The sequence below is a fragment of the Carcharhinus amblyrhynchos genome, chromosome 7 (genome assembly GCF_965287045.1).
Source record: "Carcharhinus amblyrhynchos chromosome 7, sCarAmb.v2.hapA, whole genome shotgun sequence".
In the NCBI taxonomy this organism is placed as follows: Eukaryota; Metazoa; Chordata; class Chondrichthyes; order Carcharhiniformes; family Carcharhinidae; genus Carcharhinus; species Carcharhinus amblyrhynchos.
The window spans coordinates 102,190,493-102,765,050 of record NC_137330.1 but is presented as its reverse complement, the minus strand read 5'-3'; the positions used below and the strand labels follow the sequence as shown (position 1 = coordinate 102,765,050).

General features: G+C 42.9%; 2 protein-coding genes across 12 annotated transcripts; one reads left to right on the top strand and one right to left on the bottom strand.

Moving 5' to 3' along the window:
* The first annotated feature begins 70,703 nt into the window (after positions 1–70,703).
* Positions 70,704–195,167, top strand: scml4 (Scm polycomb group protein like 4). The gene is made up of 8 exons (XM_080192859.1): positions 70,704–70,891; positions 71,253–71,500; positions 82,796–82,925; positions 134,394–134,594; positions 163,290–163,478; positions 173,666–173,932; positions 181,369–181,532; positions 183,444–195,167. The coding sequence occupies exons 2-8, from the start codon at positions 71,309–71,311 to the stop codon at positions 183,567–183,569; spliced, it is 1,269 nt and encodes a 422-aa protein (XP_080048985.1). The 5' UTR covers positions 70,704–70,891; positions 71,253–71,308; the 3' UTR covers positions 183,570–195,167.
* Positions 195,168–205,571: 10,404 nt separating this feature from the next.
* On the bottom strand, positions 205,572–533,408 carry sobpa (sine oculis binding protein homolog (Drosophila) a). 11 transcript variants are annotated; one of them, XM_080192849.1, is made up of 9 exons: positions 533,143–533,408; positions 435,519–435,657; positions 390,490–390,678; positions 326,118–326,269; positions 310,513–310,578; positions 281,962–282,036; positions 281,583–281,603; positions 238,825–240,547; positions 205,572–207,673 (listed from the first exon to the last, which is right to left on the bottom strand). In XM_080192849.1, the coding sequence occupies exons 1-9, from the start codon at positions 533,236–533,238 to the stop codon at positions 207,417–207,419; spliced, it is 2,718 nt and encodes a 905-aa protein (XP_080048975.1). In that variant the 5' UTR covers positions 533,239–533,408; the 3' UTR covers positions 205,572–207,416. The 11 variants fall into 11 exon arrangements, 10 of the variants coding, with proteins under 10 accessions (XP_080048975.1, XP_080048974.1, XP_080048977.1 ...); XM_080192848.1 differs by having other exon boundaries at positions 207,562–207,673; positions 238,563–240,547; XM_080192851.1 differs by lacking the exon at positions 533,143–533,408 and adding an exon at positions 480,061–480,148 and having other exon boundaries at positions 207,562–207,673; positions 238,563–240,547.
* Positions 533,409–574,558: the final 41,150 nt, after the last annotated feature.

Sequence of the window (574,558 nt, the reverse complement as noted above, 5' to 3'; positions counted from 1 at the left end):
GGAAAGGTTAAATCTAGGCAGTTTTCCACATTGTTGGGTAGATGTTAATGTTGTAACTGTACAGGAACAATTTGATTAATGACCAGTTCTGGGATACAGGCCTTTAATGCTACTGCCGGGATGTTATTGGTGTGGAGATGCCGGCATTGGACTGGGGTAAACACAGTAAGAAGTCTCACAACACCAGGTCAAAGTCCAACAGGTTTATTTGGTAGCAAAAGCCACTAACTTTCGGAGCACTGCTCCTTCATCAGGTGAGTGGGAGTTTCAACCATTATTTTGTAAATTGAGTTTGTGTCTTTATATGCCCTGTTTGTGAATAGAACTCCCACTCACCTGATGAAGGAGCAGCGCTCCGAAAGCTGGTGGCTTGTGCTACCAAATAAACCTGTTGGCCTTTAACTTGGTGTTCTGGATGTTATTGGCCAATAGAGTTGGTGTACCCCGTGCCTAACTGTTTCTTGATATCATTTGGAGTGAATCAAATTGGTGGAAGACTGACATCAATGATCCTAGGGACCTCAGCAGGAGGCAGTGAAGGATTATCCACTCACACCTTGGGCTGATATTGGTTGCACATATATCATCTTTGTCCTTAGCACTAATGTGCACAGCTCCACTATTATTCAGGAATCTGCTACTCTCCTTAAATTTTTAATTGTCCCCATCATTCATAACTGGATGTGGCAGGACTGCGGATATTTCATCTGATCTGCTGGTTTTAGGGTTGCTTAGCTCTGTCTAATGTGTGCTACTTCCACTGTTTAATGTACATGCAACCTTATGGTCAGTTCCTCCTCAATTTTCACCCTCACTTTCTTCAGTGTCAGTGCATCTCATCCAGTTCTGGTACCTTCTCAAACCCTCTTCTTTCACCACAACCTGGGCAGCATCTTCTTTCTTGGATGCAAAGTATTCATCTTGTATCTGAACAACGCCCCTGCCTTCATGTATGAATCTTTTTTGTTCACTAATCAGCTCTGGTTTTCCTCTCATCAGCCTTTCACCAGTCTATCATTCTTGCACTTCTCTATAATTTCCTTCTAACTTTGTTCCTCTGCATTTTTCCCATTATCTTATGGCTCAGACATTGTGACATGCAAGTCATTGTGCCTTTTTCGTTCCTTACCTCGAAGCAAACTGATTCTGTCTTTGACCCCTCTCCAGCAACACAATGTTCTTAATCAATACCATCCCCCCTCCTCTTTTCCTTCTTTTTCTACTTTCCTAAACACCTTGCATCCAGGAATATTTAATACTCAGTCCTTCCTTTCAGCCAGGTCTCTGTTATCACTGCAGCTTTATATTTCATTATGTGATTATCTGCAGCTCACCAATCTTATTCACATACATGCACTGTAATACTGATTTAGACTTTATTACTTTTCCTCTTATCCCAGCTAATGCCTTACTATTTGGTACAGATGTGGACCGTGACTACTAGCTATTTACCTTCCTCCCTTATGGAGCTCTGCTGCCCTTCAGTAACATCCTTTACCCTGGTGTCAAAGCAGCAACCCATGCTCCTGGGTTCTGCAGATCCAGGAATGCCCATCTGTTCCCCCAACTATTGAATCATCTATCGCTATTGTTCTTCCAACCTTCTTCATGCTCCTTCTACAGCTGAACTACCCATGGTGCTGAGGATTTGGCTCTGGTTGCATTCCTTAGATGAACCATCACTTTCATCAGTATTCAGAACTGGGTATGGGCGGCACAGTGGTTAGCACCGCTTCCACACAGTGCCAGGACCTTGGGTTCGATTCCCAGCTTGGGTCATTGTCTCTGTGCTGAGTTTGCATGTTCTTCTTGTGTCTGCATGGGTTTCCTCCCAGTGCTCCCGTTTCCTCCTACAGTTCAAAAGATGCGCTGGTTAGGTACATTGGCTGTATTAAATCCTCCCTCAGTGTACCCAAGCAGGCGCTGGAGTGTAGCGACTAGGGGATATTCACAGTAACTCCATTGCAGTGTTAATGTAAGCCTACTTGTAACACTAATAAATAAACTAGAGTACTGGTTGGAGAGTGAGATGCACTCAGGGAGCTTTTGTGTTACATGCTTGGTCATTCTTGTCTGCTTGGGGGTCACCCATTCACTCTCCATTTGTTAAATTGCAGGATGACTACATCCAGAAATGTGCTCATCACAAAGCTCTCAACTTTTCGGATGTGCCACAGTAACAGCTGCTGCTCAAGCTCTGAAACCTGGAGCTCGAGCTGCTGTAACTGTTGATATTTCCTGCACTTGGAAGCAGATGTGCCCTCCATGGGTCTGAGTTTTACTTACCCTTTATTATCTAGATTGTAATTTACTGAAAATTTAGAAATTTGGTGTTACTGTCCCTTGCTATTTAATTATAACTTTATATTCTGATTGATTGATTAAGCATTGTTAACCAATCATATGCTAAATCTAACATTGGCTACAGATATTAGTCTTTTACTTTCTATTCAATCAATTTAGATTAAATTAAAAACTTACCAGAAGACTCATGAGTCCCACTTGATTACCTCACCTCACTTCATTTCTGGATCAGTCCAATCTACAGTTGAAGCTGCTCATTTCCTGTTTATATTGAATCAACCAATCATTTACTCACTTCCCTGTGAAGGCACATTCAGATTTTCTTTGATTGGAGTAGCTCTGCTCTTTATACTGGTACCACTCCCATTGTGTTCCACTGTCACCACTCTCAATGTGTTCCCACCGTCACAACTCTCAATGTGTTCCCACTGTCCCCACTCTCATTGTGTTCCCACTGTCCCCACTCTCAATGTGTTCCCACTGTCCCCACTCTCAATGTGTTCCCACTGACCCCACTCTCATTGTGTTCCCACTGACCCCACTCTCATTGTGTTCCCACTGACCCCACTCTCATTGTGTTCCCACTGTCCCCACTCTCATTGTGTTCCCACTGCTGTCATAGAATCATAGAATTCCTACAATGCAGGAGAAATCCATTCAGCCCATTGACTGACCACACATATATACTCAATAATGACCATCTCCAGCAAGAAAGAGTCTGATCACCTGCCTGTAACATGAAGCAACATTACTATTAATGAATTCCCATTATCAAAATACTGGGGGTGAAATTCACCTGAAACATAACAGAAATAGCCCATAAGTTAAGTGTCAGAGGCTGGGAATTCTGAAGAGAATAATTCACTTCCAACTCCCCAAAATCTGTCCACCTTGCACAAGTCAGGAACATGATGGAATGTTCTGCACTTGCCTGGAAGTGTGTATCACTGAAGAAACTCAACACAATGTTGAGTAAAGCAGCCCACTTGATTGGCACCCAATCCCATCACCTTAAATATTCATTCCCTCCACCATAGGTTCACAGTAGGGCAATTCACCAAGGCTCCTTCAGTAGCACCTTCCAACCCTATGGCCTGTAACAACTAGAAGGACAAAGGCATCAGACATGGAGGAACACCATCTGCAAGTTCCCCTCCAAGCCACACACCATCCAGACTTGAAACGATATCATCACTATCCCTTCACTGCCACTGGGTCAAATTCCTGGAACTTCCTTCCTAGCAGCACTGTGGGTGTACCTACACTATAGTCTTTACAAGAGAAATTAGGGATGAATGACATGTACTGGCATATCTAATGAAGCTCACATCCCATGAAACAATAAAACAAAAATACGCCAGAACATTTTGCTTTGCACAAAGCACAATTAACAGTTTGAAAGGACTTTTGGATTAACTAGTGGGCGGCATGGTGGCATAGTGGTTAGCACTGCTGCCTCACATTGCCAGAAACCTGTGTTTGATTCCTGGCTTGGGTCACTGTCTGTGTGGAGTTTGCACGTTCTCCCCATGTTTGCACGGGTTTCCTCCAGGTGTTCCAGTTTCCTCTCACAGGCTGAAATACATGCTGGTTAAGTGCATTGATCTGAACAGGCGCTGGAGTGTGGCAACTAGGGCAATTTCATAGTAACTTCATTGCAGTGTTAATGTAAGCCTTACTTGTGACTAATAAATAAACTTTTAGTGTTGCGATTGTGGAAAGATGATATCGGATGGGCTCGAGGGATTTCATATCTTGTTAGTTCAAAGGGATAAGATGCTGTACTGTAAATACCAATTGACTAGAACAACCTGTGACTTCCAATCCTGAATTATAGCCTCTCTAACTATGGGAACAGTAGCACAGTGGTTACGTTATTGGACTGGTAATCCAAGAGCGTAGACTAACACTTTGAAAGCATGAGCTCAAGTACAGCAGCTGGACAGATTTAAGTTCAATTAATTCTGCAAGTCTATAATAAAAAGCTAATTTCAGAGGTCTTGAAACTACAGAATTGTTGCAAAAACCTATCTGGTTCACTAATGCTCTTTAGAGAGGGAGATCTGACATTCTTATCTGGTCTGTTTTACAGACATATGTGATATATAACTCTAGACCCACAGCAATGTGATTGACTCTTAACTGCTCTCTGAAATGTCCAGAAAGACACCCATTGCTTTAAATCACTATGATTCCATTGCCTACTGATATAGGCGTTGTAAACAACCACAGTGCACCTTTCAAAGTTCACTTGTGCCAAAATTAGCATTAAGAAGAATGAGACCAGCAGTGGGAACACAATAGGAGTGAGCCCAGCAGTGGGAATACAGTAGGAGTGACATCAGTGGGAACACAATGAGGGTGACAGCACTGGGAACACAATGAAAGTGACAGCAGTGGGAACACAATGAGGGTGACAGCACTGGGAACACAATGAGAGTGACAGCAGTGGGAACACAATGAGAGTGACAGCAGTGGGAACACAATGAGAGTGACAGCAGTAGGAACACAATAGGAGTGACAGCAGTGGGAACGCAGTGAGAGTGACAGCAATGGGAGCACAATGAGAGTGACAGCAATGGGAACACAATGAGAGTGACAGCAATGGGAACACAATGAGAGTGGAGACAATGGGAACACAATGAGAGTGGTGGCAGTGGGAACACTTTGAGATTGGGGACAGTAAGAGAAGCAGCAGTGAGAACACAAAAGGACTGGGGACAGGGGGAAACAATGGGAGTGATTATAGATGGCATGGTGGCACAGTGGTCAGCAATGTTGCCTCACAGCACCAAGGGCCCAGGTTCAATTCCAGCCTTGGGTGACTGTGTGGAATTTGCATGTTCTCCTCCAGGTACTCTGGTTTCCTCCCACAGTCCAAAGATGTGCAGGTTAGGTGGATTAGCCATGCTCACCTACGCTTGTAGCCACATGGTCCAGTTCCATTTCTGATCAATGGTGACCCCTAGGATGTTGATAGTGGTGGATTCAGCGATGGTAATGCCATTGAATGGTAGGGGGAGATGGATTGATTCTGTCGGGTTGGAGATGGTCACTGCCTGGCACTTGTGTGGTGTGAATGTTGATTGAAGCCTTTAGGTTGGGGTAGGCTGGTGTGAGCTGACCACCCTTCAAGCTAGAGGTCGAGAAGTTGGGCTGGATGGAGGACAACCTTCTTTTCAGGAACTCCTGCATCCATCAGAGGCCCTGCCTCTCAAATTATTTGCCCCCCTCCACCACCACCGACATTTCACCTTTTGATGGGACCCACCAGCGCGGTCCAAGAAAGACCCTGGGCTTGATTCACATCCGGGATGATTCCCTTGGTGACTGGCTGTCATCCCAGCAGTGGCCACCACTCCTGGTGGTGCTGCTGGGATCAGAGAGCTGCCAGTCATTTGATTGGCTGGTAGCACTTGAAGGCGGGACTCTTTCCTCTACCATGTCTCCCATCATGCCAAATAATGGCCCGATGGTGGTTAAATATCTATGGGTTGTGCTGTCCAAGCGGGACCAGCTAAAATCCAGCCCATTAACTCTTGTTCCTTCTTGGATGCTTTTTGAGTGGCTGAGTTATACCCGGAATTTTATGTTTTTATTTCAGACTCTCTCCTGGCAGTTTAAATGTGTTTCTGATGACAGCTGGTATCCTGTCTGCTTTAAGCTATCTGAGAGTCGATCCACAGCATTGTGACAGCGATGAAAGCAAATTTCAGTCAGATTTAGGGTTAAGCAGTGGTTTGGGTGATAAAGTCTCAGGATACTGCTGCAGGGTATATAGTGTCCTGAATGTATACACAGATAACTTCAAGTTTCCATCAGTCAGGAGCACTCAGCATGTACCACATATAAAATACTTAACATTCCCTATGTATCACCTTATTCTCAGTACTGTGGTGTGACATGTCCTTTATGTGTTTTCAATGTCAGCACTGAATAAAAACCCTTTTTCCTAATTTAAAAAAAGTCATGATAAAGTTGATGTATCATTTTAATCTGCAAATCTTGACATATAATTAGACACTGAGTTCTGAGTATCTGCCTCATATTTCAATCCCAGGATTTTTAAGTAAAGGGTTTTTTTCATCCTCTGCCTTTTTCAATTAAAGTTCTGTTGCTGGTGGCGTAATATAATTTTTCTAGTTTAAAGCTTTCCATTGTAATTTGACAAAGGATGAATGGAGCTGTGCATTTTAAATCATTGCAAAATGCTCAATATTTAATAGGATTAATGTCTCACTGTCCTGAAGCAAAAGCAAGCAGTTTACACGTGCCGAGGTAATTACCCGTCAAAATTAAGGGCACAAATAACATTTCTAGGTTAGATTTTCTGATGGGAACTCTGCCTCTACAATCAGCAAGCTGGCTGGATCGATCTCGAATTCCAAGCAAAAGAGGGATATGGGGATACTGCAGCAAGGCGGGGTTTAGGTAGAAAATCAGCCGTGGTCTTAGTGAATGACAGAGCAGACTCACAGGACTGAATGGTTTTGCTCCTGCCCCTAGCTTGTATGTCATTATGCTCCTATATCCGAGGGAATGGGCAATTAGGAGGCATGAATTTTTAGAACCAGTCCGAAAGACAGCCTTGTGTTTTCTACTGTTGCAGTTCCTGGAGTATTGTGCACAGTTTTGGTCCATTGATTGATTCCAGAGATGAGGCATTTGTCATATGAAGAGAGATTGAACAGTTTAGGCCTATACTCCCTGGAATTTAGAAGAATGAGGGGAGATCAAATGGAGGTACATAAGATGATAAACAATATGGATAAAGTAGACATGGAGTGGATGCTTCCTCTTGTGGGGCATTCTAGGACGAGAGGTCATAGTCTTAGGATAAGGGGTAGCAAATTTAAAACAGCACTAAGGAGAAACTACTTCTCCCAAAGGGTTGTGAATCTGTGGAATTTGTTACCCCAAAGTGCTAGGACAGTGATTAAATTTAAGGAGGAGTTAGAGAGATTTTTAATTGGAAATGAGTTGAAGGTTATGGGGGGAAGACAGGAAAATGGGGATGAGGAGCATATCATCCATGATTGAATGGTGGAGCAGACTCGATGGGCCAAATGGCCTAATTCCGCTCCTATACCTTCTGAATTTACAAACTTATGCTCCTACAAACTCAAAATAAGTGAATTGGCAACATGTACCATCCTTGAGAGTTACAAATGGAGAATGCACAGGAGCTGAATACAGTTAATGGAAGTGAGCCAATGCTATGCCAATAATTTGATTTGACTTGATTTATTATTGTCACATGTATTAGCATACAGTGAAAAGTATTGTTTCTTGCGCGCTATACAGACAGAGCATACTATTCATAGAGAAGGAAACTAGAGAGTGCAGAATGTAGTGTTACAGTCATAGCTAGGGTGTAGCGAAAGGTCAATTTAATGCAAAGTAGGTCCATTCAAAAGTCTGATGGCAGCAGGGAAGAAGCTGTTCTTGAGTCAGTTGGTAACCTCAGACTTTTGTTTCTTTTTCCTGAGGGAAGAAGGTGGAAGAGAGAATGTCCTGACTAATGCTGGCTAATGAACCAGGACAGGTGTCGGATCTCTCGGTAGGAGAGCATCTCGGGGATGGTGATCATAATTCTATCTCCTTCACGATAGCATTGGAAAGAAATAGAATCAGGCAGGGTAGGAAGGTGTTTATCTGGAGTAAGGGGAAATATGAAGACATCAGGCAGAAAATTGGACAGGTAAACTGGAAGGAGGTGTTCTTGGGGGAATGTACTGAAGGAAGGTGGCGGATTTTCAAGGAATGTTTGTCTGGAGCTCTGTACGACAACGTTCCGATGAGACAGGGAGGTTTTGGTAGGTCGGGGGAACCGTGGTGCACAAAGGTTGTGATGAACATAGTCAGGAAGAAAAGAAAGGCGTACAAAAGGTTCAGAGAGCTAGGAGATGTTAAGGATCTAGAGGAGTATAAGGCTTGTAGAAAGGAGCTTAAAAAGGAAATTAGGAGAGCCCCAAGGGGACATGAGAAGGCCTTGGCGGGTAAAATTAAGGAGAATCCCAAGGCGTTCCACAAATATGTGAAGAGTAAAAGGATGAGAAGTGAAGGGATAGGACCTATAAAAGGTGAAGGGGGAAAAGTCTGTGCGGAACTGGAATAAATGGCAGAGGTACTTAATGAGTACTTTGCCTCGGTATTCACAGTGGAAAGTGATCTGGGAGGTTGTACTACAGGTGTGTGGTGGACTGAAAAGATTGTGTATGTGGATGTTAAGAAAGAGGATGTGTTGGAACTTTTAAATTCTATCAAGACAGATAAGTCGCCAGGACCGGATGGGATGTAGCCCAGGTTACTGTGGGAGGTGAGGGAAGTGATTGCCGAGCCCCTAGCGATGATCTTTGCGTCGTTGATGAGAGAGGAGAGGTTCCGGAGGATTGCGGATCTGGTTCCTATTTTCAAGAAAGGGAACAGGGATAGCCCGGGAAATTACCGACCGGTGAGTCTGACCTCAGTGGTTGATAAGTTGATGGAGAGGATTCTGAGGGACAGGATTTATGAGCATTTAGAGACGCTTAGAGTGATCAGAAATAGTCAGCACGGCTTTGTCAAGGGCAGGTCATGCCTTACGAGCCTAGCTGAGTTCTTTGAAAATGTGACTGAACACATTGACGAAGGAAGAGCGGTGGATGTGGTTTACATGGACTTCAGCAAGGCGTTTGATAAGGTCCCCCATGCAAGACTTCTTGAGAAGGTGAGAGGGCATGGGATCCAGAAAACTTGGGCCTTGTGGATCCAGAACTGGCTTGCCTGCAGAAGGCAGAGAGTGCTTGTGGATGGGTCTTTTTCTGCATGGAGGCTGGTCATCAGTGGAGTGCCCCAGGGATCTGTTCTAGGACCCTTGCTGTTAGTCATTTTCAAAAATGACCTGGATGAGGAAGTGGAGGGATGGGTTAGTAAGTTCACCAATGGCACAAAGGTTGGTGGTGTTGTGGATAGTCTGGAGGTATGTCAGAAGTTGCAGCATGACATAGATAGGATGCAAGACTGGGCGGAGAAGTAGCAGATGGACTTCAACGCGGATAAATGTGTACTGGTCCATTTTGGCAGGTCCATTGGGATGAAGGAGTACAGTATCAAGGGTAGGAGTCTTAGCAGTGTTGAGGAACAGAAGGACCTGGGGTCCGGGTCCATAGGACTCTTAAATCGGCCTCGCAGGTAGAGGATGTGGTCAAGAAGGCGTGTGGTGTACTGGCCTTCATTAATCGAGGGATTGAGTTTAGGAGTTGGGAGGTAATGCTACAACTTTATAAGACCATTGTCAGACCCCTCTTGGTGTACTGTGCACAGTTCTGGTCACCTCACTACAGGAAGGATGTGGAAGCTATTGAGAGGGTGCAGAGGAGATTTACAAGGATGTTGCCTGGATTGGGAGACATGACTTCTGAAGATAGGTTGAGGGAGTTAGGTCTCTTCTCCCTGGAGAGATGAAGGTTGAGAGGCGACCTGATAAGAGGTTTATAAAATGTTGAGAGGTATAGATAGGGTGGATTCTCGGAGGTTATTTCCCAGGGCTGAAATGGTTGCTACGAGAGGACACAGGTTTAAGGTGCTGGGGAGCAAGTACAGGGGAGATGTTAGGGGTAAGTTTTTCACTCAGAGGGTGGTGCGTGAGTGGAATCAGCTGCCATCGGTGGTGGTAGAGGCGAACTCACTGGGGTCTTTTAAAAGATTTCTGTATGAGTACATGGGATTTAATGGGATTGGGAGTTATAGAAAGTTCTATGGCCTGGTAGGTATGGATATGATCGGCGCAACTTATGGGCCGAAGGGCCTGTTTGTGCTGTAATGTTCCATGTTCTGTGTCCGGGGTGTGTGGTTCCTTAATTACGCTGGCTGCTTTGCCAAAGCAGCAAGAAGTGTAGACAATGTCAGTAGATGGGAAATTGGATGGCATGATGGATTGGGCTACATTCACGACCTTTTTAGTTTCTTGGGCAGAGCAGAAGTCATATCAAGCTGCGATACAACCAGAAAGAATGCTTTCTTTGGACATCTGTAAAAGTTGGTGAGCATCGTAGCTGACATGCCAAATTTCCTTAGTCTCCTGAGAAAGTAGAGATGTTGGTGAGCTTTTTTAACTATATTGTCAGCATGGGGGGAATCAGGACAGTCACCCGAGGCCGGAATTGAACCCGGGCCCCTGGCGCTGTGAGGCAGCATTGCTAATCCCCATGCCATTGTGGTGCCCACATGAAGTTGTTACCAACGACTTAATCAAATTATCAGAATTACTTTGAGGGCATTTGACTATAAATTGGAAGAAGCCTATACTTGGAAAATTGTGAATGTGGCTCTGGGCATTATGCCTTCAACAGTGTCACAAAGTGTTCATAGAAGAGCATCAATAATGATTTGGACTTTTTAAAAATCTTGGGCTGAGTGTAGCTGCCTAGGCCAGCATTTATTGCCCATTTCTAATTGCCCTTAGGAAAGTGGTGCTGAGCTGTCGTGGACCACTGCAGACCATGAGGTGTAGGTACACCCACAGTGCTGTTAGGGAGGGAGTTGCAGGATTTTGGCCCAGTGGTTGTGAAGGAATGACATTACGACCCAAATCATCTGTTCAGGATTGGAATCCTATTTCTGATCTTGTTCAGACTAAAGAATATATGCTTATCATTCTCCGATACTTCCAGGTAATCTGCTGATGGAGGATCCTGCAGAATTGACTCGGTGTAGTGTTGCAGAGAGCAGCAGAGAAACTCAACTAATTGCCATATTCTGTAAGTAAAGAGTTGAAATCTCCCAAAGCATCTTTCTTTGGAAACCTATGGAAAGAAGGTGAGAAGGCAAGATAGATGAGGGGTAAAGTGGCTAAGGGGGCACAGTGATTAGCACTGCTGCCTCAGAGCACCAGGGACCCAGGTTTGATGGGTCACTGTGTATGCGGAGTCTGCACATTCTCCCCGTGTCTGTGTGGGTTTCCTCCAGGTGCCCCGGTTTCCTCCCACAGTCTGAAAGATGTGCTGGTCAGGTGGATTAGCCATGCTAAATTCTCCCTCAACGTACCTGAACAGACGCTGGAGCGTGGCGACTAGGGGATTTTCACAGTAACTTTATTTCAGTGTGATTCTACTTGTGGCTACTTTGCTTTTAAGTTGGATGAGGGGTAAAGTGGGTAAGGGGCAAAGGTAGATGAGTGGCTAGAGTGGGTAAGATAAATAGGTGAGAGGATAGGATAGTGAATTCAGGAGGTAGGGGGATAAGACAAGCAGGTAAAGGGATAGGAGGGTTAGGATGGTGGAGTTGGGGGGGGAGTTAGGTAGTCAGTCCCAATCAGGCTGCGACAGGGTAGTTGAACTGCTGGGAAAGCAGGCATATAATTGGAGGGTTGGAAACTGGTAATCAAATCAGGTTGGGTCTTGGGAGACAAGGAGCAGTAGGGAGTTAGGTGGTTATAGAGGGAGAGAGCCAGAGGATCTCTCTGGGGGTAGTTGGGTGGTGAGGGCTAGTCAGGTCAAGTTGGGTGTCAGCGGGGAAGCTGGACGTTAGGGTGGAATGGGGAGGTAGAAGAGGGATTGGAGTGTCTGGGGAGTCCATTGTGTCATTACCCAGGTATTAGACCGGGCTTTAATCAATCTAACCTTTCTTTGGGTAACTAATAAGTCAGAACTATCTGAAACTTCTGAATCAAACTCAGCATTGGAAGTTTTTTGGAGAGTCTCAGGAGCAGGAGAATTGCTATTCAGAAGTACAAAGCTTCCTGGACAATTCCCACAAAGTTGTTGCACTGAGGATGTTCAACCAGCTATAGCTGGATAGTCTCTAACTATCCAGAGACTGGAACATCCGCGTTAATATTTCCAATTCAGGATGGTGTGTTCTTTGGAAGGGAGCCTGTAGTTTTTTTTGTGTCCCATGTGTCTATCAAAGGGTCCTTGGGGAAATTGCAGTGTTGCTTCCTGTGGCTGGTACACATTGTAGACTCTGTGTATTGGTGGTGGAGGGGGTAAATATTGAACATGACGGATGGGATGCCAGCTGCTTTGTCCTGAATGGATCCCAGTGCCTGGAGTGTTGTCGGAGCTGCACTTATCCAGGCAAGTGGAGAGTTTTCAATCATGTACCTGGCTCATACCTTGAAATTGGTGGACATGCTTTGGCGAGTCAGGAGGTGAATTATCCACTGGACAATTCTCAGTCTTTGACCTGCTTTTGCTGCCACACTATTTACATGGCCGGTCCAGTTGAATGTGCGGCAAAGCTTCTCAACAAAAGCAGTTGACGGTTTGTTAATTAATTCCATCGAAATTTGGATAGTTATCTCACTCACAGTAGGACTGAAGGCTTTGAAGTTAAGTGCTGACAGAGATACCCATACATTTTAAGAGCCCCAGTGATATGGGTAGAAGTAGGGAATAATATTTCTAATCTAGAAAGCAAAGTGTATGTGCAGGAACAGGTGAACATTCTGTCCTTCTGCCTCCTTTTAAAATCAGAGTGTATTTATGTGAGAAGTCTTGTGAAGAATTTTGGCAGAGAATCCAATTGTCTGTGAAAGGAGATGTGTGATGGGGATTACTCTTCTTTGCTTCCTCACGTTTTCAACTTGGTTAACAAAGTGACTACTGGAGCTCAGTGTACTGAACATCACTGGCTTCTGTTCCATGTAAAATGGGGGGAAAAACAATGAACATTTTAACATTTTTATTTAAGAAAGTTATATCAAAATGATATCATCCCAGTTATATTAGATGAAATGAAATGCCCTCTATGGCATATAATCATTTAACAGTGTCTGTTGCTGATAAATTCTCAAGTGAGCCATATTCAAACATGCTAAGATTAAAAAAAATAAATGTTATATTTTCTGGATAAAGAGCAGACACAAAATGTATTAATCACCCTGAAATATCCTGAAGCCCGTGCTTAGCATGTCTTAGAATGACTCTTCCCCCAGGAAAAAACACGTACCTGTCAAATATACTCCCCTTTGTCCTCAATCCCCTGAAGCTGTTATCTTGTTAAGTCTCAGTCTGACATTTCAGAACTGGGCCCACATCTTGCGCTTCTCGCATTAATTCTTTAAATCTAGCAATGACCTTTTGGAATGAAATGGAAAAATTAACAAACTCACCAAAATCCATTTAAAAAGCCAATATTTTAACTTAATTGCTGAACGTTAAAGCATCGGATATTAGTTACATAGCATTTCCTGCTCTATGTTCGAGCTGTGGTTACATCACCATGGTAAGCTTGTACACTGTAGCTATCGCACACTCTGTTTTTCACAACGTTAGCCCTTGACATGAGTGGCACAGTGGTTAGCACTGCTGCCTCACAATGCCAAGGTCCCGGGTTCAGTTCCAGCCTCGAGTCACTGTCTGTGTGGAGTTTGCATGTCCTCCCCATGTCTGCGTGGGTTTCCTCTGGATTTCCTCCCACAATCCAAAGATGTGCAGTTAGGTTGATTGGCCATGCTAAATTGATCCTAGTGTTAGGGATTAACAGGGTAAATATGTGGGGTTTATGGGAATAGGCCCTGGGTGGGATTGTGGTCACTGCAGACTTGATGGGCTGAATGGCCTCCTTCTGCACTGTAGGGATTCTAGTCTGTGATAAATGAAGAATATGCCGGATTAGTGAACAGGGGAAGTTTGTCAAATTAGAGTGAAGGCTAAATAGTTTGAGCGGAGAAGGTCTTTTCATTTCCAGCCAAGTGAACTTCAGAACAGTGAAATAAACACAAACTGCTGTGGATGCTGGAGGTCTGAACTGAAGACAGGAAAATCCTAGCAGGTCCAGCAGTATCTGTGGAGACAGAAGTGGAATCATAGCCGCGACTCTCCCAAAAGTGCTGGATTGGCAGGAAAACCGTTCCAGATCCCGACTGTTTTGTTAGTTCAGCTTCTCACCCGAATCTCCCCAGTCTGTGCACTGCAGAGGTCCCAGTCGTGACTATCATTTAAAACCCGGATGGCGGGGCCTATTCACACTGGAGGTGATAGTTCATAAAAATCATAGAATCACAGAAACTCTACTGTGCAGAAAGAGACCATTCGGCCCATCGAGTCTGCACTGACCACAATCCCACCCAGGCCCTGCCCCCATGTCCCTACATATTTACCCGCTAATCCCTCTAACCTACCCATCTCAGGACTCTAAGGGCAATTTACCATGGCCAATCAACCTAACCTGCATATCTTTGGACTGTGGGAGGAAACCAGAGCACCCAGAGGAAACCCACGCAGACATGAGAAGAATGTGCAAACTCCACACAGACAGTTCTGAAGCTCTGCGCATACGCAATGGTCCCGATCTGTCAGCCTTCTCGTTCCCTGCGCAGCTCGACCGCTGCCCAGCCTGGGACCTCTGCAGTGCTGCCCCTCCAGCCCCCCTCATGGCCCATTTGTGGCCCCCCAGAACAATTCCCAGGCCAGCCTGACCCCCCCAGAGCACCCCAATGCACAGCCTAACCCCCCCAGCAGTGGTGATCCCACCACCCCCCTCAGGAGCCCCCTCCACTGACCCCCCACAGGGTCAGACCTGCCCCTGGAAGCAGGGCCCCCCCCTACCCCAGCAGACTACACCCCCAGCCCTCCCCAATCGCTGACCTCCCTTCATCCCAGACCGATCCTGTCTGCAGAGTGGCAGCGGGTCCTCCCCATCCCCACCGATCACCCCTAGGCCCTGCCCACAACAGGCCCCACCTCCTTGGCACTGCCCTATGCCCGATGGGCAATGCCAAGGTACCCCCTGGGCATGGGCACTTTGTCCCTTGGGCCATGCCAGGGGACACAGGCTGGCAATACCAGGGTGCCCAAGCCCAGACCACCTCCCACGCCCTCCCCTAGGGGCCCCGATTGCCCCCCTTCGTTCTGGTGGGCTCTCCCACTACTTCCCCAAATGTGGAGAGCGAGCCTGAACCCCGCCAGAATGAAGTACTCCTGGCAGGGTGGGAGATTCAATCGGGATCCGAAAGTTCCCGATAATCACATTTAAAACACATTTAAAATACATTGTAAAAAGATTCAAATTATTTACCTGCCTTCCCGTTGGTTTCCAGTGTGGTCTGACCAGTGACTGTTTGTCGGCTCTGGGAAATGTACACGCGTTCCTGGCGCCCGTGTTCCTGTTAAAAGGCCGGCAATGTGCATCTCCCTCCACAATCTGCCAGAAAAGTTGTGGGTCGCGACAGGACAAACATGGCCAACATTTCGAGTTTGCATGATTTTTCTTCTGAACTGAAGAGAAAGCAGGAGTGGGTTTTATGTTATTGAAAAAGCTTTGTGGGGGGGGGAGGGTCAGGTGGAGCAAAGGAGAAGGTCAGGGATGGGTTAGAGGGCAGAGGAGATTAACTGACAAAAGGTATGATGGAACCAAAGACAGTGGTAATGATCAAATGAAAAAGACATGGATTAATTATTAAATCTCCCTCTTGTTCTTGATCCTTTCACGAGTGGGAATAGTTCCCCCTATCTACTCTGCTCATGAGTTTGAATGTTGCTATCAAATCTCCTCTTGGTTTTCTCTTCTCCAAGGAAAACAGTCTCAGCTTCTCCAATCTACTTTCACAACTGAAGTTTCCCCTCACTGGGACCATGAATCTTCTCTGCACTCTCTCCAATGCCTTCACCCATTTCCTAAAATGCAATGTCCAGCACTAGATGCAGTGCTCCAGCTAAGACAGGATTGGTGTCTTATACACATTCAGCAGAACCTCCTTGCTCTTCTCCTCTCTGCCCCTCCCAATAAAGCCTAGGGTTGTGTATACTTTATTATGCATGTCTCTACCCAGACCCATGCTACAAAACTGCAGAACATTGGTGAAAGGTTTGATGAAACTGAGGAGAGTTTTTACTGTGGAAGATGTCACTTCCTTGGTAGAAGCTCATTTATAGTGTATTAGAAAGCACCTGTTCACAATGTCGGAGCATCGAGATGATTTAGAAAACTGAAACCGGGGGGAAAATGTTCAGATTATCAGTTTACCAATAGGAGCTGAGGGTAAGTTCCCAGCTAATTTCTTTGAGAGCTGACTATCACGATTTCTCAACATAGAAACGAAAGGTGGTACATTAAACTGGAAAGGACATGCTGCTTCACTGCTCTGAGGCCCAGGGACAAGCAACAACCTCGACCCGTAGTGTATGCACTTCCATAACTCCAAAGATTGCCGAAATGTGATGGAGGCAGCTGGACAAAGTGGGGCCTCTTGATGAAGTGGGGCCTTACTCTCTGATGGATCGAAGATCTCTTCCCATCAGGATTTTTCAGTGGTGATACATCAGAGACGCAAGGGTTTTCTGTAGTTAGAGGATGACTGAAGGCCCTTGGAGCATATTAAGCTCTACTGTATCCAGCCTTACCAAGGGTGACGTTCAGCAAAAACATTCAACAACCTGCCTAAAACTTTTGTGAACTCTGTGGAAGGCAATGATTCAGGTCCCTCAGCTGAATGACATTATTAACAGGCTGCAGTTGACCATAACGTTTGAAGTTCATCCCTTTCTATTACATTCTTTTATTTTGTACTTGTACTTATCATTCTGACTGAGATGATGTAGTAACTGAGCACCACAGTGCCTATTGTCAGTAAGAAATGATGGGACTCATACATAACTTTGATGAATAATATTCTCTAGTGTGTTTTTTTTTCTATTCGAGAATACGCTTTGCAGGATGTACGATATTCGAGCTGCAAAAGAAATGTCTTTCTTTTTTATGTTGCATGTTCTCCCCGTGTCTGCGTGGGTTTCCTCCCACACTCCAAAGACGTGCAGTTAGGTGGATTGGCCATGCTAAATTGACCCTAGTTTTAGAACATAGAACCCTACAGTGCAGAAACAGGCCCTTCGGCCCATCAAGTCTGCACCGACCACAATCACACCCAGGCCCTATCCCCATATGCCTACACATTTACCCAATAATCCCTCTAACCTACACACCCCAGGACACTAAGGGGCAATTTTTAGCATGGCCAATCAACCTAACCCGCACATCTTTGGACTGTGGGAGGAAACCGGAGCACCCGGAGGAAACCCACGCAGACACGAGGAGAATGTGCAAACTCTGCACGGTTTTAGGGATTAGCAGGGTAAATATGTGGGGTTATGGGGATAGGGCGAGGGTGGGATTGTAATTGGTGCAGATTTGATAGGCCGAATGGCCTCCTTCTGCACTGTAGGGATTCTAGGATTCTATGGATTCTATACATATACTTGTAATAACTTTGCGCATATTATCTGTCTCTTCTCTATTATGTTAAATATGAGTGGCGCCACTGCCAGGAGACAGATGTGTGACTTCAGCCTTTAATAGGTGAGGTCAGATTACAGAGATGACACCTCATTCTTTTGTTCTTTATATTACATTTCAATTGTTCTTTCCTGAAGAGTGAGGCTCCTTCTTATATACATGGAATATGTGTGTGTTTAGTCAAACAAGGCCTTGCAATTAGTGAGGATTAAAATCCCTGAAGATTAGGATTATTTAAGATTGTTTGTTCTGTTGTTTAAAATAGGTTTTGTGTTCTCTCTTTAGTTTGGGTTTGGAGAGAGAATCTCACGTTAGTTGGTAACTAGTGTTTCTGTAAGCGTACAGACAAGTCTAATTTACCAGAAAATGGCTATACAATATGTCGCAGGCGTTTCTTGCACAGCTGGGGATGGTGCAAAGCTGAGAAAGTCAGTGTCGGGTAAAAGGCCAACTTTCTTCTTATCAATATTTGACATGCTATTCTTCGCAAGCAGTGACAGCAGCTACACTGAAACTCTGCCTTTGGAATGTACAGCAGATACATCATCCTATTAAATCAGAAAGATTCTGTCTTTTCTCAAAAGGAGAAAGTTGATATAGCCCTGATACAAGAGACTCATTTAGATGACAAAGAACAGTCCAAAGATGTGTGGGTTAGGTTGATTGGCCATGCTAAGAAATTGCCCCTTCGTGTCCAGGGACGTGCAGGTTAGAGGGATTAGTGGGTGTAATATGTAAGGCTATGGGGGTAGGGCCTGGGTGGGATTGTGTTCAGTGCAGACTTGATGGGCCGAAGGGCCTCTTTCTGCACTGTGGGTTTCTATGATTCTATTCTAACATTTGAAATTGAAGCAGGATTTGTTTGGAGAAGTAGGGGAGGATTTTCCCACCCCACTGTGCTAATTTTCTAGTGCAGCAGGGTGGGAGAATCTCATGGCCAGGCATGCGCAGGATATGGCATGCATCTCCCTGTGCCAGATCACGGTGGGGGGAGAGGGGTTTGGAGCGGGGCAGCATTGTGGGGACCCTGGGTTGGCCAGTAAATGGGAGGCTGACAGTTTAGGACCACTGTGCATGCGCAGAGGCCCACTGGTTTCAGACTCTTAGCTGGGAATAGCCCTACGCTCCCCCTGAAATCTAACGATATTCCCACTGTTGGCCTCTGCATTGCACAGAGTCTGGGAGATTGTAGTGTGAACTCTAGAATTACTCCAGTTTTCCTGCAAATTCAATATTTGGGAGAATTCCGCCCGTGCTTCCTGCCTCATTTTTGAATAGTAGCCGAGGGGTCACAATTTTGATTAATAAAATCCTTCCATTTAGACTTGCGAGCTGGGTGAAGGATAAAGGAAGAAGGAATCAAGGGACTCGATGGGCTGAATAGCCTCCTTCTGCGCTGTCGGATTCTATGATATGTGATTATCAAAGGAATACTATATGAAGGAAGTATTTTGATAATGAGTGTTTATAGTCCTCCAAATTATTCTCCTGATTTGGTTACTAAAATCTTCGTGGATTTTGCTGATTCAGCATCAACAAATTATTTTACATGAACGAACTTCAGCTGCCATCTAAATCCTTTGATCACTAGGAATCCACCTGTGCAGCTAATGTCTGTATGTGATGAACTGGGATATTTGGACATTTGGAGAACATTGTGAGCTAAGGATAACTAGATTTCCTTCTTCTCTGCTCCTCACCAATGAAGTATCAGAACTGTTTATTTCTTTCAAGCTGAAACCAATATTACACTCGACGGTTTCCTGCTCTGTGGATTGTCATGTAATCTCTGATTATGCTTCTGTCTTCTTGCAATTTTTCTCTTTTTTTGAACTCGCAACCATTTCTGAAGATCAAAAGTTGACCTTAAATGCTCCCATTTCTAAAGAGGAAATATCATCTGGGTCAAAAGATCTGGGTAAAGCTCCGGGACCTGATGGTTTTGGACGTGCATTTTGTAAGGAATTCAAAGATATGTTGATACAACCTTTGAAAGATACATATAACCATTCACTTGCAGCAGGGCAGCTACCTCAGTCTCTTAGAGAAGAAAATATTTCTTTAATTTTGGAGACAGGTAAAAGTCCCTTTAATAGACCAGTCTCACTTTTAAATGTAGATCTCTGAAACTACTATTTAAAATACTGGTGTTGCGGCTAGAAAATAATCTTCCTTTAATTATCCAAGGTGATCAGAATGGGCTTATAAAAGTCTCAGACTTGGCAAAATTTGTTTTGTAACCTGAGAAGTAACCAAACTGATCAATAATTTCAATGATAGCAGGAACAGAAATTTCAGTCTTACACAAAAATATTAACACATCATTATCGTATAATGTAATCTTATGCTGCTTTCCACCAATAGCCAAACCTAAATACCAAAGGGTTCTGTCTAATTGCTTCAGCTCGATAAAACTTGAAAACAGCAACTGGGATAGAGGGTAACTCTGCCTGGTCCCCCACTGCAGACAATGTCAGAAGATTATGAAATATCATTCAGTTTTCTCAGAAACCGATGATAGACAGCTTGCTGCTTTCATTGGACACGGAGAAAGCACTTCATCAGGTGGAGTGGAATTATTTATTTTACATATGACGGGTAAATTTGGACGGGGGGAAGTTATTAAATGGACACAAAAGCTTAGATTTCCAAATGATTTTATTTCCAAATTGATATAGTTCTTTTTTTGTAAATTTTATATTCCTTGCAGCACTTTGGGCCAACAAGGAATCTAATGCTGTTCAGGCTGCATTAATTCCATTCATGGCTGGGATGAAATGGTTAGGAGTTTTACCACCTCACTCTGTTTTTGGCCAGTTTTATTTCTAGCTGATGCATCTTATGCTTCCTGTCGGTCATAGATGAAATTATCCATCCTCTTGCAAAAACCCACTTGCCAGCAATTCTCACTAGCAGTTATAGAGCTAATAATTTTAGTCCTCAGTGGCGGACCAGGGGACACCAAGGGACAATTTAGCATGGCCAATCCACCAAACCCGCACATCTTTGAACTGTGGGAGGAAACCACAGCACTTGGAGGAAACACACGCTGACGTGGGGAGAACGTGCAAATTCCACACAGTGACCAAAGCTGGGCATCAAACCCTGTCCCTGGCGCTGTGAGGCAGCAGTGCTAATCACTGTGACACATGCCACCTCCTCTTGTTCTATATTCTTGAATATTATGTTGTCCCTCCTCCCTTCTCTGCTCTAGAAAAACAACAACCAAGCCTCCTTGTGCACGAAACACAGAAAGCTAGCACACAGGCGCAGCAGGAAAGCTAATGGAATGTTGGCCCTTATTTCAAGGGGTTGGAGAGTACGAGTAGGGACATCTTGCTGCAACCAAACAAAGTGCTGGTGAGACCATATCTGAAGTATTGTGAGCAGTTTTGGTCCCATTATTTAAAGAAAAATATTATTTGATTGGAGGCTGTTCACTAGGATGATTCCTGGTATTGCGGGATTGTCTTATGAGGAAAGGTTAAACGGGTTGGGATTCTACTCATCGGCATTTAGAAGAATGAGAAGTGATCTCATTGAAACCTATATGATTCTTAAGGAGTTTGACAGGATAAATGCTGAGAGGGTGTTTCCCCTCATGGGAGAGTCTCGGAACATTGGGCATAGTCTCAGAATAAAGAGGTACCAATTTAACACTGAGATGAGGAGCAATTTCTTCTCTAAGAGGGTTGTGAGTCTTTGAAACCCCTTGTCACAGAGAGCTGTTGGGCAGAGTCCTTGTGTATATTTAAAGCTGAAATAGATTTTTGATCAGTAAGGGAATTAAAAGTTATGGGGAAGGGGCAGGAAAGTGGACCTGAGGAATGTTGGATCAGCCATGATCCTATTGAATGGAGTAGGCTTGAGGGGCCGAATGGCCTACTCCCGTTCCTATTTCTTATGGTCCTATGGTCTAAAACAACTTTGCGTTTAGTACCAGTGCCTCCCCTATTGAAAACAAATTGCTGTTCACAGAACTAAAGTGATTAATTAGTACGTTTTATGACTTGTTATGGGGAGATGGTAGCGTAGTCATTGGGGGTCTGTTTAACTTAGATGGCTGGATAGCTGGTTAGTGACGCAGAGCAATCCCAACAGCATGGGATCAGTTCCCACATTTGCTGAGATTATTCAGGAAGGCCCACTTTCTTAATCTTGCCTTTCGTCTGAAGTGCAATGATCCTTAGGTTAAGTTGCTGCCAGTCAGCTCGCCCCCTCAAAGGGGACAGCAACCTATACTCATCTGGAACAATGGCAACTTTACCTTTGTTACCTTGATCCAATACAGATATGCAAGAGGTACTGCGGATTTGGGAAAGGGATTGCGCGATGAAGAGATCTGGGGGTGTTATTTGGGAAAATGTAAATAAAATTTCTGTCCGTAATAGAACAACAGTGATTCAGTTAAAAATGCTATATTGTTTACCTATTGCACCAAGTTTAAGACATCTGGTGGACTCTGCCATATCTTCGCTGTGTCAAAAAAGTAAATTCGTAACAGGGGACCATTCACACTGGGTGGCATTTTCCAGCCTGGCTCATCCAGCCAGAGAACCCCGAGGTCAACAGACTTTGCGTGGTCCATGTCCCGTCCCCTACGATTCCCATGGTGAGTGGGACAGGAAAATTCCAGCCACTATGCCTAGTTTCATGTAAAAATTTTTAAAAATTGGCCAAGTATACTTAAAGAGCTAGAAAAATATGGTGAAATGTCAATGTTTTTCCTCAGTTTCCATTTTGTATTTTTCCTAAGGCTGCAAGGAATAAATCAGAAGAGAAAATGCTGGAAAGTCTCAGCAGGTCTGGCAGCATCTGAAAGGAAAGAAAAGAGCTGACGTTTCGAGTCCAGATGACCCTTTGTCAAAGGAATATTTGTCTGGCACTTGCCTTTAGCCATTACCAAAATGTTCCTTGGTTATGGAGAAGGAAATTTGATGGGTTTCCATTGTAAGTTCCCCTGCGTGTGGATACTGAGTGAGAGCAGATCATCAGACCAAACTCAATCCTTTGCCTCCCCCTCCTCGATGTTCCATCCTGCCATTGCTCATTGAGGAGCTGAAACAAGTATAAAAGCTCTCGGGCTGTACAAATCAGAAAACATTTAATGTAATGTAAATGCAATCTGCAGCGCAAGTGGAGTGAGGCACCCCAGAGTGCTTGGTGCTATATTTAACCAAATTGATCTGCATTGCATTATGTGAACTGCCACACTTTGAGTTGTGCTGTAATGTACCTTTATAGAATAAAGTATCTTCTTGGAAAAATAAATTGCAGGCTGACAATGTCATAACAACACTAGGTTTGATTCCTAGTCCTGGCTGAATTAACTGCACAGTTTAGGAAAAATGAAGAGCTTTGGGACAGATTTTCCAGTTAATTAATGCATGGGCTCCACTATTATCATGTGATCCTTGCTGCCTGGTATTCCTCCACATCCATTGCATCCACACATAATAACAGGATATTCAACCCTCTGCCTTCTTTTCCTATTTTCACCACACCTCTTTATTCCTGAAGGTGTTGACCTCTTAATGGTTTTGTGGGTGCTGGTCACTCTCTGATACATTGGCCAAGTATCCATTTTCCTTGTATGAGCATTTGTGGCAGGGGGGGGCAGGTAGGGAGGGGATGGCAGGGTAAGGCAATTTACTGAGCTTGGTCTGGCCTCACTCTGCACCCACACACTGGAATGATCTAGAATCATAAAATCCTTACAGAGCAGAAGGAAGCCATTAAGCCTGACAGGCCTGCACCGATAACAATCCCACCCAGGCCCTATACCCATAATACCATTAATTACCCTGTTAATACCCCTGACAATAAAGAGCAATCAACCTAACTTGCACATCTTTGGAATGTGTGAGGAAACCGGAGCACCCGGAGGAAACCCATGCAGACATGGGGAGAACACGCAAACTCCACGCAGATAGTAACCCGAGGTCGGAATTGAACCTGGATCTCTGGTGCTGTGAGGCAGCAGTGTTAACCACTGTACTTCCATGCCACCTCAGACCTGGAGTGGGAAACCCACCCAATGTCCTCCTTCATAAACAAGGAACAATTTGACTAATGTTAACACCCCTACATTCCTGATGGTGATAGCAAAAGGCAAGTGGGTGACGAATATTCCTTGCAGCTTTAGGAAAAATACAAATTCCTGCATGCTGGCCTTTTGCCACTGTTTGCTAAACCCGAAGGGGGAGACGGTTAAAAAGGGGCAGGAAAGGAATCCCATTGTGTAGGCAAATGAACCAACAGTTGGACCATTGCAGGGTGTCTGCTGAGGCAGAGATCTTGTACTATGAGGAAAGTGGCCCTTTCCCATGGTGGCACAGTGGTTAGCACTGCTGCGTCACAGTGCCAAGGACATGGGTTCAATTTCGGCCTCGGGTTACTGTTTGTGTGGAGTTTGCACATCCTCCCCATGTCTACATGGGTTTCCTCCGGGTGCTCTGGTTTCCTCCCATAGTCCAAAGATGTGTGGGTAAGGTTGATTGGCCATGATAAATTGTCCCTTAACATCAAGGGGATTTGCAGGGTAAATATGTGGGGTTACGGGGATAGGGCCTGGGTGGGATTGTCGATGCAGACTCAGTGGGCCAAATGGCCTCCTTCTGCACTGCAGGAATTATATGATTTTGTCGCCCAGTGGCATTATCCCCAGAGCTTGCCCTGACAGAAATGGAAGGAAATTAGAGGTCACAGCTCTCTATTTCTGATGCTGTGCCAACCCAGTATCGCACGTTAATTGTAGGTGATCCTGCAGCAGATGGTACAGCTCTGAATCTGACTCTTGCTTCAATACAACAGTTGTTTCCATGTAGGTGCTTCAGGGCATATGGAAATGATTGGTGGCAACTTGGCACAAGTACTCAGGCTATGCTGATCCATGTCCTATCTTTTTTCCTTGGTACTGCTTCATGTATGATGTGCTACAGTTGGAATAATTCTAAAGAGTGATCCAGAATTACAGTTAATCAAACACTCGCAAATTGTTTTTATCTTTTTGGATCTACTGTCACAGTCTCCCTTGTGAACAGGACCCCTCCACATGCACTGACCCATTGTCAAAGGGAGCTATTTGGGACCTGTGTCTGCAGATGTGAAACCACACCCTCTATTGCTCCTTCTTATCTCCCAGGAAATGAAGATACAGGATGTTTCCTATGGGGAAATCCATTGCAGCCCTGCAGCAGTTACTGGAGTAGTGAAGGTCATTGAGATGATGCCACTTTCACAGAGCCAGTTGGCTAGAGAAAAACAGAATGCTTTTTTCCAAAATAATTATTTGACTGGGTTCTATAAACAGACTTCACGTTCAGCTCAGCACCTATCCCACTGACACCCACTGCTCTTTGATATCAATAAGATTGAGTGCCCTATGTCTACAAATTCTTTGCAAGATGTCTTCCCCAGTACTTCCACCCACTACATTCCAATATCCAAACAAAGCCCTTGCTTCTTTCAAATGGTGCTTATCCCTCTCTAAATTCCCCCCGCCCCACCCCCACCCCCAACCCATTCTCCGCCCCCCCAACCCACCTCAACCCTACCACCCCCACCCCATGCCACCCCAACCCATTCGCACCTCATCCCACCCCCTCTCCCCCAACCCTCAACCCACTCTCATCACCTCAGCCCACCCCAACCCTACCGCAACACCTCAGCCCACTCCCATCTCATCCCACCCCACCTCCCCTCCCCACCACCCCACTGCCCCATCCTCACCACCGCACCCCCATCACGACCCCATCCTCGCTGCCCCCGCCACCCCCCATTCCCATATCTTGCGCTTCCCCACTGCCCCCTCATGCTCACCGACCCCCCCCATCCTGCACCGCTCCCCCCCCCCCCCCCCCCCGCCCCCACTGCCCACCCACCCCACCCTTCAACCTATGCCTGTAACTGGGGTGACCCTGACTGCAAAATCAACCCCACGGTGTTCTCTTTTTCTCAGTGGTCTGATGGTGAGAAATCTAATCTAATCGAATCTGAACAAGCTGAAACTTCCTCGTGTGACACTAATATATTAGTAATGTGTGATGCTGACTGCACCCTTTAATCAGGAGCTTGTAATTTTTTTTATGAGTGAATAATGTGACAGAGTATTTAATGAATCATTTAATTAATCAGTCAGTTACTTGATTAGAACAGTTGGGGGACCACCACCTTTCAATCTTAGGACTTCCAGAGGTGATAGCATGAGCGCTGTAATTTTTTTTCTGCACTATAATATGTGACAGGACATAGTGAGGTGAGTGTTGTGCACTTACACTGTATCAGGTTACTCACTGGAACACTGTTAGAAATACCAAAAGGTGCAATTCAGACCAGTTCGAGCAACTGAGACTCTTTTAAATCAGCCTTTCTAAATTAATATTGTAAGCATCTATCCTTAAGATTCACTCTAGGTTTTGGATGCAAACAGGTTAATCTATCTTTAATTGGTTTATTAACTCACATTCAGTCAGCCTCACTTTTTACTGACCATGGGGAGAATTTAAATAATTGTGCCACCAGCGTTTGTCAGGACATCCACGAGAATCTTTGCTTTGGACACTGATGTACCAGAAAATATAACATACTCAATAACACACAGAGTCCAGGAATCACCCAGCAGTCCCATAGTAGATGTGTAGGTGTGTGTGTGAGAGAGAGAGGTGTGTGTGTGCCATGAGTGTGTGAGAGAGATGACTGTTTGCATATGTGTGTGAGAGAGAGAGAGATGTGTGAGTGTGAGGTAAGTGCTTGTGTGACAGAAACATGCGTGTGAGAGGTGAGTGAGACTGTGTGTGAGAAGTGTGTGCGTCAGAGGGAGGTGAGTGTGCATATATGAGAGAGATGTGTATGTGTATATGTGTGTGTGAGAGAGAGAGAGGTTGTGTGTGTGTGTGGGAGAGGGAGGTGTGTGTGTTTGTGCATGTGTGAGAGAGGTGAGTATTCGAGGTGTTTGTGTGGGAGAGAGAGAGAGGCGAGTGTGTAAGGTGTGTGTGTGGGAGAGAGAGGTGTATGTGTGTATGCGCAGGAGGGGAATGTGTGTGAGAGAGAGAGGCGAGACTGTGTGAGAGAGAGGTGAGAGTGTGTGTGTGTGAAATGAGAATCCTGCCCTTCAGCAACACTGCCAGTATTATGAATTTGTGAGCAAAAGATCAGAATTACTTCACTCATTAAAAATGACAAAAATTAGGTAAGACTTGGAAGTATTTGTGAGAACTTTTTAATTGTAATAAATCAATACATGTAAGCAATAGGAAATAATTTCATAAATGTGTTTTTGCATGTTTGTACCAGTTCTGCATTATTAATCAACTTCTTGTTGTTTAACTCTTCAGGATATTCAGAATATTTCTTAAGGGTTCCATCAGTAGAGGTCTAAAGAGTTCTGTGGCTGTAAAAGTTTGGGGAACCCTGAATATAGGCTAGGTTACTAGATTAGCAATCTGTAGAATGAAATCCATCATGACAATTCAAAAATTTGAATTCAATTTGAGAATAAATAAATCCATCAATAAAAACCTTTTATCAATGAACATGCCCATCATTGATCACATCACTTGCGCATCCCTTTTACATATTAATCTGCTGTAAAGTCAGGAAAATAGTCAAATTATACCCTCAAAAAATTAAAATGCACACCTTTCAAATGTCACACAGAGAGTGGACATTTGCTGTCATTTCTGACGCTGAATTTCACATTTATTTGTCTCTGTGTCATTCATTCTTTGACAACATTTAGACCTCCATTTCTTGCAGGCAGTTTCAACTGGGACAAGTACCAGAAAGAGACAGATTCCAGTATGGTGCCACCCTACTACTTCAGGCAGGTAAAATAGAACAAATATCTTGCATGATTCTGACAAGCTTTGGTCCTTAATTAAGTGTTAAAAATCAAAAATTTAGAGAGAATGAATTTCTTATCAGATGTATTTTGAGAAGCAATTGGTAGTTGTGAGTGTGATTTGAAAGAAGGTCTTGCATTTATGAACTTTCGTGATCTCAGAACCTTCCAAAGTCCATCCTGCCAATGTGTTACATGTGAAGTGTAGTCACATTGTAATAATTGGAAACATGGCTGCCAATGTGTGCATTGCAATAAAATAAATCAGGCAAGTACAGGTAGAGCTTTGGGGTTCCAATTAAATGATTTACATTGAGCAGGCTTGTACAGCCTTCTCGGGTAGGGGCCCACATTTTAATTGTTTTCTCATTCATGAGGCCGTTGATGACATTTTGGTAAGATTAGGTTTCATATAACATTAAACATGAATTTCAAAAGTATCAATGTCAAAGCAATAAATTTCAAAAAGGGGTACTTAATAAAAATGCCAAATAAAATGTGCCAAGCAGATAAGCATATTCAATAATAAAACCTTTACACTCTCACTCTTTGCTAACCTGCTGACTGTTCCCCCGACCTCCCAGCTTACTCAGATTTGTCCTGTTTTTTATGAATAGGACATTCCTGGGCAACTTTTCACATTGTTGGGTAGATGTCAGTGTTGTAGCTGTACTGGAACTACTTTGTTAAGGGGACTGCTCCATCTGGAGTATGCCTTCAGCCAGGATTTTGTTAGGACTCGTAAAAGCCTTTGCATTATCCAATACCTTCAATCATTTTTTGATATCATGGGGGGTGATTCATTTGGCTGAAAGTTACATCTAAGATTTTGGGGCGTTCAGGGTGAGATATCGTAGTGTCCGCAGCTGTGTCTCTAGCTCAAAGACTCTGAGCTGGAGCTCTTCAAACACACAGATGTGTTTGTTCTGGATCTAGGAGCTCCCACATTCTGTAGTCACAACATGCCACCTTCTTTATTATGTGTCAGTTAATTATGTTATGTGCTAGTTAATTATGTTATTCTTTGTGTTAGTTAATTAATTTAGCTTAATTAGTAAATCTCACTACTCCCAACAACCTTTACTGCTGTTGGAACATAGGAGTCAAGTAAAACAAAATAAAGAAATCAAAGAGAGGGCATGAAAAAAATTAGTAAGCAAGATTAAGGAAAACGCTAAGATGTTTTACAAATATATAAAGAGCAAAAGGACAGTTAAGGGATAAATGGACCAATCAGATGAAGAAGGAAACTTGTGTGAAGATGCAGAGGAAATGGGAAGGGTTTTAAATGATTTTGTTTTCTCCATATTCACTAAAGAAAGGGATGATGTGGATATAATAATCCAAGAAGAGCAGTGCAAAATATTGAGTAAGATCCTCAGAATGAGAGAGGAAGTATTCGAGGAGTCAGAATCCTTCAAAGTGGAGAAGTGCCAGGGCCAGATGGTTTGTTCTCTAGGATGTTGAAGCAGGTGAGGGAGGAAATTTCCACTCACAGGTGAGGTGCCGATGGATTGGAGGGAAGGCAATGTGGTGCAGTTGTTTAAAAAAGGTACAAAATAAATTTTAGGCCAATTCGTCTTAGTTCAGTGGTGGGCAAATTGTTAGAATCAATCCTGAGAGATCGGATAAACTCATTTAGAAAGGCATGGACTAGTCAGGGATAGTCAGCATGGCTTTGTTAGCGAAATTAGATTGAATTCTTTGAGGAAATCAGTAAAAGCCCATGGGATACAGGGTAATGTGTCAAATTAAATCCAAAGTTAGTATAGTAACAGAAACAAAGGGTAATGACTGGACTGCTGCCATTCTAAATGGAAAGCTGTTTCAAGTGGTGTTCTGCAGGGCTCGGTGTGGGAAACCTGCTGTTTGCTTTAGATATATCTATGTACGATTTGGACTTGCATATGTAGGGTATGACTGGGGCGACACAAAAATTGGCTGTGTTGTGGACAGTGTAGAGGAAAGCTGTAAGCTCCAAAATGATATACATGAGTTGGTGAAGTGGGCATGAAAATGGCAGATGGAGTTTGACTCTGATATGTGTGAGGTATTGCATTTAGGGAGGTCAAACGGTAAAAGGGAAAACACAATAAACGGGAATGTACTGAGAGGGGTAGATGAACTGAGAGATCTACATACAAGTGCACAGGTCCCTAAAGCTAGCAGTACAGGTAAATAAGGTTGTAAAGAAGGCATATGGAATGATCTTCTTCATTGGAAGATAATGCAAAAGTAGGGATATAATAATGAAACTCTGTAAGAAACTGGTGAGGTCACAACTGGAGTATTGTGTGTAGTTCTGGTCATCACATTACAGAAAGGACATAATTGCTCTGGAGAGAGGTTCACTAAAATGTTGCCAAGCCTGGAGAATTATGGCTACGAGGAGAGATTGGAGCGGTTGGGTTTTTTTCTTCTTGGGACAGGGAAGGCTGAGGGGTGACATGATTCAGGTGTACAAAATTGTGAGGGGTAGGTAGAGAGTAGACCGGAGTTCAAAAACCATTGATTCAAGCCAAGTGGCAGAAATATTCAAGGAGATATTGGGAAAAATATTTTACACAGAGGACAAGATGGGCCAAATGGCCCCCTTTTGTGCTGTATCATTTCACTGGTTCTACAATATAACCAATAAAACATTATTATGGTAGTCCATCTGGTTTTGCTCTTATTTAGTCCTTCTGTAGCAGTTTGAGGTAACTGAGGAGTTGTAGGCTATGTCAGATAGTAGTTCAGAGTTAACCGCAAATCTGTGGACCTGCAGTCATGCATGGCGTGCTTGCCATCCAGAGTGTTGGTGTGCAACGCGCTCTCGCCGATTCTCAGAAGCCTAGTGACATTTCACGCTCATTTGTGCCCTGATTGGCAGTGGGTGGAAGTCCAGCCCTGATAAACTGTTAGCCAATCAGATCAGCCTTAAAGTGGCCACTTAAGGGCCTTTATAAGGGAAAAGCAGGGAGCAGGCAGGATCCAGGGGAAAATCCCATCCATGCAATTTTTACACCCCGCACCCCCCCCATCCTGCCACACCCTGCCTCAGAACCTGCCTGGAGGAAGGTAAGATTCTGTCCACTGTGCCAAGAGTGCATGATTTAGACCAGACACCAAAACAACAGAAGAATAAGAAAGCAACACCATCTCCTCTATTGTAAAAGAAAGGGTTTTGTTTAGTTTCCCTTTAACTATTTTTCTCTTTGATTTATAATTTATATCTGAAATCAACAGGAGAAAAGACAGTAGTGGGTGTTACTTGCTTAGAAAATATTGTTCTTTTAATCTATCATTGTGATTTTTGCTATCAGTTGTGCTGTGCTGAGGTGAATTGTAGTTATGTACGTCTCTGTCAAGGTTTTGAATTTGATTTCAGATTTATAGTGGTAGCAACAGTTCTGGTCAACTGCAAAATTGTAAGTGTCTCTGAGAAGTAATCAGACCTAGTCTGTGGATTGTGATTTTAGCTAATATTTTATCAGTGTTCATTGACAGGAGAAGGTTATTTGGCTCATTGAACATTACAGTTATTGCAGAGTAACTACACTCAGTATATGGACTCATAGGGTATGCATTAGTTGGAGTTGCTTTTATTTTGTATGTCAGTGCAATTGCAGCCAATTTAGACCTAGTTTGTGTGAGAAGAATTGCACTCTGTTAGGTAGCATTCACTCAGGTCAAGAGAGTTTGATAGAATTGGTGAGAATCCTGTGTACTTCCAGATGCAGATCTTTCACTGTACACACCTGCTAACTGTGGCTCAGTGCTAGCATTCCTGCCCCTGTGCTCGGAATCAAGACCCACTCCAGTGATTTGAGGTTAACACTTCAGTGCAGTACTGAGGCAATGTTTCACTCTTGGAGATGCTACCTTTCAGATGTGTTAAACCAAAATCTTGTGTGCCCTGTCAGGTGGATGCAAAAGATCTCGCAGCAGTGTTGAACGGCATGGTGGCACAGTGATTAGTACTGCTGCCTCACAGCGCCAGGGACCTGGGTTCAACTCCTGGCTTGGGTCACAGTCTGTGCGGAGTTTGCACATTCTCCCTGTGTTTACAAGTGTTTCCTTCTGAAAGACATGCTAATTAGGTGCATTGACCTGAACAGGAATTGGAATGTGGTGACTAGGGAATTTCACAGTAACTTCATTGCAGTGTTAGTGTAAGCCTTACTTAAATAATTAAAAATTACACTTTATTTTGAAGATGAACAGGGAGTTATCTGCGAGTCCTCACCAGTATTTATTCCCAAATCAACAGATTATCTGTCCATTAACACATTGTTGTTTGTGGGAGTTTGCCTTGTGTCAATTGGCTACCAATTTCCCTGTGGATATAGCATTGACTATGGTATAGTGGCACAGTGTTTAACACTGCTGCCTCACAGCACCAGGGACCCAGGTTCAATTCCTGGCTTGGGTCACTGTCTGTGTGGACTTCCTCCCCGTGTCTGCGTGGGTTTCCTCTGGGTGCTCCAGTTTCCTCTCACTGTCCAAAGATGGTTAGGTGCATTGGCCATGCTAAATTGCCCCTTAGTGTCCCAAGATGTGTCAGTTAAGTGGATTAGTAGGGTAAATACATGAGGTTACAGGGGATAGTCAGTGCAGATTCAATGGGCCAAATGGCCCTCTTCTGCACTGTAGGGATACTATGATTCTATACTTTTTGGTCTTTATTGGGATAATATGAGGCCAAGAAAGGATCTGTATTAATGCAAATATTTAATTTTTTGTTAACTGTGATTTGGAAATCTAGGTTCAGGAGTCAACCCTTGAACTGCACTTGCTAGGATGTGGCCTTGGAGAATATAATGCGTGGAGGTAAGTATAAAATTTCCTTGGGAGGTTGGGGGGGTGGGGGGGGTGCTGCTGGTTTCCTGCCATAGCTCCAACAGACAACTGGTGTAACCCTCCAGAAAATGGAGATAACCCATCTTCTCCTTTGGATGATGAACATCATCATTCAGGGACCCGACCTTTCAGCGAAGCTGGTGCCTTGAATGAGTGGAGCTGCATTCATTTCCACAAGGACACACGTGGGCTCCATGAGTGAGGTCCAGGCCATACAGCCTGGATGCCCTTACCCAGCTGACCAAAACAACAGAAAACAAATCGCAGATTGATAATACATTGAGATGTAGATTTACACCACCCTCCCCACCCCCCCACCACTATCACCACGTCATTTCTGTGAAGCCCACATGGGAACTGATTTCGAAAATAAATGGACAACATGCAGCTCAGTTACTAGAGCAGTGCTTGAAAGGAAATCCTTACCAAGTAAACCCTGTTGTTTTTCAGTCTCCTCTGGCTATCTTGTCTCTCGAGCTGTAATGATTTATGTAATATAACATTATATTGATTCATGACTTTAATCTGCAAACACAGCAATGTGTAGTGAGCATTTGTTTATATTTATTTTCATTTAGTGTTTTATTGACATGTTGATACCATGCGCTGGGGATGTTTGCATGTTATTTATGGAAAACTTCAATTTAATTGCTTCAAAGTGTATTCCTTACAGGAGCTATGGGAATACAGTGTTATGTACTTAAGGTCTACAGTTACATATGTTGTAGAGGAGGACATTCTTTAGTCTGTGTCCGTTTGCCACATTTTCTGGTCCTAACGTTTGGTGAGAATCTGCTCATGACAAAACCACATTTTTGGAAATTAAACATAGGAATCTGTGATTTATTGCACCTTAATTTTAATTGGTGAAAAATCACAGCCTGCTCCGGCATTGTTTCCCAGTGCATGCTCCCAGCGGATCCAATTGTGTAATGGGCTGGAGTATGTTTTCTCCATGGTATAACATCTGTAACATGAAAGATGCAGTGCAAGTGCTCCTGGTCCATCACCAGTTCTTTATTATCCACCTTGTCCTGCTAGAGTGAGGGCAGAATGTCAGTGATATGCTTGCCATAGCTTAATAGCTGGAGGTACGAGGAGAACTATAAGAGGTGGGTTTGAGACTGGGATCAGTGAAAGGTACGAAAATGTATATTAATGTTAATCATGAGTTCTGAATGCTAGGGACTGTTGAAGGGTGAGTGATGGGGGGTGATGCATTGACAAGTGGAAGGGTTTGGATAGTATGTGAGTAGGAGATGGTGTGTGATGATGCTTTCCCTGACCCATATGAGGTTATTAAACTTCTTGTGGCACTGATTACATAGGAACCATAGAACAGGTCATTTTGTTCCTACTGTCAAATCCTCAGTGCCAGGCTCCCGGAATTGACTTCCATCATGACGTGGTTCCACTCCCTCCAGGGGGAGGGGGTTTGGCCTACAGGCTTTCTGCAGAAATATTGCATTCCTCCCCTCCTCCACCTCTGCGAAGTGTAGAGCTCTCTGTTACAATCCCAGTTGGTGTTACTACTGGACCAGAAGATCCCAGAATGAAACTTTGGCTCAGAGAACTAACATTTAGTTTTTTTTTTAGATGTCACGGAGGAACAGAGTCACAGGGCTGCCAATTAGCTTTTATCAACCAGAAAAAAACATTTATTAAACATGATAAGTTTGACTGTAACACAATCCTCTTTCACTCCCATTGATCTTCACAGATTTACATAGCTTTCAAGGATAACACCCTGTTCTGAAACGCAGTGGTAAATGCCACTCAATCGATCTCCTGTGGATTTCTCCTCAAATTCCAAAACACAAGCATTTCCAAACTCCACTCTCAAAAAGGCATTTTTTAAAAATCTTATTTTAAAGAACGCCTTCCTTAAAAGCAAAATACTGCGGATGCTGGAATCTGAAACAGAAACAGAAAATGCCAGAAAATGTCAGCACATCCGACAGCATCTGTGGAGAGAGAATAGAGCCAACGCTTCAAGTCTGGGTGAGCCTTTGTACCAACAGTGTGTACCATCTACAAGATGCATGGCAGCAACTCACCAAGCTTCCTTAGCCAGCACTTTCCAAAGAAGTGATCTCTGCCAAGTGATATCAGATGCATGGGATCACCATCTCCTGCATGTTTCCCTCCAATCCACATACCATCCTGACTCAGAAATATATTGCTATTCCTTCACTGTTATTGGATTAAAAGTCTGGCGCTCCCTCACTAACAGCACTGTGGGTGTACCTACACCACATGGACCGCAACAGTTCAAGTAGTCAGCTCACCACCATTTTTTCAAGGGCACTTAGGTATGGGCAATAAGTGCTGACTAACAATGTCCACATCCCATGAAAGAATATTTAAAAAGGTGGTAGGGTGATGACCAGGAAAGGTCATATGTGAAAGGAGTGTTGAAAGCTAATCTTAACTCTCTTCAGCAACTTCTTTTTAAGAAACGACTGCTTCGTTAGTTTGGTACTCTTTATTTTCACAATGTGTTCTTATAATTGGTTTCAGTCTTGTACTCAACTCATCAATAACTTTAAGATTGGGCTTAAACTCGAAGCAAAGGACCGTCAAAATTCCATACCAACATGCATTGTCAGTGGTGTGGCTGTCACTGGGGTGAGACTGTGGTTACGGCTGGATGAGAGTGACAGTAGAAATGACTTCTGGAGAATGGTGGATTCACCCGACATCCAAACAATTAGAAGCTGCGAGCAAAGTGGTGAAAGGTTGCAGCCTCCCTTAGGTAGGAAGACTCAATGATGGCTAAGGTCCCTCACTGCTTAGCTATTCATTTTCTTCTGCCAATTACTCTTATTCATTGCTTAGGTGCAAAATAACCATCCACTGGGTACTTTACAGACATGTGGGGCAGGATTTGCCATTGGGGTTGGATCCTGATCTTGGCATTAAATGTGAATCCAATGCTGGACCGTGTTGGGAGCAGTAACCCGCCATTGATTTTTTTGTAGAATTGGATGATCAATGACTCACTGTCCGGTTACGGATGGTGGCTGGGCTCTCGAAACTGGGAGGCCAATAGCAGTTGCAGCCTCCCATTGCAGGTAAGGGAGAGAGAGAAAGGATGTCACCATCTTGAGGTGGCCTCTCAGCATTTTTAACATATTCAAAATTAAATATGGCCTCAGTTGCTGGATCACAGCTGATCCTGGGGCACTACCCCGTCCACTGCTGGGAAGCTGCCCCGCTCCTGAGTCGATCTCTGATCTATTGTCTTAACTGGCCTTTCTATTGCCATAACAACCTCATCGCTGCTCGCAGTCTGGTAGCCGTTTCTTGCTTGATCCAACCTGAGAAAAATGGCTGAGAGTTGGGACCATGGTGGAGAATTGGCATGTTAGCTTACATCAGGAAATTGCACACTTGCCAGCCTCCATCCACTCCTACATCAATGCAAAAAGCTGTATTGTTCTGAGCTGAGTGTGAAGACAATCAATTTGACCTTTTAGCAAGAGTGAATTGGCAGCTTGCTTTAATTCCCCTCACATTTGTACTTCCAATTACTTAAATAAAAATCAACAGAGATATAAAATGTTGTAGTTTGCCATGGAGCATTTTACACTCATACACTCCACTCCTACTCCCCAGCGCCTGAAGGCTGCATTGATCTGTACTTTTCTCTTGCCCCTCTCCCACCTTTTATTTTCTCTGTGCCTTTCCGTACTCACTCACACTGATGAATAATTCTACAGGTGCCAATCATTCTGGCAATGTGCCAGTTGGAAATTCTTCATCTACAAATTTAGCACAGGCACATTCTCCGCAGGGCAATTGTGGCTTGATGGACCCCTGTTCTGGCTTTTAGTTGATTCAAACATCCTCCTCTACACTCTGTTCTTGCTGAGGTTTGCAATTCCTATTTGTGTATAAAGAAAAATGTCAAGATGATTAAACTGCTGGTGACAATTTAGATGCAGTTAATTGGATTTTTGTTAATTAGATGTTTAGCTAATCCATCCTTTTGTACTTATTAAGTCCTTTTGTGCTGTTTTAGCCATTGATTCCAATATAAAACACCATGCATGTTATTTTCTATGTGTGACATTCAGCGCCTGCTGTTTCCCCAAGTATTGAATTTGATGCCTAATATTGCTTCAACATGTACCTGCATGCCAAAGTGAGATGAACAGTGATATTCCCGGCTTGATGTAGTGGAACACTGATCTAGATTTTGAGACCCACCCCTAAGCGCTGGGCGGACTTGAAACTGGGAGTGTTTCAGATCCAACTTTTAGACTCGTTCTCAGGCGCACCCCCACCCCCCCCTGCATACGCACTCTGCCTGAGAAAATATCAGCGACTCCGAATTGTGCTGCACAAACCAAGCCTGTGGGTGGGGCTCAATGCACCCGAAATCCTGTGCATGCACAGAAAAATAAAGATAGAATGCAGCTCCCCTGCCACATCACCCCCAGCCCCCACAGACATTGCCCCACCCTCACAACATTACTTTCTGCCTTATTCCCTCAACCCTTCTGCCACCTAGGACAGATCACGGGCCGCTCCCCCTTCCCCTCACCGATTTTAGGCAGAGTATCAGGAGACCCCTCTGTCCCCCCACTGACCTCAGGCAGAGTGTCAGCGGACCTCCCCTTCCCTTTACTGATTACAGGCAGAGTGGCAGCAGGCCCTCCTTCCACCACCTCACCGCCGCCTCCCCCCCCACCCGCCGACCCACAATCTGAAGCAGAGAGCTATCAGACACTTGGCACTTACCTCCTCACTAACTGGAGTGCCCGAATTGGACTTTCGTGGTGCGTGTCCAAATATGGATTGGCGAACATGGTGGTAAAGGGGGTAGTGCCAGTAAGGTTGGGCATGCAACACATTAAGTTAATTTAGATGCACGCAAATGCATTTAAATGACGGTTGTGCCCATTTTGTGCACTGTTCCGATTGTGGCCATTTTTGGGCCTTGGTAAAGGGGGAACTGGTGTGGAGGCAGGCACGGATCACGCTACTCACCTCACTCCTGACTTTATCAATTTTTCGCACCCGAAAATGGGCGCAAGGCAATGGTAAAATCGGGCCCATTGTGGCAACACTCGTGGAGGTTTGCTGTCTAGTCAGCACACTCTGCAGGGTATCTGTGGCACACGTGAGCAGGAATTGAAACACTGAGGCACTTTATCAATCAGAGTGACAAAATCTCTTATGGGCACACGGATTCTAGACCAGGAAATTATAAACTGCAAATTGTGAGTTAGACTTAAATCAAGGCCGAAAAGAAAGGAAAATATGCTGGGGTTGAAAGAGAAATATGACAGGCGGCCGGAAAAAGTGAGAACATATTAAAAAATTTAACAAAAAAAACCTCAAACACTAATTAATTTCTGAAAGAATGAAACTGCACAGCTGTAAAGTCAAATTTTTAGGGTCAGAGACAGTTGCTGGATTTTACTGCCTCGCTGACCCGAGTCTCGCAGGTTCCCGCCCAAGGCCAACGGAGAATGCCGTTCTGCTAGCCTCACCCACCCTGATTCCAGGGCAGTCGTGCCGGTAAATTTCCAGCAAATAATTGTGACTGTTCATGGCATTAAAAATTCCCTTCCACCCAAATGCGTCAGTCAACTTTCTCTGCCATGTCTAGTAAGTAAGAAGTCTCCCGACACCAGGTTACACCAGTTCACTCAGAGGGTGGTGGGTGAGTGGAATCGGCTGCCATCAGTGGTGGTGGAGGCAAATTCGGTAGGGTCTTTCAAGAGACTTCTGGATGAGTACATGGAACTTAATAGAATTGAGGGTTATAGGTAAGTCTAGTGGGTATAGATATCATCGGCGCAACTTGTGGGCTGAAGGGCCTGTTTGTACTGTAGTTTTTCTGTGTTCTATGTTTCTATGTTCTATGTTAAAGTCCAACAGGTTTATTTGGTATCACAAGCTTTCAGAGTGTCACACCTTCATCAGATGAGTGGAGAGTTGGGTTTACAAACACGGCATATATACAATCACAGGTTAAAGAGGTGTGAATTGTCTCAAGCCAGGATAGTTAGTAGGATTTTTCAAAGCCCAGGCCAGTGGTTACACATAGTGTGACATGAACCCAAGATTCCAGTTGAGGCCGTCCTCATGTGTGCGGAAATTTGCTATCAGTTTTTGTTTGGTGATTCTGTGTTGTCATGTAAGCTTTCGAGGGGACTGCCTCTTCGTCAGGTGAATGGAGAGTTCTGGCCTCAGACAGAGCATATAAAGCACAGACAGTTTAGAGATTACTGATTAGAATGTGAATCCTTACACCTAACCTGCTGTTCAAGACCTGAAATGGCTGATAATGTGAGTGGAAGGAGCACTGATCACAGTTTAAAGAGATGTGTATTGTCTCCAGACAGTACAGTAAGTGAAGTTTTGCAAACCCAGGCAAGTCACGGGGGTTACAGATAGTGCGACATGAACCCAAGATCCCTGTTGAGACCGTCCTCATGTGTGCGGAACTTGGCTATCAGTCTCTGTTCAGCGACTCTGCGCTGTCGTGTGTCGTGAAGGCCGCCTTGGAGAATGCTTACCCGAAGGTCAGAGGCTGAATGCCCGTGACCACTGAAGTGTTCGCCAACAGGAAGGGAACAGTCTTGCCTGGTGACTGTCGAGCGACGTTCATTCATCCGTTGTCGTAGCGTCTGCATGGTCTCCCCAATGTACCATGCTTCGGGACATCCTTTCTTGCAACGTATCAGGTAGACAATGTTGGCCGAGTTGCAAGAGTATTTACCCTGTACCTGGTGGATGGTATTCTCACGTGTGATGATGGTATCCATGTCGATGATCCGGCATGTCTTGCAGAGGTTGCTGTGACAGGGTTGTGTGGTATTGTGGTCACTGTTCTCCTGAAGGCTGGGTAGTTTGCTGCGAACAATGGTCTGTTTGAGGTTGTGTGGTTGTCTGAAAGCAAGAAGTGGGGGTGTGGGGATAGCCCCGGCGAGATGTTCGTCTTCATCAATGATATATCACGATATCAATGATATAACACGACAGCGCAGAGTCACTGAACAGAGACTGATAGCCAAGTTCCGCACACATGAGGACGGTCTCAACAGGGATCTTGGGTTCATGTCGCACTATCTGTAACCCCCGTGACTTGCCTGGGTTTGCAAAACTTCACTTACTGTACTGTCTGGAGACAATACACATCTCTTTAAACTGTGATCAGTGCTCCTTCCACTCACATTATCAGCCACTTCAGGTCTTGAACAGCAGGTTAGGTGTAAGGATTTGCATTCTAATCAGTAATCTCTAAACTGTCTGTGCTTTATATGCTCTGTCTGAGGCCAGAACTCTCCATTCACCTGACGAAGAGGCAGTCCCCTCGAAAGCTTGTGAGTATATTATCAAATAAATAGGTTGGACTAAAACCTGGTGTTGTCAGACTTTTTACTGTGTTTATGCCAGTCCAACACCGGCATACCCACATCTTGTCATGTAAGTCCAGTGAGTACAGCGACATCAACTCCCTTACACTGATTTCATTGTCCAGTCTCTCAGTGAGAGACTGTTATAGTGCAGCTTGTGGCAGAGCATGGTAACTGATGACAGCTCTGTGTTTCACAGCACATTTGTTTAGACTGTGGAAGTTGCTGTCCAATTTACTCCACTCTGCTCATATACTCACCATCATTCGCAATGCAAAATCCAGACCAATGTATAAAAGCAAATAATGAGAAATTAAAGGGATTATTAACAAGTAACTGTTTGCTGATGGGGGGAGAGTGTGGACGCACATCTGGCTGGATGGGTGGGATCCCTGTGGCACACCACTCATTACATTTTGCCAACAGAAAAAGACCCATTCTTAATTCTAGATTTTCTTTTTATTGAATTCAAATTCTACCATCTGCCATGTTAGGATTTGAACCTGGGTCCTAGAACATTAGCTGAGGTTCAAGATTAAAAGTCTAGTGATAATACCATATTATTCAAAAAGAGAAGGAGACATCTGCCGTTACTTTCGCTATAGCAGATGTCTCCCTCCCTATTTGAATAAAGGAGTTACATTCACCATTTTCCAACCTAACAAAACCTTCCCCATATCTAGGGAGTTTTGGAAAATTAAAACCATTGCATTAACTATCTCCCAGCCTTTTCTTTTAAGACCCAAGGATGAAATCTATCAGGACTCTGGGACTTGTCAACCCAAGTTCCAAGAATTTACTCAGTACCACTTCTCTGATTGTGATTTTCTGAAATTTCTTACTCTCTTCCATTTCCAGACATGTAGATTTTTCTGGGAAGTTAGTTGTATCCTCCACAGTGAAGACCAATGAATAATATTTTGTTCAATTCATCTGCCTTCTCCCATTATGAATTCCCCAGATTCACTTTCATAGGACCAGCCCTTATTTTGTTAACTCTTTTTTTTATAAATATGTTTTTATATTTCTAACTAGATTTCTACTATACTCTAATCTTCCCTACCTTATTAATCTTTAAATCACTTAGTCCAAAACGACTGGGACTGATGCGGTCACGTTTATATGGCACAGTCACACTATATAAACCTTTATGTTGGAGAAGCGAGCACTAATGAATTGGGAATGTGCCCCCTATGACCAATAACCTTGTTAACAAATTGCCATCTGAAGCAAGCCGCTTGAGGATGCATAATTTCTGGGAAACAGTGGTTTAAACATTAATAATGCTAAACATGAAAAATGTAACCTACTGACTCTTGAAATGACCCTTCCTTCTCCAAGATGAATTAATAATTAATAACAAGTTGATGATGATTACTATGTGGTGACCTCCATTGACCTCTTATTGACCTCATTGTGTGTTGTATGATAGGATTGCAAAGCTGATGCTTACCAATTTAATACGGGAAAGAGCCTCAGCAATAGCCTATAATTCAAGGTAACACTATTGTAATTTTTGTGAGGCTTGGGAACTTTTCTCAGAAATTTCTGATCCTTCCCTTTATCACACACATTCCCCTCCATCCTCCTCCTGTCAACACAAACAATCTTAAGGTGATGCCTCCAATATTTTCAACAAGGCTAAAAGGGAACATGGTGGCACATGAAAAACTGCAAGGCCAGGTACACGGAGGTCATGATGCGTTTAATAGCAGGAACGCATTAGAATTTTTTTCCTTCTGCTTCCTCCTTGCCAGCTGGCTGGCTGTCAAGTGGTAAAATTACTGATGGAGCAGTTAGGGAATCTGAACATATGATACAGGAACTGAACTAGGCCATTCAGCCCTCTGAGCCTGCTCCATCATTGGATAAGATCATGGCTGATCATTCTTATTTACCCCAATAACCTTTGTTTCTTTTGCCTAACAAGAATCTGTCTACTTCCACCTTAAAAATATTCAACAACCCTGCCTCTATCGCCTCCTGAGGCAGAGAGTTCCACAGTCACTCAACTCTCTAAGAGAAAGACATTGTCCTTCTCTCTGACTTTTAGACTACCCATAATTCTAAAACTTTGGGGATGGTCTGTGGAAATTGGGAGTCTGCAAAGAGTGAAATATCGGAACTCTTGGGAGGAAGAGTGCGGGAAATTGGGACTGGAGTCTGGGGGAGGTTTTCAATTGCACATGGGGAGAGAGATGTTGTGATCGGCAGAAAGATTCCTGAAGGATCAAGGAGCATTGCACCTACTTGGCCCACAAGAGGTTCTGATAAAGGCACTCAAATTCTTGAACCATCATCTCCCACCTCTCTTTTACAGTCAGTTACCTAGGAAACCCATGAGGCAACAGTCAAATTTAAATCAAGCTCCCAGTTTTGCTGAGGGAGTCTTGTTTAAGTGTGCCAATGATGTTTCCTATCTCTCTGTGACGGGAAACTTGTATGATATAAATGTTGCTGCTGTAAAAACCTTAACGGGTTCATAGGTGGCAGGTTGGGTGGCATTCCCGATTTAAAATATTTAACACCCCATCACAAACTTTTGTGCACACCTTGTGTGATATCAAGGCCAAAAATCTAATTTCTGCACTCGTTGTTAAAGATCATGTAAGTAATGGTTACTGGGTGATGTAAGGGATAAATTGACCAGAAGTGGAATTGGTATCCCAGTAACAAAATCAGTGGCCCGGATTTTCCTGCCCCGCTATGACGGAATATGCTGTGGGGGATGCGGCAGCCAGCAAAATGTGCATTGACTTGCAGCAGGATCAGACAATCCTAGCTGTGGGCAGGGCTGGAAAACCCTACCCAGTGCCATTAGGAGAGTGCGGGAGGAAAATGAAGAGTGGCTGGTGGAGTGGGGGTGGGATTTTTCAAAAGCGTGCTGTTCCCAGGGTTGCCTTAAGTCATGGTTAGCGGCTGACAGTGGCCGACTCTATGGCTGATAACGAGGCCTGCACTGAAACTTGATTCTAGTAAAGGCAGTGCCATTGTCAGAAGCCAGGACTTCTGATAGCCTTTGCATTAAGAAACTTTGTTGTAGATTCTTTGTTGTAACAAGGTATTTATATCATGCACGGGCTCCTTATTCCTGAGATGGTTCAGGTACTTCTTCACAACTCTGCCCTGATGCCAGGGTCCCAGCTGGGACCATCGCCAAAGTTCCTCACATGAACCAGGTCGCCAGTTTTGAACATTCTTTCTGTTTTGGCAGAATCGTAATTTTTCTTCTGGTTCTCTTGTTGGGGCTCCACCATCCCTGCCAAAGTTGGGAACAGGAAGTTTAGTCACATCCAAAGCCACTATCCCGTTAACAATTCTGCTGGGGCGATTCCTGTTGTCATGTGAATAGAAACTGTGCCAGTTTGGACGCTATGGATGCTATCAGTTGTTTCTTCATGCTGAGAATACCCATTCAGCCAACCCATTTGATGATGGGTGATAGGGTGCTGCTCTAATGCAAGAAGATCTGAAACTTGACGCTAGTAAAGGCAGTGCCATTGTCAGAAGCCAGAATGTCTGGTATCCTTTGCATTTTGAAACTTTGTCATAGATCCTCAGTTGTAGCATGGGAAATGTTGGAGCTGATGCAATATACCTCCAACCAGCTGGAGTGTGCGCCCGCCATGTTAAAAACATGGAACCCATTAAAGTCTTGGCAAAGACTACATGCACTCACAGACAAAGCCTGCCAGGCCAATCCCTTAGATGTAGGGAAACCTGGGGGGTAGTTTTGTTCTCCTGGCATGATTCACAGTGTCTGATCAGGTCTGTATTGTTTGCATCAAGGCCCGTCCACCATATTTTGCTCCAAGCTAGCATTTTGATTTTCGATACTCATGGTGTAATTCCATGAGTATTGGATGTCGTCCTGGGAGAGGAACAACTATGCGGGAATCCCAGAGAATGATACTCATCCTCAACATTGAGCTCATCTTTCTTCGTCACCTGGGTTTCATTTCATCTGAGGGCTGTCCTCTGAATCTGCCATTCAAAATCATGTATTTTAATTCAGAAAGGATTTGATCCTTTTGTGTCCAGGCATTGATTTGCCTTGCAGGCACTGGCAGAATCCACAAACTTACTAATCAGACCACCTACATTCTCCTCCTATATATATATTACAAACAACAGGGGCCCCAGCACTGATCCCTGGGGAACAACACTGATTGCAGATCATCAGTCAGAGAAACACCCTTCCACCACTACTCCGTCTTCTATAACCTAACCAGTTCTGTATCCATCTTATCAGCTCACCACGTATCCCTTGTGATTTCACCTTCTGTTTCAACCTGCCATGAGGGACCTTGTTAAAGTCCTTGCTAAGGTTCATGAAGACAAGATCCACCACCCTGCCCTCATCAATCATCTTTGTCACTTCCTATGGAGGTTGCCTTTATTTGTTTGCACTGCTGCTACTTTGAATACAATTTCAGTCCAGGGTATAGAGCTGTGTGCAGGGCTAAGGTATCAATCACTTGTCTAAAGACTAGGAGGTTCTTGCTACCAATTGTTCAAAATGGTAACGACTTGTCCATTAAGCTGCATCACAGTTTGAATCCAAATGTTTAATGATAAGGCAGAGTGAGCACAGAGGAGGAAAGAAAAGGAAGCAAATTCTGCATTCCAGACACCACGACCTCCTGTGGGACATCTTGTCTCATGGGGAGGCAATGACGCACTGGTATTGTCACTCAGTGACTAGTAAACATTCTTCCTGGGGAGCACTGCTCTTGACAACAGCCTGCAACGGACATCTGTTTTCCCTGTTTGCCCAGATATCTTTGTAAACAAAGTAACATTCTTTGCAGACACTTTGAAGTAGATAGTAGTGGTTTGTGAAAAATTCTTTGAAGAAGCTTGTGGTTTGACTGCACTGTTTTTTTTCTCTCTCATGTTGGGAGTCATGAAAATACTCACAAATAAAAACAATAACTAGGCACTCTCTCTCAATCTGAGCATGGCGTCATTCCGTTTGTGCCAGTGCCCTGGATGAAAAGTTGACTGGTCATCCTTATTGCATCAGAGTTACTCCCAGACCCATCTCACTGGCTTCATACTACAAGCTGACTTCCTCAGTAACATAGTACTTTAGCACTGGCATTGTCATCACGAGTTCTTTGATTTCCATGTACGCTGCTTCTTGTTCTGGGTGAAGATCTTTTGCCATCAATACGTGACCTATGTACTTCAAGCATCTTCAGTTGCACTTTTTCTTGTTCGGTTTCAGGTTGATCTGGTGAGCTGTCTCCAACAGTTATATTAAATTCTGGTCATGCTGAGCTTTGGCTTTTTCCAATGTGTCTCCACATCCAAGGGCTAGTAGATCACCCACTATGGCTTCTACTCTGGGGATGGGGGATCACTGACTATCTCACGCTGCCTGGGTTGTGATTTTCAGGAGTCTTGGAAAATCCAAATGAGAAGCACAATCATTTGTATTTCCCAAACAGCATCCAGACAGTCATTAGAAAACTACTGCTTTCACCCAGCTTCACTTGCCTGTAATCATCCTTCGCATCAAGTATAGGAAAGATCTTTGCCTTGGCAAGTTATGGCAACATTTCTTCACTGGTTGAAATTGGATAATGGGATCTCTTTTAAAGCTTTATTTATATCCTTTGGGCCCAAGCATACGCTCAGTTTTCCAAATTGTTTCACTGCTATCATACTGCTAATTCAGTCTGTAGAATTTGTCACTTACTTAAGTACTCTCTTCTTTTCCATCTCTTCTATCTTGTTTTTTCAGGCTTGACTTGAGGGCAGCTGGAATTCTTCTCAGCAGATAAAGAATTGCTCTTACACTCTCATCCATTTCTAGATGACATTCTCCTGGCTGATATGCCAGCCCTGTAAACACATCTTTGTTGGCCTCTGAGATCTGTCCTGCTGTCAGTGGTTTTGTGTGCTGTGGCACATTGTGAATTGCTGTTGGCACAGTAGACTTGCTCCAACTGAGATGAATGATCATTGTGTCCCATCAATGGTCTATAACTCCAGATCTTCATTCTTTGGGTTCTCAGTCTAATTTGTCCTCTCGGTACAAGTCTTGTGCTATCATATAGCCTCAGTCAAGCTATTGGGGGCTTCATTTTCGGGTCACCATGGTGAGTCACTTCACACAAATCTATGCAGGTCATTATGTAACATGATGCATCTATACCTATCTCAGACTTCTTATTCACTTGATACTTTCCTTCTGCAGTCATCAGAGTCATAGAGGTTTCCAGCATGGAAACAGGCCCTTCAGCCCAAGTTGTCCATGCTGCCCAGTTTTTATCACCAAGCTAGTCCCAGTTACCTGCATTTGGCCCATATCCCTCTATACCCATCTTAACCCATGTAACTATCTAAATGTTTTTTAAAAGACAACTACTCTGGCAGCTTGTTCTAGACACTCAGCACCCTCTGTGTGAACAATTTGCCACTCTGGACCCTTTTGTATCCCTCCCCTCTCACCTTAAACCTATGCCTTCTAGTTTTAGACTCCCCTACCATTGGGAAAAGATGTTGACTACCTATCTTACCTATGTCCCTCATTATTTTATAGACCTCTATATGGACTATAAAGTCCCAGTCTATCCAGTCTCTCCTTATAGCGCAAACCATCAAGTCTCGGTAGCATCCTAGTAAATCTTTTCTGCATTCTTTGTGGTTTAATAATACGTAGTGTTACAGTTACAAACCATTTGTCACCTATCAACTTGACTGAAACAACCTGTTGTTTGGTATGTACTTCTTCAGCAGACTGTCATGCTGATAAGTCTCCAGTGGCCATCTGTATAGTCTTTTTGCTCATCAAACACTTGTGTGCAAAAATGATTCTGCTTCTTGTAGTTGAAATACTACTTTCTCCATGCTGGGCTATCATTATTTTCCTTTGTATGCTGTCTGCCACAGTGTTTACATTTGGCCTGAAATGTCTTCCCACATAATGTAACATCTGATCTACTGTGCAAAACATATACTCTCGCTGGCGTTTTACAATTTCTGCATTTTGACACACATTTCACTTTCCTGAGCTTCAGTTTCTCATCTTTCAGTAGGCTTGCTCTCACCTTGCAAACCTAAGACAAATCTATCTTCAATCAGGTCATCTTTTAGCTGCCTGAATTGGCAGTTCAATGGTCTCATTTTCATCCTGAGCTCTATTGTTGAACAGATAGCATTCATATGTCACATTCAATTGGGGTTCAAAATGTGCATTCAATGTATTCAAAATCTCTGCCACTGTATTTTTCTTTGCTTCTGCCACTGTATTTTAGGTTCAAGGTCAGCTGTACTTCTTCAGTGTGTCCTCAGTGAGAGGTTTTATTAAGTGGATGAGAAATGGCAGCCTACAGTTAACTTGCCTCATTGGCAGAGTCACATGACTATGACAATCTGGGTAGTGCACTTAGTAAAGATTGCATTTCTAAAACCTAAACAGTGGGGGATGGAATGCCAAACAAGCAAACTGATTTGTCCTGGATGGTACGAAGCTTCTTGAGTACTGTTGGAGATGCACCCATCCAGATGTATGGGGAATATTCCATCACACTCCTGACCAATGCCTTATTGATGGTGGACAGACTCTGGGGAGTCAGGAGGCAAGTTATACATTTCTGCAGTAAACAACTCTGATTTCAGATTTATTTTTTGAAAAGGTTACTGAATTCGATGGAGATTGTATCAAAGATGAAAAGAGATGTTTAAGGAGGGAATTCCAGACCTTATATATCCTTAGCAGCTGAAGGGACAGCCATCAACAGTGGAATGGTTAAAACTGGGGCTGCTGAAAAGCCAAAATTGGAGGTTTAACTGAGAAGATTGAGTGCCTGGAAGAGGTTATAGAGTTAGTGAGGGATGAGGCCATGGAGAGATTTCAAAACAAGGGTGATAACTTTAAAATCAAGGTTTTGCCTGACGGGGAGATAGGGCCTACATCAACAAGCACAAGGATGATGGGTGAATAGAGTTAGTAGAACAGGTAGTAGAATTTTGCCTCATCTTGAGATAACATGGCGTAGAATGGAAGAGGCTGGCCAGGATTACATTAAAATGATCAAGTCAAGAAATAACAAAGGCAGCAGTTGAGCTGAGGTAGAGGTGGGGATGAGCAATGTTGCAGTGATAAAAATAGGGACTCTCAGTGATGACATGGCAATGTGGTCAAAAGCTTCTCTTGGGGGTCATATACAAAATGTTGCAAGTAGTCCGGTTCTCCTCTAAATGTTGCTAGGGAGAGGGTTGGGGTTGGGGGAGGCACGGTAGCACAGTGGTTAGCACTGCTGCTTCACAGCGTCAGGGACCTGCATTTGATTCCCAGGTTACTGTCTGTGTGGAATTTGCACATTCTCCCAGTGTCTGTGTGGGTTTCCTCCAGGTGCTTCAGTTCCCTCCTACAAGATGCGCTGATTAGGTGCATTGACCCGAAATGGCGCCAGCGTGTGGCGACTAGGGGAATGTCACAGTAACTTCATGCAGCGTTAATGTAAGCCTCACTTTTTGACTAATAAATAAACTTCAATGGTGAGAGAATGGAGTATGGAGCAAGTGTCAAATACAATGGCTTTGATCTTTGGAATGTTTGGTTGGAGGAAATTTTTGTCCAATACTGGACAGCTCGCTACTGAAATAATGTCATATTGGTTCAGTACATAAAGGCCAGTACACTTTCTTTGTGTTTTCAAGGGTTTAGACTTTAGCCAGAATTCTCCCAAAAAGGTTTTATGTGTCAAATTTGCATGAAGACTGGAGTAAATCATATTGTTTTTAGTGGGAGTTCTGAGAAGAATTGTGCACTCTGTGTGTGCAGAGAAGAATTGTGCACTCTGTGTGTGCAGAGAAGAATTATGCACTCTGTGTGTGCAGAGAAGAATTATGCACTCTGTGTGTGCAGAGAAGAATTGTGCACTCTGTGCACTGCAGAGGCCATCAGGGTGAATATCATTAGAAATCAGTGGGACCCATTCCCACTGAAGAGGCTGGCAGCAAAGAGCATGCACAGATCTGTCAGTGCCGAGATTGCCACACGCGCAATAGCCCTGCACTGCCGGCCTCCCGATCACTGGCCAGCCCAGCGATTCCTGCATTGCTGGCCCTCTGATCTTTCTCCCCCCCTTCCGCCCTGCCCCGATGTGCTGACCCCTCCCCCACTCCCCATCCCCCACAGCTGACCCCTCCCCCAACCCAGCCTGATCGCTGGCTTCCCTCCTTCCCCCACCAATCTTGTCTACGGAGTGGCAGTGGGACCCTCCACCCCCATCGATTGCCCTGCCCCCTTGGTACTGTCCCACGCTCGATGGGCAGTGCCAAGGTGCCCTCTTGGCACTTTGCCCCTTGAGTAGTGCCAGGGGCATAGGTTGACACTGCCAAGGTACCAATGCCCAGGCGGCAACATCCCCTGCCACCTGACCCTCTGGGGGGACCTTGGTTGTCAGCCCCTTCACTCCAGCAGGGTCAGGCCACGAGTTGCCCGTTAGTGGGAAGCTACTGTAAACCCCACTGGAATGAACAACTCCTGGCGGGGAGGGAGATGCTTGTGGGCCCAGAGACCTCTGTCCCAGGCTCACTAATTACATTTAAACTATATTAAAATGGATATTTAAATTGTTTTGGCATCTCCCCACTGATTTCTGGCATGGAGGCACCAAAACAATTTAAATATCCATTTTAATATAAATTAGTGCAGCAGGAGAAGAGAATCTCCCCAGTGCTTCCTATTGGTCAATGTTTCTTCTGAAAACTCAGTGAAGCAGAAATGGCACCAGCAAGAATTTTTCTAAAGATATGGGGCACAAATCCCACCCTGCATTCTCCCCTCCCCCCCAACCCCCCCACCTCTCGCCTGCTGCGCTGGTCGAGTAAAATAGTGGGTTGGAACATTTGGTGGGAAGCTAAAAAGGAGAATCGCACTCAGCGTCAGGCCAGTTGCAATCCTCCCAGGCCATTTTTACTGATGTAAAGAGATCCCTAAAGTTTAGTGATTTCTTGTTGATCATTATATTTGTGTTTTATTCTCACCTGAGTTTTTATATTCAGCACATTGTGGATTTGCCACACCTGCCAAAGAACACAAGCATGTGAATTTAAAGTTTACCTTGTGCCCAAGTAATGCATGAGGTGGATTTAAATGTTGATGTGATGATTTAAATGCTGTTACTGAGCGTGGGACACAATAATCTGGGCTGACTTAGTTCTTCAGCCTTACCAACGGGTCCTCATTGGCAAGGATCACAGACGGTCCCCACGAATGGGGACCAGATGTGAAGGCCTCACTGGTGGGGCCAGAGGCCGTTGAGACCCCCCCTGGGTGATTGAGGGGTCTGTGCCACTTGGACAGTGCCACCCTGACAGTGCCAGCTTGGCACCTGGCACTGCCCGCCAGGCACTGGGCATTGCCAACGGGCAGGACCTCAGGGGAGTGGATCCAGATTGTGGTGGAGCTAGATGGGGGAGGGTCGGGGGGGGGGGTGGTGGGGGGAGTTCGGTGGGAGGGAAGGGGGAGGAACTCTGTATCGGGATGGGGGCTAACGATATTGGCAGTGTTCGGGAGTCAAGGCCATTGATCGGGAGCCAAGGCCAGCAATTGGGAGTCGGGGCCAGTGATCGGAGACCAGCGATTGGGAGGAAGGGATCCAGGAGGGGGGAGGGGTTTGCTGGGGGAGGATGGTGATTGCTGGTAGGGTCTGTGGGAGGGGATGCTGATTGGGGTGTTTGTGGGGGAAGTGGCAATCGGGGGAGGTGGGGGGAATCTATGGGGAGGATTGGCGATTGGGAGGGTTCCATGGCGGGGGGGGGGGAGTTCTGTTGGCGGGGTTGGTGATGGGGGAGTGGTGATCAGGGGAAGACCATGGGTGACAGAGGGCTCTGGGGGGGTGGGTCCATGCGTTCTATGTTCCTGAGGGTGTTGACAAATGCCTGAGTGTCTGCAGCTGGTTTCCCTGGCAAGCCCAGGCACCACCACCACCATCCTCCCCCCACCCCCCCACCCTTCAACGCTCCACTGGCATGAAACTCCCTCCTGCCAAATAAATTGACAGGGGAAAATTGCATAGGGCAGCTCGCTGAAAAACTGAATGAAACACTCCAGTTTTCAGACTCTGTGAGACGAAGAATTTATTTGGGAAAATTCCACACGTCATTTCTCATGTTCTCGCAAGGCAGATATTACTCAGCTCGAAAACACTTCATTTAACTGAACCTATGACACTGTTACTGCGCACATGGCCTTCATCTTACACATTTGTGAGATCTTTCTGTGCACAAAATGGCTGCCCCTTTTCCCAAATGTAACAACAGTGCTTAAGCTTCAGAATGACTTTATTGGTTGTAAGGTGCATCGATGCACGCTGAGATTGTTGAAGGTGTGGCATGAATTCAAGTTTGTTCTTTCTCAAAAATTCTGGCATGGGGGGGGACTCATGTTTGGGATTCACCACGTGCAAAGTTAGTGGTGTTCAGGAAGCCCATTGAGCTGTAAAGTAGAAAGCATTTTCAGCTCATACTTTCTGTAACTGTACAAAAAGACTCACAGGCAACCCTCCTCAACCCCATGGTGCACTGGCCTGGAAATAGGATTCTCTAGTGTCTGAAGTAGCAAAACAAGTAGAGGGAAGTATATCAATGGGTAAATATACTGCCTGTCTCAGACTCCAGGACTGAGAAATTGGGGAGAACACAATAAGCATGGAAATTTTAAATTGGGGTCGTGTCAGACGATTAGAGGCCAGCTCAGACAAGGCACGTCTGTGAGTGAGATTTAGTGCTTGAAGTGGTACTAGGTGGTCTTTGGGATGATTGTGAAGGAATGACGATATATGGTTCCAAGTCAGGATGGTGAGAGACTTGGAGGGGATCTTGCATTGTCAGGTGTTCCCATACATCTGCTGCCCTTGTAGGTGATAGCGGTTGCAGGCTTGCAATTGGCAATTATTGTGTAATTGACTAGACTCTACCTGAACTGGGTGCATTTAATGTTGTTAGCGAGACACTAAAGAGGTAGAAAGGTTCCAGTCCCCAGCACTAACATCCAATAACCCAAGGAAAGCAGAAGCAAAGCCTAAGTTTTCTTTCTCAGTACCAGCCACATAACATTGCACTTTTCACCCATTTAGGAACATTTGGCTCCTCCTGAGAACCACTTCAAAGCAGGAATGAAGCTGGAGGCAGTGGACACACAAAAACCCATTTCATTTGCTCAGCTATCATTAGGCAAGTGAAAGGAAATTCCTCATTTGCTCCATTTGAAACATTCTGAAGCTAAAGGCAACACATTCAACTATATTAACATCTTAGTGATAGCTTTCAACGTTTGTGTGCTACATTTTCAAAAAGTTTCATGTTAGAGTATCTGCAATTTAATCATTCTCCCATTCAAATAATTGGACAGGAGGTTCAATACATCAATAGCTCAAGATAAGCAGGTAATATTAAAACCTAACAGCAATTAACTGTTCCCATGCCTGAACAAAATCATACATAAAATCAACTCAGTTGGAAAGATGAACATTGAAAGCTATTGCTGAGATGGCTGCTACTGGTAAGCAATGCTGAGAATATGAAATCTTGATCTGTTCCTTTTTGAGATAGCTTGCTCTTTCTCTCGCTTTCTCCATTTCCTCCATCACACTCTCACCTTTAGTAGTTTTCTACAGTTTTGATAAAAGTTATTTAATAAGCACAAAATTAATGTCAGCATCTTACACTCAATTGTGGGCTATTTCAGACCTTCAGAAAAAGAAAGTTAGGAATTAGTAACTTCAATACCCTTTTCATATAAACTCTGAAAATATTCATGTGCAGATTGGGTGATGAGAGTCATGTTTTGCTCAGGGGTAAATTGCTTTCTATTCATAGATTTTAATGGCACACAATCAAAATGGTAGGCTCACGTACTATTGCTAAAGCCAAATCCATGCAACATGATCATGTATAGCAAGTCTCAGAGCAACTGTACTAATCAGTATAAACACTGCTCATGCAGCTAATGAGCTACTTAACCTGATTAAACTGATGAAAAGTTTGCTACTGCAGCTGTGGAGTGCATAATATTTCGAAGAAGTAGCTTAGTGACACCATCATCAAATTTGCTTCATTGAACCAATCTGATGAGATCCTTGTAGACCGTGCCGTAGAAAAACGTATATATCCTCTTTGGTCTGATGGATGGACTGCAAATATCTGCTGGAACATAGCTGCATTTGATCCTGAGATTGGTTGTTGTCACTGTGTCAACCAGGCAAGAGGCTTAGGATAAAGATCACAGAATTATAGAGTCTACAGCACAGAAATAAACCATTTGATCCAACCAATCTTCATCAGGATTTATACTCCATGCGAACCTGCACCCAGCCCTCTTCATCCAATTCTATCAGCATATCCTACTTTTTGGAAAACAGTACCAAGGTAAAATCAAGAATATTGTGGTGAAGCCACAGGACCGACAAAATACAGAGATGAATTTAAGTATGTTTTTATAGGGATATGTAAAGAAAATCTGTACTCTCAAAAGAGATGTTGAGAAAGAAATAGCACAGAAATGACTCCTCGTGTGAGGTACACTACACAAGGCTAAATCATGAAGCATTATAGGAAGGAATTTCCAGGGGTTTATTCACCTGTCCGAATCTGCATTGTTATTAGGTTTAAATGCTTAACTTACCCATATTAGGAGGCAAAGAATTGGAACAAGTACCGACTCCCTCAGGTGAAGACTTTAACTGATTGGGAAGTGAGAATTATGTGATTTTTAAGATGCGACATTGTCAAATACCTGAGCGCCTTGGGTGATTATGCAGACCAAGTGGTGTATATATTCAACAAATTGCACCATATGTTGTATCAATATGTCCAGATACACTGCCCGGTTCTTAATGGCCCCGTGTAATGACAATACAACCGCTAAATGGATAAGCATGTTTATGTGCTCATAATGTCCCATCTGCTGTTTTCATCACAGATCAAGGAGAACACAGTGACATTCAGTACACAGCCACAGAGGAACAATCATCCAAGAATCATCCTTTAAACACACATGATTTAAGTAAAAGGAGAGGAATTTAGTGACAAATAAATAGTATAGCAGATGAGGAAGCACAGGGAGAAGCACCTCTTGGTGAGGAAGATGTGGCTCTAGACATGTAGCCTCAGTGAACTTCCTTCCTAATGGAATGTATTACATTGATTGTGTTGAGCAGTTGCTCGCTTCCACGTCAGTGTCTGGGGGTCTGTTTGTATTCGACAAACTGCAGTCTGTATTGAGCAGAGAGCAGCAGTAGTGATACTTTCAGTTATATGGACCACAGAGACAACATTAGGAACATCACTTTGTAAATGCTTCCATTGCTGCTGTGAGTATTTGGAGTCCAAACTACAAGAAACCAAACAGCTCAACTTCAATTTACTTGAAAATTGAGAACCGTATGGAGAGATTGCGAGCTGCGTAGATAGCAAGTCTTTTGTGTTCGTGCAGGTCAATAACCTTTGAGAAGATATTTTCTTGGTGGTTGCACTCACATTAGCAATCGTTCCATGCCAAGACTATTCCCTACATCAGTGACCATAGGTGCCACATCCAAAAGCAATGAGTTCCCGTAAGCACTGAAACAGGTACAGCAATGTGAGTCAGAGCTACAACTTGCTGAATTTCTGTTTGCCAATTCAATCAGCAAGGGGAGCATTTAGGAGTAGGACACATCAAGAAGGTTTATGCAGAGAAGTTCAAGGATCGCAGTCAACAAATGCACATTGGATAGACAAGACCTGAAATAGTGAAAGCAATTATTTAATCATTAATATTTCTGGCAGTCTGACATTGTGCACAAAAGAATGCAGAACTTGTACACAAATTGAAATACTTGTAACTCTGAGGAACAATGAAAGAGACAAAGAAACCACTATGATCCCAATACACAGTGATAGGAGACTTTCGCAGGAAAACTGGATAGTGAGACCCTCACACTCCAGAGTCATCAGATGCAGTGACCACATTGCTGCCGATGTCTTTGTGCAGCATCATCCTGGTCTTTCCTGGTTTGCTGTTGTTCCTCATTCAAGTCCATGGTGAAATGCCTATTCATTTTGATTTGATTTGATTTGTTATTGCCACATGTATTAGTATACAGTGAAAAGTATTGTTCCTTGCACACTAAACATAGAGAATGAAAGGATAGAGTGCAGAATGTAGTGTTACAGTCATAGCTAGGGTGTAGCGAAAGATCAACTTGATGCAATGTAGGTCCATTCAAAAGTCTGATGGCAGCAGGGAAGACACTGTTCTTGTGTTGATTGACACATGACTTCAGATGTTTGTATATTTTTCCCAACTTAAGAAGGTGGAAGAGAGAACGTCCAGGGTGCGTGGGGTCCTTAATTATGCTGGCTGCTTTGCCGAGGCAGCAGTAAGTGCAGCCAGCCTCAACAGATGGGACGCTGGTTTGTGTGATGGATTGGGCTATGCTCACGACCCTTTGTAGTTTCTAGTGGTCTAGGGCAGAGCAGGAGCCATACCAAGCTGTGATACAACCAGAAAGAATGATTTCTATGGTGCATTTGTACACATATTATTCATAAGAATTACATCTGTCCTATTGTGATACAGTTGATCTCATTTACTCATATGTAAAACCTACCACTGTCAAATATTTTCTACAGCTGAAACAATATGTTGTGTGTTCATTGATGGTCACTGAAAATTCTGGACTCTATCCCTTGTCATTATAATTCCTTCCTGATTCTGTGCTGTTATTTATCATGTTGACATGGGTGACCTTGTAATTGAGCACTACAGTGAACCACAGATTGGATATCTGGGGGGATAGAGGTGTTTATAGGCTGGGTGACATGTTTAGTGGTGCTTCCGTGTTATCTTTTCAGCAACTACGTCAACAATTTGATATGCCAAAGTATTTAGGAGACTTTATCCTTAAGACATCTTTAACTTGATGCTATTATCTCAATGGTGAAAAAAATTCACAAAAACTAAGCAATTAATCAGTTTTATGACACTTTATGTTCTAAATCCTGCGTAAATAAACTAGAGACTTTGCAGTCTTGGGAGAAAGATTTTACCGTGAGTATTGTTGAGGGGATTTGGGGCAATATATGGGAAAATGCCAACAGAATCTCAGTCTGTAATTGAATGGAGGAGGCCTCATCTTAAAATATCTCCCAATCTGCATATAGCACCAAGCTTAATACACAGGATTGACCCTACCATACCCTTGCTGTGCCAAAAGTTCAAAGTAGCCAAGGGAGACTGCACACAGTGTTTGGACCTGTGTCAAGATTAAATCCTACTGATCTGGCATACTGAAAGAGCTTGAGAAGATATTTGACACGGTCTTAGAATTTGATCCTTTGTTTTAAATTCTGTGGCTCTCAGATAAAAAGATAATTGATGCAAATGAAAAAAGGCTGTATAATATTCTAACATTTGCAGCATGGAACAATATCCGTTTCTTCTTGATTAGCGATAAATCTCTTTCAGTTCAGAATGGGCATAAAACTATCATGGAATGTATTCCTAACCTGTTTACTCCAATCCAAATTCGATGCATTCTGAAGAGTATGGGGCCACTATTTAAAGTATATGGATTCCATGATGTCTGACTCTTCATAGAATCCCTACATTACAGAACAAGGCCATTGACTCATTGAGTCTGCACTGACCACTCATTCTTACAGGGATTTCTATAAGCTGTGTAGCCTTCAACATGCTGCACGTGAGGGTGTGCACCATTTTGCTATGTTTTCATGGCCTTATTCACTTTTCCCCCATCCTTTCCCTTGTTCTTTTAATTTTGCTTTCATAAATGGCGGCGTCGGATATAATGAACAAGCTGGACCAATTATCTTAGTGTCCTCCTGTCTTTTTCTGTATTGATATATGGAGAAATGATCATGCTGAACTGCACTGGTTGCGAGGGTATGTTGTGAAAAAACTCTAATCAAAATATATTTTAAAAATGGAAGAGAAGCCAAAGTGAACACAGGCCCCTTAGAGAATAAGACTGGAGAAATAATAACGGGGAACCAGGAAATGGCAAATGAGTTTAATCGTAGAATCCCTACAGTACAGAAGGAGGTCATTTGGCCCATCTAGCCCACACCGATCACGATCTCACCGAGGCCCTATCCCCATAACCCCACATATTTACCCTGCTAATCACCCTGACACTAATGAACAATTTAGTATGGCTAATCCATCTAACACACACATCTTTGGGGTGTGGGAGGAAACTAGAGCACTCGGAGGAAACCCACGCAGACACAGTGAGATTGTGCAAACTCCACACAGACAGTGACCCAAGCTGGGAATTGAAACCAGCTCCCTGGCGCTTGAGGCAGCCATGTTAAGCACTGTGCCACCAAGCCACGTTAGTCTTCACAGTAAAAGACACAATTAGCATTCCAAAATACTAAATAATCAAGGAACAAAAGCAGGAGGAGACGAAATTTTAAAAAAACTATCACTTGAGGAAAAAATATTAGGGAAACTAATGGAGCTAAAGGCTGCTAAGTCCCCTGGACTAATAGGTTGCATCCTAGGATATTAATGGAAGTAGCTTTAGAGATAGTGGATGTACTGGTAGTAATCTTCCAAGAATTCTTAAATTCTGGTAAATTCACAGGATTGGAAAACTGCCAATGTATCACTTTTATTCAAAAAGAGAAGGAGACAAAAAGTAGGTAACATTAGGCCAATTAACTTGACATCTCTCATTGGGAAAGCATTCAAGTCCGTTATGAAGAATATAATAGCACAGCATTTTGAAATGCACAATATAAGCAGTCGGAATCAGCATGACTTCGTGAAAGGAAAATCATGCCTGACAAATTTATTAGACTTCCTTGCGGTGACAGCGAGCAGGATTGATAAAAAGAAACTATCACTTTATAATATGTAATATACATGGATTTCCAAAAAAATTGTTTGTTAAGGTACCACACCAAAGACTACTTAATAGGATAAGAGCCCATGGTATTGGTGTAGTATATTAGCTTGAATAGAGGATTGGCTAACTAGAAGACAGAGTTGGGATGAGGGCATTTTCAGAATGGCAACTTGCAACTAGTAGAGTGCCATAGGGATACCATTGGGGTCACCACAATTATTTATAATATATTGTAATATGCTTGGACGAGAGAAGTGAATGTACTATAGATGGGAAGGCAAGTGATGAGGATGATACAAAGAGGCATTGTCCCCGCCATGGAATTGTAGCAGGTGAGGGGTGGACCATGAAAAGGTTCATTAACCTCAGGTGGGATTTTCTGGCTTTGGAGCGAGCAGGGCTGGAAAGTCTCACCCAAACAGTCGACAGAGAAATATAGTCTGTTTAAGTGAGTGGGCAAAAGCTTGGCAGATGGAACATAATGTGGGAAAATGTGATGTTATGCACTTTGGTAGGAAGAATAAAGGAGCTGAATATTATCCCAATGGAGAAAGACTGCAGAAAGCTGCAGCACAGAGGGATTTGGGGTCCTGTTGCATAAATCACGGAAAGTTAGCATGCAAATTCAGCAGGTAATAGGGAAGGCAAAGTTAATTTTGGCCTTTATTTCAAAGGGAATTGGTATAAAAAAGGGAAGTTGCTAATCAATATAAGACATTAGTTAGACCTGGAATACTGTGGACGGTTTTGGTTCCCTGATCCAAGGAAAGATATACTGGCATGAAGGCAGTCCAGAGAAGGTTCAGTAGGTGGATCCCCAGTATAGAGGAATTTTCTATTGAATAGAGTTGGGCCTGTATACATTGGAGTTTAGAAAAATGAGAGGTGACCTTATTGAGGCATATGAGATCCTCAGGGGGCTTAACAGGGAAGACGATGAGAATTTGTTTCCCGTTGTGGGAGAGTCCAGGACCAAAGGGCATAATCTCAGAGTTAGGGGTCACCTATTTAAGGCAGATATGAGCAGGAATTTCTACTCTGAGGATAGTGAATCCGTGGAATTCTTTATTGCAGAGGTCTGCAGAGGTCAGGCTGCTAAGTATGATCAAGACTGAAATAGATTTTTAATCAGAACAGAATCAGAGGTTATGGGGATCAGGTGGGAAAGTGGAGTTGAGGATTATCACATCACACCAGTCATGATCTCATTCAATGGCAGAGCAGACTCATTGGGCCGAATAGCCTACTTCTGCTTCCATGTCTTATGGTCTCCCCAAGGCCTTAATTCACCCATGTGCTTTATTTACCACTCCTGCTATGGCATGGAGTTGGCAGACTGACCATAGCCATGGATTAAACAGGTAACCAATGACAAGTCAGTTTTTCAAAGAGTTGTGCCTCATTTGAAAGCATAATGGATACTTTTGGAGATTACTGCATCCACATATCTATGTTCATTCACCATACACCAACTGCACTGACTGTTGTTTTGCTAATATTCCCCCTCCTCATGGGTAGATATATCCCCCCTAAGTCACAGGTAGATAGATTTCTGATAGACAAGGGAATTAAGGGTTATGGGGAGCAGGCGGGAAAGTGGAACTGATCCACTTCAGATTAGCCATGATCTTATTGAATGGCGGGGCAGGCTCAAAGGGCTCCTATTTTTTTATGGTGTTGTGTTCTCCTTCAGTAACTAAGGCATGAGTTTGTTTCAGATTGACGATTAACAAAGACTTGGCAGTTTTCACATGCCAAGGCTTTGTTCTTGTCATGTTTCTGGCACACCTGCACTTTTTGTCGAACTTAACACGCATGAAAATATGGCCTGGTGCGTATGTAACTCTTGCCTACTCTTAGTCTACAGCATCAAAGGCTGTCTCCTCTACTTGTTACATTAACACAAACCCATGTTCCTGCTTAACAGTTATATAATTAAAGAACAAAGCTGCTTAGAAAGCTTTTAGCAAGTTTTTATGCTTCAGTTCTGGCACTATGCAGGAGGCTGTAGCAGCTGAATGCTGGTTACAAAACAGTTGCTTAGTTATGTTGATCTGCTTGTTAGACACAAGGAAAAGAAATATATTTTTAAAGATGTTCTGGAAAATTGTTGGAGTAGAACATCAAATAAGAACATAAAATTACATTGTATACTGTGATGCTGCATATTAATTTTTATGAAGACATGCACTTCAGGCAGTTAAAAATAATGTGTGAACCTTGCAATAGTTCCATAACGCTAGGCAGTTTAAAAATAAAGTTCTGAAAGATCACATTGAACATATTTGCAGAGAGAATAATTATGAAAGCTATCGGCTTGTATCTGCATCACCATTTTGTTCCCTCCACCCCCAAAGCAATTCCTTACAAGTTGCCTCAGAATAGTTTACTGATCAATTTTTCTACAGGTGGGTAGATGTAGTAGTTAAAGTTGCTCATGCATTAAAGTTTCACTTCCCACTAATGAATTTGAAAACATTGAACACGCTGTAAATACTAATGGGTTTTTAGCTGCCTATCAGATCCTCGGATTGGTTGATTGGTCGCTTTTCAAGGTCTTCTGAAGCTTGGTGTTATTCTGTGCAGTTTCAAACCATGCTTTGCATGTTGGTTTTCATAATGAGCTAAAGATAAGACCCAGTTGAGGGAGAAACTAGTGGTGGCAGAGTAGTTAGCACTGCTGCCTCACAGTGCCAGTGACCCAGCTTTGATTCCTGACTTGGGTCACTGTCTGCGGAGTGTGCATGTTCTCCCTGTGTCTGTGCGGGTTTCCTCTGGGTGCTCCTGTTTCCTCTACAATCACAAAGATGTGCTGGTTAAGGTGCATTGGCCATGCTAACTTCTTTCAGTGTACACAAACAGGTGTTGGAGTATGGTGACTAGGGGATTTTCATAGTAACTTCATTGCAGTGTTAATGTAGGCCTTCTTGTGACACTAATAAATGAACTTTAGAACTCTTATTTTAGACCTTAATCCAGTATAAATAACACCCAATCCTCTTTCCAATCCAGTCCACATTACTTTTATCTTGTCTGCACTGGAAGCAATCAAAAGTTGAGGTCAATTTTATGTAGCCTGTATGATCCTTACAGCTCAGATACACTTTAAAACACAGGAATCTAATGACATATATTGTTCTCTCTCTTTTGATTGCCAGCTGACAGATATCCTGACAGTTTTAAAAGAGGTTTTAAGACAACTTCCCTGCAGGGCCTGTTGTTTTATTTTCTTTCTTCCTGAGTTAGGATAGTTAACTAAGTCTGTAGTTGTGAGCCCTTTCAGGGATGAGTATCCTGGAAGCACCAGCCCCCAGGAACATCTCAGAGCTCAAGGCCCTCCTTGGGCTGGTCAACTACTATAGGCGGTTCCTCCCACATCTATCAACATTGCTGGTATGTACTATTGAAGAAATGACAGAGGTGGTGCAGGAAAACATAACAAAACAAACACTTGAATCATTGTGCCTGTTGGTACATTTTGACCCCACACTTCCCACTTGTGATGCTTCCCTTTATGGGGCGGGAGCTGTGTATCCTGTAGGATGGATGATGGGTCAGAGACCCATTGGATATATATTAAGTACCCTTCAGAAGCAGAAAAGGAGTATTCTCAAATCGAATAGCCCTAGCCAAAGCTATTCTCCACTTGCATCTGCTAGAATACAACAATGGACATGGGCGGCTTATGAGGATACAGGCCAAGGCACACATAGCCCATGCAGACACCCAAGTCATTTCCCATTACCAGAAAGCGCACCATGTCCTCTAGTACCTCAAGAGACTGTAATGGCTTTAAAATTTTTGGATATGTTGCCTGTGACAGCACAACAGATAAAGTTCTGGACCAATTGAGACACACAATTATCAAGAATCAAAAACATGATACTGCAAGGTTGGCAGAAAGTAAGAACAATGGAACTGGTGAAACTTTATCAAACAGCAAAAGATTAAGCTTTGACAAAGGGTCATCTAGACTTGAAACATCAGCTCATTTCTCTCCTTACAGATGCTGCCAGACTGACTGAGATTTTCCAGTGTTTTCTCTTTTGGAAAAGATTAACTTACTTGTGAGGACGATGCATCTCTCTAGAAGCACGGTTGAGTTTTCACTCCAGATTTTTGGGCATTCAGAAAGTCAGAGGGCCTGCTTTGCACCATTGTTCTGGCAGGGTGAGCCTGACATAAACATGGACATGGGGACCCCCACACAAGCATCAAAGTACTCCACCACCGATCCACCACCAAGTGTCGGAACACTCCTTCCCCCCTCCACCACTGAGCAAGTAGTGGGGCATGCCCATCCCCTCATAAGGGGAACTCAGTGGGGTCCCCCAGAGGGTCCGCTCTGATAGCACCAACCTGGCAGTGCCAGGGCACTAGACTTAGCTGTGCACATCCGGTGTGGTCGTGAGAAACAGTAGTAATTCACATTGGCGTGACATCGTGCTGGCTGGGTGGGACGATGCAGAAAGAGCAGAAGTGGTGGCTTTAGGCCCTATAATTAGATGTAAATTTTTTGCAAAATATGCTAATCTGGTTTGAGCCCGTCCTGGGTGTGATCCTGATGGCGTAATTAGGCGGTCAATCTGAAACTGAAATCTTGTGGCCGCAAATTCTGCTTTTGGACTCAGAGTGATAGAGGTTTACAGCTTGGAAACAGGCTCTTCAGCCCAACTTGTCCATGCCACTCTTTTTTTTTAACCACTAAGCTAGTCCCAATTGCCTGTGTTTGGCCCATATCCCTCTGTACCCATCGTACCCATATAACTGTCTATTAACCGTCAAAATTGTATCCACCTCTGGTAGTAGTAGAGGCTTGTCCCAGACACGCATCGCCCTGTGTGTGAAAAATTGCCCCTCTGGACCCTTTTGCATCTCTTGCCTGTCACCTTAAACCTATGCCCTCTAGTTTTAGACTGCCCAACTTTGGGAAACGATGTTGCCTATCTACCTTACCTATGCCCCTTATAGCCCTCTCTAAGTTCACCCCTAAATCTCCTATGCTGCAGTGAAAAAAGTCCCAGTCTATCCAGCCTCTCATAACTCAAACCATCAAGTCCCGGTAGTAACCTAGTAAATCTTTTCTGCACTCTTTCCAGTTTAATAATATCCTTTCTATGATAGGGTAACCAGAACTGTTATGGGATTTGTGAGATCTGACTCTTGTAAGTTTAATGGCTGTTAGAAGATTTGCGTCCACTGTCACTGTTCCCAATGACACTTCTGGGACTGGGAATCTGCTGTTCATTATAATTCCAGCTATTAATTCAAATTATGAGTAACTGTGCTCCCAGCACTGAACCCATGGGTTCTGTCTTCCAAAATGATGAAACCCACACTTTATTCTGATTCTTTGCTTTCTAATTTTAAATTTTTAAAATTTAGTAGGGGTGGCATGGTGGCACAGTGGTTAGCACTGCAGCCTTCCAGCACCAGGGATCCAGGTTCAATCCCCGGCTTGGGTCATTGTCTCTGCGGAGTCTGCACATTTTCCCCGTGCCTGCGTGGGTTTTCTCTGGGTGCTCCGGATTCCTGCCACATTCTGAAAGATGTGCTAGCTAGGTGCATTGACCCCCAACAGGCGGGACTGTGGCGACGAGGGGAATTTCACAGTCACTTCATTGCAGTGTTAATGTAAGCCTTACTTGTGACTAATAAAAAAACATTAACTTTGGCCAATTTGTTATCCATTCAGCTATTTGTCTCCTGTCTCCATGGGCCATAACTTGTATCTGGGGCTTCCATGCAAAAAAAAAATTGATAAGGATGGTACCGGAATCAGGTTTGAATGGGCTCCGAGTTGGTGAAACTGCTGCAGTTGCCCACATTCAGGGGAGAGATGAAAATCGGCATGGCTCCTTGCTAAGAATACTGGCCAGGATTCTCCCAAAAAAATCCTAAGTTCCAAATTTGAGTAAAAATTGGAGTAGCTCCCACTGGTTTTTTTGGTGGGAATTTCAAAATGAATCACCCACACATCCTTGTCAGACCCCACTTGGTGTACTGTGCTCAGTTCTGGTTGCCTCACTACAAGAAGGATGTGGAAGCTATTGAGAGGGTGCAGAGGAGATTTACAAGGATGTTGCCTGGATTGGGAGGCATGCCTTATGAAGATAGGTTGAGGGAGCTCAGTCTTTTCTCCCTGGAGAGACAAAGGATGAAAGGCGACCTGATAGAGGTTTATAAAATGTTGAGAGGTATAGATAGCCTCCGAGAATCCACCCTATTTCCCAGGGCTGAAATGGTCGCTACGAGAGGACACAGGTTTAAGGTGCTGGGAAGCAAGTACAGAGGAGATGTCAGGGGAAAGTTTTTCACTCAGATGGTGGTGTGCGTGGAATCGGCTGCCGTCGGTGGTGGTGGAGGTGGACTCGTTGGGGTCTTTTAAGAGACTTCTGGATGAGTACGTGGGATTTAATGGGATTGAGGATTATAGATAGGCCTGGTAGGTAGGGATATGATCAGCGCAACTTGTGGGCCGAAGGGCCTGTTTGTGCTGTGGTGTTCTATGTTCTATGAGCACTGCAGAGTGCCCTAGTGAGATTCATGATGAAAATCCATAGGCAGGGCCTATTCCCGCTGGAGAGGCCGGCAGCGTAGCACTGAGCGGGTCACTGTGTGTGCATCTGTCTGCCGGCCTCCGATTCCTGGCCAGATCGATCGCTGGCCAGCTTCATGACCCCGCAATGTTGGCCGTGCGAGCCCCCCACCATCTGATCGCTGGCTCCCCAGATATGTCTGGTCCAACTCCAGCAGCGGACCCCCCCTCACACCTCCAACCAGTCTGCCTCAATCACCCCGACCTCCCCCACCAACCCCATCCCACCTCATTTTCACCCCCTCACCTCCCCTCACCCAGCCTGCCTCGATCTCCACCGCTGACAATCCTGCCCCCTCCCCCCTCACTTATCCCCTACCTCCTGGGAGACCTTTGGTGGCCTCCCTTCATTCCAGCAGTGACCGACAGCCAGTTCCCTGTTAGTAGGGAGCAGTTGTAAACCTGTGGGAGTGAATGTGAGTGGGGTTGGAGACTTCAGTCCCTGGCCCGCTAATCACATTCAAACGGCAATTAGAATATTTAAATCAATTTGGTGCCGATTTCCGGCACGGAGTTGACGGCGCTGGAAATCTGGCCCCCAGAGACAGATGAAGGTCGTGGCTTTCAGCGGGAAGCCCCCAAAACAGCCTCCGCTGATGTCCTCTGACCCGCAGCAGAGCAGGCTGGGAGAATCGCTCCCCCCACCTCCCCCCCACCACCCCCACAGTATATTTGGCATTCAGACTGAATAAGAGAAAGCTATTACTTTTCTTTCACTTAAAAATTACTAGTCTTGGCTAATGCACTTGATCCTTTTGCAAAGCAGCCCTCCATGACATAGTAGAAGATTTGTATTTAATTCTGGGTTGACAGGTCAGTTTGTAATGCTGATATTTAGACATTCTACTTGTTGTTCTCGCACAATTGCCTTTCCAGTGGAGGACAACATCTGACAGGCAAAGGAAAGGAAACGGAGGTTGCTCCCCTGGATCAGATTTGGTACATCTAACTTTTGGCATCGCCTTAACCAGAAGACCTGTTTTATGTCAGTCAAAAGATGCAGTCAGGAGGAGGGCCAACAGGGCCAAAAAAATCCTTTAATTTCTAAAAAGAATCTTCAAAGACTTGAGTTGGTTGCTATATTCGTTTAATTTCCGGTGAATAAGTTCACAAACCTAAAGTACTTCTGAATTATTGACTAATGAGCACTAATTGGGAATCCATGGTTAGTGGTGGCACATTAAAAAAAACACTTTTTTGAAGTGAACATTGAATTTGAATTTATCAAAAGCAAATGATAAAATGAGCAACGTTCACTGTCATTTTATTTGTAATGTAGCAATTGATTTTTATCGCTCGCAATTTTCAGACAGGATGTGTTGTAGCCAAAAACCTGATTATTTTTTATTGATAAAGCTCATACTTGCTGTGATAAATACAAAAATGCATAGTACTCCTTTGCACTTGTCCTGCACAAATTTGAGATGATTTAACATTGATAGAATCTTACAGCACAGAAGGAGGCCATTGTGGCAGGCCACCTTAACACTTTTTTTCAATTTTTTGTCCCACCTGTATTTCAAAAGCTTTTGCAGATTCTGCCTCTATCACTGTTTCTATAATGAATTCATTCCATGTCTTAATAACTCACTGCAGTGTATATTTTTTATAAATCTCAACATCTACCTTCATGTGGGCGGCATGGTGGCACAGTGGTTAGCACTGCTGCCTCACAGTGCCAGGGACCCGGGTTCGATTCCTGGCTTGGGTCATTATCCACGTGGAGTTTGCACATTCTCCTGCATCTGCGTGGGTTTCCTCTGGGTGTTCCGGTTTCCTCCCACAGTCCAAAAGATGTGCTGGTTAGGTGCTTTGATTGAATAGGTGCCGGAGTGTGGTGACTAGGGGAATTTCACAGCAACTTCATTGCAGTCCTAATGTAAGCCTTACTTGTGATTAATAAATAAACTGTGACTTTCCATTCTTTTGGTAAAGATCAGTGGAAATAATTTGTCTTATTAGAATTAAACACTTTGTTTTCAAATTTGACTGAAGAGATAAACTAATGAATGTCAAATCAATCTCTAATTCCACCTCCCTCTTTACCTCTGGGTGATTAACTATTGTCTGGTGGTTACCTTTCAGGGTAACTCAACCCTGGTCTTGAATCAATCTCCAGGTCACTCTGTAATGTCCCATTTGTTCCTTCTTTATGCAGTTTAATAAATTCTCACCCTATCCGTGTTTTCCTCTGTCAGGAGATGTGGACAAAACTCAGACCCATCAATCTTCCCCAGGACCCTGCTCACCTCTCTCAGTCTGTGTGGGTTAAACCTGACACTTCATCCTTCCACACAACCCACACGAAAGGAAGAAAAACACAAAACTGACTCATTTATCTAATCTACAGTGTGATTTTTATGGGTCGTGGTTTCAAAGTCATCTGCTTTCCTAGATCCATGTTATCCTTTGTCTGGAGACATGGACTGAATTAAATATCCTTCTTCCTAAGACAGTGCACCAGGGTGAGATCTAGATTCACTGTGTCAGGAATTCCGAGAGTTGAATTTATGCACTCACTGGTTGCATTGTGCTTACACCATTGCACTGCAGTAGCTGTCTGGCTGAGTCAATCAGAGCAAAATAAAACTCTTCTCATTTTAAAAAAAAAGCTGAGGGGCAATTTTAGACTCCATTATGGCTCATAAATTGGCACACACTGGGCAGAATATAGTTGAAAATGGACAGAGATCAGTGATGCTGGATTTCCACACATTTGGCATCTGGAAATTTCTAGTTGGGATTATTCCTGGTGACTGAAGCTCCCTCCAGGGATAAGTGGCAGCTTCAATATTATCATGTGGGCAAAGAATGTTGTTTGGCAGTCTTGATGCCAGAACTTATATAGCTGCTTAATTTCACCCATATAAGCTGAGGATCCAGTGTTGCTGCACTGTGTTTTGCTATACTAAGCAACATAAAGAGACAACCAACAAGGTATAATTGCAGTTTTATAATGATAATTTCGCCCCTATCATTTGCTGATTTTTCTGTTATTTTCAATTTATTTATTTAGTTAATTTATTTATTAAGCACAAGAAGACTTACATTAACACTGCAATGAAGTTATTGTGAAAATCCCCCAATGTGTGTGAAAGAAGATTTTCTCTTATTTGGGTAAAGAAGAAAACAAATGCAGGTATATCATATGTGGACTGTGCATTCCCTTCCAACTGATACATAGGTGAACATTCCTGTACTTTAGTTAGCAAGGAGCAATGCACGCAATGATTCACATGTGGCAAACAGACCTGCAGCCAAGCCACAGGGCAGGAGCAGCATTGGCAGTCAACACAATACTGGACTCATTTTTATTTCTGGTTCATTCCAGGCTGCGATAGGGGATACAAGTAATATCAGTTAAGCTTCAATCTGCACATGTGTAAAGCAAGTGATTCAGAGCATAGCATCATAATTCCAAAGGACATCTAGCAGTAGCAAGAGAGGATCCCGGTAATTTCCAAAGAGCAAGATTTTTTCAAAGTCAAAGGGTGCAATCTTACAATCTTGTCCTGCCTGATTTTCAGCAAGTGAGGTGGGAAGATCAGGCAGGAGGCAAAAAAATCAGAAACTTGCCTGGTTTTTTTGCCTCCCCCGATTGTACCTGCCCTGTTTCGCCAGCGAAACCAACCTGGGTGTGAAGCTGATGTAAATGGTTTACATGTCATTAACAAGTCCTGGACACTATCATCCAGACTCACCATTCTTGACTACCTTGCCAGTCAAGATTATCCCTGGCGAGAATCATAACAGGTCTCCACCAGTGGAGACCAGATATGATGGCCTCACTGAGGGAATTTGAGACCATTGAAGACCTGGGCAGTGTTCATGGGGCAGTGCCAGCCTGGCATTGCCCACCTGGAACACTGGCACTGCCCACCTGGCACTGCCTTCTGGGCACCTTGGCATTGCCTGCAGGGCACCATAACTGTGCCAGGGTAGAGCCAAAGTGAGGGAAGAGCCTGTGGGGTAGAGCAGTGACAGGGAGTGGTGGGAATGGGAAGTCCATAAGGCTGGGAGGGAGGGAACTCTGCTTGGACGGGAGGGAAGGGGAGAATTCCGCTGGAGAGTGATCAGTGGCATGGGGACTGTTCCGAGGTGCAGTAGGGGGAATGGGATGGCAGGAAATCTCCCAGTACAGTAGGGGATCGGGATGCAAGGCACCCCCTAGAGCTCAGCAGCCAGCTTCCCGGGCAAGCTCAGGCTCCGCCTTCCCTCCACCTTCACTGGCCAGAATTCCATCCTGGCTCTCTCTTCGCACTAATTGGCATTAGATTGCATCTTCAAACTGCCCAAAAACCATGTCTGAAACTCTCCCATTTTCTCACTTGTTCGGTGCTTAGAATTTTTTTGGTAAGGTCGCACCGTAAATAACATTAATTGCCACAGGCACATGCAACAGAATCCAAGAATAGAAGTACACACTTGGTCCATTGCACCTTGTAAGAACTTCCATATTCTTTACCATTCCCCATCGTCTTTGAGATTTCTCTTTGTCAAATATTTATCCATCACTGCTTTGAAAGCTGTTACGGATACTGCTTGCATCACTGTTCTTTGTGGGGTTTTCCATGTTCTAATAACTATCTATGCATTAAACTATTTGATAATTTGGTGATGATTTTAAATTGATGCCCTCATTTGGGACTCACCAATCAGTGGAGATAGTTTTTCCTGATAGTAGAGGCTTCATAAACTGCAAAGGGAAGGTTTCCAATGACACATATCTAGTTTGTCTGTGATCAGGATCTTACAAGTGAATGCCCATTTTTCTGACACTAACCACAAAAGCTTGCAACATGCTTAGTTTACCAGAATTGATAATTATACAGCATCTACGTCAACCTAACAAAGGTTTTCTCAATTGGGTGCAATGAAAGCCATCACCAAGTGTGGACACAGTAAGAAGTCTCACAACACCAGGATAAAGTCCAACAGGTTTATTTGGTATCATGAGCTTTTGGAGTGCTGCTCCTTCATCAGGTGAGTGTGGTGAAGCATTGATTCGGAAGCTGTTTTATTGAGGGTGACAACATGGTCACAGCTGCATCCTTAGAAAGCCCACAACCCCAATGTACTTTCACCTGCATTTTTTTTCTTGCTGTTAAATAAGCCACTTACGTTTGCACCCAATACAACCAGTTGCCAACGTGTATTTTCCTGTATTTAATCATTCTGTTGTATTCCCGGCTGCTGTCCATTGCTGACATTGTGTGGCTAATGTGATCTTGTGGTATTGGAGGTGGTTGTCTGCATTGCAGGTGGCCTCATTGTCTCTGCTCTCAGGAAGAGAGAAACATTAGCCAGTGTTCTTGCTCCTGATTGTTTTGTTGCAGGATAGCAACATCACGTGTGCAGCGACACTGATCACTAGATTGAAGTCTTCCATAACTTACCCCACTACCAGTAGAAGCCCTCCTGTCAACCCTCCCACAACCACCAGCATAAGTTGTCCAAGTGACAAGACATTTAGGGAGGAGCTGGGTATAACTTTATATTTCTACAGCACTGTCACAGAGTGCTCAGGCCCAGTGTCAAAAGTTAACAGTAATACATTGGGTCCAATATCACATAGCTCAACCCATCTTCCTTGATTATAATTATAACCTTCTTTATTTACAAAGATAGTAGTAACACGTGAATTAAGTGCCATCATTTGGGGTGGTGGAAGGTCGCAGTCAAATATTTTACAAAGCTTGCGTTTATAGGTTACATTGCAACAGCATCTCTTACTTTCCTGATAGCACAGTGAGAATGGCTAAATATTTAGTGCCATATGTAGCTCTAAAATGTCCCTGTTAAGGCTCACAAGGTCAATTTTAAGTCGGCACTAAAGGCTTTTCTTCCCATGCTGAACAGCTGCCTCTCAAGAGTTGATTCTCACCATTTTGGTTGCTCTGATGCGGCAATCTGACAGGCAGTGGGCTCAGCCCGCTTCGCTTGCAACTTTCTGTGAACCTTCGAGGGAATCTTGTCGCTCGTTTAACCCCGCAGCGCTGCCCACTGTTGTGTGAGCCTGTGAAGATGTGTTGCCACACATTAAGCTTCCCATATGTGAATGGGAGGGCAAGTTATGTTAGTGACAGACGGTGGAGTGCTGACTTGACATTTTCAGTGTGGTTTCCATGGAAACAGTGGGGGAGGTCCAAATAGGGTAGCCTGAAAGAGTAACACTAGAAAAATGCCTGATTGAGAACCATTGTGTTTCAAGTAGCATGAAACGGCGTGCTTCAGCATACATTAAAACACCAGGAGAGAGCTGCGGAGAAAAAAAACAATAATTTGAAATTCCACGTTATCCCATCTCAAGCCATAAGGAAATAAAGGATGCAGCATGCATTACGTTTTATCTTGTATTAATTCACAGCCACAAACCTGATTTTTATATTTTGTGGCTTGTGTTCTCCATCTGTTTTCCTTATTTGACATTTTTCAAAAATGTGTGTTTTTCTCTCTCTGTCTTGACAGTGTGTGTTTCCTTGTTGAGCTGATTGAGAGGAAGGAAGATATACCGCATTCAGACTTCATTTTCTGCATGTAATATGTTTTTTTTCTTTTCTGAAAGCACAGGGTTGGTTGGTTTCCGGACATGATGTGGTTTAAGCTGTCATCGTAATGGAAATTCACTGTTGTAGCCATGGCAAATCGAGTTTCTGCTCTGCCCTGAATGCATTAGTTTAATGAGATGTTTGCAGCTGGAACACTAGGGCTGCTGGAGTCTTAGTTTACAACGAGAAGCATTGCAAAGATGGGTTTTGCCAGTTTATTGTGCCTGTGCAATAAGTATGTTGCTGCCTCGGCCACTTTAGAGGTTTAATGGTGTAGTCTAGCAAACCAGGTAATAAGGACTAGTGAATGGTTTGTCTGCATCGTTGTAATTCTTGGCTTAAAAAGTAGTGGTTTAGTATGATAAGGCATACAAGCAGATTTTGTTCTACTGTATGTCATTCAAGTACATATGTTACTGAAATGTATGGGTAATTGCGTTATAAAGCTGGGCTTGTCTGATAGATTTACATCTATATTTTGTATGTAATACTGCAAACTTACAAAAGGAATGTCTCAATATAAGAATGAGAAGATAGAAATCTATCACATATCACAAAAAAATTGCAAAAATTCACAGCGAATATTTTTAGATATCTTTTTCCCTGTCGTTTGATTTCCCCTCTCTCTCTTTTTGTCACCTGTTCTTCTAGTTGCTATCCTGAAGAACGTTGCTACTCCCTCGCCACCACAATCTGAAGAGAGTGAAATGCAGTCTGCAATGAAAGTGGCTTCAGAACACACGCCAGGACGAAGAGGGAGGAAACCAGGAAGAAAACGGAGACAGGAGCTCCTTCAGTCAGCTTTCAAGCTGGCTGTGCAGAATGTCGTGGCAGCTCCATCCAAAATTGTCTTACCTCTGAAAATACCCAAAAAGAGAGGACCAAAACCTGGAAGCAAGGTAAATATGATTGAGATTCTACAAAACAGCAGCTTTACGCTGCCTCGGAAGTGTGGAGGATGCACTGTACATGTGCAAACTGCCTGAGTATGTGAAGTCACGCAAGCATGTATCAAGAAGAACTGTCACCTAAACTGACAAGTTCCAATCTCCTTTTTACGCAAACCAGAAATGACTCAGATTGCTGTTGTGCTCAGGCCCACACAATTTAAATTTGAATAAGTTTCCAAGATATGTTAAGACCCATCCATTACTTTTGCAAACCAGCAGAATCAAGGTGTAATCTGTGATTTGCATGGATTATACCAAGGGATTACACATGCATTTCATGGGATGACCCAGTTGATTCAAAAACTGTGATGAGGTTGCTAAATTGTAATCGAATGGCTGTTTTATTCCTTGTGTTAGGATGAGGAATTCATGGCAAATATAATGTTCTCAATCATGATTGAATGCTATAATTATAATAATAATTTTCTTAACATGGTTTGTCCAATACTTAAGTAAGAATCTTACTTGTAATGCACTGAGTTGCACGTCGGGTTCCACCCCCCCCCCCCCCCACCTCTGCCCCCAAGAAAGGGTGTCAAAAACTGAATTTCCAATGCAACATGAATGAATAACTGAAATGATAGTTTCCCAATAACTTCAGTTCACCAAGAATCTAAGAAAAAGGGAACATGAGAGCAGAGGGCAGAGACTTTAAGGTTTGCCAGGATTAGCCACGACTATGCTAAACCTGTTAATATTTTTTTCTCCATTCTGTGTTTGCATATTAATGATCTCTCTCATACTTGTTACTAAGGAAACAGGGTATTTTAATTTTCAGAGACTTTCAACCTTAACCATTCCACTCTGTTTCTGCAACAAGCAAAAAAAATCAAAGCTTTCAGTGTCACACAGAAAACAGTATTTAGGTTTTGTTTGATTACTGTGACTTGTTAAAGAAACGTCGCACCATACCACCTTGCATTATAAACTTCATTGATAGAAAAGCCAAGGAAAACAGACAGCTTGTCTGTGGATGAAACGGCACATTGGCGTCACAGAGGAAGATTTTCCCTATGTGCTATTTATGAAGGACGTGCTTGTAAATTTGCTACAAATAGCAAATGCAACAAATTTCCCCTACATGTTTAATGTGTCCAAGCCTTGCGCCCAGGTAAAAGGAACATATCCTTTTTGAGAACGGTGTTGAGAATGAACAGGTTTTTTAAAAAATAAATTAAACCTCTCAGTATTTTACCACTGGCGCCCATCAGCTTTCCTCAGTTTTGATATTAAATGAAAAGTAGAAAATGACATGAGTACATTGTGAACCCAAATCAAAATATCTGGATATAGCCTTGTCCGCATTTTTTTTCTATTGCAAGATGTAAAATGAGGTGCTTTTTTTAAACATTTATTTTCCAACAATTTTCAAATAACAAAATTCCAGGCGACAACCAACACTGAAATGGAGAGAGGCGAAATAAATGTAACGCTGCAGCTGTGTTCCAGTGAAGCATCCTGCTTCTCTAATCGAATAAAAAAGACCGTTGCAAAAAAAAATTGCAGTAGTTAGCCATTTTTTTAAAAAAAATGTATCCATTGACTTTAAGCAAAGGGTGTGAAAAAGAAGTTGGAGCTAAAAGTGGACCTTTTTGTTGTCCAGGAAACGGTGTAACCCCGACATTGAAGACAGTGCGTATTTTACAACAGCTATTTCTAAAAACAGCTCTCCACATAATATTTAGAGCACAGCTCACGTGCAATTTGTGGAAGATTCTCAGTGCTTAGTGAAAATAGGTTGTACAGCTTTAGTAAACAAACAACGCATCGTTTTATTTTGTTCATTATATCAGTGCCCACACCCCATGAAAGAATAATTTCAAAGGCTTTTTTTTCCCTCACTGTTTCCTTCTTTCAGTTTTATTTCGCTGTTTATGTTGGTTTCTTTCCCACCAGATCTGTCAACCCCATATCTGCCAACATGGGGCAAATCCTCAACATGAGTTTCCAGTTGTGAATCAACTACATACCTGAGATGCTACCTCACACTTAAAAGCAGCAGCTCTCACACCAGTCACAGGGGACAGTCAGCCAATGATACAGCCTGGCTTTACTGTCCTATTACTGCTCTTATGGCTGCTTCCAGTAGCTGATTTTCTTCGGTTGTTGGAACAGTGACTGATCATAGATTATTGGAAGAAAAGCTTCCAGAAAACATATCAGAAATCATGTCCTAGAAGTGAACTCATACAGGCTTGCTAACAGGGCTGCGTTTTTAAACTCGAGCCAGATTGGCACTTATATTTTAATAATTTAACTGGCTGTCAACTATTTTTGCCCATTAAAAGTGATATCAGAGTTGGGAGGTGGCTTGGCAGCACTCATTAATGTACCATGTGTGGAATTCTTTTATTCTTTCATGGGATGTGGGAATTGCTGGCTGGGCCATCACTTGTTGCCCATCCTTAAATTGCTCTTGAGAAGGCGATAGTGAGCTGCCTTCTTGATTCTCCGCAGTCTATGTGGTGTAGATACACTCACAGAGCTCTTAGGACAGCGATCCAAGGATTTTGGACCAGTGACAATGAAAGAACTGTGATGTAGTTGCAAATTGGGATGGTGTGCGATTTACAGGTGATGGTGTTCCCATAGATCTGCTGCCCTTCCAGATGGCAGAGGTTACAGATTTGGAAGGCGCAGCTGAAAGAGCGAGTTTCTGTAGTGCCTCTTGTAAATGTTCCACACTGCTGCCACTGAGGTGGAGGGAGTGAATATTGAAGTTGGTGGAGGAAGTCTTGCATGGTGTTAAAATTCTTGCATGTGATTGCAGCTGCATTAATCCAAACAAGTTGAGAATATTCCATTTTGTTCCTGATTTGTGCCTTGTGGACTGACTTTGGGGAGTTAGGAGATGAGTTACTTGCCACAGAATTCCCAGCCTCTGATCTGCTCTTGTAGCCATAGTATTTATATAGCTATTCCAGTTATGTTACTGATCAATGGTAACCTCCATTCAGTAATGATAATGTCATTGAATATCCAGGAGAGATGGTTAGATTCTCTCTTGTTGGAGATGGACATTGCTTGACACTTTTGTGGCACAAATGTTTTTTTTGTCACTTATCACCCCAAGCCTGAATATTTTCCAAGTCGTGGTGCATATGGACACAGACTGCTTCAGTACCCAAAGAGTCGTGAATGGTGCAAATAAAACACACAGGAATCCAAAATCCTACTCACTTCCACCATAAGGCTTCCAATGTTTATTATTACTCAGTGATCTACTTAAATAATCTACCTAAGAGCTTGCAGCTGAACTTCATCTCTGAGATTAACGTGGAAGTGCTTCCGGGTTGAAGGTTGCCAGTTCCTTCTGGGATTTTCGGCGGCCCTCTTGCAAGAGGCTTGGTTTTTTTCTCAGCAGCCATGTTGAGTAGGGGGTTAAGTGAATGACAAGACGTGATTTAGAAAGTGGAGGAGTGAGTATCAGAAATACTATACCTCCAGCACCTGGACCATTGTTAATCACAGAGTCATAGAGATTTACAACATGGAAATAGGCCCTTCAGTCCAACCACTAAGCTAGCCCCAATTGCCCGTGTTTGGCCCATTTCCCTCTATACCCATCTTACCCATGTAACTGTGTAAGCAGCTTTTAAAAGACAAAATTGTACCTGCCTTGACAACTACTTTTGGCAGCTTGTTCCATACCACCCCCTATGTGAAAAAAATGCCCCTCTGGATCCTTTTGCATCTCTCCCCTCTCACCTTAATCCTATGCCTTCTAGTTTTAAACTCCCCTACCTTTGGGAAAAGATATTGACTACCTAGCTGATCTATGCCCCTCATTATTTTATAGACTTCTATAAGATCACCCCCTCAGCCTCCTACACTCCAGAAAGTCCCTGTCTATGCAACCTCTTATAACTCAAACCATCAAGTTTGCATCCTAGTAAATCTTTTCTGCACTCTTTTTCTAGTTTAATAATATCCTTTCTATAATAGAGTGACCAAAACCGCACACAGTATTCCAAGCGTGGTCTTACCAATGTCTTGTACAACTTCAACAAGACATCCCAATTCCTGTTTTCAAAGTTCTGACCAAATGAAACCAAGAATGCTAGATGCCTTCTTGCCCACTTTGTCCACGTGTGAGTCCACTTTCAAGGAACTATGAACCTGTACCCCTAGATCTCATTGTTCTATAACTCTCCTCAACATCCTACCATTAACTGCCCTGTCCTCGTTCAACCTAGCAAAATGTATCACCTTGCATTTATCTAAATTAAACTCCATTTGCCATTCATCAGTTCACTGGCCCAATTGGTCAAGATCGTGTTGTAATCCTAGATAACCTTCTTTACTGTCCACTATGTCACCAATCTTCGTATCATCTGCAAACTTCCTAATCATGCCTCCTAAATTCTCATTCAAATCATTAATATAAATGACAGTAGACCCAGCACCGATCCATGAGGCACACGGCTAGTCATAGGCCTCCAGTTCAAAAAACAACCCTCCACAATCACCCTCTGTCCTCTGTCAGCCAGTAAGAAGTCTCACAACAGCAGGTTAAAGTCCAACAGGTTTATTTGGTAGCAAAAGCCACTAGCTTTCGGAATGCATTCTGTCAGCCAGCCAATTCTGTATTCATTTGGCTATGTCACCCTGGATCCCATCAGATTTAACCTTATGCAACAACCTGCCATGTGGTAGCTTGTCAAAGACCTTGCTAAAGTCCAAGTAGGCAACATCAACTGCACTGCCCTCATCGACCTCGGTTACCCCTTCAAAAAACTCAGTCAAATTTGTGAGACGTGATTTTCCACTCACAGAGCCAGGCTGACTGTCTCTAATTAGTCCTTGCCTCTCAAATGCCTGTAGATCCTGTCTCTTTGAATACCTACTAACAGCTTACTGACTACAGGTGTGAGGCTCACCAGTCTATAGTTCCCAGGCTTTTCCCTGCAGCCCTTTTTAAACAAAGGCACAACACTTGCCACCCTCCAATCTTCAGGCACCTCACCTGTGGCTGTCAAATCATAATAGAAACAGGACTAGGCCATTTAACTTGTCAAGCCTGCACCACCATTAGTCAATAGAAATCTATCAGTTTTTGTTTTGAACTTCCACAGCCGCCTTCAGGTAGAGAATTCCAAAGATTCGCCACATTCTGAGTGAAGAAACTGTTCTTCACCTCAGTCCTAAATGGTCTACTCCTTATCCTGAGGCTACTTCCCTTGGTTTTAGTCTCAGCAACCAAGGGTAACATCTTATCTACATCCGCCCTGTCATGCCCTTTTGTAAGTTTCAACGATGTTACCCCTCATTCTTTGAAGCTGTAGGGAACACAGACCCAATCTTCCTGATCTCTCCTCAAAAGACAATCCTGCCATCCCAGGAGTTAATCTGGTGAACTTCCATTGCAGTCCCTCTATGGTAAGTATATCCTTCGTCAGAGAAGAATACCAAAATTGTACACAATATTCCAAGTAAGACCCCACTAGGCTATATACAACACAGCAAGACATCTTTACTCCTGTACTCAAATCCCCTTGCGACGAAGGCCAATATACCATTTGCCTTCCTAATTGTTTGCTGCGTCTGCATTCTAACCTTAACTGACTCATGAACAAGGACCTTCAGGTGCCCGTATACTAGCTGTACTGGAACAGCTTGGCTCGGCATGGCTAGTCCTGGCACACAATTCTTTAGTACTATTGCCGGAATGTTGTCTGAACCCATAGCCTTTATTGTACCCAGTACCTTCAGCTGTTTCTTCATATCGTGTGAAATGAATTGAATTACTTGAAGAAGGTTGAGACCTCAGAAAGAGGCTGAGATGAATCATCCATTCAGCACTTCTGGCTGAATATTGTTGCAAATGTTTCAACTCTCTGCTCCTTCTCAGTAATGTGAGTAGGTGGCGAAAACATGATCCTCCCGATCATTGCAAAAATAAAGCTTTTCCCACATCATCAGATGCGATATTATAGTGCTACAGGTCATTATCCTCTCACTGCTTTTCTCTGTCTTTCAGTCTTTTTACTAAGCAACTTGATTGAACAATATTTTCTGACCTGAGGATTGGAAGTTTAGAATTCAGCAAAGGAAGACTAAAAGACCGATTAAGAAGGGGAAAATAGAGTACGAGTGGGGAACATAAAGACTACCTGTAAAAGATTCTATAGGAATGTGAAGAGAAAAAGATTGGTGAAGGCAAATGTAGGTCCCTCACAATCACAAACAGGGGACTTCATGATGGGGAAAAAGAAATAGCTGACCAACTAAATACATACTTTGGCTCTCTCTCTTCGCAAAGGACAACACAAATAACATACCAGAAATGTTGGGGAAAACGGGGTTTAATGAGAGGGAGGAATTGAAGGCAGGCAGTGAATAGTGGGATACTGCAACGATCGGTGCTAGGACCCCAGCTATTCACAACGGGCGGGCTTTTACAGCCTTACCTATCCAGAGACCATAAAATCCCACCCAAGGTCAATGCACATTTGCCTCTCGCCTGCTCCAATTCCCATAGTGGGCGAGCTGGTAAAATTCCAGCAAATATATAATAATTCATATGAGAAACTAAAATGTAATATCTCCATATTTGCAGATGACACAAAGCTGGGTGGGTGGTTGAGCTATGAGGAGGATGCAGAGACACCTCAGTGTGATTTGGACGAGCTGAGTGAGTGGACAAATGCACGGCAAGTGCAGTATAATGTGGATAAATGTGAGGTTATCCACTTCAGTAGCAAAAATAGGAAGGCTGATTATTATCTGGTTATAAATTAAGAGACGGGAATGGGCGACAAGATCTGGGTGTCCATGTACAACCATTACTGAAGGTAATCATGCAATTGCAGCTTGTGGTAAAGAAAGCAAATTATATACTGGCCTTCACAGTGAAAGGATTTGAGAACAAGAGCAGGGATAGTCTTGCTGCAATTACACAGGGCCTTGGTAAGGCCACACCTGGAATACTGTGAGCAACTTTGCTGTCCTTATCTGAGGAATGATGCTCTTCTATAGAGGGAGTGCAACAAAGGTTTATCAGACTGATTCTTGGGAGGACTGATGTATGAGGAGAGATTGAATTGGTTAGGATTATTTTTACTGGAATGAATGAGGAACCTCATAGAAGCCTATAACATTCTAGCAGGGCTAGACAGGGTAGATAGAAGAAGATTGTTCCCAATGGTTGGGGTGTTTGGAATCAGGAGTCACAAGCTAAGATAAGAGATAAATCTCTTAGGACTGAGATGAAGAGAAATTTCTTCACCCAGAGAGTGGTAAGCCTGTGAAATTAGTTGCACAGAAAGCAGTTGCAACCAAAACATCGTGGGTGGCATCTTACTGGCTCACCACACCGATTGATCAACCGATAAGATAGGGTGAGAGGCAAAAAGTCGGGCTTGTGCCCAATTTCTCGCCTCTTGTGATCTTGCCAGTCCCATTCTGCCAGCAAAATCAGGCACAAGGCTGATTTATATGTAATGACATGTCATTAACGAGCCCAGGACGCAATAGCCTTGGCTCACTTACTTTAGTCCCCTCACTAGTCAAGGTACTCACTGGTGAGGACCACAGATACTCCCCACCAAAGGGGGCCAGGTGTGATTGCCTCGCAGGTGGGACCAGAGGCCATCGAAGCCCCACAGTGGTTGGGAGCAGGGCTGGGCAATGTCCAGGTGGCAGTGCCAGCCTGGCATCTTGGCAGTGCCCATCAGGCACCCTGGCACTGCTCACTGGACAGTGCCAAGGAGCCAGCTTCCATGGGGGTGAGGCCTAATGGAGTGGAGCCTAATGGGATGGGGAAGGGCCTTGAGACAGGTGGGGGAGCTAAGTCGGGGGATATGAAGGGGGTGGGGGTTAGTTGACTGGCTGCATGGCAGGATGTTTGGGGTAGTGATCGGAGGGGTGGATGCAATTGTGTGTGTGTGGGGCGGGGGGGGGTGGTGGGGGGCTAAGTGGGTGCAATCGGCCTGGGGGGAGCAGTGTCTGGGGGTGCTGTGACAGATCTACCAGTATACTGTGTACAGTTTCCCTGATGGTCCCTGACAGGAATTTAACACTGTGGAATTGTGAAATGGACACACCACACTCTGTTTCATATTGCTTTACCCTGTTGTTTCATATAAACACTGTAGCGAATAGATTCAGGGAATGTAAAAAGATTTTAAATTGTAAGAACAGGGTAGAATCTCTGCTAAATGATCCATTTGTTCAAATCTGTTTTGTACCCCTTTCCAGAACTGTGGGAAACATCTGTTGTAAAATTCCACCAGTTAGGAAGTAATCTTTTATTCTTTGTCTCCTAGCTCCAAACATTACCAAATTGTAGAAATGCTTTCAAACCACACCACAGAGCAGCAGATTGTGAGAATTTTGTTTCAAATGATTAACTTTCTAATATCATGCCACACAACAGTTTGCTGGTTAATTCTGAGATCAGGCTAAAGTAGAATACACAGCATCACTGAATCATTTATCCTAATCTGATAAGCAGAGTTACGTCATGAAGTCCTGTATATGAGTTCAATCCTAAACAAATGGTGATCTTAACAATTTTATGCTTTGTGAATTACCAAGGCACATTCTCACATGTTGAATATAATGTTTATAATTGTAGACAGCACAGTGACATAGTGAACTGAGCCACGACAGATCAGCCATGATCTTATTGAATGGCGGGGCAGGCTCGAAGGGCTGGATGGCCTACTCCTGCTCCTATTTCTTATGTTCTTATGTTATGTTACCACTGCTGCCTCACAGCTCCAGGCACCCAGGTGACTGTGTGGAATTTGCATGTTCTTCCCATGTTGGTGTGGGTTTCCTCTGGGTGCTCTGGTTTCCTCCCACATTCCAAAGATGTGTGAGTTAGATGGATTGGCCATGCTAAATTGATCCTTAGTGTGTGGGATTAGCTGAATAAATATGTGGGGTTACGATTTGGGATTGGATTTGGGTGGATGTTGTTGCTACAAACTTGATGGGCCGAATGGTCTCCTTCTGCATCATAGGGATTCTATTTGATGTAAGTTGGATCTCATTGGTCATAAAGGTTTACAGCATGGAAACAGGCTCTTCGGCCCAACTTGTCCATGCCACTTTTTTTTAAAAACCTAAACTAATCCCAATTGCCTGCATTTGGCTCATATCCATCTATATCCATCATATGCATGTAACTATCTAAATGCTTCTTAAAAATTGTACACGCCTCTACTACTACCTCTGGCAGCTTGTTCTAGACACTCACCACTCTCTGTGAAAAAATTGCCCCTCTGGACACTTTTGTATCTCTCCCCTCTCACCTTAATCCTATGCCGTCTAGTTTTAGACTCCCCTACCTTTGGGAAAAGATATTGACTATCTAGCTGATCTGTGCCCCTCATTATTTTATAGACCTCCATAAGTTCATCCCAAAGCCCTCTATGCTCCAGAGGAAAATAGTCCCAGTCTATCCAGCATCACCTTATAACTCAAACCATCAAGTCCCAGTAGCATCTTAGTAAATCTTTTCTGCACTCTTTCTAAACTAATAATATCCTTTCTATAGTAGGGTGACCAGAACTGCACTCAGTATCCTAAATGTGGCCTGACCAATGTCTGTACAATTTCAACAAGACATCCAAATCCTGCATTGTTATTGATGAATCCAAGCATGCCAAATACCACCTTCACCACTCTGTCCATTTGTGACTCCACTTCCAAGGAGCTATGAACATGTATCCCTAGATCTCTTTGTTCTGTAACTCTCCCCAGTGCTTTACCATTAACTGAGTAAGTCCTGCCCTAGTTCAATCTACCAAAATGCATCACCTTGCATTTGTCTAAATTAAACTCCATTTGCCATTCATCAGCCCACTAGCCCAATTGATCAAGATCCCTTTGCAATCGGAGATAACTTTGTTCACTGTTCTTGATATCATCTGCAAACTTACTAACCATGCCTCCTATATTCTCATCCAAATCATTAATATAAATGACCCAGCACTGATCCCTGAGTCACACCGCTGGTCACAGGCCCCCAGTTTGAAAAAACCCTCTACAATCACCCTCTGAAGCCAATTTTGTATCCATTTAGATACCTCACCCTGGATCCTATGAGTTTTAACCTTATGCAACAACCTACCATGTGGTACCTTGTCAAAGGCCTTGCTAAAGTCCATGTAGACAACATCAACTGCACTGCCCTCATCTATCTTCTTGGTTATGCCTTCAAAAACTCAATCAAATTTGTGAGACACGATTTTCCACTCACAAAGCCATGCTGACTATCCCTAATTAGTCTTTAAATGCCTGTAGATCATGTCTCTCAAACTACCTTCCAATAACTTACCCACCACAGATATGAGACTCACTTGCCTGTAGTTCCCAGGCTTTTCCCTGCAGCCCTTTTTAAACAAAGGCACAACATTTGCCACTCTCCAAATTCAGGCACCTCATCTGTGACTACTGATGATTCAAATATCTCGGCTAAGGGACCCGCAATTTCCTCCCTAGCCTCCCACAATGTCTTGGAATACACGTCATTAGGTCCCAGGGATTTATCTACCTTGATGCACTTTAAGACTTCCAGCACCTCCTCCTCTGTAATATGTACACTCCTCAAGACATCACCATTTATTTCCTCAAGTTCATGCTTTTCTCAATAGCAAATACTGATGAGAAATATTCATTTAGGATCTCATCCATCTCTTGTGGATCTGCACATAGATTACCTTGTTGATCCTTAAGAGGCCCTACTCTGTCCCTAGTTACTCTTTTGCCCTTTATGCATTTGTAGAAGCTCTTTAGGTTCTCCTTTGCCTGCTCTGCCAAAACTGGTCTTAGCTTTTCTCGCATAGTTAGTAGACCTGGGTTAATTGGCCTTTAGATCTATGGGTATTTTAAATTATAATTGCTGCTGCTGACAAATTGCAGCCTCAGCCCTGAAGTGGTCTTGACCCCCAGCTTTTGGGAGGCTGCAGCGAGATCCCAGTTACTGCCATAAAATCCAGGCCTGTAAATATGTAACTGCAGCGGAACAAGCTGGTCTAACTGTCAGCAAAAAACAATTTATTGTTTCATTAGCATTATTTCTAATGTGGATTTTGAAAGGAGCTCATCAGCTATAAAACACTTTCCAATGTCCTGAAGTTGTGGAAGGAACCACATGATTGCAAGTTCATTCTTTTCAGTTACCTGCTCCTTCACAAGTCAATGATGAAATCTTCACAAGTTGCAGGCAAAGGTAAGCAGAATATCATTTTGGAAGTTTCACCAGTCATTTCAAATTCTCTCTTGTTATGGCAGAGGAAGCCCCGAATTCCACAAAATCCTCCACCCATCTCGCCCACCTTAAGTACTCCGGAGCCAGACACCAGCACCGTCCCCCAGGATGCAGCGACTGTACCCAGCTCAGCGATTTCCCAAGCATTGACAGGTAGGAGGAGAAACAAACTGCTAACTATGGGGTGTCAAGGACAATGTAAGGAATGGGATTGATTTCAGACGATCTTACAATTAATTCACTGCTGCTGTGACAATCATAATTCAGGAATAAATCTATTGTATCATAAACTGGATCTTGTTCGACCAACTGGTACAATCAATTTGTTAAACGGGTAGCGAATGATTTTGCTGGAAGAATCTGGATGGGTTTTAATTGAGAACAAATCTGATTGGTTTCCTCATCCATTCCATTCTGTTACTTTACTGGGGGCGGCATGGGTGGCACAGTGGTTAGCACTGCTGCCTCACAGGGACCTGGGTTCAATTCCTGGCTTGGGTCACTGTCTATGCAAAGTCTGCATGTTCTCCCTGTGTCTGCGTGGGTTTCCTCCGGGTTGTCCGATTTCCTCCCACAGACTGATAAATGTGCTGATTAGGAGCATTGGCCATGCTAAATTGTGATTTGATTTGATTTATTATTGTCACATGTATTAGTAAACAGTGAAAAGTATTGTTTCTTGCGCACTATTCAGACAAAGCATACCATTCATAGAGAAAGAAATGAGAGAGTGCAGAATGTCGTGTTACAGCCAGAGCTAGGGTGTAGAGAAAGATCAACTTAATGCAAGGTAGGTCCATTCAAAAGTCTGATGGCAGCAGGGAAGAAGCTGTTCTTGAGTCGGTTGGTTTGTGACCTTGACGGAAGAAGGTGGAAGAGAGAATATCCAGTATGTGTGGGCTCCTTAATTATGCTGGCTGCTTTGCTGAGGCAGCGGAAAGTGTAGACAGAGTGAATGGATGGGAAGCTGGATTGCATGATGGATTGGGCTACATTCATGACCTTTTGTTGTTCCTTGTGATCTTGGGCAGAGCAGAAACCATACCAAGCTGTGATGCAGCCAGAAAGAATACTTTCTATAGTACATCAGCAAATGTTGATGAGAGTCGCAGCTGATACGCCAAATTTCCTTAGCCTTCTGAGAAAGTAAAGTGTTGGTGGGCTTTCTTAACTATTGTGTCGGCATGGGGGTGTGGCAACTAGGGATTTTCACAGATTGCAGCGTTAATGTAGAAAAATAGAAAAACTACAGCACAAACAGGCCCTTCAGCCCACAAGTTGCACTGAACATATCTCTACCTACTAGGTTTACCTAAACCCTCTATCTTACTAAGTCCCATCAACTCATCCAAAAGTCTCTTAAAAGACCCTATCGAATCTGCCTCCACTACCACCACCGGCAGCTGATTCCATGCACCCATCACCCTCTGAGTGAAAAACTTACCCCTGACCTCTCCTCTGTACCTACTCCCCAGTACCCTAAACCTGTGTCCTCTTGTGGCAGCCATTTCAGCCCTGGGAAAAAGCCCCTGAGAATCCACTTGATTACTTCTGCCACAAATAAATAAACTTAAACTTCGGACTGATGCATGAGACACCAAGGTCTCGTTGAGTATCCGCCCATCCAAATAATAATCTGCCTTCCTATTTTTTTGCTGCCGAAGTGGATAACCTCACGTTTATCAATATTATATTGCACCTGCCATGCAGATGCCCACTCACTCAGCCTACCCAAATCACGCTGAAGCATCGCTGCATCCTCCTCACAGCTCACCCTCCCACTCAACTTTGTATCATCTGCAAATTTGGACATAATTCATTTGTTTCCCTCGCCCAAATCATTAATATATAATGTGAATAGTTGAAACACAAAGAGGATCTTGTCTATTCACAAAGTATTTGCCTATATTTATTCTTCAAAGAACAACTCAAAAAGCAGTTATTTTTTTCATCGTGAATGTTAGGTTTTGTACGAAATGAGACAATATAAACAAAATGGTGCAATCTTAAAGAGGATACAGTAACAGAGAGACCTGCAGATGTACATCTTTGAAGATTTTGAAAAAGTTTTAAAGCTTATTTATTGGTGTCACAAGCAGGCTTACATTAACACTGCAATGTAGTTACCGTGAAAATCCCCTGGCCACCATGCTCCGGCGTCTGTTTGGGTATACTGAAGGAGCGTGGCCACTTCACCTAACCTGAAAGACGTGGATACTGGACTGTGGCAACTAGGGGAATTTCAGTGACTTCATTGCAGTGTTAATATAAACTTTACTTGTGACTAATAATAAACTTTAACTTAACCAGCACATCTTTTGGACTGTGAGAAGAAATTGGAGCACCCAGAAGAAACGCGTGCAGACACGGGGAGGATGTGCAAACTCCACACAGACAGTGACCCAAGCTGGGAATCAAACCCAGGTCCCTGGCACTGAGGCAGCAGTGCTAACCACTATGCCACCCAGATGGTAGGACTGTGAGTGGGTAGCATACTGAATTACAACATCACTACAGGATATTGCATCAGAGACTACTTGGGAAGGCCGATGTCTTCCGCTGTTTATTTCAAGTTTATATAATACTAATGTCAAGCCGTATTGAGACAAATAGAATCATTTACAAACCATTTAATTCATGCTGCATACGGGAAGTCATTGGCAAATACACTGGGTGAATAGAGCCTAGGGACTGAGAAATGATTGAAAAAGAGCACACAGATTGTAACTCAGTCCTCATCTTAAAGTTACACATTCTGATTTTTTTTAAACTATGGTTTGGAAGCAAAATGAGTGGCAACTGAGGAAGTAGAATTGATTGGACTACAGGGGTTTCCTTACCATAGGTTGAGGAGGAGAGAGACCACAAACAGGTAATACAGAATGACAAATTTATGTAGGCAGTAGTAGACATAGAAATTGGTAATAAAAAAAAGTTGACACAAAATATGATGACAGGAATAATGGTTTTAGGAAATTGGATATATGAAGGCTCGTAAGGCCCTTGAGTCATTCCTCCACACTATCCTCACAGCCTCTGATGTCTTTACTGTCTAGAAATATATTCAATGGCTGATCGTCCACAGCTTTCTGGGGTAATGAATTCCAAAGATTTAACTACACCCTGAGTGAAGCAATACTCATCTCAGTCCTAAATGACCCTCTTTTTCTGAGACTGTGTCCCCTGGTTCTGCAGCCCCAGGCAGGGGAAACATCCTTCCTGCATCTACCTTGTCAAGCCCTGTAAGAATTTTGTAGGTTTCAATGTGATTGCCTCTCATTCATAGAATCATAGAAACCCTACAGCACAGAAAGAGGCCATTCGGCCCATTGAGTCTGCACCGACTACAATCCCACCCATGCCCTAACCCCATATCCCTACACATTTTACCCACTAATCCCTCTAACCTACACATCACAGACACTAAGGGGCAATTTTAACAACTGTACCAAATACAGGACCAGTCTACTCAATCTCTCCTCATAGAGCAATCTTGTTATCCCAGGAATCAGTTTGGTGAACTTTTGTTGCACCCCCTCTATGGCAAGGAAATTCTTCCTATATATACTCCAGGCGGAGGAGTCTAAACGAGGCTCAGTACAAGAGTTGCAACTTAGACATCTTTATTCCTGTACTCAAAACCTCTTGCAAATAAAGGCCAATATACCATTTGCCTTTCTGATTGCTAACTGCACCTTCATGCTAGATTTTAGTGACTCACGAACAAGGTGATCCAGATCCCTTTGGACATTCCAATCTCTCCCTCTTTAAAAAATAGGTTTTTCCTACCAAAGTGGATAACCTCTCATTTCTCCATATTATATTCCATCTGTGATGTTTTTGCCCACTCAACCTGTCTAAATCCGCTTGAAGCATCTTTGCAATCCCCTCATAGTTTATATTACTACCTAGTTTTGTGTAATAAGCAAAGTTGGAAATATTAAATTTGGTCCCCACATCCAAATCATTGATATAGATTGTGTAAAATTGGGTCCCAAGCATTGATTGATCCTTACAACCCGCTTGTCACAGCCTGCCAACATGTTAATGACCCATTTATTCTGTTTGCTGTCTGGTAACCAATTCCCAATCCATGCCAGCGTATTACCCCAATTGCATGTGTTTTGTTTACTAACCTCTTGAGTTTGACCTTATTGAAAGCCTTGTGGAAATCCAAATATACCACATTCACTGGTTCCCCTCATCTATTCTGCTAGTTGCATCCTCAGAAACACTGCTGCAAGTTTGTCAATCGTGATTTCCCTTTCATAAATCCATGTTGACCTTGCCCAATCCTACCATTTATTTTCTAAGTATTCACTTAGCACATCCTTTATAAAAGATTCTAACATTTTCCACACTCTTGATCTCAGGTTAACAGGTTCTCTGTTTTCTTTCTACCTCCTTTCTTAAATAATGGAGTTACATTTGCCACCTTCTAATCTACAGGAGCAATTCCAGAATATATTGAATTTTGGAAGGCGCATGCACCAGTGCATCCATTTAAGCCATCTCTTTCAGTGGTTTGGGGCCTAGGTCCAGGGGATTTTGAACAAAGAACATTATAGCACAGGAACAGGCCCTTTAGCCCTCCAAGCTGCACCAACCAAAACCCTACTGCACCTAGTATTCCCAGGCAGTCTCCCATCCATGTACTAACCAGGCCTGAGACTACTTAGCTTCCAAGATCAGGTGTTTTCAGACTAGTATGGCCATAGGCAACTACCTTAACTACTTTCAACTCATTAATTTCTCCAATTAATTCACTAGTTTTTTATTCATGCTAGTCTTTTCAGTTCCTTGGTCCTACTAAGCCTTTGATTCCCTAGCTATTTTAGCAGCATTTTTTTTGTATCTTCCTCCAAGAAGACAGACATAAATGCCAAAATTTTACTGGCACACCCGGCCCTGAGGCTCATAAGATTGCCGTTCTGCAAGAATCAGGGCGGGCATGCCGATAAAATCAGGGCCAAAGGCTGGAATTTTCTGGGTGTTCCTGCCTGCAGGATGTTCTGGTCCCGCTGACGGTGCAACCCTGCCACAGGTTTCTCAGTTGTGGGAAGTCCCATTGACAGCGGTGGGACCAGAAGATCCGGCTGCTGGTGGTAGTCTCCCGCCATGAGAAACACGCCGCAGGGAGGCCAGAAAATAGCCTCCAAAGTATTTGTTTAGTTTCTCTGTCATTTCCTTATTTCCCATTATAAATTCTCCTTTCCTAGCCTGTAGTGAGCTCACATTTGATTTTGTTAATCTTCTTTTTCACATACCTATAGAAACTTTTACAGTCCACTTTTATATTTCTCTCAAATTTACTCTCGTACTGTATTTTTCTCTCTCAGTGTTTTGGTCCTCCTTTGCTGAATTCTAAAAAGCTCCCTCAGGAACACTACTTTTTTGGCAACCTTATAAGCTTCTTCCTTTGATCTAATACAATCTTTGACTTCTCTAGTTAGCCACAGTTGTACCACTTTTCTTGTTGACTGTTTGTGCCTCAAAGGAATACATAATAAACTATGTATTAACCCTGAGATTATTGATTTTGAAGTCTTGCTTTTTGATCTCTTTATTAACTCTCTAAAATTTACTTTCAGGACCTTATCTTTCTTTCTAGCTATGTAGTTGGTATTAATGTGGACCACAATCTCTAGTTGTTTGCCACCCCTGCGTAAAAAAAAACTGGAATTAAAAAATTAACAATGAAACCATTGCGGATTGATATAAAACCGCATCTAGTTCACTAATGTCCTTTAGGGAAGGAAATCTGTCACCTTACCTGGTCTAGCCTACATGTGATCCATTGCAGTATGGTTGTCTCTTAAAATGTCCTCTGAACAAAGGCAATTAGGGATGGCTGATAAATGTAGGGTTAGCCAGCAATACCCACTTCCCATGAACGAATAATATAACAAATAAGAATGTCCTGCAGCCACTTGGTAACATCTTTGACCCTGGGAGGCAACATACCATCCTGGAGTCACATCTACAGCTGCAGAAATGCTTGCCAGTTCCCCTAAAGTATTAAATACCCTATTACTTTTCTATTCTCCTTCCTCCCCTCCTGTGCAGCCGTGCCACCTGTGATGCCACTGGTCTGGCTGTGGCTGCATAGTGTTCAAAGCAGAAAACCAGATAGTGAGTGAGATGGACTCAGGACAATCCTGCACGACCTGCCTGGTCCAACTAGACTGACTGATGGTCACCTATTCCCTTTCTGCCTGTACTCTCTTAACCTGTGGTGTGACCACCTCCCTAAATGTGCCATCCATGTAGTTCTCAGCCTTGTGGATGTGTCACTCCAGCCAATACTTCCTGCACATGGGACCATCCAGAGAATGGAGGGGTCCACAACCTTCCACGCATTATAGGAAGGGCTATCCACCCAGCTGAGCTGTCCGGCCATGCCTTAACTTACAGACTTTTTATTATAAACTGGAAACTGGATATATAGGAACTACAGCACCTAACAAGCTTTACCACTGCTAATAAACCTTACTACTGATAATAAAATCTTACAATTATTGCTGAATTACACAAGCTTTGAAAGATAAGTGAGTATATAAATCTCCCCAACCAAGCACTTACTGTGACAACTGTTTTCTCACTCACCTGATGAAGGAGCAGCACTCTGAAATCTTGTGCTACCAAATAAACCTGTTGGACTTTACCTGGTGTTGTGAGACTTTGTACAGATTTCTCATCATGCAGTTGCTCAACAGTCTGAGTTGCTGGCTCTTTTCAACTGCTCTCCACATTTCTTCAGACTCAAAGTTAAGCTGCTTACATGAGCATTACATCTTCCCTCACTGCATTCAATTTCCTCACTCTCCAAATTCCCCAGTTCACGCTCTGTGATCACATCACTCAGTTACCAGCTGCTAGCCTTGTGCTCGCTTACTTCATGTGCTTAGCAAGACCACCCCTACTTATACTGGCTGAAATTCCTCAGACATGAGTTGATGCTTTTGGCTAGGCTAGAGAATGCAGTGGCAATGGTGTAGTGGTATTGTCATTGGGCTAGTAATCCAGATTCCCAGGGCAATGACCTGGGAATCTAGGTTTGAATTCCATCACAGCAGGTGGTGAAATTTAAAATCTGGAATTAGCAGTCTAATGATGACGAAAAACCCATGGTTGATTGTCATAAAACCCCATCTGGTTCACTAATATCCTTTTGGGAAGGAAATCTGCTATCCTTACCTGGTCTGGCCTACATTTGGTTCCAGACCCACAGAAATGACTCTTAACTGCCCTGAGGGGATGGGCAATAAATGCTGGCCCAGCCAGCAATGCCCACATCCCATAAACTAATTAATAAAAAACTAGCTCCTAATTAATTAGCTGCCTCTCCTGAGCAGAGTTTGTTTATCCTTGGCTAAAACTTAAAGAACCTTAACTTCAACAGCAAATTGTAGTTAAATTTGAAATGCAAACTAGACCACCATTGAGAAAGAGATTTAACCCTTAAAAGATAGGCCTTAAAATTTTCTCACTCACCAAATTCCCAGCCTCACACTCTGTGCCTAGATGCGCTCAATGATGAGTTGTGATCTTTTTGTTTGCTTTAATGAAAGGAATTGTGCAGGCATAAAATTTATTAGATGAGAGTAGATATAGAAGCAATAAGAAACAGAATAAACACTGATACAAATAACCGGTAAATGAGTAACATTTGAATTAATCCAGAAAAGTTTAAAGTTACTCTTTAGAATATGCATTGTCCACATGTTAAGAATACATGAGTCTCTGGATGAGAAATATTTCCATTGACTTCCTGCTGTTATAACATGCATGGACAATGAAATTCTGGTTCATTGTACAGCCCAGTTGCAAATAAACTGAACTAAAGATCACAGGAAAAACCCACAGCTTTCATATAATCATGGGGACTTCCAAAGACAAGCTTCACTGCCCAAGATAAAAGACACTGTACAAAGAGCTGTCACTTAACATAATCAGCAAATTGACACATATTACCTGAGCCTCACATCCATGGAGGACTTGCATTATTTTGAATTTTTAGAACAAAGCACCCACTTAGCTGGTAAATGACGAGATCAATCAATTTGAACTATTACCCTACAATCTCCAAGTTTAGTGAAGAAATACAATTTCCATATCAAACCTTGCTATTTCAAAACAGTAAATAATCTATAAGATGAAAATTTTTCCTTGTTGAAGCAGAGAACGCCACTGGAGAAAAATTGATGATACTTGATTGTTGTGCAAAGTTAACCAAAGGAGGTGCAAGCCGCAGAATTGTTCATACAATCTGACAGCAGCTCCTCTTCCAGATAAATACTGTACAGTGTTTGCCTCCTAATTCAAAGTTGCCTTATTCAAACATACAAGCATACTAATTAGGAGCAGGAATAGGCTCTGCCATTTCCTGATAATTAATTTTTCAGTGCTATCGATTACCATGATGTGGAGATGCTGGTGTTGGACTGTGGAGGGCACAGTAAGAAATCTCGCAACACTAGGTTAAAGTCCAACAAGTTTGTTTAGAATCACAAGCTCTCGGAGCGCTGCTCCTTCGCTGCTCTCACCTGATGAAGGACCAGCGCTCAGAAAGCTTGTGACTCCAAATAAACCTTAAAGTCCAACCTAGTTGGACTGTAAAATGGGCAAGAAAGCGTCCTGTTTTCTCGCCAATTCCAAGTCCAACTAGGTTGGACTTTAACCTGGTGTTGTGAGACTTCTTACTATGTCAATTGCCATGACTTACCTCGCTAGAAAAATTGGCAAGAAAACAGGAGGCTTTCTCGCCCATTTTACACTGTAATCTCATGGCCCGGCATATCCACCACTCTATCATTACCATCAAACCAGGGGAATCGACCCTGGTTGAGTGAACAGTGCAGGACGGCATGCCAGGAGCAACACCAGGCATACCTAAAAATGAGGTATCAGCCTGGTGAAGCTACAACCCAAGACTACTTGTGTTCCATACAGCATAGGCAACATGCAGAGCTAAGAGATTCCACAACCAACAAATGAAATCAAAGCTCTGCAGTCCTGCCGACCCAGCTGTGATTGGTAGTGGACAATTAAACAACAGCTGAAGGCAGGGCGCGTCACAAATTTCCCCATTCTCAGTGAAGGAGGTGCCCAGCACATCAGTGCAAACGATAAGGCTGAAGCATCTGCAACAATCTCCAGCCAGAAGTGTCAAGTTGATGATCCATCTTTGGCCTCCTGCTGAAATCCCCATCATCATTTGATGCTTGTCTTCAGCCAATTCGATTCACTCCACATGATATCAAGCAATGGCCCTGACAACATCTGGCAATAGTAATGAAGACACGTGTTCCAGAACTAGCTGTGCCCGAGCCAAGCTGTAACATTTTCATTAATCACTGTCATCTCAATATGCAAGATGCACTGCAGCAATTCACCAAGTCTCTTTAAACAGCACCTCCCAAGCCCATGACCTCTACCATCAAGAAGAACTAAGGCAGCAGACACAGGGGTTCACCATGATCTGGAAATTCTCCTCCATTGTGACTTGGAATATATCACCATTACCTCACTGTTGCTGGGTCAAAATCCTGGAACTTGTCCCCTAACAGCATTATGGGTATACCTACGCCACATGGGCTGCTCTCCATCATCTCTTAGAGAAGAGCAATAAAAATGCGGGCTTAGCAGAGATGCGCACACTCCGTGAAGTAATAAGAAGAAGATCAGTGCTGAAGCCTCAACTATTTACCATCTGTATTCGTGACTTGGATGAAAGGACCAAATATATGGTTGCTAAACCTGCTGAAGACATAAAGATATGTAGGATGGGAAGTTGTGAGGAAGGGGGCTTCGAAGTGAGGTAGATAGGTTATGTGAAATTAGGTTGCTGGAGTATAATATGTGAAAATATGAACTTGTCCACTTTGGCAGGAAGAATAGAAATGTTACTTATAGACAGAGATTCCAAAACACTGTGGTATAGCCTAAACATGCTGGTGAAACCGACTTCAGAGCATCCCCCTTTCTCCAATGGCAGCATATACTCCCCCATACTGACACTCTTCATCCGCATCAGGGCATCAGGGCCCTACTAATGGAACCCAACGTACCCCCGCCCCCCACCATCATGACTCCCTTCATGATCCACCCCTGCAAAACCCCTTGTTGTAGCCCTCCCGTGCATAGGCACCCATTATAGCTCCCTATCACAGCATGCATGCAGGCCCGACCCCTACTCAGGCCCCAACCCCTTGACACTACGCCAGCACACTTAGTGTCCAACTGGCACTACCAACGTTCCAGGTAGGCACTGCCTGTGTGTCAGGTGGGCACTGCCTGGCCATGCCCCTGACCACTTGGGGTGCTTCAATGGCCTCTAATTCCTGTGGCAAGGCCATGGAGCCTGGTCTCGGCCAGTGGAGATCAGTAGTGATTCGCGTGGCGTGACGCCATGCCAGAGAACTGGGAAGCATCTGGGATGGGGAAGCAGCCATGCTTAATCATATGGAAATCCAGCCAATCTGATGTTAATAAGCTTTGTGCCCTTTCTGGACATGAGGTGGTTCTCGCCAATAAAAAGGGGCCAGGAAGAAAGCAGTCCATTTTGCATGGGGTGCGAATGGGATGCTTAGCCTCTAGCGCTATTTTCCCAGTTCCCCGCATCCGTTGAATGATGTGGTGAGGTGGTAAGATCACACGCAATGTATTGAAACCTATAAGATCCTGAGGAGACTGACAGGGTGTATGCTGAAAGGATCTTTTCCCATGTGGGTGAGACTCGAACTAAGGAGCACGCTTTAAAACTAAAGGGTGTCCCATTTAACATGGAAATTAGGAGAAAATGTTATCTCTCAGGGGGTTGAGTATTTGGAAGTCATGTCCCCAGAGAGCAGTGGTGCAGGGTCACTGAATATTTTAAAGGCTGAATTAAAAAGAATCTTGCCTAACAAGGGATTTGAAGATTTGGGTGGCATGGTGGCACAGTGGTTAGCACTGCTGCCTCACAGCGCAAGGGATGTGGGTTCAATTCTAGCCTTGGGTTACTGTCTGTGTGGAGATTGCAGTTCTCCCCATGACTGTGTGGGTTTCCTCCGGGTGCTCCAATTTCCTCCTACAGTACAAAGATGTGTGGGTTAGGTGGATTGGCAATGAAAAACTGACCCTAATGCCAGGGGGCTTAGCGGAGTAAATATGCGGGGTTGTAGGGAATAGGGCCTGGGTGAGATTGTGGTCAGTGCAGACTTGATGGGCTGAATGGCCTCCTTCTGCACTATGATTCTAAAATTATACTGGGTAGGCAGGAAAGTAAAATTGAGACCACAACAAGAGCAGCAATGATCTTATCAAACGGCTGAGGGCCTTAAGGAAAAGAGTGGCCTACAACCATTCCAAATTTAGATGTTTCCTTTCATTTATTTGTGGGACGTGGGAGTCGCTGGCTGGCCAGCATTTATTGCCCATCCCTAGTTGCCCTTCAGAAGGTAGTGATGAGGAACAAGATGCCAGTTTTGCAACTCCAATGGTTGCAGAACAGTTAGTAACTCGTGGCAATTGCCAATTCAAAGAGTAGCTCTTTGTTACCAGAAGTAGTTGGCTGATTTGCGCATTAGTAACACTTTGCATCTCATTCAGATGTTCTGGAAGCATTTGTTGCTTAGCATATGAAATGCTCCACAACACAGAATTCATACAAAGAATTCATTTGGTGATAAAAATAACTCTTGTGAAAATAGTGGGTTTTTTTCTAACAATGCTGCTAATGAATGAAGCGTATGGCCTTATTAATTTTTGATCATATTAATGCTATAGGGAGATCAGTTGGGTCAAACCCTAAAGAAAATAATTATGAATGAATACGAATTTGCAGAGTTTTAAATATAATTCTATATATGCACTGTACTTATAATAGGAATCAGTTTCTTACTTCATGCTCCCTGCAGTGCTCCTTGCACACCAAGAAAATTTATCAGAAAGCTGAAGTGCATGATTTTTAAGTCTTTAAATTAGCTAGATGAAATATTTTGCACAGTGGGGAGCATTTAAATTTCTGAATTCCTGGTAGCTAAATGTCCCTGCTGCTACTGTGAAGTTAGATAAATTACATATAATGCTATTGAATTGTGAGTTCTCAGCTGAAATACATATTTTAATGCAAATCAAAACATCAGAACTGGTCTGCATACTTGTTAATGTCTATGTTTTATTTCACATATCATCTGGAATTGGATATAAAACTCATAAAGAAGTTATTAGGATTATTATGTATAACTTGCCAGAACATTACAGCAACAAAAGTTGGAACAACTAACTCTTTCAATCTTAACTTTGACGCTACAGAATAGAAATGACAACACAGGAGGCCATTTTTTCAAAGTCAAAGATAATTTATTAGTCACAAGTAAGGCTTACATCAACACTGCAATGAAGTTACTGTGAAATTCCCCTAGTCACCACACTTCAACACCCGTTCGGGTCAATGCACCTAACCAGCACGTCTTTCAGACTGTGGGAGGAAACCCGAGTGCCTGGAGAAAACCCACACAGACACGGGGAGAATGTGCAGTCTCCACACTGATACTGACCTGAGCTGGGAATCGAACTCAGGTATCTGGAGCTGTGAGGCAGCAGTGCTAACCACTATGCCACCATGTTGCTCCACTGGGCATTTGGCTCATTGCATTTATACTGGTGTCAGCTGTTCAACTGGAGCTATATACTTTAACTCCATTTCCTGTATCATTTTATGTTTATCATTTTAAAATCTTTATCCAATTCCCTTTTAGTTTATACTGTGATCTCTGTTTCAATATCCACCTGTTGTTATGCATTCCATCTCTCATTCCTGGCCTCATTCTACTGCATCTTTGCAATATGCTTTTAATTGCTCTAATATTGTTCTACAATGGTGGTTAATGGTTGTGTTGTTGGATCAATAACCTAGAACTTGAACAAGTAGTTCTGAAAATTTTTGCTTCAATCCCATCATGAGAGGCTTTGAATTTCAATTCAATTTAAAAACAAACCTGAATATTTTGATTTGATTTAACTTATTATTGTCACATGTCTTAACATACAGTGAAAAGTATTGTTTCTTGTGCTGTACAGACAAAGCATACCATTTATAGAGAAAGAAACGATGGAATAATTCAAGGAGCAATTCAAAGATCCTACACTTGAACCATAGAAAGATTTATCACACGGAAGGAAACATAGGGTGGGATTTTACAGTCTCACCCTCCCCGTGACTGGAAATCCCCGCCCAAGGTGTACAGACCTTTTAATGGTCCATCAAATTGTCCATCCTGCCCATGACAGGAATGGATGATTTACCCTATAGTGTCCATTCCAGCTGAAAAAGCTCAAAAGCCTCAGATGAACCTGTATCCAAGGTCACCATCGCAGATGTCAGAGCATCCTTCTCGAAAATCAACCCACAGAAAGCGACTGGCCCAGATGGGGTACCCAGATGAGCACTCAGACCCTGCGTGGACCAGCTGGCGGGGGTATTCACGGACAACTTTAACCTCTCTTTACTCCAAACTGAGATGACCATCACCCTGGTACCAAAGAAAAGCCTGTAGACTACTCTCAAGTCATTGGGCATAGTCAACATGGATTTATGAATGCAAAATCATGTTTGATGAAGCTGTTGGGAGTTTCTTGAGAATGTTGTTGCAGAAGAAGCTGTTTGGATTCTGCTTCCAGTCAGAGATGGAGATCCATCAAAGATGACAAAAGTACCAGACCAAGCTCGAGTCCCAGCCTAGCCATACTGACCCCCGCCGACTATGGCAAGGTCTGCAAGACATAACAGGCTACAAGATGAAGGCATCTAAAATTGGTGGTACCAATGCACCCCTCCCTGATGAGCTCAATGCATTTTATGCCCGATTTGAGCAAGAGGTCAGCAAGAAATGCCCTCTACCCCGAAAACTCAGACGAACCTCTATCCAAGGTCACCATCACAGATGTCAGAGCAGCCTTCTCAAAAGTCATCCCATGGAAAGCTCAATGGATAACTAGACGAGCACGCAGATCCTGTGGGGGTATTCATGAACAGCTTTAACCTCTGTTTATACCAAACTGAGATGACCATCATCCTGGTACCAAAGAAAAGCCGAGCAACATGCCTTTAATGACGATCTGTCAGTGGCTCTGACATCCATCATTAAGATTAGTCATGGCAGGAATCAGTTCCAGCCTCCCTGACTATCTGGATTCAGGACAGTTTGCCTACCGTCACAACAGGTTCGCAATGGACACCATCTCCCTGGCCATACACTCAACCCTGGAACACCTAGATAATGAAGACACCTATGCCAAACTTCTATTTATTGACTACTGTTCGCCCTTCAACACCATTATTCCCATGAAACTCATCTCCAAACTGCATGGCCTGTGGCTTGGCTCCTCCCTTTGCAACTGGATTCTCAACTTCCTAAGCTACTGTAATCAGTAAGGATAGGCAACAACACCTCCTCCACAATTATCCTGAACACTAGTGCCCCACAAGGCTGTATCCTCAGCCTTTGACTATACTCCTTATACACTGACTGTGTGGCCACATTCCCGTCCAACTCGATTTTCAAGTTTGCCGATGATGCCACCATAGTGAGTTGGATCTCAAATAATGACGAGACACATTACAGCAAAGAGATGGAGAATCTGGTGAACTTGTACAACAATAATCTCTCCCTTAATGTTAACAAAATGAAGGAAATACTCATCAACTTCAGAAAGCATAGTGGAAGACTTGCCTTGTCTACATCAATGAGGACGAAGTGAAAATGGTCGAAAGCTTCAAATTTAAACGTAAGAACATAAGAACTAGGTGCAGGAGTCGGCCATTTGGCCCCTTGAGCCTGCTCCACCATTCAATAAGATCATGGCTGATCTTTTTGTGGACTCAGTTCCACTTACCGACCTGCTAACCATAACTCTTAATTCCTTTACTGTTTAAAAAATTTATCTATGCTTGCCTTAAAATCATTCAATGAGGTAACCTCAATTGCTTCACTGGGCAGGGAATTCCACAGATTCACAACGCTTTGTGTGAAGAAGTTCCTCCTCAACTCAGTCCTAAATCTGACTTCCCCTTATTTTGAGGCTATGCCCCCTAGTTCTAGTTTCACCCGCCCAGGGAAACAACACCCCTGCTTCTATCTTATCCAGGTGTTTCTAGGTGACTAGATCACCAGCAACCTGTCCTGGTCCCCCCATGCTGACGCTACAGTCAAGAAAGCCCACCAACGCCTCTACTTTCTCAGGAGGCGAAGGAAATTTGGCATGTCAGCTATGACTCTTACCAACTTTTACAGATGCACCATAGAAAGCATTCTTTCCAGTTGTATCACAGCTTGGTATGGCTCCTGCTCGGTCCAAGACTGCAAAAAACTACGGAGAGTCATGAACAATGCCCAGCCCATCACACAAACCAGTCTCCCATCTATCGACACTGTCTACAGTTCTCAATGTCTTGGAAAAGCAGCTAGCATTGCCAAGGACCCCACACACCCCGGACATACTCTCTTTCACCTTCTTCTGTCGGAAAAAAGATACAAAAGTCTGAGGACGCGTACCGACTGACTGAAGGTCAGCATCTTCCCTGCTACAATCAGACTCTTGAATAGACCTACCTTGTATTAAATTGATCTTTCTCTACCCCCTTGCTATGACTGTAACACTACATTCTGCACTCTTTCCTTTTCTTCTCTACGTACTGTATGCTTTGTCTGTATAGCGCGCAAGAAACAATACTTTTCACTTTATGTTAATACATGTAACAATAATAAATCAAATCAAACCAAATTGAAGAGCTGATAAAGAGGATGTAGCATACCTGGATTTTCAGCAGGCTTTCAATAATATTCCCCACAGGAGGTTGGTTACTAAAATCAAAGCAAATTGGAGAGGAGGTAATATACTGGCATGGGTTAGTGATTGGTTAACGTGCAGAAAACAAAGAGTAGGAATGAAAAGGTCATCCTTATGTTGGCAGGCTGTGAGTAGTGCGGTGGCACAGACATCAGTACTCACGCCCCGGCTGTTCACAATAAATATCGATGGTTTTGATATGGGGAGCAAATGTAATGGGCGGGATTTTTCCATTCCACTGCGCTGCTCAAGTAGAGGGGCGGAGAATATGAGTGAGAGGCAAAAAATCATGTTTGTGCCTTCACACAGAATAGAATCGAATGGCAGAAGAAGCCATTCGGCCCATTGAGTCTGTACTGACACTCTGACAGAGTATCTTACCTAGGCCCTTTCCCTCATCTTACCCCTGTAGCCCATTTCCCATGGCTAATCCATCAAACCTACAAATCTTGGTGCAGTAAGGGGCACCTTGGCATGGCCAATCCATCTAACCTGCACATCTTTGGACTGTGGGAGGAAACCAGAGCACCTGGAGAAAACTCAGGGGGAATGTACAAACTCCACCCAGTCACTGAAGGCTGGAAGTGAACCCAGTTCCCTGGCATGGTGAGGCAATAGTGCTAACCACTGTGCCAATGTGCCACCCACTTCATCTTTCTTAGTACCACGGAATTGTCTCAGCTGCCTACAAAGTTCATCCTCAATTTCGTTCCCTATTAGATGATCTAGAGTTTATGGCCAATACAAAGAAGAGATCCATTCTTATATTGCAACCTAGGCAGCATTGCTCTGAGTATATCAAACCTCAACTTCCAAAGGATTTTCGTTCCTGGTCCTGCTTTATGCTGTCTCTAGTTTTACTGAAGATGTAATGGTGGAAATTGTTACTTTGCAATCTTGGCCTGGGTTGTTTCAAGTTCCTGCCTCACAGTTTAACTGTAGTTTTGTCTTTAAGGTTTACTTCTGAGGCCTTGCACAATCTCATACTGTAACCCCGAGTCATTTGTACCTTTCCTCCCCTTTTCATATCCTGATTTTACTGCTTACAACTTATTTGCCCCTGCATTGCACTTAACATTTCCCTGTTTGTACGAAGATTTTGTCCTCTTCTCCTCATTGCTCTATTTTCCTTCTTAGAGAGGACATTTATAAATATAGAGCTTCTTCCATGTCACAGGATTTGCCAATGCCATAGAAATCTGAGGACTGCTTTTTTTCACCATATCTGTCACTCCCATGTGTTGATCTCCCAGGATTTCTGCCTTTCACAGATGTGACTTTGATATTACCTTGGAGAGGACCTGCTTTGTTGTCTAAGATCTAACTCCAGCAGGATATGGGTAGGCTGGAAAATTGGGCAGAGGAATGGCAGATGGAATTTAATCCTGACAGATAAAGTTAAAAAGTTTATTTATTAGTGTCATAAGAAAGGCTTACGTTAACACTGCAATGAAGTTACTGTGAAAATCCCCCAGTCGCCTCACTCCAGCGCCTGTTCGGGTTACTGCACCGAACCAGCACATCTTTCAGACTGTGGGAGGAAACCGGAGCATCCAGACATGGGGAGAACATGCAAACTCCACATAGACAGTGACCTGAGTGAGGACTTGAACCCAGATCCTGGCACTGTGTAGCAGCAGTGCTAACCACTGTGCCACCATGCGTGAGGTGATGCATTTTTGTAGATCCAATTCAGGTGAGAGCTACAAAATAAATGGCAGAATCATCAGGAGCATAGACACACAGAGAGATCTCTGTGAGTACAGCTCCACAGAGCCATATAAGTGGCAGCACAGGTGGAAAAGGTGGTGAAGAAAGCATAAGGTACACGGACAGAGCATTGAGCGTAAAAGTTGGCAAATTATGTTACAATTATATAAAATGTTGATTAGGCCACATTTGGAATACTATGTCCAATTCTGGTCACCACACCACTAGAAGGACACAGAGGCTTTGGAGAGAGCGCAGAAAAGATTTACCAGGAAGTTGCCTAGTATGGAGGGTATTAGTTATGAGGAGTGATTGAATAAACTGGGATTCTTCTCCCTGGAAAGGCAAAAGCTGAGGGGTGATCTGACAGAAGTTTATAAAATTATGAGAGGTATAGATAGGATGAACAGTTGGAAACTTTTTCCAAGGGCAGAAATGATAATTACAAAGGGGCACAAGTTCAAGGTAAGAGGAGAAAGATTCAGTGGAGATGTGTCGGGGGGGGGGACGTTTTTTACACAAAGGGCGATGGGGGCCTGGAATGCACTGCCAGGTGAAGTGGCTGAGGCAGACATTAGCGACAATTAAGACTTATCTGGGTAGATACATAAACAAATGGAGAATGGAGGGATACAGGCGGTTGGTTTGGATAGGACAGTGTGATTGGCGCAAGCTTGGAGGGTCAAAGGGCCTGTTCCTGTGCTGTCCCTGTGGAAGATCCTATTCTTTCTTATGCTATTAGCTCAACTACAAACCACAACTTCCAGTTACTCACGCTCCTCTTCTCGAATCTCCAGCCATTCTGTTATGTTCCTTACCCTCGCAGCTAGGAGAGGACATACTGTATGGGATTCCTCGCAAAAACCGTTGTCTATCCATCTTTAAAAAAATTCCCTACAACTACTATTTACCTTCAATCCTACCTCATCACTGTTGTTTTACTTTGTTAGCTTTTCATCATTTGACTGTCTTTCCCCTATGTAGTTTACTTGATTTCTCTTCCCTCGGCTTACTAATTTCAACATAGATATCACTTTCAAAACAACTAATCAATCAATCAAAATTGCAACCAGTCCCTCAGATCTAATTAAATGCTAATATCTTGGTCAGGTCAGCAAAGTTGGACCTTGCAAAAAACCCTACAATACAACCACCATAGCAGTAAAAATATCAGTGGATATAATTTAGTACACATTCTAATTCAAACTAGGCTCTAATCACTTGATGCTCTTTCATGATGCTGCGTATGATGTATCAATTGATACTTCACCACTTAATATAAAAAGCATTATGCTGCTGCTGGACTGCAGTAGTTTTAACTTATTGTGTCCCTCTACGGCCTCACAAACATTGTACCTTCCTGAGGTCAGTTAGAAACTGCCTGTTCTTGGCAGATCCTCGAACAATTTAGAGCGAAGATTGGCAATATTTATAGAATGATGTATTTGTCTGCTGGCAAAGGTTGTGGTTGTGTTGATGGATGTGTAACAACAGTGAGGTGTCACGAGGCAGGAGGTTGGCCCATAGCAGCAGATTGTTAGATGTAATTCTCCCAATGCTGAACTCTGCACTGATCAGACAACTGGAGATGAACCTGCCTTGCAGCTTGTGCAGTGGGTAGAAAATCGAGTAAACTATAAATCAGGACTGTAAACTAGCACCTAATATTGAGATGATTGCACACATTACACACTGATCTGATCTGTCATCCCAATGTTAGCTGTTAGATGCCCAAGACAAGCTCGCAAAACTAAGTGCGTGAATATAAAATTGTGTAAATGTCCTTTTATTTGTGTACAAAATAATGCACATAAAAATATTGAAAATACAAACCAGATGAAATATGTACATCTGCAAGTTCATCTTCTTCAGCATTGCAACATGGATTTAAAAATATCCCATTTAAAAACTACTTATTTCAAAGCTATAACACAAAACCAGATGTCCAATTACATTCCAGCGGTGTCCTTCGCTGCATAATGATATAATTATAAGCTCTTAATCACTGCAATGTTTGTGTGATCCACAGTTTATCGCTGCTTTCTGATGACTCCATTCAGCATTTGTGTGATGAACATGTAATTTCCTCTTTGCATCCCCACGTGCTGCCTCCCCCTGCCACCTAAAGACCGGTATAATAGAAATTACACACTTGTGACACATTTCCAAAGGTGCTAAATTAGCAATAAGTCACCAAGTAAATGTGCCTCACGGTGTCATATTTATTCACGCAGATTAGGAAGTTCTTAACTGTCTAACTCTGTGCTGAGCTCTGAGCAGTGGAGATGGGGACAATAACTGGGGAGGGTGAGGCAACAGACAACTTCATTGTCTGAAATCCAAACAAAAAATCAGTCAGAACTCATGCTGCTGACCACTGTCAAATGGCGCCTTCCAGACAATTTGGATATTTGAGTTAAAACAGAATTACATGACAGATATGAACGTGAAGGGTCATCCATCTCATTCTCCCAGAAAGAATTCTCATCATAGCCTCTACTCCTTTGATAATCTCATGATTTCATTGCCTTCTGGAATTTCATTGCGTGTGATCTGTCTTTGTGAAGTAAGTCTTTTTGACTTTAATTCTAAAGTTGCCTCCTGCTAATTAGAGCCTGTTCTGCATCGCCTTAATGTCATAGTTTGACTTGAAGTCGCATTCCAGGATTCCATAGCATTTTCCATATTATGCATTATCTTACAACCCTTTTAAATATCCTCTTTTTGAGATGGAGAGGTCCAGTTAAAGTTAATTTATTAGTCACAAGTAAGGCTTACGTTAACACTGCAATGAAGTTACTGTGAAATTCTGTAACTGTTGTGAAGAGTTTGCCGTTCTACTCTGTAATATTTATCAGGCTTGAAAGTCTCCATTGAGTCTTGGTGACCCTATGGTGGTATATAGCTTGAAAACTTGCTCAGTGGTGGTCACATAGGCAAATTGCCACAATATGGTTGGCTGTAGCGGACTGGATCTGAGTATAATCATTACCTTTAGGAGAGAAGAAAACTGGGAAAAGGACAGGAAACACTTTTAAATTTCTAAAATAAGTAAAGGAATATATCACAAGAGTTCATGCTGTCCAGCATTGCAATATAAAGTATACAGTGTGTAAACATACAAATGCTGCAATATGCTCTGAGAACAACAGATTGACTTATTGGAATCAATGCTGCCAGATTCCTCACAAGATCAGCAATGAAAATGGGATGAGAGTAACGTGTTGCAATTGTCTGACAACAATAGAAAATTTGGATTTACTGTGAACATGAGTACATGAGGGATTGGTTTGAGTGTATAAGGTGAAGCGGAATACCAGATAGTGAACGTGGCATGAATGGAGGTGATTGAGGTCATGGTTGTCTTTCCATTAGGATAGTTTGTGGACCATTTCTTATTATTATGGGGTTTTTTTTCTGAACAGTCTTTGATAAAAACAAATTACTGCGGATGCTGGAATTTGAAACCAAAAGAGAAAATGCTGGAAAATCTCGGCAGGTCTGGCAGCATCTGTAAGGAAAGAAAACAGCTGATGCTTCAAGTCCAGATAATCCTTTGTCAAAGTCTTGACAAACAGTCATCTCGACTCAAAACATCAGCTCTTTTCTCTCCTCACAGGTGCTTCCAGACCTGCTGAGATTTTCCAGCATTTTCTCTTTTGGTTTGGTTACCTGAAACTTTGCTGCTGGAGCTTTGAGATTGCAGAGAAGACTTGTAACTTTGGAGTGCTGCTTTCTGATTCTCACAGCCTTTATGTCCTACTCCTTAGTAGAGAGTCACAGAGATATATAGCACAGAAAAGTGCCCTTTGGCCCATCATGTCTGTGCCAGTAGAGCAAGGCACCTGTTTTTTTTCTAGTAGTTGTGTTCGTTGTGGCTTTTATAAAAGCAAAATACAGTAGATGCTGGTAATCTGTGGAAGAGAGGTGGGGTTGTATTGGGGCAAACCAAGAAAACCAAAATAACAAAAGTTGGGGGAGGTGAGGGTGGAGTGGGGGGGAGGGCACGGGGGAATGGGGTGTAGATCAAGATGGAAGACAAAGTTCACAGTCCAAAGTTGTTGAACTCATTGTTAAGTCCAGAAGGCTGTACATGCCTAATTGGAAGATGAGATGCCCAGTTTGTGTTGGGCTTCACTGGAGCTTTGCAGCGAGCCAAGAACAGAGATGTGGGCACAAGAGCAAGACGCTGAGTTGAATGACAAGCGACAGGAAGGTTGCAGCCACGCTTGCGGTTGGGCAAAAATGTTCCCCAAAGCGGTCACCCAGTTTGCGTTTAGTCTCCCCGGTGTAAAGGGGGTTATATTGGGAGCTGTGAATACAGTAAACCAAATTGAAAGAGATGTAAGTGAATCACTGTTTCATCTGAAAGGAGTGTTTGGGATCTTGGGCAGTGAGAAGGGAGGAGGTAAAGGGACAGGTTTTGTACCTTTTACAGCTGCATGGGAAGGTGCCTTGGGAAAGGCAGGAGAGGTTGTAGTGATGGAGGAGTGCGCCAGGGAGTGATCCCTGTGGAATGCTGACTGAGGGGGGGTGGTGTGGAGAAGATGTGTTTAGTGGTGGCATACTGGAGAAATGACAGAGGATGATAATTTGAATGTGGAGGTTGGTGGAGTGAAAAGTGTGGATAAGAGGTGCCTTGTCATTGTTCTGCGAGGCTGGGAAAGGGGTGTGGGTAGAAGCACATGAGATGGGTTGGACACAGTTGAGTGCCCTGTCAAATATGGTGGGGAGAGGGGAGTGGAATGGGGGAATGGGAAGAGGTTGTGGGTGGAACCTCGGTTAAGAGAAAAGGTAGACGTGGCTGAAACATTGTTTTCGAAGGTGGCTTCGACAGAGCAGATTCAGAAAACTGGAAGAATGAAATGGAGTTGATAGTCAAGCTGAGTTAACTCCTCCCACTACCACCACATTTGAATGTTCTTTCCTCACTCCACCTGAATTCATATGAAATTCCCTTACCTACCCATCCTAAAGCAAAATTCCCGGCTTCCATCTCTTCTCTTATCCTTTCCTGTCCCTCTGCTCCTAATTGTAGTTCATTGCTCTTTCTGTTGACTGCCCTCTCTCCTCATTGCCATTTATTTGTCTCTCTCCTTCATTAGCTGCTTCCCTCTTTTCTTCATTCTGTCCACTTGCACCCTTCCAAATGATGTCCATCTCCTTTCGCATTGCCATTGATCTCCTCCGATCCAAAGGTAGGGGAGTCTAAAACTAAAGGGCATAGGTTTAAGGTGAGAGGGGAGAGATACAAAAGGGTGTAGAGGGGCAATTTTTTCACAAAAGGATGGTGAGGATCTGGAACAAGCTGCCAGAGGTAGTAGTAGAAGCGGCTTTGATTTTGTCTTTTAAAAAGCGGTTAGACAGTTACATGGGTAAGATGGGTATAGAGGGATATGGGCCAAATGTGGGCAATTTGGATTAGCTTAGGGGTTAAAAAAAGGGGTGGCATGGACAAGTTGCGCTGAAGGGCCTGTTTCCATCTGTAAACCTCTATGACTCTATGACTTCTTGTGTGCAGCTGCTAATGTACTGATCAGAGTTGCTTTCTACTCAGTGCCACTAAAACGATTAGTCCTAGTCTTGTGTATTGAAGGCAGGATCCTGCTCCAACCATGATAGGGATCACTGATATAGGTGTGCTGAAAAGAAATGGACCCTGGTTTAGTCCATGAGCAAGACTCACTGATCTACCAGGGGAATCTGTATTTGTATCACACGGGGAAGTTAGTGTAGCACAAGCAGGTACTTGGTTAAAAGCGGGCAAACAGTTTAGGAAAAATCGGGCAGCAGAAGTGAGGTGACAGGGAGGCCAGCAATGATGAGGGTCAGCAAATATTTACACAATGACTAGACAGCCAAGTTATTGAATGTCATTGTGACATGCTTATAGCAGGAGCAATTACAATTGCTAGTGATTACAATTACAATTAGAACTGAGAGCCAAGTTCCGCACACATGAGGGCAGCCTCATTCGGGATCTTGGGTTCATGTCACACTATCTGTAACCCCCACGACTTGCCTGGGCTTGCAAAATCTCACAAATTGTCCTGGCTGGAGACAATACACACCTCTTCGACCTGTGCTTAACCCTCTCTCCACTCGCACTGTCTGCACCTGTAATGACTTGCTTACCTGTTAAGACTCGCATTCCAACCATTATCTTGGAATTGAGTCTGTGTCTATATATATCCTGTTTGTGAACCCAACTCTTTACTCACCTGATGAAGGAGCACTGCTCTGAAAGCTGCTCGTGCTACCAAATAAACCTGTTGGACTTTAACCTGGTGTTGTGAGACTTCTTACTGTGCGAGTCACTCCTGCAAGTGGTTCAAATGTCTTCATGTTCTTCGAACTGGATATCTAAGTCTTTTGCACATGACCCCACATACACCACTCCAAAGGTGACCAACAGTAATAAGACAAGACCAACTATAAATGGTTACGCTGTTTAATTCTGCAGTAGGTGAATGCACACAGTCTGATAGAGTTCATTCAGTCAGTACAATTTGTCTTTGCTTGATGATAGAAAATAAATAAAATGCTACATTTCACCATAACAATTCTGTTCTCTTGTTGGACTCAAACAAAATAACATCTCTCTACTTTCGTGCGTGCCAACCTTTTGGGTCAGCCTGAATTTATTCTCACTGCTTTCTGTTTATAGATCAACGGTGAATGTTCCTGTCTCGGTTTATATCTCATAAAAGAAAGGCCTATATCAGACAAATTCTGCTCAGCACTCGGCACCAGAGATCACCCAATATCCTGCTGTTTATCGAATTCCTAAGGCAGGCTAATGAATCACTTCTGATTTATAGTCTTACGGGAAACAACTTCAATACCCAAATGCATTTTCGTTATGACCACCTTTCATTTCTCTGTCCTTTTCAAAGTCTGTGTGAATGCACTTTAATTTTAAGAAAACACAGCTAAATCAACCCCCCTGTAAATTTTGTTGTCAAAAATGGAAAGAAAATCCCAAAACATGACTGATGTCCCTTAATATCTGGAGAGGGTTGTAAATCCAGTAATAGCTGAACAAAAGATTCGTGTTAGTAACCAAATTCAGGAGGCATTAAATAGAGAGGACCAATGTAGCTGGAAGACTGGCTCCTCTGGTATATTAGAGATAGACACATATCAGGAGATTGACAATTGGGGAAGTTCTTTACATGCACCCTAAGGTGGTAAATCCAAAGCAGAATTGTTGCATTAGTCAAGCCAGATGATGGTAACCTCTCTATCTGACCTTGATGAGAACAAGAGGAAAAACTCACAAACTTCCAGCACCTTTCCATAGCTCCAAGTCCCAAGTACAAGAACCAGCCACACATACACGGAAGTATTTAGCTACATTTGCTAATTTTCCATTTTGTTTACATCGGTCATAGAGAAGGTTGTTAACATTTAAAATGTTAAATATTAGTACAAACCGGAATATTGTAAACATTTACATCTCGTTCCCTTTCTGGGCAAAGAGGCTTGAACCTATGGGGATATAACACTGCCACTGTCAGTATAGCCGGGATGAAATGATGGTGAAGGCAGGACGGGACAGGAGCAACAGGAATTCAGTGAGCACAAGGGTCTGGGTGAATGGGACTTGGCTTCATTTAAAGGAATACAAAAACTAAGAAAGAGAGAATCAGCACAACCTCAAATTGCCCCTAACTTGTCTATGGCCAATGATATCCTTTGAAGTCTCAGCACTTATTTTTGTAATAGTAAATGTGAAGCAAATCTGTACCCAGCAAGCTGCAAAAAACAGCAATGTGATAATGATCAGGTCATCTGCTTTTCAGTGAAGTTGACTGAATGAAAAATGTTGGCCAGAATACCTGAGAAAACTCCTTTGCTCCTCTTTGAATAATGCCATGAAATTTTTAATGCATAGGTTTAATATCTCAATGGTAGAGGGCACTTCCAACATTATGGTTTGGATGCCCTTCCAACCTATGTAAAATCTAGCAGGATCAGCACTGGAAGTGACCAGTGGGTACATTCCAGTATGGACAGAAGGATATGCTCCCTCCCCAGGTCCCTTCGATTCGTAATATCAGTCTCTGTGTAGGTGTCTATCCACTCTGCTGCTATTTTACTCTAGTGGTCTGCATTTCACCGTAACTAACCAGTTTCAGTCTGCCCTTTTAAATGGTTCAGTCCTTTGAAATTAAGCTGCATTTAAAAGATCAGTGATCCTATTGCTATGGACACAGAAGGATGCATGCTATTTGTCAACCGTGACTTAGAGAAGCGGTCTGTGGGATTGATTTGCAATGGTTTTAAAGTACAGGAATGAAATAGCCAGAATTATAGAAATGTTAAACTCCTGAAGCTGAAAGGAATTGACATTTACCTTTTTACAGATTGTTCATAAGAACAAAAGAAGAAATTCCTCTCTCACCCACTTCCGCCTTTTCTCCACTCCCTCTCCACTCTCTCTGCCTCTCTATCCTATCCTTTCACCCCTTCTTTCCTTTATCCTCCCTCCCTTCTCCCTCTCTTTCTCAATCCTTCTTTCTCCTTTTTCTCTCCTCTCTTCTCTGCCTCCACTCTCCAGGTGGGATTTTCCAGCTGCGCTTGCCCCAAGTCCGGAAAATCCTGCCTGAAGTCAATGGGCCTTTGTATGGTCATGTCCTGTCCGCTACAATTTCTGTGGCGGGTTGGGGGAATGAGAAAATTGCACTCCCCATCTTCATTCTATCTTCTGTCCCCATTACTGCTCTCTGTTAGGTACTGAATCAAGCTGGGTGATACTTTCACACATCCCAGACACCCTTTGGTATTGTGCCCAGGTGGCGCGGTCATGTATAAGCCCAGAATTTTAAAATCAGAAGTTATTGTATAGTGACAGTAATCCTGGCTGACTTTATAACTTCTAGCCCTCATTCACACAGCCAGGGATGCTGAGGTCATTGTTAATCAACATGGTTTTGTGATAGGGAAATTGTATTTGACTAATTTATTAGTGCCTTTTGAGTAAGTAACTAATGTTTATAAAGTGAAACCTGTGTGTGTGGTGTACTTAGACTTCCAGAAGGCGTTTGACGAAATGTTACATTACACACTCCCACGCACTTCAGACATTCTCTCTTCCACCACCTTCTGTCAGGAAAGAGATACAAAAGTCAGGGGTTACGTACCAACCGATTCAAGATAAACTTCTTCCCAGCTGCTCTCAGACTTTTGAACGGACCTACCTTGCATTAAGTTGATCTTCCTTTACACCCTGGCTATGACTGTAACACTACATTGCGCACTCTCTCGTTTCCTTCTCAATAAGCAGTGTGCTCTAACTGTATAGCGCGCAAGAAACAGTACTTTTCACTAGATGCTAATACATATGACAATAATAAATCAAATCAAAAAATCAAATCAAAGTGTTACTGCACAAAGTAAGAGTTCATAGTGTAATGGTAACATATTAGCAGGGATGGAGGATTGGTTGGATAATAGAAAACAGAGAGTAGGCATAAATGAGTCATTTTAGGGTAAGAAAGATGTAATGAGTGGAGTGCCACAGGGATCAATGCTGCAACCTCAACTGTTTACAATTTATATCAATGTTTTGGATGAACGGACCAAACGTATAGCTGCTAAATTTGCTGATGCCGCAAATATATGCAGAAAAGTAAATTGTGAAGAGGACATTAGGATCTGCAAAAGAATATAGGCAGGTTAAGTGAATGGGCAAAAAATTGACATTTGGTTTATAATGTAGAAAAGTGTGAACTAGTCCACTTTGGCAGGAAGAGTAGAAAAGTAATACGTTATTTAAATGAACAGAGATTGCCGAATTCTGCAATACTGAAGAATCTGGGTGTTCCAGTACTTGAATCAGGAGAAGTCACTGTGTAGATGCAGCAAGTGATTAGAAAAAATAATTAAATGTTGTTGGCTATTGCAAGGGAAATGAAGTATAAAAGTGGGGATACTTTGCTACAATTGTATGGGGCTTTGGTGGGATCACATCTGGAGTATTGTTGTTTTGACCTCATTATTTAAGAAAGGATATAATTGCATTATATCCTGTGCAGAGAATGCTCAGACTACTGATTTTGCGATGAGGGGGTTATCTTATGAGGAAAGGTGAGGCAGGTTGAGCATGTTCCAGAGGAGTTTAGAATAAGGGGTGAGCATGCATCCATCAAAGTTTAGAAAAACAGCTGATTTTATTGAAACATGTAAGACCCTGAAGGGCATGACAGGGTGGATGCTGAAAGGATGTTTTACCTTGTGGGAGAGACTAAAACGAGGAGACACAGTTTCAAAATAAGCACCCTCTCATTTAAGACAGAGATTAAGGGATTTTTTCTTCTCTCAGAGCATTGCGTTTCTGTGGAAACATCTTCCCCAGAGAATAGAGCCAATGTCATTGAATATTTTTTAGATTCTTGACCAAAAACGGAATCCAAGAGTATTTTGGGGGTAGGCAAGATAGTGGCATCCAGGTCATGATCCTATTGAATGGCAGAGTAGCGGAAAGGGTCTATTTCTGCTCCCAATTTATATGTTCATTTGTAGGTTCTCACCACTGAGAAATGCTGATTAGTTTTAAACCAGGTATATCAGTTGGCTCCTCATCTTTTTCTCTGCTCCGGGCATTGACTTTTCATTAAATTAATCAATTCTTTAAAATTACTCCCTGCCACCATCTTGTGAGGTCCCCCGCCCTCTCATTCCACCTCTAATTTTGCCTTCCCATTATACTGCCCAATTATTCCCTTTCCCGGCTAGTTTTCAGTCCCTGATGGCGAGTGTTGTTGATATCAGGTTTTGAAATGATAGTCTAGATTGGCCAACCTCCGATTTTCCGGACATTTTGCTGTGGCAGCAGGGATGAATTTAGGAACTGAGCGTCCAGCCAGGGAGCACCAGACTCAAGTGCCAATCCATCACTGCACCATCTGGTTTAAAACGCTGCTTAGCCGGAGCTGCTACAACACATTTCTGTCACAGGAAGAAACTGAGATGCTAGTAGAGTTAGAATCAAGGGGGACATAACCGTAAGATGAAAACTTGGATGTTCAGAGGTGATGTCATTATAAAAAAAGGCAGTGAAATCTGGAACTCTCTTTCTCCATGAAGTTGAATCTAGATTAATTGAAAATTTCAAAACTGAGCTTGATTGGCAAGAGTATTAAAGGTTACAAAATCTAGGTGCCTTAGTGGATTTATGATACAGATAAGCCTAATCATATTCACTGACTGGCTTGGTTTTCTCTTCCTCGGGTTTTGATTTAATTTGATTTGATTTATTATTGTTCCATGTATTAGCAAACAGTAAAAGGTATTGTTTCTTGCGAGCCACAAAGACAAAGCATACTGCCCATAGAGAAGGAGATAAGAGAGTGCAGAATGTAGTGTTACAGTCATAGCTAGGGTATAGAGAAAGATCAACTTAATGCAAGGTAGGTCCATTCAAAAGTCTGACAGCAGCAGGGAAGAAGCTGTTCTTGAGTCGGTTGGTACGTGACCTCAGAATTTTGTATCTTTTTCCTGACGGAAGAAGGTGCAAGAGAGAATGTCCAGGGTACGTGGGGTCCTTGATTATGCTGGCTGCTTTGCCAAGGCAGCAGGAAGCGTAGACAAAGTCAATGGACAGGAGGCTGATTTGTGTGATGGATTGGGCTACATTCATGACCTTTTGTAGTTCCTTGTGGTCTTGGGCAGAGTAGGAATCATACCAAGCTGTGATACAACCAGAAAGATTGCTTTTTATGGTGCATCTGTAAAATTTGGTCAGAGTCATAGCTGACATGCAAAATTTCCTTAGTCTTCTGAGAAAGTTTCTATGCACCATCAGGCAACTGAATCCATCAGTTGCCATGTTGCTTAAAAGTAATGCCAGGTGACAAAGGACTAAATTATACTGACTCTTATCAAATACACCAACTGCAAATACACCAACTTTAAAATTAACTTCACCACATCCTGGTAGTCCTTCATATCACACTGCCTCTGCCCTTTAATCTGTTTACAATTTTATCAAACCTTACAATCAAACTGTTTAACAAACAACCAATGTGCTAACAACCCAATGTGTTTTTACGCATAGGAGGGAGAGAGTGAGTGCAAGAGCAAATTGATGTAAAGTAAATCAGATTAGAGAGTTAAATGTGCAGCTTGGAGATTAGTGTGGGAGAAGCAGGTTTTGAATCATGGGACATTGGTGCCAATGCTGGGCAGGTCTTGACCTGAACCATGCTGGACTGAGCATAGAACATAGAACATAGAACATTACAGCGCAGAACAGGCCCTTCGGCCCACGATGTTGCGCCGACCAGTTAAAAAACAATGACCCTATAACCTAAACCAATCCCTTTTCATCCATAAAGCTATCCACGGATCTCTTAAACGCCCCCAAACTAGGCGCATTTACAACTGCAGCAGGCAGGGCATTCCAATCCCTCACCACCCTCTGGGTAAAGAACTTACCCCTGACATCTGTCCTATAACTACCACCCCTTAATTTAAAGCCATGCCCCCTCGTGCTAGCTTTCTCCATTCGAGGAAAAAGGCTATCACTATCCACCCTATCTAAACCTCTAATCATCTTATATGTTTCAATAAGATCCCCTCTTAGCCGCCTTCTTTCTAGCGAAAACAACCCCAAATCCCTCAGTCTCTCCTCATAGGACCTCCCCTCCATACCAGGCAACATCCTGGTAAACCTTCTATGCACCCTCTCCAAAGCCTCCACATCCTTCCTATAATGTGGGGACCAAACTGCACACAATACTCCAAGTGCGGCCGCACCAGAGTTGTGTACAGTTGCAACATGACGCTGCGACTCCTAAATTCAATCCCCCTACCAATAAATGCCAAGACACCGTATGCCTTCTTAACAACCTTATCTACTTGATTCCCTACTTTCAGGGATCTATGTACACATACACCTAGATCCCTCTGTTCATCCACACTATTCAGAGTCCTCCCGTTAGCCCTATACTCGACACATCTGTTATTCCTACCAAAGTGAATTACCTCACAATTCTCCGCATTAAACTCCATCCGCCACCTCTCGGCCCAGCTCTGCAACCTGTCTAAGTTACCCTGCAAACTACGACACCCTTCCTCACAATCTACCACACCTCCGACTTTGGTGTCATCAGCAAATTTACTAATCCACCCAACTATACCCTCATCCAGATCATTAATAAAAATTACAAACAGCAGTGGCCCCAAAACAGATCCCTGAGGCACACCACTCGTAACTGAACTCCATGACGAATATTTACCATCAACCACCACCCTCTGTCTCCTATCTGCTAGCCAATTCCTGATCCAATTTCCTAGATTACCCACAATCCCATACATCTGCATTTTCTGCAGAAGCCTACCATGGTGAACCTTATCAAACGCCTTACTAAAATCCATATATACCACGTCAACTGCCTTTCCCCCATCCACCTCTTTGGTCACTTTCTCAAAAAACTCAATAAGGTTAGTAAGGCACGACCTACCCGCTACAAAACCATGCTGACTATCTCCAATCAATTCATTACTCTCCAAATAACTATAAATCCTATCCCTAATAATTTTTTCTAAAACCTTCTGAGCATTCTGACAAGTGGTATAACTCGGACGGTAGATAGGGCTTTAGATTGAATAGTAGGGGAAAGGGATCAAGTCTGAGAAGACATGATAAATTAAATGGACAAGGCAAAAGAGGAAATGAGGAATATGGGAAATGGTGATCAGAGCATGGTAGGAAGTGACTAGAGTGCACAAACATAAGGGTCCATAGCAGGTAAGGCTAGCGGCTACAAACAAAATAAAAGGACAGAATTTTCACAATAACTTCATTCCAGTGTTAATGTAAGCCTTCTTATGACTTGTACTTGCAATAAATAAACTTTAAAACTTTAAATGCTCTGTATCTGAATGCATGTAACATTCATAACAAAATGGATGAATTGACAGCACAAATAGAAATAGATATAAATTATCTGACAGCCATTTCAGGGACTTGGCTGCAAAATGACAAAGACCTGAATATTCTAACTTACATGACATTTTGGAAGGACGAGAAGCGAGGAAAAGGTGGAGGGGTAGCTCTGTTAACTGAGGATGACATTGGTACAATAGAGAGAGATGATCTTATGGAATCAGTTTGGGCATAGATGAGAAATGGTAAAGGTAAAAAGTCACTTGTGGGGAACAGTTTATAGGTCTCTAACAGTAACTGCATTGTAGGACCATGTGTACATGAAGAAATAATGGAGGCTTATGACAAGGATACAGTTAAAATAATCATGGGTGATTTTAATCTACTTATCAATTGGACAAATCAGACTGGCCAGGTAGCCTGGATGGTGATAAGTTCATTGAATGTTTTTGGGATAGTTTCTGAGAGCAGCATGGTTTAGACCAGGCAGCGAGCAAGCTATACTCAATCTGATACGTGCAATGAATCAGGATTAATTAAATACCAAAAGAGAAAATGCTGGACAATCTCAGCAGGTCTGGCAGCATCTATAAGGAGAGAAAAGAGCTGACATTTCAATTTCAGATGACCCTTTGTCAAAGCTTTGCTTGCAGATGCTGCTAGACCTGCTAAGATTTTCCAGCATGTTCTCTTTTGGTTTCAGATTCCAGCGTCTACAATAATTTGCTTCCATCCAGAATTAATTAAATACCACGTGGTGAAGGTGCTCCAAGATAACAGTGATCATAATATTATTGAATTTAATATTCAATTGAGGGAGAGAGTAGTGGATCTCAGACTAGTATTTTGAACTTAAATAAAGGCAATTATGAGGGCAGAAGACTGAACTAACTAAAGTGAACTGGTAGTTAGGTTAAGTAGTGATGAGGAAGGAGATATTTCGGAATACTCAAAAAAGATACATTCCAGTAAGAAAGAAAGATTCTTAAGGGAGGATACATCATCCATGGCTAACTAAAGTTAAAGATAGTATCAAGTTGAAAGAAAAAGCATTTAATTCTGCAGAGATGAGTGGTCGGTCAGAAGATTGGACAGAATATAAAGGACCGCAAATAATAACTAAAAGATTAATAAGAAATTAGAGTATGACAGAAAGATAGCTAGAAATATAAATCATAAAATCCCTACAGTGCAGACGGAGGCCATTTGGCCCATCGAGTCTGCATCAACTTACCATCTTATCCAAGCCTTATCCCTGTAACTCCATGTATTTATCTCACTAATTCTCCTTGACCTATACACCTTGGGACACCAAGGGGCAATTTTAGCATGGTCAATCCACTGAACCTGCACATCTTTGGACAGTAGGAGGAAACCAGTGCACTGGGAGGAAACCCTCACAGACATGGGGAGAACGTGCAAACTGCACTCAGACAGCCACCCAAGGCTGGAATCGAAACAGGGTTCCTGGTGCTGTGAGGCAGCAGTGCCACCCCCTTTGTCACTGTGCTGTCAGACAGTAAGGTTTTTTATAGGTATTTGGAAAGGAAAATAGAAAATAAAATGACCATTCAATCTCTAGAAATTGAGAATGGGGAATGAATATTGGGAAATGAGAAAATGGCGGATGAATTGAACTAAGGTTTTGCATCTATTTTCACTATAGAGGATACAAATAACATCCCAGAAAAATGTGAATCAGGAGGTTAAATGGAGGGAGGAAAACTTAAAACAATTACAACTACCAGGGAAAGGGTATTAAGAAAATTATTCGAACGAAAAGCTAAAAAGTCACCAGGTTCTGATGGATTTCAGCCCAGGGTCTGAAAAGAAGTAACTGCTGAGATTGTAAATGCATCGGTTTTCATTTTCCAAAATTCCATAGATTCTGGAAAGGTCCCATCAGATTGGAAAATAACAAGAAAATAGCAAATTTCTCTCAGGAAAGGAACAAGACAGATGGCAGGAAACTACAGTCCAGTTAGCTTAGCATCTGTTGTAGAGAAATTGCTGTGACGTGGGGAAATTGCTGGCATCTGTTACTAATGAGGATAGAGCAGGGCACTTAGAAAATCTCAATGTGTTCAAGGAGAATCAATGTGGTTTTGTAAAAGGGAAATCACGTTTGACTGATTTTTTGAGTAATTTGAGTACGAGCAGCATAGTGGGACAGTGATTAGTGCTGCTGCCTCACAATGCCAGAGGTCTTAAATCTCTGGCATTTGAACCTGGGTTCAATTCCTGGCTTGGGTCACTGTCTGTGCAGAGTCTGCACGTTCTCCCCGTGTCTGCATGGGTTTCCTCCGGGTGCTCTGGCTTCCTCCGACAATCCAAAAGACATGCTGGTTAGGTGCATTGGCCATGCTAAATTCCTCCTCAATGTACCTGAACATGTGCCAGAGTGTGGCGATGAAGGGATTTTCACAATAACTTAATTGCAGTGTTAATGTGAGCCTACTTAGGACACTAATAAATAAACTTAAACTGTAAGCAAGTAACAAGCAATGTGGATAAAGGGGAGCTTGTAGATAAGCTGTACTTAGATTTCCAGAAAGTAGTTTGAAAAGGTGCTACAAGATTACTGTGAAAAATAATGGTACATGGTGTCCGGGGCAACTTATTAGTATGCATAGAGGATTGGTTGACAAACGGAAAGTGGAGAGTGGGAACAAGTGGTAATTTTCGATTGGCAAGAGGTAACGAGTGGTTCGATTGCTAAATTTGCTGATGACACAAAGACAGTGAGAAGTCTGACAACACCAGGTTTAAGTCCAACCAATTTATTTGATAGTAAACTCACAAGCTTTTGAGGTTAACCTCTTCGTCAGGTGAATGAAGAGTTCTGGCCTCTGACAGAGCATATAAAGCACAGACAGTTTACAGATTACTGATTAGAATGCGAATCTTTACACCTAACCTGCTATTCAAGTCCTAAAGTGGCCAACAATGTGAGTGGAAGGAGCACTGATCACAGGTTAAAGAGATGTGTATTGTCTCCAGACAGTACAGTAAGTGAGGTTTTGCAAACCCAGGCAAGTCACGGGGGATACAGATAGTGCGGCCACTTTAGGACTTGAATAGCAGGTTACGTGTAAAGATTCGCATTCTAATCAGTAATCTGTAAACTGTCTGTGCTTTATATGCTCTGTCTGAGGCCAGAACTCTCCATTCACGTGACGAAGAGGTTAACCTCGAAAGCTTGTGAGTTTACTATCAAATAAATCGGTTGGACTTAAACCTGGTGTTGTCAGACTTCTTACTGTACTTACCCCAGTCCAACGGCGGCATCTCCACATCATGACACAAAGATAGGCAGGAAAGTAAGCTTTAAAAGAATCTGCAAAGGGACATAGATAGGTTGTGAGTGAGGGAAAATTTGGCAGATAGCATATAATGTGGGGAAAACGTGAACTTGTCCACTTTAGCAGGAAGAATAGAAAAGCAGCATGTTGTTTAAATGGAGAGAGCACGCAGAACTCTGAGGTACAGAGGGGATGCGTGTGTCTTGGTACAGGAATCACAAAATGTTAATCTACAGGTACAGCAACTGATTAGGAAGGCGAATGAAATGTTGTCTTTCAATGCAAGGGGAATGGAATGTGAAAGTAGGGGTCTTTTGCTACTGTTGTACATAATCTTGGTGTGACCATATCTGGAGTACGGAGTACAGCCTTGGTCTCCTTTTGTACAAAAGGATATATAATCTGAACAGAGGAAGTTCACTTGACTGATACCCAAGGTTTGGGGCTGAAGTGTACCTTCCAAAGAAAGGTTGGGCAGGCTGTGCCTGTATCCATTGGAGTTTAGAAGATTAAGAGGTGATCTTATTGAAACATATAAGATCCTGAGGTGATTTGACAGGGTGAATGCTGAAAGGATGTTTCCCCTGATGGGAGAGACTAGAACTGGGGAACATGGTTTAAAAATAAGAATTCTCCCATTTAAGGTGGAGATAAGAAGAAATTTCTTTCCCTCAGAGGGTTGTGAATCTTTGCAACTCTCTTTCCCAGAGAGGAGTGGAAGCAAGGTCAATTAATATTTTTAAGGCAGAGGTAGATAGATTCCTGACTAACAAGGGGGTCAAAAAGTTATGGGGATAGGCAGAATGTGGAATAAAGCCACAAGCAGATCAGACATGATCTTATTGAATGGAGGAACAGGCCTGAGGGCTGAATGGCCTGCTGCTGTTCCCAATTCATATGTCCCTATGAATGAGAGAGACAGAGAGAGCTACCTCAGAAGGGACACTCCAAAACAGGTATTACAACAGTAATAGTCGCTTAGTGAGGCCATCAGGATGGAACTGTTCACTGCCCTCTTGATGTGGCTTAGCATTTTAATTGTGATACATTCTGCCTTGCAGTCTAAAAACAAGCAATGTAGTTTCCTGTGCTGGAAATTAGTGGATCAAAAAAAAGTGGGAAGCTGTCCAAATGAGATGCTTGCCCAGTTAGATCACAAAAAAAGCAGTATTGAGACTAAACCAATCTAATATTTATCCTGTCAATAGTAACTATCTTAAGATGCATAGGACAGAAGGACATGCAAAAATATGCTCAGGATCCATGGAGATGATATAGGTTTAATGCTAGTTGCCCAGTATAAGTAGCTGGCCGTGATAGTCATGGAGTATGTGAACAGTGGATAGTGTACTGCCTTTAAAGATAAATATCCTCCAGTCCATAACAGGAAGAAAAAGTTGATGGAAATCTAAAGGAACAGATATTTGGAAGAATGAGCAAGAAGTTGGTGAAAGAGATGTATTTAATCAGGCTTTTAGAAGAGGAGAGGCTGGTCAAAAGGTTTTGAGAGAGAAATCCAGGGTGAGGCTTAAATGGCTGAAGGCATGGCTGCCAATTGTGGGGCAAAGGGAGCAAAAGGAATGAGTAAGTTGTCAGAGACTATAAAGTATTTGGATCAGGCAAGGTTGTTTGTAGAAAGAGAGAAGGTTATTGAGATAGGGAGGGACAATGCCAATGGCAGACTTAAACATAAGCATTGGAGTTTTAAATTTAAGGTTTTGGAGTACTGGGAGCCAATGCTGATCAGCAAAGACAGGGTCGATAAACAGCAGAGTTCTGGTTGAGCTGAACTTTACAGAAGACAGAATATAGCATTGAGTTAGTTGAATCTGCAGATCACAAAGGCATGGATGAGGGTCTGAGTGGCAGATGGGATCAGGCAGAGGCCACAGAGAGTGGTGTTCCAGAAATGGAAGCAAGCAGAAGTTGTGTTGGATAAGTTACAGGGTTAGAAGCTCAGCCCAGACTGAGAAGTCAGGTTCAGCTTGGCAGCGGGATATTATGGGTGTATCGAGTGTGCAATTGGGATTAGAATGGTTTAGTCATAATGTTTGGCTTGCAGGATATAGTAGTTGATACAAGACTGGATGCAAACCAATCCGACATCACAAAAGCAGTGAGGAGCAGTGATAGAAGAGTAGAGCTGGGTGCCATCAGCATTACACGTAGAAGCTAACATCATGGTTTCGGGTGATGAGCTGAAATGCTATTGATTCTGAGAAGCCATTGGTAAAGATACTCTGGTTATGATCAGATAGATAGAAGTGAGATGTAGTGAGGGCAATTCCACTGATCAAATGAAAGCTGATAGCTGAAAATAGCTGAACAACTATGTCAAAGGTTCCAGAGAGATAGAGAAGATTGTGGAGGGATAATGTACCGTGGACAGAGAGAATGCCATTTGTGACTTGGTTCTGTGAGAGGTGCAGAAACCAGATTGGAGAGATACAAACAGGGAGTGGTAGGCGAGATGAGTATGGATTTGAAAGGTGGAAACTTTTCAAAGGAATTTGGAGAACAAAATGAATTTAAAGGCAGGATAATATGTTTCAAGGGCAGAAGGGTTGAGGGTGCTTTATTAAGAAGGGGAGTGCTGGCAGTGGTCTAAAATGGGATGGGTTAGTATATCAGGCAGGGGACCCATTTACAATGTTCGTTAGCATGGAGAAAGGAATTTGTTTTGTCCACAGTTTAGTGGAAATGGGCCAAGAAAATGAGACTTGTTTTTCATGGACAAGATAAGGTCAGAGAGGGTGTGGAAAATTGGAGAATTGTGGGTTCAGAGCGAGGGTAGGGTGGGAACGGTGGATTGTGTCTGGGGAAAGGTGACTTGTGGGACAAAGGGAAAGCACAGAAGTTATTGTAACTGTTACGATTGGGATGGGAGAAATGCACAGTTTATCTAACCCCACTACTCCACAGGTCACACCTTTAGTTTAAAAGTTTAATTCAATCACCAAAATGGAAGGCAGTATTAGATCCAGAATAATAGAGAATTTAACAGGTTTACTTTAATAAACTCAGAATAATTGATGTATAATAAAACAAAACTTATTTTTCTCAACATAAGTTGGAAGAACTGGTTAACACATGGCTGTGATCTGGAAGTGTAACTATCTAATTATGTACCATATTTAAAATTCCCCAGCACACATACACATGCACATGAATAAACAAAGGATAAACAAATAAGGTCTCCACAGTGATGCATGGTTGGAGAAAAAGTTCTATGAAAACAATGGATAAAGTTTGCAGGGTGTTGATGCTATTGTTCTGGAGCTCCTTGTGTTAAGACAGATCACTTGTCCCAGTCAATGTCTGGAATCTCTAACCAACGGAGCTTCGGCGAGGATTAGATGGATCAGTCCTTCTTGTCGTAACCTCTCGGGTTTCTAAATACAAATGTGTTCCACTGAGATGAGGATTCCTAGCTGGATACTGATAATCACACTGTGTTTTAGCCAAGACAAGGAGAGCAGGAGAGGGCAGCTTCCCTGCCTCTCAATTCATTCCCAACTGAGTTCAAAACAACAAGTTCAAAACCTAAAGCTCATCTCTGTCTGGCAATTTCCAGTAATGACTTGCCTTTAAAAGTTTCATTTTTTTTCTAGCCATTTGCATAACTATTGTTCAAAGAAGCAAATAGCTCTCCTCCTCAAGTGCCATGCTGGTCAGGGGATTTCTTGGAAAAGGCACGCTCACTCATAGTCCATGTGAACACAAGAACTTAAAAAAAAGTGTCCAAATAATGTAATGTCTTTCCATGTTTTAAAAGAAAACACAGTTCTTGGTTTCCCAGCATAACATCCAATTGGATGGTCTGCATTGGTGCCAAAAAGAATTTAGCCACATGATACAGCTTCCCCCATCAATTTTCTGTCATTAAAATGAGATGCTTTATTCTGTCGTTGAAGGAATCTTTTTTTTTAAATCTAGTTATCTGCATGTTTGATTGTTCTTCACCCTGTATTTACCGTGGAGAGCTGTAGAGGCTGCATTGTTAAGTATGTTCAAGGCTGAAATAACAGATTTTTCGCCAGTAAGGGACTCAAGGGTTATGGGGATAAGGTGGGAAAGTCAAGTTGAGGATTATATCAGATCACTCGTGATCTCGTTGAATGGTGGGATGGACGTGATTGGCCGGCGGCACTGTGACAAGCACTGCTGCCTCACAGCGTCAGGATCCTGGGTTCAATTCCAGCCTCGGGCCACTGTCTGTGTGGAGTTTGCACGTTCTGCCTGTGGTATTCCTCCGGGTGCTCCTCCCACACTCCAAAGATGTGTGGGTTAGGTTAATTGGCCATGCTAAATTCACCCTAGTGTTAGGGGATTAGCCGGGTAAATATGTGGGGTTACGAGGATAGAGTCTGGGTGGGTGCATACTCGATGGTCTGCATGGCCTCCTTCTGCACTGTAGGGATTCTATGAATGGTCTAATTCTGCTCCTACATTTTATGGTCTTTAGTTGTCCATCAATCTATACAATCTATCGGTCCATCAGTTTTATTCAGAAAGTGTCACAGTTCTGAATAACACATAAAAAAAGGAACATAAATCAAAGATTTCATTCTATAAGAGAACTCCCCTCCCCAACAACAGAAGATACCTTCAGTTGAAGCAGGAATTGGTAGTTGCATTTGATGAGAGCTTGGCTGTTCTTTCTTGTAGTCTTGAAGGGACAGTCAAATTTAAACATTGCTGTACTTGAGCAGAGGAATAATACATTGGATGTAATCTTGGAAACCCACTGTGAGCATTTCCACAGGACATCGAATAGTATTCAAATGGATAAGTTTTTAGCAACTCTGATGAGGAATATGTCTTTTTAGAAAGAAATGCAGGAGATTGTTTGTTTCCCGCATGTTGCCGTTCCTGTAAACCTATGGATAGAAATGTGAGGTTTTGTTACATTTTTAAATAAGTCCTGTCTTATCAATGTAAGTACAGAGGAGACAAGGTGCCCATCGTTGTGACTGTTCCATTTATAAGAAACATAAGAAACATAAGAAATAGGAGCAGGAGTAGGCCATCTAGCCCTTTGAGCCTGCCCCACCATTCAATAAGATCATGGCTGATCTGTCGCTGCTCAGTTCCACTTTCCCTCCCTCTCCCCATAACCCTTAATCCCCTCTCCTATCAAAAACCCATCAACCCACTTCTTAAAAATATTTAGCGAGGCAGCCTCCACCACTTCAACGGGCAGAGAATTCCAGAGATTCACCACCCTTTGAGTGAAGAAGTTCCTCCTCAACTCCGTTCTAAACCGCCCCCCCTTTATCTTGAGACTGTGCCCCCTAGTCCTACTGTCTTTTTTGAGCAGGAAGAGTCTCTCCACCTCTATCCTATCCATCCCCTTCATCATCTTATACGTCTCAATGAGATCTCCCCTCATTCTTCTAAACTCTAACGAGTACAAGCCCAGTTTATTCAGCCTCTCCTCATAGCTCAACCCCCTCAACTCCGGTATCAGCCTAGTAAACCTCCTCTGCACTCCCTCCAAGGCCAAAATATCTTTGCGCAGGTGCGGCGCCCAAAACTGCACACAGTACTCCAGCTGCGGCCTCACCAATGCCCTATACAGCTGCAGCAAGACCTCCCTACTTTTATATTCAATCCCCCTCGCTATGAAGGCCAGCATCCCATTCGCCTTCCTGACCACATGCTGCACCTGCAAGCTGGGTTTTTGCGACTCATGCACAAGGACCCCGAGGTCCCTCTGCACCGTCGCCTGCTGCAGTTTTTTGCCACGTAAGTAATAGTCCTTCCTACCATTATTCCTACCAAAGTGGACCACCTCGCACTTGCCAACATTAAATTCCATTTGCCATTTCCTGGCCCATTCGCCCAGCCTATCTAGATCCTTCTGCAGTCTCTCCACACCCTCCGCACAATTTGCCGTTCCCCCAATCTTGGTGTCATCAGCAAATTTCGACACCCTACACTCGGTTCCCTCCTCCAGATCATCTATATAAATGGTAAAAAGCTGAGGCCCCAGCACCGACCCCTGGGGCACTCCACTAGTCACCATCCGCCAATCCGAATAGCACCTGTTGACCCCCACTCTCTGCCTCCTATTTGACAACCAATCCTCTATCCACGCCAACACCCTACCCCCAACTCCATGTCCCTCGACCTTCTGCAATAACCTCTTGTGAGGTACTTTGTCAAACGCCTTCTGAAAATCCAGAAAGACCACATCCACCGGCTCTCCTCTATCCACCGCCCTAGACACATCCTCATAGAACTCCAGTAAATTTGTCAGACACGACTTCCCTTTAATGAAACCGTGCTGCGTCTGCTCTATCAAGCAATTCCCTTCAAGATGCCTCGCAATTTCCTCCTTAATGACGGATTCTAACATTTTACCTACCACAGACGTTAAACTAACCGGCCTATAATTCCCCGCCTTTTGCCTGGCACCCTTCTTAAACAACGGCGTAACATTAGCCGTTTTCCAATCCTCCGGCACTTCCCCAGAATCCAGCGACGTCTGGAAAATAACCACCAAGGCATCCACTATCACCTCCGCCATTTCTTTCAGAACCCTCGGATGCATTCCATCCGGTCCTGGGGACTTGTCCACAATCAGCCCCTCCAGTCTGTCGAGCACCGCCTCTCTAGTAACAGTAATGTCATTGAGACCCTCCAGTCCTACCATCTTTCCATCACTAACACCCGGCAAATTATTCACGTCCTCCTCCATGAAGACAGAAACAAAAAAGTTATTCAATACCTTAGCCATATCCCCATCCCCTACCACTAGGTCCCCTTTCTCATCCCCTAAAGGACCAACGTTCACCCTAGCCAGCCTCTTCCTTTTTATATATTTATAAAAACTCTTGCTATCCTTTTTTATATTAAGCGCTAGCCCAGCTTCATAGTTTCTCCTACCCTTCTTTATCAACTTCTTTGTCAATCTTTGTTGACATTTAAACCTCTCCCAATCCTCTTCTCGCCCACTACTCTTAGCTACTCTAAATTCCTCCGCTTTTAATTTAACACTTTCCTTCACCTCCTTCGTTATCCACGGCTTATTACCTCTCCTCCTACTGTCCTTTTTGACCATCGGAATAAATTTCCGCTGAGCACCAAGAAAGATCTCCTTAAAGATCCTCCACTGCTCCTCAGCAGACCTACCTTCCAACGCACTCCCCCAGTCAACATTCGCCAATTCTTCTCTCATCCTACCGTACTCCCCTCTATTCAAACAAAGTACGCGTGTCCAGGAACCCACTTTCTCCTCCTCCATCTGCACCAGAAACTCCACCATACAATGATCACTCTCCCCAAGAGGATCCTTCACCGCAAGGTCCCTAATTCTACCCGCCTCATTACATAGCACGAGATCCAAGATAGCTCTCTCCCTCGTCGGCTCCAACACGCACTGTTCCAGGAAACTATCCCGGCAGCATTCCAAGAACTCCTCCTCGAGCCCACCGCGTCCAACTTGGGTCGACCAATCAATATGCAGATTGAAATCCCCCATAACTACGGCCGTCCCATTCCTGCACGCCGCACTTATTTGCGCGTTAACAGCCTGCCCCACCTCCAGATCATTATTCAGGGGCCAATAGACGACACCCACCAGCGTCTTCCTCCCTTTGCTGTTCCTAATCTCCACCCACAACGATTCCACGTTCTGCTCCTTGGCTCCAATATCATCCCTTGCTACCACCTTGATGTTATCCTTAATCAGCAGAGCTACGCCCCCCCCTTTTCCCTCCTGCCTATCCTTCCTAAACACTTGATACCCCTGTACATTCAGCTCCCAGTCCCTGTCACCTTGCAGCCACGTCTCTGTAATGGCCACCAGATCGTATCCATTTGTGTCGATCTGCGCCATCAGCTCATCCACTTTATTCCGAATGCTTCGTGCATTCAGATAAAGCGCTTTCATCCCAGCCTTCACCTGGACCCTATTTGCCGTAACGCCACCAACCTTACTCACGCCCCCTACTCCCTCTATTATTGGGACATCCTTGGCCTCTTCCCTTACCTGTACCCTATCCTTAACTTTAGACCTCGTAACGTCACCTACCCTCGCACCTTTCCCCCCCCCAATTAGTTTAAAGCCCTGTCTACAGTCCTCTTTACTCAATTCGCCAGCACTCTGGTCCCAGCACGGTTCAGACCAACCCCATCCCGCCCGAACAGGTCCCACCTACCCCAATACTGGTGCCAATGCCCCATAAATTCAAACCCATTCCTCCCACACCAATCCCTGAGCCACCCATTCACTTCCTTAATCCTGTCAACCTTATGCCCGTCTGCACTCGGTTCAGGCAGTAGCCCAGAGATGACCACTTTGTCGGTTCTACTTTTTAATTCCATTCCCAGCTTTTCATACTCCCTCCCCAGATCCTCAGTCCACATTTTGCTTACGTCGCCGGCACCCACATGTACCACAACGACCGGATTCTCACCCTCCCACTCCAGGTTCCTCTGCAGCCCAGCTGCAACATCCCGTACCCGAGCACCAGGCAGACAACACACCCTTCTGTGCACTTTGTCATTGTGACAAAGGACAGTGTCAATACCCTTCACCCCACTATCCCCAATCACTACTACGTTCCTTTTCCCCTTCTCTTTGCCTATGTCCTGCTGCAGCACTGTACCGTGTGCAGTTTGCTCACCAACCTCACCTGCCTTGTCCTCTTCCAGACTGGAAGCAAGAACCTCAAACCTGTTATGCAGATTAAGAGGCTGAGGCCTCCGCTCCCCACCCTCCTTCCTCCTCTCCCCACTCTCCTTCCTCCGCTCCTCACCCCCCTTCCTCCTCCCAGAAGCCCCCTCTTGTCCCTGACCCTTAGAGTTAGCCAGTCTAGGGGGGGTGACTGTCACTTGCACCCCATTGACAATGGCACCCTCTCTCCCCCTGATGAGCCTCAGTGTCTGTAGGTCAGAGGCCAGCTCATCTACCTTGAGCTGGAGCTCCTCCAGAAACCTGCACTTCCTGCAGACATGGTCACTGGGATGGACCCTGGAGTCCACCAGTTCCCACATCATACAGAAACCACACATCACATGCCCCTCCATTATTCACTGTAGTAGTTTTGAAAAAAAAAATTTTTTTTTTCCTTGTTTTTCAAACGAACTCACCTGGCCTTTTTTCCCTCAAGCCCTTTTTGATATTAAGCCCTAATAGCTCACTCTGCTTCCCTCTCACTCCGCTGCCCGCTGTCTACACCAGGCCTCCTTTTAAACCTGGCACTGATTTAAAGCTGTTGGCCCACAACTGCCTTCTAACCACCCCCTCTTAATTAGCATTTTTTTTAATGTCAACTATGGTTCAGTTGGTAGCACCCCCATCTCTGAGTCAGAAGGTCATGGGTTCAAGTTCCCACTCCAGGGCTAGAGCACAAAAGTACAGATTGACAGTGCAGTTCTGAGGGGATGCAGCTCTGCTGGAGGTGGTAGTTTTAGTTGAAAACTAAGAGCCCATTCCGCTCTCTTGGATAGGCTTAAAAAACCTTGTGACGGTATTTTGAAGAAGAGCAGAAAGAGCTATGGTTAATTTCCTGACCAACATTTATACACTTATCCTTCAATCAGTACGACAAAAACAGATTATCTGGTCATTCACACATTGTGGAATCTTGCTGTGCACAAATTGGCTGTTGTGTTTCGTACATTATGACCGTGATTACAGTTCAGTAGTAATCTCTTAGTTGGATGGAAGATGCTATTGAAATACAAGTCTTTTTTTTATTTACCCAAAGGCATGTAATTTTCAGACTAAAGTCACTGTAAGGAGTTTTCCTTACTTAGGCTAACGGGTGCTTTATTGCATCTCAAGCTCATCTCATCTCAAGATTCCCCCTCAAGTACAGGATGTGGTGGTGAGGTTAACGCATATGTCAACAACGTCATATTGTCATCAACAGGGGTGAGGTGACTGCTACAGTTTACGTGGTCCACCCACATTGATGGTATCAGGGTAGCAGGTGTATCTTAAATAGAAAATATTCTAAAACCATTTCAAAGCTTTTGAAAACGGCAATTCGAGTTATCATCCTGTTTATTCTTTTTCCTTCTCGAGATACTTAACACCAAATTCAGATCAGTACCTGCAGTGTTTAAGGTCAAAAATGGTCTAAATGACTGCGTTCGCTCACTCTTACTGGAGACTTTCTTGGTGAAGGTGTTAGGGCACAGTTTATGGTTACCATTGACCAAAAACTGGATCAGCCATACAAATGCTATGGCAAGGAGAGCAGAGCTGAGAATTCTGCAGCTAGTAGCTCACTCCTGACTCCCCAGAGCCTGTCCACGAGGTACAAACCAGGATACCCTTCACTTGCGAACAACACTCAAAGCTTAACACCATCCAGTACAAAGCAGTGTGCTTGACTGTTATGCTATCCTACACCTTAAACATTCGTTCTTTCCATCACCATGGTGGCAGCAGCATGTAGCGTCTACGAGATGCACTGTGGCAACTTAACAAATCTCCTTTGACAGCATCTTCCAAACCACAACCTCTGCCACCCAGAAGGACAAAGGCAGCAGTCACTATGGCCATGATTTAATGGCTGCGCTCGCTGCAGTCACAAGTCCCATAAAGGATGCTAATTCTCGCGCATGGCCAAAAACAGGATGTGCTCGAAGGAGATTTTTGAAATGTGATCTTCCCAGCCCCCATATGATCATGCGATCAAGTTCATGCCCAGGAAGGATGTGGGCCTAATGGGCATATTTTGTAATATATTTTAATATCATCTTCAGGCTTAAAGCAGCTACTTGCCTCGGCTAAGGAAACCCCATTTGGGGGGTTCCCCTTATAAGTGGTGAGGGCGTTCCCCTGATACCTGTGAGGAGGGGATGGGGTGGTGTTGGTCCAACGCCCATGAGGGAGGAAGGGGGTGGGAGGGGAGTGGGTCAGATGCGTGGGAGTGGGGTTGGATCCGATGCCTGTGAGAAGTCCGTGTGGTGGTGGGGGCTCACCCCAATGCTTGTGGGAGAGCACTCTCTGACCCGGCCTTGACAGCTCTATCAGCTCCTGCCCTGTGATGACACAAATCATACCCCCCAGATTCTCTGAGTGCCAGAAACTCTGAGTGAAAACTTGGCTGCGCATGTGGAAAGATACACGCCAGTTTTCAGTCCGAAGCTGACACTCTGACAAACTTGGGAAAATTCTGCCTATTTGAACACCACTACCTGCAAATTGCCCTCCAATCTACACACCATCCATTACTTAGAAATATATCACTATTCCTTCACAGTCGCTGTGTCGAAATACTTTAATGCCCACCCTCACAGCACTTTGGGTGTACCTACACCACATGGACTCCAGAACTTCAAAAAGGCAGCTCACCATCACCTTTTCAAGGATAATTCCAGATGGGCAAAAAGTACTGGCCTAGCTATCAAAGCCCACGTTGTATGAAAGAATAAATCATTAAAAAATAAATTTCAAAATGGTAGAATGAGCTCTTGTACACCTAGCAGTGAACATTCAGAAATACTGCACTTTATAAATTGAAACAATCTTCTTTACTGATCCTCTCCCACTCTTTCTCTGCTGTATCAAATGACTCCTTACTGGATTACAATCCATGGCCTTTGGGTGCTTTTATTCATGTGTATCTTCCCTTTTAATTTAAAATTGTGTGCCTCAGTTTTAGACCCCCCAACCAGGAGAAACATCTTACCTGCATCCATCGTGTCTATCCCTTTAAGTATTTTGTAGGTTTCAACGAGATCTCCTCTCATTAAAAACTCTAGATAATACAGGCCTAATTTCCCAATCTCCCTTCAGAGGACAAACCTGCCTTCTCAGAACCTCCAATGCACTCCCTCCATGTCAATAATCCCCTTCCTAAGGTAAGGGGACTAAAACTGCACACAGTTCTCCAGATGTGACCTTATGAAGGTTTTATACAATTGAAGCAAGACTTTGCTACTAGTATATTCAAATCCTGTTGTAATAAAGGCTAACAATTAGCTTTCCTAATTGCTTGCTGCACCTGCATGTTATTTTTCAGTGACTCAGTTGCGATGACACCCAGGTTCCTTTGTACACCTACACTTTCTAATCTCTCACCATTTAGGGAATACTCAAACGTCTTCTAAATCTACTGGATCTCCTTTATCTACCCAACCAATTACATCCTGACAAAACTCCAGCAAAATTCTCAAACGTGATTCCCCTTTTGTAAAACCATGTTGACTTTGTTTCATCATACTGTGATTTTCATTGTTGAAACTTCCTTAATAATAGATTCCAGCATTTTTCCAATAATTGATTTTTTAAAAATCATTCACTGGCTGAGCCAGCATCCATTACCCATCCCTAATTGTCTTGAACATGGGGCATTTTAGAGCCAACCATATTTCTGTGGTTATGGAGTCACATGTAGGCCAGACCAGGTAAGGACAGCAGATTCCTTCCCTAAAGGACAATGTAGTGAACCAAATGGGTTTTCCAACAATTGTTTCATGGTCATCATTAACTTTTAATTCCAGATTTTTGTAGAATTCAAATTTCATCATCTGCCATAATGGGATTCAAACCTAGGTCCCAAGAGTATTACCCTGAATCCTTGGATTGCTAGTTCAGCCTCCTCCACGCCCACACTCAACCTGCACTCCTCTGTGTTTTGCAAAATGCATTGTGAATCTGACCCTGGCATGAAACGACAAAATTCCCAAGAAAAGTCAAACGTTAGTCAGGTATGTATTTCAGAAGAAACAAAGTGTTGCGCAGGTCAGATTTTCCCAAGCCCACAGAAAAACATGGCTCATGGGATCACAGTAGAAGACACAAATTATATACCAGAAACAGAGCAACCAAGGTAATTAATATCAGAGAAGAAAAGTATCAGAGAAACAATACCAATATATCCCATATCAGACTAATTGCTTGTAATTTTGTCTCTCTCCTTTCTTGAATAACATTATTACACTTTTTAAATTCCAATCAGATGGGACCACTCCATGTCTCGAGAACTTTGGAAAATCGTAGCCAGAACATCCATGATCTCTGCAGCTATTTTTTTAGAACACTAGGGCAGCACGGTGGCACAGTGGTTAGCACTGCTCCCTCACTACGCAAGGGACCCAGGTTCGATTCCCAACTTGGGTCACTGTCTGTGCGGAGTTTACATGTTTCCCCAATGTCTGCGTGGGTTGCTCTGGATACTCTGGTTCCCTCCCACAGCCCGAAAGACGTGCTGGTTAAGTGCATTGGCCATGCTAAATTCTCTCTCAGGGTACCTGACAGGCACCGGAGTATGGCAATGATGGGGTTTTCACAGTAACTTCATTGCAGTGTTAATGTAAGCCTACTTGTGATACTAATAAATAAATGTTAGGATGTCAGCTATCAGGCCCTGGAAATTTGTTATATTTGTAACATAACATAATCGCTGCAGATTAGAAGGAGGCCATTTGGCCCATCAGGTTTTCACCAACCTTCTGAAAGAGCACTATACCTAGGCCCACTTCTTACCCTATCCCTATAACCCTGCACATTGATTATGGCCAATCCACTTAACCTGCATATCTTTGGAGTTTGAGAGGGAACTGGAACACCAGGAGGAAACTCAAGCAGACACGGAAAGCATGTGCAAACTCATACACTCCAACCAAAGGCTAGAATCGAACCAGGGTCCCTGGCACTGTGAGGCAGCAATGCTAGTCACTGTGCCGCCCATATTTATTACATAAATTCCAGTTCCTCAAGTTTCTCTGATATTTTTTCTTTTCTGATATTAATTACCTCTGTTGCTCTGGTTCTGGAATGTAATTTGTGTCTTCTACTGTGGTCCCATGAGACATGTTTTCCTGTGGGCTTGGGAAAATTTGACCTGCACAGCATTTTGCTTCTTTTGAAATAGATACCTGATTAAAGTTTGACTTTTCTGGGGAATTGTGTCTTTTCATGCAAAGGTCAGGTTCACAATGTATTTTCAAGCCACAGAGGAGTGCGGGTCGAGTGTGGGTGTGGAGGGGACCAGTTAACTGAGCTGTCCTTGTTCTCCAACATAGTAAACCAGCTCCCAACAGCATTTAATGGCCGCCAAAACCTCACCTCTCAATCCCTTATGCCTCACAAATCCCATGTGCCCTCAGATCACCCATATCACCTCCATGACCCCACTCCCATGTATCCTCAGTATTCACATATCAGTATCCACAATATATTGTCCATGTATAGTCAACAGAAACCATGCAAAAGCAATAGCAATAAATCATTGGAAAAAAATTAAACCTCCAACAATCAAATGAAACCCTGAAATCTAACACCCTGTCACTGATATTGGAAAGAATGAACTACTCCAGCATAAGAAAATGAGATCCTTTAAATGCCTTTTGTTTTGTAAACAAACAAGAAACCACATCAAAGTTACATTCTATTGTTACTGTTTCACAAAATTACCAATCGTTCTTTGATCATTGGACTAGTTGTTGAGCTGAAGTCAGCTTCTGAAATCCAGCCAAACACCCATAACGGTTCTAACTTTCATCATAAATGTTTCTGCTCATTGCCTGAATCAGAATGTTGTTCTATTTCCACTTAAAAGCATAGGACCTGCCTATCAGGCATGGTGGCACAGTGGTTAGCACTGCTGCCTCACAGCACTAGGGAACAAGGTTCAACTGGGTCACACTCTATGTGGAGTTTGCACATTGTCCTCATGTCTGCTTGAGTTTGCTCCCGTTTCCTCCCACAGTTTGAAAGACATGCCGGTTAGGTGCTAAATTCTCCCTCAGTGTATTCGAACAGGTGCCAGTGTACGGCGACTAGGGGATCACTGAAGTAACTGAAGTTACTGCAGTGTTAACATAAGCCTACTTGTGACACTAGTAAATAAACTGAAGATCAACGGAGGGGAGTGGCTGTGGAGAATTCTTTTTAAACTTTCAACAGCAGAGTTTTTTAAAACACCAAAGCTGTCAGTCCATTTAATTCGCATTACAAAATGCAACAGCAAAGGTTACTTTTTTCTACAATTTTAATGCATTATTGCACTTTTGATAATTGGAAGTGCATGGTAACAATTACATAATGCTGCTCAGTATAAGGGTCAACTTACCTTTGCAGGACAGATCCCAATGATGGATCATTGCATTAAATACATATCTACAAGTGACATTTGTGCGTGTCAAAATATTTTACAGTTACCTTTCAGAGTATTCCTGATACTTCAGCAAGCTCCCCCAGCAGTCACTAACACAGAGATGCTTTGTTATGGCTTCCAAAATCCACACAAGCACACACAATTTTATTTTTATCAGTTAAAGTGTTAAATGGAAGATGAATGGAGACATCAGGTTGAGAAACTGATTGTAATTGATAGAGGCCATAAAATCCTACATGTGATTACAAGGAGTAACCTGTGCTTCTGTAATAAGGGGTCAAATTTTCCCACTTGAGCGCCAAATTCACCATTCTCACTGGCAGTAGCAGCAGAGCACAAACAGCCAAGATTACTGTTAGCTCTGAGAAAATTTAAACAATGGATTAGCCATCTTTGAGCTTTTGGTAGGACCAGGGCATCTATAGGACAATCAGACACTGATTGCCACTCTGAGGAATTTCAGATCCCATGTCTCTATAATGGTGATTATGTCTAAACTATTTATCTCTATTTGTGCTATTAGTTCATCTCTTATAATGCAGATGCTTTATGTAGTCATATAAAGAACCTTTAATTTTATTTTGTCCCTAGTATTCCCTGCATGGTCCGTACCTGTTGATGCACTATTATAGGTAGACTCTCTCTCTCCCCTCTGATCCCATTCTGCTTCTCCTTACCCATAAAGAACAAAGAAAATTACAGCATAGGAACAGGGCCTTCGGCCCTCCAAGCCTGCACCGACCATGCCGCCCGACTTAACTAAAACCCCCTACCCTTCCAGGGACCATATCCCTCTATTCCCATCCTATTCATGTATTTGTCAAGACACCCCTTAAAAGTCACTACCGTATCCACTCCCACTACTCCCCCAACAGCGAGTTCCAGGCACCCTCTGTATAAAAAGTCTGCCTCATACTTCATACCTCATCTCCTTTAAACCTTGCCCCTTGCACCTTAAACCTGTACCAAGTTTCTCCAACTTCTCCTCATAGCTAATGCCCTCCATACCAGGCAATATCCTGATAAATCTTCTCTGTACCCTCTCTAAAGCCTCATCCTTCTGGTAGTGTGGTGACCAGAATTGATTCCGAGTGCAACCTAAGTTCTATAAAGTTGCAACATAATTTGCCAATTTTTAAACTCAGTGCCCCAGCCAATGAAAGCAAGCACGCCATATGCTTTCTTGACTACCTTCTCCGCCTGCGTTGTGACTTTCAGTGACCTGTATACCTGTACACCCAGATCCCTTTGCCTATCAATACTGTTAAGGGCTCTGCCATTTACTGTATATTTCCTATCTGTAATTGACCTTCCAAAATACATTACCTCATATTTGTCCGGATTAAACTCCATCTGTCATCTCTCTGCCCAAGTCTCCAACCGATCTATATCCTGCTGTATCCTCTAATGGTCCTCAACGTTATCCGCAGATCCACCAATCTTTGTGCTGTCCGCAAACTTACCACATTGTTACATTGTTGATTTGGAACAATGTTATCAAATGAATGTGAGAAGATTTCCCCTGTTAGAATATCTTCTTCATTCCTTTGCAAATGCTGAACTGAGGACATCTTTGGGGACATCTTTGAGATATGGGGATATCCAGGAGAATTTAGAATGTTAATTCCCCTCTGATGCCAGAGGTTAAAGATTCTGCTATACATGCTCATTGCTGAGAGAGTTGGAAGCATTTGATTCAAGAGAAATTCCAAAGTTGCAGTTTTATTTAAGCTAACTGTTGTATTATTATAAGTTGCCGCACATCCTTGATATGTCTGAACTTTCTTTATTGCAGTTTGCATATACGTCAACAAGCATGCCTGTGCCGGACCACATCTTGATAAAAAGAAGTTGCAGCATCTACCAGATCACTTTGGACCTGCCAGAGCTTCCATGGTCCTGCAGCAGGCTGTGCAAGCATGCATTGATTGCGCCTATCAGCAAAAAGCAGTCTTTTCATGTCTGAAGCAAGGGCACGGTGGAGAGCTGATATCAGGTATGGGATTAAACATTCTCAAAATAATTTATGCAAATTTGCAACAAATATAAAGTTATTCCATTAAAAATAAACTGCTCTGACCATTTAAAAGCAGTGACAGAATTTAATGTGGTTTTATTGGGATTGAATAAAGAATAAGAACAGAGATACAGGCACTGGAATAGGCCCTTCAGCCCTCCAAGCCCGTGCTGATCATGATGCCCCAACTAAACTAAGAAACAAACCTTCTGCCCTTACTCGGTCCATATCCCTCTATTCCCTCCCTGTTCATGTACCCACCCAGATGCCTCTGAAATGTTGCTAATATGCCTGCTTCCACCACCTCTGGCAGTGCCTTCCATGGAACCCACCACTCTCTGCGTGAAAAACTAACCCTGCACATCTCCCTTAAACTTTCTCCCTCTCACCTTTTAATTGACACTCCCACCCTGGGAAAAAGCCACTGACTATCCACCTTGTCTATGCCCCTCATAAATTTGTAGGCCTTTTCAGGCCTTCCCTCAGTCTAAGCTGGTTTAAGTTAATTTATTGCCAAAATAGGCTTACACTAACACTGCAATTAAGTTACTGTGAAAATCGCCTAGTTGACACACCCCAGTGCCTGTTCGGGTACACTAAGGGAGAATTTAGCATGGCAAAAGCACCTAACAAGCATATCTTTTGGATTACGGGAGGAAGCTGGAGTACCCGGAGGGAACCCACGCAGACACAGGGAGAACCTGCAAACTCTACACATGCTTCCATCTTTCCAGTGGAAACAATCCTAGTTTATTAAACCTTTCCTTGTGATCAACACCATCGAGACCAGGCAACATCCTGGTGAACCTCCTCTGCACTCTCTCTAAAGCTCCCATGTCCTTCTGATAGTGTGGGGACCAGAACTGCACGCAATACTCCAAATGCGGCCTAACTAAGGTGCTGTCAAGATCAGTATCAGTATCAATCTGTCTGCAGTTCCATCAGCAAACAAGTAATCTGTTTTGGACACTTTAAATCTGTCTCTATCTTTAAATAAATCATTCTCTCAGTGAAGGTAGAATGCTTCTATCTGTGTCGGCATACACTATTTGGCCCCAGTAGCTGCACATTATCTTTGGAACAGGGAGATAATATCTTCGAGCACGTTAGCAAAATATTACAGAAATCCGACAGGCTTACATATTGCACCATCATAATGGGTGCAATAAAAAAACTTCAAAAAATTCTGTTCACAAATTAAAACAATGCAATTTTTTTGGAAGGAGGCTTTAAAATAAAAGCACTTTCTAACAAAAGAAGGCCTCGCTCGAGCGAGACCACAAATTCCCACCAGAGATCAATGGACATTTCTGTTGTCCGCCGTTGCCTGCTCCGCTTACTTGGTGAGCGGGATGGTAGAATTCCAGCACACACGTCTGTTTGAATTACAGTCACTTCAGGGTTGCTCATCAGTTTCTCAGCCTGATGTCTCTATTCGTCTTCCATTAAACTATTTAAATGATAAAAATGTGTGCTTGTGGGGATGGGGGCTGGGTGGGATTGTGGTTCGGTGCAGAACCAATGGGCCAAATGGCCTCCTTCTGCACTTGGGGATTCTATGAAATTAATGCATATAGTATTTTCAAAGGGATGGCACAATGACAAAATACGTACTGTTGGTATTCCAAGGAACTGAGCAGGATGTGGGAGAAGGGGGGAAGGAGAGAGGTAGTGATATTAGGGATACCAAGGCTGGGCATTGTTATTCAGGAGTTAAGGGGCCAACAGGGGACATCTCAACAAGGGTCACCTGCAGGTTATCTCAAAAGCAGCACCTTGGTAAAAACCTTGGTAAAAACTTACCAGTCAGCTGTCTCAGCAATGATATGCAGCATAATGAGACCTAACAGGGATCTAATTATATTTTTGATGCTCTATGGATTGTTTATATGAGCTGCCTTAGTGTTTCATGTTACACTGCTTTAAAACAATTTTAATAATCAGCTTGAGAGGTGGTAGGTACGCTCATGATTTGCATCTGTTAAAATACCGTGTGCTCGACTAGAGATAATTTGAGTGTTTACAGCAAGCTATATTTTCTTTATTATTGAAAGTCACTATTCGTTTGCTGTAATCCTGCTTCTAGATATAAAAATCACTTAATGCACCTATCAATGTACAGTAAGTAATTACAAAGCAATCAGCCGACAAATATGTGATTTTGTGATCTCAATCAACCTTGATTAACAAACGGCCCAGAATTTGCTGTGGCAATGATGGTGAATGCTCCATGAAACTGACAGCACCTTCTGGGCACCTACACAGACACTGTGAAATGTGGAAAGCATCGCTGGCTGGACTGGCTTTGTCTATCCCTGAGGGCAGTTAAAAGTCAACCACGTTGTTGTGGATTTGGAGTCACACGTAGGCCAGACATGTGACCTAAGGATGTCACATATCCTTAGGTAATGAACATGTGACATCCTTAGGTAAGGATGACAGATTTCCTTTCCTAAATGACATTAGTGAACCAGATGGGTTTTCAAGTTGATGGTTTCATGGTCATCATTAGACTTCTACTTCCAGATTTTTGTTGAATTCAGATGTCACCATCTGCCACACTGGGATTCAAATCCAGGTCCCCAGGCATTCCCTGCATCTCTGGATTACTAATCCAGTGACAATATCACAACACCACTACATCCATCTTCACAGATAGAATCAATAGAAATCACTGATTTCACTTGAAATTCCACTTTTTATGCACTATTCTCACTGTAGAAGGTATTGAAGTATTAAGTCTTGGTGAATGAGGTGTAACTGAGTTTTTGTCTCATACCACATGATGGTTATGGTTGTATAACCTCTCTGGCCCTGAAAAATGAACTTCAGAAGTCTGGAGTATCATTCCCTTCATTCCATGATAAAAACTCCACAGATTATTAAAGTAATAAGGCACAATCTTTATTTTACAGCTGCTTATTTTTCAGCTCCTTACCTTAATCCCATCTGTATGTCCCAATCCTCATTTCACTCTCTGTAAATTTATTGAAACACAAATGATAATCAGTGCTTTTTAATTACCTTGTTTGCTGCCTGTGAGAATTCGACAATCTGATTGTTGTTTGATGTCTTCACTAATTTCTTGGTCACCAGTGAACTCCTATAGCTGGCACCAAATTAAGTTGATGTTATATATAAGAAACTGACACCACGGAACCTGCCAAATCCTTTTGAGCAGAGGGCTAGCACCATTCACTGTTCGATGTAAAATCCAAGTTATTAAGTTGATGTTTGACTGATACATAGTTCCATTGAAAACATGCACAGAGAGCTCTATCTAGTGGCGAATTGTGGAATTAATCTCAAAACAGTTATATTTGTACAAGTGTACGTCTGAAACTTAGGTTGATGATTACAATTCAATCAATTAAGATATGAACAAACAAATTGATTTTAACACTGTTCATTTACTGTGTTATTAATTTACCCAAGCGCATTTAGGGCAGCACGGTGGCACAGTGGTTAGCACTACTGCCTCACAGCGCCAGGGATCTGGATTCAATTCCCAGTAAAAAGTCTGACAACACCAGGTTTTAGTCCAACCTATTTATTTGATAATATACTCACCCACTAAATAAATAGGTTGGACTAAAACCTGGTGTTGTCAGACTTTTTACTGTGTTTACGCCAGTCCAATCCCTGCATACCCACTTCAATTCCCAGGTCACTGTCTGTGTGGAGTTTGCACATTTTCCCCGTGCCTGCATGGATTTTCTCTGGGTGCTCTGGTTTCCTCCCACAGCCTGCAAAGATGTGCTGGTTAGGTGCATTGACCTGAATAGGTGCTGAAGCATGGCGAGTAGGGGAATTTCACAGTAACCTCACTGCAGTGTTAATGTAAGCCTTATGACTAATAAATAAAAATCTTTATTTGTTATGTATGTGTAATAGATTATATATTATATACATGATTTGTATAGTGGTTTATGGTGAAGGAGAAGGTTGTAGGTAACAGGAAGATAATATAGAATCATAGAATCCCTATAGTGCAGAAGAAGCCATTTAACCCATCAAGTCTGACAGAGCACCCACCCAGGCCCTCCCTCCCCACTGTTCCATCCTTGCAACCCCACACATTTACCATGGCTAATCCATTGAACCAAGACATCTTGGGACACTTAAGGAGGCAATTTAGCATGGCCAATCCACTTAGCCTGCACATTTTTGGACAGTGGGCGGAAAGCCACACAGACATAGGGAGAATGTGCACACTCCACACAGACAGGCACCCAAGACCAGAATTGAACCCAGATCTTGGAGCTGTGAGGCAGCAATGCTAACCATTGTACTGCTGTGTCACCTATATAAATGGGTTGGTCAGATAATCAGAGCAGTAGCAGATGGTATTTAACCCTGATAAGTGTGAGGTAAAGCATTTAGGAAGAAGTAAAAAGACAAGGCAGTATTTAATGAATGGCAGGAAGCTCAGAAGAACAGATGGATCTTTGGGTACTTATTCAGAGATTCCTGAAGGCAGCAAAGTAGGTGAATAGAGTAGTTAAGAAGGCATATGTGACACTTGGCTTTAATCAGTTGTGGTATAGAATATAAGATCAAGGAGGTGGTGTTGGAGCTATACAGAACTTTGGTTAGACCACAGCTGGAGTACAGTGTGCTGCTCTGGTCACCTTCCTATAGGGAGAATGTGATTGCACTAGAGGGGGTACAGAGAAGATTCGCCAGGATGTTGCCTGGGATGGAGCATTTGAGTTATTAGGAGAGAGTGGATAGGCTTGGATTGTTTTCTTTGTAGCTGAGAAGGCTGAAGGTGGACATGGTTGAGGTGTATAAGATTATCAGGGATATGGTCTGGGTGAATAGGTAGCAGCTGTTCCTCTTGGTTGAGGGGTCAATTATGAGTTTTAGGGTGAGAGGGAGGAGATGCAGAGGGGATTTGAGAAAAATCACTCAGAGGGTGGTGGGAATCTGGAATGCACTGCCTGCGAACGTAGTGGAAGCTAGAAACCTTACAACCTTTAGAAAGTATTTGGATGAGCACTTGAAATATCATAACATTCAAGGATATGGAAGAAGCGCTGGAAAATGCGATTAGTGTAACATTAGTGATAGTTATTGTCGGTGCAGACTTGATGGGCCAAAGGGCTTTTTTGCTGTATGACTCCGTAACTGTATATAAATAGAATAATTTATAATAATTATCATAGAACTACAAGTGTTCAATGTAAAATAAATTCTTAATACAATTGTAACAGCATTCTCTCAAACATTAAACCTTCAATGAAAGTGACAGCGCACATTAACAACCTGAAGTGCACATTGACTTAATCAAACTATAGTGTTTTTATCCATGTACAATTCAAGTTGATGGAGTTATAGTTTTCCATATCTAATTAAAATCATTCTGGCTTTTAGCTACCTGCTCCTGCTGGGTATGCGAGGAAGTGATTGGAGAGATGATTGAAATAAATGACTCTGGCAAGTGCAAGGATTTGATAAAAGGGTATATATAGTTCAAGAGGAAAGAGTTAGAGATAGTAATGGAAACAAGCTGATGGTGGGGAGATTTAGTGGGAAGGCAAATGGTTGGGAGACTCAGCTGAACTAAGGAGTGCAGATGGGAAGTACAGGTGATTATGGGAAGAAGTCCAAAGAGAAGTGCTGAACGCTGTGCCAACTCTTCCCAGGCACGACCATCGATGGTTCCCTTCTCTGACACATTGTACCATGATAGCAACAATCCCTTGCCCAAAATAAAAGAAAAAGACACCAAAAAAAAACAAAGAAAAGAAGTCTCAATTTTAACCTCCCCACTAGAATGGAAAAGGGCTTTGGGGACTTCCCATCTGCACTCCTTAATTCAATTGAGACTCCTGACCATTTGCCTTTCCACTAAATCTCCCCACCATCAGCTTATTCCCATCACTATCTTTAACTCTTTCCTCTTGAACCCTTTTATCAAACCCTCGTACCTGCCAGAGTCATTTATTTCAATCATCTCTCCAATCACTTCCTCGCATACCCAGCGAAGGAGGTGTAAGCAAGCATTAAAATATCAGCATTGAACAAAGCTGCCCACCCTAACCTCAATATTACTCATCACAATATTCGTGGGGGTGCTTCAGGCATGACCAAGGCTTCCACTGAAAGCTACAGGGGTCTACTTAAGTTTCAATGGACATCAACGTCACAATTATTTTTACTGCCACCACAAGGGGGCCCTAGTCTGCCTTTTACCGAGCAGGACAGGAGGGGTTGGCTGGGCAGAAAAGGCTGAGGTACATTTTACCACTTTGAAAAATTTTCAGCCTTTGTGGGCGGAGGGTTCTCCACGGCCTTGTATTTCCCAGACCCGCACACACCCAAAGCCTCACAAGGAAATCCCCTATTTCCCCAACCATAAATGCAGTCCAGATCTCCCAGGCACACTCCCACCTCCATTTCAGGCGTGAGCTCTTTCTTTCCCAAGACTGACTACCAGGGACTGTTCCCATGCACCTCCAGCTGCAGTCTTCTGATACTAACTTCTGCTCCCACCCATTGAGCGGGCTGTAATTCTGTCTGGCTGTTAGGAACAAATCTGAAAAGAAAATTGCTGGAAATACTCAGCAGGTCAGGTAGTACCTATGGCGAGAAACAGGGTTAACATTTCAGGCTGATGATCTTCCACCAAAACTGACAACTCATGAGGGTAAGATATTGAGAACTGGCTAACAAACAGAAAAAAAATTCCGATTGGCAAACTGTGAGTAGCGAAGTGCCACAGGGATCAATGTTGTGCCCTCAATAATTTATAGACTATGTAAATGGCTTGGATGAATCTCTTGTAGCCAAGGGTACTGCTGATACGAATATAGACAGGAAAGTAAGTTATAACGATACAAAGAGGCTGCAAATGGACATGGATAGGTTAAGGGAATGGGCAGAAATTTGGTAGATGATGTACAATGTGGACAGTTGTGAAGTTGCCCACTTCAGTGGGACGAATAGAAAAGCAAAATAATGGGTGAGATTCTCTGGCCTCTCCTCAGCACTTTCCTCAGACGTGCGATGTTCGCTGGTAGCGGAATCCTCTGGCCCCGCCACTGTCAATGAAAATTCCCATTGAAGCCACCCCATGTCGCCAGGAAACCCACAACAGGGGTGCACCACTGGCAGAATCAGAGAAGACTGTTGGTGTGAACAGCCGAAGAACTGTGGTCGTTATTTCAATGGAGAGAGATTGCAAAATGCTGTAAAAGAGAGGGATCTGGGTGGCCTCAGTTCCAAAAAGTTAACATGCAGGTACACTGCATAAGTGAAGGTAAATAGAATATTGGTCTTTATTGCAAGGGAGATGAAGCTTAGAAATAAGGAAGTATTGCTATAACTGTAAAGGGCATTATTGATGAGATCACACTCACAGTACTGCATACAGTTTAGATCACCTTACCAAAGAGGGGTACATACTTGCACTGAAAACAATCAGAGAAGGTTCATAAAGTTGATTTTTGGGATAAAGCAATTGTTGTACAGATGACACAAAGCTGGGTGGGAGAGTGAGCTGTGAGGTGGATGCAGAGATGCTTCAGCGTGATTTGAACAAGTTAAGTGAGTTGGCAAATGAATGGCAGATGCAGTATAATTTGGTAGCAAAAAGAGGAAGGTAGGTTACTATCTGAATAGCTACAAATTAGGTGAGAGGAAAGTGCAGTGGCACCTGGGTGTCCTTGTATACCAGTCACTGCAGGTAAGCATGCAGGTGCAGCAGGCAGTTTAAAAAAAAGGCAAATGTATATTGGCTTTCATAGCGAAAGGATTCAAGTGCAAGAGCAGGGATGTCTTGCTGCAATTATACTGGGCCTTGGTGAGAAATATTGTGTGCAGTTTTGGTCTCCTTATCTAAGGAAGGATGTTCTTGCTCTAGAGGGAGTGCAGAAAAGGTTTGCGAGGCTGATTCCTGGAATGGTGGGACTGATGTATGAGGTTGAGTTTGTTAGCATTGTATTTGCAGCAGTTCAGAAAAATGAAGGGAGATCTCATAGAAACCTATAAAATTCTAACAGGACCAGAGAGGGTAGATACAGGAAAGATGTCCCCGTTGGTGGGAGTGTCCAGAACCAGGGGTTATAGTCTGAGGATACAGGGTCGACCATTTAGGGCAGAGATGCGGAGAAATTTCTTCACTCAGGCAGTGGGCAGCCTATGGAATTCACTACCACAGAAAATAGTTGAGGCCAAAACATTGTGGGATTTTACAGCCTAGCTCATCCCAAAACTGTAAAATCCTGCTCGAGGTCAACAGATCCTTTCCATTTTCCGCCCCTCGCCCACTCCAATTACCATGGCAGGCAGGGCAGTAAAATTCCAGCCTGTATGTTTTCAAGAAGCAATCAGATATAGCACTTGGAGCAAAGGAGATAAAGGGATATGGGGGAAGATGGGATCAGGCTCTTGAGTTGGATTATCAGTCATGATTATAATGAATGGTGGAGCAGGCTCAAAGGGCCTTCTCCTGCTCCTATTTTCTATGTTTCTTTATTTCCCCCAAGGAAAGGTTGAGGATGTTGGGCCTGTACTCAATGGAGTTTAGAAAAACAAGAGGTAGTCTTGCTTGTGATTAGAGATAATTTTGATCTGCAAGACAGAGAAGGCTGTGGGGGCAGGCTGCATGAAAATGCTGACCTTGTTCTTCAAGGTAGTTGTGCTTGTGGATTTGGAAGGCATTATCTAAGGAGTCTTGGTGAGTTCTTGCGGTATATCTTATACACTGCTACCGCTGTGCTTCAGTGGTGGAGATAGTGAACATTTGTGGATGGGGTGCCAATCAATGGGGGTTGTTTTATCTGAGATGCTGTCAAGTTCTTGAGTATTATTGGAGTTGCACTCATCCAGGCAAGGTGAGAATATTTCATCACACTCCTAACACATGCCTTGTAAATGGTGGGAAATCAGGAGGTAACTCACTGCAAAATACCCACCTCTGACCTGCTCTTATAGCCAAAGTATTTATGTGGTTGATTCAGTTACATTTCTGATCAATGTTAATCAAGATGTAGATGATGGGGGAGGCATTGGCCTAGTAGTATTATCGCTAGACTATTAATCCAGAAACTCAGCTAATGTTCTGGGGACCATGGCAGATGGTGGAATTTGAATTCAATTATTAAAAATCTAGAATTAAGAATCTACTGATGACCATGAAACCATTGCCGATTGTCAGAAAAACCCATCTGGTTTAATAATGTCCTTTAGGGAAGGAAATTTGTTGCCCTTACCTGGTCTGGCCAAGATGTGACTCCAGAGCCACAGCAATGTGGTTGACTCACAAGTGCCCTCCAAGGGTAACTAAAGATGGGTAATAAATGCTGGCCAGCCAGCAACATACATGTCCCATGAATGAATAAAATGAAGCAATCGTAATGCTGTTGAATGTTAAGCAGAGGCAGCCAGAATCTGAGGAGTTAATACTACAGCATTGCACAATATCAGCAAACATCCCCATTTTGACCTTATGATAGAGGGGAGATCATTTTTAATTCTTATAGAATCATAACGTCATACTATCATAGCACAGGAGGCCATTCAGCCTTTTGTATTTGTGCCAGCACTCCTATAAAAGTAACTTATCAAGTTTCATTGTCCCACCTTTTCCCTGTAGCTCTGCGTTTCTTTTGTCTTCAGATAATGTTCCAATTCACTTTTAAAGCCACGATTGAATCTGGCTCCACCACACTGCAAAAATCAGCTTCCATTGGTAACTTTCTGCTTGATCTCACGTGACAGCATCATCACAGAGCAAACAATGGACTTTTCTATATTGGGACATGCACCAGGAATAGAAAATAAATAATATGGCCTGCATTTCAACTGCTCCAGATCTCTGAACTATCATAATGCCAGACTGCATAAGCCAAGCTAAAAGCTACTAATTCATATTTATTAAATACAATTACAGAACAGATGTGTTCTTGATTGGCAGTAGATATTAGGCTGCATGGTTCAAAAGTTCATATCCAGCAAGAAGTCTGTGCATATGTTTAAGATTAATTTCAAAATATGAAGCTGTAACGAAGCAGTTAGCAAGACATTTATTGCAACAGAATGATTTCATTATTGGCATTATAAAAATATTAACACATATACATTGTCATGAATGCCCACAATACATCAGTGACTTGCAAAATGCATGGCATGAGTTAAAGTAGCAAATATGTTCAGATTTATATAAAGTATTAAGGATCTATTTTCCCCCTGTAGTGCTGCTAGCTTGGATATTACAGAGTTTCCAAGGTGGGCATGCTTTGGTCTTGAACAACACTGCCTGGTTAATAAAAGCACAAGATGCCACCTTGGTAAAGGAGTTTAAGCATGTGGAAGTTTAAGCAGGGTGGAAGGGTCAATTACTAGGGGGCATAGGTTTAAGGTGGAAGGGCCAAGGTTTAAAGGAGATGTACAAGGCAAGTTTTTTACACAGGCAGTGGTGGGTGCCTGGAACTCACTGCCGGGGGAGGTAGTGGAAGCAGACATGATAGTGACTTTTAAGAGGCATCTTGACAAATTCATGAATAGGATGGGAATAGAGGTGTATGGTTCCTGGAAGGGTAGGGAGTTTTAGTTCAGTTGAACAGCATAGTTGGTGCAGGTTTGGAGGGCTGAATGGCCTGTTCCTGTGTTGTAATTTTCTTTGTTCTTTGTATGTGCTACAAAAGGCTCCCCGAGGATGATTAAGCCTCCAATTAGCAATTAAATTGGCTCCTAATGCTCATTGAAAAGACTGCATGACATTTTGCTCACAACCACTGCAACTAAAAGTTTATTTATTAGTCACAAGTAGCCTTACATTAACACTGCATTGAAGTTACTGTGAAAATCCCCTAGCCACCACACTCCGGTGCCTATTTGAGTACACTGAGGGAGAATTTATCATGGACAATGCACCTAACCAGCACGTCTTTCAAACTGTGGGAGGAAACTGGAGCAGTCAGAGGAAACCCACACAGACATAGGGGAGAGTGTGCAGGTTCCACACAGACAGTGACCCAAGCTGGGAATTGATACCAGGTCCCTCATGCTGTGAGGCAGCGGCGCTAATCACTGTGCCATCCCTCTTAACAGCAACCCCTCCTATCAGCAACCACTGAATAGAAGTAAAGAAATCACTGGTGAAAATTGCGATTGCCTCTTACAGCCAGATTGACTGTCACTGTTGGCTTGGTGCTGGAGGTTGACTGAAAACATTGCGTTTGAAGAGATTTTAAGGAGTTTAGAAGGATGAAAATGAGTAGAGAGGTGGAGAATTGTTGGAAGTTCATCCTAAGCAGCCTCATGTTTGGTGAATGGCTGCTGAGAATCTGGAGGTGGCAATTCCGATATTCTCCTGTGATGCCCTTGCAAAACTTTGGGCAGTGATCGCCCTGCCTCAGACTGCACCATCTCAGCCTGGGCTTAATCAGTCTGGGTCAACAGATGGACAGCCAACTGCAAGCCAGTGGCGGAGTGCAGGGGAGGAAGCAGGAATGTTGACATCCAGAAAGAAGCCAGTAGGTTTTTGAATCGTGATTCCAAACACACTACCGTGTTTAACCAGCAACTATCGTGTTTAACCAGCAACTACCTTGTTTAACCAGCACCATGATTTGATGGAGAACAAATATCAGCTTAAACAATTTACAAGTTTCTCTCACTAGCAGCTGCCTGGCAATGTGAACCCAGAGACCTGCGTTTGACTCCCGGCTTTGTTAACTGTCTGTGCAGAGTCTGCATGATCTCCCTGAGTCTGCGTGGGTTTCCTCTGGGTGCTTTGGTTTCCTCCACAGTCCAAAGATGTGCAAGTTAGGTGCATTGTCCATGCTAACTTCTCCCTCAGTCTACCCAAACAGGTGCCTGAGTGTGGGGACTAGGGGATTTTCACGGTAACATCATTGCAATGTGAATGTAAGCCTACTTGTGACCAATAAATAAACTTTACTTTAGCTATCTTTTCTCAGAACAGAAAGCCCAGTGGTTTAGGTTGGAGGATAAGATGATGAAGCAGCATTTGAAGAGGCATTGCTCTACAAGATGCAACACTGCCTAAGGAATTTGCAGAAATCACATTTCCTGTGAAAAGCTAAGTGAGGACTTCTGTGTCAGAGTGATGTGCTGCTTCACCAAATGCTCTATAGGGGAGCTGTGTCCGATATTAATGGCAGATCTGCAGCCGAAACTAACCACCTGGTCAGTTCAGCTTGTAAACCCCAGTGGGTCGTGGAAGCTCAGTCATTGATTGTATACAAATCTAAGACAAGCTGAGCTTTATGACTCTAGAAAAGCAAGGGATAGGGGGGGATTGGGTGGGAAAATGGAATTGATGTCAAGAGTGAGTAATAATCATACTGATGACAGATAAGGCTCAACAGCCCGAATGATCTACTCAGGTCCCTATTCCTTATGTTCTTATGAAGCCAATAGTAAATGCAATGGATGTAATTTTAGCTAACTTATAATCATATCAAACCCTAGGCTACATTTTCCTGGAGATTCCCTCCCTGCTACCACCCCCCACCTCCCTACCCCATCCCTGAAAGGCACATGTTCTCTAAAGCACCTCATTTTGTGTAATTTCTGGTAATCTGGGAGCTTTGACCTCACGCTCTTTTTAATCACACTCAATCTCCTTGAATAACTTTTATTAATGATGCTGCCTTTCTCCTTGTATGAGTTTGCCAGTAAAAATAAGAGTGCAGGTGACAGTTATTAGCCAGAGTACTTGATTAGGAATGAAACTGGAACCCATTATTTAATAAAGGGAGCCAGATTTGATAAATGCGGCAAGAGACATCTTCCACCTGGTTTTTCCAGAGAAGTCCAGCCTATCAGCTGTTGAAAAGAAGTGAAGTTACAGGCATTCACACAATGAAACCATATCATGCTGTTTGCAGAATAGGCTAGACCATGAATGCTAAATATTGACTTCTATATTGCAATATCTAATAATCATGATCTTGAACAAAATATTGAAAGACTTTTTGCTTGTCAGAATAAACAAAATATAATAGCAAGTTGCAACAATAATAACTTATTTTATAAAGAGCATTTATTGAAATGAAGTGCCCCAAGGCACTACACAGGAGCATTAGAAAACAAAATATGACACCAAGTCACATAAGGAGAAATTAGGTCAGATGTCTGAAAGTTTCATCAAAGAGGTTGATTTTAAGGACTGTGTTCAAGTGGGAAAGCAAAGTAGAGAGATATATGGAGGGAATTCCAGAGCTTGGGGCCTAACCAAATGAAGGCACGGCCACCAATGGTGGAGCTAATAAAATTGGGAATACACAAGAGGTCAGAATTAGAGGAGTACAGATACCTTGTAGGGTTGTAGAGCTTCTGTTTCACTCTCACAGGTCTCTCCTCCTCACCCCCTCCTCTCTTGATCTCACAGTGTAGATCAGGGCTTCCAAACTTGGGGGTCCTGACAACTGCACCACTCCTCCTCCACAAATTGTCACAAGTCTCTTCCCCAGCAGGATCCAGCTAGTGTGGTGGGGAGGGGGTGTAGGGATGGACAAGGTCAGTGGGGGAGGGGGTTGCAAGGCCTGGGACAGGTAGGCTCCAATGGACACACGAGGCCTGTAAAGGCAGTATCAACCACTCCCCTGCCCCCAACCACTAGCTCTACCAATGAAGGTTGCTGGGCTGCACAGTTGGTCTAGGTCACTCTTGCCATGGGTAAAATTCCAGTGGCAGTGGCAGGAGAAAAGTTAAGAAAACTAGCAAACAAGTGGCAAGGTGGCACAGTGGTTAGCACTGCTATCTCACAGTACCAGGGACCTGGGCTCAATTCCAGCCTCGGATCTCTGTGTGGAGACTGCACATTCTCCCCATGTCTGTGTGGGTTTCCTCCAATGGCCTCCTTCTGCACTGTAGGGCTTTTATGATTCTAAGCTGTGTCTCTGCTATACGTTACAGCTCAAAAGGTAGCAGTAAACTCAGTGAGATTATCCAGCAAAGTCTTTATTTTGCTCATGTTCTTAGGGCCCAATTTTACTATTAATTTGCCCCCTCCCACTTTCGGGCGTGAAGTGAGTGGCACGATCCGTGGCCAACTCCCCACTGGTTCTCCCTTTACCAAGGACCTAAAATGGCCACAATCTGTACCATGCCCAGCAATTTAAATGCATCTGTATGCATTTAAATTGATTTAATGGGCTGACGCCCAAACTTACCGGCAGTTCCCCCTTTACCACTGCATTCGCACATACCAATTCAGTACAAAAGTCTGCAAAGGTCTGATCTGGATGCTCCAGCTTCTGAGGAGCTAAGTTCAGAGCTTCCAGTGGCATTTTTCTATTTATTTTAACTGCACAAGGCGCTGATCGGAGCGGCAGTGTTTCGGGCGTGTTAAGCTCCACCCACAGGCTTCTGCAGCGCAATTCGGAATCGCTATTTTTTCTGGCAGAGTGCATATGGGGGTGCCTGAGGACAGGTCTAAAAGTTGGATCGAAACACTCCCAGATTCAGCACTTAGAATCAAAATGGTAAATTTGGGCCCTTATCTGGGTTTCTTATTGCTGGAAATTATACAGTTAATGAAGATTGGGTTCTGCAAGCTTCATATTGTTCCAGTGTTCTCCCTTTCACTCCTGAAGGCGGAGACTTTTGCTGGAATGCAACTTGGATATTGACAAATTGGATGTCTTGCCAAAATGGCCATTCTAATGCATAAGCCAACATAATTCATCCAGGTTGGACAAAAATTACTGAAACTGATCCATCCCTGCCTTTATCCAATGTCCGTACATGATGCAATCACAATTGGTAACCAAATTATTTCCCTCCCTAGCCTGAGAGATACAAAAGTCATCGTGGTCATTCAGCATTTCAGGACAAACAGTACATCCATGGGGACCCATACATCTCTCTAACTTTGATTGGAATCAATTGATCAAAGTAAGGAGTGTACTGGAGGGAAAGGGAAACTCACCTTGTGCGAGTAAACATGGAAGTTTGTACAGGAAGCAGCACCATGAGTGATATGTCTGAAGCAACTGGTTAAGGCATGAAACTTGGAGAGAATTGGCACATAGTGGTTTCCTGAGAAATGGAATGGATATTGGAAAGCTTGCAAAAATGAAGGACTAGATTTGAAAATAGTAAAGTTCATTTAAATGTGCAGTTGTGTGGTATTTCTCACGGTGATGTGTTGCACTACACTCAGTGAGTCCCAGTTGCTGTGGCAACATGAACTTTTGTACGTACGTATGCATGTTGTAGTTGGAGTTTTGGATAGTGATGGTAGGGACTCCAACATTCTTTCCTTTACATAGCTGGGTAGGAATCTGTCCTGCTCCTACAGCCTGCTGTTAGTGTGTGGGATGGATTATCAGGTTGATATTTAACCTGTTTGGTCACATTATGAACATGACTTCTGTGACCATCAAATCCTGGGGTGGGGCTGAAATGTGGAGATCCAGCACTGGACTGGGATAAACAGTAAGAAGTCTCACAACACAAGTCTCACAACCTGTTGGACTTTAACCTGGTGTTTTGAGATTTCTTACTGTGGGACTGAAACCCAGAGTTTCTGGCTCAGAGTCAGGGATACTATCCACTGTGTGATAAGACCCAACCCTAACCCTTACCAACATGACTAATAAATTCTCGACTGGAAAAGAAGTCATTGAGTGTCTTTAAGACAGCGATAGTTAGGTTCTTGATTAATGAGGGGATCACGGGCTATGAGGAAAAGGCAGGAGAATGGAGGTGAGAAAAATATTAGCCACGATTGAATGGCAAAGCAGACTTGATGGGCCAAGTAGCCTAATTCTGCTCCTATGTCTTATGGTCTAATAATGGTGGATGTAGAGGGAAAGGATCCAGGCACCAGGAGCTGATGTGCATGCACACTTGGCTCACACAGCATCCACTGGCATGTGGTTTCTGTGTAGCCAGCAGCCAGTGCCAGAACTGGTGTTTGCCGACATGTGGTGACAGCACTCGTGGCCTGCAGTCCTGTCCATTGCCGGCCCACTTTCTGCTGCATCCCCTCTCCTGAGCCCTTGGCACTCTACCACCCTTTACATTTACCGTACCACTCAGTTGCAGAGGAAACTTCCCACTACATTGTCCTGTTGCATGCTCCCAAGGAAAGAAACACCATGGGTAAGATACAGAATAAATCTGCATACTGCACATTAAAATTGTCAAAATATCTTTATACTCCCCCATTAGATCAGGAAAATGCTACATTCTAGAGTATTAGAGTCACATCTTGAAATGGTTTATTCTGAATGTTAGTTTAGGATTCATCTAAATGCATACAATAATTATCTGATACTCAATCTGCTTAGATACTATTTGTATTTAAAAAGACCAATCTTGAGTTCTTGTGAAAAGAGTATAGCTTTTTTTGCAGTCTCCACTTCAGGGTTTAAATTTTTCCCCATACACTGTGATGGAATCAACAAATTGCTAAACAGAACATTTAATGTAAAGATAACTGAAATCTCGAGTATGAAGAAATGACTATAGTCACTGTAAACCTCCCTCAGGATCCAACACCTTGCTCTCTAACCCAGCAGAACCACTGCTTTCATCTTTCTGTCTCTGTTAAATCTGCGCCATCTGTAATATAGGCAGGGACCCGGGTTCAATTCCCATCTTGAGCCACTGTCTGTGCGGAGTCTGCACATTCTCCCTGTGTCCGTGTGGGTTTCCTTTGGGTGCTCCGGTTTCCTCCCACAGATTGAAAGACGTGCTGATTAGGTGCATTGGCCATGCTAAATTCTCCCTCAGTGTACATGAACAGGTACCAGAGTGTGGTGACTAGGGGATTTTCACAGTAACTTCATTGCAAAGTTAACGTAAGCCTACTTGTGACACTAATAAATAAACTTTAAACTTATATATTACTCCAGTTTCAGAGCACAGTGGATGTACTTATACCTCAGGAACTGCAAAGGTTCAAGAAGGTAGCTCACCACTACCTTCTCAAGGGCAATTAGCATTGGGTAATAAATGCTGGCCTAGCCAGCGATATTGGTCTGAACTGATCTTTTCTTCTAGGTAGAGCTTATTTTTGGGATGGGTTGGGGCAAGTTGTGATTGTTGACACAATATATTTTTACATTTATTTTCCATATTTTACATTATTTTATGACATGGATATGGAACATATGAAACAATTTGACTGAGACCTGCTGGAGTGGGCATGGGGCTGGGAAAATTCCCAGCATTGGGAAAACTGGCCCCAGGTATCGCAGCTTGGAATGACTCATGCCCTGACCAACACCACAAACAACAAAGGGGTGTGAATGTAGGCCAGTTCATTGCGCAAACTAGCCTCCCATCCATTGACCCTATCTACACTTCCCACTCGGAAAAGCAGCCAGCATAATGAAGGATCCCATGTAGCCTGGACATATTGTCTTCCATCTTCTTCCATCAGGAAAAAGATACAAAAATCTGAGATCACGTACCAACAACTCAAGAACAGCTTCTTTCCTGCTGTCATCAGACTTTTGAATGGAGCTGCCTCGCATTAAGTTGATCTTTCTCTACACTCTAGCTATGACTGTAACACTACATTGTGCACTCTCTACTTTCCTTCCCTATGTACTGTATGCTTTGTCTGTATAGCGAGCAAAAAACAATACTTTTCACTGTCTGCTAATGAATGTGACAATAATAAATCAAATCAAGTCAAAGAGGCCACATCTTGATACTGAGTCCCAGGATGTCACTAGACCTGAGGACGCAGTGATCTGTCACACAACAGCATGTGTGTAAACCTCCGAGTTATGTGAGCATTGTCCTCATAGGGCCGCACCCTGGCAATTTTGCATTGTGCATTTCCTTGGCATCTGGGAGAGATGTGACCCCCCTCGGTTTTGACAGAGAAGTCAATGATAATTTAGTCTCTTCATTGATACTGATGAATGCTCAGAAGATGTACTGGAGCATCACTTCCATACTTGACGTTGTCCATCTCACAAAGGTCAATCCTTGCTATGAAACCTAAGACACTGATTGCACAGTCATGTAATATAACAGTCATGTAATATCGACTGGTGCACTGTGATAGATTCCATCAAGCAACACTAAGCAACCATTCAAGAGCAAAGTAAGATCCTCATAGATAATTGGATGGATTCATTGGGATTATGCACTGACATCACATAATCATGCCTGCCTCGCGGACATTTCAACTATCACCGAGTGGAGCCAACCTCAATCACTCATGCATGGGAAGATTGGGAACTAATAAAGGAGTAATGTTCAGCCCTAAGAGTGGATACAAAACAGTGCTGCGGGGAGGCACAAAGAGCTACGGTGCTCAATAATGAATAATACTTTTATCAAAATCTCACAGTCATAAATAAAACCATTACCAAGTGCATTTGGGTGAAAAGACTCCAGTGTAGGTTGCGATAAATAATTGTAACATCCATAGAATGTTATCAGGATAATCACTGACCTTCCATGAACAATTCTCATGAGGTCACACAATGTGAGCTCAGATGCAAAGTTTACATCTGTATTGTTCAAAGTGCCTTTGTTCATGTCACTGATGGGGGACTAAAGACTGTGTTAACATTGTCTTACTTTATGAAACTGAGGGAGTAGATGGGAGCTAATTGCAAGGGTGGGAGATCATTTGGTACCTTTGAATGAATGTGGGAAATGTGTCACATCGATGAGTCATTCAATACCTGAGATTTGATGAGGGATAAAAGCAAAATATGCTCAGAATAATTCTCATTATTAACAGCAAATGAACACACCTGTCAAAACGTTTTAATTTTCCTTACCATATCACTAAATTATTGCAGCCCAACATCTGCAGCAGAGGTGGAGGCAACCTACTAATTGCTGCACCCTGACCTGCTGGAGTTGATAGATCAATGGGAAAGAGGGGATTTGGAGCGGCAGGACAACCTTGGAGACTCCAGGGTGGGAAATCCCCACAATGTCTGGCTGACGCTCCTCTCCGTTTAGATGCTTAGGAGCCCTTCTCTGTTTACCCTGCAGTGTTCACTTTAATTACTCGGCTGGCTACACTTTAATTACTCGGCAGGATACAATTTAATTACTCTGCAGTGTACGCTCCCAAATGGTTCAGAAATTGTGAAATTGGTTACTTAAAATTTTATGGAGATAAACAAAATGGAAGAGTTAGAGTAAGGTTATATTGTAGGCTAACCATCATAGTTGGGAGAATTCTTTTGTATTCACTCACACAATATGGCCATTGGCTAAAAGGCCAGTATTTGTTGCCATTCCTACACAATTGTCCTTGCTGGACCATTTCAAAGGCGGTTAAAAATCAATCACATTGCTATTTGTCTGGAGTCACCATGTAAGCCAGATCAGGTAATGAAGGAATATTTTCTCCTTAAAGGACATTAGTTATGACAATCCTGCAGTTTTATTGTCGATGTTCCTGATACCAATGTGTTCATTTCTGATCTGTTAAATTCCCAGAATTTAAGATTCCATCCTGGCTAGGTGGGATTTTGACATTTTGACTCATTTTACTGGATCAGGGATGTGTACAGTAGCAGGGATGTGTTGTTGCAATTATAGGGCCTTGGTGAGGCCATATCTAGAGTATTGTGTGCAGTTTTGAGTAAGGATTTCCTAGGTAAGGATGTTCTTTCTCTCGAGGGAGTGCACTGAAGGTTTACCAGGCTGGTTTCGGGGATGGCAAGACTGATATATGAGGAGAGGTTGACTAGGTTAGGATTGTTTATGCTGGAGTTCCGATGAATGAGGGGGGATCTCAGAGACTTATAAAATTTTAACAGGACTAGACAGGATAGATGCAGGATGGATATTTCTGATGGTGAGGGAGTCCAGAACCAGAGGTCGCAGTCTGAGGATACGGGATAGGCTATTTAGGATGGAGGTGAGGAGACATTTCTTCAAAGAGTGGTGAGCCTGTGGAATTCATTACCACAGGAGGTAGTCGATGCCAAAACATTGAATGTATTCAAGAGATGGCTCGATATAGCACTATGGGTGAATGCGATCAAAAGTTATAGGGAGAAAGCAGGATTAGGCTATTGAGTTGAACCATGATCGCAATGAATGGTGGAGCAGGCTTGAAGGGCCAAATGGCCTCCTCCTTCTCCTATCTTCTGTTTCTATTATTGGTCTAGGTCTGCTGGATTACTAATCCAGTACCATAACCACTATGTTAACATACTCCATTATGGAAACAACAATGAAGAAGTACATTTAAAATGCCATGTTGTGATCTCATTATACATTTGAATAGAAAGAAACAGTGTTATTAACTGTACCAACAGTAAGAACTTCAACTGATTTGTGACTCTACATTAACATAATTCACAATGCATCATCTTATTTGATGTTAGCAACTGAGTGAATGAAACATTAGATAAACTAAGCAAGTGGAAGACACTTTTTGAGAGCCCCTCACCATCACACCCTTTATGAAATTCATACTGCATTTTCAATTTGGTTCAAGGGCTAGAGCTTTATTACTAACCCAACAATCCATATTTTATAACCAGCAGACATCATTAGGAAAGACTCCCAAATCTCACATTTTGATTATGTCCTTATATCTTGTAAATTAAATCTTCCTAATCCTGTGAGATGGGTTTGGCTTGGCTACTGTGTGAAATGTATAGTTACTTAAAAAAAAAGTCAACTTGATCAGAAACCAAAAGACTATAAGACACAAGAGCAGAAGTAGGCCATTCAGCCCATCAAGTATGCTCAGACATTCAGTGAGATCATGACTGATCTGATGTGATAGTACTTTCCCACATTATCCCTTGATTCCCTTAAAAATCTGTGTATCTCAGCCTTGAACATACTTATCGACCCAGTCTCTACAACCCTCTGTAGTAAAGAATTCCACAGATTCACTGTCCTTTGAGAGAAGAAATTCCTCCTCATCTCTGTTTTAAATGGGTGATCCCTTACTCTGCAATTATACCCTTTGGTCCTAGATGCTCCCACAGAGGGAAACGACCTCTCAGCATTTATTCTGTCAAACCCCCTGAGAATCCTATATGTCTCAATAAAGTCACCTTTCATTCTTCCAAACTTCAATGTGTACAGGCCCAACCTACTCAGCCACTCCTCACAAGTAATTCCCTCCAAAGCTGGGATCAACCTTGTGAACCTTCTCTGTACTGCTTCCACTGCCAGAATATCTTTCCTTCGCTAAGGAGACCAAAACTGTTCACAATATAACTGGTATGGTCTAACCAGTGCCTTGTATAGTTTTAGCAAGGCTTCCAAATTTTTACACTTCATTCCTTTTGAAATAAAGGCCAACGTTCCATTTGCTTTCCCTATTACCTATTGAACTTGCAGGACCCCCAGATCCCTCTGTGCTGCAGTTTTCTGCAATTTTTCTCTACGTAAGTATTTATTATTCCAACCAAAGTGCATAACTTCACATTTTCATCCATTATGTTTGTTCCATCTGCAAAGTTTTTGCCCACTCATATAACTTGCCTATATCCCTCTGTTGGCTCTTTGTGTCATCCTCATCACTTGCCTTCCCGTCTAGGTTTGTGTCATCCATAAACTTGGTAATAGTACATTCATTCCACTTTCAAAGAGCAATGGATCTGTACCCCTAGATCTCTTTGTTCTGCAACTCAACACAAAGGGTGGTGAGTGTCTGGAACGAGTTGCCAGAGACAGTAATAGAGATTGGTATAATTTTGTCTTTTAAAAAGCATTTGGACAGTTAACATGGAAAAGAGAGATATGGGCCAAACGTGGGCAATTGGGATTAGCATAATGGTAAAAATTGGGCGGCATGGACAAGTTGGGCTGAAGGGCCTGTTTCCATGCTGTAAACTTCTATGACTTCCCTTGTCTAACTCATTAATATATAGGGTTGCATGCTGGCACAGTGCTTAGCACTGCTACCTCACAGATTCAATTCCAGCGTCAGGTCACTGTGTGGGGTCTGCACGTTCTCCTCGTGGTCAGGAAGGCGAATGGGATGCTGGCCTTCATAGCGAGGGGGATTGAATATAAAAGTAGGGAGGCCTTGCTGCAGCTGTATAGGGCATTGGTGAGGCTGCAGCTGGAGTACTGTGTGCAGTTTTGGGCGCCGCACCTGCACAAAGATATTTTGGCCTTGGAGGGAGTGCAGAGGAGGTTTACTAGGCTGATACCGGAGTTGAGGGGGTTGAGCTATGAGGAGAGGCTGAATAAACTAGGCTTGTACTCGTTAGAGTTTAGAAGAATGAGGGGAGATATCATTGAGACGTATAAGATGATGAATGGGATGGATAGGATAGAGGTGGAAAGACTCTTCCTGCTCAAAAAAGACAGTAGGACTAGGGGGCACAGCCTCAAGATAAAAGGGGGGCGGTTTAGAACGGAGTTGAGGAGGAACTTCTTCACTCAAAGGGTGGTGAATCTCTGGAATTCTCTGCCCGTTGAAGTGGTGGAGGCTGCCTCGCTAAATATTTTTAAGACGCGGGTTGATGGGTTCTTGATAAGAGAGGGGATTAAGGGTTATGGGGAGAGGGCGGGAAAGTGGAACTGAGCAGCGACAGATCAGCCATGATCTTATTGAATGGCGGGGCAGGCTCGAAGGGCTAGATGGCCTACTCCTGCTCCTATTTCTTATGTTCTTATGTTCTTATGTATCTGCCTGGGTTTCCTCAAGATGTTCTGGTTTCTTCCCACAGTCCAAAGGTGTACAGATTAGGTGATTGGCCATAGTAAATTGCCCTTTAGTGTCAGGGGAATTAGGAGGGTAAACACGTGCGGTTATGGGGATAGGGCCTGGGTGGGATTGTTGTTGGCGCAGGCTAGATGGGCCAAATCACTCCTTCTGCACTGCAGGGATTCTATATTGTAAATAGCTGTGGCTCCAGCACAATCACTGAGGCATTCCACTAGTTACAGGTTACCATCCTGAAAATGCCCCTCTTATCCCAACTCATTGGGCGGAACTTTATGGATTATCACAGCTGATTTGTGGTGGGCAAATGGCGTAAAATTGGGCATGATGCGACTGGCAGGAATGGCACCTGTTTCCAAGCCCATTCCCATTTTACCAATAAAAAATTTGGAATGATTGGGAGCCGCCCAAAATGGGCGAAATGTCAATTTGTATTGTTTTGCATTCATCACAATGTCATTAGCGAGCTTCACTCCCAATCGTCCCAGCTCACCTCCCTTAACCACCTCATTCGCTGCAGCTGGATTGGTCAGGAAAACACCTCATGTATAAAAGTCACATTCAGGTGCTTGAACAGACAGGGTGAGTGAGGAGGTAAGTCTCTGCTTTCAAACTGTTCCATGCTGCTCAGAGGAGGTTGTTTCATGGTGGCCAAGTTGTGGTTTGGGTTTGGGAGGTGGCATGTGAGTGGGTTGGGGGGGGGCACGGAATGGGGGGCTGCTGTTGTTCATGGGTCTGACTTCAAACTCTCAGAAGGGACCCAGCCCAGAGCTCTGACCTCCTGTCTTAGTGCTGACTTTGGGTCCTAGTGCTGGCAGCAGCAAACACTGTTGCAGGTGGGGATGGGCTGGAAACTCTCTGAAGTGGCGGTGCTGAAACCTCAGGACCTGTTAAGCAGTGCTGTCTGTGACCACTGCTGCATGGGTTCTGGGTGTGTGTTGGTGAGTGTGGGGGACAATGGGTGGGGTTGTGTTGCCATTCTGGGATTTGTGGGGGGAGATATGAGGACTGTGTGTTCTTAGGATCAGTGGTGGGTATGGGAAGAGTGTGTTGCTGGGGGTCTGTTGGGGGAATATGGGGAATGAATGTTACCGGGAGTCTGTTTGGGGGGTTATGGGGAGTGTGTGTCTCTTGGGGTCTGTGGGGGGGATGGAGGTGTGTGTTAGTGGAGGTCTGTGGGAGGGTATGGAGAGTGTGTGTTGCTGGGGGCCTGTGGGGATGTATGGGGAGTGTGTGTCGCTTGGGGTCTGTGGGGGGGAATGGAGGTGTGTGTTAGTGGAGCTCTGTGGGGGGTTATCAGAAGTATATGTTGCTGGGGGTCTGTGGAGGGGGTATTGGGAGTGTGTGTTGCTGGGGGTCTGTGGAGGGGGTATTGGGAGTGTGTGTTGCTGGGGGTCTGTTTGGGGGGGTATGGAAGATTCATGAACAGAAAGAGCTTCCACTCAATAAATGTACAATTGGTGTGTGACCATCAGCTAAACAAAGCATCTGCACCAAACATGTCTGCACCGGCAACATGCATAACAGCTTTAGATTGAAGAGTTCTGATGTCCTGGAGATCTTTGAGGAGGAGGGCAGGATGCAGGGATGGCTCATGGGGGACATGGGGTACCCGCTTCGGACTTTGCTGCTGATGCCTGTGTGGAGGCCTGAGACTGATGCGGAGACTCGATATAATAAAGCCCACATTGCCACCCGTTCAATAGTGGAGTGGTGCATAGGGCTCTTCAAGAGGTGGCTCAGGTGCCTGGACGCACTGGCAGGGCCCTACAATATAGCCCTGATAACGCGGTGTGCTGTGCCCTACACAACCTGGCGGAGCAGCGAGGAGACCTTTCTGAGGAGGATGACACGGAGGCTGATCAGCCAGGGGGTCACCCAGCAGGAGGAGGAGGAGGACAAGCAAAAACACCCAGGCGCTGGGGGGCTGGCAGCAGCAAGGATCAGGCACGCGGGGGCAGTGAGTGAGGCCCTGATCACCATGCGCTTTGATCACTCGGGGCCTGTGATTCCACACGTGGGTGCCATTTCCTCCCCCACTCCTTGAAGTCCTACAGTCTCCTGCAGCATTGTAACAGCAGGGTGGTGGGCCTGAGTACACTGTGTTAGTGAGTCGCTGTGGCAGGCAGGAAGGAGATGAAGACTCACTATGCGCCATTGTGATGATGCTCTGTTGCAAACTAGTCTGACTCCTGCCTGAACTCCGCATGCACACTGGCACCCGGGCCCACACCCTAGGTGGCGGGTAAGGGAGCACTAAGCCCCCGTGCAGGGCTCGGGGGGAGGGGGGGTAGAATCTCTCATGGGTCTTGGGGATGCCATGGCGGATGCTGGAAGTTGCTGTCAATGCATAACACCCAATGTAGCCAGTGAATTATTTGAATGCCTTGATTTTCTGAGCAGCAGTGCATTGAGGGGCCTCCCCCACTGGCATCTGGTGACTGTTGGGGTATGTACATTCCTGTTGGAGGGTAATCAGAGACAAGTTAGTCACAGGTGTGGGGTGCCGATAATAGTTCTTTCAAAACAAGTGATAATATAAAAAGATGTGAATGTGATTCTTTAAAGTGGCTAAATATACTATCCACCAAGTGTTGCCCTTAACCTGTGTATCTTGGTGCTGCTACAACTTCTTAACCTTACGCAGCTTACCATTAGGTCTTGGTGTCTTGTCAGATGTACATTGGATTTGGAGGTGGCCAGCTGCTTATCGCACCCCATGGCCTATGATGCCTTTGGCAATCATCCTCTGGAGACCCTGGCTGGACTCCAGGTGTCAGAGACATATCCACCCTCTTCATTCCATTGACCCTGAGATGCCCCGGTGTCAGGAACAGGGGAGTCAGAAGGTGTAGCCACAGCTGCAGTCTCCAGGCTGAAGGCCCCGGCATGGGTTTGAGCCCTTCCTCTTCCCTTGGGGTTTCTGTGGGCCCCTAGATCACTCCATGGCATGGCAGTGCTTCTGCATTGACCTCCATCATTACCTGACCCTGTCAGTCCTGGAGGACCACCTGTGTTCTCGACATGGTGGTCGAGCCTTCTGCGAATGGGCCAGGAAATGGCAAATGGAATTTAATGTTGGCAAGTGTGAGGTGGTCCACTTTGGTAGGAAGAATGGTAGGAAGGACTATTACTTACGTGGCGAAAAACTGCAGCAGGCGACGGTGCAGAGGGACCTCGGGGTCCTTGTGCATGAGTCGCAAAAACCCAGCTTGCAGGTGCAGCAGGTGGTCAGGAAGGCGAATGGGATGCTGGCCTTCATAGCGAGGGGGATTGAATATAAAAGTAGGGAGGTCTTGCTGCAGCTGTATAGGGCATTGGTGAGGCCGCAGCTGGAGTACTGTGTGCAGTTTTGGGCGCCGCACCTGCGCAAGGATATTTTGGCCCTGGAGGGAGTGCAGAGGAGGTTTACTAGGCTGATACCGGAGTTGAGGGGATTGAGCTATGAGGAGAGGTTGAATAAACTAGGCTTGTACTCGTTAGAGTTTAGAAGAATGAGGGGAGATCTCATTGAGACGTATAAGATGATGAATGGGATGGATAGGATAGAGGTGGAGAGACTCTTCCCACTCAAAAAAGACAGTAGGACTAGGGGGCACAGCCTCAAGATAAAGGGGAGGCGGTTTAGAACGGAGTTGAGGAGGAACTTCTTCACTCAAAGGGTGGTGAATCTCTGGAATTCTCTGCCCGTTGAGGTGGTGGAGGCTGCCTCGCTAAATATTTTTAAGAAGCGGGTTGATGGGTTTTTGATAAGAGAGGGGATTAAGGGTTATGGGGAGAGGGCGGGAAAGTGGAACTGAGCCACAACAGATCAGCCATGATCTTATTGAATGGCGGGGCAGGCTTGAAGGGCTAGATGGCCTACTCCTGCTCCTATTTCTTATGTTCTTATGTTCTTATGAAGGCCCTCTGAGTCGGAGGCCACCTGTCAATGGCAGCAGCAAGTGCCCTCCGAGACTGGGTCCTGCTCAACAGCCCCTCAGCCGTGACCCTCTGTGACTGGGCCACATTCTCATAGGCTGTTGCCATAGCCAACTGTGTCTCAGCGCTGTCCCGCTAGGTCTCCTGCAAGCTCTCAAGCCTCTCAGCCATGGGCCACATAAGCTCTCAAAGCCCTCAGTTGAGGCCCTCCGCTGTGGCCTGCTGTGACTCAGCCATCGCTTGAAGCTCGCCACTCATGGTGAGGATCCCCTGCCCCCAGGCTTTCCACCGTGGATGCCACCTTTGCAGTGTTGGCCTGGGGACTACGCTGGTCCGCCAGAGAGCTTTGGGTCTCCTCCCAACAGCCTCGCAGTTGGTCCAGTGTGGCCATCAGCCCCGCCTGCATTCCCTGCCTCTGTTGCTACATCTCCAGCAGTTGAGGATGAAGTAGTGGCAGAGGTCCAGCATGTAGCCTGGGGCCAGCTGAGTCCTTGCCTCCAGCAGGCCTCCGCATGTCAGAGGCCTCGAACGTTCCCTTACCCACCTAATGTACATTAACAGCTGTGTTGTGCGTACCAGAGAGTGACCCTCGCCACCAGATGGACACACAGATGTGAGAGCCTCTGGGATGGTCAGTTGCGTGGTGGAAGCTGATACAAAACTGGTGCTCCTGCGAGCGGTCTTCTGAGCTGTTGGGGCAGGATGGGTGGGAGCAGCAGTGGGGGCCGTGATGCCAAATGGCCCAGGCACATCGGGATCCCTTCCTGCAACATCGGACACAAGGTTAAATGCAAGGGAGTGAGAGGAATCTGGGCTGCGTGCAACTTACTTGAGATTTCCCCAAGTGAAGGATTGGCAGGTGCTCACTGCTATGCTTCAGCCCAGCCATGCTGTCACTAGTGGTCCACATCCCCTCCTCTCCCACAAGCTCCAGCGCCCGCTGCTCAAAGGGGTGAGGACCTGGATCTCAGGCATACCACCCTCTCCCGGAAATTATGGGTATTCTTCTCTTGTGGGGACAGAGGGAGGCATATAAATTCTGATGGCGCGAGTCCAGCAGGGTTTCAGGAGGTGGCCCTCAGAGGGCAACGGTTGTGATACTCTTGGTGGGAGTGTGTGGGGAGGTGCTTGGGGGTCAGGGGCTGAAAGTATGCAGGTGCTGGGAGTGGGGGTACCTGGGGGTTAAGATGCTCGATAAGGTTAAACATTCACCCTTGCTGACGGATTAGGTCAATCAGGTTTTTGCGGCACTGCTTCCTGGTTCTCCAGGCTTTCCATCCCTTCCCCTGGGACAGTGTGCTGCTGGGGGGAGAGGGTGTCCCACCGTCCCTTCCCATCAGATCAGCATCTGAAAATCCTGGAGGCCATTTCTTCCTGCACTGCCTACCTGTCTGTCCATCCCTGGGGTTTTTACGGAGCTGTCTTTTATTAGTGCAGATCAGATGCAGATAGTTTGGGCGAGTCACGCACTCATGGATGGGAAACCAAGTCAGCACTTGCAGGCGCGCTGATGGCGGTGGTGGGGGGTTGGTGGGGGGGGGGGAGAGTGGGATTTGTGCCTCTGTAATGATTGGGGGCAGGGGGAGAGAGAGGGTGATACCAGTCAGCCAGCGGGGTCACAGAGAGGGATGAAGGGGCCTCTGCAAGAGGGTCCAGGAGGGTGGTAAGTAATCTGGGGAGGTCTCCAATGCAGGTGGGGGAAAGGAGGAGACTGTATCTGGTCTGGGGAGCTGTTTTATTTTGCTTTTTCTGCGCATGCACAGTTTGTGGCTTAACCTGAGCCGCTGGCTGTCTGGTAAATTAGGTCCTGCCCACTGCCTCTGGCAGCTGGAAATGGTCTGGCCCGTATTTTCAAACACTGAGTACCTTTGACTGGGGGTGAAAACTCACCCAAAAAAACAGATCAGGGACTCTTCCGTTTTCATGCTCACTGGATACTTAGAAAAAGTCTCGTAAAGTTCTGCACTTTGTCTTCCATTAGTTCGTCAATCCTCTATCCATGCCAATATATGACCCCCAACACATGGGGATATGAAAGTAGATAAATCCTGTTCTTTTTGGGAAGTGGCTGGTCTTTCACCTTTGTGATCTGGTTTGGAACCCAGTCTCAACTGATGGTTTTGAAAATCTCTTGGTTCCAGCTACGTTTGATGGAGAACAGCACACGCTGAGTCTGCCGGCCGTCAACAGTATCGTCTTCATCCTGCGCTTCCTGGAGAACCTCTGCCACAGTTTGCACTGTGATAATCTGTTCAGCAGCCAGCCATTCACTGTGTACAATGCGACTTCTCAGACCCCTGTGGAATATGAAAATGGGAGAATACAGGCAGGTAAATGGAACTGACCCATCTATCCACTATTATTCATAATTGCTTTTTAAGGCATTTCTCTGTGTTGTTTAAAAAGTTTTAAAAAATGATCCCTGCCAGATTAACATTTGGATGAAGCATTAATAGAGGAATGTCTTGGAATGTACTGTTCTCTGACTTGTAATCAATCCTGTCCAATGTTCTTGCCACTTTCACAGTGCTTAGTTTCTGTGGCTTGAGCATTTTTGTTGTTTTTTTAAATGCAGATAATGAGAGTGATGCTCAGTAATTTAATTTATTAAATGAGAAAGTTTAAAATTAAACAGTGCTGTGGAACTGAGTGATGAACACCAGAAGAATACTAGTTGGATACATATTCTGTGGCCCAGCAAAGAGTGACTTTATCACTGCCCAGAGATTGGTGTGTATATTTTTTTTAATATGTTCGGTGCCAGCAGGACTGCTGGACTGCCTCAAACACTCATGTGAACATGTTGGGCTGATTCTCCCATCACGACCCGCAACTTTTCTGGTGGGTCCGATCCGGAGAATCGTGTACTGGCCATTTCGCAGGATACACACATGCGTTGGGAATGCATGTGCGTCTCCCAGAGCTGGAGAACGGTCACAGTTGGGACCGCGCTGGAAACCGGCGGGAAGAGAGTAAGTCATTTGAATCTTTTTAAAATGTATTTTAAATATATTTTGCATGTGATTTTCGAGCCTGGCACAGAACTTGCCGGGCCCGATAGCATCTCCCAGCCCACCAGGAGTATTTCATTCTGGCGGGGTTTAGAGTAACTCTCTATGTTCGGGGAACTAGAGGGATACCCTGCCAGAATAAAGGAGGGGGCAGCTGGGACCTCTCAGGGGATCAGGCGGTGGGCAGGGGCATGGGCACCCTGGCAGTGCCATCCTGTGCCCCCGGCACTGCCCAAGGGGCACCTTGGCACTGCCCACTGGGCATGGGACAGTGCTAACAGGGTGGGGCCTACTGTGGGCGGAAACTAGGGGCAATCAATGGGGGTGGGTGGGGGGTCCCGCTGTCACTCTGCATGGGGATCAGTCCAGAGGGAAGGTGGCGATCGGGGCAGGCAGGGGGGATCTGCCTCCCGGGGAGGGTGTCTGACCCGGAGGGGGGGGTGCGGGGGGTTGTCAGCGGGGTTGGGGGATCTGTCAGGGTGAGGGGGGGTTGTGGGGGATCGCCACTGCTGGGAATGGTGGGCTGGACATTGGGGTGCTCCAGGGGCAGGGGGGTAGTCAGAGCTGGCCTGGGAAGTGTGGTTGGAGCCGTGATCGGGCCGTGGAGGGAGATGGAGTGGCAGTACTGTGAGGGTCCTGGACTGACCAGCGATCAAGCTGTCCAGCTTGTGAATAGGCTCTGGCCCCCTGGGTTTTTAGTGAGATTCACGATTGTGACCTCTGCATTGCACGGAGTGTGGGAGATTCAGGCCTGAAGCTGCGCAAAAAACAGTCATGATCTAGAGCAGTTTCCTCACCAATTCAGCACTTTTGGGAACATTGCCCGTTATCTCTAGTTTTGTCAATCATGAAAAATAACTGCTTGAATGTTGGATGAGAGGGCTCTATATATGGCACGACAGAATACCTGGGCAACAGGCCCTCCGAACAGCAGGATCTCCAATCACCGATTGGAACTATGGCCAGTATTTTACGACTTCACTCGGGCGAGGCTGGTAAAATCCTGCTTGAGGTCACGGAGAATTCCATTGTGTGAGCATCGCCTGCCCTGATTCTGGGACGGGCAAGGCGGTAAAATTCTGGCCTACATTACCCATGCAGCTTGTGGCACTGTGCGCCTCTGCAGTGGGTAGTGACAATATGCAATCAGGAGAGACCCAGCCGCATTCCCTGAAGGGGGTTGTAGTTGTGACACGTGCAGCAGTGATTAGCATCAAGCATTCAGAAGTTTGAACCTGTGAAAGCGCAGGCCCAAGCACGGGAGGGCTGGAATTGGTGTAAATCCCAATCCCAGGTGGCTGGAACAAGGATCACATCCATGTAACCCCCCTCTACCCCATTCTATCTCCTTCGTCCCACTATGATTACTCTGCAGTGTTACACTACCCTCTCAAAGGGTCAAGAAATTGTGTAACCAATTACTTATACTTTGATGGGGAATAAACAGAATGGAAGAGTTAGAATAAGGTTATGTTGCACGGTAATCATCACATTTGGGAGATATTTACACAAAATTAGCTATGGATGTTATGAAACGCTGAAGATAGTTCAGAAGTTAGGGAGTGCTACTTTATTCAGTAAGTATGGCAGAGATAGTTGAGGATGCAGGCAAGAACTCCTTCACTCAAAATGTCAGGAAGTGATGGTTTTATTCAGTGGCAGCACTCCTGAGATAGTATCTGATTTCCTATGGGAGCTGTAGAACTTCACAGCACAGATGGAAGCTTCTTAGTCCATCATTGTTACTGCACAGCCCTCATAAAGGAGTGGGGAGAAAGAGAGAGTGTGTGAGGGGTGGGGGAAAAAGAGAGTGTGTGTGAGGAGTGGGGGAAGAGAGAGGATGTGTGTGAGGGGCGGGGGAAAAGAAAGAGTGTGTGTAGGGATGGGGTTGAAAAGAGAGTGTGAGGGGTGGGGAAAGAGGGAATGTGTGTGAGGAGTGGGGGAAGAGAGAGTGTGTGTGAGGGGCAATGGGAGAGACAATGCGTGAGGGGTAGGGGAGAGAGAATGTGTTTGAGGGTAGGGGAGAGAGTGTGTAAGAGGTAGGGGAAGAGAGCGTGTGTGTGTGAGGGGAGGGGGAAGACAAAACATGTGTGAGGAGTGGGGAAAGAAGTGTGTGGGAGGGGTAGACTTCTGTCTTCAGATCCCGGTGTTGGGGGCAGAGAGTAAATACGAAGCTGAGAACAAGATCTCACAACCTGTAAATCCTCTTCTGCAGGGGTGTGGGAAATTTGGGGGAGTGAAAACAAGAGATTAACATTAAAGCCATTAATGAAATGTGTAAAATGCGTTTGTGCTGCAATAAAAGTTTTTTCTTTTGATGCAGCTGTATGTGTTCTGGGTTCTATGAATGTACACATGATGTCTCGAGCCAGCAATACTCTCAGGGATCATCCAGGGAATGTAGGGCTAGATACTGTGAGCTGTAATACTAATGTCTTGAAGATAAAACAGTTTGGTCTAGATTTGAAGCAAGCTTGATGGATGGAGATTACTTTTGTCTTCTGACTATCAGAGACACTCGGTCAGAGAAAAAATTTATGGAGCTTTATCTGTTTGAAGAGGATCTCTGTGCTTATTCGCCTGTCAAGAGATTTATAGAATGATGCATTATCCATGATATTTTTTACACAACAATGATCTGCAAAAGGAACAGGCTTGATAGTTCAAATTGTTCCTTTTTTTTACTATTTTATTATGCTTTGGGAACTGTCATTGCTTCACATACCCAGTTAAGAAGTAACATAACTCATAACTCTAACTGATGAGTACAAGTGTCTGATAGTCCTGTACTCAAACAACATTAGGATTGAGGTTCAAGAAATAATTTTAACCATCACTACACCACACACACACACACACACACACTTTTTCACCCCTCACACACTCTCTTCCACCCCGACACACACTCCCTTTTCCCCCACCCTTCACACAGACTCGGTCTTTCCCCACCCCTCACACAAACTCTCACTTTCCCCACCCCTCAAACATGCTCTTTTCCCCCACACCTCACACATACACTCTCTCTTCCCCACCCCTCACACTCTCTCTTCCCCCACTCCTCACACACACACACACTCTCTTCCCCACCCCTTACACTCACTCCCTCTTCCCCCACCCCTCACACACACTCCCTCTTCCCCCATCCCTCACACACACTCTCTCTTCCCCCACCCCCTCTTCCCCCACCTCTCACACACATTCTCTGTTCCCCTACCCATCACACACACTCTGTCTTCTCCACCCCCCCCTCACACACAGCCACTCTTCCCCACCCCTCACATACACACTCTCTCAATGCAATGTCAGGTTCCACATGTACACTGATGACACCCCACCACTGCCTCTCTCAACCTCTCTGCTGGCTTTTATTGACATGCTGCTTCTTCAAAATCCAGTGTTGAATGAGTAAGACCTTCTTCAGTATTGGGAAGATCAAAATTGTGGTCTACCTGTCATAAACTTTGTTCCCTAGCCACCAACTCAATATCTGAGCTGATGTCTGAGCCTGAACTAGACAGTTCATAAGCTTGGATTAGCATTTAACCCTGAGATCAGCTTCTGAACCCATACTTTTTCCATCACTAATGCTGTCTACCTCCATCACCAAAACATTGTCCATCTCTACTCCTGCCTCAGCTCATCCATTGCTGAAACTCTCATCCATCTATGCCTTTGTTACCTATAGACCTGACTATTCTAGCTGGTCCTACATACTCTACCTTCTGTAAACTTCAACTCTGCTGCCCATGTCCTAAGTCTCACCACATCTTTTTCACCTCTCTGCTGTCCTCACCACATTAGCTTCTGGTCAGGCAATGCCTCTTTATAAAATGCTCATCCTTGTTTTCAAATTTGCCCATGTCCTCGCCCGTCTCTGGTATGATATCCACCCAAGGCCTAGGATCAATGCCGGATCCCAGGCCAGAGGAGAGTGATGATGAGAGGGGAGAGGGCTGTTGAGGATGAGGTCAGCAGCAAGACCATTCCTTCCCAAAAGCACCACAAACATCCTAACCTCCCGCAGATTTGCTTGTCGTTCTCTCCACATGGCAAGCCACCTGCCCGCCTCTGAGTTTTTAAAAACTTCTTTCATGGTATGTGGGCATTGCTGGTTAGGTCAGGATTTATGGCCTATTCCAAATTATCTTTAATTCCAGAAGGCATTTAAGAGCCAATCAAATTGTTGTGGCTCTGGAGACACATGTAGGAACAGACCAGATAATGGTGGAAGATTTCCTCCCCTAAAGGATGTTAAAAAAACCAAATGGGTTTTTAGAACAACCAACAATGGTTTTTAGATCATCATTCAACTTTAAATTCCAGATTTATATTGAATTCCAATTTCACCATCTGCCAGAGGCATTCAAACAAAGTCCCCAAGAGCATTGCCCTGGGTCTCTCAATTACTAATGACAATGACAGTGCCACTATACCGCTGCCTACCCTAATGCTTAAATGAACACTAATTGTCCACTTAAAATCCTCAGTTGACAGTGGGGCAGAAAAGCCAATCATAGGCCTCCCACCATCACTCAGTAGGGGTGAAGGCAAATAGGTTTTGGGATCCCCATCTGCCATCCTCCAGCTGATTAAATGAACCCCTGACACCAAGCTCACCAAGGATAAGGCACTAAATTCCACCCTTTGGCTCCAAATTTTCATTGGTCTCTCACACACTCCTACAGTATTGGATTGGTGTGTGTGTGGAAGGCCCACCAATAATCTAGAATCTGGGCTGTTTTGTAGTAAAAAGTCTGACAATACCAGGTTTTAGTCCAACCGATTTATTTGATAGTAAACTCACAAATAAATCGGTTGGACTGAAACCTGGTGTTGTCAGAGTTTTTACTGTGTTTACCCCAGTCCAATGCTGGCACATCCACATCATGACTGTTTTGTAGTGACACTCCAAACATCATTAATACAATTCATGTTTCATTAGGATCAAAATATATTTATTGATAAAGGGAAATTATCTACAGGGGTTTGCAACCCTTAGCTGCTCCAGTCCTTACTTGCTAACTACATGGCTTCCAGATGTATTCTGCCCAAGAGAGGACTTCACAACTGAATTTGGCCAACTATCTCCATCCAATATAGTTCTCCATCTTAGCAAGGATACCTCCATGGAAGGGCCTCCTAACCTGAGCAGTACATGACCTGGGATCTGCTGGGTGAAAGGAGATCATGGAACCTTACAGCACAGAAAGAAGCTATTCAGCTTATTCTGCTTGGACTGGCTCTTCAGAAATGCCAAACAATTCCCTGCCCTCTCTCCACAGCCCCTTCAACTATTTATCCAATATCATTTTGAAAGTTACTGTTTAATCTGTTTCAACTATTCATAAAAGCACTGCATTCTGGATCAAAAAAAATTCTTGCATAAAATAAATTTTTCCCATTGTCTCTGGTTCTGCTGCCAATTACTTTAAATGTCCTCCAGTTACCAGCCTTCCTGTCAGTGGAGACACCATCTGCCTATCTGCTCCATCAAAACCCCTCATAATTTTGAACATTTTCCTTAATCTCCTCTGTTCTAAGGTGAACAACTCCAATTTACCCAGTCTCTCCATGCAACGGAAGTCCCTCATCCCTCGTACTACTTTTCTGGCCAGAAGAAACTGCCCCATCTGGCTGTTCTTATTTATATATGATTAGTTGAGGGAAATGACAAATTGTAAGACTGAAGGAGGGCATTGGCCGGCAGGAGGAACTTATAAGGTGCAGATGTAGTTCAATGTAGGAAAGTATAAAGTAACATATTGTGGAAAATAGAATAGAGCCAGAAAAAGCACCTTAAATGGTAAGATTTCAAACAGAGTAGAGAAGCAGAAACACAGGCCTCTAAAAGTGACAGAACAAATAAAACAGGAAATAACAATTTGGAGGATTTGGAGGTGGAGAGGTGGAAAAATTACAATAACTGTCATTGGACTGGTATCCCAATGCACTATTGCAGCTTTCTAGCTTTTCCAGGGCTGGTGGGTGTTATATATTTAAGTAGTTGCATGATTGCTTTAAGAACTGGTCACATGATTTGATGCTGCTGTCATTGGGATAATGTGCAGGCTGCTGTTTTAGTTTCACTTTCTGTTCTGTGCAGACAGCAGTTTTTCAATAAACCAGTTGTTGAATCGACATGTGCAAACCACATCTTTTTCTTTCTGGTTAAAACCCACATCCCCTAACATAGTTAGGATATTACAGTAGGGAGTGATGTTAGGAACACCATGGTTGAGGAGAGAAGGCAATTAAATGGACGATGAAGAGGGTTTTGCACATAGATTCAATCTTTGCCAACAGTCTCCAAAACCGACAAGCTGTGATAACTGTAATCAGTTGTATTGGAACACTGCAGACACAGCCAGATATGAGATTGCTTTGCAAAGCATTTCTCTTGTCAGAGAGCACTACCATTGCATGACAGATTAACTGTCTGTCAACTAACTGGAAGGCTCTTCATCTGATCTGCAATTTACCTACCATCAGCTGCACTTCTCTGCCTCCAGCTTCTCACAGGAATGGAAGAAATTTATGCACCTATAGTATCCCCCTCTGCTGAGGATCTAGGGCAGGGGGCTTTCCACTGCGACATGATCCAGTAGAAGCAACTTCAACAGTAGCACAAGCTGCCTCCTCGTCAGTCACATATCCATCCACAGGGATGAGAGGAGGCGTAGAGAGATCCAGCTGGAAGATGGTGACATCCGTAACACTGGGTCTATAGAGGATCAGCTGTCGCGGCATGTGTGAACACCACTGCCTAAGGAAGCTTAGGCTCTTGTGGCAAGTGCTGTTGACATCTGCATTCTCAAGGTTCCAATGAACATTGCATTACCAGTGGCTGACATGGCTATCATTGAAGGAATTAATTCTCCTGCCTCCCTCAACCAAGCATCTCTGTCTCTCGCCAAGTATATGCACTCTTCTCCCACAAGGTGAGAAATCAGGGAGATGTGAATGGTCAGAATGGCTTGTGTGCAGAGGAGTGAAGGTGACCATTTGAGAGGGTTACTGTGTGACGCGATTTTGACAGGGCAAAAGTCTGAGGGGAAGTGTGACTATTGGCTGTTCAGGTAGGAATGTGAGGTGCCTGTAGGGAGAGGAGTGAGTGCAGTGTTGGCCTGAGGCATGCTGTGCAGGAGAATGTTGGGTATGTCAGAGTATGGGGCTTAGTACCTGACACTGCTATGATATTCATCGATCATATCCTCTTGTTGCTGGCTCTTCAGTTGGAGTAGTTTCTCACTCCCTCAGCCATTTCCAGCTATGTCTGCTTGGTTCGACAAGCAGTCCTCTTCCTCCCATCCTTGGGGACATTCACTTCACTGTAGGCCCTCAGCTTTCTTTGCAAAACATCCAGGTCAGGATGAGACCGGAGTAGCCCTCCCAGGTCTTCTCTCCATTCCTGCAGCTGCTGCAACCTAAAATACCCAACTGCTGCAGAGCTTCTCTGAAACGTGATATAGTCCTTTAAGCAGAAATCATTTTGCTGACTAAATGGCCACACATCACTCTCCCTCACTGATATGAGAACCCAGAAGCAGCCTCTTGATGGGTCACCTTTGGGAAAGAGCAACAGGAAATTCCTGATCAAAAATATTTAAGATGCTCCAGCAAGGTAGGTAAGATTCTGACTGCCGTTACCCATTTTAAGAGTTATCTCCGTTGTACATTCACCACTGTCTGAGCCAGCAGGAGTCTGCAGAGGGCACTGTGCTGCGTAGATTCATGCCAACTGTTATTTTCAGGTCTCTGCTGCTCTTAACCAACATCTGATTCTCTTTTAACACAAGGCCAGTATGTCAGTGTGTCTGAGGTGCCAGTGACTCAGCAATCACTGTCAACTTCGCTGACAGTTGTTAAGCACTGGCGGGTTATAAGAACACTGCGTAATTGTTGTCCTTCTGTGGCTATGTGCCAACAGGTATTGTAAGCACTGTGAATAGGTCTTTTACTTTTCCTGTATTTTGTGCAGTTAAAGACACATGTTTGTTTTATATTTAATTGTTTTAACAACGCCACTCTTTTAGAATGTCAATTTTAAATCTGTAGAGCAAGGGAACAAAACATCAATCTTTGTTAAAGAGAAAATAACAGATGCAGGCAAATTTAAGATTTTTAACCTCTTGTCATCTTTATTTCCCTTTGCATGGCCTAGTGGTAATTATAGCTCTTGACTGATGGTATTTGGAAATACTTAATGCCTTTGACTTAAAATATTTCTAATTTGCCTCTGTTTCCATATTTATAACCTTTCATTTTTTGAGGATGAGATTGCCCATTTGGCTTGTGTAAACACTGCTCATCAAACTGAGGGAAAAAATTAGCATACTCCCTCCACACACATCCATGCCCAACCCCACATCTACCCCAACACATACACACACTCACAATTCCAGACACAAACTCATATAACCACATTCTGCCACACCACATCCCCATACATATTCGTATCCACATCTGTCCACTCTCATTTCTAACACCTACTCATCCACACTTCTATACATGGCCTTATCCAGCCCTATCCCTCACATAACACATCCCCACATGTAGCCATGCCCACACATTTCCATATCCCTGTATCTAGCTACACCCCACCCCTACAGCCCCCCACACCGCTGTGACATTCCCCACACACATCCATACCTTTACTGTATCCTGCAGAGTACCCAGATCCTGCTCCTGTAGCTACAGTATTTATCTGGCTAGTTCAATTGGATATCTAGTCAGTGGTGAATCCAGAATATTGATGGTTGGATATTAAGTAGAAGGGAAAGATGGTTAGACTCTCGTGCTGGTGGCTATCATTGTCTGGCACATATATGGGATATTTGTTACTTGTCACTTATCAGCCCAACTTCTTTCAGCACAGAATAATTTGTTATCTGCAGAGTTATGAACAGATGCACACTTTTCACTCAGTGCTAACAACCCATGTGTCCTACCCTGAGAAATTCCTGTAGCGATGTCAAGGTAGAAACTGAGAGGCTGGCTGAGGAACATAGAGTATGGGGGCATTATTTAGGTTTGAAATGAGGAGTAATTTCTTCATTCAAAGGGCTGTGAATCTTCGGAATTTTCTATCCCAGAGGGTTGTAGATGTGCTTCCATTGAATATACTTAAGACTCATATAGAAAGATTTTGTTCTCTCAGAGAATTGAGGGATACATGGAGCAGATGGGAAAGTGGAGCTGAAACCAAAGAGCAGCCATGATCACACTGGCACAGTGGGCTTGAGGGAATATATGGTCTATTCCTGCTTCCATTTCTTATATTCATCTTCAAAAAACACAAAGATAAAATAAATGACATTTTTTTATATGGTAGATCATTAGAATGTACAGTATTCTATTGAAAACAACATGGAAACAACCAAAAATAAAGGGAAAATAGATAAGTATCTGAAATTTGTGCAATGCCACAGGATATTGACTAATTAAAAAGTGCATGTAAGTGCATAAGCCTGTGATATAATATCTTTTCTGTAATAATTTCACTGCAGAAACTGTGATACCAGAGGACGATCTCATTGGAGCTGTAGAGAACAGATACGGTGTGGATTTGATGGATTCTCCCGTCCACTCGCTGAATCCTCCTAGTCCTTCAAGGCGTAGTTCTGGAGAGTACCGGAGCGCAGGGGCCATCTCGTATAACTATCGCTCGAGTTATCAGTCTTCCAATGGGCCCCCTTCATCAGGCTTGCGGAGGCTCTCATCCAGTCCGGGTGGAGGAGGAGGCTTTTATGAAGCAAAAGGAAGCAGTAATGCAGGTACAGCTCATGTTAGACATTGCCTTTTTTTAGATACTATATTTAAATTTTATTGCTAACAATGCAAAGTTGTATTTTAAAGTAGAGACTGTGGACATCACTAAATACAATCAGTACGAGTATAATGGGCTGAATGAGCTTTTTCCATATTTTACATTATGATTCTACGAAAGAGCAAATCTAGTGGGAGTGTTTTCCTTTTCATTCTTTTCCCTACTCACATAATCTTTATCCTCTTTTTATTTTTGTTTTCTCTCTGCCCTGACACAATAGGCCAACATTTAGTGGGCCCCCATTGACAGATTTGCAGGTGGGAAGAGGTGGGGGGCTTAAAGTTCAGTAGGTATCCTTTCTGTCACCTACCCACCCCCACTTGTTGCAATTTTACAGGGGTAGGGTGCATTTCACCTGACTGCAATTTTCAGGCCAGCAGGAGAAGCTCAGGGGTGGCATGGGGGAAACGCCCAGCACGATAGCCTATTTGTGCCTCAGGCAGTAACGGGAGGGGGGAGGGATGGGGGGGAATCACTTCCTCACATCCCCTCTTTTCCGATCAAGACCCCAGATATACAACCTGCTCCAAAGCTCTGGATGCACCCTGTAACTAGACTCTAGAAAATGTCTTGAGCTGCCCATTTGCACATCTTCCCTCTAATTCTTCCTGTAATTGCCGGATCAGGTTTTTTTTTGTTGGGGCGATTGGTATTTAATGTCCAAATCCACTTTCTCAATATCCGTTTGCTCTTTAGAGAATTTAACCAGTCAGGCAACAGGAGGCAGTTTTGTGATGTAATTCAGGAAACATTTATTAAGCAACAAGATTTAACAAAGCCAGGCAGCGACTTTTCTGGCTTAATGCAGTTGTTGCTTCCAGATTCAGCCTAGGATGTGAGATGACATGGGCTCTTCTCTCTTCCTCTGTGGAGTTCTCTGGTCTTCTGCTTTCAGCTGACAAGCAGTCTTCAGTTTCTAATTTGGAGTATGCCTGGTAGCTCAAATGGGTGCTTTTTAAATCTTTCCAAACCACAATCACTCCATGATTAGTGACATTATTGATTCCTGACTGGCTCATGCAGTGCATGCTCAGGTTAGGCTTATAGCCATTCGAGTTTAGAAGATTAAGAGGTGACCTGATTGAAACCTTTAAGACCCTGAGGGGTCTTGACAGGATGGACATGGAGAGGATGTTTCCCCTGTGGGAGAATCTAGGACTAAAGAAAGGAAATTTCAAATGTGTGAGACAAGAGTTGGCTTTGATAGATTGGGGGACTTCATTAAAAAAACATGATGGTGGAGTAGACAATGGCTAATATTTAAGGAATGAATGTATGCTTTGCAACAGTAAGACATTCCCTTTTGGTGCAAGAACACAAGAGAAACAGCCCAACTGTGGCTAACAAAATAAATTGGAAGATAGTAAGTTGGTAAATTGGAAGATTCTGGGCGGCACGGTGGCACAGTGGGTAGCACTGCTGCCTCATAGAGCCAGGGACCCGGATTCAATTCCTGGTTTGGGTCACTGTCTGTGTGGAGTTTGCACATTCTCCCCGTGTCTGCGTGTGTTCCCTCTGGGTGCTCCAGTTTCCTCCCATACTCCAAAGAAGTGCTAGATGGGTTGGTAAATTACCCCTTAGTGTCAGGGGGACTAGGCAGGGTAAATGCGTGGGGTTATGGGGATGGGGCATGGGTGGGACTCGATGGTCCAAATGTCCTCCTTCTGCAATGTAGGAGTCTATGAACTCTATGAAGTATTAGATCCAAAGAGGAGAGATATAAAGTTGCTTAAAAAAGTAGCAAGCCTGAGGATTGGAAGCAGTTCAGAATTTAGCGAAGAAGGACCAAGAAATGAATTAAAAGGAGGAAAATAGAATATGAGAGCAAACTTGCAAGTTACATAGACGCCTTGCTTCTATATATGTACATATAAAAAACAATTAGTGAAGACAATCACAGTACAAGTCAGGAGATTTTATAATAGAGAACAAGGAAATGACGCAGCAACTCGATAACTAATTTAGTTCTGTCTTCATGGAGGAAGACAAAAATAATATCTCAGGATGCTAAAGGTGGTGGCCATAGAAAAAGTGGAGGCATTGGTTATCATCTTCCAAAGGTCTATAGATTCTAGAACATTTCTGGCAAACTGCAGGGTGACAAATGTAACACTGTTATTTAAAAAAGGAGAGAGAAAACAGGGAATTACAGACTGGTTAGCTTAAAATGACTAGTAGGTAAAATGCTAAATTCTATTTTAAAGGATATGAAAATAAGACACTTCGAAAATCTCAACAGGATTAGACAAAGTCAGTATGAATTTATGAAAGGGAAATCATGTTTGACAAACCTACTGGAGTTTTTTGAGGACGTTAACTAGTAGAATGACAAGCTCCCACATAAGAGGCTACTGTGAAAAATGAAAGCACATGTGATTGGGGTGATATGTAGACAGGGATTGAGAATCAATAAACAGACAGGAAAAACAGAGTAGGAATAAATGGGTCTTTTTTGAAGTGGCAGACAGTGACAAATGGTATCCTGCAGGGATCTGTGCTTGGGCCTCAGCTAATTACAATATTCATCAATAATTTAGATAAAGCAACCAAATGTAAGATTTTCAAGTTTGCTGACTTGTTGGGGATGTGACTGCTGAGGAGGATGTTAAGAGGCTTCAAAGTGATTTAGATAAGTTGAGTGAATGTGCAAATACGTAGCAGCTGCAGTATAATGTGGATAAATGTGAAGATATCCACTTTGGGAAGAGAAACAGAATGGCAGAGTATGATTTAAGTGATGATAGATTGGGAAATGTTGATGTACAAAGGGACCTCTAGGTATCCTAGTGTACCAGTCACGGAAAGCAGCTAGGAAGGCAAATGGTATGTTGGTCTTGATTGCAAGAGGACCTGAGTACAGGAGCAAAAATGTCTTACTGCAGCAGTAAGGGCCTTAGTGAGACCATATCTGGAATATTGTGTGCAGATTTGGTTACTTTATCTAAGGATATATTGCCATAGACTGAGTGCAGCAAAGATTCACCAGATTGATTCCTGGGATGGCAGGATTGGCATATGGGGAAAGGTTGGGTTGACTGGGCATATAGTCATTGGAATTTAGAAGAATGAGAGAGGATCCAATTGAAACGCACAAAATTCAGAGTAGATGCAGAGATGTTGTTTCCTCTCACTGAGAGGCTTAGAACAAGGGTTCACAGTCTCAGGATTTGGGGTAGGCCATTTAGGGCTGAGAGGAGGAGAAACTTTTTCATTCAAAGGATGGTGAATCTGTGGAATTCTCTATCACAGAAGGTTGTGGAGGCCAAGTCACTGAATACATTTAAGAAGGCAGTGAGATAGGTTTCTATACTCTAAATGTGTAAGGTGACATGTGGAGAGCATGGGACTATGGTATTGAGATAGAGGATCAGCCATGATCACAATGAATGGTAGAGCAGGCTCAATGGGTCAAATAATCAACTCCTGCCCCTACGTTTCCAGAACTAGAGGTCACTGTTTAAAAATAGGGCTTCGCTCATTTAAGACAAGGATAAGAAGAATTCTTTTTCTCTCAGAGGGTCATGAGTCTTTGAAATTCTCTTCCTCAAAAAGCATTGGGAAGCAGAGTTTTTGAATATTTTTAAGGCAGAGTTGGATGGCCATGATCTTATTGAATGATGGAGTAGGCTTGAAGTGGCCTACTCCTGCTCCTAATTCATGTGGTCCTATGCATGTTCGAAGCTTCACCCACAATGCTGTGAGGAAGGGAGTTCCAGGGTTTGGACCCAGTGACAGTGAATGAATGACATAGTTGCAAGTCAGGGTAGTATGTGGCTTGCAGGCTTTGGTGTTCTCATGCTGTCCTTGACTTCCAGCTGGTAGAGGTTACAGGTTTGAAAGTTGCTGTTGAATGAGCCTTGGTAAATTCCTACTGCGCATCTTGTAGGTGGTGCACTGCTGCTACTGTGTGCTGGTGATGGAGGGAGTGCATGTTTTAGGTGGTGATGGGGTGTCAATCAAACTGGTTGCTTTGTTCAAGGTGGTATTGAGCTTCTTGAGTGTTGCTGTAGAGGCAGTCATTCAGGCAGCTGGAGTGCATTATATTACACTCTTGTGTGCTTTGTAGACAGCGGACAAGTTTTGTAAGTCAAGAGGTGAGTTACTTGCCGCAGAACGCCCAGGCTCTGACCTGTTCTTGTAGCCACAGTATTTCTATGGTCAATCCAATTCATTTACTGCTCAATGGTAACCTCCAGGATATTGACAGTTGAGGATTCAGTGATGGTAATGCTATTGAATATCAAAGGGAGATGGTTGGATTCACTCCTATTGGATATGGTCATTGCCTGGCACTTGTGTGGTTCAAGTGTTACTTGCCACTTATCATCCATGGGTTGGGATCATACATGGCACAAAGGAAGATGGCTGTGGTTGTTGTAATTCAATCATTTCAGATCAAGGACATCACTTCAGGGTAGTGTGATAGCCCTAACCATCATCAGCTGCTTCATAAATGACCTTCCTTCCATCATAAAGTCAGAGATGGAGTTTTTTGCTGATGATTGCACAATGTTAAGCAACATTCACAACTCCTCAGATACTGAAGCAGTTCATGCCCATATGCAGCAAGATCTGGACAACATTCCTGAACAAGATGGCTACAAGAGCAGGTCAGAGGTCAAGAATTCTGTGAAGAAAAACTCATCTTCTTACTCCCCAAAATCTGTCCACTATCTACAAGGCACAGGTCAGGAGTATGATGGAATCCTGTCCAGCTGCCTGGATGAGTGCAGCTCTAACAACACTTAAGAAGCTCAATACCATCCAGGACAAAGCAGCTTGCTTGGCTGGCACCCCATTCACCATCTTCAATATCTACTCCCTCATATCCACTCCCTCCACAATCAACACACAATGGCAGCAGCTTCTATCACCTTCAAGATGTACTTAAGCAACTTACCGAGGCTTCTTCAAAAGGATTTTCCAAAACTCTGTCACATAGAGAACAAGGGCAGCAGAAGTAAGGGAACCCTACAGTTCCCTTCCAAATTACGCTCTACCCTGACTCGGAACAATAATTGCTGTTTGGTCACTGTTCTTGGGTCAAAATCTTGGAATATCCCCCATCCCCCCAACATCACTGTGGGTGTACCTACATCACACGATGGCTCACCACCTTCTCATGGACAAATAGGGATGGGCAATAAAAATGTTTGACCTAGCCAGACATCCCACTAAGGCCCAAGACACAATCTTGTGCAGGTACATATGTACGTGGACTGCTTTGGGTGTCAGGGGTAGCAAATTGTGTTGAACATCGTCCAATCATCAGCAAACATCCCTGCTTGTGGCTTTCTGATGGAGGGAAGGCCATTGATGAAGCAGTTAAAGATGTCCAGGGCATGACCCTCTTGAACTTCTGCAGCAATGTCATGGGACTGAGATGATTGAATTCCAACAACCATAACTATCTTCTTTTGTGCTCGGCAGGACTCCAACCATGGGAGAGATTTCCACTGATTCCCACTGCCTTCAGTTTTACATGGGCTCCTTGATGCCACAGATAGCCAAGTACTGCTTTGATGTCAAGGACCATCACTCTCACCTCACTTCTTGAATTCAACACTTTTTTCCATGTCTGGAACAAGACTGTAATAATGTCAGGAGCTGACTGACCCAGAAGGAAAACAAACTAAGCATCAATTATTACTGAGTAAGTGCTGCTTGGCAGCACTGTCAGTGACCCCTTCCATCAAGAGGGCAGTAATTGTCTGGGTTGAATTTATCCTGCTTTTTTTGGACAGGATATACCTGGGCAATTTTCCACATTGCCGCATAGATGGCAGTGTTGCAAGATAGAACCCAACTAAGTTCCCAACTACTATCGACATCAGTAAAATGGTCCTCAACCAGAAGCTGATAGACTCATTTTTGCGCAGAGTTCCAGTGATTTCCCTCCCATCTCTTGGGCTTCCTTCCACACCAACTCACGGGCTTTTCAATAAGTACTGCTGCTCACAAAGCCCTTTAGAATTCACGATAAGAGTTTGAAGAAAAGTAGCTTGGGCTAGTTAAGTTTTTAAAAAGATTTTTTTTTCAAATTTGTGATCGTGTCCACACTGTAGCCTTGTTTTGCTTCCAGTTGAAGCAAACAGCAGAAATGGGTTTTGCTTGAGGTTTTCATTGGTGCTGTTGAGAACAAGGCCTCAGTGTTCCAGTTTGGTTTTGGTTGCCAGAGGGGTGGGAGGAGGGAGATGGTTGTGGGGAACGTAGGTGGGGGTGGCAGGATAGGTTAGCTAGTTGTTATGATGTAAGATTACAGAGAAAACCAGAATCTGCATTACAGACAGTACACTGGATTTGCTGCTTACATCTTCATATCTTAGAATGTCTGCTTGTGAAGAAGGAGGACAGCATTTGTGGTTACCAATTAAATTGAAGGTGGGACTTAAGGGAGGAGGAGAAGAGGCAGACAGAAGAGACTGTGTTGGGGGGCAGTCTGCAATAATTTAAAGAACTGAACATCTCCTAAACACAGATCTAGAAGAATGCAATAAGATATATATGCCAATTTGAACAATATTCATTATATATATGACTAGTTTATTGGGCATTAAATCTTTTATCTTGACACTCTAATCTTCTGCTGTGGACAAACAATGCCTACTTCTGTAACAAATTAGCCAGACTGGCGAGCCTTCATACTGAAGAGCATGGTTTGAATAGCAAATAGCACAAATATTCAAAATGCCAGCAACAAAATATAGAATGGGCTCAGAATTTCTGTTAAGTTTGATTTGATTTCAATTTATTATTGTCATATGTATTAGCACACAGTGAAAAGTATTGTTTCTTGCGCGCTATACAAAGCATACTACTCATAGAAGACGAGAGAGTCCAGAATGTAGTGTTACAGTCATAGCTAGAGAATAGAGAAAGATCAACTTAATGCAAGTTTGGTCCATTCAAAGCTCTGACACCAGAGGGAAGAAGCTGTTCTTGAATCAGTTGATACGTGACCTCAGACTTTTGTATCTTTTTCCCGATGGAAGAAGGTGGAAGAGAGAATGTCTGGGGTGCATGGGGTCCTTAATTATGCTGGCTGCTTTGCCAAGGCAGCAAAAACTGGAGACAGAATCAACGAATGGGAGGCTGGTTTATGTGATGGATTGGGCTAGACATCTATGCGTGTACACGTTTGGAGACACTGGGTGGGATTTTCCAGCCGCGCTTGCCCCAAGGCTAGAAAATCTTGCCTGACCTCAACGGACCTTTGCACATTCCTGTCCCAACCATTACGCTTCCTGTGGCTGGTGGGATATGAAAATTCCACCCATTGTGCTTTTAATTATTTTATTTTTGATACAGTATAATTCTTTGTTTAATGGATAATATTGAAAGCATTTTGCTACCTCTTTAAATTTTTTTCCTGCATCATTTTAGCATCTAGCCCAGCCTCAGGCCCTGAACGTCATGTGCATTCTCAGGACTACCTTCGGTCATCAAGCAGGCATCCATCTACCTGGACTGTGGAAGATGTGATGCGGTTTGTCAGAGAATCTGACCCTCAGGCTTTGGGTCCACATGCTGAGCTTTTCAGAAAGCACGTAAGTGTTAGACTTTGAGAGAAATACAAATAAGGATGTGGGGAGCAGAGTGGTTGTTGTTACTGAACTAGCAACCCTCCCACTCTGCTTCTCTCTTTACAAATGCTGTCTGACCTGCTGAGTATTTTCAGCATCTTTTGTTTTTATTTCAGCTTTCCAGCATCTGCACTATTTTGCTTTTGCAATAATCCTGAGGCCCGGACTTATGATCCAGAGACCTGGAGTGGGATTCTCCAACTGTTCGCCCCAGCGGGATTCTGCCGTCCTGCTGCAGTGAACAGAGATCTGGCTGAGCGCCAAATGCTTTGTCCTCTCTGGCAGCGGCAGCGGGCCATGAACAGCTGGAGAATTCCGGCTCTGGATGTGAATCCCACGACATTGGAGGAATTTAAATCCAATTATTTAAATAAATCTAGTCTCAGTAAAGGTGACCACAAAATTACTGAATTGTCATAACAAACCCATCTGGTTTATTTATGCCCTCCAGGAAAGGAAACCTACCACCCTTACCTAGTCTGGCTTGAACATGACTCCAGTCCCACAACAATGTGGCTGTTTTCTGGCTGCCCTCTGATGTGGCATACCAAGCCATTCAATTATATAGAATCCCTACAGTACAGAAGGAGGCCATTCGACCCATCGAGTCTGTACTAACCACAATTCAAGCCAGGGCCTATTCCCATAACCCCACACATTTACCCTGCTAATCCCCCTGACACTAGGGTCAATTTAGCTTAGCCAATCAACCTAACTCGCACTCCTTTGGACTGTACTCAAAGTGGCTCACTGTCATCTTCTGAAGGGCAATTAGGGATAGGTAAATAAATGCTGGCCTTGCCAGTGATGCATATGTACCACAAATCAATAAGAAGTGTTCGGCTTCGTTTCTATAACCATAAACAAGCCTAGATTGTTTTTCTGAACAGGCATAAATCAAGGCCAGTTAATTTAATTATCCTGATATCTTTTATAGTAGTGGCTTTGAATATTCGAGTGTGTGAATCTTACACCACTGTTTAATTTTTCACAAGCTAGGCATAGATCAGGAAGACCACTGGGCTTGCATCACATTTAGTGTGATGGCAATGACCTGTTAAAGACAGATGATAATGTAGGGTGCACTGAATGTGAATGATTAGCATCAGACATGTGCTGTTACAGGTTAGTCATATTCGATACAAGTTAGCCTGATTTCATAGAATTAGCCATATTTATGCTGCTGTTATATTTAACTTGAAGGGAGAAGTCAGCACCTTGCATTGATTCCCTTTTAAATACTTAAACCATTAAAACTTGACATGCTACTTTCCTTGTTCTGAACCCCAGTATGCGTGTCCATATGCATACGTGCAGGATGTAAGCTGGCATGAGGTTCACCTGGAATGTACCATAAGACTTGGTCCGAGGAATTGCACTGTAGGTAAGTGGTGGCAATGGCCCGCAGTGAACAACCAGGTACTGTACCAGCATATCTGATATTACAAAACTATTCCATTACTAGGCTACCATCTTTTGCCTCCTGCCAGTAGAATGAATGGCAGTACTGTGCTAGACCATGTTTGGTGCTTGCTTTCTAGTCATAATAATTGGGGTGGGGCACAGATCAACTACTAAGGAAAGAAAAAAATGTGTAAATGCTGGAAATCTGAATGAAACGCAAGCATACAGCAGATTAGTTAAATTCCTAAAAGTGAAATGAGAGGTCAATGTTTCAGGCTTTGGACCCATTAATAGGAATTCACTATTCACTGAAGTCAAAATCTGCAATGTTAGCCTGTGATTTATCCTCATACCTGCCTTGTGCTCCTAATAATCTCCTATTTATACTTCAGCTGTTTTAGTCACATCTGGTAAAAGTAAGCCACCTTTTCATTAGTTCACATGCTTCTCTTCCACTCCCCGTTTTTTCAGGAGATTGATGGCAATGCTTTGATCTTGCTGAAGAGTGACATGATAATGAAGTACATGGGACTGAAACTTGGCCCAGCCCTGAAGCTCTGCTACCACATTGATAAACTGAAACAGAGCAAATACTGAGCCGAGGGGTAAACGGGAGCAGGGCGAACGGATGACAAGTCACTTTTTGTTTTGTTTTGTTTTTATTTTCTTTCTGTGAAGGTGCGCCAGCACTCTCCCTACTACAATTGTTCAGTAATCTTCTGACACGTATGACGAAGAGGAGCTGGAAGTAACTTGATGCCTTGTAGCAGTACCACACACACGGGCTGGTTTGTGGGTGATTTCATTTGTTGTTTCCATCTCTGCACAAAAAAAAATCCCAGCACGTCAACTGTGCTTGTATTGTCACTTTCACACCCAGGATTCAAGTGAAATACCTGAGGTATGATCTATGTAGTCTATTTGTCTGACCCTGTTTCCTCGTTGTGGACTGAATTATATGGAGGTAACATTTCTGTAAGTGGGTGTGTAGCATTATTGTAAAAATGCCAGACTGAGTGAAACAAATATCTTTATGTAACATGTACAGTATATGCATAATCTAATTTAAGTTTTAAGATGAATGACTTTGCCTTTATGAAGTTATATTGAACTGTGTAAATAAGTGTATAATTCTCCTCGGCTACTGAAAGGTTAACATTTTACTTAACAGATGCCATAAATCTCTGTATGTGATTAAGTGTGAGAAAGCGTATCTATGACACTTTGATGTCTGTTGTGCATATAATACATGATTTGTGTACGTAGATATACGCTTGTTGAACTGAAGGACTCGAGTTGTTTTGGGTTGAATCCTGGACTGCTGGAAACCTAATGGAGCGAAGAGCTTCTTAAACCCCCACACTTTCATCTGTATACAATGACAGGCTTGGATTGAAAATGACGTAGACATTTTTTATGTGAATTTTTTTCTTATTGGGCAATCCTCATGAGTTTTCCTAACATTCAGTAGAACAGGCCAGGGGAACTCTTGATACCAGTCAGGCTGAATTAAAAAATAAAATATGTGACAGGCAAAAGAGAAGTCAAAACCGAACCAGAATACTAGAAAGCATTTGTCAATGGTGACTGAGCATTGGTATGCAGGTTTACAAAAGCTCATGTACACTGAGGACTGGGTTTAACCAGGCATGGTATACTAGGATAAAAACAGAAACTGCTGGAAAAACTTCACAAATTTGGCAGCATCTGTGGCAAAAAACAGAGTTAATATTTTCAAGTCCAATATGACTTTTCTTCTGAACTGATATTGGATATTGGAATCAAAACATTAACTCGGGTTCCCTTCCCACATAAATGCGATTTGGAAAGTCTACTGCAGAAGGAAAGTCCACAGTAAATAGTAGAGCTCTTAGAAATATTAGCATACAGAGGGATCAAGGTATGCAGATCCACAGTACCCTGAAGGTGGCAACTCAGGTGGACAAGGTGATCAAGAAGGCGTCTGGCATGCTGGCCTTCATTGGTCAGGGCATTGAGTATAGCAATTGGAAAATCATGTTGTAGCTGTATAAGAATTTGCTGCATTTGGAGTATTGTGTACAATTCTGGCTGCCATACTACCGGAAGAATGTTGATGCATTGGAAAGGGTGCAGAAGAGATTTACCAGGATGTTGCCTGCTTTGGAAGACATGGATTATGAAGAAAGGTTGGAAAAGCTTGGATTGTTTTCATTGGAGCATCGGAGGAATGAGGAGGGACCTGTTAGAGGTTTACAAAATTATGACAGGCTTGGATAGAGTGGAAAGTCACAGTCTTTTTCCCAAGGTCGAAGGGTCAATTACTTGGGAGTATAGATTGAAAATTTGAGAGGGGAAAAGTTTAAAAGAAATGTAAGGGACAAGTTTTTCACACAGAGGGTGGTGAGTGCCTGGAATGCGCTGCTAGAGGAGATGGCGGAAGCAGATTCTACAACAACGTTTAAGGGCATTGGGATAGTTACATGAATAGGCAGGGAATATAGGGACCATGTAGAGGTAAGAAAATATTGGATTAGAGAGGCATCTGTGTCGACACAGACTTGGGCTGCAGCGCCTGTTCCTGTGCTGTACTGTTCTTTGTTCTATATGCTTCCAGGCCTGCTGAGTTTTTCTAGCACTTTGTTTTTATTTCAAATTTCCAGCATCTGCAGTATTTTGCTTATATTTGACTGTACTCAGCGATGAAGGTTCAATTGATCAGTTTATGTGGGTAAATGTTAGCAATCAGATATACATTGAACCAAAACCAGAAAATGCTGAAAAATCTCAGCAGCCTGACAACATCTGTGGAGAGAGAATAGAGCCAATGTTTTGACTCTATTATCTTTTGTCAGAGCAACTATTGTAGATATATACTGGAACTGGGTACAATTAGTCAGGTTATATATTGTGATCTGGTGTCAACTGCCAGTGGCCATTCTAGAACAGCAAAATGTGATCACAATTGTGATGAGGAGCTGATCTCATGACTTTGTAACTTCATAATGTGGGTGTAATATGGCCTTTGTAACTTTATAATGTGGGCGTAATGTGGCCTTCATTTCAGTGGGTGTAAGTCGGCACCCATTACAAACCCACCTGATTTTCTTCCCATTGCAGACAATAAAGACCAGTATAAATCGGACAGTGCCAGTTACTGTCCTTTTTATATCCTCATCTGAAGTTGAAAGCTGTGCTCATACCTTCAGTAGCTGTTTGCAAGTTTCCCTGTGGCTGCTAGTTTCTGAATGACCACGTTCAGATCCTGGTTGTTAAAAAAATACTTGCCAACAAAAAAAAATCACTCCTAGGATCTCTAAATGCAAACATTCATCATAAACTAACATTTTATAGAGAGTGGATCAGTGACACAGAGTCGTTTGCAGATAGCTTTAGAGAGGTCACACAAAAAGCACTTTAAATTCATTCAATAGTCACAGGGCTCAAGAAATTTTGTTGAATCTCTGCAGTGTAGAAGAAAGCCATTCAGTCCATTAAGCCTGCACTGATGGCAATTCCATCCCCATCCCTGTAACCCTATATTGCTAATTTTTCCTGACACTTAAGGACAATTTAGCATGGTCAATCAACCTACCCTGCACATCTTTGGACTGTGGGGAGAAACTGGAGGAAACCCATGTAGACACAGGGAGAACATGCAGTCTCCACACTAACAGTGACTCAAGGCCGGAATTGAACCCAGATCCCTAGCACTGTGAAGCAGCAGCGCTAACCACCGTGCCACCGTGCAGCCCATAGACTCACACCATAGATGTCCAAAGAGCGCATTATTTTAAACTGCTGCTTGTTGCAAGAACTCAATCAGTGAATTTTCTAAACTTACAGGTGTGGAGTTGGGGATGCCTTGAGCAATCCGCCATTAGGCTGAGCTAATGGTCAGGTTGTCCGCAGCTCCCTCTGATTGCCTTTCGTCCCGTCCCAGTCTGGCGCTCCAATCTGCAACTTCCCGCCAACAACTGATGAAATCGTGTCACATGTTGGAAATAATTGTCCATTCAAGCAGCTGAGTGTTGGTTCACAGGCCTGGCTTCATTGGGCAAACTGAGCCGAAAGGGGAAGAGTTTAACCCCGGCGGGCCTCGCTGCCATGACAACGGCACAGGCCCATCTTTGAGCCTCCCCACTCCATTATGGTACACTCCGAGCCGGCAGAGAGATAGGTCCAGGGGCAGTACCAATCGCCGGCAGGTTGGGGGTGTGGGTTGCAGTCGCTATAGGCCATTGTGGTTGTTCTGAGGTACGTTGGTACTCTTAGTCTCATAAACCCACCACTAACCTCTGCTTCGACACTCAATAAAATGTGACGCAAGACTGAAGTTTTGCTCCAATTTGGAATCCCCTCTTCTATATTCAGACTTTGAAACCAACGCGCTTTCAGCCATAAGGATGTATTGTACAAAAACAGTCCAAAAACCAGTCCACTCTCAATTTTAATGTTTTATTTGAGCCTCTCCCTTCTTTTCTCCTCACAATCTATCATTGAAACCTTCCACTTCCTTCTCCCTCATGTGTTTGTCTAGTTTCCTCTTAAATGCACTCCTTGTTTTAGGTTTAAGTTTATTTATTATTGTCACAAGTAGGTTTACATTGACACTGCAACGAAGTTACTGTAAAACTCCCCTAGTCACCACACTCTGGTGCCTGTTCGGGTACACTGAAGGAAATTTAGCATGGCCAATGCACCTAACCAGCACGTCTTTCACATTGTGGGAGGAAACCAGAGCACCCGGAGAAAACTCACACATTCTAATCACTCCTTGGGTGAGGTGATGCCTGGGCCACCTTTGATGAAAATGGCAGAGGGAAGGGGAGGGATAGTTAGCCCCATTGTCCCTTTTTCTGCCAGATGGGCAGAATTAAATTTGGCCCTTGCTAGCCAGTGTTTTACTGTGACACTGACTGAGGATGCAGTGATATGAAGGGAACTTCTCTGTATCGTACTCAAGTAGATGTACCATTTCACAGGCTTCTCATCATATTAGGGCACAAGTTCTGTGAAATGTAGCACTGGTTTTGTTTATGTATTGCCAGTAAGAAACAGGGGGACGTATTTGAGTTGCTTCAGGTTTACATCAATTACATAAAGTATACAGCACAGAAAGAGGCTATTTGGCCCAAAAAGCCCATACCTGCAACTATGCTCCCCATGAGCTTCCAGTCTGCTTATATATCAATACAATGTTCTATCCCCTTCTCCATATGCTTATCTAGCCTCTACTTAAATGCAACAATTCCCCATTTGATCATTTGGTGATTATCCTATATATAATTATATATGATGTAAGTTGTGGTCAGGGTTGTAATACCAGTTATCAAACTTTTTTTGTACTTTTGGTGCTTTATTCCTAATCAAAAAAGCCAGTTAAGTTGAATCAGTGTCCCCACATGAGGGACAAACCAGATCCAAGTTGACAAGATAAGGATATACATCCCATCTTGGGCTGATCACCAAGATCCAAGCTGACAGGATGAGGCATTATACCCCAGGCTCAAACTGAGCTTCATCTATACAATATATAATGCATGACTTTATAAAACTAAAACACAGAAAATCAGACCACTTGGTGAATTATGTGCTCATTATGATGAGGGATGCTAGAACTAGCCAGTGGAATGTTTTCCACTGTTTAACTGAGCTTTCTCTGGTATGAATGATTTGGGCAAAAGATTAAAATTGTGGACAGGTGGAAGCTGCAGCACTCTCACTCCCCTCCCCCAGCTATTTACCTCAACAGGAAGGTGAGGGTTTAATTTAATCCTGAAAGTCATATCCAGTTATTTAATTGTCTCCAGCGAAGCAATTTTGCCTTAAAATCACAGGAGGCCTTTATGGTAGCAAATTCTACAAAACCATGTATAAAACACTAGTTTGGTCTCAGTGGAGTATTGTGTCAAATCCCGGGTGCCACACTTTAGGAAGAATGTGAAGGTATTAGAGAGAGTGCAGAAAAGCTTTAGGCATGAGGGACTTCAGTTGCATGGATAAATTGGAGGAGTTGGGTCTCTTTATCCTAACGATGTGAAACTTGAGAGGAGATTTGATGGAGATTTTCAAAATCATGAGGGTTGTGAACAGAGTAGATAGAGTGAAACTGTTCCCATTGGTGGATGGGTTGAGAGCCAGAGGACACTGATTCAAGGCTAATGGCAAAAGAACCACAGGCATTATGAGGTTAAAAAAAAGAAATTACACACCAAGTGGCTAAGATCTACCTGAAAATGTGGTAGAGGCAGATTCAATCACGGTTTTCAAAACAGAATTCAATAACTATCTGAAGAGAAACCATTTGCAAGGCTTTGGGGAAAAGACTAGTGAGTGAGACTAGGTGGAACACGCTGGGAAAGATCTGGCATAGACCTAATGGGCTGACTGACCTCTCGTGTTGTAACTATTCTGTGATTCTACAAGAATGAGTGGGAAGCAATAAAAGCCACAGTGAGTGGACTTTACGCATTTTTATAAAGATGAAGTGGGCTAGGAAGAGTCAGGAGAGTCTCACTAGATTTCCCAAATAATCCTGGGGTTACCTCCACACCCCTTCCTGTCTCTCCAACCACAGTGTTTGATCTCACCATTGTCCCTCCCTACCACAATTTTTCAGTTTCCCCCAACCCAGTTTTCCACTCTGCCTGCAGTTCCAACCATTCCTGCCAGAAACAGTGCAGATTTTCTAAATGTGGAAAATATTTTCTTGTTTTAACAGAATATTCCATTGAGTTTTGGTGTTAATAGGATTTCTATTGTCAGTGCAATGTAGCTGTGGTATTACTGACTTAGGTCAGGTAAGTAATTGAGGTTACAAATTGAATAACAACAACATTAATGAAAGATCAGTGGTCTGTATTAACTTGCACTGTGCATGCCTGCATTGTCATTCGGGCAAAGCAGAAATGCCTGTCAGACTCTGAATGAAATATTGTGAAGTAGTATCCCACGTTTTTATTTTTCTGTGGCTGCAATTCACTACGAGTGGCTTATGCTCATGCGTAGTCAATGTTGTGATAATGGCCAGGAATGGTTTTCTGAGTTAATCAATTGCTCTCTTATTCTAGTTAACTGCAGTTCTTGCATATCTGTTTATACAAAACTGGCATATGGATTCTCCAGTACGTGCGAGATCTATGGTAGCAGCCACAAGTAGCGCTGATAGTGGAAGTTAATGTCCCAAGTACAGTAAATCTTCTGAATTAATAACACTCACCACACAAATGGGATATAATGAACAAGCAGAAAGTCAATTTAAGAGCAGTAGTTATATAATCAGCATGTCGCTCCTAATCATCTATATTGTAAACACATACCACAGTTGTGTGCATTCAATAAGTGAGGCTGCCAAAGATTTAACTGCCATATATACATTTATATGAGGTATTATATGTTTTAATTTTCATCTAGTTTTTCTTAAAATTTGAAGAGAAAGTCTTGGGGGAATACTTTCCAGCCAGATTGTACCCCCATTGACTATGAATAATATATATATATAATTTTTTTTAAATTTATATTTCTAACACTTGTCAGAGATTTGACTTTATTTGGTCTCCTGTCTTTGTGTAGTTTCTGGAAATGTAATCGTAGGAAGTGGTCAGCATTAAGAAAGCTGCATTTATTGCCAATCTCTGACTGTGCTGAGAAAGTGATGGTGGGCCAGGGATATACTGCAGTTAACAGGGACAAATGTCTTCATCCTGGAGTGGTCCATTCACATTAAAGTGAGTACCATCCACGGAACAGGTTAGGAGACCATCACTTGATTAGCAATAGAAAAAACATCCCAAGACTTCCACTCAGCTTTAACACTGAATACTCACCCTGCATCTTATATAAAATCCATTTTAGATCAAATTTACAAATCACTGCTGAGAATTTCATTTGATTTTTGTTTTCCTGATCCGTTGTGGGTAATGTTGGTGGAAGCTTCCTTAATGCGGGGGTGGGTTTGTTTTCAGAGTTTCTGCCAGAACTGCAGTGGCCGATTGCAAATTCCATCATTTGTCTCATTGCAAGCATTCAAATTAATAGTGGTGCTATAATGAAATGCAAGCTGTGATACTGAGAGAGGGCAATCCGATAAACAAAACGTGTTTAATATATAAAAGCGGGACTAAAACTTAATTCATATGTTTTAACTTTATGCTGATAGTGTACAAAGACAGCATTAGATTGGCCATCCATTCACCTTGTTCAAGTGTTGTTATTGGGATAGTTGTATTAACAGCTGGCTGCTCCAATATTACCTCATGTGCATTACCACCTAAAATTAAAATTACACCCCCATGTTGTGCAGATATGAAAGAGAAATTCCACAACTCTAGTTCTATTTGGTTTAATTGTTGCATATAGTTTCTTTAAGTCCATAGATATGTCAGCACCAATATCAAGGGTGCTCTTTCCACACTTTGTATGTTCCTGATTGGAGCACATCCTTGTAGTTGCACCAATTCTTTAGCTGTCATGTGTGCAGACAAGCAGCTGCTGGAGCAGGGTGTTTCTTTAAGGACAATGATGCAGGGCTACAGTACTTAACCAACCAAAATAATGTCTTTGCTTTTCCTGGTCATTTACAGGCTGGACTAAATGAGGGATTATGTGTTATAACCCTGTGATATATTTGGCCTTGCCTTCTGTTTAATGAACGATCCTGTGATATATGTATACATTTACTCTGTGAAGTCTGTATAGTACCCTGTGATATATACCTATGTTATCCTGTAATGTATATTGCCTGATGATGTGTACATTACCTGTGACTTTTGTGTACATTGTTTTGTGGCATACTCATGTATCATTTGATGATGTGTGCATTATCTTGTGACATTTGTACTCATTATTCTATCCTGTCGTACATCCCTTATTCCATCTAGCGTTGTTTCCTTTGAAATTATTATTTTTTATTTCAGTTTATTTGCCTGCCTCTGCCCTAACAGTTTATGGTGTGAAATTTCATTTACAAATAATTGTTATTCTAGGCATTTGCTAAATGCAGTCACCCGCACCTTCCGTTGCACTAAAGAAACAAACCATTAAAAAAATGGAGAATATCTGGCAGTAAGCACAGGATAGCAATCCTATTGAAAGGTTCACATGAACCAAGCCCAAATGTCAAAAGTATTGCATTATTTTAGAACAGACAACACTTTATCTCTAGTTGCTGACTTTATTTTGAGATGTCTCTAACTTCGTCTAGTCTTCTACCACTAATCATCACCAATTTGACTCTAATGAATAAGCCAACATCTTGTGTTATGAAAGTACCAGACAAACTGTGCACATCACACATCCAAAATTACATTTATCATTCCAACTCCACAATCCTACAGCCTTTGAGATTACTCCACAAGGTGTATTCACATGACACACATATACATCCATATATTTCACACACATGTGAGACACCATGTGTCCACATACAAGCGCATGCATACATAAGCATACAGTTATGTATACATGCAGACCTACACAGCCTTGATGGAGGTTGCTTTATTCCATTTTTGGGCCTTTTCTTCCAAATAGCAAGTGCTATTGAATTTCTCAAGCCAAGTACATGATGTTATCCACATTGAAGCATTAACAATTGTGATTAGTTTCTACATGCTTGTTGACCCAATAATCCCAGCTGCTAACAGTTGCTCACTCAGTGACTATGATGCTGAACCATTGTATAATATCATTCTATTGGACCATGCTCCAAATAGTTGCAGAAGGTCACATATTTCCCTTTGTTGGTTAGCAGGAACATCACTGATTTATCTTGCAAGTCACCCATTTGATAGAAGGGAAGAGTATCGGAAGTACAAGGATTTGCCCAATTGACTTGTTTGTTTCCCCTCCTGTTTTCTGAAGCTGCATTGATGATATCAATATCCATAACAATTGATCACTACTACTGTCAGGTTGTGAGACTATTTAGAAGTGAGTTACTGAAGCATAACATTTAAATCTGATGGTGATTTTCCAAAGAAACTGGATAATAGTTAACAGATATTGCAAATCTGGAGCTGAACTTATAGTTCATCACTTTGGATTTATGTGCAAACATCTGTATCAATTTGGATCATGTTAGTTTCAAATATTGCTGTTCTTTTGCTAATAAAACTGAGCAGCTTTGTAAAATTGAATGAAATATTGCCACAAAACAAAATTTTGTCAGAAGTTTCATCCATTATTCCAGCTGAGAATCATCATTAAAGCTGACGGTGGGTGAATATGGAAAAAGTAGGGGGTCATTCCAATTTTGTGGTTCCTGTGGGAAGCGCCCCTGGCAGAAACCAGGAGCATTTCCATTTGCTATCAGTTCGTGAAATCTGCCAGCATCACAGAGTAAGAATATGACCCTTTAAAGTTGTCTTATTTCTGAGTGGCGTACTATACTGTTGTAGCAAGAACCAAGCTTCAGAAAGGTTAGAGTCGGAATAAATTCAAACACTTCACTCACCGAATGAGTCATCCATCCTGCTCATGCTGCATACATCATACAACATCATTCTTATTGAGCGTTCAACTGGATTTTACTTGTTTTGACTGCAGCTGTTTCAAGAGGTGTAACTAGAGTTTGTGATGGAGGCACTGTATAGTTCTGCTGCCATTAACTGTGCGGAATCATTTGACAATGAACTACTGTGTGTTTGTGCGTTCACTTGTGTTAGTATGCATAGTTTCATTTTAAAAGATAACTTGTGGTTTGCGCCTATCAAGTCAACAGCACCCAAGAAGCTGAGATGAACAAGACCAAAGGAGGTTGGGTAAACATCTCTGTCTATTCTCTGCTTTGTAAGTCCTGCTGTGCTCCACAAGTATGTTCACTCATACTTTAAAGATTTATGGATTTCAGCCTTAACTAGTTGTTGATGCTAGTGTTGGCTGACTTTATTCATAATAGATGCTTTGCTGTACATACAACCCTTCCTCCAATTCTTGTGTATTAAGTCCAGCACACGCATATTTCCCATTGTCCCTCACTGAAAGCAGTACCTGCTTTTGCAGTTTTAAGGCAGGCTTCCTTGAATGGATATTGGCTTCTCTGCTTTAATCAAGTTAATGTATGAAAAACAGAAACTGTCCAAATATTTCTGGAAGTTGTATGAAATGGGAATGTTTTAAAATAAATAACTGGTTACATTTTACATGGGAATGAATTGCTGGGAATAACAAACAGAAATGGTGTCTAAAGAAGAAAACTCTTAGTTTTATTACGTCTAAAACAATACCTCGCCTCTAACCTCGACTCTGACAAAAGTAACCATATTGTGCAGTATTTTTCTGATTATATTCCTTTGCTTAACATGATTTCTTTATTGATGCATCTTTGATCATCTTACTCTAGTTAGATACAGGAAGCACAGGAGAAATATCTGTACTTGAAACTGTCACCTTATCATTCGGTATACTCCGCTTTTGTTAACTTCATCGTCATACAATCAAATTATATAAAGTATTATCTTGCATAGTATAAATTTGCTCATATTTACCATTCACCTCTCTGAAGGAGAAACCTCCAACATTTTTAGATCAACCTTCAACACCACAGCATTAAACCATTACACCTCTGTTTTCCTCTTCTTTTATTCCACATTAATCAACCCACCACTACCTCCTGTCATTGTATGTGACTTCCGTCTAAATAGTGTGAATGGGAATGATGGAATGGCAACAATGTCTAATACGAATGCATGCAATGTTAACACTGCCTCAAAAGTACTGAATGACAATATCACTACATTTAAAGTAGTGACAGTGGTATGACTGCCTCTATAGTAATGCCAATGATATCACTATCTCTATTGCAATCTGTGTCAATGACATTATTACCCTTGTAACAATGAATGTCAGTGGAATATTGTCACTAGTTGCAGTTAATGGGAATCATATCATTGCCTGTTTACTTATGAAAGGCACTTCTACCTGCCTCTTCCACAATTTTAATCAATGGTATCACTGCCAGTACAGCAATTAATGGTCGTGGCATCGGTGTACATAGCAACTAGTGTCAGTGGTATTTGTCTATTCCTCTTCATTCCTTTGGAATAAAATATGGTGCAAAAATTTGTTCGTGTAGCTTTTTACTATGTTTCTGAGAGAACTGACAATCATTTAATGTATTTGTTACCAAGTTTAAATAAAAAAAGTAAATGCACATGGATGGTTAGTTGTGTACTTAATATTAATTGTTGCTGCCTGTTAATCAATGGAATAACTCACTGAGGCAGTCAATGTTAGAGAGGTCAAGAGTGGAATGCTTTTTGCTTGGTCACAATTGCCTCCAGTTAAACATCAATTTAACCCAGAGTGATTGTCTTCAGCACCTCCAATTAACTTCATCAACTTAGATTCTGCTGACCATTGTCCCAGACTATTTGCAACCACAGCAGCTTTTTCAATTCTGAGCTCTGTTACCATCACAAAAACTGCCTTCTTTCACCTCTGTAACCTCATCTCCTTCACCCTGCCTGCTGCTGGAACTCTCCTTCATGTCTTTGTCACCTCCAATGTCAGTAATTCCAATATTCCCCTCGCCAGCCTCCATCAGTTATTTACTTCAATGCGCCCACATCTCTGTTGCTTATATCCCATACACCAAGTCTGCTTCCCCCATCATACATATCCTTATTGGTTCCTGGGACCCCAATGCCTAAATTTTAAAATTGTCAGTCCAGTGGCTTCACACTTATTTCTGTGATGTTTGTGCGTACCTGGAACCTTGCTCAGCGCTGAACACCCATTTTTTTATATAGTGAAAGGTTACTGAGTTAAAACATTTTCCGGAATTCTACCACCTCGCTCACCCAGAATCGGAGCGGGCAAGGGTCCGCCAGTGGAAATCTCTGTTGACCTCGGGCGGGAATTTCTGGTCTGGCCCGAGCGAAGCCATAAAATCCCGATTATCTCCATTACTCTCTCCACAGGTGCCGCCGCCTGATTTGTTGGTTTCTTTCTCGTGTTTGTTTTTATTTCAGAGTTTCAACACCCACCGTATTTTGTGACTCTGACCTCTTGTACATCACTGAGGACCATGCTTTCGGCTACCCCACACCATGGAATGCATCCTCCCAAAATACTTGCGTCTCATCGCCATGCTTTTACTCATCCCTTGTAAATAACGTGGTTTCCAGCTCAACTTCAATTTCCCTGCTGTCTCTGTGCTATGCCTTGGGGATGCTTTATTCCAAGTAAAAGAATGCTGCATTGAATGCAAGTTCTGTTGGATTCATTCAAACCAACAACTGGCATTGACTGACCAAGTCCGTCATTTAAGATCCTTACACGGAGTGCTGCAGCGGGCAGGTCTAATGTGTACACAGACATGAAAGTTTCAACAACCAACCAACAGCTGTACAATCCCGTGCCTATAAATAACATGGGCAACTCTGCATGATGCCTACTGAGAGACATAGTGAATTGTGGAACAACACTACATCCACCCACTGTTGTAGGAATGTACACTGAAATTTCAAGCATTTATTTTTTGGCTTCATATGCAATACACGGAGGGAAAAAAAATCACAAATACATTTTCTTACATTACAAGGAAAGAAACACCCCATGACTTTCTGCTTTAAGGAACTGAATGGCACGGTTAATCTGAAAATTAATTTGCTGCCGCGTTATGCTTGTCTACAACTATAATTTTGTTCGAGGGCATTATGACCGCACGGCCCCGCCAGTACAGAGCGCTGTAACACACCCAGCATCTCGGTTCTGTCTACACGGACTTGAAGGATTCGGTTGCTTTTATGCAAGTAATTTGCTTTATTTTTTTTCAACTTTTTAAATAAATAATACTAGAAAATGTTGAGGAAGCGTACTGAGATATATAAAAACACTACAAGGTCTTGTTTACACTTACATAACCGCATTGGAATATACAAGTAAAGTTCTGTTAAAACAGGTCACATAAGAAACCATTTAACATTAGCAAGTATAAGAAAATTGTCTTTTTTTTGTCAATTTTAGGTTGCTAAGTGACACTGAAGCGGGCAGTCACCAAACAATTTAAGTACACACCGCAGTAAATTAAGGCAGCTGTTATTTTTATTCTGTTTTGAAAAACGAAACAGAGGGAAGGACTGTTGTTCCATTTGAATTGAAGAGTTGGTATCAGTCTGAGGATAATCTCGACACACAAAGGGGGGGAGATCCGCAGTGCATACAGAATTTGTCTTTTACCCTTGCATGCCTTTCATTGGAGTCCTGTGCTTCTAATATTAAATTTAATTTTTTTAAAAAAGACAAGAGTGCAAGTTATTTTGTGGCGGCTTATGGCAGTTACAGACGTGGAAATTAAGAATTGATAATGTACGGGAATTTACTCATTTTATTATCCCCAGTCCCAGGTCAATAAAATTATCTTATGAAAAAATGCTGTTGATTTTAGCATTTTCTATGCAGTATATTGTATGTAGTGTACGTGTCTATGAAATTGTTCACCTGAATGTACAGTATATATGGAATATGACTTGATATTTGATCCTTCAACTATTCATATTGAAGTGCCGTTTCTGTCATAAATCGCTACCTTTTCCAGTTTACTGAGATTCCTGATTTATTTTAAACGGGAGAGTGCTGCCTGAATTTTTCCCGTGCAGAAAAAAAACAAGCAAGCCTGTGCCGCACATGCAACAACTGGCACAATTTCCGTCTGTGCCTAAGTGGCTACCGGGTTGTAGCGAGTGCAGTAAGATTTTTTTCTTCAACTTTACACACTGCAGAAAATGCACTTGCGGAGTCAGTTTAACTTTGGCCGATAGTGCAAAGTGGGCTCATTATTACCACTTTCGCTTCAACTAATATCGGGAAAACGTGTGGAATCGGCGGCCGCTCTGATTATGGTCCGTTTTACACTAACTCCAAAAAACGTAGCTATTCAAATAGTGTCTGCAATGTCTGGTGTATAAATCAATATCTTCTATGAAAATCACAGAGGTTGTATAGAAGTGAATACCTATAATTACAGATGTTTTTGAGGAAATGAACAGATGGCCACGTGTTTATATATGTATATATATATATCAGTCTCTAAATGCATGCAACATGTTTATGGATATCCTGTTTTTCCAGGCAGGTTTAATGCATCTTTGCCATCTATTAATTCACATTGTTGGGAGAGAAAGAATTGTTGAGACTTTCCCATCATGTGTCTGGTTACCTTTTTTAAAATAATTACATTGGAAATTTAAACACAGCGTGATTCGAGACAGATTTGACACGGAAAGGAACCATAAACTAAATAACCAAGAGTCCATTCAGTAAGTAAGCTTGGGTAGTAATACCTTCCACATCTGCTGTTTATTTCAAATAGACCGCGAATTGGTACTTTACTCCCTTAAAAGTGATTGTGTAACTTGTTAATGTATTACCCACCCAGCTTCTCTCATCGGTAAGGCCCCAACTTCATTAACAGTGACGACTCAAGTATTATGCATTAAAAATATCTAGGAAAACAGTTACTGGTCATGCTTTTCAAACTGTGTCTGATTTTATCTGAATTGATTCCTTCAACTAAAGCCTTGTTTATAATCTAGACTGCAAACATGTTTCGTGTAACTTTGTGTTAGGAGACACACAGTTTTTCATTCTGGGAATTCCATTCGAGTGATGTTCCCATTCGGTCTCTCTACATACATAAGTTATGAGTAACACAGTTATGTACAGAAAGATGGTTCAGTTCTCTCTGCTTTTTCAAAGTTTTGGGGTAATTCTAGTTCTGGGACAAGGAAGATTTTCCAAATTTGGGCTCCAGAGAACCACAATATTTCAGGTATGACCTGACCTATTGTGTGCAGTTTTAGTGTCTTTATCTGAGTAAGGATATCCTTGCTATGGAAGGAGTACAGCAAAGGTTTGCCAGGCTGATTCCTGGGATGGCAGCTCTGTCACATGAAGAAAGGCTAAGTTAGTTGGGATTGTATTCACTGGTGTTTAGAAGTGTTAGAGGGGATCTCATGGAAACTTATAAAATTCTAACAAGGTTAGATAGGATAGATTCAGAATGAATGTTCACAATGGAGGGGGAGTCCAGAACTAGGAGTCATAGTTTGAGGATAAGGGGTAAACCTTTTAGAACTGAGGAGAGAAGAAATTTCTTCACCCAGAGAGCGGTGAATGCGTGCAATTCACTACCACAGAATGTAGTTGAGGCCAAAACCTTGTGTGATTTCAAGAATAAATTAGAGGGGTCAAAGGATATAGGAGATTAGAGGGATCAGGATATTGAATTTAATGATCAGCCATGATGAAAATGAATGGTGGCAGGGCAGGCTTGACGGGCTGAATGGTCTATTCTTGCTTTGGGTTTCTATGTAATTCTGACCCACACTGGCTGTCATTTTCTGATTACAAGAGCAGTCTGTTTTCTGGCATATTTTCAGGAAGAATTCAAGAAATCCTTGCTCCCGCCTGAGATTTTTCCAATCATTCATGATCAAATTAATGGATGAGGAATTTCTCAACCATGTACTCCAGGTATGCAGCAATCCAAAACCATAACAAATGAACAAGAGTAGGAGTTACATGGAGAACAAACTGAAAGTTTAGAATGTGCAGTTGTCGATTTAAGTGCCTCATCTGTGTCCTGCTTTTATCAGATTAAGTGATATGTTCACTTGGATATATGTGCTTGCAGTTTCAATGCAGTTGTTGAACTCGACATTAAATGGTCTAACAACTGTTGTAACAGTATTGCGAGCAATTCATAGAAACACACTGTTTAAGGTTCAAGAAAGCAGCTCTTCACCAGCATATTCTCAAGAGCAATAAGGGACAATAAATGCTGTCTTGGCCAATGATACCCACATTCCATGAATGAATTAAAAACACAGTTAACTTAGTTTCTGAGCTATTACATCTCCTGCCTGCGTGCTAATCCAATTACGTCAAAACATATTTTCCAAAAGGTATATGCTTACTTTTTCACTTGAAACTTTGAAGAGTGTCACCATCTTACACATATCTCCAGTTAACTGTAGATTGGCTAACTAAAATAAAATGGAGTCCTGATGAATGGGTCATTGGCAAACTCTAGTGGAGTGCCATAGGTATCAGTCCAGGGCTTCAGCTATTTATGATTTATATGATGTGGGGCCAATTGCATTGTAGCTAATTTGCTGATGATACAAAGCAAGTTGTGAGGAGGATATAAAAAGTTTCAAAGGTATAGAGTTAGGTTAAGTGAATGGGCAGAGTTTGGCTTACTCAGTATCATGTGGGGAAATATGAAGTTGTTCACTTTGGCATGAACAACAGAAACACAGAATACTATTTCATGCTGCAGGGCAGAGGGATCTGGGCATCTTTGTCTAAATTGCAAAGGGGTTAGCAGTACAAGTAAAGCAATTAGCAAGCCAAATTGAATGTTGCCCCTAATTGTAGTAGGGATAGAGCATCAAAGTAGGGGCGTCTTGCTATAAATGTACAGTGCATTGGTGAGACTACACTTGGAGATTACTGTGTACAGTTCAGGTCTCTTTACTTGAGAAGGGACCATACTTGCACTTCAAGAAGTTCAGAGGAGATTCGCAAGGCTGATTCCTGGGATGAAGGGTTGTCTTATGAGAGAGGTGTGAGCGGGTTGGGTTCATATTCATTAGAAATTAGAAATATATAATCTTATTGAGCCATATGAGATTCTGAGGGGGCTTGACAGGGAAGATACTGAGAGGATGTTTCCACTTATTGGGATATTTAGAACTAGGGCAAATAGTTACAAAATAAGGGGTCTGGAATTCTCCCATTCTGTTCACCACTGGAATTTTAGCAGGTGGGTTGCGGAGAATGTGAAACACCATTAATGGTTGGGTGTCGATTTCTGATTTCTAGCCTTTAGATGAACGCGGCCGGAGAATTCCATTCGGGGTCTCTCATTTCAGATAGAGATGAGGAGGATTTCTTCTCATAGAACATAGAACATAGAACATTACAGCGCAGAACAGGCCCTTCGGCCCACGATGTTGCGCCGACCAGTTACAAAACAATGACCCACTAACCTAAACCAATCCCTTCTCGTCCATAAACCTATCCACGGATCTCTTAAACGCCCCCAAACTAGGCGCATTTACAACTGCAGCAGGCAGGGCATTCCAATCCCTCACCACCCTCTGGGTAAAGAACCTGCCCCTGACATCCGTCCTATAACTACCACCCCTTAATTTAAAGCTATGCCCCCTCGTGCTAGATTTCTCCATCAGAGGAAAAAGGCTATCACTATCCACCCTATCTAAACCTCTAATCATCTTATATGTTTCAATAAGATCCCCTCTTAGCCGCCTTCTTTCCAGCGAAAACAACCCCAAATCCCTCAGCCTCTCCTCAAAGGACCTCCCCTCCATACCAGGCAACATCCTGGTAAACCTCCTCTGCACCCTCTCCAAAGCCTCCACATCCTTCCTATAATGTGGGGACCAGAACTGCACACAGTACTCCAAGTGCGGCCACACCAGAGTTGTGTACAGTTGCAACATGACGCTGCGACTCCTAAATTCAATCCCCCTACCAATAAACGCCAAGACACCGTATGCCTTCTTAACAACCTTATCTACTTGACTCCCAACTTTCAGGGATCTATGTACACATACACCTAGATCCCTCTGCTCATCCACACTATTCAAAGTCCTCCCGTTAGCCCTATACTCAACACATCTGTTATTCCTAGCAAAGTGAATTACCTCACACTTCTCCGCATTAAACTCCATCCGCCACCTCTCGGCCCAGCTCTGCAACCTGTCTAAGTCTTCCTGCAAACTATGACACCCTTCATCACTATCTACCACACCTCCGACTTTGGTGTCATCAGCAAACTTACTAATCCACCCAACTATACCCTCATCCAGATCATTAATAAAAATTACTAACAGCAGTGGCCCCAAAACAGATCCCTGAGGCACACCACTCGAAACCGAACTCCATGATGAATATTTACCATCAACCACCACCCTCTGTCTCCTATCCGCTAGCCAATTCCTGATCCAATTCCCTAGATCACCCCCAATCCCATACATCTGCATTTTCTGCAGAAGCCTACCATGGTGAACCTTATCAAACGCCTTACTAAAATCCATATACACCACGTCCACTGCCTTACCCCCATCCACCTCTTTGGTCACTTTCTCAAAAAACTCAATAAGGTTAGTAAGGCACGACCTACCCGCCACAAAACCATGCTGACTATCTCCAATCAATTCTTTACTCTCCAAATAACTATAAATCCTATCCCGAATAATTTTTTCTAAAACCTTGCCCACAACAGAAGTGAGACTCACCGTTCTATAATTCCCGGGGAAGTCTCTGTTCCCCTTCTTAAACAATGGGACAACATTCGCTAACCTCCAATCTTCCGGTACTATACCAGAGGCCAACGACAACCTGAAGATCAGAGCCAGAGGCTCTGCAATCACTTCTCTTGCCTCCCAGAGAATCCTGGGGTAAATTCCATCCGGACCAGGGGACTTATCTATTTTCAGACCCTCCAGAATATCTAGCACATCCTCCTTATCAACTGCAACACTGTCAATTCTACTCCCCTGCAATCCAGTGTCCTCCTCAGCTATATCCATGTCCCCTTGCGTGATAATGTCATGGGGACATTATCCTTACAAATTATTTTCAACAGAAAGCAGTGGAGGTTGCGTTACGTTCAGGATTGAGTTAGACAACCTTTGAATGCCTTGCAGTTCAGAAATTTATGGGAGACATGCAGAAAAGTGAAAGTCAGATCAATCATGATCTTATTGAATTGCAAAGGAGGTTCAATACACCAAATGGCCTATTCTTGTTTACATTTCTTGTGATATTATGAGAAAGTTTTGCACTGTTTAAAACACTTTTGCAGATATCCATTAGGAAGTGTAATGTTTTTGAAGGGGAAGGATTCTTGTGTTGAAAAATTGCAAAAGCATCAAGTCCATGCTGTATTGAAATATATTTCCCTGTACAAGTACTGTCTATCATAGTCACCATTTAATGGTGAGCTTTAGTGGAACAGTGTGGGCGGCATGGTAGCACAGTGGATAGCACTGCTGCTTCACAGCTCCAGGGTCCTGGGTTCAATTCCTGGCTCAGGTCACTGTCTGTGTGGAGTTTGCACATTCTTCTCGTGTCTGTGTGGGTTTCCTCCAGGTGCTCCGGTTTCCTCCCACAGTCCAAAGATGTGCGGGTTAGGTTGATTGGCCATGCTAAGAAATTGCCCCTTAGTGTCCAGGGATGCATAGGTGAGAAGGATTAGTGGGTATGATATGGGGGTAGGTCCTGGGTGGGATTGTGTTTGGTGCAGACTTGATGGGCCAAAGGGCCTCTTTCTGCACTCTAGGGTTCTTTGTTCTAGTGTGTTACTCATTCATGGAATATGGGCTTCACCGGCAAGGCCAGCATTATTGGCCCTGAGAGCAATTAAGATTTAGCTACAATGCTATTTGTCTGGAGTCACACGAAGGCCAGACCAAGTAAGGATGGCAGATTTCCTTCCCTAAAGGACATTCATGAACCAGATTTTGTTTTACAACAAACAATGATCATTTCATGATTACCATTACTGAGACCAGTTTTTAATTCCAGATCCTCTTTTCCCTAGGTGGCAGACGCATATGACTATACAGAATGTCTTAAAACCGGATGTGCACACCTTTGACAGCTCAGTGACTCACCTCATTTTGGGGATGTGCTAGAGGGAAGAATGTAAATCATAGCATTGTATTGTCCACTGTACAGAATACACTTGTGGTACAAGGCCTATTGACATACTACACTGATAACGGTGAAAAGAGTTCTACATCCAGCTGCAAACACATTTGGAGTGAAGACATTGCATCATTTTAATTTCCATCTTATATGCCTCAGTTATTACTGGTGTGCAGTGCATGATCACAGAAATGTACCCAGGGGTCTGGATAATACATATTCCTTCACATTTTAGGGCAACTATAGTCCCATCTTTTCAATCTATAGGGTGAAATTGGGTTTGTGCATCAACACAAGATGGGCGACAAGCAGTCAGCAACCTGTTCTATACCTGCCTATTGAGCACTGAGAACAAACATGGAGCTGGGTGTCAACATAGTAACACAGAAAAAGGAGTAGGCCATTCAGCTCTTTGAGCCTGCTCTGCTATTCATTGTGATCTTGGCTGATCATCAAATTCAATATCTTGATCCTGCCTTCTCCCTGTACTCCTTTAATCCCAAGAACTAATTTTGCCTTGAAGGGGACCTTTGATTAGCTATCATCCATTTTTACATTACTGTGTAATTAGAAGATCAAAAATATATGACCAGTCCCATTCTCAAACAGGGTTAATATCAAGCAACCCCTCAGCAGAGTAAAACTCCATCTTGAAATGAGGTGCCTCTGGCACAAATTTGGTTTTCACAACCACAGGACAACTCAAATTAAACTGAGAGGTGGGCAGTTCTGTGTGGTTTCTCCATGTTCGGGGGCAGCAATTTTAGCTTGGGGGGGGTGGCTCATTCTTCCTGGGACATTGTCAGTCCAGGATCAACCAGAACTCAGCGCCAGGACTTTCCATTGTGATTGGCTGCCCTAACTTTGATGGAGATGACATTACCAGCCATTTGAGCAATCAGCGAGGTCGTGGCCAGTCTGATAAGCTAATTGGTCAGACGAGTCTGTGAGGGAAGGAGGTGTGAGAATTAGGCAGTTTCTTCTAGTGTCTTCACATCTTTTTCAAATCAGTCATAGCCTAAAATGCCATGGTGGCATCCTTTCCAAATCTGTCCTTTCAGTCTGAAATCTGCAGAACGGGTGTTTGTGCGAGTGCCTAGAATTGGCTCCCTTTACCAACCAACTTCCACTGAGCTCACAGGGTGAGTGACACAGAGTGGTGTGCAAGTGCTGCATGGTCTCTGTGTAGGTTGTGGCCATCCAAGGGCCTGAACGAGAAAGAAGTCTCACAACACCAGGTTAAAGTCCAACAGCTTTATTTGCCTCACCTGATGAAGGAGCAGTGCTGTAAGAGCTTGTGATTCCAAATAAACCTGTTGGACTTTAACCTGATGTTGTGAGACTTCCTACGGCACCCCGCCCCGGGTCCAACGCCGGCATCTCCACATCTGAGCAATAACGATAAAAGACAAAGGGCCAGAGGTGATACTAATACAATAGTTGTAGTGAACCTCACTTCATAATGCTGAGACACCAGCTGATGGTGGGATCTCTTCTGAAAAAAAGAAATACAACATGGGTAGCAATTGATTTGAAACCAGCCATGATCTGATTGAATGGTAGAACAGGCTCGAAGGGCTGAATTTGCCTATTTCTACTCCTAATTCCTGTGTTGCTATGGAAGAGGAAAATGGAGACGAGTAATTTGTTGGGCTGATATTTCATCTCTCTCTCTGAATGGGCTTACACATTAGGACCGCCGGTCTTAAATAGTCCGCCATCAACTTCGTATTTCAGAATCAAATCTGACTCAATAATTTCCAACCTGGAAACAGGCTTCACGTTCCTGCTGAGAGAGAGCGAGAGCGCGCAAAGAGGCTGCTTTGTCTGTCGCAGCCAACAGACAGCCTTTCCTGTCTGAAGCACAAGCCTGGGGAGAAAAAGCAATGAGAAGGGTTTGGGGCTGAACGGCGGGGCGGGGGTGGGGGGGGAGGGCGGAGGGCTGCTAGCAAGTCATGTTTGAATTTTCCCTTCATTCATTCTGTCACTGGATCCCATGACATCAGCGGGCCAGCCCTTACATTTCTGAAAAGTTACACCAGGAAAAATAAAAGCCGCTTTGATGGATTTAGTGCTTGGGAAACAAAACAGAACGAGGAGAGATTTTTTAACAAAAAAATGTAACAATTAAATTCACGAAGAGGCAAAAAAATAAACTAAATTATACATCCATGAAACACAACTCATTGAAAAGATCAATATTTACTCACACAGAGATCAGGTTACAATGCCCAGCATCACCTCTCCCCTCTCCCTCCCTCCTCAATCACAACATGTTGGAGCTGCCCTCAAATGGTACCGGAGATGGCATATACCAGGGGGCAGAAAGAATTCGGTCATGCCCGCGCTGTGAGCTGCGGCTCCATGAGCTCCAGTCACGGGAGTGTCTGTGCTTTGCCATGATAGCTGGTGTGAACATTGTTGGCTTGAATTACACCGCAGGGAGACAGGGAGGGAGGGGGGATGCCACACCGCTGTACATGACTACAATTAAACAAAAAAAAACCCAATTTTGATATGGTATCATATTTATCGGACTTTTAAAAATAATTACACAAAACATCGAAACAAACTGTTGATTGCACAACGTAAGTCACCATGCAAAATGAGACACCCATTTATCCTTCAAGGGCAGTGCCAGCGGGCTGTGTGGGCTACACTGTGCACTATTGGCTGGGCCTAACTGTAGTGCAGACAAGTATACATCCTACCCTGTTTCCTCCACCCAGCATCCGCGGATTAAATTGCACATTTCTCTTTTCAACTCAAGAGAGGAGAAAGCAAAGGCAGAAATATTTAAAAAAAATACAAGAGGCTGATCCTCACTTTTTTTTGCAATGTTTGCATTTGTTACTTTGTCCGTACCATGTTGATCATCCTAACAGACGCGCGACTGTGTGCCCGGGGTGGTTGCAAAGGTCTGTCTCACCCACTTCCTACAGCACTGGCTCTGAAATGTCGCCGCAGACACAGAGAGATCTCTCCCATCAGGAGATCTTCAGCCAACACTCCTTCTTGTTGCTCCCTGAAGGTGTTCTCCTCCAGGAGAAGATTTGGGGGGGGGGAGGGAGGGGGGAATCCAAACACAACGAATTGAACAACTGTTGAGCTTCTCCTGGCCTTGTTGTAGCAGTGTAAACAGCTACGGTAAATTAAAAGAAAACAGAAACAATCGTTCGCGTAGCTTCCCATATCTATCCAAATAGGATCCAAGGGTCATTGAAGCAGGTAACACTGAAAAAATAATGTTGTTTTCTAAACAAACAAAAAAGCTGGAGACAGCAGCAGCTGCCAGGAAGCAAGACTGTCAACATTGGCCGTTGTGATCTGCACCCAACTTCCAGCAGATAGTCAGGCAATCCACAACTGCTTTGCTTCAACTCCGAACGACATGGTCCTGCTCTCTGCTCTCCTTCCTGAACACCGCTGAGCAGGCGAGCGAGCAGCTGGGTTGCAATTCCAGCTGTTACGTGCTAGCAGCAAAAAGATGGGCAGATTCAACCACATAACCTTCCTGCATTTTCTAATCCCAGATTCGGTGCGGGAACAGTCACGGGAGAAAAGGGTTTAAATAATAAATTTATTTTCTTCAAAAAAAGAAATACCTAAAATTGGTCCGTGCATCCATTTCTTTTTGTAAAAAAAGGACAGAAGAAACAATAGCAGCCCTGGAGCAAGTCACTTTGGGGAACAGTGTCAAGTCACAGGGAAATAAAGAGGGGGGGGGGGGAGAGCAGAAATAGGAATGCCACAAACTTTGTTCTGATGGTTAGTGTACATCATCTAGTGGGGAGAGGAGGAGGAGGAGGAGGAGAGGTTGGACTCAGTTTTCTCCTGGACGGAATTGCTCCAGATTCTCTCTTTCAACTCGGAACATTGGAAGTAGTGCCGCTTGCGGTGGGATGTCACCTGGCCCGACCCCTGGCGCTCCGGGCGGCTGCTGTCTGGGGAGCTGCCGGCTGCCGGCGTCTTGGTGGCGGGGAAGTTGACTGCGCTGCTCCATTTCTCCAGGCTGCTCAGCGGATTGTCAACCGAGATTCCTGAAAAGATAACGCAACTGTGGGTAAATCAGCCCGGCCACTACTTCCCCAGTTAAACCTTCACCACCAAGCACTCTGCCATTCCTGCTTCGCCCACCATCCATCCCGCACACCCATCAGATAAAGCCACTCTTCCAGAAATACCAACCACAACATCACAGGGCACGGGCGGGGGGTGGGGACATCCAGCCCACCCACCCCGATTAGCTCACCCCTGCCCACCTCGATAATTCAAAGTCATTTTCCGTTGTACAAACAAAAACAAAGTTTTTAAAGTTTACTTATTAGTATCACAAGTAGGTTTTCCCTTTGTGCAAATCCCTTTATCAACACACTCCTGCGACTGTTCGGGAACAGGGAGAATTTTAGCATTCCCTGTGGGAGGAAACCCACACAGACATGAGGAGAACGTGCGAACTCCACATAAACAGTGACCCAAGCCAGGAATCGAACCCGGATCCCTAGTGCTGTGAAGCCGCACTGCTGACCACTGTACCACCGTGCCAATATTTCAATTAAACGTGATAATACCACAACCAAATGAAAACTGAAATGTTTTAATTCAGTGTGGGTGGATCGTGGAAATTGGATACTAGGAAGGAAAATTTAAAAGAATACAGTGATTAAAGTTGAGAAAAGTAGAGTGGGGACGACACAATGGAGGCCAATTGGTCTTCCTGAGAAGCAAATATACTGGCACATTCCTGCTAGCCTATTTCTGCACTATAATACAATGGAAAGCTAAAAAAAACAGAATTACCAGAACACTTGAATAAAGTGACTTTGAATTAATAGAGAGGCAAAGGCCTAGTGGTAATGTCTTTAGACTATTAATCCAGAAACTCAGCTAATGTTCTGGCAACCTCGGTTCAAATCCTGCCACAGCACATGGTGGAATTTGAATTTAATAAAGAACTATGGAATTAAGAGTCTAATAATGAAAACATTGTTGATTGTTGGAAACACCCAGCTGGTTCACTAGTGTCCTTTAGTGAGGTCTTTATTTGATCTTGCCTTTATGTGACTGTAGAGCCACAGTGGTGAACTCTCAAAAGCCCTCTGAAATGGCCTAGCAAGGCATTCAGTTCAACTAGGGATGGTTAATAAATTCTGGCCACCAGCACTGTCCATGGCCCATGAATAAATGAGTAGAGTCACAGTGATGAGTGGGACAGGCAGTAAAGACAATGGGACAATTGTCTTCATTCTATTATCTCAACAACAGTCAGGCTGAACATGATCTCCTGTGTGGGTCACGTTCACAAGCTTCAGTTCTCGTGACTATCGATGGCAGCTTGCACTGCAGATGCAAACTGTATCAGGGTCACACAACCCCACCTTCACCATTCTTCCTAAATACTGCCAAACCCTGGAGGAGAAGCTTGTCATTTTGTTCAAACCTTCATCCAATAAATAGGATTCATTCGCGACACGGGCAGATGTAAGAAGTTTAACATTTTCAATCGGAATATTGAGAAAAAAATACATGCATTGCCTCATAATCCAACTTCACAATACTCACCATGAGAAATCTAAAGAAAAAAAGATTTGGATAATATCAGATGCACATATTTCAACAGTATTGACAGAGAAAGGGTTGAAAAGATTTAAATGTAAAGATAATCAGCAACAATGTTCCAAAGCCAGGTTTTTAAAACGTTTTATTTTCCATATCACAATATATTTACGACTTACCTTTTTATTTACTGTGGGACTTGGATAAGACTGGCATTGCAGTATTCATTGCCAATCCCGGTCGCCATGAGACAGTAAATGGCTTGTAATGTCCTCGGAGTGGCAATCAGCGGCAGTTTGCCACTCCGTAATGACTGAACCACATTTGAATTCCAAAGCACTCAAACTGCCTGATCTCCCAGGCTGGGTGAGACTGAGGAAGTAAATAAGAACATAAGAACATAAGAAATAGGAGCAGGAGTAGGCCATCTAGCCCCTCGAGCCTGCCCCGCCATTCAATAAGATCATGGCTGATCTGTTGTGGCTCAGTTCCACTTTCCCGCCCCCTCCCCATAACCCTTAATCCCCTCTCTTATCAAGAACCCATCAACCCGCTTCTTAAAAATATTTAGCGAGGCAGCCTCCACCACTTCAACGGGCAGAGAATTCCAGAGATTCACCACCCTTTGAGTGAAGAAGTTCCTCCTCAACTCCGTTCTAAACCGCCTCCCCTTTATCTTGAGGCTGTGCCCCCTAGTCCTACTGTCTTTTTTGAGCGGGAAGAGTCTCTCCACCTCTATCCTATCCAGTAAAAAGTCTCACAACACCGGTTACCAGTGGCTCAAGCAGCCAATGCAGGAGTGGAGAACATGCTGTAAAGTCAATGAGTTGAAAGGGACAATTGAAATGAAGGTAAGTGTCTCCGGTAAGTGGATGGGATGGGAGTCTGGACATATTGTGTGTGTGTGTGTGTGTGTGTGTGTGTGTGTGTGTGTGTGTGTGTGTGTGTGTGTGTGTGTGTGTCAGTGGTGGGTGAGGGTGGTATTCTGGTCATGACGGATTGGGGTAACAGCTTGTGACGGGGAATGTGCCAGGTTGGGGGTGGGTGTCGAGTTGAGGGGCGAAAGAGAGGTGTGCCAGGTCAGGGGTGTGTCAGCTCTGGGGGTTGACTGGGTCTGGAGGATGGGTGGGCTGGCTGTCTCGTTGTGTCAAGTTAGGGGGAGTGTCTGATGGGGAGGTGTAGGGTCAGGGGTTTTCAGGTCAGGAAGAGTGTCAGATTGGATCGGGGTGTGTCGGTTCATATCAGGAAGAGGGTATCGGGTTGTGTGTCATTGACTTTGGGGGTGTTGAGTTGGGGGTGTTGGGTTTGAGGTGGTTGGGTTGGGGGGGGTCGGGTTGGGGGGGTCAGGTTGGGGGATGGGTTGGGGGGTCAGGTTGGGGGTGGAATGGGAGCATGTTGGGCTGTGTGTTGTTGAGTTTGGGGTTGGTCAGGTTGGGGGTGTTGGGTTGGTGGGGGGTCTCGGGCTGTGTGTTGTTGAGTTTGGAGGTGGTCGGGTTGGGGGGGGGTCGGGTTGTGTGTTGTTGAGTTTGAAGGTGACTGGGTCAGGGATGGATCTTCACATGAGGTGGGAGGTGTCGGGTTGGGTGTGAGATGGGGGATTTACTTAATTGGGAGTGGTGGGGGCGTGCCTGGCGTGTTGGGATTTTCCATGTGGGGCTCGATCTGGCTTTTTAGTTACTCTGAAGTTAGAAGTGCTTTTTGTCCTTCTGACATTTTCTGAGAGTGTTAAACTGGCAGAACCATCGGAAGTTAGCAATTTAAATTACTTTGTTGGATGGTTCCCAACACAACGCAATGATCCAGGGGAAGTTAGTGCTTCTCAACAAGTGCCAGGTAAATCTTTACACAGGGGCTTCGGAGAGGGATTCCCAAGCCCATCTTTGGGCTACCCTCCAAATCCTACACTGGGGAATCAGGAATTTATGGTATCAGGAATATTCAGGCCCAGGCCCAGTAGAAGTGGAAAATTGCCTTCCCATTTCACACATGAATGAACTGTTGAATGTATAACAATCCAGCAGCTTTCATGTTTTTATTTACAAATGACCAGATATCAATTTCATAACTTGTCATTCAAAATAACAACTTCCAGGTTGCCATCCCAGTACCAAGACCTGTCTGCTCTAGTTGACTCCCAGTTCGCTGAAGACCAGTAAAAGTGGATCGTGTCATGTTAATCTCCATTTACTGTGGTCTGATGCTGACTGTACAAAGCCTTTTTTGACAGCATGTTACTTAACTTCAGACTTATAAAGTATTTTCCAAAGTCGACCTAATGTGATGCAACAGAATAGTAAAGTTTAGAAAGAATAAAATACAGAATGAGAAATGGCATTTTGGCCCCATCCTACCTGCATCCTTCATAGACTATATGCAATTAACCTCATCTTAGAATCTACCTCATCCATGTAATACTCAGGGCAAATATTCCCCATAAATACAGTCTGATTCCCAAAGGTAACAAAGTAAAACTTCTGAATATTCATCCATCCAGATGAAGCCAAAGGGTGGTTGTAGAGGGTTGTTTTTCAAACTGGGGGGCCTCTGACCAGCGGTGTGCCTCAGGGATCAGTGCTGGGTCCCCTGTTATATGTCATTTATATTAATGATTTGAATGAGAATATAGGAGGTATGGTTAGTAAGTTTGCAGATGACACCAAGATTGGTGGCATAGTGGAGAAAGTGAAGAAAGTTATCTCTGAATGCAATGGGATCTTGATCAATTGGGCCAGTGGGCTGACGAATGGCAGATGGAGTTTAGTTTACACAAATGCAAGGTGATGCATTTTGGTAGATTGAACCAGGACAGGACTTACTTAGTTGATGGTAGGATGTTAGGGAAAGTTACAGAACAAAGAGATCTAGGGGTGCATATTGATAGCTCCTTGAAAGTCCTCCTTGCAGCAGGACATAGATAGGATGCAGGACTGGGCGGAGAAGTGGCAGATGGACTTCAACGCGGATAAATGTGTAGTCGTCCATTTTGGCAGAACCAACGGGATGAACGAGTACACTATCAAGGGCAGAAGTCTGAGTAGTGTTGAGGAGCAGAAGGATCTTGGGGTCCGGGTCCACAGGACTCTTAAATCGGCCTCGCAGGTGGAGGAGGTGGTCAAGAAGGCGTATGGTGTACTGGCCTTCATTAATCGAGGGATTGAGTTTAGGAGTCGGGAGGTAATGCTGGAACTTTATAAGACCCTCGTCAGGCCTCATTTGGAGTATTGTGCGCAGTTCTGGTCGCCTCACTATAGGAAAGATGTAGAAGCTATTGAAAGGGTGCAGAGGAGATTTACAAGGATGTTGCCTGGACTGGGAGGCATGCCTTATGAAGTTAGGTTGAGGGAGCTGGGACTCTTTTCCCTGGAGAGACGAAGGTTGAGAGGCGACCTGATAGAAGTTTACAAAATGTTGAGAGGAATAGATAGGGTGGACTCTCAGAGGCTATTTCCCCGGGTTGAAATGGTCGCTACGAGAGGACACAGATTTAAGGTGCGGGGAGGGAGGTTCAGAAGTGATGTTAGGGGTAAGTTTTTCACTCAGAGGGTGGTGAGTGAATGGAATCGGCTGCCGTCAGTGGTGGTGGAGGCGAACTCGCTGGGGTCTTTTAAAAGACTTCTGGATGAGTATATGGGGTTTAATGAGATTGAGGGTTATAGATAGGTCTGTAGGTTGGTAGGTGATGTGATCGGCGCAACTTGTGGGCCGAAGGGCCTGTTTGTGCTGTAGTGTTCTATGTTCTATGTTCTATTAAAGTGGAGTCACAAGTGGACAGAGTGGTGAAGAAGGCATTTGGCATGCTTGGTTTCAACAGTCAGAACGTTGAATACAGGAGTTGGGACATCTTGTTGAAATTGTACAAGACATTGGTAAGGTCACACTTGGAATACTGTGTGCAGTTCTGGTCACCCTATTATAGAAAGGATATTATTAAGCTAGAAAGAGTGCAGAAAAGATTTACTAGCATGCTACTGGGATTTGATGGTTTGCAGTTATAAGAAGAGGCTGGATAGACTGGGACTTTTTTCTCTGGAGCATAGGAAGCTGAGGGGTGACCTTATAGAGGTGTATAAAATAATGAGGGGCGTAGATAAGTCAATATCTTTTCCCAAAGGTAGGGGAGTCTAAATCCAGAGGGTATAGGTATAAGGTGAGAGGGGAGAGATATAAAAGTGCCCAGAGGGGCAATTTTTTCACACAGAAGGTGGGGAGTGTCTGGAACAAGCTGCCAGAGGTAGTAGTAGAGGTGGGTACAATTCTGTCTTTTAAAAAGCATTTTGATAGTTACATGGATAAGATGGGAATAGACACATATGGGCCAAATGCAGGCAATTGGGATTAGCTTAGGGGTTTAAGAAAAAGGGCGACATGGACAAATTGGGCCAAAGGGCCTGTTTCCAAGCTGTAAACCTCTATGACTCAATGACATGTCTACTATTCAATACTTTCACCTAGAGCCCAACAGAATACTTTGCTCCTTGGAGTATTTGATCATCTCAGTATCCTATACCCTCTGTCAGTTTTAATGAATTTGTAAAGATGCTGTTTGTAGATGTATTTAAGAATTCATTCAAGCCAATGCAGTGAGGAAAATATCACACCAGATATTTAGTCAGCTTCTTTTCAAAGGAATTAATTGACACAACATCAACTGAAAACAACAATGGCAAACCCAGCCTTATCAACCCTGCAAAGTCCTCCTTACTAACATCTGGGGGCTTGTGCCAAAATTGGGAGAGTTGTCTCACAGACTAGTCAAGCAATAGCCATAGTCATACTCATGGAATCACACCTTACAGAAAATGTTCCAGACACCACCATCACCATTTCTAGGTATGTCCTGTCTCACCATCAGGATGGACCCAGCAGAGATGGCAGAACAGTGATATATTGTGGGAAAGAGTTGCCCTGGGAGTCCTCAACATTGATTCATCAACCCCATGAAGTCTTATGGTACTAGATAAATTATATGCAAGAAAACCTCCTGTCGATTGCCACATACCATCCCCCCCTTGCCTGATGAATCAATACTCTTCCATGTTGAACACCACTTGGAAGAAGCACCCAGGGTGGCAATGGTGGAGAATGTAGTCTGAGTGGGTGACTTCAATGTCCAGTACCAAGAGTGGTTTGGTAGTTCCACCACACACTGAGATGATCGGGTCCTAAAGGACATAGCGCTAATCTAGGATTGTGGCAGATGGTGGGGGAACTAACAAAAGGGAAAAATCTATTTGACCTCATCCTCACCAACCTGCCTACCACACATGCATCTGTCCATGACAATATTAGTAGGAGTAACCACCACCTAGTTCTTGTGGAGACAAAGTTCTGTCTTCACATTGAGGATAACCTCCATCATGTGTGGCATTTCTACCCTGCTAAATGGGACTGATTTTGAACAGATCTATCAACACATGACTGGGCATCCATGAGATGCTGTGGACCATCTGCAGCAGCAAAATTATCTGTTACCTCATGCCCAGCATATCCCCCACTCGACCATTACTCCCAAGCCAGGGCATCAACCCTGGTTCAATGAAGAGTGCAGGAGGACATGCCAGGAGAAATACTAAGCATACCTAAAAATGAGGTGTCAACATGGTGAAGCTACAACACAGGACCAAAGAACAAAGAAAATTACAGCACAGGAACAGTCCCTTTGGCCCTCCAAGCTTGCACCAACCATGCTGCCCGACTTAACTAAAACACCCTACCCTACCCATATTCCTCCATTCCCATCCTATTCATGTATTTGTCCAGATGCCCTTTAAAACTCACTATTGTTTCTGCTTCCACTACCTCCCCCACAGCAAGTTCCAGGCACCCACCATCCTTTGTGTAAAAAACTTGCCTCGTATGTCTCCTCTAAACTTTCTCCCATGCACCTTAAACCCACATCCCTTAGTAATTGACTCTTCCACCCTGGGGAAAAAGTTTCTGATTATCCACTCTGTCCATAATCTTGTAGACTTCTATTAGGTTGCCCCCCAACCTCCTTTGTTCCAGTGAGAACAAACCAAGAATGCTGTATGCCTTCTTGGCTGCCTTATCCACCTGTGTTGCCAATTTTAGTGATCGATGGGCATGTACACCCAGATTTCTCTGCCTGTCAATACTCTTAAGGGCTCTACCATACACTGTTTAATTCCTACATACATTGGACCTTCCAAAATGCATTATCTCACACTTGTCTGGATTAAACTCCATCTGCCATTTCTCCGTCCATGTCTCCAACCGGTCTACATTTTACTGTATCCTCTGACAATCCTCTTCACAATCCACAACTCCACCAATTTTTGTGTTGTCTGCAAACTTACTAATCAGAGCGGCTACATTTTCCTTCAAATCATTTATGTATACTATGAACAAAAAGGACCCAGAAAGAGCTGAAGGCTAATGTTATAAATACTAACAATATTCTAACAACAGGACTAAAGACATGTGGTCCAGAACATGCCGCAATGCTAGCCAAGTACAGCAATGACACTGGCACCTACCTTACAAGGTGGAAAATTGTTGAAGTATGTTTGTACAGAAAAAGCAGGTCAAATTCAACCTAACAAATTACTACCCCATTAGTCTACTCTCGGGCTTCAGTAAAGTGATGAAATGAGTCATTAACAGTGCTATCAAGCGGCTTTTACTCAGTAATAACCTGCTTAGTGATGTCCTCTTTGGGTTCTATCAGGGCCACTTAGCTTCTGGCCTTATTACAGCCTTGATTCAAACATGGACAAAAGAGCTGAATACCAGAGGTGAGGTGAGAGTGACTGCCCTTGACATGAAGACAGCATTTGACCAAGTGTGGCAATATCCAGGCTTGGGCTGACACATGGCAAGTAACATTTGTGCCACACAAGTGCCAGACAATGATCATTTCCAACAAAAGAGGATTTAACCATCACCTATTGACATTCAATGACATTATCATTGTTGAATTCCCCATTATTAACATCCTGGGGTTACCACTGATCAGAAACTGAACTGGACTAGCCATATAAATACCAGAGCAGGTCAAAGGCTTGGAATCCTGCAATGAGTAACTCGCTTCCTGACCCCCCAAAGCCAATCCACCAACTATAAAGGCACAAGTCAGGAGTGTAATGGAATATTCTCCACTTGTCTGGGAGAGTGCAGCTCAAATGAATAACAAAAAAAGTCTTATATACAGACATTCTCCAATGCTGCTTTGGAGGCTCAAGTCGGGCAGTGGATAGGAAGGGTGAAATCCTGTTCCTCGTCACTCTCCTGGTACCGTCTTCATTACCAGTGGGAAATCATGAAACAGGTCAAGGACATATCTCTTATCACCACGAGGTGGATGAAAGACTATTGCTGGTGGACAGTACTGCATAATGAGAGGCCCATAGTTAAAATCAGGAACTTCATTCAGTGGCACAGTGGTTAGCACTGCTGCCTCACAGTGCCAAGGACCTGGGTTCAATTCCCAGCTTGGGAATAAGGATCTGGCATATAAAGGGGTTAATGTGGGACCACCCACACAGAGATGTAAGCGAATGCATAACCCACATCAAGTGGTCAATATAATGTTGGACAGAGCCCTGTGTACAGCTTAGACCTTTACTGTGCCTGTACATATAGTTTCTGTAGTCAATAAATACTTACTGTTAAACTGCTTAAGATAATGAATACCTTATTAAGACCTACTCAAGTATGTCCAACAGCTTTTAACATGTTCTTCTTGAGACGAGCGAAATGCACGAATTACAAACTATCCTTTCACTTATGACTCAGAAAAGTGCACTATTCTCTATAACTATATATTTTCTCATGTATGAGTGCCAAGTGAGTGATTATAGCATTAGATTTTTGGAGTGAATGTATGAATAAATATGTCTCTTTATTTAAACCCATAAAAAGCGTGCTGTTGGTTACTCAGATTGGCCATACATTCAGGGGTTAAGAAAACCACACATTTTCCTTTTCATAAAAACACATTGATTATGGACATTAAGGGAAGGGAACAGGAGTTTCTGTCTCTTTCATCCCTGTCCATAACAGAGGGTCAGGGCTAACTCCATGCCGAGCCAGTGCAACAAAGGCAACAAATAGTCAACACAATTAATCTGTGTGAGCTACCTAACACATCTGGGAAGAATATGTGGCCCATGGCCATACTAGTCTGAAAACATTCAATCTCGTCTGATTTCAGAAGCTAAGCAGACTCAGGCTTGGTTAGTATTTGAATTCATAATGGGCAACAGAGAGATGGCAGACCAGCTGAACAAATACTTTGGATCCGTCTTCACTGAGGAAGACACAAATAACCTTCCAGAAATATTAGGGGACAGAGGGTCTAGCATCATGGAGGAACTGAAGGAAATCCTTATTAGTTAGATCATAGATCAAGATCATAGATCCCTACAGTGCAGAAAGCAGCCCTTCGGCCCATCAAGTCTGCACTGAACACAATCCCACCCAGGCCCTACCCCCATATCCCTATACATTATACCCAGTAATCCCTCTAATCTACGCGTCCCTGGACACTAAGGGGCAATTTCTTAGCATGGCCAATCAACCTAACCCACACATCTTTGGAATATGGGAGGAAACCGTAGTACCCAGAGGAAACCCACACAGGGAGAATGTGCAAACTCCACACAGACTGTGGCCCGAGCTGGGAATCGAACCCAGGATCCTGGAGCTGTGAAGCAGCAGTGCTAACCACTGTGCTACTGTGCCACCTAGGGAGTTGTAGTGGGGAAATTGCTGGGATTAAAACCCGAGAAGCCCCTAGGGTCTGTTGCTCTGCATCCCTGTGTAATTAAGGAAGTAGCCCTAGATGTAGTGGATGCATTGGTGATCATTTTCACAGCACTCTACAGACTTTGGAAGAGTTCCAGTGAATTGGAAGGTAGTTAATGTAACCACACTTCTTAAAAAGGAGGGAGAGAAAATGGGGGAATATAGACCGGTTAGCCTGACATCAGTGGTGGGGAAAATGCTGGAATCAATTATTAAGGATGTAATAACTGAGCCTTGGAAAGTGGTGACACGATTGATCCAAGTCAGCATGGATTCATGAAAGGGAAATCGTGCTTGACAAATCTTCTGGAATTTTTTGAAGATGTGACCAATAGAGTCACATCACTGATTCAGTGTGAACCAGTGGATATTGTGTACCTGGACTTCCAAAAGACTTTCAACAAGGTTCCACACAAGTTATTAAAGCTCATGGTATTGGGGATAATGTATTAATGTGGTTGGCAGACAGGAAGCAGAGAATGGGAATAGATGGGTCCTTTACAGAGTGGCAGGCAGTGACTAGTGGGGTACCACAGGGTTCGGTGTTGGGACCCCATCTATTCACAACATACATTAATGATTTGATCAAAGGAATGGAATGCAATATCCCCAGATTTGTACAGTTGGCAGTGTGCGCTGTGTGCGGGATGCTAAGGGGCTACAGGCTGACTTGGTCAGGCTGACTGAGTGGGCAAATAATTTGCAAATGTAATATAATGTGGATAAATGTGAGATTATCTACTTTGGTGGTGAAAACAGGAAGGAAGATTATTATTTGAATGGTGGCAGTTTAGGAAAAGGGGAAGTGCAACAGTCGCTGAAGGTTGACATGTAGGTACGACAGACGGTGAGGAAAGCTAATGGCACGCTGGCCTTCATAGCAAGATGATTTGACTGTAGGAGTAGGGATATTTTGCTGCAATTATACAGGGCCTTGATGAGTCAACACCTTTGTTCTCCTAGTCTGAGGAAGGATATTGTTGCTACTGAGAGAGTCCAGTGAAGGTTCACCAGACTGATTCCCGGAATGGCAGGACTGACATATGAAGAGAGGTTGAATCGACTTGGCTTGTACTCACTGGAATTTAGAATAATGAGAGGGGATCTCATAGAATCATATAAAATCCTGATGAGACTGGACTGGCTAGATGCGGGAAGAATGTTTCTGATGTTGGAGAAATCCAGAACTCAGAGTCACCGTCTAAAAGTAAGGGTAAGCCATTCAGGACTGAGATGAGGAAGAACTTCTTCACTCAGAGTTGCAAACCTGTGGAATTCTCTACCACAGAGAGCTGTCGAGGCTAGTTTATGAAATATTTGCAAGAGGGAGCTGGGCATGTCCCTTGTGGCTAAAGGGATCAAAGGGTATGGAGAGAAAGTGGGAGTGGGATACTGGAAGTGTATGATCAATCATGATCATATTGATTGGTGGTGCAGGCCCAAAGGGCCGAATGGCCTACTCCTGCACTTCTTTTCCATGGATGAAAAATGCAGAAATAGGCAATATCAGCAGGAGTCCCAGACATATCAATGAAACAACAGTTTGCACCGATATCTTCAAATTAGTTAAGCATCTCAAGGCACTTAAGTGTTATGAAACAATGGCACCAAACCACACAGGAGATATCAAAGCAGATGAACAAAAGCTTGGTAAAAGAGCTAGGTTTTAAAGAACATCCTCAAGGAGGACAAAGAGGTACAGAATAAGAAAGGATCGTGCAGACTCGAAACATAGCTTCTATTCTCTCTCCACACATGCTGTCAGACCTGCTGAGATTTTCCAGCATTTTTCTACTTTTGTTTCAGATTCCAGCATTCGCAGTATTTTGCTTTTATCTGGAGAAGGCAGAATTTAAGAAGTGCAGATAACTTGGGGTGGGACTAGGGGAATTTAAAGAGAAATGGAAGATTAGTTGCAAGATTGGTGTGAATGGCATCATCACGAGGCAGTGCCCTGAAAAAGGAGTGAATCTTCCAAGTCAGGTAGCAGTATCCCACTGACATTCTTGATGTTACTGAACATACAGATTACTGGATTGAAACCCGCTGCTGTAAATGTCCACTTATTTTTCAGGATAAACTGATATTTAGTGAGCAGTATCAGGAAGCTGCTTTCTTGGAATAAGAAAATGCTTCTGATAATTCATTACAGGAACATGTCCTTAAAACTCATTCATTACTTCACAAGATCATGTACTGAAGAGAATATAAGCTGTTCCAAAGACTGAGTGGTATAGAGGTCAAATGCTGTACCTTTGCCTCTAGGATTTGGATTGGAATCCAGCACATAAAGGGATGAAATTGTCTTCTGGTTATTGGCTGCATTGATCCATTGGAAAACTCAATTTAGTTTCCAGTGAATAGGGATAGATGGCTAACATTTTATTCTTTTATAGGATGTGGCTGTCACTAATTGCCCCTGAGAGTAATGGTGAGCTGGCTGCTTCATCTATTGCAGTCGTAAAGTCACAGAGCATGGAGACAGGCCCTTCGGCCCAACTGGTCCATGCCGACATTGGTGCCCTCCCAGCTGGTCTCAGTTGCCTGCATGTGGCCCATATCCCTCTAATTCTTTCCCATCACACTCCTGACTTGTGCCTTGTAGATGGTGACAGACTTTGGGGAGTCAGAAGGTGAGTTACTCTCTGCAGGATTCCTAGCCTCTGACCTGCTCTTGTAGGCACATTATTTATATGGCTGCTCAGTTCAGTTTCTGGTGAATGGTGACACCCCAGGATGTTGATAGTGGGGGCCTCAGTGATGGTAACGCCATTGAATGTCAAGGGATGATGGTTAGATTCTTTCTTGTTGGAGATGGTCATTGCTTAGCACTTGTGTAGCTTGTATGTTGCTGCCACTTACCAGCCCAAACCTGAATGTTGTCCAGGTCTTGCTGCACGTGGACAAGGACTGCTTTAGTACTTGAGGAGTTGCAAAACGTACTTAATATTGTGCAACAGTGAACATCCCTACTTCTGACTCATGTGGTGAGAAGATCATTGATGAAGCAGCTGAAGATGATTGGGCCAAGGAAACTACCCAGGTGAACTACTACAGCAATGCTCTGATATTGAGATGGTTGATCAGTAACAACACACCCATCTTCCTTTGTACTAGGTATGACTCCAATCATTGGACAGTTTTCCCCATGATCCCATTGACTCCAGTTTTGCAAGAGCTCCTTGATATTGTACTCAGTCAAATGCTGCCTTAATGTCAAGAGTAGTCACTCTCACCTCACCTCTGGAGTTCAGTTCTGTTGCCTATGTTAGAATCAAGGCTGTATTGAGGATCTCAAATGGCTCTGTTGGAATCTGAACTGAATGTCAGTAAACACGTTATTGTTGTGTAAATTGCTCCTAGTTTACAATTAACTGTACTGGATTGCGTACACCTACAAGGTAAGATTTTCGCATGCAGTTAATTGAGTACATTTAGTCCAGAACAAGAGATCTCCTTCTTAATCATACCCCATCCCCACATTTGTGGAAAATTGTCTATTGCCCCACCGTTCTTCAATCTTCTGATTCCTGCCTTATGATCCTTTCCTCCCATCCTCCTTCCTCTATGGGTCCCTTGTAATGAGGCTCAAGGTCCAAATAGCTGGGACATCTCATGACCACCATTTAGTGCATAGCATGTAACCTGCAACATCCAGTATGCGCAAAACTGACACACATGAATTTCAGAGCCAATGTGCCCAGTTATTTGAGATGCAGGTGACTGCAACCATTTGATTCTACCCATCATCCACATGTCTCTGTTCACTCATGGAACAATTCATACCATCAGACTATTTGGTAGGTAGCACTTCTATGATCAACAGAGTGTTAGATGAATGCAGTTGTTAGCATTGGGTCATTGATAGCACTCTAATCTTTTAGTCACAAGGTTGTGGGTTCAAGTGCTCATCAGAAGAGCATAATATAATTTAGACTCAAAATCCTGGGTACTGCTGAAAGAGTGCTACATTGTCAGAGCTTTCTTTAAGATGACAGCCTGTCTACCCTCTTAAGGGAACATAAAAGATCTCATGATGCTATTTAAAGAACAGGAAACTTGAGAGTTGTCATGGTCAACATTTAGCTCATTGTTGTTTATGAGACCTTGCTGTGTACAACCTGATGACTGTATTTGTCTAAATTATAGCAGTCATTTCAAAAGTACTTGGGATGTTCTGAGAATGTGAGGGTGCCATATGAATGCAAGATCTTTCTTTCCTAATTAGTTTCTATTTCTCTAAATTGACTTAAGGGGTGTAGAATGAAAAGCATCATAGGGGATTGTGAGAATTATGACTCATGTGATTTCAATCAAGAGGAAGTAAGCAGCTGAATTCGAAACCCAAAGGATTCCGCTTTTTCATCCTCTTACATATTCTCTTCAATGAACCAGCAACTGCTTAATCATCTTTGTGGGACCTTACCGTTTATAAAGTAGCTGCTGTATTTGCCTAATTTAGAATAATCAGGGCATTAGAAAGTAATTGGAACATTTCTTAATGGACACATTAAGATACAACAAATGCAATTTCTTTTCTCTGAATGGGTTGCTGGCACCTTTTCAGCTATGCCAGTTGGAAATGCCAAGCTCCAGTCTGTACACACCTTCACTATCCTGGACAATTTAAAAAAGTGAAGAGTGAGTTTGAACCTTGTTGCTGCTGTCAGAACTATTGCGAACGTTAAAGAATGCACATTGTTTTCAGTAATGCGGAGGACACTGGATGTCTCTCAGTTCATTGCAAAACAGTAATCCAATCGAGGGGTTCAGATGACATCATAAACCACCAGAGCAAAGCTTGAGTGCTTTATATTTGTCATCTGAACCCCCTCGATCGGATTACTGCCTTAATTCACTGTGAGGCATCTGGTATTATTTATAATGTATGGTGGATAGGGAATATTTTTCATATAAAATACAGCTTTTATTTCAGTGTAGGCTGTAAATGGGAATATTTTTAGTGTTTATAATACTCTTAGAAAATGATTATGTACAGCCTTATGACTTAGCACTTCACATTTTATGACTTTTGTCCATTATTGACAGATTATTTTAGACAGTAAATTATTTTTTAAAAAGTCACTACATATTAAAGGAAAGGAAATATCATGGAGCAGAAAATTAAATGGTGTTTTGATAATATATAAATACATAAAATATTTTTTCAGGCAGAGCTAGGGGAGAAGCAATTTATATCATGTTCAGTACCCTAGACTTTTCTCATCTGCTATGTACATTAAATAAGGCACTTAAACCAACACCCTATTAATGCTCTCAGTTAAATGCAATCAATCCTGCAGCACTATTAACAATGCATTTATCCCTCTTCACCCAGAACATTTATCCCATTGCTGTTTGTGGGATCTTGCCTTGTGAAACTGGTTGCCATGTTTGATAGATTGTTGCAGACAATATTTGTATCATTAGCCATGTAGAACAACTCCATGCCACATCAAAGAACCAGGTTCCTGGGTACAAGAATGTAATAGAATTGAAACTTTTCTGAGAAAACAGAAATCCGGATTATTTTTGTCGTCTCCTGGCTGGTGGATCTCATTACTAAAATAGGCTCCTTTTGATGGATAACATCAGCCAATCCCTAGGATTGTTAACACAGTTCTTAAAATGAAAGATAAAATTCAATAATGATATATGCTGGACACTGAGGTATTTGGATCTTTCTATCCTTTCTGGCCTCAACCATCAGATGTATGATGGTTATAGCATTATGGATGCGTTGTTTCGCCAGCATGATGGTTTCCCCCTGACATCTGTACTTTCCCATTCTTCACTTTAGATTTAGGGACCATGATCATTCTTTGTCTCTCCAGTAAAACTCTAATTCGTGCAGGCATTAAATCATCCCTGACTAACGAGTGTTGTGAGGTGCTGATTCGCCACTTCTATGAAACACTGGTTGCCTTTATCTATGCTGGTGCCTGGCAAAATGATGGTGGATGTATGTGCGGCTTGAGATGTGATACAGTAGTCTGGATTATACAAATTCTTTTAACACAGAGCATGGTGACTCAGCGGTTAGCACTTCTGCCTCACAGCGCCAGGGACCTGGGTTTGATTCCCAGCTTGGGTCACTGTCTGTGTGGAATCTGCATGTTCTCCCCACGTCTGCATGGGTTTCCTCCAGTATCTTTTCACTCTCCAAAGATGTGCGGGTTAAATGAATTGGCCTTGTTAAATTCTTCCTTAGTATACCCAAATGAGTGCCAGAGTGTGGCAACTTGGGGATTTTCACAGAAACTCCATTGCAGTATTAATGTAAGCCTACTTATGACACTAATAAATAAACACTAAACTTTTTTCTGCATCACAGTCCTCAATGCCCAAGCAATAATACTAAAATATGGATAATTGGCTGGATTTTGTGGTAAAATGGCAAGTCTATTAGTGTTTACTTTTATTAAGGAGTATATCTGACAGCAACTGCACATGTGCACTTGAAACATGGAAGTTGCTCCTGCGTGACCCTACATGCTTTCCTATAACTCATCTAGAGACTCAGCATTCAAATACATGCAACAGCATAGAGTTGCTGCACTTGTATGATAGATAATCACCAAACATGTCAGAAAAAGCTATTCTGGTGCATTCAAATCATCTAATCAGTGGAACTTTCAATGCAAATGCCCGTTGAAGGTTTGTTGCCAAGTATAATGAATGATGAATGCTACTGGCAATGATGATTGGATGGAGGTCTTGTGGCACCATCCCTACCTCTGAGCCAGAAGCTCCATATTCGAGTCCAATCCCAGGACTTGATGGCCAAAGAAGATGCAATCATAATGTGGTCAAACAGGTTGAGTCTGTTAACCTGCAAAACCTTCCAAACACACCAATGGCTGGCAGCAGGAGCGGGAGAGACTCCTAGTCAGCCACAGCTCATGTGGAGCAGCATCCCTCAAGCTATAAGGCCCTGGCAACATATTAGTGACCTGTTCCTGGAATTACTAGCAATGGGAATGGATGGAAGTCTGCCTTAGTGCACCACTTGGTGCAGAAACAGAATGGAATGGAATGGAATGATACCGAAGTTAAATCGCAAATAAAAATGGTCTCAATGTATCTTCTGTTTCTTAAGCTTCTTATCAGTTGATCTGTGGTAGACAACATGGTGTAGAAGGAAGTAATTTACCAGATTCATGGGAGAATGTGCTCATTTTGTTCTTGACTTTCAAGACCGCAAAGCCTCCTTTACACACTTCTCTACAATGTTGCTGTTTACATTGAAATTATCCATAATTGGTAGTCTTACTTAACTCAGTGGCTGATGGTAAGGTTTTGTCCTTTTAGAAGTCAACCCCATAGAATGGTTTCTTCACCAACCTGCTAGCTTATTCAGCTGATGGCCAGTGGTGTTCAGCTGGCCCAGTATTTCTGCTCAGCTATGTTTCTGAGCATTTATGGGTTTGGTGGTGGTATGGAGGAGGGCGGAAGAAGCCACTTGGACAGTAACTCCATAATTGGGTTCCTGGTACTTCTTCCCTGCTGCTGTCAGACTTTTGAATGGACCTACCTTGCATTAAGTTGATCTTTTTCCATACCCTTGCTATGATTGTAACACTGCATTCTGCATTGTCTCCTTTCCTTCTCTATATACGGTATGCTTTGTCTGTATAGCGTGCAAAAAACAATACTTTTCACTGTATAATAAATACATGTGACAATAATAAATCAAATCAATGATACAGCAATAAGTTTTTAAATGGCTAAATCTGAACTGTATGTTACAAGAAGCTCAGTTGCTTCATAGGAAAGTACTAAACTATAAATATCACTGCTGAGTTCCATTTGGATAGCTTCCCGTTATCCAGATACCTTGCTGCTGGTTATCAGAAGCTGTTCTACTTGCATGTGCTTTGAATTTTGTGTGGGATATGGGAAAATTTTTCCTGCTAAGATCCCAAATGAGCAATACTTGGAATTCAAATCCAAATTATCTGAACAGCTGCATTTTAAAATGGAATCGAGAGAAATATAAATTTGCAACTTGAACTCAAAAGCAATGTTGGTGAATAAAGTGTAAAATCTCAGTGAGATCAGAGGGACGAGAAAGAGAGACTTGAGTCACAAGAACATGGGATAATTATAATTGTGAATCTTTTGTACAATTTCTGAGACATTGTAATTTGTCTGCTGGAAAGAAAAGATGTGATGTAAATATACAGACATGCTTATTTAATTTAAACTGCTGTGTCTTAAACTGCAGAGTATAACAAGGTGCATTTTTGAGACTGTATCTAACAGAGTGTCCTATTACCTGGCTGTGTCCACTGGTAACTCGTTTTCTTAGTGTCCCAATATTTATTTTAGATCTAGCTGCTTCCAAAACACCGTTTGAGGTCAGAAGAGGTTCAGGGTCAGGGACTGCACTAAAAAATGAGGCTGAGTGGAACCCCACAGCCACATGTAGTTGCTTTAGAATAAGCATCAAAACCCTGAATAGAGAGCACTCTATATCTGGCAAGTATAGAAGCAGCAGGTTTCCACTTTGGTACAGAGGTGGTACTCTTGCCACTGAGTTAGAGGGTTGTGGATTTGAGTCTCAGTCCAGGGACCTGGTCGTATAAATTAAGACCTCAGTGCAGTAGAGGGAGTCTGCACTGTCAGAAGTGCAATGTGTCAGCTGAGATGCTAAACCCAGGTCTGCCTTTCAGGTCCACATACAAGTTAGTACTCATCAAAAAAGAGCAAGGGGGTTATCCCAATGACCTGGCGAATTATTGTCCCTCATCAAAAATAGATTATCAATATTGCTTTCAGCTTTTGCCCACAAAATAATTTATGGGAGGCATGGTGGCACAGCGGTTAGCACCGCTGCCTCACAGCGCTAAGGATCCGGGTTCAATTCCAGCTTGGATCACAGTCTGTGCGGAATCTACACGTTCTCCCAGTGCCTGAGTGGGTCATAGTCATAGAGGTTTACAGCATGGAAACAGGTCCTTCAGCCCAACTTGTCCATGCCGCCTTTTATTTTATAACCACTAAGGTAGTGCCAATTGCCCATGTTTGGCCCCATATCCCTTTATATCCATCTTACCCATGTAACTGTCTAAATGCTTTTTAGAAGACAAAATAACCTGTCTCTACTACTACATCTGGCAGCTAGTTTCAGACACTCACCACCTTCTGTGTGAACAAATTGCCCCTCTGGACACTTTTGTATCTCTCTCCCTCTCAGCTTAAACCTATGCCTTCTAGCTTTAGTCTCCCCTACCTTTGGGAAAAGATGTGACTATCTAGCTGATCTATGCCCCTCATTATTTTATAGACCTCTATAAGATCACCCCTAAGTCTCCTAGACTTAGAGAAAAAAAACCCAGTCTATCCAGCCTCTCCTTATAATTCAAACCATCAAGTCCTGATAACATCCCAGTAAATCTTTTCTGCACTCTTTCTAGTTTCCTCTGGGTGCTCCAGTTTCCTCCCACAGTCTGAATGATGTGCTGGTTAGGTGCATTGGCCAGGCTAAATTCTCCTCTGTGTATCCGAATAGGCACCAGACTGTGACGACTAGGGGATTTTCACAGTAACTTGATTGCAGTGTTAATGTAAGCCTACTTGTGGCGCTAATAAATAAACTTAAAAAAAATCAGCAAATTGCTACAGAGCAGGAGGCTATTTGGCATGGTGTCTGCATAAGCTCTCCGAATGAGCAATTTATCTAATACCATTCCCCTGACTTCTCTCCTTTCTCTTCTTCCATTTCAGATAACGGTCTAATTCCCTTCTAAATGATTTAATTGAACCTCCCTTCACCATGATCTCAGCAGTGCATTCCAAACCCTACCCATTCGCTGCATAAAGATTTCACATGCCACTTTTGATTAGTTTGCTAATTAGTTTAAAGCTGTGCTCTCTCGATTCCAATCCTTTCACAAGTGGGAACAATTTCTCCTTATCTGTACTGATTTTGAATACCTCTATAAAATCTCCTCTCAACCTCTTTACTCTAAGGAAAACCGTCCTAACTTCTCCAATCTATCTTCATAACTGAAGTTCCTCTACCTGGAATCATTCTCACAAATCGTTTCTACATCCTCACTAATGTTTGTGGGATCTTGTTGTACACAAATTGGCAACTGCATTGCCCTACATTACAGGAATTCAAAACATATCGAACTAGCTGTGAGGTGCCAAGGATAATCCTGAGATCGTGAAATGCACTAACATTCTTTCTGTACGAACACATTAAAATGGTAATCACATTCACCTATTGTGGTTGGCAAACCCAGGTTGCAGCTTTTGCTCAATTACTTCTCAAATTTGAATTTTCAAAAACGCATATCATAAATATTAACATGTATCACAAGAAAAACATGTCAAGAGATCAGCGTAATTACAATTATAACTATCTTGCCACTATCCGGGAGAGTAATTATATGCTAATGAATTCAATGGGTACAAACTCGCATCTAACTCTACTTCAAACAATAAACATGTCAGATCTGTGAAGTACAATACTTGTTAACTAAGTACGCAATTACCATACATCCAGCAGGAGCCTGTAAACATTAAATTGTTATCCATATATGGATAGTTTTGCCAAGAAACTACAAAATCATGGGCATTTCAACACTGATGATGATGTAGGCAACAGGAGCACAATCAAAATTCAGTGATAGCACAGAATTGGTTATCAGCAAAGATGACTTGTAAAAGAATTACTGAAGGCTGGTTAAGCATCTGGCCATGCAATTCAATATGGCTAAAAGTGCAGGGTAATGGATTCTGGGAAGAGAAACAAACAATGGAAGAATGTTGAGAGGTAAGGATAAACAGGGATATTTAGACAAGTGTGAAAGAGAGGTAGGTATCTGTATGACTATGTTATATTGCTTCTGTTGAGTTTCGATAGGCTGCTGGTGATGCATTTTCTTCAAGATCCTTTGCTTTATTATTCCACGCAACAGGAAAAGTCATGACTGCCAGAACTGATTGGCTACAGATTGTGACTTTGAAATAACAAGCAATACTGCACATGCATAGTTCTTGTTCAGTAGTGACCAACACCGCATAACCTGTTCTGCCATGTAAAGGTGTTGGATTCCACAGCACTCGGATATTAATGTGCAGAATTCAGGCCTCCATATTACAAAAAAGACAGAGGCTCTGGAGAAGTGCAAGCTGATTTGCAGAGGTGAAAGCACAATTGTGAGATTATACCTACTTGTAAAGACTGAAGGCAGCATAAATACGTTAAAGGGATGGCTTGACAACTACATAAGGATGTAAGGAATAGAAGGAAATAGTGATAGATGCAAAGGTACAGGGTGGCCTGTGAGGAGCACAAACATACGCATATATTACTTTGGTCAAATGGCAAGTGTCTGCACTGCAAATCCAATCCAACAGCCTCCAGTACATCACTGTGTAATAGTAGATCATTCAATCTCACTTCACTCAGCAATAAAGCCACTCACTAAAACAGTGAAATACTGGTTACCAGTAGTCACAAAAATCACATTTAGTAAGTGGAAAGTGCAAGATAGCAATTCCAGATAATGTTACACATACAGTGAAACCACAGGAGACACAAAACCTGCCTGCTTAATGCGACTTACTGTAATAGTAAGCAGTGGAAATAGATGATGGATCATGAAGTGAGGGCTTCATTTTTGTATAGATTCTGCAAAAGGAAATTCTTCATGCAATCGCTTAATTCTAATAGTTCTGCACTGTGTGCACTTTGGTCTGAGAACTGATGATGGAAGAAGTGTAGGTAACACAACTTCAGTTCAATTCTTGCCTCAGTCCATTCAGACCACAGCATGATACAGCACAGAAGGAAGGCATTCTACCCATCATCCTTATGTTGGCTCTTAGTTATCTAATTAATCCCACCCCGCTGCACTTTTACCACAGTCCTGTAATTTTCTTTCCCTTCAAGTGTTTTGTGTGCTGTGCAAAATCTCCTTCAGCATTCTTAGTTCTAAATGTAAATACACAACAGAAAAAAAAACCATGACAGTGGCTGGCATTCCCAACAATCAGTAAGAGTGTGACCTATATCCCATAGCTGTGATCAGTTACGCATAATTCTTCCCATTGCTTCAGATACTTACCCCTTGCTTAGGCTTGGGTCGGTGTCTGTGGGAGTTTGCACATTCTCCCCGTGCTTGCGTGGGTTTTCTCCGGGTGCTCTGGTTTCCTCCCACACCCCAAAAACGTGCTTTTAGACTGATTGGTGTTAATAAATTGTCCCCAAATTGGATCTCCCTTAATCTGGCGCACATATGATTCTCTAAATTTGCACCCCTTTATTGTGGTGTCCATGAGATGTAGACAAAAGTCGTAGGTCGAAGAAGAATTGGAATGAGGCACTCGCTGAGTGTTGAAATGGGCGGCACAGGCTTGTAGGGCCCAAGGGCCTGTTTCTTGTGCTGTGTTGTTCTTTGTTCTTGTTCTTTGTTGATTGTATGATACTGCAAGGTGTCCAGCATCAGGGATATGAAGAGAATGAAACAGAATAGTTTGTCATGGTGTAGGAGGAAGAGCAGGATGGAAAGGTGAGTGAGGTCATGTCTTTACTCCTCATTCAAACTGCAGATGATTGACATCAGAGTCAGTTCCAGACCCTTAGATTAAATACCACTTTGTCCAATGTTAATCTGTAACAGGTGCAAACAATGGAATCTCTGTTGCTCTATTGTTAAAATTTCCTACAAAAAGGCAGTTGCCACTTTTGTGCCAATTCATTTCCCTACAACTCAGCTTTTTATAACGTTCAAGGTATGTCGTGACTTCGGAACTGCTTCCAAATACCAGTAGCGGGAGCAGACTATTCAGCCACTCAAGCTTGCTCAGCCAACTAGATCAGAGCTGATTATTTACCTCTATGTCATTTTCCTATGCTATCCCCATATCCCTTGGGGTCATTAATATCTGGAAATCTATCAATCTCTGTCTTGAACATCCTGAGCTTCCACAACCCTCTGGGGTAGGGAATTTCAAAGATTCACTACCCTCAGTGAAGAAATTCCTCCTCATCTCTCCTTATTCTGAGACTATTCCCTGGTTTCAGAACCTTCCTGCTGGGGAAACATCCTTTCTGCATCTATCACCTCTAACTCTTCTAAAATCTAGAGAATACAGGCTCAGTCTACATAATCTCACCTCAAAGGACAGTCCCAGAAATTAGTCTAGTTAACCTCTGCTGCACTCTCTCTATGGCAAGTCTATCCTTTCTTAGATAAGAGGATCAAACTGTTACACAAAACTTCCTGTGCAGTCAGACCTAGCTTCTACAGAATTGAAACAAGGCATCTTTACCCCTGCACTGAAGTCCTTTTGCGATAAAAGCCATTTGCCTTGCTCAACCCACATGTTAGCTTTCAGCCACTTATCAACCCAGACACAAATACTTCCCAATCTCTCACTGTTTTCAAAATACTCTCTGGCCGAAACTCTACAACCTCACTCGCCATGAATCAGAGTGGGCGAGGATCCGACAACAGAAATCTCCGTTGACCGTGGGTGTGTTTTCCAGTCTCGCCCAAGAAAGGCTGTGAAATACCGCCCTGTGCCTCTGTTCCTCCTATCAAAGTGAATAGCTTCACACTTACACCTCACACATTATATTACATCTGCTATGTTCTTACTCTCTCACTAAGCCTGTGCAAAACCCTGGTTCATTCCCCATGGCAAAGATTTGACCAATCAGAATCGACCTGCCTGGTTTGAATTTAAACAAAAGCTTGGCTGTTAACTGTTCCCTGGTGCATTCTCCATGGTAACATCTCAACAGAGTCCACTTGCCAACCAATTAACGCCCTCTTCTCATGCATCATAAATTGGTGTGCTCTTTGAGATTACAAATCGGTCCTGCTGTGTGCAAGATAAAAAACCTTGAATATTTTTTCAGCAATACTAAACTGCAATATCAGGTTTTTTAAAAAAAATTACAACTATTACATAGTAATTTGCTTTTGAAGATGGATACAGGAGTAAATGATTAGGACTTCATGCATGTCTGAAAGGTACATGTTTTCTGGGAGAAGTGGGGAATGGGAAGGTGAGGGGGACAAGTATTACAGCAGCATCTATCACTTACTCTGTCCCAAGGTGTATATTTTAAACAAAAACACAAAATATTAGTTAATCTCTCACAGCATTACTTGCTCCCCATTCAGGAAAGGGAAATGGACAGCAAGTGACAGTAGACAGTGCTGTCAAATCCGATGATAAGGAAAAGCAGGAACTGACAGAGGGCTGAACGTGGAGACAACAGAAGGACAAGGTCACAGGAACAGGCACCATTTGAAACGGGATCAGCAATGTAGAAGCAAAATTCCTCATGTATTTAATTTAAGTTGAAAGTTTAGCCTTTATCAGTGTCACAAGTAGGCTTACAATAACACTGCAATGAAGTTACTGTAAAATCCCCTAGTTGCCGCACTCTGGCGCCTGTTCGGGTACACTCAGCAAGAATTTAGCATAGCCAATGCACCTAATCAGCACATCTTTTGGACTATGGGAGGAAACCCATGCAGGCACGGGGAGAGAACACAAACTCCACACAGTGAGCCAAGCCGGGAATCGAACCTTGACCCCGGCGCTGTGAGGCAGCTGAATTAATCACTGTACCACTCCATTTGTTGATATTTACATTCACAGAGCTTCCCAGTGGCGAGATGTTCACAGGACCAGATATACTGAAATTTCATCGAATACATCAAATGCACAGCACAAACACAAGCCATTTGTCCCAAAAACACAGGTCATTTGTCCCAAAAGGATCATGCCAGTGTCCGTACCCCTCTCCATCTACCCATTCAGCATACCCTGGTGTGCAGCTGCAAAGGTGGATAATTTTATGTTCTGAGACACCTGACCTGTTTGAAAATCTTTCATTGTTTCTTCCAAAATTTCACAGGACAAGAGGCCTGTAAACGTGAACTTCTCCAAAATAATTTGTTTTATCTTGACAAAAACACAATGGGCTAGATTTTATGTGTTCCAGTTTGGTCTGTGGTTGATCAAAGAATCCCTACAGTGCAGAAGGAGGCCATTTGGCCCATTGACTCTGCACCAACTCTCTGACAGTGTCTTACCCAGACTCTCTCCACTATCTGATTCCCGTAACTCACACATTCATCTCATTAATCCATCTAATTAACGCATCTTGGGACACTAATTGGCAAGTTAGCATGGGCAATCAACCTAACCTGCACATCTTTGGAGAATGGGAGGAAACCTGAGCACCCGGAGGAAACCCATGCAGACACGGGGAGAATGTGCAAACTTCATACAGTCACCCAAGGCCGGAATTGAATCCGGGCAGTGTTAACCACTTTGCCAGCGTGCTGACTGGGGTGGGTTGTCTGGTAAAATAAGGCAGCTACATAAACCACCATCTTAACATCCACCCTTGAACTCACTCCCATTATACGGGTGAGTGGGTGCTGAAGTCGCCAGCCTTCCCACCTTATTCGAACAAGCAATCATGGATCAATCAAGTTTCTTAACAAGCCAACTGAGCCTGATCGCACCATGACATTCAGGGAGGAGTGAACAGACTGTCCTTTTAAAAAAACATTTCAAAAGTTTGGACAAGACAGAGTGTGGGGCACTATCTTTGGGGCAATTCACTTCGGGCATTGGGATGCAGTCACCTAAGACACCCTGCCCCACTGCTCAATAACCCCAGCCCCCCTCCTCCGCCCCACCATCTTTCTTACCCACCAAGGTAAAGGAAAGACTTACATTGCTCCAGGATCCATGGGCCTGTTTCTTGAGCCCCTGTTTGCAGTCCTGTCAGTGCCCACTAATGCAGTCTTGGCACAGAAGGAGCTGTTGGCTCCAGTGGAAGTGATTTCCTCCCCAGTGAGGGACAGAAGTTCCACAGGCAACCTCTTTATCCCTAGCCCAAGTCCACTGATAGCAATGTCATTTCCATGGGACAAGCAGGTATACTATTTTAATTCTAATCCTGCAGTTCAAGTTTTGTAGTGTTTTCAAATGGTCAGAGGTTTCTGTTGACTTCAGGTCTCAAATGCACGTAAACTGCCTACTGAGTGAGTATACAGAAGCCCGTGCTGAGATTGGCCTTAGGCCCTTAGTACCAGCTTAGTACCACCCTTCATGTCACAGAGCTCAAAAATCTACAATAGAAAGAAACAGGCCCATGGATCCTGGAGCAAGGTAAGTCTTTGGCGTGAGGGTGGTTGGGGAGAGAGATGGTGGGGCAGCAGAGGACGCTAGGGTTATTGAGCTGGGGGGGGGGGGGGGGGGGGGGGGGGGTGGCAGGCATCTTAGGCACTGCATCCCAATGTGCAAAGTGAATTGCCCCAAAGATAGTACCCCATACCCTATCCTGTCCAACCCTTTGGAATGTTTGCACCAAGTTCAGTAAATCCTTTATGCAATCTACACAATTTCAGAACTGGTCATCGACACTACAGCTAAAACAATCAAAGCAACTCAGAAGTTCAACTAAATTCAACTCCCTAAGATACAGAATGAAAAGGTACCAATGTCACCCTATTCCTGCATGGTTCCAATCCTCAATTAAGTACTTAACTCATTTTTTTTTCATTCATTCATGGGACATGGGCATTGCTGGCTGGCCAGAATTTATTGCCCATCCCTAGTTGCCCTTGAGAAGGTGGTGGTGAGCTGCCTTCTTGAATGTGCTGTGAGTTGACCCACAATGCCGCTAGGGAGGGAATTCCAAGATTTTAACCCAACAACTGCAAAGGAACGATGATATATTTCTAAGTCAGGATAGCGAGTGGCTTGGAGGCGAACTTGCAGGTGGTGGTGTTTCCGTGCATCTGCTGCCCTAGCCCTTCTAGATGAAAGTGGTCGTGGGCTTGGAAGGTGCTAAGGATCTTTGGTGAATTGCTGCAGTGCATCTTGTAGATAGTATACACTGCTACTACTGAGCATTGGTGATGGACGGAGTGGATCTTTGTGGATATGGTGCTAAGTGGGTTGCTTTGTCCTGGATGATGTCAAGCTTCTTGAGTGTTGTTGGAGCTATACCCATCCAGGCAAGTGGGGAGTATTCCATCACACTCCTGGCTTGTGCTTTGTAGATGGGAGTCAGGAGGTGAGTTATTCACTGCAGTATTCCTAGCCTCTGACCTGCTCTTGCAGCCACTGTGTTTATGTGGCAAATCCAGTTGAGTTTTCGGTCAAAAGTAACCCTAAGGATGTTGACATTGGGGGATTCAGTGATGGTTATACCATTGAATGTCAAGGGGCCATAGTTAGAGTGTCTCTTATTGGTGATGGCCATTGCCTGGCATTTGTGTGGTGCGAATGTTACTTGCCACATTTCAGCCCAAGCTTGGATATTGTTCAGATCTTGTTTCATATGCACATGGACTGCTTCAGTATCTGAGGAGTTGCGAATGGTGCTGAACATTGTGCAGTCATCGGTAAACATCCATACTTCTGACCTTATGATGGAGGGAAGACCATTGATGAAGCAGCTGAAGATAGTGGGACCTAGGACACTGCCCCGAGGGACTCTTGCATAAATATCCTGGAACTGAGATGATTGACCCTTCACAATCACAACCATCTTCTTATGTACCAGGTATGACTCCAACCAGCGGAGAGTGTGCCCCCGATACCCATTGATTCCAGTTTTGCTAGGGCTCCTTGATGTCACACACAGTCGAATGTGCCTTGATGTCAAGGGCTGTCACTCTCACCTCACCTCTGGAATTCAGCTCTTTTGCCCATGTTTGAAATAAGGCTGTATTAAGGTCATGAGGTTTATGTATACTTCAGTGCCTGTAATGTAGGAATGCTGTACTGGCTAATAATTTTAATATAATTTTAATGCAACATTACCCTTCCTTTAATATCCTGCTACCAATTCCCTGTTATCTGCTTACATGTTTTTAAACTTGATTACTTAGTCTACATATGAATTTTTCAATGCAAGTTACTTTAGCTTTCTGGCTGCAAATACTGTTCTTGAACAAAATACCATTATTATTAAAGTTGTAATGAATTAAAACATTCCTATAGTTTGCAGTCTACTCTTCTTAATACAAAGTTGTTTAGTCCAAATTATCTAAATTTTTAGCAATAAATTTCTACCATATCTTGTTATTCATGCCATATAATTAAAGACATTGGATGATTCAAATTATTTAAGTATAAAAACTTTAAGTTCAAATGTAGATGTTACTAATGTTTGAGCCTGAATTACAGCCCATTGTGTAAAAGTTTCACTGAATTTAGCATTGGACACAACATTGCAATGCTTTTGTCGATCTTTTGGATAATGGTTTTGTAATTTATTCTAATACTACACCACAATTAGGTTCTCTGCTGAAAACATTGGTAATGAATTCAATATGAAGAAATTCAAAAGGTTTGCAATCAGAGCCCATCTAGTTTGTACCAGAAGAACAGGTCAGCTAATGATACATTTATTTTATTCCATATTCCCCCACTGTACATTTTATTCAGTTATGGGGCTAGAACAACCTCCCTACCCTCAGCCTGTGCAGTTCCTATCATAATGCTTAAGTTTTTACTGTAATTTTTCATAGTTTCTTTTCTGGCCCTACTAATATTCTCTTGCCAAAGTCCCTTCACAAGCCACAAAATTCTGCAAACTGAACAGCAGATAGGATCGCATTTTCATTCTACTTTCCATTCCACTTTCCTTCTCTTCACCTTGAGCCAAGTCCCTTTGTCCCTCCATTCCACAAAGCATGGTCCAGTCCCTCAATGCTCCAGGATCTTGGTAGCTATGTTGATACAGAAGGTTGTTTATGCAAAATCATTATTGTAAAATTGTCGAATGTCAAAGCAATCGTCTTTGGAATTATATGCAGGAATACCAATAAAAACTGCAGTTACTTTAAAGTTGTCATTTCTATTATGCATCTGCCTTTTACATGGCACATTTCCTATCCATGAAGAGCAGTGAACACAATTTATTTACACTCAAATTATTCAGTGCACTCTTTAATCAATCTATACCAGCCAGTCAGTTTGCTCAGTTAATTATCCCTTCAGCCATACAATTCATTAGCCCAGATTTTGTGGTTGTAACGATGAGAAAACTACCAACATTCATTTCAATTGTAAAATTGACAGAAATTTTGGTGTCCACACAGTATTTCCAAGCTCCTCCCTTTCCTCACCATCCTGACTTGGCTCACTGTTCCTCACGGTCACTCCCTCCTGAAAAGCACTGTGTGTACACCTACACCAGCCAGACTGCAGTGATTCAAGAAAGCAGCTCACTACCATTTTTTCAAGGGCAACAAGGGATGGGCAATAAATATTTGCCTTGCCAGCAAAGCTTGCATTCCAGAAATTAATTTTTAAAAGGTGCACCGTTTAAGTGTTTGCTGCTGAACAACAGATTGATTTGACTGCAACTTCCAATTTTTACATTAATGGTCTCACCGCAAAAAGATTTGAAAAAAAAATGCCTTGCCAAATGTGATGTAACTGGGTTTTAGCAGCATTTTAAGTCATGATTATTGATGATAAACTTTCTTAAAGGTTTATTTATCAGTGTCACAAGTAGCCTTAAATCTCCACTGCAATGACGTTACTGTGAAAATATCCTTGTTGTTACACTTCAGCACCCATTCGGGTACACTGAGGAAGGATTTAACATGGTCAACCCACCTAACCAACATGTCTTTCAGACTGTGGGAGGAAACCAGAGCACCCAGAGCTAACCCATGCAGACACAGGGAGAATGTGCAAACTCTGCACATTAACCCAACTGGGAAATCAAACTCAGATCCCTGGCACCATGAGGCAGCAGTGCTTACCACTGTGCTACCATGCCACCCTCTCTGGCTCTGTAAAACTAATTTTACATATGTGGAATGTCAAATTCCTCCAAGATGGTGCAAAATTCTATAGATTCCAGAAACTTTTTAAAAAAATTCATAATATTTCAGCTTCTAGCTTAATCTCTATTTACATGTCCCAATATTTATTACATTCACTATAAAATCATTAAAGGGTGAAGGACAAACAGTGCTTTTTAACATCCTGACTTGCTGTCTGTGAGAATTCTTGGACGTGATTGGCTGCAAACAAGAAATCCCCTAAAACTGGTGCTGGAATAAAATTAAAAACTGGGGAATCCATCACTAGATCTTTGTGGGCAGCCTTTTTTGAAATCATTATATCATGGAAGTCATCTAAACATATACTTGATTATTCCTTGTTACTTTTCACTATAAACTGAATTGTTACCACATTTTGCCAGATGAATAAGAGAGGTTTGTTTTCAATTCTGAGCTTAAAAGTGAAAAGTGAAAATTGACACGAAACTTATGACTAATTAGTGTACCCATCAGAGTGCAGTATCTGCTTTGTCATTGCTTAAGTCATACAGTTTTGGATCCCTTGACATTAGCGCCAGCAATCTATCCGATTAACTCCAGAAACCAGTGCCAATTTGAATGGATAAAGCCTCATTGGAGAAAAAGTGCCGTGTTAATTGGTCCAAGACATTTTTTTTAAAAATATTACAATTAACGATTTTTTGAAATGCTCATTGTCATAATAGTGAAATATGACTCTGGGTGTCTTCTTTTGTATTCTAAATGTGTTGCCTTCAGGTTTTTGTAAACGCATTTCAAAACAAACCTTTACTTGTTCTGGTTTCGAATCCGGAGACATCGGCGTTTCAGTGGCGGCTCACTGTCCTCGGGCCCTGTGTTGAGTACTGGCGTTGAGGTTATGCAGGGTGCTATGGCAGTCTTTTCAGTCGCTTTTGGCACAGGCTGAATCAAGCAGCCCGACTTGGGTACTACTCTCAAGGCATATGCATGGTCCTCATCTGCAGGATTATGATTTACATCCTGCTTGTCCACCCCACCCAGGGGTGACTCAATTGAGGCCTTCTTACCTGCCTCTAACTCCAGTTGACAGTTTGGTGTGCAGTTGTTTTCTTTGACTGACTCCAGCTCGCTGACTGCGATCTCGTCCTGTTGCTGCTCCTGCTGCTGTAGTTGTGGCTGCTGCTGCTGCTCTGGCTGTTGCTGCTGCTGCTCTGGTCTTTCGTCTGAGTGTGAACCATCCATATTTTTTGTGCCATTCATAACCAGATTACAAGGTGTTAAATCAGAGTCACCTCCTGAGCTTCCTGAATTTAGCTGGATAGTGCTGCAGTGGGAGGAATCACTACAAGATAACACCTTTGTTTCAATAAGGTTCAAATGAGGAAAATCCCTACAGTCAATACAGTTCCGTTTATCTGGACTAGAAACAGTCAAATCTACAACACTTCTACCTTCATTTTCAAGCTTCACAGAAGGATGTAAAGGCCTATGACCGATGTGATTAAGTCTGCTTCTATGGCTCATAGTCAAGTCTATGACTTCATCTTGTGGAAAGTCTACTGTATCAGAGTAAGAAAAATCACTTTTAATTGGACCATTAGGCTTGACAGTTAGATCGACAACCTCACTCCTGCTGGTGTCAAGAAGTATGGCTGGCTGGTTCAAAGAATGGCTTGAGCAGTTAGGTGAGGCTTTAATAGACTTGGAAGGCCTCTGCTGCCCATTGTCTGATGTCAATGAACTACTTGGCTTTTTAGTGTCATCTTCATCGTTAGATGTGCTTGGAATGAGACTCTCAGCGCTGCTGGAAATACCATTGGTAGACTTGGAGTCGAACACATGTGGAATTGGAATGGGGATCGGAATCGGCACAGGCAGTGGAACGATGACAGGATAGGGCACCAGAAGCGTTGGAGGGGGGACCAACGGAGCAAGTGATGGCACTCCAAAGTTTAAAAGGTGTGGGATGTGCATGTGGCCATTTGGCATCATATTAATAGGTGGGAAGGAAACATTAGGGAGGGGTGCTCCCGAGGGAAGTAACCCTTGATGATTCCCTGGCACTGTGGGCGCTGATGGGTGATGAAGATGTGGTGAGAGCATTGGCCTATGCATGGGGCTAGAATTAGGACCTAGAGTTCTGGAGCCACCTGATGGAGGACCAAGCCCTGAAATCATATGATTTGACAGAGGGCTATTAGGGCTTGGAGTGTGAGGCCCTCGGATAAATGGTGGACGAATCTGATGCATCATCTGCTGCTCCATGAATATTGGCAGAGGCACAGGACCTCGATTTGTCATTACCATAGACGGATTACCTGGAGGGACACCCACTGGAGGCACAATATTGGCTGGCTGTTGAAGCTGAATTGGTGCAATATTTGGACTTTCATTTGCAGCCACTGCCTTGGAGATTGGAGTGTGAATTTTGGCAGCAGAGCTACTGGCAGGATCAGATGGGGAGAGAGTAGCAGATACGGAAGGGATGGGGACTTGAGTCTGTGAGGAAGGTGCCACGGGAGATGGGGCCTTTCTCCTAGCATCTGTCAGTGGCATGTTCCAAGACTCTGGAGTCAGTAGTTGCACGCCTGTGTTATCAGATTTATTTTCCACTGGAGGGTGCCCAGTATTACACAAGCCAGCAGGAAGGTTGGCTTGCGTCTCTTTGTAAAAAATGTCCATTTTGTACTGATTGAGGCATTTTGCACTGCAGAATTGAAGCCGCCGTTCTCCATCTCCAAAGTCTAGGTACTCTTTTGTGTGCCGGATGTGCTTGCACCAGTCACATACCTGTGATTAGAACAATTGAGAGCACATTAGAAAGCATTGCCACTCCAAAACAAACATGAAGTTTGTTGAAAACAACTCAAGAAGATATATAATGTTATTTTGTCACCTGTGTAGTTTAAGTTAATCTTTTGAAGAGACTTTATCTATTTTTCACTGAAAAGAGTGAATTTTATATCCATCTAAATCAGATATCGCATGATGTTAACGTAAAATGGTTGACCCACAGACACATTTTTACTGGTGGGAACAAAGGCTTCTTTTCAACAGCAACAGTAACTAGCCTCACAACAGCAGGTTAAAGCCCAACAGGGGCTCATTTGGTAGCACAAGCTTTCGGAGTGCTGCTCCTTCATCAGGTGAGTAGGAGTTGGGTTCACAAACAGGGCATATATAGATACAAACTCAATTACAAGATAATGATTGGAATGCGAGTCTCAACAGGTAATCAAGTCTTTTGTTTATCTTGTAATTGAGTTTGTGTCTATATATGCCATGTTTGTGAACCCAATTCCCACTCACCTGATGAAGGAGCAGTGCTATGAAAGCTCATGCTACCAAATAAACCTGTTGGACTTTAACCTGGTGTTGTGAGACTTCTTATCGTGCTTACCGCAGTCCAACACCAAAATCTCAACTTAAACAACAATAGCTTGCATTGCTATTGCGTCCTTAAAGCACAGCACTTATAACTTTCCAACTGCATTGATGATGTTCTCTTGTTAGTTTTATAACTGGTAAACTGAGGCCACTGTTCCTAGCGAGGATAGGCCCACAGATCAGAAAGGATGGAAGCATTGATGTGGCTTGATTTTGAGAGGAGAGATGAGAAAGTGAACTGAACAGCAGTTGTACCAGGATGACCTCTTCCTTTCCCTGAACCCCATGGTCAGGATTTTATGGCCCCTCCACCCGCACCCCCCCGCCCCCCCAGCTCGGTGGGACATTACAGTCCTGCGGAAGTAAACAGCAAATTAAATGGCCCGCCGCAGTCCGCTGGAGGGATTGGAGATGACACACCATGGCGGGGCTGTAAAATCCTGGCCCATGTCTTACTATTGGAAATCAGGGATGAGGTGAGGCGTGGGTGAGGGGGAAGATGGAAATCTTATTACACCAATACCAACACTTACCTCGAACAGAAGCAAAATTACTCTCTACTATATTAGCAAGTCCTCTTTGTTGGTTTTAATTCCTCAGGCAATAACCTTGTATGTTGCCCTATTGCTTCAATGTCATTAGTCATCCTTTGCTACCACACCCCAGTGGACATTCTTTGGAAGGCAATCATGACTATAACATACCAGGCAGCAAGTTGAAGCAGGATCCTTGCTTGAGCTTCCTCTTCCTATCCCAAGTACACCATGAAATCAGAGTATCCTTATGCAGGTGTCACCTTCAGGGTGCACTTGCAATGCAAGCTTGCTTCCTATTTTGTTGGCTTTAACTTGGTTTTGACCCAATACTATGGGGCTGCTAGATAAACTAAATGTTAACAGCTGCCCTGAAATGGAAGAGATTCCCGGTCAGCTCTGTGATGGCCAGAGATTAGAACCTCTGCCATCACTACTGCAAGCTACTGAGTGGCTCTGAAGTAACAACATGGGGGGGGGGGGGGGGGGGGGGGGCCTACCAGTTGATTGGATTGGTGTTTACCACATGGGGTTAATCCACGTTTTGGCTGTGATGGATTCAGGATCTGTGTCCTTGCCCAACCCATAGTAAGGATCCCAGCACTGTGCATTGGACCTGCTTTGGACAGAGAATGCAAGAAACATCGAAACTAGGTGCAGGAGTAGGCCATGTGGCCCTTCGAGCCTGCTATGTCATTCAATATAATCACAGTGATCCTTTATCTCAACACCATACTCCCACACTCTCCCTGTATCTTTTGACACCTTTAGATTCTAGAAATCTAATTCCTTCCTAAAAATACTCAGTGATTTTGCCTCTACAGTGTTTTGTGGTAGAGAATTCCACAGGTTCACTCCTCTTTGAGTGAAGAAATTTCTCAAATAACCTACCCTGTATCCTGAGACTGTGACTCCTTGTTCTAGACTCTCCAGCCAGCAGAAACAACATCCCTGCACCCAGTCTGTGCAGCCCTGTCAGAATTGTGTATGTTTCAATTGCAACCCCTCTCATTCTTCTAAACTGCAGCTGACCTGACTCTAGAGCAAAGTGGAATGAGGTTTGCTCTTTCAGGGAGCCTCAGCAGGCTTGGCCTTCGTGTCATGTCAGATCCTGCTGAGAGAATCAGGTCATATTTACACCATCAATCTATTGTCACTGCAAGGTGAAACCAAGTTTCACTGATTCCAAAGTTATGGCATAATTGCACTTTCGAAGACACTTTTGAAGTTGTTCCCTCCAATGTGAAGAATGCATTGGGACAGGAATATATTTGACTTATGCATTATTGATCTGTAAATCCTAGTAAGGTCCTGCTTAATCCCCATTTCCTCATTTACCTCCTCAGTCAGGTGCAAGCTACTGAGTGGCTCTGAAGTAACAACATGGAATCGGTAGATTTTAATGAATGGAATCAGAGGTTACACAATTCTTCTGTGTCGCACATCCCACTTCACAAATACCTGCTGAGTTTGCACTACAGAAATACTTCATCGCAGGCTCTGGTAATATCATTACAGCTCACTTCTCAATATAGCTTTCAGTACAAACCAATCAATGTGTATGTTCAAATGGAGATGATTAGGGGCTTGGGTTTCATGATTCATGTTTTTTATTTATGTATTATTTCTCAGTGTAAATTGTTCTCATATTTCATGAGTCAGCTTGGAACGTACTCCTCTGCTGCTGTTAATCCAGATATGAATGATGGGAGGTGACGGGGTGTGGTAATGGGGCAGACAACTTCAGCTGCCTTGTAGACAATGTCAGGAACATGCTGGATGTGCCTTGTCATATAGGTTGTTCCTTTCTTTCTTCTTGCAATTAGATGTCACAACTTTAACTTGTTGTCTTGCCTTATGACCAAACTAAGACTGGTACTGAATAGCATAAATAATTGCACTTCGTTGTTCCCAAGGATTACCACAGTTTTCTAAGCTTGCAACCTTGGAACTATGAAAATTCAATAAAGAATGCACTCAGACTGTGTAAAATAAAGGTCCTGCCTCATTATTGGTTATACAGTGCATCAACCATGATTTATGAAGGAAGGAGCGACATCACCTTTGAGTCACACTTAAAACTCCTATCATTGTTTAATGCTTTGCAGGACATTGGTCTCCATAAATAGTTTGGCAAATAAATAAAACACCAGTCCACATAGCCCTTATTACCCAGTGATGTAGTAATGGACTAATCTTTCGTGAAACCATTGATATCCAAAACATTAGCCATCAGAAACTCGAGCCCATATTTGCTGTTGAATCATAGGACCCCTACAGTGCTGAAGGAGCCATTCGACCCGTCAAGTCTGCACCAACCGCAATCCCACCCAAGTCCTGTCCCCATAACCCCACATATCAAATCTGCTAATCTCCCTAATCTACACATCTTGGGACACTAAGGGATAATTTAGCATGGCTAATCAACCAAACCTGCCCATCTTTGGAATGTGGGAGGAAACCCACGCAGCCACAGGGAGAATATGCAACTCCACACAAACAAGCTGGGGATCGAACCCAGGTCCTCAGCACTGTGAGGCAACAATGCTAACCACTGTACCCACCATGCCACCCTAAAGCCTACTGCACCTGGTATTCCCAGGCAGTCTCCCATCCAAGTACTAACCAGGCCTGAATCTGCTTAGTTTCCGAGACTGGGCGTCTTCAGGCTAGTATGACCATAAGTTTTCAGGCTAGTATGGCCATAGTCAGTTGATAGCCGCTGTAAGTGAAAGCATGTTTAGCTGCACAAAATGAAGTATTCAATTAGGCAGTGCAATCTTAAAAAAGATTTGCGGGTGTCAAATTAATTTATGCTCACTTTCAACATGTATACACCCACTCTTATTGGCAGTATGTGGGGAGGGGGAAGGAGATTGACCTTAGGTTTACATAAGACGTAAAGACAGAACATTGCAGAAGGCCATTCAACCAATCTGAGCCCAGACACAGCGACAAAAACCTGCGGCTTCTTAATAACAACATCGAAGTTTCTTCAATGTTTTTCGGGTTTTAGCCTCCAGGATCGAAGATGGTTCTTGGCCACAAATGGGAATGGATACCATTTCATCCTGGCCTTGCACTGCTCTAAGGTAAGATTTATTAGTTCAGGTAGGCAATTTGAAAATCTCTCCTGGAGTCTTTTTATAAATTAACTAAGAAATCTAGAATCTTTGTCATGCCACTACCAAGCCAAATGGTGCCACTGACCACAACAGCTTAAAAAAAGACCTAAGATGCAATCTTACCGACTGTTCAGACCCCACTACTGATGCAGCAGGAATGGAGAATTTGATGCTCACCCAAATCCTCGTTCACCGCAGTGGGATCAGAAAATCCCACTGGCATAAGCAGCTGTAAGATTCCATTAGAATGGTTTTTGCCTGACCGTGTAGTAAATAAAACTTTTTGCGCCTATATTTCACTAGACAAAAAGTAAAGGGACTTATATTTGCTGTATAGAGTGGAATTCTATGGCCCTGTTGCAGTGGAGTCAGGACCGGAAAATATGGCGAGCCATTCAAAAGTCCACTGACTTTGGCAGGAATGGAAGATCACACCAGCGGGAGGAACTGTACAATTCCATCCCATAGAATCTCAAAATGAATGAAGTCAGTGCTACAGAAGGAAACACTTTTCTGGAGACATCAGAGTTCCCATTCAAGCAGTCCAAGATTAGGAAATAATGATGCTTCAGCAACTTTACACACCTACTGTGTTTTATATGCATAGTCCACCACACATCCACTTGATCTGGGCTTATGAATGGATAGCATCTCAGTAAGTTTCCCAACCACTTCTACCAATCTGCCCTAAGAGTCTGCATGGATCTACTTTAATGTGCACATATGCAGAAGAGGCACGTGCGCCTGAACTGCGTTGCTTTCTGAGCTTGCACTTGTTTGCTCCATTTGGCATCTGCTGGCATCTTGAGCACAGCTTTGGGCAGCTGACAATAATACGGTTACAAATCCCTATGTACTTGTCAACCCCTTGGTTACACCACCCCCTTGGACTAGGTCACACATGGCAATGTAGTGGGCCACATTGTCCATGGCTCGTACTGTTTCAGCACAGCCAGGGACTAGATTATAACTGCAATTAGGTACTTTTAGTAGGAAAGAAAGAACTGGGTATTCAACACTAATTCTAATGAAAGCATTCCACATTTTAACAATTTTTAAGTGCCTGAATAACACCTTAGTTCTTGCAGCGATCAATGTCAGCCTGTATATGCCCAAGTTACAAAGCGACCTTTCACTATTTATTCTCTCAAATACTTCCATGATTTTGATGAGGGGCTGACTGCTCCCAAAAAATGACTTTTCTCTAGTGGGAAAAGTGGTGAGAATTCCACTGGGTGGGTCAGCATGATCCAGATTGCAATTCACCACAACTGGTCATTTTTTGGGGAGATTCCCACTGCAGGATCAAATGACACCGATAACACCGGCTCCTCAGAGAATCCCATCTCAAAGATAATTTGAAGGTCTCCCTACCCCTCCCATGGATATTGCAGCCCTGTAGGCGTGATGAAATGAGGAACACCACCAACCCTTGACCCTGGAGGACTCTCGCCCCCCCACACATGCAGGCAGGAGGGTGGTTCAGTGAATACCAGGAGTTGGGTGATTCAGGCTAAAATCCAGAAATGCATATTTAAATACTGATCTCAATATGCTAATCTGGTGAACATCCAGCATTGTCATGGGGGGGTGGGATGTAGCATCTCAAAAGAGGTTTTCCTTGGCATGAATCGCATTTGGCCCATCTCATTATTTCATTAAAGGGTTTCATTAAAGGGAAGTCGTGTCTGACAAACTTACTGGAGTTCTATGAGGATGTGTCTAGGGCGGTGGATAGAGGAGAGCCGGTGGATGTGGTCTTTCTGGATTTTCAGAAGGCGTTTGATAAGGTACCTCACAAGAGGTTACTGCAGAAGGTCAGAGGACATGGAGTTGGGGGTAGGGTGTTAGCGTGGATAGAGGATTGGTTGTCAAATAGGAGGCAGAGAGTGGGGGTCAATGGGTGCTATTCGGATTGGCAGTTGGTGACTAGTGGGGTGCCCCAGGGGTCGGTGCTGGGGCCTCAGCTATTTACCATTTATATAGATGATCTGGAGGAGGGAACCGAGTGTAGGGTGTCGAAATTTGCTGATGACACCAAGATTGGGGGAAAGGCAAATTGTGCGGAGGGTGTGGAGAGTCTGCAGAAGGATCTAGATAGGCTGGGCGAATGGGCCAGGAAATGGCAAATGGAATTTAATGTTGGCAAGTGTGAGGTGGTCCACTTTGGTAGGAATAATGGTAGGAAGGACTATTACTTACGTGGCGAAAAACTGCAGCAGGCGATGGTGCAGAGGGACCTCGGGGTCCTTGTGCATGAGTCGCAAAAACCCAGCCTGCAGGTGCAGCAGGTGGTCAGGAAGGCGAATGGGATGCTGGCCTTCATTGCGAGGGGGATTGAATATAAAAGTAGGGAGGTCTTGCTGCAGCTGTATAGGGCATTGGTGAGGCCGCAGCTGGAGTACTGTGTGCAGTTTTGGGCGCCGCACCTGCGCAAGGATATTTTGGCCTTGGAGGGAGTGCAGAGGAGGTTTACTAGGCTGATACCGGAGTTGAGGGGGTTGAGCTATGAGGAGAGGCTGAATAAACTAGGCTTGTACTCGTTAGAGTTTAGAAGAATGAGGGGAGATCTCATTGAGACGTATAAGATGATGAATGGGATGGATAGGATAGAAGTGGAGAGACTCTTCCCGCTCAAAAAAGACAGTAGGACTAGGGGGCACAGCCTCAAGATAAAGGGGGGGCGGTTTAGAACGGAGTTGAGGAGGAACTTCTTCACTCAAAGGGTGGTGAATATCTGGAATTCTCTGCCCGTTGACGTGGTGGAGGCTGCCTCGCTAAATATTTTTAAGAAGCGGGTTGATGGGTTTTTGATAAGAGAGGGGATTCAGGGTTATGGGGAGAGGGCGGGAAAGTGGAACTGAGCCACGACAGATCAGCCATGATCTTATTGAATGGCGGGGCAGGCTCGAAGGGCCAGATGGCCTACTCCTGCTCCTATTTCTTATGTTTCTTATGTTTCATACAATTCTCCGGCCATACCGCATAATGCGATCTGTGCCAGAGCATGCGGGACCAGTGAATCACTTCCTCCATTTCTCTTAACTTTCTCCAGTAGAAGCCTTTCTGCATAATATACTTTCCAACTTGTTATATCATTAAGCTTTGTAAAACACCTCAACTAGAGTACTGTATCCAATTCATGGCACTGCATTTTTAAAAAAGTGTTGAAAAGATTCAGGAGAACGGTTCCTGGGATGATGGACTTCAGTTACTCTGGACAGATCGGAGAGTCTGGGGTGATTCTCCTTAGAGAAGAGAAGACTGAGAAGAGATTTGATAGTTGTATTCAAAATGAGGAGGAATCTAAGCAGCGCAAATAGAAGAATACATTCCACTTGGCGAAAAGGTAAAGAACCAGAGGACACTGATTTAAGCAAAAGAACCAAGGGCAGCACAAGCAAGACTTTTTATGCAGCATGTGCTGAGAACTTGAAATACACAGCTCAAGGGTGTGGAGGAGGCAGATCAAAAGGGAGCTGAATACATAGCTGAAGGAAATTAAATTACTGGCTGTAGGAAAGGATGGGGTGAATGGGACAAGCTGAGCTGCTCTTGCAGAGAGCTGACATGGAAATGATGGGGCGAATTGTCTCCTGTGCTGTAACCAGTCTATAGTTCCACTCATGCTTCCAGTTCTTAACATTTCCATAATTGTAGTATTCTTCCTATGATGGGGGTATCCAGAGTGTACACACTATTCCAACTGTTACTTAAAGATTATTTCATAGAATAGAATCCAGCAGTGCAGAAGGAGGCCATTCGGCACTAACCACAATCCCATCCAGGCCCTGTCCCCATAATCCCATGCATTTACCTTGCTAACACCTTGACACTAAGCAGCAATTTAGCATGGCCAATCCACCTAAGCTGCACATCTTTGGACTGTGGAAGGAAACCGGAGCACCAGAAGAAACCCACGCTGATACGGGGAGAATGTGCAAACGCCAGACAGACAGTGACCCAAGCCGGGAATCGAACTTGGGTCCCTGGCGCTGTGAGGCAGCAGTGCTGACCATTGTGCCACCATGCTGCCTTGAATGTCTTGTACATATTCAACATCATTTTGATTTTACATTTCAATGTTCAATGTTTAAGACATGGGATCTTAATTGCCTTTGATTTATCATGTACCTACACTCTGACATCTCTGATCCTTCACTATTATGAACATTTTCATGTACAGTTATTGTCACTGTCTCTCTCCCTCAGTTTACCCTCCTTCCACACTGTAATTGTCATTATTTCATTTCTCTATTTTAGTGCTCGGCAAAGATGTTGGTGCTGGGGAATGAAGCTTCTTCCTATCCTTTACATTGACCCTGCATCAGAATGGGTTATCAACCTGAAACTTTAACTCTACAGGGTACTGCCAGACCTGCTGAGTATTTCTAGCATTTTCTGCTTTTATTTCAGATTTCTAGCCTTCACGGTGTTTTTGCTTTTGCATTAGCTCTTTTCACTTCCTGGTTGCTGCAAGTGAGAATTCTGGAATCCTCAGTCTGCTGGAGGACTTCACTTCTCCTGGATACCAGAAATCTCCTGTAGCTGACACCAGAATAAAATTATGTCGTAATTGGGAAATCGATGCCACAGAGTCTGCTAAATTTTCTGAGCAGCTTTCTTATAGGTCAGAGGTGACTGCAAAATCCAGACTGATATGATTTCCTCAAAAATTCCAATTCATGTGATCAAACACAGCCTGTGCTTCACAGAACCGTGCTATCTATCTCTAACTAATCCACACAACATCTCTCAAGTGTGCAATAATTTAATCCTGGATGATGAATTCAAGATGATCATTCACAGCTACAGTAAAACCTATTGACCTGTGATTTCCTGACCTTTTCATTACCCTTTTCTTAAAGCAGGTTGAAATGTTTACTCCCTCCAATCTTTTGTCACAATTCCCATTCCACGTATAATTAGTGGTTCTTTCCTTCAGCCTCCTCATGGATCAGGTGCATTTTCTGTTCTTAGTCTCGTTAACTTTTAAAAATACAATCCTTTTGAATATTTATCCACAGTACTGGTATTTCCACATTCTCCTTGGATAATCTGAGGCAAAGTCATGTTAAAAATCTCTGATACTCATTCATTGCCTACCTTTTGAATGGACACACCCCTTCTTTGATCATTTCTTATTCCTTCTACTCTTGCAATATTGATTTATATTGATAAAGAGCCTTTTTCCTTTGTTCCTTCCAATAATCTGTTTTCTTTTGATGGCTATTACAACTCGTATCTTTTCCTGCATTATCATCTCAATATTTATCATGTATCTTTTGTTAAAATGGTATTTCAGTTCCAACAACTCCATACTTTTACTTTAATCAGATTAAACTGTGCCCTATTTGTGTCATTTCTAAGTACCTTCCACTTCTGGTCCACAGTACAATTGACAGTTTTGCTCAACCAATTAAACCTGAACAAATGAATTTTCAACAGTATGAAATTAACAAATGTCCAATCCAAAATCTCTATCTTAGAGACCTTATCTTTTTTCAATTTCAACCTAATTAGATCATGGTCAAAATTTCCCAACTGATTCTCTTTCCTGGTCTTACTTTGTTATGCAGAAACAGATCTTACCGTCTCGCATTTTGGACATGCAACTTATAAAGGAAACAATACCCAATGTATTCCGAGAATCCTCCTCATTTGGATCATTAAGTTAAGTTCTTATAACAGTCTATTTTAGGGTGGATGAACTACACATACCTACAAGTCTATTGCCAGTCTAACCCTCATCCTCCATTCTTTTCTTATTTGGTGGCCAACACGTACTCCGAATAAATGATCCTTTCTATCTCTCTCTCTCTTCAGGTGTTGGCAACCATGGACTGCCATATGTTGATGCCAATGTTATGCAATACCAAGCTCCTGCAGTGGTTTGCCATTGTCTTCTGCAACTGATCCCTTACTCTTTCTAAACTCAAGACAGGGAGACTCTATCAGAGGATCACTATCTTTAATTAACAAAGCCATCCTTCCTCCCTTTTTTCCGATTCTATCAAGAATGATTTTTGAAATGGAGGAATATTTCTCTGACTTTGTTTCTAATACTTTGCATGCTTGCATATAAACATTGCAGTCCCAACACACTGCTACTCCTCGATATTTTTTCGCTTCTATTATTTTCCTTCCTCGTACACCTATCACCGAAGTCCAGATGTGGAAACATTTCTTACATCTGTGATTTTACTTAAAACTCATGGTTTTCTGAAACCAGCTTCTCATCATATAAATTTCTCACTATACTAATTTTTAGTGTGTTACTGTAATAAGTAGGCTGAAAAGGATTTGAAAGTTCAAATGACCTGAAGCAACCTCAAGCCAACAATCCTTCAATGGTTAAAATGTAGCTAAGGTCCCATCCCGACAACTTTCTCATTCTATTAGCATCTTACACAACCTACTTAAATCCAATTAAATTGACACAGGTCGGCATAAACAAACAGTCAATACAAACACAAATATCACCTTTAAATCAACCAAACAAAAATCAGCTTCCAGCCACCAGTACTTTTGCACCAATGAATTTGTCAATCAGCACCAAGATACCGCCTAAAAAAAAACCCAGTTAGCCAGTCAAGAGATCTATTTGAGTACTTACCCACTCATTGACTGCAGTTCAGGTGAAACTACTCACTTGGCTGTTATTTCACACACTATTTTTGGTGTATCCAAATCATCACACAGCCGAAGTCATTGGGTGTACTCTTACCACCTGTTCATGTCATGTTCCTGCTGTGGCGGAGACGCAGATTTTGGCAACAAGCCAAATCTCCGTTCACTGCAGCCGGATATGAAACTTCCACTGGCGTGAACGGTGAGAGAATTCCGGCTATTGTCTTTACATAAAGAATTTTGAGGGTGGTTAATGGTACGGTCACTTTTGCAATTCAGGTTGTTTTCATTGCAGAAGTCAACAGTCAAGCATGCACTTTCTCTGAATTGAGACTTGATCTTATCAACGGCAATATGTGCTACAGGTCAAACAATGAACAGTTTGGATTTATGCTTTGGAAATAAAATGGGCCATGCATCATATCCTCCTGATCTTTCTACTGCTGCTTGTAGCTGCTCCTACCAGGAGATCTGCTGTTATGATATGTCACACTCGTCTGTCTTGTGCCATCCTCATACATTCACAGAGCTCCCCTGCAACCACCCTGATGTCAGTCCTCTAACCATGTCCAAGCTGACCCTTCTTTCTGCTGCCCTCCATTAGACCCTCTAGGAAAGATCTCTGCAGCATTTCAGAACTGTTCAGATGGCCGAAATACTGACAGTTTGTTTTCTAGGTGTCACTTTTTAAGAGTTCTTTTGTTCCTGCAATCTCAAAGACCTTTTCATTGCTCTTCTGGCATATGTATGGAATTTTAAATATAGGCTTAAAATCCACATTTCAAAGGCCTCTGCTTTCTCCCAGGCAACTCTGACAGATGGAAAATACACCACATTGACAAACAATGCAACTTAAGACTAAAACTATGAGTTCATGTTTAGATGTATGCAGTACTGACAGCAGCAAGCCAAATCAGCTCCCACTTCTCACTAACTAAAGCTAACTTTTAATGAATCAGGAGTTCTCTTCAATAATTTTTGAACAATGGATCATAATGAAAAACCTTTGTGCAAAAAAATCATCAGAGTCCCAAATCATACAGCAGTACAGAAAACTAGAGTGCACTCCTTCCACATGTCTCCTTCCTTTGCTGTCCAAGCAAGCACAATGATAAATAGGTAAACTTCCTTCCCAATCAGACAAAACTGTCTCTCTTTGGTTTACCATTTACAGTGACTTTTCAGTAGTAAAGTGAATTTGAAGATGTGGACAGCTTGAACACACACGATCCTGCCTTAGGATGCAATTCCTCTGCATGACTACCACCGAACATTAACATTACTCAGTCTGTTACATTGAATGACAAAGGTTTTAGGTCAATTTTTTTTGCTTGGGCTCTGGAAAGCCCACCCTGCACTCAGGAAAATCCACTTTGTGCTCTGTCACAACTTGTAAAATGCACATCTGAAACATGTGTGACTTTGCTCATTTCACACATGGTTAAGTTCACAGTGCATTTTGTAAGCCACGATGGAATGTGCGAGATGTGTGGATGTCGGGATGGGCAGTCAGAAAGTCCATCTTAATTCTCCAAGATAGCAGCCCAGTTCTCAACATTGTTTAAAGGCCCCCATAAACCTCACCCCTCTCAACGCTCCCCATCCACCGCCTATGCTACCTCTGTTCCCTCCATGCCCCCTCATATTCCCCATGTCACCCCATGCTTCCTCACATTCCCTCATGCAACCCATCTCCCTCACATTCCCCATGCCACCCCAAACCGCTGGTATGCCTACATACTGCCTCACATGCTATCCCATGACACCTCATATGCCCCCATGCCATGTGTCGCTTCACAGCACCAGGGACCCAGGTTCGACTCCTAGCTTGGGTCGCTGTTTGTGCAGAGTCTGTGGCTGTGTGGATTTACTCCACGTGCTCTGGTTTCTTCCCACTGTTGGGTGCTGGTTGGGTGCATTGGCCATGCTAAATTCTCCCTCAGTGTACCCGAACCAGTGCTGGAGTGTGGCGACCAGGGGATTTTCACAGTAACTTTATTGCAGTGTTAAGGTAAGCTGGCTTGTGACACTAATAAACAAACTTGAAATATATCCTCCATAGCCATTTACCCAGTACACACTACATACAATTCCCAGGAACCATGCAATGGCACTTAGAAACATTTTGAAATAATTGGAAAAAACGCTAAAAATCTAAGAAAATCTTGAATTCAAAATTACTATCAGTGGTACTGGATCAAAAAACCCAAGGCAGAGAAAGAAGTTATAACACTAGAAGTGTCTATTAGGTTTGTAAACAAATGCAAAACCACAAAGACATAACCTGCTATTTTAGGCTCCCAAAAGTTTCAATGGCTCTTGGATCAAAAGACAATCTATTAAACTGAAGCTTTTGAAACCCAGCCAAACATTCATAATGGCACAACTGTCACAACAAAAGCTTTCAGCTCTGTCTATTTCAATTTCAAGCAAAATGTCTCTCAATCAATGGAAAGGAAGCAGATGCAGAGCATTTTTTTCTTCTCAGCTGCAGAAGCAGGGTCCTTTTTTTTTAAAACAGATCTGCCACTTCAGTTAATTCAGAACACAAACCCTCACAGCAGAGAAAGCACTGGTATGTCTTCCATTGAAACTGTAATGCATGTAAACATTACACAATGCGGATCAATATAAGAGTCAGCTTATCTTTGCAGGTCAGATCCTTAAAATAAATAAACTGAATTACAAACACATCTACTTTACAGTACAGCACCTACTGATGACACTTGAAGATGTAAAATCATTTTACACTTACCTTTCAAAATGTTCCCAACTTCTCAGCAGGCCTGCCATTTTCTTCACAAACTCTCAAACCCGGCCTGCTTTTAATGGGTTTCTAAAACTCTGCAGCACTAGACAAAAATAACGTGTCTGAGGTATTCTGGTTTTCGTCACCCTTTCCAATGGGAGAACTGGACTTCAGCAGGGGTGAGTGTGTGTTTGGCATACTAGGCAATCCCAACCCATAACAAGGCTGGAGGAAAATGACAAAAGTTTAGGAATATGGCAGAATGGTAGAGGGAAGGTCATTGATGTAGCAGCTGAAGATGGTTGTGGCTTCGGACACCACCCTGAGTTACTCTTGCAGTGATGTCTTGGAGCTGAGATGATTGACTTCCAACAACCACAACCATCTTCCTTTGTGCTAGATATAGCTCCAAACAGTGGAGAGCTTTACCCCAAGTTCCCATTGACTCCAGTTTTGCTGGGGCTTCTTGATGCCACATTTGGTCAAATGCTACTTTGACGTCAAGGGCAATCAGTCTCTCATGTCACCTCTGGAGTTCAGCTCTTTTGTTCATGTTTGAACCAAGGCTGTAATAAAGTCAGGAACTGAGTTATGCTCATGGAACCCAATCTGAATGTCAATCAGCAGATTATTATTGAGCAAGTGCCGCATGACACATAGCATTTTACTAATAATTGAGAGTAAACTGGTTGGGCAGTAATTGGCTGGGTTGGATTTGTCTTTTGTTTTATACAAGACCTAGCTGGGCAATCTTTCACATTATAGGGTAGATGCAAGTATTGTAGCTGTACTGGGATAACATGGTGTATGTGGTATCAGCTTGTGAAGAAAGCAGCTCTGAGTTGAGTTTCCAGCTGTACAGATTTGTGAAAGAAAGCCTATCAACAGCAAACATTACTGTTAAAGGCAGGTCGTGTTTGCCAAATTACACAGAGGATTCAGAAGATTGATTGGATAAATGATGTGCACTATGTAATATGTGAACTACAAATGGATTTTCAGAAAACATTCAAACAAGTTGTTTCACAAGAGGTTTGTTCAAACAGTTGAACATTATGGTTTTAAAAAATGAATTTATATTGATTGACAGACTGGAAACAAAAAATTGGGGTGAATTGATGCTGTTTACATTAGAATAAGATTAGAAATGTTGTACCACGGTGGTCACAACTGAACCTATTCTTACCCTTGGTATATATTGATGTTTTGAACTTGAATACGCAAAGGACAATTTCAAAATTTGCTTATACAAATGTAGAAAGTTTGTTCATCAGGTTAACCAAAAAAAACTTCAAGAAGAAATATATTGAAAATAGTAGACCATGGCAGACAAGTAAATTTAGAAAAGTGTGGGGTCATTTTTGTTTTAATTCATTCATAGGATGTGGTTGTTGCTGGGCCAACATTTATTGCTTATCCTTAATTGCCCTTGAGAAGCTAGTGGTGAGTTGCCTTCTTGAACTGCTGCAGTTATGTGGTGATACAGACATAGCGTTTTTGGGGAGAGAGTTCCAGGATTTTGACCCAATGACTGTGAAGGAATGGTGATGTATATCCAAGTCAAAATGGGGAGTGGCTTGGAGGGGGGGATTCCAGGTGATGGTGTTCCCAAGTATCTACTTTTAAATGGTAGTTGTCATGTATTTGGAAGGTGATGTCTGTTGGGGCAGGTGAATTTTTGTAGTGTATCTTGTAGATGGTACACATGGCTGCCATTGTGCATCAGTGGTGGGGGGAGTGAATGTTTGTGGATAGGATGCCAACCAAGTGAACTGCTTTGTCTTGGATTGGGTCAAGCTTCTTGGTGTTATTGGAGTTGCACTCATCCAGGCAAGGGGAGAGCATTCCATCTCACTCCTGACTTGCGCTTTGTAGATGGTGGAGAAGCTTTGGGGAGTCAGGAGGTGAGTTACTCACTGCAAGATTAGCCTCTAACGTACTCTGGAAGGCATAGTACTTAGATGACTGGTCCAGTCCATTTTCTTATCAATGGTAACCCCCACGATATTGAAATTGGAGGATTCAGCAATGGTAATGCCATTGAACATCAAGGGGTGATGGTTAAATTCTGTCTTGTTGGAAATAGCCATTGCTTGGCACTTGCTTGCCATTTGTCTGCTCAAGCCTGGACATTTTGGAGAGAAACAGGGAAAGGGCTACATGCAACAGGAAAATGATGAAGAACAGAGATCTAAATGTTCAAATATACATTTTATGAAAATGAGAATGCAAGCAAATGGAGCTATTAAAAAAAAGTCAATTTTATTTTGGGTTTTATGCAATCTAATTTCAGGATTTATAAGGTGGAGGCATGGAGGACAAGCATCAATATATAATGATGAATTTATACAAAACATTGGTTTTTGGGTGGAAGATTATTGTGTTCAATTTTGGGAACCTAGTAATGTTAAAACCACAGAGCAAGCAGTGGTGATTTATCGGCACGATTCTCAGCAAATCCTAAAGCTATAAGGCAAGATTCATATGGACCACTTCCACTGAGTAGATAAAGCTGAGAGGAGAGTTAATACAGACCAGCAGCTTTGTAAACTGGAAGGTTCTTGTTAAATCCAGCAGGCGCCAGCCCACCTGATTTCTGTTCACCCCTTCCTCCACAGCAATGATACCTGTGGCAGGTGTGCTCATCTGCCCATCAGTGGGTCAATTAAGGCCTTTCCGTGGGTAATTATTGCCCACTTATGAGCCTCATCCCATTGTCACTGTATTTATTTTTTACTTAGCCATGAGAACCAATTCTCTTTTACAATAATGATCTGGCCAAGAGGCTAATGCTGCAGCAACAGAAATTTCACAATACATTTCATAGAATCATAGAATCCCTACAGTGCAGAAAGAGGCCATTTGGCTCATCAAGCCTGCACCAACAACAATCCCACCCAAGCCTTATTCCTATAATCCCACATATTTACTGAACTAAGGGTGGGATTTTACAGCCTCGCCCATCTGAAAACCATAAAATCCTGCCTGAAGTCAATGGACCTTTCCATGGTCTGCCTCTCGCCTGCTCTGATCCTTGAGTTGGACGGTAAAATTCCGGTCTAAGGCACAACTTAACATGGCTAATCAATCTAATCCACACATCTTTGGACTGTGGGAGGAAACGGAGCACCAGGAGGAAACCCATGCAGACACAAAGAGAATGTGCAAACTCCACACAAACAGTGAACTGAGGCCAAAATTGAACCCAGGTCCCTGGCGCTGAGAAGCAGCAGTGCTAACCACTGTGACACCATGACAACAATGAAATACAAATTAGCAATGAAAAAGAATTGACAACTTAGCAAGTACAAGCATCAGTCAACACAGCCTTAACCTCTCTGCAAAAAGTCTCGGAAATTACAAATTGTGCAAAACAGAATGAATGGATGGACCAACAGGATACAAGATTGTGACATCTGTATACAGATGGATAAGAGAGATCCCTGATGTTTGAACCAAGTTGTTTACATAAATAGAAAAAAGAACAGGGCCTAAAATAGGACCCAGAGGGATATCGTTTTGAACTATAAGTAGGCCAGAAACAAGCACAGGGTGGCATGGTGGCACAGTGATTAGCACTGCTGTCTCACAGCGCCAGGGACCCAGCCTTGGGTCATTGTCAGTGTGGAGTTTGCACATTCTCCCCGTGTTTGCGTGCGTTTCCTCTGGGTGCTCCGGTTTCCTCCCACAGGCCAAAGGTGTGCAGGTTAGATTGATTGGGCCATTCTAGTGTCAGGGGATTCGCAGGATAAATATGTGGGATTACAATGATAGGAGTTGGGTGGGATTGTGGTCAGTGCAGACTTGATGCGCCAAATGGCCTCCTTCTGCACTGTAGGGATCCTTTCTATTTTGTTTAAGCCTGTCTGATTTAGTATGATTAGAAAGGTAGCTTATGAACCATGCAAGACAATCCTTGTTAAAACCAATGCCACTCAATCTTTTCGTAAGAATTAGATGGATGAATAAAAATAGCAGCACAAGTTTGTTTCTTATCCAAGACAGTTATAATATTGTTTAAAACTTTTAATGCAGCTGTAATGTAACCATGTCCCAAGCAAAAACCTGACTGCATACCTGACAACATGTTGTTTGTGTCTGAAAAAGAAGTTAGCTGCTTACAAACAATCCTTTCAATATTTACCCTGCAAATCCCCTGACACTAGGGTCAGTTTAGAATGGTCCAATCAACCTAATCCGCACATAAGAACATAAGAAATAGGAGCAGGAGTAGGTCATCTAGCCCTTCGAGCCTGCCCCGCCATTCAATAAGATCATGGCTGATCTGTCGTGGCTCAGTTCCACATTCCCGCCCTCTCCCCATAACCCTGAATCCCCTCTCTTATCAAAAACCCATCAACCCGCTTCTTAAAAATATTTAGCGAGGCAGCCTCCACCACTTCAACGGGCAGAGAATTCCAGAGATTCACCACCCTTTGAGTGAAGAAGTTCCTCCTCAACTCCGTTCTAAACCGCCCCCCCTTTATCTTGAGGCTGTGCCCCCTAGTCCTACTGTCCTTTCTGAGCAGGAAGAGTCTCTCCACCTCTATCCTATCCATCCCATTCATCATCTTATATGTCTCAATGAGATCTCCCCTCATTCTTCTAAACTCTAACGAGTACAAGCCTAATTTATTCAGCCTCTCCTCATAGCTCAACCCCCTCAACTCCGGCATCAGCCTAGTAAACCTCCTCTGCACTCCCTCCAAGGCCAAAATATCCTTGCGTAAGTGCGGTGACCAAAACTGCACACAGTACTCCAGCTGCGGCCTCACCAATGCCCTATACAGCCGCAGCAAGACCTCTCTACTTTTATATTCAATCCCCCTCGCTATGAAGGCCAGCATCCCATTCGCCTCCCTGACCACCTGTTGCACCTGCAGGCTGGGTTTTTGCGACTCATGCACAAGGACCCCAAGGTCCCTCTGCACCGTTGCCTGCTGCAGTTTTTCGCCACGTAAGTAATAGTCCTTCCTACCATTATTCCTACCAAAGTGGACCACCTCGCACTTGCCAACATTAAATTCCATTTGCCAGTTCCTGGCCCATTCACCCAGCCTATCTAGATCCTTCTGCAGACTCTCCACACCCTCCGCGCAATTTGCTGTTCCACCAATCTTGGTGTCATCAGCAAATTTCAACACCATACACTCGGTTCCCTCCTCCAGATCATCTATATAAATGGTAAATAGCTGAGGCCCCAGCACCGACCCCTGGGGCACTCCACTAGTCACCAACCGCCAATCCGAATAGCACCCATTAACCCCCACTCTCTGCCTCCTATTTGACAACAAATCCTCTATCCACGCTAACACCCTACCCCCAACTCCATGCCCCTTTACCTTCTGCAATAACCTCTTGTGAGGTACCTTGTCAAACGCCTTCTGAAAATCAAGAAAGACCACATCCACCGGTTCTCCTCTATCCACCGCCCTAGTCACATCCTCATAGAACTCCAATAAATTTGTCAGACACGACTTCCCCTTAACGAAACCGTGCTGCGTCTGCTCTATCAAGCAATTCCCCTCAAGATGCCTCGCTATTTCCTCCTTGATGACGGATTCTAACATTTTATCTACAACAGACGTTAAACTAACCAGCTTATAATTCCCTGCCTTTTGCCTGCCACCCTCCTTAAACAACAGCGTAACATTAGCCATTTTCCAATCTTCCGGCACTTCCCTGGAATCCAGCGACGTTTGGAAAATAATCAGCAAGGCATCCACTATCACCTCCGCCATTTCTTTCAGAACCCTCGGATGCATTCCATCCGGTCCTGGGGACTTGTCCACAATCAGTCCCTCCAGTCTGTCGAGCACCACCTCTCTAGTAACAATATTTGGACTGTGGACATCTTTAGACTTTGGGAGGAAACCAGAGGAAACTCACGCAGACACAGGGAGAATGTGCAAACTCCACACAGACAATGACCAGAGGCCAGAATCAAACCCGGGTCCCTGGCATTGTGAGGCAGCAGTGCTAACCACCGTGCCACCTCGTGCATGTTTCTGGCCTACTTACAGTTCAAAAGGGTGTCCCACCAGGTTCTATTTAAGGCCCTGTACTTTTTTCTATTTATATAAACAATTTGGTTCAATAACTTCAAAAAAGCAGGTTAAAACAGAAATTGGTCTGTAGCAGTTTGGATCTTAACTATTAACCCTTTAAAGGGGTAGGGCAGTGGTGGAAATTCCACGCAGAAGTAATTTCTGCCATTTGAATAGCGGCATTAAATGGATAACATGGAGGGGCAGAAATTACATAAACTGTAGTTCTGACAAAAAACGGGTACAGGTCATCAGTACCGAATGCCTTATTAGGGTCCAAATTGAGTAGTTTTTCCAACATATCTGGTAATGTGACAGACTATAAAGAAAAACTGTAAGGACAAGGGCAGAGTTGGTATTGATGAACACTGTAGGCACACAACTAACTATTATTAGCTATAGCCATGTCAAATGTCTGTTTTACTTTAGTAAAATCAGAATTGAACATGCATGTAATCATGCATTATTGTAGAAAATTATAGAGCACGGTAACTGAAAGCAGGAGGATTTATTTTCTAAACATTTCACACTTTGCCAAAATGTTTTCAGATTACATCATGAAGTAGTAAATTGGTATTTGCAATAATCAACCATTGCTTTTCCTGTGGTCTTAGTACATCTATTTCTAATTTGCCAAAAGAAAAGTCAGTCTACTTTGGTCTGAGTTGTCCTTGCCTTTTGCCAGACTACATTCTTTGCTGATGTAAGATACAAAGCACAGAATTAAATCAAGGGCTATTGTGGTTTCTGATTCTGAACTTCTTCATTGCTGCATCTTTATTAATAATGTAGCTAAAAGTATCTTTAAAAAAAAGGCCTATGCCTTTGCTGCAAAAGGAATTCACTTAATTCTGTACCAATTTACCTGAGCTAAATCATGTAAAAAAAAAGTTTTGTTCATTCCAAAACGCTGTTTGATTAAAATCAATGGGGGATGTTTTACTACACATGTACATCAAACACGAGCAACAAAGCTACAATCGCTCAAATCCTGGCAATAGACTGCTTGTCCGTGTTTCAGGGGGCATTAGTATGAATGATATCAAGAAGGGTTGATTTATCAGGAGACTTAACACGAGACTTAGCAGCAGATCTAATAGGTTCTCTTATAAGTAAAAAAAAAGTATAAAAAGATTCCAAAATTTCCAAATGGCAATTTTTCAAATTTCCAAATGGGCAGCACGGTAGTACAGTGGTTAGCACTGCTGCTTCACAGCTCCAGGAACCTGGGTTCAATTCCTGGTTTGGGTCACTGTCTGTGTGGAGTTTGCACATTCTCCTCGTGTCTTCATGGGTTTCCTCCAGGTGCTCCGTTTTCCTCCAAAGATGTGCGGGTTAGGTTGATTGGCCATGCTAAAATCGCCCCTTCGTTTTCCTGAGATGCGTAGGTTGGAGGGATTAGTTGGTAAATATGTAGGGATATGGGGATAGGGCATGGGTGGGATTGTGGTCTGTGCAGGCTCGATGTGCCCAATGGCCTCTTTCTGCACTGTAGGGTTTCTATGATTCTATGAACTGAATGTCATTAAGTTTTATTCAAACTCTGTTTAAATCTCCTAATAACATAAACTCAGGAGCAGTAATTACAGCAAGGAGCTGACTAAAGGTAGCTTGATTGCTTGCTGGGACAGGTCTGTAGCCACCAACTGTTGTCAGAGAAAAATTACCTGCTAGCTTAATTTTTAATACCATTAAGTCAAGTTGTCTAGGAATAGATTTTGACAATACAGTTGAACTATTTAGGCGCTCTTTAGTGAAAATAACAACCCCTCCTCCTTTGGATGATCTGTCCCGATGAAAGATGTTTACTGTGAGCACAAACAGTGATGTAGGCACAAAATTTCATGAGAGTCGGAAAACAAGAACCTCGCTGATGCAATCACATTTTCCGATTCCCCCCCAGTGACACAATGAGGTTCCCACCCAGAAAGGATGGGATTGTCAGTTTAATAAATGATAATCTATTTAAATAGCTGCCACACCGTATATTCCCCCACATTGGAAACCTTCCCCCCTCCCCCGCTTCTCCAACATGGCATCTCGTCAACGAGGTTTATGACAAGTTTTAGAAGTGGGAACAAGGAAGAGGGAACCCACCAGAGAGGGCATTGCTAAGGGAGGGGACTTGCTGGGGAGCTCTGTTTGGGCGAGGAAATCAGCGGTTGTGCAGTCAGCTAGTTGCACGCTGGTTTTCTCACCTCAGCCAGCACTCAGCATAGAGAATGGAAAATTCTGCTCAAACTAAATATAGTTCATGATCCAGCAGAGAGTTATTAAACCAAGTCTCAGAAATAACTAACACATCAGGGCTGCTACTGCGTGCCCATATCCTCAAGCTATTTGGTTTAGGTAATACATTACAAATGTTTATATGTCGAAATCCTAGACTTCTACAGTTGCAAAACTGGTTAAAAGAGTTGGGCTCCGTGGGCTCATCAGTTTCCTGACCCCACTACCAGCCCACAAGGTCCCCCTGCTCACATGGGTTTTTGTCCCTCATTGGTCTCTCAAGCCAGAGTCCCACAGTCCCTTGGCCTTCCCTCCACAGGGCCTGCCAGTTTGGCACATGGCAGGGTACCCAGGCATGTCCAAATGATCCAACACCAGACAAACAGGACTCTATTTCACCATTTTGATCCAAGTGCTGAGTGGACTTGAAACTGGGAGTGTTTCAGATCTGACCTTTAGACCCATCCTCAGGCACTCGCACATGCACTCTGACTGAAAAAATATCAGAAATTCCAAATTGTGCTGCAGCAGCCTGTGGGCAGGGCTTAACGCACCCAAAATCCTGCAGCTCCAATTGGCACCTCCAACTGCGCAAGTGCAGAAAAAAAATAGATTGCGACTCCCCTGCCACATCGCTCCTGGGCTGGATAATGACTCCCCGGCCCCCACAGACATTGCCCCACTCCCTTTGAACATTACTGACTCTCATATCCCCCCACCATCCCCGCCACCCAGACTGATTGCGGGCCCCTCCCCTTTCCCCCCACCGATCTCAGGCAGAGTGGCAGTGGACACCCCCCTTCCTCCCCCTCTGATCTCAAGCAGAGTGGCAGCAGGACCCCCTTCCCTCTCACTGATCTTAGGCAGAGTGGCAGTGACTCCCCCCACCCCCCCACTTCCCCTTCACTGATCTCAAGGAGAGCGCCATCAGACCCACCTCTCTCACCGATCTAAGCAGAGAGCCGTTGGATGCTCAGCACTTACCTCTTCACTAACTGGAGTGCCCAGATTGGACTTTTGTAGAGCATATCTGTTTCCTGCTGATTCTGGATGGGCAAACATGGTAGTAAGGGGAAAGCACCAGTAAGATTGGGTGTGCAGCCCATTAAGTCAATTTAAAAATGTGCAAATACATTTAAATGGCTGTTGTGTACATTTTCGAGCTTTGGTAAAGGGAGGGCTGGTGTGGAGGCAGGCCTGGATCGTGCTACTCGCCTCATTCCCAACTTTACCAAGTTTTCACTCCCGAAAATGGGCGCAACTTGATGTTAAAACCAGGCCCACAAAGTGTGAGGGAGCTGCCAGCCTCAGATTGACTGTCAGCTCTCTGAGGTGGGACTTTGTGTCGCTGAGAAGGGGAAATCCCATCTCAAGTGTCTGAAGAGCTGTGAGTCTTCCCCGCAGCGGGCATTCCCTCCCCCTTGATGTTTTAGATGGTGGGAGTGGAGGGGGCTGGGGTGGGGAGAGGGGCATGGTAGGTGAGTGCGGAATCTGCATCTCATATGATCCAGCCCAATGTTCCCTTTCTATAGCAGTCCCTTGGAATAGTGACTTTCTGTGTTCAATTCGAACCTTACTGTTGTTAACTGAGGATTATTCCAGAGGGAAACACTTTATTTCAGAAAAATGGTAACCTGGTCTTTTTCATCATGATTTGTGAAATGAATACTGAACTGGCCTGGTATCTGTCATACAAAGGAAACAGCGTTATTGCTCTAGTTAAGCGTAGCTTACAATTAGTTTATGTAAAGCATACAGCAAACCTTAGGAATGAGAACAGCCTAATGAACCTGCAACACCATTCAGTTTGATCACAGCTGATTTGTACCTTACCTGGAATCTTTAACCCTAGGGTGAAATCTGATGTGCTCTTGCCTGGCGTGTTTGGTAATGGGGGGGGGGGTCGTTCAACCAGGCAAGAGGATAATGGTTGGGGCCCTGGCAACTTTTGCCTCCACCCTGATTAATTCCCTTGAACATATGGTGGCAGCCTTTAAGTAGATTATAATAGATCATAAATGGCTTACTGTCAGTTGAGGCCTCTAATTGGCCAATTATTGCCTAAATATGGACCTCATCCTGCCGCTGCTGGTATTCTTTCAGAGACGGGTGGAAGTTTCATTATATGGGGAGCATGACAAGCAAACTTGTGTGGGTTGTTAACAGGTTCCTGGCGGGGGTACGGAGGATAGTGGGGGTCATTTGTTTCAAGGCACTCAGTGTCTGACTGAGGGACCCCACATTAAGAAGGAGAGGGCCACAGAGAGCCATCCCCCCACCGCCTTGGGTGCCAACTCCTTTCCCCCTTGACCATCACCCATGACCCCCCACTTCCCACTATTACTTGTCCATGGCCAACTGGGACCCAGTGACAATCCTGGGCCTTGGGTAGGTGTTGTACCAGCAGCAGCCACCATCTCCCTAGTTTCAACTGATCTGTGGGCCTCTCAGTGGCAGTCAGCTCTTGGCGGTTGGGACTTCCACTGTGTCCAGAGTCCTTGATCCCAGAGAAGGATCCCCCACCGTCCAGTTAAGTGCCTTATTCGCAGTTAACATGTTGGGCTTTCCCCAAAGGAGATGACATGGGGTGAGAATCCCTCAACGGCTCCGTTAAATCCAACCCCTTGTCTAACAAAAAGACATCAATCTGGATATTGAATCTTGACCATCTTGGATCTTGACCAAACAAGGGGGGACTGTTTCAGGTTTTCACATCGTCATCCCTGAACAGCCCTGTTGTAATTTAAAGTTTTTTTCTGGTCTGTCCCACCAGAAGAATTAGTTTAATCATGATTCACCCAATCAAATCCTTCATTGAGATTAAACACTTCAGTTTAGATTGCCTCCTTTATGTTCTGAAATTGGGGTAATATCTGTTAATATCAAAGTGCTGAGAGTTGCTGAGGTTTTTTGGAAGTCGGAAGACGCTGGTGTTTCTCTTACCCTTTCTCTGTACACTATTCACTCTCTTGCACCTCCCACACCAGCCTTTTCCAACTGTTCCCATTTGCTCAGTCATACAAGCGGCAAATCACTTTAAATGAGGTAAGTGGAGAGAGTTGCAGATGTTACATTGGGAATAATCACTTTGCCTTAATCGCGGACATTCCTGGTTACAGCATATCCCAGGAATGCAGATTTTATGAGAATGGGGAATCAAATGGAAGTTGAGATACAAGGTGCACAGAACACTGTATTAGCCTCTGCTGGAGTCCAGCACTATGGACATTTAAGAACCTAGAGGGGTTTTTTTTTGGACTTTAATGTACATAATTACTCTTGGACCAAAATGAGTAAATCTCGCTGCTGCGTTTCTGGTATGTTTCCAGTGGTCGTGAATGATTTTCAGGTGCGGTTATATTTGATGTGAACAAGTTTGCCCTTTCACCTCTATTACTGCACCACAGCTGTTGCTCCAACCTGTCAGATTGTGCAAGGCCATTACGTTTCCTGCAGCACAGTTTTTATTTCATTTCTACAAGTTGCCATTATTTTAAAAGGCAGTATTAAATTACAGTGTTACAGCAGCCACTAAATAATGGAAAATGCAGTCAAAATTCTTAGTTTCTGGTGAGATTTCTGGCATGGGTGGCACGGTGACACAGTGGTTAGCACTGCTGTCTCACAGCACCAGGGACCAATTTTCAGCTTGGGTCTCTGTCTGTGTGGAGTTTGCACATTCTCCCCATGTCTGTGTGGGTTTTACTCCAGGTGCTCTGCTTCTCTCCCACAGTCCAGAAGACGCGCTGGTTAGGTGCATTGGGCCATGCTAAATTCTCCCTCAGTGTGCCTGAGCAAGGGCAGGAGTGTGGCGACCAGGGGATTTTCCCAGCAACTTCATTGCAGTGTTAATGTAAGCCAGGTTGTGACACTAATGAATAAACTTTAAGTTTGGGGAGAGTTGTGGTGGGAAACAGTGGACAAACCACTGCCAGATCCTCCTCCTTTCCCCCCTCCATCATTCAAACATCGTTATGGTGAGGAAGTTAGTGCCCTCTCCTGAGGCAGGTTTGGCGGGTTGGGGAGGGGGCATTTAACCAGATGGAAAGGTGGGAATTCTCCCACCTTCCCACTACTGCCCCAATTTAAACTTGTGGCAGAAAGGTCTGTGGAAAGCCTTCTCACCCCACTGCCAATTGAGGCTCTAAAGTGGACAATTAATAGCCAGTTAATAACCTCATCCCATCAGGTGAGTGTTGGGCAAGCTCCGTTGGCTGACCATCCCAAGCAGTCACCGGCAGGAAATGTTTCCTTCCCGAGTCGTCACCACCTCCAATGTCCTTCACTCTTGGGGAAACTAGACAGCCTGCATCCTGAGTCCTGATGCTCGCTTTTCATGCGGAAAGCGGCCAACTCTCTAAAGGTGGTAAACTCACTGCAGATGACTGGGAATGCTTCAGTCGCATAAAAAATTAATGCATCAGGAACTGACCTAGCACCTCTGGGACCCGGTTTGGAATCTAACTCAGACAGACTGCATTAAAGTTCTCCACTCTGTCTGCTGGCTGGATGCGAAAGCTCAGTCCAGTTCCAAGTGTGCATGGGTTGGCACCAGAAAAATCATCCCTCATTCAGTATTAATTAGTAACCTCATTCGGTAAGGCAACAAGCTGGTGTGGAAACAACACACCATGCTGGTTTAGCACAGGATATACTTCTGAGGTTAGGGCTGAGACAGAGTAAAGTTTGTTCTATATCTGACCTGACAAGGCTTAATGTTGATACTTGAGAGTCTGCAATGTGAAGAGTTCCATTCTTCAACTAAATGAGCAAGATTGTAACTCACCCCTGCAGAATGAGGCACTAATCGTACAAGATTGAATAAGATTTGCAGGTCTGTCCACAGTGGATGGAAAGACTGCACAATGAAACAAACGGTCCATTAACAGTGAAGGATCTCAGAGGAAGTGTTGGTGGCCTCCAGTGTTTGTTCTTCCTCTGAAAACATGCGTTGCATATTTAAATCATGTATCACAAGAGGATTCCAAAAGGAGTTGACAACCTTACCTTGTCGGATGATATGTAAATGGCAGCAGCAACTAAGAAGAATGAGTGGATGGATGTATTGGCAGAAACCTATGCTGAAAATGCAGAGAAACAATGCCCAGCTTAACAAAAGCAAAGTCTGTGCAATGGAGCAAAGAAAACGTCTATAAATGGTGAAATAAATAAAATTCACACAACAATAAAGTTCCTTGATTTGAGAAGCTCACATTTTACAGCAGTGCAACAGCTGCTAAACTATTAAACATCAGTAAAAAAAAAACTGAAATCCGACAAGGGATTCCTTTACATATTTACATAAATTTCAAGGCTCAGAGTGCAGCCTACCTTCTTCACCCACTTCCAGACTCAAAACTTCCTGGCACTAATCTTGGAACAGCTTTGCCCTGAGTATGCAAGTCTCACTGAACCAATGTATTCTGACAGGAGGTAGGGCTCTGTGCTGGAAGTGCAACTCCAAAACTGGATGTTTAAAACATTTAGTAGGACAGGCTGGTGTGGTTAGATGAGGTAGGGTATAAGGAGACTTCATGAGTAAAATAAACATTAGCATAGACCTGAATGGCCATTTCTGGACCGTACAGCCTATGATTTAAAAAAAATTCCTTCCCTGAAGAGAATGAGCATACACTGGAAGATTATTGAATTACAGTCATGTCCATCACACAGTCCTTCATGGTCAACTGTAAACAGATCTTTGGTAAATTTGCAGCAACCTTGTGATGGTTGTCACACAAGGTGGCTTGGAGTGACTCTCAATCTCTGCAGTGTCTGCAGCACCGAGATGGACCCAAAACAGAATATCGCTTCTGCAAATAATTATACCAGAATATAATACACATTAACAGTTTGGAGATCTGGTGCAGATACGATGGGCCAATTGGCCTCTTGCTGCACTGTAACAATTCTGTATGAATTCTTGGGGTCACTGTGGCAATTCTACACTGCTGACCTTTGCTCTTGAAACTTATTTCAAGAAAAACCCAATAATGAATCATAGCCAAGGATTCTGTATTCAGAAAATAAATTCATAAAAGAAAGGCTGGAGTTAATAGAATGTCAAGTATTAACGTTCTTACCTAAATCAGAAGATTATCATCAGCCTGAAGTGTTAACTGATTTTTGCTCCACTGCTGCTGCCTGGCCTGCTGAGTATTTTCCACCATTTTCTGTTTTAATTTCAGACTTGCAGTGTCCAAAGTACAAGAAATAATGTCTTAAACCTGACAACATGAAAACCACCCTTGCCTGAAAACTGGGCACTTTATTCTTGTGCCTGGAGTGGCTGACCTTGACCCGACACAACTAAGAGAAGAGAGATCACATTGTGACCCCTATTCATTAAATTAATGCGCTCTGATTTTTTTAAATCCAAAACTGGCATGGACTCAGTCCTGAGGTTGGTGGATTTGAGGTATTTCACCTATATTTTTCTTTTGCTGATTGTTTTATCTGTTCCAGTAAACATTTTCATGTAATTTATGTGTATAATTTTGACATAGTTTATGATAACATTGCTTACTCCATATCTCATAGTTGTTATAGTCTAGAAAGTCAGATGGTGAAGGGCAAAATTGGAGCCAAACATTATAAAAGTGTATAAGTATTTATATACAGCAATACACAAGAAACATGCACCTCCTAACCCAACAACTACAATTTCAGTCTGTTCCTATTTAAAGGAATACAAATGAATCCCCAGTTAAGGCCCATCTCCTGCACACATTTCAATACAGTTCGTTTATAATCAGGAACAATGAAGAAATCCAGAACAGCTCCAAATGTGCTACCAATCTAACTTGAGGCTGCATTTGTGCCCATGGGTAAATTCAACTATCAGATCAATACATTTGGGTGGCATGGTGGCAAAGTGGCTAAGACTGCTACCTCATAACACCAGGGACCCAGGTTTGATTCCAGCCTTGGATGACTGTTTGTGTGGAATTTCCATGTTCTCCCAGTGTCTACGTGGGTGCTCTGTTTTCCTCCCACAGTCCAAACGATGTGCAGGTTAGATGGATTGGCTATGCTAAATTGGGCCTTGATGTCCCAGGATGTGCAGATTAGGGGGATTAATGGGGTAAATACATGGGGTTACAGGGGTGGGACCTGGATAAGATGCTCTCGGAGAGTCGGTGCAGATTCGATAGGCCGAATGGTCTCCTTCTGCACTGCAGGGATTCTGACAACGCACACTGAACACAAGAATTAGGAGTAGGAGGTGGCCATTCGGCCCCTTGAGCCTGCTCCACCATTTGAGAAGATCATGACTGATCTGATTGTGGTCTCAGCTCTACATTCCTCTCAATCCGTTATAACCTTCAACTCCCTCGTCGATCAAAGATCTATCTAACTCAACGTTGAATATATTCACTGATCAGCCTCTGCCATTCTCTGCGGAAGAGAATTCCACAGACTAACAACTGTCTGAAAATTATCGTTTATTGTGTCGGTATTATGTTCAACAACATCACTCTGCTGCTGGAGAGTTACCTTAGACAACAACAACTTACATTAATATAGCACCTTTAGAGTAATGACACATCTCAAGGCACTTCACAGGAGCATTGTCAATCAAAGTTTGACACTGGACGTAAGTAGATATTAGATCAGATGAACAAAAGCCTGTTCAAAGAGGTAGGTTGCATTGAATTTCTTAAAGGAGGAAAGTGAGGAGGAGAGGCAGGGGGGTGGGTGGGTAGATTCCCTAGCTTGGGGTAAAAGCAAAATACTGCAGGTGCTGGAATCTGAGACAAAAAAAGAAAATGCTGGAAAATCTCAGCAGGTCTGGCAGCATCTGTGGAGAGAGAATAGAATCAACGTTTCATGTCTGGATGACCTTCATCATTCAGGCCGTGACGAAAGGTCATCCAGGCTTGAAACGTTGATTCTATTCTCTCTCCACAGGTGGTGTCAGGCCTGCTGAGATTTTCCAGCATTTTTCATTTTTGTTCCAGAGCTTGGGGTCCAGGCAACTGAAGGTGAGGCCAGCAATAGAGATATAACTATAATTGGGAATGCACAAGAGGCCAGAATTAGAGGAAATTACATTTCTCGGAGGGTTGTGGGGCTGGGACAGACTGCATAAATTGGGAAGGGTGAGGTCATGAAGTCACTTGAAAACAAAGATGAGAATTTAAAATCAAGATGGTGCTCTGTGCTGCCAGTTTGGTGACAATTGCTTCCCAAGTGATAGCAACATAGCTGTTGCATGAGACTATGTGTATTGATGTGATATGAAAGCTCTGGTAGAACTAGGTCAAAACCAGTCACCACTATTCTGGAGAAGCCAAGGATTGCTCTTAAACCACTCTGGAAAAGATTCCCAAAGTGTGGGTTCATAGCTAGTTTTCTAATTTCACAATATCTTTGTAATCTAAGCGTCCATTTCACCCTTGAGTATCCATCGAGTTCTCCCAAAACTAGGCTGCATCAGGTGCTGACTGGAGGGTGGGGAGCATTGATAACAAAATAGCTTTCTCAATCACCAGGGCACACCATTGGCAGATTAAAATTGCACATCCATAACATGGCCTGTGCAATTCTCACCCTTTCAAAGTAATGGGGGTTGGGGGGTGGGGGGGGGTGTAAAATCTGGTTTGATTCTGTGAACTGGTATGTATTTCTCAATCTAGTGAATTCATAGACAGTTCTTTACAGATTGTCAAAAAATAAATGGTTTCCATTACTAATATTTATATTTGGCTACCATATGAGTCTACCTTTTCTAGAGTGTAAAATATACTCAACGTTTTTATTCATCAGATTAATTTAAAAAAACTCACCTAAAGACCTTTCCACACTCATAATGTTGATCTTTTACTTGCCAGTTTGGTAGTTAGCGGATGTAACAACCCAGTAAACTTGTTGTTTAAGGGACAGTTACATCTGTCAATCATAACACGCCTTACTGGACTTAGATACAAGTCATACTACAGCGTAGTTGTTATTTCTGAGGGCAGAAAGGGAAGGAGAAATTCCAACTGCCCTTTTCGGTGGCCACTTACTTTCAATCCCATCTTCATTTGCTCCCGATTGGGATCATGAAAATCGAATCTAGGGCTTTGTAGTCATTACAAACTATCATCAAACCATTAGAACAGTTTAAATTACAATAATGTTTCCCAAATGATAAAACAAATGGAAGAAATACCTAGTCACTATCTAATTGGCACTTGTTATAGAAGAAATAGCAATTAATGTGACATAATTTGAATTCATAAATTAGCATCAATTATGATGATATCTCTGAACAACAAACATAATCCTGAATTTAATTGGAGTCATGGTTTTTAAGGAATGGATGATTACTTTGTTTACACATTACTACTCTTTTGTATTCTTTGCAAGAGAGCACCAAATCTACAAACAGAAAGACTAGGTTAACATTTCAGTGAACAGTCTTTTGTTTTAAGACCTACTGAAATACTAACTTACATTTTTCACTTTAAAGATAGTGAGGCATGTTTTCAGTACCTTTGGTTCTTGTTTCAGTTTTTCAGGGTTTGTGATTCTCCTTTTCTCCTGTGTCATCACAGGACAGGTGAGTGACTGAAATGCCAAGGCAGCTGCCATCAATGCTATCGTACAAAATTGGGAAACACAGCTTGATTTGATGCTTCTCCTGCAGATTGGTATCTCAACTAGAGGTGAATTGCAAGTATGAACACCTTCCCGTCCTAACACTAACAACACATTGCATTTAATCTGCAGCATACTGGTCTACCTGACAACCACCTAAAGTATTAATGAATATATAACACTATTTAAACAATTAACATCTGTTTCCTTCCAATAATTAAAGATTTTGCTTGATGTACAACCTAGCTCCAGAGTCTCTCTAACCCTGATTTTCAAAGAATCATACGCATCAGCAGACAAATCTTATCATGTTTCCCCTAGTAGCACACAGTAAGTTGAATGCTCTGCCTCTTAGTTGACAAAGCCTCGTGGGCCACTCGTGGACCAATATTCAATAACCAGTTACTCTCACTTGCAAATAGGCTATTTAGAAGTAGTGCAGGTCAACTTTAGAATCATAGAATCCCTACAGTGCAAAAGGAGGCCATTCGGCCCATCACATCTGCACCGACCACAATCCCACCCAAGTTCTATTCCTGTAACCCCACATATTTACCCTGCTAATTCCTCCCAACACTAGGGTTAATTTAACATGGCCAATCAACCTAACCTGCACATCTTTGGGCTGTCAACATCTTTAAGGAAAGTTGGAAAGTTGAGGAAGGGCCCATTGATCAGCTAAAAATATACGTATAAGAAAAACTTAGAGCATGAACTAAAATTCAGATAAGTTAACCAGAAGTCACTAGCACCTAATGATGATAAGAACTGTTTGAAGAACCAATTAAAATTCTTGAATGACCAATGCCAGAAATGTCCTATCAAAGATAAAGATTACAGGTTTACATGCAGAAAATACACGGGTTCTCCCTTGAACCAGCCATAGAGTTCAGTGCATCATCTCCTCCTCTCAAACCATCACTGACACAGGAAATGGAAAGCAAGCATGCATAATTTCTTAGCTCAGCAATTTAAAATTGAATGGTTTCAAAATAGATCATTACTTTTTTCATATTGTTTTGCTTGGTATAAATTGGCAAAAAGACATCTTTGACTGCTGTATTGATCCGTTTTGGCTTCTAAGAGTCTCCAATGTCAGAAACAACTAAATAAATAAATACTTTCTAATCCAAACACATTCCTAAAAGCTCTCTGAAATTCTCCACCGATTTCTTTCACTGTCAATAATTCATTATCTTACAAGTGCTTAAGTCAGTGTGGGTGTGAATGGTATGCCACTTCAAATACTATCAAACTGATTAGTGCTGTCTGGCCCATTTCATTGCAGCAACACAGGAATAGATTCAGTTACTAAATTATTCAATCACGAACAAAAATATTACCTCGGAAACGTGTAACTCAATTTATTTCACAGGCATGATTGGTAACCTTATTCCCACCAGAGCACTTCACTCCTCCTCTGCACACATTTCAAAGGCACATTCTGCGTGACTGTAGCAACACTTTGAAGGATAAGCAGCATCAGGCACCACTTGCATTTAACTGTGTGATGTGTTAACCTTCCACAGAGAGCAAAATATTTTGGACAAAAGTTTCTTATGCATTGACCAGAAGATAGCACCTAAGCGCAGTGGTGCAATGGTTACCACTGCTGCCTCACAGTGCCAGGGACCTGGGTTTGATTCCCGGTTTGGGTCACTGTCTGTGTGAGTTTGCATGTTCTCTCTCTGTCTGCGTGGGTTTCCTCTGGATGCTCTGATTTCCTCCCACAGTCCAAAAGACGTGCTAGTTAGGTGCATTGTCCATGTTAACCTCTCCCTCAGTGTACCCAAACAGGCGCTGGGCTGTGTTGACTAGGGGATTTTCACAGCAACTTCATTGCAGTATTAACGTAAGCCTACTTGTGAGACAAATAAGTGTACTTAAAGCTTAATCCCCATCCTCTTTGACATTCAGTAGCATTGTTGAATCGCACAGCATCAACATCTTGAAGGTTATCCTTGCGAAGAAACTTAACTGGACTTAATTGGATCAGCCATTTAAATGTTGTGGCTACAAAAGCAGGCTGGATATACTGCAGCTTGTGATTCATCTTAAGGGTCCTCAAAGCCTTTATACCATCGACAATGTGCAAGTCATGGAATACTTTCTGATTAGCTGATTATTAATGCAGTTTTACTTAATCAAGAAGCTCAACACCATCCATGACACGCTTTATTTAATCAGTCCCCTTGCACCATTTGAAACATACATTCTCTCCACCATGGTGTACTATGACTGCAATGTACACCATCTACAGGATACACTGCAGTAAGTCACCAAGGTTTCTTCAATAACATCTTCCTATTTGCAATCGCCACTATCTTTGATTTGATTTATTATTGTTACATGTGTTAGTATACAGTGAAAGGTATTATTTCTTGTGTGCAATACAGACAAAGCATATGTACACAGAGAAAGAAAGGAGAGAGTGCAGAATGCAGTGTGTAGAGTGTCGTGCTGCAAGATCAATGGTAGCAGATGCATGGGAATACCATCACCATGACATTCACCTCCAAGTTGTACACCATCCTGTCTTGGACATACATCACCATCCTTCATCATCTTAGGACTCAAATCCTGGAACTCACTACCTAACAATAATGCAACAACATGGAACTACCTTCACCACACAGACAGCAGTGACCTGAGAAGGCTCATCATTATTTTCTCATATACAAGTAAATGAGCAATTAATATTCTGCCCACACTACAAGAAAAATAGATGCACGGTAGGTAGACAAAAAGATTGAGTTGTGAGGATATAATTATTGATGAGGGCTGAGCAGGTTGGAGCTCTTTCATTGGAGTGGCAAATAACATGGAGGCCTGGTTGAAGCAGATAACATTGACACAGTTAAGGGGAGTGCTTGCACCGACATGAGGGAAAAAGAGCAAGAAGACTTGAAGCAGGATGGAAAGATGGAGTTGAATTGTGAGTTGGGAGAGAAGCTTCCATAAGCACTAATGCATATAAAGGATTGAATGGTTGCCTCCTGTGCTGTGGTTTCTATGTAATTCTAAGTAAAGGATATGAATTAATGCTTATCCACTTTTAGTATCAAAGCTGTACTATCTGTCAACCATTATATACTTGCCAATTTCAGTTTGACTTTAGATATTTAGAATAAGTATAGAGACCAGAAGCTTTCTGAACGGCAGTTATGGGGAAATAACACATTCACTCAGTAGATTTCTGCTGAAATGTTTGGTTTTTATAATTCAATGTGTGGCCAAAGAGGGTTGTTAAAAAAAAAAGTACTGCTGTTACGTGACAGAAAATAGACATGTTGAAAAGTGGGAAAGGGCAGATTGGGCATTCAAAGGGTTAATCGTCACATGGATTCAGAATCAATGGAAATCGGTGGGACTTGATAGGCCGAATGACCTCCTTCTGTACTGTAGGGGTTCTATGATTCTATGAAAGTAATTTGCTTTTTCTCCAGTGCCTAGTATTTAGAATTCTCATTTCCCAGTCACGGGATCAATAGGCTGTCATCAGTCACTTGTGCCACTCATAGTGCTCATTATAGTTACTTTCTGTTGTCACTCACTGTGCAGCTGCAACCATCACTGGAACTGTGTAGCTTCCACAAATCCAAATGACAAAAAGCAGAATTTCTACATCCATGTTGCCAAAGAATTAATAAAAGGAGGGAACAGGAAAAAGATATGTAACTCTTCAAGTATCTTCTGGCTATTTCCACATTGATACTTGAAACTACCCGTGTAAACCGGTCATGTTGAAATTATAGCATCCCACCAATGGAGGAAAAAGAAAAAACAGGAGTCAAAGGGTGATGATGGTGAGGGGAAAGATAGCAATGGAAGGTGAGACATTGGGAAGAAGCCCGTGAGAAAGACATGTGGCCAAGTGCAGAGTAAAGGGAACAGTGAAGCATTGTAAGAATAAACTCAGTGAGTGATGGAAGAGGAGGCTATGCTGGGGTGGGATGGGATCTGAGACTCAATGATTTGTGGCCTGCAAAAACCAGATAATTTAAAATGATCAAAGGGAAAACATATTAAGATGACTTACCTACTTCTTACCTCAAAAAAAAAGAAAAATATGGTGACAAAGTTTAGAGAAAGACTTCAGGAATTTTCTCCACAAACCCAACCAAAAACCAAAACCAGTAATTGCATTTTGACATAGCAAACATGAACAGGAAATACTGACATCTCAACTGATGATGGGAAAAGTTGACACGAATCTGTCAACATGATAGAAAGTTGCATCCTATTTAGGATTTCAAATAACACGAGCCAAATTCCCTTGGTACATGGTAGGTCAAAGAATATGGTCACTCTCTTAACAGCTTCTGAAGTCTTCATGTTCCTCTCCCCTTTCTGCCTATCCTTCCCTCTTTCTTGCTTTCTCTTAACTCTTCTTTTTGCTTCTTCTGTTCTCTTTGTCTTTTTCTCTTTTCCTTTCAGGGAGTAGGTGGTGGGATGATGCAGTGTGACAGGAGATAAGCCATCAATGATTGCAGGCTACAATGGGGTGAGTGTTGTGGGAAAAATCTGGTCATCAGCAGTTTCCATCCCATCCCCAATCACTTACTCTTCTCCTCCACCTCTAGCTCCTTGCATCTCCCACCTCTTTGCCTTCCCACAAATTACTTCCCTTCCAATGGACTCCCGACTCTCATCACTATTCCTTTCTATTACAACAGCGACTCAACTTCAGGAATACGGAACTGATTGTAACGAACTTTGAGCTATCCTGAGATCATGAAATGTAAGTTCTTCCTTCATTTACCCTTTCTCCCATGAACTATCTGCGCAACATTCTCTTTTTTCCCTTTTGACACTAGCTTCACCCTTAACTTTCCAATCTTACACCCTCCTCTCACTTATTTATTTCCAGAGTGAAAGATAAGCGGTCAGAGATCCTCCTCAAAGTGTTTGCTTCCTCTCCTACCCCATCCAAACATTATTTTAAAACTTTCTTTAAAGGAAGCGTGGATGAACCTTTGAAATTTCTTTCCAAAAAAAATCAAATTAGAATAATTAAAGAAACTGCCTGCCTTCTCGATTTCTTTTTTTCCCCTGGTCTTACAGGTATTACAAATGGAATCTCTGTTTCATAGATAGAAGCAATTATTGTTGACGGTTTAGTTTTAGAACTGTCAGCAATCAGATGAGACAATCAATTGGCTTCTAAATCCAACTAACTTACTTTTGGAAGATTGAACTTTTAGTCTTCCTTTCACCTTCAAAGTAAAAGAAAATATTGCATCAGTGCAACTGAGTGAATGTTGCTGATGCAGCTCAAAATGTTACAGCTCCAGGCAAAATAAACTTAGTTTGTTGAAAAGTTAAACCTTTAATGAAGGCAGAGAAAGCATAAAAAGCAATTCAATGGATAACCTTAATCATGTTGGTCAAGGTATGTGTGTTGTTTTCAGTTTGTGGCCAACTTTAGTTTGGAAAGTTCACTTGCTTAAAGCGGTGAGCAGATAAAAGAAAATCACAGTGTGGTTTTCAGTGATTTTGGGAACTGGTTAGCACATTGCATGGTCAGTGGCATAGAACCCCACAGTGCATAAGAAGCCATCCGGCCCATCAAGTCTGCACTGACTCTCTGACAGAGCATATTCCAGAGGCCCACCCCCGTGAGCTATCCCTGTAACCCCGTCACATTTCCCATAACTAATCTCCCTAACTTACACATCTTGGGACACTAAGGGGCAGTTTAACATGGCCAATCCACCTAACCTGCATATCACTGGATTGTGGGAGAAATGATGTGGGTATGCCGGCGTTGGACTGGCGTAAACACAGTAAAAAGTCTGACAACACCAGGTTTTAGTCCAACCTATTTATTTGATAATATACTCACAAGCTTTCGAGGGGACTGCCTGACGAAGAGGCAGTCCCCTCGAAAGCTTGTGAGTATGTTATCAAATAAATAGGTTGGACTAAAACCTGGTGTTGTCAGACTTTTTATTGTGGGAGAAAACCAGAGCACCGGGAAGAAACTTACACAGACCCAGAATTGAGCCTGGGTCCCTGGCGATATAAGGCAACAGTGCTAAACACTGTGCCACCAGATTCATTTAAGAAAAAAACATCATAAATGTAGACGTAAGATTTTGAAATGAGAAAAAATGAACACAAAATGCATGACAAAAGCATGCCAGGATGTGCAAAAATGTGTAAGTTTTCAATATGGGAGTGGAAGAGATAGCTAGAGAGAGGAAAATAAAGAGAGAGGTAGTTAGAGAGAGGAAAATAAAGAGAGAGTAGCTAGAGAGAGGGAGAGAGAAATGGAGATAAATATATAGATGGATAGATAGATAAACAGATAGATCGGCAAATGCTGTGCTTTTCGTATAGTTATTGTTTTCTTAAAGTAATAGAAGATTTTAGATTCAACTAAAAGACTTTTTGAAGTACGTTGTAAAAGGTACCATAGTACCATTTATTTCTGGGAAAGATGCCAAGCTACAGTTACCTCAGGTACCTGTTAGAGATAGAAATACCAGCTTTGTTAAAAAAGCTATAAATTAAATATTTTGCGAGATATAAATACTATTAAGCAAGACTCAATCATCTAGAATGATTTCAGAAAAAAAGGGGAAAAATCTTTCTTCACAGAGGAAATTACCTTATTTATTGGCTTAATTCCAGAATACTATTTACTGTCCTATACTGTCTGGGTGGATACCACTCACAGAGCCATCTACCTGGGAAGTGATGTATCAATGACTATCAGAAATAAATTACTAAGGATATGGTTACACTGGATTCAGGTTAGAGAGGTTAATGGAAAGGAGCAGGGTGAGAACAAGCAAAAGGGAATTCCAACCATAAATAGCTTAGTTTTCAGTTTATTTATTATTGTCACAAGACAGCTTACATTAATATTGCAATGAGGTTACTGTGAAAATTCTCTAGTCTCCACACTCCGGCACCTGTTCAAGTACACTGAGGGAGAATTTAGCATGGTCAATGCACCTAACCAGCACGCCTTTCCGAACGTGGAAGGAAACTGGAGCAACCAGAGGAAACCCACACAGACACGAGAAGAACATGTAAACTCTGCACAGATAGTGACCCAAGCTGGGAAATGAACCTGAGTCTTTGGTGCTGTGAGAAAGCAGTGCTAACCATTGTGACACAGCTGCCCAAATAGCCATTGCAACTCTTAAATTCACTATGATGGGGATTTTACCCTCCCATTTTTGGTGGGTGGGATTGGCGACGGGAGCAGAAAATCCCATGGGAGGCCCAAAACACAATTTACACTGGCGCTGATTAACCCCATCTTCTGTCAATGAAGTAATGGGAATCCTGACATTCCTGGCATTCAAAGTCGGGATCCCCATTACAATACATTAACATCTGATTATCTGGTCTCTACATCTGATAATCCTCACCCATTATATAATCTATTCACATCAGCGTGAATCACAACAAGTCTCCCATGGAATGCAAATGATGAGCAAAACCCGCCAAAGGAGTTCAGGTGAACCCATCACTTAGGGGAGAGAGGGTCATGCTTAGCCACGGGGCAGTGCCAAGCAGTGTTGTGTGTGTTTTTTGGGTTGTGGGGGTGCAGGCTGGTGTTCCACGAGCGGAGTGGGGAGGGGGGGGTGCTGGTTGTCTTTTATTTTTTAAAGCATGCCCTGATGTTTAAAACCTTAGCTGCCCACAGGATGGGCTTTTTTCAGCTATGAACTGAACAAAATCCTGGGGAAAGCAATTGGCAGGCCCAGTTATTTTAACACTATTTTTCCTGCCCGCTGTGCCACTCTGCCAAAAAATAGGACAATGCTGCTTATGTATCTTTCTGAACATTACAATGTTTGATTCAGAGATGTAGCACTGACATCAAAACTTTCTCTGTAGAGTTTCCAGCATTGACTGGACATAGCCTGTTAGGTTTTAGTAAGACTGTTTTTGACCTGTGTTGGTTAACAAAGGCATCAATCAGTTGTCAGGTAATTGACTAAAATATATTTATCCCTGCTAGTCATAATCTTTCTGTGGGCAATAAGATGACACCGACTCTGTTCCAGTAGTTTGCCGGAGAGCTATTCAAGAGCAATGGAAAATGTCTCCTCAACTTATATGTTAGGCAGAACGAGAGGGGGTCTTGTTTGCAAAAACTTGTTATTATGGAGTTCAGTTGTTCATTGGGTTTCAATAAAGTAACATTCTGGCCACACAATGCCATGTCTCCAAATAACTCGCTGAGCCAAAATGTTTCTTTTATGACTCTCTTCCAGATTTGGTGCTCACTCTACAGTCAATGTGACATTTGGAAAAAATGGAATTTTGTACTTCTATTAAATTTCCATCAACATATTGGTCATTCATCGATTATCATTAAAATAATGCCATCCAAGCAGTTGGGTATGTCACGCATAATGGCTTCATGTTTCCCATGTGAATTATCAACAGCCACAATCAGTGGTGTCTCTTGCAAGCATCACTTTCACATTGCCAATACCACTTCAACATTGCCATATGCTGTATACTATAAACTGTTATGGAATCTCAAGCCAAGCCAGAGGATCATTTCCAATTCCAAAGGACAATCTCAAGAAGCACCAAGGCACCTGAGGCTCAAAAGCTCAGCCAGAATGTATTAGGTTCATCATACATTGAGGGATAATTTATACGATTAATGGTGTCAGAAGACATGCCTTGCATTGCCCAAAAAATATTTGAAAAACTGCCATCAGCTTGGAGGCAAGTCACTTCAAGTGCTGTGATAATGTGACTTCAGTCACTAACTCCAGATCTAGCAAGTTAAAATCCTGTTCTCTCTTACAACAGTCCATAACCACCAACAACACCCAAATACAAACAAAAACCAGCTTCCATAGTTTTGCCATGTAATAATCACAATCAACAAGATTTTCAAAAAAAATCACTTTTCCCAATAAATGTGTTTATTTAAGGAAAACTGTTAAGCAAGGCATAGATTTTTTTTAAAAAACCCTAGAAAATGTCAGACAGGTCAAATATTAGGAATTACTAGCTCCAGACAACATAGTAAAAAATCTCGCAACACCAGGTTAAAGTCCAACAGGCTTATTTGTAATCACGAGCTTGTGAAGGTCACTCACCTGAGGAAGGAGCAGCACTCCCTAAGCTCATGATTCCAAACAAACCTCCTGGACTTTAACCTGAGCCTTCTTAATGTGCCCATCCCAGTCCAAAGCCGGCATCTCCACATCCAGATAACATAAACAGTAAAGGAAAAACTCGAGCAGTTTGCAGATGCCATCTGAGCTCAAGATTAAATTACACTTTCATTATTCATGCTCCCTCATCTACAGTAATATTTTGTTACACATATGTTTATATATTGCATGAAATTATATATGGAAAGCATGTTAATGACAATTGAAGTGGAGCTGAAAATACACTGACTGAAAAGGGAAGAGGCTATTGTGATATCAGTGCTGCAGATGATTGACAGGTTGGTACAATCAGGGAATTAATGTGCAGTTTTAAAGCAGAATTAAAAGGAAATTAAAAGGTTAATTATTTGCTATTATAATAATAAAAAAGTATTCTTACTGTTGTGTCTTTTATTCTATCCTAAAAAAAGAAAAGAAAAAAGGTTTTAATGACAAATGCAATGAACCCTTTACAGTTTCAAAATAGCATTAAAACTACAAATTGTTGGATTGTATTTAAATAAATAAAAACTTATTGTTGAGTTAGTTTGTGCAGAATCTATGTGCTATGTTGTAACGCACTATATAAAGTCCTGTCTGCGTGCAACTGTGTCTTTAATCAGTATGTGTTAGCGCTTACGTCAGGGTGAGCTCATTCTACTCTGCTCTTTAGAATGGTTTTAAATGCTTGTTTCAAGTTATATTTTGTAAAACAGAGCATATTTTGTTTTATAAAAAAGGTAAATGCAGTGTCTAGTGTGGTGCTGAGCCATACAAACCAGAACGCTCCCAAGTTCAACCTCTGTTCCATGCTGAGTCAGTCGAGCGATGCTGGGGGATCCTCGATTCTTGGGCTAAGGACGGGAAATAACAATCAGGGTTTCTGTTCCTGATCATCATCCATAGAAAGAAAATGCAGGTTAGGGGCATCAGGTGAGGAACGGCTGGGCTGTGCTACTGCCTCGCCTCTCTCTAACCTCTTTCCTTTGGATCAAAACAGGTAATTGACACATGGCATCAAGGTTCTCAAATGACGAAGCCACTTGCTCAACTGTTGCCACCCGCAGGAAATAATAATTGGAAAGCGACAAGGTATCAGAAAGGGTAAAACTATTTTTATAAAATCTCAGCAGCAGTGTAGAGCTACTGAGTGGCTGATGATGCTATATCTATGTGCAGTTTTCACTTTGATGGATTTTGTTATTGAGAGGCTCTTTCCAACTTTGGCCTTAAAACAATGAAATGTTTGTTTGTAAATCCGTCATTACTGAAAAACTGTTAGTAACTATAGAAAAGAAATAAAAGAACGCAGAGATTTCAACTCGGGTTATCAGCCAACAGTATGATATTTATAATCTGGTACATTACAAAACATTACCTTTAGATCTTAACCTGGAGTGGAAACAGCAAACAGTAACTTCATTGCAGTGTTAATGTAAGCCTTACTTGTGACTAATAAATGAACTTTAAATTTACTTTAAACTCGTTAGAGTCTGAGTTCCCCACTGAAAAAAAGTATCTGCAGAAGTAATTTGTTTATTTGACAATATCTGTTCACACTCAGTTTATATCCTTACTGAAGCTATGGGGAGATTCAGTACTGTCAAACATTAATGATTTTCCTCTAATTTGATAGCGTTCCTCAGTAACTAGATATGCAAGTAAAGCTAGTTGAGGATTTGGAAAGTGTATAGCTTGTAATTTCAGTGAAGCTTTTGTTTGTTAGTATATCCAACATGGTTCTACATGGAGGGTGTTTTCTGCTAATCACATTGGGCAGTGGAACTAATTTTGGGATGTCCACAGAACACAACGGTTATGGTGACGGACTGAAATTCATCGTCTTGAGATGGTTGAGTGGAATTGAAAAATTGCTAATGAATTATTTTGAGTGAGAACGATTGTCTTAGAGAGATAATAAATTTAGTGTTTGTGTTTGTACAATTCTATTGAGAAAAGTGTAATAGCAGTAAATGAACAGTGAAACCTGAATAAACATGGCAGTTGTTAATATTGCCCCACATGGAACTTATTTAGTATTCCATACATCAAACAGTTGAGGGGGAAAACGTATCTTGTAACATGGACCAGTCTGCAAGGGAAAAAGTGTGGGTAATGTTGAATGACCTGCACAGAGATGCAAAAGACCCTAAAAAGGAAAAGCAAAGCAAATGTGGCGAAGTAAAAATTAATAGCCTTCAAATTTCCCTGGGGAGCTGGTGGCTTAATGGTAATGTCACTGGACTGATAATCCAGAGACAATGCTCTGGGGACACAGGTTCAAATCCCATTGCAACTGGTGGAATTCAACTTCAATTAATTAATACCACCTAGTATTTCTTGTAGTTTTAGCAATAGCAATTTCCAGTCTAAAATAAATGGTAGTAGCAGAGAGATGGGCACATTTTAGAACAACAGATCCTGGGAGAAATGCTGACATGGGAAATTTTGTGGCAACGTCTGATCCATTGGGTTTTTGCCCTGTTTAAGCTGTGTAACAAATTCTATTTAGGTGGGGATTAGTGGACAAATCCTCCACCCATTTGTGTTTTACCATTCTCTCCTCTTCCTCTTCCCAGGTAAGTTTTGGCAACAAGTGTTGAATACTTTCTTGTGAATCCCATCAAAAATACCTCCACTAGGCCCAAGGAAACATTCCCTCATTGAAAGCTGATACAAGTTCAATGCAGGACCAGCAGGAAGCAAGACAAAACTAGCCAGTGTTGAAGAAAGCAACCACTTCTAAACCCACTATCATGAGCTCCCTGAGGATTAGGAGGAAATATTTGATTTGTCATTCTTTGGTGGCTCCCAAATCTCTGGGTTCCACTAATAGTGCAAGTCTGACTTGCTGGTGGCAGAAGGAGGTGGGGACTCTATAGCACTGATAGAGCCATATCCCACCCATCCCAGTTATAGTTCTGTCACTTACAACAGAATCAGCATCAAAATCTATAGATGTTTGAGACTATTACAATGTACCATTGAAGTACGGGTTCAGAGACTTTGAAGCCCAATGTATATAGTGTTGACATGCTGGAATCCCACAGCGTAATTTGCTTATAATAACCATGTTTCAATTAATTTTGTCTTTGTTTAATTATTTGTCAATCTCCTGTGGCTTTGTGTGTGATAAGTTGGAGACCCTCTCTTACCTGTCTCTAGTGCTCCTCTCCTTCTCACTGCCTTGCCTCTGTTGCTTCCTCTCCTTTTAAAATTTTCTTTGCTTTTAACTCTGTCTTCTTCTAAATGTGTCCTTTTCCTTTCCTTTCTGCTGGGAGATGCTGGATGGTGGGCTGTGTTGTGGCAGGGAAGGGAGGTATTGTCTCAGTGGAAGGAATATTTTGAGTGGGGGGGGTCATGGGCAAATGTGGTCATCAAAGCTCTCCTCTCATCTGATCATTCCCCCAATATAGAGGGCTGATGCCTCAAGGAATATGAGTAGAGTTTACATCTACTGTACAATCTGAATTCAGCTGAGTTACAGTTCTGAGCATAAGTTCGAAGAGACATCGAGGCCTTCAATTAAAAGTTTAACAAAGGCATTAAAAGACACAAAAGGCACGTACGTGGATTATTTTTACCATCCACTGTGTAATATTTAATGTTTATCTTTTTCACTTTGTGGGCAGCACAGTGGTTAGCACTGCTGTCTCACAGCGCCAGGGACCCTGGTTCAATTCTGGCCTCGTGTCACTGTCTGTATGGAGTTTGCATGTTCTCTCCGTATCTGCGTGGGTTTCCTTTGGGAGATCTGGTTTCCTCCCACAGTCCAAAGATGTGCTGGTTAGATGGACTGTCCATGCTAAATTACCTCTTTGTGTCTTAGGTCAGGGGGAAATGGCGGGATAAATACGTGGGTTTCTGAGTGGGATGCTCTGATGGAGAATTGGTGGAGACTTGATGGGCCTAATGGCCTCCTTTGCACTGTAGGAATTCTATGAATCTATGTTCATTTTGGACAACAGAAATTTCAATTAGCGAGAAAAAAGCAAATTAATATTTCTTAAAGAATTATTTGTGTGAATATCATGGACAAATTACACAATTTTTGGGTAACACATTTTTACTGCAGAACATCAAATACTGTGTTGTATGAATACGTTAAAATGCTTTTTCAATAAAAGCTGTCTGATAAACCAAAATTAAAATAAACAGATTTCCATTTAGAGGCAAATTGTGGATTATTACTTACAAAGCAGCAACACAGGATACTAAGTATCTTGTTCATAAAACATGAATAATTTTAATATGAAAAGAGTTCAAGTTTTCCTGGGTTTGAGAAGCAAAAGAAAAAGAAGATTTTTAAGTCAACCATTGCTATTGCTACAGATAGGATAGGTGATTGCAAAAATTCCAGTGGCTCAATAAACTATTACACTGCCAGTCATTTCAATTCAGATCTGACGAGAAGGTTCGTGAGGACTGGAATTCACATCAGTTATAATTTACAATCCAGATTCTCAGGGCTACAGTAAGTTTGAGTTGTGGGATTTGATTTCTGCCAAGGATTTACAGCAGAGCTGTGATCAGCATGTCAGCGCAAAAATAATTCCTTTCTGTTGGGTCAAATGTCAGTTTTACACTATAAAAGATGGAATATTAATCTGAACCAAATGTCGATATTTCACTTTAACTCAATTATCTATAATGGCTTGTTTGAATACAGACTAATTGGTTATCACTTAGTGAACTACCAATGCAAACAAGGATGTATAATGTAATGTGAATGATATTACACATAAAGTGAAATTTTTAACAAACTGATTTGTTTAATAAGAATCTTGTTTTTTGAATGAAGTGTACAAAGGTCTCTCTTTGAATTTGAATGACTCAATGAAACAAAGAAAAACAGAAGTATATTTATTAATGTCACAAGTAGGCTTACATTAACACTGCAATTTAGTTACTGTGAAAATCCCCTAGTTGCCACACTCCAGCACCTGTTTGGATACATTAAGGGAGAATTTAGCATGGCCAATGCACCTGACCAGCACATCTTTTGGACTATGGGAGGAAAGCGGAGTACCCAGAGGAAACCCACACAGGCATGGGGAGAGCATGCAGACTCTGCACAGACAGTGACCCAAGCTGGGAATCGAACCTGGCACTGTGAGGCAACAGTGCTAACCACTGTGCCACCATGCAGCCTTAAACAGGAATAAGTCAAATTTACTAATCAAGCCTGTTCAGCCAATTAGTTCATGGTAAATGTATAATTTAATACTATTTAGCAACCTTTTCCCTCTATTCCTTGTTAACTTTGTTAAAGAAAAATCAATTTCAGATTTAAAATGAACAATTAACCAAGCATCAAATGTCTTTCAAGGATGAGAGGTCCAAACTTTTATCATTCTGTCAAATATGTATGTGTTCCACTCTTAAAAGGTCTGGCTCAAATTTCTAGACTATGTCCCTTAGTCCTCAACTCCCCAACCAGCAGAAATAGTTTTTCCCCATGTATCCTATCTGTACCCTTTGACATATTGAAAATTTCAATCAATTCACCCCTTAGCCTTCCAAGCTCCAGAAATGCTACCCTGGTTTATGTAATAATGCATTTACAATTTAGATAAACAAAAATGCTACAAGGCAAGAACTGTGAAATAAATTCAATGTTTTTATATCCTTGCTTTCCCCCTGCCCCTAATTTTATTCTCTGTTCTCAAAGTGTGAAACTTTAGAAGGTGTGAGGTACAGATCCCCATGGCAGGTGGCACTCACTCCCAAAGCTGGTGTCTTGCTCAGAGAGTTAAGGGTGAATTAAGACTGAGCCACACAATTTTGTCCAAAGTAACAATTGGAGTCACTGGGGGCGATCATACCAGCTTGTTATGCCAGTGAGATTGGGTGAGAGATGGAAAATTTTTGTCTGGTTTCTTGAGATGTTACCATTCATTCTGCTGGTGAATTCAGCCAACCTGTGCCAGGGTGCAGTGCCTGTGCCAGACCCTAGTGGGACATCATGAAGGGGGAGGGAGAAGAGGTGCGAGTTGTTCATTTGTGTGTGTTGGGGGTGGGGGGAAGAAGAGCCATCACTGAGTGAGTGGGGGTCAGGACTGTTAAGTTGACATGCTGGCGATGATTGCCACGGGTAGAGGACAGCCCCTGACACCTCCATGATGATCGGGGAGCGGGGGGAGTTTATTATTTCTGATTGGGTGCCCTTTAAAGATGGCGCCCTGATCTCTGTGGAGCCTGATGCCGGCCTCAAGAGTACCTGCCCGCCTGAGTAACACCGTAAACCCACACCCACACCCACTCATTCTTTTCTTTAAAGAGACTTAAAATCTGGAGAGGAAACTGGTCTGTGGATCCGGAGAGTTTATAAGCTAGTTTTCTGCCTGAGCCTGATACTTTGACAAATTCTGGCCTGATTGCCCCCCCATAATTTATGAATATTGCAACAATAGGGACAGCAGTACATTTCCACAACTCAGGGATATTGACTGACATTTATCGAGCAGGTTTAGTTGGAATTTAGCTGGAAGGGAGGTGCCACTGCTTGTCTGCTGATCACCAAGTGGTATAGATAGAAAACTGAGCTGTCTCCCTAACTGCAAGAAAACAGTCTTAAAGTTTAAAGTTTATTTATTAGTGTCACAAGTAGGCTCACATTAACGCTGTAAAGAAGTTACTGTGAAAATCCCCAGTCGCCACACTCTGGTACCCATATGGGTACACTGAGGGAGAATTTAGCATGGCCAATGCACCTAACCAGCACAGCTTTTGGGCTGTGGGAGGAAATTACAGCACCCGGAGGAAACTCACACATTTATGGGGAGAAGGTGCAGACTCCATACAGTGAGCGACCTAAGCCAGGAATCGAACGCAGGTCCCTGGCACTGTGAGGCAGCAGTGCTAACCATTGTGCCATCGTGTTACTGTGTAATTGCTTACTTCACCTTCTCCGGAGGGTGGTTTTGGGTAAAAGGGTAATCAGGCAGGGTTGTCACTATACACTGACCACTGCTAGCAATCTCTGTTAACTTCCCATTGTTGACTGCTGAGGAGTGCTTTGGAGTGCAAATGACAAATCTTGTGAATGATAAATTCAAATTGGTATAATAATCCTCTGCTGCACCACAATTTTTAGGGAAGGGTGCCATGTTGATTCTTGAAGGTTGAGCACACTCTTTGCCAACCTTACCATTCAAAATGTCCTTAGCTGTCCTAGTCCTGGATATCATTTCTGAATGAGCCTTCTTCAATAATTCACAGTACTATTAGATGCAAAACCACGGCTGGCAGTTGACACCGAGAGAGTAACTTTAAATTTCTCAAATGACTCTTAAGTACTTTATATATTGTATCTCATCCAATTCACAGTGCGGAACTGTTTAAAAATAAATTGGTTTGCTATGGGTTGTTTTTCTTTGCTGTTAAAAGTCCTGTGGCATTTAGTTTCCACTTTCTCCAATCTTTCCCTCTTCCCAGCCCGTAACCAGCAAAATTGCAGGCAGTTTGGCAAGATTATTCTATTCTGAGCAAAATTATGTTCTATTCATTATTCACTTATTACCAGACAAGACAGACTTTTTTCACAGAATCACCAGAATTGTTACAGTGCGGAAGGAGGCCATTTGTCCCAGTGTGTCTGCACTGGCTCTCCAAATGACTTAGTGCATTCGGTTGCCTTTTCCCCATACCCCTACACATTGTTTTTACACAAATAATCATCTAATGCCCTCTTGAATGCCTCAATTCAATGTGCCTTACTTCCAGACCATTTCTTCTGGCAGTTTCAATGCAAGCTTCTTTAAAAAAAAATTAACTGTATGTATTGGTTGTAATATCACCTTCTTTGTGACTATCAAGTGAGTCTCAAAATGTTTAGTTGCTGTAAATGACTTGTTTAGACTTAAATCTGAAGTCATAAACTCCACCATATAGTATCAAAGCAAATGTTGAGGAGGAAACATTGGATGGGGCAGAGATATTACTCCCAGTTCTTCTTCAAACAGAAACTTTAAAGTGCATCTGAATAGTTGGGCAGAGTCTCAGATCGATGTCACCACCAGCAACGTGGCATTCCTTCAGTATGGAAGTGTGATATTCAAATGTAAAGTGGAACTAGAATTTGTAACTTTGTCACTGAGAAGTGAAACTGTTACCAAGTTGACATTTTTCATTTTGTTTCAGCAGAAACATTGCAATGCCTTTATTACAAGGTATAGTTATCAGTTAAATAGTGTAATGATACTTTTTCCCCAAAAAATAAAAACAAAATTATATTTAATGTTGGATTCTTAAAGACAAGAATTGTCTAGAATTTTCACAAGCATTCTCTCGTGGCAAATAGATAGAACGCCTAACAAAATGGCTGGAAAAAAATACTGTTAAGTCTTAGTTTCCAGGGAAAATTAACAGCCAGTGTATTCAGACCCAGTTGTTTTTTTGAGAAAGAAAACAAACAAGCTCTTTTTGATGTTGGTCTGCTCCTGATAAATTCAGAAATAAGCAAGTATGCTTTTCCTGTTCCGACAACCAAAAAACATACAGTGCATCAGAAAGTTGCTGATCCTATTTTCTGAATGTGGACTGCATGAGATTAAAAGATAGAAATCGGAGCACAGGGGCTTTTAGAAATAGGGAGCTGCAAACATGTTTTCGGAGAAGAAACAATGAGAAACTTTCACAGAGGCTATAAGGTCAGAAGTGCTAGAGGAACAGTTAAAAGTCATCTTTTTAAAGTTAAGTAAGACGATACACCGACATGCTTTTTTTATTGTACAAAGATAAGTTATTGCAGTTTGACTTCTGTTGTGTAGACTCGTCTTACTGTGAAATAAAGCAGCTTATCGATTCGCGTCTAGCTGCGTCCAGCAAAGTGTTAGCTCAGTCCAACTTCAGTGAAACTGAGGAAGCACATGTGCGAATAACATAAATATCCAGTTCAGGTCACAAGGGGGTACTACTGTTACATACCAGGGTTGCATTATCACACAAATAGATAGCAGAGTAAACTTCCCCAAAACCTCACAAAATTTTAAATTTGTGAAACAGCACATTCTAACTTTGTTGGCTAAAAGGAAAAATTTACACTCATTGCCAAATAAAATCATACATCTTCCTCTGACTTGTTTGTTTTAAGCTCTGTTTCAATAGTGAAACAACGTCTTTGCTAGGCAAAGGCTGACTAGCAAGCCAGAGCAAACAGTTACATTATCTCTTAATACCCACAACAATTTACCTCCTACTTAACCATTACATTTTTTTCCACATTTGACACAGTTCTTTCCCAGCCCAAAAATACTCACACCTCAGAGCTAGACCAGGAGTCAAAGTAAATGAGGCTTAACGAACAAATAAGGAACATAAGTAATGCAATACACTCAAAATATATTCGTAAGAATTTAAGCAATGGCATAAGTTAGGAAACAGGTGCTAATCTATGCAGAATTCAGAACTGATAGCATGAAAGTCTTGATTTGTAGAAGGACAAAACGGAGATCGAACTCTTCATCCAATCCCGTTATTTGGAGGTGCAACTGTTGACATGGAGAGAAGTCATGATGTGGAGATGCCGACGTTGGACTGGGGTAAACACAGTAAGAAGTCCGACAACACCAGGTTTAAGTCCAACCGATTTATTTGATAGTAAATTCACAAGCTTTCAGGGTTTGCCCCTTCGTCAGGTGAATGAAGAGTTCTGGCCTCAGACAGAGCATATAACAGCATAGACAGTTTACAGCTTACTGAGTAATCATTCTAATCAGTAAACTGTCTGTGCTGTTATATGCTCTGTCTGAGGCCAGATCTCTCCATTCACCTGACAAAGGGGCAAACCCCGAAAGGTTGTGAGTTTACTATCAAATAAATCGGTTGGACTTAAACCTGGTGTTGTCAGACTTCTTACTGACATGGAGAGAAGACAGGGGATGGATGTAACTGCTCTTCTTCTTTAGTTCAAAGGATGTGGGCATCGCTGGTGAGGCCAGCATTTATTGCCAATCCCTAACTGCTCTTCTGAAGGTGAGCTGCCTTCTTGAACTGCTGCAATCCCTGAGGTATAGTTATATCTACAATACTGACAGGGAGGGAATTCCAAGATTTTGTCCCAGTAACCATGAAGGAACGGCGATATGTTTCCAAACCAGATGGTGAGTGGCCTGATAGAATCATCATCATAGAATCCCTACAGTACAGAAGGATTCAGTCCAGTGAGTCTGCACCAACAAGCAATCCCAAGGCTTGGATGGAACTCCCATGTGGTATTCCCACGTGTCTGCTACCCTTGTCATAGAGTCATAGAGGTTTACAGCATGGAAACAGGCCCTTCAGCCCAACTTGTCCATGTTGCCCTTTTTTTAAACTCCGAAGCTAGTCCCAGTTGCCCGCATTTGGCCCATATCCCTCAATATCCATCTGACCCATGTAATTGTCTAAATGCTTTTTAAAAGGTAAAACTGTACCCAACTCTACTACTACCTCTGGCAATTTGTTCCAGACATTCAGCACCCTCTATGTGAAAACAATTGCCCCTCTGGACACTTTTGTATCTCTCCCCTCTCACCTTAAACCTATGTCCTCTAGTTTTAGGCCCCCTACCTTTGGGAAAAGATACTGACTAACTAGCTGATTTATGCCCCTCATTATTTTATAGACCTCTATAAGATCATCCCTCAGCCTTCTACGCCCCAGTGAGAAAAGTCCAGTCTATCCAGCCTCTCCTTATAACTTAAACCATCAAATCCGGGCAGCATCCTAGTAAATCTTTTCTGCACTCTTTCTAGTTTAATACTATCCTTTCTATAATAGGGTGACCAGAACTGTACATAGTATTCCAAGTGTGGCCTTACCAATGTCTTGCACAACTTTAACAAGATGTCCCAACTGTTCCATTGATATTCCATTGGTTGCCAAGCACTTCGGGAGTTTCTGAAGTTGTGAATGATGCTATATAAATGTAAGATATTGTATTCTGTTTACATCTTGGCTTTGCTATAGCACTGATCAATGGAAAGTGAGAGAAGAACTATTAGGTTGCCCAGTTTTGAGCACCTTCAAACACAAAGCTGTCCTTTCTTGTATTGCTTATGGGTCAAAATCCTGGAAAGCAGTTTCTCAAAGGATTGGTTCACTGTTCCTTCGATTCATTTGTTTCAGATTCACAACTTTGTAGGTTTTCACTTTTTGTTTGCAAGCTGTGTGGAAATTATTAAGCTCACTGGATTTTTGTTTTCTTCAGGTCCTTCAAATCCTGATGGGAACGCAGAGAACATAAGAAATAAGAGCAGGAGTGGACCATCTGGCCCCTCAATCCTGCTCCACCATTCAAAAAGATCATGGCTGATATTTTCATGGACTCAGCTCCACTTACCCATCTGCTCACCATAACCCTTAATTCCTTTCCTGTTCAAAAATCTATCTTTGCCTTAAAAACATTCAATGAGGTAGCCTCAACTGCTTCACTGGGCAGGGAATTCCACAGATTCACAACCCTTTGGGTGAAGAAGTTCCTCCTCAACTCAGTCCTAAATCTGCTTCCACTTATTTTGAGACTATGGCCCCTGGTTCTAGTTTCATCTGCCAGTGGAAACACCCTCCCTGCTTCTTTCTTATCTATTCCCTTCATTATTTTATATGTTTCTTCTAAATTCCAAAGGGAATGTGGCCTAGGTGGGATTGTGGTCAGTACAGACTCGATGGGCTGGATGGCCTCCTTGTGTACTGTAGGGATTCTGTGATTCTAAGAGTAGAGTCCCAGTCTATTCAATCTCTTCTCATAAGCCAACCCTCTCAATTCCGGAATCGACCTAGTGAATCTCCTACTCAGCCCCTCCAGTGCCAGTATATCCTTTCTCAAGTAAGAGAAGAGGAACAAGCCTGATTTTTCAGTCTCCAAGGATTCAGTTTGTAGCAAAGATAGGAAAAGCTTGGGTTTTTAGCCTTGAATGGAGGCAACAGAAAAGGTGTGGAAGGTGGCAAGCAGGAGGTAAATGGATGATCCAGAATATTGCTGCAAGTTAAACCATGACAGCCGGACACATCGGCTCAAAGTATCAATGGAAAGTTCAGAATTATGGTCAGAGTCAGAGTAGCCTGAAATGGCAATCTGGCCTATGGTCTATAGTGGGACAAATGAACTGATCAGGAAATGGTGATGAACAGAATTCCCAGAAGGTCCCCAGTCTCCTTTGCATCTGGATGCAAAGTGGTTAGCACAGCTGCTTCACAGTGCCAGGGACCTAGGTTCGATTTCCGGCTTGGGTGACAGTCTGTGCAGACTCTGCACATTCTCGCCGTTGCTGCGTGGGTTTCCTCTGGGTGCTCTGGTTACCTCCCACAGTCTGAAAGACATGCTGGTTAGGTGCATTGGCCGTGCTAAAAATTCTCCCTCAGTGTAGCCAAACAGGTGCCTGAGTGTGGTGACAAGGGGATTTTCACAGTAACTTCATCACATTGTTAATGTAAGCCTATGTGTGACACTAATGAATAAACTTTAAGACTTCAGAGGAGAACCACTTATTGTGCTGTGAACTCAGCCACTGCTGAGAACAGCTCTGTAAATTATTGATGCTGTTATGGTTTACAAACGTTAGGAACTGGGCTGAGAATCCTCAAACTCATTTCACTCAATACAACAATCCCATCAGTCATGACTGAATTCAAATACCGACACTGAGGTGAATAGATCGTATCTACCCACTATACCACTCCCACCCACATTCATCACTTTTATCATCAGCAATCAGGTTTTCCTCGAGTTAATTCTTCTTGTTGAATGATCGGTGCTCTAAAATCAATGCTTTTTCTTCTCCTCCCCTAAAAACATTTCAACAAACTGCTCTGACGTTGAATGGGATCCAATTATGTGCTTCTTTTGTGCTAACGCCTGACTAAAATCATACATCCTGGTCCTCTTCTCGGCTTTTCCAGCAGTTTCTTCCGAGCCACAGAAGAACAGCTGATAACTGATTGTTCCAGCTTTTTGCAATTTATAGTTTCAATAAAGTGGCTGTCTGAAAACGACACCTCAGCCCAAGAGGCAACATCAGCAGAGAGTTAAATTACCCCCCAATACAGAGGGAAAGCTGAATAAGTGCATCATGTAGAGTCAGGAGGAAGCAAGTGCTACCACCTTGGAGCTTGGCCAACATTGTGATATTCCAGCTCTAATTAAAACTAAAGTGGCATTCCAAGAAACTCTGCCATTACTGGCAGGAGATTAGATTAGAATGGTTTGCGGCCATTGTTTTTCAAAGTGAGCAGATAACCAACTGGATAGGTCAAATGGCACTTCCTGGAACCCTCATTCATTTTGTCTGTCGCCAGGGAAAACTTTACAAATATTCCCGCGAATATAGCTACAGCTTGTTGGAAAAGGAATATCCTATACAGACTGGGGAGGGTGGGTTGGCTGGGTGGTGGTGCACATTGAGCAGTGTAACAGTAGCAAGCAGTCAACCAACATCCATGATTGGAAAACACAATGTTAAAAAATGCGCAAAGGAGAGGAGGGCCTGTTAAATGCCCAGTTTGGAGAAACGATACAGAAGGGGACAAGTCAACTATACTGTGTCAGTTGTAATTCTTTGAAACTAGGAGACAACGTGGAATCTAAAGTGCAGACAAGCTGATTAGTATGCTTGGCACACATAGTCAACCTCCCCAGGGCAATTTAGCAGACAGAGCCCGTTAGTGGCTGGTCCCCCGAATCCATCCTGGCAGCTTCCTTCCAGCACAAATATCCTCACGGTCAGAACGGTTGCCTGTCAATCACAGTGACACATGGGTGTAAAATGCCAGTTGACCCCTTAAGCTAAGAAAGCACTTCACCAACTGGAGTCAGGATCAAGGAGACAGGTTTTCTATTACGTAAGAAAAAATAAAGTTTTCTCAAAGCTATAACTTGCTGTCATTGATAAATTTCAGAACAGACTTTTGATCTGCTGTCGTCTGCAGTTACTTGTTGCCATTGATAAATTTCAATCAGCAGTTATGGCTGGAGAATGAGACAGCTAACCATCGTTTTATTATCAGAACTGATTTTTGATCAAAATGAAAGTCAAAGGTTGGGAGGCAGGAACGTGGAGTTAAAGCCCAATCCAGTCAGGCATCATCTTACTGAATGGTGGAGCAGGCTTGGTGGACGACATAAGGTTGGTAAGTAGAGTGAGGAGCTATACATTTGCAATATTTGACTAAACTGAGTAAAAGATTGACTTCTGGTCTCCTGCAAATTATTGTTAGAGGTTTAACAATCAATGCCAAATAGGCCTATGGACAGTCTGGAGGAATCTAAATAAACCACCCTAAAAAACAAATCGCACAGTTCTCGGTTTTCAAGGCTAATAAGAACATAAGAACTAGGAGCAGGAGTAGGCCATCTGGCCCTTTGAGCCTGCTGCACCATTCAATAAGATCATGGCTGATCTTTTTGTGAACTCAATTCCTTCACTGTTCAAAAATTATTTATCCTTGCCTTAAAAGCATTTAATGGGCTGATGCATCTTTTAACCCACTACTGTCTTGATTTTTATACGTTCCCAAACAACTATGTATCCAATTGACCTGCAGCACTCTATTTATACTGACCTTTCTTACATCTTGATGATCTATTTGTACAATAAGATGAACTGGCTAAAGCAATGTGTCACATCTTCATTAGTGATCTCCCAATGAAAGTCAACACTACATAGGTTTTCTTATAACTGGAATATTACAGATCTGCATACAGAATCATAGAATCCCTACAGTATGGAAGGAGGCCATTAGGCCCATTAAACCTACACCAACAACAATCTCACCCAGTACTTATCCCCATAGCCCCACGTATTTACTCTGCTGATACCCAGACATTAATGAGCAATTTAGCATGACCAATCTATCTAACCTGCACATTTTTGGAGTGTGGGAGGAAACCAAAGCACCCAAAGGAAACCCACACAGACACGGGGAGAACATGCAAATTTCACACAGACAGTCACCTGGACCAGAATAGAACCTGGGTCCTTGGTTCTGTGAGGCATCAGTGCTAACCACTATGCAGCCTTAAATAGAATAAGTCAATTTCACTAATCAAGCCTGATAAGGTATACAATGAGATCATGACCAATTCCCAATCTACCTCCAGTTGCCCATCTTTTTCCTCTATCCCTCGATACCTTTGATGAACAAAAATCCAGCAATTTCAGATTTTAAATGAACAATTAACCTAGCAACAATTGTCTTTTGTGGAAGAGAGATCCAAACTTTTATCACTCTGTCTGTATGTATGTGTTTCCTAATTTCACTCTTGAATGGTCTGGCTGAAATAAATAAACATTGTGAAATTGACAGCATAGATCAGACAGGCAGAGCTGTCAATCAGCAATGAGCTCCTAGGGGCTCAGGTGTTTCAGCAGGCCAATGAAATTTTGGGATATCTGCTAATTGTGACTAATACTTGTGATTAGTACTTGTGACTAATAAATAAACTTTAAATGTACATAATAAGACTTGGCAAAGAGAATATTCTGGCATTGTAGACATGAGGTGGATCTCATCGATGCTGTGAACCACAACTCTTTGAAAGTTTGCCCCACTCTATGAAAATTCTGAACGGCTATGGTATGCCTATGCCGGCAATGGAGCTGGCCAGGTTAGGAGAATTTGCAAGATTTTTTAATTTCAGATTTTCAGCTTCTTCAGTATTTTATTTTCCTATTAAGAACGCAACACAGTCTGTATTTAATATAGTCACCCACTCACAGCTGTACTCACTGAGACTGGGCCACGCACATCATTTGCTAGTTCAATGAGGACTGCAATGTTAGTGTTGACTTTTGATGGACAACAGCCAACATATAGATGAGACTGTGCCTTAGCTAGCTGACTGAGTCAGGCGTGACTTAATTTGTAGCACCCTTGCCTCCAAGACAGAGTGTTCTGGGCTCTCACTTCAGAGACTCAAGGCCAGCACTCCAGTACTGAAGGAGTGCTGCACTTTCAGAGGTACTGTCTTTCAGCTCAGACTTAGACCAAAGACTGTTCTCAGATCCATATAAAATAAAAGGTTCTATACCCTATTTTGAAGGAGAACATAGGAGTTAGAATTGTAGAATCCCTACAGTGCAGAAGGAGGTCATTCAGCCCATTGAGTTTGTATCAACCACAATCCCACCCAGGCCCTATAACCCCACATATTTACCCTGCTAGTCCCCCTAATGCTAAGGGGCAATTTAACATGGCCAAACCACCTAACCCGCACATCTTTGGAGTGTGGGAGGAAATCGGAGCACCTGGAGGAGACCCATACAGACACGGAGAGAACGTGTAAACTCCACACAGATAGTGACCCGAAGTCAGAATTGAACCTGGGTCCCTGGCACTGGGAGGCAGCAGTGTTAACCACTGTGCCTGACCAATAGCTATCCCTCAATTAACATCTGTGATGATCTGATCATTATCACATTGCTGTTTATGGGAGCCTTCCATTGTTTGCTGGAGCAGACGAGTGAAGGAGCAGAGAGAGAGCTAAGACTTTACCTGTTAAAAACCTGTTTAAAATAAGTTTAAAGCACTTTGTTCTTTGTAGAACTGTTTAAAGCATTTATTTATTGTATTTACTGCTTTAAGAATTCTGAGGGAGTGGTTAGCAGGCAGTTGTGGGCCATCAGCTTTAAATCAGCGCCAGGTTTAAAAGGAGGCCTGGTGTAGACAGCGGGCAGCGTCTGAGCGGGCAGCGGAGTGAGTGGGAAGCAGAGTGAGCTACTAGGGCTTAATATCAAAAAGGGCTGGAAGGAAAAAAAGGCCAGGTGAGTTCGTTTGAAAAACAAAAAAAACAAAAAAATTTTTTCAAAACTACTACAGTGAATAATGGAGGGGCATGTGATGTGTGGTTTCTGTATGATGTGGGAACTGGTGGACCCTAGGGTTCATCCCAGTGACCATGTCTGCAGTAAGTGCAGGTTGCTAGAGGAGCTCCAGCTCAGGGTAAATGAGCTGGCCTCTGAGCTACAGACACTGAGGCTCATCAGGGGGAGAGAGGGTGCCATTGTCAATGGGGTGCAAGTGACATCCACCCCCCCTAGACTGGCTAACACTAAGGGTCAGGGACAAGAGGGGGCTGCTGGGAGGAGGAAGGGGGGTGAGGAGCGGAGGCCTCAGCCTCTTAATCTGCATAACAGGTTTGAGGTTCTTGCTTCCAGGCTGGACGAGAATGAGGCAGGTGAGGTTGGTGAGCAAGCTGCACACGGTACAGTGCTGCAGCAGGACATAGGCAAAGAGAAAGGGAAAAGGAACGTAGTAGTGATTGGGGATAGTGGGGTGAAGGGTATTGACACTGAGGATGTCCCAATAATAGAGGGAGTAGGGGGCGTGAGTATAGTTGGTGGCGTTGCGGCAAATAGGGTCCAGGTGAAGGCTGGGATGAAAGCACTTTATCTGAATGCACGAAGCATTTGGAATAAAGTGGATGAGCTGATGGCGCAGATCGACACAAATGGATACGATCTGGTGGCCATTACAGAGACGTGGCTGCAGGGTGACAGGGACTGGGAACTGAATGTACAGGGCTATCAAGTGTTTAGGAAGGATAGGCAGGAGGGAAAAGTGGCGGGCGTAGCTCTGCTGATTAAGGATAGCATCACGGTGGTAGCAAGGGATGATATTGGAGCCAAGGAGCAGAGGGTGGAATCGTTGTGGGTGGAGATTAGGAACAGCAAAGGGAGGAAGACGCTGGTGGGTGTCGTCTATAGGCCCCCGAATAATGATCTGGAGATGGGGCGGGCTGTTAACACGCAAATAAGTGCAGCGTGCAGGAATGGGACGGCCGTAGTTATGGGGGATTTCAATCTGCATATTGATTGGTCGACCCATGTTGGACGTGGGGGGCTCGAGGAAGAGTTCTTGGAATGCTGCCGGGATAGTTTCCTCGAACAGTGTGTGTTGGAGCCGACGAGGGAGCGAGCTATCTTGGATCTGGTGCTATGTAATGAAGCGGGTAGAATTAGGGACCTTGTGGTGAAGGATCCTCTTGGGGAGAGTGATCATTGTATGGTGGAGTTTCTGGTGCAGATGGAGGAGGAGAAAGTGGGTTCCCGGACACGCGTCCTTTGTTTGAATAGAGGGGAATACGGTAGGATGAGAGAAGAATTGGCGAATGTGGACTGGGAAAGCGCATTGGAGGGAGGGTCTGTTGAGGAGCAGTGGAGGATCTTTAAGGAGATCTTTCTTGGTGCTCAACGGAAATTTATTCCAATGGTCAAAAAGGATAGTAGGAGGAGAGGTAATAAGCCATGGATAACGAAGGAGGTGAAGGAAAGTGTTAAACTAAAAGCGGAGGAATTTAGAGTAGCTAAGAGTAGTGGGCGAGAAGAGGATTGGGAGAGGTTTAAATGTCAACAAAGATTGACAAAGAAGTTGATAAGGAAGGGTAGGAGAAACTATGAAGCTGGGCTAGCGCTTAATATAAAAAAGGATAGCAAGAGTTTTTATAAATATATAAAAAGGAAGAGGCTGGCTAGGGTGAATGTTGGTCCTTTAGAGGATGAGAAAGGGGACCTAGTGGTAGGGGATGGGGATATGGCGAAGGTCTTGAATAACTTTTTTGTTTCTGTCTTCACGGAGGAGGACGTGAATAATTTGCCGGGTGTTAGCGATGGAAAGGTGGTAGGACTGGAGGGTCTTAATGACATTACTGTTACTAGAAAGGCGGTGCTCGACAGACTGGAGGAGCTGATTGTGGACAAGTCCCCAGGACCGGATGGAATGCATCCGAGGGTTCTGAAAGAAATGGCGGAGGTGATAGTGGATGCCTTGGTGGTTATTTTCCAAACGTCGCTGGATTCCGGGGAAGTGCCGGATGATTGGAAAACGGCTAATGTTACGCCGTTGTTTAAGAAGGGTGCCAGGCAAAAGGCGGGGAATTATAGGCCGGTTAGTTTAACGTCTGTGGTAGGTAAAATGTTAGAATCTGTCATTAAGGAGGAAATTGCGAGGCATCTTGAAGGGAATTGCTTGATAGAGCAGACACAGCACGGTTTCATTAAAGGGAAGTCGTGTCTGACAAATTTACTGGAGTTCTATGAGGATGTGTCTAGGGCGGTGGATAGAGGAGAGCCGGTGGATGTGGTCTTTCTAGATTTTCAGAAGGCGTTTGACAAAGTGCCTCACAAGAGGTTATTGCAGAAGGTCGAGGGACATGGAGTTGGGGGTAGGGTGTTAGCGTGGATAGAGGATTGGTTGTCAAATAGGAGGCAGAGAGTGGGGGTCAACGGGTGCTATTCGGATTGGCAGATGGTGACTAGTGGAGTGCCCCAGGGGTCGGTGCTGGGGCCTCAGCTTTTTACCATTTATATAGATGATCTGGAGGAGGGAACCGAATGTAGAGTGTCAAAATTTGCTGATGACACCAAGATTGGGGGAACGGCAAATCGTGAGGAGGGTGTGGAGAGTCTGCAGAAGGATATAGATAGGCTGGGTGAATGGGCCAGGAAATGGCAAATGGAATTTAATGTTGGCAAGTGTGAGGTGGTCCACTTTGGTAGGAAGAATGGTAGGAAGGACTATTACTTATGTGGCGAAAAACTGCAGCAGGCGACGGTGCAGAGGGACCTCGGGGTCCTTGTGCATGAGTCGCAAAAACCCAGCTTGCAGGTGCAGCAGGTGGTCAGGAAGGCGAATGGGATGCTGGCCTTCATAGCGAAGGGGATTGAATATAAAAGTAGGGAGGTCTTGCTGCAGCTGTATAGGGCATTGGTGAGGCCGCAACTGGAGTACTGTGTGCATTTTTGGGCGCCGCACCTGTGCAAAGATATTTTGGCCTTGGAGGGAGTGCAGAGGAGGTTTACTAGGCTGATACCGGAGTTGAGGGGGTTGAGCTATGAGGAGAGGCTGAATAAACTGGGCTTGTACTCGTTAGAGTTTAGAAGAATGAGAGGAGATCTCATTGAGACGTATAAGATGATGAATGGGATGGATAGGATAGAGGTGGAAAGACTCTTCCCGCTCAAAAAAGACAATAGGACTAGGGGGCACAGCCTCAAGATAAAAGGGGAGGCGGTTTAGAACGGAGTTGAGGAGGAACTTCTTCACTCAAAGGGTGGTGAATCTCTGGAATTCTCTGCCCGTTGAAGTGGTGGAGGCTGCCTCGCTAAATATTTTTAAGACGCGGGTTGATGGGTTTTTGATAGGAGAGGGGATTAAGGGTTATGGGGAGAGGGCGGGAAAGTGGAACTGAGCAGCGACAGATCAGCCATGATCTTATTGAATGGCGGGGCAGGCTCGAAGGCCTGGATGGCCTACTCCTGCTCCTATTTCTTATGTTCTTATGTTCTTCTTATGAGCTTACTTTGTGTAGAATTTGCTGCTGCATTTCCAACATTATAACAGTGACTGCTCTTCAAAATATTTTGTTACTTGTGAAGATGTTTAGTTGTCATGAAAAGCAAGTCTTTTTTTATAAATGCAAATTTTTCTTTATGGGACCAATGTGAATTCATGAATCCTTTGTTCTCATCCCTGACAAATACTGCGCAAGAACAGCAATGTTATTGCCTAATTCCATAAAATATGAAAAATAGTTTCTATGAAACAGAAAGCTTCATCTGTTGAAGTACTAGATTACAATTTGAATTGCATTTAATTGAAACTTGTGCAGTAAACGCCATTACCGGAATTAACCCCATTTCAAAGCATCTTCTCATATCACCACACAATATCCTGACAGAGTATACAATGATTGCACAGATTGTTAATACGCATCTCATCCATCATAGATGCACTAGCCCATGCATCCCTTCTGAAATTTCTACACTGACCATAGAACATACTATTCAAAGATCTGCTCCAAAGAGAAGTGGATATTTTATGCAGGTTATTTTTAGCAAAACTATTGTATTGATTGAAGTCACTTTTCTTTGCTAGCTTTAAGAACCCTACATAAGATGAGTTTGGCTAGTCTTGATCCAATTTAATATGTTATCGGTGTATTGACATAAGTTAGTACTTGGCAATTGCAGTTAACAGGACTACAAAATGACAGTATCTGGGAAGATCCTGTAGATGGAGCGTTCTTTGGGAGTTTGCAATAAACACACTGGGATAAAATTACTGTTAACCACACCCAGTGACATGTGCCTCAGAAAAGAGGGCCTCACGTCTAATCCAGGTTGCCCCTGGTCTGTACGATTTGATATGACCATTTGATCTAAAGTAATCTTCCATTTCTCAGCATCTGCTTTCCTCATACTGACCGGCATCAAGTTTCAGTAAATATACTTTTCCAAATTTAGTGATTACTGTCTGCACCATTTTGATATTGTTACCTCCCCAGAAGTTTTTCAAAGCGTCAAGCTCAGACTGAAACCCAGTGTGTAACTCCCCAAATGCACGGCATCCAGATCTTGAGCCTCCCAGGGTAAAAAGAAATCAGTGGGCGCGGTTTGCTCCGTCACTCTGGCAGGGCGGGGATTGGGGGCACTCTCCCCAGGTAAACGTTAGGAAACCCTCAGAAGCATCGGAGACTCTCCTCTCAGCCACCCACCCCCCCGCCCCACCACAATGCCAACATCGGGACATAGCTTCCTCATCGCAGGCATCAGGGAGATGCCCTCTCATCACCACTGACTTACAGGTATCAACCTTCCCCAATAAACATAAGGAGAATTCTTCTCAGAGGGCCCAACCCAGATTGGTACTGCTAGGTTGGCAGCACCTTGCTCTCATGCCCACATATCCATCCTTGGCCTGCTGCAATGCAGTAAGAAGTCTCACAACACTAGGTTAAAGTCCACAGGTTTATTAGTAGCAAACGCCACTAGCCCTCGGAATTGGCTGTTCCCCCGTCAGGCCTGACAAATAAACTTATTGAACTTTAACTGGTACTGAGAGGTTTCTTACTGTGTTTACCCCAGTCCAACACCAGCATCTCCACATTACCGCTGCAATGCTCCAGTGAAGCCTGGTAGAAGTTGGAGGAGCAGAGCCTCATCTTCCGGTTGGGCACTTTGCGAACCCGGGACTCAGTGTTGAGTTTAGCAACCTTAGATTTTGACTTTTCTCCTCCATCTTAACCCTTCTTTCATTTTTAAAAATATTCCAAACATACGTTGCCTCAATATAAAACACCCTCCCTCCATTTCACATTCGGCCCTCTATCTTTTGGTCTCAACGTTCCTACCTTTGGCATCATGGTTAGCACTGCTGCCTCAAAGTGCCTTGGGTGACTGTCTGTGTGGAGTTTGCACAGCTCCCCCCCTGCTTCTCTGCATGACTTTCCTCCAGATGCTCCGGTTTCCTCCCACAGACCAAAGATGTGTCAGTTGGATGGATTAGCCAGGGTAAGTGTGTGGGATTACAGGGATAGGATGGGGGGAAGGGCGTGGGTAAGCTACTCTATCAGAGATAGCCGGTGCAGACTCGATGGGCTGAATGGCCTCTTTCTGCACTGTAGGGATTCTATGATTTTGTTGTAGTTTCTATAGGTTGAACACATTCTCCCTCCTTTCAGTTCTGATAAAGCATCTATGGACTCGAAACATTGAATCTATTTCTCTCCTGATAGCAGGTCTGACAGCATCTGAGTTTTTCCAGCATCCTCTGTTCTTGTTTCAGATTCCAGCATCCAAAGTATTTTGCTTCTTTCATTATTGTAGCTGATTTGTTGAGCAAACCGATACGCACAAAACTGTCACAACGTTTATCAGCCATACAAAAACATGCAGCAGCTAGACAGGATTATACAGACAAATAAATAAATGGGTAGGTGCAAAACCAAAAATAAACTCAGAGGAAATGAGAGAAAACAGGCCTGCTCTTTGAAAGGATGTAAAATGGAGCACAAAATCTGCAAATGTTATATCGTTAAGGAATAGGGGCAATGGTTGGAGTTCTCTTTGGACTGCGTTAAGTGGTGTTTGTATATTACAAGTCAGGTTTTTTTTTAGGTAAAGATAACTTTTAATGTTTGCTTAAAAGAGGAGTGGGTACACAGGAACATGTCAGAACATTTTTTTGGAAGGTTTAACCTTTTGGAATTCCAAGATATGTGGATGATAGTGTGAAATATTAAGACCAGTCAGCTTTTCCCTGCACATTTCTGCAACAGCTAAAGGTGAAACACAGCAAGAGCTGAGTGTCTGAAATACATGGAATAACAGAAACTGCCAGAAAAAGGCCAATAAATGCTGGCCAACCAATGATGCCCATGTCCTATGAATGAATTTTTAAAAACTCTGCAAAAAAGCTTGCTGCATCATATTTTGAGAGATGGGGAGAAGCCACAGTTAAATCTCCTAAGAAACGGCTCTTAGAAACATAGGAACTAGAAGCAGGAGTAGGCCATTCGACCCTTCAAACTATCTCCACCATTCATTTTGATCATGGATGATCATCAAATTTAATATCCTGATCCCAGCTTCCCCCAAACAATGAGGTAGAATTGTTATTTGGACAACATCTGATGACAAATGGTAGATTTTTAAAACTAATTTATTTGCTGGAGGGACATTTATCTGAAGATTGCATCTCATGAATGAGTTCTTAATGCAACGCCGTGGTTGTAATCACAGTGTCATCCCAAGCAGCAGTCTGGCCACCCTTGGAGAGAGAATGGAATTGGCCATAATGTGGCAAATATGAGCCAGGCAACAATTTGGTTTATATAAATATCTTTTAAATACCTTTAATGTAGTAAAAACATCCCAAAGTGTTTCACAGCAATGTTATCAAACAAAGTCTGACACCTACCAGCATTTTAACCTAAACTGCAACTGGTGAGATATTTAATCTCGGAGGTTTCTCACATTCGTCTGTATGCAATGACTATTACTGCTCCCTCTTCAGACAAAGTCAGGTACAGATATCAGAAAACCAGAGGTTTGTGAACAGCATGTTTCCCGGTGACAGACAACTGGTTCCAATTCTTCCTCTGCCCTTTTTGAGAAAAGATTGGGAACAGCGATGAGGAAAATTGAGGCCTTGTATCTGACTATCATTGCTACTAAACATAGATTGATGAGCTTCTAATCAAATTTGGTCAAGATAAAAAGCATAGCAGGTTAGAAAATTGAGAATGTAATTCAGTGAGCTTTTTAAACGTAATAATTTATGGAATATGGGTGTCAAGGCTGGTGTTTATTACCAATTCCTAGTTGCCTAAAGTTTGGTGCAAATGATCAGCCACTTTGAAAGACAGCTTAGAGTGTTTACATTGGTTGTTTGTTGAATGTTGAATCTTCTTTCATTGTTTGGGAACACCCCATGTCCAAAAGAGTGGATTTACTGAGAACATCTAACCCAAGTGGGAGCAATGCATTGACTCTCAGAACATTGAGTCAGTAACAGTGTCTCTAGGCATTCATCTATGTTAAAGGTTACGTTTAATAAGAATCACGGTTCAGTTTGGTTTATTTTGCCACTAAGCAACCAACGTATAGTTGCCGATTTCAAAGAGTTAATTGTTCTCTATCTTCTTCATGAAGCTTTTAAGTTTCTAATGGGCAGGGTTTCTGTTGACCATTACATTATGTTTAGTAGAGCTGTTTTTAAACCATAACAATGGGCTGCCTTTTTGTTAAAATTCTCTAGCACCATTTCCGTTTCATTTGCAGTTGCGATATTTTGCGAGTCACTGGAATCAAGTTTGAAAAATTTCTTCCCATTTCAAAAGTGGAAAAGCAGTACAACAGCCCTTTCTCAGCAGCTCTCAAATTATGCTAATTTACCCACATCAGAGTGGTTAAGTGATATATAGTAAACCGTAGCATCCACACTCAAGACATGAAACATTGGCTATATACTAATTATTCACCAGTGGGCACTACACAATGGGAGCAAAGACAAAATGTAATTTGTCAGTGAAGGCCAGGGGATAATTTCACCAGGGCAAGTAGATTTAATTCAGTCTTTTTTTCATATTTGTTATTATAAGTTATATCCATATTTGTAATGGAAACTGCCAAAAAAGTAATTATACTTTTTTGCCAAATATGGCACTACAGTAACTCCACTGGGGGAAGAAGGTAATTACACTGTAAGAGATTTACATGAGCAGTTTCCATTATAAATGTGCAGACACAAATCCCTGATAGAAATAGTTGAGAGGAAGTGAGCATTGGGCTTGACATTTTTATTAGATTAATAGTTGATTTTCTAATGCATTAAGCTTGGAGAATCAGGGTCAGGTGTGGTCTTCAGGTGAGGCAGGGTTAGAGGCTGGGGATAAGTGAACTAAATGGCATAGGTATGTAACTCAATCAGCATTTTAAAGTTTCAAATTCTGTCCTATTTTTATGCCTCCACTTTATTTTGTGTTCACCTTTATAACACAAAATTATCTATGCATGATAATTATACCCTCTTCCCCTTCTTACTCTCATTCCTCTCTCCCTCCCATTCTCTCCCAATAAAACTCTTACATGAATGAAATGGATTGATTTAATTATTGTAAAAATAATTTTATATTTAGTATTTTAGGATATCAGATATATTACTTAAGAAAAGAAAACAATTAAATATATTTCAGAATGCATTCTTAGGGAATTCAAAGAAGCCAAATGCCAGATTGTACAATTAGCAAAGTGAAATTGCTTGGCAAAGGCCACAGTAAATGTGGACATAGGAATCCAAAATAAAAAATTGATGAGATGTCGTTAAAAAGAAATGACACCCCAAGGTCCAGCGATACAGATGGAAATTTTGATTTGATCTGATTTGTTATTGTCACATATATTAGCATACAGCGAAAAATATTGTTTCTTGCATGCTAATCAGACAAAGCACACCGTTCATACAGAAATGTATGCAGACTTAAGGTTTAGAGAATACATTAATAGGGCCTGAAAATAAATTTGAAAAAGAAAGTCATGACCACAGCTAATTCAAAATTATTGAAAATTTTGGCTTGCTTCAAGATTTGCATGAATGGCTCAAACTGTTTGTAAAGAATATTAAGGAGTTTTCCTTATATACTGGCATCACGCTTTGTTTAAATGATAAGTGAATATGAGATGGATAATACTGATTCAGCCCAACTAACTTGATGGGAGAAGCAATGAATTTCAATACAAGTGAATGTAATGCGAGGAACTGGAACAGAAATTATGTGCATTGCAATGAAGGATGTTGATCAGCATAAGTGAAACAAGGGAAGAGTTTGGATGTTTTTGTTGTCCACTTATAAAGTCACTCTGAAGCTACTGTCAACAAAGCTAGTGGACTATGAATATGCAGCTGAAGAACGTTTCATTACAAGTTGAAACAAGTTATTCCATTGCTGGGTGACACTTGGAATATTGTACACAGTTTTGGTGTCCTGCCATCTAAAGGACATTGATATTCTGTAATGGTCTGAGGGAGGAGCAATAAGGAGACCAGGAGCTTGAGAGCTTCAGTTACATGGAGAGACTAATACAACAGAATTTATTTCACCAAAAGAAAAATACAAGACACTGATTCCCAGGTTCGTAAATTCTATAAGCCAAAGTTTCACACAGTGCAACAGTTCCTGTGCTGCTGGATTAGTGAGATTGTGGGGTGCAGGCGAAGAGAGTAGAATGTCATCCCTGAACAGCATTGCACTTTGAAAAAAATGGATATTGCAGAGTTTTGCTCAATTACCCTTGGAGATCAGGTAACTTTGATGTGCAGTTTTATCTCAGGGGATTAAAAGGGCTTGGTAGCGTCCATGATAAAGGTGCATTGTACGCCAGCTTGCAGCTGGGGAACAAGTGGCTAATTACTCTCCAAGCATTCTAACAATCTTATGTTCAATATACAACATTTATAATCCCATTCTTTTATTGTGTAATTACAGAAAATATCTTATTGAGAGACTTGGAAACAAAGCAATAAAGCAAATGAAGCTGATGGGCTGATATTGCTTTGACTTCTCATACACTCCAATTATTGTGGAGACATGCCAGGTAATAAGGAGTCATTTTTCAATGTGAGGAATAGAGGGAAGAAGGGTGGGCTGGGATGACTGGCAGGTGAGGATAATAGAAGGGGGATTCACCCCAGAATATTCATATATTCTCCCAGCAGCTGCTCCTGGTGACGTTTAGAATTGTAGAATCATAGGATCTCTACAGTGCGAAAGTGGCCATTTAGCCCATTGAGTGTGCACTGACCACAGTCCCACCCAGGCCCTTCCCCATCACCCCATGTATTTACCCTGCTAGTCTGCCTGGCATTAAGAGACAATTTAGCATGGCCAATCCACCTAACCTGCGCATCTTTGGACTGTGGGAGGAAACTGGAGCACCCGGAGGAAACCCACGCATTTGCCAAAATCTTTGAAGCTGGTCACCTCCCCAAACCTCTGGAACAGCTGGAGAAACCACACAGACAGATTAACCTCAACTCACCCAAAGGAGGGCCCTTGTGATCCAGCAAGGTCTTTCTGAGCCTGAACAGTTAATCCGAGTTTTTCCCCAGAACAGCTGCTGGGTGGGTTTGTAAGTTTCAAAGGATAAATCGGTTTCAAAAAAAGACATGTATATTTAAATCTGTTGTGGGTGGTAGCTTTATGCCGCTGTTACAGCTGTGGACAAGAATATCTTAAAATATAATTACAGTAGAAGGGTTTGAGGAATCACAGAGCAGAACAGTGGATGAAAAACTTGTTTTAAAAAAGAAACCTCAGTTTTGTACCCCTGACTTGCATGTTAATTTGGAGTGAAGATCAGAAGATGGGAGTCACATGAGGGGAGACTCAGCAGTGACAAGCTCATTAGCATGTTCACTTAGCTGACATTTGCACTTGTTCCTATAATCATTTCACCTAATCCCTGTTGAGTCCCTCTCATCATCCGGAAGATCACTGGTTAGCTGCCTCATTCACATATGGTACGCACATAATTATACTCATTCCATTCCATAAATATGATGACTTCCTGGCTCTCTGCCACCAATTTCATTGCACTAAATAAGCCAGAATGTGGTGGAAAAAGACAGAGAGGGTGGCCAGAATTTAGACTTAAAACTGTGTCAGGAGGCTGGGAACAAAAAATGCACAAGTATCCAGTGATATACATTTCCAAACATTTTCTTCTGCGTCAGACTGAATAAATAATAAAGTATTAACCAAAAGGAATTAGATTTTATATCACTACTTTTTCTTGTCCCTCACTATTTTGACCACTTGTCAACCATTAGTGTTACTCAATCAGCTGGCAGATGGGGCAAGGGCGGTTGAAGGAAGGTAGTTTTCATGTAAAAATGAGATAACTAATGCCAGTCCTCTCTCCCATTTCCCCTCCCATTGAGGAAATATCCCACCACAAGACTTGCCATCAAGCCTTGGCAGCAACTCTCAAAACTCAGTGGTGTGTGAATCCAGTTGTTCTTGTTTCTGTCAGTTAATAAAGACACATGTAATAATGCCAGACAAATCCCTTTTCAAAGGGTTTCACAGTCAGAACTGCTTACAGCTTACAACTGATTACACTACATCAAAAGTAAATGACATTCTCTGATACATTCATAAGCGCCTTGTCAAATAACTAACCTAACAAATACAATAGATTCCCTGAACATGTTCAGAAGTCAATAGGAATGCAAATAAAGATTTATCATTAATTACTTGGTATCAATCGTGTAACTGAAAAAGAATAGGTATCCTATATCTCCTGAGGTTACTGGCACAAGATTGGATGTGGTGAATACCTGCCTAACGTCAGTTCTAGTATCTAATGTTGAGGAAGGAAGGGCAAAATGAAGAAGGGTAACGACACTAAAATTAAATGATGTGGAATTTCCATTAAAAAAGTCAACCCAGTCTAAACTTTTCCCCAATTCAGTTAACAGACTGTACTCGAACTATTAAATCAATTGGATGCTGAAGTAAGATGTGACCATATATTTCTATTTCTGATTTACTGTTCCTTCCCTTCTCCTGAAAGTGACACTTATTATCCACTGGTTTCCACAGGTACAAGCTACATTCTGGCATTTTATCCAAGTATCTCTGCATTGCGTGTCAGATGAGACAATCCATGTTGGTGGGCATCACAGCCAAGGCAGGTCTTATTGTCATCTGATCACCATCATTCATCAGTGCCCACTGGACAATGAGATCCTGGCTGATTCTGTCTCACTGCAGCACAAGGACCCAGGCACATATACTTCCAACTCAGCTGGATACAGCTAACTCAACTCAGGCCAGGGATCATACCTGGAATGTTCTGGTCATGTTAAGTTCGTCCACAAGCCATGTGATGCATTTGTTAACCATTTTCATTGAGAATCACAGATATTTCAATTTAGGCAGAGGCTTGTTTTAAGAACATCCTGCACGAGATTTTTCTTTCACATTAATGACTAGATAAATAAATGTTCAGTCACATTTTTAAAATACTTAACACTATTTCTATATTATGAAAGTGATCATTAAATATCACCTGTTGAACACGATGGGACCCGGGGCTATTTTCAAACGGCCAACCTTCCGAAGTAAATGGCATACTCTGGCCGCATCACATGAAATGATATAAATACAAGGTAAAAATACAGAAACTTCATCAAATGTTCACAAATACAACATTCACTTGTAACTGTCACATATGAAGAAAAAAAAAGCCCCATGTGGCCTGACATTACCAATTCACAACTGACTTGGAGCATGTGTTCAGCCGAGTAATATATTCAATGGTGAAAGCTCGGGATTCTATCTATTCACATACACAGAGGAGTAATACTCACACCAATTCATCTCTTCATTGTGAAAACCTGTAAATTATTGACAAATTCAATACTGAATCTTTTTTTTGCTGCTGCAATTGCATGTTGCATAGCACAGACAACTTGTGATGAAAGTTGTACCACTTGATCTACTTGTGTATAGAAAGTTGCTTTTATTCACTATAACTAAGGTCACAGTAGCTATTATAAAGGTGCTTACATGTCATGAGAATTTATTTAAATAATTTAAGGTAGGTTTTTATGGTCTTACCTCAACGGTGAATCTAGTTTCATGGCCAAGGGCTTTTTTTCCCCCAAAATAGGATCTCAATTGGATGCTAGGAAAGTTAACTCTAACACTCTGTTAAATATGGGAGTAAATGCAAGGACTGTGGTTTCTCTGTTCCCAATACCCTCACATTTAACCTTTTGTTAGCTACTCAAAAACTTTTGCTTCAATTTAAAATCCTGTTCCAATGTTGCCATTTGCTGCCCACCTGACAAAGTTGCTACCTTGAAAGCAGTGACTAGGAATGAGAGTCAAGAGGTAAGAACACTTCTGGCCTCTTCCATTCATTATAACTGACACTGCTAATTTTTAGGGATAAAAAAGCAGTAAAAATATATACATCCAACCAGTAAGAAAAAAACTCAACAAAGAAGCACACATACATCAGTATGTAAGGTACATCATTTTTTAAAAAGCCGATTTTTTATTAGGATTTTATCTCGCCAAGTTTGCACCTTACAATGCTCCTTTCTGGTGCTGAGAGTGAGGCAGACTTAAGCTGTCGCACTGACAGGAATTCTGCCAGCTGGATATCTGAGTGTACGATCAGCCTTTCCAGGTAATATTCCTGCTTTATTCCATGGCCACAAGCATGTCCATTCAATGGCCGAATGGAAAACCAGAACATCATAGGCCATGGGTACCCAAGCCGGAATTCTGCAAATCGGATGAATTTTGGTGAAAAGCATTTCCACATTACAGTCATATTGCTTAGGTCTGTTGACAAAACAGTTGTAAAATTAAGAACTAACTATATGCTCTGTGCACGGTTACAACCTTCAGCTCTATTCCCAAGCACACAGTCACCTTAATTTTGATAGTGACAGAGTACAAAGTACTGGCTCCTTACTTTCACCCGGCCTCCGAAACATGGTGGAGGTCACCAGTCAGCGCAGTAACCAATAGCTTTCATAGTCATCTGCTCAGTACACTGTCTCAGATAAAAACTGAATGAACTGTTATTTAATTTCAAGGCCCGCTGATAACCTTTTACACACCAGGGAAAGGAGAGCACTGCGACTTTAAAACTCATCGTCTCAGTAAAGTTACCAGTGCCAAAGGGGGGAGAGGCAAAGTTATCGGGACAGGCTTTGGCATAGCCGAGGGCCCAGGACAGAAACATGCAAAGTACATTTACAATATTTTAGTTCCAGGCCCTAAAATATATACTTTAAGAAAATATCCCTGTTTTTGCACTAACAGTTAATGGGATTCCAATTCTGAACAAGAGTGGCTGACTTCTCGATGGTTACAGATCGGGATTGTTTGGTATAAATATATACCTGGAGGCAAATTATAAGGCTGCAATCTCATTGACAGGTCTGTACACTAACTCCCATCACTAGAACCTCAAAATGAGGCTTACTGACTTCTCAAATCAAAACGAGATTACAGGTGTTTTAAAAAAAAGACTCAGCCCTCAAGACAGTTGATACATATGGGTGGAATCTTCCTGTCCCACCCGCAATGGGTATTGGACCATGGAAATGTCCGTTGAATTTGGGTGGGTGGGATTTTCCAGTTTCGGGGTGAGCGCGGCTGAAAAGTCCTGCCCCTGGTTAATGGGGTGGGGTGATGTGATTCAATTTGAAATGTTTTTATGCTCCTGACTGATGGAGGTTATCAGTGTGGATGTCACATCCCATTCTGTCAGTGTGGATGTGTGGTGACATTGTGTTAACAGTCTGTATCAAATGATAATCAGCAAACTGGCTGAAAATAACATGGTCAGGATGAATTAAGATGTTTAAGTCACAAGGAATAAAATGACTGGCTCTGAATAGATTTCTGTAAGCACTCTCCATCCAAGATGACATTTATTTTTGGGGCTATGTGGTGTAGGTTTTTGAGCACTGGGGATATAAAGAATGCAAATAAATGCAGGTAAATACAGCAGCCACACAGAGTTGGACATAGGCAGCAGGAAGTACAGTGAGCCAACCTCAGTCTCAATTGATTCTCTCAATCTAACTTTATGTCGACATACTCCAGTTTCAGGACACCCTGGTTGCATGGGAATGCAAGTGTGGGAAAATGAAAAAAAAGACAGACATGCTAAGAGGGGAAAAAGACTGATAGATAGACAGGAAAAAATATGAAGAGGAAGTGGGGAGGGGGCAGAAACTGAGAGTTAAATGAGAGACAGACAGGTATACAAAGAAATTCACACACACACACACACACACTTACAGGATAACATACAAATAGAGTCAAAAAGCATGATTTAGAGAGGAAAAATAAAGGATGGCTAAGGAGAGACAAACAGATACGCACAAAGATAAATCCATAAAGTAAAAGATAAACATATGGAAAATAGGAGAGAAAAGGGTGGGGGGGAGAGGGAGAGAGATGGACAGCAAGGAGAGACAGGTACAGAAAGAGGAAGATACACATACACACAAAAAAACGATGGACAGAGGGGAACAAGGAGAGAGAAGGGGCAATAACAGGGGTAGAGCAGCAGAGAGGCGGGAGAGGTCAGGCAGAGGGACTAAAGTAGAATTACTGTTGCAATCATCCCCTTCCAAACAAAATAATAGAATGGACGTGAGTGGGAGGAACTTGGAACAAATAACAAGCCAAAAGACACCCACGGTTCTCTAATGTGTCTGGTGCATTGAAGCCTTTAGTATCGGTGTGAATAGTTGGATTTTCTGTTGGAGTTGGAGTTCTGTATAATTTCATCCAATAGGTTGGTATATGAAATCTATAAAACCAAGAGGTCACCAACACTGTCTCAACTATTTTTATTTTGGCTCCTATTTTTAAAATGAGCACTGCAATATTTATACAGAACAGAATTTATACTGAATGGGGTACTTTACTTCTTCAGTAAAAGGTAGAAATTTATCAGGAGGCTTGGCTGCTTTTGAACAAAGGAGTTTTAACTTATTAAGCTTTGACAGTTGTGAACCACAGTCCTGCAGACATTAACTTAACTCTAACAATGTGAAATGGGGTGAGATTATGCTATTTTATCAACCTGATGGAGGCAACTTGAATGAAATGGGCAACCTAGAAATTCTGTAACCAACACTGAAAAGCTCCAATTGCAAGTTATGATCCAACTACGTAGTTCAAATTCAAGTGTAAGATCTCTGTTGCTAGATTTCTATGCCAATAGCAACATGCCAGTGGGAAACAGAGACCTTCTCTTTAACTCTTTGAGGACTGCAGTAACATTTCTGCACCAATGGAAACAATTAAGAAGAGAAAAAACCTTAAGGTTGTAATATCTTGGTTTACCTTGGATTAAGAAAACATCCCACAGTTGCCAACATTCTTCCAATTCAGTGCATTAGGAATTTACAGAATTTTTTTTTGGTGGGGGGGTGGGGAATGGTAAGATGCTGTAAAACACAAATGCGAATTGGATTTTGTAAGCTGCAAAGGATACTCAGTACTCAAAGGGTTAAAATTTGCAGAGAAGATGCAGTCATCTGGAGAAGTACAATATTTCAACCAAGAAAATTTGTTAACAGTTAAAACAACAGTATGGCAAATTATCAGGCTCTAATTTCTGATTCCCTTTACAGGCAATGCCAGATGTTCCTAACTAAAACTGCTGAGCCCTAACCAATACAAGACAGACTAACATCCTGTTTTCCATTAGGATCAACTCTTCAAATCTTGCGAGTTCACTTGTTCAGTCAGGATCAGGTTCTCTGGTTCCTGGTGAGTTCACTCATTGCTCTGTTGAGACATAGTTATGTCAATCTTCAAGCATCTAGCTTTTGATTGGTTAAATTTGCCTGCCAGCTGATTAAAACCAAACTCTGTCTTCCTCACAAGATGGCCTGCCTCCAAATCAATAAGATTTAATAGTTTAGTTTTCGAAAAATAAAAAGAATAGTCTAAAAAGTAGATGAGGTAAACATAAACAAGAAGACAGAAAGTTAAGGAAATTCATAATCGAACTGCACAATGCTGTGATCAGGCCACACGTTGAGAAGAATGCCTAATATTCTGGTCAATGATACAAAAGTGACTACATCCAAACATTAGAGGCAGCACAGAAAAGAATTACGAGGTTGATCTCCAGTATTATAGAATGGAGGTATGAGGATGAAATATTTGTGGAAAGGTTGGGTACATTAAACAAAGGCCAAAACCTTACCAAAATTGGCACAGTTGTTTCTGGTGAAAAAAAAACAGTGAATTTCTCTGGAGAGAAACCACTCGGTTTGCTCTCCAGATTCTACCACACTCTGCCAAAAAAAAAATTAAGGGAGAGTGTTTCATGCAGTCATACAGAAGGATGGGACATGCCAGCAAAGCGCAGCTGCTCAGAGATCGGGGTACCATCTTTAAAGGATGCCCTGATCAGAGCTGCAATAAACATCCCCCCCCACCCTACTACTGAGGCCTAAGGGTTTCCCCTCCCTACCCCCAGTCAAAACAGCACGACCTTCCCTCCCCCCAATCCCCAGTGATCGTCAGCCCATTCCCCATCCTCCTTTGCAACCATTGTCTGTTCCCCCAATTGTTGAAGCTGGCATCAACTCTCCCTGCCATAACGGCCACTGCCAGCATTCCTCCCCCCCCCCACCCCTGCAATGGCCATTGCCAGCAGCCAGTATCCCCCTGCTAGTAGGACCACTCGTGGTCCACAACCACAGCTGCATTAACCCCCCCCCCCCCCACAATGTGGCTCCCATTGGGGCCTGCACATTGGCAGAGGTTGGCACTGCTAGAATGTCAACCTGTGCTAAAGGGCAGAGCCAGGGGCATTGCCAGGGCACTACCTGGCTATGTCCTTTGGACCCTGGAGGCTATACTTACCTTTACATCCCAGGGGAGACCCCAATGACAGGATCATGTCTGTGTGAATCTGTTATAAACCACGTCGACATGACATCGCATCAGCAAGGTTTCAGAATATGATCAGTGATACAGATACAGCAGAGCGGGTGGGTTAATAATATTGAAATACTTGTCAACGCATGCAAAGAATTTTGTGTGAACTGCGACTTCTGGATCTTGAGCCCCTGTCGGCAACCTCACAGATGGCGAATGTGGGCTCAAGATTTCTCTCACTATTGTGAAAAAAAGAGCAGGGTGAGTTCAGTCATCGGCCAGAGCTCAACCACCTCACCCGCCACGGAATTGACGCAGAAATCTCTGTTGACCTTGGGCGGGAATTTTTGGTGTCACCCGAGCGACACCGTAAAATTCTGCCCATAGATTCAGAGAGCAATACTGCACAGAAATAGGCCCTTCGGCCCCCCAGTCCATGCCAACCATGGTGCCCTCCCAGCTAGTCCCAATTGCCTGTATTTGGCCCATATCCCGTTCATCCTTTCCCACCCATGTACTTATCCAAATGCTTTTTAAGCGTTGCTATTGTACTTGCCTCGACCACTTTCTCTGGCAGCTTATTCCATATAAGCTGCCTTATATGGAATATCCTCTGCATGAAGAAGTTGGCCCTCAGGTCCCTTTTAAACTCAGACAAGGCCAATTTAGGTCTGATGTTGGGACGCTTGATTTTATGCAACAAAAAATCATGAGATTGAATGGACTTCTAAGTGAAGCATTGAAGGCAAAACTTGAGAGTCATTTATAAGACACTACAATGTGAAGCACCATTGAATGTTTCTGGATGGAAGGACTAAGATCACTACTAGCACATTGAAACTGTCTACCTGCATAGTTTTGTAATAATCTTACTGAGATGCAAGTAGCCTTATTACTTGGAATAGTATGGCGAATTTCAGCATCCCAGGTTTACAGCTTGGAAACTTAGCAAGGAACAGCATTGTTTTCCTGTACCAATTAGCTGCCTAAGAGCGATGAATTATTAAATGCCAGCAGCACGGTGGCACAGTGGCTAGCACTGCTGCCTCACAGCACAAGGGACCTGGGTATGATTCCTGGCTTAGGTCAGTGTCTGTGTGGAGTCTGTACATTCCCCCATGTCTGCGTGGGTTTTCTCTGGGTGCTCCGGTTTCCCCCCACAGTTTGAAAGATGTGCTGGTTAGGTGCATTGGCCATGCTAAATTCTCCCTCAGCGTACCCTGACAGGTGTTGGACTGTAGCGACTAGGGGATTTTCATAGTAGCTTCCTTGCAGTGTTAATGCAAGCCTACTTGTGCCAATAAACAAATAATAAAATCACTTCCAATCTCCCCATTTTATTTTAGTTTTGTAAGGTTGTCTAGTCATGGATTTAAGTGTTCAACAGAAAAGACCCATTTCTGAGATAATTATCGGTTATTTGGAGAATTGGCTGACGCCAGTCTAGCTGCACAAATATTTGAGCAGGTGGCTGAGTAGGTTCACTGGTTTTATGGTCTCCCCATATCAACATTAGCATAGAAGAAAACCTCTTCTGACATCTCATGTTATTTGCATCCGAACACTAAGCAGTCAATATCCAATTAAAAAACACCACAAGTAATCCATATGGAAGATTAAACTAGGAACATGATATCTTAACTCATTTTTTTACTAAAAGTAAAACCTTGCACATTCTGACATAGCAAAACATCAGGGATAAAAATGGTTATTTCATGCAGTGTTAACCTTTAGGGACCAAGTGAATAGACAGCTCTCTGACTCAAACTCAGAAAAATGTAGGAACTGCATTAAATTAGATGATATCGAGTGAATCGGAATACTGAAGCTGCACTGATTGCTTTTTTGAAAAACTGCCATTTAAATTGTGAAACCATCTTGTCTCATTCCTTCTTCAATTCTTTAAAATATCCTTTGAAAGGTATTTTGTTTAAATTTCTTTAGTGGCAGTCTGCTTCCCATTATAAAGCAACCAGCTTTTTAAAAATTGCAATCATAAACAACTTGAAAATCACAGGAATCCCAAGAAACTGAATAGACAAAGTTAAGCAACGATGATTTTAGAAATGTACCCTTCCCTTCCACCCTCTTCAAAATCCAAGCTGTGTTGGCCAATGAAGAATATGGATTAGGATCAGGTGCTTGAGGATGGGTTGGTGGAGGGTTCTTCCTTCAAGTTCCCTCTGTGCATTTTGCTGCTATAAGCGTACAGAGGAAAGCTTAGCCCAAGGTTTTTATTGGAAAAGTTAACAAAAGTGGCAGAATAGCGCAGTGGTTAGCACTGCTATCTCACGGCGGCAGGGACCCGGGTTCAATTCCAGCCTCGGTCACGGTCTGTGTGGAGTTTGCACATTCTTCCCATATCTGCGTGGGTTTCTTCCGGGTGCTCCGGTTTCCTCCCAAGATCCAAAGATGTGTGGGTTAGGTTGATTGGCTGTGCTAAATCGACCCTAGTGTCAGGGGGATTAGCAGGATAAATACGTGGGGTTACAGGAATAGGGCCTGAGTTGGTTAGTGGTTGGTACAGTCTTGATGGGTTGAATGGCCTCGTGTAGGGATTCTATGACATGAGACTGAAAACTTGATATGATGTGGGGTCAGACAGGGTTCAACTGCCAATCAAGTCGCCTAATACTGTTTCATTACCACTGATAGTGGAAATGTCTGTGTGATAACCACACTCAGGGCACATGTGTAAAGCTTGTGTTACACAGTGCACCATACTTTTAAGTTTGTAAAACACTTGTCCATTGAATTCCAAGAAGTTTGTGATATCAGCTGACAAAAAACCCTGATGTGGACACTTAACAACTGACCAATTTAATCAGGCGCAGATGAGAGCATGGGTTGATTTGATTTATTTTTCTATAATTTCTAACTAACTTATTAACATTATATTTTAGCTGACAAAGCAGTCAAATCTGGTTATAATATCACTGCCTTTCCACAGTAAGTTTGGTAAGAATAAGCCAGCCTATCCTTCCAGTAATGAGATCTTCCCCCTCCCAAGGCTCTGCTTGGCTAGGAGGTGAAGAGATACAGATTTTAGATGGAAGGCTGGAGATAGAGAATGCCCGATAGGCCTTAAATGAGAAAAACTTGAAACCTGTCCTGCTGGAAAGGTACTATTCTTGATAACAAATAAACAAACTGGCTACAGGTGTGCCAAGACCACGAGGGAGAAAGAGAAGCCTAACATGATCTGGAGGAGGGAACCGAGTGTAGGGTGTCGAAATTTGCTGATGACACCAAGATTGGAGGAAAGGCAAATTGTGCGGAGGGTGTGGAGAGTCTACAGAAGGATCTAGATAGGCTGGGTGAATGGGCCAGGAAATGGCAAATGGAATTTAATGTTGGCAAGTGCGAGGTGGTCCACTTTGGTAGGAATAATGGTAGGAAGGATTATCACTTACGTGGCGAAAAACTGCAGCAGGCGACGGTGCAGAGGGACCTTGGGGTCCTTGTGCATGAGTCGCAAAAACCCAGCTTGCAGGTGCAGCAGGTGATCAGGAAGGCGAATGGGATGCTGGCCTTCATAGCGAGGGGGATTGAATATAAAAGTAGGGAGGTCTTGCTGCGGCTGTATAGGGCATTGGTGAGGCCGCAGCTGGAGTACTGTGTGCAGTTTTTGGGCGCCGTACTTACGCAAGGATATTTTGGCCTTGGAGGGAGTGCAGAGGTTTACTAGGCTGATGCCAGAGTTGAGGGGGTTGAGCTATGAGGAGAGGCTGAATAAACTAGGCTTGTACATAAGAACATAAGAACATAAGAAATAGGAGCAGGAGTAGGCCATCTAGCCCTTCGAGCCTGCCCCGCCATTCAATAAGATCATGGCTGATCTGTTGTGGCTCAGTTCCACTTTCCCGCCCTCTCCCCATAACCCTTAATCCCCTCTCTTATCAAGAACCCATCAACCCGCTTCTTAAAAATATTTAGCGAGGCAGCCTCCACCACTTCAACGGGCAGAGAATTCCAGAGATTCACCACCCTTTGAGTGAAGAAGTTCCTCCTCAACTCCGTTCTAAACCGCCTCCCCTTTATCTTGAGGCTGTGCCCCCTAGTCCTACTGTCTTTTTTGAGCGGGAAGAGTCTCTCCACCTCTATCCTATCCATCCCATTCATCATCTTATACGTCTCAATGAGATCTCCCCTCATTCTTCTAAACTCTAACGAGTACAAGCCTAGTTTATTCAGCCTCTCCTCATAGCTCAATCCCCTCAACTCCGGTATCAGCCTAGTAAACCTCCTCTGCACTCCCTCCAGGGCCAAAATATCCTTGCGCAGGTGCGGCGCCCAAAACTGCACACAGTACTCCAGCTGCGGCCTCACCAATGCCCTATACAGCTGCAGCAAGACCTCCCTACTTTTATATTCAATCCCCCTCGCTATGAAGGCCAGCATCCCATTCGCCTTCCTGACCACCTGCTGCACCTGCAATCTGGGTTTTTGCGACTCATGCACAAGGACCCCGAGGTCCCTCTGCACCGTCGCCTGCTGCAGTTTTTCGCCCCGTAAGTAATAGTCCTTCCTACCATTCTTCCTACCTCGTTAGAGTTTAGAAGAATGAGGGGAGATCTCATTGGGACGTATAAGATGACGAATGGGATGGATAGGATAGAGGTGGAGAGACTCTTCCCGCTCAGAAAGGACAGTAGGACTAGGGGGCACAGCCTCAAGATAAAGGGGGGCGGTTTAGAACGGAGTTGAGGAGGAACTTCTTCACTCAAAGGGTGGTGAATCTCTGGAATTCTCTGCCCGTTGAAGTGGTGGAGGCTACCTCACTAAATATTTTTAAGACGCGGGTTGATGGGTTTTTGATAAGCGAGGGGATTAAGGGTTATGGGGAGGGGGCGGGAATGTGGAACTGAGCCACGACAGATCAGCCATGATCTTACTGAATGGCGGGGCAGGCTTGAAGGGCTAGATGGCCTACTCCTGCTCCTATTTCTTATGTTCTTATGTTCTTATGCTGCGTGACTGGGAAATGACAGCCCGGTCCAGGCTCTGCAGCTAACAGTCCCTTTAGCTCATTTAAAATCAGAACATAACACAGCATTTCCGTAAGAATTAGATGGTGGTGCGGAGTTTGTTAAAAAACTTGTCAAAAATAAAACAAGATAGCAGGTGCTGAAGTTGTTTTAATTAACTAAAATCATGTGTCTAACTGGTCTCTGCTGGCAACTGCTTCCTTAATACTAATGGCCGACTGTGTTAAATGCAACTTAGAGACAACACATCCTAGCATTACAGCAGCTGTGCTTAATGCAACCACAGGAGCACCCAGGTCTGCACCTGTCTACATTACTGTACTTACGAGTACCCACCAAAAGACATTTTAAGATACTGACTGCCAAGGCATCTTCAAAATCCTATTTTCTTTCAATGCAAACTTCCACGAACCATCATTTGAGGACTGAGACCGTTTTATTTCCTTTTTACTGCTAATGTCAGCATTAAACAGACTGACCACAAAAATCACATCCAGTCAACACAAATTCAACAGCTTCAATATTTTCAGTAACCTGATTCCAGGATTTATTTTTAAGTGGCACAGCTATGGTTAATGTTGCTGCTTCCATGGGTTTGAATGCAGAATGTTTTGATTCTTTGGCACTCAAACAACTTACTGAGAGTTACAAATCAGAAAGAAAACAAACCGTTTGCTGATGCTTCCCTTTGTTTTTCCTTATCCACTTACATTGTTACTTTCCACTGACTTCAGTAAGACGTGGTCCACTTTGTTCCACTGTTTCTCATACTGCCAGTGGGGATATTCAAAGACATGAAAGAGACATTAAAGAGGCTTTATAGTATTGTTTCAGAACTGTTGAAAAAAAGCTGCATTATAATGTGGCTCTTGTATTGTAGTAGTATGAAAGGGTGGAGAGACAAAGAGGGGCAAGCAAACACTGCACAAGGGGTTATGACACAGCAAAGAATTAGAGAAGACTATGGGCGGTGCTTTCCCCAAAAAATGGCAAATGCCAGGTTCTGAAGGAAAACCAGAGTCTTTCTCCCCAGATCTCATGACATTTTGCCATTTTAAGTGTTTAAGTGTTTTGCACTGTCATTGTAAGAGGTGGGATCTAAAGATGCCACAAGACTGGCTCCACACAGCACCCTTTAAAAACAACACACTGATCTCAAATTGATGTTAAAGATCCCCCATCCCTATTCATCGATATCAGCCACCACCCACCCTCACCCCACTGCCGACATCAGGCATTGGCGTGCCAACCCCACCCCCAACATGAGCAAACCCATGCTGTGGCATTGCCTAGAAGCCCTGCCTGCTGGCATTGACAGGGTGCCAGGACACTGTACTGCTGCCAGGCCACTGCTTTGCCATGTTCCTGACCACCCAGGGGGTACACTGACCTCCCTACCCCTGGTGTAGTCATCACAAATGGTTTACATTTTTGGAAGCCAAGAGGGATTCTCTCCCCAAGGTGGTGATGGAGGTGGGTGGGGCAGGGGGTGGTTGTCACTGACGTACAGCGTTAAGCCACTTTTGAATATTTAAATGCGTATTAATCCATCGTAATGAGGTGTAAACCTGATGATGTTGCAGGCAGGGGGAGGTGAAAATAACATTCTGAGATCTCTCCCTCACAACTCCCACTCTGGCCCTCTCACAGGAGTTTCTGACCATAACGGGATTTGAATTCACTGTGAACGTGGCCAGGAAATCTAGCCCATGCATCTTGTATAATCTCACTTTTCTGCCACTTTTCCGCAGCCTTCAGCAGTTCCATCCCTTCAAGAAAATTCCTATCCCCTTTCGCACTAACTGATGTGCTTGACGGTGTTATTGCTGCAATAATGTCCAATGTACTGAAAGTAACCATGACTTTTATACTGATCCACTGGTTAAATTTATATAACCTGAGGTTTATATGCTACATTTTACTGTATTTCAGGACGTTTGTAGAAGATAGACTGATGCTCCAACATTTTGATTCTAGTTGTTTGCTGATATCAATCTAAAGAAAACATTTTACAGAATGGAGTAAGTAGATCTCCAACGGGAACTTTAATGCCTCAGCACATAGTACAATAGAACAAAATGGCACTGGAAGCTTTCACCGTAGCCCTGCCACTCAATCAACCCTCTGAAAGCTCACAACATCTCGAATTAACAGTATTGTTTACAGCACAATATAGGAAAAGCAGAAATGCTGCCATGCATGGTATTTGAAGTGCTTTGTAAATGAGCAGTAGTTCTTGCTGCACTGCCCACACAGCCCGACTTGCTTTCAGACATTGGCTCCTCTATTAATATGTGAACATGTCACTCAGTTTGAACACATAGGAACCAGACAAGAGCTTTGCAGTGCTGGAGAGCGAGGGTATGCCAGGTCTTCCCCAGCGCCTACAGGTGGTAAATATCTTTCTAAAATACATAATCAGTATATTTAAAAAATTAAAGATGACTACAAATTAGAATCTTAAATATTCAGCTCAAAAAGAACTGCGTGGCTCAATTGATGTGGAGATGCCAACTTTAGACTTGGGTAGGCACAATAAGAAGTCTCACAACACCAGATTAAAGTCCAACTCATTTATTTGGTAGCACAAGCTTTCGGAGTCTCGCTCCTTCTTCAGGTGAGTGAAGAGTTGTGTTCATAAACAGGGCATATAAAGGCACAAACTCAATTTACAAGATAATGGTTGGAATGCAAGTCTTTACAGGTAATCAAGTCTTCACAGGTACAAACAATGCAAGTGGAGAGAGGGTTAAACGCAGGTTAAAGAAGTGTGAATTGTCTCTGGCCAGGACAGTTAGTGAGATTTTGCAAACCCAAGCAAGTCATGGGTATCACAGGTAGTGTGACATGAACCCAAAATCCCAGTTGAGGCCCTTCTCATTGAACCATGTCAAGCTGAGACAAAAACAGAAAATGCTGGAGAAACTCAGCAAGTCTGACAGCACCTGTGGAGAGAAAATGGAGCCAACGTTTTGAGTCTGGACGACCCTTGGTCAGAGCTGAAAGCAAAGAAACTAGTCAAGGTTTACAGTCAGAGGGAAGGGATGGGGGCTGTATTGGGACAAAGGAAATGTAAATGGTGACGATAAAGGCTGAAAAAGGTGCTAAAGGTGTCAAGCCAAATGCTGTCCAATCTGATTTCCACAAGCCACTGGCATCATTTCGTTATTCAGATGCATTTCTAATTTATCTCTGCTACAGGTGGAATATCATTTGCCAAATAGTTTTGTAATGACCTAGTCCAATAAATGACCGAGTCCAATAATTTTGCAAATCAGAGAAATAAACATATTTTCAGTAATGTGGTCTTTTAAAAGTGATTATTTTCAGTCCGTTTGAGCTAAATGCTGTGATACACAAATAAGGGAGAAAAGCAGATGCGTGCCAACCTGTCACTGCTTGCAACACTCTTAAGAAGCACTGCACTCTTTCACTGATAACGTTCTCATTCAGCAACAGTATCAGGTCACAAGAAGAATTCCCTGAAGCCAAAAGGTATTACAGGCCACCTCCCTCTGTTTACAAAGACAGCTGCCACATTCTTTGAAACAATATATAAACAATGAAAATAGCAAGATACAGGGTGCATGCATTGAAGAAAGAAAACATCTACATGACAAAGCCGTGTCATCATGTTAAAAGGAAATGACAGATTATATTTTCCAATTCAGCAATGAACCGTCAAAAAGCCCCAGAACAAAGGATTCACACTTCCATCGCAGCCACTGACATATATACCTGAGAGCAAAGAACCACTGTTATAACACTACCGCAAGTCAAGACAAATACCTTTTAGCAAGATGCCAGCTGAACCAGGAGACTATTCACTAAGTGAATTCGTCCTCCTTTCCTGGTGATAAACCCAGTATCTGGACACTTTTCCATAATCCACAACCACAATAATCCTTGAAGCTGCAATTCCTACCTAGATCAACATTTGCCATGTAAAGTTTAACAGAATGCAGTTGACTGTCATAGCATTTTTATGTTTAAAGACAAAATCCTGTTTCTGTTCAAGTTTATTTCTGCAGTACTGGAATCTTGGGTCTGCCAATTTGGTTACTGTACCAAACAGAGGCTCATTGATGATCACGGGCAAGATAATTTAACCTATTTGAACCCAAAAGGAAGTGGTGAAATCAGGATTGACTTGACAGAATTTCAAATGCGTTCATACCTATCACTATTTGCTATTTTTTGTGAGATTGCACAAATGTCACATTTACTGCAAGGTCACTGCACAATTATTGCTTTTTGGAAATCCTCATGAGTGGAATTAAAACTGGAATCAATAACTTACTTATTGCATTGCCTCCACTTGTATTAATCTTGTATAAATAAACTGTGTGTTTTCCTCCTCTTTTTTATACATTGGATCTCATACAAAGATGGAGCCACCAACTGCTTTAGTGGGATTTCCTCGCAGACTTTGAGAGCTATGAAAGATAGTTCCACTATTTGAAACCAGTAGCTCATTGAGCAGGGTACTTTAAACAGATGCTATTTCAGACAAATAATAATGAACACAAGATTGATGCTCTGTTGTTTATCAGACTCTGAAGTGTGAATTCACGAATTGACATTTAACTCCTTTGAGCAATGAGTATCCTTTACAACCTCGCAAATTTCTTTGTTACAAATGTGTACAAGCGTAATTGTCAAATTCCAATTCTAAATGAAGTAAAATTTCAACAATGTACAGAACCGTAAAACGTTCCTTAATACACAGCCCTCATTCACCCAAAGTGAAACACTGGACATTTTGCCAGCTCACCTACTCCAATGCTTGCCTGCTGACTGGAAGATAATGACATTGAATACCCAGGGCTTGCTGTCCCCATTGCGAAGCAGTACTTCTCCCCTTCACAAGCCAAGCTCTACCAGAGAGCCGGAGCAAGGAGTTTGAGAATGGAGAGGATGGGTAAAGACTTACATTGTCCACCTTCGTCCTTCCAAACCAGCTCACATCATTCAAATTCTCCAAGCTTGGTGGTAAGCAAACCCCCATCAATGAAACGGGAGGACAGAAAGAAATAGCAGAAAACATGGAAATAAAAATACCCCAAACTTTTTAAATCTAGTGCAGAATTACAGTTGCAGTCCTCAAAGCGTTGATTATGATCATGATACATTTTGCATTCCTCTTATCAAAAAATGATCTGCATTGATGAGCTATGGGTTGTCTGAGAATTGTGTGATGTGAATGTCAATTGTTGTTACCATCTCACTGCTCAAATGTATGGCCTCTTACCTTATTACGCTTGAAATAAGCCCGTCTGCAAGCTGCAAAGCACTTCTCACTGCAGAAACTTTTCACCTCACTTCCCATGCTGAGGGAGTAACGCTTAATTCCCAGCTTCTGGCACCATGCACAAACTATCTGCACATTTATCATTTCATCATCTGAAACACAGAAAAAACATGCAAAACATCATGAGGAAAAGCACCATCCGTACGGACTGACTAGCCCAATCCAATTGACTCTATTCTTGCAGAAACTCTCTGCAACCATTCTGAATCATAACACATGCACTGTAACCTCTACAATTTGGAAAGCTTTTTTTTTTAGAAATACAGCTTTCTGATATTTTTTGAGCAGATCCAAAAAACTCTCAGCATCATTTTAGTACAGTATTTAGGGAGCAGAAACATAAGATACATAATTTGGATATGTGAAACATTTTCATTACTGCTTTATAATGTTTTATCATTGTTGCATGCTTTGGGTAATTTTTTAAAAATTATTTTATGGGATGAGGGTGTCACTGTTTGGCCAGCACTTTTTTGCCCTTCCCTAATTGTCCTTGAACTGAGTGACTTGCTAGGCCATTTCAAAGGACATTTAAGAGTCAACCACATTGCTATGGATCTGGAGTGACATATGGGCCAGACCAAGTAAAGGTGGTAAATTTCCCTAAAGGAGGTTAGTGAAACAAATGTGTTTTTAGATTTTTATGAAATGCAAATTTTATCAACCGCTGTGGTGGGATTTGAATCTGGGTCTCTAGATTAGTTGTCCAATGACAATACCACTAATGTCACTGCCTCCCTAGTTATTTATAACTAAAGTGTTTTCTGGTTCAAGCATTTGTTTGTGATTATGTGGTTCTACTGTTATTCTATATTCCAGAAAATTTCAAAATCTGGATGCTTCATGATCCCAAGAATTCTGGACTGGCGGGGTCGCAGTATACATGTTTTTTTAAAACAATTTTGATGTAGGCAACGAGCTCTCATTCAACTTTTAGGGCCGGGTTATTCTGGAAATGAGAAGAACTGAGCTGTTTGGTGCTAACATAATGTCAAAACAACATTCCAGTGAGGACAAGAAGCAGAATCTTGTAATATATCCCATTCAATAATAATTTACAGAATCACTTTAGATCACTAAAGCAATATTTCATTGGCTGTACATAAGCTTCTGAAATGTACAGTATAGGGAAAATTAATGACTACAAAATTCCTATATAAAATATCTACATAGGGTGAAATATAACACTGCCTTTTGAGTCACAAATTATCCAAGTTAAAAATTCAACTGACTGAAATCATGTTGAGAACATTAGCATATGACTATTTCAATATATTCGTAAGTCCATAGACTACCAAAGTCATTGGTCCATTTATTTCAAATGAGTTTGAATAAATAGTAGAAGGAAGAATTTCTTACAATACACTTTTAGGCACTTGAGCTTTTACACATCTAGGCTTTATTGAGGCGTTTATTACAGAAGTTTATTATCGAGACTACTGTGTTATTAGAGGTGCTGCATTAAACCAAGGTCCCAAGATAGCTCTCGCAGGTGTGCCTAAAGAAATCCACAGCGCTGTATGAAGATGTGCATGTGAATTTCCCCTGGTATCCTGGCTAACATTTATCTCTCAACCAACATTACTCAAATAGATTATCAGGTCAATAACTCATTCCCGATCACTTTGTGAAAATTAACTGCCACGTTTCCTACTTTATAACAGTGACTACACTTTGTTTGCCCTTCATTGCCGGTAAAGCACTTTGAGACATCCTGATAATAAGAAGGATGCTATAGAAATGAAAGCTGTCTCCCTTTATGTGTGACAATACTGCATTATATCATTACACCCCATATGTGAAAGGGACTCAAACAGAAACTGTTGGAAAATCTTAGCGGGTCTGACAGCATCTGCGGAGAGAGAATAGAGCCAATGTTTCGAGTCTGGATGACCCTTCATCAGAGCTGAGGACAAAGAAAATCTGACATGATTTATACTATGAGGGTTGTGCGGAGGGGGGGAGCTATAAAAGGATAAAGGGAATGTAAATGAGGATAAAGTCAGCTTGGAAAGGTGCTAGAAGTGTCTATTATGAGATCAGAATGTGTGAATGGCAGAACAGAGGTACAGGTGGTTAAGACAGTTGGGCTGAGGGGTGGGTAGGTGGGGTGGACAAGGAGGAGAGCAGGGACGGAGAAGTGGAAAAATGGAAGAGAGAAAAAAGGATGATAAAAATGGATAAACGGGATGAAAAGAAGAAACAGAATGAGAAAAAAATAAATGGAAATGGGGTAAGTGGAGGGAAGGGTTCATGCTCTGAAGTTCAGTCCAGAAGGCTGTAAAGTGCCCAATCAGGAGATGAGGTCTGTTCCTCCAGTTTGCACCAGGGTTCGCTAGAACATTGCAAAAAGCCAAGGACGGACATGTGGACAAGAGAGCAAGGTGTTGTGTTGAGGTGGCAGGCAACAGGGAGGTCTGGGTCCTGCCTGCTGATGGACCAAATGTGCTCAGAAAAGTGGTCACCTGGTCTATGCTTGGTCTCTCCAATGTAGGATAGACCACATTGGGAGCAGCGAATGCAATAGATCAGACTGAAGGAGGTGCATGTGAAAGTGACCTATTTGTGAAGCAATATATGAACATACAAAATTAATATGCAGGAGAAGACCAATTAGCTCATTGAATTTGACCATTAACCATGATGAACAAAGCATCTTGGTTTAATCACTTCTTCCATCCACCCTCTTTTTCTCACCCTTTTATTTCTTCAAAACCCAAGGTGTCAGTTCTTGTCTTAGTAACACCTATGGTACAAAATTCACATTCTATGTGTGCGGCAGTTGTAGAATGAGGTGAGATTGACAAAATTCTAAATACCAATGACCTAAAGGAATATGGGGACACTGGAGAAAAGGGTGTTGAAGTGGATGATCAGCCGTGATTGTATTGAATGGTGGAGCAGACCATGAGAGAGAATTATAGAAGACAATTGGTATGATCAAAATGTGAAAATAGACATTTGATGCTGGAAATTACTGGTAAAGGATGTATGTTTTTTTTCCATCATTCCCACCAAGATATGTGTCAATGTATCAGCATCATAGTTCCAAAATTGCATCCTTTGGCAATTACATTGTTCAGCCAGGTGCATGGTTAAAGTCAGGTGATGACCATTGGCTCAACCCCCAAGACAGCATAAATGACACAGCTGGGAGTGGGGAAGCAGAGGAGGCTGTTACTGTGCTGAGCTGTTCTGAGAATAAACTTGCTTCAGATAAAAGGCAAACTTCAGATTTATTCCTTCACCATTTACTATTAATGGAATTAACAATCTGCACATGAAAATGATTTGTGAATGATTAAGCAAAACAAGGATGATAGAAATCATTGCTTATAGAAATGCTACAGTGCAGAAGGAGGCTATTTGGCTCATCATGTCTGCACTGACAACAATCCCACCCCCAGACCTTATCCTCGTAATCCCACATATTTGCCCCATTAATCCCTCTAACCTAGGCATCCCAGAACACTAAGGGGCAATTTAGCATGGCCAATGCACCTAACCTACAAATGTTTGGATTGTGGGAGAAAACTGGAGCACCAGAGGAAAGCCATGCAGACATGGGGAGAACATGCAAACGCCACACAGACAGTGATCAAAGCCAGGAATCAAAACCAGGTCCTTGGAGCTCTGAGGCAGCAGTGCTGACCACTGTACCACCGTGCTGCCCCTATTTAAACAATGATAAAGCTTGGGATATCGAGAAGAGTTAAGTATTTAATGCTGGCATTTTAATGCATTATGGTAGATAGTGCCGCATCAAATCATGCATCCACTGCTGTAGTCAGCAGCTGTAGTCAATTCACTGTGTGCAGATTTCCAACAAGCTGCATTCAGAATCCATGTTGAACAGCAGTCAATAAATGATTTGACCACATACTTACAATTAAATGTTTTTTATAGTGTCATACCAATTTCAAGTCCATTCTATCCCCTCTCTTACTGTACCACCCTCCCCACCCCGCCACTGAACAATGTGTGGGTTGTTAAAGGTGAACGTATATTGGCCTGTGTTGAATTTGTTGACACATCATTCTCACTATTCTCTTTTCATCCTACTTTGTCTATGTGGGCTCTCAACACACAAGCCTTGATGGAAAAAATTACCAATTCAGTCAATGGGATTCCAATCCATGAGGATTCTGCAATCAGGCACACCCAGTGGGAGGCAGAGCTTGCAGGTAGTGACATTTAGGAGATTTGCCAGGATGCAGTTTTGAATTTTCCATTCACTGATTTTAACAATCAGAAAATCATGAGCTGCATGCTGACCATTTGCTGAAGTGAACTCGCTCAGGTAACTGGATAACAAAAGCAGCTTTGGTATGTGTTCAGATGATGCATCAAGATGCTCAGAACTTCAGTTATTTGATCTTCCTAACGTGACAGAGCTACTATAACTTGTTCAAAGCTACGGAAAAAGGCAACGTTGATGCGAGTGACCTGACCAATGACACCTGACGCGCCATAATGTTCAAGGCTCTGGGCCAAGTGCTGGTAAATGGGATTAGATGGGAGGTCAGATTTTTCTCACCTATCAGTGCAGACTCGATCAGCTGAAGAGCCTCTTCTGCACCGTGTGATTGAGCAGCAGACTCAAAATCAAAGAGAAAATGCCAAAATTCTGGTTCTGCAATGGAAGTGATAATTCTCAATGGGTCAACTTGACCCCTTCCTGCTTGAACTGCTGAATGAAGCACTTTTCTTTTAGAGAAAAGCAGACGTGAGGAGTTGGGAGATGAGGACCCTCCTCTGCAGAAGGGATTTGAGATAAATTGTACTGTGCAATTTTTTGCTGAGCAGTACCATTCATCATCATGCTTAAAGTATAGCGCAACTGCACAGCTGAAGCACATTAACGATTCTATTCCATGGAGAACAGAATTATCACTGTCACCATAACTATACTCAATTCCATTTTCCAACAGATTTGATAAGGTGCCACCTAAAAGGTCACCACAGAAGACAAAGCTCATGGGGTTCGGAGTAATATATTGGCATGGATTGACAAAACAGAGAGTAGAATTTGAAAGGGTTCTGCATGGTAGGTTTGGTGATGAGGCGTATATAATCCAGTGGAAGGATGGCAGTCACAATGATCACGCTTTCCCATCTCTACCCAATTAAGTCCTCGTGGGAAAGTCCTGTGGGCAGCATTGCATTCAATTGAGGTTGGCAATTAAGGCAGCAAGACTTGGACAACATTCAGGCTTAGGCTGATAAGCAGTAGCAACCTTCTTGCCACAGGAGTGCCTAGCAATAGCCATCTCCCCATGACGTTGAGTGCTTTTATCACATTTGAATCCAACACTATCAACATCCATTGCCATGAAATTGAACTGGACTAGCAACATAAATATTGGGGCTACAAGAGCAGTTCAGACTCCTTAAAATCTGCAGTGAATAACTCACCTCCTGACACCTCACAGCTTGTCCAACACCTACAAAGCACAAGAGAGGTAACATCCTGACTTGGAACTATATTGCCATTCCTTGACTGCTCACTGGACCAAAATCCTGGAACTCCCTCCCTAATAGCACTGAGAGTGTATCAACACCATGTGGACAGCAGTGGTTAAAGAAAGCAGCTCACCACCACCTTCTCAGGTGCAATTACGGATGGGCAACAAAGGCTGGCCTAGCCTAACATCCCGTTAATGGAAAATTTTAAAAAAGCCGTGCTCGGAGGACCACCAGAGAAAATGCGCAGCAGTGTCAAGCTGATGGAATTTACAAATGTAATGACAATCTATTAATCATTGGCTCTGTTATTAAGACCTGGGCCAGTGTTTCAATAGAAGCTTTTTCAACAGCCTGCTTAGTTAGGCTGAGTTGGTCAGATTGCAGCCTTGGCCATATGACACCGAGGTATAAATATTGCACCAGCTGCAGCCAAGCACCTACACTCAACATGTTAACCTGCCTTCCCTCTTTTCAGACGCTGACAGGCCTGCTCTGTATTTCCAACATTTTCCAGTCGTATTTCTGATTTCTAATGGAATTTTCTGCACAGCCCGCCACGGCGAGATCCTCTGGTCCCGCAGTCGCCAACAAAATCTCCTGTTGAATGTGCCCCTTGCTGCTGGGGAAACTATCGGCGGGATCCAAAGATCTTGCCGGCGTCAACAACCAGAAAGTTTGGGCTACAGTCTATTACTCTGCATCCTGAGATGAGTTTTGCTGCTCATTAGGAGTGGAGCAATGTGAAAGGTCTTGTCTTGGCTGACAAGGTATTTTGACTTAAATACAACCAGAGGTGCTAGATAAAAAAAACCTAGCAATAGGATTATAGAACTGCAAGACTTGTGAGAATTTATAAAGACCAGTTTTTAGCTGAAAGCTGTCTCCATTTAAGAGTCAAATAGCAATTTCCATATTTAATAGCAAGCCTGTAGTCTGAGGAATATTTTGCACATTTAAAGTTTTTAGTTTATTTAATAGTGTCACAAATAGGCTTACATTGCCACACATAAGAACATAAGAAATAGGAGCAGGAGTAGGCCATCTAGCCCTTCGAGCCTGCCCCGCCATTCAATAAGATCATGGCTGATCTGTCGTGGCTCAGTTCCACTTTCCCGCCCTCTCCCCATAACCCTTAATCCCCTCTCTTATCAAAAACCCATCAACCCGCGTCTTAAAAATATTTAGCAAGGCAGCCTCCACCACTTCAACGGGCAGAGAATTCCAGAGATTCACCACCCTTTGAGTGAAGAAGTTCCTCCTCAACTCCGTTCTAAACTGCCCCCCCTTTATCTTGAGGCTGTGCCCCCTAGTCCTACTGTCTTTTTTGAGCGGGAAGAGTCTCTCCACCTCTATCCTATCCATCCCATTCATCATCTTATACGTCTCAATGAGATCTCCCCTCATTCTTCTAAACTCTAACGAGTACAAGCCTAGTTTATTCAGCCTCTCCTCATAGCTCAACCCCCTCAACTCCGGTATCAGCCTAGTAAACCTCCTCTGCACTCCCTCCAAGGCCAAAATATCTTTGCGCAGGTGCGGCGCCCAAAACTGCACACAGTACTCCAGCTGCGGCCTCACCAATGCCCTATACAGCTGCAGCAAGACCTCCCTACTTTTATATTCAATCCCCCTCGCTATGAAGGCCAGCATCCCATTCGCCTTCCTGACCACCTGCTGCACCTGCAAGCTGGGTTTTTGCGACTCATGCACAAGGACCCCAAGGTCCCTCTGCACCGTCGCCTGCTGCAGTTTTTCGCCACATAAGTAATAGTCCTTCCTACCATTATTCCTGCCAAAGTGGACCACCTCACACTTGCCAACATTAAATTCCATTTGCCATTTCCTGGCCCATTCGCCCAGCCTATCTAGATCCTTCTGCAGACTCTCCACACCCTCCGCACAATTTGCCGTTCCCCCAATCTTGGTGTCATCAGCAAATTTCGACACCCTGCACTCGGTTCCCTCCTCCAGATCATCTATATAAATGGTAAAAAGCTGAGGCCCCAGCACCGACCCCTGGGGCACTCCACTAGTCACCATCCGCCAATCCGAATAGCACAGTAATAAAATTACTGTGAAAATCCCCAAGTCGCTGCACTCTGTTTGGGTACATCAAGGGAGAATGTTAGCATGGCCAATGCACCTAACCAGCACGGCTTTCGGACTGTGGGAGGAAACTAGATCACCCGGAGGAAACCCACACAGACACGGGGAGAATGTGCAGACTCTACACAGATAGTGACCCAAGCTGGGAATCGAACCCGGGGTCCCTGGTGCTGAGAGGGAGCAGTACTAACCACTGTACCACCATGCCATGTAAAAGCATCCAGAGAAAACACACACAGGCACAATACATTAACGCACATATAAACACATGTAATATATTAGTATATATCGAGCAGACATAATCTGTTAACACATATATAAAATCTGTTAAGATACACACACACACATCAACTGTCACTTGTGCAAATTAATATTTTCTAATAAGTACATGCTGGAAAGAGCTGGAGGCAAAAATAACATTTCATCCCAAAGCCATTGTTATAATCCCCATTCAAATACTTGAGCTAACGAATGTAATTGCTCCCCTTTCTCATAATTCCCACCTTATGTAAGATCAGATGGCTAATCAGCAAAGCACAGAAATGGAGAGCAATCATGTAGGTAATGGGTATTCCTGATGTATGTAAAATAGTTCCGTTCCCAAAACAATCCCTTCTTTTAGTCAAACAGCTGCTTAACAGCAATTCATTTGCCTTACCCAGGTGGTTACAATTAAACAGCATGGACTCTGTCACAGTGGAGGTACTGTAGAAGAAATATATTCCATCATGAGTTCACAGACTGCAGGCCTGCTATCAAAAATAGAAATTGCAATTTTGGCGCAAAGTGGGTACAGTTTTCAGCTAAAACATGGTCTTTATAAATCCGAGGATTCCTTGCAGCCCTTACAATCCTATTGCTCGATTTCTTTCTATCTATCACCTCCAGCTGTTTTAAACAGACAAAACATCTCATTAACTAAGACCTTTCACACTTCCCTGATACTAGTCAGTGGCAAAGCTCATCTGATGGTGCAGCAAAAAAAAGGAAAGGCTGTAAATACTGGAAATTAGAAATAAAAATAGAAAATGTTGAAAATGCAGAGCAGGCCTGTTAGCATCTGAGAAGCCTCAGAATAAAGGAATGACCCTTTAGAACTAAGATATGGAGAATTTCTTCAGCCAGAGGGCTGTGGAGGCCAGTCTATTGAATATATTTTAGACAGCGATAGATAGGTGATTGATTGATGAGGGAATCAAAAGTTAAGGGGAAAAGGTGGGAGAATGGGCTTGGGAATCTTATCAGTCATGACTGAATGGTGGAGAAGACTCAATGGGTCGAATGGCCTAATTCTGCTCCTGTACATTATGGTCTTATGTTGGATGTAGATCCTTTACTGCTGCAGTCGCAATAGGTATTGACTTTATCTCTTGATTCACAGGGCTGTGAGTTCACATCACACTTCAGGGACATAAATCTTTTCCTTCTGATTGATTCTTCTTAGTTCCCCAGTATCTAAGAATCTAACAGCATAAAAGGAGGCAATTCTGTTCAACATGCCTTTGTCAACTCTGTGAAAGAAGCTGAGATTTTCTTGTCCCGTAGTGGCAGGACCCCCATGGAAGAATGGGCCCGGTCAAAACCTATTGGCTTTCAGTGGGAGCAGACGATCCCAGTGTTGGGCAGGGCTGGAATATCCACGGGTGGCATGGTGACACAGTGGCTGGCACTGCTGCCAAAACAGCGCCAGAGATCCAGGTTCAATTCCAGCTTTGGGTCACTGTCCATGTGGAGTTTGCACATTCTCCCCAAGTCAGCGTGGGTTTCCTCCAGGTGCTCTGGTTTCCTCCCACAGTCCAAAGATGTGCAGGTGAGGTGAATTAGCCATGCATGGAGTTATGGCGATGGGGAAAGGGGGTGGGCCTGGGTAAGATGCACTTTGGGACAGTCAGTGTGGATTTGATGGGCCGAATGGCTTCCTTCTGCACTTCAGGGATTCTACAGATTCAAAGTGTCAGCTTCAGTATAGCAGTTTTATTCTAACCTCAGAGTCTAAATGTTATGGGTTCAAGGCACCAAGCCTGAGTTCAGAAGACAAAGTCTAGGCAGATACAACACTGCTATACTGTGGGTGTGTTACTTAGTCAGAATTACCGGCTTTCAGATAAGATGGTGAAGTAAGACCTTGTCTGCTCTCTTGGACTGATGTAAAGAATCCCATGGCAGTGTTCCCCTGGTAATCTGGCCAATATTCATCCATCAACCTACAAATTATTCTATCCTCGTCATTTGATTCACCAGCTTGTATAGTCTTGTCCCTTTATGTGATTCAATGTGAATAGGTTAGTTTAACGTCTGTAGTTAAAAAAAACTTGAATCCGTCATCAAAGAAGAAATAGCGAGGCACCTAGAAAAGAATGGTTTGATACAGCAGACGCAGCACGGATTCATTAAGGGGAAGTTATGTTTGACAAATTTATTGGATTTCTAGGAGGATGTGACTAGTGCGGTAGACAGAGGGGAACCGGTAGATGTGGTGTTTTTAGATTTTCAAAAGGTGTTTGATAAGGTGCCTCATAAAGGTTGTTACAGAAGGTTAGGGTGCATGGAGTTGGGGGTAAGGTGTTAGCATGGATAGAAGATTGGTTTGTCTAATTGGAAGCAGAGAGTTGGTATCAATGGGTGCTATTCTGATTGGCGGTTGGTGACTAGCAGAGTGCCACAGGGATCGGTGCTGGGGCCTCAGCTATTTACCATTTATATAGATGATCTAGAGGAGGGGGCTGAGTGTAGGGTGACGAAGTTTGCTGATGACACGAAGATGAGTGGTAAAGCAAATTGCGTGGAGGGTGTGGAAAATCTGCAGAGGGATCTGGATAGGCTAAGTGAGTGGGCGAGGACCTGGCAGATGGAGTACAATGTTAGCAAGTGTGAGCTTATCCACTTTGGCAGAAATAATAGTAGGAGGGATTACTATTTAAAGAGCGAAAAGCTGCAGCATGCTACGATGCAGAGGGACCTGGGGGTCCTTGTGCATGAGTCTCAAAAACCCAGTCTGCAGGTGCAGCAGGTGATCAAGAAGGTGAATGGAATGCTAGCCTTTATAGCGAGGGGGATAGAATATAAAAGTAGGGAGGTCTTGCTGCAACTGTACAAGGTACTGGTGAGGCCGCAGCTGGAGTACTGTGTGCAGTTTTGGTCGCTGCACTTGCGCAAGGATAATTTGGCCTTGGAGGGAGTGCAGAGGAGGTTCACTAGCTGATACCGGAGATGAGGGGGTTGGACTATGAAGAGAGGCTAAATAGACTGGGTCTGTACTCGTTGGAGTTTAGAAGGATGAGGGGGGATCTTATAGAGACGTATAAGATAATGAACTAGGCCTGTACTCGTTAGCGTTTAGAAGAATGAGGGGAGATCTCATTGAGACGTATAAGATGTTGAATGGGATGGACAGGATAGAGGTGGAGAGGCTCTTCCCGCTCAGAAAGGACAGTAGGACTAGATGGCACAGCCTCAAGATAAAGGGGGGACGGTTTAGAATGGAGTTGAGGAGGAACTTCTTCACTCAAAGGGTGGTGAATCTCTGGAATTCTCTGCCCGTTGAAGTGGTGGAGGCTGCCTCGCTCAATATTTTTAAGACGCGGGTTGATAGGTTTTTGATAGGCAAGGGGATTAAGGGTTATGGGGAGAGGGCGGGAATGTGGAACTGAGCCACGACAGATCAGCCATGATCTTATTGAATGGTGGGGCAGGCTCGAGGGGCTAGATGGCCTACTCCTCCTATTTCTTATGTTCTTATGAAAGGGATGGATAGGGTAGAGGTAGAGAGATTCTTCCTGCTCAGAAAGGACAGCAGGACTAGAGGGCACAGCCTCAAGATGGGGGTGGGGGGAGGCACTTTAGATCGGAGTTGAGGAGGAACTTTTTCACTCAAAGGGTGGTGAATCTCTGGAATTCTCTGCCCGTGGAAGTGGTGGAGACTACCTTGCTAAATATATTTAAGTCACGGGTAGATAGGTTTTTGACAGACAAGGGAATTAAGGGTTATGGGGAGAAAGCGGGAAAGTGGAACTGATCCACTTCAGATCAGCCATGGTCTTATTGAATGGCGGAGCAGGCTCGAAGGCCTAGATGGCCTACTCCTGCTACTATTTCTTATGTTCTTATGAGTCAACCAAATCCAACAGCGAGATTTCAACCTTGAACACGTTCTTAAACAGGCAATTTCCTGTCTAGTATATATTAGTGCAATTTATATTTTTTGTTCTAGCACCAGAACATAAGAAATAGGAGCAGGAGTAGGCCATCTAGCCCCTCGAGCCTGCCCCGCCATTCAATAAGATCATGGCTGATCTGTCGTGGCTCAGTTCCACATTCCCGCCCTCTCCCCATAACCCTTAATCCCCTTGCCTATCAAAAACCTATCAACCCGCGTCTTAAAAATATTGAGCGAGGCAGCCTCCACCACTTCAATGGGCAGAGAATTCCAGAGATTCACCACCCTTTGAGTGAAGAAGTTCCTCCTCAACTCCGTTCTAAACTGCCCCCACTTTATCTTGAGGCTGTGCCCCCTAGTCCTACTGTCCTTTCTGAGCGGGAAGAGCCTCTCCACCTCTATCCTATCCATCCCATTCAACATCTTATATGTCTCAATGAGATCTCCCCTCATTCTTCTAAACTCTAACGAGTACAAGCCTAGTTTATTCAGCCTCTCCTCATAGCTCAACCTCCTCAACTCCGGCATCAGCCTAGTAAACCTCCTCTGCACTCCCTCCAAGGCCAAAATATCCTTGCGTAAGTGCGGCGACCAAAATTGCACACAGTACTCCAGCTGCGGCCTCACCAGTGCCCTATACAGCTGCAGCAAGACCTCCCTACTTTTATATTCAATCCCCCTCGCTATGAAGGCCAGCATCCCATTCGCCTTCCTGACCACCTGCTGCACCTGCAGGCTGGGTTTTTGTGACTCATGCACAAGGACCCCGATGTCCCTCCGCACCGTCGCACGCTGCAGTTTTTCGCCACCTAAGTAATAGTCCTTCCTACCATTATTCCTACCAAAGTGGACAACCTCACATTTGCCAACAGTAAATTCCATTTGCCAGTTCCTGGCCCATTCGCCCAGCCTATCTAGATCCTTCTGCAGACTCTCCACACCCTCCGCACAATTTGCCGTTCCACCAATCTTGGTGTCATCAGCAAATTTCGACACCATACACTCGGTTCCCTCCTCCAGATCATCTATATAAATGGTAAATAGCTGAGGCCCCAGCACCGACCCCTGGGGCACTCCACTAGTCCACTAGTCACTAGTGACTAGTCACTAGTCACCATACTTGCATACTTCTACGCAACCGCACATTTGACGGAATGAGTGAACATTTTGGGGCATTCTATCCTAGGTCAAGAGAATAGCCTGGCTGTTCCACTGACAATTAATGTATTGCGTTTTACTGTCCCTGTACATATTACATTCAAATAGTCATTCCACTTAACATTTCCTAAACATCCTATCTTCTATAACATTAACTAAACTGTTTATCAATTTATAGATAATGATCCCCCTTTTTTGAACCACCTATAAATATAAGAGAGAGAGGCAGGTGCAATGCAGAACACAAGAGCCAGCCAGAAATGTACACATAATCTGTTACCTAAGCGTTGACAGTTCGTGGTGTGTGGGAAGATATAAAGGCCTGATGTTATTTGCTTCCAGTTTAAAATCTTTTAAAAGCACTTCACCGAAGTATTATTCTTCAAAGGCAGCCATCAGCAGCCGTCCGGGTTTAAACTATAATTATTATCCATTAGAGTCAAGCAGAAGCACATCTTTTCCCCCTCCCCTTCCCAACATCACAAACCGGATAATAGCTGACCCACTAGAATGAGGGCGGCATGTTGACGCAGTGGTTACCAGGGACCCAGGTTCAATTCCTGCCTTAGGTCACTGTCTGTGTGGAGTTTGCACATTCTCCCAATGTCTGCGTGGGTCTCCTTCAGGTGCTCCTGTTTCTTCCTATCCTCCAAAGATGGGCAGGTTAGGTGGATTGGCCATGCTAAATTGCCCTTTAATATCCAAAGATGTATAGGTTAGGTGGATTTGCCGTGGATAACCCTGCACACGATTAGCCATGTGCAAGGTTATGGTATAGGGTGAAGGGGAGGGCTTCGGTGGGATACTCTTTCAGAGGGTCAGTGCAGATTTGATGAGCCAAAAGGGCCTCTTTCTGCACTGTCGGGATTCTATGGAGTTGCCCCAATAATGCTAAACTTGTACTTTGTATTAAAACCATACCAAATCAATTGGGTTCGAGATTGTATTACTATTTTGTTTTTCAATTGTCACAAAAATAGCACAATTACAAATAAGAAAAAAGGAAATGCTACCATGTGGTGCATCATTGCCTGAGCCGTTTCCAGAGATGGTTCTGGAGAAGAAGCTTTAGTGTGATCAGCCTTCTGAACTCCTGTTTTGATGATACAGACTAAATTTCATGTGGAGAGACGATCACAATATAACGAGGGATTTTTATGGAAGGAACTAAACAAAAACACACATTTCTCTTGAAACTGGTGATTATAGCAAACAGCTTCTACGAATATTTTAGGACTGAATCAAAATAAACATAGGGGGAAGCAAATAAACCCTTGAAAGGATTAATACAGTGGAACACAAAATACATCAGGTCGCATCCTGCATGGAACCTTAATAGATTAGCCCATTGGACTAAATACCCATTCTATAGATTCAGACATGAACAGGATTAAGACAACTGCATTAGTACATATGGCAACATTCCACTGGATTAACCTTTTTTAAAATCCTGCACTGACCAACACGCTCTGAAATTCTTGTCACTTTTAACGCTCAAGTTAGTTGAGATTTTTTTATGTCATAGGAAACATAGAAAAACTACAGCACAATACAGGCCCTTCGGCCCACAAAGTTGTGCTGAACATGCTAGGAATTTTATTTTCATACAGCAGTGTTAAAGAGGTATAAGAAGCACAGGTTGTGAGTCAGAAATAAAAATGGAAAATGTTAGAAGTGGACAACCAGTCAGACAGCAGTTTAGGAAGAGTCAATCTGAAAAGCTAAGCTAACTTTATCTGTCAGTTGCTATCTCCTCTGCTGTCTTCTCCACAGAGACTTACAAATCTTATTGCTTTTACTCTCACAAGATTCTTTGCACATAATAAATATTAAAAACAATGCAAAATCCTGATGCACATCACCTCTGATCTGGATTATCAGCAACAACTGAACTGCAAATAATATTTCCACTTACTTCCATGCAGATCACGCCAGTAACTGGGTTCGATTCGCACATCAGGTCACTGCCTGTGTGGAGTTTGTACGTTCTCCCCCTGTCTGCATGAGTTTCTTCTGGGTGCTCCGGTTTCCTCCTATACTCCAAAGATGTGTGGGTTAAATGGATTGGCCAAGTTAAATTGCCCCTTTGTGTCAGGGGGATCAGCTATAGTAAATGCATGGCATTACGGGGATAGGGTTCTGGGTGGGACTGTGGTAGGTGCAGACTTGATGGGCGATTGGTCTCCTTCTGCACTGCAGGGATTCTATGATCACTCACTAGGGGACATGTACCTCTGTTCCTTCATTGTTGCTGGATCAAGATTTTAAAAGATCTCACTTAGCACATCACCATAAGGACTGCAGTTGTTCAAGGTGATGACCCACCATCACTATCACTGACCCCAAAACAAATGAAAACAGACAGGACTCACAGTATTTCAGCAAATCCTAAGGCAAGAGTGAGACCATTTAAACCAGTTTATGTGACCGCCATCCACACAAGTTGTTCATCCCCTAATTTTTGGAAATGTTAATATCCTTTCATGATGTTCCCTGGGTGAAACAAAAGTGCTATCAAACGGCACAGTAGTTAGCACTGCTATCTCACAATGCCAGGGATCCAGGTTCAGTTCTGACCTTTGGTAACTGTCTGTGTGGAATATGCACATTCTCCCCATGTCTGCATGGGTTTCCTCCAGTTTCCTCCTGCAGTCCAAAGGTTAGGTTAACTGGCCATGCTAAATTGTCATAGAGTCATAGAAGTTTACAGCATGGAAACAGGCACTTCAGTTCAACTTGTCCATGCTGCCCCTTTGCTTTTAAGCACTAAGCTAGTCCCAATTGCCCATGTTTGGCCCATATTCCTCTATACCCATTTTATCCATGTAACTGTCTAAATGCTTTTTAAAAAACAAAATTGTATCCGACTCTACTACTATCTCTGGCAGCTTGTTCCAGACACTCACCATCCTATGTGTGAAAAAATTGCCCCCTGGACCCTTTTGTATCTCTCCCCTCTCACCTTAAACTTATGCCCTCTAGTTTTGACTTTCCAACCTTTGGGAAAAGATATTAACTATCTATCTTGTCTATGCCCCTCATTATTATAGACCTCTATAAGACCACGCCTAAGCCTCTTACTCTCCAGGGAAAAAAGTACCAGTCTATCCAGCTTCTTCTTATAACTCAAACCATCAAGTCCCAGTAACATCCGAGTAAATCTTTTTTGCACTCTTTCTAGTTTAATGACATCCTTTCTATAATAGGATGACTCAAACTATACCTTGGCCTTACCAATGTCTTATACAACTTAAACAAGACATCCCAACTCCTGTATTCAATGTTCTGACCAATGAAAACAAGCATGCTGAATGCCATCTTCACTACTCTGTCCACCTGTGACTCCATTTTCAAGGAACTATGAACCTGTACGCCTAGATTTCTTTGTTCTATGACACTCTCCAATGCGCTACCATTAACTGAGTAAGTCCTGCCCTGATTGGAACTACCAAAATGCATCACCTCGCAATTATCTAAATTAAACTCCAATTATTAAAGGACTTATTAAACTTATTAAAGTTATTAAAGGATAACTTCAATTGAGATTAATTTGATAGTTCATCAGCCAGTGACCCAATTGATCAAGATCCCACTCCAATCCTTGATGGTAAGATGTTCTGTCAGAGAGTTGGTGCAGACTCTATGGGCTGAATGGCCTCTTTCTGCACTGTAAGGATTCTATGGTTCTATGACATATCTCAACATTGCTCCTCAACAGTTCCAGCTGTCTTTAAGCGAACTGGCCCCAAATCAACTCTACTTACAGTATTCCAATTCGGGAATCACACTACACCCTCTGGTTAACGTAGTTAATCAGAAATACCCATTAACACAGAACTTCATTTGTCAAAAGAATATAGCTCAACACTTGTCGCATGAACTAACATGCAAGTACTCAAGAAGTAAAGAGCAGTTTTTTTTACTCCTAATCTTCAAAGGTTCATTAAAATATAAATTAAAATATAAAATAATATAGTGCACAGGTAGGATTTCCAGATAACTTTGGAACTGTTTCTGGTTGGTAAAGTGACAATTCATGTGAGGCGAATATTGGAAATTCAGGTTAGTAGAAGGTTCCAGTTGCGAAAGTGCTGGCTAACACAAAGTTTACTGCATTATAAATAACACCACTTCAGAAAGTGTAATTGAACGGAAAGACCTTGGTATCAAATCCTTAAAGGTGGCAGTGCAAGCTGATAAAGTGCTTTGAATTTATCAATAAAGGCATGGAATATGAAATCACAAGAGATTTCTGAAGTCTTGTAGGTTACTAGTTAAGCCTCAGCTGGATACTGTGGAAAATTCTAGGCACCACACTTCAGGCAAAGGGTGAAGGTCTTAGACAAGGTACATGGTATTTACCCAGGATGTTACCAGGGTTGACGGATTTCAGTGTTGAGGAGAGGTTGGAAACATTAGGCTTGCTTTCCTTGGAACATAGAGGTTAAGAGGTCACCTAATAGAAATTTTTAAGCTGATGAGAGGTCTTGATAGATAAACTGTTCCCCTTGGATCAATAACAAGGGGACATAGATCAATAATAATTTGCTAAAGGCCTGAAGGGGAGATGAAGATAACTGTTAGAATCTAAAATGCTCCATCAGAAGTGGAGGAAGCTGATAATTTAAAAAGGGACTTGGCAGGTACTCGACAATGAGGAACTGACAAAAATACGAAGCACAACTGTTCTTTCCATGAGACAACACAGATATAATGTGCCAAATAGTCTCCTTCAATGCTGAGAGTTTCTAAGAATTTGTAAATTCTATATTTACAGCTTACAAAGTCAGCCTGATTGACTATTTCTGTGCAGACAACAATGCCTTGTTCCTTGTGATACATTGTATAGGACACAAACAAAAAAATACTTCTAATGTACAATAACATGCTTTACAGTCCCACTGAAGGTTACCCCCGGCAGTGAGATAAGCGAGCCACGTAAAACGCTGTAATCATTGGCAAAACTGGAAGATCCTGCTGGCGGGAAATGACAAGCCACCTCCACTGCTGGAAAACATGGCACGGAGGTGAAATCCCGCCCTACATCTAAATACATGACAAATCTAAATACATGTGTACACTTGGAGAAGTAGAAGACACGACTGTGTCTCATGCTGCAGTCTAGGGAATAAGAAATTGTTCCAGCTGGGATGAGAGTCAACAGATCTACTGTTGTTATGCATTGTATAAAATTGTCACAACAATATCAATTACCTTAGTGCTGCGTAATAATCTCTCACCAGTCATGTGATTATCCAAAGCTGATAGAGAAAAAAAATTTGCATTTGCAGAGAACCATTCAAATCCACAGGATGTCTCAAAGGTAACAGAGCCAATATGAACACGCAGATTTATGAATGTATGAATTAGGAGCAGGAGTAGGTGATCCAGATCCTTGACACTGCTCCACCATTCAGTAAGATCATGGCTAATCTGATTATGGCCTCAGCTCCACATTCTGACAGCTAAATTTCAACTCCCTCGTTAGTCAACAATCTAATTAGGGCTTTCTTCAATTGCCCTGCTTCCACCCTCTTGGGGACAAAAGGTTTCAAAGATTCTTGACCCTCAGAGAGAAAAAAATTCTCACCTCCATTTTAAATGTGAGACTCTTTATTTTTAAACTGGGTCCCCTAGTTCTTGTTTCTCCTAAAAGGGGAAACATCCTTTCCGCATCCATCCTGCCAAGTCCCCTCTCAATCTTCTAAACCTCCAGTTGATACAGGAGGTGTCCAACTTTCGTCATAAGATAAAATGCGCCCACTATCCCAGATAGGAGTCAATGTCAGTCGTAAACCTTCTCTGAACTGCTTCTAATTCACATCCTTTTATTAAATAAGACCAAAACTGTCCATAGTTCTCCACATGTGGTCTCGCCAACACTGTACAACTGTAGTGAAACATCCCTACTTTTACAAAAGCAAAATACTGCAGATGCTGGAAATCTGAAATAAAAACAGAAAATGCTGGAAAAATCTCAGCAAGCCTGGCAGCATCTGTGGAAAAAGAAACAGAGTTAATGTTTCAAGTCTCGATGATTCTTCTTTAGAGCTGAATAGAAGTAGAAATATTTATATTTGTTTTATATTGTTGCGAGGGGGTGGAGTGAAATAGACGTCAAGGAGGAGCTAAGAAGAGATTTGACAAGGATGTCATGGATGCAGGACAAGGAGTGCTAATGGTTATATTAAAGAGTAATCAAGTCCATACTGTTATTGACCATTCTCCTTGCAATAAATGACCACATTCTATTTATATTCCTAATCACTTGCTGTACCTGCATACTATCTTCATCTGATCATGTACCAGGACACCTGGATCCCTTTGTACCTCAGTGTTTTGCAATCTCTCTCCATGTTTTTCTATTCCTCCTGCTAAAGTGACCAAGTTCACATTTTCCCTCGCTATCCTCTAGTTGCCCACTCATTTAACTTTTCTGTACCTCTTTGCCGACACTGTATGTTGTCTTCATGACTTAATTTCAGTTTAATTTATTATTGTCACATTAGGCTTACATTAACACTGCAATGACGTTACTATGAAAATCCCCTAGTTGCCACAATCCAGCACCTATTTGAGTACACTGAGATAGAATTTAACATGGCCAATGCAACTAACCAGCACATCTTTCGGACGGTGGGAGGAAACCAGAGCACCCAGAGGAAACCGACACAGACACAGGGGAATGTGCAACTTCGCACAATGACCAAAGCCAGGAATCGAATCTGGGTCCTGGGTGCTTTGAGACAGCAGTGCTAACCACTGTGCCATGCGTAATTTCCTACCTATCTTTATATCAACTTTAGCAATGATACAATTCATCCCTTCGTCCAAGTCATTGCTGTAGATATTGAATAGTTGAAGTCCCACCAATGCTGATGCCTGGGACACTCCTCCTGTCACATCTTGCCAACCTGAAAAAGATCCACTTATTCCTTCTTTTTGCTTCCTGTTAGCTAATCAATCCCTATCCAAGTATGATACACCTTTTAAAGTAAGTGCAGTCACTGATGAATGTAGGAAATTTTCCTGTTAAGTGACCAATCACATCTATTTGGGCACAGCAAAGTACCTACAGATTAGCGAAAGGAGAATTACACTGAATTAGTTAAACTAGTCTCATTTTAAAAATCTGATGAAAAATAAGTGTCCCTTATGTACATTCCAAAACAACAAAAGATAAAAATGTGTCTGAAGCAGTTATGCAAATGTCAAGGCTGGTGGTATAATGTTTTTGGTAATCGCTTCATTTCTGGAAAAAGGCTCAGGCCTGTGTTGCAAGAAAGATCAGATAAATTGGGAAATAATGATTAGGCTACATTGAACCTGGATTTTAAAAGCCCTAAGACTGTAGGCAGGAGTTAGAGTTATATAGAACATAAAACTTAATAGATTCCTCTCAGTGAAGTTCAAGACAGGAAATCAATGGAAAGCTCGCAAACATTATAAGCTTCAAATGAATCTCAAGTGATTTCTTCTTGCCATCTGAATCCAGATGTTGGATTGTTGCTTTATTTACAGCCCCCAGCAATCATTAGCAACGTGCAAGAGTAAATTTAAACTGTGCAGATTTGTTTCCATATTTTGTCTTGATTCACTCTCACTCATGAATACGTGAAGATAGTTAATCCACGTGTGCAAGGAAGGTACAATATCCAGGAAAACTAAGTGTCATGACGCCAATTTTCCTGTTCCACCTGCCACGAGAATCGTTATTGGCGAGAGACAGACCATGGAAAGGTCCATTACCTCGGGCAGGATTTTCACGTTTCGGGGCGAGCTTGGTCGGAAAATCTTGCCCCATATGTAGAACTAGGGGTCACTGCTTTAAATAAGGGGTCACCTATTTAGGGATGAGGGAACTTTTTTCCCCTTAAAGGATCATGAGTCTTTGGAACTAACTCTCTTTCTCAAAAGGCAGTGGAAGCAGAGTCTTTGACTATTTTTAATACAGTCAGATTCTTGATAAGAAAGGTGGTGAAAGTTTATAGGGATATGTGGGAATGATTTGATTTCATTTGATTTAGAGTCACAGGATCATAGATGTTTACAGCATGGAAACAGGCCCTTCGGCCCAACTTGTCCATGCCGCCCTTTTTTATATACCCCATGCTAATCCCAATTGCCCACATTTGGCCCATATCCCTCCATACCCATTTTATCCAACTGTCTAAATGCTTTTTAAAAGCCAAAATTGCACCTGAGTCTATTACTACCTCAGGCAGCTTGTTCCAGACACTCACCACCCACTGTATGAAAAAATTGCCCCTCTGGACACTTTTGTATCTCTCCCCTCTCAACTTAAACCTATGTCCTCTAGTTTTAGACTCTCCTACCTTTGGGAAAAGATATTGACTATGTAGCTGATCTGTGCCCCTCATTATTTTATAGACCATTATAAGATCACCCCTCAGCCTTCTGCGCTCCAGAGAAAAAAGCCCCAGTCTATTCAGCCTCTCCTTATAACTCAAACCATCAAGTCTAGTAGCATCCTAGTACATCTTTTCTGTACTCTTTCTAATTTAGAGTGACCAGAACTGTACATAGTATTCCAAGTGTGGCCTTACCAATGTCTTACCAATGTACAACTTCAATAAGACATCCCAACTCCTGTATTCAGTGTTCTGACTGATGAAACCAAGCATGCTGAATGCCTTCTTCACCACTCTGTCCACCTGTGACTCCATTTTCAAGGAACTATGAACATGTATCCCTGGATCTCTTTGTTCTGTAACTCTCCCCAACGCCCTACTATTAACTGAGTAAGTCCTACCCTGGTTCAATCTACCAAAATGCATCACCTTGCATTTATGTAAAATTAATTCCATCTGCCATTTGTCAGCCCACTGGCCCAATTGATCAAGATTCCATTGCAATCAGAGGTAACTTTCTTAACTGTCCACAATGCCACCAATAAATATGATTTATTATTGTCACCATTATTAACATACAGTGAAAAGTATTGTTTTTGCGTGCTACACAGACAAAACATACCGTTCACAGAGAAGGAAATGAGAGAGTGCAGAAAGTAATGTTATTATCATAGCTAGGGTGTAGAGAAAGATCAATTTAATGCATGGTAAGTCAATTCAGAAGTCTGCCAGCAGCAGGGAAGAAGCTGTTCTTCAGTCGATTGGTACATGATCTCAGACTTTTGTATCTTTTTAGAACATAAGAACATAAGAAATAGGAGCAGGAGTAGGCCATCTAGCCCTTCGAGCCTGCCCCGCCATTCAATAAGATCATGGCTGATCTGTCGTGGCTCAGTTCCACATTCCCGCCCTCTCCCCATAACCCTTAATCCCCTCTCTTATCAAAAACCCATCAACCCGCGTCTTAAAAATATTTAGCGAAGCAGCCTCCACCACTTCAACGGGCAGAGAATTCCAGAGATTCACCACCCTTTGAGTGAAGAAGTTCCTCCTCAACTCTGTTCTAAACTGTCCCCCTTTTATCTTGAGGCTGTGTCCCCTAGTCCTACTATCCTTTCTGAGCGGGAAGAGCCTCTCCACCTCTATCCTATCCATCCCATTCAAGAAATGGAAGAGAGAATCTCGGGGGTGTATGGGGTCCTTAATTATGCTGGCTAGTTTGCCGAGGCAGTGGGAAGTGCATTCAATGGATGGGAGGCCAGTTTGCAAGATGGATTGGGCTACATTCACGATCTTTTGTAGTTCCTTGCCGTCTTGGACAGAGCAGAAGCCATACCAAGCTGTGATACAACCAGAAAGAATGCTTTCCATGGTGCAGCTGTAAAAGTTGGTGAGAGTCGCAGCTGACATGCCAAATTTCCTTAGTCTTCTGAGAAAGTAGAGGCGTTGGTGGTCTTTCTTAACTATAGTGTCAGCATGGGGGGACCAAGACAGGTTGTTGGTGATCTGGACACCTAAAAACTTAAAGCTTTCAACCCTTTCTACTTCGTCCCCTTTGTTGTAGATAGGGGCATGTTCTGGCTCGAGTTAGATCAGCCATGATCTCATAAATGGTAGAACATGTTCCAGAGGCCGAGTGGCCTACTTCTGCTCCTAATTCATATGTTTCTTTGTATGTATATATGGATTCGTTATGATTGTGACACTACATCGGAAAATGAACAGGGAAGCAAAGATCAGGAGCACAAAGGAGAAAGATTTTAAAAATTGAAGTGAAAAACAATTCAAAGGTGAAATATGACAGAGCCATTAAAATGATACAACGGACATCCAATATCTTGAGATACCGTGGGTAATAGACCCATCTTCCTTGGCTCAGACCCATTCTACTGTAATCTCTATGCAGTATCATGCTGCCAAATGGTGCAACATAATCTACAATGTATGTCAAATTAACTGCATTAGCCCACTATCAATTTTGTAGTACCCCCTTCCCCTACCACTCTCCTTAATTGTCATTGTCAGGACAGGAGTCAGAATAACCAGAACTAAGCTTTATTCACTTAATTTAATCTGTCAGGTTTAGTAGCAAAGACAACATCAGGAATTGGATTTTATTAGAATTGGACTCCGCTGGCACCTTTCTGCCACTGGTTTACTTTGGTGTAGGCTGTGGGCGGGAGAGGCGGGGGGGGGGGGGTGGAATCATGGGATGGAGGAGGGGCAGGGTGGGGTGAAGACTAATCATGCAGCAACTAGCTAAGTAAGGCAATTAAAGTGCTTTTATGAGCACCATTCATGCATCATCTGGAACTTTCCAGATGGAACAGATGCCCCTCAGAGGCCAACCCAGTAGATGGTTGGTTGAATATAGCCTCCCATCAGCATGCCAGTGAAGGTGAGAAGGAAAAGAGAGGCTTTTAGCAGGAACAAGAGGAGCAAATCAGCAGAGGTAGTAGTGAGCTGCCTCGCTAAATATTTTTAAGACGCAGGTTGATGGGTTTTTGATAAGCAAGGGGATTAAGGGTTATGGGGAGAGGGCGGGAATGTGGAACTGAGCCACGACAGATCAGCCATGATCTTATTGAATGGCGGGGCAGGCTCGAAGGGCTAGATGGCCTACTCCTGCTCCTATTTCTTATGTTCTTATGTTCTAAGGATATTGCCGGGACTTGGGAAACTGAGTTACACAGAAAGGTTGAATAGGTTAGGATTTTATTCCCTGGAGCATAGAAGAATGAGGGGAGATTTGATAAAGGTGTATAAAATTATGATGGGTATAGATAGAGTGAATGCAAGCAGGCTTTTTCCATTGAGGCTAGGGGAGAAAAAAACTAAAGGACATGGGTTAAGGGTGAAGGGGAAAAGTTTAAAGGGAATATTGGGGGGGGCTTCTTCACACAGAGAGTGGTGGGAGTGTGCAATGAGCTGCCGGATAAAGTGGTGAATGCGGGCTCATTTTTAACATTTAAGAAAAACTTGGACAGGTACATGGATGAGAGGGGTGTGCAGGGATATGGTCGAGGTGCAGGTCAATGGGACTAGGCAGAAAAATGGTTCAGCATAGCCAAGAAGGGCCAAAAGGCCTGTTTCTGTGCTGTAATGTTAATGTTCTATGAAGTACAGAAAGTACAGGGTGGAACTTAAGAAAGGAACTAGGAGAGTAAAAGAGGAGATATGAGAAAGCTGCAGCTGATAAAAGTAGGGAAAATTTCAAGATATTCTGTAAGTATATCAAAGGGAAGAGGATAAGCGGGAAAAGATTAGGTCCCATTATGGATCAAGGGGGCAATCTGTGGGCAGAGTCAGACGATATTGACAGAGTGTTGAACGGATACTTCACATCCATCTTCATCCAAGAGAATGAGGATGAAAGCATAGAATTCAGAGAGGGACCTGCGACATTCTTGAGAAAAGTGACAAAGGGAAGGACAAAGTATTGGAGGTGTTGGCAGGCTTAAAAGTGTACAAAAAAGTGTACCAGGTCTGGATGAATTTGTCCCAGGCTTTTGTTGGAAGCAAGGAAGGAAACTGCAGGGGATTTCACCTAAATTTTTAATTCTTTTCTGGCCACAGGGGAGGTGCCAGATGACTGGAGAACAGCTAATGTGGTTCTGCTATTTAAGAAGGATTGCAGAGATAAACCAGGGAACTACAGACCAGTGTGTCTCTCATCAGTGGTAGGGAAACTATTGGGGAAACTTCTGAAGGAGAGCATTTATCGTCACTTGAACAGGCAAAGCTTGATCAGGGATAGTCAGCATGGCTTCGTCAGATGGAGGTCATGCCTAACAAATTTGATTGAGTTATTTTGAGAAGCTGATCAGGTGTGCAGATGAGGGTAGTGCAATTGATGTAATTTATATGGATTTCAGCAAAGCTTTTGATAAGGTCCCATATGGGAGACTTATAATCAAGACAAACCTACATGGAATATAGGGTAATTTGATCAAGTGGATTCAAAATTGGCTCAGTTGTAGGCGACAGAGGTTGATGACAGAAGGTTGCTTTAATGGCTGGAAGCCAGTGTCCAGCGGTGTGCCACAGGGTTCTGTACTGGGTCCCCTATTGTTCATCATTGATAGAAACGACAGTGGGGATTAGGATTAGTAACTTTGTGGATGATGCAAAGATTGGCCAAGTGGTTAACAGTAAGGTTGAGTATTTCTGTTTGCAAGATATAAATGGGATGATCAAATGGGCACATCAGTGGCAGTTGCAATTTAACCCCGAAAAGTGGGAGGTGTTTTATAGCAAAACACTTGGAAAACAGTGGCAGATTGGACAGAGTCAGCATGAATTTATGAAACGGAAATCATGCTTGACAAGTCTACTGGAGTTCTTCAAGTATGTAGCTAGTTGAGTTGGTGAGGGGAAGTCAGTGGATGTGGTTCATTTGAAAGTTCTGAGGAACAAAGGGACTTTGGAGTCTTCATCCACAGATCTCTGAAGGCAGAAGGGCATGTAAGTAGGGTGGTGAAAAAGACATATGGGATACTTTCCGTTATTAATCAAGACACAGATTACAAAAGCAGGGAAGTCATGTTGGAGTTGTATAGAATTTTGGTGAGGCCACAGCTAGTATACAGTGTACAATTCTGGTCGTCACATTATAGGAAGTGTGTGATTGCACTGGAGGGGGTGCAGAGGAGATTCACCAGGGTGTTGCCTGGGATGGACCATTTAAGTTATGAAGAGAGGTTGTAAGGCTTGGGTTGTTTTCTTTGGAGCAGAGAAGACTGAGGGGCAACCTGATCGAGGTGTGTACAAAATTGTGAGAGACATGGATAAATGGATAAGGAGCAACTGCTCCCCTTAGTTGAAGGGTCAGTCACAAGGGGACATAGATTCAAGGTGAGGGGCAGGAGGTTTAAGGGGGATGTGAGGAAATTTTTTTTACCCACAGGGCGGTGATGGTCTGGAATGCGCTGCCAGGAAGGGTGATAGAGGCGGGCTGCCTCCTTTAAAAAGTACCTGGATGAGCACTTGGCATGTCATAACATTCAGGGGTATGGGCCAAGTGCTGGCACGATGCAGTTGTGGGGGGTCAGGTGTTTCTCACTTGTCAGTGCAGACTCGATTGCTGAAGGGCCTCTTCTGCACTGTATGATTTGACAGTTCTATGAAATGTGTTCAGAGAGCATTTCCATTTTGAGACACCTTCTCTGTCTGCAGCAGCCATGCACAATGCTCCCAGTGGGAGCAGAACCCCAGGCACTCCCTGCTACTGAGCCTGTCCTCCATCTTTAATTGCTGGAGCTCCCAAAAGGCAGCTTGTCAATTGCTTGTCTCCTCAGAAATCTCTTCCAGGGTCCTGCCACAGCCACTCTGGTGTCCTAAAGACAAAATTAGACCAGCATCCAGACCTGTGCTCTGGAACAAAAATTCAAAATCATGTCTTAGTGCTGTTCCTCGACTAGTGGGTAGCAGGAAACTGATTGGAGAGCAAGACCAGGGCAGAAGCAGGTGACCACACATCTAGCAGTCACAAAATCCTTTCCAACATCAAAGTAAAATTTAATATAAATTTTATTCCAGGGACAGATAGCAAGCTAACAAAATTATGCAGAAATTTGTGTTGTATTTAGCAACTGCAACTGCTTAAAAAATGTAAAATAAATATATAAACTCACCCACGGACTCTAATAATACAAGATGCTAGTGTAGAGTGTTAAGTGGTAGAGACAGCAGGGTAAAAAAGCTATTAAAAGGGATGCTCATAGGAACCACTTTTGCTATCCACATGGGATTAATGATATGATGGGAAGAAATTAAGCCAAGGTTTAAAAGCCACATGTCATTCAGGTGAGTGTTTCAGGCCTCCTAATGATTGTGGAGAAGCACCGTTAATCAGAACACAACAGTGCATTTCAACATTGATTACACAGATGAGGAAGGATGGTGAGAATTTATTCACAATCATAGACATTCACTGGAATACCACATCCCTAACAACATAGGTGAGAAACTCTTCCATATGTACTAATGTACTTTTGCTGATCAGGCTGAGGACAAAACATGGAGGGCAGGATTTTACGGCTTCACTCGGACGAGACTGGAAATTCCCACCCAAGGTCAGTGGAGATTTCCGTTGTTAGACCCCTTGCCTGCTCTGATTCTGGGCAGTAGCATGAAGGAACCCGAGCAAAATTGATATCAATGGGAAACACTTCGCTGGTTGGACTCATAGCTAGCACAAAGGAAGATGGTTGTGGTTGTTGGAGGTTAATCACTTCAGATCTAGGGCATCACTACAAGAGTTCTTCAGGGTAGTATCCTGCATCCAACCATCTCCAGCAGTTTCATCAACAATCTTCCCTCAATCATAACGTCATAAGTGGGGATATTCGTTGATGATGACAGTACCATTCACAATTCTCCAGATGCAAAAGCAATCTATGTCCAAATGCAACAAACTTTGGACAATATTCAGACTTGGGATGATAGGTGACAAATAACAATCATGCCACACAAGTAACTTGCAATGACCATCTACAACATGAGAGAATCCAACCATCTCCCCATAACATCCCATGGCATTACCACTGCTGAATCCCCTATTATCAACATCCTGTGGGTTACCAATGACCCGAAACTAAACTGGACCAGCCACATAAATACTGTCATTAAAATCCCTGGTCAGAGGGTGGGCATTCTGTGGAGAATAACTCACGTCCTGACTTCCCCAAAGCCTCCCCACCGTCTCTACAAGACACAAGTCAGGAGTGTGATGGAGTACTCTCCACTTGCCTGGATGAGTGCAGCTCCAACATTGCACAAGAAGCTCAAAACCATCCAGGACAAAGCAGGGTTGATTGGCATTATACCCATTAACTTTCACTCACTCCACCACTCATACTGAGCAGCTGCAGTGTGCTCCATCTACACGACCCACTGCAGGATCTCACCAAGGCTCCTTTCAAATCCACAACCTCTCCCAACAAGGACAAGAGCAGCAGATGCATGGGAACACCACCATCTGGAGGTTCCCGTCCAATCTGAACACAACGCTGACTTGGAACTATATTGCTGTTTCTTCACTGTCTTGGATTCAAAAATTCTGAAACTCGCTTCCTAACAGCACCATGGGTGTACCTACACTTCAGCAACTGCAGCAGTTCAAGAAAATGGCACACTACCACCCTCTTCAGAAAATTAGAGATGGGCCAATGATGCCCACATGAAGAAAAGTCAGTAGATAGCCTCATTTTAGACAACACAAGAATTAATGTTGGCCATTTCTCAGTGCTGCATTGTCAGAGGTGGTGTATTTAAGATGGGCTATTATTAGAGTACGTCTTATCTGCCTGCTCATGTGGACGTAAAAAAACAAAATTACACGAGAACACAAATTAGGAGCAGAAGTATGTCACTTGGCCCTTTGAGCCTGCCCGACCATTCCATAAGATCATGGCTGATCTCATTTTAATCTCAGTTCCACATTCCTGCCAAGTCAGTTTGAACCTTCTCCAATAGCACCAGCTAAATGCAAGGAAATCACGCTCAGCTCTACTTAAATACAAAATGTTCAGCTGATACTGGTCTCATCTCCCCCAGAACTAGTCTTGATGTCTCAGGAATCAAAAGCCCTGTCTCCTGCAACATCATTCCTGTCACACTTCCATCAGTTTTCTCCTATTTCTGCACTCACTTGCATGTGGCACTATTATCCAGAGATTGCTATTTTTGAGCTTCTGCTTGCTAATTTTCCACCTAGCTCCTTGTAGCCAAACAGGCCATCTAAAATGGCGTTTTGTAAAGCACTCTGGGATAACCGGGCAAGAAACTAAACCGACAGGCTGCAGTTTAAAGACAGAGACAAACAGGCTGCAACCCTGATGAGTGAATACACAGGATATGGGCCATCTCCAGGATGAAAGAGACTTTCTGATCACACTGGGTTGTGTGCCAGACGTAAAGGCACCGTGAATCCTTATTTAGGAGGAAGGTATGTGGCCTATGTGCCTACAACACCTACAGGCATGGCCGCCAGGGACACACCCAGAGATCAGTGTGGTAGCACCTGATTGGACTCTTATCGATCAGGGTGATCAAGTCCTGATCGATTGATTGGCAATGGCCAAAAAAAGGGCGTGAAACCGAACGGGGTATAAAGGATGCTGCACAACCAGGAATCTCTCTCTCTCTCTGACCCCACGAACGAGCTACAACAATGGTGAACATCGCCAGCAAGAGGAGAGCCACCACACCCAAGAAGGAAGAAAGAGAGACTACAGCCAGAATGCCAGACCAGAGCAAAGGACCAAACTACGCAGACAACTACCAAGACCAGCATACAGATAAAGGCCAGTATCTGTTTGGGTATTTGTCAGTCACACACAGTTAAGTCAAGGTCTTGTATTGTACTTGAATTCTAGTATTTTCTGTAAGATAACTTATTGTTGGTCGGGTGGGTGATTATTGATTGTGTGGGTTTAAATAAATATTGTTTGTACTAATAAGACGTCTACTCAAAGTTATTTGTCCACCGTACAAGGGTTAAAACAGGCTGATTTTTACAACATTTGGCGTCCCTGGGTGGGCATCGATAAGAAGTAACTTTGTTGCTCCGATATCGAACCCCACAGACTTTAAATTGAATGGTTATTTAAAACTCAGAGCCAACAGGTGTGAACTCCTTATTGGACAAATAATTGCTTTCGGGAAATTGTTTATTGTGCATGTATTGTTACTAACAAGGAGGATAGGGTAAACTCTGTAGGTTTGTATTAGAACCCAGAGGGATTAGGACCGGAACATAGCGTAAAGCCGTACCCGCAGTCCGATCGCCTCCCTACCCCTTGTCATTAAATATAGAATGGCAGAGAAGTGTCCCATATGGGAAAAAAAAATCAGGGAATATATTAAGAAGAAAGGGTGGCCCCTATGGGCAGAATCTTGTGCCAATACTGAGACGGGACCGGGATCCCTGGGGCAGAAGTATTGGGATGATCTAAGGAAAGTTCAGGGAAAACAGGCAAACAAATATGAGAAACAGATTGCTATTGTGAGCTGCTTCGGACAGCTGCTAGGTACAGAAAAGGAGTTAAACACAGTTCGTAAGGAACTGGAGGAATCAAAACAGGCACAGGTGAAAAAGGAGGAGGAGATTAAGAAACTAAAGGAACAGCAGCAGGAGAGGATAGAACAGATAAAAGCCGAAAAGGACGGAGAGATACGTAAGGCACTGGAGGAATCAAAACAGGCACAGGTGGAAAAGGAGGAGGAGATCAAGAGACTAAAGGAACAGCAGCAGGAGAGGATAGAACAGATAAAAGCTGAAAAGGACAGACAGATAGATGAATTAAGGCGAACTACCCAGGCAAATTTATTACATCTGGGCAATTTCCAAACCCAGTATGAGAGAGCCTACCAAGATGCCCAGCGTGCTGTCTTGGCCAGAGACGAAGCTGAGCAGGCAGTAGCACGATTGGAAGCTAAGTGCACTGATCTGCAGGCTGCTATAAAAGCTCTACATCAAGCCAGTAAAGAACAGAGACAGGCAACTGCTGACCACTCAAAATGCCAACGAGAAATCTCAAGGCTGGAATCCCTATTATCAGTTCAAAATGGATTTATGTGTGCCTTCGGGACAGAAGAGGAAAAGGGGATAGCGAGTGCAGACTGGGGAGAGTTAAAGGAGAATGCTAGACTTTATGTTATGCAAACCGAGGGTTGGGGTCCACCACCATCTTTCCCAGGGGAGGTCATACCCACGGCACCCCCAGATTTACCTCCAGTACCGATGTACCCTGTGACGACTGAACGTCGGACAGGAGGGGGTCAGGACTCAGCTGTTACATACACGACTCCATTTACAGTGGCACAATTGGCTGAGATTGCAAATAAAATCACAACTTTTGAGCCATCGGCGGACCCCTACAGTTTCTTTGAGGATGTTAGGCAGCAAAAGATAATGCATGGGCTAGATGAGAGAGAGGAGGTGAAGCTGATAGTCATGTGCTTAAGCAAGTCTGTACGGTCTGCCTTGCCAGCCCCTCAAAATGTTGGGGAAGGAACATTAAACGAAATTAAGGAAGCGATATTGACTGCGATAGGATTTAATAAAGGGGATCCTGTAGATGGGTTAAATAAATGCAGACAGAGGAAAGGGGAACATCCGACTGCCTTTGCCAGTCGTTTGTGGATCCACTTCACAGGAGTATATGGGGAATTAGATCGGACTAGATTAAATGAAGCTGATTCATCCAAATGGGCTAGGACATTAGTGTCGCATGCTACAGAGGAAGGCAAGAAAGCCTGTGCTAATTTTGACCCTGCAGAAACCACACACAATGAAGCGTGGGTTCTCCGACGCTTAGCTCGAATCTGGGAACAGGAAGTTCAGGGAGCCCCAACGTCACGGCCAGAAAAGGAGGCAAAAATGCTTCCGATGAGGGCTCGTCAGGGTCCAGTATGGAGAAACAAAGGTAGAGGGAATCACCAATACCAGAGAGGTATACGTCTACCTTACACAGCAGCCCCAGGGAGAGATAGAGGGACATGTTTTAATTGTGGGCAGTCGGGACACTTTGCCCGAGATTGTAGGGCACCAAATTTCAGAAGACCAGCAAACCCTGCACACCCATACAACCCTGCTGCTCGCCGACACAGGGGACCACGAGGCCACACAGAACATAGGCCCAACCCCCGACACCGAGAACGATATAGAGCTGAGCCCAGAGGCCCACGCCCACAAGTACAGTGTTACACCTGTGGGCAACCCAACCATTTTGCCCGGGACTGTAGGGCACCACCCAACTACCCCACACGACCATCTCAGAGGTTCCGACGATGGACCCCAACCCATGTCCCTCGCAGGACCGGCCCGACAAGCAGCTACAACCCCCACCCAGTATCCCCAGGACCAACAGATACACCCACGGTCCCCGTTCCAATTTACAGAGCTTCAGGAATAAAACCATGGCCCGGGCACCCCGACGAAAAGGATGGGGAACCCGCAAACCTTACCCCCATGGCACCCCTGGTACCAGGACTCCCAGAACCGTTTGACCCGGCGCTCACTACCAGGGATGGTACCTGGCAGCCAAAGCCTGCCCAAGTAAGGTCCCTTCACTCAGGAAGAACCAGGACATCACAGTCCAGATTGTAAATAGCTTTATCCGTCCACTCCATGCATCACCCAATTGAAATTTTATTTTCACGTTCTGCAAATTCCTCACCCCACTCAACCCCATTAAACACTGATTGCCAACCAACCCTTCGTATGACACTATTGGGCCTTTATTACTTATTTCTTTGTTTTTCTTTTGGAAAAAGTTGGGGGGGAGTCATACGACATTCTTGTAATGAAATTGGAAAGAGAATCAGATATTAAGAAGAATTAACAGGTGCTACCTTGATCTCCCCTAGAATGAACAACATACTTCTCTGCTATCTGGGACTCCTCGTCTCAGACCGAACCACAGACACCACCTCAACCAAAGACCAGGAGAGCAGCCTACGATACCCTGGATATATGTGGTTCATCCCACCAGAAGCAGGAAAATACATACCAGCCAGAGTGGGCCTCATTCAACTAATAGACATTCATAAGAGGGAGAGGATAGATGTGCATGCCACTGACGAGCTCCGACAGACTCTAGGGGAGTACCATGAGAAATATGATACAAGCTTAAACCTCCTGCCGGAGGAATTGAACCTGATTCGGGCAAAATTGGCTACAGCCCACAGAACCTTCACCAAAGTAGTACAGCAGACCCAAGAGGTAAAAAAGAGGATTAAGGAAATCAAAGTCACCACTTGGTGGGATGACCTTTGGAACTGGGGATCAAACATCCAAATCCATCCATTTGTTCGCTTAATGTCACACCTGGCTGTAGTATTAATTTTGTTTACCCTAGTATATCTGATCATCCTCACAATCCAATTCAGCCGATGGAAAAAGAGGATGACCCGGAGGCAGAATGTAGGGCTCGCCCTTGAATCATGGCCTCCTCTAATTCAGTAGAACAATGTTTATAGGAAGGCTGCCATTTTACCATTTATATTAATGAGCCATTAGAAATTCTACTACCAAAATGTGTCTCAGATATGTGAATACTTTATTCTAATGTTTGTTTAAGTGTTGGTTTATAATTAATTTATTTGTTTGGTGTTTGGAATATCTGATTGTCTGTATTTGTGGGTAACTAGTTTATTGTAATAATGGGGTTTAGAATATGTGGTTGTTTATATTTGTATTGTAGACTGTTGTTGTCTGTAGCCTCCGGAATATGTTGTAGGGATGCATTATTACTGTACATGTCAATACCTGGGCCTTGCTTGACTGTTGAGTGACTGGGGAATTCCTGACAGATACTGGTCCTGAATTTGTGATCCATCACGCTTTGCGTTCAGGATCAAAGGGGGGAATGTAGCCAAACAGGCCATCTAAAATGGCGTTTTGTAAAGCACTCTGGGATAACCGGGCAAGAAACTAAACCGACAGGCTGCAGTTTAAAGACAGAGACAAACAGGCTGCAACCCTGATGAGTGAATACACAGGATATGGGCCATCTCCAGGATGAAAGAGACTTTCTGATCACACTGGGTTGTGTGCCAGACGTAAAGGCACCGTGAATCCTTATTTAGGAGGAAGGTATGTGGCCTATGTGCCTACAACACCTACAGGCATGGCCGCCAGGGACACACCCAGAGATCAGTGTGGTAGCACCTGATTGGACTCTTATCGATCAGGGTGATCAAGTCCTGATCGATTGATTGGCAATGGCCAAAAAAAGGGCGTGAAACCGAATGGGGTATAAAGGATGCTGCACAACCAGGAATCTCTCTCTCTCTCTGACCCCACGAACGAGCTACAACAATGGTGAACATCGCCAGCAAGAGGAGAGCCACCACACCCAAGAAGGAAGAAAGAGAGACTACAGCCAGAATGCCAGACCAGAGCAAAGGACCAAACTACGCAGACAACTACCAAGACCAGCATACAGATAAAGGCCAGTATCTGTTTGGGTATTTGTCAGTCACACACAGTTAAGTCAAGGTCTTGTATTGTACTTGAATTCTAGTATTTTCTGTAAGATAACTTATTGTTGGTCGGGTGGGTGATTATTGATTGTGTGGGTTTAAATAAATATTGTTTGTACTAATAAGACGTCTACTCAAAGTTATTTGTCCACCGTACAAGGGTTAAAACAGGCTGATTTTTACAACATCCTTAAATTGAGACTGCAGGACTACATCCCTCTTTCTGTTGGTGTCAGTTGTGGTGTTGTGGACTATGACTGCTGGCCCGACCCTATCCCTCAAGACTGCACTGCAGCCACGCAGTGATATTTTGACCCTCACACCAAGGAAGCAACACGCTGGGCAGAATTTTCTTGTCCAGCCTACCACAGGAATCGTAGAAGATGAGACACGGACCATGCAGAAGTCCATTGATCTTGGGCAGGATTTTCCGGTTTTGGAGCAAGCAAGGCCAGAAAATCCCACTCACCATCACATCTGTGGCCACACAAAAGCATATGTATTCCCCTACTCTTGGATCACCTTATCATAATTTCTCTTCCAGTCTCCCTTTTATCTGCCTGCACTTTTGAGCCATCTCTGGTGCCATGGCTCTGGCTGCATTCCCCAGATGAACAATCTCTCTCATCGATATTGACAAGTGAAGCGCAGTATATCTGGGCATTCTTCCTCCTTCAGGTACTATACTCCAAGAGGGTATTGGTCACCATGGACATCCATTGGATTGGTCCGTAATTTGTTTGGCAAAGTATTGAGTGGTCAACCATTGCCTTTTGCAGAATAGCTGACCAAGAAACTCTCTTGCTTTTACCACCTGTCATCAGGTGTATTGGAAGAATTTGCAGGCCGATAATTAACCTGCATGGCCACTTTATGAGCACATCTTCTGTGGCTATCAAGTGCTGAAGGTGGAGCTTCTGTTCCAGATATTGGGATGCTACCACCGTACCACAAGACCCTCTACCTTGCCATTAACACACTGCTATTTTTGAGACCTTGGCAAGTGCAAATTGCTTGCCCGTTCCCCACTTTACAAGTGACTAGACTTCAAAAGTACTTCATTGGTGGCAAAGCACTTTAAGACATACTGCTGGTTGAAATGGTGCCAGTTAAATAAAAGTCTTTCAAAACCATGAAAACACTCATCAGGGCCAGTAGCCTATGTGGAGAAGGCAAAAGAGAGAGAGAGAGAGAGAAAGAAAAATAGGGACAGCTTCAATTCTGACAAATGGTCCATTGTTTCTTACTGACACTGCCCCTACATTTTCAATTGTTATTCCAGATTCCTGACCTCTTGCTCTCTGGTTCAGCGAGAAATGGTTGTCTTCGAGTTTGTGATTCAACATGAGTGACAGATGTGCAGGCAACAACACAAGTTTATTGTTTCTTTTCTCTCTCCAGGATAAGTTGCTGCTGAGGGATATGTGCAACCTAGGTGGATTGATCCAGAAGTGAGTTGAACGAGGCTGCAGGAGCTGCTGTTACAAACAGAGGGTTAGCTGAAGCACAGGCAACCCCTGCGATGCCGCGCAGTCATTGGGAATGAAAACCATTCTGATGCAAAACCACAACAGTTGAATGCCAGAATTAAATTACAAGTTTAGATGCATTGCCAGATATTTGTTTGACTTCATAATATTACTTATACTTCTTTCAAATTTAAAAACTTTAATATTATATGCCACAAAATATACTGAGCATTATAGGGATGGAGTCAAGTTACACGCCAGGGCAATAAAGATGCCAGTGATTTATATTGCCAATATTTTTACAAAGCAGCTTGTTTCCTTATTATTGTACAGGAAATGTATTTCACATTATTTAAATACGACATAAGGCAAACAGTTTTCTATGCTGATATGTTAATGATATAATGATTGAACAGTGGAATTCTTTATATAGATGGCCATGTATTTCTTGTGTCCAAACACAGGACAAGAAATCTCTTCCCAGACCATAACAAGCTCTTCTTGGATTGCTCCTGGTAGACCCATAATAGCCTAATGCCATCTAGACTCCCATTCGGTTTTCACTTGGCAAATTCTGGGCTTCCCTCAGCAGCGTGGCTGAGATGTGAAACTCAGTGCAATTGGGACAAGAGTGAAATGGAATCCTTCCAAGGCATTGATGCTGACACCCCGTATTGAAGTCACCTCCAATAACATACTCAGCAACCCACTAAAGCCATTACTTTCCACATGTAAACTAACTCGTTGAAGATGAGAAGTACAAAGTTACAAATTAATTTATTGATTTAGAGCCTTCCTGGAAAATTTGGCCAAGTTTATTGCATGATATTAATTTGTTGTGAATATTCCAGATAAACATTTCCAGTTTTGGGCTTATTTACTTGCAAGATCTCATTAATTAGCACCTTACCTAAGTCTGCCTCCAAAAGCTAGCTATTAAGGTGAGGATTTTGGATGCCATCATATTAACACTATATAACTAACCAATGTACCAAGCTCCCTAGAGCACTAGGGGGGCCATCTCTCCTACCTGGTTTCTCTCATTGTCAATAGCTGTGAATCAAAATCATCTGTTAAACACCTGGAGTGCTAATGAATGGAAGTTTTGGTGGGAAAACAACATTTTGGTTGCTGAATTGACGCAAATAATTTGAAGCTAGTTGAAATTCTGAATGTGTTCATTCAGTCACTGGACAGCTGGTATGAACATCTCTCACTTCATCTGCTCAAGTGGCAAGAAATATTAATATGCTGATTACATGACAACAAAGAAAGGCTGTTTGTTATTCAAACTAGATTGCTTGTATTTCATAACAGATAAAGAAGTAATGAGCATCATGCCCATGCTTTCCCCAATATGCACAATATTATCCTATATCCTAGAATGGTCTTGGAAATTTTAATTCCTTGTTTCATTTTGAAGTGATAGCCTCTCGGTCATGTTACAAGCCACCAGGTAGTCTGTTGTATGATCTGGAGGAGGGAACCGAGTGTATGGTGTCGAAATTTGCTGATGACACCAAGATTGGTGGAACGGCAAATTGCACGGAGGGTGTGGAGAGTCTGCAGAAGGATCTAGATAGGCTGGGCGAATGGGCCAGGAACTAGCGAATGGAATTTAATGTTGGCAAGTGCGAGGTGGTCCACTTTGGTCGGAATAATGGTAGGAAGGATTATTACTTATGTGGCGAAAAACCGCAGCAGGCGACGGTGCAGAGGGACCTCGGGGTCCTTGTGCATGAGTCGCAAAAACCCAGCCTGCAGGTGCAGCAGGTGGTCAGGAAGGCTAACGGGATGCTGGCCTTCATAGCGAGGGGGATTGAATATAAAAGTAGGGAGGTCTTGCTGCAGCTGTATAGGGCACTGGTGAGGCCGCAGCTGGAGTATTGTGTGCAGTTTTGGTCGCCGCACTTACGCAAGGATATTTTGGCCTTGGAGGGAGTGCAGAGGAGGTTTACTAGGCTGATGCCGGAGTTGAGGGGGTTGAGCTATGAGGAGAGGCTGAATAAACTAGGCTTGTACTCGTTAGAGTTTAGAAGAATGAGGGGAGATCTCATTGAGACATATAAGATGATGAATGGGATGGATAGGATAGAGGTGGAGAGACTCTTCCCGCTCAGAAAGGACAGTAGGACTAGGGGACACAGCCTCAAGATAAAGGGGGGGCGGTTTAGAACGGAGTTGAGGAGGAACTTCTCCACTCAAAGAGTGGTGAATCTCTGGAATTCTCTGCCGGTTGAAGTGGTGGAGGCTGCCTCGCTAAATATTTTTAAGACGCGGGTTGATGGGTTTTTGATAAGAGAGGGGATTAAGGGTTATGGGGAGAGGGCGGGAAAGTGGAACTGGGCCACGACAGATCAGCCATGATCTTATTGAATGGCGGGGCAGGCTCGAAGGGCTAGATGGCCTACTCCTGCTCCTATTTCTTATGTTCTTATGTTTTTACAACAGTCGGCAATTGTGCCAGTCAAACATATTTACTGTCAGTTACCTGCTATTCTCTTCTGCTTTTATACAATCATTTTTCATAATTTTTTTCTATTTGGGATGTGAGCAACATTGTCTAGGCCAGCATTTATTGCCTGTCTGTAGCTGTCCTTCAGAATATGGTGGTGAACTGCCTTCTTAAATCACTGCACCTGTTGTGTAGGTACACCCACAGTGCTGTTAGGGAGGGAATTCCAGGATTTTGACTCTGAAGGAATGGTGATTTAATTCTAAGTCAGGATGGTGACTTGGAGGGAAACTTCCAGATGGTGGTGTTCCCCAATGTCTGCAGCCCTTGTCCTTCTGGATGGTGGTGGTTGTGGGTTTGCCTAAGAAGCCTTGGTGAGTTCCTGCAGTCTATCTTGTAGACGGTAGACATTGCTGCAACTGTGCATTGATGGTGGAAGGAGTGAATATTGTGGATGGGGTACCAGTCAAGTAGGCTGCTTTGTCTGAATGGTGTCGATCTTCTCTAGTGCTATTAGAGCTGTACACTTCCAGGCAACTGCAGAGTATTCCAACACACTCCTCCTGACTTGTGCTTTATAGATTGCGGACAAGCTTTTGGGGAGGAGGGCCGGGGGGGGGGGGGGGGGGTGGTTCAGGAAGTGAGTTACTCACCACAGGATTCCCAGCCTCTGAGCAAAACATAAATTCACCCACAAGTTGTAGCATGAACACAATGTTCTAAGAGAGTGGTGTTTATTCCATCTGTTGAAGCAGACAAGAGCATGTTGTGGGAAATTATAAATATTCAGTTAAGGGGAAGTGATGGCATAGTGGTATATTGTCACTACACTTGTAATCCAGTGACCCAAGGTAATGCTGGGTAATATGGTGGATTTCAATCCCACCACAGCAAATAGTGAAATTTGAATTCAATAAATAAAATCCAGAATTAAGAGGCTAATGATGACCATGAAATCAATACCAATTGCCATTAAAAACCCATTCAGTTCATTAATATCCTTTAGAGAACAAAATCTGCTGGCCTTATCTGGCTTGGCCTATATGTGACTCCAGGCACATAGCAACATGGTTGGCTCTTAAATGCCCTCTGAAAATGGCCTAGCAAAAACGGATTGCCAGTGACACCCACATCCATGAAGGAATAAAGAAAGTAAAAATATACGAAAGGGCCATGGTTAATCCTGTGACACAATGACACATCATGTATACAAGAAGGATTCAGAGTTTCAACAGTGAGGCATATCTCCTCTACAAGTACTGACTTTGTGCTAAGGTAACAAGGGACTACGGTGGTGGGAAGAGCCCCAAGTGTTACATGGCCTCCTTTCCTAAAGAACCACTTGACTCTATCATTCTATATGTGCATTAATTGCATCTGAAGTCTGCGGGTCTTTCCAAAGCTGTGCTCTACCCTTATTGCACATGCATCACTTCCCACAAAGCACTGAAAATCTGGGGAAGGTGCTACCATTATGTTTAAAATCCTCACATTTGTCACCTCAATTTTATGATTTATAGGAAGGAAGATACTGGTAGTTTAAATATCGGATTGAATCATTTCAAGATGCAAGAAAAGATTTGTAAAATAATCCCCTCCCATCAGGTGCTTCACATTGTGCTGGAAGATGTTTGATCCTGACTTGGACAACTTATATTGTTTAAATAACTACTGTGCAGCATAATAAGTGCAGAGCCCAATGTCAGCAACATCAGCTCAAACTTCAGGGGGAATAGTTTGTTGCAATGGACTGCCCTCCACTCCTGGCCATGCACTAAGTTTATAGACAACCAAAGTCACCTTTCCTTGCGGTGTGTCAATGACCCCGGACGATTTTTAAACTGTATCTTTTTCAAACAAAATTTAATACCACAACATTGAGCCTATTCTGGAGTGTTGAGAGACAGCTAGACGGGGATATTTCTTACATCCCAGACAACTGATCTCAGTGAAGCCACCGTTTCAGTGAAATTTAGATCCATTTGGTGCAATGTCGGTTGCCATGTGGTGATATCATGATCAATCTGAATGTCATTCACATTGGAACTCTACCTGATGCTCACCCTGCTCCAGGGCAGAAGGACAGGTCAAAAATAACGAGGCACGATACAACACGACTTACAATACTGGTTCAACCATTGCAGTACTCGGAAAAGAGTTCTGTGTTAATCTCCAACTGTCAGAATTTGTTAAAAAACACCAGGGCTGAGCAAATAAAATTCAGAATTACGCATATTCCTGCCAATTGCTCTGTGACTCCCTCCACCTAATGCATTTCACTGGGGCGGCACAGTGGTTAGGACTGCTGCCTCAGAGAGCCAGGGACCCAGGTTCAATTCCAGCCTTGGGTCATTGTCTGCGTGAATTTTGCACATTCTCTCCATGTCTGCGTGGGTTTCCTCCGGTGCTCTGGTTTCCTCCCACAGTTCAAAGATGTGCAGGTCAAGTGGATCGGATATGTTAAATTGCCCTTTAGTGTCAGGGGGATTAACAAGGTAAATGTGTGGTTACAGGGATAGGATCCGGGTGGAGGATCATTGTTGGTGCAGGCTCGATGGGCCGAATGGCACCCTTCTTCTTTGTAGGATTTAACATAGAACACTACAGCACAAACAGGCCCTTTGGCCCACAAGTTGCGCCAATCACATCTACGCCTACCAAGCCATAGAACTATCTGTGACTCCCAATGCCATTAGATCCCACATACTCATCCAGAAGTCTTTTAAAAGACCCCAGCGAGTTCGCCTCTACCACCACCGACGGTAGCCGATTCCACTCACTCACCACCCTCTGAGTGAAAAACTTACCCCTAACATCTCCTCTGTACTTGCTTTCCAGCACCTTAAACCTGTGTCCTCTTGTAAGAACCATTTCAGCCCTGGGAAATAGCCTCCGAGAATCCACCCTATCTATTCCTCTCAACATTTTATAAACCTCTATCAGGTCGCCTCTCAACCTTCGTCTCTCCAGGGAGAAGAGTCCCAGCTCCCTCAAATTATCTTCATAAGGCATGCCTCCCAATCCAGACAACATCCTTGTAAATCTCCTTTGCGCCCTTTCAATAGCTTCCACATCCTTCCTGTAGTGAGGCAACCAGAACTGTGCACAGTACTCCAAGTGGGGTCTGACAAGGGTCTTATAAAGTTGCAGCATTACCTCCCAACTCCTAAACTCAATCCCTCGATTAATGAAGGCCAGTACACCATATGCCTTCTTGACCACATCCTTCACCTGCGAGGCCGTTTTAAGAGTCCTATGGACCCGGACCCCAAGATCCTTCTGCTCTTCAACCCAGCTAAGACTCCTACCCTTGATATTGTACTCCTGCATCCCGTTGGTCCTGCCAAAATGGACCACTACACATTTATCCGCGTTGAAGTCCATCTGCCACTTCTCCGCCCAGTCTTGCATCCTATCTATGTCGCGCTGCAACTTCTGACATCCCTCCAGACTATCCACAACACCACCAACCTTCGTATCGTCGGTGAACTTACTAACCCTTCCGTCCACTTCCTCATCCAGGTCATTTATGAAAATGACAAACAGCAAGGGTCCTAGAACAGATCCCTGGGGCACTCCACTGGTGATCGACCTCCATGCAGAAAAAGACCCATCCACAACCACTCTCTGCCTTCTGCAGGCAAGCCAGTTCTGGATCCACAAGGCCAAAGCCCCTTGGAAATCATGCCCTCTCACCTTCTCAAGAAGTCTTGCATGGGGGACCTTATCAAATGCCTTGCTGAAGTCCATGTAAACCATGTCCGCCGCTCTTCCTTCGTCAATGTGTTCAGTCACATTTTCAAAGAACTCAACTAGGCTCGTAAAGCACGACCTGCCCTTGACAAAGCCATGCTGACTATTCCTGATCATTCTAAACTTCTCTAAATGCTCATAAATCTTGTCCCTCAGAATCCTCTCCATCAACTTACCAACCACTGAGGTCAGGCTCACCGGTCGGTAATTTCCCGGGCTATCTCTGTTCCCTTTCTTGAAAATAGGAACCACATCCGCAATCCTCCAAAACCTCTCCCGTCTCCATCGATGATGCAAAGATTATCGCCAGGGTCTCTGCAATCACTTCCCTCACCTCCCACAGTAACCTGGGGTACATCCCATCCAGTCCCGGCAGCTTATCTATCTTGATAGAATTTAAAAGTTCCAACACATCCTCTTTCTTAATATCCACATACTCAATCTTTTCAGTCTGCTGCAAACCTGTAGTATAACCTCCCAGATCACTTTCCACCGTGAATACCGAGGCAAAGTACTCATTAAGCACCTCTGCCATTTCTTCTGGTTCCACACAGACTTTTCCCCCTTCACCTTTTATAGGTCCTATCCCTTCTTTTCTCATCCTTTTACTCTTCACATATTTGTAGAACGCCTTGGTATTCTCTTTAATTTTACCCGCCAAGGCCTTCTCATGTCCCCTTCTGGCTCTCTTAATTTCCTTTTTAAGCTCCTTTCTATAAGCCTTATACTCCTCTAGATCCTTAACATCTCTTAGCTCTCTGAACCTTTTATACGCCTTTCTATGATTCCAAAAACTTTCCAAGACCAACTCTGCATATTTATCTTTGCACTGTATCCAGTACACTTTGTGTGTCGCACTTAATACTTGTGTTACATTATTCTCTCATGATGAACATCACTGTGAGATATGTTAAAGTTCTGAACATCTTGATTTCCCTGTTTCTTTGAAGCTTTAAGAGGGAGGGCAGTCATCCTATTTCAGACCCAGGGGATTATATGGAGACACCGTCTGATGACAGGGGGTCTGGAAAGCTTAAAGAGCTGGGGAAGGTGGGGAAGAACTTTGGTGACTTCTGGTGCCCGGCTAGCACTATGAAGGCATTTAACTTCTCCCCAGAGCTGTCCTGGCCACTCTGTTTCACAGGGGCTGGGAATGCAGTTAAATCAGAGGCTGCAAACCTCAGGAAAACATTTAACTTGCCTCTTACCCAGCACCTGTAGTCCCACCTCTACTGAACCCAAAAAGTTGGAAATATGTTAAGTTTGTGCATTAGATTTTAGCATCTGACCTGAACTCCCTGTCCCGAACCCACAGGTTTGGGGTGTTCACATTCACTCCAATTAATATGGTAATTGTGAATTGACACCAGAACAAATGACCAGTTTGTAATAAGCTGGTTCATTAACATCCTACCAGCAAGGGAATCTGTCTTGGTGCTGAGTCTGCATGTTTTCCCCGTATCTGCCTGTGTCTCCCCCGAGTGCTCCAGTTTCCTCCCACAATCCGAGAGACACGCTGGTTAGGTGCTTTGGTCATGCTAAACTCTCCCTCAGTGTACCTGAGCAGGCACTGGAGTGTGGCGAATAGGGGGTTTTCACAGTAACTTCATTGCGGTGTTAATGTAAGCCTACTTGTGACACTAATAAATAAACTGAACTAAACGAAATGTTATTGGTGAAGAGACTGAATAAATTGAAGGGAGGAGAATGAGAATGGATATGAAGAGAGAAAAAGTTTGATAAGCAACTTGAGGTTTTGATGGATGTGAGCATGTAGTGATTAAAAACAAAACAAACATTGGGAAACTCAGGGAGAGGGAGAGAAAAGATGTTGGGATCACCCACATACTCATATAATTGTAAAAATATTGTGATTATATTCCCAGAGACAGGGCCATTGCCAAATGAATCAGATACCCAGCAAATATTGGATTTAAAAACATTTTTATCTTCTGCATTAAAAGTTGAACAATCATCCCTCATTTTCACATCAAGGAAGTTTAATAAAACTGGTCACTTCCCCTTCTTGTCCTCTGGCCTCCTACATCCAAGATAAGAAATGTGATTGACCACAAAGAGATTCCTCCAGTAAATGCAATAATTTTCCATGGCAGGAGGTTAAGAACACATTTCAAATTACTCGCACACAAAATCTTATTCTGATGTAGCACTCAGTTTCCCAGAGAAAATATTTATTTCATTCCTCATAATGTAACTAATACACTCAATACTGGATCACTGTATGAAGAGTTAGAAATGTTCTAAATGGAAAGTCTAAATTTTTAGAAAGTGGCAAGTTTCAATAGCTTTCTCACAAACCAAATCTTCATTTGTATGTTCTGAGCAACACGCAGTCAAGAAATGCAGCAGAAATGTAGTAAGCGATGTAACTTTTTAAAAATTCATTCATGGGACACGGGCATTAATGGTTGGCCAACATTTATTGGGGAGCGGTTGAGAGTCAACGACACTTCTCCAGAGTCACATGTAGGCCAGACCAGATTTCCTTCCCTAAAAGGCATTTGTGGACCAGATGGGTTTTACCAACAATCGACAATGTTATTGGTATCTGGTAAAAAATGATATTTTTTATTGAATTCAAATTCTACCATCTGCCATGGTAGGATTCGAACCTGAGTCCCCACCCCAGAATGTTAGCTAAGCTCTTGGATTAATAGTCTAGCAATAATGCCGCTAGGCCGTCGCCTCCCTCTAAAGATTGACTGCCAAAGTGACCACAAATCCACATCGAACTTTTATATTATTTAGAATACAGGGTAACACAATATTCAAGTTTATCATATAAGTTTCATCATACGTCCTGATTTGCTAGTACAGAGCTTGAATATTACTGAAAAGAGAGACATGTTACCAAAGCTTTTCATCCTGCACTCATCAAGACAAATGCAAGTATACCAAATTCCAAATAAGCACAACAATTTTTATAACAGTAGAACAGGGTATTGATTGGTTGGCAAGTTGACTCTGCTTGGCCAAGATATTGCCACGGAGAAGGCAACAGAAACTGTAGGCTCCCTAGGCTTTGGGCTAATTCAAATAATGTACAAGGCTTGAACGTATTCCTTTAGTTTGCAGAAACTGGATCTTTTCACATGAACGTATTATGCTTACTAGAAGCAACAATGCTATGAGCTTGATTTTGTTGTTAGTGCACTTAGTATTATTGTGTTCATGATTATTCAGCAATGCCGCTCAATTGTAGAATTGCATCCAATGGTGTACAATTTGTGCTGGCCTTGACAAGCAGTGGGTTGGGTTGGATTGGATGGATTGAGAACAGTCTGTACTCTGCCTCTTATGAACCACTGAAGGAACATGCTGTTTGATTTGATCAGGCATTTGTTGGGATAGAGTTCTACATACCTGGCATTACACTAGCACTAAATCCACACACAAGGTTGCTTAGTTGTGTAGTAGGCAGAATACCTTTTTAAATTGACGGAAGCATCCTTTCAGTGGAAAATACCACTCGTGTAGCCGCTGTATACTGGCACTGTGAAACAGCTCAAATTACCCTGGAAAGGCAAAGCATTTCAACAAATTTGATGTGGAGATGTTTGCATTGGACTGGGGTGGGCACACCTGATGAAGGAGCAGCACTCCAAATGCTCGTGATTCCAAATAAACCTATTGACTTTGATCTGGTGTGTGAGACTTCTTATTGTGCCCAAAAACTTTGAACAACAGGTTAAGCAACCAATGAGGGCCAATATTCTATTTGCCTTCCTAATTACTTGCTATACTCACATGCTAACTTTGTGTGGTTCAGATACAAGGACACTCAGATTCCTCTGTACCTTACGTTCTGTAGTCTCTTTCCATTTAAATAATATGCAGCTTTTTCATATTTCCTATATTGAACAACTTATCAATGTCCTTTTGCAGATCCTGTATCCTCCACACAACTTGCTTTCCTGCCTAATTTTGTATTATCAACAAATTTAACTGCAATACATTTTATCCCTTCATTCAAGTCATTAATACAGTTTGTAAATAGTTGAGACCACAGCACTAATTCCTATGGCACTTGATTAGGTACAGTTCACCAATCTGAAAATGACCCATTTACCTCAATTCTCTGGTTCCTGTTAGCTAATCCTTCAACCATGCTTATATTTCAGTCAACATGATAAGAGCGCCTGGTGTTAGGGTTAATGTTTTTGCTGCGGTTTATCAAATGCTTTTTAAATCCAAATACACATCTTTTGATTCTCCTTCATCCACCATGCTTATTTTATCTTCAAAGGACATTAATAATTTTTTCAACCAAGATTTCTCTTTCATAAAACCACACTGACTCTGCCTGATTGGATTGTGATTTTTGAAACACCTTGCTATTACTTCCTTAATAATGAATTCAAGTATTTTCTCAATAAAAATGTTAGCCTAACTAGCCTATAATTTCCTGCTCTCTGTTTCCCTCCTTAGTGCTACCTGTGCAGTTGTGCAATCCACTGGGACATTTCCAAATTCAGGGAACTTGTGAGCAATTTCAATCAATGCATTCAGCATCTCTGCATCCACTTTGTTTAATATCTGAGGATGCAGGCCATCAGGACCTGGGGACTTGTCAGCCTTTAGTCTCATTTTCCAGGATGGAAAGCTTTAGATTGGTAGGTAGTCAACTGTGCTTTGGGACTGTTGAAAACTAGTCGTTCCCTTGGCCGGTGGAAAGCTGGTTGCCCTGCGAGTGCTCCATTCCCCTCTGACCTCTCCATAAAGACCCCATCCCTCTCTCCCTCACAGAGGTTCATCTTTAATTAAAATATGCATTAGCAACTATTCCAATGCATTAAAATAATTGATCAATGAATCCCACAATGAGTGCATATCCTCAGCCCTACATCCAGCTTGTATTAAACATTCTTGCAGTGAAAGACAGAAACAAGTTCAGGAACTGATTCATCTGCATCTCCAGTACTGTCGCCTTTTCCCTAAATGCAATCAGCAGTAATACAGAAACTGACAATTCTCATTGCTCTTGGCACACTCAACTTTCGTCAGAACATAGAACATAGAACATTACAGCGCAGAACAGGCCCTTCGGCCCACGATGTTGCGCCGACCAGCTACAAAAACAATGACCCACTAGCCTATACCAATCCCTTTTCGTCCATAAACCTATCCAGAGATCTCTTAAACGCCCCCAAACTAGACGCATTTACAACCGCAGCAGGCAGGGCATTCCAATCCCTCACCACCCGCTGGGTAAAGAACCTACCCCTGACATCCGTCCTGTAGCTACCCCCCCTTAATTTAAAGCCATGCCCCCTCGTGCTAGCTTTCTCCATCCGAGGAAAAAGGCTATCACTATCCACCCTATCTAAACCTCTAATCATCTTATATGTTTCAATAAGATCCCCTCTTAGCCGCCTTCTTTCCAACGAAAACAACCCTAAATCCCTCAGTCTCTCCTCGTAGGACCTCCCCACCATACCAGGCAACATCCTAGTAAACCTCCTCTGCACCCTCTCCAACGCCTCCACATCCTTCTTGTAATGCGGGGACCAGAACTGCACACAGTACTCCAAGTGCGGCCGCACTAGAGTAGTGTACAGTTGCAACATTACACTGCGACTCCTAAATTCAATCCCCCTACCAATAAACGCCAAGACACCGTACGCCTTCTTAACAACCTTATCTACTTGATTCCCAACTTTCAGGGATCTATGTACACACACACCTAGATCCCTCTGTTCATCCACACTATTCAAAGTCCTCCCGTTAGCCCTATACTCGACACATCTCGACACATCTAGAGAATTCTTCAACAGCAACAATCGAGAGTGACAATCATCCATGAAGAGGATATAAAGTAAAGGTGAAAATACTTAGCCCTGAGGAGATCCAGTATTCATTGACATAATCTCTAGGATTTGATCAGAGTCTAACACCCATTGGGTCGTGTTGGGAAGGAAATCACTAATCCAAAATAAGATAATAGAATTGACATCAAGATTTTAAAATTTTTCAATAAGCTTGGATCATTGCAGGATATTGAAAGCTGAAGAGAAATCAACAAACATAGTACAAACATGGTTGCCTAATCAATCCATGTACTGTTGGATCAAAAGAGCAAAGATCAGAACAGCATTGTCCACTGACTTATCAGACTGATCAATATGTGGAACAATTGGATCTAAAAGATGCATTGACACAATGTGCTTGAAACATTCATGACTATTGATGTAAGAGCAGCTGGTTGCTTATTCAGCTCAGCAGGCTGTGACTTTAGCAGCCGGAAGGATGATGGTTGGATTCAAACGGCAAGAAACAGTATGCGTAATCAAAAGATAACTAGAAGTATAGAGAGGAAGAAACTGTCAGTTGATGAGCACATTCCTTAACAATTTTCCACTGATCAGGTCTGGGTTTTTTCTGTGGAGTCATCTGCTTGAACTGCTTCTCTACCTCCCACTTTTCGATAGTTAATACGAGACTCTTCTAATTCACAAAGTCAAGCCAGCTGCAAAATCACAACTTCCTCAAATTCATCATTTTCAAACCAGCTACAAAATCTGATCAATTCATTTGCAACATCACGAGGATTATCTGTGGACAAAAAGTGATTTTTTTTAATCAATGTGAAGGCGTATACTTCCATGCATCTTTGGAATTATTCGTCTTAACATAGAAACATAGGAAATAGAAGCAGGAGTAGGCCATTGAAGCCTGCTCTGCCATTCATTTTGATCATGGTTGATCATCAAATTCAGTGGGGCAGCACGGTGGCACAGTGATTAGCACTCTGCCTCATAGTGCGAGGGACCTGGGTTCTGTTCCCGGCTTGGGTCATTGCCCATGTGGAGGCTGCATGTTCTTCCTGTGTCTGCATGGGTTTCCTCCAGGTGCTCCGATTTCCTCCCACAGTTCAAAAAATAACGTGATAAGGTGCACTGGCCATGCTAAATTCTCCCTCAGCGTACCCAAACAGGCGCCGGATTATGACGACTATGGTATTTTACAGTAACTTAAACCTGTGTCCTCGCTACGAGAGGACACAGGGTTTAAGGTGCTGGGGAGCAGAAACAGAGGAGATGTCAGGGATAAGTTTTTCACTCAGAGGATAGTGAATGAGTGGAATTGGCTGCCGTCAGTTATAGTAGAGGCGAACTCTACCATCACCGAAGTAAATTCTCTCTGTGTACCCTCAGGCACCAGACTAGATGATTTTCACAGTAACTTCACTGCAGTGTTAATGTAAGCCTACTTGTGACATTAATAAATAAACTTTAATGGCTTTAGTTTGGATATGAAGCTGTTCACAGAAGATGATACAATTATTGATGGTATCTGTGCTTCTATTTATGTCTTCATCCTGCACAAAGATATCCCAATTTGTGTTAGCAAAACAAATTTTCAGGCCTTGAATGACCACATTATCCCATACTTCAACCACTTCCTGGCCAGGTTTTACTGTCTTCAGTTTTTGTTGTTACTTACGGAGGAGATGATTTGAATCTCCAATCCCCCATCAAATCAAAGACTGCTAAGAGTCAAGACTGGAATAAACACATTGATCCAGTGTCTTCTCTCTACAATTTGTTAACACAGCTAGTATAGCTCCAGAGGATCTCTCAATGTCAAGTTGCAGTGGCTTTTATCACCAAGATGATCATCAGTGATTTTGGAGAAGAGGCCCCCTATTGATAGCCTTCACCCTCTCACCTGGCAAGCAACACAGCCTTCAGAACTCATGGCTGTAGAGAGCACTATCTACCCCCTAACTATACAACCCCTACTAGAACTATATTCCTTTTTACTGCCCCCACTTGAATGGCTCACTGTACCATATTACTGTGGCCAGTTTATTTCCCTCCAGTCCCTGCTCTTGTTCACATAACCTAATAGGGCATCAAAATTGTTGGACCAGTGCAAGGAAAAAGACCCCTGGATTGCTACCTTTTGGATCCCCATATCTATCTCGTTCATAGCCATACCCTCCTGTCCCTGACTACTGATTAAATCTGAAGTAACTAGCCTAAGGACTAATTGTGTTAATGTTATATAGTAATGACACAATTTGCCCCTTGTAGCATTCCTCACCCTACTCGAAGCCTATTAGTGACTCTACATGGGGTTTTTTTTTGGAGAAGCAAATAAAAAATTGTTTTGAGATTACTGTGGACAGGATTACACTTCAGTTTGCAGACCATACCATAACACATCTTAACATTTGATCCAAAATTATATCATAAACATGATCTAATACTTTATAAATCATTCATCATCAATTATGGAAATACCAGTAGTTTGTGTAAATCACATAATGAATTTTATCATTCTGGAAGGCATGGGCTTTCAGTAAGTCATTGAGGGTTTGAAAACAACAAAATTTGACAGAAACTGAAAGGTTTTAAATGTTTTGTTGATAGACATACAGTCGTCAGCATATTAGCGACAACCGGCATTAGTCTAGTCTAATGAGCAGCATTTTATAACACAATTTACAGAATGCCCCACAAGCAATCAAATACAACTGCCACCTAAACCTCTTGCAGGGTATTTATTACTGAATTCTACTGCATTAACAGAGCAACTCAATATGCTTGCATTTCCTTCTGAATAAAATGTGTCCTGACACGCAATTCACAAATACAGCAATGCATCTGAAGGTTCAGCATAAAATGCAATTATCTGCTTTTCAAAACTCCCTGGTGTTTTTCCCACACCGGGCAGCATTGTTCATTATTCAGCTATTCCCCACTAAGTAATAAGCAGTTTATGTTTGGTATATGAAATATGTAGTCTTCATATGTATTATTTAAAACCTCGTTTATCTGGATTTGTTTTGTGTTACAAAAGGAGGTTCCCACTGTCCCACTAGGAAATAGGGATTTACAAGTGGAGAGTTCCCATGCAATGTACATTTAGAAACATAGAAAATAGGAGCCGGAAGAGGCCATTCATAAGGACATAAGAAAAAGGAGCAGGAGTAGGCCATCTAGCCCTTCAAGCCTGCCCCACCATTCAACAAGATCATGGCTGATCTGAAGTGGATCAGTTCCACTTTCCCGCCTTCTCCCCATAACCCTTAGTTCCCTTGTCTATCAGAAATCGATCTGCCCGTGACTTAAACATATTCTGCAAGGTAGCCTCCACTACTTCAATAGGCAGAGAATTCCACAGATTCACCACCCTTTGAGTGCAGAAGTTCCTTCTCAACTCTGTTCTAAACTGCGGCTCCCCTCCCCACCTTACTTTGAGGCTGTGCCCTCTAGTTCTGGTTTCCTTTCTGAGCAGAAAGAATCTCTCAACTTCTACCCTATTTAGCCCCTTCATTATCTATAAGATCCCCCCACAGCCTTCTAAATTTCAACAAGTACAGGCCCTATTTAATCTCTTCTCATAAGCTAACCCCCTCATCTCCGGTATCAGCCTGGTGAACCTTCTCTGTACTCACTCCAAGGTCAATATATCCTTACGCAAATAAAGGGACCAAAACTGCACACAGTATTCCAGTTGCAGCTTCACCAGTGCCTTGCACAGTTGCAGCAAGACCTCCCTGCTTTTATATTCTATCCCCCTCAAGATAAAGGCCAACATTCCATTCGCCTTCTTGATCACCTGCTGCACCTGCAGACTGAGTTTTTGCAATTCGTGCACAAGGACCCCCACCCAGGTCCCTCTGCACCGTAGCATGCTGCAACTTTTCACCCTTTAAATAATATTCCTTCCTACTATTATTTCTACCAAAGTGGATAAACTCACATTTGCTAACGATATACTCCATTTGCCAGGTCCTCGCCCACTCACTCAGCCTATCCAGATCTCTCTGCAGACTTTCCACGTCCTCCACGCAATTTGCTTTTCCACTCATCTTCGTGTCATCAGCAAATTTTGTTACCCTACACTCAGCCCCCTCCTCCAGATCGTCTGTGTATATGGTAAACAGTTGAGGCCCCAGCACCGATCCCTGCGGCACTCCACTAGTCACCAACTGCCAACCAGAAAAGCACCCACTGATTCCAACTCTCTGCTTCCTGTTAGATAACCAATCCTCAATCCACGCTAACACCTACCCTAACCTTCTGCAGCAACGTTTTGTGAGGCACCTTATCAAACGCCTTCTGGAAATCTAAAAACACCACATCCACCGGTTCCCCTCTGTCTACCGCACTAGTCACATCTTCATAAAAATCCAGTAAATTCGTTAAACACGACTTCCCCTTCATGAATCCCTTTCAGCCCTTCAAACATTTCCTTCATTCATTATGATCATGGTTGTTCATCCAACTCTGATCCCGCCTCCCCCTCTCCTTTCTCTTTGATCCCCTTCACCCCAAGAACTATATCTAACTCTTCCTTGAAACATACAATGTTTTGGCCTGAACTGCTTTCTGTGGTATTGAATTCCACAGACTCACCACGCTCTGGATGAAGAAATCTTTCCTCATCTCAGTCCTAAAAGGTTTAGCCCTTATCCTTAGATTATTACTCCTGGTTCTGGGGACCCCCACCATCGGGAACATTCTTCCTGCATCTACCCTGTCTAGTTCTGAATGAATTTCATAGGTTTCTATGAGACCCCTTTCATTCTCCTGAATTCAGCAAATATAATCCTAACTGACTCAATCCCTCCTCATATGTCAGTCCCACCATCACAGGAATCACTCTAGTAATTTTTTGCTGCAATTTCTCTGTAACAAGAACACCTTTCCTCAGATAAAGAGACCAAAACTGCGCACAACTTTCTTGGTGTGGCCTCAACATGAGCTTGTATAATTGCAGCATGATATGGAGATGCCGGTGTTGGACTGGGGTTGCAGCATGACTTCCTTGCTCCTGTATTTGAATCTTCTCACTATGAAGGCCAACATAACATTTGCCTTCTTTACTGCCTGTTGCACCTGCATGCTTATCTTCAGGAACTGGTGTACAAAAACACCCAGGTCTCATTGCCCATGCTCCTTTTGGGGGGAAAATTTGCCAATGCTATTCAGGGGGGTTTAAACTGATTCAGAGGGGGGATGGGAACCTGAATTGTAGCTCTAATGTACAGGAGGATGAGAATAGGGAGGTCATGGATAAGGTTTCTAGGTCACAGCAGTGTATTGGCAGGCGGGAGGGTGGTTTGAAGTGCGTATACTTTAATGCGAGGAGCATACACAATAAGGTGGACGAACTTGCAGCCTGGATTGGTGCCTGGGACTTTGATGTTGTGGCCATTTCAGAGACACGGATAGAGCAGGGACAGGAATGGTTGTTGCAGGTTTCGGGGTTCAGGTGTTTCAATCAGAGCAGAGAAGGTGGTAGGAGAGGGGGAGGCGTGGCATTGTTAGTCAAGGACAGTATTACGGTGGCAGAAAGGACGCTTGATGTGGACCTGTCTATTGAGGTAGTATGGACTGAGATTAGAAACAGGAAAGGAGAGATCACACTGTTGGGAGTTTTTTTATAGGCCTCCAAAAAGTTCCAGAGATGTAGAGGAAAGGATTGCAAAGATGATCCTGGATAGGTGTGAAAGTAACAGGGTAGTTGTTATGGGGGACTTTAACTTTACAAATATCGATTGGAAAAGCTATAGTTCAAGCACGTTAGAGGGGTCAGTTTTTGTCCAATGTGTGCAGGAAGGTTTCATGACACAGTATGTAGATAGGCCAACAAGAGGTGAGGCTACATTGGATTTGGTACTGGGTAACGAACCAGACCAGGTGTTAGACTTGAAGGTAGGTGAGCACTTTGGTGATAGTGACTACAATTCGGTTACATTTACCTTACTGATGGAAAGGGATAGGCATATAGCGAAGGGCAGAAGTTATAGCTGAGGGAAAGGTAATTATGAGGTGATTAGGCGAGATTTAGGATACATAGGGTGGAGTAGGAAATTGCAGGGGCTGGGGACATCTGAAATGTGGAGTTTATTCAAGGAGCAGCTACTGCGAGTCCTTGATAAATATGTACCTGTCAGGCAGGGAGGAAGTGGTCGAGCGAGGGAATCGTGGTGTACTAAGGAAGTTGAATCTCTGGTGAAGAGGAAGGAGGCTTATGTAAAGATGAGACGGGAAGGCTCAGTTAGGGCACTGGAGAGTTATAAATTAGCCAGGAAGGAGCTAAAGAGAGAGTTAAGAAGACTCTGGCGGATAGGATCAAGGAAAATCCTAAAGCTTTCTACAGGTATGTCAAGAATAAAAGATTGGTTAGGGCAAGGTTAGGGCCAGTCAGAGACAGCAGTGGGAAGTTGTGCGTGGAGCCTGAACATAAGAAATAGGAGCAGGAGTAGGCCATCTGTTTTTGACAGACAAGGGAATTAAGGGTTATGGGGAGAAAGCGGGAAAGTGGAACTGATCCACTTCAGATCAGCCATGGTCTTATTGAATAGCGGAGCAGGCTCGAAGGCCTAGATGGCCTACTCCTGCTACTATTTCTTATGTTCTTATGAGTCAACCAAATCCAACAGCGAGATTTCAACCTTGAACACGTTCTTAAACAGGCAATTTCCTGTCAAGTATATATTAGTGCAATTTATATTTTTTGTTCTAGCACCAGAACATAAGAAATAGGAGCAGGAGTAGGTGATCTAGCCCCTCGAGCCTGCCCCGCCATTCAATAAGATCATGGCTGATCTGTCGTGGCTCAGTTCCACATTCCCGCCCTCTCCCCATAACCCTTAATCCCCTTGCCTATCAAAAACCTATCAACCCGCGTCTTAAATATATTTAGCGAGGCAGCCTCCACCACTTCAACGGGCAGAGAATTCCAGACATTCACCACCCTTTGAGTGAAGAAGTTCTTCCTCAACTCCGTTCTAAACCGCACCCCCCCCCCTTATCTTGAGGCTGTGCCCTCTAGTCCTACTGTCCTTTCTGAGCAGGAAGAGCCTCTCCACCTCTATCCTATCCATCCCATTTATCATCTTATATGTCTTAATGAGATCTCCCCTCATTCTTCTAAACTCTAACGAGTACAAGCCTAGTTTATTCAGCCTCTCCTCATAGTTCAACCCCCTCAATTCCAGTATCAGCCTAGTAAACCTCCTCTGCACTCCCTTCAAGGCCAAAATATCCTTGAAGAGATAGGAGAGGCACTGAATGAGTATTTTTTGTCAGTATTCACGCAGGAAAAAGTCAGTGTAGTCGAAGAGAATACTGCGATACCAGATAGTAGACTAGACGGGATTGAGGCGGTGTTGGCAATTCTTGAGAGTGTGAAAATAGATAAGTCCCCTGGACCGGATGGGATTTACCCTAGGATTCTCTGGGGGGCTAGGGAGGAGATTGCAGAGCCTTTGGCTTTGATCTTCATGTCGTCATTGGCTTCAGGTATAGTGCCAGAAGACTGGAGGATTGCAAATGTTGTCCCCTTGTTCAAGAAGGGGAGTAGAGACCATCCTGGGAATTATAGACCAGTGAGCCTTACTTCTGTTGTGGGCAAAGTTTTGGAAAGAATTATAAGGGATAGGATTTATACTCATCTAGAGGGAAATAAATTGATTAGGGATAGTCAACACGGTTTTGTGAAGGGTAGGTCGTGCCTCACAAACCTTATCGAGTTTTTAAAAAGAGGTGGATACGGGTAAGGCAGTTGACATGGTGTATATGGATTTTAGCAAAGCGTTTGATAAGGTTCCCCATGGTAGGCTATTGCAGAAAATGCCGATGCATGGGATTGAGGGTGATTTAGCAGTTTGGATCAGGAATTGGCTAGCTGATAGAAGACAGAGGGTGGTGGTTGATGGGAGATATTCAACCTGGAGTTCAGTTACAAGTGGTGTACCTCAAGGATCTGTTTTGGGGCCGCTGCTGTTTGTCATTTTTATAAATGACCTAGATGAGGGTGTAGAAGGATGAATTAGTAAATTTGCTGACGACACCAAAGTTGGAGGAGTTGTAGACAGTGAGGATGGATGTTACAGTTTGCAGAGGGACATAGATAAGCTGCAGAGCTGGGCCGAGAGGTGGCAGCTGGAGTTTAATACGGAAAAGTATGAGGTGATTCACTTTAGTAAGAGTAACAGGAGTACAGAATATAGGGCTAATGGAAAGACTCTTAGTAGTGTTGACGAGCAGAGCGATCTCGGGGTACATGTGCATAGCTCCCTGAAAGTTGGCACCCAGGTTGATAAGGTTGTTAAGAAGGCGTATGATGTGTTAGCTTTTATTGGTAGAGGGATTGAATTTCGGAGCCGTGAGGTCATGTTACAACTGTATAAAACTCTGGTGCGGCCGCACTTGGAGTATTGCGTACAGTTCCGGTCGCCGCATTATAAGAAAGATGTGGAGACATTGGAAAGGGTGCAGAGGAGGTTTACCAGGATGTTGCCTGGTATGGTGAGAAGGTCTTATGAGGAAAGGCTGAGGGACTTGAAGTTATTTTCATTGGAGAGAAGAAGGTTACGAGGTGACCTGATTGAGGCATACAAGATGATCAAAGGATTGGATAGGGTGGACAGTGAGAGCCTTTCACCTCGGATGGTGATGACTAACACAAGGGGACATAGATTTAAGTTAAGGGGTGGTAATTATAGGTCGGATGTCAGAGGTAGGTTCTTTACTCAGAGGGTAGTAAGGTCGTGGAATGCCCTGCCTGCAGCAGTTGTGGACTCGCCAACTTTAAGGGCGTTCAAATGGTCAGTGGATAGGCATATGGATAACATTGGAATAGTTTAGGTTAGAGGGTCATTAGATTGGTTCCACTGGTCAGCGCAACATCAAGGGCCGAAGGGCCTGTACTGCGGTGTAATGTTCTATGTTCTCTCTTGATTTATAACCAGATAATAATCTGCCTTCCAGTTTTTGCTATCAAAGTGAATAACCTCACATTTATCAACATTATACTGCATCTGCCTACATCTGCCCACTCAGTCAGCTTATCCAAACCAGACTGAAGGATCTTTGCATCCTCCTCAGTTCCCCCTTCTTAATCTGCATATTTGGAGGTATTACATTTAGTTCTCTCATCTAAATCATTGATATATATTGTTAATAACTGGCGTCCTAGCACCAATCCTTATGGTACCCCACTAGTCATGGCCTACTATTTGGAAAATACTCATTTATTCCTACTCTTTGTTTCCTGTCTACCAACCAGTTTTTTATCCATCTCAATACGCTACTTCCAAACCCATACCCTTTAATTTTACACGCTAATCCCTTACATGGGACTTAGTCAAAAGCCTTCTGAAAGTGTAAATAAATCACATCCACTGATTCCCCTTCATCAACCTTTCTAATTACATCCTCAAAGAATTCTAATACATTTGTCAAGCATGATTTTTCTTTTGTAAATCCATGCTGATTGTCTGACTTTACTACTGTTTACCAAGTGCTCTGGCATAAAACCTTTGAAAATGGACTCTAGAAAATTTCCACTAACAATGTCAGGTTGACTGGTCTATAATTTTCTGTTTTCTCTCTACCTCCTTTTTTAAATAGTGGGGTTACATTGGCTCCCCTCCAATCTGTAGGAACTTACAACAACAATGTGCATTCATTTGGCACCTTTAACATGGTAAAATTACAATCCATCTCTTCACAACTGATGCAAACTCTTAAGTCTTTCTGAATTTTTTTAAAAGCAATTCCAGGTTGCACAAACTTCTGAAAAAAATTACAAATGTCCCTTACAGTACTGCATCCAGGTCTTTGTACTGCATCCTAACTCACACCAAGTCCCATTCACCAACCCCCCATGTGCTTGCTGATTGACATCAGCTCCCCATTGAGTAATGCTTTGGTTTTAAAAATTCCCTTCACCATGGCCCTCCTTAGCTCTATGGTTTCTTCTAGCGCTTTAAACCTCAGAAATATCTGCAGTCCTCCAATTCTAGCTTCCTATGCATCCCTGATTTTAAATGTTCCACCACTGACAGCCGTGCTTTCAGCTGCTTAGGCCCTGAACTCTGCAATAGCCACCCCTGCCTCTCCTCTTCTCCTTTAAGACGGTTACTCAAAACTATTTCTTTGAACAAGCTATGATCTGGAGGGAACCAAGTGTAGGGTGTCGAAATTTGCTGATGACACCAAGATTGGAGGAAAGGCAAATTGTGCGGAGGGTGTGGAGAGTCTACAGAAGGATCCAGATAGGCTGGGCGAATGGGCCAGGAATTAGCGAATGGAATTTAATGTTGGCAAGTGCGAGGTGGTCCACTTTGGTAGGAATAATGGTAGGAAGGATTATTACTTACGTGGCGAAAAACTGCTGCAGGCGACGGTGCAGAGGGACCTTGGGGTCCTTGTGCATGAGTCGCAAAAACCCAGCTTGCAGGTGCAGCAGGTGGTCAGGAAGGCTAATGGGATGCTGGCCTTCATAGCGAGGGGGATTGAATATAAAAGTAGGGAGGTCTTGCTGCGGCTGTATAGGGCATTGGTGAGGCCGCAGCTGGAGTACTGTGTGCAGTTTTGGGCGCCGTACTTACGCAAGGATATTTTGGCCTTGGAGGGAGTGCAGAGGAGGTTTACTAGGCTGATGCCGGAGTTGAGGGGGTTGAACTATGAGGAGAGGCTGAATAAACTAGGCTTGTACTCATTAGAGTTTAGAAGAATGAGGGGAGATCTCATTGAGACGTATAAGATGATGAATGGGATGGATAGGATAGAGGTGGAGAGACTCTTCCCGCTCAGAAAGGACAGTAGGACTAGGGGGCACAGCCTCAAGATAAAGGGGGGGCAGTTTAGAACGGAGTTGAGGAGGAACTTCTTCACTCAAAGGGTGGTGAATCTCTAGAATTCTCTGCCCGTTGAAGTGCTGGAGGCTACCTCGCTAAATATTTTTAAGACGCGGGTTGATGGGTTCTTGATAAGAGAGGGGATTAAGGGTTATGGGGAGAGGGCGGGAATGTGGAACCGAGCCACGACAGATCAGCCATGATCTTATTGAATGGCGGGGCAGGCTCGAAGGGCTAGATGGCCTACTCCTGCTCCTATTTCTTATGTTCTTATGTTCTTTTAGTCATCTGTCCTAATATTTCCATTTGAGAGATCTTGTTTGATGATGCTGCTGTCAAGCTCTTTTGACATTTTCTTGAATAATAAGAAACACCGGTTTATGTGAACTGGCAGCACCTGACCTTGAAGAACTTCCAATAGGAAGGACGGTAATAAAGAGAACGCAGGTGCCCAGGAATAAGGTTGCTGCAATGGGGGAAGAACAAAAATGGCACATTTACGATGAGCTGTGCATGTAACAGTGAAAAGGAACAGATAGCTGAAGACAGAATTAGAGTGGGCACTATGAATTAGACAATCCACTGCTATGCTTCAGTTTTGCCAGAGCAAACCAAATTATTTAACTGGGTTTATTAAAGGAGTCAGCTAAAGGAGTCTCTGGTGAACCTGTGCCATCAAAAGTATCATGAACTTAACTAAGGAAGTTCTGCAGGACAGTCTTCAGGAAATTTCAAAGGAGCGGCACCCCTATTGCAGGAACCACTATGTTTCACCTATCACTGCAACAGGTCTACAGCAGCTGCCATCTCTCTGGCCGTACACTTAACCCTGGAACATCTGCATAATGGAGACACTTATGTCAGATTCCTAATAATTGACTACAGTTCAGCTTTCAACATCATTATTCCTACAAAACCCATCTCTAAACTCCTAGGCCTAGGGCTCCACTCTTCCCTCTGCGACTTAATCCTGAACTTCCTAACCCACTGACCACAATCAGTAAGAATAGGCAAAAACACCTCCTCCGCAAACATCCTCAACATCGATGCCCTGCAAATCTGTGTCTTTAGCCCCTTACTATAGTCCTTATACATCTACGACTGTGTGGCCAAATTGCCCTCCAAATCCATTTTCGAGTTTGCTGATGACACCACCATAGTGGATCGGGTCTCAAACAATTTTGAGATGAGTACAGAAGAGACAGAGAATCTGGTGAATTGGTGCAACGACGATAATTTCTCCCCTAATGTCAGTAAAATGAAGGAGATAAATCATCAACTTCAGGAACCATAGTGGAGAACATGGTCCTGTCTACATCAACAGTGAGAGTTTCAAGTTTCTAGTTGTCCAGATCACCAATGACCTCCCTCCACACCAATGCAACAGTTAAGAAAGCCCATCAATGCTTCTACTTTCTCAGGAGACTAAGGAAATTTGGCATGTCCGCTACGATTCTACTGACGTTTATAGATGCACCACAGAAAGCATTCTTTCTGGTTGTGTAGCAGCTTGGTATGGTTCCTGCTTTTACCAAGACCTCAAGAAACTACAAAGGGTTGTGAACGAAGCCTAGTCCAAATCAGCCTCCCATCCAGTCACTCTGTCTACACTTCCCGCTGCCTCGGAAAAGCAGCCAGCATAATTAAGGACCCCCATGTGTAATGACTTCACTCAGGCCATTTGGGTTGACCTATTGGAGTATGAACTCCCTGAGTAAGGATCCAATTGATGGCCAATCAGGAAGTCTTTGCCTTGTACTTAACCGGGAGTGACACCCCTGGAGATAGACTCTGTGTACTGCTGTTAGAGTTTGTAAATAAAGGGATTTTGGTGAAGGGACTTCTGCCTCTGAAGACTTATTACACCATGCACCCTGGACATACGCTCTTCCACTATCTTCTATCAGGAAAAAGATACAAAAGTCTGAGGTGATTCGAGGTCCCAATCTATTGGGTGAGAAAAGTGAGAGGTCTTGACATACTTGATTGAGTCAGAAAGACTGCGAAATTGCACATGGTGCTACATTTGTGTGGGAAGTGATGCGAATGCTTGTAATCTCATGAAATAGTCTTTGCTGTTCCATAAATAATTTACAGTTTGTATTGACTGTAATTTGCCACTTAATTCATGTTTCATTGACATGAATTCTGATTTACGTTGAAGCACAAAGAGTGAAATCTTGTTGGTAATTTCTTAATTTAGTCAATTTGGTTATTTTAATTCAGGGATCATAGCAATGGGAAGTTGAGTTTTGGATGAACTCAGGTTTATTTTAACTGGAAGATGGGAGGCCGGTACAGTGAGCATTACGGGGAGGTGATGGCCTAGTGGCATTATTGCTAGACTATGAATCCAGAAACTCAGCTAATGTTCTGGGGATCTGCGTTCGAATCCCACCACAGCAGATGGTAGAATTTGAATTCAATAAATCTGGAATTAAAGATCTACTGATGATCATGAAACCATTGTCGATTGTCGGAAAAACCCATCTGGTTCACTAATGTCCTTTAGGAAAGGAAATCTGCCATCATTACATAGTCTGGCCTACATGTGAATCCAGAGCCGCAGCAATGTGGTTGACTCTCAACTGCCCTCCAAGGGCATTTAGCAATGGACAATAAATGCTCGCCAGCCAGCAATGCCCATGTCCCACAAATGAATAAAAAAATTGAATAATCAAGTCTCAGGGCAACAAAGATATGATGGAAGTGTAAGCACATGAGGCGAGGCAGAGACAAGTTGGGTGGTATGAAAAAGTGGAAATATGTAGTCTTGGTGAAGAAGTGATATGTGGCTGGAGGCTCATTTCAGGCTAATATCCATCATCTGGGTCAGCCTCAGACAATTACCAGAGAGAGGTATGGCGGTGGTGGCTCAGAAACTGAATCTGCAGCAGGACATGAAGACAACATTTTGTTGGAGAGAAGTTCTGCTCATCCAGTGCTGGATGTTAACCTTGATCTACTGATAAAGTGCTGGTAGTAAGCCAAAGCAGACACAGCTGGTAGCACAGTATACACAGTAAAAAGTCTGACAACACCAGGTTTTAGTCCAACCGATTTATTTGATAATACTCACAAGCTTTCGAGGTTTCCCTCTTCGTCAGGTGAATGGAGAGTTCTGGCCTCAGACAGAGCATATAAAAAGTGGAAATATGTGGTCTTGGTGAAGAAGTGATATGTGGCTGGAGGCTCATTTCAGGCTAATATCCATCATCTGGGTCAGCCTCAGACAATTACCAGAGAGAGGTATGGCTGTGCTTTATATGCTCTGTCTGAGGCCAGAACTCTCCACTCACCTGACGAAGAGGGAAACCTCGAAAGCTTGTGAGTATTATCAAATAAATTGGTTGGACTAAAACCTGGTGTTGTCAGACTTTTTACTGTGTTTACGCCAGTCCAACGCCGGCATACCCACATCAGCACAGTATACATCAGGGTAGAGCATAAAGTGCATCTTCCCACTACTGCCATTTCAATCCATTCTCTCTTACTTCTTTACCATGCTGATAGCTGTCCCATTTGATCCTATACTTAAAATGAAGGAAAGGTTTCTCATCATGCCCAGCCCATCACTCTCAGGTGCTGAAACAAGCTGACCATCTCAGTCCAGAAGAGATCTTTTATCTTTGCTGCCAAAACATTTCCCATCCTTGTTGACTACAACTCTAGACTGGAAATCCTGCAGATGGCACAGATTCCCATCATTTTCTGGAGTGCTCCCTTATGTCACATTTCATATTGATACTGAATTTATATTTTTTTCCACGATATCTCAATTGCTTTATTTCTAGCTAGTGTTACCTGGAGATTGCCTTAGTTTCTTGCAATTTCCAAGTAATCATCAGATCTACTTAAGAGAGCGCATCCTGTTCTAAAACCTTGGTTAAATGCTTGTGCAACAGTGGTTAGAAACTGTAATCACATCCATTAGTGATCACCCTGTCAGGTGGGACAATTTTGTGCACCAGCCTTCTGAATTGAAAAATAAACACAAAGCTATTTAAAAATAGTTCTGCCCTCATCTCCTCTACAAACCCTTCAAGATGCAGGAGATGTACGACATATCAGCTAACATTATCAGCTTCCTTGTGGATAAACCTGGATAAGCTAATCGCTTGACACCATGTGCACACGTGTCTATGTGTCTGTGTATATATGTGTGTCTGTGTGTGTATGTGCATGTGTGTGTGAGCTTGTGAGTGCACGCATGCACGTGAATGTGTGTCTGTCTGTGTCCTCTCCAAGACCCTCCACCTGCAGCATTCGTGGGTGGGCTATCAGGATTGAGAAACAGTTTATTATAAATCAATCCAATTCCCGATACTTGTACAGTCTTCACACAACAAAGAGACAGTGAGATCCATTTGAGCTCATTCACATAACAAGAAAATCCTGTCCTCCCCCACACCTCCCACATACTTACCTGCTTTTCAAAGTTCACAGCTGCCAACAACTGAGGGGTGGTTGTGGGATTTGGGGTGGGGAAGGGAATGGTTGGGTCAATGTGCATTGGGAGAGTGGGGAGGGAGAAGCAATGAATGCCACATCCACTGCTGCTCTCGATCCATTGGCTGACATTTTCTTAGTGCTGCTGTCTGTGTTCATTAATTTCCAAAATTAGCCTTCAAAGTTAAAAGCTGTGCACAAACATGCACCTATCCCTTGGGGTAGTGTTACCAACTGAAGTCGGACACATTCCTGGAGGTGCCACCGCATGAACACCTGCCTCTTGCCACCCTGCCCCAGATAGCTGCCACTGAACTCCCAATGTGTCCACACCTGTGGTTCTCACCTTCTCAAGCCATTCAGAAGACAATTAGACTCTTCATGATCCAACCAGGTAAATTTTGACTCAAACAGCTCTATTGCAGATATTTGTATTCAAAATGACCATATTCATAGAATCATAGAACTCTACTGTGCAGAAGGAGGTCCTTCGGCCCATCAAGTCTGCACCAAACACAATCCCACTCAGGCCCTACCCCCATATCCCTACATATTATACCCACTAATCCCTCTAACCTATGCATCCCTGGACACTAAGGAGCAATTTCTTAGCATGGCCAATCAACCAAACCCGCACATCTTTGGAGTGTGGGAGTTATGTTTCAAAGATTTATTGTTTCAAAGACTTTTTTTTGAAAATACACAATTTTAAAGAAATGGCCCAACTGATGTTTCCTCTCAGATTGCTTGTAGCAGCATGTTGTGGATTTGTCTCTATTTTTGGAGCCCTAAAGGCAATCTGGAGGGCAGTGGTGGGGTAAGGGGGCGATTGACAACCAGACCCCAAAGTCCTGCATGTAGCAATATTGTTGACCATTTCTCTTAATAAGAGTTCCAAATTTAAAAGAAAAATCATCTTTGCTACCAAATCATCCGCATCAAATACATATATGGATACACCTGACCATGTTGTAATATTTCACTATAAAGCTGCGTATGTTGCACAGCAATCAGTGTCTCTCTTACAACAAACCCTAACAGCACATCTAGAACCTGGTTCAGTGTCGCACGACGCCAAGTTATAGTCCACCAGGTTTATTTGAAATCACAAGCTTTCAGAGCACAGCTCTTTCAAAAGGTGAAGTCACTTCACTTGACGAAGGAGCAGTGCTCTGAATGCTTGTGATTTCAAATATACCTGATGTCGTGTGATCTCTCATCTCGTCCACCCCTGTCCAACACTGGCATCTCCACATCTTGGTTCAGTGTTTTCTCATCTCCCCTCTGTACAGGTATAATTAAGACCCTTACCTGTTGGTGGTTTCAGCATGGGTGGTGGGATCAATGGTACAATGATGGGGACATTCCCATGATCCTTTGATCCAGCTGGTGTTTCCGAGAGCCCGTTTCCTGCAGTCATTCCTGGAAAGCTTGAATTGGAGTTCGATGGCGAAGTAATAACACTGTCTTCAGATAATTTTAGTTTTGGCAAGGAGTTTTCTACAAATAACATGGAAGGAAAATAAAAAACCATTATTAAACATTTATAACATGTTCAAGGACCAATTATCAACTGTGAATTTCAACTGAAGTTGCCTCTATGGAACTAGTCAGCTGCTCCACCAGCAGCTTAGATTTTATTTGACAGAATAATTTTACTGAGTGTTTTATTATAGGACATTTGAATTGATAAATGACCTCTTAGTCTTCACTCAGTTTTATATTATTTTAATTCAATAGCTGAAATTACTGGGAACTGTAAGAGAAGGATGGCATCAGTAAATACTACTGCTTCCAAGTATTCCCTTCTCTCAGTGCAGCACTGTCTGGAACCAAGTATAAGTGAGTGTTTCAGGCACTCGTTATAGCAGGGCACAAATACTCTTTTTATTCATTCATGGGATGTGGGCGTCACTGATTGGGCCAGCATTTGTTGCCCATCTCTAATTACCCTTGAACTGAGTGGCTTACTAGACCATTTCAGAGGGCATATAAAAGTCAACTACATTGCTGTGGCTCTGGAGTCACATGCAGGCCAGACCAGGTAAAGAAGGCAGACTTCCTTTCCTAGAGGATATCAGTGAACCAGATGGGTTTTTCAACAATCAGCAATAGTTTCATGGTCATCATAAGATTCTTAATTCCAGGTATATATTTTTTTAATTGAATTTAAATTCCACCAGCTGCCGTGGCAGGATTTGAATCCAGGTCCCCAGAACATTATCTGAGTTTCTGGATTCATAGTCTAGTGAGAATTCCACTCGGCCATCACGACCTACTAAACTAAATGCTAAACTATGCCACAAGTTAACAAACACAAGTTTATCAGATAAAAGCAAAATACTACGGATGCTGGAATCTGAAACAAAAGCAGAAGAATGTTGGAAAATCTCAGCAGGCCTGATAGCATCCGTTGAGAGAGAGCCGAAGTTTTTACTTGAGATAACCCTTTGTCAGAGTTTCAGTTTTCCTTTAAAGTAACATTACCGAGCATTGTGCCAGAGCCCAACCATTATGCGGAGCTCGACTCAATCATCTTTTTTAGATTCTCATTTTATCTATTAATATGCAGATTGAGTAATATAATAAATCAGTTACGCTTTCTATCTTGATGAAGAAACGTTCAAGAGCTTTCTGTAACTGAACTCACCCAGTCTGCAAACAAAATTGTGGAGTGCTGGGAATATGCAATGGAAAAGTTACTTTTGACACTCTTGCTTTAATAATTCCTTCTTACAGACTAATGTGGCAAAAACGAATGAACCTTTAAAATTCAAATTAAATTCTGAGGGTCAAAATATGAATCCCATAAGTGTTGGAGTGTTGAATAACAAATGTATAGAGCAGTGAGTCAGTCTCTCTTCATTGTTCCCTAGATTAGAAAAATGGCTCTAATTTTAAAGTACTTTTCTTCTTTTTATTCGTCATGGGACATGGACATTACTGGCTGGGTCAGCATTTATTGCCCATTCATGATTGCCCTTAAGAATCAACCACATTGCTGTGGCTCTGGAGTCACATTTGGCCAGACCAGCTAAGGCTAGTAGATTTCCTTCTCTAAAGGACATTAATGAACCAGGGGGTTTTTTAAAACAATCAACAATGGTTTCATGGTCATCATTAAACTTTTAATTCCAGAATTCAAGTTTCACAATCTGCCATGGTGAGATTTGAACCTGGGTCCCCAGAGCATTAACCTGGGTCCCTTGATTACAAGTCAAGTAGCAATACCACTGTACCAATGCCTCCCCTTAATGCTGCAATGTGCATAGGGCATCCCGAGGTTGTGATATAACAGCCAATATTTGCAATTTCTTTCTCTTTTTCCCTGTAGTATTACAGATTCAACAATTCTTGTTATCAGAATGAGTTCCAGAATCTCAGAAAATATTAAGCGAGCAAACAGCAAGCCAGCATCTTTATTTTTCATCTAAAAAAAAATCAAGACTGTTGAAATAACCAACTGTGTTGTGGTGCCTCTTAATGATGCAGTGTTATAACAATAGAGGTAAAGGTAAAGTCACCATAGTCCCAGATGACCAAAGTCAGTGACTTGTGAAGATTTAACCTGAGGATCACCACACCCCAGACAAGGAGCAAGGTTGAGAAGGCAGGGTCTTCACAAATAACCTCAGAAGGTACGGGAATTGAATCCATGCTGTTGGCAGCATTCTGCATCACAAAGCAGCCATCCATCAAACAGAGCCAACTGACCCCAGTAACCCTGCACGGAAAACCTAACAGCATTCAGGGTCAGCTAACAGTCACACACCAATAATATCGATATATCCACTGCAGTGCAGAAATTTTGGATGGAGAGATCTGCTGATATTAAATTGATGGCACACAACATGGGAAAGCCAGTCACCTCACCTCTTGGTACATAGCAGTATATTTATTCACTATTCGAATGAGTCTTGATAACACCACAATTTATTGCCCAACCCTAATTGCCCCCTTCCACCTTCTTGAACTGTTGCAGTCCACATATTGTGATACAACTACTGTTAGGAAGTTCCAGAATTTTGACCCAAAAACACTAAAGGAATGGTAATCTTGTTCAGGGTGATGCGGGACTTAACCCTTATCCTCAAACGGTGGGTGTTCCCTTGTTCCAGATTCCTCAGCCAGGGAAAACAACTTCTTCGTACCTAACGTGCGGAGCCCTTCCTTACCTTGGAAGTTTCATCGAGATCACCTCCGATTTGTTTCAACTCAGCACAGCCTCTCATTGTAGGGTAATACTCTTATATCAGGAACCAATCTACTGAACGTTCACTGTATTGACTCCATATTTAAGGAAGGCTATATTTGCATCGGAGGCCAAAATTTCATAGTACCCTCCGTGCTTGCTCACCAAAGCCTTGCACACTGGAGCAAGACCTCTTTACTCTTGTACTGCAATCCTCTTTCAACAAAGGCCAACATGCCATTTAGCTTCTTAATAGTTTGTTGTACCTTCATGTTAATGTGTTTCATTTCTTGTATGAGTGCACCCAAGTCTCCCTCAGCATCAACATTTACAAATTTCGCACCTTTTAAAAAGTATTCTGCTTTTCTATTCTTTTGACTGAAGTGAATAACTATACAGTTCCCCATCATCTGCAACCTTGTTGTCCACTTATTGAAGCTGTCTACAGATGATATTTCCACACACCCACTCCCCGCGGCTTATGCTTCTCGTCCTGCTGCTATCAATGGAGTTTCCTGTTGTTCATATCCTCCGTTGCCAGGGGACCCATGGCACCAGGGAGACAGCCAGAAAATGCTGTGCAATATTCTTTGCAGTCTCACTGTCTTCCTCACTTCTTATATTCCCACAAGCTGTGTTTCATCAACAAATTTAGATACATTTCACCCTGCCTCTTCATCTAATTCATGAACATAAGAAATAGGAGCAGGAGTAGGCCATCTAGCCCTTTGAGCCTGCCCCACCACTCAATAAGGTCATGGCTGATCTAAAAGTGGTTCAGTTCAACTAACCCACCTGCTCCCCATAACCCTTAATTCCCTTATCGATCAGAAATCTACCTACCTGTGACTTAAACATATTTAAAAAAGTAGCTTCCACTGCTTCAATGGGCAGAGAATTTCAGAGATTCATTACCCTCTGAGAGAAGAAGTTCCTCCTCAACTCTGTTCTAAACTGACCCCCCTTATTTTGAGGCTGTGTCCTCTAGTTCTTGTTTCCTTTCTAAGTGGAAAGAATCTCTCTGCCTCTACCCTATCTAGCCCCTTCATTATCTTATATGTCTATAAGATCACCCCTCAGCCTTCTAAACTCCAATGAATACAGGCCCAATCTACTCTGATAGACAGGGGAATTAAGGGTTATGGGGAGAAAGCGGGAAAGTGGAGTTGATCCACTTTAGATCAGCCATGATCTTATTGATTGGCGGGGCAGGCTCAAAGGGCTAGATGGCCTACTCCAGCTCCTATTTCTTATGGTCTTATGTTCTAATCTACTCAATCTCTCATAAACTAATCCCCTCATCTCCGGTATCAACCTGGTGAGCCTTCTCTGTACTCCCTCCAAGGCCAATATGTCCTTTCGCAAATAAGGGGACCAAAACTGCACACAGTACACCAGTTGCGGCCTCACCAGTGCCTTGTTGCAGCAAGACCTCCCTGCTTTTATATTCTATCCCCCTCGCGATTAAGGCCAACATTCCATTCACCTTCTTGGTCACCTGCTGCACCTACAGATTGAGTTTGTGCAATTCATGCACAAGGACCCTCAGGTTCCTCTGCACAGTAGCATGTTATAACATGAATATAGATTGAAATAGCCCAACACTGATGCCAGCGGCATTTCACTAGTCACAGCCTGCCAACTTGAAAAAGCCTCATTTAAACCTAATCTTTGCTTCCTTTAACCAATGGATGAGAATACAAAAGCCACAGGCATGTACTGCTGAGGCTTTATAAGGCTCTGGGGAGACCAGATTTAGAATATTGCAAGCAATTTTGGGCCCCGTATGTAAGGAAGGCCTTGGTCCAGAGGAGGTTCATGAGAATGATCCCAAAAGAGCAAAATTTAAGGTATGAGAAGCATCTGAAGACTCTGGATCTGGGGGAGATGTTTCCATTAGTAGGGGAGACTAAGACCTAATGGCACAGTCTCAGAGTGAAGGGACGACTCTTTAGAACTGAGTTGAGGAGGAACTTCTTCAACCAGAGGGTGGTGAATCTATTGAATTCATTGCCACAGAAGGCTGTGGAAGCCTGTTCATTGAGTCCAATTTAGACAGAGATAGATAGGTTCTTGATTGGTAAAGGTATCAAGGGTTACGAGGTGAAAGCAGGAGAATGGGTTTGAGAAACTTATCAGCCATGACTGAATGGCAGAGTAGACAATGAATGGCCTAATTCTGCTCCAATATCATATGGTCAATCCTCTTGAATATAGAATCATAGAATCCTTATAGTCCAGAAGAAGGCCATTCAGCCCATCAAGTCAATACTGACCACAATCCCCCCAGGCCCTATTCCTGTAACCCAGTACATTTACCCTGCTAATCCCTCATGGTCAATATACCATAGCCAATCAACCTAACCGCACATCTCTGGACTGTGGGAGGAAACCAGAAGAAACCCATGCAGACACAGGGAGAATGTGCAAACTCCACACATACAGTGACCTGAGGCTAGAATTGAACCTGGGTCCATGCGCTATGAGGCAGTAGTGCTAACCACTGTGTCACATACTGCCCAACATATCATCCCCCAATTCCAAGAGCTCTTAGCTTTTACATGGCACCTTATTGAATGCCATTTGGAAATCAAAGTATAGTACTGTGGTGATCTGGAGTCCACACACTCAGTCTGTGAAGTCAGTGTAGAGACTCAAGGTCTGGTGAAACCCAAAAACCATGAATCTCACCAGTGAGATCGCAATTTCCTCTTTTCACCGCCCACGCCAGCCATGCTCATAATGGGTGAAAACCTAAATTACATCCATGTAAATAAATTTTATTATTAAACACACTCCTCTGCAGATCTTATGTCTCCTTCACAACTTACTTTCTGATCTAACTTTGTGTTGAAAGGGTTAATAATCACATTACTTTAAAAAAAATCACAAAAGCTGTAAGCTGCTAAACTCAGTCCCACAGGGAAAACCATGAGGAAACCATAGGTCCTGATTAAAGCAGACCCAGATAAGTGTCAATAACCATAAAAGTCCCAGTTACACGGGAGGCTTCAGTCACACAACCAACACACAAAACCATTGAATAATGCACAACTGCAGCTCGTCAGTGTCTGTTCTGACAAAAGACAATGAATATGAGGAGTTAACATATCACTGGTTAGACATATGGCTAACATAATCATGTCGGGAAGATAATAGATAAATCGAGAGAAATAAGTGCTTGGTGATATTACAAGTAGGTAGATGTTCACAAGTTGTAACTGGCCAACATGTGTTACACCTTACATGTTACACCTTAAGTAACACTGTTAGTTGTGAGTTGATATAGATAACTTCTGAACAAACATAAATTTCTGATTGGTATATACTAGTTACTTGTAACCAAACCTGAAAGTATAACCGTCTGTGTAATGCTTTATTCAGGGATTTTGGCTGAGCCACCAGCTGGCGTATCAGATCCCTTGTTGCGGTTGAAGTAATAAAGGACGATTTAAAAACTGAAATTTTTCATCTGGTCACTTAAAGGTAACAAAGTTCGAAAGCAGCTGAATATCTCACAACAGTTTCATTGGCAAATCTGGTGACCGTCCCTTCCCAAAAAACCCCACATTAATTAGTCAACATGTTCAGGAGAAGGGCAGAAAGTTGGTGAAGTAATGGTCTGGCTTTTGCTGGAGTGGGACTTTTCATGGTGTACACTGTTAATTTGATTCTCCTCCTCTCACCCGTAAACTCAAATATGCGGTGCCACATGTTAGTGAAGGTGTCAGTTGATAATGGTGCAGCGAGGGCAACAATCCCTTCATGCAAGTCATTTTTACAAGACATTCACTTTCTTTTAGCCATTCCTCTGAATCTTTCCCTTCAATCTCATTGTTTCACCAGTGCTCAGCAGGAGTGTGTACTATCTACAAAATAGCAATTCACCAAAGATCCTCAGACAGCACCTTCCAAACCCACGACCACTTCCATCAGAAGGATAAGGGCAGCAAATACATGGGAACACCACCAACTGCAAGTTCCCTCCAAGCTACTCGCTATCCAGAAATATATCACCATTCCTTCACAGGCACTGGGTCAAAATCCTGGAATTCCCTCCCCTAACGGTATTGTGGGTCAATTCACAGCACGTGGACTGCAGCAATTCAAGAAGGCAGCTCACCATCACCTTCTCAAGGGCAACTAGGGTTGGACAATAAATGCTGGCCAACCAGCAGTGCCTCCCGAATGAATAAAAAACAGATGAGAGACTGTGGATCTCATTGTTCACCAAGGCCCCAGCTACCTTGTTACCCTCGCTGTACCATTATCAGCTGAAACCTTGACTAACGTGAGAGTTTAGGGGTGAGAGGAGGAGAATCGAATTAACAGCGTACACCATGAAAAGTCCCATTCCAGCAAAAGCCAGACCATTACTTCGCCAACTTTCTGCCCTTCTCCTGAACATGTTGACTAATTAATGTGGGGTCTTTTGCCACAGGCAATCAGACAGAATCACTCCGGTCTATTCGACTGAATCTATTTGACTACAGGAGCATCACAGGTGAGTAGAATCTGTCTTCAACCACCCTGCATACACATGCAATTCCAGCAGGGGACTGGAAACCCCTCGCAATCTGAAGTGGGAGCTTTCTCTGGGAGCTACCATGGTCAACTGCAGCACCTAACTGAGTGCAGACCAGTGATTGGGCCTGGAACCTTCCTGAGCCCTGGGGAATAGAAAGGGGACAAGTAAATAGCAGTGACAGATGTTGGCAATCAATGTGCTCTGAACGACTGATGAGCACATTATGCTTTTATGATATTATGATATTCTCACTGAAGAAGTAATGAGTGCTAATCTACAGCTGACAGTATAGATCGGAAGCTAATAACTCCACTTACTTACCCATGAGTTTTTGTGGCTTGCTTTAAACCAATCACATCTGGTGTTTCATTTCAAACAGATTCAGGTACATTCTGTGAAGTTTACAGGAATGAGGGGTGATTATGAAACAATCAAAAGTCTTCAGGGCCTTAATGGGGAGAATGCTTTCCTCAGCTGGAGCGTTTAGAGCTAGTTATCATGAGCCATGGATAAGGCGTTATCCACTTAATACTGAGGGGAGATTGAATTTCTTCATCCAGCACATTTTCAATCTTTGGAATCAGCTATTCCAGGGGTTCAGTATTTGAGTATATTTAGGCTGAGATTGATAGATTTTTGGGCACTAAAGGATAATCGCCGTAATTCTACAACCCTGCCAGCCACGGATTCGGAATGGGCCAGGGGCAGAAAATGGAAACATCCGTTAACCTTGGGCAGGATTTTCCGATCTCTGGTCGGGCAAGGCTGTAAACTCCCGCCCAATGTGTCCAATGTGTCCAATTCTGGGCAACATATTTTAGGAAGATGTGAAGCCATTAGAGAGGCTGCAGAAAAGCACTGCACCACAACATTTACTACCAGCAGGGCTTCAGCTGAAGATTAAAACTGAGTGGTTGAACTGAGTCTCCTTGACAAATGGTTAAAAACAATGAGCAGCACAATTGCAGATTTTGTCCTTCCAAGCTGGAAGAGGAAGGAAGCAGTTGATGCAGGATAAACAGTTTCAGGAAGTCATTCACATGTTGGAGTTTTGTACAAGAGCAATAGAATCGGCTTTGTAGATATTCAGTCTGCGCTTCTAATTTTTGCCACAGAATGGCTTCAATTTAATGCCAGTTTTCACAGATAATTTAAATACTTTGGACTTGTGCTTTGCCATAATTTTCCCATTTAAACGATGAGATATTAGAGTTGCAAGATGACAGTTGGCACGGTGGCGCAGTGGTTAGCATTGCTGCTTCACAGTGCCAGGGACCAAAGTTCAATTCCCACCTTGGGTCACCGTCTGTGCAGAGGCTGCACATTCTCCCCATATCTGCATGGGTTTCCTCTGGGTGCTCCAGTTTCCTCCCACAGTCCAAAGATATGTGGGTTAGGTGAATTGGCTATGCTAAGTTCTCCCTCTGTGCCAGGGGGACTAGCTAGGGTACATACATGGGGTCCAGGGGATAGTCTTGATGGTCCAAATGGCCTCCTTCGGCACTGGAGGATTCTATGATTCTACCCGAACAGGTGCTGGAGCGTGGCAACTAGTGGATTGTCACAGTAACTTCATTGCAGTATTAAAGTAAGTCTATCTGTGGCACTTTTGCTGTTTGTAGTATATAAATGATTTGGAAGAAAATGTAGCTGATCTGAATAGCAAGTTTGCAGGTGATACTCAGATTGGCAGAGTTGCGGATAGTGATGAAGATTATCAGAGGGTATAGATATAGGATATAGAGGATATAGATTATCAGCAGGATATAGATAGGCTGGAAAATTGGGCGGAGAAATGATAGTTGGAACTTAATCCAGACAAATGTGAGGTGATGCACTTTGATACAACCAATTCAGGTGGGAGTTATCAAATAAATGGCAGAACTATCAGGAGCGTAGATACACAAAGAGATCTGAGAGTACAGGTTCACAGATCCATAAAAGTGGCAGCGCAGGTGGAAAAGAAAGCATATGGCATGCTTGCCTTCATCGGACAGGACACTGAGTATAAACGCTCGCAACTTATGTTGCAGTTGTATAAAATGCTGGTTAGGCCATATTTGAAATACTGTGTCCAATCCTGGTCACCTCACTACATGTGGGGGCTTTGGAGAGAGTACAGAAAAGGTTTACCAGGGTGTTGCCTGGTATGGAGGGTATTAGCTATGAAGAGAGATTGAATAAACTGGGATTATTCTACTGGAAAGACAGAGATGAGGGGCGACCTGACAGAAGTTTATAAAGTTATGAGAGGTACAGATAGGGTGAACAGTTGGAAGCTTTTTCCCAGAGCAGAAATGACAATTAAAGGGGCACAAGTTCAAGATAAGGGGGGAAATGTTCAATGGAGATGTGCAGGGCAAGTTTTTTTTTTACACAGAGGGTGGTGGGGGCTTGGAATGCACTGCCATGTGAGGTGGTTGAGGCAGGCACGTTAGCCACGTTTAAAACTTAACTTGATAGACATGTGAACAAATGGAGAATAGAGGGATGTAAGTGGTTGGTCTGAATAGATAAACATGATCAGCGCATGCTTGGAGGGCCGAAGGGCCTGTTCCTGTGCTGTACTGTTCTTTGTTCTTTGTAATAAATAAATACAGCACAGAAGGAGGCCATTCCTCCCATCAGGCCTATGCCAGCTGTGAATGAGTAATTAGTCCCACTGACAGTGTTACAGTGTTAAGTGAATAAGAAAAGTTAATCAGAACTTAGAGAAGCATTCATAGCAAAAAAAAATGGTGACTGGTATCAAGTCATCTCAAAAAATAAAATCACCAGAAGTCAGTTTTTTATCAGAACATGTCATAATTCCTGATTGTCCTTGTTGGAGGACTTATGGGCTCTGATGTTGAAAACCCACGAAAAGTCAGGTCTGCAATTGTAATAAGGTCAGGGTTTTATTCCTCCTTTATGTTACATTATGCCAAATGTAGGTACTGCCAACAGTATCCTATAAATGTAACAGACTATTACTGGGGAGTTCTCTGGCAGGCCACATGTTCCACAAATGGAATGATTGATGACACAATGGATGTAAATTACATCTGCACAAAGCTAAGAGGAAAACAGCACCAAATCTTTTGCAGGGTCAGTGATTTTCACAGGTCTTTTCTTATTGGGGAAAATTGCAGAAAAGACACAGACACAACACCACATACCTTTTAAACCACCCTGCAAATGCCAGCAAGTGCATTTCGAAGATAATTAAATCATATTGTTGGAAGTGACGTTAACAAATTCAGGACATTATTATAGATTCTGGAAACAGTAGTCATTTGGGAATCAAGCAACAAGCTTAACTGAAGGCCAGCAGTCCCAATGGTTTGCAGTTTCACTCACTATTCCTTACCCTGTATATAATTCAGACGCATTTCTCTGCAGTGTACAGGAGTCTCTGTGGAATCGGCAATTCTACAGAACACACAGCTGGTGACTCAGGTACAGTTCTCCAGATTTGTTACCCAGCTAATGGTGCTGAAACAGATATCCACCCTTTCCCCATCTAATAACACATCTTGCCCATCAGTACAAAGGATGCATACAAGAAAGCAAGAAGGCATGTGCCACTAAAATATTCAAACTTTTGATGTGGTTTAATAGTTGTGATGAATTTGTTTGCTCATCAAGTTTAAGAATGCCAGGTGGTACAGGGAAGTAGACAGGCCCTTGCCATCCAGTGTCAGCACTGAAGATTAAGTAAAGCCCCCTCCATTCATTACCAGCAAGCATGCATTTGTTTTAAGCTTAAGTTTATTTGTGTCACAAGTTGACTTACATTAACTCTGCAATTAATTTTCTGTGAAAATCCCCTAATTGCCACACTTCATTGCCTGTTTGGGTACATTGAGAGAGAATTTAGCATGGCCAATGCACTTAATCAGCACACCTTTCAGACTGTGGGAAGAAACCGGAGCACCCACAGGAAACCAATGCACGCACAGGGAGAACATGCAAACTCCATAAAAACAATGACCCAAGGCTGGAATTGAACATGGGTCCCTGGCACTGTGAGGCAGCAGTGCTAACCACTACGTCACCCTGCTGCCCACAATAGCACTCTCTAGCTGCTTCAAGCTTATTTTGCCCCCATTTCCTATCTCCTGCTATTTAGTTGCAAATTGAAGATGATTGTGTGCTCTAGGTCTGCACAAAAATGCCAGAAGGAGCTATCTGCACACACTTCCTAGAATACAGAAACAGGCCATTGAGCCCAAGCAGTCCATCTTGGCATTTATGCTGATCATATAACTCCATCAGCATAACCCTCTGTCCCCTACACCCACACATGCTTAGTTTATTCACTTCAACTGTTGTCAGAGGTAGTGAGTTCCATATTCTCGCCATTTTTCTTCTGATTCAATTGAATTGATTTAGCATTGTCACATGTATTGGGATACAATGAAAAGCATTGTTTCTTGTGCGCGATACAGACAAAACATACTGTTCATAGAGTACACGGGGGAGAAGGAAAGGAGAGGGTGCAGAATATGGTGTTGCAGTTACCAGTAGGGTGAGGAGAAAGATCAGCTTAATGTATGATAGGTCCATTCATAAGTCTGATGGTACCAGGGAAGAAGCTGTTCTCGAGTTGGTTGGTACATGTTTTCAAACTTTTGTATATTTTACTCGATGGAAAAAGATGGAAGAGAGAATGTCCAGAGTGCGTGGGATCCTGGATTATGCTGGCTGCTTTCCCGAGGCAATGGGAAGTGTCAATGCAGTCATTGGATTCCCATTTCCCATTTGATTTCTTAGTGACTATTTTATGTTGATGGAGTTTAGTTTTGCTCTGCATCAACTCTATCAACACCTTCCATAACTTTAAAGACATATACAAATATTCAGCCACCCCTTTCCAAGAGAAAAAACAAATCCAACTTCTTCATCCTTTCTTGATATCCACAACCTTGTGTATCTATTATCATCCTTGTCAATGTACCTTGTACCCTGTCCAGGATATTGGAATAATATGACAACCAGAACTTCGTGTGTGGACTAACCAAGATTCAATTCATATTAAGCATAACTTATTATTTTTCAATTATCCCTCTCCAGAAGTAAACTCTATTGTTGGTTTGCGCAATTTACTGACCATCTTAACCGGGATCAGCAGTGATGAAAGGCCATCAACTTTCAATGTCAATTCTGTTTCTCTCCACATATGCTGCCTGACCTGCTGAGTATTTCCAACATTTTCTTTTCTCATTTGAGATTTTCAGCGTCTGCAGTATTTTGCTTCAGATTAAGAGGATTCTGGACAAAGTAGGCAGAGTCATGAACAAAAGGATATCAAATTATACAAAATGATTGGCAAAAGAACCAATGACAACATGAGGGAAGACATGTTTACATAATCAGTAGTTAAGATCTGGAATGCACAGCCTGAGTGTGCAGTGGAGGCAGACCCAGTTATGGTTTTCAAAAAGCCATGACTGAATCTAGGATCTAGATAACTAATGGAATCTAGATATTTATCTAAAAAGAAAACAAATTAAGTTTATTTATTAGTCACAAGTAGGCTTACATTAACATTCCAACGAAGTAACTGTGAAAATCCCCTAGTGCATACACTCCAGCGCGTGTTCGGGCGTACTGAGGAAAAATTTAGCATGGCCAATGCACCTAACCAGCATATCTTTCAGACTGTGGGAGGAAACTGGAGCACCCGGAGGAAACCCACGCAGACATGGGGAGAACTTCTATACTCCGCACAGTGACCCAAATTGGGAATCGAATCTTGATTCCTGGTGCAGCAGTGTTAACCACTGTGCCTCCCAGGGTAATGGGAAAAGGTGGGTGAGTGGGTGTGAGTTGCTCATTCAAGAGCTGGCACAGACATACCTGGCTGAATGGCCCTCTTTGCTGTAACTACTCCATGATTTTGTGATTGGATACTTATTGTTTTGGTCATTCCATGAACCATCAGGGATAGAATGTTAAAGATGGTCAGTGATCAGTACTTGCCATCCTGAGAGTCAGTGTGGATGAACAGAGGGATCTAGGTGTGTGTGTACATAGATCCCTGAAAGTTGGGAATCAAGTAGATAAGGTTGTTAAGAAGGCGTACGGTGTCTTGGCGTTTATTGGTAGGGGGATTGAATTTAGGAGTCGCAGTGTAATGTTGCAACTGTACACTACTCTAGTGCGGCCGCACTTGGAGTACTGTGTGCAGTTCTGGTCCCCGCATTACAAGAAGGATGTGGAGGCGTTGGAGAGGGTGCAGAGGAGGTTTACTAGGATGTTGCCTGGTATGGTGGGGAGGTCCTATGAGGAGAGACTGAGGGATTTAGGGTTGTTTTCGTTGGAAAGAAGGCAGCTAAGAGGGGATCTTATTGAAACATATAAGATGATTAGAGGTTTAGATAGGGTGGATAGTGATAGCCTTTTTCCTCGGATGGAGAAAGCTAGCACGAGGGGGCATGGCTTTAAATTAAGGGGGGTTAGCTACAGGACGGATGTCAGGGGTAGGTTCTTTACCCAGCGGGTGGTGAGGGATTGGAATGCCCTGCCTGCTGCAGTTGTAAATGCGTCTAGTTTGGGGGCGTTTAAGAGATCTCTGGATAGGTTATGGACGAAAAGGGATTGGTATAGGCTAGTGGGCCATTGTTTCTGTAACTGGTCGGCGCAACATCGTGGGCCGAAGGGCCTGTTCTGCGCTGTAATGTTCTATGTTCTATGTTCAGCACCTAACACGCAGCTGCTGACTTTCATTCCCACTGCCATTTAACACTCACTTGAGATTTGACTGGCAGTAGGGAGAACTTCAGTCCCTCCATGAGAGCTGTTGGCTCTTCAACCCAGCCAGACACTGCACTGCAGTGGCCAGAATTGCTACTGCTGTGCTCTGCCTGGAACGAAGACCTGGGACTTTTGAAAAGGAAAGTCCCAGGGTCAGGAGCATCGGGGACATCTGACGGGGGAGGGGAGGGGAGAGGGCAACTGTGTGGGCGGGATTAGGCGAGTGGGACTCTCAGAGCTTCAACTGTCTAGAGTGGAAAGGTATGCCAACTCTGCGGGGGATTTCAGAGTGAGGTATCCCCTTCCCACTCAAGATGGGGAAAAGTGCAAATGCCACTTTCCCACCCAACCTGCACCTGCCAGCCTAAACACTGGGTGAAACAATGTCCTTAGGGTCTTAGCACATGAATGGGCAGTTTTCCCGCCTGAGGCCCTACCCAGAGTGTGAAATTGCATCTGGGTTTGGACAGGCAGATTCCTGATGGAAATCCCATCCATTCAATTTTATGCTCTATCCTCCCCACCACTTCCCACCCCCCTCGACTTCAGAACCCACCTTGAAGGGGCAGAGTAAAACCTGCCCCAAGTGTAATGCATGCAATGTCATTTCCTATGACTGTCTCACACCTGGTGAGACAGATTATAGTGAGGAGAGGAACTGGACCTTCACTGTGGTGAGGTTGCATAGGCTGGTGCCACAAGTATTAACCAGCTGCTTGTCCAATCTAAAAACATCAACTTTTGAGGTCTAAGGGTAAGTTGCAGACCAGATAATAATGTAGTTATATTTTGCCAGCTAGTGAAGTGTATGTTTGGAAAAGAAGATGCCAAAATTAAACTTTACAGGAAAATGGGCTTCAGACCTTCCATCACCAAAGGATAAATGTGGTGTCATGTTGAAAGGGTTGGGAGGGGGGTGCACACACTCAAGGGTACTGAGTAGAGGCCTGAAGATGTAATTATTTAAAAAGCGAAGATTTTCAACAAAATTCAAATGGCATGATTTCAAGAGGAGAAGGTCATTTTTCCAATATCCGGGTCAACATTTATCCCTTAAACTATATCATTAGGGATCATCTGGTAGCTTATCTCAATGCTATTCGTGGAACCATGTTGTGCACAAATTGACTGTTGTTACTGCCTACTTTATAAAAGTGACTGCACTCAGGGAGTGCATTGGGCTATGCCAAGGGACTGAAAGTTGTAAAATAAATTGAACTTGTTTCTTTTTTTCCAATTTGTATCTGCTTTTATGCTTTCATGTATTTTTTTTCTATTTGATGGAAGGAATGTGTGACACTTACAGCTTAAGGTTTCCTTTATTCATGTCACCTTTCGTGTGTTCTATCAGAGCTATTTTAAGAGGGAGGTGGTGGCCTAGTGGTATTATCACTAGATTATTAATCCAGAAACTTAGCTCATGTTCTGGGGACATGGGTTCAAATTCTGCCCACGGCAGTTGGTGGAATTTGAATTCAATAAAAAATATCTGGGATTAAGAATCAACTGATGACCATGAAACAATTGGTTGGGGAAAATCCATCTCGTTCACTAATGTCCTTTAGGGAAGAAAATCTGCTGTCCTTACTTGGTCTGGCCTACATGTGACTCCAGGGCCACAGCAATGTGGTTAATTCTTGTTAAACGTCCAAGGGCAACAAGGGATGGGCAATAAATGCTGGCCCAGCCAGTGATGCCCATATCCCAAGAACAAATGAAAAAAAACTTGCTATTTTCTTGACAGAATGCATCACCATTTTTAAAAATAGTCAGGTTTTGCTGGTTATAGATTTAACATCCCTGTACAAAGATGAGGTATTAAAGAAGAAAATTTAAAGTGTGCTTTAAACATGGGTGATTTAGATTGAAAGCATTCTGATCAGGTAATCATGTCACCTAATTTGGACATCTTTCACCACTATTACCTATGTGTGATCCTGGGCCTCACGTGGAGAGAGCTTCACCAGTGAAGAAGTGGTACAGAGGACTGGGCAGAAAGGCCTGCAGGACACCGTGACGGAGAGGCTACTGAGGTTGGCAGGACACGTAATTTGCCTCCTGAACATACGCTTCACCAGAGTAGCAGTAGTATGGACACCACCGGATGGAAGATGATGATGAGCTGTCCAAAGAAGACATGGCAAGAAGTACATCTGAAGAGCAGCTCCAAAAGCAGGATGGCCAATGGCAAAGTCTTACTACCTATTGTCCTGCATGGGGCCAGAGGAACTAAGTCTAAGTCTAATCTGTAGGGGTGTAAGTTTGTTCATTCTCATGAACAATCTCTTATTAATTGGACGTGGATTCAAAACCATTGCGATAAAATCAATAAAGCTTCCAGAAGCATTAGACAGAGGTAGTGAAAAGCACAGGGTGGAAAATCTGAAACATATGTTGGGTGTAACAAGAGCAGCTTGCTTTGAAATGGTCAGAATCAGCTGGGGCACAACGTGGATAAGGAGCCAGCAATGTGCAGAAACTGTTCCACCTGAAAGAAATTTCATAGCAACAATGAGGCAGGTGGATTAAGAATCTGATTGCTTTGAGATATGCTGGCAGTAAGTAAAACAGGCTTTAAAAGACAATGAGGTTTGAGAGATCTGCTCAGTTTATTAGCAGGTGCTAAACTGTCCACATTTTGAGAGTGCAAAGGAGGGAAAACAAAGGGGATTAAAATGGGACAATGATGTCAGTCTTCCAAACATTTAGCTGGAGCACGTTGAGACTCACCCAAGACTAGATGTTAGTTCCGAATCTTTGGAATCCTCTCTCCAGAGGGTTGTGGGTGATGCGCTGTTGAATTTATTCAGGGTTGAAGGACTTTTGGTCTCCTAGGGAACCAAGAAAGGATGCGGGAAAGTCAAGTTAAAGCCCAAGATCTGAATGGCAGAGCTGGCTTTTGGGGCCATATTGACAGGATAGTATGGGGAGGACTGCTGGAGATATAGGGAAAACTATAGAATGACTGTGATTCAGATTTAGAGTTAGGAGAAGTCTGAGAGAGGGTTTAAGTGGGCAAAAGGAAAGAAGCAAAAAATTTGTGGTCTCCAATTTGGCAATAAATTAAACCTTAAGAACTCAACACTTGTTTGAGACAAAGGGCTGGATCTTATACTAATGTAAAAAGTCTGACAACCCCAGGTTATACTAATGGCAGGCTCTCTGCACTCCACATAAATGTTGGGGGTAACCGTACCTTCTGCTTAACGGGCTTGCCCCACTTTATTTTTTTAGGCAATGGCTCTTGAATTAGTGAGAGATAGGAGTTCTGTCTATCTCCAGCAGGAAGGCCCACCCCATTAGAGCTGCCGGCTCTGCACAGTGCCAGAAGGAGCAGTGGCCACTGCTGGTACTGCCCAAGAGGGTGGCATTCGTACTTTGCACACAAGGAGGCATAGCATAAGCTGTGTTTGCTGGTGCTTGTGTGCCATATCATCAACATCTCCAACCTCCCCACCTCCCCACACGCACACATTCACACACCTCCTTCCCACAATGTGTGTTCTCTGTGTGGCAGGGTCAAGGATGTTCAGTTGACTCCCTACCTGCAGACTATTTAGATTGCAGTATGGTTATGAGGCATGGATGCACTGTTGAGAAGCCATTTATGAATAGCAGCACTGCCTGTGTCATAGCAATATACCCATTCATTCAACTACATCGCAGCGGGATCTCACTGTGATTGGGGTGACAGACCCCAGCAAGGGGATAGCAGAGGGCATTTGGATGGGGCAAGAGAGAGATCATGGATGTGGGAGGCAAAACTTTGGGGAGGTGCCTCTGATTGACACCGGGGCCAGAAGTTTCCCTTGGCAGAGAATTCTAGAACCGGGGGCACAGATTCAGGATAAGTGGCAGGACATGAGGAAGAATCTTTTTATGCAGAGGATGGTGTGTTCTGGAATTTGTTGCCCGAGTTGGTGGTGAAAGCAGAGACCCTAAACTATTTTAAAAAGTACTTGGATCTGCAACATAAATGCAATCAGCCACAGCGCTATGGGAGAAAGAAGGGATCAAAAAGGGCACCTGGGTGTTCTCAGGCTGGCACGGACGAGGTGGGCCAAAGGGCCTCCTTCTTTTGCTGCAACATTTTAATGCCAAAAGACACTCCCACCCACTTTCATTGACCAGCAACTTGGCATCTTCCCCACTGCCCATAAAATTGCAATGTAGGGGGATTGGGTGGCCTTGCTCCCCCACTCACTAGTGGCCCATACAATTCAGCTCAAGGATGGTAGGAGAAGTGGTTTAAGGAAGCATTTGGTAGTATACTAAAGGAACCTGGGTTTCTTTGTTCTCCAGGATGCAAAGGGGCAACTTTAGAAGAAACTGCGCAGAGCATGAGGCCATTGAGCTAGGCGTGAGCTAATTGTGCAACTGAGTTTCTTTGAGTTTGTGTCAATTAGATTTGAGAGATTAAAACTAGGGAAATACATAAGAAATAAGAAATAGGAGGAATAGACGGCCCATCTTGCAGCTCCACCAATCAACATGATCATGACTAATTTTCTCACTCAAACCGACATTCCTGCAACCCAGAGGCCTTTAGCCAGTGGCAATATTCTTGGTCCTGCCATTGCCAATGGGGTTTCCTGTTGAATGCTCCCCTTGCTGCTGGAAACCCATGGCAGGGGTGCACCATCCCTGGGACCAGAAGATCTTGCTGGCGTGAATAACTGAATAATTCCAACCAATGGTAGCAGCACCCAGGGCACACACCAGGCAGGAGGGCAATGCACGTGGGCATTCATCAGAACACCCCCGCCCACCCCCAACTGGTTTTCTGACAACTGTCTTGTGGAGGCAGTGATTGCCAGGCGAGACATATTTATATGACGGGATAGCAAGAGGAGACAACCGCATCAAACCAAGAAAGCCAGGGCAGAGGTTTTCCATTGAAGTCAACAGGCATGATGTAGTGCACTGCATATGGATACAACACTGCAAAGGTTCAGTGATCTTCTGTCCTTGGCAAGGGTAAGGATTGTGCAGAAGTTTGGATGTCCTCAGCATTGCTCAGGGGTGCAGTAATGAAGTAACAGACGGCATATATACTGTGCCTGTTAAGGCTGGGAGATTAGATTGGAACCCCTGGGTCCATCTAAAGGTCAGATGTGCAAAGATGATAGGAACAACAACATGGTTGGCAGGAGTGTGGGTCTGGAAGCTAAAATGTTCAGATTGAAGTTTCATAGTTTGGAAGTTAAATTGTGCAGAAGTTAAAGTGTTCAAATTAAATTTTCATGCTTTCTCTGTACAGTAGTGGAAAATGTTTATCAGCTACTGACCTTCAAAATGAGTCAGTCTCCGCTATTCTGCTTAGGTCTCACAACATTTTGCTTTTTGGCCTTCACCAGAGGGTGAGCAAGACCAGATTTGTTTCCCAAACAATTACCAAAGACAAGAGATGGGGGTATGCTATGCAAATGAAGGAACAAAGAGCAAAGAAAATTACAGCACAGGAACAGACCCTTTGGCCCTCCAAGCCTGCGCTGACCATGCTGCCCGACTTAACTAAAACCCCATTACCCTTCAGGGGACCATATCCCTCTTTTCCCATCCTATTCACGTACTCGTCAAGGTGCCCTTTAAAAACCAATACCATATCCGCTTCCACTACCTTCTCCAGCAACAGGTTCCAGGCACCCACTACTCTCTGTGTAAAACATCTGCCTCGTACATCTCCTTTAAACCTTGTTCTCACACCTTAAACCTATGCCCCCTAGTAATTGACTCTTCCACCCTGGGAAAAAGTTTCTGACTATCCATTCTGTCCATGCCTCTCATAATCTTGTAGACTTCTATCAGGTCTCCCCTCAACCTCCGTCGCTTCAGTGAGAACAAACCAAGTTTCTCCAACCTCTTCTCATAGCTCCATACCAGGCAACATCCTGGTAAATCTTTTTTTCCAAGTTTCCACATCCTTCTGGTAGCGTGGTGACCAGACTTGAACACTATGTTCAAAGTGTGGCCTAACTAAGGTTCTATAAAGCTGCAACATGACTTGCCAATTTTTAAACTCAATACCCCAGCCGATGAAGGCAAGCATGCCGTATGCCTTCTTGATTATCTTCTCCACCTGCATTGCCACTTTTAGTGACCTGTGTGCCTGTACAGCCAGATCCTTTTGCCAATCAATATTCTTAAGGGTTCTGCTATTTACTGTATATTTCCTATCTGTATAAGACCTTCCAAAATGTATTACCTCACATTTGCCCAGATTAAACTCCATCTGCCGACTCTCTGCCCAAGTCTCCAACCGATCTATATCCTGCTGTATCCTCTGATGGTCCTCATTGCTATTCACAAATCCACCAACCTTTGTGTCATCCGCAAACTTACTAATCAATCCAGTTATATTTTCCTCCAAATCATTTATATATATTACAAACAGCAAAGGTCCCAGCACTGATCCCTGAGGAATGCCACTTGTCACAGCCTCCATTCAGAAATGCACCCTTTCACTGCTACCCTCTGTCTTCTTTGACCAAGCCAATTTTGCCAGCTCACTTCTGATCCCATGAAACTTCACCTTCTGCACCAGTCTGTCATGAGGGACTTTGTCAAAGGCCTTACTGAAGTCCATGTAGACAGCATTCAGTGCCCTATCCTCATCAAACATCTTCGTCACTTCTTCAAAAAACTCGATCAAGCTCGGGAGACACGATCTCGCCTTCACAAAACCATGTTGCCTCTTACTAATACATCCACCTATTTCCAAGCAGGAATAAATCCTGTCTTGAAGAATCTTCTCCAATAATTTCCCTCCCACTGATGTAAGGTTCACCAGCCTGTAATTACCTGGATTATTCTTGCTAACCTTCTTAAACAAAGGAACAACATTGACTATTCTCCAATCCTCTGGGACCTCCCCTGTAGCCAGTGAGTATAGAAAGATTTCTCTCAAGCCCCAGCAATTTCCTCCCTTGCCTCTCTCAGTATTTTGGGGTAGATCCCAGATTAGCAGAAGTCAATTTTTCATCGAATGAGGAAGGGCAAAAAGTCAGGATTTAATTGGCAAACACGTGTGTCAATGAAAGATGTGAAAAATATCTTGTTCCTAATTTTCTGTAATTAGCTATAACTGCTGAGCTGTTTCTCTGTAACTTCAGAACTGCTCCGGCCATTCTGTGGACGGAGGAGGTTCTCCTTGTGCACAAGTAATTTAAGACCTTGCATTGGATGCATGGTGTCCAGCACTGTTCATGTCAGAATTGACTGAGTGCCTTTAGATTGTTGTTATCCAAAGAACTCTAACAAGGGGGGAAGAGCATGGTATGGTGTTGGAGCTGGAAAGTTAAATAACGAATGGACCTACAGGAGAAGCGAGACCACAATAATGTTGAGCGATCAGCAACTGGTGTTGCAATGGCCAGCCTGGTAATTCTCATCAGCAATGAAGTAGGTGCCCCGAAGCTTGAGGGCGAGCAAGGTAAAAGGCCCTCACGTCGTGAAGAGGCTGGCATTTCAGAGGAAGATAAAAGTCCAGTGACACACAGTGTGAAAAGAATGTAGAGCCACCTCACCCCTCATAACGGCTTCTGAGAAAGAGTCCTCAGTGATTCAGCAATCACAAAGCCACTATATTGCCATTGGGATCTGACAATTCCCATCTCCTAGCATGGGCATTGACTGTGTGATGAATTATAATACTGACTGATTGTTTTCCTCCCTCAGATAAGCCAGCCAGGACCTGAAGACCTTCTATTCACACCATAGGAGGCGCCTCTGGCAGATATATCTCCATCGCACCTTCTCTCCACACCAAGTACCAAAACAAGAGCCCTCAGAACAATGCTAACAAAGCAAATATTTCAGGAAAACAACAAAAGGTCTGAAAGCACAAATCTAAAGCATCATCAAACTCTCACTTGAACTCCTGTCAACATTCACAGCCCATGCTTCAGCCCACTTTCATCTCACCTTCGGATGAGAAAAATGCAAAAATGGGATGGCCGCCTACCCATGCTAAAAATTTCATGGTCCATGTGAAATTCTGGCTGCTTTACACTTAATTGCCTCAACAAACATTAATTGTCAGCGGGTAAACTTCCAAGCCTCCTGCACGCCACCAACCAAAATATCACAAGGGTGCGCAATGATATCAGGACACAAGGCCACCACTTTCTCGTGCTACTTTACATTCTACTGGGGCTAATGCATGTCCAATAGAATCACATGAAACTCAGGCCATAGGAACAGGAGTAGGCATTTATCTCCTCCTGTCTGTTCCAACATTCAACGAGATCATGCCTGATCTGTAAGCTAACTCCACTTTTAATCATCACCTTTAGTAACTGTGGTTAACAAAAATTTATCACTGATTTAAATTAAATAATTACACAGATTACAAAATACATATGGCACAGAAACAGGCCATTTGGCCCAATTGGTCCATGCCATCATTTCTAGCTTTCTCCCAACTTTTCTTACTTAAATCTACCATTGTAACCACCTATTCCCTTCTCCCTCAAATCCTTGTCTAGTTTCCCTTAAATACTTCTATGCTATTCTGCTATTGTATATACAGTTAACGTGTGTCTCTTTCCAAACCCTCAATTGTTCCCTTACATCATTCACAGATTCCAACTTGAGGAACTGAATGGCCTACTTTCGTTTCTATGCTATGATGTCCTATTGAAAAATTCTTTATTTACTCTTCAGTGCAAGATTCTTGTGATGTTGCTGAAATTAAATTAACCCATCACCTGGAAGTTTTTTTTTGTTTTTCATAACACATGACTGAAGTGCACAAGGAGGGAAGCATTTTGTATTGTAGGTACTTCTCCAATCCCAATGGACCAATTATCAATTTTAGTGTATGTGCTGCAGAGACAAACACTCCTCAAGGGAAAAATAAAACTCTGAATGTCCTATAAATGTGTCAACAGCTTGTCAGTAAAAAAAAGTTGTGATAACCTCCGGATTGGAGAAACTGTCAGACATCAGGTTCATGATCATTTGTCCACATTAGTACTGGGTTCAGCCTGGGCCTCTGTTGTGCTCGAGTTTCACAAATGTGCTGTTAGGTTGCGAGGATGGGGGTCTTGCATTTCTGTAGTGCCTTGCATCACCACAGGATATGACAAAGTGTTTTACAAAAGGAACTTTTGCAAATGATGTCACTGTCCTAATGTAGGAAATGCAACAGTCAAGTCACACACAGCAAGCTCCCGGAAACAGCAAAGTTTGTGATGTTGACTCAGACAGAAATTCTCTTTTTATTTGTTCATAAGATGTGAGGGTTACCAGAAAAGCCAGCCTTTGTAGTCCACTCCTAATTACCCTCGAGAAGATGATGGTAAGCCACCTTCCTGAACTGCTGCAGTTCATGTGGTGTAGATACACTGTTAGAGATAGTTCCACTGAGATTAGCAGACCATAACTACCTTGTTTGAAAGACCAGCCTCATCACTTCAACTGGCAGCCTTGCTGCTGGAAGCGAACCACCAACTGGGCTGACAGTTTGACCTAATTACGATGGAAATCTATTCTACTCTTCTGATTTTGCACTAATTCTCTAAGCAAAATTCCAACAGCCACTGCGTGTGCCAGTCTAGTTCAGTACATTATGACAGCAAACAAAGGTCCTACAGGTAAACACACAGTCAATGACTCAGTAAGGACACCTAGCACTTCCACTAAGGATACCTTATATCAGTGAGGGTGGGGACTTAATCTTTCTCGTCACTCCACACTTATCCTTTCAGCTTGTTTTCTCGTTTAAAGAGAAAACAGCCAACACAGGACATGAACAAATGGAAGAGAAGAAAACACTTCAGAAAAAGAAGTGCCGTTTGCAATTATTTTGGAGGTGCTTTCCATAGAATCATAGAATGCTTACATCGCAGAAAAGACAACGTATTGTCAAAACCCCAGCAGCTAGTTCCAATCGCTCTTTCCCCATTGCATTGCAAATGCTTTCTCTGCAGATAATCATCCAATTTCCTTTTGAAAACCATGATTTGAATCTGCCTCCACCACTCTATCAGAAGCACATTTCAGTTCCTGACCATTTGCTACGTAAAGAAAACATTTTCCTCACATCACTGTTGATATTTTTGCCTATCATTTTAAATCTGTATCCTTTAGCTCAAGACACTTATGCCAATGGGAATGGTTTTCCTTACATACTCTGTCAGGTCACTCACAATTTTGAAAATCTCCATTAAATTTCCTCTCAAACTTCTCTAAGGTGCCGGAGGGCGGCGACGAGGGGATTTTCACAGTAACTTCATTGCAGTGTTAACGTAAGCCTACTTGTGACATTAATAAATAAACTTAAACTTAATATAGGACAGATCCCTCAACATCTGTGAGTCCGAAATGACAGGTTGGGTCTAAAATGTTCAGTTCAATTCTTACCCGGCTTCAATTCTGGCCTCGGGTCACTGTCTGCGTGGAGTTTGCACATTCTCCCCATGTCTGCATGGATTTCCTCCAGGTGCTCTGGTTTCCTCCCACACACCAAAGATGTGTGAGCTGGGTTGTAAATTGCGCCATATGTCAGGGGGATTAGCAGGCTAAATGTATGCAGTTACATGGATAGGGCTTGGGTAGGATTGTTGTCAGTGCAGGTTTGGTGGGCCGAATGGCCTCTTTCTGCACTGTAGGGATTCTATGAGAGTAAGTCCAGCCTCTCTAAAACACAAGCAAAATCCTGAACATCTGAAATATAAACAAAAAAAAATGCTAGAAATATTCAGCAGGTCTGGAAGCATTTGTGGAGAGAGGTTGGACAGGCCACTCTTGTATCCGCTGGAGTTTATAAGAGTGAGAGCTCACTTTTACCATTTTCATTCTCAGCGCTGAATCTGGGCACAATTCAGATCCAACTTGGAAATCTGCTTTCAGGCGACCCGACACATACTTAGCCTGAAAAAAAAAATCGCAAGTCTGAATCACGCTGTGGGTGGGGCTTAATGCATCCTGAACAATCAGAGCTCTGAACAGCACATGCGCAGTTAGAAAAAAATTTGAAAAACACACTGCTGTCACATTACTCCTGGGCTGCAAAAAGCGGATAGAGTGGCCCATGAGTGAAAATCGGGAGTGATGGCCCCCTCAGACATCACCCCCACCCCTACAACATAACTTTCCCCTTATCCACACACCTCCCCCAGATACCAGACCGATCACAACCCTCTGCCCCCTTTCCCTCCATCGATCGCCCGCAGAGTGGCAGCAGACCCCCCTGCATCCCCGCCTGCACCCCCACCCCGACTAGTGATCCATCTGCCCCAACCCCCACCAGAGATCCATCTGGCCCTCTCTCTCCCCACACCGCCCACCAAACGACAATCTGGCCTCCTCCTCCCCACCCCCCATCAGAGATACATCTGTCTGCCTCCTCCTCCCCCCCCCCCAACAAGGGAATGATCGCCCTCCCCCACTAGACAACAATCTGGCCTCCCTTTGCCCTCCCCCCACCCCAGCCCACCCCCTCCCTCTGCCAGAGATACATCTGACCCGCCTCCTCTTTGCCCACCCCACACCAGAAAATGATCGGGCCTCCCTTTTCCCACCCTCCCCCTACCAGAGAATGATCTGGCCCACTTCCCTCTCCCCATCACCACCGATCTGAGTCAGAGAGCTATTGAAAGCTCTGATCTTACCTCTTCAGCAGTGAGGGCACCTGAAACAGACCTTTGCCGAGCATGTTTGTTTCGCGCCGAATCTGGATGTGTGAACGCGATGGTAAAGAGGGAAATGCTGATAAAGTCCATGAATTGAATTTAAATGCATACAAATGCATTTAAATGCATTTAAATAACTGTTGCGCCCATTTCGAACACAAATCAGATCGCAGCCATTTTTGGACCTTGGTAAAGTGGGCATCTGCGCAGACACGGGCGCGGATCGCATTAATGGCCTCAGGCCCGACTTTACCACATTTAATGGTAAAATTGGGCCCATAAGATCCTGCGATGTCTTGACAAGATGGATGTGAAAATAATGTTTTCTCTTGTGTGAGAATCTAGAACTAGGAGTCACTGTTTAAAAATAAGGGATCACCCATTTAAGACAGAGATGAGGAAAAGTTCTTTCTTTTCAGGGTTCATGAGTCTTTGGACCTCTCTTCCTCAAAAGGCAATGGAAACAGAGTCTTTGAATAGTTTGAACGCAGAGGTAGATAGATTACTCTTGATCAAGGGGGTGAAAGATTATTGAGGGGAGGTGGAAATACAGAGTTGAGGTTCCAATCAGATCAACTATAATCTTTTAAGTGGCAGAGGTGGCTCAATGGACCTGGCGGCTATTCTTGCTCCGAATTCTTACGTTCATCAAGAGATATTTAGCTTTTCATGTCAAGGACCTTTCTTCAAAACTGAAGGGATTTTAAGCAACTGAAAGCGAGGAAGGAAGAACAAAAGAGAAAGTCTGTGATAGGGTGGATGGTGGGAGACATTAACTGACTAAAGATTTCATGGTACAAAATACCTGTCCAGAGCAACAGTATAATGAACAGCTATAATCAAAAGCAAAAGTACAGAAAAATTGGTCTGACCAAATTCACCAATTTCAGACCTTAAACTCTAGCTTGAGTCTAGAAGACCATGAAGTGCAGAATTGAAGAATGAGATGGGCCTTAGGTCAACTTTCAAGTAGGCAATTCTGGAGTTGATATTAATTTCAACAAGTTGAGACCATAAATCCTCCCCCTCCACTCCATCCCGCTCTTGCCCTCTGCCAGCTTGTTTTTCATTTTTTTTACTTTTGGACACAATTATGTGTTATATTTCATATAGCTCTTGGTGCTGAAGGGATCAAGGGATATGGGGGGAAGGATATTGAATTTGATGATCAAGGTAAATGGTGGAGCAGGCTTGAAGGGTCTACTTCTGCTTTCTGTTTCTCAGTTTTTTTACTGGTTTGGTTCAGTTTTACGAGCAGATAACAGTTTGTCATGCCTAGTACCAGCATGTCATATAATGACCTTTCAATTAAAACTTCTCAGAGTTGGACACAAACCAGCTGTTAAAATGGCTGCTATAAATCATGTAACTGTCTGTAGCCCAAATGCCAAAAGTTACAAGTCTCAATCAAGTATCTAATTAAATATGGACATCCATGGCCACCTGTGGCATTCACACATCTCTTTGTTTAATGATGGGCCAACACAAAAGACTTCAGAGTTAACTGACCACCTTTCTACATATGTCATACTGGACAAAAGGGAGATTGAAACTTAATTTGTGGCAAATGGAAGTGAATGACCCCTATCAACCTCTCCTTGTATCACTTTTGTTTCCTCTCATCTAAGCTAGACTGGGTGGGTCTCAGAAGTGTTAATTCACAACGCAGTATGTGGAACGAACATGAGTACCAAGCCTTCTTTGCATAATATCTTGAACTTATGAAAAGCCACATGAAGACAGCCATGTTTTCTTTGTCTATTTAAAAAGATCAACTAGGAACCATGTGCAGGCTGTTCCCCAAAGACATCAAAAGCTTTAATGCAACCAGTCTATGAACCAGGCTCAGAAACAAACTGCAAGACATCAGGAAGCCAGAGCCTGTAACCTTCTCCAGTTTAGAATTTGCCTGAGAACGAATCTCCTAGTTATCAGACTACAAACCTGATAACCTACTATAAAGCCTTTGTGTTACAAAACTCCCATTTCCTACTTTGTCATCAAATCCATTCAAAAGTCCGCAGGCCTGCCATGTGGGAAACCAGAGATCATAAATCTTAGACTGAAAATAATGCTAACTTGTAAAAGTGCATGATCTTTATCTATTTTCAATCTTTGTGTGTTTGGGTGCATGACTGCATTTAATTCAGGGTAACTGAGAAAATAAATAACTTGTGTAAACTCTCAAAAGCTTGCTGCTGTGTTATTTAATTGGATTACACACTCCAAAGGATAAGAAAACACACACTTATTTTAGTACAAAGCATACTGGTCACAGGTAGTATAATGACACATTAGTTCTTGTCACAGACAGAATTTAAGTGCTTTCAAGAGGTTTTGAATGCCTGTTGATTTTGAAATTTATGAGCGCTTAGAAGGAGAGAGTTTTGTTCAACTGGAAGTTTGACATTTATGAGACCTTAACTGGTGCACTTTTCTCAGTCGAGTTTGAATGAATTTTTCTTTTATTTCCTGAGCATTTCTAAGACTTTGCAGTATTATGAAAGGATTCATGAGTTCACAGTGGATACTGGATGAGTGTGTCTAGAGGAGACATGGGTGATATGAAGTGGATGTCCTTGTGGAGGGGGCACTGTGGATGGGGTGTTGAGGATTGGGGGTCCTAACAGTAATGATTAGCACCAGACTGATGTCACACAGAGTGGATGTGGGCCTTCTAACCTGTTGGCCACCGTCCTCCATTCGCAACTTGGGCCTTGCTCTGGGAGGAAGAGGCCCTGACTTCAACTTGAGCTTTGCTTCTCCAGGAGAAAATAAGGTGTGTGAGTTCATTGAACTCAAGAACCCGTATCAAGAATTGGTACTAGACTCATTATTCTGGACTCTTACAAAACTCTGGCTCCATGCCACCATTTATGAAGTCCAAAGATGTGTAGGTTAGATGGATTAGCTACGATGAATTCATGGGTTGTGAATAGTAAGATGGTCTTTCAGAGAGTCAGTGCAGTCTCCTTCTGCACTGTAGAGATTCTATGGATTCAATGGTTTTGTAGATCCCATTTACCTTTTTAACTACTAGCCTGCCATATTGAATGATTTGTGAACATATTCCTTGTTCTTCAAACAAAATGTATCATTGCACAATTTTCTGCATTAAATTTTATCTCAATTGTGTCTCCCCATTACATCAAACTGTGTTTCCTCGTAGTCTCCAAATAAATGAGGTAATGCATTTTGGAAGGTCTAATACAGATAAGAAATATACAGTAAATGACAGAACCCTTAACAGTATAGATAAGCAAAGGGATCTGGGTGTACAGGTACACAGGTCACTGAAAGTGGCAATGCGGGTGGAGAATGTAGTCCAGAAGGCATACGGCATGCTTGCCTTCATTGGCTGGGGCCTTGAGTTTAAAAATTGGCAAGTCATGTTGCAGCTTTATAGAACCTTAGTGAAGCCACACTTTGAATATAGTGTTCAATTCTGGTCGCCACACTACCAGAAGGATGTGGAGGCTTTGGCAAGGATGTAGGAAAGATTTACCAAAATGTTGCCTGGTATGGAGGACATTAACTATGAGGAGAGGTTGGAGAAACTTGGTTTGTTCTCACTAGAGCGACGGAGGTTGAGGGGCGGCCAGATAGAAGTCTACAAGATTATGAGGCATGAACAGAGTGGATAGTCATAAGTTTTTTCCCAGGGTGGAACAGTCAATTACTATGGGGCACAGGTTTAAGGTGTGAGGTGCAAGGTTTAAAGAAGATGTACAAGGCAGATTTTTTTTACACAAAGGGTGATGGGTGCCTGGAACTTGCTGCTGGAAGAGGTAGTGGAAGGGGATACGGTAGTGACTTTTAAGGAGTATCTTGACAAGTACATGAATAGGATGGGAATAGAGGGATATGGAATTTAATGTTGGCAAGTGTGAGGTGGTCCACTTTGGTAGGAAGAATGGTAGGAAGGACTATTACTTACGTGGCGAAAAACTGCAGCAGGCGACGGTGCAGAGGGACCTCGGGGTCCTTGTGCATGAGTCGCAAAAACCCAGCCTGCAAGTGCAGCAGGTGGTCAGGAAGGCGAATGGGATGCTGGCCTTCATAGCGAGGGGGATTGAATATAAAAGTAGGGAGGTCTTGCTGCAGCTGTATAGGGCATTGGTGAGGCCGCAGCTGGAGTACTGTGTGCAGTTTTGGGTGCCGCACCTGCGCAAGGATATTTTGGCCCTGGAGGGAGTGCAGAGGAGGTTTACTAGGCTGATACCGGAGTTGAGGGGGTTGAGCTATGAGGAGAGGCTGAATAAACTAGGCTTGTACTCGTTAGAGTTTAGAAGAATGAGGGGAGATCTCATTGAGACGTATAAGATGATGAATGGGATGGATAGGATAGAGGTGGAAAGACTCTTCCCGCTCAAAAAAGACAGTAGGACTAGGGGGCACAGCCTCAAGATAAAGGGGGGGCGGTTCAGAACGGAGTTGAGGAGGAACTTCTTCACTCAAAGGGTGGTGAATCTCTGGAATTCTCTGCCCGTTGAAGTGGTGGAGGCTGCCTCGCTAAATATTTTTAAGAAGCGGGTTGATGGGTTTTTGATAAGAGAGGGGATTAAGGGTTATGGGGAGAGGGCGGGAAAGTGGAACTGAGCCACGACAGATCAGCCATGATCTTATTGAATGGCGGGGCAGGCTTGAAGGGCCAGATGGCCTACTCCTGCTCCTATTTCTTATGTTCTTATGTTCTTATATGGTCCCCAGAAGGGTAGGGGGTAGCACGATCGGTGCAGGCTTGGAGGGCCAAAGGGCCTGTTCCTGTGCTGTAATTTTCTTTGTTCTTATCGCTATCTTTCTGACAGTTTACTGTATTTCTAAGTTTTGTAAATCTGCATGCTTTGAAATTGTGCCCTGTACATCTAAGAAAAGTAGTGGTGAAAATACCAATCTCTGTGTAACTTTTCACTGTATAACTCCCTCCAAGGGAGTCCAAGGAATAGCCATCACCACTATTCTGTGTTTCCTGTCAGTTGGCCAATTTTGTATCTATGCTGCCAATGTCCCTTTCATTCCATGAGCACCAACTTGGCTGGCTTAAGCCTATTATGTGGCTCTTCTTTAAATGCCTTTCAGAAATCCACATATACCACATCAACTGCAGTACCCTCATCGATATTCTCTGTAACCTCAGCGCAAAACTCAAGCAAGTTGGTTAAACATGATCAAATCTGTACTGGCTTTGCTTAGTTAATCCATATTCATCAAAGTGACTGTTAATTTTCTCCCAAGTAATCGATTTTGAAAAACTTTCAATCCCTGAGCTTAAACTGACTGCACTGTCTCCATTGGGTTTTTCTTATATCTTTACATGTTCCATTCAAAATGTTTAGCACAGCTAGGCAGTAGATGTTTCATACTTAACTTCTAGCAACTCAATTTATAACAGACAAAATCTTTTATTTACCACTGTCATGACTGTCACCCAAGTTTCACTTAATTAAAAAAAAAAGATGGAGTCAATGAATTCTAAAAGATCAGATGGTCAGATCCACTGGATTTAACTAACCATTGCAATCCATGAGATGAAAGAGGTTACTTTTTGTAGTGCCTACTGAATGTATTTGGGGGCTTCACTGTCTTGCTTCAAACAATCATTCATTGTAACTGCCATTACAAATTGTAACATTGTTGACTATTGCCTCTGCAGTCCGGAAATGTGCTACAAGAATCCAATGTCACTTTTATACTAGTGCTTCTTTTAAATTTAGATTACAAGAAATGAAAAGTTATATCTATAGGCTCAAATGCGCCTCAAATGACTGGAGCACCTTTGAGTTAAAAGATGCCCAATTTACCCTGCCTAATTTAACACTCGATTGAATTTGGTACTTGCCAACTGTGCTTTGTTGTGATTTGGTCACCAGGATAAAGAAACTGTGTTTGGTTGTGTAGCATTTTGGCATTTGAAGAAGGAGGTATCAGCACAGAAGCAGCTTAAAAATTTGCAACTCTGGTCAAATATTACTCTCCCCTTCCCTCCCTTGGCCAATTTTGGACCCAATATTGCTGCTGAGATTGACAAACTGGATTAAGCCTTGCTCTTTCAGGTCTGCATGGCTCAGAATCATATATATGGCACATTTATCAATGATCTACAAACTATAATTGATGCTCATGTACTATTTATATTACTTCATCATCACTTATTCCTTACTAAAGCTTCCAATGCCTTTCAGTGGTATGCAGTAAGAAAGGATTGTAGAGACCAATTAAAGTGGCCATTCTTCACACTTGAGCCTCAATGGCCACTGCCAGGAAGCTGAAAGGCTGGGCCAATTCTGTTGTCACCCAAAATCTACTCAATAGCACAAAAGGCAGCAAGAACCTGCATAATTTTCCTCTGATTAGCCCAATGGAATCAATTCCATTTGTGGTTTCTCTGCATCTGCCCTGGTGGAAACCTCAGGACAGACCAAAGCAGATTTGTTATAAACAGACAGTTCACTGAGTGGCTTGTGTGAACTTGTCATGTCAGGAGGGTGGCATGGATTTTTTTTATTCTTTCACTGGACGTGGGTGTTACTGGCTGAGCCAGCATTTATTACCCATCCCTAATTGCCAGTAAGCCACCTTCTTGGGCCACTGCCATCCCTGTGGTTTAGGTACACCCACAGTACTGTTGGAGAGAGTTGCAGAATTTTGACCCAAAGACAAAGAAGGAACAGTGATATATTTCCATGTCAGGCATGTGGCTTCCAGAGTTACCTGCAGGTGGTGGTGTTCCCATACATTTTCTGCCCTTATCCTTCTAGAAGTTGTCGGTTTGGAAGATGCTGTTGAGGGAGCCTTGGTGAGTTGTGGCAAGGCATCTTGTAGATGGTATATACTGCTGTCACTGTGCATCAGTACTGCAGTGAGTCAGTGTTTATGGTTGTAGATGGGGTCCCAATCAAGAAGGCCACTTAGACCTAGTGTTGGAGATGCACTCATCCAGGCAAGTGGCGAGTATTCCATTACTTCTGCCTTGTAAGTAGTGGACAGGCTTTGTGGAATCAGAAGGTAAGTTACTGTCTGCAGAATTCCCAGGACTGATTTGCTCTTGCAGCCACAGTATTTATATTATTAGTCCAGTTCAGTTTCTGGTCAATGGTAACTCACCAGGATGTTGATAGTGGGGATTCAGTGATGGGAATGCCCATGTCAAGGGGAGATAAGAACATAAGAAATAGGAGCAGGAGTAGGCCATCTAGCCCCTCAAGCCTGCCCCGCCATTCAATAAGGTCATGGCTGATCTGTCGTGGCTCAGTTCCACATTCCCGCCCTCTCCCCATAACCCTTAATCCCCTTGCCTATCAAAAACCTATCAACCCGTGTCTTAAATATATTTGGCGAGGCAGCCTCCACCACTTCAACGGGCAGAGAATTCCAGAGATTCACCACCCTTTGAGTGAAGAAGTTCCTCCTCAACTCCATTCTAAACCGCCCCCCCTTTATCTTGAGGCTGTGCCCTCTAGTCCTACTGTCCTTTCTGAGCGGGAAGAGCCTCTCCACCTCTATCCTATCCATCCCATTCAACATCTTATATGTCTCAATGAGATCTCCCCTCATTCTTCTAAACTCTAACGAGTACAAGCCTAGTTTGTTCAGCCTCTCCTCATAGTTCAACCCCCTCAACTCCGGAATCAGCCTAGTAAACCTCCTCTGCACTCCCTCCAAGGCCAAAATATCCTTGCGTAAGTGCGGCGATGGTGAGATTCTCTCTTGTTGGAGATAGTCATAGCCTGACATGGATGTTACTTCCCTTTAAGCAGCCCAGTGGACTCTGATACAACTCCAATGGCAGCAATGGATATTGTCCCAACCGCAATCCTTTGCTCCTCCTGTCTTCATGTTCGGTCCTTTCCAATTACAATCTGGCGGGGCAGGCTCAAAGGGCTAGATGGCCTACTCCTGCACCTATTTCTTATTTTCTTATGTAATACCAGGATTTGCTCGAAGACTGCCAAGTAGAAAACTGTTCCATTCATTTTAGTTTGGTTTCTCTTTACAGAGATTCCCACTTTCTAAACTGCCAAACAGAAAGTCAGGCTACCCTACCTCACTGCAATTAGCTTTCTATTTATATTTTGTTTCTTAGCTGTCTATCCCATGGCAACTCCAGGTAACGTGGACATTTCTTGAAACCCAATGATATTTAAATACCTTCTTTCAAATGTCACATTCAGAAAAAGAAAATACATGTTTTCCAAAGCACATAGGTCTCAGATGTCCATCTCCAAAAGGGAAAAGTCCAACATAAGTAGGATTTTTTTAAAGATCTTTTCAAAATACAACACATTTTATTATTATAAACACTAACAATTACCTTATTACATTCTCTACAGATAACTTTTTACCTGTGATATTTTACCATTTTTCACTGTCAAAACTATAAGGTTTAACATGACAATTAGGTTTTCAAGTTCAACTTGCATGAGGTCTCGAGTCCCAAAGCTTTTGCAAACAACAGTTTGTTTTATGGTGATTGCTTCCCTTTAAATTTTTTCAAGAAATGTCCTTTCCCATTGGGATGGAAATGAGGAGAATTTTTTTTCTGAGAGTTGTGCATCTTTGGAACTTCCTGCATCAGAAAGTGATGGATGCAAAGTTACTGAATATCTATAAGGCAGAGATAGATTCTTGTTGGGTGAGAGAATCAGATATTATTAACAGTGGATAGAAATGTGGAGTTCAACATACAAACTGATCAGCCATGATCCTATTAAATGATGGAGCAGGGAGAGAGTCCATAAGGTCTACTTCTGTTCCCACATTGTATGTTTGTAAATTCCTCATCGTACTGCTTCTTAATTTCTGAATTTGACAGTTCTCCTGCTTTTCTTCAGAAGAGGGCACCAGGCTACCAACGTGGCTTTCGCTAGTGCTAGTTTCAGAATTTTCACTTTTTGAAACACACTCTGAATGATTTTGCTCAGATTTCAACACCTGATCTTCATTTTCTTCCAGGTGTGCAGGTTTTTTAACATGCAAATCTCTGAAAAAAAAGTTAACCAACCAAACATCTGAAATCTTATGAAGGACAATGCCCTGTTCAAAGGCAGGATAATATTCTGTCGAATAAACTCTCTCTGACTGCTTTAAGAACATGGCTGAGAGTATTTTGGTGCACAACTAAGAGAATTTGATAGTCATTTTTGTTCAGTTCACAAGTTTTTCTGATCTTTTCCAATGTTTCTACTGAACAAAAGTTTTACCCAATTCAGTTTTGGTAAAAGTTCTCATTTTCTTTTTCAGAAGTTCTAATTTACATTCAAGAGCGTGTATTCATTCTTGGATTTCCATAGCATTAACACTCAGTTTTTCTATGAAAGCATGCCTTTCCTTTGTCTCATCATTAAGTGTGAGTACTGTCGTTATCAGCTTTGCCATATCTCACATATGCCTTCACTGCATTTTTAATTCAAGCTGTTTTGAAGCTTCTCCAACGCCATTAATTGTTCTTTCTTAGCCTGATATTCCCAAGTTTTTAAAGGGACATAGGTTTAAGAGACGTGGGGAAAGGCTCAGAGGAGGTATGTGAGGCAAGTTTATTTTACACAGAGGGTGGGTGGTGAATGTCTGGAACGCACTGCCCAGGAAGGTGATGGGAGCCAATACGATAGCGGCATTTAAGGGGCAATTAGACGAATACATGAGTAGGATAGGAATGGAAGGGTATGGCCTCTGTAAGTACATAAAATTTTATTTTAGGTAGGTATCATTATTGGCGCAGGCTTGAAAGGCCGAAGGGCCTGTTCCTGTGCTGTACTTTTATTTGTTCTTTGTCTTTGTTAAGCTCTTAGGCTAAGTTTTTGACTCTTTCAACACATTTCTTGCTGGAACATTAATTTTATCAGGCTTAAAGGAAGTAATTGCTTTTTCAAGTTACTCAAGTTTCTCTGTCAAATTTCAGTTTCAGAAGTCTCAGCAGACTTTCCGTAAACCATTGGAGACAGTAAGACCTCATCCCAGCCAAACTGTTTCCCAGTAAGAAATCTATTTCATTCCACAGGCAAATCAGGAATGACCAGGCAAAAGCAAGACTATTAATGTAATCACATTTTAAATTAATTGGTGCAATAGAAAGGGTAAACATCCTGCTTCAATACCCCTTTATTCAGCAAACTCACTTGAGCGAGCTTCATGTCACCTGTATCTCTACCAACTTGCCTGCCTCACCAAACAAAACTGGTTACACTTTACCCTCGGAAAATCTTTGGATCATCTCTTTCTCAAAAGCAGCTGAAGCAGAGTCTCTGAATATTTTTCAAGCAGATAGATTCTTGGTAAGTAAGAAAAGTTATTGGTGTAGGCAGGAATGTGGATTTGAGGCTACAAATCAGATCAGCCATGATCTTATACTCCTGCCTGTAACTTGTATGTTCATATGTAATTTCCTGCACCTCATGTTACTTTATTATTAAATATAGAACTTAGCAGCTTGTCATAAACCTTGCTCACTAGAAAAGTATGCTCCAGGACACCATGCAACTGTACTAATGCCATGGATTTGCATGCAGCCTTTACACATCCCTTTGAATGGAACGTGGCCTCCAAAATTTTTCTTTACCAACCTGAGGACTGATCTTTTCATCTTGGTCTTCTTCCTCACCAGAAACAGATCAATTTTTATTATCAAACCCTTTCTCTCTCCAGTTTCTCTGAGAGTTTCCAAACTGGGGCCAGTTACGAGTATGTTTTGAATCAGTTCACAATTGCCTGCCATTTCTGCAGCATTCTTTATTTTACAAACTTGACATTCATTGCAGTGGGAATACTATTTTTAAAATATTTCACCACTAAAACTTCCCTCACATTTTCAAAGTATTAATGAACCTTCATCAATCTCTAAAGATGTGAGGGTTAAGTGGATCGATCATGCTATATTGACAGCTAGCGTCAGAAGGAATAGCCCAGTAAATACATGGGGTTATCGGGATAGGATTGTTGTCAGTGCAGGCTCGATGGGCTGATTGGCCGCCTTCTGCACTGTAGGGATTCTATGAATAACACAATCTATCAAATGTCATTTTCATACCTCCAACAAATTCCACAAAGGTTTGACTTGGTTTTCTTTTCAAGATTCTTAATTTCTGTCAGCTTCTGGTACTAATTCATAGGCATTGAGAACAGCATTCTTTACTCTATCATAGTAACCTGATTGCTCTTCTGAAAGAGATTAATACATCTCCAAAACTATCCTACAAAAACACTCTGCAAGGATATAGTACCATTTTCTTTAGGCCACTTCAGTTTTGTAGCAACTTTCACTTATGGTGGGCGGGCGAGTAAGCGGAGCTGAGTCCACAAAAAGATTAGCCATGATCTTATTGAATGGCGAAGCTGGCTCCAGGGGCCAGACGGCCTACTCCTGCTCCTAGTTCTTATGTTCACAAATGGCATTAAATATAGGTATAAAGTAAATATTCTTTGCAAAATAAAAAATACATGTTCTTGTCTCTGTGCTTTCCTCACTTTTCCCCCCCAATGCACATGCTTTGAGCCTTTTCCAAACCTAATTCAAGCTTTCGCATTTTCCTTCACTTCTTTGTCTTTTGAATTCAAGATTCTTTTCAATTCTCTTTCCTGCTTTTGATAATTAATTTCGTTTTCCGATTTCATTCACTTTTTCTAACTCAATTTTTACTAATTCGACCCGATATTAGTAAAACTTCCCTTTTCTTCCTCAGCTTCAGGTGCTGAGCCACCACTGCAATATCCCTGCTTTCTCAGCTCTTAATTTCAAGGCTACCTGTAGCCTGATGGGTATCATAAAGACACTAGCAAAGCCTGATGATTTAAAAAATGGCTAAATCAGTATCAGCAAAGAACAGGATGGGTAGTGAAAAACAGGCGGTGGAGCTGATCACACAGGTGTTGGTTGGACAGTGGCTGTGCTATGCCTTGGACATACAGTGATTGAACGCTGTGTGTCACGCTCCTGAGAAAACTAGCACGCCCCGAGCATTTGTGAAGACATTGATTTTTATTGTCCATCCTGTGGCGTGGAGATGCCAGCATTGGACTGGGGTGGACACAGTAAGAAGTCTCACAACACCAGGTTAAAGTCCAACAGGTTTACATGGAATCACGAGCTTTCGGAGTGCTGTTCCTTCATCAGGTGAATGGATACTGATCTGATGAAGGAGCAGCACTCCGAAAGTTCATGACTACAAATAAGCTGTTGGACTTTAACCTGGTGTTCTGAGACTTCTCACTGTGAATACATGACATCAGTCCCAGCAGGCTTGCTGTAATAAGAAGCAGCAAAGGGATTTCAGGAAGAGTAACCTGGGACCAACCACCGCAGAAGAAACAGCAATACTCTGGGCTTGGGATTCAGAGACATCAGAACAAAATCCATCAGGAGGAAGGTTGATCACCTTGCCTCATCATGGGTAGTATCAAAGTCCAAGTCATATTTTTATGAAGTTTTAATACCTTTTTGATACTTTGTACACAACAAAGTAGGTCAGAGGTTAGATACTTTTGGCAGAATTCTCCCATCCCGCCCGCCACGGAAATCATATCATGCGGGACATGGACCGTGCAAAGGTCTACTGACCTCGGGCAGGATTTTCTGGCCTTTGGATGAGCGGGGCTGGAAAATCCCACCCTTAGTGTGTAACAAAGTTTTGATATCTTTTGGAGTCGAGCTTTGATATTTTTCGTAACTTGGTAAAGTGCAATAAAGGAGATTGTTGCATGATAATTTGAGAGTTTGTCTGTCTTTGTCCATAATGTCAGTTGGTCCTGTATCCAAGGGGCCACGTACCTTTAATTCCTCTGCCACAGCTTTCAAATTAACTTTTGTTAACTGTCCCAAGGCACCAAGAGATAATTTTGTTCTCTCTAGATAGGTCTGAACATTAAAGGTAGCCATGTTAATCTGGGAAATTCAAGATTACCCATTTTCCCATCTCACCTTTGAGACTGCAAATGAGTTCCCAATTTGTCACAGTCCCAGGAGAGACCAATAACATTTGAAAGAGAAAGGAATACTTCCCAATGGAAAGAAAACTATTGGACAGGATTTCACTTTTTAAAACTTTCAATTGGAACAAACCAACTAAAATCCAGATAATTCAAACATTAGGATGTGTCAATAAAAAGATTTTTTTCACTTTGAATAGTTGAAGCAACAATGACACAATCATCAGACTGGGAAACTCTCTCTTTGATGTTTAAAGTGTTCAATGCATTTCTACTTTATTTGTTAGCTATCTACAAAACAACAATTAACCACTTCAGGAACTTACATGCAATACCCAGCACAGCCAAGAACACAGCAATATTGCCATTTACAGGGTTATTAAATAGGTGACTGACAGATGCTCTGTGACATGGCTCATGGTGAATGCTGTTCTTTGTGAAAGAGGTGTTGGGTGTAGAAACTGAAGAGGCTTTCAAAGCTCCAGTAAAATAACATAGGAAGTGTGATGTGATGGGACAGAAAAAATTATGTGCAGTTGAATTGTTTTATAATATAACCGACAAATCTTCTAACCGATTTACGGAGAGGCAGAGACTGCACTTAGCTAAATCAACAGGAACGTTATAACATTTTATTCTTCAGCTCAACAGCAGCTATATGCCCTTTGAAGAAGTTTAATTGCTGATAAGCAAACATTAGATGAAATTATGCCGAGAGCAATTAAAAGCCTTAAGATGTTCTGGCTCTGGTATTCTTAGTTCTCGGAGAAAATTCTCAATATATTTAAATAGATATCAGCTGACTTGGACCATGTAGCGGAAGTCCTGCCAACTCATTCATTCAGGCACGCCTGACAAAACAAGCTGGATAGCAGCAACCTTGGCAACAGTCTTTTGTCAGCTGTTCTCTTTCCAGCATAGTTCAACGTCTGTCAACCACAGTAGGAGGTCCTGTCCACTGACTCCCCAGCCTCACTTCCTCCAGTATCACTCCCTGAGAATAGTCACTAATTTAGTTTGCCTCTTGACATCCTCATTTTGCTTATATCCTGACCACCTCAGGGCTTTTCATACGCTGAACGCAGTCAGTGTGGTAGAGGGCCTTTTCAGCTCTCAGTAAATCTTTCTGCTCCCAAGCAGCTGAACACAATCTCGGCCATCAAGTTGAGGCAGAACAACCAGTTCCCATCAAGCCCACTATTTACTTTCCTAGTCCAACAGCGGCAGTTGGATGATAGAGAAGGTAACCAATAGTCAAGGATTTGAAAGTCATGCACATGACACTATCTGAGTTCATCATTGTTGGATGGGAAAATGTCACTTTTATTCCTGTTCTGCAAAAGCAATTGAGGGGCAGAAATTAAACAAAGGAGGATGAAACATGCTTTTACTCCAACGAGATCATGGGTGCAATCTTATTATTGTAACATTCTGTCATTTTTGGTGGTCCCACTGAGATTCTTCTCCACAAAACCACAACTTCACTCAAACCTCAAACAGTAGCAAAGGATCGGTTGCTGATTCACAACTCAATTGTTAGACAGATCACCAGCTGCAGAGGCACAATGTAGCATATCCTTCTGTTTCTAAGCCACTCAATGTCACAGCATAGATCCAAGCGTGTGCCTGCTGTGAGTGATCACACAGCTGTTGCTATGCACAATTTCAAAAACATCTTTTCTCATTGCTAAAATCAGATGATACTACAGCACATCAATTCTATCACCCAGATTGAGACATAAGCTGCATCAAACAAAATCAGACGCAAATGTTCAACAGTTCGTTCAAAAGCTCTGTTTTATATGAGTTGCACGTAATTCACAATTAAAGCTTTCATTCCTAACTTACTTGTTTTATCTTTCCTTTCTAATTTACTTGTTTTATCTAGGGGATTTTCACAGTAACTTCACTGCAGTTTTAATGTAAGCCTACATGTGACTAATAAATAAACATCACACCTCCCACTGAGGTTACAGGTTTTTTTTAAATAGTAATTTTACTTTGTTTTTAGGCTTCTTGAAGAATCGTGTCTGGAAGAGTAAATGTTACATATTTACAGCTATTTTGAAAATGAATCAGCTTTATACACTGTGAATCTCTGCTGCTTGAATGGTCTTGGAGGTGATGCGTAACCTGGTCCATGCATTTAGTTGATTTTTAACTCGAGCTGTCAACTGACCAGGTAGAAAGTTAAAAACAAGAAGGTCACATAAATGCTTAGATGGTGACAATTTGTGATGTAGCAGCACAGGCGAATAAGGCATCTGCCTAAAGCAGGAGCCTCACTGTGTTATGTTAAAGTAATTCTAACTGGGTCTGAGAGAACAAAGTCATCAGCTGATGGTTTCCAGAAGGAATAATCTAAATCTTTCTTTGCAGGGCCTTGCAGGGCAGTATTGTTCATCTGGGTCCCATAAGGAAAGGCCCAGTCTCCCCAACTCCAGAACTGCCCAACTGCCACCCCAGTTCACTCTAAACCTTGTGAGACCCTTCCAAAATCCCATCCCCGCCACTTACCTGGAAACTGGGAAATGAAGTCCCACCTGATTTTCACCCATTGTGAGCTGATCTGTGCCCTCGTGCCCACCCCAGCTAGGAAGCAGTCCAGTGCCAGATAAAATATTCATAGAATCTCTACAGTGCAGAAGAAGCCTATCGGGCCATCAAATCTGCACCAACTCTCTGACAGAGTCTCTTATCAAGACCCCCCCATCCACAACCCCATGCATTTCCCATGGCTAATCCATCCAACCTATACACTCTGGGACACTAAGGGGCAATTTAGCATGGCCAATCAACCTAACCTGCACATCTTTGGACTGTGGGGGGAAACCAGAGTACCTGGAGGAAACCCACACACACAGGGAGAACATGCAAACTCTACACAGTCAGCCAGGGCTGGAATTGAACCCAAGTCCCTGGAGCTTTGAGGCAGCAGTGCTGACCACTGTGCCAGTGTCACTTCCTCCTGCCTCTGTCAGTCAAAACTCAAACTGCCTTCCCACTGGTAACCTGATCTGAGTGGAAGATTCACCTAAGCATGCACATATTGTTAACCATAGCAATTTATGACTGCTGAGGCCACTGGAAAAACAGTCACAATTACTTATCAATTTTCAAGCTGCATATTAATCTCTTTGAATCTTTAACAGAGTTTGACATCTATATAGTGGCAGAAGCAAGGTAGACTCAACATTTTGTGTATCGTTCTGTCCATAATCTTACGGCTACCACAAGATGAAGAACAGATAATTAGCAACAAGGGAGAATTGGAACTCTGCTTATAAACTTAAGAGCTGCACAGCAGGATTCTTGACAACTGCATTTCTTTCGAAGCCTATTAGTAGATCATTAGTGACTGCGGAGTACCTGAAGTGATTCATTAGATCAAACAGAACTGAAAGATGCATCATCCGGCATGGCACCTTATTGGATTTGTAATGGCAAAACGGTTAATTGGTACAATTAATATGCATAAAGCTTTCACCAAAGTTTCATTAACAAGCTGAAAATCATATTGCAACAGCATTCAAGGCCTTAGATATGCCAGCTGCTGCGGCTTCCACTTACTCAGACATGTAGATGGGTTTTACAAAAAGACAAACTCTAAAGGTGCTAGTTCTGATGAGGAGTCGAAGAACTCAATGTTGACTGTGCTTCTCTCCTGATAGATACTGGGGGAAGCTGGATGTCTCGGTGGCACAGCGGTTAGCATTGCTGCCTCACAGTGCCAGATACCCGGGTTCAATTCTGGCCTTGGGTCTCTGTCTGTGCGGAGTTTGTGCATTCTCCTCGTGTCTGCATGGGTTTCTACCAGATGCTCTGGTTTCTTCCCCCAGTCCAAAGGTGTGCAGGATAAGTGGACAGGCCATGGCGTGGGGATACAGCAGTAGGGCAGGCTTGGGTGGGATGCTCTTTCAGAAAGTCGTTGCAGACCCATTGGGCCAAATGGCCTCGTTCTGCACAGTAGGCATTCTACGAATTTTTCTGGCATCCTCTGCTCTTGTCTAAAGATGCTACATGCTTTCCTCTTCATATGTCCTTCTTAAAACCCCCCGACACAATGACAACATTTTCTAAAAGAAACCTAAACTCATGACAAAGACCAATACGTTAATCCACAGAATAATCCTGGGAGATGTAGTAAAACAACAAATTAAACATCCGTGTTAAAATATAATGGCTGCAAATGAGCTGCACATTGTCTGTGGTAATTAAGACAAGCAACATTTGGAATAGTAAAAACCATGCCCTGAGTAGATGGAACCACACTGAATGCTGGTTCTTTACGAACAGTCACAGTCCAACAGGTATTGAGACAGTGGCCCAGATCTTCCAGTCTCTGACTGTCAGTGTCCCTTTAAGGGTCGATCTGCAGAATAAGGGTCAGCTGATCTGGGGAGACCAATCAGGGAGCTGGAGTGGGGATCACCCTGGTAAGTGCAGGCTTCTGGACTCGGAGTCATCTCAGGAACTGATTTCAACCACAAGGCTGTAATCCTCTACACAATTTAACATGTAACTAAATGAGTTGTGTTTTCCCTAAACTGGTGAATGAACATCTTCAGTCAAAGATCAGACTGCAGCGCAAGATGCACTTCGGGACCCTGCGGGAATCCCATGGAAATTGCCTGGCAGGTTTGAACTTCAAAAAGGCAATTTCTCTGCTCTCTGAAACTGTGACCCCCAACCACCTCTACCCTCCCCACCCCCCCCACCACCTCTACCCTCCCCACCCCCCCCACCCTCCCCACCTCCCACCCCACCCCCCCCCCCCCCCCCCCGCCCCCCACCACCACCACCACCACCACCACCACCACCACCACCACCACCACCACCACCACACACACACACACACACACACAAAAATGTCTGGATTAGAGTCAGGGATATTGGGCAATTCTGTGGCATTTACCTGAATAGTTAATCAAAAAATCTTAGATTGAATAATCCCACACAATTCTGGTTAACTACAAACTGTTCCCACTGCCCTCCCAACCCCTGACCCCTCCAGCTCCCCTCCAACTATCCCTAATCCAACCTGACTACCCGCCCTGACCAGACCTGACTACTCCCCATCCCCTTCCCCTCCCAACCTAACCTGACCTGACCTGATTAGCCCTAGATCCGACTACCACCACGCCTATCTGCTATCTAACCACTTACCTCATACACCCTACTGACCTACCTCATCCACCTACCACCCTATCTATTCATCCACTCAACCATTCACTAAAATTCACACTGGGCATTTAAACTTACCATAAGGTAACTCATGCTATAAAATGGATGGGATGTCTCAAATACCCTTTAACACTACAACGTTGTGAATGGAGCTCCTCAAAGGTCACTGCATTTTTGGAGGAGCCAGTTTTGGAAGACCCAACAAGAAATGTGGAGCAGTGTCGAGGTGGGGAAAAGTTCGAGTGGAGAGACAGTCTGAAGATTGTTGCAACTCCATGGAAGATCCAAGCCGAATAGGTATAAAACAGATTTTCTTTTTTTTTTAAGAACAGGGAATGGCCATTAAGGCATGACCCACTGGCACAAATCAAGCGATCAATTCATACATTCAAATTATCCCTCAATCCCTACTTGGGAAGAAGAAATCAAACTTACCCTTCATGGTGGGGAAGATTATAGAAACAACAGTTCAGGACAAAATGTGCAAATGCGGGTTAATTAATGATTTGTTAGGGCAACTCTTGTTTGACCAAATTGCTTGATTTTTTTGTGGTGAGGAAACTCAGACAGTTGATGAGGGCAATGATGTTACATTTGTTGCTGGGTGTACATGGACTTCCAAAAGATATTTGATATCGTACTGCACAACAACAGCAGTACTGAGCAGGTCTGACAGCATTTGTGGAGAGAGAATAGTGCCAACGTATCATCCAGACTTGAAACATTTGCTCTATTCTCTCCCCACAGATACTTTCAGACTGGCTGAGTTTTTTCAGCATTTTCTGCTTTTGTTTCAGATTCCAGCATCCGCAGTATTTTGCTTTTATCTGTGTAAATAATATAAGCAGAATTGGGAGACAAACGACACAACTAATAATGAGGATTAAGATCATCTGAGGTTTATAGACGAAATAACACTTAAAAAATTCCAGGTCTCCTGTTGAACTAAAGCTACAATTGAAGTAAAAATAAACTTCCAGATAAAGATCCGAAGCAAGCACTTATCCTTCGAGAGACAATAAAATATGTGAATTTTGCATAAAGACGGCAAGCGACAGCTCGAGAGTTTCTGTCAACAGTCAACCAATACATGCAATATAAGATGAACAAAGCGTACATAATGCAAGACAGAGGCTTTCTTTACCTTTCAACACAGAAACATGTTGGCGGCCCTCAACATCCACAGGGTAGTTCTTAATCTCAATGTCTTCCCCCTCTTTTAATTCCACCTTATCATAGCCATACCAGCCAAGGAGTTCATTCATGGTGTTTTCTGCAAAATTCTGACAGAAAATAATTAAATATTGGTGTAAGCAATGAATAATCATTCTGGCAGATAAGAGCATTAATAGAACCTCACTCTCTGTCAAATCCGTTCACAAGATACTTTGACCCATCTTCTGCCCACCGTGCTGATGGTAAGTCAAATACAAAACTTGATGTGTTCAAAGCTCAAACTGACTGTCTCAGCCATTTAAAAAAATTCGGTTTAAAGTTTATTTATTAGTTCAGAAGTAGGCTTACACTGATGCTGCAATGAAGTTACTGTGAAAATCCCCTAGTCACCACACTCCGGCGTTTGTTCAGGTACAGTGAGGGAGAATTTAGCATGGTCAATGCACCTAACTATCACATCTTTCAGACTGTGGGAGGAAACTGGAGGAAACCCATGCAGATACAGAGAGAATGTGCAGATTCTGCACAGTGACCCAAGGCCGGAATCAAGTCTGGGTTCTTGGCACTGTGAAGCAGTAATGCTAAACACTGTGCCACCATGCCATATATCAGCTTGAAATGCAAGCTTTATTTTCATACTTTTTTTTAGAAAAAGGTCATTATAGATAATTCAAATCTCAGTGATGCTCAACAGCAATTACCAGCAGTAATAAGAGAATAACAATTCATACTGCAAGAGAAGAGAATGCAGATTGGTTGGCAAGTGAACTCTGATTGGTGGAGTCATTGCCATGGATAATGAAGCATGGAACAGTTAACTGCCCAGCTTTTGAAATGAAACAAAGCTGAACAGTTAACTGTTTCATGCTGTTTCAGTAGTTAACATGTTTCAGCATGTTTCATGCTGTTTCATGCAATGGCAACTCCTGCACCAGAGTTCATTTGCCAACCAATCAGCACTCTCTTCTCATGCAAGATAAATTATTGTTCCCCCGTTACTATTAGTAATTTCTTGCGCATTACCCTGATGAGTGCAAGACGGAAAGACTGACGGGAATTTTATTCTAATAAATCTCTTGTTGGTGTTGTGATACAATTGTCATGTTGGCTGGAAAGCTAACATATGACTTTAATAAACATAAAATAAAATTAGCATTAATGTGGATAACATTTTATTTCACTTCCATTATGTGCACTCATATCACTATTCAAATCCAATGTCCATTTATTTTAAAATGAAAACACTTAAAAATACAGCATACATATTTTCACACTTCACAAATCGGTTTTTAACACATTACAAAGCAGAACTGAGAAAGGCCATCTGATTTTCAGAAAACAGAACAGGGAGGAAGACGGGAAAAGATGTGCATTTACGTAGCATTTTATTACATGTTCAGAAATCGCAAAACCTCTTCACAATTAACCAAATTACTTTACAAGTGTAGTTATTGGTGTTATGTAACAATTTGCATACATCTACGTTCCAAAAACAAGTCTGGCAAATGCCTAGTTAACTTGTTTTTGAAGGTATTGGCCAAGGAAGGAATCTTGGCCAGGCCACTGGGAGAACAATATATTCCACTCATCTGTGTAACAAGAGAAACAGGCTAAAAATAAAACATCCAGTTTTAATTTTAAAAAAACAAATCATTTATGGATGTGTAACTACCTGTTTAGAGATTTGGGTCTTAATGTTTATATTTGTCTTAACATGTCAAATGTTAAATCTCAGGGTGCTCAAAGATCTTAGAAACTAATCATTTCTATTCCTTACCAGAATCCACCCCAGATTTCCTTCACCAAATCCTTGCTTCACCCCTCCACCCTACTCTTTCCATGTTCCTTTACAACACACATCCTAACTGCTAATCCCCCAAGATTCACCCAGACAAAAGATTCGCCAGCAATTTTACTGTAAGCACAGACGAACACCAAACAATGGTAAAAATACCCCTTGTGTGTATGCGTGTCACAGCTACTGTGTAAAGTGCTTTGAGTTAATTAAAAATGGTAAAACACTACATAAAAGCAAATATCAATATTTTTGCGTGGCTCAGATTTTCATCCACATTACAAAAACAGAATCTTTTTTCCGGCTTGTGTGCATGGGTAGGAAATGCTGCCGCCAAACACAGCAGCTTGTTCCCACTGTCTCCATGGAGTTCTGGCAGAGAACACGAAAACAGGCAAGAGATCCAACTAAATTAACTTTTTTAGAGATTAATTTGCCTGCATGAAAACAGTACGTTAAAGCGCTAAGCCACAGCATTCTGGTACTTAAACCAATACATCCCCAGGTATCAGCTAATAGAAAAAGGTGTGAGCTTTTGTCCTGATATTTCATTTCATCCCATATATTTGGACAATCATATCAGATTAATCATATCACCTAGCCCAAGTGTTTACGACAGCATCACAAATGTAATGGACCGCAAGTGTGTTTCCAGCAATAAACCAACTCACTCAGTTCAGCAACAGCCGGTATTTGCTGTGACAGATCATTTATCCAGTGCAATACAAAGGAGGGGTGAAAACTCAATTAACCCCAGTGCCACTGGGTTTATTTGAAGGTCCCTTAATTGCTCTTATGATAATCTACTCCACTATGGCAGCTGTCAAATATTTCTACTTCAAAATACATAGCCTGATGCTTTTTAAATTTGAGGGCACAATTACCCACCAAATGGTTGGATTCCTCTCCGTCTCAACCCGGAAACATATTTCAACTGGCCTCAATCATGAAGGGAACCTCACTCAAATCATGAGACACTTTGAAATCTTATGATTAGGGTGGCACTGGCATTCTTCAGAAAATATTGATCCAGTTGACAGGGCCTGTCATCATAGGATAATCCTCTCATGTCAGGGACCAAACTGGTGAACCTTTGCTGTACTACCTCTAATGCTAATATATCTTTCTTTAGATATGGATACCAGTATTCCAGGTGCGGGCTCACCAAATCCACATGCAATTATACCAAGGCTTAATTATTTTTTACTATAACCTCTTTGCAATAAAGGCTAATTTGCCATTTGCTTTTTGAATTGCTTGCCGTACTTGCATGTTAATCTTTTGTGTTCTTTGTACAAATATATGTCTCAGGTCAGGGAGGAACCTTAGTTAGAGCCATGGAGAAGAGAGACTAGACATGTATCATAGTTGTGTAGATATTCTTGTTTATATATGTACATCATTAGTACATATTTAATAGATGATAAACCCTTCATAACTTGAAGTAACAACCAATCACCTTTGAAGTTATTACATTCAACATGGACCTGAATAAGGATATTTTGCAGCCACCTGTGAGATTTAAACATCTTATGGTTTAAGGATGAACCAGCCTTTGAGGAATATGAAATCTTCAGACTGTCGGTCTCAGCGTGCTAATATTGAACAAAGGAGAATATATGAACTCATGTTGAAGCAGAAACAATCATTGTCAGCTGCTATTGCATCATGGTGAACTGGAACATGGAAGTTGTAACCCTGTAGTCATGTGGCTGAAACTAACTTTCAGGGACTACAGTATAAAATATCCTGAAGAAATCAGATCCAGCAAAGGAACCTCTGAAACACCAGAAACATGTGAAACAGGTGAACCATCATAGCTGAAAGTCTTCTCAGGCAGCTAATGTTCCAGCTTCCAATTCTACCAGGGAACTAATATCCTGGATACTCGTCGATAAGAAGCACTGCACCTTCATGAGAATCCTTTGTTCCCCAAAGACCTGCATGCCAACTAAAGGATCAACTCAATTACAAAGACATCAGCAACAGGGAGATAGGTGAGGACAAAAGTAAATTGTCCATTGTGTTGGATCACTGACCTCCTGCTGCAAGCTCTTCACTCACATTGTCTGTGCCTCTAAGACTTGATTACCTGTAAAGACTCGCATTCCAACTATTATCTTGTAAATTGACTCTCTGTCTACGTATGCCCTGTTTGTGAACACAACTCTTCACTCACCTGAAGAAGAACATAAGAAATAGGAGCAAGAGTAGGCCATCTGGCCCTTTGAGCCTGCCCCGCCATTCAGTAAGATCATGGCTGATCTGTCGTGGCTCAGTTCCACATTCCCGCCCTCTCCCCATAACCCCTAATCCCCTCTCTTATCAAAAACCCATCAACCCGCGTCTTAAAAATATTTAGTGAGGTAGCCTCCACCACTTCAACGGGCAGAGAATTCCAGAGATTCACCACCCTTTGAGTGAAGAAGTTCTTCCTCAACTCCGTTCTAAACCACCCCCCCCCTTTATTTTGAGGCTGTGCCCCCTAGTCCTACTGTCCTTTCTGAGCGGGAAGAGTCTCTCCACCTCTATCCTATCCATCCCATTCATCATCTTATACATCTCAATGAGATCTCCCCTCATTCTTCTAAACTCTAACGAGTACAAGCCTAGTTTATTCAGCCTCTCCTCATAGCTCAACCCCTTCAACTCCGGCATCAGCCTAGTAAACCTCCTCTGCACTCCGTCCAAGGCCAAAATATCCTTGCGTAAGTACGGCGCCCAAAACTGCACACAGTGCTCCAGCTGCGGCCTCACCAATGCCCTATATAGCCTCAGCAAGACCTCCCTACTTTTATATTCAATCCCCCTCACTATGAAGGCCAGCATCCCATTCGCCTTCCTGATCACCTGCTGCACCTGCAAGCTGGGTTTTTGCGACTCATGCACAAGGACCCCGAGGTCCCTCTGCACCGTCGCCTGCTGCAGTTTTTCTCCACGTAAGTAATAATCCTTCCTACCATTATTCTTACCAAAGTGGACCACCTCGCACTTGCCAACATTAAATTCCATTTGCCAGTTCCTGGCCCATTCGCCCAGCCTATCTAGATCCTTCTGCAGACTCTCCACACCCTCCGCGCAATTTGCCTTTCCACCAATCTTGGTGTCATCAGCAAATTTCGACACCATACACTCGGTTCCCTCCTCCAGATCATCTATATAAATGGTAAGTAGCTGAGGCCCCAGCACCGACCCCTGGGGCACTCCACTAGTCACCATCCGCCAATCCGAATAGCACCCATTGACCCCCACTCTCTGCCTCCTATTTGACAACCGTAGTGACACTCCGAAAGCTTGTGCTGCCAAATAAACCTGTTGGACTTTAAACTGGTGTTGTGAGACTTCGTACTGTGCTTACCCCAGTCCAACGCGGCATCTCCACTTCACAAGCTGAGTATCACAGAGATATCCTTCAGGACTCGGTCAGCTCAGTCACGAGGCTGGGTGATAAACATTGAAGTTCTTCATCTGGTGTATATTCTATGCACATGTTATCCTTGATGCTTCCCTGCCACCACAGCCCCCCTCCCCTCAAGTGGTTTTCAAATGGAAGTGTAATTTATTACAAGATCTGAACATCTTGTTAGATTGCCCTCTCTTGTTGTCTGCCTGCTGGGGGAAGTGTAAATCAAGTTAGTTCAACAATGGCTGCCTGCAACTGAGCATGTGTTAATCTTACTCAGTGTGATACACAACAGGAGAAGCACTGATTCATCAGCTGACAGAGGACTGTAGGTGGTAACCAGCAGGAGGTTGTGCAAGTGTGAGCCTGATGTGACAAATTTCCCAACTTTCCTTCTGGCACAGGGAATATTTCATGTATTCGCCATACCAATGAGCCGCATGAGGCTACAGAATGGCTTCAGCTGCTTTTGGCAAGACAATTCAAGTTTATTTCACAGGGATAAAGCATCAGGGAATCAGATAATAACACAGCTAATGACAGCATCAAATTGTCCTACACCATTTTTGAAGATAATTTGAAATGCTCATTATTTTCTTAAAGTATTTCCTTCCAAAACTGTTTTGATTATTTTCAGGTGCTAAATATTTTGGTTTCATTGTTGTCTCAGTTTTAAAACAAGTTTCTTTTGATCTGGCTTCTGGAAATGGAAGATAAAACTTGATAATTAAATGGTTTAAATGTACAAATTACACAAAATGCGATGCATAGAATTGCCTTTTACTGCCAGAGGGCAATATAAAAGTACAACGTGGAACCAACTGGTGTTGGACTGGGGTAGACAAGATGAGAGGTCAAAATGACAGCAGGTTGAAATCATGAGCTTTCGGAGCGCTGCTCCTTCATCAGGTAAAGTGTAATGTAAAAGTAAATCAAGGGTGGGATTCTCTTGGTTATTGGAAAAAAGTTATAAAGAATTCAAATCGTCTCAGCACTAAATGCCTTCATGTTATGAGACACTGAAGCTAAACTGTATTTTTGAACAGCAGACTGTGTGGGGCTGGGGAGCAGCGGTGGGAAATGTTAATCCCCAAGAATGGGCTGTTTGGGTCAGGTTGAAGTGTTAGAAATCTGACTCGCAATCCGAACAGGTCCAGGTCAAGTTTCAGTGGATGTTGGATGAGTGCAGGCAGACAATCTGCTCCCAGGAAATGGTTTGGCAATTCTAATCTTGTGATGAGGCTCACAATTAACCATTTAAATTTAGCCATTGTTAGCTGAATGTTCCTTGGGAAACGGGGTTACTAAACAACAGCGAGGACTGTTGGACAATGAAGCAATTATTGTACATTATCTGATGGCTATACTTCACTTGCTTTAATGTCCAACCAGCCCACTGACTCTTCCCATCTCCTTGCCCAGATCTTCCTGATCTTCTCTCATGGATAGTTATGATTTTCCTCACAAGGCCTCCCATCGCCCCACAGCATCCTGCCCAGCTCATCAGATATCTTCTAGACCTTCAACCTCTTAACCACCCCCACCCCTCACCTCTGCACACAATTCCATATGACCTGAGGGAAACCCATTCCTCCGAGTTTCCCAGACTTAAAGCAATCCAACTGCTTCCAACTCATCCTCAACTTAATATCCAGCTCTTGGTATCCACTTGCACCTTAAAAATTTCCAGATAGCCCATTCAAAAATTGATCCTTCTACTCCAATACTTGATATAGAGTAACTAAAGAAAGGAGTTCTTGCATTTATATATCATCAATCATGACATCAGAATGTCCCAAAGCCATTTATAGCTAATGAAGAACAGTAGACATTTGATCAATGTACTTAGCCACACAACCCTCTATGATATCTATGCTCAACTAATTTTGAACTCTTGTGCCTCCCCTTCAAGAGGGTGATCCTTGAGAGCCACATGATCAGGCCAGACCCTATGGAGAGGCAGTGCAGGAAGCCAAATCAATGGGATGCAAGGGTGTGCGTCCTGGAATGGAAAGGACCCTCAGGAAGGAGAATAGGTGTGAATAGCAGTTCTGTCAGACCTTTGATTGTACATATTATTGATTATAAACCCTTTATAACGTGAAGCCATGTTATTACAATCCCTAAGAATAATTGCTTCACAATTGGTAGCAGTGCCTTCAGTTGCTTAGCACTCACTGCAGAATTGCTAGTTTCTGACCTGCTCTTACATTCAAGAGTATTTATATCATTAGTCCTGTTCAGTTTAATGGTAACCTGCAGGAAGATGATAGTTTTCCAGGCATCAGCAGTGGTAATGCCATTGAATATCATTGGGCAATGGTTGGATTCTCTCTTGTTGAAGATGGTCTTTGTCTGGCACTTACATGGCACAAATGTTTCTTGTCACTTATCAGCCCAAGCCTGAACGTTGTCCAGGTCTTGCTGAATTTGGACATGGACTGCTTCATATTGGGGGAGTTGTGAATGGTACTGAACATTATGCAATCATCTGTGAGCATCCTCACTCCTGACCTTAGCATAGAACCCCATTTGGCTCATCAAGTTTGCACCAACTTTCCAACAGGACATCTTAGGCAGGCAGACCCCAAGCCTGTAACCCTGCGTATTTACCCAGCTAATCCCCCAAACCTACACATCTTCGGGCACCAAGTGCTATTTCAAATGGCCAATCCGCCTAAGCTGCACATCTTTGGACATCTTTCCATCTTATGGTGGCAGGAAGATCATTGATGTAGCAGCTGAAGATGATTGGTCTTGGAACACCACCCTGAGGAATGCTGCAGCAATGTTCTGTAGTGGTGGTGATTGACTTCCAGTAACTACAAGCATCTTTTCTTATGTTATAGATATAACTCCAATGAGTGGAATGTTTTTCTCCTGCTTGCTGTTAGCTCAAGTTTTGCTGGGGTTTCTTATGTCTTGCTTGGTCAAATGTTGCTTTGGTATCAAGGGCAGTCACTCTTACCTCACCTCTGGCATTCAGCTCTTTTATCCATATTTGAACTAAAAATGAATGATGTCAGGTGCTGAGTGACCCTAGTGGAACCCAAACTCAGCTACAGTGAACAGGTTGCTGTGCAGATAGGTTAACGTTACTGACCAGGAACGATAGAAATGATAATTTGGGGCAAAATTAGGAGTCATTTTCATGAATATAGGGACATCCAGCATGCATTTACTAAGGAAAAATTGTCTTGAAATAACTTCCTGGGGATTTGTGATGAGATAGCAGAGAGGGTTGATGAGAATGAATCTGCCAATGTTGTCTATGGGGACTTCCAAAAATCATTTGATAAAAGGCCACATAACAGACTCTAAAGCAAAGTTAGAACTTACAGAATAAAAGGGAAAATAATGACACGGAAATGAAATTGTTTGAGTGAAGAAAAACAGAGTCAGGGTTAATTCATGTTTAGATCCCCATGCAAAAAACTTAGAAGCATTGTCAACAGCAAGGAGAATAGTGTCAAATTTCAAAAGGATATAGACTGGTGGAATGGGCAGATGAAATTTCTAATGATTTCAGCTCTGATGAAGGGTCATCCAGACTCAAAACATTGGCTCTATTCTCTCTCTGCAGATGCTGTCAGACCTGCTGAGATTTTCCAGCATTTTCTGTTTCTGTTGTTGATGAAATTTAATGCAGGGAAGTGTGAAGTGATTCATTTTTGGAGGAAGGGACAATAGAAAGTGAAGGATACAACTCTAAAGGGGGTTCAGGAGCAGAGGGACCTTGGTGGAAATGTGCAATAATCATTGAAGGTGGTGGGAGAGGTTGCAAGAACAGTTAATAAAGCATAAAGCATCCTAGGTTTTATTAATAGGAGCAAGGAAATTCTGTTAAATATGTACATAACACTGATTCAGCCTAAGCTGTAGTTTAGCATCCTGCTCTGGCAGTCTTTCTGGTGAGACATTAAACTGAGGCCCGATTACCTGTGGAGCTTGACATAAAAAATCTTGTAGCGCTATTTTTTGAAGAAAACTAGGATCCATGGTTATCCATGGTGTCCTGGCCAATATTTATTCCTCTATCAACATCAGAAGTAAACCTATTATCTGGTCATTATCAAGTTGATGTTTGTGTAGTGTACAAATTAGTTGCTACATGTCCTATGTTACAACAGTGATGTTACTTCATTGACTGTAAGGCACTTTTAAGCTTTTTTAAGTTGTGATTGTGAAAAGGTAAGAGTAACAGGAGTACAGAATATAGGACTCTTAGTAGTGTTGACAAGCAGAGAGATCTCGGGGTACATATGCATAGCTGAAAGTTGGCACCCAGGTTGATAAGGTTGTTAAGAAGGCGTACGATGTGTTAGCTTTTATTGGTAGAGGGATTGAATTTCGGAGCCGTGAGGTCATGTTACAACTGTACAAAACTCTGGTGCGGCCGCACTTGGAATAATGCGTACAGTTCTGGTCGCCGCATTATAAGAAGGATGTGGAGGCATTGGAAAGGGTGCAGAGGAAGTTTACCAGGACGTTGCCTGGTATGTTGGGAAGGTCTTGTGAGGAAAGGCTGAGGGACTTGAGGTTATTTTCATTAGAGAGAAGATTACGAGGTGACCTAATTGAGGCATACAGGATGATCAAAGAATTGGATAGGGTGGACAGTGAGAGCCTTTTTCCTCGGATGGTGATGGCTAACACAAGGGGACATAGCTTTAAATTATGGGATGGTAGTTATAAGACGGATGTCAGAGGTAGGTTCTTTACTCAGAGGATAGTAAGGGCGCGGAATGCCCTGCCTGCAGCAGTTGTGGACTCGCCAACTTTAAGGGCGTTCAAATGGTCAGTGGATAGGCATATGGATAACATTGGAATAGTTTAGGTTAGAGGGTCATTAGATTGGTTCCACTGGTCGGCGCAACATCGAGGGCTGAAGGGCCTGTACTGCGGTGTAATGTTCTATGTTCTATTTAAATGCATGTGTTTTTTTTCTTTACATTTATTTATAACATGCAATGTATTCAGAATATACAGAGTAACAACGCTCAGGATTAATTTTTGATTCTCTTGGCATTTCATTACGTTGCTGTCAAGGCTCAAAGATGACAAGGTCCTTTGCTGAGGTGATGCTGTAAACACTTCATGGCACATTTCAGAATTTATAAAGCTTTGGGTCATGCCACGTGCAGAAATCAGAACACAAAGTAGTACTTTTGCTGGGTGTAATTAATGTTGACATCTCTCTTAAGATCTAATTGTCTGCCCTCTCCAACAGGGTCAATCTTTGTCCGCTCATAATGTCAAACATTCATCTTAAGTAAGAACAGATGACTGAAAACACAAAATCGTTGATTGGCCATCAAACATTAAGGGCTACAACATCCATCTCATTGCAACAATTTTCAAACCAGTATCACTTCACTTTTCACCAAGTTTGAAGGGTAGAGGCAGTTGGCCAAATCAGAGAGTGTCTTGTCATTAGAAGGCCCCATTTAATAAAGACTGTATTTGAACATAAAAAAGAACCTGATAACCATAACAGCATTTATTGAAGCAGAAAAACGAGTCCATAATTTTGCATCAGCATAGAGACCCTACAGGTGCACCATGACTTCTCATTGTAACAGTGTAAGTTCTAGTTGGCATCGAAGTTGCTAAAGACAACCCATCAAAGTATAACATGAAAGAAATTCTCTGATCCTATCTCCCCTTACCCCCAAGTCAAAGGCAGAACAATGATAAAATGAAGGCAGTGTGCCAATAATCTCACTATGATTCTGAACTGCTAACTACTATTGTTAACATTATCACACATCCAGCTCCATAATGGCAGCAAGCTCTCTTTAATTAGAAAAAATCAATGGAAAAGCAGGTAGAAAGTTCAGCAACTATTGTCATTGTTAACAATTTTGGTATTTTACAAGATCAGAGGAACAGTAGTCACTGAGCCTCTCCTGCCATTCAATTAGATCATGGCTGCTGTATATACTGAGCCCCTCGGATTCCGGGGAAGTGCCGGAAGATTGGAAAACGGCTAATGTTACGCCGTTGTTTAAGAAGGGTGCCAGGCAAAAGGCGGGGAATTATAGGCCGGTTAGTTTAACGTCTGTGGTAGGTAAAATGTTAGAATCCGTCATTAAGCAGGAAATTGCGAGGCATCTTGAAGGGAATTGCTTGATAGGGCGGACGCAACACGGTTTCATTAAAGGGAAGTCGTGTCTGACAAATTTACTGGAGTTCTATGAGGATGTGTCTAGGGCAGTGGATAGAGGAGAGCCGGTGGATGTGGTCTTTCTGGATTTTCAGAAGGCGTTTGACAAGGTACCTCACAAGAGGTTATTGCAGAAGGTCAGGGGACATGGAGTTGGGGGTAGGGTGTTAGCGTGGATAGAGGATTGGTTGTCAAATAGGAGGCAGAGAGTGGGGGTCAATGGGTGCTATTCGGATTGGCGGTTGGTGACTAGTGGGGTGCCCCAGGGGTCGGTGCTGGGGCCTCAGCTATTTACCATTTATATAGATGATCTGGAGGAGGGAACCGAGTGCAGGGTGTCGAAATTTGCTGATGACACCAAGATTGGGGGAAAGGCAAATTGTGCGGAGGGTGTGGAGAGTCTGCAGAAGGATCTAGATAGGCTGGGCGAATGGGCCAGGAAATGGCAAATGGAATTTAATGTTGGCAAGTGTGAGGTGGTCCACTTTGGTAGGAAGAATGGTAGGAAGGACTATTACTTACGTGGCGAAAAACTGCAGCAGGCGACGGTGCAGAGGGACCTCGGGGTCCTTGTGCATGAGTCGCAAAAACCCAGCTTGCAGGTGCAGCAGGTGGTCAGGAAGGCGAATGGGATGCTGGCCTTCATAGCGAGGGGGATTGAATATAAAAGTAGGGAGGTCTTGCTGCAGCTGTATAGGGCATTGGTGAGGCCGCAGCTGGAGTACTGTGTGCAGTTTTGGGCGCCGCACCTGCGCAAGGATATTTTGGCCCTGGAGGGAGTGCAGAGGAGGTTTACTAGGCTGATACCGGAGTTGAGGGGATTGAGCTATGAGGAGAGGCTGAATAAACTAGGCTTGTACTCGTTAGAGTTTAGAAGAATGAGGGGAGATCTCATTGAGACGTATAAGATGATGAATGGGATGGATAGGATAGAGGTGGAGAGACTCTTCCCGCTCAAAAAAGACAGTAGGACTAGGGGGCACAGCCTCAAGATAAAGGGGAGGCGGTTTAGAACGGAGTTGAGGAGGAACTTCTTCACTCAAAGGGTGGTGAATCTCTGGAATTCTCTGCCCGTTGAAGTGGTGGAGGCTGCCTCGCTAAATATTTTTAAGAAGCGGGTTGATGGGTTCTTGATAAGAGAGGGGATTAAGGGTTATGGGGAGAGGGCGGGAAAGTGGAACTGAGCCACAACAGATCAGCCATGATCTTATTGAATGGCGGGGCAGGCTCGAAGGGCTAGATGGCCTACTCCTGCTCCTATTTCTTATGTTCTTATGTTCTCCTGTGATGGACATTGAAGCCCCCCACCAGGATATAATCTGCACCCTTGCCACCATGGAAAGGCAGTTTCTCTCTCTCTCAATGTCACCAAAAAGGAGATTGTCATTGACTTCAGGAAGCATAAAGGAGAACATGCCCCTGTGTATACTTGACTCAGTAACACCTGCTTAATACCTTGTCAGAAAGAAATCTTGTGGGTCAGTGGAAGGATCAGTACAGCTGGACCCCAGAAGCTCTGGATTCATGTCCATAAGAACATAAGAAATAGGAGCAGGAGTAGGCCATCCAGCCCTTCGAGCCTGCCCCGCCATTCAATAAGATCATGGCTGATCTGTCGCTGCTCAGTTCCACTTTCCCGCCCTCTCCCCATAACCCTTAATCCCCTCTCCTATCAAAAACCCATCAACCCGCGTCTTAAAAATATTTAGCGAGGCAGCCTCCACCACTTCAACGGGCAGAGAATTCCAGAGATTCACCACCCTTTGAGTGAAGAAGTTCCTCCTCAACTCCGTTCTAAACCGCCCCCCTTTTATCTTGAGGCTGTGCCCCCTAGTCCTATTGTCTTTTTTGAGCGGGAAGAGTCTTTCCACCTCTATCCTATCCATCCCATTCATCATCTTATACGTCTCAATGAGATCTCCTCTCATTCTTCTAAACTCTAACGAGTACAAGCCCAGTTTATTCAGCCTCTCCTCATAGCTCAACCCCCTCAACTCCGGTATCAGCCTAGTAAACCTCCTCTGCACTCCCTCCAAGGCCAAAATATCTTTGCGCAGGTGCGGCGCCCAAAAATGCACACAGTACTCTAGTTGCGGCCTCACCAATGCCCTATACAGCTGCAGCAAGACCTCCCTACTTTTATATTCAATCCCCTTCGCTATGAAGGCCAGCATCCCATTTGCCTTCCTGACCACCTGCTGCACCTGCAAGCTGGGTTTTTGCGACTCACTCACAAGGACCCCAAGGTCCCTCTGCACCGTTGCCTGCTGCAGTTTTTCGCCCCGTAAGTAATAGTCCTTCCTACCATTCTTCCTACCAAAGTGGACCACCTCACACTTGCCAACATTAAATTCCATTTGCCATTTCCTGGCCCATTCGCCCAGCCTATCTAGATCCTTCTGCAGACTCTCCACACCCTCCGCACAATTTGCCGTTCCCCCAATCTTGGTGACATCAGCAAATTTCGACACTCTACACTCGGTTCCCTCCTCCAGATCATCTATATAAATGGTAAAAATCTGAGGCCCCAGCACCGACCCCTGGGGCACTCCACTAGTCACCATCCGCCAATCCAAATAGCACCCGTTGACCCCCACTCTCTGCCTCCTATTTGACAACCAATCCTCTATCCACGCTAACGCCCTACCCCCAACTCCATGTCCCTCGACCTTCTGCAATAACCTCTTGTGAGGCACTTTGTCAAACGCCTTCTGAAAATCTAGAAAGACCACATCCACCGGCTCTCCTCTATCCACCGCCCTAGACACATCCTCATAGAACTCCAGTAAATTTGTCAGACACGACTTCCCTTTAATGAAACCGTGCTGCGTCTGCTCTATCAAGCAATTCCCTTCAAGATGCCTCGCAATTTCCTCCTTAATGACAGATTCTAACATTTTACCTACCACAGACGTTAAACTAACCGGCCTATAATTCCCCGCCTTTTGCCTGGCACCCTTCTTAAACAACGGCGTAACATTAGCCGTTTTCCAATCATCCAGCACTTCCCCGGAATCCGGAGTCCAACACAGTAAGAAGTCTGACAACACCAAGTTTAAGTCCAACCGATTTATTTGATAGTAAACTCACAAGCTTTCGAGGTTTACCTCTTCGTCAGGTGAATGACCAATATCATGTCCAACACCAGGACTTGTTGGCTACAGGAAGAGCCTTCGTAACGTGGTTCAAGGGGCTGATAATTAACTCAGAAATCCTTACACCACTTCCACACTATTCGCCAAAGGGGAAAAACGTGTTTGTGTGAACATACAATTCAAAAAAAACCTTGCCTACAAAACAAAATCTATCTCAATTTCTGTGCCATGACTGAACATTAGTGTAATTACTACAGTTGCTAATCTAATGCAACAGCTAAATATTGGGGGAGAATGACGCAGATCAATGGAATATATACAATAATTCTGTTAGTCTCAGATGAGATAACACCAATTCCCAAAGGTTTGTGAATTATCTCGTCTGTTGTCAGGAATGGATTGTATGCAGCATCACTCAGAGCTAAAGTGATATTTACAACACCAGAGGCAGTAAGAGACTGAATGAGACATAATTTAAAATAAATGATAAAGGAAAAGTTATGGTTATTTTGAAGGGGCCACAATAACCATTTATGACATTTATCCAACATTGTTTCAGACCAACACGACTGATAAAGTCATAGACATCTGTGACGGATAGATTAGTGAGGACGAGATCAAGTATGTTTTTCCCTCTCTTGGCTCCCTTACCAACTGCCGCAGTCCTAGTCTAGCAGTTATGTCCTTTAGGACCCAATCAGTTTGGTCTGTGGTACTGAGCCCCTCCTATGATGGACATTGAAGCCCCCACCAGGATATAATCTGCACCCTTGCCACCATGGAAAGGCAGTTTCTCTCTCTCAATGTCACCAAAAAGGAGATTGTCATTGACTTCAGGAAGCATAAAGGAGAACATGCCCCTGTCTGCATCAACAGGGATGAAGTAGAAAGGGTCGAGAGCTTCAAGTTTTTAAGTATCCAGATCACCAACTACCTGTCCTGGGCCCCCATGCCAACACTATAGTTAAGAAAGCCCACCAACGCCTCTACATTCTCAGAAGACTAAGGAAATTTGGCATGTCAGCTACGACTCTCACCAACTTTTACAGATGTGCCATAGAAAGCATTCCTTCTGGTTGTATCACAGCTTGGTATGGCTCCTGCTCTGCCCAAGACTGCAAGGAACTACAAAAGTTCGTGAATATAGCCCAATCCATCACGCAAACCAGCCTCCCATCTATTGACTCTGTCTACACTTCCCGCTGCCTTGGCGAAGCAGCCAGCATAATAAAGGACCCCACGCACCTCGGACATTCTCTCTTCCACCTTCTTTCATCGGGAAAAAGATGCAGAAGTCTGAGGTCACGTACCAATCGATTCAAGAACAGCTTCTTCCCTGCTGCTGTCAGACTTTTGAATGGACTTACCTTGCATTAAAGTTGATCTTTCTCTACACCCTAGATATGAGTGTAATATTACATTCTGCACTCTCTCCTTTCCTTCTCTATGAACGGTACGTTTTGTCTGTATAGCGCAAGAAACAATACTTTTCACTGTATGTTAATACATGTGACAATAATAAATCAAAATCAGCATTGTGCCATGCTACCTCTGCTGGCTTTGTCCTGCCAGTAGGACAAGACATATTCAAGGATGGTTTACCAGAGGCAGGTCAATAATTTAAGTACCTTATAGTTTTATGTCTTTTGTGAGTCTACACTCATATTCCCTTTGTCTCCATACTTCCCATCTGGTTCACTAATGTTCTTTGGGAAAGGAAATCTGCCATTCTTACCTGGTCTGATATATATGTAACTCCAGAGCCACAGCAACACGATTGACTCTCAACTGCCTCTGAAATGGCCTAGCAAACCACTTACTTCAAGGACAACTAGGTATAAGCAATAAATGCTGGCCAGCCAGTGACGTCCATGTCCCATGAATGAGTAAAGATAAGTTCTATTACAGCATTAGCTGTCATGGTGTCTCAAACTATTAGTGCCATTCTGTGGCAGCCATATTTAAGGGAAGCACAATTGTACACTGCTCAATCAGGTCATTAAAATGGCAGCAAGTATTTCACATAAGGAATTATTCCTCAAGTGCAGTGACTCTCATCTTTAACTGAAAAGTCATCAGCATCTAGTACAACCAAAATACAGAATAAATACTTGAGATACTAGGAAAATAGATACTAGGACAGCCTTATTTGACGGTAGCCATGATGTGGAGTTGACGGCATTGGATTGGGGTAGGCACAGTAAGTAGTCTCACAACACCAGATTAAAGTCCAACAGGTTTATTTGGTAGCACGAGCTTTCAGAGCGCGAAGGTTTAGTTTTCAGTAAACGATACTTGTCATGTATATTCTGGTAGTTGTAAATAAAATATTTTAAACAGAGAGGACAGTGGTCAACTGACAATGTCTCTAGAGCAAAAGTTCAGATTATTAGCCTGTGAGAGTGAACTTGCTCCAGCTTGTATCTTTGCTTAAGCATGCAACACATATCATTTTGCCATTATTGATGCTGTACACAGAGCACAGAAACCCATCTGGTTAAGGAACACAGCAATATTAGCACTCAACAAAAAATAAAGGCCACTCTTACAGACTTAACTGTAACCAATAAAACAGAAACAAATACAACAATACTGCAAACCAACATGGGATAGTTTACAATATAAACATGGCAGGTGAACATTTCATGATATAAGAACTGAACCATGCATCTATCGACAACAAAGTACTAGTATGGCAACAAAAGATTCTGCATGCAGCAAGAACAAGGTACAGGTATTCCAACCAACTCAATGTTTCCCCAGAAAAATCAGCTTCTTTCACTGATATTGGAAACTTCCAGTACCAACTAGTCTAATAGTTTGGAAAATGGGACTGGAGGCTGTCAATAACAAATGACTTAAGGATAAAACAGAAATTGAACAGATTTTGTGGTCAGCAGAGAAGGAAGGTCACTTGCTGTTCATCCTGTTGCAGGCTTTTGAGTGACAACTTGTCATTGGGGTCTCATCCACTGATACGTAAAGAAAAGGTTAATCTTAGATCTCTTAAATATTGATTAAATTTTGAAGGATTGAGACTCAACACCTGTATAATTAATTACCCAGGTTCAAAGTGCTTGTTTGGCAGTGAGTAACTTACTATGGTATTAAAAATACATTTACTCCTCGATGCACCAACTAACTTTTTCTGGCGTGTTTAATGGTAATGGTGGGAGCATTCTGAAACCTCATGTCCTTTCCTGTATTTCAGTGTCAAAGCATGGTCTTGTTACAGCAGAGTCTGTGGAGCAAGAGGGTTAACTTGGACTGCAACTTGTGTATTTCTGGGGGAAATGCTGTAGTTACTCCATTCCAAACCATCTCCAAGGTCTCAGTGGTCACCTGATTACTGAAGATTTTGACCGTATGTAACAATTTGGGCTTTTGGCTCATGTATTTCATAAAGCAGCAGGTTCCAGTGAACATCCGGACCCTGGAAATTGCTGTGCAATTTACTCTCATATCAGCAAACACTGATAGCCTTATCATTACTCTCCTCACAAGATCAGCCTCATTATCTTCTTCATTATCTCCTTTGCATTGGTCCATATACAAAGGATTTGAAGCGGAAAATGTAAAATGAGCCGTTTGTTTCTAAGAGTCACAATTATTTTCTGCAAATAGAAAATAGTGAAAATGCAGCTTTTAAAAACCCACCATTTCCTGAAAGGGAATTTCTTGGGCATGTACTGACGGCAATGTATTTCAAGTTTTGATTTCAAAATGACTGGCTATTGGTGTTTCTAGGAGATACACATTGTACTTACCCTGATTTCTCTGGTGTGAATGCACTAGTTAGCTTCGTTTGAGAATATCTGTCACTGCAATTGAAAATCCAACATAAAACAAGCGTGTAATAACTCCTTTATAATGATGATACAGTAAACTTTGAAAAGTCACAAAATGATTTTAATGGAGACAGGTAGGGGGAATGACAATGGAAACACTTTTGGGAGGTGGGTCAGTCGGTAAACATCCCACAGTTAATCCCAGTCGGCTGGAAAATGCTTCCTGTTCAGAAGTTTTCACACCGCCCACTGACCCTAACCTCACCCATTATCATCCCCATCTCCTGCGCCCCCATCGCTTTGAATTACCAGTCCAGTAATATAATGTAAGATTGTAAGCAATGGAAGCAGGAATAGGATATTTTGGCCCCTTGGCTCTACCATTCAATAAGATCGTGGCTAACTGGGCTGTGGTGTTACCTCCACTTGTTTGTCTACCACGAGAAATAGGTGCAGTTGGAGACCATATGGCACATGGATTCTGCTTCGCCATTCAATATTACGGTCAACCTTGGGCTTCAACTCCGTTCCACATCCCGCAACCCACAACCCCAACACGCTTCCTGATATCCCTCAATTCCCTGCGAGAAATATGCCCATCCTAGCCTTAAATATATTCAATGATGGAACATCCATAACCCTCTTGGTTATGAAGTGCCAAAGATTCACAATGCTTTGAATGAAATAATTTCTCAACATCCCAGTCCTAAATCATCTGCCCCATATCCTGAAACTGCCCCAGTGTTTTAGATTATTCGACTAGAGAAAACAATCTCTCAGCATATACCCTATCATGCCTGTTCAGAATTTTGTAGTTTCAATGAGATTACCTCCCATTGTTCGAGACTTTATATTGGGCATTCTTTCAGGCATCAATATGACAATATAAGATCAAGTTACTCCGTCTCTCATTGGACAACCTCCTCATCCAAGAACCAATTTAGTAAACCTTCACTGTACTACCTCCAATGCAAGTATATCTTTTCTTAACTGTGGAGACCAAAACAGTACACAGTAGTCCAGATGTCATCTCATCAAAACTCTGTATAAGTATAGCAAGGTGCTGTTAAGGAACAGTGATGAATTTTTACACTCTTATGAGTTCCTGCAATGCATTTTGTAGATGGTACACACAGCTGCCACTGTTCGTCGGTGGTGGAGGGATTGAATGTTTGTGGAAGGGATAGCGATTAACCGGGCTGCTTTGTCCTGGATGGTATTGAGCTTCTTGAGTGTTGTTGGAGCTGCATTCATCCAGGCAAGTGGAGAGTATTCTATCACAACCCTGACTTATGCCTTGTTGATGATGGAAAGACTTTGCAGGGTGAGTTACTTGCCACATTGTTCATATAGCCGACAGGAAACAATAATTTTCACTGTATCCCAAAACACATGACAATTATAAATCAATTCAATTCAAAACAAGCAATTAAAGACATTGCTGGGCCAGCAGTTGATAGGTACAGGGTGATGGGTGAATGGAACTTGGCACAAATTAGGGTATAAACAGCAGAGTTTTGGGTGATCACAAGTTAATAGAAAATAGAGGAACAGCTTTGGAATACTTAATTCTGGACGTTAAAGAGCATTGATGAGGATTTCACTGCAAATGAGCTGAGTCAGGCAAAGAGACAAACAATATGGGACTTTGGAAGTTGGTGGATTTGGTGATGGAGAAGATATGGGGTGGTAAACTCAACTCAGGATCCCAACATAAATTGCCTGGGATTTAACTATTACCTCAAATAATGGCAGGGGTAGGGAGATGTGCAAGCAAAATTAATGGATTTATTTACAGGCTGAATGGCACACTAGGAAGTGACACAATATATTTTGTAGCTAGGATGTATCTTACATTGTTTGATAGGTGGATTTCAGGAGCTCTAGTCTTGAGCTGGAATTAAAGATAATTATTTTGGGATTTTACGGCTTCAGTCGAGCGAGACCGGAAAATCCCGCCCAAGGTTAGCACACATTTCTGTTGTCCACCCCTCGCCCGCTCCAATTCCGTGGCGGGCGAGGGTGTAGAATTTCGGTGAATGGGAGCATTCCCCAAACTTAAGGTTGAAATTTGTGTAAATCTGTTTCAGCACTGAGAAAAGACAGAGCATGCTCGAAGCCAGAGGTACACGTGGAAACTGCCCAGCCTCAATTTTATATTGGGCATTCTTTCAGGCATCAATGTGGCATAGGGCACAGCAATAGAAATGTTTCATTGCCACTCAATTTTCTGCCAGGATAGAATTGATTACATACATTCCAATCACCTCTGAAGTGAGGTACGTCAAACATCTTTTAACAACATAATGATACAAAATATTACAACGCCATGCTAATAAGCAGGTGCTCACACATGAGTTCAGTTTGGCCCATCTGCTAATGGTCTAATGATTTGACCATGTGTGATTTAATTGGCACCAGAGAAAGAACCCCTGCATACTCTGTACTTTCTATTTCAAGCTGTTCCACTTTCAAAGTCAATCAGTTCCAGGACTCAAATTTAAAACTGGCGAAGAAAAGGACATTTTCATTTAAACTTTGGATCTTTCAGAACTTTCTCAAATGAGGTCACCTCTCTATTTTGTAATGGTTATCCCTCAACCAACATTACAAAACACAGAACATAGAATATTACAGCACAGTGCAGGCCCTTCGGCCCTCGACGTTGCACCAACCTGTGAAATCAATCTAAAGCCCATCTAACCTATTCCAATATCATCCATATGTTTATCCAATGACCATTTAAATGCCCTTAATGTTGGCAAGTCCACTACTGTTGCAGGCAGGGCATTCCACGCTCTTACTATTCTTTGAATAAAATAGACCAGTTATTATAACAACTCTATTTGTGGGACCTTGCTGCATACAATTTGATCCTTGAGAAGGAGGTAGAAGTGTGCTTGGTAGGATTAGGAGACTGTGAGGTTTGGAAGCTCTGGAGGGAAGATCTGCAGAGGAGATAAACTCATTGACAATTCTGGAAATAATAATTTGATGTTCTGTTATGGGATTATAGTCCAGGGGGAAGTAGGAAGAGTTGACATTCAGCCTCTACAACGTAGATGTCAGTACTCCAAATGACAGCACCACCCTTCTGAGCAGGTTTGATAACAAAGTCAGGGTTGGACCTGGGAGAACGGAGTGCAGACCTTTATGCCACCAACAGCACTTTCCTTAGTCTTTAAACTCTATCATTAATAACACCATTATTAACACTCCCTTCGTCTTGTCTCCATGATATCTTTGTCAAACCTTCAGCTGTATCCCTGACTTACTTTAACTGCTCCACTCTCAACAATATAAAACTCTCTCACATTCCTACCTCTTCTCAACCAGGGTAAACTTGATTGTTTCATTGGCGCTCAATGCTCTGGAATTCTTTCTAGGTTTGTGGAAGGCTGATTAAAATATGAACAATGTGTGGAATATTCCAGAAATTGGCTCCTACCTACCACATTTCTCTGTACGAAAGCAGTCCACCTTTCCTCAAACGAGTGACAATTCTGAGCCTAATGATGTGTGAGTACATACATTATCCGTTCCTCTTTACAAATTTACAGTAAACAGCCTTTACAATCCGTAAGATTCATCCATGTGACTTGCAGTTATGTGTCCTGCAATCATATTTCTGCAGGCTCTGTCAACCTTCCAGCTACTCTTGGTAACACCTCCCGGTGCAGCTCACCATTTTCCTATTTGGGACACACTGTCTTTGGAGGACATCAAAACTGCTTGGGAACAACACTCTCTTTTTGCCTGCCCTGCAGAGCAGCCAAATTCACATTAAATTTTTAAGAGAGCTGCTCTCACTGTGTAAAACACAAGAACACGAGAAATGGGCATAGACCACGCAGATGATCAAGCCCACCCCACCAATCAATATGATTATGACTGATCTCAGGCTTCAAATCCATTTTCCCACCCGTCCCCATAATCTCTTAATTCCCTGAGACCAAAGATTTGTCCATCCCAGCCTTAAATGTATTCAGCAGTAAAGCATCCACAACTCCCAAGAATATATCATTGCGAAAGATTCACAATCCTTTGAGCAAAGCAATTTCTCCTCATCTCAGTCAAATGTTATCTTTGGATGACAATGATCAGTACCCTCAACATAGCTGCTACAAAATTACATTCACAATTGATGTCTAATAAACATGACAATTACCTTGCATCCCTCAATATTTCAGTTGCGGTTGATCAACATGATACATTTGAGACCACATTGGGCAACAATTTCTTAGTTAATATTAATATGCTTGAGGCTGATAAGGAAACGCATTCAAGACCAAAACTGAAAGCAGTCTCAGTGACAACAGAGAAAATTGTTTTTTTTGGGCGAGGGGGGAGTGGGGAAAGAGGGAGGTTTTACTTCCACAAGGAAGCAGATTCATTCACAACAGATAGGGTTAAGAGGACCCCTCTGAAAACAACAGGCAGATCCTCCAGCCATTCACACCAGCACGATTCTCTGGTGCCGCTGCAGTGAGCAGAGATTTGGCTGTGTGTCAAATTCTCCGTCATCACTGAAGGCAGTGGCGGGGCATGAGTGATGAGAGAACTGTGGCCGATATTATTGAATAATTTCCAACAAGCCATGGAAAATGTAACAAGTACACTTTGTTTTAATTGTGTGAATTATTTCATATTTTACATCTTACCTAGGTAGCCACTTCACTTTGTAAACATGATAATGATGAGATGGAGTACAGGAACGAGTTAGAGAATCTGGTGAACTGGTGCAACGACACTAATCTCTCCCTGAAGATCAGCAAAATGAAGGAAATAGTCATTGACTTCTGGAAGCACAGCGGAGGGCATGCCCCTGTCTACATCAATGGGGATGAAGTGGAAACGTTTGAGAGCTTCAAGTTTTTAGATGTCCAGATCACCAATAATCTGTCCTGGTCCCTCCGTTTTGGCACTATAGTTAAAAAAGCCCACCAATGCCTCTACTTTCTCAGGAGGCTAAGGAAATTTGGCATGTCCACTATAACTCTCACCAACCTTTACAGATGCACCACAGAGAGTATACTTTCTGGTTGTTTCACAGCTTGGTATGGCTCCTGCTCTGCCCAAGACTGCAAGAAACTACAAAGGGTCATGAAAGAAGCCCAATCCATCACGCAAACTAGCCTCCCATCCATTGCGTCTGTCTACATTTCCCACTGCCTTGGAAAAGCAGCCAACATAATCAAGGACCCCACACACCCTGGACATTCTCTCTGCCATCTTCTTCAGTTGGGAAAACAAAATACAAAAGTCTGAGGACGCATACCGACCGACTCAAGAACAGCTTCTTCCCTGCCGCATCAGACCTTTGAATGGATCTACCATATGTTAAGCTGATCTTTCTCTGTACCCTAGTTATAACTGTGACACTACATTCTGCATCCTTTTCTTTTCCTTCTCTATGTACAGTATGCTTTGTCTGTATAGCACGCAAGAAACAATACTTTTCACTTACACTAATAAATGTGACAATAATAAATCAAATCAAATGATACACAAGAAAGCCCCAGGAAACCTTCAGCCCATCAAACCTGATAGCCCAGATAACATATGCTCTTTGGTCTTTATGGTGTACTGCTCAATACATATGAAGGCCACTTAATTTTTTTTTGTTCATTTGTGGGACATGGGCATCGCTGGCTGGCCAGCATTTATTGCCCAAGCCTAGTTGCCCGAGGGCAGTCGAGAGTCAACCACATTGCTGTAACTCTGGAGTCACATGTAGGTCAGACCAGGTAAGGACAGCAGATTTCTTTCCCAAAAGGACATTAGTGAACCAGATGGGTTTTCCTGACAATTGACAATGGTTTCATGGTCATCAGTAGATTCTTAATTCCAGATAGCTTTCATTGAATTCAAATTCTACCATCCACCATGGCGGGATTCGAACCCAAGTCCTCAGAACATTAGCCGAGTTTCTGGATTAATAAACTCATGATAATACCACTAGGCCATTGCCTCCCCAATGTACCAAATATTATTACAGTCAAATCATGAAATGCTCGCTGAATATTTCTTTTTCTAAAGACCATATGCTTTCAATTATATTTTTAGCTTTATTTCCCAGCAAGGCAACAGGTTGTTGCAGAATTCTGGCAAACAAGTGTATTATTGTGATGGGTGAACAGGACTTGGCACAGAACATAAATTTAAGATTTGAATTTATACAGTGCTTTTCAGCAGAGGTCTCGAGGTGTTTTTCAGCCAATTAAATACTTTTGAAGTGTTGTTACTGCTGTAACGTAGGAAACTCAGTAGCCAGTATACGCACACAAATAGCAGCACACAATGACCAGATATTCTCTATTTTGTAATGTTGATTGAGGGATAGAATAGGAGAAGTGGGGGGATGGGGGGAGGAACTCCTTTGCTCTTCTTTGGAATAGTAGTATGGAGTCCTTTATGTTCATCTGAGAGGGCAGAAAGGACCTTGGTTTCACAACTCAACACAAAGGCAGCACATCCAGCGGTACACCACTTCCTTCAGTAATGCACTGATTGGAGACTCAGCCATGATATCTTTGTTCAGGCCTTCAATAGGACTTGAACGTAAAACCTTCTGACTCAAGAGGCAATAGTACTGTTGGAAACACAACTGACACTAAGAAAAATTAAATTGGCTGAAGCTTGAAGCACAAAGCTAGAAATTAATTAATTGCCACATGAACGACACAGCAGAGTTCACCAAGTCAAGGACTCAAACACACAATCTTGCAGGTAGTAGGACCAAGCACTAACTATCTGAGCTAAACATCATTTGAACAACGCATTGCAAATGTTGAGTAAGTTAGAGTTTATGGAAGGTCCTGATGCCCCCCATGCCAACACAATAGTTAAGAAAACCCCGCCAACGCCTCTACATTCTGAGAAGACTAAGGAAATTTGGCATGTCAGTTATGACTCTCACCAACGTTTACAGATGCACCATAGAAAGCGTTCTTTCTGGTTGTATCACGGCTTGGTATGGCTCTTGCTCTGCCCAAGACCGCAAGACACTACAAAGGTTCATCAATGTAGCCCAATCCATCACACAAACCAGCCTCCCATCCATTGACTCTGTCTACACTTCCCACTGCCTCAGCAAAGCAGCCAGCATAATTAAGGACCACACGCACCACAGACAGTCTCTCTTCCACCTTCTTCTGTCGGGGAAAAAGATACAAAAGTCTGAGGTCATGTACCAACCGACTAAAGAACAGCTTCTTCGCTGCTGGATCTACCTTGCATAAGTCAATCTTTCTCTATACCCTAGCTATGACTGTAGCACTACATTCTGCACTGTCTCGTTTCCTTCTCTATGAACAGTATGCTTCGTCTGTGTAGTATGCAAGCAACAATACTTTTCTCTGTGTGTTAATACATGAGGGCAGTGCAGTTGATGCTGTCTACATGGACTTTAGCAAGGCCTTTGACAAGGTACCGCATGGTAGGTTGTTGCATAAAGTTAAATCTCACAGGATCCAGGGTGAGGTAGCTAAATGGATACAAGGTTGGCTTCTTGACAGAAGTCAGAGTGTGGTTGTAGAGCGTTGCTTTTCAAATTGGAAGCCTGTGACCAGCAGTGTGCCTCAGGCTTTAGTGTTGAGCCCACTGTTATTTGTCTATGAGGATGTGTCAAGGGCGGTGGATAGAGGAGAGCCGGTGGATGTGGTCTTTCTTGATTTTCAGAAGGTGTTTGACAAGGTACCTCACAAGAGGTTATTGCAGAAGGTCAGGGGACATGGAGTTGGGGGTAGGGTGTTAGCGTGGATAGAGGACTGGTTGTCAAATAGGAGGCAGAGAGTGGGGGTCAATGGGTGCTATTCGGATTGGCGGATGGTGACTAGTGGAGTGCCTCAGGGGTCGGTGCTGGGGCCTCAGCTATTTACCATTTATATAGATGATCTGGAGGAGGGAACCGAGTGTATGGTGTCGAAATTTGCTGATGACACCAAGATTGGGGGAAAGGCAAATTGCGCGGAGGGTGTGGAGAGTCTGCAGAAGGATCTAGATAGGCTGGGCGAATGGGCCAGGAAATGGCAAATGGAATTTAATGTTGGCAAGTGCGAGGTGGTCCACTTTGGTAAGAATAATGGTAGGAAGGATTATTACTTACGTGGAGAAAAACTGCAGCAGGCGACGGTGCAGAGGGACCTCGGGGTCCTTGTGCATGAGTCGCAAAAACCCAGCTTGCAGGTGCAGCAGGTGATCAGGAAGGCGAATGGGATGCTGGCCTTCATAGCGAGGGGGATTGAATATAAAAGTAGGGAGGTCTTGCTGCGGCTATATAGGGCATTGGTGAGGCCGCAGCTGGAGTACTGTGTGCAGTTTTGGGCGCCGTACTTACGCAAGGATATTCTGGCCTTGGAGGGAGTGCAGAGGAGGTTTACTAGGCTGATGCCGGAGTTGAGGGGGTTGAGCTATGAGGAGAGGCTGAATAAACTAGGCTTGTACTCGTTAGAGTTTAGAAGAATGAGGGGAGATCTCATTGAGACGTATAAGATGATGAATGGGATGGATAGGATAGAGGTGGAGAGGCTCTTCCCGCTCAGAAAGGACAGTAGGACTAGGGGGCACAGCCTCAAGATAAACGGGGCGCGGTTTAGAATGGAGTTGAGGAAGAACTTCTTCACTCAAAGGGTGGTGAATCTCTGGAATTCTCTGCCCGTTGAAGTGGTGGAGGCTACCTCGCTAAATATTTTTAAGACGCGGGTTGATGGGTTTTTGATAAGAGAGGGGATTAAGGGTTATGGGGAGAGGGCGGGAATGTGGAACTGAGCCACGACAGATCAGCCATGATCTTATTGAATGGCGGGGTAGGCTCGAAGGGCCAGATGGCCTACTCCTGCTCCTATTTCTTATGTTCTTATGTCATTTATATTAAAGATTTGGATGAGAATGTAGGAGGCATTGTTAGTAAGTTTGCAGATGACACAAGATTGGTGGCATAGTGGTAATGAAGAACGTTATCTCCAATTGCAATGGGATCTTGATCAATTGGGCCAGTGGGCTAATGAATGGCAGATGAAGTTTAATTTAGACAAATGTGAGGTGATGCATTTTGGTAGATCGAACCAGGGCAGGACTTACTCAGTTAATGGTAGGGTGCTGGGGAGAGTTACGAACAAAGAGATATAGGGGTCCATGTTCATAGCTCCTTAGAAGTGGAGTCACAGGTGGACAGAGTGGTGAAGGAAGCATTCAGCATGCTTGGTTTCCTTGGTCAGAACATTGAATACAGGAGTTGGAATGTCTTGTTGAAGTTATATCATTTAGGCCACACTTGGAATACTGTGTGCAATTCTGGTCACCCTATTGTAGAAAGGATATTAGAACATAGAACATAGAACATAGAACACTACAGCACAAACAGGCCCTTCGGCCCACAAGTTGCGCCGACCACATCACCTACCAACCTACAGACCTATCTATAACCCTCAATCTCATTAAACCCCATATACTCATCCAGAAGTCTTTTAAAAGACCCCAGCGAGTTCGCCTCCACCACCACTGACGGCAGCCGATTCCATTCACTCACCACCCTCTGAGTGAAAAACTTACCCCTAACATCACTTCTGAACCTCCCTCCCCGCACCTTAAATCTGTGTCCTCTCGTAGCGACCATTTCAAACCGGGGAAATAGCCTCTGAGAGTCCACCCTATCTATTCCTCTCAACATTTTGTAAACTTCTATCAGGTCGCCTCTCAACCTTCGTCTCTCCAGGGAAAAGAGTCCCAGCTCCCTCAACCTAACTTCATAAGGCATGCCTCCCAGTCCAGGCAACATCCTTGTAAATCTCCTCTGCACCCTTTCAATAGCTTCTACATCTTTCCTATAGTGAGGCGACCAGAACTGCGCACAATACTCCAAATGAGGCCTGACAAGGGTCTTATAAAGTTCCAGCATTACCTCCCGACTCCTAAACTCAATCCCTCAATTAATGAAGGCCAGTACACCATACGCCTTCTTGACCACCTCCTCCACCTGCGAGGCCGATTTAAGAGTCCTGTGGACCCGGACCCCAAGATCCTTCTGCTCCTCAACACTACTCAGACTTCTGCCCTTAATAGTGTACTCGTTCATCCCGTTGGTTCTGCCAAAATGGACGACAACACATTTATCCGCGTTGAAGTCCATCTGCCACTTCTCCGCCCAGTCCTGCATCCTATCTATGTCCTGCTGCAACTTTTGCCATCCTTCCAGATCATCCACAACACCACCGACCTTCGATATTATTAAACTAGAAAGAGTGCAGAAAAAATTCACTAGGGTGCTACTGGGACTTGATGGATTGAGTTATAAGGGGAGGCTGAATAGCCTAGTACTTTTTTCTCTGGTGTGTAGGAAGCTGATTTTATAGAGGTTTATAAAATAATGAGGGGCATAGACAAGGTAGACAGCCAATATCTTTTCCCAAACATAGGGGAGTCTGAAACTAGAGGGCATAGGTTTAAGCTGAGTGGGGAGAGATACAAAAGTGTCCAGAGGGGCAATTTTTTCACACAGAAGGTGGTGAATGTATGGGACAAGCTGCCAGAGGTAGTAGTAGAGGCAGGTACAATTTTATCTTTTAAAAAGTATTTAGATAGTTACATGGGTACGATGGGTATAGAGGGATATGGGCCAAATGCGGGCAATTGGGAGTAGCTTAAGGATTTTTTTTTAAAAAAAGGGCAGCATGGACAAGTTGGGCCAAAGGGCCTGTTTCCATGCTGTAAACCTCTATGACTATAACTTTATGTGACAATAATAAATCAAATCAAAGGTGACAGAATGGAAACCAGCAGGAAGTGTGTTGGAGAGATTGAGGCTAGAGCCAACAGAAATGTGAATGAAGGCATTAGGAGTAGTTGGTGTTTGGAGCAGAGTTTGGAACAAATCATTTCTTAGTTATGGTATGGATTCAAAACTTAACTCAGTCATATGGATGTATTAGTAAGAAGCAACATGGTTTTGTGAAGGGGAGATTGTGTCTCACGAACTTGATTGAGTTTTTTGAGGATGTGACAAAGATGATTGATGAGGGTAGGGCAGTGGATGTTGTCAACATGGACTTCAGAAAGGCCTTTGACAAGGTCCCTCATGACAGACTGTTGCAGAACATGAGGTCGCATGGGATCAGAGGTGAGCTGGTAAAGTGGATACAAAACTGGCTCAGTCAAAGAAGACAGAGGGTAGCAGTGGATGCATACAAAACTGGCTCAGTCAAAGAAGACAGAGGGTAGCAGTGGATGGATACAAAACCGGCTCAGTCAAAGAAGACAGAGGGTAGCAGTGGAAGGGTGCATTTCTGAATGGAGGGCTGTAACAAGCAGTATTCCTCAGGGATCAGTGCTGGGACCTTTGCTTTTTGTAATTTTGATTTGGAGGAAAATGCAACTGGCTTGATTCGTAGTTTGCAGACGACACAAAGGCTGCTGGATTTGCGGATAGCAGTGAGGACGTCAGAGGATACAACAGGATCACCACTCTGTCCAACTGTGACTCCACTTTCAAGGAGCTATGAACATGTACCCCTCGATCTCTTTGTTCTGTAACTCTCCCCAGCGCCCGACCAGTAACTGAGTAAGTCCTGTCCTGGTTCAACCTACCAAAATGCATCACCTCGCATTTGTCTAAATTAAACTCCATCTGCCATTCATCAGCCCACTGGCCCAAATGGTCAGTTGGTGACTTGGGCAAAGAGATGGCAGATGGAGTTTAATCTGGACAAATATGGGGTAATGTATTTTGGAAGGTCTAATGCAGATAGGAAATACACAGTAAGTGGTAGAATTCTTAATTGATAGACAAAGGGGTCTGGGTGTACAGGTACACAGGTCACTGAAAGTAGCACTGCAGGTGGAGAAGGTCATCAAGAAGGCATGCTTGCCTTCATCGGCCAGTTTAAAAATTGGCAAGTCATGTTGCAGCTTTATGGAACTTTAGGCGGTACTTGGAATGTAGTGTTCAATTCTGGTCGCCGCACTACCAGAAGGATATGGAGGCTTTGGAGAGAGTACAGAAAAGATTTACCAGGATGTTGCCTGGTGTGGAGGGCATTAGCTATGAGGAGAGGTTGGAGAAACTTAGTTTGTTCTAATTGGAACGATGAGGTTGAGAGGCGACCTGATAGAAGTCTACAAGATTATGAGAGCATGGATAGAGTGGATAGTCAGAAGCTTTTTCCCAGGGTGAAAGAGTCAATTACTAGGGGGTACAGGTTTATGGTGTAAGAGGCAAAATTAAAGGAGATGTACGGGGCAGATTTTTTTTTTTACAGAGAGTAGTGGGTGCCTGGAACTCATTGCCAGGGCGGTAGTGGAAGCAGATACGGTAGTGATTTTTAAGGGGCATCTTGACAATTACATGAATAGGATGGAAACAGAGGGATATGGTCCCCGGAAGGGTAGGGGGTTTTAGTTCAGTCGGGCAGGATGGTGGGTGCAGGCTTGGAGGGCCAAGGGGCCTGTTTCTGTGTTGTACTTTCTTCGTTCTCATGTAGGACAACAAGGTCCATTGTGGCCCGTGTGAATGGGATGGAAGGTATGGAATGAACGGAAGACTGACAGGGTGATACTGACATGGTCACATGTATTGCATTTCTTTAGTTGTCCCAATAAGATTTTTTGTTGGCTATGCGAAATTGCTACAGACATTGTGATGATGGCACATCCATAATTGGGTTGAACTGGGAATGCCAAAATAATATTAAAAAGAATCAGATTCAAATTTGGACCAATTTGCTTCTCTCTGTCCAGCTCATTCTTTTTATCACATGCAAATACTAATGACATTGTCAGTTCACTTAAGTAGATATGTAGATACTCACTTTGGGCAGGATTGTCACAGTTCTGGATAATTTTTTTTTGTGGAAGAGGGTGTTTTAGTTTATTTGTTTTAAACTATTTACAGAACTTAAAAATCAACATCCCACTTCCCTGACAGCTTTGTAGCTGAAAAGCAACACATGTCGTGCCACTAGGTATGCATTTATTTTACCATTGAATCACAGAATGATTCTAGATCAGAGGTTAATTTAACTTGCCTCATTCCTCCCACACTATTCCCGTAATCCTGCATTTTCTTTTCTCTTCCTTTTTGAAAATTGAAAATTCCCTTTTGAAAACTCTGACTGGATCTACCTCATGTTGCATTTGTTTCATTTGCCAATCAACTGAAATCTGTCTCCTTCTATCAAATCTCCTCTCACCTTTCTCTGCTCCAACAAGAACAGTCCCAGCTTCTCCAGACTATCCAAGTAACTGAAGCCCTTATCCCTGGAACCATTCTCTTAAGACTTTTCTACGTCATCTCCAATGCTTTCACATTCTTTCTGAAATTTGATGCCCAGAACTGAGTGCAATACTTCACTGAGGCCAAACCAGTGTCTTATACAGGTTCACCACAGCTCCCTGTTCTGTACTCAATGGGTGGGATTTTTCAGCTGCGCTAGCTCCAGGGCTGGAAAATCCCACCCGAGGTCAACGGATATTTGCATGGTCCTGTCCCACTCACGATGATTCTGCCCAATACCTCTACTTGTAAAGCCCAGAATCTTGTCTGCCATTTTTAATCAATTTCTCATTCTGCCCTGCCACTGGAAATGATTTGTGCACATATATTCTTTAGCGTATATTGCATCTTCTCATTCTTCCTGTCAAAACCTATCATTTCACACTTCTCTGCTTTAAATTTCATCTGCCGCATGTCTGCCCATTTCACCTGCAAATTTTTTAATTTTTACCTCGTACATGCCAGTCATGAAAAGCAATGGTCCCAGTATGTACCCTTGGAAACAATATACCTTCCAGCAGTCTGAAGAACAACCATTCACCACTACCCACTGATACCCTGCTGCCACTGTCCCATTTAATCCATCAGCTTCAACCTTGCTGGCAAACCTCTTCTGTGGCACTTTGTTCATATACACCATATCAATTATGTTACCCTCATCAACCCTCTATTACCCAATCAAAAAATGCTTTAACAAATCTGCCTTTCCTTAATTAATCCACATATATCCAAGTAATGTACTAATTTAGTCACGGATTATTGTTTCCAAAATGAGGTTTAACTTACCAGCTTTGATGTCTAGTTACCTTTACACCTTTTTTTAAAAACACAAGGGTATAATATTTGCAATTCCCTGGTCCCCTGGTAAACCTCCCTAGCTAAGGAGGGTGGAACATGATGAACAGTATATTCACAATTTCTACCCTAACTTCCCTCAGCAACCTCATTCATGCTGGTGATTTTGTAATAAGTACTCTTTATATCGATTTTTAAATCAATTAATATCTCAGCTACCATCTTCTGTATTATGATTTTATCAGTGTCTTCTTCCTTCAAAAGACAGATGCAAAGTACTAATTTAGAACCTCAGCCATGCCCTGTGCCTCCTTGTGTAGGTCTCCTTTCTGGCCCTTAATAAGCCCATCTCTCCCCTTCATATTTATATGCCTGGGGTAGCACGGTGGCACAGTGTTTAACACTGCTGCCTCACAGCACCAAGGACCCAGATTTGATTCTTGGCTTGGGTCACTGTCTGTGCGGAGTTTGCACTTCTCCCTGTGTCTGCGTGGGTTTCCTCCGGGTGGTCCTGTTTCCTGCCTCAGTCCGAATTACATGCTGGTCAGGTGCGTTAGCCATGCTAAATTCTCCTTCAGTGTACCCAAACAGATGCTGGAGTGTAGCAGCTGCGGGACTTTCACAGCAACTTCATTGTAGTGTTAATGTAAGCCTACTTGTGACACTAATAACTGAACTTTAAAAGAAGACATTTGAATTCCTTTTGTTAGCTGCCAGACTTTTCTCATATTCTCTTTGTCTTTCATTTTCTTTTTCAGTTTCCCTTCTATATTGTGTATCAGCTATGGCTCAGTTGATAGCACCTTTGATTCCCCAAGGCACCAGGTTCAAGGCGCACTCCAGGGACTGAGTTCAAGCTCAAGACTGACACCGCAATGCAGTACTGAGGGAGCGTTGCTCTGTTGGAAGTCAGTCTTCTGGATAAGATAATAAGCCAAACTCCCATCTGTCAGCTTGGGTGGATGCAAAAGACCATTGGCACCAATTCAAAGATGAGCTGGGGAGTTATCCCCAGTGTCCTGGCCAATAATTATCTCTCAATCAGCTTCACAAAAACAAACAGATGATCTTGTTTGTGGAAGATGAAAGCAAGATGAAGGACATTTGGCAGGTTCGGAACATATGCTCTGATATTTGCAGTTTATATTTTCCATTACTTTTCTGAAGATCGAGAGTGGATTGATGTGGTGGTAATTGGCAGAGTTGGATTTGTCCTCTTTCTTGTATAGAACATACTTGACTAATTTTCTCCATTGCAAGGTTGATGCGAGTGTTGTAGCTGTACTGGAACAGCCTCGTTCAGGACGCAGCTAGTTCTGGAGCACAAGCCTTAATTCCAAAACCAGAGTGATGTCAGGACACATAACCTTTGCAACATCCAGTACCTTCAGCTGTTTCCTGAAGCCAGGTTGACTGAGCAAGAGATTGGTATCTGTGATATGCGGGGGACCTCAAGAGGAGGCGAGATGGATATCCATTCGGCACTTGTAGCTGAAGATTGTTGCGAATGCTTCAGCGTCACCTTTTGAACTGATGTGCTGGGCTTTCCCAACATGGAGGATGGGGATAGTTATGCAGCCTTATTTTTCAGTTCACAGTTTAATTTTTGGGTGGTTGTGGCAGGACCTGTTGATTGTGGAATCACTTGACTCTTTATATTATATACTGCTTTCACTTTTTGGCATGCAGTTAGTCCTGTGTTGTAACTTTACCAGGCTGACAACTCATCTTTAGATCAGCCTGTTGCTGCTCCTGACTGTGGCACGCTGACGCAGTGGTTAGTACTGCTGCCTCACAGTGCCAGGGACCTAGGTTCAATTCCCAGCTTAGGTCACTGTCTGTGCGGAGTTTGCATGTCTGCATGGGATTCCTCTGGGTGTTCCGGTTTCCTCCGACAGTCTGAAAGACATGCTAGTTAGGTGCATTGACCTGAACAGGCACTGGACTGTGGCGACTGGACTGTGGGGGAATTTCACAGGAACTTCATTGTAGTGTTAATGTAAGCCTTATTTGTGACTAATAAGTAAAATTTTAACTTTAAAGACATGCTCTCCTTCATGCTTCATTGAATCAAGAGTTAACCACTCTGGTTGAGTGCACTCCAGAGGTTTCAGCACCTTGAACCAGCCCTTCCCACATTCCCTTCACTGCTCCCTTGTCTGGTTGCATTATCTCCCCATGCCAATTTTCATGTGAACTGACTGTCACCCAATTAGTTTAATTGTAACCAATAATGGAGCAATTTTCTTCTGCCCCAGCCAAATCCCCAATTTTTTTTAAACTAATAAACTTAAGTGTTAAAACCAAATTTTACAAACCCATTTTGTTGGTGGCACAGTGACACAGTGATTAGCACTGCTTACTCACAGCACCAAGGACCCAGGTCCTGGCTTGGGTTACTGTCTGTACAGACTCTGCACTTTCTCCCTGTGTCTACTTGGACTTCCTCTGGTGCTCCAGTTTCCTCTCACAATCCAAAAGACATGCTGGTTACATGCATTGGCCATACTAAATTTTCCTTCAGTATACCCAAACAGGGTTGGAGTGTGGCGACTAGGGGATTTTCAAGTAACTTCATTGCAGTGTTAATGTAAGCCTACTTGTGACACTAATGAATAAACATTAAACTTTGTTGGTTGCTCCTTGGACTTTCCTCCTCAGATTCCTGGCAGCACCATTCCAAACATTAATTATCAATTCTTGGACTATCTTGGGAGGGTTCACACCCCTACGAAGACATCAGGTAAGGACAGATTGTCATGGTGCCAAAATTAATTCTTTATATGTAATGGCCATTTGGCCAAGATACTGGAAGCAAATCAGCACCCATGGAACCAAGCCTTTTGGTAATGAATCAATTTCTGTAGGAATGAAGGAGGAGTAAGAAAACCGGGGACGGAATGGCTCCAGATTTCCTGAGAACACCAGCAATCTGGAAGCAAATGCTGCCAGCGATTAGACATGCTTAATCTGGCATCAATACTTCTCACATTTACTAACTCAAAAGATTGGCAAAGGCAGATCAAGCTTTCTGCAGAGAGGGGTAAAAGGAACCAAGAGTTTGGACACAATCCAGAAACTGATTGGGTTTGTCGAGGTTCTGAACAGGGAGCACAATCCGCTCAACATTTCTCAAGTTTTTGAGGTGAAATTAGAAACCAAGATAACATGACAAAATCATCTTTAATTTCACCAACTGCCGCACCACACCCACCCACCCCAAACAAAGTGGAATTGAACAAATAGTTCACAAGATTATTTGTTCCCTTTGCAAAAAGACCTAAACTATACAAACTTCAAAAAGGAAAATAAAATTCCAAATAAGTGATGATGCATTTAGGGGGCATAAAACACAAACTGTAAGCAGCTTCACTTTGTGTCACAGTGTGAAAAGGGTGCTGGCAAGCTACAGGATGTTTGACATCTGTCTCAATTTTTATTTCCATTGACTTGCAACCGACCATTTCACACTGACATACAAAATCAGCATCTACCCCAAGGAGATTCTATCCTTTGTACGCTTATAAAACTAATCTATTAAATCTAGATGGCCCGAGCAGTGCCCCACGCAAGATTACTGAATAAATGAATCAATCTGGGATACGACTAAGAGATGGGAACCAGGAGTTGCCAAGTTCGATTTCTGGTCTGTGCTGCATTAGCCAAGATAAGATTCAACAAGGTTTAATTCACTTAGAGAACTGGTGACCTTGGATTTACCATGATGCAAATCCATGGATTGCAGCACTCCCACCTCCCTTCACTTCCGCACAATGCATTTCCTTCACAGTCTACTGCATTCGAAGTGCCGCCAGAGTAATCTGAATCATTTTGGAGCTGGTGCGCTTGCAAACATGAAGTCCTTGCTGTTATTCGAGTAGAAAATTTTAAAAAATCCCTCCACCTTTCAAATAGAAAATTGATCTTTCTCTTTCCGCAGCCGCAACGTGCCAAAAGGAGCCACTTTCCAAATAACTAACTTGTGATTTAATGATTGACAAGGTCGTTCAGCTTAGTCAGGAACTGTTCACCTTTCTCTCTCCACATGTAAAAGTAAAAGTAGCACACAAAAAAAATTCTTTTATTTGTCTTATGTGCTTCTTTTTCTCACCCACTCCTCCCCCGCACATGCCATAAATGTCACAAGAGATCACCAATTATTTTATAATTCCATCCCATAGCTGCTTGATCTCCCTTTGTTTCAAACCTCCTAACTAGAATGGGAGGCTGAACGCTGATTAATGAATAGCAATCAGAAGGTTACTTCAGTTGCATATGCTGGAGGGAGGTGGCATTTCTGTCATGCTGTGGCATTAAGTCTCATTTTGCATCTCTGATTGAAATGCAGAAGGCAATGATGATGCCATGAACCCATGCCACAACGCTAGTGTCATCTTACAAATCAAAGACTCCCAAAACATTATTTCTTTCCTCTGCTGGAAGATTTAAGATTGCGAAAGTTTGTAGATTAGGATCTTCAGCAACTATAAACACTACCTTGAACAGAGATGTGCCATATGGGGGCTTGACACAGTCGATACTGAGAGAATGTTTCCTCTTAGAGTCATAGAGGTTTACAGCATGGAAACAGGCCCTTAGGCCCAACTTGTCCCTGCTGCACAGTTTTTACCACGAAGCTCCCAATTGCCTGCATTTGGCCCATATCCCTCTATACCCATCTTACCCATGTAACTGTCTTAATGCTTTTTAAAATAAAAAATTGTGTCCGTCTCTACTACTGCCTCTGGCAGCTCGTTCCAGACATTCACCACCCTCTGTGTAAAACAATTGCCCCTCTGGACCCTTTTGTATCTCTCCCCACTCACCTTAAATCTTCCCCTACCTTTGGGAAAACATAGAACATAGGACAGTACAGCACAAACAGGCCCTTTGGCCCACAAGTTGCGCCAATCATATCCATACCTACCAGGCCATAGAACTATCTGTAACTCCCTATCCCATTAAATCCCATGTACTCATCCAGAAGTCTTTTAAAAGACCCCAGTGAGTTCCCCTCTACCACCACCGATGGCAGCCGATTCCACTCACTCACCACCCTCTGAGTGAAAAGCTTACCCCTAACATCTCGTCTGTACTTGCTCCCCAGCACCTTAAACCTGTGTCCTCTCATAGCGACCATTTCACCCCTGGGAAATAGCCTCCAAGAATCCACCCTATCTATACTTCCCAACATTTTATAAACCTCTATCGGGTCGCCTCTCAACCTTCGTCTTCCTCAACCTATCTTCATAAGGCATGCCTCCCAATCCAGGCAACATCCTTGTAAATCTCCTCTGCACCCTCTCAATAGCTTCCACATCCTTCCTGTAGTGAGGTGACCAGAACTGCACACAGTACTCCAAGTGGGGTCTGACAAGGGTCTTATAAAGTTGCAGCATTACCTCCCGACTCCTAAACTCAATCCCTCGATTGAGTTGACTATCTACCTTATTTGTGCCCCTAATTATTTTATAGATTTCTTTAAGATCACCCCTAAGCCTCCTATGCTCCAAAGAAAAAGTTCCAGTCTATCCAGCCTCTCCTTATAACTCAAGCCATCAAATCCTGGTAACATTCTAGTACATCTTTTCTGCACTCTTTCTAGTTTAATAATATCCTTTCTATAATAGAGTGACCAGAATTGTACACAATATTCCAAATGTGGCCTTATCAATGTCTTGTACAACTTCAGCAAAACATCCCAACTCCTGTATTAAATGCTCTGATCAATGAAATCAAGCATGCCAAGTGCCTTCTTCACCATCCTGTGTCTCCATTTTCAAGGAGCTATGAACCTATACTCCTTGAATGCCCTACCATTAACTATGTAGGTCCTGCCCTGATTCAATCTACCAAAACGCATCACCTCACATTTACCTAAATTAAGTTCCATGTGCCATTCATCAGCCCACTGGCCCAATTGATCAAGATTCTATTGCAATCCTAGATGAGCTTCTTCACTATCCACTAAGCCACCAATTTTGGTGTTATCTACAAAACTACTAACCATGCCCCATAAATTCTCATTCAAATCATTAATATAAATAACAAATAACAATGGACCCAGCACCAATTCCTGAGACACACTGCTGGTCTCAGGCCTCTAGTTTGAAAAACAACCCTCTACAAACACCCTTCATCTTCTGTTGTCAAGCCAATTTTGTATCCATTTGGCTACCTCACCCTGGATACCATGAGATCTAACCTTATCAAACAACCAACCATGCGGTACCTTGTCAAAGGCCTTGCTAAAGTTCATGTAGACAAAGTCGACTGCACTGCCCTCATCTATCTTCTTGGTTACCCCTTCAAAAAACTCAATCAAATTCGTGAGACATGATTTTCCACTCACAAAGCCATGTTGACTGTCCATAATCAGTTCTTGTGCCTCTAAATGCCTGTAGCTCCTGTCTATTAGAATACCTTCCAACAACTTATCCACTACAGATATTAGGCTCACCGGTCTGTAGTTCCCAGGCTTTTCCCTGTAGCCCTTCTTAAACAAAAGCACAACATTTGCTGCCCTCCAATCTTCAGGCACCTCACCTGTGTCTGTCGATGATACAAATATCTCTGCTAGGGGATCCACAATTTCCTCCCTTGCCTCCCACAATATCCTGGGATTTATCTACCTTGATGCACTTCGAGACTTGCGGGAGATTCTAGGACCAGAAGGCATAATCTCAGAGTAAGGAGTCACCCATTTAAGACAGACATGAGGAGATTCACTCAGTGGATAGTGAATCTGTGGAATTCTTTACCACAGAAGGCTGTAGAGGCTGGGTCATTCAGTATGTTCAAGGTTGAGATAAATACATTTTTAATCAGTTAGGGAACCAAGGGTTATGGGGATAAGGTAGGAGAGTGGAGTTGAAGATTATATCAGATCAGCCATGATCTCACTGAATGGCATAGCACAGTTGATGGGCCGAATGGCTGACTTCTCAGGAAAGATCTGAATTTTATCCCTAATGTGTGCTAAATTAACCAGACTCAATGGGGAAGTTACAACTGTCCTCAGGCATCTCTGAGTGTGGTGTGAGCCAAGGGAAAACCCCCCAGAGCTGTTGAGTGACCTCTTTTGTCACTGTGGGGGGACAGCAAAATCCACCTCAGTTATATCGTCCCTTATTTATGAATTCCTCAACATCACTTAAACCCTGATTTTAAGAGTACAGAAAAGGTTTACCAGGATGTTGCCTGGTGTGGAGAGTCTCAGCCATGAGAAGGGATTGGGTAAACTGGGGTTGTTTTCATAAGAACATAAGAACATAAGAAATAGGAGCAGGAGTAGGCCATCCAGCCCTTCGAGCCTGCCCCGCCATTCAATAAGATCATGGCTGATCTGTCGCTGCTCAGTTCCACTTTCCCGCCCTCTCCCCATAACCCTTAATCCCCTCTCCAATCAAAAACCCATCAACCCGCGTCTTAAAAATATTTAGCGACGCAGCCTCCACCACTTCAACGGGCAGAGAATTCCAGAGATTCACCACCCTTTGAGTGAAGAAGTTCCTCCTCAACTCCATTCTAAACCGCCCCCCTTTTATCTTGAGGCTGTGCCCCCTAGTCCTACTGTCTTTTTTGAGTGGGAAGAGTCTCTCCACCTCTATCCTATCCATCCCATTCATCATCTTATAAGTCTCAATGAGATCTCCCCTCATTCTTCTAAACTCTAACGAGTACAAGCCCAGTTTATTCAGCCTCTCCTCATAGCTCAACCCCCTCAACTCCGGAATCAGCCTAGTAAACCTCCTCTGCACTCCCTCCAAGGCCAAAATATCTTTACGCAGGTGCGGCGCCCAAAACTGCACACAGTACTCCAGCTGCGGCCTCACCAATGCCCTATACAGCTGCAGCAAGACCTCCCTACTTTTATATTCAATCCCCCTCGCTATGAAGGCCAGCATCCCATTCGCCTTCCTGACCACCTGCTGCACCTGCAAGCTGGGTTTTTGCGACTCATGCACAAGGACCCCGAGGTGTCTCTGCACCGTCGCCTGCTGCAGTTTTTCGCCCCGTAAGTAATAGTCCTTCCTACCATTCTTCCTACCAAAGTGGACCACCTCACACTTGCCAACATTAAATTCCATTTGCCATTTCCTGGCCCATTCGCCCAGCCTATCTAGATCCTTCTGCAGACTCTCCACACCCTCCGCACAATTTGCCGTTCCCCCAATCTTGGTGTCATCAAGACAGAGGATGAGGGGCGACCTAATAGAGGTGTATAAAATTATGAAGGGCATAGATCGGGTGAACAGTGGGAAGCTTTTTCCCAGGTCGGAGGTGACGAACACAAGAGGTCACAAATTCAAGGTGAGGGGGGCAAGGTTCAACACTATAGAATAACCATAGAACCCTACAGGGCAGAAAGAGGCCCTTTGGTCCATCGAGTCTGCACTGAACACAATCCCACCCAGGCCCTACCCCCATATCCCTATATATTATACCCACTAATCCCTCTTACCTACGCATCCTTGGACGCTAAGGGGAGATTTCTTAGCATGGCCAATCAACCTAACCCGCACATCTTTGGACTGTGGAAGGAAACCAGGCTACCTGGAGGAAACCCACACAGACATGAGGAGAATGTGCAAACTCCACACAGACAGTGACCTGAGCCGGGAATCGAACCCAGGACCCTGGAGCTGTGAAGCAGTAGTATTAACCACTGTGCTATCGTGCCGTCCCCCAACACAGATGTCAGGGGGACGTATTTTACACAGAGGGTGGTGAGGGCTTGGAATGCTCTGCCAAGCAAGGTGGTTGAGGCGGACACACTGGGATCACTTAAGACTTATCTAGATAGTCACATGAACAGACTGGGAATAGAGGGATACAAACAAATGGTCTAGTTGGGTGCATGAGCAGCGCAGGCTTGGAGGGCCGAAGGGCCTGTTCCTGTGCTGTACTGTTCTTTATTCTTTGTTAAAAAAAAGGAAGAATTGCACTTATTTAACTGCGGTTCCTGATTTCACGGCATCTGAAATCCCTTCACAATCAACAAAGATTTTTTTATATTTGATTCCCTCATGCAGTGTGAAACAGAGCAGCCAAACTGTGTACAGCAGGCTTCTACAAATAGCAATGTGATGATGGTCGGAGAATGGGTTTTAACAATTGATTGAGGATTGGGCAGCACACAGGAGGAGGTAACAGCTCCGCTTTACCTTGAAACCACCTTTCCTCTTTGCCTGGGAGTGCACGTGTGAATCTCAGTTCAACGTCTCATCTGCAGGGAAACATAGTACCATGATGATATTCGATTCAAATCTGATAAACCTTACAGGGACATTACTTGAGCAATTACAATTGACTTCAATCAATTAGGCAGAAGAGAGAATTTGACTTAACACAGAATTGTGCTCAGCCCCAGCTTTTAGTGTTGAGGCTCACCTATCTAAATCAAATGGTGGAGGTTCACCAGCACTGGAGCCAATATCTTCTACACCAAAAGGGAGGAAATCTGGAGGATGGGCTTGGAACAAGTACAGACCACTTCTGCACAGTTTAATCATACATCACTTCATATTTAAACATAACTGCTTTGTAAATTAACTCTATATTCCCCCCCACCTTTTAAATTTAGAAATTATGTTGCACTTAAATTAATGCATAAATGCACTTCAATTAGTGCATCAAAGTGGTGTTCACTTCAGACTCAAATAGAACAAGGGCAAAATCCATACTGAAACAAAACTCATCATGAATCCAAGAATGTCCTCAACAGACAGCCACAAAAATTGTTCGATAACGATCAGAAGTGGAAGCCAGGGTTGATTTCTTGCCTCCCTCCCCCATGCTCCTAACCTTTTCTTCATCCAGGATCATACTGAATGGCAGAGCAGGCTCAATGGGCTGTACAGCCTACTCTTGCTCCTGTTTTTATGTTTTTAATGCACGGACCAAATAATGCAAATCTTGAACCTTCCACAATTTTTTATATTAGGAAAGTCACCCACCATTGAGACATACACCCACAAAAACTACTGAGACTAGCCATGTCTCCTTTTCAAAAAATGACACTGCTCACCTTAATTGTTATCACCTCTTCTCCACAAGCCACTGGTACAAAACATATTTCACTTGCTAACACAGAAAATTGCCCCGGAACATTCTTTTTGCACGTTTCCCAGAAACAATGTAAAAGAGGGGGCCGCCTGCAATGTATAAAATAACAAGTAACAGATACTCAGGAGGGAGTTCAAGGTTGTAATAGAATCTCAGGTTTCAAATTACATTAATAAACTATGAGAGATGTAATCTGAGTCCCTTGATTATGTTACAGGTATGTAACTTCCTCCCAACTACCTATTATTCCATACAAAAACCACTGTGCTACATGACTACCTCTAAAACTCTAAGAAACTGTATTCATAAGACTCTTTCTGTAGTTGTCTGTGCTGTACTGTCTGTTGTCTTATGCCCTTCCATTGTATTTGAGGATATTGGTCACGGTATATGATCATGTGATATACTGCTGTACTCCTGCATTATAACCTGAAATATAATTGTTGTTAAGCAGTTACATATTAAAAGGATAAACAGCACTCATTTTGTGATGTTCACTCACGTAAATCACATCTGTCAGAACAGCTCATTTCCAGTTTGTTTAATAATGCATTATTTTATCTCCCACTCTCTCCCCTCGCTCTTCTTAGTCCTTATCCTGCTACTCAGCGGGAAGCTCACAGGAAATCTTTATCCCCAACCTCCTCATAGTTGCCGAGGCACACAATGAGGCAGTGTAAGTGACTCCTGCCACTCCATCTCAGCACTTCCCCTGGCCCCACCTCTGCTCAATTCTCGATCGTGTCAGTGTGGTTGAGTTCGAGGCTTCACCATGTCAGGTGAGCCAAGGGTCACCCGCCCAACACTGTGTGTAGAGCCACTCAGTAAAATCTAACTTACCACAAGATGCATTAATATACAGTTGTACTACTTAAGCTCCATCAGTACACAATTATCTTTGTACAGCAGATGCCTTATCAACCTGGTGGCAAAATATTTATGAGTTTTTAACACCAAATGTGTGCAGAAGAAAGCAGAATCAGCACTATTGCTGCAGTTTGCACCTCCCTTCCACTTGGACTCAGTACACTTTGGGAGCCATCTGTTCACGCCCCCATTCATCTTCTTTTGAATAAAGATTTCAGAATTCTGGATCCTTTCCCAAGTAGGAGCTCCGCATAGTAACATAAAGCACATTCATTTAAAAAAATGCGTCTGAAATGTTGGAACACACTATTCTGCTATAAAATTGCACCTTATGCTAATAATAATTAGTGTGTCATTTCAGACTGAAGCTGCAAAATAACTGAAGCCCACTGTGGAAAACGTTTGTTTGATAAGTCATTTAGGACCTTACGCATGTATGTTTTCAAGGTTTCGGTGAACTTCCAAAGCCCCCATCCCACAGACCTTTCAATATCAACCAACCTATAGAACCAAACAAGGTTAGAGCTCAGGAGGCCATTCAACCCATCTTGTCTGACTCTTCACTAAAACAATCCGAAAAATAATCCTACTCTCTCCAGACAGTGCAGTTCCCTCCAGGACTTCAAATCTCTATCCAGTTTTGTCTTAAGCTATGCAATGGTCTCCAGAAGCAACCCCTGAAGATCTGCTGCAACATGCTTCGGAATTAAAAAGCTTTGCATCTCTCTCCCTAGCCTCAGTGGAAATTTTATGCTGAAACTCTCATCACTGACTGGCCACCTAAAGGAAATAAGTGTTCCCCTGTTCAACTTTAACAAAATCCTTCAGAATTCAAAGAAACTCCAATAAATCTCCTCAACCTTCTCTAGCTCCGTAATCACCTAATAGTGACCCAGTAGTTCCAGTACTTCAGGTCTCTTCTCATAATCATCAAAGTTTGGTCTGAGCCCTCTGGGATTCAAGTGCATGAATTCAGGTGGAGGGACTGAATTGGGAATACAACAAAATCCCTCTCACCATCTAAAACCCTCTCCTGCCACCTTCACCAACCCCAAAAGAAGTTAATATCAGGCTTTAAGTATCAGTAAGTTTTGGCACGTTGCAGCCAATTTCAATCCACTGTCTATAATCTGGCTGGATATGACAGAGGCTGCTGCAGAGCAATCAGGAGCAGGAGCCCTGGCTGACCCATCAGCACTGAGCCAAAGTGAGCAAACCCGAAATCTCCTCATTAGGTACATGAGCAATTACAAAAGACATTTTCACCATCATCATTCTTCCTGCGCAGTGGTCAGTCGACACTGTCCAATTCTGTTCTGCGCATTTGCCTCCAGTTCACCTAGTTTCATTGCAGGTTGGGCAGTTGTAGAGCTAGAAAGTCTGAGGGAACCACAGGGAACAGTGCCTGGCAAGAAGAGAAATTCAGAGGTCAGTGGACAGTTGAGAGTGGCATGGGTGACAAGGCTAAGATCAGGACAGACTTATTTCAGGGGTCAGGGATAACATTCTTTTCCTTCTGGCTCCAAGCAGTGCTGAAAAAGCACATATCTGCTGCCTGTGGCAGTTCCTCCCTACTGTTTAACTACATGGAGCCTCAATTAAATAATAAACCAGAATAAATCCAAATCAAAAGTACGTGCACTTAAGAACATAAGAACATAAGAAATAGGAGCAGGAGTAGGCCATCTGGCCCTTCGAGCCTGCCCCGCCATTCAATAAGATCATGGCTGATCTGTCGTGGCTCAGTTCCACTTTCCCGCCCTCTCCCCATAACCCTTAATCCCCTCTCTTATCAAAAACCCATCAACCCGCTTCTTAAAAATATTTAGCGAGGCAGCCTCCACCACTTCAACGGGCAGAGAATTCCAGAGATTCACCACCCTTTGAGTGAAGAAGTTCCTCCTCAACTCCGTTCTAAACCGCCCCCCCCTTTATCTTGAGGCTGTGCCCCCTAGTCCTACTGTCTTTTTTGAGCGGGAAGAGTCTCTCCACCTCTATCCTATCCATCCCATTCATCATCTTATACGTCTCAATGAGATCTCCCCTCATTCTTCTAAACTCTAACGAGTACAAGCTTACAGTGTGTTCCTACTGAACGCCTGAAACAATAATGTTGATCCTAGGAGCAGTTAATGTGTCTTCCACCCAACAACATTCTGGTGATTCTACCTCAATGTGTGGTACAACTAATCTCCACTCAGTATCTCACTGGAACTCAGTGACACAAGTGGTTGGGATGACTATGACTATGACAAGCTGCATCCTATTCCACTGTAACATCAATCATTTTATTAAGGTTTTTTTGGAATCCTTTTGTTTTGAATAAGGGCAGCTGACAATACTGAGGAATTGGAGTGGGATTGATACCAGTATACTTTGCAGGGTGCTTTCTGATGGCTAGAATACAACCACAGACCACTTGATAGACACTATGTTGGCATCATTGTAGGAGACATTTCCTCTGAGGCAGTTTTCATTTGACGCCTGCTACCACTAGAACTATCTTCAGGATTACCACTTCGAGTATTTGCTGGCGTACCAAAAGAAAAGTGGAATGTCACGATCAAATTACATTTACTGCCCAACTTCACATGGTCAAGATAATTACACATATATTTATTCCTCTGTTGCAAAAATGCTTGTATCCAAAACAGCAACAACCCAAGCCCTGCTAGCATTCCAAGAACTAATCTCATTGTTTTCCTCCCCAGCTCATTGCTGACTTGCATGCATTATTATTAGGAGAGATAGGTCTCAAGTAGTATTCATTTTGTTTAGATTAATTTCCTATTGTGGCTAAAAACATGTCCCTTATCCAAACAGATATTGCAGATCGAATACTGCAGACCACATGCCAACATATATACCCAACAGATGGACTTTACATGTGCAACAGAAAGGAAAAGAGTCCCAGTCCCATTACGTTCACTTGTATGCCAAGATGTTTCTCATGTATTCAGGACAGCATCGCAAATACACACATTTAAAATGAACAATGATATTTGGAGAAAGAGAAGATGGTAAACTTATTCCATACCCGACTTTTCTAATTGACATCACCACCCAGTAATATCCCAGCCAATGTACGATGGGCCCCACACATTCCCTCCTCCAAATCACTTGTCTCCTCTCCATCACTCCCTATGACAATCAGACACCATCCTATCTGTTCAGTGTCTGAGCATCAACAAGTAGTGTTTCAATGTACAACTCAACAGTAAAAAAGAAACTGGTTTGTTTGCAACAACAGATGTAAAATGGATACATTTAGAATCAGTTTCTTTCTTGAAGTTGGAAGCCAAGAAAACTCCCATGGGCTGATTTACAGACATTTATTTATTTAAAAGGTATTATAGATACATTTAGGGGGAAACCGAATAAGTACATCGAAGAAATGAATAGAAGGATATATTGAAAAATTAAGATTAAATACAGAAAAAGGCTTATGTGAACCATAAATTGGGATTGAGAAAGTACAGCACAGAAACAGTACATGATTATTTTGTTAAAAAAAACTTGTATGGTAATCCATTATAAGCACTGGATGTTTCCTGTACACCAGACAAATACTCCACAGCGGAGTAATTAAGAAGTTACTATTCATTTGGTGATGACTAATTCATAGTTGAAAAAATTGCTTATTTTTCTTCGGTTTCCAAGGGATGGTGAAATGGAATCAGGGAAGTAGAATAAAACAATTATTTTCTGCTCACACACACACAAGTATGAAATTTATTTAAGTACCTCTGGGTAAATGTCTCAATCTCACATTAGTTCGCTCCATTGGACTGGTTTCTGTGGCATCTAATTCACTCTGTTATACTGCAGGAAGGCTTTGTAACAATGGACAGCTCAACAACTTAACCCAGTTGCATTTATGTTCTCCAGGTAGCTAATATGCAGTTGCTTCCATGTTGTTGCAGAAACAGAAAAAAGGATTAATTTCCATAAATCTTTGCAATTATTTTGAGCATCTCCCATCATTTTCTCTACCCCTCCTCCGACCCTAGTTTTCTTAAGGCACTCACTTGAACTGAGTGTGATATGCCTTAAACAGCTTAGACCTCAATCATAAAGAGTCTCTCTCCTCTGCAACTGCCAATAGGCAATACAGAAATACAAAGCTGAATGTTAACACCTTTCCAGCCAAAACCTGGACTTTCTTGTGAGATTTGGTTGACTCTCCTCTCAGTTCAGGGAGACGGAAGCCAATTGTGCCAACTCAAATCCTGTCTCTATCAAAGTTCTGCTGTTGCAGCACACACTGCCAACTGAATGTGCCATCTTCTAAGCCTATACAGTTTATGCAATCCATTATCATTAGCCACTGGCTATCAACAGATCTTAACAGCTTTGACATCTGACAGCAAATTCAACATCAATTAAAATGTTCTCCAGCAGAAGGACACAATGAGCTTTACCACATTCACATGGAAAAATCTGGAATAATCATTTTGTCTTGGAGGAGAATTTCTCTTCTACACAATTGCATAAACATCCTGGTAAGGATTGCAGTCATGTGCTCTGTCATAAGATTGTCAAGAGAATGCTAATCTTAATCATAGCAGTGATATTAGAAGCAAGAATGTCCTTGTTCATGATTATTACTGTTGGCCCAAGGGTATAATAAAACCAGGACTTTCTAGTAATGCTGGTTGTTGGGTCACCAGTTACACTAACAGCCAATGGAACACAATTCTTAATGTGACTGAAATTTCTTATGACCAACTAAGGTGAAATATAACCTCAATAGTATTCACTATCTCCATGGCACTGAGACAATACACTCACACCATTGTAGCTGAAAGCAGTGACAACCTAAAACTGTGTAAGATCAAAGAGGACTCCATTTTCAGCCAATGTCAAATTCAAAAGCCCACCTAGGCTAACAATTCCACTGTAATACTGAGCTACTGCTTCATCCTGCGGATGAGATATTGTATTAAGGCCTGTCCAGATGACGGTATTCTTTTAAATCACATTTGGAAAATGATGTGTCAAATACATTGCAAGAAAGAAATCAGATAAATCAAAACACCTTCTTCATCCAAACCTATCTTCTGAGACATTTGAAAATTTTAGGATTTTCACATTTTTATCTTAACCTTTCAGATGAGATGTTAAAGTGAGATCCGATCTGCACTCTCTTGAGATCAGTATTTCTGTTTTAAATAAGAGCAGGGAGTTCTCATATGTTCTGGCTAATATTTATCCCTCCATCAACATGACCATGGTAATTATCACGTCGTTGTTTGAGGGAAATTGCTGAAAGTGAAGTATCTGTCTTGTTTCCTACATTACAACAATGAATGCACTTCCAAAAGTACTTCCTTGGCTGTGAAGCACTTTGGGATAATCAATGATCATGCACTATATAAATGCCTGTTTTTGTTCACTGATCTTTAACTGAAAAATGTCCATGTGCATTGATAACGCAGATATGCAGCAGTCTCTACAATTTGGGGGAGTTGGATTGTGCGATGGGCAGCAGAAATGTTGTCACTGTTGGCAATAGTTATCTAGTGGCAGTTTGTTGCATTCTTATCCAGGAATTCAAGGTTAGGGGTAAATTTCGTCCTTACTCTAGGACTAGAGAGCATTATTCTCTTTAAACTATGAGGCAACCTGGAAATTCCCATGCAGCTGGGCACAATGCAATGCCTCAAGTTATAGTGTGAGCATGGCTCCATAAAATAATTCCAAACGGCTCATGCTCTTGAATGAACAGAATGTGCAAAAAAGAAATAATTAGAGGGCAACTTTCTCGAAACCAAAGTTAAGGCTGATGTGTCAATGCAGTACTGAAAGGGTGTGCTACACTGATGCATGTGCTTTCCTTCATACGCTCTGTCCAACACAGAGACCATCTGCCACTTCTGGTAAATCAGGAGACGTTCAAGACTTCGTAGCATTCCCTGAAGAAAAATACAGAGTTCTCCCAATTCTGGGCACCAGACTTCATTCAAATATTGTGAATATCAAGAGCACATTGCCATGTGTGCAGATGTTGTTTGTACATTGCTGCCGCCTCTCTCGTTGTAACACAGAACGCGACCCAACAGCTGCTCATTGTACATAAGATTTTGTAGCACCATTGAGAAACATGAGACTCGATGCTGTTGCAATTCTTTCTTCTATCAGTAAATGAGAACAAGTGTTCAAATCTTACCTTTACTTCCAATGCTGGCAGCAGTAATTGTTCTCTGGAGAGTAGAGACACAATGTGTTGACTCTCCAATGCTCTGCATCATTGCTTCTCAATATTTCACAGTAAGTAAAACGTTTCCTTTTAATCAATATTGTTACAATTATGAGATTTACTCAATTGATATGTTTTGGGACTGTGTAGGTAAATTATCGCTTCAGAAGTCTGCCTAGCAGCAAGACTGGATAACGTAGCTGTTAAAGATTGAAGATAAACAGGGACATCCATTGCCTACCGAAGTCCAGGTCTGAGGCATTCGAGTTGGGTGACCCTGACCTTTAAAGGAATTCAGATAAGATCTACAGAGGACTATCAGAGATGCCAAGAGACCAAGCTAGAGTCCCAGGCTAGCCACACAAATACTCATCGGTTGTGGCAAGATCTACATGACATTACAAGCTAGAAGGTGAAGACGAGTAGGATTACCAGCAACAATGCATCTCTCCCTGATGAGCTCCAGGCATTTTATGCACGTTTGGAGCAGGAGGTCATCATTCTCCCCAACAGACTTGGTCAATCCAGTATCCAAGGTCACCATCACAGACATCAGATCGGCCTTCTTGAAAGTTAACCCACGGAAAGTGATTGGCCTGGATGAGCACACAGATTCTGCGCAGGCCAGCTGACATCTTTAACCTTTCCCTACACCAATCGGAGGTCCCTATCCGCTTCAGAAAGATAACCATCAAACCGCTTTGAAAGAAAATCCAGGTAGTGTGCCTTAATGGCTATTGCCTGGTGGTGCTAACTTTTTTTCTTCATCTGTGGGACATGGATGTCACTGGCTGGCCAAAAGTTATTGTTGTTCTTGAGAAGATGGTGGTCAGTTGCCTTCTTCAGTTGCCTTCTAGATTGGTGGAATGGCAAATTGTGCAGAGGGTGTGGAGAGTCTACAGAAGGATCTAGATAGGCTGGGCGAATGGGCCAGGAAATGGCAAATGGAATTTAATGTTGGCAAGTGCGAGGTGGTCCACTTTGGTAGGAATGATGGTAGGAAGGATTATTACTTACGTGGAGAAAAACTGCAGCAGGCGACGGTGCAGAGGGACCTCAGGGTCCTTGTGCATGAGTCGCAAAAACCCAGCCTGCAGGTGCAGCAGGTGGTCAGGAAGGCGAATGGGATGCTGGCCTTCATAGCGAGGGGGATTGAATATAAAAGTAGGGAGGTCTTGCTGCGGCTGTATAGGGCATTGGTGAGGCCGCAGCTGGAGTACTGTGTGCAGTTTTGGGCGCCGTACTTACGCAAGGATATTTTGGCCTTGGAGGGAGTGCAGAGGAGGTTTACTAGGCTGATTCCGGAGTTGAGGGGGTTGAGCTATGAGGAGAGGCTGAATAAACTAGGCTTGTACTCGTTAGAGTTTAGAAGAATGAGGGGAGATCTCATTGAGACGTATAAGATGATGAATGGGATGGATAGAATAGAGATGGAGAGACTCTTCCCGCTCAGAAAGGACAGTAGGACTAGGAGGAACAGCCTCAAGATAAAGGGGGGGGCGGTTTAGAACGGAGTTGAGGAAGAATTTCTTCACTCAAAGGGTGGTGAATCTCTGGAATTCTCTGCCCGTTGAAGTGGTGGAGGCTACCTCGCTAAATATTTTTAAGAAGCGGGTTGATGGATTTTTGATAAGAGAGGGGATTAAGGGTTATGGGGAGAGGGCGGGAATGTGGAACTGAGCCACGACAGATCAGCCATGATCTTATTGAATGGCGGGGCAGGCTCGAAGGGCTAGATGGCCTACTCCTGCTCCTATTTCTTATGTTCTTATGTTCTTATGTTCTTGAGAAGCTGCAGTCCACGTGCTGAGAGTTGACCCACAATACCGTTAGGGAGGGAATTCCAGGAGTTGGTCTCTGCGATTGCAAAGAAATGGTGATATATTTCCAAGTCAGGATAGTGAGTGCCTGGAGGTGGTGGTGTTCCCATGCATCTCCTGCCCTTGTCCTTCTAGATGGAAGTGGTTTGGATTTGGAAAGTGCAGTCTAAGGATAGTTGGTGAATTGCCGCAGTGCATCTTGTAACTAGTACACACTGCTGCTACTGAGATTTGGTGGTGGAAGGAGTTGATGTTTGTGTTGTGGTGCCACTCAAGTGGGCTGCTGTGTCCTGGATAGTATCAAACTTCGAGTGTTGTTGGAGCTGCACCCGTCCAGGCAAATGAGGAGTATTCCATCACACTTCTGACGTGTGCCTGTTGATGGTGGATAGACTTTGGGGAGTCAGGTGGTGAGTTACTTGCCACAGTATTCCTAGCCTCTGACCTGCTCTTGTAGCCACTGTGTTTATGTGATGAGTCCAGTTTAGTTTCTGGTCAATTGTAGCCCAAGGATGTTGACAGTGGAGGATTCAGTGAGGGTAACACCATTGAATGTCATGGAGTGGTGGTTAGAGTATCTCTTGTTGATGACAGTCATTGCCTGGCATTTGTGTGGCATGAATGTTACTTGCCACTTGTCAGCCCAAGCCTGGATATTGTCCAGATGTTGCATTTGAAAATGGACTGTTTCAGTATTTGAGGAGTGGTGAAGGGTGCTGAACATTGTGCAATCAGCGAACATCCCCGCTTTTGATCTTATCATGGAGGGAAGGTCATTGATGAAGCAGCTGAAGACTGTTGGATGTAGGACACTATGCTGAGCAACTCCCACGGAAATATCCTGGAGCTGAGATGATTAATCCTCCATAACCACAACCATCTTCCTATGTACCAGGTATGACTCCAACCAGCAGAGAGTTTGCTCCCCGATACCCACTGATTCCAGTATCACTCGAGCTCCTTGATGCCATATTCGGTCAAATGCGGCCTTGATGTCAAGAGCTGTCATTCTCACCACATCTCTGGAATTCAGCTCTTTCATCTATGTTTGAACCAAGGCTGTAATGAGGTCAGGAGCTGAGTGACCCTGGCAAAACCCAAACTGGGTGCCACTGAGCAGGTTATTGCTTAGCAGGTGCTGCTTGATAGCACTGTTGATGATCCCTTCCATCACTTTACTGATGACTAAGAGTAGACTGATTGGGTGGTAATTCGCCAGGTTGGATTTGTCCTGCTTTGTGTGTACAGATCATACCTGGGCAATTTTCCACATTGTCAAGTAGATGCCAGTGTTGTAATGGTACTGGAAGAGCTTGGCCAGGGGAGTGACAAGTTCTGGAGCATAAGTCCTCAGTATTATTGCCAGAATGTTATCAGGGCTCATTGCCTTTGCAATATCCAGTGCTTCCAACCTCCTCCAATGAGTTGTTTAATTGTCCACCACCATTCACGACTGGATGTAGCAGGATTGAAGGGCTTAGATTTGATCAGTTGGTTGCGAGATTGCTTAACTCTGTCTATCACTTGCTGTTTGGCTTACAAGTAGTTCTGTTTGGTAGCTTCACCAGGTTGATACCTCATTTTTAGGGATGCCTGGTGCTGTTCCTGGCGTGCCATCCTGCACACTTCATTGAACCAGGGTTGACTCCCTGGCTTGATGGTAATGGTTGAGTGGGGGATATGCCGGGCCATGAGGTTACAGATTGTGTTGGTGTACAATTCCACTGCTGTTGATGGCTCACAGGGCCTCATGGATGCCCAGTCTTGAATTGCTAGATCTGTTCGAAGTCTGTTCCATTTAGCATGGCGATAATGCCACACAACACAATGGAGATTATTCTCAATGTGATCACCATACTCTCAATTATCATCCATCATTATGAAGCGCTTCAAAAGATTAGGCATAGCACACATCAACTCCAATCTCCCAGATTGCTTGGATCCACTATAGTTCGCCTATTACTGCAACAAGTCCACAGCAGATGCCATCTCCCTGGCCCTACAGTCAACATTGGAGCACCTGGATAACAAGCACACTTATGTCAGACTCCTATTTATTGACCACAGCTCAGCCTCCAACATTATTCCTACAAAACTCATCTGCAAACTCCGTAGTCCAGGGTGTGGCTCCTCCATCTGCAACTGGATCCTCAACTTCCTAACCTACAGACTGCAATCAGTAAGGATAGGCAACAACACTTCCTCCACGATCATCCTCAACACCAGTGCCCCACAAGGCTGTGTCTTCAGCCTTTACTATACTCCTTATACACCTCTGACTCTTTGGCCCAATTCCAAGGTGAGAGAAGGGCACCTGTACAGGAGGGATGGGGAAAATTTGAATGGGAGGGGGACAAATGTCTTAGCAGGGAGGTTAGCTGGAGTGTTTAGGCAGGGTTTAAACTAATAGGGAGGGGGGGTGGGGATGAGACTGATAGCTCATTAGACACTGGGGTCGGGAGTGAGTTGGGTGATAGGGTAGGTTTGGGTGAAAGGAAAATTATCAGGGGGAAGGAGGTTCCGAGTTGGCCTGGTGGATTGGACTGCGTCTGTTTCAATGCAAGGAGTGTGACGGGTAAAACAGATGAGCTTAGGGCCTTGATGTTTGTGAGGAACTTAGATGTGGTGGCAGTGACGGAGATGTGGTTAAAGGAAGGGCAGGACTGGCAGCTGAATGTTCCTGGGTATAAGTGTTTTAGGTGTGACAGAGGAGGGTTGAAGAGAGGTGGTGGGGTAGCATTGTTAGTAAAGGAGCACATCACAGCAGTGCAGAGGGAGGATAATACGGAGGAGTTAGGGATTGAGTCGCTATGGGTGGAGTTGAGGAATAAAAAGAGAGAGATTATGATGCTAGGGGCATACTATAGGCCACCCAACAGCCCAAGGTCAGTGGAGGAAGGTATTTGCAGAGGCATTTTAGATAGGTGCAGAAAGAATAAAGTGGTTGTAGTGGGTGACTTTAATCTTCCTGGAGTGGATTGGAAGGTGCCTAGAACTGGAGGTACGGATGGGAAGGAGTTTGTAAAATGTGTGTTGGAAGGGTCCTTGGAGCAGTACGTAACTAACCTGACTAGGGAGGGGGCTATCCTGGATTTAGTGTTGGGTAATGAGCCGGGGCAGGTGGTTGAGGTTGCGGTAGGCGAACATGTGGCTAACAGTGACCACAAGTCTGTCTACTTTAGGATAAAAATGGAAAGGGATGAGTGCCGTCCGAAGGGGAGGGTGCTGAACTGGGGGAAGGCGAGCTATAGCCGGATTAGGAGGGAGCTGAAGGACACTGATTGGGAGGGGTTGTTAGCTGGCAAGTCCACGGTTGTTAAGTGGGAGGCTTTCAAGGGCAAACTTATAATGTTGCAGGAAAGGCATGTGCCGGCAAAGAGGAAGGATGGGAAAGGCAGGATTAGAGAGCCGTGGATTACAGGGGGTATTGAAGACTCGGTCAGGAAGAAGAGAGAGGCATATGTTAGGTTGAAACAACTGGGAACGGAGAGAGCGCTCGAGGAATATAGAGAGAGAGTAGGAGGGAGCTTAAAAAGGGAGTTAGAAGGGCAAAAAGAGGGCATGAAATGGCTTTGGCTGATAGGATTAAGGAAAATCCAAAGGCATTTTACTCTTATATTAGGAGCAAGAGAGTGGTTAGAGGGAAAATTGGTCCTCTTAGGGACAAAGGAGGGGAGCTATGCATCGAGTCTGAGGGAATGGGGGAGATCCTGAATGAATACTTTGCATCGGTATTCACAAAGGAGAGGGGTTTGGTGTCGTGAAATGTCTTGGAGGGAGCTATAGACCATTTGAAGGAAATATCCATTACGAGGAAGTGTTAGGGTTTTTAGGTAGCATAAAAATGGATAAAGCTCCAGGGCCTGATGGTATTTATCCCAGGCTGCTTAGGGAGGTGAAAGATGAAATTGCTGGGCCTCTGACGCAAATCTTTGTCTCTTCTTTGGACACAGGTGAGGTCCCAGAGGACTGGAGGGTAGCTAATGTGGTACTGCTGTTTAAAAAGGGCAGTAGGGATAACCCTGGTAATTATAGACCAGTGAGTTTGACATCAGTGGTAGGAAAATTATTGGAAAAAATTCTTAGGGATAGGATGTATAAGCATTTGGAGCATTGCAATCTGATTAGGGATACGCAACATGGCTTTGTTCAGGGGAGGTCTTGCCTTACGAATCTGGTAGAATTTTTTGAGGAGGTGACAAAAACAGTTGACAATGGACGAGCCGTTGATGTCAGAAGGATCTAGATAGGCTGGGCGAATGGGCCAGGAACTGGCAAATGGAATTTAATGTTGGCAAATGTGAGGTTGTCCACTTTGGTAGGAATAATGGTAGGAAGGACTATTACTTACGTGGCGAAAAACTGCAGCAGGCGACGGTGCAGAGGGACCTCGGGGTCCTTGTGCATGAGTCGCAAAAACCCAGCCTGCAGGTGCAGCAGGTGGTCAGGAAGGCGAATGGGATGCTGGCCTTCATAGCGAAGGGGATTGAATATAAAAGTAGGGAGGTCTTGCTGCAGCTGTACAGGGCACTGGTGAGGCCGCAGCTGGAGTACTGTGTGCAGTTTTGGTCGCCGCACTTACGCAAGGATATTTTGGCCTTGGAGGGAGTGCAGAGGAGGTTTACTAGGCTGATTCCGGAGTTGAGGGGGTTGAACTATGAGGAGAGGCTGAATAAACTAGGCTTGTACTCGTTAGAGTTTAGAAGAATGAGGGGAGATCTCTGAGACGTATAAGATGTTGAATGGGATAGATAGGATAGAGGTGGAGAGGCTCTTCCCGCTCAGAAAGGACAGTAGGACTAGAGGGCACAGCCTCAGGATAAAGGGGGGGAGGTTTAGAACGGAGTTGAGGAGGAACTTCTTCACTCAAAGGGTGGTGAATCTCTGGAATTCTCTGCCCGTTGAAGTGGTGGAGGCTGCCTCGCTAAATATTTTTAAGACGCGGGTTGATAGGTTTTTGATAAGAGAGGGGATTAAGGGTTATGGGGAGAGGGCGGGAATGTGGAACTGAGCCACGACAGATCAGCCATGATCTTACTGAATGGCGGGGCAGGCTCGAGGGGCTAGATGGCCTACTCCTGCTCCTATTTCTTATGTTCTTATGTCATCTATATGGATTTTAGTAAGGCGTTTGACAAAGTCCCTCACAGTAGGCTGGTAGGAAAGGTTAAGGCACAGGGGATACAAGGACAGGTAGCTAGATGGATTGAAAACCGGCTGGGCAACAGGAGAGACAGAGAGTAGTAGTGGAAGGGTCCTTTTCTGGCTGGAGGTCAGTCACCAGTGGTGTGCCGCAGGGCTCAGTACTAGGACCTCTCCTCTTTGTAATATATACAAACGACTTGGAAGAGGGTGTATGTGGTGTGATCAGTAAGTTTGCAGATGACACCAAAGTGGCAGGATTGGCGGATACTGAGGAAGATTGTCAGGTGACATAGCAGGATATAGATAGGTTGGTATATTGGGCAGATAGATGGCAGATGGAATTTAATCCTGACAAATGCAAGGCAATGCATTTTGGAAGGAATAATGCAGGGAGGAGTTACATGATAAAAGGTAGACCGATTAAGAGTATAGAAATACAGAGGGACCTGGGAGTGCAGGTGCACAAGTCTCTGAAGATTGTGAAGAAAGCTTACAGAATGCTAGCCTTTATAGGAAGGGGTATAGAGTATAAGAGCTGTTGTCTCATGCTTCAGTTGTACAGAACGTTGATTAGACCGCATTTGGAGTACTGCATCCAGTTCTGGTCACCTTACTACCGGAAGGACGTGGAGACCCTGGAGAGAGTGCAGAGGAGGTTTACCAGGATGCTGCCTGGTATGGAAGGACTGAGTTATGAGGAAAGATTGGAAAAACTGGGGCTCTTCTCCTTAGAAAGATGGAGATTAAGGGGGGATCTGATAGAGGTGTATAAAATAATGAAGGGAATAGATAGAGTCAACAGTGGCAGGCTTTTCCCTAGATTGGGGACAACTATTACAAGAGGTCACGATCTAAGGGTGAGGGGGGAGAAGTATAATTTGGATATTAGAGGAAGGGTTTTCACGCAGATGGTCGTGGGGGTATGGAGCGCGCTACCAAGTAAGGTGGTGGAGGCAGGCACGTTGAACTTGTTTAAGGTTTATTTAGATAGACACATGAGTGAAACAGGGATGGAGGGTTATAGAAGATGGTATTAAAAAGGGTCAGAGCCTCGGGACGACACTGGAAATGTAATATTACATGTTAATGTTTTGTCTCTTTTAATCCACAGGTGTCGGTCCACCTTGTTGTCAAATGAGGGGCATGCACACGGTGGGTCGTGCGGGGGCTGCTCTTGGATGTTTCGAGAGTGGCCCAGTACTTCGTGTCGTTGTGTGTGCTTAATCCTGGACCAGCAGACAGGCACCACAACAGCTCAGTGACTATCACTGCTAGCTGTGCAGATACATGGATTTGGGCCTGTGTCTGTGGGAGTTTGCGCATTCTCCCTGTGGTTGCATAGGTTTCCTCCGGGTGCTCCGGTTTCCTCCCACACCCCAAAGATGTGCTCTTAGGCTGACTGGTGTACCAAATTGACCCTACACTATTCTCCCCTGAATCTGGCTACATTAGGGGTACCATTCACATACACACGGGGCAGGGTAGGTGTAGGAAAATGCTTTGTTGAAATGGCGGCGTGGGCTCGTTGGGCCGAAGGGCCTGTTTCCCGTGCTGGGTTGTTCTTTGTTCCCCTCCATTTTCAGGTTTATTGATGACAACACAATGGATCAGTTCTCAAACAATGACGAGACAAAGTACGAGAAGGGGATAGAGAATCCAGTGAAATGGTGCAATGACAATAAAAGCTGCCTCTCAATATCAGTAAAATGAAGGAGCTAATCATCAACTTCAGGAAACATAGTGGAGGGCATGCCCAAGTTTACATCAAAGATGATGAAATCGAGATCTTCAAGTTTCTAAGTATTCAGAACACCAACAATCTGTCCTAATCTTTCCACACCAATGCTATAGTTAAGTAAACCACCAACGCCTCTACTTTCTCAGAAGGCTAAGGAACCAACTTTTACAAATGCACCATAGAAAGCATCCTATCCATATCTATCACAGTTTGGTACAGCTCCTGCTCTGACCAAATCCGCGAGAAACTACAAAAAATTTGTGAATGCAGCCCAGTCCATCACTCAAACCAGCCTCCGATCCATTTGACTCCATCTACACTTCCCAATGCCTCAGCAAAGCAGCCAGCATAATCATGCACCCCATTCATACTCTCTTCCACCTTCACCCATGGGGAAAAAGATACAAAAAGTCTAAAAACACGTACCAACAGACTCGAGAACAACTTCCCTATCATCAGACTTTTGAATGGTCCTATCAATTATTAAGTTTACCTATCTCTTTACCTTCCTGTAACTGCAATACTATATTCTGCATCATATCCTTTCCTTCTCCCCTATGTACTCTGTAAATGGTATGTTTTGTCTGTACAATGTGCAAGAAACAATATATCCAATTGTATCCAACTGTATCCCAATGCATACATCAAACCAAATATAATCAAAAAACAATTGACCAAAATAAAGTGCACAATGGAATGTTTAAACACACTACTTTAGAAAAAAATTAAAAGGAAAACATTCAGACAGCAGTGGCATTTCTGTTAACAGCAGTTGATCCACTATCATCCACCCTGTCCATGATAGATGGCAAGTGAGTGAAAGCCTTATCAGTGTTATGGTGCTGTTAACAATGAACCCTGTCAAAGATCATGGAAAAACTCACTGCTCATATTGTTAAACCTAAAACATCCGTCCCACCACCCGTTAGGAAGCCCAACAACAATAAGAATGTAAAAATTGGTAATAGGTAAAGATTGTCCTGCATGATATTTTTAACACATTGGTGTTAACACATTGGTATTTGACTCAACCTCTTCCGTTATTTTGTGATTGCTTCACAAAAACCCAGCTTGCAGGTGCAGCAGGTGGTCAGGAAGGCGAATGGGATGCTGGCCTTCATAACGAGGGGGATTGAATATAAAAGTAGGGAGGTCTTGCTGCGGCTGTACAGGGCATTGGTGAGGCCGCAGCTGGAGTACTGTGTGCAGTTTTGGGTGCCGTACTTATGCAAGGATATTTTGGCCTTGGAGGGAGTGCAGAGGAGGTTTACTAGGCTGATTCCGGAGTTGAGGGGGTTGAGCTATGAGGAGAGGCTGAATAAACTGGGCTTGTACTCATTAGAGTTTAGAAGAATGAGGGGAGATCTCATTGAGACGTATAAGATGATGAATGGGATGGATAGGATAGAGGTGGAGAGATTCTTCCCGCTCAGAAAGGACAGTAGGACTAGGGGGCACAGCCTCAAGATAAAGGGGGGGGCGGTTTAGAACGGAGTTGAGGAGGAACTTCTTCACTCAAAGGGTGGTGAATCTCTGGAATTCTCTGCCCGTTGAAGTGGTGGAGGCTGCCTCGTTAAATATTTTTAAGACGCGGGTTGATGGGTTTTTGATAAGAGAGGGGATTAAGGGTTATGGGGAGAGGGCGGGAAAGTGGAACTGAGCCACGACAGATCAGCCATGATCTTATGGAATGGCGGGGCAGGCTCGAAGGGCTAGATGGCCTACTCCTGCTCCTATTTCTTATGTTCTTATGTTTACGTTCAAATTCACTCAAAATCCATTCATTTACATGGAGTTAAAATTGGGCTCGACCCTTTTTCAAATATGTCATGGCAGCAAGATGGCATGGTGGTTTGAACTGCTGCCTCACACCACCAGGGACCAGGATTCAATTCCTGGCTTGGGTCACTGACTGTGTGGAGTTTGCACATTCTCCCCATGTCTGCATGGGTTTCCCCAGGTGCTCCGGTTTCCTCCCACAGTCCAAAGGTATGTGGGTTAAGTGGATTGGCCATGCTAAATTGCCCATTAGGTGTCAGGGGGACTAGCTTGGGTAAATGCAAGTGGTTATGGGGATAGGGTCTGGGTGGGATTGTAGTCGGTGCAGTCTTGATGGGCCGAATGGCCTCCTTCTGCATTGTAGGATTCTATGAAATAGAATGTGGCCCAGTTCAAATAGAGAATAGAAAAAGTTGATCTCAAACTTTTAACCAGCTTATTGCAACTGTCCCAATGTGTTGATGTGCTACCAAAAACAAAATAGTGAAGCACTCCTTCATATTCATTTTATACCGTTCAAATATAGGCAAACAAGAAATTGACAGAAACAAGAGACCAGAATGAACTTTACCTAAATCAGATTATTAGCAGATGCGGTCAATCCACAATATTAAGTAAAAGTTGCACCATGAATCACAACAACAGATATAGGGAATTCTTCCCTCTCAGTGCTGGAGAGCGAGTTTTTAAGTTTATTTATTAGTGTCACAAGTAGGCTTACATTAACATTGCAATGAAGTAACTGTGAAAATCCCCTCGTCACCACATCCGGTGACTGTTCGGGTACATTGGGGGAAAATTTAGCATGGTCAACGCACCTAACCAGCATGTTTTTCAGGCTGTGGGGAGGAAACTGGAGCACCTGGAGGAAACCCTTACAGAAACAGGAAGAACGTGCAGACTCCAGACAAACAGTGACCCAAGGCGGGAATTGAAACCAAGTCCCTGGCATTATGAGGCAGTAGTGCTAACCACTGTGCTACCCTAGTGAGTGGACAATCTGAATTTAGATACAGATTATGATGAAGCCCCACTTGTGCAGAATGTTAGAATAATTAGGATCCTAAAGTACTTTTCCACAGCAATATCTCTGATATCTTACTTTTCTTTATCCACCACCTCCCCCCCACCACCCGTTCCACTGCACTATTACTGATCCAACACTTTACAATTCCCACGTGATTACATTTGTATCATTCAGCAGAATGAAGAGGGAAATCATCACAATTAAAAATAACTATTCAGAGCAGAAAATGTTGAATTCATGGAGTGAATTCCCCACTCAAGGCTGTGAGGGCCGATACACCAACTATTTTAACAGGGGTGGGGGGTTTGGATAAGTGGCTGGAGAAATATTTGTTGGAGCAGAATGAGGAAAAGTATTGCAGAGCATGATATTCCCTAAAAATAGGGACTAAACCATGAACCTTAACTGCGACTTTCTTGGTCATCTGTGTTCCCATGTACAATTCCAAAAATCCACTGTCATCCTGGTAAAGTTCTTTTTATGGCAGGTTAGCAGATTTTTAATTAATCACACTGGATTAGTAACGCATTCATTGAATCATAGATCAAATCTCAACTTAAAATGTAATTTTCAAAGCTTCATCCTGTGGGTGACTGAATGAATGAATGAATTACCTGAAACTGAATTAGGTAGAGGAGAAGGTCTCCAATTCTTGACAATCTCAGTCAACTCAGCCAGGATAGAAGTGGGATGGTGTAATTAGCCTCAGTGCCTTTGGACAATTAAGGGATGTGATGGAGGAGAAAAAGCAGCCTACAGTAAAATGGATTTGTGATCAGGTGAGAGCAGGATCAGGGAATTGTTTCAATGACCTATAGATGTGTCAATATCTAGAGACACAGGATCAGGAGTAGGCCTTCAAATCACTTCAGTGCAGTACTGAGAGTGAGCTGCACTGCCAGTGGTGTCAAAATTCAGGTGAGACATTGAACCGGAGGTCCCAGCTGCCTGCTCAGGTGGATATAGAATATCCCATGGCACTATTTTGCAGAACAGGGGAGTTCAGCTCCAGGGACTCAGATTCAACTCCAGCTTTAGGCGTCTATTTGTGTGGAGCTCACACGTTCTCCCGTGTCTGCATGGGTCTCCTCTGGGTGCTCTGGTTTTCTTACACAGTCCAAAGGTGTGCTGGTTAGGTGGATTAGGTATGGGAAATGGAGTTACACAGATATGGTGAAGGAGAAGGCCTGGGTAAGGAACTCTGTCAGTGAGTCAGTGCAGATTCGATGGGCCAAATGGCCACTTCTACACTGTCAGGATTCTATGATTCTATGGATTATCCTCAGTGTCCTAGCCAATATTTGTGCCTCATTCAAACATCACAAAAACACATTAGTCTGTGTCACATTGCAGTTTGAGGGAATTTGTCGTGCACAGTTGGCCACCATGTTACCTGCATCACAGCAGTGACTACATATCAAAAGTATTTTACTGGGTAAAAAGTGCTTTGAGATGCCTAATGCTCATGAAAGGGTCTATATAAGTGCATGTCTTTCTTTCTTTTCAATCTGCCCTTCAAGACTATTCTACTATTCAATATTTTAATTCTATCTACCTGCCTTGGTTCTGCAACTCTCAGTACACTTGTCTAACAAAAATCTGTCAATTCTGTTCTGAAATTTTCAACTGAAATAGGGTAGTGGAAATCTCCCAAACTCCACCCCTCCCCCAATGTGACCCCATTTCAATGCCTCAGTTTGCATAACATAAGGGGGAAAATTTGGGGGCGAGGGAGTATGAGAACCAATTGTCAGGGGAGTGCGGTGGGGGGGTTGGGGTTGGGGGCAGGAAGAGGAGGTTTCACCTGCTAAGTAGCAGGAGGCAGGGAGGAAGCTTCAGTTGCTGTTTGGTGTGGGAGATGGGGCTTAAGTTCTTGACCAAGGATTATGTGGCAACAGGAGTTGATTTCTGGGGAGGGGGAAGGATTGATGAAAAACTAAGGTTATGACTAAGCAAAAGGAACACTTACCAATTCATAAATTTATTTTGCAGCAGCAACTGGACATCAGGAGAGCAGTCCATTAGGACATGCCCACCAATAGGAAAAAGTCACAAGGGTTTAAAAGGACATTGCAGCGTCAATCAGTCCAAGTTTCAGGACAGCCATTGCTGCGTTGAAGTTCATGACCCCAAAATCTCATTCACAACTACACAGGGAAGCTCTGGTCTTGGCTGAACGAAAAATTGTTTCTTGACATGACATGATATGAATGGCTTAGCTCTAACTTTGCGATTGGGACCCCCTGTTCTGAACCACCCTGTAAAAAGTCTGACAACACCAGGTTTTAGTCCAACCGATTTATTTGATAGTAAACTCACAAGCTTTCGAGGGGATTCCCTCTTCGTCAGGTGAATGGAGAGTTCTGGCCTCGGACACAGCGTATAAAGCACAGACAGTTTACAGAACACTGATTAGAATGCAAATCTTTACACCTAACCTGCTGTTCAAGTCCTAAATTGGCTAACAATGTGTGTGGAAGGAGCACTGATCACAGGTTAAAGAGATGTGTATTGTCTCCAGACAGCACAGTGAGTGAGGTTTTGCAAACCCAGGCAAGTCACGGGGGTTACAGATAGTGCGACATGAACCCAAGATCCCTGTTGAGACCGTCCTCATGTGTGTGGAACTTGGCTATCAGTCTCTGCTCAGCGACTCTGCGCTGTCGTGTGTCATGAAGGCCGCCTTGGAGAACACTTACCCGAAGGTCAGAGGCTGAATGCCCGTGACCACTGAAGTGTTCGCCAACAAGAAGGGAACAGTCTTGCCTGGTGATTGTCGAGCGATGTTCATTCATCCGTTGTCGTAGCGTCTGCATGGTCTCCCCAATGCACCATGCTTCGGGACATCCTTTCTTGCAACGTATCAGGCAGACAATGTTGACCGAGTTGCAAGAGTACTTACTGTGTACCTGGTGGATGGTATTCTCACGTGTGATGATGGTATCCGTGTCGATGATCCGACATGTCTTGCAGAGGTTGCTGTGGCAGGGTTGTGTGGTGTTGTGGTCACTGTTATCCTCAAGACTGGGTAGTTTGCTGCAAACAACGATCTGTTTGAGGTTGTGTGGTTGTCTAAAGGCAAGAAGTGGGGGTGTGGGGATGGCCCTGGCGAGATGTTCGTCTTCATCAATGATATGTTGAAGACTCCAGAGAAGATGTCGTAGCTTCTCCACTCCGGGGAAGTACTGGACGACGAAGGGTACTCTGTCCACCATGTCCCGCGTTTGTCTTCTGAGGAGATCTTGCGGTTTTTCGCTGTGGCGCATTGGAACTGTCGATCTATGAGTCGAGCGCCATATCCTGCTCTTATGATGGCATCTTTCAGCGTCTGGAGGTGTCTGTCACGATCCTCCTCATCTGAGCAAATTCTGTGTATACAGAGGGCTTGTCCATAGGGAATGGTTTCTTTAACATGTTTAGGGTGGAAGCTGGAGAAGTGGAGCATTGAGAGATTGTCTGTGGGCTTGCGGTACAGTGAGGTGCTTAGGTGACCGTCCTTGATGGAAGTGCATGTGTCCAAGAATGCAACTGATTCTGGGGAATAGTCCATGGTGAGTCTGATGGTGGGGTGGAATTTGTTGATATCATCATATAGTTGTTTCAGTGATTGTTCACCATGAGGCCAAAGGAAGAAAATGTCATCGATGTATCTAGTCTATAGTATCGGTTGATGATTCTGTGCAGTGAAGAAGTCTTGTTCGAACCTGTGCATGAAGATGTTGGCATATTGAGGTGCAAATTTGGTCCCCATGGCTGTTCCGTGTGTCTGGATGAAAAACTGGTTGTTGAAGGTGAAGACATTGTGGTCCAGGATAAAGCGGATGAGTTGTAAAATTGCATCTGGAAACTGGCAGTCGTCAGCATTGAGTACTGAGGCAGTCGTAGCAATGCCATCGTTGTGGGGGATGTTGGTGTAGAGCGCCGAGACATCCATTGTGACGAGGAGTGTCCCTGGTTCAACTGCTCCACGTGTGCTGAGTTTCTGTAGGAAGTCCGTAGTGTCGCGACAAAAGCTGGGGGTTCTTTGTACAATGGGTTTCAGGATGCCCTCAACGTAGCATTGTGACGAGGAGGGACACTCCTCGTCACAATGGATGTCTCGGCGCTCTACACCAACATCCCCCACAATGATGGCATTGCTGCGACTGCCTCAGTACTCTGTGCTGACAACTGCCAGTTTCCAGATGCAATTTTACAACTCATCCGCTTTATCCTGGACCACAATGTCTTCACCTTCAACAACCAGTTTTTCATCCAGACACACGGAACAGCCATGGGGACCAAATTTGCACCTCAATATGCCAACATCTTCATGCACAGGTTCGAACAAGACTTCTTCACTGCACAGAATCTTCAACCGATACTATACACTAGATACATCGGTGACATTTTCTTCCTTTGGCCTCATGGTGAACAATCACTGAAACAACTATATGATGATATCAACAAATTCCACCCCACCATCAGACTCACTATGGACTATTCCCCAGAATCAGTTGCATTCTTGGACACATGCATCTCCATCAAGGACGGTCACCTCAGCACCTCACTGTACCGCAAGCCCACAGACAATCTCTCAATGCTCCACTTCTCCAGCTTCCACCCTAAACATGCTAAAGAAGCCATTCCCTATGGACAAGCCCTCTGTATACACAGAATTTGCTCAGATGAGGAGGATCGTGACAGATACCTCCAGACGCTGAAAGATGCCCTCATAAGAGCAGGATATGGTGCTCGACTCATAGATCGACAGTTCCAATGCGCCACAGCGAAAAACCGCAAGATCTCCTCAGAATACAAACACGGGACACAGTGGACAGGGTACCCTTCGTCATCCAAGCTTCTCCGCTCCGGGGAAGTACATGACATCTTCTCTGGAGTCTTCAACATATCATTGATGAAGACGAACATCTCGCCAGGGCCATCCCCACACTCCCACTTCTTGCCTTCAGACAACCACACAACTTCAAACAGACCATTGTTTGCAGCAAACTACCCAGTCTTCAGAAGAAGTGACCACAACACCACACAACCTTGCCACAGCAACCTCTGCAAGACATGTCGGATCATCGACACGGATACCATCATCACACGTGAGAATACCATCCACCAGGTACACAGTAAGTACTCTTGCAACTCGGCCAACATTGTCTGCCTGATACGTTGCAAGAAAGGATGTCCTGAAGCATGGTGCATTGGGGAGACCATGCAGACGCTACAACGGATGAATGAACATCGCTCGACAATCACCAGGCATGACTGTTCCCTTCCTGTTGGCGAACACTTCAGTGGTCACGGGCATTCAGCCTCTGACCTTTGGATAAGCGTTCTCCAAGGCGGCCTTCATGACACACGACAGCGCAGAGTCGCTGAGCAGAGACTGATAGCCAAGTTCCACACACATGAGGACGGTCTCAACAGGGGTCTTGGGTTCATGTCGCACTATCTGTAACCCCCGTGACTTGCCTGGGTTTGCAAAACCTCACTTACTGTGCTGTCTGGAGACAATACACATCTCTTTAACCTGTGATCAGTGCTCCTTCCACACACATTGTTAGCCACTTTAGGACTTGAACAGCAGGTTAGGTGTAAAGATTTGCATTCTAATCAGTATTCTGTAAACTGTCTGTGCTTTATACGCTGTGTCCGAGGCCAGAACTCTCCATTCACCTGACGAAGAGGGAATCCCCTCGAAAGCTTGTGAGTTTACTATCAAATAAATCAGTTGGACTAAAACCTGGTGTTGTCAGACTTTTTACTGTGTTTACCCCAGTCCAACACCAGCACATCCACATCTGAACCACCCCACCAGAGAAAATAGTTATTCACTGTCCATTCCATCAAAACTCTTAATCACCTTAAACACTTTAATCAGGTCATCCCTAATCAAGAGAATAAATGCCGAATTTGTACAATAAGTCTTTAACCCTTTTAATCCAATACCATTCCAATAGATCTGCACTCCAAAGCCAATATATTCGTCCTGAGTAATGCCCAGAATTGAACTCAATACGCCAGGTGTGATTTAACAAGAGCTTTATACAACTCATGAATGAACAATGACCACTTGGCTGAGGTACCCAAGAGACCTGCAGTACTCTATGAAATCATATTCTGGCTTCAGAGGAAGGGATAAGAATTTGAGAAGAAAACATCTTACGAGTTTATAAAAAGATCCATATGGGACCTACATCATAGCAATTTGTACAGCACAACCCAATTGCATCTGCCACAGAAATTCCCCGGCAGAATTTTCAGAATAGGTTGGTAACTTCCCACATGTTGACCCTGATGGGATTGCCTCCACAAGCAGGAAATTCCACCTATACTAAATGGCGGCGCAGGCTTGTTGGGCCGAAGGGCCTGTTTCCCGTGCCGGGTTGTTCTTTGTTCTTTGTAAACAGATGGCATTCGGAAACAAAACAAAAATGTTATTTCATCAAAATGTTTCAGTGCTTCACAAAATGAATCACTGTGGAAGCACAGTAACCCTTACACAAAAAAAAAATGCAGCATCCTTGTGCCCCCAGCAGTCGGCTGAGTGGCAAGCTAATCATTCTGGCGATGTCAATTGAGGGAGAGATGTTGATCTGAATAGCAGGAGGAATCTTCTACTGTATCTGGATTAGTGCCATGGAATCTTTAAATGTCCACTTAAATGAGCAGAGCAGAGAAATGGTGCCTTGTTTCAACGACCCATCCAAATGGCAGCACTTGCTCCATTTCTAAATGAGCTAGAAATCCAATGTCATTTTATTCCAGGGCTAATAACTCCCTTGTAGGTTAGAAATCATCTTCAAGGGGTTGTGTGATGCAAGCACGGGAGCAATTGCGATTTTGCAAGTTTTGGCTTTACTCACCTTTAATCTGTTTTTGATCATGATGCACAACCTGTAATTATTTGACCCTGATGTGCATAACCTATGCTATGTTCCTGAAACACCTTGGCTGAATTTTGGCTAAGGGGAGATGAGTTAAGCCAAGAAAATCCATGTTAGATCAAAATGGTCAGAGACAACTTGGGTGGGGCCGAGTTCGCCATGGTGATTTTGCTGGCGAGTGGGCCTACGCTGCAGTGATGCTGTTGGAGTTGAAATGATGGCCATGATTATGAGTGAAGATGTGGACAGTGATTTTGGCTCTCCGGCTCAGATTTGTGGTGCTCATATTGATCAACTGTGAAATATCCTAAAGAGAAGAGGGGAGAAGAGAATCCTATCAGTCAAGTGGGGCTCACCTTCAGTTCTTGAAAATCCTGCTACATGGTGTGTCAAACATCTGGTTGCTTTGGGGAGATGGGGCCAGAGAAGGAGTATCCGTGTGCCCTGTCTCCCGAGGGGAGCCATGAATTCCCCAACTGAAACTGAGAACTGACTTTCAAAATCTTGATTTGAGGGCTGGATGTTTCGAGTTTAAGGGGGCACAACATATCAGGTCTTCAAGGTCGGAGATCAGTCAAAGACTCCAACAACCAGTCTTATGTAACCTTGTCCTCAGTGTTTGTCAAGAGTGGTCGGAGGTGGCTGGACGGGTCGGATCCTTGTCACCTGCCAGCGTCTTGGATTTTCTTCACCAGAGCTTCGGGATGACAACACAGGAGAGGGGCAGAGGCTTTGGCTAAACTCTGGATGGATCTTGAACATTGCATGATGATCCTGTCATGGCTTTGACCTTTTCAAGTTTCACAGATGGTTATTGTATCCTGCAGTTCATCATTAATCCTGAACTTTGTTCCCTTGAGATTATAATCCTGATTTTGTGATGTTGCATTTTATTCTGACAAGGCTGCGTGGCATATGAGCACAGAAGCGTTTGTCACCTGTTATATTGTGAAAATCAGAATTATCTATTTCTTTTGATGGTATTGATCAACCAGGTGCTTCGACACTGGAACAAGGATGGCCATAGCCCAACCAGCATTGCCATTTGCATTCAATCTTAATTTTAATGATTGGTAACAGGGGAGTGGTGTGTGTTTTTTTTATTCATTTGTGGGACATGGACATCGCTGGCTGGCTAGCATTTACTGCCTATCCCTAATTAACTTTGAACTGGGTGGCTTGCTAAGCCATTTCAGAGGGCAATTGAGAGTCAATCACATTGCTGTGACTGTGGAGTCACATGTAGGTCAGACCAGGTAAGGACGGCAGATTTCCTTTCCTAAAGAGTACTGGTGAACAGACGTATTTTTCTGACAATCGACAATGATTTCATGGTCATCACTAGATTCTTAATTCCAGATAATTTTTATTGAATTCAAATTCCACCACCTGCCATTGTGGGATTTGAACCCGGGTCCCCAGAACATGAGCTGAGTCTCTGAATTAACAGTCTAGCGATAGTACCATTATGCCATCACCTCTCCATAGCGGGGAATCAGGGACAGTCTGCCTGCCCTGCATCTCGCCCTGTGTCAAATAGCAAATCTTGGGTTTCAGTGTTTGCAATATGAAGGTAGTTACTTGTTTGGGGATTATTTGTGTCTCTTTCTTTCTATTGAGGAGTATGCTAAGTTGATTGTATGATAGAGTTGTGTGGTGTTTATCTGGTTTGTTTTTTTTGATGTGCTATAATCCATGCATTTATACAGAGGGACTACAACTTTTAGTACCCTTCACTTTTTTTATACAAGATGAATAGCGCCACAGCTGGGTGAGTGATTTGGTACAGTGATGGTTGATATGGCCTTACAAGCTCTTGTTGTGGGTGCGGAAAATTCCCCATTAGAGCTGTTCAGGTCAAGTTTCTTTTTGTACCTCTATTATTTTGAGATTAAGGAATTTCCACTTATTACCAATGCAAGTACAAACAGATCATATACCCTGAAAAAGACTGGGTGCTTTTGTTTTTGTCGTTTGTGTCTCTGGTGTTATTGAATCAGGGAAACTATGTACTGGTGCACGCCCAGGCATGGTTGGCTCATCCTTGGATATACAGCCACCTTAGGTTGGTATTCTATTTTGACTTGGTGGCGCAAGTAGTGGCAGTGGTTATGTGGCTTATGGAAAGTACGATGGGCATATTATCCTGTTGTTAGGTTTTCTCTGATGATGGGGAATGGGTAGAATCTCGTTGATGGTGGGGCCTATCTGGCACTTTTGGGTGCCTAGAGGTAGGGGTAGATTGCTTTGTTCAATACGCAAGAATAATATGAGTGTTCTTGGTTTGTTGGCTCTTATTCAGGCATGTCGTTGAGTAGGTTAGAGCTGCCATTATCTGGGTCAGGTGGAGGGTATGTTGGACAGGATAGCAGGTTTCCCTCCCCCGAAACATCCCCTTTTGGTGTCTTCTGGGCTGCTCTCCTACTTGAGACTTGGTTCCTCTGGGGATGTTGTATCTTGTTGGCTGCAAGGCCTGAGTGCAAATCTAGCAGCTTTGGTTGTGTTATTGGAGTCTTTCTTCAGTTGGAAGAGTAGGCCACCTCCTCCGAGTGGTTTTATATGGAGACTTCCTATTTGTCTATCCTCTAGGTCTGGGCTTCCCTGGCCTTCCCATGAAAATGTTCACTGAAAGACAACATCTGGCATTTATTGGATAATCCTGATGCGCCTCTCTCTGGGGTTTTCTTTCTTTATCCAGGTAGGTGCGGTGCTGATATACACTCTGATTTGTTACAGAGAGTTTCTCTTACCTTGTCAGGAGGAGAGTTGTATCTCGTGCCAAGATACCCTGTTGATGGGTATCTTGACAATTCTTCTTCTTCTTGTTAGTAGGGTTTCCTTGGTGGAAAATGGTTTAACTTTTCTGGTGATTAGTGCCTTTGATATGGCTGGAGAATTGTGTTGCGAGCCTAGGTGAGGAGTATGAATCCTTGGTACCAGTCCAGAGACGTGTGGGTTAGGTGGATTAGCCATGCTAAATTGCCCGAGTCCGAAAATGTGTAGGTTAGGGGGTTAGAAGGGTAAATTCACAGGGTTATGGGAATAGAGCCTGTGTAATATGCTCTATTGAAGAGGCTGAATAGCCTTCCTCTGCACTGTAGCGATTCTATGCACATGAGAGCATACATTGCCATGCCACATCTTGGACAGACAGCAGTACCCTGATGCTCCCCTTTTTCTGGGTTATCCTTTCATTGCTTGGAGGTCCTGGGATGCTGAGTTAGGCCTCACTTGGTTGTATATTACCTCCATAAGGGATCACTTATCTCGTGTAGCTCTGTCCCTGTTACCTTGTGGAAGAGGTTGTGCACCACGGCACCATGTGCTCATGGTTTTATTCTGACATCGCCCGTTCTTTCCAGTATCCTTTCTTTATCCATACCAGAGGAGATGCCGATTACAACAATTGCAATGCTTGATAATTGGAACCATTTGTATGAATATTTGCTGGTCTTTTCTGTATGTTTATGTGGAATAATGATTACTCTGCACTGTATTAGACTTTGGGGATTTGTTGCGTTTTGTGGTAAACGTAAAAGTTTCATTAAAAACATTATTTTAAAAAAATCATCTTCAGCAATTTTAAAAAAAATTTCTCACCCTCACGCATTGACGGAACCTTGGCTTGGATATGGCTATTATTCTGTCTAAATAGTGACATGTAGGTTTACATTTTGAAGGATTATTATCAACAGGAGCTTCTGCAGCCAAATTAAGGAAATATCATTTTTCCCACAAGCTTCCGATGCTTACTGTCTCGATGAACAGTAATAGCAGCTGATGAAAGAAACTGTGGTAGTGTGGCCCCTTTAAGGGGCAACTGTTCGCAGATCACATGACCCATCCAGGACCTGCCAGAACAGATCGTCCAAACCGTGAGCTATGGAGTGCTAGAGCGTGGGTGCAGGGAGGGGGAAATCCTCATTGTGAGCCAGAGAGTCAGGGGGACAAGTACTGTATCAGTGTTGAGCTATTGTGTATTGTTTTGATGCTATGCTTGATAAGTCACATTTGCTACCAGGATCTTCTCAGATGCTGAAAGGAAGTATTCATAAATTGATAGAGTTTAGCAGTCATGTATGCCGTAAAGAAATTCCACCAGTGTGTTTATGGCACCACTTTACCATCGTCTCGGACCACAGGCCATTACAAGGGCTGTTCAGAGAGGATAAATAGTTCCACCGATTGTGCCAGTCAGTGTACAAAGGTAGTCCATACTATTGGCTGATTACATACTTTTAAACATAGTCGGCTACTCAGATCTCCAATGCCAACTTCCAATTCCACATAGTCTATCAATACCTCCTATTCCATAGGAAATAGTCTTTGCCTTGAATTTTATAGGCACTTAGTCCATTTCGTCAGCCCTCATCGAAACACGGACTGAGAGAGATCTTGTTTTATCGAGTCAAAAAGGTGGTTTCGACTGGCTACCAGTACAATAAATCAGGAAGTGCGGCCCTTGTTGCAGCAAAGGGATAAAATTAGCCATGAAGACAGAGTGCTCCTGTGGGGGTACCGAATGATAGTTACCACCCCTGGGGCAACAGCCACTCCTCCAGGAGCTACACAACACACATCCTAGACAGACCCAAATAAAGATGTTGACCAGGGACTACAGTTGGTGGCCGGGAATTGACAAAGAAATAGAGAGTGCAGTCAGTCAGTCATTGTGAGCACTGCCAAATGCAGCAAACCTTTCTGCCGCCCACAACTCAACCACCCTTGGGAGTGGCCATGTCACCCTGGGATGACATTCCGCATTGATTTTGCTGGCCCTTTTATGGGAATGATGTTTTTAATCGTAGTGGACGATTGGAAGTTTCAACTTCCAAGCTGTGCATTCGATGACTTCCATCATCCACTGTCGAAAAGTTGTGAAATATTTTCACGATGAATGTCATCACTGAGGTGATAGTTTCTGATAACAGCACCATCTTCACAGCCAAAAAGTTTCAACATTTTGTCAAGATTAATGGGAGTCAGCACACACAAACTCTTCTTCCAATGGGTTGGCTGAGAGAGCAGAGAGCAGTCCAAACCTTTAAAGCCTCAATGTGGAAGCAGTTCAACAGGCCACTGCCACTCCAGATAGCCAATTTTCTTCTCTCTTACAACACAACCCCTCACATCACGACATGGATTACACTGGTTGAGTTGTTGATGGATCGGTGCCTTAAAATACACCATGATCTCGTTTTCCCCAACTTGACAGGGAGGATGGAGGCTAAGCGAGCCTCACAGAAGTAGTACAATGACTCAGCTAAGGGGGAACAGATCATTTGAAATGGATGATTCAGTTTATGTCTGAAACTTTGGTGGGGGAATGGGTGCAGGGAACTAGAACAGCTTGATTACCCTAGAACATTATTGTAAAGGACCACCCTTATCTTATGTTGCCCACCTACAGGAGAGAGAGAAGTGCAGAAGCAGGTAGACCGAATACAAAGGTGGGGAGCTGCAGCCCCCACAGTTAGATGTGTGGACCCAGTCAGTTTGAAATGTGCCAGCAACCGAGTCAGCGATGGCTGGACCGAGTCTTTCCCATGGGGAATCTCAGGTGTCAGCTTAAGGAGCAGAACAGGGCACTTGCACATCTTCAGAATCGTGAATCTGCTTGCCACTGTTGTAGACACCACTAGCTCAACCAGGGACAAACCAGATACAGATTTGCGGCGCTCTGCAGGAGTCTGAAAGTTCTCGGATAGACTCATTTTATGAACTTTGCCAATTTGCCCACTTTTCTGGAAATTCTGAATTGGCTGTACATTGTAGTATATTAAGAGTTTTTTTTGCACATTTATCTGGGAACTTAAGGTGGGAGGAGTGTGATAGCGCGGCCTCTTTAAGGGACGATCATTCATGAATAATGTGACCCTCTCCAGACCTACCAGAATAGAGCATCTGAATCAGTATCGAGCTTGTGTGTATTGTTTTTGCTGCTGTTGTTCAATAGATCACCATTGTGATTGATAGCTTCCTTATCTCATGACCTCGGGCGACATTTTTATTACCACTAGATGTCAGTAGCTATTGTACTCTATGGTACAATATTTAAAGGTCATTAGCCCCATCTAGGGACTGAATATCAGCATTTCACAAGGTTATGAAGAGTTGTTTCTAATGATGGCTAGATGATTACAGGAGGGTACAAGTTAAAAATAATTTCAAGAATAGAAGAGATGATCGGGAAAAAAAATCATAGTATGTGCCTCTGTCACAAATGTTCCTGACTTAGAGCTGATAATGTATTTAAATAAGGAAATTGGATCATTGATTGAGAGAGAGCAATATTGTGAATCGGAGAAGGTGTACCTCAGATAGAGAAAAACACTTGCATGTTGGATCAATTTCTGCGCTGTGAGATTCTAGATGGCATTTGTGGACAGGCAAGTTTGTCAAGGCAAAGGTGATAAGATCAATTGGATCAAGACTGAATTATAATTTACACAGAATGCAAAACACACTGAGCCTGTAGGCAATCTTTGTTGACACTGAATCAAGGCTGTGTTTATATGTATATTCAACTGCACATAAATAAGGTTTGTCAATTCCACTGCGAAAACAGAAAGGGCTGAAAGCACAAATGGCTATAACAATACATTGAATAAAATATCCATTAGGCCTTTATCCTCCTGTTTTAAAAGTCAATGAATAAATTAATTTGATGCATGCTGTTTACACTGCACTGTTGATACAAGAAATGAAACCTATTAGGGACACAGTCCAAAGTCATCATACTCATTCGGAGGAATTCTACTGCCCCATCCACCACAAAATCCGAGCGACAAGAGGCAGACAATGAAAACGACCTCAGGCAGGATTTTCTGGTCTCGGGTTGTGCGAGACAGTAAAATCCTGCCCATTGTGTCTATGACACTCACTCACAGAAGGAGTGCTGAAATACCCCAGTTTAGTTTGGAGACAAAGGACAGGATTTTCCAGCCGCACCTGCCCCAAGACTGGAAAATCCTGCCTGAGGTCAATGGGCCTTTGCATAGTCCGTTTCCTGCCTGCTACGATTTCCGTGGCAGGCAGGATGGGAAAATTCGCCCCGGGGTCCCAATAACTAGAATGATTAATGGAGGCAATGTTTCCCAATGTTAGCCATTATGTCTTTTGTTTATACATTTATGTCAAATTTTAAAAATGCAAATTTATTAAGAGAGGAACTTATTTCAAAGAAGGGAAATAATACCAAGAGTTGCTGTGCTTGCATAATGGCCAAGTGTCGACATGTAGGGGACTATGTCAGTTAAAACTTAGGTGGTTTATTTTACATAAAACAATAGCCCGAAGTATATTCTGTTTATTCAAGTAACAAAGTAAAATAAATAAATGCCATGCACTTATAAAGCAGCTTATCAGATACTTAGGGCGGCTCAAAGCACATTGTTTGGCCAAGCAGATTTTGTGGAAGGAATTCATCAGTTTACTTGTGGAATGATATGCGTCGTGAAATCACCTGATGTAGCATTTCCAGTGTTAGTTTAAAGACAGCAAATGGAGAGTAAGGGTCTGAGTGAATATAATTTCCACCCCACTCTCAATTTTGCAAGGAGTTCTCTGATCACCTGTTTATGAATTCAAAACAAGGACAAAAGAGCCAAAGTCCAGAAGTGAGGTGAGACTGACTGCCCTTGACATCAAGGCAGCATTTGTACAGCTAGAACTGGACACCATCCAGCTATCCATCTGATAGCTGGGAAGTAACATCTGTGCCACACAAGTGCTAGGCAATGACCACCTCCAAAGAAAGAGAGAATCCAACCATCTACTCTTTACATTTAATGACATTACCATTGCTGACACTTGCACTAACATCATTCTGGGGTTACTACTGACCAAAAACTGAACTGGACCAGCCATATCAATGGTGTGCCTACAAAAGCAGCTCAGAAACTGGGAATTCTATGACAGTAACTCACCTCTGACTCCCCAAAACCTGGCCATCATCTACAAGGCACAAGTCATCAGTGTGGCTCAATACCATCCATTTGCCTGGATGAGTGCAGCTCCAACAACACACACAGCTTCACACCATCCAGGACTAAAGCAGCCCACTTGGTTGGCACCACATCCACTTTCAACATTCAATCCCTCTATCACCAATGCACAGTGGCACCAAAGCTCCTTTGACAACATTTCCAAACCGAAGACTTCTACCACTAGAAGGACAAAGGCAGCAGATGCATAGGAACACCTACAAATTCTCCTTGAAGTCACACCATCCTGAATTTGAACTATATCAAAATAAAACAGGGAACTACAGACCAGTGAGTCTCATGTCAGTGGTAGGAAAACTATTAGAGAAACTTCTGTAGGAGAGCATCTATCTCCACTTGGAGAGGCAAAGCTTGATCAGGGATAGTCAGCATGGCTTCGTCAGAGGGACGTCATGCCGAATAAATTTGATTGAATTTTTTGAGGAGGTGACCAGGTGTGTAGATGAGGGTGGCACACTCGATGTAGTTTATATGGACTTTAGCAACGCTGTTGACAAGGGTCTACATAGGACACTTGTAAAGAAGGTAAATTCACAGAATAATTTGATAAAGTGGATTCAAAATTGGCTCTGTTGTAGGAGACAAAGGGTAATGAAAGAAGTCTGCTTTAGGGCTGGAAGCCAGTGCCCATTCGTGTATCACAGAAATCTGTGTTGGGCCCACTATTATTTGTCATTTATATAAATGACATTGATGACCATGTAGGGGGTAGGATTAGTAAGTTTGCAGATGACACAAAGATTGGACAGGTGATTAACAGTGAGGCACAGTGTATTGGGCTACAAGAAGATATAGACAGAATGGTCAAATGGGCAGATAAGAGGCAGCTGGAACTTAACCCTGGAAAGTGTGAAGTGATACACTACGAAAGGAGTAATTTGACAAGAAAGTATTCAATGAATAATAGGACACTAGGAAGTTCTGTGGAACAAAAGGGACTTTGGCATGTTTGGCTACAGATCTCTGAAAGTGGAAGGGCATGTTAGTAGGGTAATTAAAAAGACATATGGGACACTTGCCTTCAGAATATAAGAAGTAGGAGCAGAATTTGGCCACCTGGCCCCTCGAGCCTGCTCCACCAGTCAAAAAGATCATGGCTGATCTTTTCGTGCTCAGCTCCAAGATTACAAAAGCAGAGAAGTCATGTTGGAGTTGTATAGAATTTTGGTGAGGCCACAGTTAGAGTACTGTGTGCAGTTCTGCTTGTCACTTTATTGGAAAGATGTGACTGAACTGGAGGGGGTGCAGAGGAGATTCACCAGGATGTTATTGGAGGTGAATCATTTAAGTTATGAAGAGAGGTTGGATAGGCTTGCGTTATTTTTGTTGGAGCAGAGAAGAGAGGGGCGACCTGATCAAGGTGTACAAGATTATGAAAGACGTGGACAGAGTGGATAAGGAGCAGCTGTTCCCCTTAGTTGAAGGGTCAATCATGAGGGGATATAGGTTCAAGAGGAGGAGGCTGGCTAGAGTGAATGTTGGACCCTTAGAGGATGAGAGGGGGGATTTAGTGGTGGGAGATGAGGAAATGGCTGAGGGCTTAAATAAGTTTTTTGCCTCGGTCTTCACTGAGGAGGATGCGAATAGTTTGCCAGATATTAAAGATAGAAGGATGGTAGGAGTTGAGGGCCTGAATGCGATTACTGTCACTAGAGAGGTACTGCTTGATCAACTAGCGGGACTGATGGTGGACAAGTCCCCAGGACCGGATGGAATGCATCCCAGGGTTCTGAAGGAAATGGCAGAGGTGATAGTGAATGCCTTAGTGATTATTTACCAAACTTCGCTGGATGCCGGAAGATTGGAAAATGGCTAATGTTACACCACTGTTTAAAGAAGGTAGCAAGCAAAAGGCAGGGAATTATAGGCCGGTTAGTTTAACGTCTGTTGTTGGAAAACTGCTTGAATCCGTCATCAAAGAAGAAATAGTGAGGCACCTAGAGGAGAAATGTTTGATAGAGCAGATGCAGCACGGATTCATTAAGGGGAAGTCGTGTTTGATGAATTTATTGGATTTCTATGAGGATGTGACTAGTGCGGTAGACAGAGGGGAACCGGTGGATGTAGTGTCTCTCGATTTTCAAAAGGCGTTTGATAAGGTCCCGCACAAAAGGTTGCTTCAGAAGGTTAGGGTGCATGGAGTTGGGGGTAAGGTGTTAGCGTGGATAGAGGATTGGTTGTCTAATAGGAGGCAGAGAGTTGGTATCAATGGGTGCTCTTCTGATTGGCAGTTGGTAACTAGTGGAGTGCCGCAGGGATCGGTGTTGGGGCCTCAGCTATTTACCATTTATATAGATCTGGAGGAGGGGACTGAGTGTAGGGTGATGAAATTTGCTGATGACACAAAGATGAGTGGAAAAACAAATTGTGCGGAGGGTGTGGAAAGTCTGCAGAGGGATCTAGATAGGCTGAGTGAGTGGGTGAGGATCTGGCAGATGGAGTACAATGTTAGCAAGTGTGAGGTTATCCACTTTGGCAGGAATAATAGTAGGAGGGATTACTATTTAAAGGGCGAAAAGCTGCAGCATGCTACAGTGCAGAGGGACCTGGGGGTCCTTGTGCATGAGTCGCAAAAACCCAGTCTGCAGGTGCAGTAGGTGATCAAGAAGGCGAATGGGATGCTGGCCTTTATAGTGAGGGGGATAGAATATAAAAGCAGGGAGGACTTGCTGCAACTGTACAGGGCATTGGTGAGGCCACAGCTGGAGTACTGTGTGCATTTTGGTCATCGCACTTGCGCACGGATATTTTGGCCTTGGAGGGAGTGCAGAGGAGGTTCACTAGGCTGATACTGGAGATGAGGGGGTTAGACTATGAAGAGAGACTAAATAGACTTGGTCTGTACTCGTTGGAGTTTAGAAGGATGAGGGGGGATCTTATAGAGACGTATAAGATAATGAAAGGGATGGATAGGGTAGAGGTAGAGAGATTCTTCCCACTCAAAGGACAGCAGGACTAGAGGGCACAGCCTCAAGATAAGGCGGGGGGGCAGTTTAGAACAGAGTTGAGGAGGAACTTCTTCACTCAAAGGGTGCTGAATCTCTGGAATTCTCTGCCCGTTGAAGTGGTGGAGGCTACCTTGCTAAATATATTTAAGACACGGGTAGATAGGTTTTTGGTAGACAAGGGAATTAAGGGTTGTGGGGAGAAAGCGGGAAAGTGGAACTGATCCACTTCAGATCAGCCACGATCTTATTGAATGGCGGGGCAGGCTCGAAGGGCTGGATGGCCTACTCCTGCTCCTACTTCTTATGTTCTTATGTTATGTTCTTATGAGGGGCAGGAGGTTTAGGGGGTGGTGACAGTTGGAATGCGCTGCCTGGGAGGATGGTAGAAGAGGGTTGCATCACATCCTGGATGAGCACTTGGCACATCATAACATTCAGGACTATGGGCCAAGTGTTGGCAGATGGGATTAGGTAGGAATTCAGATGTTTCTAATGCGTTGGTGCAGATGCAATGGGCCTCTTCTGCCCTGTGTGATTTGAAGATTCTATATCACCATTCCTTCCTTTTGAACCAATATATTACTGGGTCAAAATTCTGGAGCTCCCTTTCTAATAGTTCTGTGAGTGTAACAACACTACATGAAAGGCTGCAACTGCATGACGACTGACAACGTGACCTGGTCCTGCCACGCCAATACAATAGGTAAGAAAGCGCACCAATGCCTCTACTTTCTCAAGAAGCCAAAGAAGTTTGGCATATCTGCTACAGAAGAGCAGCCAACATAACCAAGGACCCCATGCACCCCAGACATACTCTCTTCCATCTTCTTCCATCAGGAAAAAGATACAAAAGTCTGAGGACATGTACCAACTGATCCAAGAACAGCTTCTTCTCTGCTGCCGTCAGACTTTTGAATGGACCTACCTTGCATGAAGTTGATCTTTCTCTAAGTCCTAGCTATGACTGTAACACTACATTCTGCACTCTCTTGTTTCCTTCTCTATGTATGGTATGCTGTCTGTACAGTGTGCAAGAAACAATACTTTTCACTGTATGCTAATAAATGTGACAATAATAAATCAAATCAAAAACTGTAGGACAGGCAGACAAGGTGGTTAAGAAGGCATTTAAGATGTTTCCCTTTATTGACCAAGGCACAAAATAAGGGAAGGAGTTATAAGCGAACTGTATGAAACCCTAGTTAGATTACAGTCAGAGTGCTGCCCACAGTTCTGGGCCACATCGTGGGCCGAAGGGCCTGTTCTGCGCTGTAATGTTCTAGTCACCATACTACAGGAGGGATCACACTGAAGAAGTTTTATTAAGTTTTTGTGACAATTGGAGATTTGTAGCTATGAGGAAAGATATCCTTGGGTTATTTCCTTTGGAACAAAATCTGCTGAGAGGAGATTTAATTGGGTTATACAAAATGAAAGAGGGCCCAAATAGTGTGAGTGGGAAGGACCTATCTCCCTTAGCAGGGAGATGAATAACCAGGGGCCATTAATCCTAACAATTACCTAAAATTTGAACAGTAATTTTTTTCACCTTAAAGATGATGGAGGGTTTGGAAATCATTGCTTGAAAAGGATCAAGCAGAAACATCTGTGCATTTTTTAAAAAATCTTTGGACCTGCACTGGAAGTCCCATAATCATGATGTGGAGATGCCAGCGTCGGACTGGGGTAAGCGCAGTAAGCACTGCCCCTTCATCACCTGATGAAGGGGCAGTGCTCTGAAAGCTTGTGCTGCCAAATAAACCTGTGAGACTTCTTACAATCCCATTATCAATATGCATACAGACCAAAAGCTGGAAAATGGGATTTTGCTGTGTAGCTCTTCTTTTGGCTGACACAGCATATTGAGCTGAATGGCTTCTTTCTATGCCATAAATTCTCTATGATTCAATTTCTTGAACTACATTCTCATATATAAGGGGTATGTGGGATAAGGAAAGAAAAAGAGCAAAATAACCTAAGCACATTGTAAGCATCATCTCTCACATCCCATCATGTTTGGTGGCTGCTGCAAGTGTCTCCAAGGTGTTTGTTTGTAAGATTAAAAAATAAAATCCAGCACTAGGAGTTATATTGATTCATTTCATTGATAGTTAATGGTAAATAATCTAGTGATAGGTAGGAGTTAAACAGTTTATTATGGATGCACATCCAAATCTCAACTGGCTGCAATAAGTGATCAGGAATGTCAACTGTGACTCAGTTGGTGGGTCTTGCACCTCTTAAATCACAAGGTTCCAGATTCATGGTTCACAGGGCTTAAGCATAAAAATCAGTGCTGACACTGTACTGAGGGAATCCTGCATTGTCAGAGGAGCCTTATTTCAGCTGAGATGTTAAACCAGGGCCTCGGCCATCTGCTCTAGAAGGTTTAGAGGGATATAGGCCGAACACAGGCAAATGGGACTAGTTCAGTTCAGGAAACCTGGTCGGTATGGACAGTTGGACCAAAGTTTCCTGCTGTATATGTCTGATTCTACGGCCAGAATTCTCCCAAAAAAATTCTATGTCCACAATCTGCAGGAAAATGGGACTAGTTCCCACTGGTTCTGCATCACAGAATGCCCCTTGGGCAGTGCCAGGGTGCCCAAGTGGCACCCCCCCCCTCCTTTTCCCCAATCTCATGGGGCCTCAATGGCCTCTGTTTCCTCCTGTGGGGTCAGCCACCCGTTCACCATTACTGGGGAGCAGTTGTAAAGCCCACTGGAGTGAACAACCCTTGGTGGGAGTGGGGTGGGGGGCAGAGTGGAGAGATTAGAGGGTCCAGAAACTTCACTCCCAGGCCCATTAATGAAATGTAAATCAGCTCCACGCTAGAAATCTTAGTCGCCGGGACTCGTAGGCCATGGCGCCAGTGCGAAGCCCGCAAAACGGTCTCCGCTGATGTCTCCCAGCCCACTGCACTACTGGGAGAATCGCCCCCCCCCCCATGATTCTCAGGTGGGTGTAAAAGATCCCATGGCACTGTTTTGAAAAAAAACAGGGGGTTATACGTCGTGTCCTGCTCTACTCTGGAAATCAGGGGACAGGGCCTATTCCTGCTCAAGAGGCTGGCAGCATAGCGCTGAGTAGGCCACTGTGCATACGCCAATTTGCCTGAGCAGAGATCAGTACATGCACAGAGGCCCCATATTGCTGGCCTCCAGATCACTGGCCATCCCCACAAGCTTCCATCGCTAGCCTTCCGATTCCCCACCTCCCAATCGCTGGCCTCCGACACCTTCCCTGGCCAGCCCCAATGTCCCCCCTCCTCCCACCCAGGCCAACCCCAATCTCACCAACCCCTTCCACCTGGCCAGCTACAATCTCCCGATCCCTGACGCACCCCACCCCCATCCCGGATGGCGAGCCCTGATTGTCACCCTCCCTCTTTCTGCCTGCAATCCCTGTACAGAAAGGCAGCGGATTTTCCTCCTTCCCCCACAGATTGCCCCCTCCATTAGGCTTCCTCCCCCCCTTGGCATTGCCTGATGCCCAGTGGGCAGTCAAGGCGCCCTTTGGGCAGTGCCAGGGTGCCTAAGTGGCACCCCCCCCCCCCTTTTCCCCAACCTCATGGGGCCTTAATGGCCTCTGTTTCCTCCTGTGGGGTCAGCCATCCGTTCACCATTACTGGGGAGCAGTTCTAAAGCCCACTGGAGTGAACAGCCCTTGGTGGGGGTGGGGTGGAGGGCAGAGTGGAGAGATTAGAGGGCCCAGAAACTTCACTCCCAGGCCCATTAATGAAATGTAAATCAGCTCCACGCTGGAATTCTTAGTCGCCGGGACTCGTAGGCCATGGCGCCAGTGCGAAGCCAGCGAAACGGTCTCCGCTGATGTCTCCCAGCCCACTGCACTACTGGGAGAATCCCCCCCCCCCCACCATGATTCTCAAGTGGGTGTAAAAGATCCCATGGCACTGTTTTGAAAAAAAGCAGGGGGTTATACGTCGTGTCCTGCCCTATTCTTCAATCAGCATTACAAAAATAGACTGTCTGGTCATTCTCATATTGCCGTTTGAGGGAATTTGCTATGCACAATAATTTCCTACATTGTGCCTACACATGAAAAAGTACTTCATTGACTGTAAAGTGCTTTGGGATTTCCTGTGGTTGTGAAAAGCATAATACAAATGCAAGTTTTTCTTTTGCTTTTATATCCACAACACATGATCACAGAATGATAAACAAATATTCTAAGTATGTATTTGTGGCACTAGAAAAAATATAAAAAGGATTTATACAGAAGGTACTAAAACCAAAGAGATATACCTATAGGGAAAGATCAAAGACTGGGGAAAATTTCTCTTGAAAGGAGAAAATAAAAAAGAGAGAGAGGGTTTTAAGATTTTGAAAGTGGTAAATATATTTTTTTACCTTTAGGGGAGAACACAACAATGGGCCATAAATATACAATCATACAATAGTTACAGCACAGAAGGAGACTATTCAGTATGATACGTTTGTGCTGGCTCTCTGAAGGAGCAATTCACCAAGAGATATCCTCCCATTTTCTCCTCATAGCCCTTCACATAATAATCCCATTTCCTCCTGAATGTTTCAGTTAATCCATCACATTCTCAGGCAGTGCATTCCAGATCCCAGCCATTCCACTGTGTGGAAATGTCTTTCCTCATTTCACCATTGCTTCTTTTGCCAATTCCTTTAAATCTGTGCCCCCTACTTCTCAATCTTTCCAACAATGGGAACAGTTTCTCCCTCTCTACTTTGTTCAGACCCCTCATGATTTTGAACACATCTATCAAATCATCTCTCAATCTTCTCTTCTCCTAGGGCAACAGCCCCAACTTCCCAATCTGTTCATATAACTGAAATTCCCCATCTATGTAACCCTTCTTGTGAGTGTTTTTTTTTCTGCATCCTCTTTTGTGCCTTCACATTCTTCCCAAAGGGTGGAGTTCAGAACTGGACACAATACTCCAGCTGAGACCAAACCAATGTTTTATAGACTCACCTGATGAAGGATCAACATTCCAAAAGCTCGCAATAGGAAATAATCCTGTTGGACTTTAACCTGGTGTTGTGAGACTTTTTACTGTGGCCACCCCAATCCAACGTTGGCATCTCCACACAATGTTTTATTATGATTTAACAGAGGTTTGTGTTCTATGGCCCTATTGATAAAACCTAGGATACATTGTGCTTTATTAACTGCTCTCTGAACCTGTCATGCCATCTTCAATGATTTATAGAATTATAGAACGTTTACTGCACAGAAGGTGCCCACTTGACCCTTCTGTACACATACAGCCAATTCCCTCCACTCAGGTCCCTTTAGAATGGTATTCTTTATTTTATATTTTCTGTTGATATTCTTCCTATCAAAATGAAAGCCTTCACACTTCTCTGCATCAAATTTCATCTACCATTAGTCTGCCTTTTCCACAAACCTACCTGTGTTCTTTTCAAGTTCAACACTATGCTCCTCACAGTTCACAAATGTTTCTAAGTTTCATGTCATCCACAAAAAGTGACAAATAGTGCCACCACAAGGCTGTGTCCTCAGCCCCCTACAATAGTCCTTATATGCCTATGATTATGTGGCCAAATTCCCCTCCAAATTGATTCTCAAGTTTGCTGATGACACCACCACAGTGGGTTGGATCTCAAACAACGATGAGACAGAGTACAGAAAAGAGATAAAAAATCTGGTGAATTGGTGTGATGACAATTATCGCTTGCTTAATGTCAACAAAATGAAGGACATAGTCATTATCTTCAGGAAGCGTAGTGGAGGACATGCCCCTGTCTACATCAATGGGGACGAAGTGGAAATGGTCAAGAGCTTCAAGTTTCTAAGTGTCCAGATCACCAGCATCCTGGTCCCACCATGATGATGCTATAGTTAAGAAAGCCCACCAACGCCTCTACTTTCTCAAAAGACTAAGAAAATTTGGCATGTCCACTGCAGCTCTCACCAACTTTTACAGATGCACCATTGAAGGCATTCTTTCTGGTTGTACCACAGCTTGGTGTGGCTCCTGCTCTGTCCAAGACCACAGGAAATTACAAAGTGTCATGAACAAAGCCCAGTCCATCACGCAAACCAGCCTCCCATTCATTGACTCTATCTACACTTCCCGCTGCCCCGGAAAAGCGGCCAGCATAATCAAGCATCCCATGCACCCTAGACATACTCTCTTCCATCAAGAAAAAGATACAAAAGTCTGAGAACACGTACCAACTGACTCAAGAACAACTTCTTTCCTGCTGCTATAAGACTTTTGAATGGACCTACCTCGTATTAAGTTGATCTTTCTCTGCACCCTAGATATGACTGTAACACTACATTCTGTACTCTCTCCTTTTCTTCTCTATGTACGATATGCTTTGTCTGTATGGCATTAAAGAAACAAAACTTTTCACTGTATACTAATACATGTGACAATAATAAATCAAATCAAAGGTCTAGGTAGTTAATATATGTCAGGCTATTCAGTACGATGTGTTTGTGCTGGCTGTCTGAAGGAGGAATTCACTGAGAGATATTCTTGATCTTTATCTACTCCCTGGATATGACCGTAACACTACATTCTTCTGCACTCTCTTCAGAAGTCCTAACATTGCCCCATGGGGAACTCTAACATAAGCCTTCTTCCGGTCTGAAACAAAAACATTAACCACTGCTTGCTGTTTTCTCTCTATCAGCCAATTGTGTATCCATGCTGCCACTGTCCTTTTCATTCCATGAGCTCTAACTTTGATTAGAAGTCTGTTGTGCAACACTTTGTCAAATGTTTTTTGGAAGTCCATGTTTACCACGTCCACAACATTGCCCTCATCAATTCTTAACTCATCAGAACAACTCAAGCAAGGCAGTTAAACGTGATGTGGCCTGAACAACTCCGTTGGTTTTTCTTAATTAACCTACATTTGCCAAAGTGACTTATTAATTTTGTTCCCCAAAACGGTCAGTAAAAAAAATCCAACAGGAATCCAACAGGGTGCTCTGGTTTCCTCCCACAGTCCAAAGATGTGCGGGTCAGCTGAATTGGCCATGCTAAATTGCCCCTTAGCCTCCAAAGAGGTATAGGTTAGGGTGATTAGCCATGGGAAATGAGAGGTTATCGAAACAGGGCTGGGGAATTACTCTGTCGGGGGCAGTGCAGACTCAATGGGTCGAATGGCCTCTTGCGCACTGTAGGGATTCTATGATCCTACAAAACCTCTTTATCATGAGAGTGGTTGGAATGTCAATTTGTTACCACAAGGAGTAGTTGAGGTGAATAGCATAAATGCAATTAAGGGAAGCCAGATGAACACATGAAAAAGAATAAGAAGATTTGTTGTTACATAATTAGATCCGAAAGTATGGGATGAAGCTTATTTGGAGCCTGAATGCCTGTGGAGCTGTACATACCATGTAGCACTGCACAAAGCAATGTACCATGTATTCCTCTGGACCAAACAGTAAAGTACCAGCTTTGGTTTGTGTACCTAACAGGGCAGAGTAAATAACCCTTGATTTCCACCTCTTGACAAAAAGAAAGCAAAAATATAACAAGTTGCAAAAATATAAAAAAGACATGTCTAGTTGCTTCTGCAATTTCCAATATCATCTAAATCATTTGAATAGTTATTATTGGGTTATAAATTGCTCAATACTTCTGTGAAACCCCATGGTTTTTATTTATACGTGGGGTGTGGCATCACTGGCTGGGCCAGCATTTGTCACATATCCTTAATTTCCCTTGAACAGAGTGGCTTGCTAGACCACTTCCATGCCAAACACATGGCTGTGGATCTGGAGTCACATGTTGGTCAGACCAGATAAGAATGGAAGAATTCCCAGGGCATTAGTGATGGTTTTTAATGACTTTCGGTTCCAGATTTTAATTGAATTCAAATTTCACCATCTGCTGTGGTGGGATTCAAACCCGGGTCTGGAAAGCATAATTCTGGATCTCTGGGTTACTAGTCCACTGACAACACCACTATACCACTGCCTCCCAATGTAATAAGTTCACACTGAAGCTTTCAAAACACAGAAACCAAATAAATAACCTGTTCCAGGTCTTTGCTGGTGCCTCAGTACCATTGACTGTTAAGTCAATAAGTCATGTGACAATATTCTACTTTCCAAGCATTAAAAGTACTGAGCCACTATTCAGCACCTCTCCCACTGACATAATTTTGACCAAAAGATCACCAGGGTCGGGGAGGGGCAGGGTTTATGGTTACAAAGAAGATTCTCACCATACTCTGGCATTTTGAGCTGGCCTCCATTCCATCTTCCCCCACCACCCCACTTCTATGCAACATCTGCACCACATTGAGTGTCCTAAATCACAACATGGGGACTTCAGACACAAACAGAGAATCTGAGATATTACAAAAAAAAATCAAAATAGTAATTGAGAGTCCCTAATGAGTACATCTGAAGATGGTTCTGACTGAAAACGAGATAATCTACAAACTTTTATATTACACATAATTACCGCATTTCCTCAAAATTAGAAGTGCTTGGATGAGGATCATGCTTGAACTGAATCAGATTTACTCAAACAAATACCAGTTTGTAATTCATACCATGCTTCATTTAAATCACTGCAATGAAATACAACTGTTCTTGAAATGATATTTCTTAGTGTACAAAAATAAATGGCACGCTTTGCGTTTGTGAGCAATCGGAGCAAGAATAATTAGAGAAGTGTCTGAAACCTGGGTTAGGCCTGTTAAGTGTTGGAAGTGAATATGAAGTAGATCAATGGAATGTCTGGATCAGCAATGTATTCATTTGAAGTCAACAGCATTCATCAAAAAAAACATTAATTCACATTTCTGTTAACCTCCCAAGTGATTGAGGTGCACTGAACAGGCTTCCTGATCATTGCAAATAACTAACTGCCATTCAGTTTAGTATTTACCAGTGACATATGGGGAAAAGCAGCAGCAATTATCCAACAATATATTATCTTGTAGCAAACTGCAGAACACCAGGTGCAAAGTGAGCAGAATTAGAATTTAAATTGATTGTGATTTTTATTTTCAGTTCAGAATGCCCAAATTATGGCCCCAGTTATCTACCCATTGAAACCAGGTGACTCACTCCTATTCCTATTGCTGGTATGTGGGCTTGGAATTTTGTAAATGGCTGTTTTTTTTTAGTATTTGCATTTTGTCAGTGGATAAATTTTCAAATCAGGACATAAGGAATTGTGCTTTTGATATCCACACATGAATAAAGCCAACTAAGACCAGTTGTTCTTTTCATTATATAATTAACCACAAGTCTTGGAAAAATACAAGCTATTACTTGTAAGAGAAATATTAAACAATTTTATATATATTCTGTACCATTTTAAAAATTTCTCTCCTTTGTATTTTAAAAAATATTTTTCACAACTTTAATTCTTTTTCAAATTTTGTTTCCTCTTAAGATTTCATATCTTCTCCTCTCCATCTGTCTATCATTCATAAGCACCATTTTCAGATCAGGTATGTTTGTATAGTGTGCTTATGGATCAGATTAGCAGAGGTCATGGGTTCAAATGCCACCATGGTAAGTGGTGAAATATGGCCATGAAAACTGAAAACCATCAAATCCCAACTGGATGAGTGAGGAAAGTGATCTGGTAACTCCAAAATGGGCCTCTCAAGAGGTATCATAATCACCATAAAGTTCGATAATAATTATTTTAAACTAGCAGCAATGGTCCAGGCATTATGCTACGACAATATTAAGACAACCTTAGCTGAATCTGCTGAATCCTCCTTACTAACATCCCATAGACTAATCAAAGTGCAGTCATATTGCTAATATTATATCTATCTATTAAGCAACACCCCAAACTCCTCCTTCACCATTGCGAGTATATCCTAATCAACCAGCCAGCAGGAAATAACCATTTCCAGTTCAGAATGCCCAAATTATGGCCCCAGCTATCTACCCATTGAAACCCAGGTGACTCAGTCCTATTCTTATTGCTGGTGTGTGGGCCTGGAATTTTCTAAATTTTTTTTCAGTATTTACATTTTGTCAGTGGATAAATGGGGACTCAGACGTATGCACCCAGGCAGGGCTTACCGGCGAGTCTAACAAAATTTCCCAGCTTTGCATCAAACAAGGTCAAGGAAGTCACCTACCATCAGGAGGTACAATGGCTTAGTAACAGAATAATAGACAGCACAATCTGTGGCCATATGATCACAAATCAGCATTTAAAATATAAACTTGGCCTCTTCTTTCACAAAGACAATTCGCGATTGATCTTCACTGATTCACAAATGGCAAAAGCTGGGCTTCATAAACACCCAGTGACACATCCAGCAGTATGTCCAGTCAAGCTGGCTTTCAATGGTCAAGTCCCTACTGTTTGATGATAAAGGGGCCAATAAGAAGGATCCTTCATCCAGAATCCAACAGTAACTGTCTGTCCTACCATTTCATTTCCAGGACAAAAGAAGAAATAAAGTACATCAACCGATCTCTTCTAACTCAGTCTCCATCACCATCTGAGGGATCCAGGTCAATGGGGAGTTTAGACACACACGTGCCAAGAGCAGCACCAACTGTGCCTTTGAAAAAGGCACCAACTTAGTGAAACTACTGATGATAATTACCTCCATGAACATCTCCATCTTTCAAGAAGCCTGGTACAAAAGATTAGGTTGAAGTATTTGCAAGCCCAAGACTCATCATCCCTATATTATTATTAGTCTTGTCTATTTGATTTTTTTTAAAAATTCTTTCATAAATGTGGCTGGCAAGACCAACATCTGTAGTCCAGGTCTAATTGTCCTTGAGAATATGTGCGTGAGCCACTCTCTTGAATTGTTGCCATCTATTTCATGTAGTTATACCCACAGTACTATTAGGAAGTGAATTCCAGGCATTTGAACCAGTAGCAATAGTCAGGATAGTCTGTGACTTGAAAGAGAATTTATAGATTCCCGTACATCTGCTGTCATTATCTTTCTCGGTAGTAAAGGTCACATCACGGGTTTGGAAGATGCTGTCAAAGAGCATTGGTGAATTGCTGACATGTATCTTGTGGATGCTGCCACTGTCAATGGCGGGGGGAAGTGAATGTTTAAGGTGGCAGATGGGGGAACAATCAAGTGGGCACTTTGTCTTAGATGTTGTTGAATTTCTTCAGCCATACTCATCCAGTGGAGAATATTCCATTGCACTCCTGACTTATGTCATTCCACATGGCATTGAGAAGTAGCTGAGTATACTGAACACAACAGAAGTTACAATCCCTGACAATATCCAAGCAGTACCGTTGAAGGTCTACACACCAGAACCGGGCACATTCCCCAGCCATGAAACTGACATCTACAGAATTACTTGGACAGTAATCATTCACTATCCTAGCCATAAAAAGGAGAATAAATCTTACTTGGTCTTTTTGCATCCAACCAAATAAACAAAATCAACTTAGCTTATGAACAACTCAAAAGTGGCACCTCCCTAAAAGAGAGGAACCGCCCAAAACAAAAGATAAAGCAGAAAGTTACTTGGACAATTTACCTTAATTAGTAAGGTAAACAGCAGTCAATAAAGTTGTTAACAGTAATTAGTAAAGTCATCAGAGGGGGCATATGATATCACTGATTCACCAATAGCCTGCTCACCAACCGGTTCCAGTTTTTCCAGGACAATTCAGATATATACTTCACAGCCTTGATCCAGCATGGATCCTGGGTACAGTTAAGAGTAGCTGCCTACCACATCAAGGTAGCATTCAAGTATGGCACAAAGGAGCCCCAGCAAAACAGAAATCAATGCAATTGAAGCAAAAACAAGCAGTTGGAGTCTATGGTCCTGGTTGTTAGATGGCAATTATCGTTTTCCTGGGATATCACCACAGGAATGTTTTCAGGCAGCATCCTTAGCCCAACTATCCTCCATCATAAAACAGCCTCCTCACAGATGATTCTACAATACTAAACTCCACCTTTGGGCTGACAAAGGCCAGGTAACATTTGTTCCACCTAAATGTCAAATAGTGACCATTCCCAGCAAAGGAAAGCCCAATCACCTCTCTCCAAATTTCAATGGTATCAAGATAGCTAAATCATTGCCGATGTGGAGATCACCAGTGACCAGAAGCTTTCGTTTCAGCAATATTAATAGCTTGGTTGGCAAGCTGACAAGAAAGGACCCCATCTTGGGCTTGATCTTAGCTCAGGAATATGATACAAATCATGAACAGTACCCCAAAAAACTCAACACAATCCAGAAAAAATAGTTAAATTGATCGGAACATCTACTCAAAATCCACCTCCTCTAACACACAGCAGTGTGGCCTCATTATGCGCTATCTGCAGATTACATTGCATGAATTTACCAAGTTCATTTTGAATGCAAGTCCCAGCCCCATAACCTCTTATCAATGGGGAGGACTAGGATATCAATAGCATAGGAACAGCATTTCTCCAAGAAGTCCCACTCTCTGCCAAAGCACAAGTCCAAGTCAGGATGATATATCACCATTTCATTGCTGCTGGTTCAAAATTCTGTAATTCCCTACCTAACACCATCACTACAAGGGCTGAGGAAGGTCATGAAAGGGACTCACCAATATCCTTTTAGGGCAATTAGGTACTGAATGAATGCACTTTCAACAGCAATTCAAACATTTTGTGCAGGTAACATTGAAAAGTTCTGGTGACAGTCAAGACCCAGAAACAGCTGAATGGCAAACCTTAAAATGAGTACTATGAATTAGATTAATACAAACTGAAGGATGAGGTAGCTAATGTAGCACTGCAAACTGCTGGCAATGCTGATTGATAATGGTGTAGTTGGTTCATTTGCAACATTTCAAATGTGGGCCCAATTATTTATCTTAAGCCATGGCGTTTCAGATAAAGAAAGAAATGATGGGGAGGCTAACACCTAGGGTGAACTGGTCAGATTAGATACAGAAAGAGAGGGGAGGGAAAGAAGCATTGGATTAAGGGAGAAAAAAAACAAAGGGAAAGCAAGAAAGAAATGTACATTTCTAATTTAAATATTAAAAATCCTCGAAGGTTAATTTATTACCTGCCTCAGACTCCAACTTCACTGCTCCCTTTCTGGGCCTCCAAAGTTGTATGCCATATTAGGACCATAAATTGTCTCATTAGCAGAATCCTTTTGACAAAAATTATCAACCTTAAATGGCTATGGTGAGATTGGTTCATGTTAAATGTGCAAATTCAGTAATTCCAGGTCACAGAATGGTGAGGCTAATGGCAAGGTAGCATTACCAAAGCTGCATTGCTAACAGTGGCGTAATTGGGCAAGGGCAACTTTTCCTAACCACAGATTCCTGGGGGGAGGGTTGGGTTAATACCCTAACAATGGCAAATGCCATGTCCTTGTTTTTACTCAACCAGCAATTTCTGAAGCTATAGCTTTGGCAGGAGTCTCCTTTGTGAGATCTTGCCCGCCACTGTCATGCCTTAGAAAAGATGTCTTAGGTGGCAATCCTTTGTTTCTCTAAACCAAGTGCTTTCCTAAAACAACAGGGCCTGCAGTTTAACACAGCCCCTTTCACTACTCAGGTTGTGCAGCCTCCATGGCGTTGTCTGGTATTCTCTCATGAGAGGGCGAATGACAAAGGAAAACACACATCGCAAAGCCAGCTTGGTGGTGAAGGGAAAAACAGAAAGATGGAATGAGAAGAACAATTAGTGGGAATGAGTGAAACATGAGAGAGAAGCATGTAAATTTTCCACATTAACATGAACTGCAAAATGATATTCTGCAACATAAAGTAGGTTTTGCCTTTGCAAACATGAATAAGGGCTAGATAGAGCATTTTGAATCGTGTAACATTTGGATAAAGGATTTGTGATTGCAAGGCTATCCTTTGTTGTAAAAGCAATTTGAAATGATAAATTGAGAGTAATGCAAAGAATCATATTAACACACCATCAAAGTGATTTGGCTTGCATTTGGATTTTAGTACCAACATGATAAAGCAGATCCATAGGAAAACAGAAAGGCACAAAAGGCAAACAAACAAACAGAAAATGTATGAGAGAAGGGAGAAAAAGAATATTTCAATACCAAGTTCACCTAAGGATAAAGAACCAGCACTGCATTCATGGTAATGCCTGAGGGAGCTACATTTTCACTGTGTGCTTGTATTGTTATCAAGTTGGGTAAGATAGCAATCTATACAAGAATACAAAAATGCAGTTTTCAGGCACTGCACACCTTAATCATTCTAATGATAATCGAAGACAATCAGTGACTGAAAGAGTTACATCAATTGCAATAGGGCAGCAAAGTCAAGATTAAAACATGAAGTGCTGTCCCCTGCAGTGCATGCCACAGACTCCACTTGCCCTTTTCACCAGGTTTATATTTTTGCTGTGAATTAATACCTCAGGTACACAGTTGATTTGTGACTGATAATCTGACATTAATGATTTACTTGGTTTTGAGGCGTCTCCACTTTGGACTATTCCTTCGACTTCCTCTTCTCCTCTGTAGTTTTGTATCCTTTACTGGTTAACTTTAATCAAACGTCAAATATTTTCCTAGCAGCAGCAGTAGTTTGACTTTAGTGAATTTCTACTAGGATGCTCAGTGTACTGGACCACAATCAAGAGTGGCAGCCCTTGGGGTGAATTTCCCCCCAGCTCCTTCTGCTTTGTTAAAGCCAGTACTAACAGTGCACTAGTTTAAGACAGTTAAGTCTGCAAAATTCAAAAATCCAACCTGGAAACTTCTACTCTGTACCAGCCTGGATGATGCATTTACCAACTAAGTCGTCAGCTTTCTCTACTAGAACAAAAATACCACAATTAGGGATATCAAGAAACTTAATAATGCTAATTTTACACAATAATTTGATTGTAAAAGGAATCTTGCATTGAAATAACCTTTTGATATAAACCTCCTGATAAAGTGTTTAAAATCATTTACTCAGAACATTGAAATATTGTTAATTTGTTTGAGGTTTTTGTTGCATTCACCTAACTTAGAACAATCAAGTTACCATATTTGAACAGTATGACAATCACTGTAGTGTTTGTATCCCATCAGTCCACTATTTCACTGTGCAAATACAGTCAAATATCATTCATACATGAAAGTGTTTTAACTGTGTGAATGAGGCTCCAGCAGTATTGGTGGCCTTCCAAAGGAATACAATCAGAGTTCACATTCAAACCTCTTCTGACTGCCTCTCAAGCAGACATATTTCGCTCTTATGCTAAACAGGGTACTGGTAATCTGCCTTTGGGGAATATTTAGGCAGATAGATTCCATCCTTTCTCTTGCCACACAGAAAGATATTTCCTATTAACTGATCGGAGAGCAGTATTAAAGATGGACATACAATTGTCTGTGAATCAGATGGATTTTGCTTATTCAGTTGGAGGAGATAACTGGTAGGAATGGGGCTACTACAAGTAACTTCCCCTTCCCCCATCCCTCCCTCAAAAAAGAGCATATCTGTTTCACTATGTAATCCAAGCATTTCAATTAAGGGATAATTGAATACCAGACTGCTTCCCGTGCAAGTACTGAATATACCATTACCAGATCTGTAACAAAAACACAGGTTCAAAGATACAGATGCATTCTACAACATCTGCAGCTCTGCTTCTCATTCTAGCCTTATTTCACAGTTTTGGATGATAATGGGACCTGTGCCAATCACCACCAATTCAATTTGAAAACAAAGTAGTAAAATAAAATAACTGAACGAGAACTAACTCTATTTCCAAACAATTTAAGGAGTAAAGATAGGCCTTTACATAAGGTGAGTAAAATGTGACTTTCAATCATGCATCAACCAGCATCTTGTAATAAAATCACTGGGGAAAACCATTATTCAAATACAGATAATTACTTAAACTTCTGGCGAAGTTTTTTTTATACACCTCAGCAATTCACTAACTACTATGTCAATGGATTAATGCAAAGTTATGATCATGGTCAGACTACATATTTTCATACATATTGAAAATTATCTAAACATGTCTATTCCACCACCCCCCACTAACAATCTGTACAATATTCAAGGCTCATTCATCATGGCTTTACAGTATTTACACAGACATTATGTAGCAACTCATACCAATGGTCTTTTTCTTCATAGGAGGAGGGGAAAAAAAAATCACACCAATCCCTCTGTATTTCTGCTGGCAAGGGAAGCAATTTGATCCCTCCTAGGCTGTAACTTGAGTAGGTCACTGTACACTATGATAAAATTCCCTAATCCTGAGCCAAGTTACCCTAAGGGGCCCCTCCTCCTCCTCCTCCTCCCAAATGGCCTCTCTCATTCCTTTGCTCTAACCCCCCCCACAAACCCTGCTCCCAACTCTTCCACCCCACCACCCCCCAACCACCACATCTCTTTCATTTTCTCTTACCTTAAAGCTTGAAAGCTGATCTGCTTTGCCTGCTCGTGTTACAGTTTTTACAGCTTAGGCTAAAGTCGACTGCCTATTGCTGTATGCATTCCTTTCTTTTTAGCTTACCCTGATTACTTTCCATGGTTATTTTACACTGGTCCAGATGAAAGTCAGTCAAATGAAAGAAACACACTGAGACTTTCTTCTAGTTTTTCAGATATGAATCCACACAAGAGAACATTGTGTTCTTAAAATTAAATGAGAATCCTATTTGCACATTTTTAATTATACATGATAGAAGAATGTTTCAGTCACAGATGTCGATTACATTTGAAGTATATACACTTTTCTGACAGGATTTACTTTTCGAGAGGTACAAATAGTTGGCTTGTGTGATTGTTCACCAAGGGCGATTAACAGTTTGCAACTTTAAACTGTATCGCCGCTTCATGAAAAACAAAGGTAGTGATTTATGACATCCATCTTCAGAAAAAATATCTTTTGATGTCTATGAGAATGTTAATGTCTGCGAAAGGAAACTGTCTTAGACAGAATAGCTGTTGCAAAATCATCATGAGGCTACCGGAGTGATACTTCTTTACAAAACAAGGGCTTATCTCCATCCCAAAATCCTCTATCCTAGGTCACATTCACAAAGTGAAAATGCCTTGTGTTATAAGAATGGGGAGTGGGGGCGGGCACAGAGCTTGTACGGTTTCTCCCCCTTCAATCCCTTCCCCCACCCGCCATCGCCACCCCCACCCCCCTCGCTCCCACTTCAAACAATGTTGTTTTTGTTTCTTTCTCTGCAGTTCAGACAAACATCTGTTACAGAGGAATGACTATCTCACAAACCGCTGAGTCTTGCTGCAGCCAAAGTAAACAAAACAAACCCAGAGAATTTAGCAACCATCCCGCACAGTCAGCCTTTATACCCACCAGGATAACATTTCACAGCAACATGTTTTCATTAAAATTAGTTAATTTGTAATCCTAAACCCCAAAGAGTCGCACAATAAAGAGCTATGATTTTTTAAAAATTATATTACAAATGTCAACGCCTCCGCTCAATGATGCAGTTATTTGATGAAAACTAATGTGCAAGATTTTGCCACAAAAGTCTAAGTCAGACTGTACAATGTCACACACACTTGGATTCTAGATAAATTGTTGAAGAAAGTCTCCACAATCAACATGGTGAATAACAAACGTTTTCCACCTAATCTCAATGAATTTCTACAAACGCCTATGACTCAAAAAAAGGCATTTGGCGGCATTGCTCAATTGACTGAGATAAACTGAAATAATATGTAACATATTTCAGCGAGAGTTCCAGTGCAAAAAGTAACTATAAAGTTGTAATCAAGGCGCTCTATCAAGATATAACAATCCTGGTCCCAGTCCATATTTCTAGTCATTTGGGTAGTGGGGTAAACGATGATAATATGCAATGTGAAGTCTCTTAAACTCAAGAGAAAGGTGACTAATATACTTCAGTCGAGTTGTCAGAATTTTCAATGTAATCTTTTGACCACCCATAAAATATCTGGGAACTGTGTCAAAAAGCATTGTTCCCTTTGTTATTTCAAATTTAATATTATAATGGTATTAATAATTAACATGCCAATATACCCTTTCACAAATTTGAAAGGACTTAAAAGAGGTAAAATAGCCGATCAATGAAACAATTAATCCAACACACGCACATCTGGAGTTCACGTCCCTTACACCTACCTTCACACATCTGGGCACTGACAGAAGGCAACTCATTGTGCCGAAAATACTATTGAATTACCCGGGGAGGAGGAGCAGAGGAGGAGGAGGAGGAGGTGTGGGGGGGTATTGAGGAGGGGAGAATTCTTTCTTTAACTAGAATAAAATAGTTAATGCAAAGATGAAAGGATGTGTCAGCTGTCTTTTCACCAGTCAGATATTGGAAAGTGGAAAACAGCAGTGCTGGAAGTGAAGTAAGGGGGGGGGGGTGCGGAATTATTACTGGGGAAAAAGAGGTAGAAAGATGAAAATGAAGGATTGGTCGGTGTCTTCATACACACACTCGGGATACTGTAGTCACAGCCTCCTCAACTCACTTTTTGACAATTTAATTACAGATCTGCCACTGACTGCTACAAAGACAGCGCCAAAATGCACGAAAATGCTAACTCCAGCCAGCATCAATAGATCACCAAATCTGCAACAGATTTGTTTTTTTTAATTTTGTTATTGTGATACACGTTAGCTGTGTGATTGTTAACTGAGGAAGATGCACAAACGTCCAGAATTCAGTTTTCATTTCTGTTGGAAGAATTTGAAAGATTGGGGGGGGGGGGGGCGAGGAGAAAAGCCCGGCTGTTTGAATCCCTGCAAATCAGATGCAGTAGCTTTTATTATTGCTAAACGCTGGAGACAACACAAGACAAGACAGACAGACCAATTGCTCTCAGCCTGAGCCCCCAGTTTCTCAAGCAAGTGACAGGAAGCCGTACCTTCATCTCCTCGTTTATTTCCCTCTTGACGGGATGAGCCGGTTTTCTGCTCCGTTTGTTTTCGGGCGGTCTGCCCTCTTTCTCCATCTCTGCCATGGTGAGTGAGTGAGTGAGGGAGGGGGAAACGCCGCGAGCTTCCCTCCCTCAGCCCCAGCTGTCAGCAGCCTCCTTTCCCACCCAAATGTGACGCCGGCGGCTTTCTGTCAGTCAGTCAGTCTGTTGGATTTTTTCCCCCTCCTTCCTCTCTATTTTTTGTTGACTCCTTTTTCCTCCTCCTCCTCCTCCTCCCCCCCCTACCACAACCACCACCACCACCACCTCCTCTTAATTGTCGCCTGTCATTGTTGAGGTGAGGAGAGCGGCTGTGGAGATGTGGCTGCTAATACCAGAGAGGGCTGCAGCTGGCCAGCCAAGTCAGCCATCTTCTGCCTCCCACTAAATCCCCCCCTACCACCGCCACCCCCCGGCTCTCTCTTTCCTCCTCCCCTCTGTCCCAGAGTTTGCAGCCGAGACGGTGGAGACGCCGTTGCTTTTTTTCTCCCCTTCCGACAGCCCACTTTTTTTTGCGATCACAGACACAGACAGATCCAGAGAGAGAGAGAGGGAGGGGAAAGCAAGAGGAGGGGAGAGGAGGGGAGGAGCCTGCAATCCTCTCTCAACACTGCCTGACAGCAGCAAAGCAACGCCATGTTCCCGAGGTCACCGTGTCCCTCTGTCTATCTGTCCATTCATACCCCCCTCACCTCACTCAGACACTTGGCTTTCTTTTGTTTTTCAACTGAGTGTGGTGGGGGCGGGAGGATATTACCCTAACGCTGCAACCTCAGTCTATTCCAGCTCCTTCTCTTCCCACTGTGGCTAAAAAGGAACATAACGATAGCACAGTCTATGATTTCCTCTTTTCCTCACCTCCCAGCCCCCACCGCCCCCCCCCCCTTAAATAACAATTAAGTGGCTAACGTGACTGACCATCTACTGAAGAGTTTTGGTTGCCTCAGACTCAGCCACAGACCAGGCTGAGTGAGCGCTGCTCTACTCCCCTGAGAGGTCCATAGTGCTTCGGAATTTGTGAGCTGCCCCCTCTTCTGTTTACCTCCCCCCCACCCCCGTCCCTACCCCCGAATGGTCACCCAGAAGATTGTTCGATTACAGTTTTACAATTAATCAGCCAATTAATGATTTTTTTAAAAAGGCGCCGCTTCATTAATATGAACACATTTAGCACTGATTTGCAAAAGTGAGAGATGGCAAATGGGGTCAGCAGAAGCCCGGGCTCATTCCTTGCTTCGACTATGGCAAACAAAGAGGTTTGCCGGATAGTTTTCATGAAGCTTTAAACCCGATGTTATGAAATGGTAAAGAATTTTTCTGATTCTAACTGATGCGTCCCTTTATAAAAGGGAGATTCTAATAATCTGATTCTAACTGATGTGTCCCCTTATAAAAACGATGCAAAGTTTACCGTTGCAAGCGACTATATACACCTGTACAAGGTTACCGGCAACACTAGTAGACTGGGCAAAATCCTGTTAGTGCTCATGACTCAATACCAGAAAGTAATAAAATGTTGTCTCACTTAACATTCAGTTTCTTAGCAAAACTTAAGACCTTAAAGGGGCGCTGTCTTTACAAAAAAGTTTTTGTTTAGCAAACTTTTCTCCCCTTGGTTGATAAATGCATGACATGATGATGCAAATTATTTTGAAAATATGCCAGTGATCAGCTGTGCAGATTTGACATCCAATGTGGCTTCAGGACCGCGCTCCAGCAGTTAACAAAATCAATCGAACGCTGAATTACTTTAGTCAAAATAGAAATCAGAAATCAGATACAAATCAGAAGAGGTCACGCTTAAACTGTATAATGTGTTCTGATCGGACCACACCTTCGATACTCTTTCCAATTCTGGTTACCATGACATAGGAGATATGTTCACCGTGCGAGAAGATACACCATGCATGAGCGATACTGCTCTGAATGCCAAGGAACGGCTGGAGAATCATGAGTTTTTAAAGCGTTGAAAGGAAGCATCTGAGGTGATGTTATGGAAATATGAAAGATAAAAGGTGCAACATAGGGGAAAACTTCAGAAGATTGAAAATAGCGAGAATACGGCTGGTTCAAACTGATAAGTGATATTGGGAAGTTCTTTCACACACTAAGTATTCAATAAAATGAAGCAATAGCAATCATTGAATAATATTTACTGGGCGCTGCATTGGGGTAGGGGTTGGGTTCAAGATAGCAGAACTAGGATGAGCCGAATTACCTTCCTCATCTACAACAATGGAGGTTACCGTGGTAAAATTCATACGTTGTTCTTCCAGTCCCTTTTATTCCCACGATGAGGACGTTTGTTCATTTTTTCCATTAAAAGTTACTGTTAGGAAAAAGATTTTTAAAAAAACATGAATTAAAAGGCTACCCAATCTGTGACAGTAGGAAAGAAGTGAAAAGGGAAGGAAAAAAGTTTGTTCAATTTGAAGGGTTACAAAAGCACGTTCTCTCATTGCTCAGGAAAAGTAATTGATTTTGAAGTAAATCTGAGAAATCATTCTGCTGTTACTCTTACTATTCTTACTACTACACTAGAAAGAATGCAATGGCATGTCTGAATCAATGTTTTGCTATAAGTATGATGTAAAATTATATATAGCATAAAAAGCAATCCTCAAGACATCAGCTTAAACAATGCGGTTTATTGGCATTTATGAAACATTATGATGGTGTTAGTCTGACTATGGATTTTTATTTTTATTTTATTAGTATTGCATGTAGGCATACATTAACACTACAATGAAGTTATTGTGACTGTCCTGTGGTGACTGTCCCCCCGTTACCACACTCCAGCACCTGTTCAGGTACACTGAGGGCGAATTTTGCATGGTCAACACACTTAACCAGCATGTCTTTCAGACTGTGGGAGGAAACTGGAGCACCTGGAGGAAACCCACACAGACACGGGAAGAATGTGCAGACTCTGCACAGACAGTGACCCAAGCTGGGAATCAAACCCAGGTTCCTGATGCTATAAGGCACACTGCTAAGCACTGTGCCACCGTGCTATCCCATTCACATTTATTCTCAATTCAATGAGCTGGGTGAAAACTTATGAAGGACACCAGGGAATAATAACAAGTGCAGAAAAGATGAGCAAGAAATGCTGGTCCAGGCCAATGATGCCCATAAATCCAATAAATGATTAAAAATAGACAAAAAAAGAGACTGCCCAAAGGGTCAAAGGGAGATTTACAAAGATGAAATTTTGAGTCAGTTTAATGGTTGGCTGGGATGAAGGGTTAGGGATATCAGCTACATCTTATAACTTAGTCCATGCCATCAAAATCTTGTTGAAGATGTCAGGAACTTGTTTGGACAAAGGCACTCGGATTTTTCTCCCTTTGATTTGTTATAATTTATTTTGACTACTCTAGAACCCACATTGCCAAAATCTGAAAGGAAAGTAGATGGGGATATTGTTTAGTTGTGATGCTTTCCTTGTTGAAATCTGTCTGTACTGTTGGAAAATAATAGTTGAAAGTTCCTTTATAGATGATAGAAGAGAATAGTTAGCTGAGGAGAAAATGAAGCAGACAGACTGTGGTGACTTGAGCCAAATAGATCCCAGTCAAGTTTTTCCAATCATGAGAATTGAGATGAATGTAGCTAGCCCTAATTATTATTTCTGTTTCATCCCTATTGGTGAACAAAAGTTCAGTGAACAAAAATTCAAACAAAATATTCCCAATTAGTCTGGAAACAAATCATCTTTGTTGGTTCCAACAAAAGAAAAAAAGTGTATTCTGTCCTTGTGGTGTCCAAAAAGCGTCTCACAGACAATTAGTTACTTCTGAAGTGTATTCATTGCCATTATTTAGACAAACATGGCAGCCAAATTGCCTACAGAAGATCTCACATTCAGCAAATGAGGCAAATAAGTGGCTAATCTGTTTTGGTGATGCTGGTGGAGCTGTCAAGTGTTGGCCTGCAACACTGAGTATGCTCCATTTCTCTTCTTTGAATATTACTATGGGTTAATTAACATCCACTTGAATAGACAGTTGGTTTAACATCTCATCAGAATGTGACACAGCATATCTAACAAGGCTATAGTCCTGAATTAATGCACTGAAGTATCAGCATATGTTATATTCTCAGATCCTGAGTGGAACTTGAAAGTCTGACCTTCTGACTCAGAGGGAGAAAATGGTACTGGTAAGCCAAACTGACACTTGATAATAGTAAGTAATGGATTTACTCTATGCAAGCCTGTTGACTGATGTCACCTGAACTCATCAGCTTCATTTCCCTGTTCTTTTAAATGTTACAATAAAAGTGGTGACAGTTACAAACGTTTCCAACAATAATGGTTTGCAATACACATTTATAAACACAAATCTCAGAGTTCCTAGCTGGCTAACGGGCGGTCTTCAGTGGAATTCCTCTGCTCCATGTTATCACAATGAGCCCACACGGATACTGCTGTACTAAAATAACTTCTAAGATCTATAGCATGGGCCCTCAGGATATCTATGAAGTGTTATGTCTTGATTTTGTTGGACACATATCTGGAAGTACTTTGCTCACACTAATTCTCCTTTAATCCCTTTCTGAGGTAATTCACTCCATACACTGGTTATCCTTTGGGAAAATACTTCATGCTAAATTTCTTGCTAGATGTTTTCTTTGAATCTTGTTGTGCAGTGCTTCCTCCTTGTTCTCAATCATTATCCAGTGCAAAAAACTTAACCTTTATTTTATCAACTTCATTCAAAATTTGTAATGCATGTATCACATCTCCATTTAACCTTCTTTGCTGTGAGGAGAATAATCTGAGCTTCCTCATTCTATTCTCGTTGTACTTGGATCTGAGCCCTAAAATCATTTTAGCTGCTTTAGCTGTGCTCATTGCAGAACATCTATATCTTTCTGTAAATAGAGCCTCAAACATCAGCTGCAGCAATCCAACTGTGGGCTCATTAGTGCACTGCAGCACTTGAGTTTTGCTCGACATTTTTTGCTACACACCTTAAAATAACATTGTACTTGGACAATGGTTCCAATGTCCTACCAATTACCTCTCTAACAAGAACCTTACCCACATTTTACAACTGGCCATTCCTTATTTTGTACTTTTAACTGAGATTTTAAATATTGTATCTATTGACATATGATGAGCGAAAAAATGTTTTTTCTGTAAGTTAAGTACTTTGCCATCAAATTTACGTTCATGGTTTCATAGTATGCACCAATTTAAAGCCTCGTAAAGCGATCATTTCTAAGGGCATCATCACTAAGAGTGGTGTGCCAATTCACAAGCAGAGTTCCAATACACCTGGCCACACTGCAACAGAACAAAACCATGAGGTCTAAGGAATGAGCTGGTTAACCAGCTGAACACAAGGGTCTGGCACCTTGAGCCAACTGTAGGAGGCTTGGTCCATTTAAGGAGTGGGACCTCATTAACAAGCTACCCATTCATCTGTTCTCTTACTATTAATGTGTCTATGAAATGCATCTTTATTGTTTGTTATTTATTTTGTTAAGTAGCTTTTTGTGCAGTACCTTATCAAATGCTTTTTGGAAATCCAAGTATATTACATTTACTGGTTCTCTTTTATTGCTTGTTACTTATTTGCCAATCTTTTCTTTCTATCGCCTATGTGCTTTTCTACTCTTTGGGTGAAATTTTACTGGTACATCCGCCTGAGGTTCATACAATCCTACCTGAGGCCAACGGAGAATACTGTTCTCTGAGCCTCACCCATCCCCAAAAACGGGGCATGCCGGTAAAATTACGGCCTGTACTTTGGGAACTTTTGTATGAATTCTTGATATTTATTTTGTTTTTCAACAATGCTATTATTTTACTCTCCAAATGTTAGATACATCTTTTATAAACTTTAAGATTTCACCTGATTTCCCCTATTGATCCATGGACATCTGCCTTTCGTAAGCTCTCCATGATTTAGTGGAACTCTCCTTTCTCTTATTTGAAAATTATTTGCACCTTTTCTATCATCTGCTTAAATATTTCTATTGCGGATTTATGGTTCAACTTAACAATAGTTTCTTCCAAATGATTTGGGCAAGGCTGTCGCTTTATCTAATCTTAGTTGACCTTCATCTGGAGTATCATGTTCAGTTCTGGACACTGCATCTTAGGAAGGATATAATGGCATTAGAGGCTTTACAGCACAAATCACCAAGTGGTTGAGGTGTTTTGGGGGGCAGGATGGTTAATGGGTTACATTATGAGGATGAGCATAACATTTCTTTGTATTCCCTTATGTATAGATCATTGGGGAGTTATTTAACTGCAGTTATGAAAATATTTAACTGATATCATGCCTGATGAATTTATTAGGATTCTTTAAGGTGCCAATGAGCAGGATAGATAAAGGAGAACCATTAGATATAATATGCTTGGATTTCCAAAAAGCATTTGACAAGGTACCGCACAAAAGATGATTTAATAAAATAAGCATCCAAGGTGTTAGGGGAACATATTAGCATGGATGGAGGATTGGCTAACTGATAGAAGACAGAGAATTTGGATAAGAGGCAATTTCAGGATGGTAGACTGTAACTAGTGGAGTACCACAAAGATCAGTGCTGGGACCACAATAATTTAAAATATATATTAATGGCTTGAACGAAGGAAGTGAATGTATTGTTGCCAAGTTTGTAGCTGAACAAGACAAAGATAAGTGGGAAGGCATGTGGTGAGGATGACCACAGATCCTACGGTGTGATATATACAAGTTAAGTGAATGGACAAAAACTCAGCAGATTGAATTTTTTTTGTATGCATTTTACAGGCCAGAACCGTCGCTGGCTGGGCCAGCATTTACTGCCTAACCCTAATTGCCCTCCATTTTAGAGGGCGTGTAAGAGTCAACCATTGTGGAGCTGGAGTCACATGTAGGCATATACATTTAATATTTTAACCTGTTTAAAAACCATACATGGAGCAAAATTATCACATTGTGAGACACCTATAGAACTTGATCATAATATTCACCTTTAATATGATTAATGAGTTGTTTGTTTGAGGGTAGGTGCATAATGCATTGAAGTGTGAGATGGTAGTTTGGGTAGTAAGTTTTCAACACAAAGGCACTGGACCACACTTTGATTTCATTCCAGTGACAAATGAAAAACTGCTTTCATAAGTGAAGGTTTTGCACACAGCATAAAAACTCAAAGAGCCATGTCTGACAATTCAAGGGACTCTACTCACATTTGGATTCAAGACATGGCCAGTTACATTTGCCGGAACTCAATCTTCAGCCTGTCGTCAGTTGAGGTGCCAATGAGGTTTTCCTGTTCTTTAACTGTCAAATCTTGTGGAATGTGTACTGCAGAAAAGTTGCAAGAGGATGGCAGACCCAGCTATTTGCTATTCGCTGGGTACAAAATGGACCTCACCTGCCAGTTTCTCATAAAACTAGCATGACAGGCTGATCAGTTTAAGCAAGTGTGTAGAAGACTGTGTGCCAAAGAAGCAAATATGCTTGTTTCCCAACCAGAAACCATGTATGACCAGGGATATCCACTGCCAGCTGAAGTCCAGGTCTGAGGTATTCAAGTCAGGTGATCTGTACCTATGGCATACATCATGGCTATACAAAAAAGCCAGGTATGATCTAGGGGGGTTCATTAAATATGCCAAAAGACAGTATTGAAACAAGCTAGAATCCCAGGCTAGCCACGTGGACTCCTGCAACTATGGCAAGGTCTGCATATAACAGGCTACAAGATGAAGGCAGGTAAAATTGCTGGCTCCTGTGCAACCCTCCTGATGAGCTCAACACATTTTATGCCCATTTTGAGAAAGAGGTCAGTGAAAACACAACCTCCATCTTGGAAGCCTCGGCCAAATCTATATCCAAGGCCACCATTGCCAATGTCAGATTAGCCTTCTCAAAAATCAACCCACGGAAAACGACTGGACCCGGATGGAGTACCTGGATGAGCACGTAGGTCCTGCATAGACTAGCTGGCGGGGGTCTTCGCAGACATCTTGAACTTCTCTTTACACCAATCTGAGGTCCCTACCTGCTTCAAAAAGATGACCATCATCCGATACCAAAGAAAAGCCAGGCAGCGTGCCTTAATGACTATTGTCCGGTGGCTCTGACATCCATTATTATCTAGTGCTTTGAAAGATTAGTTGTGGCACTAATCAATTCCTGCTTCCCAGACTGCCAGGATCCACTACTGTTTGCCTATTGCTGCAACAGATCCACAGCAGACACCACCTCGCTGGCCCTACACTTATCTGGGACACTTAGTTAACAAAGGCACCTTTGTCACTCTCCTATTCATAGACTACGGCTTTGACACCATTATTCCTACGAGACTCATCTGCAAACTTTGTGGCATGGGACTTGGCTTCTTCCTCTGCAACCAGATCATTGACTTCCTAACCCACAAACCACAGTCGGGAAAAGGATACAAAAGTCTGAGGTCATGTACCAACCGACTCAAAAACAGCTTCTTCCCTGCTGCCATCAGACTTTTGAATGGATCTACCTCACATTAAGTTGATCTTTCGCTACACCCTAGCTACGACTGTAGCACCACATTCTGCACTGTCTCCTTTCCTCCCCTATGAACGGTATGGCACCTCCTCCATGGTCAACCTCAATACCGGTGCTCTGCAAGGCTGTGTCTTCAGCTTCTTATGATACTATTTATACACGTATGACTAACACCTATGTACCAAATTGCCCTCCAACTCAATTTTCAAGATTGCTGATGATACCACAGTTGTGAGTCCAATCTCAAGCAATGCCAAGACGGAGTATATATAGGAAAGAGATAGAGAATCTGGCGAAGTGCTGCAACGACAATAATCTCTCCCTCAATGTCAACAAAACGAAGGAGATAGTTATCAACTTCAGGAAGTGCAATGGAGGGCATGCCATGTCTAAATCAACGGGAACGAAGTAGAAATTGTCACAAGCTTCAAGTTTTTAGGTGTCCAACAACTAACAACCTGTTCTGATCTCTCCATGCAGATGCTATACTTAAGAAAGTCCACAACGCCTCTAGGTGACTCAGGAAATTTGCCATGACTGCTACAACTCTCACTAACTTCTAGATGCACCCGAGAAATCATTCTTTCTGGTTGTATCACAGCTTGGTATGGCTTCTGCTCTATCCAAGACTGCAAGAAATGAAGCCCACTCCATCACTCAAACCAGCCTCCCAACCATTGACTCTGTCCACACTTTCCGCTGCCTCAGAAAAGCAGCCAGCATAACAACGGACACCACGCACTTCACACATATACTCTTCCACCACTTCTTAGTCGGGAAAAAGATGCAAAAGTCTGAGATCATGTACCAACCGACTCAAAAATAGCTTCTTCCCTGCTGCCATCAGACTTTTGAATGGACCTACCTCACATTAAACTGATCTTTCTCTACACCCTAGCTATGACTGTAACACCACATTCTGCACTCTCTCCTTTCCTTCTCTATAAATGGTATGCTTTATCTGTATAGCACACAACTTTTCACTGTATACTAATACATGTGACAATAATAAATCAAATCAAACCAAATCCATTGTTAGTAAGTAAGGTAACTCTCGAATTTTGAGTTTGTCTTCCTATTTGATATTTCCCAGAAATATTTCAGGTACTGCAAAGCTTAAGAACGTGAAGGGTTTTTTTTGGAAGCAACCTTACTTCATGATAGTTTTGGGAAATCCTGTTTTCAGCAGTGGAAATAGTTTAGTTTTGTAATAACTGAACCTTCAAACTACAACACCTATAATGTAAGTCAGTTCCTCCAAACGTGTTATTTTTAATGCATCCTATTGTATAAAAGCTCAACCACATCTTAAAAAAAGATTATTTATATGGTTGCTCTGAATATTTTAGGTGGAACCTTCTGTTGCTAGATTATTTTCCAGGTCCCAACTCACCGGGGTTTGCAGCATCTCTTCAGATGTGATCCAGTCGGAGGCAGCTTTCTGATTGTTGGCCTCTGCGTCTGCTGTCCATGGCAGTTAAGTTTCTGAGGCAGCACGCCCTGTTACAGAGAGAAGCGGGTACTGCTGAAGCAGTAAGGAGAGCATGAGGGCACCTCAAAATGGAGGCACCCTTGAAACCGTGGGAGACAGTGGCATGGTGGTATTGTCGCTAGACTTTTCTTTAATTCAGCTGTGGGACATGGACATTGGTGGCTGGCCAGCATTTATTGCTAATCCCTAGTTGCCTTTGAGAAGGTGGTGATGAGCTGCCTTCTTGAGATGCTGCAGTCCACGTGCTGTGAATTGACCCACAATGCCATTAAGAAGGGAACATATTCATACGTGGAATAGTCTAGCACATTTGTGACCAGTGTCCACCACATCCTGCAACGTTTGGTCAGTAGAGATCTTGGTAATACACTTAACTGCAAGTATTTCTTTTCATTTTTGAATATCTGAACAAATTTGACAGCCTCACTTCGCAAAAGGTTTAAACCCAATCAAATGTTTCCAGCAAATCCAAAAGACACTTTAATTTAAAGGCTCGCAATGCAATCTGGAGTCAGGCAGGCTGCTCTCTCACTCCTGTCCCATTCATGCATGATATAGAAACTTTGCTGAGTCCATCAGGAAGAAACATAATATGTGTGACAGTTCCAGGCAGACACTCGGGCCAAAGCATCCCTTTAGGGGAACGACATCGCCATCTTTTGCTCGGATCCACTGTCATTGTGCAGACTGATCATCATCTGTGATCACTTCGAACTGTGCCAAGGCGAACCATGGCAAGACTGTGGCCATGTTTTTTGGGAATTAGACTGGCCAATCTCTTGTCCCCTTCACTGTCATTCCTGCGCTGTGTCAATCAACCGAGTCATTTTCCGCTTCATCTGCGGGTTGAAAATGCGCAGGGACATGATGTACAAGCCTTTAAATAAAGGGGGAAAAGAATATCCCAACATTGCCTTAATCCTGATGACCACCTTTGTGTGTGATTGTATCAAGCTGTTTTGTAGATCATGGACTTCTATTGGATTGATCCATGAATAGGCTTGGCAAAGTACTGCAGTGGTTTGCCATTAACATCTGAAGTATGGCTGACCAGGAAATTCTCCCATTTTCACCATCTACCATTTTCACCATCTACCATCTGGAAAGATTCACAGGCTGATAAACAACCTATTTCGCTACATTATGAACGTACCTTTTCTCAATCAGGGGATGAGGGCATTGCGAGCTAAGCTAGCATTGATTGTCCATCTCCAAGGTCCTTGAGAATTGGGTGGTGTGCTGCCTTCTTGAACCACTGCAGTCCTTGTGATGCAGGTACAGAGATTCCACGATTTTGATGCATCAAATCGGAAGGAACAGTGATGGTGAGTGTCTTGGAGGGGAACTTGCAGCTGGGTGGTGTTCCCATGTGCCTGATGCCCGCATCCTTCACGGTGGTACTGCCACCTTCCATGGCCATCAATTCTGGAAGTGAGACTTGAATCTGGAATGTTTGGCCAAAAGAATGGGACACTATCCATTGTGTCATGAGGTCTCTCTAACAAATTACTACTTGCATCTTTTCTGATGTGTAACCCTGAAAGGAGGTTAAAGAAAAAATAATTAGCTGTAATGATAAGGAAGATTCAAACTGGAAGCAGGCAAACCAAGGATAAAAGTCAGGAATTTATGTTTCACACAAAGATTAACCAACAGCCAGAATAAACTTTCTCACGGTGTACTGAAGACAAGTAACAGTAGCATCATTTAAGAAGCAGTTGAATTGTTATGGGATAACTGCAAGTCTTTCCTATGTAACCTTGAATCTCATGTTCTATTCATCATCAAAAGCTTTGTTTCTAAAATATTGTTCTCGGCCACCCTTATTTTATCCCTTTTGCACAAAATCCTTTAGCTTCACATTTGTCTTTGATTTTAATACCCACCTTACTTGTTTCTGTCAGCCATGGGCACAGTAATAATACTTGCACCTTGGTACTGGAAGGTTGTATGTCTAAGCCCTGTTTCAAAGATATCATGTGGTCTTTGCTGACACTCTAATGCAGTACTAACTGTTGCACTGTTAGATGTGCCATTTTTGAGAAGAGGTATTAAACTGAAGCTCTGTCAATCCTTGCAGATGGACATAAACAGTTTAATTGTACCAATCAAAGAAGTGTTGGAGTTCTGCCAGAGTCTAGGCCAATTATTAAATCTTCATCAGAACAGATTGTTTGGCCATTATTTCATTTATATCTAGGGGGCACTGTTGGTTTTATTAATTGATGGGATGTGGGCAACACTGGTTAGGCCAGCATTTATTGTCCATCTTTAATTACCCTTGAGAAGACAGAGATGAGCTACCTTTTCAAACTGCTGGTGTAGGTAGAACCATACAGCTGTTATGGAGGGAGTTCCAGAATTTTGACTCAGGCAACAGTGAAAGAATCTGCTGAGTCAAATTTTGGACTTTCAAAAGACATCTTCTTTGAACACAGGAACCGGTCCTTCAGCCCTCCAAGCCTATACCAATCATGATGCCCTAACTAAACTAAAAAACCTTCTGCTCTTACTAGGGCCATCTCCCTCTATTTCCTCCCTATTCATGTACCCATCCAGATGCCTCTTAAATGTTACTAATGTGCCTGCTTCCCACCTCCTTTGGCAGCGCATCACCCACCACTCTCTGTGTGAAAACCACCTCCGGATATCTCCCTTAAACATTCCCCATCTCATACTGAACCTGTGCCCCATTGTAATTGACACTTCCACCCTTGGAAAAAGCCTCTGACTATCCACGCTGTCTATGCCTCTCATAATTTTGTAGACCCTGTATCAGATCTCCCTTCAGTATCCAGCTTCCCAGTGAAAACAATCCTAATTTATTCAGCCTCTCCTCATAACCAGCACCCTTGAGATCAGACAATATCCTGGTGAACATTCTTTGCACTCTCTCTAAAGCTTCCACGTCCTCTGGTAGTGTGGTGACCAGAACTGTATGCCACACTTCAAATGCGACCCAACCAAGCTTTTATATTGTTGCAACATGATTTCCCAACTCCTGAACTCAGTGCCCCGGCTGATGAAGGCAAGCGTGCCATATGCCTTCTTAATCACCTTGGCCACCTCTGTTGCCACTTGTAGGAATTGTGGACCTGCATGCCCAGATCCTTCTGTATGTTAATGTTCCTAAGGGTTCTGCCATTTACACTATAATTCACACCTAAATTTGATCCGACAAAATGCATCACCTCGCATTTGTCTGGATTAAACTCCATCGGTTGGACTTAAACCTGGTGTTGTCAGACTTTTTACTGTGATTATCAGCAACTCCATCAATCTTCGTGTCCTTAAACTTACAAATCAGACCACCCATATTTTCCTCCAGATCATTTATATATTCTGCAAACAACAGAGATCCCAGCACTGATCCCTGAAAAATGTCCTTCCATGATTCCCATGCAAATGGGGATGGGAAAACTCCCCTCCCCTTAACTTTTTCTGAGATGTGAATTATCATTGAAAAATACTTAAGTACTGGCAGTTGGAGTGAAGTCACATGACATGCCAAGCTCTCATTATGTGTGTTTTAAGCACATGGCTTGCAGAATATCAACAGCAGTTGAATGAAGGGAAACTTCCTGTCCATCTCTCTAACTACAAGCTGAACCTATTAATGTGACTCCATTCTGCAGCGGACTGTGATTTTTAAATGAAAGAATTCAACTCCACAGCTGTGTCTCCAGAATAAAAATCAACTTGTGGGCCGAAGGGCCTGTTTGTGCTGTAGTGTTCAATGTTCTATGTAACTCAGTCGTCGATATCCTTAAATTGAAGCATCAAGATCATCAGATCCTATCTCGAGATGAGTTCTTATGACAATTAACAATGGTTTTGTAGTCATTGTTAGACTTTTAAATCCAGATTTTCATTGAATTCAAATTTCACCTGCTGTGGTGGGATTCAAACCCGGATCCCCAGAGCATTACCCTGGTTTTTGGATTTTTAGTCCAGTGACAATACCACAACGTAATTGCCTCCCCCTTTTTATACCTTCTCCAGGTTGGCTTTTAATGTAATCAAACCATCCCCTTACTTTGTTGAACTTAATATCTGACTAATTATTTGTAATAAGCATGTCAACTATTAATTACACTGAACTGCCAAGTATAGCCTCATTTTTAAACAAACTCCAGCTGTGGTCAGATGAGGAGAGGGAAAATAGGGGAGTTCTTTAACCACTCCTCATCTAGTTGTAACATTGTGTTTCCCTACATCATAGCAGTGACTATACTTCAAATGCACTTGAGCAGTTCTAAGTTATTTTGGGATAACATGAGGTTGTGACATGTAGGTTTTTTCTGAACTTGTGGCCTTGTGAAAATAAGTCTGGAACTCGGAAGCAGACGGTGACAATAACAGTTACATCAATTATGAGGTTTATAAAATTATAATATTTTAAGGCTGTAGCTTTAAATTTAATGTAGATTAAGACCTTAGGACCATAAGATATAGAAGCAGCATGAGGCCTTTTGGCCCATCGAGTCTGTTCCACCATTCAATCATGGCTGATATTTTTCTCATCCCCATTCTCCGGCCTTTCCCCATATTAGCCAAGAACCTATCTATCTCTCTTAAAGACACTCAATGACCTGGCTTCCACAGCCTTCCGCGGCAAAGAGTTCCACAGATTCACCACTCTCTGGCTGAATAAATTCCTCATCTCTGCTTTAAAGGGTTGTCCCTTTAGCCTGAGGTTGTGCCCTCTGGTACTAGCTTTTCCTACTAGTGGAAACATCCTCTCCACATCCACTCTATCCAGGCCTCGCAGTACCCTGTAAGTTTCAATAAGATCCCCCCTTATCCTTCTAAACTCCAACGAGTACATACCCAGAGTCCTCAAACGTTCTTCATATGACAAGCTCTTCAGTTATTGTTCAAGATTCTCTTAAGGTTAACATGCAGGTTCAGTCAGTAGTTAGGAAGGCAAATGCAATGTTAGCATTCATGTCGAAAGGGCTAGAATACAAGAGCAGGGGTGTGCTTCTGAGGCTCTATAAGGCTCTGGTCAGACCCCATTTGGAGTATTGTGAGCAGTTTTGGGACCCATATCTAAAGAAGGATGTGCTGGCCTTGGAAAGGGTCCAGAGGAGGTTCACAAGAATGATCCCTGGAATGAACAGCTTGTCGTATCTGTTGAATCTGTGGAACTCTTTGCCGCAGAAGGCTGTGGAGGTCAGGTCATTGAGTGTCTTTAAGACAGAGGAAGATAGGTTCTTGATTAATAAGGGGATCAGGGGTTATGGGGAAAAGGCAGGAGAATGGGGATGAGAAAAATATCAGCCATGATTGAATGGCGGAGCAGACTCAATGGGCTGCATGGCCTAATTCTCCTCCTATGTCTTATGGACTTATGGATTGATGCAAAGTAACTATTCATTTCCTCTGCCATTGCTTTGTTTCCTATTATTACTTCTTCAGTCTCATTTTCCAATGGCCAAGGGCTATTTTTCCTCTCTCTTACCTTTTATATATTGAAAGGAACTCTTCCTATCTTCTTTTATATTAAGGGGGTCATGTGACCTGTTCTGAGGTTTGCCTTGCAGTAAACCTGGGTGGTTTGGTTGTTGGAGATCAAAAGAAGCCATGGGTTTTTTTTTGAGAAGTAACTGCAAGGTATTTACACTTGGAGGAAATGGCAACAGTCTTTAGGTTTGCAATTACTAGACTCTGAGTCTCCCAAAGTCCCAGAAATAAGTCAAATGTACCAGGTTATAAACAGTTATGCGGTGTGTTGAGCAGTTCCTAGGATGAAAGGGAGTTGGGATCATGGATAGTATTTCTACTGAGATACAGGACTGATGGCATTCATGTTGTAGAATCCCAAGAATCCTTACAAAGTAGAAGGAGGCCATTTGGGTCATCAAGCCAGCATGGACAATAATCTCATCCAGGCCCTATCCCCATATATTCACCCTGCTAATCTCCTTGACACTAAGGAGCAAATTAGCATGGGCAATTCATCTAGATCTTTGGACTATGGAAGGAAACTGGGGCACCTGGAGGAAACCTACACAGACACGGGGAGAATGTGCAAACTCCACACAGACAGTCAGTCAAGACTGGAATCAAACCCAGATCTCTGGCGCTGTGAGGCAGCATTGCTAACCACTGTGCTGATGTACTCCCCATGTTGTCAATGTTGTCATGGGAAAGAGGGTTGAGAGAGCCATTTTTGAGATCAGATTACAAGCTTCCCTACTAATCAGTGAATATCACCAACACAGAGTTCTGCGTGTCAGCAGAGAGAAGAGGTTGCTTGGCTTTGTGAGCTACCACAGCCCAATATAGAAGGGAGATGGTCTCTAAAATAGAAGATCCATCTAAGAATTTGGGGAGATTCATGCTGGCATGGCCAAAAGGAAGAGGAATCATCAGAATGTGATTTACTACTGTTGGTAGATTTAGGAAACTCTCTGAAAATTGAAGAAAGTATCTGGAGATGGTCAGTTGAAGTTATTACTCGGTGTAGCAAGGATACAGAATACCATTTGGAGCTGCGGTGTGTTTACATACAAGGGCTGTAATTCTGTGGAGAGTGAAATCGATGATGAGTATAAAAGGAAAATGTTCCTCTGTAGTTTGAGGCATAATTTGTCCACATAAAGAAAATAGTGTTTAGTCAAAAGTCCTTTGAGTCTTTTGTTAAAGTAAAAGTTTTAAAATGTGAAATCTTGCCATGTCATTCTTTCAGCTAGTAACTTTCAAAAAGAGATTCGACCTTCAGAATTCATTCCCTGCGGATACTGTAACATTATCAAAAGCATGAGTAATAGTTTCATTGTGATCTGTTCTAGGCTTTTTTGCTATTCTGACCATTCATAAATAGTTTGGAAGTGAGTGGATTTTGTAATAATACTATCATATTTGTTGGTGCCAGGCTGCATGGCCACATGGGAAATATGAAGTAGATAAACTATACTGGGAAAGCTCTGACTCATTGAGATACATAGGCGCAGAAATGGAAATGGATTTTAATGTCAATTCATAAATATTAATGCAGGCTGGAACTGAAAAAAAACAAAGGCGTATACATGATGAAGTGTTTTTGGATGAATAAGAGATATAGGTGTGATTACAGTTCACTCTCAATCATAGAAATCTCCCATTATCTGTTGTTACTCCTTTGAGTAATAAATGCACAAAATAATGCTTGAATACTAATTTATATTGACCAGGTGATCTTAAGTAGTTTATCTATAATGGACACTTGATGGCCTATGAAAATTACTTGTTATAGTTATAGAAAACTCCCTACTATTTCCCCTTATGGCTATAAATTTTAAAAATGCTCGTCACGGAAGCTGAAGGATATTTGACAGCAGCATTCAATGTTGCCTCAGGTCTCTTTTCCAGGAAGAAATCACAGAAGTTGTAGTTGAAGTTTATTTATTAGTCACAAGTAGGGCTTACATTAACACTGCAATGAAGTTATTGTGATAGGATTGAATGATGGAGGTGATATCAATGAGCATGTTATGTGTTTTGTGACACAAACAAATATGTGATATTGAATTAAAAGATTCCCAGTAGAACAAGGCTATATTTTGGGAGTGAAATACGGCTTTCCATCATTGCCAATTTCATTTCAATATATTTAGTTATAAATAACAACATTCTTTGTTACAATGCTCTTGAAAGTTCATTCCAACCTTTTCAAGTCACACTTTATACAGTGATGTAGAATGTTTGCAGCATTATATCATTTACCAAATAGGGGAAAAAACTATGAATAGTGCCAGATGTTATTTCCCCATGCAAGTGCACCACTGAAACGATTCTTGAGAGACTTGAAAAAAATACAGTGCTTTCAAAAAAAAATTAATCTGCTCATTTTCAGGTGAAAATGAATAAAAGTAACAAGATATGAGCCTTTACATTAAGAATAGTAGGTATGGGGGAGGCACTAAACATTATAACCTTAGCAAGCTCCCACAAACAAAAATGAGATAAATGGCTAAATAATCTTTTCTTAGTCATGTTCATTTAGGGATAAATGTTGACCAGTCAGTACTATCCTGCACGTTATTCACACTCTTTAACATCTATGTGAGAAAACAGAAAAGGGCTCAAATTAACATTTCCTCAAAAAGATAACACTTCTGATGATTAATACAGTGACAGAAAGAATATCCCTCCATTGCACCAAAGAGCAAGTCCTGCTCCTTTTCGCACTGATGGTTGCTATGGAAATAAAGGGCCGGGAACCAGGTGCTTTTATCCAGGAAATGGAATCTCCATGCTGAGAACTCTAGCTTGCATTGTAGAGGGATGGTCATTCTCTTTGTTGTAATCCTGAAAATAAAGGATAGAACTAGAGCCAATTTTAAATTCATTTATCAGATTTAATTTACATAAATAAACCTCTCCTAACCTCAGCACCATCTTTCTGTCTGTTCCTATTTATAGAAACACAAGTGAGTTCCCACCACCTGTGAACAATTAAACGGTTGATACACAATTAACACTCACTTGGTATTTGTCACAATTATCAGCGGTAGATCAAAGATTTGGATGGTACAGTGGCACAGTTGTTAGCACTGCTACCTTATAAGGCTAGAGACCAAGGTTCTGGCTGCTCCGATTTCCTCCCACAGTCCGAAAGATGTGCTGGTTGGGTGCATTGACCATGCTACATTCTCTCTCAGTGTTCTCAAACAGGCACTGGAGTGTGGCGACTAGGGGATGTTCATAGTAACCTCATTGCAGTGTTAATGTCAGCCTACTTGTTGCACCAATAAATCAACTTAAACTTGATTTCTATCTTTACCTGAAGCAGTGCATTGATATCCTGCTAAGCCATTCACAGTACCACATAACTTGTAAAATGCTCGCAGAGCAACATGGTAATATGTCATACAATAGAGCAAACTTACATTTCATTTGCTTTTTGACATTTATGGAACATCCCGAAACACACCACAGCCAATGAATTGGTTTGAAATGCAGTCACTGTCAGTGTGCAAGCCACAGCCTTGCCCTGCAGTCTTCCCCCAAATGGCAAAAAGAGAAATAGCTAGTTAATTTATTTTTGGATTGAGAAATTGGTGTTGACCAGTTCTCCCCTGTTCTCCTTCAAATAAGGTAAGTTGAGTGTTTTATTGGAGAGACAATACCTCACTCTTTTAATAGAGTAGCCAAGTGTCAAACACTATATGTTAAAATCCATGGGAGGTGCTTGTGCCCGCAAACCTCTGACAAAGGTAAGACTGCTATTAGTGAGCTGAGACTGACATCCTCTAATCAATCTCCAAGTGTGCCTAGTTACACCATTTCACCAGGGGGAATAATTAACACATGTACAGAATTCACTGTGATCTGGTTCAATTTTGTGGCCTTAAAGGGATATTGTTCGGTGAAACAACATTCTATTTAGGCAGCTAAAAGCCTTTGATGGCTCTACTCTCATATAATTTATACAACTGTGAGTGGAGCTTTGGCATAGCAATTTAGTAAGTCCTCCAACTGAATATGAGTATTCCCATGGGGGGAATCTACTTGGACTGTTAAAATATCAACCAAGCTTTCTTCAGACAGGAAGCACCAGGATGATGTAAGTTATCAGTCACTGCAGATATGTGAAGCATTATGAATTTAGGTGATGGCAGATTATTGCTTTCTTTGAATTTACTTACCTCTGAATTAAACGTACAAATTGATGCCTGAGAGGTTTTGTAACTCTACTCAACAGTAAAATTGCACATTGTTCATAGCAGCCTGTTTTACACAGCCTGTCTGACTTTTTTCCATTCTGTGCTGCTGAGGATTAATTTCATTCATATGTCCTTCTAATTAATACAATATGTTAAACATACCTTCATTTAAAGAATGGTAACTACCAGGTCAAAGTAACATATTTATTCATCATTCATCTATTTATAAATTCTTTCCAGAAAAATATAACACTTTGCAACCTAACCCAAAATGAATTATCATTGATGCAACCACATCCTTTGGTAATTCTGCAGTTTCCTCAAGATCAGAAAAATTAAGATGAAGCACTGAGAGATTGTGTAAACATGACATAAAGTTTAAAGTTTATTATTAGTGTCACAAGTAGGCTGACATTTACACTGCAATGAAGTTACTGTGAAAATCCCCTAGTCGCCACACTTTGGCACCTGTTTGCGTACACTGAGGGAGAAATTAGCATGGTCAATGCACCTAACCAGCACATCTTTTGGACTGTGGGAGGAGACCAGAACACCCAGAGGATACCCATGCAGACAGGGGGAGAATGTGCAGATTCTGCACAGAGAGTGACCCAAGCCGGGAATCAAGCTTGGGTCCCTGGCGCTGTGAGGTAGCAGTGGTAACCGCTGTGCCACCGTACTGCCCAAGAAAGGAGCAATGGGAGTAAAATCAAGATGAAATAATAATTCAAGTTCTTAGTCACAATTTTCCTCCATTTAGTTCTTATTCCTATGATCACGCTCCTCTCCTTAGACTTCCCCCTGTTCACAGGCTCTCCTGTCTGAGAACAGGGAAGAAGGTTAGATAAAAACATTTTTTGTACACATACAAATTTCTGAAGGAAGAAAGGTTGCAAGTTCTGTTTCATCACTGCCATATTTGTTCTAAATAAGATACTATTTATTCTCTATATATCTGCAATTTCTTCAGAAAACGATAACATTTTTAATCCTCCTCCAATTATGCTTTGTGAAGAATCTTGAGATATTTTACTATGTTAAAGGCGCTATAGAAACATAGAAACTAGAAGCAGGAGTAGGCCAATTCGGCCTTGGAGCCTACTCCACCATTCATTCTGATCATGGCTGATCATTGAATTCAATACCCTGATCCCGCTTTCCCTCATATCCCTTGATCTCTTTAGCACCTAGAGCTATATCTAACTTCTTGAAATCAATGTCTTGTCCTCAATTGCTTTCTGTGGTAATGAATTCACCACTCTCTGGCTGAAGAAATTTCACTTCACATCAGCTCTAAAAGGTTTACCCCTTATCCTCAAACTATGACCCCTAGTTCTGGACTCTTCCACCATTGGGAACAGTCTTTCTATGTGAGTGTAAAGTTTTTGTTGCTATTGAAAATTTATCTTTGTTACTTCTTTCTAAGTACAAATTTGATCTTTACAAATTCCTGAAGATATAAAAATATTTCAAAGTCTTTGTCAAATATTATCATCAAGGATGGGATTTTCTGGCCATGGTCGCCCCAAGACCGGAAAATCCTACTGGATTTTCACTGGACCTTTGCATGGTCCAACCTGCCCACTACGATTCCCGTGGCAGATGGAACAGGAAAATTCCACCCCATGTGTTTTTCTTTCACGCATTTTTCTGCAAGAAAAGCCTACTTCAAATTCTCATTCATGATTCTCATCGGCTAGATCAAATTCATCCTTACCTTTTTACTTATTTAATGTTTCGTAGGATGTAAAAGTCACTGGCAAGGCCAGTATTTGTTGTCCATCTCTAACCATCCTTTAACTGATGGCTTGCTTGGCCATTTCAGAAGATGTTGATCTGGAGTCATATGTAAGCCAGAATGGTAAGGATGGCAGATTTCCTTCCCTCAAGGACATTAGAGAACCAGATGAATTTTGATGACAATCAATGATAGCTGTCATGGTCACCATCACTGACACAAACTTTCAGTTCCAGATGTTTTTATTAATGGAATTCAGGTTTTGTAGTATAAGGGACCACCTCTGAGAGTCAGCCAAAACTTGACAAGTACAGAAGACTCTGAAAGCAATTACTGCAGTATCATCTTTAAAACCTGAGCAGCATTTAAAGTTGTACGCACTTGAAATTTAAAGCAACCATGGACAACAAATCAACATTGATCTAAGATCAGATCAAGAACAAAATTGAAGACTTTGGTAGAAAATATTCTTAAGATACATAATAGTTTCAGGACTAGATAAAGACAGTAGCTGAACCAGTGAGTGTACTAATTTATCCAGTAGGTCCAATAGCCAATAATATTATTGTGAAGCATGGGATAAATAAGTCCTCACATAACATTGATGAAGTTCTAAAACATTTGAAAGATACTTTGAACACAAGAAACAAATGTGCAAAATTTTTTCACCGTATACCAATACATGTAACAATAATAAAACAAATCAAATCAAAATTATAGAGAGATCAAAATTCAACAAATGTGTCTGACACCTTGGAGGTCCAGTTGACTCTTTTATAAACACATTATACAGATTGGCTGAAGGCTGTGAATACGGTGACACTGAGTCAGAAGTCATAAAGAACAGAATTATTGTCAGAGTGACTGACAATGTCCTTTCAGACACACTACAGACCAAGGAATATCTGTCTCTGCAAAAGGCCATCCAAGTGGTCAAACAGCCTGAAATCTGTAAACAGCACCAATCCATTTCACGTGGCTGAAGAAACCATGGTACAGAGCTAGTAAAGCAACCAAGGGGCAGACAGATTCCAAGCCAAGGAAGTCAATACCAAAATCTACCACAAGAGGGTGGGTGACAATGTCTGCATTCAACCAAACAACCTCATAGGTGAGAGCAACTTTCAGCAATTTCAGTGCAGTGTTGCAACTGCAACTACCTGGGACACTTTGGAAAGCTAAGCAAAGCTAAGACAGTCAGACAAATGGAGACTCTCAACACAATCCATGAGATTGATGTACCACATCAGGAAGAGGCACAATGATGTTTCTTGGGTGTGGTCAAGGACCTAGATTCTCACTTTGGAATGTAGAGTCCCAGTAAACAGTCACCTCCCCAACTACAAATTGGAATGGGAGCCAGTGTTATAGTCTTCTCCAATAAGGAAACATGGCTGAACGATTTCTGGCTACGAACAACAGACACACAACTCCATGGGCCTGGACGAATCTAATTTCTGGTTTCAGGCATGATCCTCGGGTCACCAAGGTATAATGATAAGCAGATAATCAAAGTCATGCATGTTTTTCAAAAGCAATTATTTTCTTTCTTGAGCAGAGATGCCTGTTGGCCCTCAACTTCCTTGAAACAGCAGAAGATGTCAATACAATTTCTGTTGTCAACTACTGTTGGTAACTCCCAACTGGGTCTTCAGCTCTGAATTGTCTTCACAGAGCTGGTTTGTCCATTTTCTTTGCTCAGACCAGCCAAACCTTCAGATAATTATCATGGTAGCTTGAGTGACACAGGAAAATTACCAGCAACAGAAGAATGAGCCCCAATTGTAGGCTGCAACAGCTGCTGCCACACTACGTGTAAACACCGTGGTACTGACACTGCAACATCTTGTCAATGTGCAAAGCTGCAAAATGATTCTGGAGCAAGGAACTAGTGACCATCAACTAACCAGAGTATACCTCTGTGAGGCACAGAGACACATGGAAGAATACAGTATTGAGCTAAAAGCCAAACTCCAAGTTGAGCCCACTGATGAGGAAAATTTAAACTACAGGGCAAGATAGCAACTCCCGCAAAGATCATGAGGATCACAGGGGAAAAGGAAAACCAGGATCATGGTGTGATCAGCAAGTTTGCGGATGACACCAAGATGGCAGGATTGGCGGATACCGAGGAGGAATGTCAGGTGATACAGCAGGATATAGATAGGTTGGTATATTGGGCAGATAGGTGGCAGATGGAATTTAATCCTGACAAATGCGAGGTGATGCATTTTGGAAGGAATAATGCAGAGAGGAGCTATGTGATAAAAGGTAGACCGATTAGGAGTATAGAAATACAGAGGGACCTGGGAGTGCAGGTTCACAAGTCTATGAAGGTGGTGACACAAGTAGAGAAGGTTGTGAGGAAAGCTTATGGAATGCTAGCCTTTATAGGAAGGGGTATAGAGTATAAGAGCTGCCGTCTAATGCTTCAGTTATACAGAACGTTGGTTAGACCGCATTTGGAGTACTGCGTCCAGTTCTGGTCACCTTACTACCGGAAGGACGTGGAGACTCTGGAGAGAGTGCAGAGGAAGTTTACCAGGATGTTGCCTGGCATGGAAGGACTGAGTTACGAGGAAAGGTTGGAGAAACTGGGACTTTTCTCCTTGGAAAGACGGAGATTAAGGGGGAACATGATAGAGGTATATAAAATACTGAAGGGAATAGATAGAGTCAATAGTGATAGGCTGTTCCCTAGATTGGGGACAATTACGAGAGGTCATGATCTAAGGGTGAGGGGGGAGAAGTATAATTTGGATATGAGAGGAAGGTTCTTCACGCAGAGGGTCGTGGGGGTATGGAACGCGCTACCAAGTAGGGTGGTGGAGGCAGGCACGTTGGACTTGTTTAAGGTTTACTTAGATAGACACATGAGCGAAACAAGGATGGAGGGTTATAGTAGAGGGTATTAAATAGGGTCAGAGCCTCGGGAGACACTGGAAATGCAGACTTACATGTTAACGTTTTTGTCTTTTTATTCCGCAGGTGTCAGTCCACCTTGTTGTCAAACAAGGGGCATGCACACGGTGGGTCGTGCGTGGGCTGCTGTTGGAGGTTCCGGGAGTGGCCTAGTACTTCGTATCGGTGTGTGTGCTTGATCCTGGACCAGTAGACGGGCGCCGCAACAGCTCAGTGACTAGCACTACTAGCTGTGCAGATACATGGATTTGGGCCTGTGTCTGTGGGAGTTTGCGCATTCTCCCTGTGGTTGCGTGGGTTTCCTCCGGGCGCTCCGGTTTCCTCCCACACCCCAAAGATGTGCTCTTAGGCTGATTGGTATACCAAATTGACACTATTCTCCCCTGAATCTGGCTAAGTTAGGGGTTCCACTCACATACACACAGGGCAGGGTAGGTGTAGGAGGATGCGGCGGCGCGGGCTCGTTGGGCCGAAGGGCCTGTTTCCCGTGCTGGGTTGTTCTTTGTTCTTTGTATCACACCATGAATGAACAGAGTAAACAATCTCTCGGAAAAATTTGGGAGTCGACAAAGAGAAGTTCAATTCCAAGGAGCAGAAAAAGCATCTCAAAAGGAGACAACCAATGCCAGAAACACAAACTGCAAATCAAACTCTCAATCAACAAAGGTTACTTAAATCAACAGAGCCTACCATCCCATAAAATGTAATCAGAGTGAAGTCTGGAAGAATTGGCAAGCCTCCATACTGTCAGAATTCATAAAGTCATAGACTTGATGGGGCGTTGCAATGATAGTACTGCCAATTCATTGGTAAAGGCATTTAGGGAGGTGTAATATAAGGGTATCTGACACAGCAAGGGTTAATGTGGGACTGGAAAATTATCACAGTGTGATGTAAAGAGAGACATAACCTGAAACTAGGGTGAGTTGTAAAGTGCACAGAGACTTGTCTATGAGCAAGCATGGAATTAGCTCATAGCTTGGCTATAAATTCATTTGTTAGTTACAAGTAGGTTTACATTAACACGGCAATGAAGTTACTGTTAAAATCCCCTAGTCATTACATTCCAGCGCCTGAGGGAGAATTTAGCATGGCCAATGCACCTAACCAGCACATCTTTTGGATTGTGTGAGGAAACCAGAACACCTGGAGGAAATCCATGCATACGTGGAAGAACGTGCAGACTCCACACAGACAGTGACTCAAGACAGGAATCGAACGTGGGTCCCAGGCACTGTGAGGCAGCAGTACTAACCCTATATGATTCCCGTGGCAGGCAGGGCCGGAAACTTCCACTCTAAATGTTTATTGATAACACTGTCTATGTACATATACAGGGTGGCATGGTGGCACAACGCCTGGGACCCACGTTCGATTCCTGGCTTGGGTCACTGTCTGTGTGGAGTCTGCACGTTCTTCCATGTCTTCATGGATTTCCTCCAGGTGTTCTGGTCAACAATTTGATCAAATTTATTCTTTACACATTTCCAAAATAAAGACAATTGGTAAACCTAAATTAGATTATAATTAACTAAAAACCTCAGAGGCTGGTCGCAGAACTCACTCATGCTATTCTTCAACAATTCATGCTGTGGTGTCAAGAGAATGTCAAGCAGCAATTGAAAATATAAATTAAAATATTTATTGAAGAAAGAGCAGCTATATATCTGTCAGTTGCCTACATTTGTATGTACTCGGTTCTGACATAACCTGAGTCAGTTTCAGCACTCTAACTTGTGTCACAGTAACACCTTGCATGTTAGGAACCATGATAAGTTTATAAATTCTCATTTAAGACCTACTTTGAAACCATTATTCACAATTTGTGCATCCATCATTATAGTTTTTTTTTAATATTGGTCAATTCTTCAAGATGAAATGCCTTTTCTTTTTAAAATGTTTTCTTCCCCTCTCCACTAACAGGTCTACTGACTCCTGGACAAGCAGACAAGGTGGACTTCCTGAGTCAGCTTTCTGTTGTCCCTCCTCTGAGGACAGAAATTTTTTTTTCCACAGTTTGTCTTCCCTTTTATTCTCCTCAGTGAGTTAGCTTCAAATCAGTCAGATTTTAATTGGGCAGATTTGGCTTGCATTTGCTGGAGTTAGAAGAGTAAGAAGTGACTTGATTGGAAATATAAGATCCTGAGGGGTAGTGACAGGATGGATGTGGAGAGGATGTTTTTTCTTTTGGGCGAACCTAGAACAAGGCATCATTGTTTAAAAATAATGGGTCACCCATTTAAGACAGAGGTCAGGAGAATTTCTTTCTTTGACAGTTGTGGGTCTTTGGAACTTTGCCTCAAAAGGTGGTGGAAGCCAAGTCTTTGAATATTTGTAAGGCACAGCAAGGTAGATTCTTGATTAACAAAGGGGTGATAGATTATTGAAGATGGCAGGAATGTGAAGTTGAGGTTATAATCAGATCAGCCATTAACTGAGTGCCACAGCAGGCTTGAAGGGCCAAGTGACCTTTTCCTGCTCCTAATTTGATCGTAGTTTTTTGAAGTAATTTTCCTTCCCCTCTTTTCCGCTTCCTGGGTACAGTTCCGAGCACTACTGATTACCCTTTTATATCTAACCCCAAAGTACTTCCACCTGTGAAACTAGAGGATTGATTTGAACTCTGGGTGGGAATTGGGAACCAACTAAAACAGATAGCAATCTGGATGGTGCCCAACTCTCCCTAACTCTCATCAACCCTCTTCCCCAGCTCTTCACCAACTCTTCCACCACCTCACCTCCAAACTGCCCCAGTGAAGCCAGAATTTGGCAGGGTGGGGGGGTGCATTCAAACTGCTTTGGGGACCGTAAAAAACAAGACACGGCAGGGTAAGTGAGGTGGATCAGCAAGAATTGCAATTGACACAGGAGGGGATGCCTGGGCAGGGGAGATGCAAGTTACAAGACTATGTGGAATACTTCAGGGAGACAAATGACCAGACCATCTGTTCAGTTTTAATACATTTTTAAGTCTTACACAAGATCCCAAACCCTTCTGAAATTGCCTCAGAGAAAAAGGTGAGTGTAAGGTAAGTATTTAAATGTAGAAGTGACTGTTGACAATTTAATCGAATGAACATTTAACAAATTCGTGTTAAATGCCTTGCTCTGCTATTTCAGTGGAGGTGTAAACCCAATTATTTGACTTTCATGTTGTACATCATCAACTGTAATTTCTAGCCTGCGCATTTCATCATATGACATGTATTGTTTTAATTCTTAAGAAACAGAGAGGATAAAACTCCTCTTGTTGGTAATTATACCAAAGAAATTGGCAGGAGTACAAAATGAGAGAAATTTCAACCCTTTTGCTCTTTAAAGTATCACCTTTCAAGGATGTGTAGCTGCAGTAATTTGTGTTCTATGTGAAGAAAAGCCGCTAAATGTCAGTTAAGGGAATTCCCTTCCTCACATGTCAGAGTGCATAGCCTAAGCATGAGTACTTTATATTCATTGTATTCACATTTACATTTATCGACTTCATAAGGACTGTCTTAGAACTGATGTTTAATGTAAGTCAGGTCACCAACAGTTGCAAAACTACTACATTAATGTTAGATGGCATCATAAGAACACAAAAAATGGTAGGTCGAGTCGGCCATGTGGCCCACCAAGCCTGCTCTGCTATTCTGTATCATAGCTAATCTTGGGCTTTAATTCCACTTGCCTGCCCACTCCCATATCCCTTGATTCTCTGAGAAACCAGAAATCTGCTCATCCCACCCTTAAATGTATTCAATGGAGCAGTCAGAACTTAAGATATAGAATTCCAAAGACTCACAACCCATTGAGTGAAGCTATTTCTCCTCATGTCAGTCCTACATGATTAGTCCCTTATTTTGAGACTGTTCCCCCATGTTTTAGATTCTCCTACCAGTGGAAACATTCTCTCATGTCTGCCTTTGAAGCCCTTTCAGAATTTTGTCTGTTTCAATGAGGTTGCCTCTTATTCTTCTAAGCACCAGAGAATATAAGCCTAATTTATTCAGCCTCTCATTATAGGACAAACCCTCATCCTAGGGACAAAATTAGATATCCTTTGCTGCAACATCTCTAGTGTGAGTATACCTTTTCCTAAAGTGGAGATCAAAGGCTGAGTAATATGAGGGATGCTGAGGGCTCGTCCACCCTTCCAAGAAAGGCTAGCCGCCTTGCAGCCTTAAAGATTTGCAGGTAGGCTTAACAGTGCTGGTGTGGGTCTTCTACCCCTTCACTGGGGAGGAAGTCACAATAAACTAGGCTTATTTTCTCTGGTGCTTAGAAGAATGAGAGGCAATTGGTGAGCAACACCTTCAGTGCCGGCAGCACCAAGCATGTGATAGTGGCCTCTGTTGGCACTGAAATATGAAGAGGAAAAAAGTCCATGGATCCCTTAAGTCTGAGGTCTTGGATGGGGAGGAATTTGGCAGGTCAGGGAGAGGGAGTGGAAGAGGGGTGGGTTGGGTTTAAGGTTACGGGGGATTACAAAGAGAAGGGGGTTTCATCATAGGTGGGCCACTCCCCCTCCCTGATATGCAAAGGGCACCCCCAAAGATAAAAACCCCCTTCCTTCCTGTCCTTTGATGAATGTAATAAAAAATTGGGCTGCCTGTTCCTGCTCGACTGCCCACGTCTGATGTTTAATGGCTTGGGCAGCACATTAACACAGTCAATTGGCTTGATAACAAGCCTGATTGGCCCTTGATTACTAATTAAATATGAAAGGAGTGCTGCTGAGATCTAAACCCGTCTATCTCCCTGTATTATGAGGGTGAGTACAGTAAGAACTTTCTCACAACACCAGGTTAGAGTCCAACCAGTTTATTTGATAGTAATCTTACAAGCTTTCGGAAACGGTGTTCCTTCGTCTGGTGTATGGAAGGTTCTGATCAGATGTGAGTTCAGGGTTGGGCATCTGCCCTATTTTACTTGTCTCCAAACTGTGCACAGTATTGCAGATGTGGTCTCACTAAAACTCACTAAAACAAGACACCTTCATTTGTGTACTCCAATCCCATTCCAAGTTTCTTAAAAGTTTCACATCTATTCTTATAACCAAAATGAATAAGTTCACTCTTCCCTGTATATAACTTCATCTTCCATCTTGTTGCCTACTCACCTAACATGCTATATCTCGTAGTCTCTCTGTGTCCATTCACCCTATAGCTTACCTTCCAACCTAACTTGGTATCATCAGCAAACTTAGATACATTACTCTTTGTCTCTTCATCCAAGTCATGAATAGCTAAATTCTAAATAGCTAAGGCACCACACTTATTCTTGCAGCAATCCACTATTCACTAGCTGGCAACTTGAAACAGTTCACCTTATGCCCATTCTCTGTTTTCCATCTGTTAACCAATCCTCTAATCATCTAAAATATTATCCCCAACACTATAAACCTTTGTTGTTAGAATGTAATCGGTGACAACTTTGATTGGATGTAATATAACCAATGGGAACAAGATATAAGGGTCAGCTGACCCAGTCAAACATGGAACCATTTATAGAGTGATGTAATACTCAGCTGACCAGATGGTTCACTATAAATAAGGAACTATGTAGCATTGTGGGGAGCTTGGAGTGGTCAAGGATGAGGTTCCAAGTTTGGTGGAAATATGTTTCTTATTAAACCCTTTCTTTCATTTTTAAGTTGGAGTAAGTTTTGTATTTTTATTAGCTGCATTTTGAAGAGTTCCTTGCCTTGTCTATTAACCTTTTGTGAGGCACCCTATTGAATGAGTTGTGAAATTCCAGGCATACTGCATCAAATGTTTCCCAATCGACCTTACAAGTTATTTCTTCAGTAAACTCTAATCAATTTCATAGAATCATAGGATCCCTACGGTGCAGAAGGAGGCCATTCAGCCCATCTAGCCTGCACCAACCAGAATCCCACACACGCCCTATTCCCATAACCCTGCATATTTACCCTGCTAATCCCCTAACAGTTAGGGTCAATTTAGTATGACCAATCCATCTAACCTGCACATCTTTGGATTGTGGGAGGAAACTGCAGCACCTGGAGGAAACTCATGCAGATATGGGGAGAATGTGCAAACTCCACATAGACAGTGACCCAAGGCCGGAATTGAACCTGGGTCCCTGGTGCTGTAAGGTAGCAGTGCTAATCACTGTGCTGCCCAGAAAGGATTGTCTGAAAGGATTTCTTATTTGTAAAATCATGTTGACTTATTCTAACCAAATCATGGTTTTCTAAGTGCATTGCTAAGACTTTTTCCCCACAACTGATGTTAGGCTAACTGGCATACAGTTCACTGTTTTCTCTTTCCCTTTAACTACTGTTCAGGCATATAAACTCTTCCCCACCAGTGTTTTCTGATTCTTGGCATTCCTAATTTCCACGCATACTTGTTATCTTCTGAGAGCAAATTGTTTTTCTCTAGACTTTATATTATCTGGCTGTTTTTGCCTATGGGACCTTCCGATCCCATTGATAATGCAGCACTGCCTCAGGTTTCCTGGAGGCATAAAATGGAATTAATGGGAAATCCCATTAACAATGGTGGGACCAGAAGATCCTGCCACTGTTTAGCAGTGTGCTGCCTCCCGCTGCCGAGAAACATGCAGCTGGAAGGCCAGAGAATGCCACCTTACATGTCATCTTTTACTACCGGGTTAACCCTTCCCCTTTGCCTTTCTGTCTCTCTTTCTGAATGACTATTATCTGGAATATTTAATTCCTAATCTTGATCACCTTTTAACCATGCCCTGGTAATGGCATGGATTAGATGTTAATCATTTACCTCTATTTGTACCACCAGTTCATCTATCTTACCGCACATGCTTTGTGCATTCAGATAAAGATCCACTAGTTTCATCTTTTTACTTCTACTCTCAGCAATGACCTCATTCATGAAATGTACAACTTTTGATAAATTCACAGTTCCTTCCTGCCCTACTCTGCTTGACTTTACCCACATGACTACAGCATTCCAATGCCTCAATGTTTCCCCTTATTATTCTAAATCTCCCTTGAACTGCCCCAGTGACACTGATCTCAGCCCAGTTCAATTGGAGCTCCCCTCAATGGAATAGCTCACTCCTCCCTGTGTACTGGTGCGAGTGTCCCATGAATCAAAGCCCCTTCTTCCCACATCACTCTTGAGCCAGGCATTCAATTTTCTTATCTGCTTGACCCATGTCAACTGGAGCATGGCTCAGGTATTACTACCTTAGTTGATATCATAACTCAATGGGAAGGTCCTAGAATGCAACGCAGGCTCAAAAGACCACGACTTTTACACTTTCAGAAAACATAAGGAACAGAGTCACAAGGCCATTAATTAGTTTTAAAAACCTGAAAAAAATGATTAAACATGAGGAGCATGAGCTTATGAAAAAAATTCGAAGTGCCAAAAAAATCTGAAAATGGGTATGTTTCAGACCTATTCCTTGGGCACGTTTGACAATCTTATGAAACTCTTGTCACATTTTTGGACAGCGGTACAATTCACACCTTTTGGAGGGGGGTGGAGCCTAAATTTCTAAGCATGTAAATCATGACAAATCGGATTTGCGCGCTTTTTGTGCGCGAAGCCGATCCTGTTGGCAAAACAGTGCCAGTCACATTGAGTGTGGTGTGAAAACGAGTGCAATCCTGATTTTTCGCTCTGTGTGAAATCTTACCATCTCACCACACTGATTGACGGGAGGGACAAGGTCGTAAGATTGCGCCCAAGAAGTTGGATTATGGTACAATACTCCTTAACTCCTCTTCTAAGCTTCACAAACATATACAGATTTTAAAGTTAACATGGATTACAAAGTATTTCTTAAACTCCAATGGTCTCAGTCACACAAATTCCCTTTAAACAGATAAACGGGCTATGGTTAGACACATTCCATTCTGAACCCAAGTGAATGTCTGTGGCATTCTCCTCAAAATCCCCTCAGATGATATTCATACCATAAGCCACCTTGTCTCACTGAACTCCAGCTTCCACATAAGTGACTTCAAATTCTGCTTTCAAAAACATGCACTTTCAAATCTTCTATTAAACAACAATGTTTCAATCAGCATTTTGTATTATCAATTCAATCCAAGATTTCCAAACCATTCTTTCAAACATAGCTTCTCCTCCACGTTTAACAAAAGAATGGGAACAGAATGCATCCAGGTTTTACTACTTCACCTTTAAGAATCATTTGTTTTGACTGTTACACAAACTGTTGACAATTTCTTTAACTATCAAGTCCCAGACTCTATTAAGATGGTATCAATATTTTGATTTACTTCTGAAGTCTGCTTTCCCTCTTTAAATCTGGTTACTGCAGCTGTCTCTAACTTAAAACACTTTGTTTGCTTTTCCCTTGAATTCTCCTGATCAATACCTTGTTCAGCTTCTGGATCTCTATTCTCTTAACTTCAATCTTCCTAAGACATTCTTTCTATCCTAATTCCCTGGTTGTCTGGACTGTATCTTGTTACTTGGGAAGTCTGCCTTTTGCAGCTCCCTTGTCCATCCAATCTTTCTCCTGGCAGAGTAGAAGGATGTTCACTCCCCACTGTCCTATCTTCAACTGCAAACAAGCTCTGCTAAAACCAAAGGCAAAAAGCCTACCTTAAAGGAATTACCACATGTTTCTGCTAGTTTATTTGCTGGATATACCATAATCCTCTCTAAGCACAATAAAGGCATAGTTAGAACTAAGCAATCCCCACACATACTAGCAACTTTGTCCAACTTTGTAGGCTTATCCTTCCTTACACAGCAATGTTAAATTAAACCCACTGAGATATTATTTCTACTATTTATCAATATAAATATAAATTCCTTAAAACTACTTTTGTTTTTTCTAACACAAGTAACAATCTAGAGTTGATTACCTTTGATGTTCTGAGTTTTAATTTGGACCCTAAATGCCCAAATTCTCTCAGCAGAACATCATTCTTGGTTCTACCTGTGTCGGTTCCCACATGCACCATAAAAACTAGATCCATTCCTCCCACTTCATGTTTCTCTCCAGCCAAGAGGAGATATCCTTAATCTGGCACCATGCAAGCAACCCAACCTTCGGAGCTCCCAGTAGCTCTGACTATAATGTCTTCCATCACTACCACATTTCTCTTCACTCCCCTGATTGATTTATCTTTTTTCACCATGATGCCCTGGCTCATCCACTTTGTAATCTTTCTCCTCATCTGCATAACTAATAAGCACCTCTTACTTGTTAGACCAAGTCAGGGGCTGAGGCTCCTCCATCGCTACATGATGGGTCCCCAGACCTGTCTGGTTGGCAGTCACATCGTCTTGTTCCTGACCATTATCTAGCTTTTAAATTTCAAGTTGTTATATAATTATATAGTAGGTATCACTTGAAACTTGGAAAGACCTGGAAAAGCAAAGTGGGGCTGATGTTGGGGGAGGGCTGAAGGTGTTGGGGAGTATGAGGGTGCAGAACAGAATGAAGTTTGGATGTGTCTGAATATAAGCAATTGCACAGTTTTCCACCTCATGGTGAATCTCTTGGCAATTCATTTCCCTGTGTCTCACAAACTGGCTTCCTCTCGCCAGTAGTAACAAGCTTTAAAGTCTTCTGTGCTTTTAACACATGAACACATAATATGGACAGGAACTAAGTAATAATTTGCCTATTACAATTGGAGTGAAATTTCTTGACATCTGAAATGACATTCTGGGTCTCATAATATTTGCTCTGGAATATGCAGGGGACTGATAACCGCAAGAGCATTATACATAGAAATACATAGGAGTTAGACCATGGAGTCAAGTCATTAATTTGGGTTGTAGCACAAAGACTTTTGGTTTATCATTCTCCATGTAAAGCCAAGAACACAGTATGTTAACTTTTTATTTTACTAGATTCTAACTTGTGGGATTTCTCAAGCCATCAAAGCAAATTGCAATAATCATTTTAAAAGTATCTATGAAGGAGGTAGCAAAACCTGCTCAAGGAAAGGTAGCAAAACTGTTACATTTCTAAAGTAAGTTAATCAACTTCCAAATTCAATGGAGCTGTTCTATTTGTTTTGAAGAGAGCTGGCTGAGATCCTTAATCACTGGTTTGTACAAATTTCTGTTTGTATGAATAACTATGGGCTGGTTAGCTCAGCTGGACAAATGACTAATGTATGGTACAGAATTATGCCAACAGCACAGGTCTGACTCCTGTTCTAGCTGAAGTAAACTTGGGATCTGCCTGCTTTGCCCTGCCCATGAGAGTGGAAGGCAATGGCAAACCACCACTGTCAAAAACTGCTGAGAAAATGGTTCAGGATGAAGCATCAGCAGACAATGAGCTAAAGACCTGCCTTCAGTTACAGCACATTGATGATGATGATAGCCATCAAAAGGATAATAAATTGTCCCACATGATATGCTGGAATTCAACATTCTTATCTTGTTTGTCAGCTTTGGCTGCAACCAAACTGATGGAACATTAGGTCCAAAAAGAAATAGAAGAAGGGAACTTTTTCCCTGTTTAAAGCCCTCATCCTACCCTCCTCCTCCAGATACCATGCCATAAGAGGGCATTGGCAGCCATGAACTTCCATTGGATTGATCAATGATTATGAACTGGCAGAGTACTACAGTGATTTGCTGTTGTCTTCTGCAATATGACTGACCAGGAAACTGTCTCTCACTCCTTACTGCCTGCCAACAGGCTGATAAACAACTTGTTTGGCCCCGTTACCAACACACCTTCTGTGGCCATCGAGTCCTGAACTGGGACTTGAACCCAGAGTTTCTGTCTCAGAGTAGGGATGCTACCACTATGTCGCAAGAACTCCCCGTCTTGCCCCTCTTTTATGTGTGTAAAAAATGCAACTTCCACCTTTTGGGAAGTATTATTTATCTTATAGGTTATTGTCAGATTCATAAAGCTTGACATTTGGGTTTCTATATCATCTTCAGTTTCTAACCTGAAGTAGGGGCAGCACAGTGGCACAATGGTTGGCACTGCTGCCTCACAGCGCCAGGGACCCAGTTTCAATTCCGGACTTGAGTCACTGTCTGTGTGGAGTTCGCACATTCTCCCTGTGTCTGTGTGCCTTTCCTCCAGGTGTTCCAGTTTCCAGCCACAGTCCAAAGATGTGCGGGTTAGGTTGATTGGCCCTGTTAAATTGACCCTAGTGTCAGGAGGATTAGCAGGGTAAATATTTGGGATTATGGGAATAGGACCTGGGTGGGGTTATGTCGATGCAGACTCAATGGGCCGAATGGCCTGCTTCTGCACTGTAGGAATTCTATGATTCTAGGTTACTTGCAAAACGCCACCTGACCTGGATAGAAGTCACTTCTGCTGGGTATGACGTACAATCAGCTAGATTTTTTTTTGTTTCAGGTTTGGCTGTCTCCAGATTTGTCCCCAGTTGGAAGCATCAGTTAAATGGCCTCCTTTAATGTGTACTGTATGTGTTGATGGATTATTCTTCATTCTGATGTGTTGCCAGATTTAGCTTGTGCAATCTTTGTATAGGTATTAGTGGCTGTTCTACAATGTACTCCAGTTTGAGGCCCTTTTTTTGCATATATGTTAATTTTTTTTGACAGGATGACCTATACAATCCTCTGTTGTCAGCAATATTGCTGTGACTGCAAAAAAAAATGATTTGACAGTCTGTATAAAGGACCCAATGCTTCTTTTTCACCATCAAAGCTTTGGCTTTTGAGTCTACTGCCTTGATTTGGGTTGCTCAGTTTTTGAATTCATTCACAAGTTATGTCTCCTGAGTGAGTGATGAAGTTCCAGAAAGCGTTCAGTGATTGGAAAGTCAAACTAATGTCAAAAGAAAATTTTAAAAATTGTTAGAAACACATTTGTGTGGTTAAAAATATTCCTGAAATTAATTTTAAATATTCTCAAATCTATAATGTAGTTTGCGGTTATGAATAGTTAAAATCCACCTGAAGAGAAATAGTAATGGTTTATTGGCAAAAGGGTGGAATGTAAACAGATACTGATAGAAACTGAGATAAAGGAGGATGGAAAAAGAGAAACAATTCAGGCAGAGGTTTGAAACATTTCCCTTTATAGTTTGTGATAGAAGAAAATGTCATGTTGCTCAGAAATGTACATTTAGATCATTTCTAAAGGTACACAATTTTAGTTTACAGTATAATTGCCTCATTTGATGAGATTTTAGGCTTTTAATCATGGTAACACTGAACAACTCTGTCAAAGCCTGGTTGCATTTTTGAGGCAGGAACCTACACCAGGGCGGGTCAGCCTTCATCATATGGTCAAAGTAATTTGAATAAAGGGATGAATGAGCTGGTCAAGCATTTCACATTTGCTGTGAACCTGCTCTACACAGTTGAAATTAATCAAACTTGATTCCTACACTGAAAAATCCCAACTACTTTTAATTTCCTTTCAGTACTCTTCAACTTCTGCTGTTTTTCTGAATGCAAGTTTGTCAGACTTGACTTGCTCAGTTTACTTTCTGCTTATGTTCTCTTTTGAACTGGGATTTCATGACCATGTTCATCCTATGTAAAGGAAATATTGAAGGGTAGAGCTCAGCAGGTTGGCCAGCATGTACTACAGAAAATGATGGGACAGCTGAGACCTGTTGTCTGCAATTCCTATGCTGTGTGGGGCATTTAATGTAAAAATCTGAGAATTTCCTGCAGCACACCTTTGAGGGATGGGTACTGCATGGTTAGAGAGAGTTCAGGAGGATATTAAGTGGGTGGTTGGCTGGCAGAGGAGGAAACTTTTGGGAGTCTGGCACTGTCAGGAAGGTTGGCAGTGCTGAAGACTGGTGAGGGTGATGATATCTTGGAGGAGTGCTGTTTGGAACACATCCACGACACCAGGGCTGTACAAGGAGCACAGCAAAGTGCATAAGAATTAGGAGCAAGATTAGGCAATTCAGCCCCTTGAACCTGCCCTGTCATTCAATACAATCACGGCTGATCTCACCTTGGCCTCAACTCCACTCTCTTGCTAGCCCTCCAGAACCCTTCAAATGTAGATATACAGTGGTCATAAAGGATTTGATTGTTAGAGAGATAGAATTATCATAGAATCATAGAAACCCTACAGTGCACAAAGAGGCCATTTGGCCCATCAAGTCTGCACTGACCACAATCCCACCCAGGCCCTACCAGCATATCCCTACATATTTATCCACTAATCGCTCTAACTTATGCATCTCAGGACTCTAAGGGGCATTTTTTTTTAGCATGGCCAATCAACTTAACCTGCACATCTTTGCACTATGGGAGGAAACCGGAGCACCTGGAGGAAACCCACGCACATACGAGGAGATTGTGCAAACTCTACACAGACAGTGACCCAAGCCGGGAATTGAACCCAGGTCCCTGGAGCTCTGAAAACCACTGTGCTATTGTGCCGCTCATAGGCCGGATAGACCGGTGTTTCTGTAACTACTAATACGAGTCCTGCATGGTGTCTCGCTTTGGTGGTGGAACCGTAAGGAACATTATTAATCCTAAGATAATCCTATTCACATTTCATTATAATTCCTTTATTTAAGTTAAACACAGTTGTTTCTGACCCAGGTTTCTCACTCTCAAGATGACTATTAAATTCTATCATGTTATGCACTACTTCCTAGGATATCTTTTACTCTGTGGTCATTTATTCAACCTGCCTCGTTACCCATTGCTAGATCCAAGCCTGTTCCCTGATTGGCTGCATGACATATGGCATGAGAAAACTACCCGTAAGGCACTCCATGGAGGTGATCTTTCTGGCCTGCTGTGCTCGTCTATTGGACGTGAACCAGTCCCGCGCTGAAAGCCATCTTCCTGGCCCCTTTTTGCTTGCATGATCTGGGCATGAAGGTGATTTAAATATTTATATTTCCAAAATGTCTGAGCTCTGGTGAAAGATCATCCTGACTAGAAACATTGACTCTATTCTCTCTCACAGATACTGTCAGCATTTTCTGTTTTTGTTTCAGATTGCAGCATCCACATGTTTTGCATGTATCTCTGTCATGGCTATGACATCATATCCACTTACCATGATTTGCATTGTCAGTTTGTCTACCTTATTCTGAATGCTTTGTGCATTGAGGTTCAAAGCCTTCAGATTTACCATAATGCCATTTTTAATCATCCCAACTTTTTTTGACAAATAAATAGTCAAAGTTTATCAGAGAGTCAGCAGAATGTGGAGTTGAGTCCACAATCAGATCAGCCATGTTCTTATTGAATGGTGGAACAGACTTGAGAGCTGAATGGCCTATCCCTGCTCCTGATTTCTGGGAGGGATAAAAACATGAGAATAAAGAGTATTTGGAATTAGGAGAGATCAGATAGAGGCGGATATGTGATGCATATTAAGATTGTTTGGAGTTCTATGCGTGAATGCAGGGGCCTTGCTGAATGAGGATGGTGAGCTATAGACACAAGTAGCCAAATGGAATTATGTTAAGGTACAATAATGGTAACCTGCACAAATATTCCTGGCTACAATGTATTCAAGATAGATAGGAAAGGTAAAAATACACAGAATAAAAGTATTCATAAACATACGAGTACATATTAGAACATAAGAACTAGGAGCAGGAGTAGGCCATCTGGTGCCTCGAGCCTGCTCTGCCATTCAATAAGTCATGGCTGATCTTTTTGTGGACTCAGCTCCACTTAACCACCCACTCACCATAACCCTTAATTTCTTTACTGTTCAAAAATTTATCTATCCTTGCCTTAAAAACATTCAATGAGGTAGCCTCAACTACTTCACTGGGCAGGAAATTTCACAGATTCACAACCCTTGATGTGAAGCAGTTCCTCCTCAACTCAGTCCTAAATCTGCTTCTCCTTATTTTGAGGCCATGCCCCCTAGTTCTAGTTTCACCTGCCAGTGGAAATAACTTCCCCTCCTTATATCTTATCTATTCCCTTCATAATCTTATATGTTTCTGTAAGATCTCCCCTCATTCTTCTGAATTCGAATGAGTATAGCCCCAGTCTATTCAGTCTCTCCTCATAAGCCAACCCTGTCAACTCCAAAATCAATCTAGTGAACCTCCTCTGCACCCCCTCCAATGCCAATGTATCCTTTCTCAAGTAAAGAGTCCAAAACTGTACACAGTATTCCAGGTGTAGCCTCACCAATGCCTTATACTGTTGCAACACAACCTCACTGTTTTTAAACTCCATCCCACTAGCGATAAAGGACAAAATTCCATTTGCCTTCTTAATTACCTGCTGCATCTGCAAACCAAATCCTTGAGATTCCTGCACAAGGACATCCACAGCAGCATACTGCAATTGTTTTACCATTTAAATAATAGTCCATTTTGTTGTTATTCCTACCAAAATGGATGACCTCACATTTACCAACATTGTATTCCATCTTCCAGACCCTCGCCCACTCACTTAGACTATCTATGTCCCTTTGCAGACTTTGTGTCCTCTGCACACTTTGCTCTGCCACCCATCTTAGTGTCTTCTGCGAATTTTGACACACTACACTTGGTCCCCAACTCCAAATCATCTATGTAAATCATAAACAATTGCGGTCCCAACACTGATCCCTGTGACACACAATTAGTCACTGATCACCAATCAGAAAAACACCTATTTACCCCCACTTTTTGCTTTCTGTTAGTTAACCAATCCTCTATCCATGGTAACACATTACCTGTAACACTGTGCACCTTTATCTTATGTAGCAATCTTCGGTGCAGTACCTTGTCAAATGCCTTCTGGAAATCCAGATACACCACATCCACAGCTTCCCCATTGTCCACCGCACATGTAATATTGTCAAAGAATTCCTTGATCAGTATATTTATAAAAGAACAAGGAAGAAAGCAAATAAAAGCAAAATACTGTGGATAGAGCCTTCAGCCCAACTTTTCCATGCTGCCCAATTTTTACCATTAAGCTAGTCCCAATTGCCCACATTTGACCCAAAACCCTCTATACCAATCTGAAACGTTGGCTCTATTCCCATCCTTCAGATACTGTCAGATCTGTTGAGATTTTACAGCATTTTCTGTTTTTATTGTGGAAGGAGAAAGCAGTCTGGATTGTGTTCTGGCAAATGAAGTGGTAGCAAGTGGAGTATGTTTCACTGCAACAGTGCTTGTTTTTCAATTCATTTGTGGTACATGGGCATCGCTGGCTGGCCAGCATTTACTGCCCATTCCTAGTTGCCCTTGAAATTTTAATGGCTTGCTAGGCCATTTCAGAAGGCAATTGAGAGTAAACCACATTGCTGTGGCTCTGGAGTCACATGTATGCCAGACCAGGCAGATTTCCTTTCCTAAAGGTCATTAGTGAAGCAGATGGATTTTTCTGACAACTGACAGTGATTTCATGGTCAACGGTACATTCGTAATTCCAGATAATTTTTACTGAATTAAAATTCCACCATCTGATTCAAACCTGGGTCCCCAGAACATTAGCTGAGTTTCTGGATTAATAGCCTAGCGATAATACCACAAGGCCATTGCCTCCCTAAATGTTTGGTAAAAATTGGCAAAAATATAATTGGCATCAGACCAATTATAAAAAGGGACAAAGGAAAATTGAATGTAAAAATATTCAACTGAAGGAGGGGAAATTTCAGCAGTTGAAAAGGAATCTGATGACTTAGAACCAAAGCAACCTGCTCCCAGGAAATGGGTTGTCCATTTACGTGCATCTCATATTCAATGCATCTTCCCTAATTTAACTATGCCTCATCAAGATTCTTGCACCTTGTGAAACCTGGCAGCGTAAAGAGGGTGAAAATTGCTTCATGGAAAATGTCAATGTCTTTACAGTACTGCTTCTGATCAAGATTCAAAGATCTTCTCACACCATGATAAGGCCTCTTTGCGATCAAGCTGAGAACTCCTGCCATGTTATTAGGTGCTCCTAGCCATACCCCATCAATATCAGATCACTTCCAGGGATCGGTAACCAGTTTCTGGCATCCCCACCCTTTCCCAACCAGGATTGGTGTCACCCTCAGAATCTGGAGATCAGCCCACTGGCCCTCAACTTTACTTTCTCCCTGGTGACCATCCTAACCCATGATTGGGATTCCCCCATGCACACACAATTAGTCATCTGTGGTTTGCCTGCCTGCTCCTTAACTGCCATCTGCTCCAGAACAAGCCTGCCAA

Coding starts and splice junctions, on each gene's coding strand:
- scml4 (XM_080192859.1), top strand. CDS start 71,309: ATGCAGTCTGCAATGAAAGTGGCTTCAGAACACACGCCAGGACGAAGA. Junction 82,926..134,393: donor GATTTCCCAAGCATTGACAG/GTAGGAGGAGAA, acceptor TCTTTATTGCAG/TTTGCATATACGTCAACAAG. Junction 163,479..173,665: donor AAATGGGAGAATACAGGCAG/GTAAATGGAACT, acceptor ATTTCACTGCAG/AAACTGTGATACCAGAGGAC.
- sobpa (XM_080192848.1), bottom strand. CDS start 533,238: ATGGCAGAGATGGAGAAAGAGGGCAGACCGCCCGAAAACAAACGGAGC. Junction 435,658..533,142: donor AAATAAACGAGGAGATGAAG/GTACGGCTTCCT, acceptor ATTTTCTGTCAG/AATTTTGCAGAAAACACCAT. Junction 281,604..281,961: donor TTGAACTTGGGAGCGTTCTG/GTTTGTATGGCT, acceptor TTCTTTTTTTAG/GATAGAATAAAAGACACAAC.